Source organism: Lissotriton helveticus, chromosome 2_1, assembly GCF_964261635.1.
Source record: "Lissotriton helveticus chromosome 2_1, aLisHel1.1, whole genome shotgun sequence".
In the NCBI taxonomy this organism is placed as follows: Eukaryota; Metazoa; Chordata; class Amphibia; order Caudata; family Salamandridae; genus Lissotriton; species Lissotriton helveticus.
The window spans coordinates 1,515,630,082-1,516,061,711 of record NC_136059.1 but is presented as its reverse complement, the minus strand read 5'-3'; the positions used below and the strand labels follow the sequence as shown (position 1 = coordinate 1,516,061,711).

The following is a 431,630-nucleotide window of genomic DNA, read 5'->3' as shown; positions in this document are numbered from 1 at the left end:
AAAAGACAATGAAGTGAAGCGTTCACTACTACTTCACTTTGGTGGTGAGGAAATATACAAAGTATTTGCACACCTCCCGAACACCGGAGAATCGAACAACTACGATGCCGCAGTGCAAGCACTTAATGCACACTTTGATCCTCAACTTAACCCACACTATGAGAGATTCAAATTTAGGCAATCCGGGCAAAGGGAAGGTGAAAGCATGGATGCATTCCACGCCCGCCTACGCGAACTCGTCAGCACATGCACAGAGGATGACTCGAATAAAGAAGTCACAGCCCAGCTCATACAAGGGTGCAGAAACAAACCCCTAAGGACGCTGATCCTCCGCCAACTGAAGATCACCTTAGAGGAAATCCTCCTACTGGCAAGATCATACGAGTTGTCGGATGTACGCTCCTCAGCAATGGAAGCAGTCTTGAACGCCAACGCGAACAACGGTGCGACAATTAAGGCAGAGAGGGTTGATGCAATCAGCAAGTCCAGCCGAGGTGGAAGAGGCAGATGGCCAACCAGAACACAGAGACAACCACAATGTGGCTACTGTGGGCGTGAAGCACATGAGGCAGGGAGTTGCCCAGCACGCGGGAAGACCTGCTCGAACTGCGGGATCCCGAATCATTTCTCCAGCGTATGCCGAGGAAGAGGCAGAGGAAGGGGATCGTTCAGGAAGAAATCACTATCTGGAGCGATCCGCCAGCTAGAAATTGAAGAAGAACAATCACCACGAAGCGAAAAATCAACATACCAAAGATACGACAGGCTCGACGAATCCTCGGAAGATGAAGATGGTGAGTGCTATTTCGTCTCGTTCACAAATGAGCTGAAACAAAGACGACGGCCGCAACCCAAGTGCAACATACTCATAGATGGGTCCCCGGCAACCGGGGTGATTGACACAGGCGCCACAGTGAATGTCATGGGCATCCAGCACTATAAGGCTTTAGATCCTAAACCGAAACTAGTTCCATCCAAGGTACAAATATTCACATACGGCGGGAAGGAGCCGCTGCGAGGCAAGATGGTAGTACAGGTGAAAGCGGAAGAACACGAAGTCACTGCAACATTCCACGTGGTGAACAAAGAAGCCGACCTCCTTGTTGGAAGCCACACGGCCGAAGACCTACACCTCATTGCATTCGCAAATGCCGTCAAAAGCATCCAAGTTGACGAGTTACTACAGCAATTTCCATCGCTGTTCAAAGGATTGGGCATGATAAAAAGACCGCCAGTAAAATTACATATCGACAAAACAATACAACCCATCGCTCTCACGCACAGAAGAATACCCTTCCATCTCAGAGCAGCAGTAGAAAAGGAGCTAGAAAACCTGGAAAAGCAAGACGTAATAGAAAAAGTCACTGGCCCAACCCCATGGGTTTCACCAATGGTGATCGCTGAAAAACCCCGTCAGCCTGGGAAGATACGCATCTGCATAGACATGCGCATGCCTAATAAGGCAATCAAACGAGAGAGGCATATTACACCGACAGTCGATGACATTCTAGCTGACCTCAACGGAGCACAATGGTTTTCTAAGCTCGATCTCAATGCCGGGTATCATCAACTCCGGCTAGCGGAGGAAAGCCGCTATATCACAACATTTTCCACGCACCTGGGCCTGCGACGCTACAAACGCCTGAATTTTGGCATCTCGTCAGCTGCCGAGATTTTCCAAAACACTGTCAAAGAGATCTTATCGGGATTGCAAGGCGTACTGAACGTTAGCGATGATATTCTCATCCACTCAAAAACAAGTGAGGAACACCATCAGCGACTACGTGCAACACTCAAACGGCTGTCGGAGCATGGAGTCACACTCCATCAAGAAAAGTGCAAGTTCTTCCAAAAATCAGTGGAATTCTTTGGGTACATATTCGACAACAACGGAGTAAAGGTGGATCCCCGCAAGTCACACGCCATAAAACATGCACCAGCCCCATCCACAGCGTCGGAGGTGAGGAGCTTTCTAGGTATGGCGCAGTATTGTGCGCGATTCCTCCCAGGCCTCGCCACCATAGCAGAGCCGCTTCGCAACCTGACGAAGAAGGATGCACAGTGGAAATGGAGTACAGAAGAAGAGAAAGCATTTACAAAAATTAAGGCAGCTCTGTTAGACACCACAACGCTTGCATATTTTGACACCTCCAGAAAAACGGAGATCCTAGTCGACGCTAGCCCGGTGGGGCTAGGAGCATTATTGACGCAGGAAGCAGAGCCAGGTGTATGGACCCCATTGGCGTTTGCCAGCAAAGCACTAACAGCCACAGAGTCCCGGTACTCACAAATTGAAAGAGAAGCACTGGCAGTAAAATGGGCATGTAACCATTTTCATTTATATGTGGCGGGATGCCCATTTCGATTAGTCACTGATCACCAGCCATTGATACCATTGTTCAGAGGAACCGCTCCACATCCACCCCCTAGGATAGAGAGGTGGGCAATTCAAATACAACAGTATCAAATGGACCTAATTTACAGACCTGGAGAAAAGAACCCAGCCGATTTTCTGTCCCGTCATCCGGCCACAGATGGAATGGTATCCGAAGAACAAGAGACCCTGTTTGAAGAAGAAATCAATCTCCTGGCTCAGAGCGCATGCCCTCAGGCCATGTCCATTCCAGTGATAATCGAACATTACCTTCAAGACAAAGTGTTACAAAAGGTGGCAAACACCATCCGAACAGGAACATGGAATGGATTTTTAAAGGACAACAGAGAATGAGCGCTCTAGGATAGGTCAAATATGGAAAATTCACAACGAACTAAGCATGGCAAAAAACGGACTGATCCTCAGGGGACGCCGCATAGTACTACCCCTCAGCTTGCAAGAACAAGCCACAATGTTGGCGCATGCAGGACACCAAGGAACGCGGCGGATGAAGAGCCGAATGAGAAAGAAGGTGTGGTTCCCAGAGATGGAGAACAGCATCGACACCCTAGTAAAGAATTGCAGACTGTGCCAACTCACCAGCACTCCTGAAAACCCAGCGCCTGTCATCACAGAGGAACATGCCCCTACACCCTGGTCATGGGTAAGCATGGACTTTGGGAATTTCCCAGATGGGAGAACAACGGTTGTTCTAATAGACTCATTTTCCAAATATCCCATTGTGGAGTTAGCTGAATCCACCAGCTTCAGAAATGTTCAGCCCATATTGAGCAAAATATTCGCCATGTTTGGTCGCCCCCAGATCCTCAAGACGGACAATGGGCCTCCTTTCCAGGGGAGTGAGTTCCGCGACTTTATGAGTACACTAGGGATCAAACATCACCGCATAACACCACAGTGGCCGCAAGCCAACGGTGAAGCCGAAAGATTCATGCAAACCATCAACAAGGCATTAAGGATAGCAAGTATTGAGGAAAGCGACCCAGAATCAGCACTACGACAGTTCCTGGGAGAATATCGAAGCACGCCACACAGCACAACACAGAGAACACCGTGGTCATTGATGTTCGCAGGGAATCGGCAAGACAGTCTCCCGATGACAGAAGGCTGGGCACCAGAACCTTATAAGTCCAGTGAGACCCAGCAAAGGAGAAGACTGAACAATGAACGGATCAACAAAAGGAGGAGAGCACAGAGTAGAGACCTAGCGCCGGGAGATACGGTGTTACTGAGGACACGAAGACCAGGGGGCAAGTTCAGGACGCCATATGAGCCCGAACCATGGGTCATCAAGGACACCAAAGGCACTGCAGTCACTGCACACAGAGATGGAGAGGAGGTGACCCGCAATGTATCCTGGTTTAAACGCATCTCAGCGGAATCAACAGAAGCTGAAGAAGCTGAAGAAGGCTTTGAAAGCCACAATGATGTCCAGCCAGCTGGTCGATGTGAAGAACAACCCAGGACAACACCACATGAAGGGGAAACGACTCCACTGGCACCAGTACCACCAGTGCAATCGCCTGTGCGAACAGCAACGCCAGTGAGAGGAAGACAGATGTACCATCTCCGGCCTAACCCTAAGCCCAGTCAGAGACTAGCAGAATATATGTGCTACTCGTAAAATAAGAAAATGTGTGAACACAGCAAACAAGAACTAACTTGGGAAGGGATGTAGCGTTCTAGTGGTCCGAGGGTCTCGGCTGAGCCCCGGAACCACTTGCACACAATGTAGCACCTTCTGGCCAGGCGTGGCCGGAAGGCTATAAATAAACGGTAGGAAGTCGCTCGGGACTTCCTGTCCAACCGATCCACGATCTGTGTCTGAGCTCCTTTTACTTTCTCCTCAGTAAGCGCACCCCTCCCCCGCAGACTGCAACCTTACCCTGATCATACTTCAAACACCGGGCGTCCTCAGAATAATCGGCGTCTTCATGAAGGTGCCTTCCTCTGATATGCTGTTCAGTGCACTGCACGTCTGCAGCGTGCCGTGTCATCGCGCACTTCTGAGTGCTGACGGATGACGGGAACTGTAGTTCTAAGTTCTGTTCGTCTCCGTAGCTGCAGCCAGTGCGTTCACGATCGGTGCGCCCTGACAGGATTTGGTGTTCCTCCAGGCCTTTTCGAGGTGGCGGCAAGTGCGTCTCGCCTCTCGAAGCTCGGTGGTGAACCATCTAGCTTTCTTGGCGTGGGTGTTGTTTTTTTTTTTTCTTGAGGGGGTTTTGGTGTTGGTGCTGTCGGAGATCCATCTGTGCACTGTTCGGGCTGTGGTGTTGGGGTCGTCGTTTTCCATGATGGTTGGGATGGAGTTGCTGAGTGAAGAGGTTAGCTGTTCGTCGGTGATTCTGGTCCAGTTTCTTCGTGGGAGCAGGTGCTGGTGTCTGTGAATGGTGGATGTTCTGAAGGTGAATTGGACGCGTCGATGGTGAGTCCAAGGGAGTTCGGTGGTGTGGCTGAAGGTGATGGAGTTTCCTGCTGTGAAGAGGGGGTCGAGGGTGTGTCCTGCTGAGTGCGTGGGTTCGGTCATGATCTGGTGGAATCCAATGTTGTGGAGGTTGTCCAGGAGGGATGTGGTGCTGGGGTCCAGTTGGTTGTCGAGGTGGAAGTTGAGGTCTCCCAGTAGGGTGTAACTAGTGAACGCGATGGCATGCGGGGAGATGATGTCCGTGACGGAGTTGGCAAAAAGTCTGCGGGTCCAATGGGTCGGTAGATGAGGGTTCCTCGGAGGGTGGAGGCAGGGCTGGCCAGTATCTTGAAGTGAAGGTGTTCCATCAGGTCTGTGGGCTCGTCAGGGAGCGTGCTCAGGCGGAGGGTGGATTTGTGGACAATGGCGATTCCTCCTCCTGGGTGGGTGGGGCGGTCCTTCCTGGAGATCCTGTATCCTTGGGGAATGGCGATGGCGATGCCCGTCCTGAGGTGGTGTTGGTCCAGGTTTCGGTAAAGAATGCTACGTCGGGGCAGTGCTGTTGAGGAGGTCCGCGATTTCGGTGGCGTGTTTGTGGAGGGATCGGACGTTGAGGAGGATGCATTGCAGGGTCTTCGGTTCGGTCGTATTCCTGCGGATGGGTTGCGTTGGGTCCGTGGTCTTGGCGGTGCTGCAGGTGTGCATGCAGCAGTGATAGCTGAAGGTCTGTGGGTGTCGGCTGGTGATGCTAGCTTGCAGTTGTTGTTGCAGCCTAGGTTGAGAGCGTGGAGGGCCGCTTGGTCGTACCGTTGGCGGTGCAGAGATCCAGGGTTCCTGGCGCTGGTCGCAGTCGGGTCGCGGAGGGGCGCACACGGGCTTGCCTTGGGCGTGGCTGCTATTAAGTAGGGGTCGGGGAGGGCTGGACAGCTAGGAGGTGGGAGCGGGGAGAGGAGCTGGATTGGGCCGGTCGCACTGGTCGTGCTGGGGGGGAGGGGCCACGGGGGTAGCAGCGGCGGGGATAAACGACCCCACTGCTTAAAAGGCGGATCCAAAGTGCTGCACATTAAAATCTATTGAAGCCAGATCCTGTGGTCCGTCTCTCCTTTGCTTCGCCGATCTGGACGATTGGAGGTGGCGCGTGGAGTTTATCTTTTGCATATATATATATATATATGCAGAAAAACGCCATTCGCCATGCCCCCTATTTCGATGGAGACCAAATAACGTAGAGTGAAACCACAATTTAGTGCTGATCCTTAGTGCTTTATTCGTGCAAAATCGTGCCAGCAATCTGTCATGACGTGTTTCGCCTCCCAAAGAGGCTTGATCACATGATGTGTCAACAACATAAACGAGGGCATTTGTAGTCAAATCCACTACCTTGTAACAGCTGTTTGTAATTAAAACAGTGAACAGAGAAAAGATACTGCCTAAATGTAATAGCAGCAAGCAGTATATTCAGGGCATAGTGCCCAAAAATAATGTAAACATATTTTTTCCAAATGTTTAAGAAAAAATAAATATACATAGAGAATGTTTAAAACCATTTCTACAATCTAAAAACCAATTTTACATGTTATATTTACAAGGATAAATCCATAATATTTCATATAACTATATATTTACATTGATTTTCTGAATAATACAAAAATAGGAGTATAAAGAGGAGTGGATGATTATAACATTATAACACCCTACCTCGCAATCTTAATGCCCTAGCCATAAAGTGCAGATCTTCATAATTCTGTTCATCTAACCCAAGTGGGTAGTAAAGAATATCTTTTCAGTTACAAGTGTGGAGACATTTTCCTTTATCTACATATCAGTTGCCCTCATAGGAGTGCTAGAATAGACTAATTTAAGTGAGTAAAGTGCAAGTGCAAGTGCATTGTGGATCTGAGTTCTAGATGAATCAACTTCCTCAACATTCTCAGTTATTACACCTGGTCCCAGGTTTCTAAGTTGTCTCCTGATAAATGGATATAAATGACAAAAGAACATATTTTTGATCTTAAAAATCCTTCACAAACAAGTATACATATCCTCACTTGCATTGAGGCCTCCCGGATTCTTACTGTTATACTCCAGAATGTACCTCGTTTCCAGCAGTCGTAGCTTAGCATCTCTGTTACATCCCCTCTTCAGGGGTAGGATCGTGTCAACCAGATAATACTGGAGACCCCCAGGATCACTATTGTGTGTTGACTCGAAATGTCGTGCTACAGGATATGTATGATCCTTTCCTGATATGGCTCTCAGGTGCTGCAGTATTCGTTTGTGGGCAGGCAGCCGTGTGCTGCCCACATAGCGCAGCCCACACGGACACTGCAGCACGTAGACCACATATTCTGTTTTACATGTGAGCCTTTTACTGATAGCAATTGGTCTGTCATGGAAAGGGATAAAGTAGTGAGTCTTATTAACTGCATGGCGACATGCTTTGCAAAACGGACATTTTTTAAAAACCTTATTCAGGTCCATCCAGGTCCCTGAAATTGGTTTGTCCAAATTATTGCTTACCAAAGCGTTGGCCATTGTCAATGATTTACGAAATGTAAGTTCTGGTTTGTTGGACACAAATTTCCCTATCACTAGGTTCCAGTTCCTGCTGAAGATTTTTCTAATCTCCGCATGTTGCGTGCTATAGGTCACTAAGGCCCTAGATTGTATAGACTCAGACTTAGTTTTTACAATCTTGGTTTTAGATCTTAAAGCTTGTTCTCTAGGGATACTTCGGGTGCGTTCAATTGCCATGTCTACTATATCTGTACTGTACCCTCTCTCCAAGAAACGGCTTCTGCTATCTCACACTCATTGTCAGTGCTGCAGATCCGTCTCAATCGCAGACTACTCGCTACTTTCCCCTGAGGCGGAAGCCGGGGGCGTCTCTCCTCTATCCCTAACAATTGATATACTTGGCTGAGCTTAGCGCGTTTTTAAAAGCTGTAAATATTTTAACCTGTGCATTTTTATTTTACGCTACCTACCTCTTGGACGAGAGTAACATCGCTCCAAGGCTCTTGACATTTAGTTCTCCCTCCCGGCGCAGCCGATTGAAGCGCTGTCGCCGGGGTAAGAGGGCTCATCCGCCATCTTAGGGGGAGGCAGGGTAGCGGTACAGCTCTTGGACGCCTCCCGCCCTCCCTGGTTACTTAAGGCTCCATTATCAGTATTCAGTTGCAGACTACTCGCTACTTTCCCCTGAGGTGGAAGCCGGGGGCGTCTCTCCTCTATCCCTAACAATTGATATACTTGGCTGAGCTTAGCGCGTTTTTAAAAGCGGTAAATATTTTAACCTGTGCATTTTTATTTTACGCTACCTACCTCTTGGACGAGAGTAACATCGCTCCAAGGCTCTTGACATTTAGTTCTCCCTCCCGGCGCAGCCGATTGAAGCGCTGTCGCCGGGGTCAGAGGGCTCATCCGCCATCTTAGGGGGAGGCAGGGTAGCGGTCCAGCTCTTGGACGCCTCCCGCCCTCCCTGGTTACTTAAGGCGCCATTATCAGTATTCAGTTGCAGACTACTCGCTACTTTCCCCTGAGGCGGAAGCCGGGGGCGTCTCTCCTCTATCCCTAACAATTGATATACTTGGCTGAGCTTAGCCCGTTTTTAAAAGCTGTAAATATTTTAACCTGTGCATTTTTATTTTATGCTACCTACCTCTTGGACGAGAGTAACATCGCTCCAAGGCTCTTGACATTTAGTTCTCCCTCCCGGCGCAGCCGATTGAAGCTCTGTCACCGGGGTCAGAGGGCTCATCCGCCATCTTAGGGGGAGGCAGGGTAGCGGTCCAGCTCTTGGACGCCTCCCACCCTCCTCCTGCATGGATATAAACAAGGGGACTTCCCGTCCGCGCAGCGGGCGCGCCGATGGCGCGCCGAAGGCGCACCTAAGGCAAGCCCGTCTGCGCCTGGCCCGCGACTAGCGCCGGTCCCCCTGTCACTTTGACTACAAAGATCTGCAGGTCAAGCTCTCAGCTTCTTCAGATTAGACAAAGTATTTGCTCCCCAGCTGTTTACTGCTGCCCACTTAGCCTAGAGGGCCTTCCTTTCAAATGCCCATGCTGCGAGTTCACTCTCACCCCTATGTTGAATCGTCGCCCTCAATCCTTGAAGTGTGCCATATCCCAGAGCTGCCCTCGGACGATAAAGGCTGCTCTAATCAACTCTCGCTCCCTGCCTCGCCACGCTAGCGAGATATGGTTGTCACTTGATACTTATGCATGGGATATTTTATTTCTTACGGAAACTTGGATCAAAGATACGTCCAATCCTGATATACATTTGGCCACTCCCTCTGGGTACCGATTGGTGGGTATCAATCGCGACAACGCGAAAACTGGGGGGGTATCGTCATTATTTTAAAGTCACATCTTAATTTGACTGTTAAGAAACTCACCAATATAGGGCTCATTGAAGCCAGGTATTTTACGATCTTGGATTTGGCTACCATTATTTTAGCTGCTATCTTGGTATATAAACCCCCCAACGCTTCAACGGCTACATTAGCTACTCTGTTGCACATGATCGCCGATTTTTTCCTCAGACACGCTTCTTTCACTGTATTAGGAGATTTCAACCTACATGCTGACAACCCTTCCTGTTCCCAAGCGTCTCATCTAATTGACACCTTGCGAGGACTAACTTTGCCCCAATTAGTCCAGGGCCCGACTCATATAGCAGGTCATACCCTTAACCTGATATTCTCTAATCATCCTGGTATCACCACTCTCCCCTCACTCCCCCTTACCTGGTCGGACCATTTCCTTCTTCCTTTCAATCTTATCATCCCTTCACTTCCCTTACCCTTAACTCTGAATGGGGAGACAGGAAGAAAATGGCACAAAGTCACTTGCGACGCCGTTGATCCTCGCTTTTCCTATCAGTTTGATCCTCTTTTTAGGGACCTTAATGAGGAAGTGTCGAAATACAACTCCGCTCTTTTAGCTGCGATTGACGACATCTCCCCATTAAACCCTATTACCTCCACTAGATCTAGGCCTTCTGCCCCTTGGTTTTCCCCCGCTTTGAGAGAGGAAAAGAGCCGCTGTAAACAGCTAGAACGTAAATGGCGGCAGACCTATGACTCGGAGTCTAAAGCAATTTACAAGACTGCCCTGAACAAATTCCAAAAATTAAAACGGTCCACGATGAGAGACTTTTATTCCCAGCAAATTAAGAAGGCAGAGAATTTCACTAACATCCTTTTTAAGATAGTGAAGTACTTTGTTAACCCTCCTGCCATAACTTCTCAGAGTTCTCCTAGCCAGGCGCTTTGCAATGGGCTATCGGACTTTTTTCAGGATAAAATTATTAACTTAACCTCCTCATTTGAACCAGTTCCTGCCTCCCTTTCGACCGGTGATACCGACTCTCAGAAAGGTTTGTTGAATTCTTTCAAAGAGCTTACTCCTGAGATTGCCACAAAGCTATTTATTCAAGGCAAATCAGGGTCACCGCTTGATCCAGCTCCCGCTAAGGTGATGGGCAATCTTGCCCCAGTACTGCTCAGCCCTCTCCTTTCCATCTGGAATTCCTCGTTACGCTTGGGTCAATTTACCTCGGCATGGAAACAGGCAATGCAGGTCCCGATCCTAAAAAAAACAGATGCGGATCCCTCACAATTCTGTAACTACCGTCCGATTTCCCTTCTCCCAAAGCCAGCAAAAATCCTGGAGAAGGCGGCGCAGAGGCAACTGGCAGACTTCCTAGAAGCCAACCAGTTGCTACATGACTCGCAGTCGGGATTTAGAACCGGCTACAGCACCGAGACTGCGCTTTTAGAGGTTTCGGAGACTATTCGTGAGTGTGTGGACAGGGGCGAGGAGGCCATGTTGGTCCTCCTCGACCTGTCCGCCGCTTTCGACACAGTGTCCCACGAAATACTACTGGACCGTCTAGGACAGCTGGGAATCGGAGGTACTGTGCTGACTTGGATTAGATCGTTCCTCACAGGGCGGACTCAGAAGGTATTTCTCCGGCCCTTTGAATCAGAGGGAAAACCTCTCTTTTGCGGAGTGCCTCAGGGCTCTGCTCTGAGCCCCCTATTTTTTAATGTCTACCTAGGCCCGTTGGCTACAGTGGTTGAATCTTGGGGGGTCAGAGTGATCTCTTACGCTGACGATACTCAGCTTGTGTTTTCATTTAAAGATCGCTCTGACTCCAATTTTATCAATTTTCACCACTGCCTTAGTAATATCTGTTCCTGGATGGCCTCTAACCACCTAGTATTGAATACCGACAAAACGGAGGTTTTCTTTTTTAATCAAAAAACTGCACTGCCTGCTATTCAGTGGTGGCCAACGGTACTGAATACCCTTCCTGTCCCTGTCCAAACAGCTCGAAACTTGGGCTTCCAATTTGATAATGCTTTGTCCTGTAAATCTCAGATCAACAAGGTCACATCAGCTTGCTTCGGCAAACTACGCATGATCAGGAAAATCTTCCCTTACCTCCCTTTGGATTCCCGCAAGACCATTGTTCATGCCCTGATCACGTCGCATTTAGATTATGCCAACAGTCTTTATGCGGGTGCTCCCCTTTACCAAATTGAACGTTTACAAATTGTGCAAAATGCTGCTGCGAGGTTGATTGGCAATATTGCTTTCTGTCACTCGGTTGCCTCTTACCGGAAAAAATTGCACTGGCTTCCCATTGCCCGCCGCATCCAGTTCAAAGCTTTGATCCTGGCCTTCCGGGCTCTCAACGGGTTAGGCCCTGGATATTTGAGAAATAGACTTAAATTATCGCAGTCTGTTAGATCTCTGAGATCGAACAGCCTACGCCTCCTGGTGGTTCCCAGATTTCGTCATGCCAGGAGCGGGGGCAGAGCGTTCGGAGTAGTCACAGCTAAACTCTGGAACAGACTCCCACTGGATCTTAGGTTCACTGATTCAGAGCCTGTGTTCCGAAGCAAACTCAAAACTTGGTTGTTCACCATCCTATAGCCGCTCTTTTCTTTCTAGCTTGCAATCTGCAGCGCCGGGACACCCCCGATGGGGGTAGCTGCGCGCTTTATAAGCTTCTTAAATAATAATAATAATAATAATCTCCCCATAAGGGATGCTGCGAATGAGGTGCCGAGGGTGCTGGCTAGTAGCATGCAACACTGTATTCCCTGAAGTTGCCTTCCTGTGTAATTTAGTCTCCAACTTGTTATCCTCAATGTATACTTCGACATCCAAAAAGTTTACCCTTTCTTTGTGGATCTCTGATGTAAACTGTAAGTTGTAGATATTATCATTCAGTTTCTCTACAAAACCATTGGCCTCTTCCTTGGTTCCTCTCCAAGTCATAAAAAGGTCATCTATATACCTTAAATATACAATCACATTGTTGGTCATTATGGCCTTATGGTTGTCCATGAGGACCCGCTCTTCCCACAGTCCCATGTGCAGGCAAGCGAAACTGGGGGAGAAGCAGGCCCCCATGGCCACCCCTCTAAGCTGCTGATACAATTGGCCATAAAAAATAAAAAAATTCTGCTCTAGGCATAACTTCAGCATTCCAACAATCATTTTGTTGTGATGTATATAGTTCATGGGACGCTTATCCAAGAAGTATTCCACTGCTTTTATACCATCACTATGTCTAATCGAAGTATACAACGACTTAACAGCCAAAGTCATTAGCAAATAGTCCTCATTCCAAACAATCTCCTTCAATTTGCATATAAAATCAGTAGTGTCTCTCACATATGAATGTAATTTTGTTACCCATTCTTGCAGAAAATAATCAATGTATCTAGAAATGTTCTCAGTCGAACTGTCAATGGCCGATATGATCGGCCTTCCAGGTGGAATAGTAACATCCTTATGGACCTTTGGTAAAAGGTAAAAAGTAGGAATGACCAGATGATCTTTTTTCAAAAATTTAAATTCATCTTTGGAAAATTGGAAATTAAACCACTGCTCCTCCAAGCCATTAATTTCGAATTTGTTCATTCCAGGCTGTCCTGATGGCCCCTATATTGCTTTTTCTGTAACAGGTTTGGTCCCCCAGTTGTTTTTCAGCTTCCTTTATATAGAGGTCACGATCCCACAGGACAATATTCCCACCTTTATCTGCCTGTTTCACTACAACATTCTTGTTGGTGTTTAATTTCTTTATCAAATTGTTGTAGCTCTGATTTTGTCGGTTAATGGCAGAGTGCTTTTTGTTTGTGGCTGTGTACAGTTTTTTTAGATCCTCCATGATGAAATCATGATAAACATCGAGATTATCGTGGGTCATGATCGGTAAGAAAGTTGACTTGGCTTTGAATGGTGTGGTGCCTGTCCCAGTATTGCCATCAATCTGTGTGGTTTCCATTAGGCTAACATCAGCACCTTCTTGTTGAAGTGACCAGATCTCTTGGAAAGATGGTTCATCACTTGCTGTTAGAAGAGATGGACTATTTAAATGTGGATTTTTAGCCTTTCTATAAGGTTGTAGGCGGTGGAATTTACTCAATTTAAGTTTTCTTATAAATCTAAAAGTATCCATACGTGTGGTCGCATAATTAAAGTCTTTGGGTGGACAATATGACAATCCCAACCCCAAGATGGCCACCTCCTTAGTCGTGAGTGTGATGTTGGGGGGAGGGGCCACGGGGGTAGGAGCGGCGGGGATAAACGACCCCACTGCTTAAAAGGCGGATCCAAAGCGCTGCACATTAAAATCTATTGAAGCCAGATCCTGTGGTCCGTCTCTCCTTTGCTTCGCGGATCTGGACGATTGGAGGTGGCGCGTGGAGTTTATCTTTTGCATATATATATATATGCAGAAAAACGCCATTCGCCATGCCCCCTATTTCGATGGAGACCAAATAACGTAGAGTGAAACCACAATTTAGTGCTGATCCTTAGTGCTTTATTTGTGCAAAATCGTGCCAGCAATCTGTCATGACGCGTTTCGCCTCCCAAAGAGGCTTGATCACATGATGTGTCAACAACATAAACGAGGGCATTTGTAGTCAAATCCACTACCTTGTAACAGCTGTTTGTAATTAAAACAGTGAACAGAGAAAAGATACTGCCTATATGGCCAATTCATCCATTCCGATGACGAAAAGCACGCTGGTCTCCGATTTCCAAGTGTTTATTACAGACCCCCTACCCCTCCAACAGACCCGTTTCGCCTCACGGCTTCGTCAGTGTTGGCGTGTGCAATAAAAAACGACCATTTTATTCCGTGAAGCCTCACGGAAGCCCACTAAACATCAAAAGTGGACTATTTGAATCAGTGCTACTATAGCAGCCATCTTTTAGTATGTTTTCTCTGGGTCGTAGTTCACAAAAACAGTCGATAGTGTGAAAAGTGCTAGTGCAATGAATAAAAAGTGCAATCTTTAAAAACAATTTTGTTAGGGAAACAGACAAAAACGCATTAAATTCATTACCCTAATTATAGAGTTATAGTTCATATTTTTATGCAGCCTAACAACAAATATATATATATATATATATATGTATATATATATATATATATATATATATATATATATATATATATATATATATATATATATATATATATATATATATATATATATATATATTTATTGTTCCCACCAACACCCAAACCTCAGCAGTGTCAGATGGTATGGGCCAAGAGCTAACATGCTGTTTCGAGTTCACTACAGAAATGTTAAGTTTGATAAGAAAACGTGGGCATCTGTTCATATAATCAATCAGCTATATGTAGTGCAGCGCTCTAGTGTTTCCGTTGTCACGTGACGGAAGACACTAGGAGTGCGGGCGGCCATTTTAGGGCATTGTAGCCCAGCCGCAGCCCGAGCTGGAGCTTTCCCAGGCGCTCTCTTAAAGTAAATAAATATTTAATCCACACATCACGTGTCCGCCTCATGATTGACCCCCACTCGCCTCACTACAAATTGGCGACGAGGCTGGGGGCGGACACGCCCATCGGCAGGCCTGCAGCGCGATGTGCACGCGCGCTGCTCAACGGAGGGCAAGAAGAGAGCGAGGCAGTTGGGCTGATATCGATCGGCACATAGATGGGAAAAGGCTTTCTTTATTTGGATATAAAATAACATCCTTAAAAGGAACACCAACAGCGATACACAATGTAAAAAAAACTAAAAACTAAGATCACATAAGGAACGATGGGTAAGTACAGGTCGGAGACATTATACAACTCCCTATTGTAAACAATCCACATAGCATTAAACTGATTTTAAAAGGTAAGGAAATTGTGGTACCAGTAATTAGCAAAGATGGACTTGTAGACCAACCAACCGTTAGCAAATAATTACAAATTTTAAAAGTGAGTACAAATAAAAATAGCAGCAACAATTCAATAGCAGTGAATTGTAAGAAAATACAAAGATAAAAAGACTTTTTAACAGTTTAAAATAATGCAATTTGATTTAGGTTAATGTCGACAAGAGGCGATATGCAAGGCGTATGTAGGTTGTGAGGCCTATATTTAAAGCTGTGTTTTCTGGGCTTAGGGCCGCAATGATTGCCTGTCTGCACGACCGAATTCCCAACCTGTTCCACTGCGCTTTCAGTTTGCGTCTGCGCAGTGACATGAATGCTGGGGAGAGACAGACCACATGCTCCATTGTTTCAGCCGTCCTGCCGCACCCTCTGCACCATAATACATTGGACGTACGACGCCAGCCTGGCAGATCTTTTAGAAATTGCCAGTCACCGAGTCTAATGGCCATAAAACTAAGTTTTAGATGCAGGGAATACGTACATGACAGGTAGGTTGCAGGGGCTAGATGCCCGTACAAATTCATAATGGCCCAAGCGTGTCTGCGTTTGGCAAGGTGGTTTTTATCAATAATGAGGGAACTCATTCTGACACATTTCTTAACGGTGCTTTTAAACACTGACGCGCTGGGGTTGAGGTCCCATAGGTCACCCGCGGAGAGTTCTAGAATGGAATCTTTAAAAAGGCGACCGTACGAGCCCCCTGGATTTTTCTCGGTGATATCTAGCCAGACTAGTGATTCCAGTGAGCCTGCGTCTGCTTGTCTCAGTTTATGGCAAAAATTTAAAAACGTGCCAGTACTAGAGACTTCATAATTTAGTAGGCTCAGTTCTAGCCTAATCTGGGCAGCGGAGGCACTTTTGGGCAAGCGGAGGACCTTTTTGTAGATTTTAGTCATGTGTTGGTTTAGAATCTTATTTAGTTTACCCTTAAAAGTCTCAATACCATATGACAGTGTCGGCACATAGATGCATAACATCACGCCACAGGCAGTGGGAGAGAGGAGGATCGTCGGAAAGAAGTGCAGCCGGCAAACCCCCTACACTGTGATCTAGCTGAAGAGGAGGCACATTGAGCAAAGCGGTGCTCCTCCCCCGCAGCGGAGGCAACAAATCGGCGCATTCAGCCGGCCGGCCCACCACACTGGGATCTAGCAGCAGAGGTGGCACAGTACGTAAAGCAGTGCCCCTCCCCCGCATCGGAGGCAAACAAATCGGCACGCAGCAGCAGCACCACCGGACAGGGCGCTAACCAGTCCAAAACCCAAAGGGGCGCAGAGGGGGCACAGAACAGGTGTACAGCGGTGCCCCTTCCCCCACAGAAAAGGCGGAAACGGCACACATCAGCCCACGGCCAAGGGTGCAGCGGGGACACAGAACAGGGTGGTAGCAGTGCCCCTTCCCCGCAGAGCAGGCATCAACGACGCACTACACCACATGCACAGAGCGACACGGCCCACAAGCCAAGAGCTCGCAGAGAGGGCCCACAAGACACCACCCCAGCCTGCCACAAGCGGCCAAGCCTAACCCAGGCGATGCAGACAGAGGTTGAACCGTAGGCGCCGTGGCACCCCACAACAAGGGGGATAAGGGAGCTGGACAGGAAGTGAGAGTGGACTGGCCTACAGGTTCAAGGAGCAGAGAAGGACTGGCGAAGCGCCACCCCAGTTGGCCACGTTCTAAGCCAGAGAGACCCCTAGAGGCACGCCACGGCGTCAGAAGAGGCCAGTCGCATCTGGGACAGGCGAACCACGCTTCAGAGGCTAAAGGCACGCCGTGTAACTGCCGGACACCTGACCCTGGAGCACCAAGGACAAGGCGTGGTGGGTGAGGACCTTACGGCCCAGGAAGGTGCGACAGGCCCGCACAATCAAAGTGTGCCAGGGAGCCCTCCACCCAGGTTGGACGAAGCGCCACCAAGAAGGCAAGCCGCCATGTGTGCCTAAACCTTCTCCCTCACAAACCTGGTTCCCTTTCTGCTGAAACCGGGTGAACCGGCCATGAAGTGGGAAGATTGGAAAGAGTACTTCCTGAACTATCTATCAGCACTGGAGGATGAAGGGGGCGAAGTCTTTCCGAGCAAGCGGAAAAAGAAGATCCTACTGCACAATTTAAGTCCAGAAGGCATCAAGGTGTACATGAACTTGGTAAAAAAGAACAGACCTCAAGAGGACGGAGATCTGTTCCAACACGCCATAGAAGACCTGGACAGCCATTATCAGCCAGTGGTGTGCATCGCGATAGACCGCTGTAACGGGGTAGGGAGGCGAGCCCCTAGGGAATGGTGGAGTCCGTGCCCTGCTGACCCTACCCCGCTTCCTTCTTTACAGACGGACCGGTGGAAGGACGGTCCGATCAGCTATGACGAAGAGGAAGAACACAGCGGCCCCTTTAACTGGGCGTTTGTAACCGAGGAGGAGGAACAGCCCCCGGAGGACGTCAGCGAGACCGGATTGGTCAAAAGGCGGGAAGTGATGTACTCGGGGTGTGTGATCACCCCGGAGGAGCGGAAGGAGGAAGCATCCACGGAGCAGAGCGGAGGAAGCAGAGGAGACGGAGATAGGAACAACCCGAAGAAACATCACGGAGAAGACGGAGAGGCGGAGAAGGGAAGAAAGCCAGGAGGCCAACGACCCCGTGAACCGCCGTGCCACACTCCCAAGGGAGGAGTGTGGCTGTCACAGGTACGGCGGCGTTGGGCAGCCTGTGTTGGGAGCCGGAGCGCTCACGTGTGAATAGTGTATAAAGCCCCTGTTCGTCCTTCACCCCTGTGGTTCTTTTCCTTCCCTTCCATTCCCCGTTTCCTCCCCTGTACCTCACCTCCTAGTTCCCCCCCTTACCTTTGTTCATTCACCGTGCACTGTACAAGGATAGCGCACTGTACACTGGGTCTACCCTCACCTTCCCCGGTCCCTCTAGGTGCACTTCCCCTAGAGGACTTGAACTAACGGCCTCCCTCTTTTGTTGGTCTCTTACATGTCACGGAGCCAGCGTTTGTCCAGCGAGGCACCACCCCTAACCCCACCAACAGACAAGAGAAGACCACCGCCACGTATCCCAGCGCCTACACCCGTGATCGACTGACGCAGCGGAGGCGAAAGACTTTTGTGTACAAAAGTACTCTAAAAATAAAACCCTCTTTACCTGCACTACCTGGTGTCACGGTCGTCCCTCCTCCCACGCCCACAACCGCTTTAACTTCTTTCAACCAAAACAGATCGTGGGGGAATCAGAGGACGACTATGTGGCAGCACTGAAGAGATTAGCGGTCACCTGTAAATTTGGAGGCCTCCATGATGACTTCATAAGGGACCAAATCATAATGCACACAGTGAATACATCCATTCAGGAGAAATTATGGGTCAGTTGAGAAGCTCCTCTCAAAGAGATAGTGCCCATGGTTAAGCCGGCGGAACTCTCAAAGCGGTGTGCGGAAGCCGCCAAAAAGGACAATGCCAGCAAAGCCACGGTGAGCAAGATAACTAATGCCACCCCCCAGGAGCGGAAGCAACTGTTTACAGGAAGCAATAGGCAGCCCAAGAATTACGCACACAAGACCGCTGCGAACCAGAAGCCCCAAGGGGAGGACAAGAACAGTTGCTACAGGTGCGGCAATCGGGCACATGCAGCTAGCGACAAAAGATGCCCCGACTTCAGAGCCAAATGCCTATACTGCTGGATCATAGGAAACTTCGAGAAGGTCTGTAGACGCAAACCCCGGAAAACATCAGTTAAATATGCAGCGCAAGACTCAGAGACTGAATAGGGAGGAGGCGAAGACGACGATGAAAGTGTGCTGTGCATAGACGACCAAGTCTTGGGCATAGACTGCTCCCGGACACACAAACCATTGTGCGAACTTTCCATAGGGGGGGCCCAAGTAGCAATGGTTGCCGACTCGGGATCCCCATATACTATCATACAATGCAGCATTTGGGACAGAGACTTTGCGCAGATCATAGGCACACACCTTCTGCCTCCGGACATCCATCCAGTCACCTTCACAGTGGAGCCCATTCCCCTGGTGGGGTACCGCCCCCTACAATTCGAATTCAAAGGCCGCGCGGTGGAAGGGATCCTTTATGTGGCGGAGGAAGGACCCTCAGTGCTAGGATGGGTGGATCAAGGAGAACTTGGAATCCAACTAAATCCCGGTGGCCAAACGCAAGTACTGATGATGAATCCCGAACAGGCATATGAAGCTGATAAGTGGAAAGCAGAATTCCGGCAGTCTTCGGAGGCACTATCGGCAAGTTAAAGAAGTTCACTCACAAGATATGCCTCAAGAAAGAGGCCAAACCAGTGAGCCGAAAAGTACAGAACATTCCTTTTCAGAGTAGAGAAGCAGTGCAACAAGAATTGCAATGCTTAGAAGACAACAGAGTTATCGAGCCTATCGAGAGCGCAGAATGGCTGGCGCCCCTGGTCGTAGCCAGGAAACCCAACGGAAAGGTATACCTTTGCATAGACTTGCGGGAGCTCAACAAGAACATCTTAGTGGATAAGTTCCCATTGCCCAGGATCAATTAAATGTTGGCCCTGACGAAGGGCATCGAATGGTTATCCAGAATAGACCTCACCTCTGCATATCACCAGATCGCACTACACCCCACGTGCAAGAAGCTCACCTCGTTCATTACGCCATTTGGGGGTTACCAGTTCCGGCGCATTCCATTTGTACTAGCATCCGCCGCAGCGGTCTTCCAGAAGTTAATGCATAGACTTTTCAGAGACATGGGCGGAGTGCAGTATTTCCAAGACGACATCCTGGTCATGGGGAGAACCAAAGCAGACCATGACGCCAAACTCTCCACAGTGCTGCGCATACTAAAGCAGAACGGCCTCACTGCAGAGTGGGACAAGTTCAAGTGTGGGGTATCCTCAGTCACGTCCCTGGCCACGAAATAAGTGACAAAGGAATCGCACCGAAACAGGCGAATGCCACGGCTATTAGGGACGCACCCACACCCACGAACAAAGACGACGTCCGTTCTTTCCTAGGAATGGTGCCTCATTTTGCCACCAAAACGCACAACTTGCATCAGCTGCTAAAGAAGAAAAACACCTTTACTTAGTGAGAAGCTTCTCAGGAAGAATTCCTGCAAATCAAGGAAGACGTGTGGCTGTGCCTATACACTGCTTTGACCAACGGGCGTTATCCATCCTCACCACGGACGCGAGTGACAAAGGGTTAGGAGCAGTCCTTATGCAGAAGTCTGCTGAGGGAGAACTGACAACAGTCAGCTTTGCGTCTCGATCCCTGGCCCCGAATGAAGAAAAATTCAGTGTGATAGGGAAGGAGATGCTAGCAGCCATTTGGGTGATGGAAAGATTCCGACAATTTCTATGGGGCTCCAGATTCCTGCTCCGGATGGACCACAAACTGTTAGTAAAAGTGCTCACCTCCAGCGGACACGCGACGGCCACGCCTCGCACAGCGAAAATGACCCTACGGTTGCTGGATTATGTGTATGATGTCAAATACATTCGGGGCACCAAGAACAAGGTTGCCGACTTCCTCAGCAGGGCAGCGGCAATGGAGAACGCACCCAAGCCAACAGAGGAAGACGACTACACCATAGCATTTAAGGAAGACCAAGAGGCAGTCATAAGTGCACAAGAGTGGAGAACGGCATACGATGAAGACGCAAGCCTCACAGCAGTCAAACGGTTCATAGTCACGGGGTGGACAGAGAAGAAACACTTGGACGCAAAACAGCGGAAATTCTATGAAGTTCGGGAAGAGCTGCCTGTAGGAGACAATGAGATAGTCGTGCTAAGAGGAGACAAAGTGGAGCCACCAGGCCCACTGGTAAAACAGTTACTCACTATACTGTACGAAGGACATTTGGGAATAGTGAAAACGAAACAGAGAGTCAAACAAGCATACTGGTAGCCTGCACTGGACAGCCAGGTGGAGAGGCATGTCAGAGAATGTGCACAGTGCAGCAATGCAGACAAGACACAGACCACAATGCGACCCCGTTAGGGAAGTTCACCAACCCAGTCAATCCATGGGATGAAGTGTCAGTGGACATATTAGGCCCCATATTAGATGCGCACAGTGTACTCAAGTATGCCATCGTGCTCGTTGACCGGTATTCCAAATGGCCGGAAATCGAGATATGTGAGACCGTGGACACCGACGCAGTACTGGCCTTCTTACTTCCACCTTCCTGAGAGAAGGGATTCCACGAGTCATAACAAGTGACAATTGACCCCAATTCATGTCCGACAAATGTAACGCATTCATGGAGCGGAACGGAATACAGACTAGACACTCCCCGGTATATCATCCAGCCGGTAATGGCCTAGCCGAAAGATTCAATAGGGTCATCATGGGATCAATTCAGGCGGCCATCAACGTAGGGAAGAATTGGGAGGCAGAACTCAGGTGCACAGTATGGGCTTACCGAATACCTCCCACCAAGACTGGATACAGCCCATTCAAAATATTGAGAGGGCGGGACCCATTTACCAAAGATAATGTGGTGGGGAAACAACGCACAGTACAAAGCAAATGGTCTCCAGCGATGGTACGTAGCAATCTGGAAAAAGCGCAAAAGATCTACACGGACCACTACAACAGGAGGCACAATGTCAAAGAAACATCGCTGGAAAAGGGGGAATGGGTCAGAGTGAAGCTTGCTCAGTTGAGAAGGAAAGGCGACAGCAAGTGTAGTACGCCCTTGCAAGTCAGAGAAATTTACACCAGGTCTGCTCAATTGTGTGATGGGAAGATATGGTCCCAAGACAGAATGTCCAGGTGCAACAAAGTGGTGAAGTGGACCAAGACAGATGTGACACAACCGGAAGGAGTAATTATGGGAACCTGGAGGAGGACGAAAACAACAGTCAAGTCAAGTCAAGTCAGAATTTATATAGCGCACTACATACCCAGAGGGTCTCAAGGCGCTTGAGGAAGGGGGGGGGGGGACAGGGACACAGAAACACCCAGCAGTGGCACCACGAGCACCAACACAGAAGAGGCAAACACCACCAGAACACAGGAGAATTCAGAAGACACTGAGCGGCAGGCAAGACAAGGAGACCAAGGTGTGAGTGGTTTAGAGATTAGGGACCAACCACAGGAGACACCCAACGATGCCCCACCCAGTGGCAGCAGAGACACGAGGACACGCACCCCGTTGAGACATACCCGCACAGGCAGGGCCGTGGTACTGCCTAAAAAATATTGTGAGTTCGACATGAAGACCTAATCATCCTTCAGCTTGAACTATCCTAAGTTTTATTGCTATAATGTTGTTGTAATTCTTTGCAGTGTTGCTAAAGGGGGGAGATATGTAGTGTAGCGCTCTAGTGTTTCAGTCATCACGTGGCGTAAGAAACTAGGAGCGCGGGCGGACATTTTAGGGCATTGTAGCCCAGCCGCAGCAGAACTGGAGCTTTCCCCGGCGCTCTTTTAAAGTAAATAAATACTTAATCGACACATCGCGTGTCCTCCTCGTGATTGACCCCAATCGCCTCACTACACTATACAGTTACTGTCACCCTTGCAGCATGTTCCCAACAGTTACTCACTTTACAAATGTATATATAAGCAACCAGAAGATTTCTGGAAAACTTACAATCTAGAATGAAGCATATAACCTAAGACAAAATCCTGAATCCATTAAACACTGATTAATACACTGATTACTATAACTACTTCCTGTGCTGCACACACTAAGTACTGTGCATGGTGTGCACAGACACGCACGTCCCTCAACCCCTCCACTGAACTTGATGGGTTCACAAAAATCTTGGTTGCAGGCGCCTTAATCTCGTGTTATTTGAAATCGGAGTCCGTTTTCAACAGTTAAACATGGAAGAGCATGTTTGCTACAACGTTTGTTCTTATTGCCAATTGCGTTGCAGCATTTACGTTTAAACACCACGAATGCCCAATATTAAACAAAAAAGCCGTTAATGCGCACTTTAAATATGTTCAAAATGTTATGGCTTAAAAATGATACTGCTTACTGGTACGTTTAGCAATTGTCTTAAATATGTACCATTTGATATACAGAGTGTTCTATTATTGCGTTTCATTGCTCCACGTATATGTATAGATAGACCTCCATCGCTGTGCAGTCTTTCTTCTGTTTCGATGCTGATGGGTTAACTCTTCGTATTCGGGTTCTGTGTCTGCGCGTGCGCTGTCGGGTAGTATTTCCAGCATGCCCAGTGTGGTGCTAAAACTGTGTTGTTATTGCGAGCATGCTCATTCATTTGTCGTCCAAATGTGTGCCTGGAGTGGGCTCAACCTGCTTAGAGCTGGGGCTCTCCGTTATCATTAGAGCATTTTTTGCAGGGGATCACTTTCTGTGTGCGTCTGGATCACGACTTTTTCTTCTCTCTGCTGTTGGGGCGACAGTGCCTCTGTATTGGTCCTATTAATCCTCTTGAGGTAACACCACAGGGCAGAGAGTGATCTGACCCGAAATTACTAAGAAAACTACGGAGAATATGTCCTGGCAGCATCCTGGTAAGGTAAGTAATGCAATGCACTGGACAGTGCGTTTCTGTATTGGCTGTCACCCTATCTGAAGGTTTACCATAACACGCAGTAAAATACGCTGCACATAGTAAATTGTAAGGGATACTACTTCAGTTTTGCCATTTTGTGGTTTTTAGTGTTGTAAATACCAGATGTCCCTGTACCTACAAGTTGAGGGTGAATGGAAGGAGGCATATCCTGTCCTCTAGCAAGGCTCTTTGAGAGAGAGAGGAGGGTGCTTACAGGTTCAAGGACAGGTTCAAGGACCATACTATTAGGAAAGGGCTTAAAACCTGGTTGTTCTCCCAGTAGGTATCCAGGTTGCTCTTTTTATTGTCTGTGTGCTGTTCATTTCTTTTAAGCTGTGTTATGTTACTCTGCATTATTTCCCCTTACCTAAAGCGCTGGGACACTCTTTTTGAGTAACCGTTGCGCTATACAAAACTACAAATAACATAACATAACATAACATACTCCATCAGCCTAGTTTGACAGAAGGGAAGATTAAACGGCTGGGACGAGGAAGAGGCAGGGGTATTTTAGACCGTTGCGACCTGCTGTTCTTTGAAAAATTAATAACTTAGATACCAAGCCATTCCCGACCAGTCTTAATGTTATGAGCAACATTTGGTATTAGATATAGTATTTTTTCTCCTGTGGCATTTAGTCCTAATTTTCTTTTCTTTTATTAAAGTCATGGATGAGAATATTATGCATTCGTCCTTGTTCTTTTAAAAGCATTTTTTAGGGGTTTTGTAGGGTAGGAGGGAATGTATTGCTAATGTTATAAGAAATGAGATTTGGGGAATAGGGATACCGAATGCATGACATTTAGTCCCTACGTTCAAGTTCATCTCGCCACATTCATATTGTTGAAGGCAGAAAGATGTTGTCCCTCTGTAATCAGCTGCTTTATTTTTCTAAATGAATAGCCATCTTGAAATAGTACATTTTATAAACTGTATCAACAGCCATTTCTAACAAGCAAAGGGAAGAGAGTCTAGGTTTACATTATTTGTAAATACTGAAGTAGTTCTAAATGTACCTAGAATAGTGTTTGTCACGAATCAGCATTGTGTTACATAATTGGATTCCAATTACAAAATAGTTGCAATTCAATATGTTGAATTGAGCTTTCTGAAAGAGGGGCCAAGTTCCTAACGGCAACTTGGGCACAAGCGTGCACATTGTGGTGGGTTATTACAACATTTCTAACATATTTCCAACAGAAAATTATTAAAGATTTAACTGTATTTATTTTCATGCATTCTACTTTATACTTTCATCAAGCACGATATGTGCAATTCAAGGCATTACATCTAGTTCGAGAAAAACCAATACAAAAATGTATTCCAGAATTATACAGCATCCTAAGTTAAATAATAATCACTGTGTGAAGGCAATATCAAAAAAGAAACAACCCCCAAATGCATTTCGGGACGGGCTGTCTGACATTAACGTTGTTGTTGAATAAGATTTGTAGCGAGCAAGACAACTGAAAGTATTGTGGGCCACTGCTCTTTGAGTTGTCATTCATTTGCTCTTGACCCCGCAATAATCATCCATCCAGGCAATGACCGCCTCCTTACTTGCACTATCTCCTTTCTTTACTCTGGGCCTGGAGGAAAGCCAGGTTTATGTGTAGATAGGTGTGTTTCCACATTTTAATTCCTCTCACCATAATAGCCATCCTTACATCATCGTATGGGTGACTCCCCATGTATGGGAGTCTTGCTGAACCTCTCCCCTAGCATCCTACTGCGACACCAGCATTAATCTCTTTCATGGGCCAGCCCGGAGTAATTGTAATTGCATTTATACAGCGCTTACTACCCCTGATGAGGCGTCAAAGCGCTTTTTCGGCGAGTAGCCCGCTACTCCGGGACCCATAGAGGATTCGTGTTGAATTAGTATGATGAAACATGCAAGTACATTTTAAGTGGTGGATAGGTTAGTCAGTTATTTGGATTTGAAATGATAGCCGAAGGGTAGAGGAGGAAAAGGTTTGTATTTATATAGCGCTTGTTTGCGCACGCTATTCAGGAAGCCCATAAAGGATTAGTGGTGAATTAATATGGTGAAATATGAAGTAATTTCAGTGGTGGATATTACTCAGTTATTTGGAGTGAGAAGGATAGCAGAGGGATAAAAGGGGAAGAAAGGTTTGCATTCCATTCATATAGCACTTGTCACCCCTGATGGGTGTTGAAGTGCTTTTCTGGCGAGTAGCACACCATTCTGGAACCCATAAAGGATTAGTGTTAAAAATGAGTATAGTAAAATATGAAATATTTGAGTAGTGGTTATTTTATTCAGTTATTTGGGTAGAGAAGGGTAGGTGGCGGGATAGAAGAGGGAAAGAGGTTTGTATTTATATAGCGCTTGCTACCCCTGATGGTGTTTTGAAGCGCAAGTAGCACGCTACTCTGGAACCCATCAGGATTAGTGTTGAATTAGTATGGTGAAACATGAGAGTAATTTTAGTGGTGGATATGTTAGTCAGTTATTTGGATTGAGAAGGGTTGGGGAGAGGTAGGAAAGGAAAAAGGTTTGCATTTATATAGCACTTGTAACCCTGATGGGGTGTTGGAACCCTTTATTGGCGAGTAGCACGCTACTCTGGAACCCAATAAAGGCTTAGTGGTGAATTAGTATAGTTGGATATGGAATTTGAGAAGTGAACATGTTAGTCTGTTAATTTTGATTGAAAAGGATAGTTGAGGGATAAAAGAGTGAAGGATTTTCTTTAAAAAAATTTATTTTAGGTCTTAGCAGGATGCTTTTGGATGAGTAAAAAGGAGTTTTGGAGGGGAGGAGTCAGAAGGAAGAGTTTAGAAAGGTTTGTTTTAGGGGATCGGTATAGTAAAAAGAGGTGTCAGATGATGCAAGGAGGGGTAGAGTAGGAGAGAGTCGAGAAAGAGTTATTTTGGCGATCATAGTAGTGGTATGGGGTTTGGGATAAATGAGAGAGTGGATGTAGAGGATATATTGTTAGATTTATAGGATGAGAGATAGGGTGGTGCATTGGAAAGAGTAGTAGAAAGAAGTTTGAGATGAGTAAGAAGGTTGGGCTACAAGATATATTGAGCGAAGTATAGGCCGAGAAATAGGGTAATGCATTGGAAGTGCTAAATTAGAAGAAAGTGATAAATATATAGATCCATAAGTACATTGAAAGTATATAGATACATAAAGGAGGTAAGTATATGTAGATTAAATATATTGATAGAGGCACAGGATGAGAAATAGGGTAGTGCATTGGATATGCTTTTTCAGTAGAAAAGTAACAGACACACAGATCCAAGCACATGGAAGGTACATAGATGCACAATGTAAGTATGTACATGTAGACTAAAGATGATTTTTATTTATTTATTATTATTATTTTTTCTCTCAACAACATAATTATTTTACATGCTTATACAAACTAATACACAAAGATAGGTACTTATTTATAGTGAAAACAAATGCTTATATATAGAGGGATAAGCTGTAAATGTCTGTTTGCTATTGGTGCTTATGTGGGGAAGAGCCAAATCTTGAGTAGTTTTCTGAAGATAAGGTGGTTGTCGGTGGACCTTATGTTGGGGGGTAAAGAATTCCATAGTTTGGCTGCTTGAACAGAGAAGGATGTGCCACCCATGGTTTTTTCTTGTATGGTGGGATTTTGAGGCGAGATGCTCCTTTAGAGAGGAGGTTCCTTTGTTGAATGTGTTTAGTGATTTTATTCCTGATGAAGAGTGGTCCCATTCCATGTATTGCATACTACCCCTACAGGCAGTTAACATCTGCTTGTGATGGCGAGGTCACAATTTCGATTCCCAATAGTCCCAATTTAGCTTTTCTACCTCTCGATGTTGATAATTTGAGAAATATTACATTTGGTAATAGTAACACATGTACTTACCAGGCGAAGAGGAAATTATGATCAAATATTAAACCAGTCACTTTCGTGCGCCAGTTGATCTTTGAGTTTTGAATATACTGACAACTCTTTCTCGTTTTAGGGTTGGGATATTTTTCCTTTAGCTCTCGCCAACGACGACCTATTATGTACAATACCAATACTTAAAATGGGTTTTGGGTCAGCCCATTGTTTATCATTTGTTGACTTTCTTGTCGACGTCATTGGCTTGTTATTTGGTGGTCTTCCTTCTTCATCTTTTGTTTGTCCCTCCCGTGAAGCGTAGCTTCTTTATCATTTCCTCTTCACATCCCTGATCCTCTCCACTCTCTATGTTGATCTCCACCACTCCGAGCTCACCCACAAAAGCACAGCAACAGGTAAATTTTTGCCACATTTGACTAAGAGCAGGCTTTATTGGGTTGGTTTTCTTTTATCTCCTGCCTTCTACATGTTGCAAGAAAGTCCAAGCCATGGTATAAAAAAGACAGCATTTATGGTGCTCGTGAGGGGCAGGGTGTAGCACTCAGCCAGTTTTTGAGTTAGAGTGACTGAAAAGCTGTCTGTTGTCCTGGTGGTATATGCATCTGTCCTAGGTTGCCGCAGTTCACCACATATGTGGAGTATTTATTCCAGTTCCTAGTCATGTGAAAAGTAAATGACCCGCCCTTTCCTTTAAATTCTTACACTGCCTCAGACAGCTGTTATGCTCTTTTAAGTACCTACAACTAGCCCTCTGTGTTTCTTTTAAGCTGGATCAGGTGCAATCTGCTTTTTAAATTCTGTTCAGAGACGTGGCTGAGCTCTCACAAATGATAAATGCATGACTGTCGCCCTCTCTGCCCAACTTGAATATATCCACACTTACCTGGCTTTTTGGGCTTGCCCAGGCATTAAAATGTCTAGCCCTGGGCGAGTGGTTTGTGCCAGCAGAAGATCCTACTAGAGCTGTAGCTTGAGCACCCGGTGGCTATTCTGAATCCTAGGTGGCTAGAAGGTAGATGCACGCAGGAAAAAACTGGGCCTTGGTGGCACGGCCTGTGTTGGAGAAAAACATTTCTATTAAAAAACAGCAAAAAAGAGACAGTTGACAATACAATATGGATTTATTACAATACTCTAGTGAGGATCCGCCACTACAGGAGAGATCAGTTCACCTCAACGGAGATGCAACTTGATGTCTCTCCTTATAGCGCAGAATCAGCTCTATTTATTCTTCCAAGCCACAGAGGAAAAGGTCACAAGTTGACCATTGACATAAGAAATGTTCACACAGGACATACAAAATGGAATTGGTAGATGTAGCAATTTCTCGGAAACAGAAGAGCATGTTGGTGGGCCTATTTCAGGTGCACTCTCAGCCTGTCACCTATGGCTAGTTAGTAGCCCAACAGTGTTCATCCTTCTCTCGGTCACTATCTGATGTGGGGTCAAAAGGTGGGGTGTTTCTCGAGGTGAACAGCGCTAGTGGGCAACAGTACAACCATTTATTTCCTAAGGTTACACACAGTTTACTTATTTTGTGTTTTTCAGAGGTCATTGAAGCACACCAGGATGTTGTTACTTTGTGGGTGGTAAGCTAACAAGAGTTTGTGTATCATTCCCAACAGAGTGGTGAGGAGGGCGAAGATATTATTGACAGAAATGTTTGTGCTAAAATCGAATTTGATCTCCTCAGGAATGCCCCACTGGAGCATTACCTCACGGACCAGAAAATTAGCAGCACACTTGGTATCACAATAAACATGAGTTCCTACTTTATCACTGGTGGCGCCCGGTGCACAAGTGTTTGTTGGCGCTCCCCAATGACCACCTCTGCCACTGATCCACTCACTACCACCCTTAACAGTGCCCCTTAAGTCACCATATACACTCTCAGTGCGTTTAATTAGTTCTGTAGCGTCACTCATACCAGGGTAGGGTGCAAACACCACACCACACCACACCTACATTTCATAGAGACAATCAGTCACACATAAAATTCAATGTATAAGAAATTAATAAAAAAAAAACAGAATTACAAGTTGTAGAAGTTACATGACATCCATACTGATGGGCAGTATAGTTTAAGAGTGCTCGATCTGGAGAAGCACAAACTCAGCTTTTGAACTGTAACACCATGTTTGGGAGTTGTCTTTATTAATAAGAATTTATTTCTACTAATTGCAACATTAGGAAAATAAAAGACTAAACAAAATGTATATTGCTCTAATGTATACCTTGTAGTATCTCTACAGCTCTTTGACAGTAAATAACTCACTGCTATATATTATGAGTTTAACCTATAAAACTGTAAGCAACAAAAATATCTTCCAGAAAAATCAGTAACCCACTGACCTATTTACATTGTACGCACTCTGTTATTTGCTAGAGGCAAAAAATGCTAGCAAGTACTTTTCAAACCATAATATACTTGGGACCGGCGCACCCAACCCGAATTCCAGTGCCCGTGTGGTGGCACCGGTCGCACTACCCTTAAGTTGGCCCTGATCCCAGTGGAGGGTTTTCGATGTCGAAGTATTGTGGAAACTGTTACTTTAAAGGTGGGGTTTAATGAACCCTGCTGGCACACAGTACAGGTGTATTCATACATTGTGGTAATCTCATGTAAGTTGCAGACAAACCAATCATGGTGTATTTGGAGAGACATGTTGGGCCTCACAATGTGACAAGGGAAATGTAGCTGATTTAGGGCTATAAGTAGCAATGCTTGGACATCTTTCTAAATATATTAAATCTGTTCCTGTCTGTGTGCATCCAATGGGCCTGAAGGTGGCAATGTTTTACTAGCTAACAAAACTGTAGTATGTGTGTTGCTAAGGAGGCGTTTTGCACTGTTGTGGTGACATAGGCTGAATCAAAGAATATGGTAATTGCTTCCCCTTCCCCTTGTTTAAGCGCTAGCACCAAAACTACTAGTTCAGCAGCCTGAGTTTAGTAATGATGTGGCAACATTATCCGGTCTGGTATCAGCAATACATCTAAAATGTCATGCTACATGGCTTTGACCACTACTGCATCCGTGTGTCTCAATTCTATGTCCTAATCTACCGTGAGAACCCGTCTACAAAATATACAACAATTCCTGGAATGGGGTCTTTTTGTATTTGGCTTCACTTTTCTGGAGTATATGTGGCCCAGTCATGGATATCATCGCATGTATCTGAAATGGGGTATGCAAAGAAGGAAGCTGTGTTGTCTTTATGACACTTAACCAACTTGATTTGAGTCAACTGAGGAGGACATTTGTTTTCTCTCAATGCCCCTTCTTCTGCTTTGTTATCATTAGGACCCTCTAACTTTGGCTATTTTCGGGGTCTCCCTCTTGGCCTCTTCTGGGCTTGTGTCTCTAGTACTTGTTTCTGTGAGTGGCTTTTATTTAGACTACCCTTGGGTCTGCCTCTGAGTCTCTTCTGAATGGGAGAACTGGCAGACTCCTGACTTTTCTTTGTACTGTCGTTAGGTCTGCCCCTGGGTCTCTTTTGAATGGGAGGACTGGCAGGCTCCGGAGGCCATGGGTATGTGCGGTTTTTAGTAGCCTTGTGCCATTCTGTACAATTGTTTCCTATCTGGTCTATGTTTTCAGGGTATATCTCAATCAGGCGTTCTACAGGGGACCCCATAGCACTTTGGGGGGGCCTTGTCTTTATGTTTGACTATAGAGGTTACACTGGGCAATGCATCAATATCTATTCCATTAATAAATCGTCCATCTCTGTTTACCCAACCTCCAAAACCACCATGCCTCTGACAGGTAGGTAGGCCTGTTGAGTTAATACCTGTATTTATTGAAACCTTTTATATTCCTAAGTTCCTGAATTCTTTCATATGATCATATCCTTCAATTTATTTTTCATTATCCTGGAGCCTATTCCTTGCATACTTTTCCTTAATACAAGTTGCTCTTCTTCCCTTTCAATTTACTTATTCTCATACATCCTTCTAAATAATCCAGTTTCTTTTGGCTGGTGAAACTATAAACAGAGACTAGTCTTATGTCTTAGGTTCTCTACACATTTAGATAAAATAGCTTATTTTACTTTCATATTTATATTAAAATACAATTGCAATCTTAAAAAATGACATCATTTCATACTGCAGTTTTAATGTACTGAGTCCTGCGATAAGAGAATATTCTCAAATAACTGTCTGTGTACTCTCAAGATATTCTTCTATGTCCCTGTAGAATGTTTTTAAAAGTTTCCAGTTAATTCTTTGGAACAATCATCTAATTTCTAAAGTATCTAAGGTTATTACATCAATGTATGTTTTCCTTAGACCTAAAGGTGATGTGGTGTCAATTCCTAGGCGCTCAAGGATTTCTCCCATTAAGGGATTATTAGGTGGTACTGGTATTGGTAGTCTGTTGGGGTCAGTGCCGTTAGAAAAACCTACAACCTTACTGTTATAAAGATAGACAATTAATACAGGGACCTGTTGTGATTGACTACCTGTGTACCCTTGAGATATTTGTCTAAATAAAATCCTTTTCTAGAATTCTTCAATATTTCTCACAAAGTAGGTAATCTTAACTACATAACATAAACATCATAAAAGTACAACATGACATTAATCTGTGTCCACACTGCAATTCATATTTACATAAACATGCTAATATATTGTAAAACTACTCATCTATTCCAAAATTACCTACTATTCTAAAACTACTTACTTACAGCTACTTACTAGGGCAAAAAGCTACTACTGCCAGTCACTTTTCCTGGACTCACAAGGACGACTACTACTCTACCCTGACCACTTCTGACTACTTTTAGTCAGGTCGCTTAGTACCTTCCGGACTGACCACCAGAACTCCAGTCCTTATTATTATCAATACACAATCATGCATGCATTCCCCAACATATGAATAATAGCAAAATATTAACATATAACATATTCTACTGTCAACATGCTACTTGTAAAGTAAAAGGACGAAATTCGCACTGTTCTCACCTTTTAAGAATGCCAACTCCCAAATCCTACCCGTCCCAGAGAAATGAGAAGACCTTGTAACAGGCGTCTTCTTACCTTCTTTTAGTTGCATAAATCATTTCAAGAGGACAGGTGGTATTTCAGGATATGACTGCAGGTGAGAAGAAGTCGAAATCCTGGCTCAGCTCACCAGTATGTTGGAGGAAACACTTTCTATTAATAAAAAGCAAAAAAGAGATAGTTGACAATACAATATGGATTCATTACAATACTGTTGTGAGGATCTGTCACTACAGGAAAGATCAGTTCAACTCAAAGGAGATGCAACTTGATGTCTCTACTTGTAGCTCAGAATCAGCTCTATTTATTCTTCCAACCCACAGAGGAAAATGTCACAATTTGACCAATGACGTAAGCAATGTTCAAATAGGACATACAAGATGGCATCAGTAGATGTAGCAATTTCTCGGAAACCGAAGCGCAAGTAGGTGAGCCTATCCTCTCATGATGAGTATGGAACCCCCGTGTGGGGTTCGGTTCTCGGAATATAAGCGAAGAAAATATATCTTTTTTTTACTACACCATGCATGGTTATGTCCTGCTCAACGCCTATTGGCCAAGCTTACCTTACCGTTTGTATGTGATTTCTTCTATCAAGCCATCTAGCGCTTAAGTGTGAAGTTGTGGTTTCTGCAGAAGCGAGTGACCAACTATCTGACTTTTAAGTGTGATCTCGGCAGAAGCATACACATGTGCGTCAGTATGTACTAAGGCAGGATTTGCACCTGGTATTTATTCCTACGTACATGTTCAAGCTTAAAGGTGTAAGAAACGGCAGTGCATCTGAGGAAGTAGACTCGTATGTGATTGGTGCATTTTGGCCTTTCCGTCTCTCAAGCAGATGGAACTTTTGGAAAACAATGTTTGCAGTTTCTTCCTGAGTCAGGAAGAAGACCAGTTCTAAGCTTCATGCAGTAACTCAACTTGCTGACCGCAAGCTAATTCCTGACCTTGCAGGCTACTTCCTGACATTTCAACGAACTGTGTGATTATTCAGCTAAATACATTGTCTTTTCTGACATGGTATTTATTTAACTATTTCTTGCAGAGACCAGGGGTCTAAAACTGCGTCTTTAACTCTGAAACCTTTTCATGGAGTTGCTTGTGTGTTTGGCTATAATGTATCCTATTTTTCCCTACATCAGATGGAGGCGCTTGTAGCATCCTCCCTAGCCTAGGAGCATGCAAGTGAACATGCTACACACGGAGCTCTGGATTGTACGTCTTTATTCCTCTGCATGCAATCTCACACTGCAATATCATTACATCATAACCGTTAATAGCCACAACTTAACACCTCCCAGAAAGTTACACAATTCCTCCTTAAAGTCCTCCCAGAACCACAAGGGTCCTAGCGCTCATAGTCTCACGACACTACATCTCCCCCTCGTTAATTAAGAAGGTATAAACAACAGTTACATCACATTTCTTCACTAAGTCGTCAAGGCACTCTTAGAAGGGCGGCCAGATCGAGTGGTATGAGTCTGTTGAGATGCACTCTGATTGTGCATTGGCGGCACAGGTTTTGATGGTTAATCTGGATTGTCCAATCGGGGTCTCGTCATTGATGGTTGCAAGAACTGACGCAGGTTGAGGTAGCTGCTTAAAGTGTGGCTAGTTCTGTGTGATGGACCTTCTGAGCTGATACGCCATCACCATGTGTCTTTTGCACTTCACAACCCAGAGGATCGACAGCAAATAGAGCTTCTGGTTTCTGCCTTAGTTTCTGCTGAACCAGAATGAAGTCACCTTCATCGAAGCCTGTCTCCTGAGCTTGTCCTCGCCGATCAGCATAGGTTTTGTGCTTTCAAGCTGTATCCGTGATCCAAACTTCATCAGCATATCAGGATCAGTCTGCTGTCCATTTGGTAGCTTGGTTCTGATGGCTCTCCCATATAATAATGTGGGACTCTCACCAGTTGTGGAGTGAGGAGTTGAATGATAAGAATGGAGGACTTGACACAGGGCCTGGTTAACTCGATTATGTCCATTGCGGCTCATTGAATCTTCCTCTTAAGGTACCCATGAATCCTTCAACAACACATTTGGCCTGGGGCCACAGAGGTGTATTCTTTTATGCTCTACATTGAATCGAACCAGAAGTTCCTTGAATATTTAGCTATTGAATGGTGGACCATTGTCAGAATTAAGAATGGCAGGGATACTCCACGCTTCAAAGATGTTATGCAGTCACTCAATGACCTTGTCATGGGTTGTTGATAAGAAATCTTCTACTAAAAAAATGTGAATACTCATCAATGACTACCTTGAAATGATGTACATTTTGTAAAGGGCCAAATAAATCTACTGCAACTCTTTTCCAAGCATGTGCAGGAAGATCAGACATCATCAGAGAGTGCTGTGTCACTTTGGGAGAAAGGCAGTTGCAAACATGACACTCTTTAGTTCCCACTCAACTCACTCATCTAGGAGCGGAAACCATACTCAGTCTCTTAAGACTCTTTTGGTAGCTACAATACCACGATGTCCTTCATGAGATAGTTCAATGATCTGATGTCTTAGACTCTCAAGTATAACAATTCTTGAGCCTCTCAATACATCACATTCTTTGGTAAGAAACAGTTCATCCTGTACATTCTTGAATTTTTGAAATTCAACATCATCAGCAAAATGTTGAGCATGCTTCTTCCACGATTGAGTTGAAATTATTTCTTTGAGGATAAGCATCTTCTTGTCAGCATTCGTAGCAGCAAGGATGTCTAGGGCTGCTGGTGTGCTGGACCTCACAAGGAAATTAATGTACTCCTGTTGAAGTGTGCCGCTACAACTGTACTCTTGAAAAGTAATCAGCAGGGTTCTTGTCTTTACCCAACTTGTGTACAATTGCTTCGTCATACTCTTGCAGTGGCAACCCCCACCCCTCTATGTGAGGGGGCATCTTGGCTTTTGGGTTTGCAAACATAGTGAGCAGCGCTTGGTTGTCTGTAATGATAGTGAAACGATTTCCATACAGAAATGCATGAATATGTTTGCAAGCCCACACTTTAGCCAGACTCTCCTTCTCTGGCTGAGAATAGGCCCATTCTGTGTTAGACAGGCTTCAACTGGCATAGGCCACAATATGTGTCTGAGCATTATGTAGAGCTAGGATTGCCCTCGGCCCCACCGGTCTATCAGCGACTGTGATCGCTGTATGTAACTTGGGATCAAAATATGCCATCTCAGTTGCATTTTCAATTGCATGTTTTATTCTTTTGAAGCTTTGATCACATTCATCAGACCAATTGAAAAGGACGTATCGTTTTGTCAAGTCTCTCAATGATGCACTCACAGTAGCAAAGTCACGAATGTACCTTGAACAATAATTACCCATGCCTAAGAAGGATTGCAGCATGGTGATATCTTGTGGGGGGCAAGTAGATGACAGTGCTTGCAGTTTATCTGGGTCAGAAGTCATTCTCCCATCAGAAACTGTGTCCAAAGAGTTTGAGTTTTCTGCATTCAGACTGAGACCTGCATCAGCAAGTACCTGACACACTTGCGTAAGAGCCTTACCATGTTCCTTTTGCTTTTCCCCAAACATCAGTATGTATTCACTGTAATTAAATACATGCATGACCAGTTAAATTATTCGATGTATAACATCCTGAAATATTTCTGCAGCAGTCGACACTCCAAAACTCAACCTTTTGTATGTGAACAAACCAGCATGAGTTTAAAAAGTGATGATGTACCTGCAATTCTCTTACAACTTGAGTTGATGAGATCCTTTGTTAAGGTCAAGACGGGAGAAGACTTTGGCACTGTTCAGTTGCATGATCATGTCCGCTATGTGGACCAGGATGTCTTTTCTCTTTTGATTGCTATGTTGGTCTGACGCATATCAACACAGATGCACACTGCACCTCCACTGTCCTTTTTTGGCACCACCACTATGGGCGAAACCCATGGTGTCGGACTGGTGGAGTGCTCAATGATGTCATGCTACACCAGCATTTCTAGTTCTCTCTCAACAGCTTATTCCAAGTGAAAAGCGACTCTGCGGTGTCGCTGGGCAACAGGATGAATGTCCTCATTAATATGAAGTTGCACTTTCATTTTCTTGAGTCTTCTTAGGCCATGAAAGAACGACTGGTACTGACTCACGATTTTAGATCGAGTATGCAGGTTGTAGTTGAGGGATATCAGTCCCACGTCAGCAGCTGTGGTAAAACTGAGAAAACATGCACTAGAAGATGTTCCTTGAAGATTGTGAATTGGTGCTTTTGCCGACACTGTTTTATGTTGCATGGTGTCAAGGTTAACAGCAGATAACGCACCCAGTAAGACGTACCATTACCATGCCACTAACCTGTAATCTCTAGCCAGCGGGGACCACAGCTTGAAGCTTATCTTCCCTATACCCTATAGCACTGACCCTCCCTGTGCGAACTCACGCGCCAGGGACAGGTAGCCCTCGGGGCAGGGGGAAGGAGGTTGTGCGGGGAGGTAGCAGCGAAGACACCCTCTAGGTCTGGTCTGATGAATAGGACGTCTTCCAGCCGTGCCGCTTCTCTAGAATCACAAGAACAATAGTTGTATGAGACTCTGTGTAATAAGGGCTTACTTCCAGAACAATTTAAGCTAGCAGATACGTACTGTACACCTGCTCTCTGGCAGCTTGAGATCAGGATTCTGTTCAGAAGCAATGATGTTGGACTCTGGGGAAATATAGCTCCTCCTCCTAATTCTCGTTGTGAACCGCCTTTAGTAGTTACAGTCACTACTGGCTGCTCTCATGCATCAACATAGGTAGTGCCTTTTGTTCTCAAGAGTTACCGCCTCTAGCGGTGAAAACACTGTCACCAAAAGTATAAGATGGCACGGCCGTGCCTAATGTTAAAGGCCCTACCTTCCTCCGACCCAAACGAAAACAAAATGTTTTAATCAACAGCGGCGTCCTCCTGCGGGAAGGAAAGCGTCCGCTCACGGCTTCACAGGCGGCGTCTTCCTGCGGGAAGGAAAGCGTCCGCTCACGGCTTCACAGGCGGCGTCCTCCTGCGGGAAGGAAAGCGTCCGCTCACGGCTTCACAGGCGGCGTCCTCCTGCGGGAAGGAAAGCGTCCGCTCACGGCTTCACTGGCGGCTTACACCAAACGGCTTCCTCTGAAGTTCTCGAAACTCAACTCGGCTCTGCTCCTACTCAAGAATGTCGGGAAGGATTGACAAGCACCAGAGAAAGGGGAAGGAGGGTCTTTATGGACGCCGCCCAGAGGGCGGGGTCCTTTTTGCCTGGCCCCACAGCTTTCTGGGAGTTGTAGTGCTGCAGCGATCCAGTCTTTTTCGATCTCTGTGACTAGCGATCGCTACACATGGTTGCTGTGAATGACCCTTGAGTTTGCAACAGTTTAGAAGCATCCCAAGTAAAGAATTTTGTGTCGGACAGGTTGAGGCCCGGCACAGGAAAGAAGTTGTTGTGCTATTCGACTGGCATGATGTTAATCAACGCACCACTGTCTATGATGAAGGTTATGGGGCAACCATTGACCTTTATTATAATCTTGGCAGCAGCCAAATGACTTATATTCTTTGATTGACTGGTTTGATTTTGTTTTTTTATTTTTCTTTGCAAGCAGCCAGACCTACATGTGCATGTTGTTCTTTGGTCAACACCATTATCGCACACCCATCTTCTTAACTGGTGTTGCTTTTAGGCCTTGTGGACATGGCGAGAATGCTTCTGGAACCTTCTGGCATGCATTTTCTCTTCTCACTGTGATGTGTTTGGTTTCTCTTTCGCAAACAAGTATGAAGTGGTTTCCTTTCCCTCAGCCCCTGCATGTCTGTCCCATCGCTAGACATTTACCTTCATAGGGGAAATGAAAATCCACATCAGAAACAAAACTTTTTCTTCTTTGAAGGCGCTGACTTGAGTTTGTGCTTGCTTTTCATGAAGAATGCGGACTCCTTTATCGCTGTTCCAGCTTCCATTTCAGATGATGATGGTCGGTCTGCTCTCTCATCGGCCCTTGCCCCCATTAGGACTTTTTTAAAACAGAGTGTCTCTGCCAACATGCATTGTCAGAAAGAAAGCAATTTGGGACTCTAGGCGTACGGCTTCTTCGTCGATAAACTTACAGTGTTTGATAAGCACATCAAGTCTCTCAGCATACACAACAATTTTGAACTCCTCATCGATTTGGGCACCCGTGGCACACACTTAGTGTGCAGTAGCATAGTAAACTCTCATTTCATCGGGGCACAGATTCCCTGCTCGTCGCCAGTTGTAGTGTCCTCCCCAGCCCAGGAGCATGCAAATGAACACAACACACATGAAGCTCTGGATTGTATGTCTTAATTCCTCCACTTACAATCACACACTGCACCTTCATTACATCATAACCTTTAACCCCTTCCCTGCTGCCGTTGGCCGTCGCGAGCACTACCTCCAACGGCCGACGCGGCCCCGCCCGCGCAAGAGAACGCCTGCACCGCGGCGGAATTACTGCCGTGGTTAACGGGTTAATAACCACACCATAACACCTCCCAGCAAGTTATGCAATTCCTCCATAAAATCTGCTCAGAACCACAAGGATCCTAGCACACATAGTCTCACGACAATACAGAGCCTGATGCCCGTGCTGGGATGGAGAGGTTGATCAGGCCTCCCACAGACATTAACTTTGAGCCATGGGGCAAGCCAGGAGCTCTGGGGCTGATGGAGCTCACCTCAGGCTTTAATCCTCAATATGGTGGCTGCACCTTGGAGCCCTGCCGAGTAAACGCTGGGGCGGGCACCAGCAGAGACTAGGGGGACTCCTGGGGCCTGGATGGACAGGTAGAACCCCTAGGGTTACCCCTGTACTACTAGTGGCACTGTCAGGAGGATTTCAACTGCTAGGCCTCACATCTTGGAACTCCCAAGAGATGGAGGCACACACATAGAGACAATTTCCGGGCAGGCGCCTCCATGGACCACAGTGTCACTGGAGTGATTGGATCACTTGGAGAGGGAAGGCAGTGGGTGCAGCAACCACCCCATGTGTGCGCCCCCTACAGGCAGAACAGGAGCACAAATTACAGTCTTGCCCAGGGGAAGGGCCAGGAGCCCATTGGCATTCAGTGGCAGAAACACACCAGCTGCTACTAGTGATGCAGCACTTAATCAATCTGGGGGCGATAATACCTACCCCTTACATTGCTTCAGTCACAAAGAACCTTTCCTGTTAAAACCTTCCACCCATTCAACCATCTGTGAAATGAGGAAAGGGAGTGTCAAGGGGCACCTGCTTGGTGCTACCTCACGCTGGGCGACTGTGCCTGAGGCTTGATAGAAAGTAAGGAACTCCGTTCGCCTCCCTCAGAACCCTGCCCACAGGAAAATATCTTAGGGAGCTTACCCTGTGGACGTTGATCTCCTTGTGAAGCTCTCCGTCCACACTAGACTCTCATGATCCCTCATCTTTACAATGCACCCCGCTAGAGAGAGTTGCAGAACAGATAGGCTGGAACCCTAGGAGTTTCCAGCTGACATTAATCCTACTTCAGTAGCTCATTTCCAACCCGGCAGATCTTGGGGTAGGCCCCACAGGGCCCCTGAACTGTGGTCTGTCTCAGACGTCCCACACCAGCCACCCCGCGCACCCCCTAAATTCTACAGCTGAACTCTTGAGTCTTAGGTGACTGATGGAGGGGGCTGTCCCAAGATAGACTTAAACAGCAAGGTGCTACTCTAACAAGCCTCCTAGTTCCAAACTAATGGTGCCCAGTAACCGCCAATCACTAGATACCTTCTTCTCCAGGTTTACCAAATTAAGGAGGACATTTAAAGAGCCACAACTGATCTGAACAATGTACGGGCCATCCAACATGAAGTCAACAAACTGGGAGAGAGGGCGACTAAGTCAGAAACATCTACTGACAAACACTCAGAGGAAAGGAAGGCATTGCAACAACAAATTATCCAGCTTGAAGACCAGCATATTCTTCTACAAGAAAAATGTGAAGGCCTTGAAAACAGATCTCATCCAGGGTGTATCCAACAGTGGCTCCTGCACCAACCTGCCGAAATATATTGTGGACCTCTTTGATGCCATCCTTGAAAAATCAACTGGTGGCCCCATTAATATGGATAGAGCTTATTGACTGATACGCCTAAGCTGAAAAGGGAAACAATTAATCATTTTCCTAGCTTGCTTCTATCGCTGTTCTTAGAAGGAAACCATCATGCCCAAGGCCATCAAGACGGCTTGATTTCCTTCAATGGTCCACACTTCCTCCTCTTCCAGGACGTCTTGGCAGTGGCGCTGGCGAAGAGGCGCTCCTTCAAACTCATCACAGAATTTCTAATCTCCGATGACACAAACTACAGATGAGGGCACCCATTTTCCATCACCTGTTCTTGGGGGCAGGGGTAGACTTGGACCAGCGGCTCACTTAAATAGGCCAGATAGATTGTGCACCTACTGCTGGAAAACTACAGACCGCACCAGACAGGACCGGGGAACAACACAGATCCACAAACTGAGCTGACAGATGGTAGCAACATGCCCTTATCGGTTGCTGACCTAGAGTCATAGAGATTAAAACCATCAAAGCCCAGCTCCTATAACATCTTCGTAGATCCAATGATGTGGGAAGCCAGGCACAGATCTGATTTGGCAGCCAAAATGCTGCCAAGGCTACTCTTGTGAACAGACTTTAATTTAATCCTCGGGCGGGGACTAGGACCGTGTAGCTTGCAGCTTCTTCTACTAGGCAGGAGTGGGTGGGGTAAGGATCTATAGACTCTTCAGCACAGGTAATATACCTCCTGTGATGTGTTCAACATGGCTCGCCAATATTTTGTGGGGCGGTGTTTGGGCACTCAGATTAGTTGAACTTCTTGTTTTGATTGTTACTACTTTTAGGTTTAAAGTTTAACGGGGTTGGAAATGTAAACCATCAAAGACTGCACGCTTCTATGCCACATAGCCTGTGCCACAACGGGAAGTAACCAAACACTAGGATTGCCCCTCATACAATATAAAGACAGTTGGTCACACTACACAGTGCTTATACTATCCGAGGCCTTAATAACACCTCCAAGCAGCTTAGTATCATGGGGGAGCTCAAAGCAGCTAACAATTAGATGTTTCCTTCAGGAAATACTCCTTCTGCTGGGGGAGAGTACTAGGTTGAGATCTCAGCTCTTTCATACTCAATACCATGCAACTGCTTCATTGAAAAGACAGCAGGATTGGCAAAACTCCTTACCCTAGAGGCTCCTTTACTGAGAGGGAACATAAAGCTGATAAGCATGGTACATGGGTGGTGGTTATTGGCCTCTGGGAGGGTAGCCCAGTCAGCTTAGTATGTGTTTACATCCCTAACACAGGACCTGAGTTCCTGAACGGAATCCTCTGAATCCTTACCATCTTTTCCATGGGCCTCCTGATAATTTGGGGAGGCTGTGGATACATTAACCTAATCCTGTTTGCAGGCTTAGATAGATCCCAAGAACGCTGTGGTGCGATCCCTGAGCTATTGGCCTAGTGGCAGATTTTGTTAAATGATTTGGGTTTTTTGGATGCCTAGTGCATTGATAACCTCTCACAATAGATGTTTTCCAACAATTTTTCAGTCCACTTGGGTAGGCTAGGACTGATCTAGTTTTAGTAGATAAGAGATTAGAACATGCCTTGAACCAGTCAGACCAACTCCTGAGACCCTCTCGGACCATTGCTCAGTGAAACTTTAGCTCCACTAGGATAGGGAGGTCAGGCGCTGTAGCTGGGTCTCTTGGTAACTGAACAATTAACTACTAAAAGACCCTTTAGTCCTGACTGACCTCTGAATGAAACTTAAAAAATACCTTACCTTTAAAGACACCGCAGAGGTGGAGAAGCGAGTAGTTTGGAATGTACTAAAGGAGATTAGGGGAACCTTTAAGTAAGAGGCAGAGCAACCTAAACGCTGCATGAGCTGATCAAGTGAAGCTAGCTACCGAACTGAGAGAGGAGGTACCCCAATACAAACAGACTACTTCAAAAAAGGTTTGTAGAAAAGTAACCACTACACAGGGCCAACTTCATATCCTAAAGCTAGAGAGAGCAAACTGTAGAAAAGTCTGCCCATAACACACCGGATGCCCAGGCTGCTTGTGCAGGGCGACTCTTAGTTTCCATCGTAAATAATTACCAAATGAAGAGACGGGCACTGGAAGCAGGAAGACAAGGAAAAAGGTTTATTTCTCATGAGGAGAGCATGTCATTTGGGACACTCGCATAGTGTCTTCGGGAGGTGCTCTAACAAGTTTCTCTGAGGCTTCGCCTTTTATACACAAGTTCGTGGCACACAGGCATCCTTTATTACAATCAATACATTGTGAAGTATGAAGATATTCCAACACGTGGCTACAGTAGGGGCCCTTATCCTCCATACAATAGGAGGGGGCTGTCACGCAGCTGAGTGTTCTGCTGATTCCATTGGAATGTGTGTGCCTGATCGAATCTCAGGGGGTGGGGCGGTCATGATCAATAGTGGCTTCTTTCAAGAGAGGCGAGTGCATACAGTAGTGGGCAATAAACTGTATCCTCCGGCTAAGGGATGACCAGAGGTCCGTGCAGACATTCAGGCTCGGAGGTCGGGGTCATCAAAGGAGGGGTATTCATGGAAGGAAAGGAGGTGTTGGTCAGGCGCGGGGTGTGATTCTCAGAGACAGAGTCATGCGGGAGGGGAGGTGCTCATGACTTGTACATGTGAGAGCGGGGGCGGTCAGGGAGCATGGGGGAAGCTTGCAGGGTCAGGGAAGTGTGACGACGATCGATCGTGAACAAGGAGACCATGATACCTAAAATGGCTGTCGTGTACGTGTGTGCACGGGTCTATGCTAGCGGGATAACACAGTCAGTGTTTTAGCGATATCCGTTCTGCTTACAACAAGGGGTACTGTGAACACAAATGAACGCCGCTTATGTACATACACATTGCTATTTTCAACAAAACTACATACTCATCAGACTAGAGGCTCCCTTTCTTGACCAGGGGAACAAGCCAGACACCCTACTGGCACATACGGTGCTATCCTATCGGGCATGCCTACACATTTGAAAGATAAAAAATTAAACCAGCACAATATGCACCATTACTGAGTGCAAGGTCTGGGCATTCAAGGCATTCCATTCATATTATCAATCCTTATATACTCTGCAAACTGCGTACTATGATTTAATCTCACTCCCTAAACTCTCGTCAGAGTCCTCCACCAAATTAGATTAATCCATTGCTGTGGACGACATTCTAAATGCCATTGGGCAGCTGAAGTGCTTTAAGGCGCCAGGCCCTAATGGGTTTACAGCCCCTTCTAGAATTGTTTCACCCCTCAACTCCTACCCATTTTGACTGTGTTATTTAACAATTTAAATGCAAGTAACAGTGCTTCCTTGGGAATGAATGAAGTTAGCATCACGCTACTACCCAAACCGGGGTGCCCAATATAATTGACCCAGATCAGGAAGGTTTCATACTTCAGCGCAAGCAATGACACCAAACAAAGCCTTATACCATGTGACATTGCCAGGAAAAAGTGGAGGGAGGCAGTCCTCCTGCCACTCGACTCTGAGAAAACGTTGGTATGGTAGACTAGGAAATGATGTTCAATGTTCTGAATCAATGCAGCCTGGGTACTAAATTCCTAGGCTGTATCGTGGCTCTTTACTGTAACCCTCGGGTTAGGGTCAAAGTTCATGGATAGTACTATGAGCTCCTAGTAGTATTAATGAAACTGAAAGCCCCTTAAAGTATATTATATACATGTAATTTTGTAAAATCAAAAGATCTTGGCTAACTCCAGGTCTAAACATTTGTCTGGGGTAGCTCCGCACAGTGACGTCACTCTAGACGGTGGTTGGGAAAACGCAGGATTTTTGCCTTTCTTATTCCCCACACTCAAATATCTTGCTGGGGGCGGGGTGAATCCTGTGCGGTCCTTCATTCATACCCCTTCCTACGTCCACGATCATCCTCCCTCAAACAGTTCATTCTAATTATAAAAAGCATGTACCATCAAGCACGTTTCTCCTGAAATACTCTTAAAATATGTTACTTCCTCCTAATGTATGCCTGTCTGCCCTCTTAAGTGACCGCAAGACCAGTCGAAAGAGCCATTCCCAGACATCTGCTAACTCGTATGAGAGTATTCTGACCCACTGATTAAAAAAAGACCCAGAAGTGAGATGTAGGTTTCGTCAACCCTGGGAGATCCCAGGGTCTCCTTTCTATGGCGTTATTTTACCACTGCCTCTCTTCCACAGTGCCTCTTTCCACTTCTGTGCCTCCTCACTGGATGGGTTCCTGTTAAAATTGGGATGTCATGACAGATAAGCGAGCGGAAATGATGAAGTGCACACAATATCGGCAGCGAATAACATATAGGTGGGGAGATGCATGCAGGGTCACACACATTCCAAGTGCGGCTCTCGGTGGTCGACATCAAGGCGCTGTTATAATAAAAGAAAGTGTTGCAGCGCACTGACACCGTTCCATGGAGAGCAGTGGGAAGCTGTGCCCCATGAGCCAGGGCGCAGGAACCCCTTGAGTGCGCAGGCTGCATGGAGTGCCTCTAAAGAACTCTGCGGAGTGGGCCTGGCATACCTAACGACCGCAACCTCACTCGGCTTAATTAAACTGGTAGCCTCTTCGATGAGCCAACTCCCTGTGTTCGAAAATCTGGCGATCTACCAAAAAGAGCGAACAAACAGCCAGTTATCGTCAGACTCAGAAATGAAGGAAGGAACACGTCTCCAGCAGAGATTCATGCGTGGTACAACACCAGTGGCATCACCAGAGGCCACGAGACTGAGGCAAAAAAGAAAACAAGGAGGTATTATGCTTTCTTTTTTAGAGAGTTAGAGAGGATGTGGCTTAATGTCCAAAGCAGACGACTTTGAAGCTGGGGAACCTGGTTGGAGTCAGGCGGGAAGCTCAAACATCCTGTGATTGCGGACAAATTACTTAATCTCCCCCTGCTTAAAAATAATAAAAAATGAACGAGCCTGTCTGAAAAGTGCTGCTAAATAAACCGGGCGAAAAGCAGTACCGGGCGGAAAAAAATAAATAGTTCTCTTAAACTAATAGAAAAGCACTGCAAGGGTAACGAGGCTGTACTTAGCCATTGCTCTTCTGCTGAACAAGGAAAGTGACATGTCGCTGTCTGTACCAGTTATGAGGCAGTAAAGAAGACCGACGCAGGAGTTTGACCAGTGGTGAGTTGCAGGAGTGGTATTATTGATGACAACAGGTCTTGCAGACAGCGCATGCGCACTGGGTAGGCTCGACCTAGCAAGTGCTGGTTATACAGGGTTCTAACTTGCATTACTGCATACAATTAATTCAGAGAATGACTTTGTGAAATCTATGAAGAAATTGACTTGATCAAACCGAACTACCTTGCTTATACTCAGGGCCGGACTGAGAACCAAAACCGGCCCTGGCAAAGTGCTCGGCCGCCAACCCCCAGGGGTTGGGGGTGCCGCCGAGCTCTTTGCCAGGGCCGGATTTCGGCCGATTTTGTTACATGGCTGATTTGGCAGCTTTGCTGCAAAAACGGCCCTGAAACAAAATCGGCCCCCAGGGGGGAGATTGCCCGGTGCCTGCTACGGCCAGTCCGGCCTGCTTATACTCTTAACATATCTGTTTATGAGAGTATGATTAAGATACCTTGGTCAAATAGCAAATCCAGATGACCCACAAAGAAAGCCTATACCTACATGCTTTGTGCGTGTGATCTGAATCTCTAGAACAATTGGCAGTTGCACATCAGACTTCTTTTTTTATTCTGTAAATTGGCATTTTTTTCAAAGCATTTACAGTGTACAGCTTGACATCATAAAATAACACACTGTCTAAGGAACAGTAAAGATTAATCTTCAGCGTTATAGAGATTGCTTCAGTCTCGTCTATCATTACATCAAGTCCATATGTTTGCTGTGTGCAGGTGAAGTCCGCTTGCTTAAATGAAGTGGGGAGGGGTCATCAAACATTGCAGCATGAGGATATACAGTACAGTCATAAAGATAGCCAATGAATCCAACAGGGTTATGGGTAAAAAGAAGATCAGCGAAAACTCTAACCAAATCATATAGATGCAAGTGGGTAACCTAGTTGGGTTTGAGCTGTTGATCAATGCTTCAGATGGATAATAGATACCGGTTGTTAGGTGAGCGGGCAGGTATGGTGTGTTAGGAGCCCACTTCCATGCAGCTCTCTCACTGCGATACTACACATAACCACTTCACTGAAGATCCCACCTCCCGTCCTGCTCAAGGGCGGTATGAGGATCAATTCAATTCTACGCTCTGCTCCAGTGCCGAGACCCTTGGCAAGCATCACCTAAGTTCCTCCCAGTTTAGGACTCGTACCCCTTTCCCCCTTAGTCCACCCATGAATCATCTGCGCCTCCTTCGGGTGCACTATCATTGGCCTCTGGTTTCCCCCTTAAATCATACTCCGGGTGCTCCCAAGCCAACAACACCTCAGTCCAGTGATCCGCTATGGGATGTCATCTCACCCCTCTAGACTCCTCTCTGACCAATTCCCGCTCTTCTGCTCTCGCCCACTGTGTCACATCAGATCTCCAGACATTAATACTGGGTCTCATTTTAGATTTCCAGGTCATGGTGATACGCCTCTTAGCCAGAGCGAGGGCCAGGTCTATAAATTGTGTACCCTCTTTCCGCGCCCTTTGCCTCGGAAAGAGTTCCAAGATGCAAGTCTGTAGGAATCAAGGAATGGTGCGTCCCAGCGTGGAGTCCAGGGCAGCTACCTTCCCCTCCCAGAAGGGGCGCAGCTGAGGGCAATGTCATACCATAAGGGCAAAGTCACCATCTAAGTGCCTACATCTCGGACAAGGGCTAGGTCCCCCCCCATAGACTACCTGGATTTTATGCTGTGTCTTGTAAGTGATATGGACATAATTAAATTGCAGGAATTTCAGTCTCGTGTTCATAGAGACCTTTTTTGGGGAGGCTAATATTCTATCCCACTCTGGGTCTGTTAGGTCTCGCTGCAGGACCCCCTCCCATCTTTCTCGCAGACTAGATAGAGAGGTACTGACCATTGCCGAGAGGGCTCGATAAAACCTTGTCACCAAGTGTCGGGCAGAGCCCATGGTGACCCCAGCTGTAGAACAGCATGAGTCATGGGTTCCTCCCGCTCACCAGCCCACAGATCTCAGAACGCCCGGATTAGAGTTTCATATACAAGGAATTGTCCCGTCAGCAAGTCAGTGGTCCAACAAATATTCCAATGGCAGTAATATTCCTTGCTGATAGCAGTCCCCCGCAGTCCCCAGTCCGGCATCCGTACAAACGGATAGTTGGCCTGAGGTAAAATAAGAGATGAGTTCTCCGTGGGGGAGTCCCACTAGGGGTAGTGCCGGTGCATACAGAGGCGTACCCGCGGTTCGCAGGACGCATCGGTGCCAGCATTTTAGTGCCATCGACAGTAGCACTCCCCGGCATGCGACTACCACCACCGGGCAGAGCAGATTTGCCAGTAGGATTCCCATATGATCTGATGGCTCCAGTTCCCCCTTGATTAACCCTATCAAGTCATAGCGTGAGACTTTGAAGCTGAGAAGCCAGGAAATATCATTCAAAATCCGGTCTCCCAAGCCCCCCTCCTAGGGGGATGTCTAAGGACAGTCGGGACACACAATGACTACCTCTGTCCCATATCAATTTTCGCACAAGTGAGTGTCAAAAATAGACACTGGACTTGAGGAGAGCTGTCCCCAGATTACCCTCGTGGAGGTCCTCCATCGAATGAAAAATTTGGAAGGAGCTGGGCGACCAGGTCATGTCTGGGGGGGGGAGGCCCGGTGACCCCACAGCACCCGGGGGCACAGGGAACACATGTGTTGTAGCTTTATTTATCCTGAGGCCAGACACCCTCCCAAATTCTTGCAAAAATTCCAATGCTCGCTCAACTCCTGTGATGCCATCTCTTAGGTAGAGGACGCTGTCATCTGCATAGATAATGTGTTATTGTCCCTCAACTACCATGCCAGAGCCCCTGCCTGCCTGCCTGTGTGTCTGAACAGTGCAGTGACTGGTTCAGTGGCCAAAGTGAAGAGCAAAGGGGACAGCAGGCACTCCTGCCTCGCCATGCACTTTAATGGATCTGATCATGGCACTAGTTTTAACCCGAGCCGTTGGGGCAGTCTATTAGCAGTTTAATCCACTTAACCTAGTCGACCCCCAGGACCTTTCGTGCCATCATGTCGACCAAAAAATCCCATTGCCCAGAATCAAACACTTTTCGTGAACAACAGGCATCAGCACAGCGTCTTTACAGGTGTGAGGCCTGGGGTGGTACATCACGTGGTATAGTCGTCCAAGTTTCAGAGATGTGCTTCCGGTAGGGATGAAGCCGTTCTGGTCATTATGAATTAGCGTTGGTAGGTGTGGGACCAATCGGAGGGCCAAAACCTTGCTGAGGATCTTGATATACAGGTCTAACATAGAAAGAGGGCAAAACTCAGTAACTCGACCCCCCCTTCTGTTTTAGTCTTGGGTAAGGGGATAACCAGCGCATCACTAGTGGACTCGGGCAGCTTGCAGAGCCTCCAGGCGTCCGCATACATTTTTTCCAGCTTTAGAGCCAGGGCCCCAGGATATGTTGTGTAAAATTCGGTCGGTAGCCCATCGGGCCCGGTGTCTTGCCCCTCACCAATTCTTTTATCGCCACACGTATCTCCTGCGCTGTTACAGCACCCATCAGCTCCTTGTAGTGTTCTGCGGGTAGCCTATCCAGTGGTATGTTGACCAAGTAGGCAGATCTCTTCTCCGTCGGGGGCATTCAGGGTCTACATATATGGTTTTATAGGACTCGTAAAGCTCCACGTTAATGGCATCAGGGAAGTGCAGAAAGGTCAGCCAAATCAGGAAGCCACTGGCATAGGCTGAGTAGGAGGTGGCGCACGGTTGCCCCCCCCCCATCTGCATCTTAACTGGTTAGTTTCGTTCCCTGCCATATGGGTCTCCTAAACCATAGCTACATGCGCTTGCTGCCATCTCTGGTAGCTATATATGTTGTGGCTCTTCGAGGCCAACCCCATCCCCCTAATGTTGCAGAACATGAAGGACAATGAGCGCTGGTGGTTGGTCATGTAGTGTTGTCAAATGTCAGGTCCTTTGTTACCACCCAGGCCCCTCCCATGTCCACCTTCTTTTCCGGTGTCATGCAGCGCGACCCTTGTGTAAATTAAATAAGAAAAAGAAAGGAGGAAAGTTAAAACTCGAACATCCTGCAACTTTGAACTCCCCAACCTAAGGGCAGTGCAGCAGCTGGCCGTCCAAACTGATTGTTGTGAAACATAACCTGTATGTGGAACTCCCTTCACAGTCAGCCAGCAAGGGCTCTTCTGGAGAGGGCAGACCAAGTTGAGCATGCCGGGTCAGTACCATGTCGGCCCTATATGTGGTGGATAGGGGAGAGAGATCCACCATGGAGAACAACCATGCCTGCTCCCTTTCAATCAGGAATGTTGTAAAAGTGCAGAACTTACAACCAAATGTCCTCTACCCATGCAACCAACAGCACAGTTTTGAAACAGCAAAGGATATCAAATCAGATTGTCTGCTGTCTGAAGTGTCACCTCAGGAATCACAGCGTCGTCTCTGTGGGAGGACACAGAGTATGACAGCATGGGTTTCTGTTTCTGTCTGGATGCCCGTGCTCTTTCCAGTTCAGTCTGTGATGGAGACAGGCTTTTTTTTGATAATCAAGTTTTATTAAAGTTTTGGGTACATGTAAATTCATTGGCAACGAGTCACACATCACATTTAAAAAAACCCGTTCCCCCCTGATAACATCGCAACACTTAATAGTCACTTCTGAATAGGGAAATAGCCCTCTTGCATCAGACCGGCAGAGCGGACCTGGGCCCTTCAAGGCGGAAGCAGGCCAAACAATTTGCCCCACACTTTGTTGAACATATCTGGGCATCCCCGAGCCTCGTAGAGGGACTACTCCTGCACCCTGCACCAGTCCACACCCCTCCTCCATTTCTGCAGTGTCGGTGCCTCAGCCTGGGACCATCTAGCCGCTATATCTCGTTTCGCCACTGCTAGTGCTGTACCCAGGAAGCGCCTATCGGCCCGGGAACCATCCAGGTCGTCCAACACACTCCCAGTAGCAAGTGTCTCGGGTCGTGGGGAAGTACCCATCCCAAGGCCTGCATGAGCTCACGCTCCACCCCTCCCCAGAACCGATACAAGGCCGGGCACAGCCACACCATATGGTAGAAGTCGGCTGGGGCACCAGAGCAGCGTGCACAGTCCGGGGATGCTCGCATGCTAGTACGAAAAAGATGCGCCGGGGTGAGGTAGGCCGCGTGGAGATAGTATAGCTGGACCAGGCGTAGTTTAGAAGATGTGGTCAGGGTTTTGGGTGCCATAAGGGCATCATGCCAGTCTGCCTCGTCCAAAGGACCTACCCACCCCTCCCATCGCTCCCTAAGCCGGTCCAGAGATGTGGGACAGTTATTTACCAGGGCTCGGTATATACGGGACACCCCCCTCTCCCTAGGTTACCCATCATGACTTGTGCCTCTAGGGGGCTGAATTCCGGGAGGGAGGTGGGCGTTGGGAGGTGTATGTTAAGGGCGTGGCGGAGTTGCAAATATTTGTAGAACTAGGAGTGTAGGAGAGTGTGCCTGTGTTGTAGGTCAGAAAAGGAGCGCATGTGGTCCCCTACCCACACATCACCGAGTTGTGTCATCCCCACCAAGTCTCAACGGCGGAAGCCCTCCAGGGAAGAGACCTCATTCAGCCAGGTGCCATGCCAAAGGGGCGTCTGTCTAGTCAGCTTCCGGTCCCAAGTCACCAAGCGAAGGGCAGCGCGCCAGGCCATGAGAACCGACCTGGTGATTGGGGGCCGGGTTTGTGGCACCGGGGAGCCATATAGGAAGCTTTGAATCTGTGGAAAGTCCAGGGCAGCGAGCTCCACCCGGTAGGCTGGGTCGGACCAGCCGCCCGCAAACCAATCATGGATCACTATGAGTTTTGTAGCTAAGTAGTAAAAATGGAGGTTGGTGACTCCCATACCACCGTCGAAGGGGGGGATCCGGCAATGGGACAGGGACATCCGCGATCTTTCACCATCCCACAAAAACCGAATGAGTGTGCCGTCTAGTTCTCTAAACCAGCTACTTGAGAGGGGAACTTAGGTGTTCTGCCTGCACAGGCTTTTTTGCACTCTCCCCCCTCGTGCTGCTGTTCTCAAGTGGGTCGCCGGAAGGGTGGCCCCCGCCTTATATGCCTCTAACCAGGTCCATGCTGACTCCGAGCCCTTGCAGAAATGAGCAGCTTCCTCCAAAATAAGGTTGGAGGAGAGAAACATCAATAATTATTGTTGGCCGTTGTCTTGTACCGCCTTCTTAACTTCTAGAAAAGAGGCCCTTCTGGCTTGCACTGCTGCCGTAAAGTGTGGAAAGATAGAGACCTCACTGTTATTCACTGTGAAGGGGCTCCTCGATCGCATTTTCTTTAGTATGATGTCTCTATTCTGGTAGTGTAGTAACGGGGACACAAGTGACCTGGGAGGCCTACCTGAAGCTGGTGGGAGTGCAGGTTCTTGGTGAGCCCGTTCCAGTGCAAAAAGGAGGTAAGCGATCCTGAGCCACCTCCAACCTCAGACAACCCTTCATGTGTGCCACCAAGTCTCCGTTCTCTACTCATTCGGGAAAGCCAACCCCTCCGATGTTGTTGTGCCCCTCTGCATCCACCGCACGTTGCTCAAGAATCTGGACCCTGTCTCTTAGATCGATTACCTGGCTCGCCAGTGACGTGCACGCAGGACTGAGTACCTGTACAGAGGTTTCCACCTCCTTGACTCTGTCCGATAACTTATGATGCTCTGCCTGCAGTAGGCCAAGGCCCACCGATACTGTGCTAATGTCCTGCTGGAGGGTGGCCTTAGTATACACTATGGCCATTAGTATTTTGTCAAGTTGGGCTTTTATGGGATCAGTGGTTTGGGTGGCGTCATCCTCCACCGGGAGGCCACGTGAGTGTTCTGCAGGTTCAGATGGGGCCCCCCTCAGCCGGGATCTGGGCTTCCCCATCTGTGCAATTGTTGGCGAAGAGTATGCCGGTCCCAGAATGGAGGGTGGCAGAGGGTCAAAACACAGTCTGGCCGATGGTGTTTTCTTGTGTAAGTCAAGCGGGTCAGAGGTCTCCAGCTACATGGGGGTATCTACAGGCCTAGAGAGTGCGGTGCACCGTTTCCTAGTCTCTATTACCAAATGGCATGTAAGCATCCAGCCTGCACGGCCCACGGTCGATGCACAGTTCCCCTCGTAGCAGCGCTTCGTTATGGGGGTGTCTCTGTCTCTTGGGGTATGTGGATCATCCAAGGTGGTCGTGCAAGAGAAGCAGGAGGGTTACCCTTAGCCACGCCACCAACCACTGCTTCTCAGTAGTTCACCTCGGACTTCCGGGGGCTCTCCGAGCACACAGAGCTGCAGCAGGGAGGGGCAGCCTGACGCCGATGCAGTAATTGGTCGCAACTGTAGGTCTCTCAGTTCCCTGCGTGTCTCTGCTTTGCGATGCCTCGCAGTGTTTCATTTGATTTCATTTGCAGGATTTTATATAGCGCTAGCTGGACCCGGAGGCATCAGAGTGCTTTACATGAGGATCAAGCGAGTTACAAGTTACAAAATTACATCAGTTACACGGTGATTATACAGTAAATATGAGTTTCTAGAGAATTGCAAAACAAAGACACATATGAAAAACAGTGTTACACGGTCCCATGAATTACTATAGCAAAGCATAACGGAGACACGTCTTATGGGACATAGAAAGTGAGGGGGAAAAGTAACAAGCATTGGAAATGCAATAGGTCTCGCCATAGGATAGTTTTGAGTTTTTGGTGTGGAAAAGGTTTTTTTTTTGTTAAGTTTTTTCCCTTCTAAATAAAAGTATTAATTTTGTTTTTAGATTTGTGATTATTTTAGCAAATAGAGGGGGGGGGACGAGAGCGAAGGACGGAGGGGAGAGAGAGGGGGGGAGAGAGGAGAGAGAGAGAGAGATGGGGAGAGAGGAGAGGTAAGAGAGGGAAAGGGAGAGGGAAGTGAGGTAAAGGGAGAGAGGGAAAGGGAGAGAGGGAAAGGGAGAGAGGGTAGAGGGAGAGAGGGAGGGTTTAGAAGAGAGGGGGAGGACGAGAGCGAAGGACAGAGGGGGGAGGGAGGGAGAGAGGAGAGCAGGCAGAGGGGGAGATGGGGAGAGGGAGAAAAATTAGAGCAGAGGGAAGGTAAAGAGAGGGAGAGAGGAGAGAGAGGGGGAGAGGAGAGAGGAGAGAGGGAGGGAGAGGGTGAGAGAGGAGAGAGGAGAGAGGAGTGAGGAGAGAGTGAGAGGGAAGTGAGGGAAAGAGAGAGAGTGGGGAGAGGGCAGAGCGGGAAGAGCTGCTCTCGGCAGGCTGGGGAACAGATGCTGCTGGGGAACGGATGAGGGGAGGTGCTGGCGGCTGGGGAGGCAGGTGGCGGAGCGGGAAGAGCTGCTGGCGGAGCAACCTTGTTATGGGCGATGTGTTGCTGTAAAGTGGATTATAGGCTGATCGACTAAAAGTAGACCAAGGTCTATGTGTCAGTGTGAGTGATCTCAACATCACAGAACAAAATAGTGTGTAACTTTCTTTATTTACCGAGCAGTTTATGCAATCTCTACAAGTTGCGCTATAAGAATCTGGGAAATTTTCCGCATGTCCTGCTGATGCCTGAATTCTGTGCTGTATGCTGGAGGGGGAGGTGTGCTGGGAGAGAGAGTGGGGAGGGGGCGGAGCGGGAAGAGCGTCGTGAGGGGAGAGAGAGTGGGGAGAGGGCGGAGCGTGAAGAGCTGCTCTTGGCAGGCTGTGTCAGTGTGGAGTGCTGGCGGCTGGGGAGGCAGGGGGCGGAGAGCAAGGGGCGGAGCGGGGGGAGGTGTGCTGGGAGAGAGAGTGGGGAGGGGAAGAGCTGCTGGCGGAGCATCCTTGTTATGGGCGATGTGTTGCTGTAAAGTGGATTATAGGCTGATCGACTAAGAGTAGACCAAGTTCTATGTGTCAGTGTGAGTGATCTCAACATCACAGAACAAAATAGTGTCGAGCAGTTTATGCAATCTCTACAAGTTGCGCTACATTGCTGCGGAAACTGGAAGATGACATAGCGAGCGTTGTTGCCGAGACTGAAGATGGCCTCTCGCGCGGCGGTGAGCGCGTGCTGAATCAGCAGCGCGCAGCGGGAGGAGGCAGCCCACGCTCGGCTTCAGACACACAACTTGCTGTTTGTTGTCTTGGGAGCGGGAGTGTGAGGGTCAGGCGAGGAAAGAGCTGGTGGGCGTGGCTTTAAAGGGAAAGCAACATTTCAGAATTCTGCTGCCAGTTTTAATTTGGAAACTGTGGTTTTAAATTAAGAATTGTGGTGTCGGCGGCATGATCTCTCGTCTATGTTGTCGACTGTGATGCAGGCTCAGGATGGGACAGAAAACAGGCCTGGACACAAATATAAAAGTGGAATTAGATAGTTAAACAAGCAAAACAAGTCAAATAAGGAGACACGGCCGGCCAAGCGGCTGTGAAACTGAAAGCACGGCCGGCCGGCCGTGAAAGCCTTTGATCCGGCAGGGGGTGGAGCGGCACCAAGCTGGGCAACAGATGGCTGGCGATTTGATGCTGTGCACGCGCATTTTAGGTCTATGCGCTTGCGCATTGACCTAAAAGCGCACGGGCACAGCACCAAATCGCCACAGTTAGTTAAACTTTGTTTAAAGCCCTATAGTCTCGCTTCTCTCAATGCGCATGCGCATTGATAGGTCACGAGACCTAAAAAGGGGAACGGAATGCAGATCGAGTCAATATAGAAATCAGAGGCTCTGGGAGGTTTACAACTGTCTCACTGTGGAACTCTAGACACTTCCAGAGTGATAGAAACGCCAAAAACGCCAAGCACTCAAAGAAGAAACAAACTCCCTTTTCAATTTCAGGTGGGCGGAGTTTCTCTTTAACAGGATCAGAAAGAGGTCTTGGAAAGAATATACAGATGAGTTTCCTCCTCATTGTCATGGACATCCTTTGAGGAAGAAGAATGTTAAGTCCTAGGAGGGAATCTGCCCTCACTAGAAACACACAGAGCTATGAGACTGAAAAATATTGTGCTCACCGACTTCTTGATCAAATGATTGCTGCGTTGCTTGTGCCACTTTTTACACTTCATACAGGTCTAGAGGTAATGCCAGCTCAGGACGTAAGAGTCTAGGAATGGATAAAGGGGCCTTACTTGGAGAAGGTGATCAGCTTTCAGTATATGTGACACATGGCTTGTGACTCTCGTGCAGACATTTGATGGGATATTTGCCAGGGATCTACAAAAGCGTAGTACCCCTTTTGGCATTAACAGCATCTTTGTTATCAGTAGAGACGATATCAAGGTAACTAAAGGAAGTGACCTCGCTCATGGTACAGTACCACATTTTAGGACAAAATTTGGGCCAATATGGAGTCGAGAGGAAGAGGAGATTAACCAGCAGGTGAAACAAATCTTTTCTATGAGATTTCTACTTGATGGTTTGTAGTTGTTTTGGTACTGTGATTAGCAGCGATATCAGGGGCAATAGTTGGTGCAAGCTGCAGCGGCCTCCTGACGAGGGCCCTGGCACTTATATATTTTCTTTACAAATTAAGCACTGGGAAGGGGAACCCATTTACTTGATAATTAGCATGATGTGGACGGGGACACTATGTTCACAATCTCCAAAGACAATACAGTAGGTTCCCATCATAAATCAGTCATAAAAATCTCTTGTGGAGATATCATTTGTGTTGGACTTGGCCCTTTTTGCAGGGTCATCCCTGAACTTTTTGCCTTCCTCCTATATTTTTTCTGACCTGTTGTTGGCTGTTTTATGACTCTGGACACTTTACCACTGCTGATCAGTGCTAAAGTGCATATGCTCTCCCTGTTGTAAATTAATGTACGAATTAGTGATTCCATGATTGGCTGGTTTGGTTTACTTTTTACACCCTAGTACAGTGCACTGAGTGTCGCCAGGGCTTGTAAACCAAATACTGCTAGTGGGCTTGCAGCACTGGTTGTGCCACCCACAGAAGCAGCCTTGTAAAATGTGTCTAAGGCCTGCCATTGCAGAGCCTGTGTGCAGTCTGGTACTGCCATGCTGACTGGGCAAGTGCACCCACTTGCCAGTCCCTAAACCTTCCCTTTTCTTCATATCAGACACCCCTATGGTAGGCCCAAGGGCAGGGTGCATTGTAAGTATAAGGTAGGACATGCCCTGGTGTGTGTGGCATGTCCTAATAGTGAATTACAGCCATTTTCATTTTTCACTACTGCAAGGCTACCTGTTCTCATTAGGCCAGAATGGGCAGTTAGATTATTACATCTTATAATCCTGACTGACTCAGAGAACATGGTAGAAATTCGAGTTTAGTATGCCTGAACTCAGAATGATAAAATACATATTTTAGTGAAGTTGATTTTAACGTTCTGTTTTTGTATAATACCACTTTTAGAAAGTAGGTATTTTCTTGCCTAACTATCCAAGCCTGCCTCTGCTAGGTTGTGTATTTCTTGTATGGAGTTTGAGTGACATGGCTGTGGTATTTCAAGAGACAGGGTGAGTCCGCCCAGTGGTGAATAGAGAGATCTGCATCTAGATGGGAGGCAGGAGTTGCACCTGGGACCTGAATAGGACTGTGCCTGCCCCCACAGTGCTGGCTGCACCCCATGTGGTGCGTCTGATGTCTCTGCCCTGCACTGTGAAAGGAGAGAAGGAATCATGTCAACAGAGTGCTCCAGGGCTGTGCCTTTCCTCCACAATGCTGGCTCCACCTCCTGTGGGGCTTCTGATGTTTCTGCACTGTGAAAGGAAAGGAGTCATGTAAACAGAGGGCTCCAGAACTGGTTTGGACTGGGCAAAGCCCCTCTGCCCTCAGAGGACAAAGGATTTTGGGGTATAAACATTGGGACCCTGATCCCAAGACATTAGATCACTTTTGGACAAACAAGAAGAAACCTTTGCTGAGGAGTGGGACCAGAAGAAACTGAGGAGAGACTATCCCTAAGCTGAAGTGCTGCTTGAGGGATTGGCCTGCAGTGGTTGCCTGACTGCCAAAGAAAGGAGAAAGGGACTTTGTGTACTTTCATTAACTTGTAAGGATCGCCAAGGGCTTGGAACAGAGCTTGCCTCCTGCTGAAGTCTCAGGGACAACAGACTTCAACCCCCAGCTCCCCGGAGTGTTTTGGAAGTGCCTGCTGCTGTTTTGGGCCTTCTGAGGGATTGCGTGTCGTAAGGAGCTGGAAGCATGACTCAAGAGGAAGAAGCGTGTTGCCGTCGCTGCTGCTGCCGTCGCATCGTGGATGTCGCCGCTGTAGCTGTCGTATTGCACTGCATCGAGAGAAGTGTCTCACAACTAAGAAGAAGCATGTCGCCATCGCTGCTACTGCCATCGCATCTTGGAAGTCGCCGCTGTAGCTGTGGAATTGCACAACATCGAGAGAAGCGTCCTGCAACGAAGAGGAAGTGTGCCACTGTCGCTGCTCCTACTGTCGCATTGTGGATGTCACCGCTGTAGCTGTCGTATTGCACCGTATCAAGAAAAGCACCTCGCATCCACGGAGAAGCGTGCCTCCGTCGGAGCTGCTGCCGTCACATCTTGAATGTCGCCGCTGTAGTTAGCGCATTGTGCGGAAGCGTCTCGCAACGTCGGAGAAGAGTGTCGCAGCTGAAGCTGTTGTTGTCGCATCGCGAAACAAGGGTGTCGCCGCTGCAGCTGATGCATCGAATCAAGACTTCTCGCATCGTCTGAGAAGCGTGCCGCATCTGGAAGATCTTCACGTCTTTATTTCTTTGCACCGCAACTTTGCTGCATTTCCTTCGCTGCACCACTTTTGTTGTGGAAGCGTAATGCGTCGTAAGGTACATTGACTCAAAGTGTTGTATTTTAAGAACTGAACAGAACTAAGCTAAAACTACCATTTTAAGTACAGTGTTGTGGATTTTTGACGTGTATGGTCTTGTGTTAAATCTATATAAAGAATACTTATTTTTTATATAAAACCTGTGTGGTGTCCATCTGTAGTGTTGTCACTTGATTACTGTATGTGGTCCCAAATGCTTTACACACTGCCTCTGAGATAAGCCTGTCTGCTCGTGCCAAGCTACCAAGGGGGTGAGCAGGGGTTATTTTAGGAGTGTACATCCTTACCCTGAGTAGAGGCAAGGGTCCCTATTTGTCACAAGTACCTACCTGTGCCAACTAGAGACCCCCAAATCTAACATTAGTGGGCATCGTTGAGGATTCTGGACTTGCATTTGTGACTCATGTACAGTGATTGGTGAACACTACTAGTGAGTGTAGACCAAAACGCGACCACATGCTTTTTGCTAGATTTCTTTTTGGGGATTTTCTATTTTTGCCAAGAACGGACAAGTTTAACCTCCATGAGTAAAGCAGCATCCATAGCATCTGTTGATTTTGATTGGGAGGACAGAGAGAGAGATGTAGGATGCATGAAATGGAGCTGGCCAAGCTCAAATTGAGTGGACAGCTGGAATTAGAGAATATTAAATTGGCCCTAGAGGAAAAGAGAATGCAAATGGAGCATGAGTTGATAATGAGGGAGCTTGATTTAGAGCTCGAGAGGCTTGAGGCCATGAGTGTCTCGTCCCAGTAACAAGAAATGTGTGTAGCTCAGAGATTGAGCTTTGCTGAGTTGGAGGTGGAGTCCAGCTCAGATGGTGGCAGCAAAATTGAATTTTCTAGTGCTGAGAGAGCAGTACATATACCCAGAGATGTGGCACCTGACTTGGAGGGGTTTAACATACACCAGGAGGTTCAAGGGCATGAGGTAGCTCCAGTGGTGCGCAGTGTCCCAGAGGAGAATGGGGAAACTGACACAGGGGTTCATGGTCCTAGTAGTGGGAGGGACACTCTACTGACTCTTGATGAGCGGTGCAGGGAGTGGGGTTCCCCAAGGTTGAAGTCCTGGTATGTGAGTGTGAAGACCTACCAGAAGAGTGTGGGTTGAATGACAGAGACAGTTAGATACTGCCTTGCCAATCTCAGGAGAGTGGTGTGGAGTACGTGTGCGAGCCATTCGATGGTGAGGTGAAGGATAGTTTGGTTAACCCTTGTAGAGAGCTGTGTGATCCAAATGTGCGAGAGCATATTGTAAGTCCCTGTTTTGCGGAGCTATGCCAACACCTGTTGGAGAGTGAGTTCTCTGACCCCAGGGAGCTCACATTGGAGGCAGACCTTTTGGTGGATTCCAAAGGGTCGGGAGAGGCATTGGGGAGTGACCCTGTGGGGAGTGGCTCAGGTATCTTCCAACCCAGAGTGGTGGAAGTGGTGCAGAGTAGCCCAGCTAGGTCCCATTGTAGTGGGAGGGGTGTAGGGGCTCACATCCTGTCTCAGTGGAGAAGGAGTGAGTGTGGGGCTGCGTGTCCCAAGGTGCCCGATACCCAGTCTCGGGGCCTGGGTGGTTCTTTAGGGGAACACCAGGTGGGGAGCCTAGGCTGTCATGATGGGCCACCCGTTGAGGGGGATCCCCTAGTGTCTGGTGAACTGGGAGTGTCTGTAAGCAGGCCTCCATCAGTTCTAGTGTCTTGCAGTGCCGCTCCAGACGGGAGGGTACAGAGGGCCAGACTGAGGGGTGAGAGGTGGAAACAGTCCCCAGTGTAGGAACCAGTGGGTCAGGGGCCAGCCAGAAGGGCTGAGTCACCAGTGAATGATCATGGTGACACCACTTCTGTCCTGGGGGATCTTCGCGCACTGTCAGATGGACAGGGGTCGGGAGATCTGCACCAGGCAGACTGTCACACGACACATGAGTTATGTGTCACCCTCGGGGGAGCATATGTGCTCCCAAGGAAGTCCTAGGTTGCCAGGCAAGTGTTCAACCGCAGGGTGTGGTCCCTGGGTTGGGAAGCCAGGTTCAAGTGTTGTCTGACCTGGAGGAAGGGGCAACTGTAATCTGTGTCCTGACCGAGGTAGCTTCTAGGGGTACCACTCTAGTTGGGAGGGTGCAGTGCTCTTGAAGGGGGTGCAGATGGAGGGAGTCCTCACCTCTGACCCCGGTTCAACTGGAGGGTTTAAACCCTAGCTTGGAGGGTCAGGTTCAGGGTGTCCCCTCTGACCTGGAAGTCAAGTTGCAGGATAGAACTCCTGAACTGGTGGCCGAATTGTGCAAGACACCTGCTACAGGCACCCTGACAATTCTTGAAGGGGGTACCGCTCCAGTTGGGAGGGTACAGAGCCCCAAGGAGGAGGACCGGGTGTGGGAGAGCCCACCCCAGTCTCTGGTTCAGCCACCGGGTACAGGCCTAGGGCTGGTGGGTCAGTGTCAGGATGTCATACCTGACCTGACAGGAGGGAGAGTGGAGAAAGGGTGCCAAGCACCTGGGGTTACTGCCCCCTGCTCTCGGACGCCACAGAGGTTTGAGAGCCCTGAGAGGCATATGGCCTGGGTCTCATCACTGACTACTGTCAGTGGCCACTGTGGCTTACTGTTTGTCTGTTGGGACACACCTGTGAGCAAGTTAAGGTTAGATGCTGCAGAGGCGGTGTCCACAGGTGAGGAGATTGGTTCCCCATGGGTTAGCTTGGTGGGCCCTGAGAGTATGGACAGAGGACTTTTAATAGGTTCAGATTGGCGTAGAACTGGAATATACCCCTGCTGTTGCAGGCCAGGTCCATGTTCTATCGCCCAAAGCAGGGAAGCCCATCAAGGTAGTGATTGGTCTACCCTGTGTTTTGGCTTGAAGGGGGTTGTGTTGGACTTGGCCCTTTTTGCAGGGTCATCCCTGAACTTTTTGCCTTCCTCCTATATTTTTTCAGACCTGTTGTTTTCTGTATTATGACTCTGGGCACATTACCACTGCTGAGCAGTGCTAAAGTGCATATGCTCTCCCTGTTGTAAATTAATGTATTAATTAGTGATTCCATGATTGGCTGGTTTGGTTTACTTGTCAGACGCTAGTACAGTGCACTGAGTGTGCCCAGGGCTTGTAAACCAAATACTGCTAGTGGGCTTGCAGCACTGGTTGTGCCACCCACAGAAGCAGCCTTGTAAAATGTGTCTAAGGCCTGCCATTGCAGAGCCTGTGTGCAGTCTGGTACTGCCATGCTGACTGGGCAAGTGCACCCACTTGCCAGTCCCTAAACCTTCCCTTTTCTTCATATCAGACACTCCTATTGTAGGCCCAAGGGCAGGGTGCATTGTAAGTATAAGGTAGGGCATGCCCTGGTGTGTGTGGCATGTCCTAATAGTGAATTACAGCCAATTTCATTTTTCACTATTGCAAGGCTACCTGTTCTCCATTGGCCAGAATGGTTAGTTAGAATATTACATCTTATAATCCTGACTGACTCAGGGAACATGGTAGAAATTCGAGTATAGTATGCCTGAACTCAGAATGATAAAATACATATTTTAGTGAAGTTGATTTTAACGTTCTGTGTTTGAAAATACCACTTTTAGAAAGTAGGTATTTTCTTGCCTAATTATCCAAGCCTGCCTCTGCTAGGTTGTGTATTCCTTGTCTGGAGTTTGAGTGACAGGGCTGGGGGATTCCAGGAGACAGGGTGAGTTCGCCCAGTGGTGAATAGAGAGATCTGCATCTAGATGGGAGGGAGGAGTTGCACCTGGGACCTGACTAGGACTGTGCCTGCCCCCACAGGACTGGCTCCACCCCCTGTGGTGTGTCTCATGCCTCTGCCCTGCACTGTGAAAGGAGAGAAGGAATCATGTCAACAGAGTGCTCCAGGGCTATGCCTTTCCTCCACAATGCTGGCTCCACCTCCTGTGGGGCGTCTGATGTTTGTGCCCTGCACTGTGAAAGGAAAGAAGGAGTCATGTAAACAGAGTGCTCCAGAACTGGTTTGGAATGGGCAAAGGCCCCTCTGCCTCAGAGGACGAAGGATTTTGGGGTGTAAATATTGGGACCCTGATCCCAAGAAATTAGATCACTTTTGGACAAACAAGAAGAAACCTTTGCTGAGGAGTGGGCCCAGAAGAAACTGAGGAGAGACTATCCCTAAGCTGAAGTGCTGCTTGGGGGATTGGCCTGCAGTGGTTGCCTGACTGCCAAAGAAAGGAGAAAGGGACTTTGTGTACTTTCATCAACTTGTAAGGATCTCCAAGGGCTTGGACAGAGCTTGCGTCCTGCTGAAGTCTCAGGGACAACAGACTTCAACCCCCAGCTGCCCAGAGTTCTTTGGAAGTGCCTGCTGCTGTTTTGGGCCTTCTGAGGGATTGCATGTTGCAAGGAGCTGGAAGCGCGACTCAAGAGGAAGAAGCGTGTCGCCGTCGCTGCTGCTGCCGTCGCATCGTGGATGCCCCCGCTGTAGCTGTCGTATTGCACTGCATCGAGAGAAGCGTCTCGCAACGAAGAGAAAGCTTGTCGCCATCGCTGCTGCTGCCATCGCATCTTGGATGTCGCCGCTGTAGCTGTCGTATTGCACCGCATCGAGAGAAGCGTCTCGCAACGAAGAGGAAGCGTGTCGCCATCGCTGCTGCTGCCGTTGCATCGTGGATGTAACCGCTGTAGCTGTCGTATTGCACCGCATCAAGTAAAGCACCTGGCGTGCCGCCGTTGGAGCTGCTGCCGTCGCATCTTGAATGTCGCCGCTGTAGTTGTCGCATTGTGCGGAAGCGTCTCGCAACGTCTGAGAAGAGTGTCGCAGCCGAAGCTGTTGTTGTCGCATCGCGGAACAAGAGTGTCGCCGCTGCAGCTGACGCATCGAATCGAGACTTCTCGCATCATCGGAGAAGCGTGCCGCATCTGGAAGATCTTCACGTCTTTATTTCTTTGCACAGGGACTTTGCCGCATTTCCATCGCTGCAACACTTTTGTTGTGAAAGCGTAACGCATCGTAAGGTACATTGACTCAAAGTGTTGTATTTTAAGAACTGAACAGAACTAAGCTAAAACTACCATTTTAAGTACAGTTTTGTGGATTTTTGACGTGTATGGTCTTGTGTTAAATCTATATAAAGAATACTTATTTTTTATATAAAACCTGTGTGGTGTCCATCTGTAGTGTTGTCACTTGATTACTGTATGTGGTCACAAATGCTTTACACACTGCCTCTGAGATAAGCCTGTCTGCTTGTGCCAAGCTACAAAGGAGGTGAGCAGGGATTATTTTTGGCGTGTACCTCCTTACCCTGACTAGAGGCAAGGGTCCCTATTTGTCACAAGTACCTACCTGTGCCAACTAGAGATGCCCAAATCTAACAATTAGCAACCGCATCAGATGCACTTTCATGCCCCAAAATGAAGTTTTGCCACCTTAAAAAGAGAATAACATGTGGAAAGTCTTTGTTGCCAGTTTCCACTAACGCACTTCTTGACAAAGGTAAACTCCTCCCACCAGTACCTTAAGGACACTGCATGTTCAAAAGCCCCTATAGATGCAAGTTCCCTGGACCAATGAGTTAAAGTCGGGAGTACACCATTTACATTTGATTTTAAATTCAGAGCAAGGTTTAGAGTTCAAAAGCTTCTTGTTTTTTTGTGTGAGTTCCAAACCTCATAATTGTTCAATGAATAATTTCACTGAGTAAGAACATTACCATAAAATTCTTTCTTTCTTATATCCGGAACCTCTTTGGCCTAGGGTGACCAACCGTCCGTAAATTTCACGGACCGTCTGTCATTTTAGTATGATGTCCACAAGGCGTCCGTAATTTGGGGTGCCCAAATTGCGGATGCCTTACAGACATCATACTAAAATCGAAATGGGAAATTTCAGTAAGAAATGCTGTATCCCATCCGAGAGGCCCCATGAGTTTAAAAGATTTCACTCGAGGCCTCTCGCAATTATCTTTTAAACTGAAAAGGCTGCCTTCAGCGGCCCCTCCCGGATCTCGTGCAGACTGCGGAGTGGCCCATTGTCAGTCTGAGACTGCAGCTGATTGTCATTCTATAAGTGCTAATGGGCCCAATTGTAGTGACAGCATGTGGTGTGCCTTCTCCTGCAAGCGACTAGGACAAAGCATTCTGCTTTTGTCTTGGTGCCATGCTGGAGAAAATGAAAATAAAATAACTAACAGCGTATTCACTGTACATTTAAAAGACAGATTTCAACATCCAAATAAAAAAAATACTATTTAATGTTTATTGTTACATTAGCACAAAGGGCCCGTTGCTGCTTTGCAAAGCTGCGCGCATACTGAAAAACTGAGAAGTGCACGATTGTCTCAACCTTATATAAACTTATTTTGGCTTGCATTTATTTTGGTTGTCTATTTACCTGCTTATATATTATTGTGCTACCTCCTCTGATATGTCTTTAAAACTTATATTTTGTCCCAAATTTGTGTCCTGAATTTTGACCTTCTGTCCTGTATTTTTGTCGTGAATTTTGACCCTTTGTCCTGAATTTTTACACTGACTGTCCTGAATTTGCACCCATGCCAGTTGGTCACCCTACTTGGGCCTCCAAGGTCCTACAATCTTTCAAGTCCAGCTACTCTGAACTTGGCAGGAGTCCTGTCCGCGGGGACTCTGACAGCCACTAGTAATGTCTGGGAGCGCTCTGAGGGAAGGTGTGACATCACATGGTCATGGAATGTTTACACATGACCGGTTCAGACTCCCCTTCCTTCTGTTTGAGGTTAAGCCGATCAATGGTGAATAATCATTAATCCACTAAAACAGTCGGAGCCCATTCCCACGTAGAGCTGGTTTCACGGTTCGAGAAGGCTCCCTCTGATATATTTTCTCATGGCTGGAATTTAGACCCACTGTGAACGTTTTCTTTTTCTACTCCATTTTACTTAACCAAATCAAACGTTTCACGGGTACTTTGGTAACCAACTGCACAGGGATGCAATAGCCCCTGTCTCTTCTGGACTGTGATCGTTAGTCCTTAGTCCTAAAAATATTATTTAAGGGCAGGCAGTGGTCCCAGGGACCACCACCAGCCCTTAAAATATGAAACGAAAACGTTTCATTTTTCAAATGCATCTCGTTTTCCTTTAAGGAAAACGGGCCGCATTAAAAAAAACTGCTTTTTTGACAAGCAGTCCCAGACAAGGAGGTCTGCTGAGCCCAGCAGGTCACCATCCCTGGGAGGGCCAGCCATTCCTAATGGGGTCGCAAACTGCGAGTGCCTCATTAATGTTCATGAGGCTCGCATTTTGCGACCCCATTGGAATCGCAATCAGTGTCTCTGACACTGTTGTACATTGTAAATTGCAACTCTCAATTTGCGATTTGCAATTGACCTCAAATTGCGACTCGCAGTTTACACTGATCATACATCTGGCCCTAAACCCCGTGGGGACCAATAGATTATCTTCTGCGACAGCGGCAGTAGTATAAGATGTTTTTGAAGCATCTTGGGAGCTGGTGTCCGCACCCCCCTCTCTCAGCGATGGCAATGTTTTTATAGCTAGTAACTCTAACTATGTTTTCAATGGCCTCGAGGCGGAGAAAAATTGGGTGTAATAACAATGAAATTTTATAATAGAGCTCGGCCCAGTTCAGAGCCGTTGGCAGTGGATCATTTGGCCGGCCTTGAGTGCCTGGAGTTAACAGTGGAGAAGTGTGGCTCAATGGTTAGAGCGGCAGACCCTGATGCAGAGGTCTAGCCCGGCACCAGGGTTCAATTCCCTGCCTCGGCGGGTCTTGAGCTCAAAAATTCCACAGACCTGATAATTCTCGCCTCGGTGCCTATTCCAATCATGGAGTCCCACTCTGCAACTCTGGGCAATAGCTTGCTTAAACTCCACAACGGCCCCCACAACGCTAAGGATGCCTGGCCTCCACCTTGGGGGTGCCCAGGAGTGGACACCTCACAGGGAAAGCCAGGATGGGTTCCACAGCGGTATTCGTACAAGCGCCTTGAGACCCTTGCGGGTGAGTAGTGCGCTATGCAAGTATCAATTTACATTTACAACAAGGTTACCATGGCTTCTCTGGCTCTTTTAGCATTAACAGGTTGAGAGCTTTTGGCAATGCCCCTTTTCCTCTTGCCTGTGGGGTCCTTTACTGGGGCGGGTAAGGAAGGTATTATATGGCTTGAGGTTGGGTTGGGCAGTGTGAGCAAGTCAGTAGCAACGGGTTTGGGGGAGACATCTTGACTTGATGAAGACAATACCTCGGAATTCGCAGATAATAAAGGCCCTGTCACATCCCTCTGGACCCATTGAAATTCTCCTTTTGGTAAGAGCGATCTCCTTAGTAGACTAAAGAAGTTAAAGTTGCCTCCTCAGTGGGCAGGTGAGCTATCTTCCTCTTGCCCATCACTGAAGGTGGATCCTTATGTAGGTGTTAGAAGGTGGGCCCAGCCCAGTCTCCTCCGGGCTCCAGCGGGCAAGGACAGGCTGGGAAGTGAAGTCTCCCTCAGAGCAGAATGTACAGCACTGCAGGACTCGTGCCGTAGGTTATGGCGCACCTGCATCGGAAACAGCGTTGCATCCCCTCCTCTAGCCGATGGCAGGCGGGGAGCTGAAGTCTCCCTCAGGGCCGAATGGTTCTGGTAAATCATATATATTCTGACCACTGCAACTGAGGCAATATCATATCCATATTTTCATATATAGAACTGATGTGAAAAACAATCTGTTGAGCAATGAGCAACCCCAGGTTTCCGAATATGGTGGTTTTATTGAATAAACAGCTGGTATTCACATTCATTTCAACTTGCATGTAAGTTTTAGCATTTTGAAATGCACACATCAAAACACAAACGAAATACACACTTGCCATTAAGCGTTTTCATTTATTTTTTTCTTTTATTGAGTATATTTATAAAGCTTGATTAAAGCCCAAAGAGGTACTGGAACCCATGTGAGAATACAAAGACATTCAGGTACATATACAATGGCTAGGATGCTATTAAGATTGAGCAGGGGTGGGTTTTGAGACCTTTCTTTAATTGCACCAATGGAAGTAGTAAGTCTGAGCCGAGGCTACCTTCTGCTGCTCCGGTTGAGAATGTGAATGTAAATGTAAATGTAAATGTGTGGGACTTGTAAAGCGCACTGCTGCCCGTAAGCGTCCTGGCGCTGAAAACCGCTGGGGAACCCGTCCTGGCTTTCCCTGTGAGATGGTCCCTTCTGGGTATCTCCAAGGTGAAACCAGGCATCCCCGGCGTCTGTGGGGGGCCGTTGTAGAGATGAGGCAAGCTTAATGCCCAGAGTTGCCGAGTGTGATCCCTGGTTAGAGTAGGCACCGAGGCAAGAATTATCGAGTCCGCTGACCCTGGTCCACGACCCTGCCGCGTCGGGAATTGAACCCTGGTCCCGGGCCGTTCTCTTCTTCCGGGTCTGCCGCCTCTAACCAGTGAGCCACACCACTGTTGGCTGCGAGGAGGACGGCGGGAGCCCGAGGCGGAGTGGTGACAGATGGGGTCTGCCCTGCACTCGAGCGGTGCGGCACTCACCTGACGCCTGTATAGCCTGCGGCCCATGGGGAGAGGAACCGCACCTGCTGGGAGGGGGGACAGCCAGGGTAAGGGGTGCAGCTTGTGACTGACAGGGACTGCCTTTCTCCCAAGCGATGCTGCTGTGCTTGGCCCATGCAAGTAAGGATTGAGGCCCACGAGCAGGGCCGTCATGGTGTCCCTGGGGTCATAATAGGGTGGCTGCGGCCCACCCCTGTCTCAGTCATGAACGAGGCCCTGAGAGACACTAGGGTGGAGGGGGTCAAGGCTGCCACCAGGGGGCAATATTAACGCCACCAGGCTGCACCGCCTGGGGCATGGATGTTTAGGCCACAGGCACCTCCCCATGGCAGTGATGGGATAGCGGTGAGGCCCCTGATTGATCATGGCAACGTTGGAGGCTCCGAGGGTACCTGGCAGAGGAGGCCCCTTCTCTGCCAGGGAGAGAAGGGGCCTTCCTAATAGCCCCTTCCTAATAGTGAGTCACAAAACACTATTTTCTGAGTCGCAAATTTTTGCGACTCGCAAAATAGGAACATGATCAAAAGGATTTCTTCATGCGCAAACGGGTCTAAGACCCATTTTCGCATGCAAATATCTGTCGTACATCTGGCCCCAAGTTATCCCCCCCCCCCCGAGTCAAGGAGGCCAAACTGCACCAACTTCATTGTTTCCTGTGATTGCCAACACCCGCTCGTATCCTGCTCTTGCTACTATTCCAGCTGTGGATCTAGTGCCACATTCGCCGACACAGAGGCCCCTATGCTACTTGGGTTTTCCGAATTTCGCATTAAGGACGGAGGGTATCTGCAACACTGAGCGGAGAAACTATGAAGGGTATAAGGGGCGCACTCCCTATACGAGACTAGACTTGCCGCCAGCAGCTTGTCCTTACGTAATCATCATGGCTAACACTCCTGAGCTAAAAAGTACCCAAACAGGAACAACTGAGCAATTAAACCTTAAAGCACACTACTGGATTACCAAGCATACAGTTGTACGATCGGAAGACCTTACTAACATCCTAATGGCGAGAAGGGTGGACTGGGTGGAAAATTCGGAAAAAACAATGAAGGGGGGGACTGTGTTGTACTAAGCCTTAAGTCACCTTTCATGGCCCAAAATCTCCTAAGTTTATTACCCAAGGCCCAATCATCGGCATCTCAGATGCTTGTCTTGCCATTAGTTTTTTTTCTACAAAACAGCAACTCAACCCTCTATGGTCAAGTTGCCTAGGGACTATGCTAGTTTCTCCTACTCAAAGGTCAATCCATCCCATATGAGTTATGGAGCTAACCCCTTATCAACTGATTCTCTGTATTGGCAGATCTGGAAGCATGTGATTGCCAAAAAAACGAAGGGGTTATTCCCAATGCAGTAATTAGCAGCACCTTGGATGGGCGGGAGTCCCCCACCAAATCTACCATGGACAAAGACCTGATCTTGGTTATCACGTGGAATATTGCAGGCCTTGCCCGAAAACTGCCTGACCACGATTGGAACACAAATATAACCACCTTTGATCTGATTTGTCTACAAGAGACTTGGGAAATAGGCCCTACTAATATAGATGGCTATCGCACGATTTACACCCCTGCAATTCCGTCAAAATCATTTTGAGCGAGAGGTGGTATCTTGACATAGGTGAAAAATACCCTCAGACTGGAAATCTTATCCTCCAACAATGACTCCCCTTATTATAATTTATTATTCCTTAAGGCCCATGGGGCAATACAGCATTTTTAATAAATCATTATAATAACCTCGGGGAGAGATGTCAAATGTCGTAGACTTACTTGAAGGGAAAATTAATGTTTTATTTAATAATTGTAAGAAGTCAACCAATGTTTTATGGATCGGTGGTTTTAATGTGCATAGTTGCTGTTTTTCTTCTAACCCGATATGTGGATTAACTGACGAGGAAGGAGACGTTATCCCTCATTTTATTCATAACCTGCACAGTGACACACTTAATAGACTCTTTGTCACAAAATATTTAGAAATAACGAACCCCCTTTCTGTGACCACAGGCTAACTCCAAAAAAAGCCTTTGGATCTAGTGCCAACGGCTCCATTGTCAGTTTTCTTAATAGCATCCCTCAAATTGTCTATCTCCCAACCTCAAAATTAATTTTTCCAATTTTAGTGACCATCCAGACATATACTGTCAGCTGCTCTGGGAAGGAATTCATGTTTATCAGACAAAGTTCATAAAATCCAGTGTAACAAGGAAAAACGGGCTGATATTGAAGTGGGGAAAAATTTACGAAGAGGAAATTGTCCCCCGGGACGTAGCAATCAGATGTGGTGAAATCATGACCTGTCTTAAAATAAATTGTAATCCAAATAGGGTGGTGACCGCTTTTGAGTCAATTTCGCTTGATGTTAAAAATAATCTAACAAGAAGTGGCTCCACCTCAAATCAAATTGGCCAGAGATGTTTTGACCAACACTGCATGAAATCACTATCAAACCTATACAAAGCCCTTAAGAGGGACCCAAGAGATGTGGCCCAGGTTAAGCTTGGCCGTCAGCAGTATAAAAAAGCAAGGGGAGGCCAGATTAAATATACTGTAGGAGGAGGCCTGGGAACAATTCTATCAGGCCTCCATTACAAATAACTCCAGGGATTTTTGGAAGGTAATTAACACACCTTTTCTGAAACCCTCCTCAGATCCTAATTTAGATAGTCATGTGGATGAAGAATCCTTGGTGGTTCACTTTACAAAAATATTTGGAGGCAATGAGAGGGAAGACATCTATTCTCGAAAGACATAATTTCAAGTGCTAATCCTGTGCAAACATTTAATCTCTGAGATTAGAGAAGCTCTTGCCCAGTGCTCCAGTAATAAGGCCCTGGTCTGGACGGAACACCAATAGACTTTTTTACTGGGCATCCTGACCTTTTTGGGCCCAGGTCTGACTAATGTTTTTTAATGTGATAGCCAGCGCGGGACCGCCGGAGTCATGGCGAAAATCTATTTTGGTACCTATTTTTAACAAGCATTTGCAATGCAATACGTTTTGCATTTACACTAGTTTATGCTATTGGAATTGTAAATGACAATGCTTTTATTTATGTTTTGGTTTTAAAACATAAAAGGCATTGTCATTTACAATGCCAATGGCTTAAACTTGCGTAAACGCGAGACCTATTGCATTGCAAATGCTTGTTTTATCATCAACTAGCATATACAAAACAATATAGGAACCACAATTACTTAATCTCCCACTAGTGCAAAAACTGAATTATATAAATTATATATAAAACTTGCGCAAGCAGACAATGCAGTTCTCTCTAATGCAAAAAGCTAATTTGATGTGTGAGACCAACATATATATATATATATACACATACATATATATATATATATATATATATATATATATATATATATATATACACACATATACACATAGTATTGGTCTCAGACATCAAATTAGCTTTTAGCATTAGGGAGAAACTATTACACTGGCTGCTCATATAAGTTCCAGAGTCCATTTTTGTAAACTTTAAACTCGTTCCACTTAAACACGAATGTAAGAAGAGCATTGCTATGCACATGCAATGGCTGGTTTTACCACAGTTACATCAATTTAGGTCAAGGCGACGGTAGCTTTGTGACAACAATGTAATGCAAACCTTTGGGGGAGCCAAGCTCGCTGGTGCAGGCATTACTATGTTCTATACTAAGAACTGCATTACTGTAATCCATTTGAGTACATGTAAGAATATGCTGCGGCGGTGCGATTCCTGAGCTCAGAATACGGATAAATAATCAAGTAATTAAAATAATCTAGCAAGCAGTAGAAATTAACATAGGCTATGCTCTTTTTCGCTTGGCATTTCGTACCTAATCTTGCTACATTTCTATAATACACCTACACTGCCCACATGTGTTCTGTAAATATTATCAGACTAATTTGATAACATTACCTAATGTGTGCCATATTTTCCACATTCATGCTGGTTTCTGGGTAACTAGCCAAAACTACTGTCTAGCAGCTAAAACAATTGCTGTTAATAAAAATAATTGTGATATACGTTTTTAGCTAGTGCTTGCTGTTTCACAACCCAAAGGTGCCCATGTTATCGACCCCGAAAAAAGGTTACATACAGATACCAGTGAATATTTAAAAGTCCAAACATGTTTATAGAGGCCTATGTTACATTAGAGTAGCTTACTTAGTTTAGTTTGCTACTTTCTTATTTAAGTGCGCAGAGACCAACACAGTAGCCGATACTCTCTCTACTCTACGAATACCACCTAACCCAGCATATATCCTAACATTAAAGAAATAACGTATTTATTATAGTGGGGGGGGGGGGGGGGCAACAAACAAAAAAAATAGGGCGTGCGAACTTTACAAACTTGAAATACCAGTGATTAAGTACAGTTTCATTTTTTTGAGAATATAAATGAATTTTAAACCACACTATATTTTAGATTTTTAAGTGACCATCACATGACAGGCTCAAATCCACTAGCACAAGCTGTAATCTGTATTGTACGGATGTTTCCAAACATGAATTGCACTGACAACGTGTGGGTAACAAGCACTGCCACCGAAGTACCAGCTCCTTCCTGCAGGAGGACCTGTGCCCCATATCCGACCAGACACATCTGAGGGCACAATAACCCGCTGCTGCTGCCTCCCTGCTTCCTGTCTCTCACACACCAGCTTCCTTCATATGGGGAGGAGGTGGAAGACGGAAGGGGGAGGAACACAGAGTACAGCAGAAAAAGCCTACATCAAAACCATGTAACTGTACTTAGGGAAACGGATCTAAACACCCACCGCGGCCCTGTAGTGAACACAACCCTATCCTACGGCCCACCGGACCCAGGAAACTACACGTTTATGCGATCATCACATGCACACTGCCCTAGTATATAGCCCTGAGCTTAGCTATTCCTCAAAAACAGTCTGCTCTACAAAAACATTTCCATCTAGCGCCGAATGTGTAATCCACAGCACACTGCGGAGGGGTGGGGGAGTGGGAACACCCTTGGATGCTCCCCTCCACCGCCAGCAGCCTGCCTCTCCCTGCGAGCAGCGCCAACCCTCCCCGATCTCCTATCGCTTCCCTTTAAATTATAATCCGGAATCATGTCAGCCCTGTAACCTTCCCGAGTCACGTGCCCCCAGAACTGTATCCTATGCTAAAATCGGAAGAAAAGGCGACATTCAGACAGCAAGCAGGCATAAAAAGAGGAGCAAAGTTTCTCTTACCCACAGGCATCGGAGCACTTTGTGCACAGCCTCCCCAGTCCAGATCTCAGGCTCCCTGCACCAGTTAATCTGGGAGAAAGGAAAGGCAAACGGAGGGAGAGAGAGGGGGGTGGTGCCCATGGGGGTATAATTTCTTCTCAGATCAGCAGCGATCTCTCCCCCGATCCGCAGTGGAAAATGAACCATTGATTTATTCCTGGAATCATCTCTGTCTGTGGTGTGTAGGGGGAAAGGGTGGGGGGCTGGTAATTTGCTCCCCCCCTACCACATCCCCCGTTTCTGTTCTGTCTTTGTTCTGTAATCCCAGTAATATTGAAAACCATTCGCCCCGTCTCTAATCCCAGCCCCGCTCAACAACAACATCTATTGGCTGTAATTTACATACAGGATTAACAAAGCAGTTTCAGGGAAGGGCAAAAAAAATGAAGGGGGTGTTATTTTTTATAAACTGGCAAATGATATGCATTTAAAAATTATGCATACACATAATCTGGTTTTGAAGACCGAGAGCACGACAGGGATTCTGAAAGGCTCGTTTGGGTTTCCGTTTTTTTAATCTATATTTTTAGTTTGACTCGAATGTGCTGCTCTGGTGTCCGATTATTCGAGATTACGCAGACATGGCTCTGCGGAAGCCACAGGGGGAAGGCAGAGAGCAGCGAGCTGTGCTGCCATAGGTGGCTGCGGAAAGGGGCAGGCTGAGGACGGCCAGGCTGGCTGGATGCAGAAGGTGGTGATCTGTGCATGCGCTGCCTGCAGCTCAGCAGCCGCCCTGATCCAGGCACTGGGACCACTGGAGCTGCACAGAAAGCATCTCATAATCTCAAACGAAGACCATGGCCCCTAGGACGGCGAACACTAGAAATGAACTCAGAGCACCTCGTATTATCGGGGGCAGCGCCCCAGAAATGCAGACCACTGGAAATGCACTCACAGCAGCCCATTTCTGTCACAGGAGATGTTGCGTAAATGGCTAAAACTACCGACCTCGAAATACGGGGAAGCAGGTTCGAACCTCGGGTTGGTCTTGTAACCCTGTGACGAAAAAATAAACTGGTTCTATTGTAAAGTGCTCTAATATCCTTGAGTAAGGTTCGCACCAGACGAATGTACACAAAAGAGGCAAAAGGCGACAGCACACTGAACTATTGTAGAGCACTGGAGGCGAACTCAACGCACCTCATACTATCAGAGGTAGAACCTGACACTGCCTCTGATGTACCGACTCATGTCATTGGAGATAAACTCACAACAGTTCCTAATAGCAGAGGCAGAATCTAACATCATCTCCGGAACTGCACAACACTGTAAAATGTACTCAAAGCATATCTTAATATCCAGGGCACAAGTCCTAAACAAGTCAGGTCCCGGGCCAGCCAGCCAATCACAGCACGGCCCGGGAATGACGTCACGGGGGTGTCCCGGGCCGGCAGCCAATGGCAGCGCGGCCCGGGACAAAGGGGCGGGGCTTAAAAAAAGCACCAGAAATGCCCCCGAATCGCGTTTTCGAGAGAAAGCGCGATTGACAGCCTCTGCCTCCCAATGGCTAGCCTCCATTTATGGAGCTAGCCAATGATAGGCAGAGGCGGGTCATCACCCCACATAGAAATCAAGAGGTTTTGCTAGCGCATGCGTACTTCGTACGCATGGCTAAGGCAAAACCTAAAAAGGGCGATAAATCAGAGCCAAAAGATTATAGGCCCATCTCTCTTCTGGACAGCACCGCGAAACTTATGGGCAGAGTTCTATTGAATAAATTAGGCCACCACTAACAAAGTTATGATTCCATCCCAATATGGTTTTAAGAAGGGCAAAGGCACACAGGAGCAGTGCCTCAATCTGAATTTGCTGAATGCTAAATATACTCAAGCGAAATAAGGCAAGTTCTGCTTGGCCTTTATGGACCTATCTGCAGCCTTTGAATGTATTGCTAATCACCATCTATGGGGGATTATGAAGGAGATGGGTGTTGACGTAGCAATCCTCTCCTTCATCAGACAGCTATACACTTGGGCTGTGGCTTGTGTCCGTTATGGGAAGCAGGGTGAGTGTACTGGATGGTTTTCTATTAAAAGGGGGGTTCGCCAGGGGTGAATTCTCTCCCCTTTTCTTTTTTCATTATACACCAATGGAGTGGAGGCTTCCCTGTTAGAATTAACCCTGGATGTTCCATCAGTGAATAAGGTCTGCATACCCATATTGCTTTATGCTGATGACGTGATCCTAATTTCATGTACAGGAATGGCACTCCAGAAGCTTTTAGATACATATGTAAATGTTATAAAACAATTAGATATACAAACTAATGAGGCAAAATCTTTTATTTTATTGACCAGTTAGTTATAAGGCAAAGAAAGTTCCAACCTTATATATTGCAGGGCGGAAAGTGGCTCCGATGGATATGATTTCGTATTTGGGGGTGACATTTGGCAGAATTACAACATGTTCCCATATGGTGACTAATAGAGGGCTAATGCTGGAAAAAAGTATTAATGGCCTATATTCCTTTATCAAAAAGCTGGGGTCAAAACAACTAGATACATTCAAAAAAGTATATTTGGCTAAGTCCATCATAGTAGCTACTTATGGTGCTGGTGTATTTGAGAATCTGCAAAAAAACAGCAACAAAGAGGTGTGCACTGTCGTCTTATGTTGAAATATAGCTGGTGTATGGGGACATACCAATTCGGCAGCTATCCAATCGACAGAAGATTCTTTTTGGGAAAAAAACGGCGGGTCTTCCTATCAGCTGCTCAAATTTTAATTGCCATCTTGAGCTGAATGTTCCCTATATATCAGATTAGATATCTCTGGCACCAATTCTCTTATGGCATTCCATATGGAGAAGGGAATCGGTTAACCTCCCCCAACAGTTTATTGTGGATTGCCTCGCTCTGGAACATGTACAGAGGATCCCTTGGATCATGTACGTTAAATATAGCCTAATTGCTTTTGGACTAGAAACCATCTTTGAAATGCCAAGCAATCGCACGAGTATCTCAAAAAAGCAATTAAAATCTACTTTTCAAAATATATGGTTGAAAAAAGGCTAAAAAATAATAGTGCCAAACTTATGGCGCAAGCCTTTTTAGAAGGTCCGACGCTCAGTGATGGGCAACCCACATATGTGCTGACAAATTCACGCCACAGATCAATTTTAATTAGGTTTCGGTTAAACCTTATCCCTTGTATGCTGGGTTTTCCATCAGGTACTTTTTCCATACAAGGCTTATCGTGCTGTCCATGTGATGGCATTTCACTCCAAACTGATATGCGTATCTTTTTCTACTGTAAGTTCTAATTGGAACATCAGAAAATGTTCTTACTCCCAATTATGTGCAAATATAAATTTAGACAATGTCGCCCGGGAATGTTCTTTTTACGAATGTTGTCTGACCACCTCGTTTGTTACTGTGTTGTGTCCTTTTTATGCCTTTCTATAAAGACCAGGATATTGTACATCTGATTGAAATGAATTACAAGCTTCTGTTAATGGTTTTTTATGATTGCTTTTAACTGTATATACTATATTTTACCATGGGATAGTAACTATGTATATATGTACTTTTATGATCCGTATAAAAACAGATCAAATAAAGTGATTTCTGAGTCTGATAGAAGTGGTATGTGTTTTATTCTTTGTGCCTATGAATATCTTTGGAGACCTTGTTAAATTATTTATTTTTTAAATTTGAGTTAATAAGTTTGTTAATTGATCTTTTAAATTATATTAGAATGATTTAAAATATGGTCTAGATAAATAGTTGCTATGCCTTAGCCTTCCCTATAAAGGATTCTGACTGCGAAGCAGTGAGTGATCACAGACTTATTCATATTTGGCGTCCTTTTTTGCTTCACATTCTTCTAATTAATCCTAATGTTTTTAGTTTATGAGACTGTTCTTGCAAGCAAGGATTACATCCTTAGCGCAGTGATGTGGCCTTGAGTGGCCCATTCAAAGATTCTTTTGAGAGCTGCCAAATTGCAGGAAGTAGAAATGTTTTATTTTCCAATGTTCAACTTAAAGTCTTTATGTTCACAGAAACTAGGAACATGGCACCTGTGCCTTTTTTTTTCTTTTCTGAATGTATTAACCATGAAAGAGTAGCATCATCCTTATCAAGGCATCTGTGAAGTGCTAAATAACTTTGTGTCCAAAGTACAACCTGTAGTATACAAATAGGTACTCCAGCGTGATATTTTACTTTAAACCGAAACATGTTACTGAGTATGTGGCTTCATTTATTCACTTACAGGTGGCAATTACATTCCGGGATGTTGCTGCCTATTTCACTGAGGGAGAGTGGAAGCGATTACAAGAGAATCAGAAGGAATTTTACAAGAAAGTGATGAAGGAAATTCACCAAACCTTAATATTTCTGGGTAGTGCAATGTTTTACTTAATTCTAAAAAAATAATTTTGTACCACTGCTGTTACTAGGACGTAGGGCCTCAGTTAGAGTTTGGTGATTATGAGCCATCTGCCAAAAAACGGGTTGTCACTTCCACCCGATTTAGAGTGCCTGGGGCCATCTGCACTCTACATAGGGTGAATTGGACATCTGCTGCCTTTTGGCAGACATTCAACAACTGAAAAACTCTAAATAAGGTCCTGAACCATGTTTTATTCTAATTCATACCTTTCTTTCCATAAACAAGGGAAATCTCTGCAAATTGAATGTGTTTCAAATGTAGATAATTAATTAATAAGGAGAAAAAAACTATACTCATTATGTTTGTTGTGAGCTTTTTGTGTTTTTGAATCAATACACTCTGGTGTTGGTTAATGTATTTTCACGATGTATATATTTTTAGGAATCTTTTTGCTTATTGCATGTATATGGTTATAATTACCAGTGTTGTGGTGCAGTTGGTCTAATTTGAGCATTACCATGTTGCCAGTATGAGACCCTAGTAGCATATCAAGTGCTAAAAGAGAAACACTTTTGTGGAAGGCTCTATCTGAGTTTATTACGTATATCTTCACGAGACTTGTTTTGTCTTGTGCAGCATATTTTAGAAATGTATATGTTGACCATTCTTCAGCAAGAGGTCTGCCCCTGATTGTTAGACCATAGAACAATTCTACAGTTTAAGGTGAGATCCCGGGAACCTTTTAATTAAAAAAAATATATTAGTGTTTTACCTAACAAATTCAAAGTAAAAGTGGTTACTGTGCATTCCAATGTTGCATTGAAAAATTACTCATTGCTTGATAGGATATGGGCTCCGAGGGCTTCAATACTGTGTGGAACCATGGTAGTCATCTCCCTTCTCTTTTCTGCCTGTTGGATTATAATCTTTGAACACGGTGTAGTGCTTCATGAAGTATTTTGTTGTTATTGTTCCAGAGCTAGGCATTTTTCACTATTTAGGAGACTCGAGAAGGTGGCTGATGGGTGTCTCCCTTAGTAAAGGAGTGGAAAACAAAACCTGTTTACAGTGCTCTTAGGGCAGAATATTGAATAATCTGCTTTTATATCCGGTGTTTTTGATAATCTCCGCCTATGAAAGCCATACACAGACAGACCGTTATCAGTCTTATTTCTGCATTATTGTCAGTTAGAGTTAAAAGTATTGAAATTGCATGATAGTTATTGAGTAAGCAATCTGTATGTAGCTGACTCTTAAGACTGTGAACGTGCTCATCACCTTCTACTCTGTATTGTGGTTAGTCTACAGGGTCTAGTGCACCTGGACTAGAAAATGTGCTCTGTTGTATGGTGGACATTGTAATCTGTTCTATTTGCAGCTCAGAACATTAGTTTTAGTGTTCATTGACCTTGAAATGGATCCTTTTCCTGTCATTTCATGAATACCAGCACTGACTCAGTTTAGATTCACAAACTCCTAGCACCCTGTCCGCTAAAGAATCGTTGCTAATACATTACCTATATGTTTATTTTACCTCTGCTTAATTCAAGCAAATAAGTATATATATTTAGAACGTTTAGTTTTGATATTTAGATTTTTTAATATATATAAAATACATATATCTCTTTTCATAACAGGATATAAAATTGCAAATCCTGACACTTTAGTTCGGATTGCGAAAGGGGAAGAGCCACACATATGGGAAGCCAGTGAATCAGGGAGAAGAATATGCAATAACGAGCCCTCCTCCTGTAAGTACAACTGTCTAGAATGCCCGGTAAAGCGTACAAACATGACCTAGTGCCCTAATACAGTGCGTCATAGTATGTTATCCACCCACTACTTCCGACATGTTCCCATCACATGAAAAGCACTAATGGTATGTCTAATCTTAATATAATCTCTGCATAGTTTATCATCGTGCTGTTGGCCCTGACATTTTTCTACGCATCAAAGAAGAGCTCCATTGCAGTGCAAGGTCTTCTGATGAAGAATTGGAAATCTCTAGCAGACCAAGTAAAGGTGAGATGGAGACTGCAAAGAGTTGTTTAAATGAATAGCATTTGTCAGTGTAAAAAAATAATGTTTCTTTACATAGCATGTACAATAATGGCAGACTGTGCTTCTATACATGTCAGGCCTTACACTTGACGATCACTGAAGAGAACAGTCCCAATGATCAACATACCTTTTCCACTGCATGAAATAGCTTAAGTTCAGTTCAAGATCATAGTTAAAGTGAAAGGACCATGCAGAGGGTGAAAGAATATGCCTACAAGTAATGGTGAGACATTATATAAAAAAAAGACAGGTAATTATGGAGCCTTGATAGAAACTTGCACACATGGTTACCACAGAGGTGTGTAACTAACATCCAATCTAGAGTTTAATTATGTAACTAGTCAAATGTTCAAAAAAAATATTCAAATAGAAAACTTTGAATTTGAAAACAGTTAATTGAAAAGTTACTTTTGTTTGTTCATTTGTGCTTTGTATGTACTTATTATGCTCTGACCACATTTCCCATGACTCAACCAATAACCTTGAAAATCAGAGGGGAAGCCTTATGCGCCTAAAACCTCCCTTTAAAGGAACTCTTCTCTAAAAGATCTATTTAACTTTTTATTTTTCATTGGTGATTAAGACAGCAGAGTTAAGTTGACACTATTTGGGATGTTCTTTTTTGACATTTAGATTTTATGAAGAGCAAATTTAAATGGATGGTTGTGAAGCTGCATATCTGATAACGTATCATAACCCAAATTAGTGTGGCCTAATAGGTGGGTAAAAGAGTTGTTAACGGAATGACATCTGATATATCCATACTAATATTATAAAGAGAGAGCCCAAACCTTTGAGGCGGGTAATCTCAGTAACCACAGCACCAATCACAGCACCCAATACAGCGTTGGAAAGGGCAGTTGCAGCAGAAGGACATAGGCTATGCAGACGGCCACCATATACATTTAAAAGGTAAAAGAACCGTGCCAGCAAAGTAGTCCCTTATGGGCGTGTCTGCGTTCTGCTGTGGGCGTGTGCTGGGGGCGTGACAAACGCTGGGGGCGTGTGGTACGTTCCGCCCTTCATGGCATGTGAGTCGTAATTGCGCAGCATTAAGGGGCACGCTGGGGGCGTGACACGCTGGGGCCGTGACAAACGCTGTGGGCATGTGTCCGCGCTGTGGGCATGTGTCCGCCCTTCATACCATGTGAAGCGCCAATTACGCCGCATCAAGGGGCACGCTGGGGGCGCGACAAACGCTGGGGGCGTGTGCTATGTTCCGCTCTTCATGCCATCTGGGTCGTACATTAATCAGATCGTCTGCTGTGGCCGTGTGCTGGAGGCGTCACAAAGGCGTTCACCTTGAAGCGTGGTAAGTAACCATTCGCAAGACTCCCTTGGGGGACTGCATGTTGTCTCACACATACTGGGGGTGCCGAATGCAGTGTGTGCCTTGGCCTCGGTGCGTCTGAAAGGGCCGAACGCAGTGTGTGGCTTGGCCTGGGTGCGTCTAAAAAGCACTCGGGCCGAAGAGCGTCGGTGTGGGTCATAAAAAAATAAGAACAGCGGGAAACAATCATTCAAGACTCACACAATTCTAATTATTAAACGGTCACCGCTGGCCCTCAAGCAGGGGCACATGCGACTGAGCGTGTCTGCGGGGACAATTACTGCAGCCTCTCATGCGCGCTGTTACTGAACTATCACATTAAACCAAATTACACGCGCCTGCTGACATCAGCCAGGGCTGTAGCCGAGCTCACCGGCGCATCACTACACTAATTACATGCGCCTGCTAACATGAACCAGGGCTGCAGCTGGGCCTCAAGCGGGGGACACGCGCCTGCTAACATCAACCAGGGCTGCAGCTGGGCCTCAAGCGGGGGAACACACGAATGACCGTATCTGAATACACACATTACACACATTCTATTTCATACCCGGACAATGTCCGGACGGGCTGCATATATATATATATATATATATATATATATATATTTTTCACGAACAGAAGACCAGCACTCCGCACTTCGGAATTAAATTAAAGGTTTATTGCAGACACTGTTAGAAGCCTACGCGTTTCGAACCAGATGGTTCCTTTTCACGGCAGTGTTCACAGTAGTCCTACTTCACTTACAATTATATAGTTTTTTAATGCTTATCCTAGTGCATTATGGGACATGCAGTTTGGCATTCATTATGCATTGTTATCTACATTTTTGACATGTTTGCATTGTTTAACGTTTACATGTGTTTCAATGTTGGGCTAAGTGCCCAATGTTCAACTTTATTGCACGGGGAAAAGGTGTCATGGCAGTGTACTGAACTGCACAGGCAATTACATTGTTCATTCTCGTTAGGGCCATGTGGTCATCAGTTGGGCTGTACAGTCTGATACTGTTTCCTCGGGCTGAGTGCCCTTAACACTGCCATATCTACAGACACTTAGGTGTGCATATGCATTGATTTCAGAAAGCAAATTGTTCTTTGCAATGGTTGTTTAATAGTGGCAAATAGGTGTTTTCTTGTTTCAGATCTCCTTTTTGGCAATTTATTCAGAGATGGAAATAAAGTTCCTCATTTTCGTTCAGTCCCATCGGCTGTCTCGTTTTGAAGCGTATTATCAATCTTGATTCCATTCTTCTTAGATTTTGCTTCCTATTACCACCCCGTTCATGTTGTTTTACCGTGGTCAACCCAAAGAAATGTGTATCTTTCCATGTTTTGTTTGTATGGGTCATTAGATGTTTGGCCATGGCATATGTGGAGTCTTTATTTTGAATTGCACGAATATGCTCCAACATTCTTTTCTTTAGGGTGCATGTGGTACTGCCAATGTATTGTTTTCCACAGTAGCATTGTAGCATGTATACTACAAAACTTGTTTCACACGTGATGTGTTCTCTTATGGTAAACATCTTGCCTTTTGGATCGTTGATTGTTTTCATGTTCTTTCCTATCTTACATGCTTTGCAGGTATTGCATCTGATGAATCCTTTCTTTCAGTATCAGACTGTACAGCCCAACTGATGACCACATGGCCCTAACGAGAATGAACAATGTAATTGCCTGTGCAGTTCAGTACACTGCCATGACACCTTTTCCCCGTGCAATAAAGTTGAACATTGGGCACTTAGCCCAACATTGAAACACATGTAAACGTTAAACAATGCAAACATGTCAAAAATGTAGATAACAATGCATAATGAATGCCAAACTGCATGTCCCATAATGCACTAGGATAAGCATTAAAAAACTATATAATTGTAAGTGAAGTAGGACTACTGTGAACACTGCCGTGAAAAGGAACCATCTGGTTCGAAACGCGTAGGCTTCTAACAGTGTCTGCAATAAACCTTTAATTTAATTCCGAAGTGCGGAGTGCTGGTCTTCTGTTCGTGAAAAATAATTCACGGGATCCAGTCCTGGTCCCGAACGCCGCACCCACCTGTGGAGTTCCCTCTGCGACAGGATCAATCGTGAAAATATTGCACACAGAGGGGAACCCGACATACCTTAACGAATCCTCCCCAGAGTCCTGGATCAACAGTGGTAAGACCTGAAGAAACGCTGGGAAACGCCGTGAAACCCTGGTGAAGGCGTGCATAACCAGGCAGCTTGAGACTATCAACGGACGAAGCAAACAGCGGAAAACCGGCTGCAAAGACGCCGTACAGCTGCGAGGAATGAGGCAGCTACCGGCGAACTGAAGCGCCCGGACACCCACAGGAGGAGAGATCGAAAGGCATCAAGAAAACACTCTCATCACACCCACTGGTTGAGCGCCGGAGTGCTGGGTCGGAGGGCGCTGTCACTACCGGGAGTCTCCCAGGTAAGCGGGGCAAGGGCGTGTGAGAGAATACTGCCGCATGTATGTCGAGTGAGGTCTTAACACAAACATTGACTTTCTGAATCTAAACCTGTTGAACGAAACTGATTCCGTTCTCAGTAAAGGACCTCGCACTCGGAATTACACAATTCAATGAGACACTGCTAACAAAGTAATTATACCCGAAAAAGGAGGAAATAATTTGAATGTCAAAAATTAACGTTGCTTACAGTAACTGAAAAACACTCACAATTATTGAGAAAGCAAAGCAAGGAATAAATAAGAACCAGTACTTATAATTGTCTTGCAATGGAGGAACGCGCTATGAAAAGAGCAACACTTGCTGAGAGCATTTTTCAAAAAGGGAGAGACAGATCAGAACGCAGCAGAGAGGAAGCAAGAAGGGAACCACAACCCACAATCACCACAGCCAAACAGCTGTTTATGCAGCTAGAAAAGCTGATGAGGAAAGAAATCTCAAGGTCATGGGAAATACTAACACTGGAAAAATACATTGAGCACAAAATGGTTCCTAGGGGTCTGCGCATATTTACTCTCCCAAATCACCCCGATACCAAACCTGAGATGTTAGAGGAGTGGGGTATGAACAATATGGAATGCTCACACAATATGATGCTAATTATCATCAAATACGCAAGAATTGACGTGGAGGAACTCCTTGAGAAAATAAAAGATATTGAAAACCAAATTGCTGCCCTGAAAGAAGACAGCGCAAACATTAAGAAACTACGTGTGGATATGGAAAAAAATCTAGATAAACATGAGGAGGAAGTGCAACTACGGAAACAAAGAAAATTCCGTAGAGACGAAGACGACTATGAATTTGGCACAATTTTAACATTTGCCAAGAAATATGATTCTCTCAAACAACAATGGAAACAGCCAGGTGCTCCGACTGGCACACCTTCATCCAGCGAACCAGAATCTGAAGTCAGCGAGGGGGAACAACGCACTAATAGAAATCTGAGCAAGCTCTCTTTTTTAGAGGAACTGACCCTGGTACACCAGGAACAACTAGCACCCAGGGGAAGATACAGAAACAGAAATCCAACAAAACCCATGACAAGGGGTATTTACCAGCCAAGAGGACGAAACGCAAAACCAGGAGAGGAAAGCGCAACGAAAAAAAGCGTATACAATCTGCGCAACCGCGTACCACCCAAAAAGTAAACAGTGCAAACTCAGTTGATCAGAAACAACCAGACCTGATAATCAATCTTTCGAGATATACACCCACAAACGACGAACGGAGACTTCTCAATAAAGGCCTGTCCTTCTGCCCGGAAGTGCATCAGGACATTGTGGACACCAAAATTGACCTTTACAAATACGTGAGGAAACTCAAACTTCAAAAATATTTTACAAAAATGTCCAAACAACCAGACCCTGCACATAGACAGGAAGCACCCAGTCTAGATTCCACTGACACGTCCAAAGAGTTCACAACTGACGAAATTCCGTGTCTACGCACAGCGTATGAGTTAGCGCATCAAACACAGGCATCCTCAGTGACAGATACACAGATATTAACAGACATGGGAATGACAACTAACAAAAGTATACCAACACAATTCAAAAATAAATCGAAATTCTGCCCCATCTTAAACCCTGGGAACAAAATTGACACCTTTTACGACCTGGTGTTGGCAGATCTAGAGGAAATGTCACAAACTGAAAAGAACAAGAAGGAAAACTTATCGAAAGCAGAACGCGCGGCATTAAAAACTCTCAAAGATAACAATTCCATCGAAATCAAACCAGCCGACAAGGGTGGCAACATCGTGATTATGCAAAGAGAGGATTATGTGGAAGAGGCTATGCGACAATTAGGTGAAGACAAGAACTACACTCGCATAACCAATGACCCAACGTTGCAACTTAAAACAGAATTGGCAACAAAATTACAAAACTGGAAACGAATGGGACTAATAACTGAGGAGGAAAGAAGATTTTTAATGGTGGAACACCCCATTACACCAACCATATATTTTCTTCCAAAGGTCCACAAAACCCTCAACAAACCACCAGGGAGACCAATCATTTCAAGCTGTGGCAGCCTATATGAACACATATCGGAATATGTTGATCATTTCCTTGCCCCGATAGTACCTATTCTTAGCTCCTACATCAAGGATACCGGGGATTTTCTGCGTATCTTACAAGACACTCAATGGCAATCTACCTACATGCTCGTGACCATCGATGTCATTTCATTATACACATCGATAGAACACGAAACAGGTATTAAAGCAGTCCAATACTTTCTGCAGCAACGACCAATCACAGAAAGAGAACATTCCAAGATGATCATAGACATGATCAGAACGTGTCTATACAACAATGTTTTCCTGTTCAATAAGAAAGTATACAGGCAACAGTGCGGTACCGCAATGGGAGTTTCCTTCTCTCCAAGCTATGCGAATCTCATGATGGGGTGGTGGGAGAGGAGCATAGCTTGGAGAGAAGAAAACGACCATCACATGGGCAATGTAGCGTTATGGCTACGCTACATTGACGATCTCTTCTTGCTATGGAAGGGAACAAAATCTGAATTCTTGATCTTCTTTGACGAACTGAATAACAACGAGGTCGGTTTAAAATTCACGTATAATATAAGCAGCAAGGAAGTGGAATTCCTGGATACGAAAGTATATGTTCAAGACGACCAAATACATACTACCACCTTCAGGAAGAAGACAGCCACAAACAGCATCCTACATGGACAAAGTTTCCACCCTGAAACCCTCAAGAGAAGTATCCCGTATGGGGAACTATTAAGAATGCGGAGAAACTGCTCAGAAGACAAAGAAATGGAGAAAAACTTTAAAGACACCAAGAAAAGATTCGAGCAACGTGGTTACAAATACCAGGACATTCACCAGGGAGAAGTGAAGGCCAGGACAAAAACTAGAACAGAAATTCTGTTACCCAAACCATTAAGTACCGCCCCAGGCAAAGAACCAACTAAGGCAGAGCCCCCAAGAATGATCATCACCTACAGTAAGGAATGCTATAAAATCAGCAAAATACTAAATAAGTATTGGCACTTAATACAGAAAGATCCTGATATAGGCAGAAACGTTGGAGAGAGACCTTCAATAACTTACAGAAGACCTCCAAACTTAGCCAATCACTTGGTGCACAGCCATTACGAAGAGAGGAAACAGACCGACTGGCTCACAGAGAAAAAGAAAGGATTCATCAGATGCAATACCTGCAAAGCATGTAAGATAGGAAAGAACATGAAAACAATCAACGATCCAAAAGGCAAGATGTTTACCATAAGAGAACACATCACGTGTGAAACAAGTTTTGTAGTATACATGCTACAATGCTACTGTGGAAAACAATACATTGGCAGTACCACATGCACCCTAAAGAAAAGAATGTTGGAGCATATTCGTGCAATTCAAAATAAAGACTCCACATATGCCATGGCCAAACATCTAATGACCCATACAAACAAAACATGGAAAGATACACATTTCTTTGGGTTGACCACGGTAAAACAACATGAACGGGGTGGTAATAGGAAGCAAAATCTAAGAAGAATGGAATCAAGATTGATAATACGCTTCAAAACGAGACAGCCGATGGGACTGAACTTAAATGAGGAACTTTATTTCCATCTCTGAATAAATTGCCAAAAAGGAGATCTGAAACAAGAAAACACCTATTTGCCACTATTAAACAACCATTGCAAAGAACAATTTGCTTTCTGAAATCAATGCATATGCACACCTAAGTGTCTGTAGATATGGCAGTGTTAAGGGCACTCAGCCCGAGGAAACAGTATCAGACTGTACAGCCCAACTGATGACCACATGGCCCTAACGAGAATGAACAATGTAATTGCCTGTGCAGTTCAGTACACTGCCATGACACCTTTTCCCCGTGCAATAAAGTTGAACATTGGGCACTTAGCCCAACATTGAAACACATGTAAACGTTAAACAATGCAAATATGTCAAAAATGTAGATAACAATGCATAATGAATGCCAAACTGCATGTCCCATAATGCACTAGGATAAGCATTAAAAAACTATATAATTGTAAGTGAAGTAGGACTACTGTGAACACTGCCGTGAAAAGGAACCATCTGGTTCGAAACGCGTAGGCTTCTAACAGTGTCTGCAATAAACCTTTAATTTAATTCCGAAGTGCGGAGTGCTGGTCTTCTGTTCGTGAAAAATAATTCACGGGATCCGGTCCTGGTCCCGAACCCAGCACCAACCTGTGGAGTTCCCTCTGCGACAGGATCAATCGTGAAAATATATATATATATATATATATATATATATATATCTATATATATATATATATATATATATATATATATATATATATATATATATATATCTCACCTACTGGCGGTCGCCAGTAGGTAGTTATAGTTAGGATTGTTTTCCATAGGAAATCCGCAACATTCTATTGGGAATAACTTTGGCGCAGAATGAGGGATCTGTCTGTAATTTTCCTTAACCTTGCCTCTCTGCGCTCCGCTCCTTCCCTGAAAGTTTCGGGGGGATCCGTCAAGCGGGGGCCGAGATAAAAGGGGGTCCCAAAACGTGTTTTCCCCATGTTAATTTCCATAGGGCGGTTGGACTCACTTTTAGCCCGAACGGCTGAATGGATTTCCACCAAACTTGGCAAAATTGTAGGGACTGGTACCCCGATGTGCCTTTGCTATGTCTCAAGATATATGCTCCAGTGGTTTTTACGTAAATTAACTTTGAAAAAATATATATTGGGCTATATATTTGTTAGAGCCCAAATGTAGCCCAATGTAGCCCAAAGATGGCCACCAGAGACAAAAAAAACAAATGTAGCCCAAATATCAGCCAGATGTAGCCCAACTATAGCCCAATGACAGAATGTCCCAGAGTGTTCTAAAGAACAACTAGAGCGCTAACAGTCTTACTTATGACAAAAGTATGGCACACCTGAAGTCATCTTGATTGGAATAAAGTGTTAACACTTAAAACATTTAATTTGCAAAGGAACAAAATGAGGGGGTTCATTTTGCCATAGAAATTATGATTAGTGCTGAAGAAAGAAAAATTAGGGCACATTTTGAGTGACTTCTCAAATCCTCTTATATTTCATTAAAAAAATTCTGATATGCAGTCTCCCAAGATGGCCACCAGAGACAAAAGAGCCCAAATGTAGCCCAAATATCAGCCAGATGTAGCCCAACTATAGCCCAATGGCAGAATGTCCCAGAGTGTTCTAAAGAACAACTAGAACGCTAACAGTCTTACTTATGACAAAAGTATGGCACACCTGAAGTCATCTTGATTGGAATAAAGTGGTAACACTTAATACATTTAATTTGAAAAGGAACAAAATGAGGGGTTTCATTTTGCCATAGAATTTTTTATATATATATATGTATATATATATATATATGTGTATGTATATATATATATATATATATTCACTGAAAAAAACATAGATTTCACACCAGTTATAGTTAGGAATTAGCATTTAAAAAACCTATTAAATTCACTGAAAAAACCATAGGTTTCACTCCAGTTATAGTTAGGTGGAAATTTTACTCGCATAAAACCATTCAAATTCCCACGTTATAGTTAGTTGGACTCACTATAACTTGCGCGTGCAATGCACTGCTGATGACGTCACATATTACATCACTCATGACATGGTCAGTGACAACACTCATGACATCACTGATGACATCTCAAATGACATCACTGATGACATCATCCAGTGAATGTGTATCTTTCTGAAAAATAAATATTTTTTATATATGTATATCTAAAGGTTGATGGAAGAATTAATGGGTAAATAAATGTCAAATGGATGTTCTTTTGTGTAAAATTGATTGGTTAACTGACTTATTAAATGTATCTTAGTGAATACATATATTAGCGAGTAATGTTTAAATATTTAAATATCTGTATCTGTGTCTCACTTTGCGGATAAGTGGCTGCATGGGTTGGTGAGTAGCTACATGAGTGTGTATATGGGTTATTAGTTGTTTTTTTGAGTATCAGTATCAGTGTCTGTATGGTTCGGTGGGGGATATTACTTAGAGCACAGATGCATGAATGAGTGACTCACTATTTGTATGTATTTTGAAGACAGCATGTGTGCAAGCCTGTATGGGTGGATGATTGTGTGTATGGGTGGGTTAGTGAGTATGTGTTTTTATAATTGATTGTTTAAGAGAGTAAATATGTTTCCGTTTCTGTAGAAGTATGTGTAGTGGTGTGTATATAGCAGTATAATCAAGTAAATGGTTTTTTGATAGTTTATTTGCATGTGTGAATTTGTGTGTGAGTAACTATATGGATGAGTATTAGTGTGTAACAGGATGTATAGGTGTATGAGTACATATGATGAGTAAGTACATGCATGAGTGACTATATAGAACTGTTGGTGAATGAGTGGATGTGTATGTAGATGTTGGAATTACCTAATAAGTTGTTGTAATTGGTATTGGTTTCTCCTTTTTTAAGAAAATGTTAGTTTCTATTTTTGAATGTGTGTGTCAAAGGTTATTTTATGCTGATAGGAGGTCTGCCACTTTGTCACAAGGATGTTGTCATCAGTGATGTCATTTGAGATGTCATGAGTGATGTCATGAGTGATGTCACTGACCATGTCATGAGTGATGTAATATGTGACGTCATCAGCAGTGCATTGCACGCGCAAGTTATAGTGAGTCCAACTAACTATAACGTGGGAATTTCAATGGTTTTATGCGAGTAAAATTTCCACCTAACTATAACTGGTGTGAAACCTATGTTTTTTTTCAGTGAATATATATATATATATAAATAAGCAACACTCCTGGTTAACTCTCCTTTTCATGAAATAACCAGAGTCGAGGCCCCAATGCAGTTTAAACGGTGCTTCAGGTTTATTAGGCAAGAAAAACCCAACGCGTTTCGAGATCAGCCTATCTCTTGCTCACGGGTGGAGCTTACGTGTACCATCATTCTTTTAAAGTGAACATTACCGTGTTTACACACTCACATGTGATCTATAGACATAAAATAATTTTTTTCGTTGCTATGATGTCCTTGATAATTAACAATTCATTCAACACTTTCCTTAGCATTTTTGTCCTGCTGTCATGAAAGAACGAAATAGATACAAATTATAGTACCCAAAAGGCAACAATGTACATTTAGCCAACAATGTACATAGTTGCCTTCTGGGTACTATAATTTGTATCTATTTCGTTCTTTCATGACAGCATGACAAAAATGCTAAGGAAAGTGTTGAATGAATTGTTAATTATCAAGGACATCGTAGCAACGAAAATACCTCTTTTATGTCTATAGATCACATGTGAGTGTGTAAACACGGTAATGTTCACTTTAAAAGAATGATGGTACACGTAAGCTCCACCCGTGAGCAAGAAATCGGCTGATCTCAAAACGCGTTGGGTTTTTCTTGCCTAATAAACCTGAAGCACCGTTTAAACTGCATTGGGGCCTCGACTCTGGTTATTTAATGAAAAGGAGAGTTAACCAGGAGTGTTGCTTATATTAGGGGTTGGCGAACCCCGTCGGGAGCCCGCCGTTCCAAGAGGCAGAAGCACGCCATCACAGTATGTGTTTAAATATATATATATATTTATATATATATATATATACACAAACAAACATCCTACTCCAACAAAGAAGAAGAGGCACGTACTCATGGCAGGTAAGAATAAGGCTTATTTATTTTTCAGGTGTCCCTCGACCCCGCAATAGGAGAGATATGCATTTCAGCTGCGCAGCAGCCTTTATCAATCTCAAATCGCCAGTAGGTAGTTATAGTTAGGACCTATTTTCTATAGGAAATCCGCAACATTCCATTTGGAGTAACTTTGGCGCCGGTTGACGAATCTTCGCGAAATTTTCAAAACTAATGGGCAGCTCTGGTCCGCTCCTATCCTGAAAGTCTCGGTGTGATTCGTGAAGCGGGGGCCGAGAAAAAGGGGGGTCCCAAAACGTGTTTTCTCCATGCAATTTTCCATAGGAACCGTTCATCGCGGCTACAGCCCGAACTGCGAAATTACACCAAATTTTGCAAAGAGGTAGTCCTTAGTTCGGACTCATGCCTTTTGCTTAAATGGTGTAAATCCGTTCAGTAGTTCCTGAGAAAATGACATTTAAAAGTACATATATATATCTGTGGCTGTGCAGGATCCGCGCATCCTGAGCGCACCCTAAGCGCACCGTCCCAATTGCGCGCTGAATGCTAATTGGCTGTCAAGTGGTTGTCAACATTCGAAACCAGGAAGTGTTGGCAGCCATTTTGTGCCTCGGTAGATGCGCACCTTAAGAAGTTAGTGGAATAAGTGTGTAAAACATATAAAGGGGGCAGGGTAGAAATACCCTGACCCTCTAGACCTGCTTAGGGGTCCCACAAGGACTTCCAGGGCCTAACATTTTTATTTATTTTTTTAAAACGGCAAAGTGCGTGCAGGTTGCGCGGATCCTGCCGTAAAAAAATAAAAATAAAACGGAGCTTCTTTAATAATTAACCCCCGGGGGGGGGGCAAATCCCGGGGGCAAAATTATTAAATGTAATGGGGCCCCCCAGCCCCGGGGACCACAACCCCCAGGGGCCACAAAATAAATGGTTGGGGGGGGCTCCAAGGCCCCCCCAGCAACATATGTGAGTGGGGGGCTCAATGGCCCCCCGAGCCCCGGCCACCACCACCCCATGGTGATTTGTGTATTTTTGGAGGGGGGGCGCGCGGCCCCCCTCCTGGAGCACTCGAAGGCCCTGGGGATCGCCACCCCCCAGGGCCGGCTCCTGCAGTGTCTCGGGGTGCCCACCCCCGGGACACTGCTGTTTGCTGTGAGAGGGCGGGAGTCTCGCGGCTCCCGCCCTCCCATAGCAAACTTGGTTTGGATTTTGAAAGCGAAGCAGGAAACCTGCTCTCTCGTTCAAAATCCAAACCATATTGCTTTTCCACACTGGTAACTGCATGTTAGCAGCTCCCCATGTGGAAAAGCAATGCCGGCTTCTGAAGGACGTGGGGAGCCGGCTGGACCGTGGGGTCATTGGGGCTCCCCTACGGTCTCCAGCGTTTTATATAAGCCCCGGGGATGGGTTCCCCGGGGATATTCGAAATTAGTGATAGGGGATATTTTTTTTTTAATTGTAAAATTAGAAGTCGCGTACCCAGCGCGGCGCTCAGTGCGGTCCCCTGGTGTGCACGCGTTGGATGCACAATTCCTATCTTGTAGGGTGCACGACTGCAACGTGTTTGGTGCACGACTACTACGCGTTGGGTGTAGGACTCTGACTAACTAAGTACACAATTGTGTTTCAGGCCTACAATTTAACAGTCAGTATCCATACACTCCAGCAAACACCTTGTGACTGCTCTTCTAAACCCATAGTGACTCTTTCAGTACCATGTACTAATCCATTCACTAAAGTAAAACTCAACCAATTATGAATTCCCCCAGTGTCTCTCCTTATAGTACTGTTATCATTCAGTCTGTATGCATGTATTCATGCAGTGAGCCAGGCTTTAGGGCACAGAGCGCTTCAAACTCCTATGTTGAAGGGGCGTTCCATAGGTGTGCGTGTTTGCACAGAACACTCATAGAACAAGACACATCTCCAGATTTATTAGAAATCATAAATCAGGACATGTGTGTGAATGCTGCACCATCCTCCATTGGTGTAACAAGGCACAACAAGGAGAATTATTTTCATTTCTCCTCATTTTTTCTCTTTGAATGTATGCTAAAATGCACAGCATACACTGAAGGAGAAAATGCCTTTACAGATTGTTTTTGTGCAGGACGGAATGTCTTTCTGCACAAAAACAAATTCTGCATGGCACAGATATCCTTGTGCCATGGTGCAAGGGTGCCTGTGTCATCGCATGGCTGCAGTTTAAGCAGCAGTGCAGAGGGAAGCATAGACTTGCAACATATTTATGTACATATGTTACATCCCGGAGCTTCGGAAGTACTACAGCAAACTGCAGCTAAAGAGCTAAAAGTGTCATGCTACAGAGAACTCCTACACTCCTGAGGCGAAAAGCCGGGAGAATCGTTGCCACTGCTTTTAAACTTGTGATTGTGAAACTTTGTGTTTTTAACTCACCATTCCCCCCTTGCACTTGATCTGGTGACAGGGCACCTCCTGGGATTACCCGTGCAGCGGATTTCTGCGCTGACGCGGGGCTCCTTTCCTTCTGCCGCCATCTCCCCGGGCCACGCACAAGCCACGCCCACTATCGCTAGGCCGCGCCCCTTACCCTGACGCATATAAGTCGCGCTGATTGCGAGCGCGCCCAGAGAACTCCTACACTCCTGAGGCGAAAAGCCGGAAGAATCGTCGCCACTGCTTTTAAACTTGTGATTGTGAAACTTTGTGTTTTTAACTCACCATTCCCCCCTTGCACTCGATCTGGTGACAGGGCACCTCCTGGGATTACCCGTGCAGCGGATTTCTGCGCTGACGCGGGGCTCCTTTCCTTCTGCCACCATCTCCCCGGGCCACGCACAAGCCACGCCCACTATCGCTAGGCCACACCCCTATCTCCCCTTATAATCATGTGCCTTTCAAGGACGCGCAGCGGACGAGCGCAGCGGGCGCGCCGTTTGCGCGCCGAACGCGTGCCTAAGGCAAGCCCGTCTGCGCCCGTCCGCGCCTGGCCGGGCCCAGGGACCAGGCAGAATGGAGAAATTAACAGCTACACTTCCCTTGAACTCCGTTCTCTGCAACACTCTGGCACCCCCCATCTCGATCCTTCCACATGTGCCTGCTTAAAGGCTAATAACATCTATCCTCTACACCTACTGCAGGAGACCTCTTCTACCACACCTCAAGGTTCTAATTCCACCAGCTCCACCCCATGCCCAAGTGCCCTGACCCTTCGCTGTCTATACCTTAACACCAGATCTCTGGTAAAACACCAACTAGATATTTTCTTATTGCTTAAATCAGACAGACCAGACATGCTACTCATTTCTGAAACCTGGCTCACGGCGAACTCCTTACAGCTCTACCGCAGACTATTACATTTTGTTAGCAAATAGAGAACCAGGAAAACCTGGGGGTGGCGTTGCCGCCATCATTCATAAAGATCACACGTTTACCACTTTACCTTCCTTGGTCCTATCAGACACTGAAAATCTTGTAATCAAATCCGATACAGACAAGGGAACTATGGTGCTGGTATTGATTCATCGCCCACCCAAATCTATGCTTACATTCCCTGTTTCTCTGACTGAGCAAATGGCCAGCCTAGTCGTTAATTATGATAAGGTCATGTTGATTGGGGATTTAAATTATTGGTACAATGACCTGGAAGCAGGACCCCAGGCCACAGAACTTTTTGAGCTTCTTTCCCATTTGAACTTCTCTCAATCAGTCCTGACCCCCACCCATGAAAAGGGACACATTTTGGACCAGATTTGGTCACGCAATGTCCCACTATCCACCCCGACGACAATGCCATGCATATGGTCTGATCATCACCTACTACAATTCTCCATCACCTTTTGTGGCCATCCAAAGGCCCCTGTTTCCGCGGGGGGGGGGGGCTAGCAAGGAAATGCAGCTCATTAAATAGTCAAGATTTCTTGTCCACTTTGGCTGATTCTCTCCCACCATCTTCCCCAGACATTAACCTTATGGACAAAGATCTCACTGAATGGCTCTTAGCTGCCTGCAATGAGCACGTCCCACTAACCAAGTTTTCACGTGCTCGCCACATGGACGCCCATAGGTGGTTTACCGCAGACCACTCAAATGATGTGTAATCCGCTTAATGACTTCTTTAAGGATAAGATCGCCATTATAAAAGACAGTATTCAGATCAGCTCGACCACTGCGTACAGAGTGGATACCTGCAGAAATCCCTACCAACTTGAGGCTATCCCTCCTATAGACCAATCCAGGTTAGCGGAGTTGATGAACCGCGTAAAGTCAGGGTCTCCCAAAGACCCTTGTCCTCCGCATGTACTAAAGGAAGTTTATTCTACACTCCCCCGAGGAATACTCCCCCTCCTGAATGAGTCCATTTTGCAGGGAATAGTCCCCAATTCGTTTAAAAACGCCACGCTGGTCCCATTAATTAGAAAACCTGGTGCCGCCTCTTCTAATCTATCGAACTACCGGCCTATATCCCTCCTCCCTTTTGGTGCAAAGATTCTAGAAGCCCATGTGGCTAGCTGTATCTCTAATTTTATAGAGACATCTGACTACCTGGAGCCCAATCAGGCCGGCTTTCGCTAGGCGCACTCTACCGAGGCGGTGATCCTCGCTGTCCTGGACACTATGAGGTCTAATGCCGATAGGGGCATACACCAGGCCTTGGTGCTCCTGGACCTGTCGGCAGCGTTCGACACGGTGGATCATACCATCTTATTACACCGTGTCGAACAAGCCGGCCTTCGAGGTGCGGCCCTCGGATGGGTCAAGTCCTTTCTGAATGACCGATTCCAGGCAGTCAAGCTTGAGAACTTCACGGCGCCCAAACTTTCTACCACCTGCGGCGTTCCGCAGGGCTCGTCATTGTCCCCCCTCCTGTTCAATCTGTACCTCAAACCGCTGTTGCACTCTTTAAAAAACAGGAGGGTCACAATATACAACTATGCGGACGACCTGCAGCTTATATTTCCATTAAACTCAACAGACTCTGTTGAGGAATTTCAGGCCACTATGCTGCACATTCAAGGGTGGATGGAGTTGAACCATCTAAAACTTAACCCTGGAAAGACCGAGCTGGTACTCCCGGATAAAAGTGCAACCAGCTGGGGCCCTCAGTTTTGGCCTCCTTCAATGGGACTCCCTCCGTCTCCCTCTCTTTCGGTGAAAAGCCTTGGGATCACCCTGAACTCTGATCTCTCACTAAAAAGTCAGGTGGGAACGGTGATCTCATCTAGTTTCTTCCAGCTACGGAAGATTAAGAAAATTGCTCATCTGTTCATGCACTCTGCCCTCATTCAGGTGGTAATCGCCTTGGTCCTCTCCCGTTTAGATTTTTCCAATTCCATTTATTTAGGCCTCCCCCTGGCTCTTTCCAAACGTTTGCAGATTGTGCAAAATCAGGCGGCCAGACTAATATTTAAAAGCAACGCCAGGAGTTCGGCGAAACCATTGCTAGCCACTCTTCATTGGCTACCTATAGCCCAACGGGTAACCTTCAAATTAGGCTGCTTGGCCTTTAAGGCTCTTCATGGTAAAAGCCCCAAGTTTATTAACCATCTCATAATCAAACACGAACCGACTCGTAATCTCCGCTCTGCCCACCTGTCCCTCCTCACCTTGCCCCTCTTTAAAAAGAATCGTCTAGGCGGATGCCGATTTGCCTATTTGGCCCCTAAGATTTGGAACTCTTTTTCCCTTGTCACTCCGGAGCTGTACCTATCTGTTGGAATTCAGGAGCGCACTGAAGACCTGGTTATTCAAGCAAGCGCACGGTTAGGTTACTGCTTACCATCTTCTCTTACCTCTAGCGCCATGAAACCTCTGGGTGCCCGTGCGCTTTACAAATCTCGAATAACATAACATAACATAACAGTACTTCCTTATAGTTCTGCACTTATACATACACCATACAGTACTAATGCATTCTTTCAGTCAATCATGCACTATGCATACATTCAAACGAACTTTTATACACTATCATACAAATACAGCTCTTTCTTTAACCAGAGAAGTTAGTTCTGAAAAGAACTTTTTTTTTTTTAAATATTTTTTTTAGTTTTTTGAACAATTTTCTGATTTCTTTGTTGGTTTTTTTAAAAGAAAAAGGACGAAAAAACCAGTGAACTTCAGGAACTAACAGCCCAGAAAAAAAAGTCTAACTGCGGTGGTTTTGTTGTGCTGTACAGACTAAATCCACAGACTGCTCTCCGTAGCACAGAAGTTGGCTGCACTTGATGCAGTGTATTTTTATGTGTACAAATTCGGCACGTATGTCCGGACGTGCTGGCGAAGAGGAACTGGCAGAAGTACTTGGGACTGCAGTTTGAGGGTTATGTCGAAGCCTCCTGCACTCCTCCCGAGACAGATTCACAGGGTGCAGACTCTTAAGATGTTTGTACATACCTGCAGTGCCGCAAGAGTACTTTTTATCGGCACTGCCTCTTGAAAGAACGTTACCACAGATTTTACAGATGACTTTTGTGGCATTCACCTTCTTTTGTCCTTCAGGGTAGGTAAAAAAACTTCCACATCACAGAAGAAGGTATTTTTGGAGGTGGAGGTTCCACAACAAATTCTTCATCCGAAAATGGTCCGATTCTTGTGGTGGCTGTTGTCCTGAAGCCATTTTGTCCTCAAATTGGAAAATATCAGAAAATAAATAATCCAAAAGAAGTTCTTCTCAGGTAAGAAATCTGTCTCCAAAGAAGCTCTAAGAAGAATGATTGAAATGGGTGGGGTCCTTCAATGGGAAAAGTTATGAACCAATCAAATCTTTCTTTCTCGTCACATGGGCTCTGTGTAGGGGGCACGCACGCAGCTCGCAGCCAGCGCAACTTCGCGAAATTGCATTTAAAAGTAATATAGCTTTATTAAAGGTAAAATAATATTATTTTTATGATTAGCTCAGATTATGTCTTGCCTTAACATTTGTAATAAATATATATATATATATATATATATATATGTTTTTGGACATTAAATATTTTTGCGGAAGTCGCGCGTGTCATGCTCAACCGCACGACCTTCGCGTAGCGCAATACGTACATATCGCATATGCGCCACAAGTCGCGTACCAGTCGCATAGCAATCGCGTAGTAAAATTCATACCCGTCGCACACCCTACGCGATCCTACGCAACAGTCCTAAAATGGCGGCTAGGTGCAATACGTACATATCGCATATGCGCCACAAGTCGCGTACCAGTCGCATAGCAATTGCGTAGTAAAATTCATACCCGTCGCACACCCTACGCGATCCTACGCAACAGTCCTAAAATGGCGGCTAAGTTCCGCGCAATGATCGAGACATATTTAAAAGAATATAAAATAATACATTTAAAAAAAAATATTTTTATTAAATATGTGTAATGTAATTTAAAAAATAAGATATCTAAAAATAAATAGATTACAAAATGTAGTAAAACAATATGGAAAAAAAATAACAATAAATTTTTTTTTAAATTATCATTGAAAAAACCTTTGACATTCACTGAAAAAACCCATAGTTTTCAGACATGTTATAGTTAGGGATTAGTATTAAAAAAACCTTTGAAATTCACTGAAAAAATCATAGGTTGCAGACATGTTATAGTTAGGGATTAGCATTTAAAAACCTTAGAAATTCACTGAAAAAAATATAGGTTTTGGGGGTGTTATAGTTAGCTGGACATTTCACTCGTAGAAAACCATTGGAATGATGATGTCACATATTACATCATTCATGACATGGTCAGTGATATCACTGATGACATCATCCAGTGAATGTGGTTTGTTTCAATATTTAAATAAGTATTATATATTTAGGAATCTGTATTGAAGACTGAGTGGGTGTATAGGATTGACAGAGGTATGATCACTATTTTTCTGAATTACACAGCAGAAGACCAGCAATTAAGGAGGTCCTATGTGTGGGTGAAGAAACAAAAAGGATTATGATACGCCCTCCTGTATCCTGCCAAACTTAGAATCGTCAAAGAGGGGGAAAACCCTTTTCTTTGCTATCTCGAAAAATGTCTGGCATGGGCTTAAATCGATGAAGTGAAGATCCTGTAGAAGGAATATGGCTTTGAAGATGGCTTGTCTACAAAGTATTCCCAGAGGTGGAGGTCCAGAAGACCAGGAGGGAAAACCACAAAATACCCAGGGAAGTCACTAAGGTACTCACCCAAAGCCAGCAACAAGTAGATACGGGGAATGTCTGAGCAGAAAAAGGCATTGAGATCAAGAGAAGAAGGCACTGGAAGCTCGGATCCATAAACAGGAAAAATGCTCCTGGCTCTTACAACTACAGAAATGTTAATATGAAGTTGCTGGTCAATCATCATAATGGATTTCCAGCTGCCTTTACAGGTTTGGGCAATACGATCCATGAATATGTTGCCCATTGCTGGGACAGTGGTAAGGGCTGGGAGGAAAATCATATGGAGTGTGGTAAAAGGCGAACTATGTGGAAACTACCGCTCCCCTGTTCTGAAGGAAATAGTTTTGTGACCCGAATATGCAAACAGTGGACTTATGTCTGCTGCTTTAGATTGGCAACGAGCTGGTTAGTGCTTAGCATGTGGCATGAGATTTAGGAATCTTGTAGTTTCGTCTTTTTTTCATTCTTTTCTATTATGGTTTGTCATCAAGGTTGTCCCGTGACTCATATTCACCATATGTCTGCCAGCCGTGGTGGGAGAGTGGGTTTCTTGTTCCGCGATCAGTGAAGGATGGTTTAGGCAATTATACTCTCTAGGTACCAAGCAAGGGAGTACGCCAACGACCTACAGTATAGTGGCATTTAACGTGTGAAGTATGGTCCCTCCTTTGAGTAGACCCAAAATTCCTCAATATTTGAAATGCAGATGTGTACCATATAGCATAATACAAAAAACGCACATGAATGGTGTGGACTTGCAAATTCTCTCAAAGGTGGAAAGGTCAATTTATTGCCACAAATTACTGAGCCTATGCCAGGGTGAGTTTAGTGTGGATAACTTCCGGCACACCATTTGTGATACAATCCTACAGCGTGGACTCAGAGGGCCGATATATGATGGTACAGGGTTTACTGAACAGGGAACCGTTGGTCCTGATTGAGATTTACGCCCCAAACGGTGATAAAACTGCATTTCTGGACTCCATTACTCCATTCCTGGTCAGTATCCATGCCATGTGGAGGAGACTTCAACTGTATTTCCAATATTGACCTAGATAGGTCTATTACCCCACTCCAGAGAACTCCAAGTGCTTGGTTGGCCGCCTGTTTTCAGGACTGGGTGCTGGGCTGGTGTCTCTCTGTTGCTTGAAGAAACATTTAGCCCCACAGCAAGGAGTAATGCTATTATTCAACAGTGCATAAGTTATACACCGCTTAGACATACTTCTGTGAAACCAGCAGCTGGGTGACAAAATGCTATACACTGAATACCTAAGTCGCACGTGGTCGGACCACAATCCCCTGAAGATTGTGGTTGGGTGGAGCAGAATTCAATCGCACATACCATCTTGGAAACTAAATGTCAGCGTATACCCCAGTCAGAGACTCTGGATAAGGCCCTCACTTGCTACTTTGCAGAAAATAAGGGGACAACTGGAGATTAGCATATAGAACAGGATGTTTTTAAAGCGGTAATGCAGGGGCTCTGTATAAAGAAAGCTTGCAGTGTCAGAACAGGGTGTTCCAATGATATTGTGGCCGCAGAAAGGGAGACTTGGAGGGAGGAACTCGGGTTTACCCAGAGACTTGTAAAAGCACAGGGTCTCCGAGACTTTAGGAAGAAACATAAGGAGTTTGTTGACATACTGGTAACAGTTGACTATTAGGAACTTGTTTCATGGCTACATGCTGACAGAGACCGATCTGAATGCTTACTGGCCGGGTTGCTAAAAGTGGACTTTGAAAGAAACCAATAGGAGGCATTAGATCTTCCCACAACATAGTAGTTAACTCTCAAGCCAAAATAAACTTGATTTTTGCAAAATACTACCAATCATTGTATGAAGTGCTACAAGAGCAAGATCCAGATCGTCTGCAGACATATTTAGAAGACAGTGTTATCCTGTGCCTCGACATGTTGCAACTGTAATTTTAAAGCATTACTTCATTATACATGAAGTTAGGGAGTCATTGGATCTGATAGCAAGGAACAAAACCCAAGAGACACATGGCCTACTGGGCACATTGTACCTGCATACAAGGCTAGGGTTACCCCAAAGCTTCTTAAAATGTTTTAAATGTCCAGGCAATCTTGTCGACTTGCAGGCTCGCTACATGAGGCCCTCATAGTGATCCTTCCCAACCCCACTGCCAGGATCCCCTGGAGGTACTATCGTACCAGTCCCAGGCTATGCTAAATCTGGATTACACAATTCTAGGGAAGTAGTTGCGAACAGACTGCTGACAGTGGTAAGCTTTATAGGGCATCAAGTTCAGAACGCTTTGTGTCCGGTAGGAACATGTTCCTTAATTTGCCTGTTCTACCTGATCTTTCCAGTACAGAGGGCTCTAGGTACGTGGCATTCTCCGTGGTCAGAAAAAATGCCTTTGGCACACTTGGGTGGCATTATCTTATTCAGGTCTTAGAGACTCTGGGGATGGGACCGAATTTCCAGAAATGGCTCCAGTTATTGTACTCTTAACCAGTGGCACGAGTGTGCATAGGACTAGTGATATTAGAGCAGTTTCCAATACACAGAGGCACCAGGCTAAGCTGCCCTCTGTCCCCCTTCGATGGGTTTAGGCAAGAGCGTGATGAGCCACCCACGTTGGCCATCCTTTAGTCGCTGATCACACACAGCCGAGCTAGAAAAGGCTCAATGGGCCAGATGTATCAAGTGTTTTACCGTTCACAAACGGGCCAATTCGCAGAATTGTCCCGTTTGCGAGCGGTAAAAAGCCTTTTGGGATGTATCATCTCAAAAGGCATTAGCAAAATAGTTAATCGCAATTTTTGCGATTACCTATTTTGCGAATGCATTTAAGGAATTGCGATTCCTTAAATGCACTGCAGGAACCCAAAGAAATTGCGACCTGGTGTTAAGGAATCGCAAATTACCACCAACTTCTAGTTGATGGTAATTTGCAAATTACAAGAAAAATTCACTTTTATGCATTTTTCTAGGTGCCATGTGGTGCATATACGTGCCCTTAGGGCATGTACGTGTGCCACATGTGCACACATGCATATTTCAGGGGTGCTACAAGGAGTCCATTTGGTACTCGCAAATTGCACATGCAATTCCCATTAATTCTTATGGGACACAAGGCCCATAGGAATGAATGGGAAGCGATTCCTTATTTGCGACTCGCAATTCGCGAGTCGCAAATAAGGAATGCTTAGGAATTTCAAAATATAATGTTGATACATCTGACTCTATGTTTCTCAACTGACACAACACATTAGTACACAGTTGCCCCTAATTCTGGGTGGAAGCTGTAGAAGTGGTTGTGCAGAAAACAGGGAAAACAGTGGTCCACAGAGCCCACACTGTGTCTAATGCCCAGATGAAGAAAATCAAACGGGTTTATAGATCTGGTTTTGGTCCTGATCTTATGTCGCATTGCAATGTTTTGGAAGTTCCCCTAAGCCCTGGATTTGAGCTTATGGATGACAGCCCTAAAGATATTGGCCACTGCTGAAGCCAACGCTCACTTAGTCTTACAAAGGAGGGGTACTAGCATGTATGGTCTGGGATTTGTTTATACTGGTGTTGGAGGCCAAATCTGACACATGACCACCTTGAGGTGGCGTCAGAAGATATTTGGAGATGGTGGGATGTGCCAGATGTGGGTGCCAGAAAATGATGGGCCCTCCACCATTTGAACTTGTTACTTGCATTTATTTGTCACGCTCCAACAGCAAATGTGATTTAGGTCACTGTGCAAGCGTCCTTCGGGCTAGGAACAAAGGTGCAGGAGGCAGACGTGAACGTCGAATCCGGGCAATAGACATGTAATGAATGACCCCGAATTATGTGTTTAAGTTTAAAAGTGTGTTGTTCCTTTCTTTTCCTACATTGCTCCTGTGTAGAACAAAGTTGTAACTAACTATCTGTTATCACATCAAACCTGTAAATTGTGGTGTGTTGTGGGCTGATGACCAGGCCCGTCTCAGGCTGACAGATGTATCCATTGTCAGTTATTGCATGTATACCTTGTAATGTTTAAAAATCCAAAAGTCAAATAAAATGCGTTTGGAAAAAAATAATCATGAATGAGCTACCTTTCAATACTAATTATGCTACTCTACCCAAATACTGCATCATTTATTCCTCTGCAGCTAGTAATGTTGATGGCTCCTGTTACCACAAAGGCTAGGCTTTTTTCCTTTGTCCCTTCACATTAAGGCTTCCATTAAGATCTTAGTTTGATTAATGTTACCAGCTTCCGTTTTCAAATATTTAACTGTGGAACTCCTTTGCTAGGTTGGCTCCCATACATGGCATGTTGTTTTGCAATTACAAATGACAGGAAATGTTTTAGATTTGTAGAGTGCAGTTCTCAATTTTATGCAGTTAAAATTAATATAGACTGAAAAACATTTTCATTATAAACACCAACCGAAATAACAGAAAATAGGTAATCAAACTAAGCTGAGTCATAACAGGAAACACTTGAACAAACTGAACTGATTAGCTAGTACTATTATGTATATTTGCCACACTTTCCCGAACTCCTGATCATCAATAACGTACTTCTGATGTTTATTGTAATTGCTCTTTAGGGTTTTTGAGGTTTCCCTGGTTAACTATGAATGAATTAATGAAGCAGTCTTGCATAGCACAACTACTTCTTCCTAAGGAGCGTTCCGGCGCTGTGTGCTTGAGGGAGATAGCAAGTGGCTTAACAATCAAAAATGTATGTTTAGCCCTTTCTTAAATGTATTCAAAGTAGGCGCCTGTTTTAAGGAAGGCGGTAAGGTGTTCCAAGCCTCGACTGCCAGGAAGGAAAAGGAGCGACCTCTCTTCCCAGCCCTGATCATCCTGTGAATTTTCTGAAGGCCTAAAGTGGCTGACTGTAGCGCGTGTGTGGGGGATGTATACCTTAAAACACGCATGGAGGTAAGCCGATCTCTTCGTACGCAAGACCCTGAAGGTAATAAGCAGGGACTTGTAAAGAATTCTCTTCTTGACTGAGGCAGTGTAAATTCCTCAGTGGCTGGCTCAGCGAGTGGCTGCGTGGCAGGTTGACAGTGAGCCTTGCTGCATCTTTCTGAACTCTCTGCAATCTGTTGATCAGTATGGCTGGAGCACCCAGGTAAAGAGTGTTGGAGTAATCCAACTTGGAGGTAACCAGAGCAGGTAGAATTGTCTTTCTGGAGTTCCTCAGAAAACATTTTTTTACAGATCTTAGGGCTAGATGTAGGTAAAGCATATTTACCGACCCTTAAATACCGATCGGTAAATACAGATTTTTGGCAAGGGTGCAGGGGGTGTCACTTTGACACCCTCTAGCACCCCCAAAAAAGGTTCGGGGGCCATATGGCAGGCATACCTGCCCTAAGGGCAGGTCTGCCTGTCATATGGCACAGGTGTGCATGCGCACATTTGCATGCACACCTGATTCGGTATTTCACCATCAAATTGAATTTGATGGTAAAATACCGATTTCTAAGGCCTTGTGGGACTCATAAGAGTCCCACCTACATATCGATTTTACAGATTCTGTAAATATACCGGTCAGTAAATTTACCGACCGGTATATTTACAGATTCTGTAAAATTACCTATCGGTAAATTTACAGAACGGTAAATTTACCGATTCTGCCCCCTACATCTCAAATGCCTTTTACCGGTCGGTAACGGCCGAATTCGGCCGTTACCGACCGGTAAAAGCCTACCTACATCTGGCCCTTAATGATTTCATCATGCCGAAGCATGTGCCTACCACTGCCTGAATCAGTGGTTGAAAGGACAGGCTCCCTCAAACTAACTCCCAGGTTCCTTACTCCTGCAGATGGGGCTGGGGGGCTACCCAGTTCTGAAGGCAACCAGTTCTGTAAGTCCTGGGTGATGGAATTCCCAAAGAAGAGCATCTCGGATTTCCCTCCATTAAGTTTGAGGCAACTCTCCTTCATCAAATCTGCTACTCCATTGAGGCAGCCCTGGAATTTTTCAGTGAGCGAGCCTTCTATCTGATTAAAGTTAAGCATCAACTGGTGTCATCTGTGTAGGAGACAACCTTGAAGCCCCTTGTTTTCACCACGTCTGGTAATGGGGCCATATAGATGTTAAACAGTGATGGACTCGGGCTGACCCTTGCAGGACACGTGCTCCAGCTGTCCGTAAGTGGGGAGGAAAGGAGTTGGTTGGAAAGCCTGATGTTTGTCAGCCAAAAGGACATTAGCCAGCACTATGCCTGACCTCCTCACTCCTATAGCCTCCAGATGATCTAAAACAATCTGGAGACACGGTGTCAAAGATAGTCGAGAAATCTAATTGTACCATCAGGGCTTTCCTTGGTCAAAGTTGGTCCTGATGAAATCTCTGACCTCCTAAGAGCTACCTCAGTCCTGAAGCTTGGCCTGAAACCAGACCGCGTAGGGTGTAATATGTCATTCTCCTCCAAATAGGCTGACAGCTGCTTATTCACCTGTTTTTCCAGAATTGTAGAAAACGCTGGAAGCAGGGAAATGAGACGGTAGTTGGAAGGGTTGGACGTGTCTTCCCCAACTTTCTTTAGCAGTGGGAGTACCTGACCCTTCTTACATCGGCATGCACTGAGGCTAAAGCCAGAGAACTGTTTAGTACCGTAGCCATTTGGGTACTAACCAACCCCAAAGTTTTTAAAAACCTAGTCGGACATGGATCCAAAGGTGAACAAGAGTTTCACCTGGCCAAGAGCTGCGCTGTTTCATCTACAGTAAGAGGAGTGAAAGAGGACAGGGGTGCCAGCAACATTAATGGGGCAAACTCCTACTGTCACTGGCTTCTCGGACACCAAGACCGGCCTAAATTGGCTGTAAATGTTCTGTAACTTTTTTAGTAAAAAGGTCTTCCAGAGAGCCACATAGTGCTTGAGAAGGAGGGGTATATTGCTGATGGGCACCAGGCGCCAAAAAAGTTGTTACTATTTTAAAGATATTCCTGGGTTCATTAGAGGCTTTGGATATTTGCAGAGAAAAATTCAGAGCCTGTGATTGGCAGATTTTTTTCATGAATAGTTTCGGGGCCGACTAATACGCTACTTTTGTCATCCGCATTGGGATTAGCCCTCCAGGTATTTTCGAGGCTTTTACAGTTGCGCTTGCACTCTCTTAGCTCTTCAGTGAACCATGCGACAGATGGTTTTGCACGTTTCCCTGAGGACATTTTAAAGTGCGCAATCTCCTCTAAAGCCGCCCTAATGTTATTACATGTATCCTGCTCGACCTTGTTAAATCTTGACAGTGTCCTATGAGAGTCAAAAGCCTGTCTGAAAGTGGTTTCTGTGATTTTATGCCAGGACCTTGGTTTATCTTCTCCTGCTGGATGGCAGCTACCGGGACACTTAAAGCCAAATGTAAATGGGATCAGTGCATGGTCTGACCAGATCAGTGAGGTCGCATATTTTCTTGAGGCACTACTGATCAAATCAGCCAAGGTATCCAGGAAATTGCCCGGTTTTCCCACAGGTCTATAAACCATGACACCTCAGAAGAAGTTCTCTGAGATTTTAATAGAAAAGATGAGTACTTTATGAAAGTTCATTAGCTCAAACTACTCACCGTCGCCAAGAATTTAGAGAGAAAAAACAGACAGGCCTCCTCCTACTCTATTCTCACGATCTTGGTGTAATATGAATTAATGTAAGAAAGTGCCCTCTTTTTGCATGGTTGTCTCCATGTTTTGCTGAACTGCTGATGCACTTTGACTGAGTGTGCCCTGGGCTCCTGCCAACCAGGTACCCAGGGCCTATGTCCTTTCCCTAAAAACTGCATTGAAGACAAAACCTAATTGGCACTCTCTGGCCACAGGTCAGCCCCTGGTAAATGGTACCCCAGGTACCCAGGGCACTGTGACCAGAGAAGGCATCTAAGGGCTGCCCATGTGGGTTGGTATATTGGTAAAACTGAGAGGAAGATAAAAACCAGGTTCAGTGAACACAAGAGTAACACTTGTACCAAAAACATCAAATCTGACATTGCCAGCCATTTTTTAGATCATGGTCACAACATCTGTCAATTGAAACCCCTTATTTTGGAAATTGTTGAGAGAAGGGAAGGAAAAGACAACAATAAAAGTAATAAAACAATAGAGAGTTGTTCATTGAAAGGTAATCTTAATTCTACACCCACCGGAAAGTCTGTGGCTGCAGCAGACATTTCAACTGACACTGCAACAGCTGAAGTATACACGTTCTCAGCTGATGTAATTAACATTCCTAACAAAGAACACTGAAACTTAAAGGGCAAGTTACAACATATTTCCCTTTTACAATAATATAAAAACGAGAGGGAAAGGAAAAGAACATATTCATAATAAAATAGGGAAAGGAGAAAGGATTAAAAGCACATTCACAAAAAAATTACTTACGGTAATAATCTTGTAAATACGATGGTGACCTTTTGGCTCAGGTATTGCGAGAAAGAGGATCGGGACAAATTTTGTTACCATTAGACTGGAGAAAATCATTTTAGGACCGACTGGTCTGAGATTGAAGTTTACATTGAGATTGACCACTTTGAAATCTACCTTGAGAGTGACCACACTTAGACTGACTGGTCTGAGGTTGAAACTTGATATACCCATCCTCCTTCGCACATTTTGTCAAGCGGGACATGCTCCAAACATCCCCACCAGCAAGCAGAACAACATTTTTCATAACCTTGATAATGCGCTTTGGGCCAAAATATTTAGCTTCACCTTTTGGTGACCAGACTGCTTGTTTTTACAAACACTAGATCACCTACTTTCCAAACCAATTTACATGCTCCCATTTTAATATCAAACCTGTGTTTGTAATTGTTTTGATATCTTATTCTCCAGTTGCTCACAACACAACCCCTGTCTTTTTCACTCAACCATAAGGGATTACATTTGGAACCAGCTGCTCTACCCTTGAGTTTTTTAAAAGGAGAACAACCAGTCACACTGTTGGGAGTATTCCTATGTGCCCATAATTTTTCTCTGAGGATGGGTTTAAGTGGAACTCTCATCTCTAAAGCGATCTGGGCAGAGGCTCTAACCAATCTATTCATCCTTTCCACCAAACCGTTGGCCTGGGGGGCATAAAGGGCAGTTTTTCTGATGTGTGATGGATAGATCCTTTAGAAAATCTGACATCTCTTGAGAAGTGAACTGGACCCCGTTATCTGAAACCAGAATATCAGAAAACACCCTCACATGTGAAAGCATCCTTGAGAAACGCAATAATATTTTTTGTCACCACAGAACTCAAGCAAGAGGCAGACACCAATTTAGACGTGTAGTCAAAAAGGACAACCACAAATCTCTCAGAGGAAGCTAAAGTGTCAAATGGGCCAACTATGTCCACTTCAAGTTTAGAACAGGGACGTTCAGGTATAGAAACGGGAGAAAGGGGTAGTCCTCATTTTTCTCGATTTGTCATTCTCGACACAAATGGTACAATCCCTGACAGCGTCTTCAACTTGGCGGTCAACCTCCGGCCACAAATGAGATTCTCTGACCCTTGCCTTTGTCAGACTGCGTCAAAGATGCCCCTCATGTGCAAGATTGATAATTTTATCTCTTATCAGAAATGGAGGTATTAGTCTATCACCACGGAAAAGCTCTCCCTGCAAAATGTTCAATTCTTCCCGAACATTCCAGTAACCTTCGCACATTCAGGAACATCTTTCAAAGAAGTCAACCATTGACTGTAAAGTCCATAACTTGTCCCCTTGCTTTATCACTCACGAAACAATTTTCCCATTCTTCTTTATTAAGAGCCGACTCTTTCACCCAGGAAATAAGACATTTAGGATTGCTGGCAACATTCTTATCCAAGGGCATTCTTGAAATAAAATCTGCTGGAATATTTTTAAGCCCAGACAAATACTCCACAGAAAAATTATATTCCCAGAACCCCTCAATCCACCTCTTGATTCTGGGAGTGGTGCTCTCGACATTCCTACAGGAAACCATGTGCCCAAGGGGCTTGTGGTCTGTCCTAACCAAGAATGGCAAACCCCACAAGTAAAATCTAAAATGATTGATGGCCCATGAGCAGGCTAGAGCCTCGCGTTCTATCACTGTGTAACGCTCTTCCGGTCCTTTCAATGCCCCTCTGCCTGTAGGTGTAGGATCTAAACTGTCGTAAATGTTCCTACCTTTGATGCTAAGAATATTTAATAAAAGACCCTGCTTTTTGCAGCAGAATTTTTTTTTCCACCAATAGCAGTGAGGTAGGAATCAAAAAGTGGTTTCCACTTCTTCCATGGTAGGACAGGTTCACCTTTCTCACTTAAAAATTGTGGAGGTTGACTCATACCACTGGCCGTTGACATGCTGAAAGTGAAAATAACGTAATAAACTAATAAAACAAGCTAATACAATAATTTAAAATAACAATTTAACATAAAGAAGAAAAAATAACAAGCTAACTCAAACTTGTTGATATACTAATTCTTCATGAGGATACATTTTAAGTATTCCAATAAGATTATCACATTTGTTGCTGCTGCTCATAATTAATGAATGTACCAAAGCTTGAAATAAAAACTAATGTAATAAATTAAAATAAATAACTTATCTGAAGAAGTTATCCTTTTGGTTTCTTTTAAATGTTTCTCAATAAGTAAAGTTGCAACAACGCCAGAAATACTTGCTTAATGTCATAAACGTAATGAATCAGTTGTTAACTGCAGCAGATGTCATGTAGCATACAATGCTGTCAAATACGCTTTGTTCCTCAAGAAAAAATCAAAAACTTCACTGCGCATGCACCACTTCGTCATGCGTCAGATTCATGTTCTTCAGACGTCGCTCAATTGTTTTTTTTCTGAAAACGTCAGGGAATGAAATCTTCTACACGCGCGATCACAGCTCGCCCTTACTTCAAATAATGCAGCTGCATTGTTTCCTCCGCTGAAGACATCAAGAGATAGAATCTTCTACACGCGCGGTGAGTCTGCTCGTGTGTTACAGCTCGCCCTCATTTCAAATAATGCGCACGTAATCTGTATAACAGTGTGAGAACGTGCATACCATGGACCCCTCGGATGTACCTAATCTGGATGCCTTGGACAATCCAACAGAGCATTTTCCCCCTTACCTTTCTCCGTCTCCTCTTCTCTGTTTCCAGACTATCCCGAGAGAGTGCTGTGCCTTTAACCCGCCGGGATTTCCGAGTCATGTGACGGAGTCATGTGACTACCAGAGCTTCAAGACTGGAGATGCCGGAGAAGGGAGTCGTTCGTTTGGACCAAGCCACACCGCGAGTCGGGAGGAGACGCTGGTGAGGACTTTCCTGGTACCACCACGAGACGACAGAGGGACTTGGCAAGAGGATTCGGACTCGAGGATCCAGGAGGAACCCGGCCATGCAGAAGAAGCCATTGGAGGAACAGACGGGCAGCCAAACACTAGCTGGCAACGCGAGGACTCCAGCCACGGCCCAGGAGGGACGTGGCTGCACAAGGTACGTGGACGTTTCCGCCTCTCCTGGGGCCGCGCACTTGAGGAAGGCAAGGGAGGGGGTGTAAAGGGGTAACGGCAATCGTCTCTTTGGGGCATAAAAACACCACGTACTACTGTCCGTCTGCACACGAGCACAACTGGTGAAGGTAGTGATGTTTGTACCCTCCACTCTACACCCCCCTGGCTTCCCGCGGCGCTTACTGCAGAACCAGGCCGATTTCCTTATGTCCCCTTCTTTGTTTTCATTTCGGTTCCCTGACATCTGTTCCGGCCTCTTCTACATGACTGAGAACACCACAATGGTAAATATTAATTTTGCACAATAAGTCGAAACATAGTACATCGCTTTGCCACTTCTTCTCGCAAGTCTTCATTATCTCATTAGTAGTACACTTGACTACGCGCTACATCAATAAAACATGAACAGACCTTGATTCTTGACTTGAAGACGATTCCTTTAGTGGCACGCTGGGTTCCTTGGTGGGTGTAAATCGTCGCCAGTAATAAAACGATAGTCAGTTGTCCATTGAAAGGTAATCTTTATTCTACACCCACCGGAAAGTCTGTGGCTGCAGCAGACATTTCAACTGACACTGCAACAGCTGAAGTATACACGTTCTCTGCTGATGTAATTAGCATTCCTAACAAAGAACACTGAAACTTAAAGGGCAAGTTACAACAAAAAGCTTGTTACAAAGGGCAAGATGTAGGTAAAGTACATTTACCGAATCTAAAATACCGAATTTTACCGATTCGGTATTTTAGAATCTGTAAATTCTATGTAGCAAAAAAATCGGTAAAAGTTACCGAATCCGTAAGATTCGGTATTTACCGAATTAGTATTTACTGATTCGGTAATTGCCATTCATTCCTATGGGCCTGGAGGCCCATAGGAATGAATGGCAATTACCGAATCGGTAAATACCGCATTCGATTACCACTACAGCATTCGATTACCGGAATCTCGAACTGTGCCATTTGCTTGTCTTTACTTTCAGATTGATTTTTGTTATTTTTGTGTTTATTTCATATCGTGTTCACTGAATGTATACAGTTATGTAAGATCAGGTCACTGAATTATTAGTTCTTGAATTCATTGTATGGTCTTTAGACATGAAGCATTGCATCCTCTATGGTATGGAAGGTTACACAATAGGCGATACCCTGATTAGGAAGTTATACTTATTACACAGAGTTACATTTGGTAACAACACTAACCTCATGTTTTGCATAATTGTATGCTACCACACGGCACATCAGTTTTCACAAGATGGCCCCCAACATCGTATATGGTATCAAAGGGGAGGAGTGTTGGGCTATTACTACTCAGAGAAAGTAGAAGGTCCAGTCACGACGTGCCCAAAGGATACGTCTTTACAAAAAATTGGCCGTGCTGTTCCTAGAAAGGAGAAGAAATGTTACAGTCCGTGATGCATATGATTATGACAGGGAAACCGGAAGGTGACCCTGGGAATCCATTTTGTTGGATTTAATGCCCTCACACACCCTTTCAGGTGTCATGCTTCATCATTTGGGCCTGCTCCTCGTTGGGTCGGCGGTAAAAATCGTTTTTAACTAAAGCAGTGGCCCTCTTGAATAAAATATTCCCGGCACCACTAGCTTTATTTTAACACACTTCACAACGTCTACCCCTTAGTTCTGGCCCCATACCCGCACTTCATCCATACGGCAGTTGGAAAAAGATCTCCGCCAAAGAGCCCCTCTAAGAGGTGTTGCCCGTTGGGTATTCCACCGCCGACCTAACGAGGAGCAGACCCAAATGATGAAGCATGACACCTGAAAGGGTGTGTGAGGGCATTAAATCCAACAAAATGGATTCCCAGGGTCACCTTCCGGTTTCCCTGTCATAATCATATGCATCACGGACTGCCCCAACATCGTATGTCATTCCGTCGTTGTTGTCTTTATATGGAAGCGGTTACACACGCTGTAAATACAGGGAAGTTGAATCAGCGGGAAACACTCGTATGAGGTTTCTTGCTGGATGGCCTGAGATGTAAGTAATGGTCGTCTATGTGCTTCAGGATATGTTGTCAAGAATGCATGCTTTTCAGGTAGTGGCCTGAAAGAGATAAAGCGATTTGTTCAATTCGCCGTTGAACTTTTGGTATACATTCATGAAGATTGTTTTTCTGCTCGGTGTAAGTCACTAATTCATTCTCTTGACAATAATGCATGCTATTCATGTAGCGGTCTTCTAAAGACACTGCAGTATATTTAACCCGCCTTTGATCCTATGTAAAACACAAGCGAACACTGCTTTTGAGTTAGTAGTTTACGGGCATGATTCACTAATTTGACCATTTTAGTGTTTTTTTACGCATAAGGCACGGTAATTAGGTTAGATTTTAAACATTTGGGGACGCACATGGAGACGAATAAACACTTTGATTCACTGATTTGCATGAGTTTGGAGTCACTTTTATGGCTACGCCATCACATGAGAACCATTTATTTGACCCCTTCACCCAGGGTTCGGTAGACAACCCAAAAGACAGATATTTGTTTCTTCATGGATTGTCATATGATATGTATTTTACAGAATTGATATGCCCTGACGAAGGGCGACAGTCCGAAATGCATTGGGATGATACAACGTACATTTTCTTGGATTAAATTATTATAAGAAGATTATGATTTATTGAATCAATTTGATGTGAGACAAGGCGGATGAAAGTTGAATATTGCCTTGACATAATAAATACATCATGTCCGAATTTAATCTAAGTTAAATCATTTTTAAACAACCCCTGGACATAGGGGCATTTGCTGTGCTGAAGGGGACGTAACCTAGTCAGGGCTGCTGGTATTCTACATTGTTATATACACTCTAGGATTAGAGATTGAGACCCTTCATAGCACGCTACAAATGGAGTACAGAGAACAACAGTTGGAATCTCCAGTGTGTGTTTCCATTTATCTATTTGAGTATATTGATTTGGTCTGATCAAGGAATGCAGCACTCGCCAAAACTTGTGTCTATCATGGTGTATGATGATATATCAAACTTAACGGACCCAAGAGCAAACACATTTGCTTTTACTGGTAACAAAGCCACGAGGATTTATGCTTTAATTATTGAGGAAACAACATCATCATCGAATATTGGTAACATACAAAACAGCATTAAGAACTACTGTATTTAACAAAAAAAGAGATTAACTAATGACTGCATGCAAGCACCTTAATCAAATATAATTGTGTACTGAGGATTCCCAGATGATTAAGGATCCCATTAATACCATTCTTTTTTTTGTATATCTTTATTGACATTCATAACGAACATTACAAATATCGGCATGTATCCTTTCATTAAAACCATTGTTATGTAAAAATATTCCGAAATTTGTGGAAAAGTGGTACCCAATACTTAACTAGATTTAATTATCTTAAAGGACCTTTCAAAGGAAATAATACAAATGAAGACTGTATTGTCCACTAACATGGAAGCAGAGGAGGGTCAAAAACATTGACTGACATCAATGCAAAGTGGCCAAATATACTCAAGAAATTAACAACAGAAAAATTTGTAAATTCAAGCGCGACAAGGGGAAGTATACGGTTGGGTGGAAGTCTATGCAAGAAAGAGACAGAATAATGTGCCCTGAAAGTGTCTAGAAATTTCCGATTCAAATTAATTAACTATTATGTACTACATAGAGCGTATCTAACGCCGGCCCGCATTAGGAGGTATTTTGGAGCGGAAACAGCGGTTTGCCCGAGATGCGGGGAAAGAGAGGCGCACATACTCCTTATGTTTTGGAACTACCACATATTGCAAGCTTTTTGGGGGGAGATACGGCGGGTGGTAGGTGAACTTATTGCCAAGGAGCTCCCGTAGACCCCAGAGCACTTCCTCTTAGGGTGGTTTCCCCACACTGCCAAAAATAAAGTGACAGGAAAGTTCCAGGACCTTGCCTATGTCTTGGCCAAGAGGGAAATAGCCAGGAACTGGAAAGCGCTGGGAGGGTCGCAGATTACCACATGGAATAAAGAGCTTGAGAAGTGGGCAGGGGCGGAAAGCAGATTGCTACTCAGAGAGGCCAGCTGGGGAATAAGCACAATGGAGAGGGCTAGAGCCTGGGAAAGCCTGGTATGTGAATTGGTGATGAATGCGCAGGACAACAACAGTGGGGCGAGCACACCGTGGGTGGCAGAGCCAGAACGAGAAGGTAGACAGGAGGGGCATTCAACCTAATGACATCAGAAGGTATAGCACTGTAACACACGGAATCTGGGAGACGAGAACCCGATAGCACGTGGACACACTCACCTGTTTACCTCACCGCAACTCAAGGGGGGTTTATTTTGTTCCCAAGGGAATGTTGAAGAAAATGCGCCAGAGAATGTAACTGGCATGTTTTATACCCTGGACGCCAGATCCGGGCCTCCGAATGAACATGTATGTTGCTACTGTTTAAAAGCCAATAAAATATGGTTAAAAAAAAAGAAAGTGACAGAATAAGCCATGTAGTCAAACTACGGAGACGTAAACATCTTCCACTGACAGTGAACACAATCAACCGCGAAGGAGGCCAAGCGAACATCCCCAAGTGAGTTCGAATACATCTCCCATCGATAAAGACACTGAACAACCACCAACATCTGGTGTTTCTTTTTTAGAGAGTGGCTAAAGGGACAAAGACAATCCATGAAGGGAAAAGGAAAGGAAAAAAGAGAACTCCGAGGTGAGGAATGTGCCGGTGACGGGCAAGAGAACCAAGGGAAAGAAAACACAGAATATAACAACCTCGTAATCAATATTTCTACGCATAAATTTAGTACCATTGAAATTAAGACTCTAAAGAAAGGCACTTCATTTGTTTCTACTTGCCAAACCAACAGTCTGGAATTGGAAATCATCCTGTTTAAGTCATGTTCAACTTACGCTTGAGAATTTATTTTGAGAACATCCTAAGTGAACAGGAAACCAAGAAAGAGAACCTTCTGAGAGGCCTTAAACCAAAAAGTACCTTTATGGCCCCTTTGGACCACAAAATATTGCATTTGTTTGAAACTTTAGTGAAACAGGATATTCAACATTTGAATTTCCAAAAGATGTCCAAATATCGCAATCTGGCCAATAAAGAATTTGGGATCTTGAAGAGCATCGCAGACAATCCGAACATCACCTGCCACAAAGCAGATAAAGGTGGAGCACTGGTTGTTATGGGTACGTTGTTCTACAAAAAGAATGTAAATGATCATGTGTCAGACACTCAGACGTACAGCAAATTGGATTTCAATCCTTCTAAAAGATTTTGGGAGGTGCTGAAGACCATCTTGGATAAAGCCGTTAATGATGGAATTATAACAGAGGATGTTAGACGTTTTCACTTTCAAAAAAATCTAAAGAGTCCCCAGTTGTACATGTTACCCAAAGTAGATAAGTGTTTATAAAACCCTCCATTCAGACCAATCGTGTCAACCAGAGGAAGTCTACATGAACCAGTTGGAAAGTTTTTAGACAAGCATCTTCAACCTTTTGTTCTCAAAATGAGTACCTATGTAAGGAACACCATGAGTTTTTATCTACAATCAATTAGATTACTTTTGACAAGGATGATCAGATTCTTTTATGTACCATCGACGTCCAATCGTTATACACTTCGTTCCCCCGCGATTTAGGCATGGAAGCCATAGAACACGTTTTGATCACCTCCAATCTGGATAATGATTTTCAGATATTGCAAGTCTTGCAGCAGTATTCTAAGCTCTTTTCCTTGACCCCTGGTCAGACAAACTTGTGTACCCATGATGTGGACACTGGTGATAGTGCACCGGTCAAGAACAAAATCTATCGACATTCTGACCAAGTCAAGGAAAGCATCAGAGCTGAAGTCAGCAAAATGCTGGGGCTAGGGGTTATTGAACCCTCTGAGAGCCCATGGGCCAGCCCAGTGGTTCTAGTCCCCAAACCTCATCCTGAGAGTGGAAGGAGAGAAATGAGGTTCTGTGTGGACTATAGAGGGCTCAACTCTGTCACCAAGAAGATGCTCACCCTATCCAAAGAGCAGATGAGTTGATAGACAAATTGGGTGCAACCAAATTTCTAAGTACCTTTGACTTGACTGCAGGGTACTTGCAGATTTACATGGCACCAGGAGCATAACAAAAGACTGCATTCTCCACACCTGATGGGCATTATCAGTTCACTGTTATGCCTTTTTGGTTTAAAGAATGCCCCTGACACCTTCCAAAGGTTTGTGCATCAAGTCCTTGCTGGATTGGAGTCCTTTAGTGCAGCATATCTAGATGATATTGCTGTCTTTAGTTCCACTTGGCAGGAACACCTGGTCCACCTGTGGAAGATTTTAAAAGCCCTGCAAACTACAGGCCTGACTATCAAGGCATCCAAATGCCAGATAGGGCAGAGAACTGTGGTATACTCGGGCCACCTTGTTGATGGTGGCCAAGTGCATCCCTTACAGCCCAAGATCCAGGCCATCCTGGCCTGGGCAGCTCCAACAACCCAGACCCAAGTCAGGGCATTCTTTGGCTGGACTGGGTACTACAGGAAGTTTGTGGAGGGATATGTGACTCCCCTCACAGTACATACTTCCAAGAAGATGCCCAAAAAGGTAAACTAGACAGTTAGCTGTCAAAAGACTTTAGACACCGTGAAAGAGGCGATGTGCTCAGCACCAATTCTCAAGGCACCAGACTATACCAATCAGTTCATTGTGCAGACTGATGCCTCCGAGCTAGGGATAAGAGCGGTCCTATCCCAGACCAATGATGAAGGCCCAGACCAGCCTGTTGCTTTTATAAGCAGAAGGTTTCTTCCCAGGGAGCAGCATTGGAGTGTCATTGAGAGGGAGGCCTTTGCTGTGGTTTGGTCCCTGAAGAAGCTGAAACCATACTTGTTTGGTACTCCCTTCCTGGTTCAAACTGACCACAGACCTCTCAAATGGCGAATGCAGATGAAAGGTGAAACTCCTAAACTCTTGAGGTGGTCCATCTCCCTACAGGGAATGGACTTTATAGTGGTACACAGACCTGGGACTGCCCATGCCAGTGCATATGGACTTTCCTGGTTCTGCCACGTAGACAATAAGGCCTCTCTAGGGACCGGTTAGTCTCATCCTCTTTCGTTTAGGGGGGGGCGTTGTGTAAGAAAGTGCCCTCTTTTTGCATGGTTGCCCCCACTTTTTGCTGAACTGCTGATGTACTTTGACTGAGTGTCCCCTGGGCTCCTGCCAACCAGGTACCCAGGGCCTGTGTTCTTTCCCTAAAAACTGCATTGAAGACAAAACCCAATTGGCACTCTCTGGCAACAGGTCAGCCCCCGGTAAATGGTAACCCAGGTACCCAGGGCAGTGTGACCGTAGAAGACCTCTAAGGGCTGCAACACTTACTGTGCCACCCTTAGAGACCCTGTCCCTTTACACCCACACACACTGCCTTTGCAGGCTGCGTGTTTTGGTGCAGATCAAAGTGAAGAGTCCACATGGCACACATGCCCATGTGCCATGCCTACAACCCACTACCCTGTCATAGATCAGCCACCACTCTAGCTGTGTGCGCTATACCACTGGTGAGGGTACAGGTGCATGAGCCCTGTACCCCTACAGTGTCTACGCCAATTCTTAGACACTGTAAGTACAGTAATGCCATTAAGAGTATATGGTGCTGGGAGTTTGTCATTACGAACTCCACAGTACCATAATGGCTTTACTGAAACGAAGAAGTTTGGTATCAAACGTCTCAGCACATTAAACCCACACTGTTGCCAGTGTGGGATTAAATGAAAAATGCACACAGAGGGCATCTGAGAGATGACAAAATGACCTAACACTAGTGTCCAGGCTGATTGGCTGCTCCCCAGCTGCCACCACCAGACATGTTTCTGACCCCTGGGTCGAGAACCTGCTGCTCTCGGGGTCTGAAACAATGCACATCCTGGGACGAGGTGCCAAGCCTCCTCCCCCAGGATGGGCAGGATCCACGAAGGGGAACCTTCAAAGGCTTGCGGCCTTTGTGAGCTGCCCCAGGCCTTTTGCTGCTTCCAGCAACTGGTCCCTGCCGGTTCTGCCCCCACTTTGGGTGGGAGAATCGGCAGGAAAACCAAGTGAGGAAGGGAGATGTGCCCACCTTTGCCAACCTTATCCTCAGGTAGGGGAGGCGATGTGAAGCACAACTCTCAGTCGCCGCCATCTTGCAGATGGGGGGACCCAGCCAACCAGTTTGATGCATATGCCCCCCTCCCACTGGAGGGTGGCATAATAAGGGGTGTACCTTTTACTTGCCTTTAACGCCCCTAAATCTAGTATTTAGGAGCACCCCCGAACCTTGCCTCCTCAGACACGCAAGGACCAAGAAGTAAAGCAGAAGGTCCGACAGCCTTGCCTAATCCAAGAAGAGGAGGACACCCACTGACTTGGCCTGTCCCCACCTCGAACGTGCAGAAGCAAAACTCCAGTGTGTCCTGCAGCCAGAAACCTCAAGAACCCCGAGGACCTGCCCTGCCTTCCAAAGAATAATCTTTGTCTCCCGTGAACCCCGAATTTGGTCACCCACAAACTCCAGCTCTGGCAAAATCCTCGAGTCTGCACCACTCTGCACCCTTCGCCCACAGCCCGAGTTCTAGTAGTCCAACACCACGAGGAGGTCTCCCCGACGATTCTGACCCGAGATCTGGTCATCTCTGACCTACCTCGAAACTCCCAGCGAAGCCTGCAGCCTCTTTCTGGAGACTCCCCTGACCGTGACTGGAGCTGGTAAGAGAAACCCGACACCTAAAGATACCTATGCACCCGAAACCCCACGGCCTTGGGTGGGCCAAACAACGATGTCCCAGCATCCCAACTTACCTCTCTAACTATTGGTCGCCTACTGAAGATCTTCGTCCCGAGCCTGCAGTCTTTCTTGAAACCGGAGAATCCCCATTGCAATCAACAGGGCACCCAACGCCAAACCAGCACCCTGCACCCAGCTGCCCCTAGGCCTCTGCGGGTGCACTAATTGTGTTAAATAGGATCCCCCTTAGCCCTGAGCCTAACACCAGGAGTGTTGCTCCCACCACCCTGTAGCCTGCTCGTAGGCCCCTTATCCCCCATTGGATAACATTGGGCCTCGGCACTCTAGTGCCGCTGAGGGTGTAACAAGAGTTCATCCTTGACCCTGGGGAACCTTGTTCTTACTCCAGAAACTCAACCCCAAAGACCGAGCACTTACCTGGTAAGCATTAACTTCATTTCTCTCCATAGGAACCTATTGACTGTTTTTCTCTGAAAAATGGTTTCAGTGTGGAGTTTATTTGTATGGAAACCTGAAAAAGTACAATTGTGCAAAACTGTTTTTATTTACCTTTTCTCTAGGAAATGTCCCAATGTGCTATCTAGACATATCACACTGAGTAGAAAAAGTAATCTAAAAAGTAATCTGTACAGTATTTGAAAACCTTGACTTACCTGTATTTCAATCAAACTGCATTTGAACTTGCATTCACTTGTAAACAATGCATACTATTTTGAAAAGCATTTATTATACTTACCTGTGCCAGGCTTGCCTAGGTTCTAGAAATAAAATAACTTAATACTAATTTTGATACAAACAAAATTGGTCAGAGTTGAGTCTTTGAGTGTGTGACATCATTTGCTGATTGAATGTGTACAACAAATGCTTAACACTGTCCTCTGATACAGCCTTACTGCTTGCCCACACTACCACAAATAGAGAGTAGGGTGCTATCTACTTTTACCTCTGCCTACCTTTGGGGTTCTACTGGACTCTGTGCACACTATACCTCATTTTGGTCTAGTATATACAGAGCCAGCTTCCTACAATTAACTGTCAGGGATCGCAAAAGCATTAGCAGAGTGGCAGCGGGATGAAGCCATGTCTCTGTCACAAACATCAAGTCCCATTCATGGTCTGAAAGCAGGAACCATGATTCAAACTTATGTTTGACAAGGGATCTAGCATTTATGAAACAGCCCTTGATTAACATGCCCTATGTCGGGCCTTTTATTATTAGCAGGTGTAGTAGGCGGCATCCCTGGTATCCAAGTGAACTGAGAGAGAGGCTGAGCAAGAAGGGCAATCTACAGGGATTTGCCCAGAAGACGAGAAGCTAAAATCCAATTTGTGCTCACCTCTAAGTTGGAAGGACGCTTCCTTGCTACACTCAGTAGTACAATCTTTCATCAGTTGAGCAACATGGCTATCGCTGGACGCGGGCTGGAGGTGCTTGACTTTAGCGTGACAGCAGCGCCCCTACTGCACATCCACACTACGGGCAACATCTTTTGTCCCCCTATGCTGAATGGCTGCCCTTACCTGGCCACAAACACTAGAGCATGCCTGATAAAATAGCGCCCGAAATGGCAATGTGGTGGGAGGACAAAATGGTGCGTCTAGATCAAATTATTTTGTGCGCCCAGCTGTGAAAAAAAAACTTTCAAAGTGAGGCAGAGCATCCCCCTTTCAATCTAATTGTTTTAAACCCCCTCAGTATTTAAAAAAAACCAATACACAGCTACAATGTTAGTATTTAAGCAATTGTAATTAAGTGTATAATAATTTCTCATATAAAAAATCGTTAACAACCAATACAAATTGTAATTAAACAGAAGTTTAGACACATATTTAATAATTGAATTGCTATAATCTTACCCACTCTTATCCCAGACGGCGCATCCACACCACAGCCTGCATTATTACTTCAACTTCCCCTGGAACTGTTGCAGAATTACCACCTTCTATTTAACCCTCAAGTTCTGAATTGATTTTCTGCATTTTTAACACTCTCCTGAATTCTGTGTCACTTTACTGTTGTTGTCCTCTTTATTGGAAAAGCATCTTCCTTCTGCTGTAAAGCCACTGCCTCCCCTCATTGTTTCAAATGGACCATCATGGACAACACACCTTACTGCTGTTTATTGCATATGTCTCCTCTAAAGCTTTCCTTAGACCACTTTTCCTCAACTGTGACAAGAATAATGGCAGTTGAATGCATATGCTAAAAGTGGTCATTTGTCTTATGCCCCGATTCCTTTATTTTATATGAATGGTTCTAAACACTTTGTGAGAGTCATGCCTCTAAACGTTTCCTTGACGTCTCACTTCTAAAGTGGTCTGGTCAACTAGACTGAAATATAGTTTTCGCAAAGCATTACATCACAATGTCAAGTTAGGCAAACACATTTTTACTAACATTTAAAGCTCGAAGCAGATGCCACAGATTTGTTTTTCATTAACTTTGAAAGGATTAGTACGTTTTTTTGGAATAAGCTGTTAAATTCTTGGAATTAATGTATTGATTCTACAAATCTGGTTTCTATTTTTATGCAGCAAACAATACAAGTACCAGCTCTAGTATAATACATTGGAGAAAAAGAGCAGAAAAACGATCTCCCAATGATTTTCAGGATGCAAAAGCAAGTGAACGTCAAGGTTGTTTAAATTCAGGTCTGTATTAAGATTGTATTGTGTGACCTAAAAACAATTTTATGTTCAGAAATGTGTGATAATGTTGAATAAATTAGTTTATTTGTGAGAATGGTAAAAGGCATTGCTCTCCTGAGAGCCAAAATACTATATTCAAGAACTGTAGAGTACATGATAAGATTAAACTGGCTTCATATAAGGTGCAATAGGCAAATCTTATATTTGTAATGAAACAGATTAACCTGTTCTTGGCAAAAGTGAACGGGTGCCTGATTATTGCTCATTTTCCCCTTCCTAAAAAATTGAGGGTAAACCCCTAAACAGCATCACAGTACAGAAATGATTTACATGAGTATTATATCAACATAGCTCTGTGGAAAACCAAGCAAATAATGAATGCAGAAAAGAAGGCTGTAAGAATATTACCATACTTCATTTCTTTTTTATCGGCGATGAAGGCTAAGTCTGAAGATCAATTTTCAATGAGCAGCAAAGTCTGGAAATGTTTTTAAATAAGAGATTGAAATGGTTAACTTCCTTGTCCTGAGCAGTGGAAGATTAGTCTCCTTTGAAAATCGAAGTTTCTAGGTAGTTACACCAATGACTTAACATGAGTAGAAAATTCCCCTGTGTGGCTGAAAGCAAATTTGTTTTCTGTGTCTCCAGTATTCGATCTTTCATATATTCACATGCTTGAATCTTCCATCTTTGCCGGTCTGGAAATCCCTTTTACACCGTGTGGGCGTGGGAGAAGGGACGACCTTGACACCAGGTGATGTGGGTAAAGAGGGTTTTATTTTCAGAGTACTTTTATATACAAATGTCCGTCGCCTCCTCTGAGTCAAGCGGTCACGGGAGAATGTGCTAGGATCCGTGGCTGTAGTCTTCCCTCGTTGGCTAGGGCTTCGGGGTGGTGCCTCGCTGATCCCACGCCGTCTCCGTCACATACAAGAGACCAACAAAAGAGGGAGACCGTTCAAGTCCTCTTTCTTAAGTGCACCTTTAGGGACCGGGTAGCGTGAGGGTAACCCCAGTGAACAGTGCTCTCACTCAGTTTCTAGTGCACGGTGAACGAGGGGGGGGGGTCGGGTAGGAGGTGCGGTACAGGGTAGGAAAGGGTAATGGAGGCAAGGAACAAAACAAAAGGGAATGTACGAACCGGGGTTTGTTTTACACTATGTTACACGTGAGCACTCCGGCTCCCCACCCAGGCTGCCCAACGCCGCCGTACCTGTGACAGCCACACTCCTCCCTCTGGAGTGTGGCACGGCGGTGCACGGGGTCGTTGGCCTCCTGGCTCTCCTTCTCTCTCCTCCTCTGTTTCTTCTCCGCGATGTTCCTTCGGGTCCGATACCTCTTCGTCTCTTCCGCTTTCTCCGCTCGGCTCCGCAGTTGCTCCCGCCTTCCGCTCCTCCAGGGTGATCACACACCCCGCGTACATCACTTCCTTGCTTTTGGCCAATCCGGCTGTTCTGACGTGTCCAGGGGGCTGTTCCTCCTCTTCTGTTATGAACGCCCAATTAAAGGGGCCGCTGTGTTCGTCCTCTTCTTCGTGCCTGAACAGTTCGTCTTTCCACCGGCCGGTCTGGAAAGAAGGAGATGAGGTAGGGTCAGCGGGGCACGGACTCCACCATTCCCGAGGGGTACGTTTACCCGCCTCGACCTCGTTACACACCGTAAACATGGAAGTGTAAGCAAGCATTCATGCACTACAGTACATTGCAGTATCATGAGTATGTCCGAACACTAGCTGATAAGTTGGATGTACTTTAAGCTCCACTCCCCCAGAGATCACTAAATCTTAGATTTGTTACCGCATGTGAGAATCCCTGAAGAAGTATGTCCTGTTTCATTGCTTTTCACACTCAGAAAATTACTGGTGTTTTTTGGTCAAGGAGCAACATATGAAGAGTTGCTGCTACACAGATAAACTTTATATTTCCATGTGTTACTCTTGGAGCCTACAGCTAAACCTATCTGCAACTTTGGGACTCTACTTGAAGTCTTTATTGGGTGTTGTTGCAGAGAACATTTAACCCTATTAAGTGGGGTAAACCTGGCTGATGAAGAAGAATTCTTTATTTAGGCCATGTGTCACTTGCGATTCAAAAGTGATCTGCATTGAAGACCCGTATTAGGAATGTATTTATTATCTCTCTTATAGCCTTGTGCCAACTGAATATAGAAATTGATGTTCTCTTTCATCAAAGACAATGAGGGAAAAGGAGACATACTTAGTGTATGCAATGAAAGTTGGCGCTGTTTGGAAGATTCTTCTATCATGCATGCACCCCCACTTTTCTACTGGCAACAAGGCATGCAAACTCCTGGAGGAATGTTTTGAAAGAGATAAAGCGTTTCTGAGGCAAATGGGACTCTATTGTCTCCAAATAACTATCTTGCTTGCTCTGTAGCCACTTTCAGCTGCAACAACCGTTTTTCTCTAATGAAGGTCCAGTCAGCGAAAGCTTCGTCCACTACAACCACATCAATAATGCTACCATTATCAGCCACATCATTGCCAATAAATCCTCATTTATACCTTCTTTTATGTCATCAAGTACGTGGCCCACATCTAACCGATGTCAATCTATGTTATACTCTTTTCCAGCCAGCCTACACCTTATAAGCATCTGTAATGTACAATGGCATTTTCAGCCACCTACATACCTATGGTAGTGTCCTCCCAGTCTTATGTCAAAGCATGCCTACAGCTCTATTGATTTGATTGTCTTTCATCGATCTCTCTCATTTACTTACTAAGGGCTAAATGTACAAACAGCGATATATTGTGAATTGCTATCCGGTAATCGCTATTACCAAAGTACTAAAGTGAAATCTGGCCCTGATTTCCAAATCGGCGATTCCTAGTGGGTCATAAATGGGTCTCCCTCATGAATATTAATGAGATGGGTCCACTTGGATTCGCTGCCATCACAGGGATTGTGGCCTACAGAGGTCAGCAGACCACCATGTCTCTGGTTGCTATTGAATAAAGTAATCATTTTTTTTTAATGCAACCCATTTCGCTTAAAGAAAAACAGGATGAGTTTAAAAATATTAAATGTTTCATTTTTATTTTTTAAGAGTGGGCAGTAGTCCATGGTATCACTGCCTGCTCTTAAAATTTTTATTTTTAACACTCCCAAAGGGGACGAGATCCCAAGGGGACCTCATCCCATTTGTGAATGGGTTACCACCAACTTTGAATTGGTGCCAAACTGCAGATGTTTTTTGACCACATTTCGGTCGCAAAACGTTAGTACATGCAAAATGCTTGCTACATCTAGCCCTAAATGAAGAAAGTAAAGCAATCCATGACAAAAAGTTCTGCCTATTCAGATCCTCACTCAATGAATATGTCAAGTAGGACATTCATTTCTCTACATGTGGTGATCTGAACAAATGTGTCCTTATCATGGGAGGAACTTGAGGAAGATCCTTATTATTAACATGCTTTACACCAATCATTTTGATTGTTTCCACCACAGACACCCACCTACCTTTCAAGTGCATAAATTAGTAACTCTTCAGACGAGCTTTTTTTCAACCCTCTGCCATATAGGAAGAGCTTTGTGGACTCTACGGAATCTGTATTCCTTCCTATCTCCAGTAGTTTTGTACACATGCTTCTTGAGTACCTAATCGATCCCTTCAATCAGGCTTGAGATGACACTCTTGAGTGAAAGAAAGGAAAAGAGACGCAACTAGTGGAGAAAGGTGAAGAAGGGGACTGGGACATAACACTAGACCGTGATTCACATACATGACTCTGAATAGGAAGATCATTTTGCCTCTCTTTAAGAATGGCCTTTAAGAATTATCACACAAAATCTGATGGATGGAATACTGGGGTTATTCTCAGCCATATATAATCATTCTGTGCAGCATTCCAGTCCGTCGTTATTTGTTGCTTGCCTGTAACAGTAAGTCAGGCACCAGCCAGAAATCATGATCTACCCCAAGAGGGATGACTCTCACCAAGCTGCTAGACAACTTCCCCTCTGAATGAGATTAATTCAAGCATTACTTCTCTCAACATTTTTAATCAACACCACAGTGGACCACGCAAAGTGGTCCCAGCTGAATCTCTCATTATGGGGTAAGATCCAAGCGGTCATGATGGTGATGGTACCTTGCTTTACCTACGTCGTGGGCATGCTCCCAATCACAGTCCGTGCTTCAGTATTGAGGGACATAGACCGCGGAATCAAATGCTTCATATGAGGCTGGCTTAGGATGTTGTGCCTAACAGCCCATAGACGCTGCAGTGGACTAAGCCACCCAAACGTGGAACACTATGACATAGCACTTTTCCTATTGCAGGTGATCTATCCCTTACCAACGGACACTGATTCACCTCTCCGAGGGTGAATTGAACACCAGCTTATACATGAAGGCCTTGGTCTCTACCTGATTTATGGCCCTAATCTAGCTAGTTCGTGATCCTGCAATCAAATGTTAATTGCTGCCATGCAGGCGTGGCGCCGTTCCCACCGCTTGTTCAAAAGTAAAAAAATTTTACAGAGTTTTATACAGCGCGAACTTGACTCGCATTGAGTATCCGAGTGCTTTACATAGCACCAGTTGCATTACATGAGGACACATTCATTTTTTGTGAGGCACAGGGAGATTAAGTGATTTGCCCAGAATCACAGAATGTTCAGCGTCATTGCCAAGACTCAAGCCCAGTTCCCTAGTTTCAAGGTCGACCACCCTAGCCGTTAGGCCAACTCCTCTCCCCAAATGCCTATATCCACAGTGACGCGCCGATAGCATCACTGTGGATAGTGGATAGTGAGGCTACTAGTGGACAAATGACCTATAGTGTGGGAGGCATGGCGCTACCGGGGGATAGTGACGATTGACCATCTTCTCGAAGCGGGGGACGCTGAAGCCTTTACCTTCCCTGAGGGACGAGTTCCATCTCCCGTAATCGCAAGAATGTAGACTAGGCCATGCCTTTCGCTTGGTAATTGGAGCTCCACCATGGGAATTCCCCTCATTGCCAGTAGCCCAATATTTGTTAACATTGGGGCCTTTTCAAGGGAGTGGTATCTGGTTCCTATAACTTTAATGGTACATAATTTACATTCCCAACCCCTCCATTCCCATCTGTGTAGCAAATTGCAGTGCTTTCTTCAGAAAGGGTACGTGTAGGAGGACTGAAAAGACCTCTTGGGTTACTTAAAAAGGGAGTTCGAGAATCCAGGATGAAGCTTACCCCTTTTTAAAACATTCCAGGACTGGTACTGAGCGCTCAAGAAACTACACTCGATAGGCCTCCCACACCACACGGATAGCTGGCAGTGACTCCTCCTGACTGCAACACATTTCACATCCTATACACCTGCCCCTACCTGCGGACCTTCTCATTCGAAATATGTACTACCCTGATTGAAGCCCTGGACCTGCCGGTCTTCCTCACTGGGAAATTGGTTATGCTACACAATATGCTTGATCTGCCCACGCTGACCAATCTGGCACGGCACCTATTAGCAACGGTTCTCATGAAAGCGAAGATCTGTATCCTATGCCACTAGTGTTGTCCCCCCCCCACCCCCACCCCCAGAGGCCAACTCATATCAAATGAATAACTAAAATGTTCAAGACTGCGAACTACGAACAACTCATTTACCAGTTGCAGGAAAAGATGGAAACGTTTATTCAATTTTACATCTTTTTTAGCCCTTTGACGCATACAATGCCCACGGGGTAGGAGGAGGCACAAACTCAGACAGTGACCCAAGATTAACACCCATCACTGGAGGCAACCCACGCTGGAGGACGAGACGTACCGCATCCCGATACCCCTCTCCCACCCCCCATTACCACTGCAAATCACCGACTGATATACTACTATACTTTACTTGCTATCAGCATCATTTCCAGGGTACAGTCTTGTCTTCTGCTCCTCACCTCATTCCCATATCAAGTGACTGTGTATCTCCCCTCCCACCCCTTGACCACCTACAAGACCTTCTTCAGGATACAGACCAAAGCTCTTATGACAGCCCTTCTAGACTTAACCCCACATGGAATGGTACTGCTTGAAATCTCTACCTTTTCTTCCTCTCAGAGACTGAGTTTAGGTCCGAGCTGTTCTATATGCTTCTCCGATGACTAACATTTCTTGTATACCCCTGGGAGTGCTGAACATGGTTCCGTACTGACCATCCAGCATCTTCGCGAACCGCAAGCCGACTCAGAGTCCTTAGGGAAGCTTGACAGAGCTGGAATCCAAATTATGTATCGCCACCGAACAGCTGGTCTCCTAGGTTGTATATTTGTTGTTCAGTATTCTATCTTTCACTGTATATCTCATGGAGAGAGCTTCGCAGGTTGCACTTGGCCTCAAGAGTGTGGGAAATTTCTCGTAATTTAAGGACCTCTGCGGGCATTTCCGGCCTGTGGATGCATCCCAACTTCAACACTGCACCCATCAAAGGGCTAGTTTTGTGTATGTCCCCATGTTTCGATATAACCTTGAATATGGATACTGTAACTGCGTACCTTCCCCACCCCCCACCTCCTCTTTGTTTGTTGTTCCCAAATAATGAATTGAACTATAAAAAAATGATACGTTGTGGATTTTGTTTTGTGTTCAAAATATTTTATTGAATTTTATGATACATCAACAGACCATACAAAAAAGAACACCGAAAGAGGTACATGGAAAAATGCAAAATAATATTGAAATGACAAACGTACCTATACAATGACAATTGTAAAAAACAATTTAAAATGAAAAGGAATATACGAAAACACCTTTACAGGAAAATCTTTATAGAGCTACTTACTTCAACCTCAAAATTCTTACATCATAATCAATTATATATTAGTGAAACTTATTTATAAATATAAAGCTATATATAATTATCAAACGATTTCCAAAATAAGTCATAAGTAGATGTGTTATGAATTACATCCAACTTAGTCAAATTAGCTCCTCTTAATAATGCATGAATTGATAGTAATGAAGCATATTTATTAATTTTAAAGCTGCAGATATTAGAAAGTCTAGAGGCTTGTTAATTGAATCAGACAAATTTGTGGAGCGTGGAATAGACTTACAAATCAACATATACGAAAGATTATCTGAGAGTTTAAAGATTTTTGTGATAACATCCTAAACTTTCATCCAATACTTGGAGATAATATTGCATTCATAAAGCATATGTATTTACGAGCCTGAATTCAAATTACAATGCCAACAATTAGGAGAATTTAAAAGCTTTGCATTGTATAACTTTAAAGTAGTCGATAAACAATTACATTAAAGGAAACAATTGGTTTGGTATAATGAAACAGGCAGCCAGCTAGCCAGAAATATTAATCCTCCATATTTTCTTCCATAAATCTTGTGAAAGAGATACTCCTGGTTCTTTATTCCAAAAAGTAGAGAGAGAGTTAATATTATCCCTCGTAAATGTTTAAATTTTGTATAAAGCTTTTACACAGCATGTAAGGAAGCAGCTATCATTTGAATGTAAATTTCTAAATTCAATGCGACTTTGGAAGGAACATTGTTTAGAAATCTCTCCAGGATGGAATTACACAACAGTTCATATTTAGAAATATCCGAGGAGGGCAAAAGAAATTTTTGTTGCAATTCATCATCAAAAGTCAAAATCATTATTATGATTTACATCTTTTTTTTTTAAAACTCTTTTTTATTAACATTGTTCATATCAGTCAAGACAACAGTACAATGTTCAAATGGCATGGGATAGGTTAACAGTGTGTCACCCAATGATTTACATCTTTTAAGTAACATATACCAGCTTTTAAACAAGATAGCCAAAATATGGTTGCACACGCACGTTTTAGCAAAGGGTTATACCATAACGACATATTTGAGGTATGTGAAATAGGATATTGAAATGGAGAGTGTCGGTACTGCAATATTAGTTTTGTAGATTTAAGTATAGGGTGACCTTTTTAGTAATGTGGTAGAATTAGACATAGTAAAGCAGGTAAAGGAAATGGCAATATCAAACTTTGTTCAATGAGAAGCCATGAAGGTAAATTATTAAACACTGAACCAAACAGGACCTTGCTTTAAAAAAACAAAACCTTTTTGGGGTGGCATTTCGAAGCTGGTGGACGGCTGAGACGCTCCTTCTGGTCTGTCCGTACCGCTGCCACCTTAGCACCGTACTATCAGCCCAGTAGCCCCAGCCCCAACATTTCCACTGAGGCCTGTGCCCTTGAGGTGGCCTGGGAGCTGTTTCCTGGTGGAGCCCCAGCTCTATGCCGCGACATGTGGCTCCGACTTGGTGCCTTCTCGACACACGCAGTGTCAGTACACGCCAAGAGGAGGACTGGTATTGTAGGCGGCCCGGCCAATACTGGACGGACGCGGTAGGATCCTGCAGGCGGTGGTCTACTGAAGCCAGGGGCTCCCCCACCCCACATCCTGATGAAGAGCAACTCTGGGCGAGTTTGGGGGTCCGAAGTCAGTCAGTCAGTCAAAATATCTTTATTTAACTGCCTATCAGCCATAAAAGAATGCATCAAAAGACATTTTAAACAGGTTGAAAAATGATACAGACAAAAAATAATGTATTTTGAAACGACAATTCACAATCAGAATATCAAGGTAATAATCAATAAACTAACACAGAGTAGCAGCATAAATCAGGGACAGGGTATAGATGAGTTCATAACAATTCTGTGTCCCATTGTGCAATAGTGCCCAGAGATTAATTAAAACAAGTAAATTCATCATTTACAAGCTAAAGATGATAAAACGCTGCCTGACAGTTCCTAATATGTAAAAGCTTTAGAAGAGGGATGATAAAATCATGCCTTGATTTGATATAAAGTTGACAAAAGAAAATAAAGTGAAGTGTGCATTGTGTGGACTGAATCGCAAGGGCACAGGTCCAGTTTGGCATCACAATAAACTTTACGGGGATAAGAGACTAAAAAATGCGAGATGCCAAACCTGAACCTAATAAGGTAGAACAATTTAGTATTACTGAAATAAAAAGAAAGATCAGGCTCAACACCTGGAGAGCATACTAGAAGCGAGTGTTCTAACACACTCTTTTTTGCCATCTCTGAATTTCCTCTAAATGAGTTTAGGCAGGTTAGAAGGTCCCTTTTCAGTTTTGCTTTGGGAATCTTGGCAATATTAGCTGGATTGTAAAAACAATCCGCCAAACCCAGTGACTCCAACTGTTTTGTTATATAACTGAGACAAGGTATCTTTAACATGTAATCCAGTTTAAAACAATCTAAAATAATTGCACGGTTAAGTGCTGTTGGTTCTTCCTTCGCCTAGATGGAATGCCACAATAGAGACAGTGCTATTTGTATGCGGAAAGACACAGGTATCAAGCCAAGTTTGCTGTGACAGTCAGTAGCAGGGAGGCTATTGGGGACTGTCAACAAACGTCTCATAAAAATGTTCTCGGCTCTTTGTAGACCCACTGGATTACAAAAACCCCATACTACGGCCCCATACAGTATAACAGAACAGGAGCGAGCCTTGTAGATGTTAATGATTGTATTAATTGGTCTTGAGCCTAGCTTTTTCGTGAATCTAAATACTGCCTCCAGGCTTTGGTTGAAGCTACTGATCCTTGTTTCGACTAAATGGTGCCAAGTGCTTTTTTGGTCAAACGGAATTCGCAAATAAGAGAAGGTGGGGACATAAGACAGCGTTTCATTGTTAATAAAACACATTTTTTAAATGGTGGGCGATTTACCCACCACCATAGCATAAGATTTCCCTACGTTGGTCTTTAGACCAAGTCCATTCATGAAACCATTAAACCTGATCGCAAGCTTCTGCAAACCCACACTGGTTCTGGACATTAGGACACAATCATCTGCGTAAAGCAATGCTGGTAAATTTCTAGTACCTATTTTGGGGGCGTCCACATTCCCGTAATTAATGTAGCTTTATAAATCATGAATATACAAACAAAATGAAAAGGGGGCGAGGACGCAACCTTGGCGAACCCCACAATTCATTTTTATTGGCGCAGAAAGTTCACCACCTACTCCGTATCTAACCCTCCCCGTCACATCTTGATGCATTGCAGCTAGAAAATGGACAATAGATGGTTCAATGCCCATGTTCAGCATCTTCTCCAACAATCTTTCTGTCTGCACCTAGTGAAAAGCGGACACAAGCTCCATAAACCAGAGATAAAGGGATCCAGGCTTAGCCATTATATACTTGCCTATGACCAGGTGCAGATTAAGACACTGTTCAACAGTTCTCAGGCCCCTCCTAAAATCATATTGTATGTCTGAAAATTTCCCACTATCGGTTACCCAGGCCTCCAACCGCTCTAATATAACCCTGCCCATCAATTTGCAGGTGGAGTCAATTAATTAAATTGGCTGATAACATTTTGGGTCCGACCTGTCCCCTTTCTTAAAAATGGAGACTATTATCACAGAGCTTCATGATTCTGGAGAACCCTGTGATGCTATGCAGCTTAGAAGATTAGTCAGCAGAGAGAGCTATAAGGCAGGATTAGCTAAGAACAGGTATGCTGGGATGCCGTCAAGCCCAGGTGCCTAGTTCTTCACTATTTGGTTTAATGCCCTTTCGACTTCATCAAGCATTGGCTGAGCCATCTCTAATGCTCCATAATTTAAATTAGAGTAGTGCTCGACATTGGTACTGTATAAACACGTACAATATTCCACCCACGCTTCAGGCATGATTGGGACGTCAATGCTGCTATTGTGGGGGCTCTGGAAAAAAATCTGAATGAACGGTTTTCCAGAAGAGTCTGGGGTCTTTACTTTGACAAGCTACATACAGTTGTTCCCAAGCTTTGTCTTGTATCTAGTTTACGTCTCCCTAACGCCTGTTTATATTCATATCAAAGATGTTTTACCACCAAGTTGTCCCTGGTTTTTTTTTCAATTCCTTAACAAGGATATTGTGGGATTGTGAGCAAGTGCTGTTGAACCACTTGCATTGCTTCCGAGGTCTTATTCTACGGTCACTAGATAGAGCAACATTAAAGGTCTCAGTTATTGCAGCAAAAGCCTTTAACATGGATGGAGGATTTACACTATCTTCAGACATTCTAATACTTGGCTAATGTTGGTGGTCAAAATCCGTTGAAGAAATGAGTCTAAATTAATGGTGGACCTCTTGCGCAATAGCCCCTTGTTTTTTTCGTGGATTTAGGTACATAGTTTAATTGACCCAGAAAGGTCACCAGTTTGAATCTCAAAGTGGATAGATAATGGATAGTAATCACTAAAGCAGACCTTGAGAATAGAAAAGGTCACAGATTGAGGTTTAAAATATTCAGAAAGGGCAATAAAATCAATGAGAGTCCCTTGACCTCTACCCATGAATGAAACTGGATCCATATCTTCTGATTGAATAAGATCAGCTGTTAGAAAGAGAGAAAATGTTAAATGCAGTGAATTAAAAATATTCCCACAGGGGTTATGATAAAAATGACAACCACCATCACTGGCCCCATCTAATAAACAACATGCGGCCTGGTTTAATAAGGGGCATAATTTGCAATTAATATCGCTTAGTGTGCCAAGCTAATCCATACGCCGTATGGTGTAGTCCATCCAAGTGATCAAGAAGAGAAAAACGATTAAAAGTCGGAATAAATAAATTATGTATAGCATTATCTGTTGTGCAAGGTTGCCTGTGCACTGCAACTGGATTTGGCTTGTAAGAATACCCTAGAGGTACCGCTTCAATGGGGCCGCTGGCATTGCTGCACCAAAAGAGCCTATCCATGAGAGAATTAACTAATGACCTGCTTTTAAAATTTACAACAACACAGTCGCCTAGTTCCATTTTAGGTTGTGTGCCCACCCATGACACCTGTTCAACATTGTTTATATGCTGAAATAAGTCTTCGCTTTTTGGCCAGTCCGTGGCTTTCACTAGCCAATGTACAGTTTTATTCTTTAACTGGTACAGATCTTTCTCCTTGTTAGACAGCAGAGATGACACATTCTTGAGGACTATTACCAGTGGAGTAGCTTCGGGTGGTAGATGGAGAGTTCTTTCGTGACTTTTCCTTCATTTAACAGAACGATTGACAGCAGGATTGAAAGCCCCAGCCTCATCTGTCCCACTTAAAGTGATTAACTGGCCGCCAGATAGGGCAGGTGCAATGTTTGTCTAAGACTGAGAGGGGCGAGTTAGAGTATTGATGTCAATAACAGTGCAGCGACCTGGAGGCGGATCCGAAGACGAGGGGGCTGAGCTCCTAGTGGGCAAGGTAGTTTGGCATGAAGGGAAAGGATCAAGACTAGGTGCATTGTTTGTCCCAGAGGTTAGGCTGGATAAACTTGAGCCAATCAAGATTTTCAGTGACGTATCAATACTGTTCAGAATGCTTAAAAATGGTTTGAGGAGGTATTTCACTACTGATTCGAGGGAACCGACAAATTGTGCATGTGACAGTAGGTCTCTGTTGCCTCCATTGTCTTTGGGGCCTATGTCAGTTTCCCAATCAGGAACCCTTGCACTCTTCCTCACAGTAGGTACTGGTGCTTTCCACCAAGATACCAGTGGTGGTACTTCCCATTTAGACTTGCCTTTGCCTTTTTTGGAGGAGGTAGACGTTAAGTATCTAAAAGACAACCTTGCTGATTGATGTTGGTGTTAATTTTTGTGTTGGGAGCTTCACAAAAATTCAATGCTTAGGCAACTGTGGTTAATTAAATCAGTGCTCCTCTATTGTCTGTTGGACTCGCTGGTTCTACCAATATGCTGTTATGTAATGCCTGTTTGGTAGCCCCTAGTCTCTCCTCCACACATTCGATCTCGCTATTGATGGCCCCCGTAGCAGTAGTCAGGAAGCTAGTAATGGTGGGGGTTAGTAGCCGATCTTTGGCGGTGGGTGTGTATGGTTAATTTATGTTTCCCCATCCTCTTACCTCAGATTGCGTCTGGAACGGGCAGTACACATCCCTTCGCCTGCATAGCACAATCTCTCTCCAGGGAGGCCTGAGGGAGGATCGGACAATCTCGGTGGTGGCTGGTGCCCTACCCCTCACCAAGCAGCCTGCGGATCTGGTGACTTTGACCTGGACTGGCCCCGGGACCACACAGCAGGACCTCATGAACACTCCACTGACCGGGCATTCATAAGGCAGGAAAAAGAGATTGTCTCCCTCGCCCGAGAGCCCCTGCCTTGAAGACACTTCCTCACCCCCATACTACGGCACCAGATCTATCACGAAGCATTGAGCAGAGGAGATGGGGAGGGAAGCGGTGTCTCCTTTGCCTCCTCTCCTAGGTCCCGCATCCAGAGACACCCAGGACCTGTGCCACCGCTTTGGGACCCTCCACACAAGAACCCCCTGCACTCACAGCAGCGGTGGTTGGCTGACACCTCCCCACCGGTGTGTTATACCGGTGGCTGACACCCCGGGGTGTTGAGGCCTGTCACCTTACTGGTGGTGCGGCCTGGAAGCCTTTAACCTAGTCCGGCAAAAAGGAGATCGCGCCTAGACTCTACCACAGAAGGGGACGCAAAACTATTCCCCGTTTTCCATTGCACTGGTGCCTGGCTTCCTCCTGGACCCCCTGACGGTAGACATCGATGTACCCATGCCATGGCGGCGAACAGAGGAAATAAAGACCGCTCCTTCAAGGATATGTTTGGGAAGCAAGAAGGGACGGCCACAGATGAGAAGCAAACTGACGCGGTGGGTGATCCTGAGGCGGATGCAGAGGATGGAGATGGACCCGTCACAAAGTCTTTTCTGGAAGCTTTGCTCGCATCACTCAGAAGCGATCTCCAGGCCACAGAGCTGGCAATAGACCTACGCAAGGTCCGCCGCAATATGGATGAGATGGGAGACAGAGTATCTGCACTGGAGGACCGAGAAACGGCTAGGGGAGAAGAGATGGAATGGCTCCAGCAAGAGGTACTCCATCTTAAGGAACTTAGACCTACAGGCACATAATGAAGATTTTGAAAACTGATCCTGCAGGAATAATATCTGCATACGAGGGGTCCTGATACAGGTGGAAGGGGCACATCTCCGAGCTTATGTCACAGTGCTATTTCTACATTTACTGGACAGCTCACAAAAGTCAACATTGCACACTGACCGTGTCCTCAAGGTAAGTCCTCCCAGATTTGCAAAGAATCCGCCTGCCGACATTTTGGTATGCGTTCATGATTTTCAAAAAAAGGAAGACATCCTGAAGAAAGCAAGAGAGTTGCACCCTCTCCAGTTTGAAAGGCACTTGCCGGTGCTCTATTAGGACCTCTCCCGGATTACTCTCCAAAAACTGAAAGATTTCCGTCCAGTCACCGACCACCTGCACAAATTAGTCATATCTTAATCCTGGGGTCACCCTTGCAGGATCATCTTCTGCTATTAGGGAGCACTGCGCCAACTGAGATATCTCAAGGAAGCTTGTACCTTGCTCCATATCGATGACCACACTGACTCGCTGTAGCGGGTCCATTCCTCCGAACACAGAAGACAAAGGAAGACAGAATGGCAACGTATAAAAGGCACCTTTAATGGCACAGAGCTGGATCCAGACAATGTCTAAAGAACGACAGCCAGGCCTACAGGCGATCATGGGTGAATCTACCCTCTCAGAAGCTTCCTGAATTTAAAAGAAACAGTTCGAACAGATGGTGAGGCTGCTGAAGGACAGAATGGTGGTGTCGGAGGGGTCCACGCAAATCGGATTACTCTTTCCCACTACCCACTACCCTGCCTTCACTGTGACTGTGTGACCCCTGAATTTCCACCGGATTCCAGCAGTAGGCGCAGTGGGACAATGCCCCCCAGTAACCTTGCTATCCCAACGAACTTTGATCCCTCACAGTTTTTCTTGGGGTCTTTCCTGTCCACTTGCTATTCTCAGTTCTCCGCATCAATGTTAGCACCTAAGCTTTAGTGGCGATCCTCCGCTATGCCCCCTCACTCTTGCACACAGTGTCCCCTCCAGACGTCTCCTGAGAAGTAGCGGCACTCGCGCACTCCTGGTCCAAACCCTCTGATTAGGCTTTCCTGTTTTCAGTTTCTATTTTGGGTAAATTATGGTGGGGGGTTTTCAGTGTTTTCAAGTGATTTCAATACCTTAAAAAAACAGTGGTTATCAGTGGTTACACATTTCCGCACCATTAAAAACAACAGAAACAGTGTTTTTCCGGTGTTTATGGAATGTTTTGCTTTTATTATTGCTTGGTTTATGCACTGATAGTGCATGGTATATAGAGAGTGTACATATAGTGTATATGATCTCCAAATAAATTTTTTCAAATTTCACTTATTGTAGTACACCATACAACACTTCTTCAGTGAGTCTTTGGTCATGTGCACTCACTCTTTCCTTCCCATGTAACCTTTTTTCCTGTGAAAAAGCCCTCTCAACATTGGCACTTGAGACGGGCAACGCCAAAACAGCCAGTACACAATTTGTTAACTCTGGCCATTGACATAGCTTTCCATGCCCATACTGGTGCACTTGAAGATTGCAATTCTCAGGGCAGGTTCTGCAACATTTGCGTTGAACTAGGAACTTATACCATCAGAGTTATTGAAGCAGTCAAAAATTAAGCAGCACTTTTGAAACTACGGAGGAAATTCCCCTTTACTGAGGGGATCTAGAACGTGTACAGAGCATCACAGTGAGGTTTCCGTGACTCCAAATGCCCTGGTTGGTAAAGGGACATTTCTATGTATAATTGCCAGCCATTTCTCATACATTGTAAAGTAAATGTTCCTGAATTGCTCTTCAACATTGCTTTCCTTACCAAGTAGCAAGCACTCTAACATGGAACATGTTGCAGTGCCGGAGTCACTAAAGGTGTCGCCCAGCTTACTCTCAAGGAGATGTTTCACATCTACACCAATTATGCTGAACCCTTGGCAGACAAGGGTGTTTTAAGACCATAGTTTATTTTATTATGACCAAAACAGCAGATATGTTTTCCTGTAAAAATCTAATAATGCAGTAGAGTGTACTTTTTCATATCACTATCAATCTACAACCAAGATCCTGACATTTCTTGCCTTTGGCATCATCACTCGGCAAAAATTCTGTTAACGGTCGCCATATGGAAAATATAGCATTCATAGCCCCTTGGACTACGAACCATCATCTAAGTGCCACAGTTGGGATGACTCTTTCATTGATGCCACACAAAGCACAAAATGAGAACTTTTTGCATTTTAGTTCCTGTGCATAACAAAACAGTGCACCACAATGGACTAAAAACTTAATAGCATTCTTCATTAACTCTGAAGATTGTAAAGATGTTTTCAGCATACCATCTAACAAGTGGCAAAGATCTCTTACAGGTATCGCTTTTGATTTTGACAGGTCATCTCACAACTTTTTCATATAAGTAGCTGAATCACTGCAAATACAAACAATGTCACTCCAATCTTTGTTGAATTTGGAAAGAACCTTTTTGCAGAACGTTCTAAGTGACACTGCATTCCATGTTTTCGAAAAGTCTGGTGTCATGTTTTCACCACTATCCCAGCAGCTTGGTGATGGTTCTCTTGTCACATATACTTATCACTATACCTTGCATTGAATTTTTAAAGCCTGAGGTGTTGGCAATTCACCTGCCAGCAATACTGACTCACCAGAAACTAGGGGCTGATGTATCCAGGGATTTCACCCATTCTCTGTGGGTAAATGTGATGACACATATTGGGAAAGATTCCCAGCCATTTTACCTATCAGTGAAAGAATCAAACGCAGTCAAAATGTCAAATAGGATTTTGATCTTTCCTGATTCTCTACAGTTTATAAAATAATTAAACAAGACCTAAAATATGCTTCTAAACCCTATGGGGCATATTATCAAGGACGGGCGTTAAAAGTTTCGCTGCTTTAGCAGCAGAAAACTGCTGCTAAAGTGGCGATAGTGGGCTTGATAATATGCCCTTGAGAATTTCAATAGATGTTCTGGTGTCAACATGGGCTACTTTTGGAATTCTCAAGAGCATATTATCAAGCCCATTATTGCCGCTTTAGTAAAGTGGCGAAAATAGCTGTACTTGATAATATACCCCCTATATCTTTAGATGAAAGACCACAAAACTGAAAAAAGCAAAAGGAAGAAGAAACAATATTTTTGTGGCATCCCTAAACAACAAAACTCAAGCAGAATAATGTTAGCCCAATCTTTCTTGCTGCTAGCTTGTATAACAAAGTTACATTGTAAAGTCCCCTTCAGGAAGAAAAAAAATACTCTTTTACTCTCCTTTTTTTCCTTTTAATGGCATTTAGTTTTTGGTTGTGCAGGTGCTTTTTCAGTGTTTATATGTTTTCACTGGTGAGGGCTATTTCTCTGTCAGTGGTGTTTTATCAGTTATTATAGGTTTAAACCTAAAACCAGACAGCCTACCTATGATGCACGACCTCCGCATTGTTAGTTTAAATGTCCGGGGTCTGAACAATCCGGTGAAGCACATGGCGGTTCTCTCCTTTCCGGAGAAGTCGGATTGTGACATCTGCAAGAGACGCACCTATTAGCTAAAGATACCCCCATATGCGTTCATGCTAGTTCCGTCGACAATACTGGTCCTCTGGCCCAGCAAAGAAAAATGGAGTTGCCATCCTTCTGGCTCAAAAGTTCAATGGCAAGCTTCTCTCCACACTCCTTGTTATTAAGGGGAGGGTACTGGTGATCAGACTACAATGGGGCACTCCCACCTTCACTTTCGCCAACATATATGCACCTAATGATATACAAGAACCCTTCCTCATCAATGCCCTGGCAACGGTTCTAACTTCTCCTGACTCGGTAATTCTGATGGGGGGGGGCTCAATCTAGCTATGGATCCTTACTTAGACCGATCTAACCAGGGCTCCTTTCAAACAGGGGCCTTCACTTCTGTCAGCCTTAAGTGGCTTGCCAACAGTGCGCTTTGTGACATCTGGCGACACCACCACCCTACTGCGAGAGACTATACATTTTATTCAGCAGCCCACAAGTCGTACGCTAGAATTGATAATTTTCTCACATCTCCTACAACCTGTGTCGGAGAGGCGAGCATAGAACCTTGTTCTTTGTCTGACCATGCCCGATTGCATTGACAATACAAATGAATATTGCGCAACCCCGGGATTCGCGATGGTCTCTACGAGATGCTATGCTTCAATCCAAGTAGACAGTCCAGGCAATTCGCACGGCGATAAGAAACTGCCTTTGACATAATGACAACATTGAGACCTGTCTATCGTCTCTTTCAGAGGTGCTTAAATACATTCTTAGAGGCGAGCTGATCGCAATTGCAGTGGCCAAAAACTGCCTCCGCTGGTAGAATAGACAGCAGCTTGAACAAGCAGTCTCTGAGCTCAAGACTATCCACAAAGGCACTGGGGCCCCAAGAGTCTGGAGGGAGCTTGCGAAGCAAAGGCTTCTCCTCTGGCGCTTCGACTTGGATCAGGCAGAATATGCCCTATTATAACTCGGGTACAAATTCTATCTCAGCTGGGTTAATTGCGGCCGTATGTTGGCACATAGGTTACATGGTAAGACAGCGGCCGGGGCCGTTGACTCCGTCCGCACTCAAACTGGGACGGAAGTCCACACAGATCACGAGATAGCTGAGGCATTTAAGGACTTGTATAGCAAATTATGTTCTGGCCTGGACGCCCCAACCGGTGATGCCGAGGCTTATCTGCGGGAAACCTCCTTGACCACTCTCACCCTGGACCTTGCGTCACAGCTCGACCAATACATACGAATAGACGAGGTAATCACAGCTATTGCCCACCTTAAGTGCTCTAAAGCACTGTGTCCTGATGGCTATACCCCTCTATTCTACAAGACCTTCTGCCAAGAACTAGCCCCTGTATTGACTGTTCTTTAAATCCTTCCTGGAATCTGTCTCTCTCACAGACTCTATGTTGGAGGCCTCCATCCCAATGATTTTAAAGCCACAGAAGGACCCCAAGGACTGTGGGGCCTACAGGTCCATTTCTCTGCTTAACAATGGCACCAAACTCTTTGCAGGCTTTCTCGCAGCGAGCTTAGACACCATCATGCGGGCTGATTGACCATGATCAGGCAGGCTTTATTCCGGCACGGCAGTGCAGAGATAACTCGAAACACCTCATCCATCTCACTGACCCTATTCAGAGATCCTGTAAAGAGGCTATCCTCTTCTACATGGACGCGGAAGAAGCGTTTGATTGCGTTCACTGGCCCTGCTTACTAGCTACTCTTCGCCGGTTTGGGTTCAGTGATAGATTTTTAGCCTGGATAATATATATATATATATATATATATATATATATATATCACCCCCAGGGCCTCGGTGCGGGTAAATGGACCTCCTCATCCATGTTCCCAATTGCGTGGGGGACGCACCAGGGCTGTCGCCTCTCTCCACTCCTATTTGCTCTATACATGAAGCCCAGGGCGCAGAGAATCAGGGACGACCCTTAAGTCTCCGGAATCCACCTAGGGGCTGTCGCCCATCAGATCAGGCTCTATGCTGATGATATCATCCTGTCACTAACAGACCCGTCAGCCTCGCTCCCATCTCTGATGGACGAAATGAGAACATTTAGCGAAGTCTCATGGTTTAAGGTCAACTTAAAGAAATTCCAGATCTTGAACCTTTTGGTTGCCCAGGCCCTGACAGCGACATTGCAAGTGTAGTTCCCCTTTAACTGGGCGATGGAGACAATACCATCTCACTGGCATCCACCCCACCGAAGACACTGTCAGCCAACTATGGCCCCTTGCTTGCCCACACAAACACATAAGACACTTTTCACCTGGAATCGCTTGAGGCGGTCTTGGTCCGGACACGTCGCGGCAGTTAAAATGACAATACTTCCGCGCATCCTTTTTATATTCCAAACTATACCACTAATCCCCCCTCCAGTGATCCTCCGTAACCTTCAACTTGCCATCAATCGGTTCAAATGGAATGACAAGAAGCCGCGTCTCCACCAACAACAACTCACCCGGCCTAAAGCAGAAGGCAGCCTAGCATTCCCTCTGATCCCGAAATAGTTTCAGGCCGCACAACTGCGGTATGTCGTGGAATGGAACCGCCTGCTTTCAGAGAAGCACTGGTCCTTCATGGATCAGACGATCACTGAAGCCAATATCTGGAGGGAGATCTGCCAGCCCCAGAAGCACAGGTCCTGGGGTCTTTACTCGTCCCCAGTGACGGCCACAACCATGAAAGTATGGGGCACAGCGGCCCTTAAATAGGGTCTAATGACATTTCCCTCACCAATTACACTGATCCCAGACAATCCGGACTTTCCCCCGGGGGTGGTTTCGCAAGCCTTCCAGTGCTGGTGAGACCATGGATGCAAAGGCATAAGCTCACATGTTCGACCCCCTGGGGATCATCTCTTTTGATCGAATACAGCAGGACTATGAATTATTAGAGACAGACCTGTTTTACTACACTCAGGCGAGACAGTTGGTAACCTCCCCAGGCTTTGAGACTGGCACGTCCCGCCCCTAACTCGATTTGAGAAATGGCTAATAAGCAAGGACGGGGATGAACATCTTATCTCTGAAATCTATGCTCTCCTCTCCAATAGGGCTACCGACTCAAAAACCAAGGGCCAGCTCTGTTGGGAAGAAGAAATAGGGCGCCCCTTTCCAACAAAGAATGGCAGTACATGTATTACATTTAAAATTACTTCCTATTGGTACCTAACCCCTGCAAGACCCCACAGGTGGTAAAGAGGGCGCTCTGAAAAATGCTGGAGGGGCTGTGGGCAAACATGTTCTCTCCTCCACCTGATTTGGCATTGTCCCAAACTGACTCGATACTGGGAGGCAGTTCTGTCCGAAATTGACCGCACATTCAACATGTCTATACCCTGCTTTCCTGCATACACAATCCTTGGCTTGCACAACCCCCTAACGTTTCCTCTGCAGTCGATCAGAGGTAGACAAATGGTGCTGGCCCTCAATGCCACCTGGCAAGAAATCCTTGCACGTTGGGCAACAGAGCAGATCCCAGACCAGGTGTCATGCCTTCATAGACTATGGCTGGTCCTGTCAATAGAACATATATCTATGGTGGTGGACAATGGGGCATCCCATTACACAGAACTATGGGCCCCGTTTACTAAAATCTTATCGACAGAGTTTCGGGAACTAACCTGCCTGAAGTATTTAAAAATCCTGGGTCTACTCCCAGGGGAGGACTCGGGTGAGGTTCTTGACTGTTCCCTGAGAGGTCATTGGTCCCTTTATTTTCCTTAGCTCTTGTCCTGGGAACTGCATGTCTGGAGCTCAGGTGTGGAGGAGTTTGGTTTCGAAAACCTCATAACGCTGCCGACCTCTGGATTGTAGGCGAAAGCTATGTATTACCTACGCGCTAATAAATACTGCCACGCACAGGAAAAAAGGCAGTTAGATGTGTTGATTTCATGCGAAATTCAATAAAAGATTTGTCCCATAAAATACACGCTTTATGATGATTAAGAAAATCTGCTAAACCAAAACCTCCATTAAACTTTTTAATTTTGAATTTTTTATAACATATGAGAGGTTTTGTTATTCTACATGAATTTAGATAAATGTTTATGCACGTTTTTATAAAACTTAAGAGGAAGTTAAGTTGCTATCATAGAAAGGAGATAAAATAGTTTTGGAGCAATAACTATTTATCAATCAACTTTTCCCCACCATGATAGATGTAAGGCAGACCATTTATGAATTTTTTTCTTTAATATGGTTAAGCATGCATTCACAATTCAATGTAATCAATTGTTTGATAGTTTGAGAAAATAGGATACCAAGATATTTAAGTTTTTCATTTTGTCATATTATCTCATTGTTGGGGAGCATAGCAGAGGTACAGTGAACATTCAAAGGAAAAAACATCTGTTTTATTATTATTTAAAGTGTAACCTGAAATCGGAGAATATGTGTGAATTAAATTTAATGGCGGAGGAATGGTAGAGTCAGGATAACAAATATAAAGTTGTCAATCATGAGCATATGCTGACGTTTTTATAGCGGTAACTGCAAACACAACAATGATGGACAGAATGTGGATCAATGTCACACATTCACCCCGTCCAAAGATCTGGGCCCAAATCCATCGTTTTTCCACTCCACACCACCCTGGGTTAGACAATGGCGATATGCAAATCAGCGCTGACCCTGTGCCCCATGGGAACAGTCCAGTCCGATCTACAAAAGCCATGTCCTTCCCAGAACGGAAACAAGCATCCGAGGACCGGCCCGGTTTCGAGGTAACACCTCTCTTCAGCCCGGCTAGCTTGATTCCAGTGGTGTGGAGTGCCTGGGACTCACGTCTGAGCATCCCCAGTACACTTAGAGCGGTAACTGCAAACACAACAATGATGGACAGAATGTGGATCAATGTCACACATTCACCCCAGTCCAAACATCTGGGCCCAAATCCATCGTTTTTCCACTCCACACCACCCTGGGTTAGACAATGGCAATATGCAAATCAGCGCTGACCCTGTGCCCCATGGGAACAGTCCAGTCCGAACTACAAAAGCCATGTCCTTCCCAGAACGGAAACAAGCATCCGAGGACCGGCCCGGTTTCGAGGTAACACCTCTCTTCAGCCCGGCTAGCTTGATTCCAGTGGTGTGGAGTGCCTGGGACTCACGTCTGAGCATCCCCAGTACACTTAGAGCGGTAACTGCAAACACAACAATGATGGACAGAATGTGGATCAATGTCACACATTCACCCCAGTCCAAAGATCTGGGCCCAAATCCATCGTTTTTCCACTCCACACCACCCTGGGTTAGACAATGGCGATATGCAAATCAGCGCTGACCCTGTGCCCCATGGGAACAGTCCAGTCCGAACTACAAAAGCCATGTCCTTCCCAGAACGGAAACAAGCATCCAAGGACCGGCCCGGTTTCGAGGTAACACCTCTCTTCAGCCCGGCTAGCTTGATTCCAGTGGTGTGGAGTGCCTGGGACTCACGTCTGAGCATCCCCAGTACACTTAGAGCGGTAACTGCAAACACAACAATGATGGACAGAATGTGGATCAATGTCACACATTCACCCCAGTCCAAAGATCTGGGCCCAAATCCATCGTTTTTCCACTCCACACCACCCTGGGTTAGACAATGGCGATATGCAAATCAGCGCTGACCCTGTGCCCCATGGGAACAGTCCAGTCCGAACTACAAAAGCCATGTCCTTCCCAGAACGGAAACAAGCATCCGAGGACCGGCCCGGTTTCGAGGTAACACCTCTCTTCAGCCCGGCTAGCTTGATTCCAGTGGTGTGGAGTGCCTGAGACTCACGTCTGAGCATCCCCAGTACACTTAGAGCGGTAACTGCAAACACAACAATGATGGACAGAATGTGGATCAATGTCACACATTCACCCCAGTCCAAAGATCTGGGCCCAAATCCATCGTTTTTCCACTCCACACCACCCTGGGTTAGACAATGGCGATATGCAAATCAGCGCTGACCCTGTGCCCCATGGGAACAGTCCAGTCCGAACTACAAAAGCCATGTCCTTCCCAGAACGGAAACAAGCATCCGAGGACCGGCCCGGTTTCGAGGTAACACCTCTCTTCAGCCCGGCTAGCTTGATTCCAGTGGTGTGGAGTGCCTGGGACTCACATCTGAGCATCCCCAGTACACTTAGAGCGGTAACTGCAAACACAACAATGATGGACAGAATGTGGATCAATGTCACACATTCACCCCAGTCCAAAGATCTGGGCCCAAATCCATCGTTTTTCCACTCCACACCACCCTGGGTTAGACAATGGCGATATGCAAATCAGCGCTGACCCTGTGCCCCATGGGAACAGTCCAGTCCGAACTACAAAAGCCATGTCCTTCCCAGAACGGAAACAAGCATCCGAGGACCGGCCCGGTTTCGAGGTAACACCTCTCTTCAGCCCGGCTAGCTTGATTCCAGTGGTGTGGAGTGCCTGGGACTCACGTCTGAGCATCCCCAGTACACTTAGAGCGGTAACTGCAAACACAACAATGATGGACAGAATGTGGATCAATGTCACACATTCACCCCAGTCCAAAGATCTGGGCCCAAATCCATTGTTTTTCCACTCCACACCACCCTGGGTTAGACAATGGCGATATGCAAATCAGCGCTGACCCTGTGCCCCATGGGAACAGTCCAGTCCGAACTACAAAAGCCATGTCCTTCCCAGAACGGAAACAAGCATCCGAGGACCGGCCCGGTTTCGAGGTAACACCTCTCTTCAGCCCGGCTAGCTTGATTCCAGTGGTGTGGAGTGCCTGGGACTCACGTCTGAGCATCCCCAGTACACTTAGAGCGGTAACTGCAAACACAACAATGATGGACAGAATGTGGATCAATGTCACACATTCACCCCAGTCCAAAGATCTGGGCCCAAATCCATCGTTTTTCCACTCCACACCACCCTGGGTTAGACAATGGCAATATGCAAATCAGCGCTGACCCTGTGCCCCATGGGAACAGTCCAGTCCGAACTACAAAAGCCATGTCCTTCCCAGAACGGAAACAAGCATCCGAGGACCGGCCCGGTTTCGAGGTAACACCTCTCTTCAGCCCGGCTAGCTTGATTCCAGTGGTGTGGAGTGCCTGGGACTCACGTCTGAGCATCCCCAGTACACTTAGAGCGGTAACTGCAAACACAACAATGATGGACAGAATGTGGATCAACGTCACACATTCACCCCAGTCCAAAGATCTGGGCCCAAATCCATAGTTTTTCCACTCCACACCACCCTGGGTTAGACAATGGCGATATGCAAATCAGCGCTGACCCTGTGCCCCATGGGAACAGTCCAGTCCGAACTACAAAAGCCATGTCCTTCCCAGAACGGAAACAAGCATCCGAGGACCGGCCCGGTTTCGAGGTAACACCTCTCTTCAGCCCGGCTAGCTTGATTCCAGTGGTGTGGAGTGCCTGGGACTCACGTCTGAGCATCCCCAGTACACTTAGAGCGGTAACTGCAAACACAACAATGATGGACAGAATGTGGATCAATGTCACACATTCACCCCAGTCCAAAGATCTGGGCCCAAATCCATCGTTTTTCCACTCCACACCACCCTGGGTTAGACAATGGCGATATGCAAATCAGCGCTGACCCTGTGCCCCATGGGAACAGTCCAGTCCGAACTACAAAAGCCATGTCCTTCCCAGAACGGAAACAAGCATCCAAGGACCGGCCCGGTTTCGAGGTAACACCTCTCTTCAGCCCGGCTAGCTTGATTCCAGTGGTGTGGAGTGCCTGGGACTCACGTCTGAGCATCCCCAGTACACTTAGAGCGGTAACTGCAAACACAACAATGATGGACAGAATGTGGATCAATGTCACACATTCACCCCAGTCCAAAGATCTGGGCCCAAATCCATCGTTTTTCCACTCCACACCACCCTGGGTTAGACAATGGCGATATGCAAATCAGCGCTGACCCTGTGCCCCATGGGAACAGTCCAGTCCGAACTACAAAAGCCATGTCCTTCCCAGAACGGAAACAAGCATCCGAAGCCCGGCCCGGTTTCGAGGTAACACCTCTCTTCAGCCCGGCTAGCTTGATTCCAGTGGTGTGGAGTGCCTGGGACTCACGTCTGAGCATCCCCAGTACACTTAGAGCGGTAACTGCAAACACAACAATGATGGACAGAATGTGGATCAACGTCACACATTCACCCCAGTCCAAAGATCTGGGCCCAAATCCATAGTTTTTCCACTCCACACCACCCTGGGTTAGACAATGGCGATATGCAAATCAGCGCTGACCCTGTGCCCCATGGGAACAGTCCAGTCCGAACTACAAAAGCCATGTCCTTCCCAGAACGGAAACAAGCATCCGAGGACCGGCCCGGTTTCGAGGTAACACCTCTCTTCAGCCCGGCTAGCTTGATTCCAGTGGTGTGGAGTGCCTGGGACTCACGTCTGAGCATCCCCAGTACACTTAGAGCGGTAACTGCAAACACAACAATGATGGACAGAATGTGGATCAATGTCACACATTCACCCCAGTCCAAAGATCTGGGCCCAAATCCATCGTTTTTCCACTCCACACCACCCTGGGTTAGACAATGGCGATATGCAAATCAGCGCTGACCCTGTGCCCCATGGGAACAGTCCAGTCCGAACTACAAAAGCCATGTCCTTCCCAGAACGGAAACAAGCATCCAAGGACCGGCCCGGTTTCGAGGTAACACCTCTCTTCAGCCCGGCTAGCTTGATTCCAGTGGTGTGGAGTGCCTGGGACTCACGTCTGAGCATCCCCAGTACACTTAGAGCGGTAACTGCAAACACAACAATGATGGACAGAATGTGGATCAATGTCACACATTCACCCCAGTCCAAAGATCTGGGCCCAAATCCATCGTTTTTCCACTCCACACCACCCTGGGTTAGACAATGGCGATATGCAAATCAGCGCTGACCCTGTGCCCCATGGGAACAGTCCAGTCCGAACTACAAAAGCCATGTCCTTCCCAGAACGGAAACAAGCATCCGAAGCCCGGCCCGGTTTCGAGGTAACACCTCTCTTCAGCCCGGCTAGCTTGATTCCAGTGGTGTGGAGTGCCTGGGACTCACGTCTGAGCATCCCCAGTACACTTAGAGCGGTAACTGCAAACACAACAATGATGGACAGAATGTGGATCAATGTCACAGATTCACCCCAGTCCAAAGATCTGGGCCCAAATCCATCGTTTTTCCACTCCACACCACCCTGGGTTAGACAATGGCGATATGCAAATCAGCGCTGACCCTGTGCCCCATGGGAACAGTCCAGTCGGAACTACAAAAGCCATGTCCTTCCCAGAACGGAAACAAGCATCCGAGGACCGGCCCGGTTTCGAGGTAACACCTCTCTTCAGCCCGGCTAGCTTGATTCCAGTGGTGTGGAGTGCCTGGGACTCACGTCTGAGCATCCACAGTACACTTAGAGCGGTAACTGCAAACACAACAATGATGGACAGAATGTGGATCAATGTCACACATTCACCCCAGTCCAAAGATCTGGGCCCAAATCCATCGTTTTTCCACTCCACACCACCCTGGGTTAGACAATGGCGATATGCAAATCAGCGCTGACCCTGTGCCCCATGGGAACAGTCCAGTCCGAACTACAAAAGCCATGTCCTTCCCAGAACGGAAACAAGCATCCGAGGACCGGCCCGGTTTCGAGGTAACACCTCTCTTCAGCCCGGCTACCTTGATTCCAGTGGTGTGGAGTGCCTGGGAGTGGAAAAACGATGGATTTGGGCCCAGATCTTTGGACTGGGGTGAATGTGTGACATTGATCCACATTCTGTCCATCATTGTTGTGTTTGCAGTTACCGCTCTAAGTGTACTGGGGATGCTCAGACGTGAGTCCCAGGCACTCCACACCACTGGAATCAAGCTAGCCGGGCTGAAGACAGGTGTTACCTCGAAACCGGGCCGGTCCTCGGATGCTTGTTTCCGTTCTGGGAAGGACATGGCTTTTGTAGTTCGGACTGGACTGTTCCCATGGGGCACAGGGTCAGCGCTGATTTGCATATCGCCATTGTCTAACCCCGGTGGTGTGGAGTGGAAAAACGATGGATTTGGGCCCAGATCTTTGGACTGGGGTGAATGTGTGACATTGATCCACATTCTGTCCATCATTGTTGTGTTTGCAGTCGACGTTTTTATAGCAACATCATTAATAATAAGACCTTCAATTTCAATAGAGTTTCTGATGACATTGAGTAATGGTTCAATAGCAAGGAGGAAAAGTAGAGGTGATATGGGACAACCTTGCCTGGTACCTCTAAAAAGAAAAACATTTCCAGATATTTCTATTAATAAATAGTCTGCCGGATGGACCAGAATAGAGTACTGATATCATGCGAATAAACTAACTGCAAAATGATATGCAGGCAATGTACGAAACATATACTGCCAATGGATTTTATCAAAAGCTTTTTCAGCATGTAATGTGAGGACTCCTGAGGGTATAGGTAAGGATGGAACAGCTTCAATCACATGGAATAATAGTCTTGTGTTGTTCACAGAATGTCTATGTTTCATAAAACCAGATTGATCACTATGAATAAGAATGTCAAGCACAGAGGCCAAACTTGTTGCAAATGTTTTTGCATAAAGCTTACAATCTTGATTAATTAAAGATATAGGGCAACATGTAGGATCTTTATTAGGTTTCAGCAGAACTACAATCAAAGCTTTATGAAGGACCCCTTGTTAAACGTATGAAAGTGTTCAATTACATAAAGCTGATATTTGTTTACTCCAGGAGACTCGTATAGATGATATTGATAATATCGTTTTACACTTGATTAATGTTTATGGTCCAACACATAATGACCCTTATTTTTGGTCTCTTTTTACAGATTGAGTGCTTAAATTAGGTAATGTTCAGTTTATTATTGGAGATTAATTTAATCTAATACACAACCCTTTGTTAGACAGAATGTCTTTAACCAAATATCATCCTCCCAAAGCTTTTTTTACTCTAAATCCTTTTTTTTTACATGCTAGATATTTGGTGCTTACACCACCCAACTGATAAAATGTTTACTTTTTTCTCTAACCCTCACAATTCTCTAATAGATTATTTATTATTATCCCGTCAATTACTCCAAACAATTTCTGACCATATTATTCATAATATTGATATTTCCAATAATGAGCTCATTTCTTGTGTTTTACAACTAAACTCCACTCAACAATCTCATCGTAGATCGCGTATGGATACGAATGTTGTCCTTAATGAAAACAATAATTGTCTGCAATGCATGACTATTTTTCTTTTAATAGCAAAAAAAGGGGGGGTTCCTTTCTGTGTTATTTGGCCTTTGAGAACTGACCTTCAGGTCTAGATACTAATTTAAATTTTAGTATTCCAATTTGGGACGGATTCTAATATTTGCACACAAACAGGGTATTTTTTAACTCTCAAAGTTTATTTTGTTATTATTTTCTTAAAAACAGTAAAAAATCATTTATTTCATTACATTTTCCAATAATTGTGTACAAATTAGCTATCTAATACACATGGATATGCTCATATCTCAATCAACATTGCATTTGATCAATACACAAAATATAAAATTTTATAACAATATGACAACACAAAAATTTAATATAATATAAAAACTAGAAAGTCCTTTGTCGACGCGTTTCGGTGTATAGAGGTTGCTGTAACACCTTCTTCAGGACAGACTTTGAATTAAAAAACAAACTTCTTCATTTTTCTTGTCATGGGTCTCAGTATGTTTAGTGACTCCACACCCTTGGCGATTGGGGTCATCAATTCCTCATCACGGGTGGTAATACTAATGGGTGTATTCTCAAGTTATTTTACGCGGTAAGAGATGTGTCTCTTGAGTCCCAGGGTCTAATCTTGTTTACTTTCGGCTCGGATCTAGGCCCCTTGCAGTGTTTTTCCTTGGACCTTAGAGTTATATCTCCCTTCTTCGGAGATTTCCTAAATACAGGTTGGTCTCTCGTTTCTGAAGGGATCTTTTCACTTTCATCCCCCTTGTTTTGTGTAGAGGTCGTAGTTTTATTCTTTTGTTTGACCTTGATGTACACGGACTCTGGCAATCGACACGTCATCTCCCGGGAGAGAGGACGTGTCGATTGCCAGAGTCCGTGTACATCAAGGTCAAACAAAAGAATAAAACTACGACCTCTACACAAAACAAGGGGGATGAAAGTGAAAAGATCCCTTCAGAAACGAGAGACCAACCTGTATTTAGAAAATCTCCGAAGAAGGGAGATATAACTCTAAGGTCCAAGGAAAAACACTGAAAGGGGCCTAGATCCGAGCCGAAAGTAAACAAGATTAGACCCTGGGACTCAAGAGACACATCTCTTACCGCGTAAAATAACTTAAGAATACACCCATTAGTATTACCACCCGTGATGAGGAATTGATGACCCCAATCGCCAAGGGTGTGGAGTCACTAAACCTACTGAGACCCATGACAAGAAAAATGAAGAAGTTTGGTTTTTAATTCAAAGTCTGTCCTGAAGAAGGTGTTACAGCAACCTCTATACACTGAAACGCGTCGACAAAGGACTTTCTAGTTTTTATATTATATTAAATTTTTGTGTTGTCATATTGTTATAAAATTTTATATTTTGTGTATTGATCAAATGCAATGTTGATTGAGATATGAGCATATCCATGTGTATTAGATAGCTAATTTGTACAAAAGTATTGGAAAATTTCATGAAATAAATGATTTTTTACTGTTTTTAAGAAAATAATAACAAAATAAACTTTGAGAGTTAAAAAATACCCTGTTTGTGTGCAAATATTAGAATCCGTCCCAAATTGGAATACTAAAATTTAAATTAGTATCTAGACCTGAAGGTCAGTTCTCAAAGGCCAAATAACACAGAAAGGAACCCCCCCCCCCCCTTTTTTTGCTATTGTTGTATACCCAGTCCTTTCTGGTTCTCTGGGAAACTCTCTCTTTTGAAGATTATTTTTCTTTTAATCCAGAAGGTTCAACTTCAGTTGTAAATTGTTGGTATGCTTTTAAGGTATTTGCTAGAGGTGTAACTATATCCATTAGGGCACATAAGTCTTTTAACTCTAAAATTAAGGATTTGGATAAACAAATACTAAGTATGAACATCTCTTCATCACATCTCAGGATATAAAATACAAAATACGCTTACAAAAACTCCATTATGAATTAAGCTCCATATTAAGTAAGAGGACAGGCATACAGATTCCTAATAATAAGGCAACATTTTGTTTCAGTGCTAATAGGTCTGGAAGACTTTCAGCAAATGATCTTCGTATCAAAAAACGATACAATTCAAATTAATGCAGTTCATGGTCCATATGGTAAAATTACATATTCTCACAAATATATTGTCAATGAATTTTTGGAATTATTATTCAGCTTTATACAGTAATCTTCCATCTTCTGATACTCTTCATGTTGATAATGTTTTTAGAGTCATGACTAAAATTTCTCACTCGGAGAAGAATTGAATGTACTGGTTTCCCTAGAAGAGGTTGAATCCGCCATTAAATCCCTTACACTTCGCAAATCCCCTGGTCCAGATGGTATTCCTGCTGAATTTTTATAAAGAATTTTCTCCTCTCCTTCTACCCCATCTACTTAAGATATTTATTCAATTTAGTATGTTAGGCTCAGTTATTGATTTTGAGTTTGGTAAACTCTCACAATGTTTGCATTCAAGAATGCAGAGACACTCTGGGATGAAGAGGTGTGCCCAATATTAATTAATGTGGTCCAGAAGAAAAGGCTAGACTATGACCAGTCTCCTTTATTGCATGCATACTCTAGGTTTATTTACATTCACATTTTGTAAAGTTAACCAAATACATTGGTGTAAGTTTATCTATACCAGAACAATTTGAAAGTTCCTTCTTTAGAAACTAAGGTAAGAAAGCATGCAATTTCATGACTAGAACCCTGACTTATTCATGAATCTGCTATAATAGGAACTCTGGTATAATGAGCGTGCAGGTGCATTTGGAGCCTTTCCATGACCAAGACGCTCATAGAAACGGAGACCGTACATAAACAAAGACCCTACAGATTACGCCTTTAAATACAGCCAATTCATATTCGTAGTCTTATCTCACAGAAATGGTATGATCAGAGTTGCGCTACAGTGCAAACCCTGACATATTCAGAAACTGGTAATGTAGGTGCTATTGTGGGAAAACACTGTCATAATATGTTACCTCACTGCATAACCTTAAATGTGACAACTGGATCATTTCACAGACAAACTAGATTTCTGTAGTATCTCATCCCATGGATAAATAGACATTGTATCAATTTCCACAGTCTTGCATTTTATGTTGAATGCTATCATGTTAACATGAATTCTGATTCTTCCATCAATGTAAATGTTTGTGGTGAGTAAAATTTGAATTGGGGACCATCAGCCAGGTATAACTCTTGAGAGTGATATCTGAGAGGCCATTCTGAAAGTGTTGCTTCAAAATGTATTGCCAGGTTAATACAATGGGATAATGATTTTTATGGACCATAGTTATCAACTTCCACTGTTCCTATAGAACTTGTTTTCTGTTTTGCAATGTATATAAAAAAAAACTAGTAGTAGTATAAGGCTTTATTTCGATAAAAACATATCTTAAAATCATGGTATTATACAATAATTTAACATCACAAAAGATAATTGAATACACATATTGCAAATAGGATAAAAAATACTGTACAAAAGAGATAAAAGACTGCATAAGCTTGGGTATAAAATCACAAATTAAATATTATCACTTAGCCTTTTAGATCTGATGGACCAAGCCCATCTTAAGAATTTCGACAGTGACCGAGTATCTGACATCAAAATGCGCAATGCTACAGTGTGGTGTCTAGTTCCCAGTTCTTTGCATAATGGTTTTAACCAACAATTCCTCAGTGAATTGTATGCCGGGCATGCAAACAAAATATGTGCAACGGATTCTACTCTGGACTCACAGATAGGGCAAAAGGGAGACGTTTGGAATGGAACTTTCCAGCGGGCAGTCAGTTTGCGGACTGGAAGAGTTTCAACCCTGAATCTAAAATACAAAGCCCTATCAACGGGCTTCAAAATAATATCAAGGTAGGGTTCCCGGAATGGCACATCCTTGATAGAGTCTCACATAGTCTGCCAAGTTTGGGATCAGAGTTGTTTTTACTGGATACCCATCTCCAGTAAAGTTTCTTCAGAGCTGCTTTGGGGGGAGCTGATCTGGTTTCCCAGGCATCAGTAAGGCCCAACTCGCCAAGCAAGGATTTAACATCTTTGAGGCCGACCCGACATAGACATTACTTCCGCCAGACCCTCTGCATACTTTGCTAGTTCTGGCACACGCCATAGCCGAGCCCATAACAGGAGCGGTCGGACCTTTGCCAGATCTTTAATCGAGTGGCACCCTAGATCGAGTAGCAATGGTACCATGGGGGTGCTTTGTGGGAGGGCCATTAGATCCTTAAGAAATTTATTTTCGGATCTAGATAGCTGTTCTATATTACTTGTACCCCACAATTCCGCCCCGTAGAGGGCAGAGCTAACTCCTCTCGCCTTGTAAATGTCAATGACCGGGGCAATGGGTCTGATTGAGGAAGAGCGCTGTTCTTTGAGGAGCGCCCCCGCTATCCTTTTGTGGCTTAATAACATCTTCTGTAAGTGTGGGTTCCACTGCATTGTGTCAGAAATGCGTATACCTAGATAATCAAATTCTGTGACCCTTTCCAAGGACACATGATTCAGGACTGGGGATTGTCCAAGTTTTTTGGGGGGATTCAACACCAGGTACTTGGTCTTGTCAGTATTAATTATAAGCCCTCTCCGAGTACAGAAGGACTGAAAGCTGTCTAAAAGGCTCTGGAGACCCACAGGGGACTTGGAGATGAGCAGGGTGTCATCAGCGAATAGGAGAGTCGGAAGTCGCTTGCCCAGCAGGGAAGGTGCATCAGATGGTTTTTTCAGCAGGTGCTCCACCACACCGTTCACATAAAGTGAGAATAGGGTGGGAGCAAGAACACAACCCTGGCGGACACCCCTATTCACTGGAATTCTGCTCGTCTTCTGCCCCTGTATACCCCACCTCGGCGAAATTTCCAGCGTGGAGCTTCACTAATATTGACAAGATGTACGAAGGAATCCCCATTTCTGATAGTACACCCCATAATCGGTCCCGGGGCACCAGGTCAAAGGCAGTCTTTAGATCTATAAACGCGAGGTAAAGACTGCCTTTGCCTATAAGAACCACCTTCCAATAAATGAGTAGCAATCTAAAAGCCTGCTCTATAGTCCCAGTGCCAGCCCTAAATCCTGCTTGGTAGTCCGATAGAATTTTATTTTCATCAACCCACTGCAAAAGTCTCCTGAGTACCACCTTTCCGGCAACCTTCTGGGTGGAGTCGATTAGACTTATCGGACGATAATTGGCAGGGTTGTCTCTACGCCCCTTTTTGAAGATTGGGACGACCTCCGCCCCCTTCCATGAATCTGGGATTGCAGCGCCGTTATTAATGGCATTGAGTAAAATTGAGATGATCCTTCCCCATTGAATGGGGTCAAGACGGAGCAGGTCCCCAGGGATCCCATCTGGGCCTGCTGCTTTATGTGGCACCATACCTTTGATCGCACTTTCCACTTCTTTTGGTGTAAATGGGTGCCTTTCGGGTTCCCCTGGGGATTCCCGAAAGTTTAGGGGGGTAGGGTCATTTGGGCCATCCGAATGGTTCGTGTATAATTTTGAAAAGTGGTCGAACCACGTTTGACCAGTAATATTGCACGTAATAAGATCATTAACAGGACTATTCTTAGCTCTTATAATATTCAAGAAGCTGCCAGCATCTCTCCCAGCACTGGCCTCCTTTAAATACTGGTCCTCCCACTCTTTTTTCGCTTCCACAACCGTCAGCTTATACTCTTTCCTAGCTAGCTGGATCAGCTCGGGAGACTTGCATTTGACTGCTTTAATTAGTGCAGATTTCTTTTGTCAGCATTTTATTGAATACCAGCCCTGGTTGCCCTTAGGCCTTTGGCGCTCCTTTTGTACTGTACCTCTAGTTTGTACTAGGAATAGATTGCCCAGCGCATTAACAGTGTCTCGAAAGACTACAGATACCCCCGATGGATCCAGAGTAGCGGTGTCCATCTTGGTCAATGCAGCTGCCAAAAGGACCCCTATACTCTGGACTTTCCCCTCGTCCAGAGCACCTTTGCACCATTTAAGGCGCCTCCCGCAATTAGATGGACAAACTTCTGAGGTTGATATTATTTTAGTTGGTACAGCCAGTCTGCTTGCATGCGGCCACAAGGGGTGTAAACTCAAAGAGAGCGGGTTGTGATCACTATCTGTGGTAGGGAGGATCTCCATATCCTGCGTGAAGCTCCAGAGCTTAAAGTCTAGGAGGATATAGTCGATCCTTGAGAAATGGTTGACCCTGTTGTACGTATGGGCCCCAGATGGGTCCGAGGTAGTCCTGCCATTTGCCGCCCGAAGGCCAAATTCCATAGCTAAGGTGTTCAACAGTATAGCCCGTTGAGACCACCACTTTATTGGTTGGATTGCTAGAATTGGTATACCCCTCCTTGCATCATCCTCGGCGATATCCACAATGTCCTCTGCCCCGAGGGGCTCGAAAGTACAGTTAAAGTCCCCCGCGACTAGGACATGCATGCTATCATAGCACTGACTGAGTTCGTTTGCCAGAATTGTAATTATGGGGGATGGTGAGCCATCTTTGGTGCCCCTGGCATAAATATTAAATATTTCCAGGCTTTGCCCTCTCCGTGACCCCCTTACAGAGATCCTTTGAATATCTGGGGAGTTAGATTGCTTTTGCGAGATGTAGCATCCGAGAGAAATACTAACCCATATTAGAAGCCCTCCTGAAGGGCGACCTCTCCCTGTAGGGAGGGAAACTGCTGGTAAAAAGTAGGTAGTATAGCCGACCTTATGGTGAGGCTCCAGAGTCCAGGTCTCCTGGAAAATGCAGATCATCTGAGACTCGATCAAGGTATTCCATTCTGGCAAGTCTAGCTTCCTGGAGATGCCAGCTATATTCCAGCTGAGAATCTTTACTTCAATGTCTGCACCAGCTGGATCTTGGGATGGGTGTCTTAGTGTTAGAGGTAAACCATCTCGGCCCCCGGTGAGCTCTGTTGTCGAATGCAACAGATTAGCAAGATGAGAACCAAAAGTATCTCCCAACCTGGTAAGTTGTTCTGGTGGGGTCAAACTGGTGTCTATAAGACCGCCCTGGGCGGCCTGTATGCCAAGCATACTGGTCCCAATTGTGATCTCTTGCAGTCGTCCCTCGGTCTCAGCGATCCTACAGCTGAACTGAGTGGTTGGAAGTTCAGACACTAGCCTGTTTGTGGGGCTTGGAACGTTTGGAGGAGAAGCGCTGTCAGAGGTGGGGGTAATCCCAAGTGACTCAACAAACGTCCTCAACCCTTTGGACCGGGTCACATCAGCTACATTTAATGATGATTTATAAGGGAGGTGATCATCATATCAATAGCCACAATCTATCCCATAGGAATATGGGCCTCTATTGGGAGCAAAGACAGTGTGAGTGTAGTAATTGTTATGGATGGGACCGCCTTGCACCGCTCCCCAAGATGGATGACAGACATTCTGTGTGTGTTGTGTGTAAGCAGGTTGCAAGTGGAAGTAGCTCAGATCATATGTACCAATTCCTCCACTATCATGACCATACTGTCGGCTACATATAGACCTTGCAACCCGAGCTTCCCTAGAGTTGACAAGGATGCAATCCCCTGAAATATCTTTGGGCCTGTTGCCAACCCAAGTGACCCTTCTTACAAAAAGAACCTGACCATCAAGTTCGCTTGGAAAGGGTCTATTCTTGTTTAACCAGTACGTGGTTTTATTTTTGAGCTCATGAAAGGATTCCAGTTTACCGGGCTTAAGATGTGAAACTCCAGTAAGTACAACTATGTAGGGCAGACATTCGGGCGGTAGGTTAATATAAGTTAGGTTAATGTCGCCTGATGCTGCCGTGCTGGGATTTTGGGCTATTACAGGTAAATTACTACTGTGTCCCGCTATTTTGTTTTGGTTGGTGCTAATTTGCTGGCCCTGCAGGGGTAGGCTTTGGGAGGGTCCTTTTGCCCCTTTATCCGTAGTTGGATTAGTGGTTTTTCTAGTTTGCTGAACACAGTGAGGTGGAGTGACTATTGCTACCGAGTTGGTTCCGGACAAAGGTCCATAAACCAAGTCGGGCGTTGCGGCCATCATCGCAACTGTGATTATAGGATCCACCAACGGGTTTTCCTTAGGTTCACAGACATCCTGTCTGTTCTTAGAGTGTAACTTGATTTGTGTCTTGAGGGAAAAGAAATTTTAGAGTATGGATTGTTCAAATCTAGCCAACCTCTCCGACAGTACCTTTACCCTCTCAAGTACCGGGAGTATCAGGGATTTCACGATTTGCTCTATGTGGGCAATGAGAGGAGTCTGATGCAAAGTGCCTATAGTAGAGGGTAGCCTTGGGCAAGGGTTTTCCCGCTCAAGTGGATTACGCGGGGCCTGGCTACCAACCAAAAGTTCACCTCTTGCTATTGTAGGCGAGGGTTTCGATGGCCTCCCTAAACCCGATGGTTGCTCGCTTGATTTATGGGTTTTTGATTTGAACTTCTTTGAGAACTTGGGGCATCCCCCCCTCTGCCCACCACCAACTCTTTTCCTTTTATTTGGTGCTGTTCTGGGTCCTGTGGCATTCGCTGGCTCTGGCTGCACTGAAGTGCCCCTGCGGGGTGTGGAATTGCTAATAAGATCGTGTTCTCTGTTTAGGGTATCTGACTCTGATACAGTCGGAAAATCCAACTGGTTTGGGGGCTCTAGCACATCAGACCTTTCCAGGTTAACCCCTATGGTGCGTGGGCTGGACAGTGCTTCTGCAGACACAACACCTTCAGCACCCGCATCGATGTTAGCGGGGGAAACTGCCAACGCTAGTGGTCCCAAGGAAGAACGCTTGAGATTTAGTGGTTCTAAAGAGAGGCGGCGCTCAGTGATGGCAATTTCTTTTTCAAGAACCGAGTATGCTCGGGTGATGAACTGGTCAAGCCTACTACTAACGCAACCCCTTCCCCCCCCGCCTACCCTTTCCAGAGCGTGTAGACATTGGCATGAGCAATATTTTTATTGAGAAATGACTCAAGGTCCCGATGATACAACAGTGGGATATGATGCAGAAGTCAGTGCAAGTTATCCAAATACCTTTTGGTTGTTCCAAACAATAGGAGGGAGGTTAGGGGGGTAGCCCCAAGGGATCCTGGGGCTTGTAGTCACCAACGGGACCGGCTGAGCCAAGCCTGGCCGGTCGATGAACAGGAGCGGTGAAGCAGGGGGCGAAGCCAAGCCCGGCCACAGGAGGAAAGCGGGAGAACCAGAAGTCTCTGCACAGCCCCACACAGCGTAACTCTACCAACGAGGGACTCGGCCCCAGGTGGGGCTTTATGCGCCTCCTGGCGCGTGTTGCAGTTGCGTCCTTGCCCCAAGGGATCCTAGGTCTTGTAGTCACCAACGGGACTGAGGGAGCCAAGCCCGGCCGGTCGATGAACAGGAGCGGTGAAGCAGGGGGCGGAGCCAAGCCCGGCCACAGGAGGAAAGCGGGAGAACCAGAAGTCTCTGCACAGCCCCACACAGCGTAACTCTAGCAACGAGGGACTCGGCCCCAGGCGGGGCTTTATGCGCCTCCTGGCGCGTGTTTGCAGTTGAGTCCTTGCCCCAAGGGATCCTGGGTCTTGTAGTCACCAACGGGACCGGCGGAGCCAAGCCCGGCCGGTCGATGAACAGGAGCGGTGAAGCAGGGGGCGGAGCCAAGCCCGGCCGGTCGATGAACAGGAGCAGTGCAGCAGGGGCGGAGCCAAGCCCGGCCACAGGAGGAAAGCGGGAGAACCAGAAGTCTCTGCACAGCCCCACACAGCGTAACTCAGTTTCAAATCTCGTTGGTCTGACTTATGTGAGGCAGTTTTTTTGGGTGGTGTATAGAGCCATGTGGTTTGGGTGTTCATTCTCCCACACTTAGTTTATTTCTTTCAATCTGTCACCTTCCCTATGACTCTTTCCCAATCTCAGTTGCCTCATGTCACCTTTTCTTTTCTTTTCAGACTCAATTTCAGTCTTGCGCCCAGTCCCTCATTGTTTCTTTCAGCCCCTCGTTCCTATTGTCTTTCTATCACCCTGTCAAAGTCTCTCTCCCTATTAGTTCCTTGCAGCCCCTGTGTCTGTCTCTCTGTCTCTTTCTCTCTCTTCTCACTTTCAGAGTCTGTAAATCATTCTCTCTGGGTCACCGTCGACTCAACACCTCCTCACATTTAGCATTATTGTATTGGTGTAAGTGTAATGTGTCAGACAGAGACACTCCATATACCATGTCTCAAAAGTGGATATCTATGAAACTGAATAGATATTGATTAGTTGTCGCTTAAGTATCTTTTTAGATATGGGAGTAGAATATAGAAATCAGACAAATGTTGAAACTTCCCTGTCAGCAAAAAACTCCAAATCCAGTAGCTGACTGTCCCTTGAGTTTGTTTAGTGCAAAAATACTGTGTTGCTGCAAAATCTGTAATTTGTGCTTTGCAAACACTTGTATGATTATAATTAACCAAGTTTGCTTTACTAGATACAGTTTTTAGAGTGTAACATGTAATTTCAAATACAAAATACTTTGAACCTATAAGAACCGATAAACACTTGTGCACTCTTTCTAGATAGAGCAGAAATATTGTAAATGGGCACATCAATGATTGGGAATCTTATAGTTACCAGTATAGGATGCATCAGTGAACATTTCTCTCTACCTTATTAGAGAATTAACTCAACCCTCCAATCCCTGTCTCCTATAGGTTGCAAAACTGTGAGCTCTCTGTATTATTATAAACTCGTTAACACCCCCAGCCCTAGCCTTTAGTAATAGCCTGCATGAGGGTACTTTAGGAAAGCTAAGTGAAGGTTCCTGATAGATACGTCTAACATTTTGAATATTGGCTGGACATCAGATCTGGAAACATTAAAGCAGTACTGTTGCGCACTGGTAGATGACGACGTTGAGCTCTGTACCAATGTTGATTAGCTCCGGAAGTGACAAGCAGAGCCACATCCATGCACACTGAGGTCCGCTCCTATATTTTTGCGTCTTTAGACCATAAATCTTTTTAAATTTACCACTGTTTAAGGGAAAATGTCACCACCTAAGGTGACAGCTTAATCCATGTAGGGACTGTTGCAAATAGATGTCTTTGATGGACCCTCATGAAGTATACTTATCATGCCTGTGGTTGGAACATGACTCCAGGGCCTGCAACGACTGCCCTCAGATGAACCCAAAGGCCAAATGGGACCATGAGACTAAACTTTACGTTAGCAAACATAAGAAGACTCCATGTCACGCCCAGTTGAGGTCATGAGTAAGGTCTCATTCATGCTCTCCAAAAAGTTGTTCCCACGGAGGAAATTCATCGCCGTTGAATCCTTCAGGTAGGTCCAAGAAAATGTACAATAAGTAGGGATTGGAACCTTCCCGATGCTGTCAGAGTCCAGAGATGATGCAAGGGTGCCAACATGCCTCCCGGTGTCACTGCCAATCTTGATCAAAGCAGGTTCTGTGTCTGATCCCAGCGCACCTTTAATTTATGGGTCCATCAGCAACGTCTCCGCAAGTACATGCTTTCAGAGAGGCCATGATGTGCAGTTCAAGCCCTAAGTATCCACAGGGGCTTCCTGTTGGACTTCAGCTGGTGGGTTTGCCATCAGTGCAGTCTGTGCCTCTTAAACCTGTATTGGGTCCTGCATTGATTCTAATGCTAACTTCGGTCCTGGCGTCGGCCTCATCAATGCCGTTGTCAGTGCTGGAGAAGGATGTATATCCCTTCATGCTATCTGACTCCAAGCAGAATCCATCACACCCTTGACGGAGATCACATCCGGCTCTGACTGACAAGAAGCCAATAGTCAATCTTTCAGATTCTGATGCCCTTATCCTTGGTAGGGCCCAAACTTTACACAATCTTTTTCACACTGACTTGGATATTAAGAATTATGCTGTTGAGGATGACTATGTTCCCCAGTATGATGAGGAAAACTGATATGAAGAACTTCAAGATGCCCATGGTTTGGATACTTCACCAAAGATAGGCCTTGTGTATCCCCCTGGTCCTGCCAAGAAGGAAAGTACATTTGTTGCAGTGGTCATATGTAGGACAGCAGAAGGTCTGCATTTAAAGCTCCCCACTACAAAAGTTAAAACTGAGGTAGGCTGGGCTCCTACAGAGCCCCTTTTACCATTTAATGAAGGCCCTATGGACACCATTTTTGACACATGGTCTAAACCATGCTCAGACATGTCTGTTAATACGTAAGTCACTTGTCACCATTGTCTCGCACCTGGCGACCCAGCCTTTCTTACTTAACACCCAAACCAGAAATCTTGGTGGTACAGTCATCCACAAGCAAGGTAAATCAAAGCGCTTTTCCTTCCACTTAACCTGATCAGCAATCAAATGGTAGAGACATTTGGAAAAATAATGTTCTCATCTATGAGCCTGGACCTGAGGTCAGTGAATGCCTTCTGGCTGCTAGGCCACTACTCTTATGCCCTTTGGGATACAGTGGCTCAAGTTTTATCTGCTGTTCCTGACGACCTTTGAGTGTCTCTTACCCAAGCTATTCAAGTCAGTTGTGATGTTGCAAAGTTTGTCATAAGTTCTGGCTTTGACAATACCGACGACTTATGTCGAGCGTTGTGTACTAGTGTGGTTCTTCAGCGTCACACCTAGATGAGGTCTACAGGCTCTCTTCCAGGGGATACTCATTAAAGTCATAAGCACTGAATAATCTCCGCCCATGAGCGGGAACGCGGAACACATAATAATATATATATATGTGTGTAAATATATAACAATAGTACATAGTACTAAACAAATTATACACATATATATGTCTAAACCAATAATATGCAGCCCAACATAACCCATAGGGTAATAAAGCCATCATTACATATTTTCGGCAGTATGAAAATAAACTATATAAACAATGCAATAAACAGGCATGAGAGCCTAAAAAGCATTCCATAATCAGCAAAAAAAACGTTTATTTTCATCAAAGAATTTGTAATAAAAGGCAATTAGCCTAAGAAGGCTGCATACAGAAAAACTATCCTTGTACAGAAAATCAGACTGACACTTCGCCTTTAAGGCCTCAGAGAATCTATCTGAACACTTTGCCTTTAAGGCCTCCAGGGGAACTCTGTTCCCATCATGCACCACAGGTGACAGTTAGGTCAGTTCTTTTTTCCGGCTCTTTCTGTGAGGAACCTGGAACTTGAGCTCGGCTGAATTTGACTGTTTTCAGTAAGAATTTGTTTTTTTTCCTGTCTTTTTTGACAGTATTGGTTATTGGTGGTGTTTTTCTACCTTTTCTGACTAAATCTTCACAAAAAATTTAGTCAGTTATGCCACCTTTATTCTATAATTGTCCTTCCTGTGGGAAGAAGATGTCCAAAACAGATCCTCATTATGTTTGTGTGGTTTGTCTGCCTTCCACACATGATGTGGAAAAATGTTATCATTGCCTCAAGCTTTCCAGCAGAACTTTGAAGGGAAGAGAAAAGGTTCGGCTTTTGGGGCTTATGGAGAGAGAAGGACGTCGTGAAAAGGGGTCAAAGAGTGTATTGTCATCTGAAAGGCCCTCTTCTCAGTCAAAACGTCGAAGATCTGCTTCTCCTGAAGGTAAAAGCAAGAAAAAACGACATCAGGAAGCGTCGACGTCGAAGAAAGTAAGTGCGGCGTCGAAACCTAGATCGCCGTCTACGTCGAGACCAGAGAAAACTGCATCGACGTCGAAGACATCGCCGGTGAGGCATAAGTCAGCGTCGAACGGAGATCGAGGTCGCCGTCGAGAAGCTTGTCGACGTCGAGACATCTGGTGTCGGTTGCTGTGAGGATGACGTCGAGAGCAAGGCGTTCGACGTCGAGAGAGAGAGTGCGGTCGACGTCGAGAGGAAGAGTGAGGTCAACGTCGAGGGAAAAATTCAGATCGACGTCGAGAGATGAAGGTACGACGTCGAGACCTGAGAAGAGAAGACGATCCAGGTCGCCGTCGAGACATGGTTCGACGTCGAGGCATGCCTCGGGCTCAAGGCTTGAGAAGGTCCGGTCGGCATCGAGAAAATGTTCGACGTCGAGGAAGTCGACGTCGAGGTCTCCTTAACCTGTCTCACGGTCGACGTCGAGGCATTCTAGATCAGCCGCTCGGACCTCTCATAGGTCTTTGTCGAGGTCTGAGTCGGCGTTGAGGGTATTGGATGACCCTCCAAGGTCTGCATCACACGGCCTGCAGTCAAGGGCATCTGTGGACAGATCTCCAGTGGTCGGAGCCTCTCCCCACCAAGATTCTTCAGTGGTGGCGCATTCTGACTCGACGTCAAGGAAGTCAGCGTCAAGAGAAAGACAGTTGGTTCCCAGAGAGGTGCAAACTCCAGCTTCTGGATCTCCGCATTCTATTCGGAGTTCTTCCTCATCTGCTTCCTCTTCAATGGGAATACAAATTGTGCAGGTTTCCCCGGAGGGCTCTCCAGTGCGTGAAACACCACCTTTACGCATGTCTCCAAGATGGCTAGAGAGCATCCGTCATTGGAAGATGCAACCAAGGCCTGATCAAAGACCACTTGCTATGGAGGCTTCAAGACCACCGGTTGGTGGGTCTCCAAGGAGATCCAGATCTCCAGTGCGAAGGCTTTCACGTTCTAGGGAGCGCAGTAGGCATCGGTCTACTACCCCTGAGAGAAGACATAGATCTCCTGCTTCTTCCTCTCCAACAAGGTCTTCTTACAGAGACTATTCGCCCACGATCTCATAAATGCCACCCTCTAGGGTTTCGCCTGTGGATGATTTAGGAACCTTTAATGATGTATTGTGTCGTGGGGCTAGCAAATTCAACATTACTATGACAGTGCCTCAGGTGAAGTTGTCTGTCATATTTGAGACTTTACATCATAGGTCCTCTGCTAGGCCTTTTCTTCCACTGGTGCCCGGTTTGTTGGAGCCGGCAATGAAGACATTCTTGACGCCAGCGACAGTGGGATCAGGGCGCTCAAGAATTGTGAAAAAATATAAGGCACCTGATCAAGACCCCCTTTTGCTGCGCACAGATCCACCACCAGATTCTCTCATAGTGGCGGCAGCCAGGAAGGCCCATTCGGCTACGTCTGTCTCATCTACTCCACCGGAGAAAGACAGTAAAAATATGGATTCCTTGGGCCGAAGGATGTGTAACACAGCTGGTTCTGTCATGAGAGTGGCCAGTGCTGCGACTTTGCTTGGTCGCTATGATCGCCTGTTATGGGACTCTATGGCGAGGTTTGCGGAGAAACTTCCAAAGGAAGATCAGAAAGATTTCCTGGAGATTGTTGAAGAAGGTGGATTGGTGGCAAATCAAAGTATAAGTGCGGCTGCGGATTCGGCGGATCTTGCAGCGCACTGTTATGCCCACGGCATATGCTCCAGAAGGTTGGCTTGGCTGCGTCTCACGGGTATTAAGCCAGATGCCCAAAGGAAAATAGTTAACCTACCCTTCAACGGATCGACATTATTTGGATCTCATGCGGATGATGAGATGACCAAGATGAAGTCGGAGCTGGACACTCTGAAGGCAGTGGGCGTGGAGAAGAAGAAAGACTTCCGCCGTCGTAATTTTCGTCCTTACGACAAGAGGTCGTTTCAGCAACGTGGGCAAACATCGAACTGGTCTTCGCAAAATCAAGGCCAGAACCAACAGAGGTCTCAGTTTCAGCAGCGCAGACCTGGGCGAGGCAGGGGAGGAAACAGACAACAGTCCTCTGCTGCAAAACAGCCTCAGACGCAATGAGAAGAAACTTCCTCCACAGCCGTGGTCCACTCCGGTAGGAGGAAGCATTGCGTCATACTTGGACGAGTGGAGAAGATTAACAAAGGACTGGTGAGTCATCGGCATTACCCAAAATGGCTACCTCCTCAAATTCAAGAAACCTCCTCCCGTTATCAGTCCGAAGACAATGTTTCATCACAATCTAAAGCTTTTGCAAAAAGAAGCAAACATCCTTCTGTGCAAGAAAGCCATAGAGAAAGTTCCTCTTCCACAGCGAAACCAAGGTCTGTACTCCTGTTTTTTCCTGGTGAAAAAGAAATGTCCCAAAGCAGAATTCAGGCCCATACTGGATCTGAGACTGTTGAACAGATTCATTCGAAAGGAGAAGTTTCTAATGTTAGCGCTCCATCAAATATTCCCCCAGTTACATCAGGGGGACTGGATGTGTTCCATCGACCTGAAGGATGCATATTTTCTTGTTCCAATCTCCAAAAGTCATCGCAAATTTCTCATGTTTCAAGTGTCTGTTCATCACTACCAGTATGCAGTACTTTCATTTGGGCTAAAGCCAGCTCCCCGAACGTTTTCCAAGTGTATGGCGGTGATTGCTGCCTTCCTTCGGAAACAGAGAATTTTCATTTATCCTTACTTGGACGACTGGCTCCTAAAAAGTTCGTCCCCATCTCTGTTGGAAGATCATCTGTCCATATGCCTTCATCTCATTCACAAGTTGGGTCTCCAGGTCAATTTCAAGAAATCGATTATGAACCCGACTCAGCGGATCCACTACCTGGGAGCTCTTCTGGACACAGAAAGAGAAAACGTGTGTCCTTCGGAGGAGAGGTGGTTATCAATCAGGTCAAAGTGTCAACTTCTTCGTCAATCCACTTATCCGACAGTTCGTCAAGTATCTTCTCTTCTGGGATCCATGGCATCGTGCATCTTCATAGTTCCAAACGCAAGATTGCACATGCGTCCTCTGCAACAGTGTATCAGTGGAGACAGAGGACGGGGTGCTGGGAGGATCGAATTCTTCTTCATCAGTCCGCCAAGGACTCCATCATGTGGTGGATGAAGAGATCACACTTGATGAGAGGAGTTCGGTTTCATCAAGACCCTCCTGTTCAAACTCTGATCACAGACGCTTCACTCCAGGGTTGGGGTGCTCATATGGGCCCTCTGCAAGTACAAGGGCTATGGTCTGACTAAGGGCTATCACATCAACCTGCTGGAGCTACAGGCGGTTCATCTAGCCCTCAAGTCCCTGTTTCCATCATTCCAGTCTCGGACCCTCCTGGTGCAAACAGACAATACAACTACAATGTATTATTTAAACAAGCAGGGGGGTACCCAGTCCAGGACTTTGTCCATAGAAGCCCAGACCATCTGGAATTGGTTACTAGCGAGAGGCTTGTCGATAACAGCTGTGCATCTTCCGGGAACCCTCAACTCGCAGGCGGATTTCCTAAGCAGAGACTTCGTCGAGGCTCACGATTGGGTTCTCAACGAGGAAGTCACAAACAGTATTTTCCAGGTTTGGGGAACACCAGATATCGATCTGTTCGCAGACGCGGAAAATGCAAAATGCCCCGTCTTCGCGTCCAGGTTTCCCCAGAACGGGTCTCCAGGGAATGCCCTTTTGATAGACTGGTGTCAGAACTTACTGTACGCTTTTCCACCGACCCCGTTGATACCAACAGTAATCAACAGGATATACAAAACCGACTCCAGGATGAATCTGATTGCCCCCGAGTGGCCACGCCAATGGTGGTTTCCAGATCTCCTTCAATTGTCGGAAGTGCCACACAGGAGATTGCCGTGTCACCCGGATCTTCTGTCCAAGCAGAAGGGAAGAGTGTTCCACCCCAATCTGTCCTCCCTACGCCTGGCAGCATGGCTCCTGAAGTCATCCAGTATGGACACTTGCAGTTGAATCCTGACTGTATGCACATCCTTAAGGAAGCGAAGCAGCCTTCTACAAGGAAATCCTATGGATTTAAATGGAAACGGTTTTATCTGTGGTGTGAGAGTAATGGTTTTGATCCTATCCATGGTCAGGAACAGGTGGTTTTGCCTTATCTCTTACATTTAGCAAGATCTGGTCTTCAATTGAATTCTATTAAAGTCCACCTTGCTGCGATCACAGCCTACAGAAAATCACCTACTCAGACCTCCTTCTTTAGGATGCCTGTAGTGAAGGATTTTCTGGAAGGTTTGAGAAAGTAGTATCCACCAGTCAGATCTCCTTCTCCACCGTGGGAGCTTAATCTGGTGTTAACTAAGTTAATGAGTGCTCCTTTTGAACCTATACATAAGACTTCCTTGCAACACTTAACTTGGAAGGTAGCGTTCGTGGTAGCCATTACTTCTGCTCGTAGAGTGAGCGAGATCCATGCTCTGTGTTGCAAAGAACCGTTCACTGTGTTTCATTCTAATAGAGTGGTACTCAGGACGCATCCTGCTTTTCTGCCCAAGGTAGTGTCAGATTTTCATATTAATCAGGCCATAACCTTGCCTACTTTTTTTCCCAAATCCTACCGGTACTGCTGAAAGGGCTCTTCACTACTTAGATCTGAAGAGGGTCCTTAAGTTTTACTTGGACAGAACAAAGACTTTGAGATAGTCAGACCGTTTGTTAGTTAACTATGGTCCTATTAATACAGGCTCTGCAGCATCTAAGAGGTCCATTTCTAGATGGATTGTTTCTTGTATTCTTCTAGCTTATCAGTTGTCAAATAATTCTTTGTCAGGAAGACCAAATGCGCATTCTACAAGAGGGAAAGCTTCCACCACAGCTCTCCTTAGAAATGTTTCTATGGCAGAAATCTGTAAGGCAGCTACTTGGCGTTCAGTGCATAATTTTACTCGCCATTATTGTCTGGACTCAGACACACAGGCAGATGCACAAGTTGGGCAAGCATCTCTCAGAAATTTATTTGCTAATTCTAGCTGAGATCTGTGTGTTAAAGCTGTTATTATTTTTTCTGTTCGCCCGCGTCTTGTGGGTGTGAGCTTGCTACTCTATTCAGTGCTTATGACTATTAATGAGTATCCCCTGGAAGAGAAGGATTAGTTACTTACCTGTAATCATAGTTCTCTTCCAGGGGTATACTCATTAAAGTCATAAGCACCCTCCCGCCTCCCCGGGCGAGCAGTAGCTTTATGGTTTTTTGAATATAGTAATATTGTATTTCTGGATTCAGATACCTGCTAAGTTTACTGTACCGTACAAAAGAACTGACCTAACTGTCACCTGTGGTGCATGATGGGAACAGAGTTCCCCTGGAGGCCTTAAAGGCAAAGTGTTCATATTCTCTGAGGCCTTAAAGGCGAGGTGTCAGTCTGATGTTCTGTACAGGGATAGTTTTTCTGTATGCAGCCTTCTTAGGCTAATTGCCTTTTATTACAAATTCTTTGATGAAAATAAAAGGTTTTTTTGCTGATTATGGAATGCTTTTTAGGCTCATGCCTGTTTATTGCATTGTTTATTTAGTTTATTTTCATACTGCAGAAAATATGTAATGATGGCTTTATTAGCCTATGGGTTATGTTGGGCTGCCTATTATTGGTTTATACATATATATGTGTATAATTTGTTTAGTACTATGTACTATTGTTATATATTTACACATGTATATTATATATATATATATATATATCCAAAACTCTTTGCCGCTCTGAACTCCTGCCGCTTGACCAAGAGATAGTTTATCTCGAAACGCGTCGAGTGGAGCTGCAATAAAAGCTCGTAAATCTGCATGAAGTTGGCCTGGACATTCCATTCTTTTATCGTCACTGTGGATTTAAGTTTGAATATATATATATATATATATTTTTTTTTTATTTTTATTATGTGTTCCAGGTTCCCGCTCATGGGCGGAGATTATTCAGTGCTTATGACTTTAATGAGTATACCCCTGGAAGAGAACTAGGATTACAGGTAAGTAACTAATCCTTATTTGCACGTTAGTAGAAACGACACGAGTAGCACTTCCTATATAGCTGAAGCCCTTTATAGCTGAATCACTTTCACTGGAGAGAAAAAAAGGTACAGAAAATATCAAGCTACAAAATAAGGATCTAACAGTCTGATTTTTGTTTTCTTGTTACAGATAATACTAAAGTTGATTTCCTGCCGAAGGTAAAGACTGATGACAAACTGCCTTTCAAGGACCGTGAGATTGCGAAAGCAAGTATTAAGGCTAATGTCAATACAGGTCCGTAATAATTATGCAGTGTTGTCTTGTTTGAATTCTGCTAATATCACGTAGTCACTTTGCTGTTTTTGTTTTCCTGTTTACAGTTAGCACTGGCAAAACACATTGGTCTGGTTCTGGTATAGTGCGTGCTCCACACATTTGCACGGCCCTACGCTCTTCACTGGCATTTCTGTGGTCAGTTCTTTAAATTGCTTTTATGGCCTTAACCGCATGCGTGCGGGCGGAATTCCGCTCGTACGCTGAGTTTTGCGAAACCGCATGTTACGTGACGAGCTGGGCTCGTCATCAGCGTAGCAGGAGGCTACCTCATGACGAGCCCAGCGTGCAAGGGGTTAATATGCCACCCCAACCAGTACTTTATTGCTGGTCCTATCCCCTTGTACATGCCTCCCTGTACCTTGGCTTCCAAAACTGGTTGGTGTCTTTCAGCAGCATCTCCCTGCTACAGCACAACTTGCGCTATATAAAACTTTATAAATAAATAAATACATAGGTTGGTGCACAGCAATATTGCTACTGATCTCCGATATATGAAGGTGCTCTGCACAGGTATGTAGCACAAATGACCATATTCTCACTGGGTGTTGTAACAAGGCTTTCTTCAATAGTGCTTGCCTATGACAAGTACCACCTGATGTACACTGTAAAAGTGCAGGCTGGATAGATAGCACTCTTCAGGGGTGGGCTCCATTGAAGGTTCCCCACTCTAAATGCCAGTGCTGCTTCAAACACGGGCCAGGACAGCGGTGTGAGTGAGTACTTGACTGTAGGAACATCAGTGCTTGAGGGCAAAGTATGATGTCCAGCAGAAAACGCTCTTGGAGGTTATGCTAAGGAAGGTAGTGGGGTTGGGGTACATGAGTAACTCGAGGGGGATAGGAACTTTGCACATGCAGGTATTCGAAGGAAGGGAGATAGTACTGATGCCAGGGAATGGACTACTTTGTTGCAACTCACCAATGCAAAATGTAAATACAAAAATATTTAAACATCTGCAAAATGCTCCAAGAACATGAAGTATACTTCAGAGAAGCTATGGCTTAACGGGGGCTAACCCAATGCCCGGTCCATGTGCATGACAGAAGGTATTGGGCTACACCCGCCCTAAGATCAGGCACTTGCTGAAGGGCCCACCAAACACAGCATCCTGATGCGCACTCCTCCAATGATGACATTGGTATTTTTTGGGTGGGATATTTCACCAACGAGGTTCTGCTACAGCTATACTCCCTTTCATTCCAAACTTGATTCTAAGCTTCTCACTCTGCGTCCAGAAAAACGATTGATTTCGAGAGCGGGATCCTCTCTTTTTAAGAGTGGATCTTCCGCCTTATTCACTAATTCAGGTTTTAGAAAATCTCGCTCTAGTGCTCACTTTTCTACCTCCCCAGCGGACAGTGAAGAGGCTAGATTCTGCAGGAAACGGGCCTTCCAGGGAAAATGCAACCACTCTCTCTGTACTTTCATCAACAATCCATCGAAAACCTGGAGATTTTGAAGACTTGGCTGATTTAGCTGTCACTGACTATTTTCCTGGTCTGGTCATAGGATTGGATTAGCCCCACCTAGCTGGTCTAAAACCTAAAGCCCAACTGGCCTTTTAACCCATACATAGCAATCACACTCCTGCTGTCTGTATCCCTACCTTATCCGTGCAGTTTTTTCATCATTTACTATTTAATTTTCATTTTTGTGATGAATTCCTTTTTTTATTCTTTTTTTTTTTTACAACTTTATCAAAACCATCTCATCATTTGTACATTTATTTAGCTGTTTTTCCTTATGCTTTTTTTATAAATGTTAATTCCTTTATATTATTTTTCTAAAGAATGTTAAAAACTGTTAAAGGTAAGGGTAAAGTGGTATGGGTAAAGCTTTAAGAGTAACCCCGTTAAGGTGAGTATGTATGTATATGTGCTCATAGCGTGTGTGGTTATAAATACACATACTCTGCATACTCCTGCCATCTAGTGCTTGGCATGTACTTTTGCAACAGTTTTTTTGTGGGGTACACACGGAAACCAGGTTTTAATTTAGAAAAAACCTCGATTATTAGTTATAAAGTTTAGCTTGGACTGGCCGCGCACATTGTTAAATCGCCCCATTATAAGAGAGTGAGAGAGAAAGCCTTTGGCCTCTATCTTGTGAATAGTAGGTATTTTAGAGATAAAATAATTTGCAGTTTCTTCACATAATGCCTCAGATGAGGTCGTATTTGTGAAAAGTATATGTTAATTAGTTACTGATATACCTTATGAATATTATCAGCAGAACTGATTCTATGAGAATAATAATTTTTTCAAATGTTTACTGAGCTCAGATTTGTAACTAGCCAGTCTTTTCATGAAAGCTTCCCCTATACAAAGTTCATGTTGAAACACCATGCTTTCTTAGCTGATTTAGCCTGCCATTTAAACATTAAGAGTTCTGATAACGAGGATGCCCATTTATGCCTTGTTTTAGATTGAGAGGTAATCTAGGGCAAGATTGAATCAAGTGTATTGTTAATCCAAATACAGAAGCCAATAGAACGTAGGTTGTGATCTGGGTAAAGCACAAACAAAATTCTTAAAAGGGCTATACAATTCATTCTAGACCTCGCGCCTAGCGTTGCATTGCGCAGCAGTGCTCGCGCAGCGCGAGGCATTTTGGAGGTGAAAAACGGGAAATGTGAGTTGACTTGGGAATCGCACACACTCGTGCGTTTCCTTTTCAGCTCCCCCATCGGCCTTTGCGTGCGTCTTATTGTAAAAGACTGCACTCAATTAGCCAGAGGCGCGCCCATAGCTCCTCCCATGGCCTATTGGTGTCTATTACGTGCACCAACCGTGTAATAGACCCCAATAGGCCGTGGGAGGAGCTATGAACGTGCCCAGACACAGGCGTGACCCGCGCGCCACTTGTTTTTCTCTACTTTTGGTATAAGCGCGGCACCCGCGATTTACTTTTGATTTTATAAGTAAAGAGCGGCTGCCACGATTATACCAAAGGTAAAGAAATAGAAAAAAACATCTATTTCTTTACTTTTGGTATAATCGCGGCACCCGCGTTTTACTTATAACATTAAAAGTAAAGCGTGGGGGGGGCGTGGCTTGATGCCGAAGAGAATGGTCGCACTGTAAGGTGGCTCCTCAGCCCGTAAAGCCAACCGGCCTACAGACCTCCGCTAGTGCTGCTGCCTGGCCCGGGTCGACTGGGCATATATCACTGCCCCTCCGGGAGCCCCCGGCCGATCTCTGCTGCCCCCGGACTCAAGTAATCGCCGCGCTCGAATCCCGGTGCCCGGAGCACATCGGCCCAAGATGGCGGCCGCAACTCGCCGAGCATCCAAGTGATACTCCGGGGCCGTTGCAGATCATACTAGACCCCTGGCGCCTGCACACCGCCCAGTCGAGTTCAGAGGGGGCGATTCCCCTCCACTGCAGCCTGTCACCGCGCCGGTGGCCCCCACGGGTGGGGAGCGAGACGACGTATAAGGGTCTCCCCCACCCGCCCGGCGCCAACATCTAGGCGAATCCCCGGCTCGGGCCTACCGCCGGAGACCTTCACTGTACACCGGCTTCGGCCACCGTTTTCTGCCCTACACCAGGACGACTGAGACTGAGTCCGCACCTGCCGGCCTGCCTCTCGCCCAGATTTAGAAGGCCACGACGAGAACAGGTCAGTGCACTGGGGGGCCCGCAAAGACATTGCAACTCAACTCCCGGGGCCTTTCCAGACGCGCTGCAACAGACCCTGCCCCCCCCCCCCCCCAATTCATCAACACTACTGCCTGGGTGCACTGCCGGGGACGACTATTGGGGGCTGGGACCGGACTCTGTGGTGCTTGATCCCCTCGGATACCCTCCAAGGTGCCCCATGCGACGCTTGCTACTGGCATACATCCAACCTGCCGCCTCTGCTGAGGGAGATTCCTCCCGACCCCCTTCTCCTCACCAGCGACCAGCTCTACGGGGCCACCTCCACCTGGGCCTTGGGACTCACGTCCCCCTTCTCTAACTGGGATTGTAGGGACGCGGGGTGCGCTTCCCTGTCTCCCCCTGGATCGTCGGTGGGAGGCTCCTTCTCCCCCACTCCTATCCTTCTCCAGCGAGTGCGCCTCACAGTCTTCCGCCTCCACAACCCCCTGCGAGGACTAATTTTGCGATGGCCTCCAATAAAGGAAATCGGCCTACAAACCAAAGGCAACTCAATAAACTATCGTGGGGTTCTAGGTGGGAACCCAAGGATAAGGCCCCGGCCGCCACCCTTAAGGCGGCGACCCCCCCCACATGTGAGGCCTTCTCCCACGCTGGACGACGTCATGGAGGCAATTGTGGGGGTCCGCTCTTCACTCGAAACCCGCATCGACTCGGTGAATATTGAAGTGACACTGCTACGTGCCGACCTCCGAAAAATGGATTCCAAGGTGAAAGACATTGAAATCAAAACCCAGGCGCTCGTCGACGACACCTCCACGCTGCAGCAACAGGGGATCCAACTGCAAAAACAGCAACACCAGCTGGAGGTGCTCCTTGACGATTACGAAGGACGCGCCCGACGCAACAAACTCCGCATCCTGGGTGTTCCCGAGCGCCTTGAAGAGCCGGCCACCGACCTTTTCGTGGAGAAACTGGTCCTGCAACACCTCCAACCAAAAAACCTCTCCAATTATTTTTCCATAGAAAGGGCCCACAGAGTTCCAGGGATGATTTATAAAAAGGGGGTAACCCTGTGTCCCTCAGAACCTGGGTATAGGCGATTAACAAACAAAGTGGTTCTGTTGGGTGGCAAAAACAATTCCTTTGGGAGAGGCTTAGAACAGCTCAAAAGACAAGCAACAAGCACACACTCTCTGATATACAAAGTTTTTATATATATTAAAAACCGAACAAAAGACAATATCCTGGAATTACTTTATTCCCTTATATTGCTAGTAAATGCATTAACTTTGTGAAAAGGTGACAATGGTGATTAAGGTGACAAGTGTAATGTATACAGTGACACTTATATACACAACAATTATTTACAATAAAACCTTAAGGAGAAATGACCAGGGGCGGTGGGGGGATTGGTTTGGAGAGGAAGGAGGAAAACGAGGTATTTTTTGTCGTTTAAGAGGCCAGTTTTTTCAAGTAGATATTCCAAGGAAAACAAAATGGTTGTTATCCAAGTTCCTGGAGTTTTAACTTGGCCAAGGTAATAGCGTCGACGTTTCGACCCTCGTTGCACCCCAGTTGGTGGTTGCGGCGGGTCTTTATCAAGACAGGGGAAGGGACGGGGACCGGTCAAATGGTGAACGTATTCCAGAAGGTAGCCCGAAGGTCAACCTTCGATGCATACTGGCCTCTTAAACGACAAAAAATACCTCGTTTTCCTCCTTCCTCTCCAAACCAATCCCCCCACCGCCCCTGGTCATTTCTCCTTAAGGTTTTATTGTAAATAATTGTTGTGTATATAAGTGTCACTGTATACATTACACTTGTCACCTTAATCACCATTGTCACCTTTTCACAAAGTTAATGCATTTACTAGCAATATAAGGGAATGAAGTAATTCCAGGATATTGTCTTTTGTTCGGTTTTTAATATATATAAAAACTTTGTATATCAGAGAGTGTGTGCTTGTTGCTTGTCTTTTGAGCTGTTCTAAGCCTCTCCCAAAGGAATTGTTTTTGCTACCCAACAGAACCACTTTGTTTGTTAATCACAGAGTTCCAGGGGGCAGACCGAAGCCGGGCGCCCCCCCTCGCACCATCGTGGCCCGTGTGTTCAACTTCCGCGACCGTGATGTCATCCTCCAAACGGCACGAGCGGGACCACCTTTACGAATAGACAATGCGCAGATCACGATCTTCCCGGACTTCATCATGAAGGTACAGGCCCGTAGTCGCAGCTTCTTGGAAGTGAAGAAGGCGCTCCGTGTACAGTCCATCAAATACTCTATGTTATTCCCTGCGAAACTCCACATTGAAGCGGAGGGCAAGACCTGGTTTTTCGAGTCTCCTGCTGATGTTTGGGACTGGCTCGAGGGGTGGCGACAGTCGAATTCCACCCAAAACCGGCGCAGGAAATCCGCAGATCGCTCTGACAAAGTGGTGCCGCTGGAAAGTCAGGACCTGTTCACGGACAATGTGCAGGAAGAGTAAAGACCCATAACCCAAGGTGGATCGAACATTTGAGCCACTCCTCCTCAGGCCGATATGCTCTTCGTTTTGACCTTCAGGCTCTACTCTTAAATGGTAGGTGCCTATCGGGTCCTCTCCCCCAGTGACTTATTTGACTGAAGCACAGTCCACCTCTTACCTTAATCATGCCTTGACTCTTATGTATCCTTTGCTGATTTTCTTCCAATATGGGTTACTTCACCCGTTGTTGTTGATTGACCTACACATGTCACTGTTTGAATTGACTGTTCTCGAGAGGGGCACTCACTCTCCTCATACCTGTACAAGGGGGGGGTTACTTGGCCCGGATGCCGTTCCCAAACAATTTGGGGCGGTAGGCGATAAGCCCAAAGACATCATAAATGGTTATATATCCTGAGCCCCCCTCACATGCTGATTGATGAATATCACATGGATTGGCTGAGCGGTGCTTTATGACGTTGCCCCCCGCTTGAACTGATCTCCATGTGTCCCCGGGCGCAGGACTAGCCCACACTTACGTATTATCAATGACTTCTACTATGTGAATGCTATTTTTGATCTTAGTTGGTTTTACTCGCACTAGATGGCATCATCCTGTTGTTGGCTGACGAGGGCACCTTCGGCTCTCCACACTCCTCATCAATGTTCGGGGGGGCGACAGGCACTCTGCCTAGTTGGGGAGTGGATAGTTTTAAGTCAGCGGGCAGGGACATAGGGAGGGGGGTTGTTAGGGGGGAAACAGTAGGGTGGGTGGGTTTGGGAGGGACAGGAAATGTTGGGAAGTTAATGGGGAGACTCTTTTGGTCTCTGTTTTTGTTCTTGCTTATTCGTTGCAGAATGTTCTTGGTCATGGAGCGTGGCATGCAGCACGCCGCGACCCCACGCGCTACCTCTGGCGACTTCTCACTTGTAAGCCCAGCTATACGTCACCATATGCTATCACAATATATTTATTGCTTAGGCTTTGGCCATACTGGACCTCGTGGATGCTCCACGGTAGCCCTCTTCCTTGGAGCCATTTTCTACAAGCAACACTCAATACACCACAAACCACTAATCTGTGCACAATCTCACTCCTTCAGGCCACCATGACACCCCCCTCAACAACGTCCCTTGCCATCATGACGTGGAATATTAACGGTCTTGGTAATAGGATAAAAAGAGGGGTAGTCATGCAATACCTTAAACGCCATTCTCCAGACCTGGTTCTCCTCCAGGAAACGCATCTGATGGGTAATGCGTGCCAAGCACTACACCGAGGTGGGTATAGGTTACTCCTGCATGCCGGTTTCACCTCTGGATCCAGGGGAACCGGTATTCTGGTGCGAAGAAATGTGGCCCTGACATGCACAAAAACATGGGCCGATCCCCTCGGTCGCTTTGCTGTGGTAGAGGCCACCTGGGAAGGCAAGCCACTAAATATCATTTCAGTTTACATCCCTCCAGCCTTAGGCACAGCCGCACTCCAGACCCTACAACACCTGATGCTTGATCTTCCACAGGGACCCCTGCTTATTGGTGGCGATTTTAATATGACAATGAGAGATGCCATGGATCGGCACCCTCAACGTCCTTCACATAAGTCGAGCTCAGACCTATCTGACTTTACACAAACAATGGGGCTCTAAGACCTATGGCGCCTATCACACCCGCACACGTCTTACTATACACACTACTCCAACGCTCACAACAGTAGCTCTCGCATAGACTACTTATTCTCACCCTCAACTGATTTAGAGTTCTTTCACCATCCAGAGAGGTTCCCTTGAGGGATCTCCGACCACTCCCCACTCACTGTGCAATTCACACACCACCGCCAAAAGACACGCGGCCCTATAATAATCGCGCCCTGGCTCTTAAAAATCCCTGACATACGAGATTGCTTCCTTGAACACACCGAATACTACTTTGCCGAAAATGTGGGATCCGTGGCTTCGGCCATTACGATATGGGAGGCATACAAAGTAGTAATCAAGGGCAAAGCGCTAGCTCTCAAAAACGGTTACATCCACAAACAAAGTGCACACTTGTTACAGGTGGAAACAGACCTTATCAACCTGGAATCCCTCCACAACACGAACCCCACGGACGACATAACGGCCCGCCTTCGGGCGAAACAAATAGAATATAGAGCACTGGCTCTTGAAAAGGCACAAGCCAAGCTCTTGAAAACCCGTCACCGTGTATACGAGCTGGGAGACAGGGCAGGCAAGATGCTCGCATGGCTTGAAAAACGCGAGCAGGGTTCCCGTTGGATCCCAGAATTGATCCTGCCAGATCAGTCTACTGTTACAGATCCGGGCGATATAGCGGAGGCCTTTGCCACCCACCTTGAAGGGGTCTATACCGCCAGAGCCCACTACAACGCGGCAGAATCCAAACTGCTCCTTGCTGAAATGAGGCTCCCTACTCTCTCTGAGCCCGAGATGCAGGAGCTGGAGGCTGACCTCACGGCGGAGGAAGTTGGAAACGCCTTATTCGCCATTCAATCAGGCAAGGCAATGGGCCCCAACGGCGTCCCCGTTGAGTTCCTGAAGGGAATGGCGGGTGAGATCCTCCCGCACCTTAAAGCAATGTTCGAGGAAAGCCGTGAAGTCGGTAGTTTGCCGCAGGATCAACGGTTGGCTTCGATCGGGGTTATTCGTAAGCCCAATAAACCGGCTGCTGACTGCGGCTCCTACCGACCTATCTCACTCATTAACACTGAAGTAAAAGTCCTTGCCAAGCTCCTAGCCACCAGACTCATGACAGTTCTCCCCGCCCTGATACACGAAGATCAATCGGGCTTCTTGCCAGGCCGCAACACTGCGCTCATTCTCCGCCGTGTCCACAATGTCATGAGCAGGATACCGCGCCTCGAAGAAGACGCAGCTATCCTTTCACTCGATGCAACACTTGCCTTCGATTCTATCGAATGGTCTTACCTCTTCGAAGTACTCCTCCGCTTTGGACCCAAATTTATACAATGGGTTCGACTACTTTACACTGATCTCTGGGGACAGGTTTATGTCAATGGACACACGTCCAGGCGCTTTCCCTTACACAGAGGTACAAGACAAGGATGCCCTCTGTCCCCCTTGTTGTTCACCCTCACTCTTGAACCTCTAGCCCACTGGATTAGAACCGACAATTCCATCCGAGGCCTTCGATGGAATGCTGACACGATCGACAAGATTTCACTATACGCAGATGACATCCTAGTATACATCTCCTCCCCCAAGTCCTCCCTTAATAGCCTGCTACATGTGGTCACCAACTTTGGCAAATACTCGGGCTTCTCTATTAATTGGTCTAAATCGGTGCTCTATGTTCTCCATGGTCCACCCCCACCTCTCCCACGAGGCTACTCCATCGAAATCGCCCAAGATGGTTTTAAATATTTGGGAATCTTTGTCACTCCGGACCCCCAACTGTTCGATGAACGCAATCTTAAAGGCCCACTCCAGAGACTCCATGCCGACGTCTCCCATTGGAGAACGCTCCCCCTCTCTCTCCCAAGTAGAGCTGCCCTATTTAAGATGGTGCACTCCCTCGATTCCTTTATGCCCTACAAAATTGCCCATTCCGCATAGCTGACTCCTACTTCAATCTAATCGAAGGGGACCTTCGCCTCCTTCTATGGGATGGCGGCTCTCTCCGCATTGCTCTCATCTCTCTCACGCAAGGGTGGTATGATGGAGGTATCGCCCTCCCCAATATCCGCCTCTACTATTGGGCAACCCAGTTGGTTGCCACCAACTCGTGGATCTACGGCACACCCACAAACCCTGCCTTTCACTTAGAGAAATATCAGACAGGCCGTGGCAGCTACCTTGAGGCTCTTTACGGCAAACATTCCCGTACATGATATATTGGCCCAATGTCCCACACAATATCAATCTGGCACCGTGCGAACACACGACTCGGGAGGGCCAACACCCTCACACTGTCCTCCCCACTCTGGACCTCGTACAAGCTAGGCACCCTCTGTCATTGCAGAGGCTTTGATAAATGGGACAAAATAGGCATATTCACCATTGGCGACTTGCTCCGCAAGGGCAACCTACTGACGTTCAAAGAGCTGCAAAACACATACGACCCGGCACAATCCGAGACTTTCTGATACCTCCAAATTAAACACGCCATACTCACCAACGTCCCGGATCTTGCCTCTCTCCCACAATCCTCGCCCCTCGAGGGCAGACTCTTATCAGAACCCCTCCAGGCCAAAGCGATATCCCACACTTACCGTAAATTGTGCAACAATATGCCAAACACTTTTCATCTCCTGCGAGATAAATGGCAGACTGACGTCGGTACCCTAGATGATGTAGACTGGCAGTCAGCACTGATGTCCCCGCGCGAATCAGCCATCAATCATAGATTCAGATTAATACAGCTAAAAATATTGCACAGAACATACATGTCTGGTCCCCTCCTAGCCAGAATAGGCCGGCTCCCTTCTGACCTCTGCCTTCGGCATTGTGGCCTAACAGGTACCTTCTATCATATATTGTGGGAATGCCCAGCGGTCCAAAACTTTTGGAATCGCGCCGTCCAGAAAATGACTGATACTCTAGAGAAACCGGTCCCTCTGACCCCCAAATGTGCTCTTCTTAATGTGTGGGACCCCACAGATTTAACTGCAATAGAACAGCGATGTGCGGCCCTAAGCTTCCTCCTATTGAAACGTAAAATAGCCATGCAGTGGGGTTCACCGCATAAACCGCTTCTGATTAGATGGGTAGCCGCAATGGACGTGTGCATGCTGTCTGAAAAATCGGTTTATAAAACTAGGGGATGCCCTGGAGTCTGGGACAAGAAATGGGGTAGATGGATTGCCTATAGGGGCGAATTGTGTACTTCCCCATCAGCAGATATGAAAATGACCAGGCCTACCATCCCTCAGTGATTGTGATTGTGGTTGCCGCTGTACTGTACGTGCTCTATGACAAGATTACTGACTGCGATTGTTTAGATAAATATTTCCTCTACTTCGAACAACAACGTTTGTGTTAAAAAAAAAAAGAAAACCACAGACCTATGTACTATCCGGAACACGACTTTGACTACTTTGTATACACCTTGCTTTCCCACGCCGCCGGACCTCCGGGATGTCGGCTGAAGGGCTGTGATACTTTGCCAATGATATTAGGTAACTGTACGTAACGCAGCTGGCCCCTGAGGTCGTAGGCTCTATGCTGTGTCAATTCATGATTGTGCAATAAAGGTCTTTGAAGGGAAAAAAAAAAAAAGTAAAGCGTGGGTGCCGCGATTATACCAAAGGTAAAGAAATAGATTTTTTTTCCATTTCTTTACTTTTGGTATAATCGCGGCACCCTTGCTTTACTTTTAATGTTATATGTAAAGCGCGGGTGCCGCCATTATACCAAAAGTAAAGGAATAGAAAAAAACATCTATTTCTTTACTTTTGGTATAATTGCGGCACCCGCGTTTTACTTATAACATTAAAAGTAAAGCGCGGGTTCCGCGATTATACCAAAGGTAAAGAAATTGGTTTTTTTTCCATTTCTTTACTTTTGGTATAATCGCGGCACCCTTGCTTTACTTTTAATGTTATATGTAAAGCGCGGGTGCCGCGATTATACCAAAAGTAAAGGAGTAGAAAAAAACATCTATTTCTTTACTTTTGGTATAATCGCGGCACCAGCGCTTTACTAAAACCCGGGTGCCGCAATTATACCGAAGGTAAAGAAATAGATTTTTTTTTCTATTTCTTTACTTTTGGTATAATAGCATTTGCAATGCAATAGGTCTCTCATTACTAAATGTTTGAGTTATTGGCATTGCATTATTATTAGCAAGGCCAATAGCTCAAACTTTTACTAATGCGAGGCCTATTGCATTGCAAATGCTTGTTTACATTTTCTGTCTACGGATTTTGGCTTGACAGCAGTGTCTCACTTAAAGGTGGTAGAAAAAGTAAATTCTGTGATCTATATGGTCTCAGATTATCATCTGTTTACCAAGATAGGGGCCGAGCAATATGTTGTACAGTTGGACGAAGAAAAGGAAGAGCCCTGTGTCTTACTGCAAACACTTAATGTCATACAAAGAAAAACACCTGCCGATGCTTCCTCATGTAGTTCATCAAGGAAGATAGGCATTTAAGAATCTAGCTGTGGTCAAGTTTGTAATTTAGAGAATGTAAAACTATTGGGCCTCTCATACCTTATAGGACCCTATAGGTTTTGGGTGTAATGTTGAACTTGACACACTCCTAGTAAGTAGAGCCAGAAAAAAATCTGAAAACCTGGCTTTAACAATGGACCCGCTACAAGTCAAGGAGAGACAATTTGTGGGAGGGATGGAAAAGATTATAGTAAGGTGCATTGTTTTTAAGTGGTCTATCGGATATGGCATCAACTCAGGGTAAAAACATTGACTCCAAACTTTCAATTTTTTTCAAAATCAGTTACAGGGAGCCATTAAACAAATCAAGGCCTACAACCCTGCTACAATTTTCTACTTGATCAAACGGGTAAGGGGTGCCAAAATACTACCCATTGTTCAAGCTTCCTTGAGAAATTTGGCAGTAAGCGATTCTCAAAGCTCTAAGAGTAGCTCACTATCTGCAATGAAAATAAAACATCATGGTGGATATTAAGCAGTAAAACTGAAATATCTCATAAGAAGGAGTTAGATCAAGTGACGCGAACAGAGACTGCAGCCATAAGCATCGAGGAGCCAGACCAAGCGAGGGGATAATCCGAAAGGGGATACCATCACCAACCCCTGGAATCTGCCTGCAGTGTCCCCCTCCCGCCGCCGCATCTGACCACGAGAAGCGGCTGCCGAGCGGAGGGGGGCTCCAAAACTACAAGTCCCAAGAGCCTTGGCGGCGCTACACGCCGAATCCATCGTGCCAGGCGGCGCATAAAGGCCGCGTCACCCCGGTCGAGCGGGTGACGCGAACAGAGACTGCAGCCATAAACATCGAGGAGCCAGACCAAGCGAGGGAATAATCTGAAAGGGGATACCATCACCAACCCCTGGAATCTGCCTGCAGTGTCCCCCTCCCGCCGCCGCATCTGACCACGAGAAGCGGCTGCCGAGCGGAGGGGGGCACCAAAACTACAAGTCCCAAGAGCCTTGGCGGCGCTACACGCCGAATCCATCGGGCCAGGCGGCGCATAAAGGCAGCGTCACCCCGGTCGAGCGGGTGACGCGAACAGAGACTGCAGCCATAAGCATCGAGGAGCCAGACCAAGCGAGGGAATAATCTGAAAGGGGATACCATCACCAACCCCTGGAATCTGCCTGCAGTGTCCCCCTCCCGCCGCCGCATCTGACCACGAGAAGCGGCTGCCGAGCGGAGGGGGGCACCAAAACTACAAGTCCCAAGAGCCTTGGCGGCGCTACACGCCGAATCCATCGCGCCAGGCGGCGCATAAAGGCAACATCACCCCCGCCTCGCGGGAGCGCGCGGGAGCTCCCGGGGCTAAGCCCGGGCAAAGGGCGGGCCCTCTGTGGCCCTCAGGGGACAGAAGGAGACGGGACGGGCCACCCCCTTAACATCGGCAGCGAATACACCCTGAGGTAAGACATTAATCGCGCCCAACACTTGCTGTGAGGATATACACTCACCTCTAGAAGATGACGAAAGCACAGAAAACCCCAATGGCAACAAGATCCACAACGAGACTGAAATCTGTGAGCACACCATTACCAACTATAACTGCCATTGATAAAATGCTGCAAAAAACTATCTGCATAGTGGCGGATGCTATCCATGACACAGAAAGCCGTCTCTCCTTGACACCAGACATGCGCTTTCCAAATTTATCTTTACATACCACTAACAATACACATGACATGGACGACAGCTCTAATTCCCAAGAATCTCTATTAATGCAATCCTTCACAGATTTACCAAATTCGCACATTAAGGATATAACATCTAAATCCCTGATTATGTGTCCTACGCTGTCTGTAAACGAGAATAGTAGTCCCTCAATTATAACTAACTGTGGCAATAATACAAATCGCTTGCACACATCTTCTCCAGACTCTGAGGTCCAGCTAATTGAGAGCCACGCATCTATTAATCAAATCGCTCTGATGCCATCGCTTGACCAAACAAGTAATAAGATGTGTGCCAACAAAAAACGTAAGCCCAAATATCGCATGAAAAAAACCTATCATCTTGCATGCAAACCTAAACGCTCAATTAAAGACATCTGGCAGAAACTTACACAGGGGAATCCTACAAACAATACTCTAACAAGACCTCTCCCCACTCCTTCTCAAGACCTAGCTCTGCCTTGTCATCCTGACATTAACTCGGAGAGCACTCAGGTCAACGAGCAGACAGGACACATAATTCAAATATCTTCAATGAAAATGCCATCCCTGTCTGAAATCGAAACACTGATTAAATCCCTGCTACAACCTATTAATAATCGGATAGTCAACATAGAGAAGGCCCTAGGAAAATTTGAACGAGCGCAGAATGAAGTCTCCTCTGACATCCTCAAAATGCTCAAAGTATCTAATGCAACCTCTACCTTCGTGCCTGCAAGCACTACTCTTAATGTAAATAACCTGAAATCGGCTATCAATAATATTAGTAACTCAGCCTCTAGTTTTGATAAACAGGATACAATACAGAAACAGGGCCCGTCAACTACAACTAACCCCTCTTCAACACAACAAGTAGTATTCATACCAGTTCAGACTGTATCCAAACCCACAAATAATACGCAGATCGCACCCATTCCCGAGGATGCCGACGACAGTGAATGGGCCGCGGAGGGCTTCCCCTTGGGTACAACCCCAGCCAACAATGGAAAATCTAGGCATCCCATTATTCCAACCACGAATATTCCTAATAACGTACCAGGGACAGATCAGCCTAGACCCAGGACGACAAGAATCACCACCCATATAAATCTTCCACCCGAGACTAATGCCCACACAATAGTCATGATTGGGGTACCCAAGTTAACTGAAAGCAGGAGGGAAACTTATGTGGAACTAAAAAATAAGGTTATGCAATGGCTAACCACTCACAGACCACTTCCCCCCCACATTACAGGGACTATCTCTCACGTGAGGAGAGTAGATTGGGTGGGAACAAGGTACAAATCAACCGAGGGAGACTGTATTGTGATCAGCTTTAAAGACAGAGGAGCTGCTAAATTTATCGCCAACTGGAGGAGCTCCACCACAAATAGTCTGATTCGCACAATGGGATTAAGTTACTTCTACCCGCGTAACCCTGAGGGTCATAGGCATAACTATAAATGCCCTTACGGCTTCGAGGGGCCCTTGGCGCCTCAAACTCACTCTCAATCATGGGCTCCCCCTTCGGCTCCAACTCAGGACCTGTCCTTGCCCATGGATTTGGAGCCGCAACGATACGCCCATTCTTGGGAAGGAAGAACCTATAACTATCCATCCCATTTAATGTATGAGAATTCAGAACTTGTTCATTATCCACTTAAACAAAATTTTATAAATTCATACTTGGCCCCTAACCATTACGAGATCCCAATTTCAAATAGATATGATGCCCTGCCCACATATGACTACCTGGACGAGGTGGATTGACTGCTATCCATCCCGCATTCTAGCTCCTTAATTGGCCAGATAAATCCTGTCGAACCTCTTAACTTAGTAAAACTTAACAAATCTGTGAGCACCCAGGTTTTCCCTAGTACGGCATTAGATATCTCAAAAACAGAGCACATAGCACCTAGCCCCGAAAGCTCTTCCTTACAAGGTGCCTCTGTCCATCTTACTGTTGATCCATGTCCTCCCTCAAATATTATACGTCCCAATCTCCCAGAATGTAACGGAAACTACCACACAGACTCCGAAAGTCACTCTAATCTAAACCTGCATCCTCCCTCGTATATGTTCTTAGAGCCAGTGAAAGATTATAATGACTCTAGCTCCATTAAAATCCTATCGTGGAACATTGCAGGATTGGCTACAAAAGTTAACGACCAGATGTGGGTAGCTTTCGTTAGAAATTACACCATATTGTGCTTTCAGGAAACTTGGCTCACCGATAATAACGTTTTTATCGAGGGGTTTCAAAGCTTCTTTGTCCCTGCATCTCCATCACCCAGTGGAAGGGCCAAGGGGGGTCTGGCAATATTCATCAGCCTCTCCCTGGTCCTACAGACCAAAAATAAGCAATTGGACAACAAGAATATTCAGATCCTGGAGCTTAGGAAGGGCAAAAGGACATTAACCCTGGTCAACTTTTACAATTCCACAACCACATTAGGAGAATGTAACATCACCAAACTCTATGACCACATTCACGACAACCTGGCAAATTTACCTTGGAACAAAATATTCGTCGGCGACTTTAATGCGCATATCTGTGGACACTTGACAAAGTCAACTCTGGGCTCTTTGGGTTGTGGTAATAGGCCAGGCCTTCACTTTGCGCACTGCCCACGAGGCTCCAACATGAACAACTTAATAGATGGTCTGGATTTGAGAATAGCAATGTCCTTGAAAGAGGACTCCATCTACGAAATACCAACTTATAAAGGCTCTGAGCGAGGATCCTTTATAGACCATATACTTCTCTCTGTTGACATAGCCAACTCAGCTATAAATTTCAATATTCACGAAAGCATCTACAGCGACCATAATCCAATTTCAGTGGAAGTTAAAAACGGACTTTTTGAACTTCGCAAAAATTGCAATGATCCGGGTGTCCTAACACTAATCAATGGTAACCGCCGTTTAAAGTGGACTTCGATAAATAGTGATGCTCTGCTCGAATCCGTTAAAAAGAGCTGTGACCAAGAACTTACCCTTTTCATCTCTAACACTACACCTCCTGATCTTATATTATCTGCTTTTGCTGCAATGACTCGCAAAGTCGATCAATTACTCTCAGTACCATTGAAGGGATCAATTGATCATCAGCCAAGATGGTTCGACCATACCTGCTCAAGAGCCAGTCGACAACTGAAAATGGCTCTTAAGAACAAACCAAGGGACCCTGTATTAATTAAAACCCTACGCTATGAATACATATCTGCCCTGGTATCCCGCAAAAAGGTCATAAAGGCGAATATCTGGGAGTCACTACTTGATCCATCAATTCTGGGAAACAGCTCCAAATTCTGGGGCATAATCAACAAACCAATGTTCGATGACCCCAATGCCGTCAGCATAGGTTCTATCATACCAGAAAATGAGTGGATCTCCCATTTCAGTCTAATTTTCAGGAGTGACGACCCCCAGCCGGCACAAGCTCTTACTTCTCCCGTGGAAGCTTCTCTGCTGTTCACAGATAAGGAAGTGGAAAGGGGGATCCGTTGTCTAACTAGCAATAAGGCCCCGGGTCCAGATGCTCTTCCCCCTGATCTATTTAAATCCAATGTCTTCTTTTGGGCCCCAATTCTCACGGCGGTTGTCAACGCTGGAGTTGCCAACGGGGTACCAAAGTCTTGGGGAGCCTCAACTATTGTGCCCGTTTACAAGAAAGGAGACAGAAGCAATGCAGCTTGTTATAGGCCAATCTCTCTGATCAACTCAGTCGCCAAGGTTGTTGGAGGTATCATATTAAACAGGTTGACTGTATGGGCCAAAAACAACAAAGTCATGTCACCAGTGCAATATGGTTTTAGACCAGGACATTCTACAATAACCCAATGCCTGAATCTATACCTAATTAGTGGCAAATACACCCTGGCTAGAAGCGGAACATTAAATATGGCCTTCATGGACCTCTCATCGGCCTTCGACTGCGTTGACAGAAGTAAACTCTGGGCCGTCTGGCTGAAAATGGGGGTTGAAAAAAATCTGATCAACTTCCTGGCCGACCTCCACAGCGATACACGAGCTAATGTGCGGTATACAAAAGACTTAAAAGTAACCAGAGACTTCAAAATAAATCGGGGGGTAAGACAGGGCTGTATTTTAGCGCCATTTCTTATTAATCTATATATTAACGATCTAGAGGAGCACCTTTTAAAAACAAACACGGATTTCCCATATATTGGGCAAAGGGGCGTTCCTGTCCTGCTCTACGCTGACGACGCCGTCCTTATCTCCAGAACTGCACTTGGCCTTCAGACTTTATTAGACTCCTTTTTCTCTTTTATGAATTTACGAGGCCTCAGTATCAACAATGCCAAGTCTTATGTTATGAAGGTAGGTTCTGGATCCAAAAAGTCCTACCCATTCTCTGTTAACGGGGAAAAAATACCAATTACTACAACCTTCTCATATCTTGGTGTATTGTTTGATCATAAACTCACATGGGGCCCTGCACTAAGGAAAAAGAAAGGATATCTAATAAGGACCAATGCTGCAATAATTGACTTTGCCCGCAAAATGGGTAACACCCCAGTGGTTGCATTAATGAAACTATATCAAGCCAAAAGTCAAAAAGTCGCCTGTTATGGGAGTGATCTCTGGGGCTTCTTGCCAGCGACCGATCTTGCATCCACTGAAAATAACTTTTTAAAACAGGTTTTATGTCTTCCGAAGAGCATGGCTAACTTCTCTACTCACGAGGAACTGGGCATGCCCTATTTAGAGGACAAAATTGCTGTAAACCCTCTGATGTGCTGGCTAAACTGCTGGTTGAACAATGAAATACCTTTCACTCAAAACATTTTACTTGAAGCACTCAACTGGGAAGGTAAACTCAAGATACCCTGGATAAAATATATCCGAAATTGTCTTCAAGAACTGGGCAGGTTGGACCTCTTCTTAACACCTCAGCAAGCTTCTAAGCGCGATGTAATATCTGTTAAGGACGCTTTCTTGTTGGCTCGGCAGCTGACCAGGGAGGGGCCCGAACTGAAGAAGGGTAGCGTGATGAATCATGTTTTGACAAAATCATGTATACAAATAGAACCATACCTATCCTGGCCCATTTCCAGATATGAGCGTTTCTTGATGACTAGATTTCGTTTTGATTTATTTCACCTGATGCTAGCTGTGCCCAGTGGAGCTCATAGGGGACAAGTGTTTCCAGCTTGTGGCTGCGACAATAAGTCTCCGCAAGACCTGGCACACTTTTTATTTATATGCTCCTACTACACGTTACCACGGAAAATGTTTTTAAAACCTCTTTTTAAAAAATTGAACTTTGTGCAAATAAGACCTGCACTAACTTATCTTAAAATGCTGCACTGTGAAAGCACCTTATTTACATGCAATTTTTTAAAAACAGCCCTTAAATTTAGAAAAAGTATGGAAGGCTAACCTCTACCTGACCCGTTTTATTTATGTATACAAACCTCTGATAAACTGTATATTTATGCTTTTGTGAGCTATGATAGGCTATCCTGAGATCTACTGTTTTATATTGACAATTTTTTTACATATGTATTTTTTTTCTCTCTGTACTTTTATGACTGAATTTACTTACAGTCGAATAAAGAAATTTTGAATTGAATTGAGTTAGATCAAGACAAGGTAGGCAAAATATTGGCAATATGGGGGAAACCTAGCATAGATTTATTTTAATTTAAGGTAAGCCTAAAATCCCAAGATTTTGTGACAAATACGCAATGACACAATCCAAGAGGGCTGCACTGTCAATCGGTTGGTACTAAACATTCACTTATGATTTTCCACCAATATCACTCCTTCCATTGGTTATCCCCATCTGCATAAAGACAAGAAGAATTTTGATTTCTGATTACACCAAAGTAGGCACATCAACCATAGTAGTCAATCTGGTGAATATATCACAATAGACATAGTAGAAAACGTGAAAATTATGGCACCTTCTAACTATGCAGAATGGCAGTGTGTGGTACCTAGAAACCAAGAGCCGGAATTTAATAGCTCAATTTATGAGTGCATAGTGTTTCATCACATAACCTTGCCTGCTAAATGTATGAAGGTAGCAAAAGAAGCAAGGGTCGCTACACATAAGTTCTATGTGACACAATGAAAGATCAATTATTTGGTGTTACGCCAACAGTTGTCAAGAAAAATAGGGTGCGACAGGTATATACATTACATTATGAATTTGTTAGATGCAGGCTTAGCTATGTATGATGTAAGGTGCATCTGCCAAATATTTCGTCTTTCATGAAGGATGGCAAAGCAGTGCCATTTTTTAACAATTCCACTGAGTAAAAGATTCTCAGAAGGTGTTAAGAGATTCTAATCCCCACATAGTAGAATAGGACCAAATTGAATCTTAACATTGTTTTAGCATACTAATGTTACCACCGTTTGAACTAACAGAAGTATCATTAAAGCATTAGACCTTTCAAACAGCTTTTCTACTAGCTTTACAATCTATACTCATGACCTGATTCTTTAAGTACCTGCAACAACAGTAGAAAGATTATTACACACTTGATGGTAGAAGTTAATGTATTAAACCAAACCAATAAAAGCGCAAATAACTACACATACCTCACTGTCGCACTTAATGTTCCGATAAATGGTAAAGCTACTGCAAATGCATCAATTGCCGGATTGATTGAGAGACCATTCAGTTGTGATACTGTTTGACAGTGCCGATCTTGAATGTGAGGCTTACAGCTCATTTAGCAAGGAAAATGTACCTCATTAATGTACTTAGGAAATGCATCTCTGAAGACATTTGTACAGATGCGTCTTGATTTGTGTGGTTATCTTTGCATATACTGGACTAATATTTGCAGGTAGGTTTGTACTGGGGAACCAATGTCCACACGTTTTTGGACTGTTATTTATAATTAGGTGGTGAATAGTCCCAATAAACAGTCGGCAGAAGAACGTGCTCAAAAATGTTGGACCTCGCCTAGCGCAGCAAAATTAAAAGGCTCTGTACATGACAGAATATTATGCTTTTCTAATATTGTTGAAATATGCCCTAAAAAGAATAGTTGTTTATTTTGTGAATAGGATGTCTCTTCATGATTTAAATAATTGATAAATGAAATAGTTTAGCACCGAGGTAGCAACACCACTATATAGTTGTGAAACACTTTTTGGCTTGCTGTGTCCTCGTTTTAGATTGAAATTACGTGATGGAATGAAGAAAACAAACTTATTTGAACTTTATATACTATGAAACTTTCAAGATAATAACATTATTTTAAAAAAAAATTGAAATACTGAATTGATTTGATTTTGGACCTTATCTTTTTGGGGTGTTTGGACCGTAAAATGTGACTATTGTACAGGGAACCCAGGAGCTCTTTCAGCGCAAGGTTTTTTACTGAAGTTTCTTTTGTTTCAGACTGAGCCTGGCAGCATTATTTTGAATACTCCAAAGCTTATGAATTACTTTTTGTTTGGCCCCAAAGTATATTAAAATGTTGTGATCGAGGGATGAAACTAGCAAGAATGTTTTCTAAGTCTCTTCCAAAACAAGGATAGACCATGATATTTTACCAGGGATAGTAATCTGCAAGGTACTTATATCTACAATATATCTTGTTGTGTTTTACCCACCAGAAATTCCGTTTGTAAACTCTGAAATTTGCTCGGGGAAGAAGGAAGAGTCAAATCCCTCTGTGGTGGATCAGCCTGATGGAAAGGGAGCACAACATGGGGCAAGTCCCAGCACGGGTATGTTTCTAAGTTTTTACATTAGCAGAACTAGATTTTTTGGAATGGAAATTAGGTACTTCTACCACTGATTCTCCAATATTTTCATTAGTTTGATAAGCTATTCAGTAGTACCTGGTCAATTAATGTTGGTGATTTCATAAGCATGGGTAGAAATAAATCTGTTCATGTGCTGTGTTTCGTCTTGTTCTGGTGCTATTTTTGATTTTTTTTAAATACATTTCTTTATTAATTTTTCTAAAACAAAGTGTCATTATAAACATGAGGCAAGTTACACACATAAAGTGCGCTACTTTATAATCAAATGTAAATTTGATAACACATGTAATAATTGGTTTAGCTTAACAAAACATCGCTCACATAGCACGATTCAAATCTGCATTCATTTGACTTTATTCATCATAGTTTGGATCGCTAAAGTTTTACCCATGTATTCCATATGCGGTAGTGTTTATGAGGGCATCCTATGGCCTTGTATATGGAGATCCCAAGGACAAGGCAACAGTCCTTGCCCCTCTTCACTTCCTTATACTTTGGGGGAGCTCTCTCTACATATTTGTGCGACATTCCTTTTCCCCAGAGTGAGTCCCAAACTAAAGAGGGTTCGTTCAACCCTTGTGAATCCTTCGTCATCGAGTATGTTAAAAAGTACTATCATTGAGTTGAGGTCGATAGCTCTCAAAATTCTTCTTCCCAAAAGGTTTTTAAATTGGGGCACTGCCATATCGTGTGGATCGTGTTCCCTATTGCTGCTTGATACCTTAAGCACTCCAGTCTGGTGCCTCTGCTAAAATGTCATAGTCTTGCTGGTGTTGAATAAACATGGTACCGACATTTAAATTGAATCGAGTGCAGCCTCTTTGTGTGAAAGGCCCACTGAGAAGCAACAGTCACAAATACCCATTCCCCCTCTTGAGGAGGCGCTATTTCCACTTCTCACATCACTATTAGTCCAGCCATATTGTCAGGAGAATAAATGCCATGTTGGATTGAGTGGCGGCTTGCCCAGTGTCACCTTTAATGAGCAAAGAAGTTTGGACGCTGATGGTCACATTACCGACTGCTAAAGAATAGCTGAATCAGTAAGTGTAATTGAGATTTCAGATGCCTCCAATGGCATCTCAAATTGTTTAGCTGAACCCTTGTTTTTGCTATCATAGTCTGGATTTCCTCTGATGTCATGTGAAAAGCGAAGTTGTTGAAATCTTGAAGTATCTGTAAATAATTGTAACTTTTAGAGCCTTTTTAATTTAAAATCTGTTTAACAGCACCTATGACAGCTCTCCTTTTGACCTACCCCTAGGGAAGTTATATGATCCCTTGACACTTTTTTGTCATTGATGCCTTCTGTTTACAGTGAGACTGTCATCCCACGTGTCATGCACCTTGCATGACATACCTTGGTTAATTGCATTTTGCAATACTCTTTTTGCTGGACTTTTAGTCAACTGGCCCTTTGTTTTGCCCTGTCTTTGAGCAACATATTAGAATGGCAGAATATAGAGTGAAATATATGTAAATAAGTTGTTCTGGCCAGGCAGCCTTTCTTTAAAAGTGCACTTTATAATGATACTTGGAGATTATTTTCACAGAAATCTTATGGCTATCCTCTAAATACCATGGTGCTGATTATGACCCTAGAATTACTTTCGGGTCAAACTTCGTTGACTCTGTGGGCTATTAGACCAGGCATTAATTTGTCTAACTAGATCTGTTACACTGGCATAATTTTTATGCAAGCACCTTATTCTGACTTGCATGATGTTTTGTTCCTCTTTGCGTGTGTGTATATACATATTGTCTGTCTCAATTTATTTTGTCTCTTTGCACAAGCACTGAACACTTTATGTACAACAATATTGATATTCATTTATTTTCACTACTGAAGACATTCTGCATTACAACATTTTGCAACATTGATTGTTCAGGTACTATTTAATGGTGCTATTAGCTTTTGGAACTATTCACAGTTTTCAAGATGCATAGCACAGTGAGCCGTTGTTTGTTGTAACGTGTTCATAATTCGTGGCCATATTTATCAATTAACCAGTCAATTCTAGCCTTTGAGAATAACCTAGCCCATCATTTCAAATATAGCACATCCTTCAACCCCTACAAATCCATCCCCCTACCTAGACCATGGTGCCAGGTATATGGCATTAAGCAAAGTGCATTGCTGGCTTCCCTTCAACGCAGGGCACCTTACTCCACACACTGAATTGCATAAAATGCATCCAGTAGATCTCAGCAGCTTTATCAGACAACACAGGCACAGACAAAAGGTACCAACAGCCAAAAATGTGTTTCATCATTTGAGTTGCTGACTTCAGACAATGAGGGCAAAACCAGAGCACTATGTGCGGCAAAACAGCTTCCTGGTAATAAGACTTAAAGTGAGGTGCTTCTAAACAACCCTCTTTATGCAGAGAACTGGAGGAGAAAATGCACACAGCCATTGCTGGGATGGAGATATTTTTTTGTGCTTCCTGTCCCCGGATAGACATCCATAGTGGTAGCCACATTGTAAAGGCTCCCACATTTTTATCCTGATGGAAATAACACTTTAGTAGCTCTTTCTTGTGGCAGGTGCTCTACACAGGAGTTTGAGCTGAGGTAATTGGGCATTCTGTGACAAGTTAATCATTTCATGATTCCCCCTTATACGTGTTGCTTCTGGAACCCTATGTAGACTTCATGATTCATGTTTCACAAACTTACATAGTTAACTCTTCTTCTCCAGTTTCTCAACAGCAGTAAGTGATAACCCCAGAAGTACTTTCAAAGAAGTACAAAGCACAGACAAAGAACATACCTGCCCTGCTTATCTCCATTCAGAGAATGAAAAGAGAATATACACCTTTGATCATGCTATTTTATAAAAATCAACATTCTGTGTAATTACAGGGTATGAGGTTATTTCCTTCCCTATTAAAGAAGAGGAAGAGGACTATCCTCTGAATCATCCATTCTTGGGGAGCAGAGGAAGCATCACCCATTCCAAAGGTTAGTAAACATGTAAAAAAAAGTCCACCAATTGAACTCCTAAACCCACAACATCTGTCGGAAATTTCTTTTAGTTGAGACTGGTCTTTTGCGGCATCAAAAGACAATGAGAAAAATTCTAACTCTTTTTTTCTCCTATATTTTGCTTCCAGTGTGTTTAAGACTAGAATCAGGCTCATACACGTTTTCTAAATGATGAGAAACTATTGTGTATTTTTCAGGTAAGGCAGGTTGAAGTGAGGTGACACTATATCTCAAATACAGTTTAGAGCACTGTCCATCTACATTACTTCTGGCACTTCAAAGTGGAGAAACAGTCTTGTTAAAATTGCATGATCGTTTTTGCTTGGTACTGGTGGACAGTTGGTTTTCTAATAATGCCTTTTTAATCTGTATATGGACATTGCTACATTTATAGAAGCTACATACTTGTGAACTCCTAGAACCTCCAGTGTCCAATGTTGGACTATCCGGGTCAGCTCTGTGCCAGATTTTTAAGCTATCCACATGAGATAAATATACATACATGATATTTTTAGCTGCGCTAATTCATATAGTCAGTAGTTTTTCTAGACAAATTATCATTTTTCCATCTCTACTCTACATTGGACACCATTAACCTAGATATTTACCTACGTCCCTCTAACAATTATAATGAATGCTCTGAAGATTTTCTCTAAATCTAGGCACCAAGAGCACACTTTTCTTTTCAGCTCCTCCACAAGTAACAATAGCACATTTGGTAAGGACCTTTGCATGGAAGATGAAATCTTTTACCAAGATCAAACGTAGCATTTGTGGGGATGGACCACCCCTGTGTGTCTTGAGTTCAGGCCTTTTTGACTTTGAACCCTCTATCAGCGGGAATCCAAAGAATCTTTTGTGTGGTGGCTAGGTTCCTGAGATTGAAACTTTAGATAGAGACCTCAGTGCTGAGATCAGCTGTGTGGGCCATGGTGGTTGCCTTTTTTGCAAAGTTTCTGAGCTTTGGTTTCAGCAAGCACCAGTTCCTGAACAGCCATTCTTTGGGGCAAATGTAATTCTGGCACTGGAATTCTGGTTTTGCAAAGAGCTTAGCTTCAATAAGGGGCTATACTGGTTCCATGTGGACAGTTGAGGCACCCCTGAGAAATACTACTGGACAGCCAACTTGTCAGATTAGTACTGCTACCTTCACCCTAATTATTAACGTGTTACATCGTAGTAATCTATTTGGGTGCCCATATATTCTGCTCAATAGTTGAAATACTCTGCGCATAGTAATTATTCGGTATTTAAAGCCTTTCCTACCCAGGAGAGATGCGTGCAGCAATACTTACTATAACTTATAGCAAGAAATGAAAATAACAAAAGGAACCTTTGCAGTGACCAGTGGCGGAACCCCATTCCATAGGTAATCTAGAGCAGGACTATCGAACGGCCAGCATTATTTTTCTGAGTAAGTGTGGAGTGATCTCTTCTGTCCTCCACTGGAGGCTATTTCGATATGTGAGAGCGTGCGGTTTTCTCCATTCTCTGGGTTCGGTGTGGGGAGGTATGATTTGAGGTTTGTTTTGAGCCCTCCTCCCTCTCATTTTCACCACAAAGTTAAATTACTTGTGGTTAAGGAGGAATATCACTTTTTAGTGGAGAAATGTTACAATATAGAACGCTTGGCCCAATTCCTCTCGTGCTAAACAGCAAATTGTGCAGCTGAGAACTTAAAGGACCCTGTAAATACAAGGGTTTCCACCCCAAAAGTACAGAACAAGTACAAAGCAGCACCAGAGGATCCCTTGCATTTTAGAGGCCATGTACCATCAGATTCCCTGGTTGTCTATACAGTTAGGAAAAGGGCCTTCACACAAAGGATAGTAGTAAGATTGGCAGTCTTGGTAAAAGGGTAGATCTGTGGGTAGATGGTGCATAGCCAGTTCATTGGCCCTGGTGTCCTGATATGATGGGTACCACTGGGAAAAGCTGGTGCATCTGGTTAAACAAATAAGTAAATCAACTGGGAGGGTTGAGGAAGCTGTGTACCCTTTTCTTTCCCCAGGGTAAGAGCAGAAGTTTATCAAAGGAAAAAGGGGACACTTGTAACACTTTAAAACCGTTGGTTACGGGAAAAGTGATTGGAAACCCTCAAAGAAAACAATGTAAATTGGGGAGTGCGGTATATGTGTTTCATCCGCCCCACATTGAAGTCATGGCAGTTATCATTGGGTATTCCAAAAGGTGATAGGTGCCGACCTCAACCAGAGGTACCTCCGGTCTCAAAGTGCAGTGTCAGAGATAGAGGATTTAGTCCCACAAAAGGTGTACAAAACAAACTTTACAAAAAAGGAAAAAATCTTTAAAATAGGAGGAAAGAGCACCCAAAAAGTTTAATGGGGGTGAGCTCCCTCACATTAAAAATGTGTTCATACTTGAAAAGATCGAGTTACTAGATCTATTGGTATTAGTAAATTGTCGACATGTTTCAGCTCCTTTGGCCCTAGGGGTCTATGAAGCTTTCGTCAGGACTAACAAACGTGTACTAATACTCACACGATTTGTGCGGTATTCTTCAATTGGTCAGTCTTTACCAATCGTGATGCTAGGATCAGCGTTTTCTAAAAGAAAATGATAAATAGACATACAACAAATTGTGGTAGTCAGAACAATCTGATTGTACTGCAGGGATACATTGTCTGCATGGTCTGTGTTTTGTTTACTGTTTTCCGTGGGAACAAAAATTATTTTATAACATTTTATAACATTTTGTCATCAACTTTTTTTTGTTGCTAAGCTTTTGTGCATTTGGTTGGATTAAAAAACTGTGAAAGGGCGACATTGAAACACTGGCAGTGACACAGTACAGGGCTGTTGGGAAACAAGGCTCTCTGTGCCATGATCGGACTTTTTTTATATCAGACTTTTTATATCAAGAACATGATCGAGTACTGTGTCATGTTAATACCATATCTCGCTATAACCTTGACACAATAATTGAAAAGAGAGCGAGAAAAGATCTCAAGACGCAGCGCTGCGCGCATGTGGGGAGACGGCGGTTATTTTATGTCTACCCCGGAATGATAAAAAGACATTCGCATGGTAATAATGTAGCGATGTGGCGTATGGGAATAAGGTTAAGTATGAGGTTAAGTATCTCGTGCCCCAGTTGTATTGACCGGGCTTATCAGTTTGAAAACGTTAGTTCAAAGAAAACGCGCTATATTTTGGTTACGTTGTTCTCAATGAAAGTAGGAGACAGATAAAATTGGTCCTACCTGAGTTGCAGGAACGCTTGTCTCCAAACGGGGTTTACGCTATTTAAAGCGCAGTGCTGGGTGGAGAAGGAAACCCAAATCAGAATAATTAGGGGCTCGAGCACCTTACCGGGGAAAGTTTGGTAAGTGTACACTCCATTACCCGCGGCGAGGCTGTTCCTCAGACTTGTGCTGGCTCTGCCCCCGGATGTCAAAGGGGCGTCGGAGACTCCGTTTATTTAAAGGTACAAGCCTTGTTTCATAGTCCATTTCTTAAAGGTACCGTGGTATAATAAACGATTCCACTTGCAAATTTAGTCTTTTGTGAATGGGTTACTTTTGAGTAAAAGGAGAAATGGGGAGCTCAGATGTAGATCTCCTGAAATGCTGGTTAATGAAGGTGTAAAGAGTATGATTAAATCCACAAAGCACCGAGATTCACAACAAATCGCTGGTATTTCATTATTTTCATTTTTTATTTATTTTCATTTTTTCGCAAACTGGTGCCACGGAACAGAATCGTTAAGACCATGTTCATGGGTGGCAAGTCGGTCCACCCACCTTTGTTCCTTCTCATGTAGCGTTTTTTCTGGGTTACGTGACTTGTCTATGAGCATTTCGATTACTGTCCATTGCAATTCGTCACAGGTGTGATTCTTTTCTATGTAATGTGAGCATAGTTTCGTTGTGTTCTTTTTTAGTCGGATGTTACTCCTATGCTCCCCAATTCTGATTTTCACTTTGCGGCAGGTCACTTTTCCCGTAACCAACGGTTTTAAAGTGTTACAAGTGTCCCCTTTTTCCTTTGGTAAACTTCTGCATCTGGTTAAACACCTGCCAGAGGAATACTGGAAAAGAGGCAAGGAGTTGGGTCAGGAGGAGGAAATCCCTTCTAATGCCAATCTTAGATGCGCACTGGATGCAGCCGAAAGCACGTCCACAGACACAAACATTACAGTCTTACTCCGAAGACGTGCCTAGCTCAGTATCATTGTCTTCTGTTCTGAGGTCCAACAGCATCTGTAAAATTGCCCCCTTTGACACAGAGTATTATTTGGTCCACAAAAAGATTTTAAATAGACACTGAAGTAGCTAAAGGTACAGGCCATTTCAGACCGAAACAGGCAAGCCTGGGTTTCAGCGCTAAAAGGTAAGAGCAAGAGCCAAAGCTGCAGCCACACCACAGCTCCCTGCATTGCCACATCAACAGCTCTTTCAGGAGATAAGAACTTCTAAGAATTACCAAAGAAGACTCCTCAGCAATAACCAGAAAAAAGGTAGAGGTGCTCAACAGTGACTTACCCGCCATACCCCTTCCACTGTCCCCTGCCACACAACACCAGTCCAGGAAAGAATAAGGTACTTTCTTCCTCAAATTGTAGAAACAAATCTCACTATCTTGGGTCTTATCCATCATCACCTACTGCTATATTTTGAAATTTTACTCACTACCATTAAACATACCACATCTTTATCACATCATCAACCAGAACATCAAAGGCTACTGCAGGAAAAGGTGAGGGAATTGCTTTAAAAAGGGGCAATAGAGCTGGTTCTAGTGATTCTTAGAGGACAAGCAGTATACTCTGTTTGCTTTCTAATCCCCATGAAGGGCAGGATTCTAAGGCCAATACTAATCCTAGGCCACTCAATCAATACATAGTTTCAGAGCACTTCAAAATGACAACTCAAGACACCATTCCGTTGCTTGTGCTGTGCTGCACATGAGATCACATGGCAGTGCTCAGTCTCAGGATGGCTACTTTTATTTCCCCATCCATCAGCACACCATCACTATTTCAGGTTTTTGGTAAACGGACAACATTACTCGGTACAAAATACTACCCTTTGGGGTCACAACAGCCCCCTAATTCTTTACCAAACATCTATCAATGGTCACGGCGCAGCTATGCAGCAGAGCCATTCACTATCTCCCCTTATCTAAATGACTGACTGATCTAGAGCAGCGAACAACAGCAATGTCTAGCACACCCTCAACAAATTGTATCACCTCTGCAGAGATTGGAATGCACAGTTAATTCTAAGAAATCCTGTCTCTGACCCCAACAATACAACCTTTCTTGGGAGGCATTCTGAGCACAGTGAAAGTCAAAGCCCACTCCAAGAACAAGATTGTGAGAATTAAGTCCTTTCAGTATATGCTTCCCCTATACTAGATGTTGTGTCCTTTGGCAATGAGAATGAAATTGATGGGTATTATGGCATCTTGGATTGCAGTAGTTCCATATGCTCACTTTTATATGCACCCACTGCAAGAGAGCTTGACTTGGATATGGTCAAAAGCGGTGGGTCAGTGGGAAAGTCTAATGTTGGTGGAGGCCAGAGTTCAGCATAGAATACAATATTGGAGGAACAACAATTTGGTACCGACCAGGTAATTTCTCCGCCTTTAGCCACAAGTGACAATTACCAAGGATACTTCCATTATGTGCGGAGGAGAGCATGTATACAACTTGACAATTGAGGGCACCTGGGCCCAACAATAGCAGCAGCAACTGCATACCAATCTTCTGGGGGTGATGTCAGCACAACTGGCAATGAGAGGTTCTACCAGGAAGGAAAATCGACACTTTCAAAGAATTTGAAGAATCTACTGCACTTCATATGAAGTACATTTGGTGACAGAATAATTCACTGTTCAAATGTCAAGCAGACAATCCTTTTCCGAAAGAATTCCTGATCAAAAGCATTAGGATAAATCAAAGTGGATTGGAATAGAAAATAGAGCTCTAAACCATCCATAGGGATCACGAGATGTGTTATGCTGCATATGCAGTAGGTGAGAGTATTATTGCTCAACAATAGCTTGATAACATGTTTTCAACTTTTGCAGTCTGCCTGAAGAATTATTTAATTATGCAGCTATGAAAAAAGTCCATGGCCAATCAGAGAAGTGTAATAAATAACTACAGACACAGCGACTGGTATTATCTTTCTAACTACTCTTAATGATCGTAAACAGACAATGCTTTTTACAAAAGATCTTTATTGAACACAGGAAACACAGATAATCATGTTCAGCATAGGGACAAAAAGGGCATATCCAATGAAGTTAGTTGCTCCGAGTACAAATCTGTTTCCAAAATCGGAGCTCAGGTAAATGAAAAACGCACCTCTCTCCCCCCACTTTTTTGAGCCAAACCTTCAATTAGGTCCCCAAACCTCCCAGCCAGCTACACTAGGCAAAGGTGAGATTTTGAAATAGGTGTACCATTAGAGAAGTATTCTGAACATCAAACATGCAGGTAGGTACAGGACATTTATACTGTGTACTTGGATTTAATTCCAAGTTTAAGGAGGCTAATCATCTTTTTCAAAGCAGTCAAAAGAGTAACTCTTCCCAGTGAAAGGTTGTTGAGCCCCTCTTGTCTTCTCTTTGTAGGGCATACATTTCCGCCTCAGCCCAAACTGCAACGTTACTGTTCATTTACTGGATGGGGTTGGCCTACCTTCCTTCCACCCAAATGTTAGTTCTTTCTTAACTATCAGCAAAGCTAGGTCAGTAAATCTAGTTACAAGCTTATCTTTCTTAGGCTTTTTAACAGACCCAATATTCATCCTTCAAAATGAGTAGGGTCCATTCTTCCAGTTAATAGGCCCAAAACAATATTAACCTTCAGTCAGTAAGGCTGCAAATGGTGACCGCTCCACATCATTTGTTTAAAATCTACATTATCATCATGACACCTAGGGCACAGTGTTCCAGCATCTCTTGGGTCGTAAACCGCGCCAAGGAAGTTCTATGTGGAATATAGAATTGTATAAGTTTAAACCGGACATTGTAGGAGACCCTATGCAGGTAGGAAAATGGTCTTTCCTGCTCTTCGAAATAGTTAGGGCTCTCACTGCTAATCTACATCACCTGGCAGTGAGGGGGGGGGGGGCTAGTGCCATGTAACCAGCAAACGTCCACACTTGCCATGTAATAAGTAGAACTATGGTAGGTATGGCACAGGCCTCAACTGTGAAATATATCAAAGAAGGGTGAGAACCCAATGCCTGAAACCAAGTAGTAAGGTAAAGGATATACCCAAGCAAGGACCGCAAAAGAGATGAGGGCAAGCCACCCCAAAATCTTCTCTCCACCAACCCGCCCGTGAGGTTCTCCATTTAAGCTGGCTGAGTGTCTATAGGCACTACAGGGGGTAGGTACTTTTTGAAAATGGGATGAATTTAAAGTAATGTGTTAAGACTTAAGAACCTTCTGTTCATTATGCCATCAAATTAACACTTCATTTGAAATGTCTCCTATTATTTTATTAAATTAAAGCAGCGTTTTACAGGGATTTTTTTGTTTAATAAGGTACGTCTTGCATGTTGTCCCTAGGCACAAAACGAAGCCAGAACGTTTTTTTGCATCTCTCTCATCATTTAACTAAAATGTAATGCAAAGAAATGTAAAATGATGTTTGTGGTCACAGCTGCCAAATTTCAGGTTGCTTACTTGGGACATTTCTATGTTTTTAGAATGTGTATGTGTGGCATTTCATTTCCAATGAGTGACTCTGTGAATTACACTATTATGGTTAAAACTAAGCAGTAATATCCGTCCGTGCAAACAAATATTGATCACAAATTACCCACTTCTGAGACATGAAACGTTCAGGCAAAACCCTATACTGCTGTAAAACCCCTGAAATGGAAGGCCCCGAACCAGTGCCTGACCTTAGAACAGAGCAGGCTTCGAAAAATCGTACAAACATGACCTAACCTGCATGTCAAATAACTTCGATTATCTGCTCGCCCTTTAAAGAGGAAAGTATATTTTTAGGTCGAACTGGCATAAGCAGCGCGAAGCGCTGCTGTCTCCAGCAGCTCTATTGTTAGGGAATTGCCTCGGAAGTGGGACAGGAGATGGGCACGCGCATAGCGATTTCAGCAGGTGTACGCCCACGTACAGCCACGCGGCGTGCACATCTCCTGTCCCGCTTCTGAGGCAAGTCAGCCCCCTGCAATAGAGAGTGCGTGTGCGCACACACACACCCCTCCCCCCTCCTCTCCCCTCCCCCCCCTTAGAACTAACCCCACTCACCGGGCTCTTTTGTCGCTGCGCTGCTACAGGCTCCGTCACACTCATGACTCCCCTGGTGTCATCTCCGCTGCATCACATGGCACAGCGGGGCTTCCCTCACTCATGGGAGCCCCGCACTTGCATCGGCGGCCTCAGCCGCCACTTGCTCCTCTCGGCCACGCCCTCCGTGGGCGCGGGCTTCCCGCAGCAGGCGGAAGTCCCGCCCCACGACAGGCTTGACGCTCCAGAACTTCCGGTTTTCGAGACGGCGACCGTGATACCTTAACTGCTCTTGTTAATTGAGGGTGAGCATCCTCTTATGTTCTCCACATGTTTAATGCAAATCAAATAAGGAGACGAAACAGTAAGAAACCTAGCCGAGAACTATATAAAATCCATATTTTATTTCTCAAGCGGCTTATTGAAATTTGGTATGCAATTCCCTGATTCTCCAAAAATGCTTGAGACTTTTGTTAAAGATGGTGCCATGGTGAGTCGCTCGTCCATGCTGCACCCTCTGCATCTTGTGCGTTTCCAAGTTGCCCCTCAGAGTCGCTGGTAATAGATAGATGAGGTAGGGGTGTGCTCAGGGTCTTTAGGAAATACATAACGTAGGTATTTTCTGTCCTGTGTTTGCACCGTGGGTTCACTACAGCACTCGTTTAGTTTCCTTTCTGGGGTAAAGGCTGATCGCTGTTCCGGCCCTGCGGAGAACTATTGCTGTGTGTGTTTTTTGAGTGACCCATTTTTGCAGTGCCGCATTTCACGTGTTTTGTGACAGACGAACGACTGCGGTGCTTAGTGTATCGGCTCTGGAGCGGGGGTTGAAGCATGGTTGTGGCAGCTGAACTGCACCTTAGCAGTTCAGTTGTGTTGTTTTGGCATGGGTTGCAGTGTCCACACCGGGTCTGTACTCTGTTTGGGCTTCCCATACTTTGCACTGCCGTGGCCGAGGAGCAGTTTTTCAGGTGACAATTGGGCCTAGTGACCTTAAGCTTGTGTCGTACGCTCGGGGTCAGCTTTCACTAATCACCAACAGGTTTGCTCTTCATGCTTTAGGACATGCACAGTGCCAGTGTGCACATAACCATTTTGCAATAGTAACTGCTGAACACTGATGCAGCGGTGTGAGTAAGCTTTTACTCCCTTTCTGCACTGAGCCATGGATGATACTGCGCTGATGATTCTCCCGCCTCATCTACTGGTGGCCCCAGACTTTCAGTTTTTTGTTGGCTTTGTGTGGAGGGGAGGCATCATTTTGGTTAGGGATGTGCGTGTGGCAGCTGGAGGAAATGAAGCATGGACGTCATGATTGGCTATAAAACTGGTGTAAAGAAGCTCCTGGTTAGGGAGTGGATATGCTGTCACAGAGCCCCACGCTAATTCTTCGACACAATACAATGGAACTAACCCTCGGTCAACTTTCTGCAACAAACTACCCCACCACATCCACTACGTCCACCACATCCACCATATCCACCACCACATCCACCACCACATCCACCACCACATCCACCGCCAAATCCATTGCCACATCCACCACCACATCCACCACCACATCCACCACATCCACTTCCACCTTATCCACCACCACATCCACCACCACATCCACCACCATATCCACCACATCCAGCGCATCCACCACCACCACATCCACCGCATCCACCACCACATCTACCATCAACACCACATCCACCACCACATCCACCACCACATCCACCACCACATCCACCACCACATCCACCACCACATCCACCACCACATTCATCACCACATCCATCACCACATCCATCACCACATCCACCACCACATCCACCACCACATCCACCACCACATCCACCACCACATTCACCACCACATTCACCACCACGTCCACCACATCCACCACCTCCACCACCACCACCACCACATCCACCACCACATCCACCACCACCATCACATCCACCACCACATCCACCACCACCTCCACCAAATTCACCACTAAATCCACCACCACATCCCCCACCACATCCACCACCACATCCACCACCACCACATCCACCACCACCACATCCACCACCACATCCACCACCACATCATCCACCACCACATCCACCACCACATTCACCACCACATTCACCACCACATCCACATCCACCACATCCACCACCACCACCACATCCACCACCACATCCACCGCATCCGCCACCACCACATCCACCACCACCACATCCACCACCACATCCACCACCACCATATCCACCAGATCCACCACCACCATATCCACCACATCTATATGTGTGTGTGTGTGTGTGTGTGTGTGTGGCTCTGTGTGTGTGTGTGGCTATGTGTGTGTGTAGGTGCAAATGCAATGTTCTTGGATTTTCGTCACAATAAAATACACTGAACATAATCTTCACAAAAGTTATTTATAAACGTTTAAGCTATTGCCATTATAAATTACAGTAACTTTGATTTAAGTATTAATTATTAAAAAAATTGAAAGCCATTGTTATTTGTAATATCAATACATCTAAGTCACGTAAATACAACACACATTGCATTACAAATGCTATAGGTGTCACATTTGCGAAAGTTAAAACTATTGGCATTGTAACTGACAAAGCTATTAATTTCGCTATTGTCAAAACCAACACATAAATAAAAAAAATGTCATTTACAATACCAATAGCTCAAACTTTCCTAATGCGAGACCTATTGCATTGCAAATGCTTGTTTATTTGGTGTCACAGTAAAGTAGTTTGGTCATAGTCCGACATAAACTAACCTCACAAAATCCATTGTCCTGTAGACATTTGTAGAAGGCAACACGTATTTTCTTTAAAAAAAATATAGGATAAGTAAAGGTGGAGAAACTTTCTTTAATCCTGTTATGAAACAAAACTATTTTGCCCAAGACGTTTCCAGTGAAGGCTCAAATTGGACAAATATTCTCATTGCCACATTTGACACATGATTTATTTTATCTGTGTGCTAGCTGTTCCTAAGTATACAATGTTTTATAGATAAATATGCCTCTCTGTGCAACAGTAGACAAATCTATATTTGCCCGCAGGCCAAGCGTAAATCAGAAAGGATTACCCATGTAGGCTGCACTTAAGGTCAAGGTATTTCAAACTATCTATCCTAAGACTAATTACCTGAAGTAAATATCTCACATCCCTATTTGGTTCCCCACAAAGTGCACCCAGATGATTGAAGGGTTTCCGGAACTTTGTGTTACTCCCGGTGCTTGCTGTGCTGCTCTGCTGGATCGCGCATATGGCAGGGGCAGAGTCTCTCTCTCTCTCTCTCTCTCTCTCTTTCTCTTTCTCTTTCTCTTTTCTCTTTCTCTTTCTCTTTCTCTTTCTCTTTCTCTCTCTCTCTCTCTCTCTCTCTCTCTTTCTCTTTCTCTTTCTCTTTCTCTTTCTCTTTCTCTTTCTCTTTCTCTTTCTCTTTCTCTCTTTCTCTTTCTCTTTCTCTCTCTCTTTCTCTCTCTCTCTTTCTCTTTCTCTCTCTCTTTCTCTTTCTCTTTCTCTTTCTCTCTCTCTCTCTCTCTTTCTCTCTCTCTTTTCTCTCTCTCTTTTCTCTCTCTTTTCTCTCTCTTTTTCTCCTCCTCCCCGATGGCTTCACGCTAGGCAGAAGCTGCAGAAACTTTTCTCTTGACTGGGCCTGGGGCTGAGGAGAGTGCACAGATTGCATGCTGCCTGCAGTGCTGTTTTACGGTGGCTGCAGAGGAGTCTTTTAATGAGGGCTAAGGTCAGTGCTCTTGCCTATTTTTACCAGGCTGCATCCATTGTCTGCCAGGGTGGCCTCTGGAGGACTAAATCATCTTCTGACGCCTAATCTATGCTGCACGAAAGAGCACAGCTTGCTCTGTCCCACGTGGCTAAAAGGTGAAACTTAACCCTTGCAGCTGCTGGCAGGAGGAATAACATATTTAAGCGGTCGCCACCAGTGTCTGCGCACCCTTTGTGGTCATGATAGGCAGGCATTCCTTGCCAGAAATAAGAGGAAAGGTACCACTCCTCTGAATCACATGTGGGCCCTGCCGGGTGATGGTCTCTCAGGATTGGATCTCTTTTACTTATTGCCATGATGCACGCTGTGTCAGGCCACGTGGTACCTCTGAGGTGGCAGCAGGGCAGTGAGTCTCATCTTGATTGAATCACACACTGCTCACACCGGGCTGACGTCACGCACTGTGCTAGAACGAATGAGAGGCCAGAAAAGCCCAAAAATAACATAATGACAATGATAAAGGACAGAAGCGGGCATCGGGGATGCGAGGTACTTGTAGGTTGTTGATGAGCTACCGGTAGCTCGCGCTCGACTGGTTGGAGACCCCTGAGTAATGCCACATAAACATGAAAAATGCGGAACCAATAGATGGAATTATAATAAATCATCAACAGTTTGTGGTGTGACCGCTGGTATGGACCATAGGCCATCTCTGTATCAGATGTTGCACTTACTGCTTAATCAAATGGTCTGCACGTGTTGATGTCCTTAAGCGAGGCTGCCCCGTTTAATGCAGCCTGTCATTCTTCCTGAGATTGGGTTGGCGAAGGCGTGATACTTACTGCCATTCAGATGGATGCTTCCTGAGCCGGTAACACAGAAGATGTTGGGATAATGGTTGAGTGGGCTGTCAATCCCCTGTGTTGTAGTACTTTTCTAACTAAGTCCAGGCATTTATGGGATTCATGAAAAATGTGCTCACTAATCCCAAATCATTTTAAGTTGGGCGGTAAAGATGAGGGCATGTATGAGGCCTAGCTCGCACATTTTGTATTGTCATGAAGGAGGTCCACTGGTGTTGTACAGCCAAAGTATAGTCTGGCAAGATCATCAGTTGGAGGTTCTTTTACCTGGTCGCTTGCACTATGATATCTGGATCCCTGTAGTTGAGTATTTTTGCCACTATGGGTCTGATTGTCTCCCCTGGAGAGGGTTGTTGCTGGAACCCTGTGAAGTAGGAAAAATTACCTTGGGGAGATAATTCTGCTTGAGCCATGATTCTATAAACATTGCCGGGCCGAAGACGGCTGTAATGCCAGAAACCGGTCCCCGGAAGCTTGTTTCCTTTCCAGTGAAGAATTGGCTTGGTAGTTTGGTCTGCCCTGTTCCCATGATGCACTGGGCCAGGGACAGACTAATTTGCATATAGCCAGGTTCTGAACTGGGATGGTGCAGTGAGCTAAAAAACGGTGATGGATCAAGCCCTGATCTGTTGACTGGGTAGGAGTGTTCTGATTAACTCAGATACTCTGTCCATCACCACCCCCTTTTTGTAATTATTTTGGCCACCATGAGTGTGGAAGGGTATGCTCAGACATGAGTCCCTTGCTCATTGCACCATCAGGATTCAAGCAAGCTGGGCCGAAGACGGCTGTAATGCCAGAAACCGGTCCCCGGAAGCTTGTTTCCTTTCCAGTGAAGAATTGGCTTGGTAGTTTGGTCTGCCCTGTTCCCATGATGCACTGGGCCAGGGACAGACTAATTTGCATATAGCCAGGTTCTGAACTGGGATGGTGCAGTGAGCTAAAAAACGGTGATGGATCAAGCCCTGATCTGTTGACTGGGTAGGAGTGTTCTGATTAACTCAGATACTCTGTCCATCACCACCCCCTTTTTGTAATTATTTTGGCCACCATGAGTGTGGAAGGGTGTGCTCAGACATGAGTCCCTTGCTCATTGCACCATCAGGATTCAAGCAAGCCGGGCCGAAGACGGCTGTAATGCCAGAAACCGGTCCCCGGAAGCTTGTTTCCTTTCCAGTGAAGAATTGGCTTGGTAGTTTGGCCTGCCCTGTTCCCATGATGCACTGGGCCAGGGACAGACTAATTTGCATATAGCCAGGTTCTGAACTGGGATGGTGCAGTGAGCTAAAAAACGGTGATGGATCAAGCCCTGATCTGTTGACTGGGTAGGAGTGTTCTGATTAACTCAGATACTCTGTCCATCACCACCCCCTTTTTGTAATTATTTTGGCCACCATGAGTGTGGAAGGGTATGCTCAGACATGAGTCCCTTGCTCATTGCACCATCAGGATTCAAGCAAGCCGGGCCGAAGACGGCTGTAATGCCAGAAACCGGTCCCCGGAAGCTTGTTTCCTTCCCAGTGAAGAATTGGCTTGGTAGTTTGGTCTGCCCTGTTCCCATGATGCACTGGGCCAGGGACAGACTAATTTGCATATAGCCAGGTTCTGAACTGGGATGGTGCAGTGAGCTAAAAAACGGTGATGGATCAAGCCCTGATCTGTTGACTGGGTAGGAGTGTTCTGATTAACTCAGATACTCTGTCCATCACCACCCCCTTTTTGTAATTATTTTGGCCACCATGAGTGTGGAAGGGTATGCTCAGACATGAGTCCCTTGCTCATTGCACCATCAGGATTCAAGCAAACCGGGCCGAAGACGGCTGTAATGCCAGAAACCGGTCCCCGGAAGCTTGTTTCCTTTCCAGTGAAGAATTGGCTTGGTAGTTTGGTCTGCCCTGTTCCCATGATGCACTGGGCCAGGGACAGACTAATTTGCATATAGCCAGGTTCTGAACTGGGATGGTGCAGTGAGCTAAAAAACAGTGATGGATCAAGCCCTGATCTGTTGACTGAGTAGGAGTGTTCTGATTAACTCAGATACTCTGTCCATCACCACCCCCTTTTTGTAGGAATTTCTAAAGCAGCAGGAATTTTAAAGAAAGTGATGAAACAAAGATTTATAAAGTGGATACTTGGGCAACAGTTGAGCTAATACTCGTGCTTTAGTGAACTCGAGGGTTAGAATCAAGAAACAGAATAGAAAGTTGCAGGAGAACATTTCAACACAGAGGCCATAAAGAATGCAAAAGAGAGCAAGGAAAGACTGCAGATTCAAAGTATTATGAAGAATCACGTGCTGGTTTGTGATTAGGAAATATTTACAACACTCTCCAGTTACCCCCACTACTTCCCGTGTGTCATAGTCACATATTTTTATTTCGGATTCACAAAGGAGATACATAAAAGAACAATACATCAATGCAGTCAAATAAAACGATCTGTTACAGAGACACCTACACTAAAAAGTAAACTATCGTTTGAGAGATGACACAAAGATAATAATGTAATTTAAAATGATGCCGGTTATTGTGGCATTTGTGAGGTATTTTTGGCCTGACGTATCTTAATAGCTTCTTTAGGAAAATGTGCAACACAAAAACATGTAAATTCAACGTGTAACAGTCGCAAAAACAAAAAGGCAGGACAAACTCTAATAAAACCTTGTTCTTTAAGCAATGGTAAAATAAAATGTCTATGAGACACATTAAAAAGCAACACAAATTGAAAGGTATTCTGTGGAAACACACTGTCTCAGCCCCAGGGACATAAGTGCTTAACAGGTGCCTATACCTTCAGTACTGCCAAAAGGCAATATAACAGGTTTAACCGAAACCTTGGTAATAAGCAACAGTGGTTACTGTTAGTAGCTAGTGCAAGGTAGTGTGTAGGATGTGGTCATTAAGAGAAGTTATATCATGAGTGGGTTTGCTTAATTGCAGTTCTTCCCTGTCTTGCGTCTCTGAAATAGATTAAAGGCTTTTTTGGTCCAAGCAATATAATTTTTATTTAATCACTGTGGATAAATAACATATCAGGGCGGCCAAGGGCTGTGACTGTGGTCTTGACAAAAAATAAGGCCTATTAAAACCAAAGCACTCCCTCAGGACGTCCTGATTTAATTCCAATTCTTGCTTTGTCCAAACAGTAATCCACTCAATAAGCAGACGGAGGTCGATACGAAAGTTCTAACTCTTGGTGAGTTATGAAGGAGGTAGTGCCGACAGGTACCGTATTTTCTGGCGTATAAGACGACTTTTTAACCCTTGAAAATCTTTTCAAAAGTTGGGGGTCGTCTTATACGCCGGTGTCATTTAATAAGCAAGCGAATATAGCCCAAACCCTATATTTTAAAAGGAAAACTAGGGGGTCGTCTTATACGCCCAGTCGTCTTATACGCCAGAAAATACGGGTAGAGACAACATGAGTCTGGAAAACTGGATTTCCATGTGTCAGAGAATAAAACAGTCCTTGTATCCCCAAATATTGCTGCCACAGGCAGCAGCAGACATACTCTTAGACGGGTATCTCTGCAACATGGCTTTTACCGGCCTATTCCCAAATCTAGTTGGAAACTCATAGACCGAAGTCGTCGCCCTTGACAGAAGTTTATTTTTGCATGAAAATAGGGCCAATCATGAACTTGCACACTCAGACAAGACCCAGAGATATGAAAATGAGTACACCCAAAAATTACTCTGCTCTGCATGCTAAAGGTCCTGGTTTTTGTGAATCTGGGCTATGCCACTTTAACAAATGATTTGTAAAAATGGTGGAAAGATCCAATGAATCCATAAGCGTGACTAAAGTGCCATGCTAATGTTGGGGACCTGGGGCCAGATTTATCAAAAGCGTTGCTTTGTCCTTGCGTCACTTAAGAAAACGCAAGGGCAACTCAACTCAAAAGTCAGATTTACCAAGCCACACTTAGCCACTTGCATGGCCCTGTGGTGCTTGGTAAATCCAAAGTAAGGCAATGCAGCGCAAGTCTCTTCCCCAGGGAGGTGTTCCATGGGTGGAGCATGGGTGTTCCATGGATTTTGGCACCTTCCCTGATTTACCATGAGTGGTAGACCTGGGAATGCGTCAAAATGCTGTGCCTTCCCAGTGAAGGTGTAATGGGTAGAAATACTTGTATTTCTCCTTGTTTCCCCCCCTTTCCATTTATGCTGCATTCTGCAGCACATGTAGAAAGGGGAGAAGCCTCAGAAGATTATTTTTGTGAAGGAAGGTGTCCCTTCCTGCTCAAAAACAATCCTGCTTGCAACAGTGGCACCCTTGCTCCATGGTGCAAGAGTGCCTGCATTGGTGCTACAATGTGCGCCAATGCAAGGGTAGGACATGAATGCAGAATAATCTCTAGGGGTAGAGGGGGTAAAGGGGGAGGTAAGGCCGCCCCCCACTCATACAGTATTCAAACAATTAGAGCCACAATGGCCTGATGGACCCATGCCTGATGAAACATGTCGGCTTGAGGACAAAAATCACCATGGTATATAAATAACCATTTTTAACAAGTGGGGTTTGCGGCGTCAGAATAAAAACGGTAAAGCAAGCTAAACCCTACTACACATCATAATTTGTCTGTGTGTTTGGTTAGGGGTCTTTTTATTCATTTCATTCATTTTGTTCTGAACACTACAGGTGTGTGTCAGTGTTGATACGTCTGTCACTATTTGTGTTTTTCACTACTATTCTCGCGTCCGCACTACTTATTTATTTCTAGTGCACGTTTGTCTTTTCTTATAGAGAGAGTGGCCAATGATGAGAAGTGGGTATACCGGCAATTATTAACCGGGAACCCCCTCGGGTTGTTCTACCGTTAGGTACTCTCTCTATTCTTCACACATTTTTTGTGGTGGAGTGCATGTGGTCCTGTGTCATTTTATAATAAGCACGCATCCTGACCTAAGGATTTATGTTATTGGACAAATTCCTGGGGACATTAATGATAAGTAGCCCCGTTCTTGTTGGTCTTTTATGTGGATGCAGTTACATGTAGGTGAGGCTCTAATTGTTTGAATATAGGACAGGAATGCGCCATATAATGTTAAATATACCACATTCCTGCCTTCTCCCTGTGATGCAACACAGTGCAGCACAGCAACATGTCACGCAACACAGTGCAGCAAGACATTTTAATAAATCTGCTCCCAGAAGCGGTACTGGCCAGCAGGACCACATCATCTACATACAATAACACATTTCTAAAACAACTTCCAACACGTGGCAAATCTGAACTGGTAGACAATAAAACTGTTTCAAAGTTGTTTACGAAAAGTAAAGAAAAAAGGTGCGAGTATACAACCTGTTATGTGCAAGAACCATTGTTACTGAACCTTACCACAGCCGGCGTGATAAGGTGCAGGTCCCCAAGAAGATGGCATTATCAATGTAGACTCCCATAGTTAAAACAAATTTGCTAAAGTTTGTCCTGATTGAAATGGTCAAACGCTGAGGTCAGGTCCTTAAAAGTCATATGAATGAACCAACTATTTACTCATTGATTTTAAAAAAAATACAAGTTGAGGCACTGATCAGTGGTACCTATTCCCGGCCTAAACCTGCATTGTAAGTCGGATATAATTATCCTCGGCCCAGGATGTTAGCCTGTTCAAAATAACCTGCCCTATAACATAGAGAGCTAGTAAGGGAAATAGATCTATTGCAACTAGGTTCTGCTTTCTTGAATATGGGAATTATGATATGATAGACTGGGACAAGGACTTTGTAAATTCTTCTTTAACTGAGGCATTCAATACTTTGGTAAGTAGGGTAGCCTGTAGTTAAAAAAAATATAGGTCAGGTTGTAATCCTGTCAGAGACTGGAGCCTTATTTTTGTCCAGCATTGGCAGTGCAGCTTGTCCCCCTGATTTCCCAACCGATTTCCGTAGATGTTAGAAAAGAGCCCTTCCCAAATCCTTGCTTATTGTTGTGCAGGCCATGCCCCTCCTGGCTCTTCCTTGCGCATTTCACAGCACCTTTCTGAGAACTGGTGTGTTCCACAGTTTTCCTTTTAGGATTCGTCTGGTGCATGGGTTGTGGGTAGATCTATCTCCTCTTATTTGCCTATCCCCGCAAGGCACCAAACATAGATTCGTCTTTTGGGGCGACTTGGGAGTGCAGGGGCCTCACAATGTGACTTGTTTCACCCTTTCTTTGTTCCAAGGCTCACAAGCTCTCATTTATATTTTAACAAAAAAGGACTTCCAGTTTGGGGGTCCACCATACTTTGGCTCATCACACAAGGGTTACCTATCAAGGTACTGTGCTACTGGGATGCACACATCAAATAGCACCATCTACCATTCCACAGCCTCCCTGTGCTCAGATTTACCTGCTCCAGGAGTCTGTTGCCCGCTGTTACGATGGATAACGGCTGGTGACATAAATACAAGGAGTAGCTCAGTCCTGTCTGTTTTTCTTTACAAATCTGCAGATTTTATGTTTTTCTTGGATGGCAGTAGCCTTGCTAAATTGGCATGGCTGGTGTTGAGCTCAATGTGGGAAGATCTTGTGTTCTTATGACATCAACACACTCCTCCTGCAAAGTCTTTAAGAAATACTAGCAAACTAAGCTATACCAAAATTCTTGTAAACATTTACCATTCAGTAGGAAAATTTGTACTACTATCTTTGTCACATATGGAAATTATACATCCTAAATACGATGATTTCCTACATCTTCTTTCAGTGCTGCCTCTTCTGACTCCTAGGATTCCCTGATGTTCTTTTGCAACACCACAACAAGAGTGTTAAAGGAGTACCTTTCATCCAACATAGTGTATATACTATAATTGTCTGACTTTAACAATAGAAAAATCAAACAATTTATTTTTCACATTGATGAAGGATTCAGTAGTAATTTTTTCTTCAAATATTAAAAATGTTATAATGCTGTATAAAGTAAGAAAAACACATAACGTCTAAAATCATGAGAAATAGAGGTAAGCGTCTGTGCATGTATCATCAAAGAGAAAATTAAGATTTAAATGAGAGGAAAAGGTACACAATATGCAGAAAGTACTACGGCTACAGTGGTTTCTTCAATTAAAAGCAATTTTGGGGGTGATGTTTTATGACACACAATTAGCCCTGCCAGCAGCGGTCTTGAGCAGTTGCCCACATTCATTGTTGATGAACAAACATAAATAATTCCTCACTGGCTAAGTTGTGTGGAGAGACAGAGCTACAATGGTGAGTTAATAGAAACCCATATCTTCCCTAGGACAGCAGGCTTCATGTGAATAATGGTGGAGAATGGCAACAATGGATGCTCTTGCATATGGAAACTCTAGTGAGGTGTGTCATTAGCATTTGCAATTGATTCGGCTTGGGGCCCCACCATGGTGCGTGGAATATTGTGAGCACCCAAGCCGAAAGTCAGTGGCGTTGGAAAATGAGGAAGTTGTGAGTTCTTAGATAATGCTCATGGGGGCATTAACTCATCATCCCTTCTCTCCTCCATAGGCACACTTAGTGCATCCTATTCTCTGGCTGTTGGGAGCTTGTGAAGGCCACGCACCTCCTCCCTTTGTAAGGCTGTGATTTTGCTGGTTGTAAACCTTTTAACAGCAGCTTCCCATTGCTTCATAGGTAGGCCCGAGGAGGGTTCCCGATGCATGGCAAAGGTACATTTCTCTCCGATTAGTTATAGATCTGCACATTTGGTGCCCGCTTTGCCCCGTTTGGGGCAGGGCACGAGACCCAAGAGGTAGGGTTCCGGGCAGTGCAGCAGTCCCTGCCCGTGACATTATATTAATGCACGTGTATATCTTTTTATGAAAACTGCATTACTAAAGGGCAGCTCCACATCATCTGCTGCAAATTTGTGGCACCGAGGGCAGTTTGCTGTGTTGTCGGGTATAATTTGAGAATGCAAGGAAATAAATAAGATGAGTGGAGCTGATAGCACTGAAGTAATCTGGCGTTCTGGGAGGTTTCCCGAGGATGTTTGAGTATTTTATCCCAAGTCTCTTTCCCACCAAAGTTTAAGTTTAGTCAAGGGGTAGCATGAAAAATTACCAGTGACCTGTAAACCCAAATAAGTAATCTGCATCCGATACTGAACAGTGCTTGCGGTTCAGTGGTGGTGATGTGTCGGAGCACGTGCAGCTGATCCAGGAGGAACTGTGGGTCAGGAACGTGCCAGGGTGGAGCTCAGAGCTATTCTGTAAAGATTCATAGGGCGATACTACAACGTTCTCAAAGAGGTCTCCTATTGTAGTAAGACCAGCATGGGTCCATCAGGCCATTGTTGCTCTGCTCCGAATGGACGGGAGAGTAAATAGTAAAGAGAGCAGTATGTCGGGTGTGTATAACACAATGCAGGTGGCTGTTGCAGGTTCCGCCAGTGGCATTGTTGAGCCACTCTGTAACCTTGGTTGGGCTTTGTGCAGTCTAGAGGGGTTCAGGACCCAATTTGCTATTTGGGCCATTTTATTAGCACTGTCAGTTTGACCCAGTTAATGGAGATTTAAGGTGGCCACCCAACGTGAGAGCCATTGAAGTTTTGCACATTGTAATAAAGTTCAAAGTCGGGTGGTCCACGCCCCTGCAGTCCACCGGTGATTTCAGTGTGACCAGGGCTACACTGGGGCAGGTCTTGTTCCAAATCAAATCCTGCAGGGGGTACCTGTTTGTTTCCTGGAGACTTCACGGCCGGGCTTTGCTCCGCCGAAGCGCCGCACCAGCCACCAAGGGCCGGGCCTTGCTCCGCCTGTTTCCCGGCCGGGCTTGGCTCCCCCGGGCCCCTCCCACCACCAGCGACGCCCACAAGAGCGCCAGGAGGCGCATAAAGGCAGCGCCAGGGCAGAGCTCAGTGGGGGTACCTGTTTGTTTCCTGGAGACTTCACGGCCGGGCTTTGCTCCGCCGAAGCGCCGCACCAGCCACCAAGGGCCGGGCCTTGATCCGCCTGTTTCCCGGCCGGGCTTGGCTCCGCCGGGCCCCTCAAACCACCAGCGACGCCCACAAGAGCGCCAGGAGGCGCATAAAGGCAGCGCCAGGGCAGAGCTCAGTGGGGGTACCTGTTTGTTTCCTGGAGACTTCACGGTCGGGCTTGTCTCCGCCGAAGCGCCGCACCAGCCACCAAGGGCCGGGCCTTGCTCCGCCTGTTTCCCGGCCGGGCTTGGCTCCGCCGGGCCCCTCCACCACCAGCGACGCCCACAAGAGCGCCAGGAGGCGCGTAAAGGCAGCGCCAGGGCAGAGCTCAGTGGGTTTACCTGTTTGTTTCCTGGAGACTTCACGGCCGGGCTTTGCTCCGCCGAAGCGCCGCACCAGCCACCAAGGGCCGGGCCTTGCTCCGCCTGTTTCCCAGCCGGGCTTGGCTCCGCCGGGCCCCTCCACCACCAGCGACGCCCACAAGAGCGCCAGGAGGCGCATAAAGGCAGCGCCAGGGCAGAGCTCAGTGGGTTTACCTGTTTGTTTCCTGGAGACTTCACGGCCGGGCTTTGCTCCGCCGAAGCGCCGCACCAGCCACCAAGGGCCGGGCCTTGCTCCGCCTGTTTCCCGGCCGGGCTTGGCTCCGTCAGGCCCCTCCCACCACCAGCGACGCCCACAAGAGCGCCAGGAGGCGCATAAAGACAACGCCAGTCCCTCGTCCCGCGGGACGTGCCGGGCGAAGCCCGGGCAAAGGCCGGGCCCTCTGAGGCCCTCAGAGACCGAAAGAGACTGGACTGGGCCACCTCCCTTGGACTTCAGTAGTATTCCAGCAAAGGTAGTACCCTCTCACGTTGTATTATAAAGTGTAGCGGCTTGTACTTCCAGATGGAGGGTAAAAGCAAAAGTAGAGCTGTGGTTAAAAAGACACCTATGCACACACGTTCTGCTACTAGAAAACTTACATCGGCGCCAACTCCACTACCCACTTTAACCGCCATCGATAGAATGCTGCAGCAAACAATTGGGGTTGTTGTTAATGCGATTGAAAATACTGAAAGAAGACTATCACTACCACCTAGCATGTGTTTAATAACCCAATCGCCACAAGTAGCTAATATACCTGCAAATATTACAAACGAAACAACGTTATCACATGACTCCCTTTTATTACAATCTTTTGCAGGCTTGCCAGGGAATGATCAAAATCGGATTGTTGTACCACAACCTCTAGAACCTACTGTGTTCTCTGCTAGGGAGAGTAGATTATCACTTACGCCCAACTTGACAACAAGTGCCACACCGCTACCCATAACACTGAATGATGTGTCCAATGACATAGGGGAGTCGGATGGCAGCGATATTAATGGTGTTATCCCAATTGCGGATTCAACCAGCACTAGTTTGCCAAATAGTACAATTGACCACGGGCATGCCCGGCTCAAAAGGAAATCTACTTACAGCAGAAAAGTGTTGGCAGTCACTAAGCAGGGCAAGAGATACAGACGTAAAAGGAAGAGAGTAGCCCAAACTGCAATAGACCATGAGAGGGAGGGTGAGGTACACCAAAATAGTGGAAAAATACATTTAAAGGAAAATCTAACCCCAACCAGTTTTGATGGACTAGTGCAATATTTAGAGAAAATGATAAAATCCTATATTGCACCAGTAACTGAAATCTTAGAATCTCTAAGCAATAAAATAGAGAACCTGGAAAAACTGGGCGTAGCTAATTTAAATATTCTAGAACATCTGGGTACACAAGTTAAGTCCCCCACAGTTAACGCACCAACAGTGAGACTGAACAAAAATACGCCAAGTATGGCAACCAGAGTTCCTAGTGTACCCACCACGGTAGGGAACTTGGTAGCAGCCACAAGTGGAACAAATACGTTAACAACTGCAGCCCCAAATATAACAACTGCCCAGAAAGTTGCTGGAGATCAAAGGGAGACAGGTGATCGCACTCATAACAACAAGAACCTGTCGGTCCCCAGGCGCCACACTAACAATATCATCCCTGCCACAATTAACTTACCACCAGAATGCAGACCATATGCAGCTATCCTTGCAAATGTACCCAAACTGCAGCCTACTCAATTTGAAAATCAGGAAACCCTGAAAAAAAAAACTTTGCACTGGCTTGTGAAAAATTGCGGTTTCCCAACGCGAGGGGCTAGCCAGATTATTTCCACTCAGAGGGTAGGATGGGTGGGACCAAGTAAAAAAGAGATAAACGGGGATTGCATAGTTATAAACTACAGGACCACTGAATGGGCGAGAGATTTGATTCTAAATGCGCCTATACCATCTAACCATGAATATAACCACGCTGTTCCCACTTGATTATTTCTATAGGAACCAATTAGGAAGACAAACTATAACACAGTCTTTCCAGCATCCCAGAGCTATACACATCAACTACCCCATTGTTCCCCCCATTCCACCTCCATTGTACAATATATATGACAACTTTACGGTTCCGATTTGTAACAGATTTCAGGTGTTCAACTCATCAGAGGAGAACAATTGACTGAATGTATCATCCATGGTCTCACTTCCTGAAATTATTGTATCTGGTGACATAGCTACAATCGAACAAGAACAAGAGCAAGGGGGCCAAAGTGGGGTAGATGATGTAACTGAGTTAAATTTAAACTTGACTAGCGTTGAACAATGTATAGACAACGATGCAATTGTGACAAATGTAAATATACCTATAGATACTAATATGACTGAGAGTTTAGGAACATCACCATTGACCAATCATCCTGAGGATACACATGACACCCCTGTCGATTCTCTTATGGTCACCACTTGGAATATAGCGGGAATTGCCGCTAAACTTTCTACCCCATTTTGGGAAAATTTCATTATACAGGGCTATGATATAATATGCCTGAAAGAAACGTGGCACAGAGATCAAATACAAGTTGATGGTTACACCTCTTATAGCGTTGCTGCAGTGGCATCCAAGGCCGGCAGAGCAAAGGGCGGCCTACTGACTTTGGTTTCCACTAAATTAACAGAATTTAATGCTGGGGGATATGAGGAGGTGGGTGAGCACGCGTCAGTATTGCGACTAACACATAGCAAAGGTAGGGATCTAGTCATTGTGAATTTTTATAATAACATTGTGGGGCCAAATCGGGGTAAGATTGTCCCAGATATTGAGTGTGCAATAGAAGAAACAATCGCACGTTCAAATAGAACCCCTGTAATACTCTGGGTAGGAGACTTTAATATTCAAGCATGTAGTCACGCCCAGAAGGGGATTTGTGGACATCGAGAAGAGTATCCGGGTGGCTAAATTAAATCTGGAGCTACTAGAGTGTACAAAGAACAAAAAAAATGAAAAACGCCCAACATTTCGAGGGAGAGATGCTCACTCAAACATTGATCATATTCTGGTGTCCAATGGTTCAGTCTACTCCAATGTTTGGGTAATAGAGCAACCAGTGAGTGACCACAATAGTATATCAGTGGAATTAATGGGTTGGGGCCCAAAAACAAATGTGTATGGTAGACCCGTCCAAGGGATCACGGCCGAGAGACCAAACGGCATGAGGATCAAATGGACCAAAATAGACCCTAATAAACTGATGATGGATACTATCAGCAAATGCAGTAGAGAGGTTGACTATTGCCTAGCGCCTAATGTGATTGCATCCACCTTACTTTCTAACTTTTTGAAAATAACGAATACTGTTGAGAAATCTCTGGCTGTAAGAAATAACAAGCCTAAAAGGAAGAAAACTGTGTGGTTTGACAAGCACTGTGCTCAGACACTAAAAAAGTTAAAAACAGCACTTGATAATAAACCAAGAGATAAAGATAGAATTAGAATAGAGCGATTTAATTACAAAATTGCCTTAGCATCCAGGAAAAAAGAGTTGCAAAACGATGCATGGTATAAATTAGATATGGCTGCCGAAACAAAAGACCACAAATTGTTCTGGGAAAATATAAATGGTCCTTTTTTAAAGAATGACAATATTCCCGAAGTCAGTTCTCATGTTAGCTGCCACGCATGGATTGTTCATTTCTCTGACATTTTTAACTCTGATTTTAATCTAGATGGGTCCATTTTAAATACTGACGTAACACCATGCCCCAAATGGCAAAAAATGCAGTTGCTTTTAACTTTGGATGAAGTTACAGAGGCGATTAAAAATAGTAAGGGTGGTAAAGCACCTGGGCCCGATGGGGTACCCATGGACTTTTATAAACACGAAATGACTCTATGGGCACCCATATTGACACGCTATTTTAATGCGGCCGTGGAGGACAGCCTACCACTGACATGGGGACAGTCAATCATTGTGCCCCTTTACAAAAAAGGATCCAGGTTCGAAGCTCGAAACTATCGCCCCATCTCACTTCTGGACTCGACAGTCAAAATCCTCAGTCGAGTCCTATTAGTGAGATTGGAAGCCTGGGTTGAGGAAAATGACATCTTATCCCCAGTGCAGTATGGGTTTCGCAGGGGGATGGGCACAATGGAGCTGTGTGTGAACCTGGAACTCATAGTCGGCAAGTACACCAAAGCTAAAGACGGTAATCTTTTCCTGTGCTTTGCCGACTTGAGTTCAGCATTCGATCTGGTGGAACACGCACTGCTCTGGCCTACCCTGCTGGAGATGGGAGCCCCCACTGAAATCATCCATCTGCTTGCCAGGCTGTACAATAATTTGTCCAGTAAAGTCAGATTTGGAACAGATGGAGAGTGTACCCCCTTTTTTAAAACCAGGAGAGGCATCCGTCAAGGATGTGTACTGGCCCCTCTCCTGTTCTCTCTTTTTATAAATCAAGTTGATCACAGCCTAAGACAGACCAATGCAGATGCACCAATCATTAATAGTAACCCAATTCCAATCCTTTTATACGCGGATGACGCGGTCCTTCTTTCTAGATCGCATAACGGACTGCAGCATTTAATTAACCAGTTCCACGTATTTACTGAAAGTAGGAAGCTGAAAATTAACAAAGGAAAGACGGTTACAATGATATGTGGTAAGAAACCAAGAAAATGTAAGTCTTTTTTCCTAGACGGGGAGAGATTAGAATCTGTTAGGAGTTTTTGTTACTTAGGCATTACTTTTTCAGGAGACGGAAGATGGGCCAGTGAACAAAAAAGTGTCCTTTTTAAAATGGTTAAGAATACAAGTTGTATTTTTAGATTTGCTGCTAAATTAGGGGGTCGCAGAATGAAATGTTGTCCATATTTAAAGCAAGATGTATAACATCAGCCTTATACGGGGCCGGGGTATGGGGTTATGATGCCCAGAGTGCGAACTTGATCCAACGCGAGGAGAATGTGTTTTTAAAACGATTAATTTGCGCCCCGGCTACGGCCTCAATCGAGATAATACACAGGGAACTTGACTTAAATTATGTTAATGATTTAATTGTTTTACGTCCTTTGTCCCTATGGCGCTCAATTTGGGCAAAGGAAGAGACAAAGTTTACTCAGGATGTAATTACTGATTGTATTAAGCTCGAACGCCGATCAAATATCCCCTGGTTAAGCCACATACAACACTGGTATAAAACCCTGTATGGTCTAAATATTTTTAAAGATCCAATAACGGGGTCTACGCTGTCGTAGCGGTAGTTTAAAGTCTCATTCCTTAAATATACGGTTGGGATTAGGATGGAAAGATATGTAAAACAAAGTACGTTCAATCTCTACCTGGAATATAACATTAATGGAGGCTTCCAAACTTATCTTACTGTTGTTAGTATTAACTCCCACCGCTTTGTATTGACCCGTCTTCGGTTGGGAATCGTGCATCACCTAGTAGCATTCCCCGTGGCTAAGAAAACTGGTACCTGTCCCTGTCCCTGTGATGACAAATCCAAACAGAGCACCAGTCACTTTATGTTATCATGTAATTTTTATACTTCTTTTAGGAAATTTTATCTGAAACCCATCTTTTTAAAATACAATACGCGTGCTATACAAACAGCGATGCAACTGATGTTTAATTTAGAGACCCCTGACGTATGTTTCCATGTGGCCACTTATATTTTAAAATGCATTTCTGTTCGAAAATCAATTATAGTATGAATTCAATTAATGATGCATTCTCTGCATATTGTATTATGCTGAAACTGAATATTTTATAATTTATACTACCATAGCTAGCAGAACATAGTGAGACAGATTCTCAAAGCATCTGGACTTGTGTTGCTAAATGCACATTGCACTTTAGGAAGGATGGTTTTTGACACTCCGCACTTTAATATGCTAATTTGCACATCTACTAAAGACAGACAAATGCTGCTATTGTACATTGCACATTGGTATAGTTGTTTTGCACTTTATTCTGCCATATTGCATATATTTTAGTGGAAATATGTTTCATAGATTCAATGCATCTGTAAAGATGACACAATTATTTCTGCACTTTAATATTTCTAAATTTGCACAGTTATAAGTAACCAAATGTACTTGGAATTGGTAGAAATTTGTCTTCATCCAAATCATGCATCCGTGAGGATGACATATTAGATTTTGCACTTCGATACTGCCCAATTTTGTACATACAATTGTAGACAAACGTACCCAAAAGCATTTTAAAGATTGTCGGATATGTGTCGCCAAATGTATAATGTATTTATGCAACCTAGGTATTTGGAATCTAACTTGATAATTATGTATGTTGTATTTAGTTATTTTTTTTCTATGTCTGTTGCTATATGGTTGTATTTTTACATACCGAATAAAGCATCTTTGAATTGAAATGAATTGAATTGACTGTCCATCTATTTAAAATGTGATTGAGGTAGGATGCATGATAAAGTTGTGTAATAATAAAGCAGTCAGGGCAATGCCACCATTTAGGCTACTGCTATCCTGCCCACCATCGACAAAGAAAGGGAGCGCCAAAAGGAGACCTGGGAACAGAGGGATCTCACCGCTATCCTATTTTCCCTTCTATTATATCTGCTCCAGCATGATAGACTCATACCCCATCTAGGAAGGGTATTCAAGGTAGCGTCCCATGCTAATGGGGTGCGCATCTCCTATAAACATGTTGCTCTGTCATGGTACAACACCGTGGTTTTACTTTCTTTCTAATTTGTTTCTGAGAAATATCATCCGTTCGTTTTTAGGTCTCGCTGATCCAGCACGCATGCGCTATCAGCGAGACATTTAGTAAGCCGCTTTTGGAAGTGCTTCCAAAGCGGCGACCAGCTTACACCCACGCGCACAGCAAGCGCGCGACGTGCACATCACTTTTATTCTTCGCGCGCCTGCGCACAACTCGCGTTTTTAAATTGTTTTTATTTTTTCAAGTTTGGTGTGTCCTGGCATATTTTCAGCGTGTTGCGCGCCTTGAATTCAGCTCACAACATTTATTTAGCAAGGGAGCCCAGGCCGGCTTGAGCTGTAGATGTCCAATTTCACATTCACACGCTCATTTCATTTTGTGTAAGAACTCGCAGAGTTCTTGTATTTAAGCTATTTCCCTTGTTTAATTCTCCCCCCCCCCTTTGTGCGGCTGCCTGTCGCTGTGTACTTTTCCTCCATCCCCCCACTTGCACTCGCTCATAGGCTTCTTAGTGTTTTATCCGCCCCTGCCCTCCCCAGTGTTGACTTGGTGTACCCCTGCCTCCTCAGGGTTGCTTCCGCATCTCCGTCCCATCCCTTGTTGCTTCAGTCTCCCCAATAACTCTGGTTCGCGCTAAATAAAAAACAGCAGACAAAAAAATCTGAGTTCAGCAAAAACATAAAGTTTTACACCAATCTCTCGGAGCAGCACTAACAAATGTCCTCAAAGCACAGGTCTAGCTGGACAGATCAGGGTGTTAAGAAGACTGCAACTTTTTTTTTTTTTTTTTTTTTTTTTTTACAAACCATTCATTTTGTTAACTTGCAAAAAAATAAGTTATCACCTCTATCCAACATATCATGCACTTATGTCAAATTATTATCTACGAGCATTTAATAATACAAACTCGGGTTGTGGCAGTTGACCCTCCCCCCAGTCTTCTCCCTTTTCCTCCCCCAACTGATATACCTAGCTGCACGAACTGCTAGTGTCTCTCACTGGCCTGGAGGTGCACAGTTTGGAGCAAGGAAACAATGGACAGGGAATTGCAAGACGAAAAGGTGCTGTCTGCCTGTCTTTCTTAAATCCTTACAGCACCTCTCTCACTTGCAAGCGGAAATCGAGGCGCATTCAGAGCCACATTAGGTTGGTTTTGATTTTGTTATTTATGCATGTATATTTAGACCTTTATTTTAGTGTAAACAACCTCAGGTAGGGCAAGGTGCTGTAATTTAGGATTTCAGAATGTTTGCATTTTCCAACCAGTGTTTGAAATGGAAATATAAAAGTGCAGCTACTCTTTGGCCCAGAGTACCAGTTTCCTTCTGAGAAGTGCTGGCACTCTGATTAAAACCATTGGATCAGTGCAGAAAAGTGCCGGTACCATGCCTTCAAAATTGAAGAAGTGCAGGTACTGAGTACCTGTTAGCCCCTGCCCACTTAAAGCGCTGTTTCCATCCTTCTCCCGACTTTTCCAAATTACAGGGGAACATACTTGGCTAATCAGTTACTTATTGACTATTGGAAGCTGAGTTGTGAAATACTTCCACAATGCAGGACCGTGTTTGCACTCCTGTACGTTTAAAATCCATTTATTTGCGGTTATGCCTCCATGTTAGCATTTTAAGCCATAAACGTGACGTTTGAAAAATTATTTTCTCTATCATGATGGATCATGTGTCAACTTTTCACTTGTTAGCAGTTACCACAATTTAAGGGACAATTAACCAACACTGGGGGAAGTGCTAATTTCCAGTAGCCCAATACGAGCATTCATGATGCTCCTGGCATCTGTCGCATTAGTAACCTATCTGCTTTAGTAATATTTCCTAGTTTTAGATGTGTTACCCCTGGTAATATCAAAGCTTCCTGAGATGTGAACAGGTCCACGAAATTGGTGTGAATGTACCCATGTCTGACGTGCAGCTCCAGTACCTACCTGATCTGGAGGGATATACATTGTGTAGCCATTCTTGAGTTATGTGCCACTGGTACAGTTTTACGTATCCTAATGTCCTCTATGGCATACTTATAACGTCGTTGGTATGTCTCACTATATTGTCTAGCACTTCTTTTCATAAATGTTTCAATGTGCATTTTATCTGCAATCCCCACTTCATTGGTTTTTTTTTTGCATCAATTAAGATTTTTTTAAAGCCCTTTGGAGCCCAGACGCGTTTGAGTGAACATCTTCACAGGGTAAAGTTCTCTTATTGCCTCCGTTTTGCTCTGATAGTGTAATGATCGTTTTCCAACTGGTAGATATTGTAATCTATTCGATTCACGCACGCCGAAGGTTTCTTTTCATGTCATGAAGGGTTTAGTTTCTTGTTTTTTTTAATATGTCATGTAGTGCCATACCGTCTCCCACTCTTCAATTCTTGAGGGCATATGAAAGGGCAGCTGGTCTAAATTTGGAATTCTAGTGGGTTTCTGTGTTTAGGGACTTAAAGCTTGCCAAATCCCTTCTTTGCTTTAGTTTGTTCTATGTCTCGGACCATAGTCCAGAAATGGCTAGCTAGGCATTTTGGGAGTCTTTGTAATCTTTCTAACCCTTCTAAATCCCTTAGAGGTCTTATCTCTACTGCCTGGGTCATAGGTAACCATTTTGTCTCTGTTTTTGTAGGTTTTGATTGGAGGCTCCCCCCGCCGGGAACATTTTCAAAAATTATGAAATCAAAAGTGCATTTAAAGCACAATTTTGGAATAAATTGGCTAAAATTACGAATGTACTGAAGGTAGACTCCTATAGTTACTGCTCTATAGGCTCCTGTCTTCCTATTGTTTATGCCAACGCTCATAAATAAATGCCCTGCCAGAGCTAACAGGGAGGGTTGAGGACTGGCACTGGAGAAATAGCAATGGAGACAGAGAAAGAATGAAAACTGTGAAGAAAGGAGAGAGAGCGTCAGGCAGAGACTGAAAGGAAACAAAAAGTATGGAGGTGAGAAAAAGAACAAGCAGTGGCATAGCCAATAGGTCTCGCCTTTGGGACCTTATAAGTATTTAGTTATCCAGCACAATATCCTTTGTGAAACAACATCAACTGTTGCATGGCTAAACACTTATAAGGTCCCAAAGGCGAGACCTATTGGCTATGCCAATGCTTGTTAACATTTCTTATTGTATCACTTTGAAACTGTAGTGGGTTCCATTGAAATGAGTTCAGTGCAGTGTTACTGCAAAAAAGAACACCTCAATTAGTTTGATTTTGAACAGAAAAGTGTACAATCAATGAGTCAACGAAATGAAATACATTTCCAATAATGACCATAAAAATAAATGTAATTATAGGTGTTATCTATTTGTGAACCCCTGTAGCCTTTACTGTACATCTGTAACCATTTCCCCAAAACCATATACCCTTAATTATTATACCGCAAGCTCTATACACCAAACCCTCGACACAAAATCCTTAACCCAACCCCTAACACCATACAGCCTCTATACCCCATGCCCTCAACAGTTAACCTGTAACCCAATACACCTATAGTCTATACCTGAGAGAATTATTCCTATACCCCTAACACCATGCCCTACATTCTTAACCCTATACCGTTCACCTTACACCCCAAACCTTTAACCATGTATGCCTAAACCTGTAATCATAATCCTAATTCCCCAAGCCTGTTCATTTCTTTCATACTGTCCTCACTTCAATATATTTTGGGAACAAACACTTTGGGATGTGTTCCCTTTTCAAATTAGTATTTCTAAAATTATTAATTGGGAAGTTTTGAAACCATACTGTGGTCAAACTAGGAAAAGGGAACCTGGTCCATTATAGGGTTGCAGTGATTTCTCCGTAATTTTCACCTGTTTATGATGTCAGTAGGAGATAGATGGTTTCTTTAAAAAAAATAAAGTGAATCGCTAACTAAAGGTAATCAAATGTAAAGTGAGACGGCTAAGGTGCCAAAATAAAGCATTGACTTAAAAACTAATAATAATTGTTTAAACATTTATGTTGAGGGATGGTATCACATCATCAATTAATCTGCCCTGGTTCGCCATGAATTGCTCAGAAATTCAGCGCAGTCCATCCTCCTACATTGCAGGTTGAGGAGGCAGACTCGGAATTAGAAGTTGACAAACCTCCTGGCCAATGTTATGAAATATATATTAACAAATGATTATTTTCAAGTTATTATTGTTTGACAACGCAATGTATGCTCATTTGTTTACAGACATGCATCCGTATTTTTTGCTGCTTCAGTTGTAGTAGAGAACTAAGATATACCCGTTTAGCAAGGACCACAGCCACTAAACAAATGAGCATTGTTCTCTGTTAACATCTGTTAACAAACATTCCTTCTATTATGGGTTAGACACTTTCCAAATATTAGCGCTTTCCACCAAGGAATCGTGACAGATATTTGAATTGTTCTGTTTTTTCCACAATAGACTGAATAGTTAAAATTGGCAACATAAAGTGACTCCCGTGAAATGTTATTACCACCTCCTATCAACAAGATGCGAAGTGACTTAAGACAAGCATGCATTTGTTTATGAGGCAGAACATGAGTGGAGTTTAGAGCAGTTGGGCAGAATGATTGGAGAGGTTATTGGATTAGTGAACGGAGCACACTTTTAATACCGGGCTAAAAAGTGAGAGATTAAACTAAGAAGAAAACTGGTTTCTGCAGCCCGGTAACAGGAAATGAAGCCTGTCCTTATTAAGACCACAGTTTGCAGGAAGGTCTCAAAACCTGTGAGCATACTAGATGTAATTTAGGAAATTAAGTTAATATTGTATCTTTTAGTCACCACTTTTGGTTTAGTGCTAATATCATTTGAGCTTTAGGAGCTGCGTGCCATCGTACCGACAGTATTGCTCTAATTATCTCTTGCAGTACTCTGAAATTGATAATGAAGTATAGAAACAATAGAAAGCAAAATCATTGATGAAGTTGAATATTTAAACCAACCCTGCTGGAAACTGATAGTAATTACTAAACCAACCGTTAAGAGACCGCTGTATGTTCTTACATCTACACATAGTCCAGCATAATACATTGAGTAATTGTTTTCAAGGAAATCAATAGTGCTGACCAGATTGTGCTCATCTTCTACACCAGCTCATCTGTGGTGCACAACATGTCAGACTTTGTAGCTTTCAACCTGAACAGTCTGAAGCCAGAATGTTATGATTTAGGGAGGGTCTGACCTAGGTACCTTCCATTTGTTTATAGTATACATTGCTCTACACGGCAAGTGTAAAGATAACAGTAAGGTGATAAGAACAAAGCGGTGTAATCCAAGCTTACTTTTAACCAAGGATTCACAATCAATCAATCAACAGGGGTTTATATACTGCGCAACTCACCCGTGAGGGTCTCAAGGTGCTGGGGGGGGTGGGGGGAGCGGCTCCGGATCAGTCGAAGAGCCAGGTCTTGAGGTCCTTCCTGAAAGTGTGCAGGGTCGGGGTTCGTCTGATGTTTGCAGGGAGCTTGATCCAGGTCTTGGCTGCAATGTAGGAGAAAGCTCTCCCGTTGGTTCTGTTTCTGCGGATGCGGGGAACGTCTGCCAGGGTGAGATCGGTGGAGCAGAGGTTCCTCTTGGGTACGTGGAAGGATACTCTCTAGCTGAGGTATTTGGGTCCGATGTTGTTGAGGGATTTGTAGGTATGTGTGAGGAGTTTTAAAGGTGACCTTCTTCTCGACTGGGAGTCAGTAGAGGCCTCGTAGTTGTTCGGTCATGTGCTCGTGACGCGGTGTCCCGAGGATGAGTCTGGCTGCAGCGTTCTGGATGGTTTGGAGTTTGTGTTGAAGAGTTCTGTTGATTCCGGCATAGAGGGCGTAGCCGTTGTCTAGTCTGCTGGTTATGAGGGTGTGGGTGACAGTCCTTCTGCAGTCGGAGGGATCCATTTGAAGGTCTTACGGAGGATGCGAAGGCAGTTGAAACTAGTCGAAGCAACAGCGTTGATCTGGGGGTTCATGGTGAGGGAAGAGTCACGGATGATGCCGAGATTACGAGCGTGGTCTGTAGGAGTGAGTGGACTCCCGAGGGCCACCAGGTGTTGTCCCAGGCAGAAGTGCGGGGTACGAGGATGAGGATCTCGGTCTTCTCTGAGTTGAGCTTCAAGCCGCTGTCTTTCATCCAGGCTGCCACATTTGTTATTCCTTCCTGGAAGCAGAGTCTGCTGTCTTCGGGATTCTTTGTGAGTGAGAGGATGAGTTGGGTGTCGTTGGCGTAGGATACGATGTTCTCCTCTTTCATTCCTTGCAAGAGGAAATATTTTATCAGTTGCAAAAAGATATATACCATCATAAAGGGACAATATTTGACTTGGGCGCAGGGGCATGAGCGCATGTATATTTTTCGGCATTGTTTTTGTTTTAAACCGGCACTTAAAATTCCTGTTGTGAATGAATAAGAATGGTATTTTCTTAATCGAGATATGTTATTTTAGAAGAATCTTCTCTAGCAATATGTTCAAAGATTACAACTTAGTCTGACATTTCTCAAACTAGAGTTAATACTGGGGCCCAGATTTACTAAAAAGTCACGCAACACAGCAAAACAACTTTCTGCAATGCATTGCATGACAGGGAGTGAGAATGAATGTGCCATATCTACTAAGATATGGTGCAGTCCTGCTCTCTTTCTGCGCTGGCACACTGGATGATGCCTAGCGCCAACACAGGCACTGTGGTGCAAGGGTGCCTGTATTACAGGCAGGATTGTTTTTGTGCAGGAATGAACACCTTCCTGCAAGAAAACAATCATCAGAGACGTTTTCCTCTTTCTGTTTGTGCGGCAGAATTCAGCACAAGTATAAAGAGGAAATAACGAGGAGACATACATTTTTCTCCTCATTATGCCTGTGTTTTAAAGGAGTACCATTTTGACATATCCCCAGGGTTACTAGTCTTACTAAATCTGGGACTGCGCCAAAATCCATGGGTGGATGCATGGGAACACCCACACTCTACCCATGGAACGCTTTCCCAATGCAGAGTAACACAAGGCAGTGACCTGCGCTGTCTTGCGTTACTCTGGATTTACTAAGCCAAGCAGAGCCATGTAAGGTGATTTTGCCAGGTTTAGTAAATCTTACCAAAGCCCTTGCAATGCCTTGTACTGCCTTGTGTGACGTAATGGCAACGCAAGGTCTTTGAATATCTGGGTTTGTAGCATAATGCAACAGCACGTAATTAATTGAAAACCAGTGTGCCTAACTTGAGGGTTTTTCATTTCTCTTTGGTGTTTGGATTAATGTACACATGCATGTGTTTATATTCAATTTAATGCAGCAAATGACAAAATACAATTCTAACCAACAGGTTTTGGAAAAAGAAAAAGAAAAGTTGCAGATTCTTTACCCGTACACCAGGAAAACCTGCAAGAAGAAGAATCAGAAATATGTGATGATTTTGAAAGTGCTTTGAGTGACTCTGAGATTTTGACTTTTCAACTAAACACAGATCAGCAGTGTGGACTATACACATGCGCAGAATGTGACAAAGATTTCACTTCGAAAGAAAGCCTTATAATTCATTTAAGAACACATGCAGTAGATAAACCCTATCCATGTGCGAAATGTGATAAGAGTTTCAGTCTGAAGAGAAATCTGAAAAGACACCAGAGAACTCACATAGAGGAAAATGAACGACGATATCGATGTGATGAATGCGAGAAAACCTTTTGTCAGAAGGATAGCCTTGTCAAACACAAAAGAACACACACGGGAGAGAGACCTTATCATTGTACCGAGTGTGATAAAAGGTTCAGTGTAAGGGTAAATCTTATCACCCACCAAAGGATACATTCTAGTGAGAGGCCCTATCAGTGTACTCAGTGTGACAAAAGCTTTACCCAGAAGGCACATCTCATTGGACATGAAGCAAAACATACTGGAGTGAGGCCTTATCAGTGTTCTAAATGTGATAAAAGCTACAGTTTCCAGGGCTCTCTTATAAGACACCAAAACTCACACACTGGGAATGCTGGTTCCACTACAGCAGCCAAAGAGAAAGCCCCAAAGAAACAGCAGATATGAATCCTACAAGGATTGAGACTCAAATCTGTAAGTGAACACTTGAATGAGAGTGGTATCCTGCTACTTGCAAAGCAGAACTGTATAATCAGGAGCCATGGTTCACTACTGAACTCCATTCAGTACATCGTAAATATGCAAAGATGGCCTAGGTTGTAAGTGCCTAGCTAGAAGGGACCTTAAGGTTAAGAGGATCAAGCGTTCCACCTGCAAAGCAGGGCGTTATCCTGTTCCGCTTTGAATTTGGAAAGAAGTAATTTGCTGTGATAACTTGGAAGCTTATACAAACCAATTTGAGTCTATTAACCTTGAGTGAGAATGGAGTAACAGTGCAGAATTAAAGATCAGAAAAGAGTACACCACCAGAGATTAAAGATGAAAAAAGCACAAGTGAAAAATTAAACAGTTGCAATACCAGCATTGAAATTTACATGAAATGTAAAATACAAAATGTATTAAATTATTTGACTGTAAAAATAAGAAGGGTAATATATACATTACTTATACATATATGTACGTAACAATAATGTTTACTTACAGTGAACAGCCTATGTGTAGGAAAGGTTTTGCAGTAGTTTTACTTAATTTATTTGAAATATGCTTTACACATCCAAACTGTAGCTTCTTCCAAACCTGATGTCTTTCCTACACAGGAAAATAATTGAATAAACTAATAAAATGCACCTTACATAAATAAGTAATTATTTAAAAAAGGAAAGTGGTTCCCTCAGAATGTGTAATGCTTCCAGAACGAATCCCAAAATTAACTAATTGCAGAGCAGACTTAATTATTTCCAGCAAAACGCCTCCCTTAATCGGGCACTATGTCTGCAAAGTAGGTGTGGTTTTGGTACATCCAGCAGGTATGTTTGCTCAAAAGCAATAGGAAAATCTAAATATCGCACATTTCTCTTTGAATTTCAACATAAGAATTATTGTAAATATAGTTTTAATCCTGATCATCTGAATATTTTATCATTTTAGTGCTATAATTGATGGCAAAGTACGCTAATTCTTTATTTCTTCTTGTTACATTAAATTATAGTTGGAGTTCTATAGAGACCTGCTTTAGAAGTTTGGCTGCTAATCCCCAGACCGTTTAATTTAATATTCGCCAATAAATCTGTTCTAATTTTATGCTTCTGATGTCTTTTTTTATCTAGAGAAATAAATGTTATAATTAACGGTTTTACATACTGTTTCTCTCCTAATAAAGACAACTGTGATTTTGTGTTTAATTGGCAAAAAATTCAGCTGTCTGACTAAGTTCACATGTAATTGCTTAGTTTGGTGTTGTTTTTCTGAGCACTGTGATTGATCTTTGCAGTTCATATTGTTTCCTTGTATCTCCGAATAGATGTTCCACATTAGCAGTGTTTACCATGCCTCTGTAGGTCTGTAGCGGTTCAGAAGGAGGGACACTGACAACCGGGTGAGGTAAACGAGGCTTTATTTTTATGAATGTTTTTTTCTTTCGTTGGGACCTCCTCTCTCTTGCTAGGGTGGCGGGATCCAATGTTGCTGCTAGATCTCTGCCTCGACGGGAACTTGCTCTTCCGTCTTCCTCCTCCTCTTCTCGGACTCGGGCCGGGTTCCACCGCCACATAGAAGATAAGAAAGAGAGAGAGGCTCTCAGGGTTACTGGTCCTGCCTTCGGCTTTCCCGTGGGGTACCAGGGTATGTGAGGACACCGGTGCGAAAGTGCTAGGCTTATATACAGTGCAGAGGGAAGTGATGGGGGTTCGTGAGGGAGTACTATCAAGGGACTTTACAGGGCGGGGTTGGAAATGGTCAACAGCTCTGTACACTATTTACACGGCGCCTCCCCGCCTTCCCCACCAGCCTGCTACCCTGTCACGCACCTGGGATAGCCACACTCCTCCTCCTCCTCTTCTCGGAGTGTGGCTGGGCGCAGGGCGATATCGCGGGCCTCCTGGCGCCTCTCCTCCGAGTCTCTCCGCGTCTTCTTCCTCCGTTCTGGCCTCTCGTTCGTTCTCTCCGTCCTGTGCGTCCTCCTCAGTCGTCTCCTGCCTCGCGGTGTCGAGCACCCCCGGTTCAGCTCCTTCCGGGTATAAGTTCCCTCCGCCTCGCCATGCGTCATAAGGGGGCGTGGCCGTCTGACCCGTGCCGTATTCGCCGATGTTTACCAGCACGTCATAGGGGGGCGCGTCTTCCCTTTCTTCGTCTGTCCGCTTAAAGGCGCAGTCCTCCCGGGTCCACCATTCGTCTGTCTCCGGTCCCCATGCAGTCTGTGGCAGAGAAGAGGCGTGAGTGCTATTAGGTTTCCACCAATCCGCTGCAAACCCCTCCACCCTGCTACAAGGTCCTACCTAACAAGAGCTCTTCGAAATCCAATATATTCTTTCAATAAATTAAGTAAATACTAACCCCCTTTTAAAGCACGAGTAAACAGGACGTAAAAAAGGTGCAGTATTGTAATAACACAGGAAATCAAGAAATGGGCACACTTGAAATATGATGACACAGATAGCAACATAAGGAACTTTGAAAGAAGCATTAACACTTGACTAAGTAGGAAGAAGTGGATAGAAGATTAGAAATCATTCCTAGTGGGCCTTTCTTACTAAATGCTTGCCCAAGTTCAAACTACTCCAATATTTGCCATTGTGAATTAGAAACATGTCTAATTTCAAAATGTAGAAAACACCAAACAGCTGCAAGATTTGGTAAGTGAAATAAAATGTGAATAAGGCACCCACTTAAAGAAATTACTCACCTGTATCTCCAGTTATCCATAATTTATATATTTTGTGCATGCACATGCTTGAACCATTGCCTGTCATCACACTGGAAATTCCTGGTACTTTCAAAATAGTAATAGTGTCAAACTGGCCATAGACTTATTTAGTACACCTTTCACCTTATTAAGAACAAGCCAAAGTATAGCCAATGAGATGGAAGTGCTGAGCTTTCTACCCATCCTAGAGACCACTATACATCAGATTTTATTGCAAAAGTATGGACAGTAAGGGTACCTAATGAGCTTCTGACTGGGAAGGAAGAATGGTTGCACATAAATCTTTTCTACATACCAATGTTCTAGAACTGGAGTAGAGGTGAGTAGCTAATTTTGTCTCTAGTATTGGACCTTTCAGCGAACCTCATTCCTAAATCAGAGGAGTAAGCAGTAACAGAAATCAGTAAGCTGGCTCACCTTCATTGAAACAGGATGCATAGAACTTCTTGGCCCTTAAAAGAAATCTACTGTAGTGTTCAAGCCCTGGCTGTGGTACATGTGTCTGTTTTTCCACATTGCTGCTTGACAAAGGGCCATAAGTCATCCCCCTGTGTACAGTGCAGCTATTGCCAACATGCTTCTGGGGGAATGGCTGTCGCCCTGCTTGCTAGAGGTGCTTGGGTTTCTTATGACAGTGAAGCCATGGGATAAGTCCTCACTTGGACAGAGGTCAACCCCTGCTTTGGCATCTAAAGGAAACAAAGAGTTGGTGTGATGTTCTTAATTCCTTAATCCTCTCCAAATAAAATGAAATACATCTACGAACATCCAGTAAGTGAAGTGCTCACTTTGGCCATATTCCAGGACTTGGGGAAAAAAGCAATGGGGAATCACAGGTCTGTTGAGATGAAAATCCTTGGGGTACCTTGGTCAAGAACATTGGGTTGGGTTCTCTTTTCATGAAGTACATGTATGGCTCTTTCTTGTGAAATTTCAAAGCTCTCCCACTTTGCTTGCAGACGTCAGTGCTAGGAAAAGTATGGCTTTCCGCCATAGATATTTCAGGTCTACCCTGTGAATGGGCTTGAAGGGTGGAAGCATCAGTTGACTAAGTACTATATTTAGTTCCAGTGACACTCTTTTGCGAGAAAAGGGAGAGACCATTGCTCAACCTTCTGAACCATGGAATCGCTGCCAAATTCACTTTAAGCAATGTGCATTTCAAAGCATTCTTGACTAGTTTTAGTAGGTATAGCAGAATCCGTTGTGGTTGAAAGAGATGAGATTCAGACCTGTATGTTCACAATTTATACACAAACCCGCTTCCACTTGGCCTTTTAGGTTTTTGTAGTAGCCGGAACAAAGGATTAGGCTAGTATTGCCCTGCAGTCCAGTCTGCAGTAATGCCTAGAAATTACTGGGTATCCAACTTTTTGGTGGTCCGGACCAAGATGTCAGGCTGAACGATTTTAAGTCTTGGTAGAGGCCCTGTCCATTGTGTCTGGAGAGAAGCTGCGTCAAAGTGCTTGTTGAGGTACTATGCACAGAATCATCCCTGATGAAGGAGCATCTACTTTTGAGCAGAAATCCTCTTCTAAAGAAGATATGAGGAAAGCTGTATTTCTCTGCATTTCAAAGTATTCAAACGAGATGTCTTACAAGTGCCACAGTGAGACGCCTTGTAGTTTAGATACAGGCAAATAATGTTCTGTAAGTATGGTTTATCTCAATAGATATTTCTGCCACAGGATAAATTGATTTTGAGAATGATCTCTTTTCCATATCAGTCATGGTTCTAGATGAAAGTGCCTCTGCTGTGACAGGAAAAATATAACATCCATTAGAAACAAATCGCAGTTGACCTAAGCTGAAGTTAGGCATTGCTATAGTTCAAGGAAGGTGAAGATGATGTTGAGCATCCAGTCAAATTGGATTTTAGAAAGTAAAGCAGACCATATCCTTGAGGCCTCCTCACATAAGGTGTATGGTAGAAATGTGAGCTGTGGTGGCCTCTAGGTGAAGTGAAGAGCTCAGCACTTCAACCTCATTGGCTTAAGTTAGGTTTTCACTCTATTGTTGGGCAAGTGGCCATTTTTACATTGTTCCCTGCTTTTTTGTAAGTACTGGTGATTCCAAGCCTGACGAAAGGGTACAAACATGTGAATCTATGAAGGCTCCAATGATGAAGAATGAGAGCATTACCAATTAATTTGGTATGACAAACTGTACATCACAGACCCAATGCAGACCTTTATTGAAGTCCTAAACCGAGAATCAAAGCACATGCAGAAGAATTGTCTACCTGAGTTTGTAGTTCATTGATGGGTCTCAACACGAAAAGAAAAGTCTGAGGTATTGGGATTTTGTAAGTGGTGTGTTCAAAAGAATGTAATATTTATTTGGATACATTCATCCAGAGAAAGAACATGGGCCTCTTAGAAATTCACTACATCATTTTTGTCAGTATAGGTTTAAAGTGTCTAAGAGTCCAAATTGTAGACTAAGCGGGCCATGACTCACTAGAAGTGACGCTTGTATGATAGAGGCACACATGGCTAAACCACGCATGCCTCTACCACGCAGCCCAAACCACGAATGTGTCTTAATCATGCATTCCTATACCACGCATGCCTTTACCACGCAATCTCGCGGTAAAGGCATGAATGGTAAGGGGGTATGCGTGGCTAAGATCGCCACTACTCTGTCCACGCTCCCCCCTCCCTAAGCTACAAACCCTCTACCTGCCCCCCCCGGCCCTGACTAATGCCGGCGCGTGATTGTCTCCACCTCATATGCAGTCTACTTGAAGACTAAAAATAGTTTGCGGGTATCCTGAAATTGCCTGGTATCCCTCTCTCATTCAAGCCTTGGACATTCCTTGTCCTATAGGATACAGCCCGGTTCTGATCCTTGACACTGCTTCCATAATTATGTAACCAAGTACTGATGATGGCCTAACTTTCCTACTGGCCTGAAACGCCGTCGACTTCCACAGCGGAATTCCTGGAGCCTTTCCATTGCGGTTAACCTGCCTTATTCTTTGTATTCATGAAGCATTAATTGTTTGGGTATCTCGAACTGTGTGAAGACTTTTAAGTTAACTTACCGTTTGTTTTGCGCCCACCACAATCACTGTATATACCCACTCACGTGTCACTTGCGTAGTCACCACAATTTCACGAGCACTGCACACTGTATATTGTTGGTTACATGTCATTTAATGGAACACAGTGCTTCCTCTTCATGTGATTGTACATATGAATTACAATATGTCTAACATGATTAACATTTGAAATACACCGCATTTCTGATTAAATCTATCTCCTTGGCTTCCTTCCCTCTTGATCTATTCCAATGTAAATTAATTGTACCAAGTATACTTGTTCGCCAAATAACACCCTTGCTTGAGACACTGTTGTTTGTTACACCCCCGACCCTGAGGCAGAAAACTTTCCCACCGACCCCCTCACATGCCCCGCGCATTCCCTAAACTACCCCTACCCGTTCCACTGCTCTTAGGCCTTAAACCCTAACCCCTAATTTAAAAAAAACGACCCCAACCCCCTGAGCCCTAAAAACGACCCCAACACCCCATCAGCCCTGAAAACTACCCCAGCTCTGAAAACTACTTCCAACCCATTCAAACCCAGCCCCACTTACCTCACTGAGCCCTCTGGCTCTCTTCCTGGCGTCTTCCTGCTTCCGGCGAGCAGCAGCTAGACCGCGCACTGCCTTAAGGCAAGCGTGGTAGTGCTTGTGTATTTGGAACATGCGTGGCTGAGGCGTTTCGACTGTTTCCCAGAAGTGACATTTCGTTTTTGAAATATTAAAACATATGCCCATACCTATTAACGTTCTAGGTAGGAGCTCACACGACACAAAAGATAGCGCCTATTTACCATGGAAAATGAAGCATGCACAGTGCTAAACTTCTTTCCTTGAGCACCTGTGCAAACGCTTGGAAACGTGAGCCATGCTCTGAAGAGGAAAGGCTTTTTACGATATCTGTTGTTTTGCCATCTGAGACTCTGAACAGAAATCACACACAATAACATCGTCAATTCATGTGAAAGGCAACTGAGAATTATTAGGCCAATCCAAAAAATGTTATAAAACCTTGTTAGCGAGACATTAGGTGTTTTTTTTACTATCCAGTGGTACCCCAGCCCTCTTTTCTGTAGTTAATGTATCAATCAATGCAATGCTACACACTGATGATAAATACAATTAAGAATATTTTGCAGAAAGGGTATTTATTTGCAGGCCTTTATGACTTAAATTCTGTGATGAGGGAAGAGAGAAAACTATAGAAGTTATAACAGGATTAGGCCCCCCATTCTCAAGGGTGTAGCTGTCAGTAGTGTAGAAAGGGCCAGACCAGGGGATAAGGGGACCATGTTATTGCTTTCATCGACCCTAAGGCAACCCTGCTTCGAAACTGACATATTATTCTACATGCCAGCTATTCCATCTAGCCCATTCCAATCTTTAGTTCTTTGGTCTCCTGTCACACACGATTCCTGAATGTGGCCTGAGGCTTCTATTGAAAGGTGTGGAGACAAAAAGCATTGAGACTTGATTTTTGCCACGTTATCAGAATAAGAGACTGGTTTAAGATTAACCAATGTGATTTGTCCTTTAGATCTAAAATAAGATTGTGAAGGAAAAGAAGCTGAATTGTGAAATCCATAGACTGTTCTAGAGCAGCTAGAAATCGGGGCTACGTTTACCAGAACAAGGTGGACTAGAGCTATTGGGGCTTCATGTCGCCTCACCTGAAGAGCTGTTTCTAAGCAGGAATGTGTGGTTACAGGCATAAATATGTAACCTATAAAGATATATTTAACCAGAGAGAAAAACGTGCATCGAAATTCAGCATTCCTTTATTTTTTAATGGATTTGGTCGTTAATGGCAGATTTAAAGTTGTGTGATCCATGAATTGTAAAAGGTTCTATTGGATACTGACACACTATGAACCTGAAGGACGTGGTACATTAGGGAAGAAAGGGCCCAAGTGATGTAATCAGTTGTTGTTTAGAATTTCTATTAATAGTGTTATTGGGAATACCTGAAAATTTATTTTTTTGCAACTTGGGGGCCAATTCCGATGTCGACATCGGTCAGGAGCCATAACCGATCGACCTTCCGTGGTCGGTTACGGCCCTGCTAGTTCAACGCGTCCGAACCCTGTTTGGTCGCATTAGTATGTTTCACAATGCAATCATGCATTCTGACCGAAAACATGCTTGCAATGTGAAATTCAGGGGTGCAGTTCATCCCTGGACCCTGTGTACGGCACCCCAAGGTGCCTGCCACCGGGTGCAGGGGTCAATGGAGGGGCACCATTGGTGCCCCCAGGCTGCCATTCTGTGGCCTTCCACCCATGGGGGCCCTGCTGGGGGCCACCAGAGACAGTTTCTGACTGCCTTTTTGTGCCTCACACACCGGCACGAAAAGGCAGTGAGAAACTGCCATCGTGCTCCCTCGGTCATAAAGAGGCGACCGGGGGAGTACTGGAGGATTTCCGGATGGCAGACAGGCTCTCCGAGCCCATCGTAGGCCATCCAGAAATCCGAGTCGGATTCCTTTCCGACTGAGCCCATCGGAATGGCTCGGTCGGAAAGGAATCTGTCCGACACGTACCGATTCGGTCGGAAGGGCACCAAGCATGGTTCGGAGCCCTTCCGAATCGTAATCGACCCCTAAATGTACTTGTCCGGTCAATTGTGCCAAACATAATTCACTAGTTGTAACATAGCCCTTGATCCTATCAATTCAAGGTGATGTTTATAACTCGTGATTGAAATATTGTCCCTCACCCTTTAACGCTAAAACACTACTAGTTGCTTCATTCCGGTGCACTTCCCATTAGCCATTCTTGAAACACATCTGGCTCTGCCTCTCAGACTTCTGCATAACATTCATATTCTATTAATGTGTCAATGGGGTTCCCAGAGAAACTAAGGTTTGTGTGGGTACTCGCCGAGTGCTGCTTAATATTGGACTGTACCATAAGCTTTTATAATGGGTAGGAAATGTACACGGTTCTTAACGCCACACAAGCATCCGTTCCAAAAATAGTTCATAAACCCGGAGTTCCCTAAGATCCTGTCTGCATGGTATGAATTGAATAAGAAGGGAGCCTTACCGCTCTCTGAGACATCACAATTCATGAAAATGTTGTAAATGTGACTTATCTGATGTATATTTTTCCTGGAATTGCTACTAGCTTTGAATACATTCAGTCAATGGCGTCGCTCAGAAAGCACATGCTCTGAGCTGAAACTCTTATCTTAAAGATCTCAGTGGAGAATCAAGCATGCATCCTGAAGCGGGGGGGATTTCTTGTGACATCTAAAATCACATTCGTTTTTAGGTCGAGCTGGTAAACTGCATCCGAAGGATGCAGGTGTCCAGCTGGAGACCTAATGTTGCCTGTCACGAGGGAAGGAGGACAAGAGGGTGTTACGAGCTTTTTCCCTGGATTTGTGTGCGCGAACGCGCACGTTCCGTCCTGCGCGACGCCGTGCACTTCCCTCCCATACTCCCAGCAAGTCAGCTGCACACAGACACACACACACGCGTGCACACACGCACTTACACTTACACAGACACGCAGGCACCCAGACAGGCAACCCCCCCCACCCCCACAGTCACACACACACACACGCATACACAGAGACTCCAAGACACATACACACACGCACGCTCACACACATACAGAGCCCGCCGCGCGCGCGCACACACACATGCCCCCCGCCCTCGCACACACACATGCCCCCCGCCCTCGCAGCCCAACCTAACAAGGCGAGGCCCCACTCACCGGCTTCCTTGGTGCAGCGGCTCTCACCAGCAGCAGGACTCTTCCTCCCTTCTTCGGCACCGGGGCGCAGGGTAGGCTCCTGCCTGCTCCGGTGCTCCAAACAATCGCGGCTCTTCCGTGGGAGGCGGGGTAGGCTCCCGCCCTCATACTTCCTGTTTCCGGTTGTCCCGGCCGGCCTGCCTGACTTCCTGGTCGCAGGCCGGCGGCGCGAGCTTTGAACGGACTGCAGCACGCGCTCTCGCGAAGATTTCCCTGCCCTCGCAGTTGTTGTAAGGTAAGAGAAAACTGCAACGAATGCTTCACTTGGCTCCCTAATGCTTCTAAGCACTGTTCTGTTTTTGTGAAATACATTGTCTGTAAGGACGTTGTCTTTCCTCACAGAATCAATCTGTGCAACCATTCAACAACAACTGGTTCAAATATACGCTATCAATGTTTCAAGCTTTATTGCAAATGTCACAAAAAAAGTTAATATTTCACTTCTGTTCTTGGATTTTCGTCACAATAAAATACACTGAACATAATTTCACAAAAGTTCTTTAGAAAAGTTTAAGCTATTGCCATTATAAATTACAATAACTTGTATTTAAGTATTAGTTATTTAAAAAAATTAAACGCCATTGTTATTTGTAATATCAATACATCTAAGTCATGTAAATACAAAACATATTGCATTACAAATGCTATAGGTATCACATTTGCGAAAGTTATAACTATTAGCATTGTAAATGACAAAGCTATTAATTTAGCTATTTAAAAAAAAAACATAAATAAAAACTTTGCCATTTACAATACTAATAGCTCAAACTTTCCTAATGCGAGACCTATTGCATTGCAAATGCTTGTTATGTTTGACATCAACGGTGCGTTGTCTAAATAAATAAGAGCCCTCATAGCTTTTACTGTGAGAGCTGCCAGCCCAGTGTTAACCCAAAGGAGCTGAACAGAGACCAGTCAGGCTGTTGGGAAGAATAATAGAAACTGCTAAGTAAGCTTCCCTCCGATCCAGTTATACCATCAGAAGCCCTGAAGAAAATGTTACTTACCTTTGGTGACAGTATTTTGATGGATAGCATACATTATAGCAGAATCCCCACTTTATGAATATCCTTGGGGTACGATACTGGATCCAGCTACCTTTTTCCCAGCAATAACCCTTCAGCATTGCTATGTGGAACTATGTGGCCTCAGTCACGACTCTGCTTACTCCAGATGTGACGGCATCAGAGTATATAAGAAGCCAACAGTGGGCTGGTGGCAGTTCCTGGTACTTTTCCTGTGTTCAATATTGGGACGTTTGTGAAGAGGAATGAAGAGAGCATCAGTGACAATGCAGCATATGATACACTTGCAGATCTTGTGGTCTTATTACTCATTGCACTGACGCAAGCAGAGGAGGGAGGGGCCTCACAGTCTTAAGTCTTCATCCACCTCAAATGTCTCCAATGGCTATTAGCTGCCAAACATTCTGTATTCAAAGCTCTCTTTCTCTCCCATCAAGTCCTTCGTAATACTGGCCCTTTGTACCTTAGAAGTAGGTTTCAGCCCAACATTCCCATTTGTTCTTTGAGTTCCTCGTTTGCCTCTGCCTCACCTCACAACCCCTGACCCTGCTTTAGACTAGCTTATCTTGGTGATATCTCCTTTTTTTTACAGCCAAATACAGAACCCTTTATCTTCCAAAATTTTCAAACTTGACAACTACTTGTCCTTTTGGAAACAGCTCAAAGCATAGTTATTTCAACTCCCTTGATTTGGGGTATTCCTGGTCCAATCCTTCTAGTGCCTGAACACCACTAGGGGTAGCAGTTTTCGCTTAATATATGTTCTCAGTTAATTTATTAATTAAGGGAGATGAAGCTCTGCAGTAGTATTGCACCAAATGGACACATAAAGCCATCAGTGCCAACAGGCATGGGTTTTCTTGTAGAATTAGGAAAGTTGTCTGACCTAGAAACATTAGAATTCCAGCCTGAATAGCCACAATCCTCTGAGGAGGTGGAGAGGCCTTCATATGAGTCGTGTCTAGCACGCATGTCTGTGCTGAAGATGTTCCAGAGACCGACCTTCACCATCAAGTCCTCAGCATTCAGAAATACATGGATTCCTGTCCTCCACAGTAATGCTACAACCATAATCCTGGTGAATACTTGTTAAGTAGCCATCAGTCCAGAAAGCAGAACAGCAAACCGGTAGTGCTGAGATCTCATAGTGAACCTCAATTAGCTTGTGTGAGCAGATCAATAGATGAACGTAAGAGTGTTGGAGGTCCAGGCAATCTAAACAGTCTCTCACATTGAGGGACAGTAATACCTGGCTCAGGCACACCATCTTGAACATATCCTGTGAATTAAAAGCTTCAAAAGGCAAAGATCCCGAATTGATCTCAGATCTCTGTCTTTCTTTGATACTATTAAGTAAGGGGATAAAGTCTCATGCAACATTGCTTAGTGGATAGAGCCTCTATGGCCCCTTTGTTCAGCAGGTCCTGGTGGATGGAAGGTGGTCCAGAGGAGCAGACAGGAAAGGTGGCACATAATCCTTGTGGATTAGCTTGATTAGCCACTGATCCATCTTATTTTCTCCAGGTTGGTGAAAAAGCCCACTTTCAATCTTTCGTGATCCACATTTTTGTATTAAAGGGCTTGTTCCCAAATGGTTTCAATGGTACTTACCCTACCACTCTTACGTATTGAAGTCTGACAGCAAGGTATTCAAACCTACTCCCATCGTATGTAACGTGCCTCCAGGATCCACTCTCACTGATTCTCTTTAAACTTTACACCTTTATGAAATTTTCCAAGGCACAGAGGTACTCGTTCACCAATATGTGGATGACAGTCAAGTCTACCATAATACTTCCTCGGTCCATGACATTTGTACTCTGCCTTCTGCAGACAATGATGTCTGTGTACTGTCTCGTGTTAAACCTTCAAAAAACTGAATTTATCCTTTTCTTTCCAAAGTTCAAGAAGTCCTTTGCTCCAATCTTAATTAACAACGTTAATATCCTTCACTTTGTCACGTCACTCTCCCAGCTTCTCTACACTTGGAATTATCCTGTTCACAAACCTTTCCATGATCCCTCTTGTCGATACGTTCCAAAATCAGCCAATTATACCTGCATAACTGCTCTTTTGCACTCCCCTTTTAAAATCAGCAGCTCCCGCCACAAAAGAAGTGACACATTTGTTGTGGCATCTGAACCAGTCCCAACGACTGATTCTGATGGGTGTGTTGTCCCTTGGAGAAGCCTAGCAATATTTAGTACTCCTGGGAACATTTCTTCCCCAGTGAGTGTAGGCCCTGTGATTTTCAGTGGCTTGGCTATTTTTGAAGCATTTTAGGGACTAATAGGTCTTCCCCTTGAAATGACAATCACCTTCAAGGTGCATATTCATGAAGGTTGCATAGATAGCTCTCAAAAAAGCCAGCAAGGTGCATCCAAGCGATCCAGCTTTGGGTCTGTGTTCATGGGCCAAGCCACAGCAGTAAAATCCAGGCTGCACTTCAGGACCTCTTTGGAAGCACCCAAACCGTTGTTGATTATATCAGAAAAAGGAATTTTCACACGGTCAGGTAAACTGATAGTCAGTTTAGCCAGCTAACTAAGGACGTGGACCTAGTGACCCAAAAAAAATGAGTTTCGCAGTGTGGTGAGCAAGGCTGACGGAAGCAAAGGCTTTTTTGCCCCAAAATGTCCATGTTCTTATACTCCCAGTCTGGAGAAGCCGTTAGAAAGGTGTTTGAGTTTATTTTCACAGAAGAAGCTTGTAAAAACAAGACTCTGGTGAGGGATGTGTGGTAACAATTTTAGATTACAGGTGCAGGGTGCAGGCCTGTGTCATCTAGAAATGATATGTACTGCAAGCGCAGAGAAGAGTTTTTCCAAAGGGAGCCAGAAATCTCCATTCCATGCATGCCAACCATCTTGGAGTCACTAAAGGTGGATAAACAAACCAAATTGATTATCTTAAATGGCAACATACTCATCCTCCACTGGAGCCGTCCTGCGATGCAAACATTCTTAAAAATATAGGTCGTGGGTGATATTACTACTGTCCACTCTATAAAAGAAAGAATTTGTTACTATATAAACCACTATCGGTCTCTGACATGTTGTCCATACCATAGATCTTAAACAGTGCACTCTAATGTTGATAATTTAAAAAACCTGGGAATTAAGAGCGTCAATTATAGAATCTCTAAATTCAATATCAAAAATAGAAACCCATTCCTATGTAATAAACTTTTGTTCACACCTTTTGTTCACTACTTGTTTTATTGATTAATATGTCAGTGTAGATAACACATGATTGTAGAAATTATTGTTGACTTTTTCTATTTAGATTAGAATGCCACCTAAGAATGTTTACATATTATGAGTATATGGATTACATGGGTTTTATAAGATATGTATAGAGTACAAACATCAATACTGATACTGCATAAGTATTGAAATTAATTAAGCTCTTAAAGGACTAACACTAAATATGCAAGCGTTTCATGGTGGGCAGGGCCAATGAAAACCGACTTTCCACAAGAGTTGTCCCCATTTTTCCCAAAATGTCCTATGGTTTCCCCGATATGTCAAAACTACCTTTGTTATGCCATGGCCAGTGTTCTGACATGAGGGCCCCATTATGGCGAAATGTACTTACACTATGAAAGGTTCAGAATGTAGCCATTGATCTATATACCATGGGTCACTATTGGGTCAAAAAGAACCTCTAGTACATCAGGGCCAGCTTTTTATCATGGTTGTCCCCTCTAATATGATAGAGTTGTGTCCTGTTAGGCCGATGATTACCTGCAATGTGCCAGTATTTACTCACTGGTGCTTCACTTGTCAAGAATTTCCTCTAGTATGCCAGCCCTAAAAATTGCTGTTCCTTTTTCAGTGATAAAAACATTCATCACAAAATGCACTGGACTCGTTGTCCTCGGTCTATGTTTAAAATCATGCACATTGAAACCCAGGTGCAACTCAACCTCGTGTTTGCATATGATTAAGACCCACATGGGGTCGAAACGCGTTATGCTGTGTCTGCCGAATAATAAATCAACTTACCTGATGTTTGACTGGAGTGGCTTGCCTTCATGTTTTCTACATTGTGTGAAATTCTTTTGGCTATTTACTGGCGGTGACGCTGCCTACAAGCCCTGACCCGTCAGGCTGGGCTCCCTTTCGTCACATTTCATCTGGAAATATAGGATTATATAGTGGATATATCTCCTGTTTCACTGACTATTTGAAACAGGCACCAACACACTGGAAGTAAGTATTTCAGAATTCATTCTACAGAAGGCTCCTGACGCGTTTCAGTGGTTGAACCACCTTGCTCACATACTTTGGCGCCATTCAGAAGTTTGTTCTATTGTCATGGTAACCTGGTCATCAATATAGACAAAGAAAATACTGTTCAAGCCAAATGTTTGTTAAATGCGCAAAATTTGACAAAATTAAAAATAAAATGCAACAAAATAACATCCATAACATTAAATGAAACAGGATTTCATTTCTAAGTAGAGTATTTGAAATCAAACTACGATAGTGACTAGCCGTGATGAGGACAGTGTTACACAGATATTGGAAAATTCTGCATATAACATTCTAATACCCTGCTGTATCTTGGGACCCTTACTATTTAATTTATTTATTCCCAATTACGTAAAGTGCTAGTGCAGTCAGAAATTTAAGATGCCAATACCAAAAGGAAGGAAAAGTTAAGAAATAAGAATAGCAAAGTAGAGGTAAGAATTGAAAAACACAAATTGGGAAAGTTTATGTATATATAAAATGGGTTTATAGTTATCTGCAAAATACTTCCATTTTCTTTGAAAAGGCATGCGTGGGAAAAGCATATGCTCTTTAAAAAATATATATTTCCATGTATATTTAGATAAACATATTCATATAACTTATGCAATCAATCAGGGGCTTGTATAGCGCGCTACTCACCAGTGAGGGTCTCAAGGACCTGGGGGGTTGGGGCGGCGTCTCCGGATCAGTCGAAGAGCCAGGTCTTGAGGTCCTTCCTGAACAAGTGCAGGTAGGGGAGCGTCTGATGTTCACAGGGAGCTCGTTCCAAGTCTTGGCTGCGATGTAGGAGGAAGCTCTCCTGTCCGTTCTGTTTCTGTGGATATGGGGGGACCTCCGCCAGTGCGAGGTCGGCAGAACGGAGGTTCCTCTAGGGTCCGTGAAAGGATACTCTTTTGTTGAGGTATTTAGGTCCGATGTTGTTGAGGGATTTGTAGGCGTGGGTGAGGAGTTTGAAGGTGACCCTCTTCTTGACGGGGAATCAGTGGAGGCCTCGTAGGTGTTGGGTCATGTGTTGATGACGCGGTGTTCCGAGGATGAGTCTGGCTGCGTCGTTCTGGATCGTTTGGAGCTTGTGTAGAAGAGTTCTGTTGATTCCAGCGTAAAGGGTGTTGCCGTAGTCCAGTCTACTGGTTATGAGTGCGTGGGTGACGGTCCTTCTGCAGTCGGGGGGGATCCATTTGAAGGTCTTACGGAGGATGCGCAGGCGGTTGAAACTAGTGGAAGCGACTGCATTGATCTGGCGGTACATGGACAGGGACAAGTCAAGGATGATGCTGAGGTTTTGTGCGTGGTCTGTAGGGGTGGGTGGTTTCCCAAGGGCAGAGAGCCACCAGGTGTTGTCCCAGGCGGAGGTTTAGGGTCCGAGGATGAGGACCTCTGTCTTCTCTGAGTTGAGCTTCAGGCAGCAGTCTTTCATCCAGGCTGCCACGTTCTGCATGCCTTCATGGAAGCAGAGTCTGGTGTCTTCGGGATTCTTCCTGAGTGAGAGGATGAGCTGGATGTCGTCGGCGTAGGATACAATGCTGAGCCCATGCTGTGTGACGATGGCGGTGAGGGGGGCCATATAGATGTTGAAGAGCATGGGGCTGAGAGATGATCTTTGGGGCACTCTGCAGTTGATATCGGTGGGTTCGGAGAGGAAGGGAGGGAGTCTGATCCTCTGGGTTCTGACTGAGAGGAAGGATTGGATCCAGTCAAGGGTAGTTCCTTGTATCCCCACGTCATGAAGTCTGGCTGCGCGTGAGCGATGTGAGACGGTGCCGAAGGCTGCGGAGAGGTCTAGAAGGATGAGGGCCGTAGTGTGTCCCTGGTCGAGTAGGATGTGGATGTCGTCAGTGGCGGCGAGGAGGACAGTCTTGGTGCTGTGGTTGCTGCGGAATCCAGACTGGGAGGCTTCTAGGATGGAGTTCTCTGCAATGAAGGCAGTCAGCTGGGCGCATATGAGTCTCTCAGTGACTTTGGCCGTGAAGGGGAGGAGAGAGATGGGCCGGTAGTTTTTCAATCCGTCGGGTTGGCCGTTGGTTTCTTGAGGAGGGGTTTAACCTCCACCCGCTTCCAGTCATCTGGGCAGATTCCGGATCTGAGAGAGGTGTTGATGGTCTGTCCTAGTTCAGGTGCAATGGCGGCGGCAGCCCTGTGGAATATGTGCAGTGGGCAGGGGTCCTTTGGGGCTCCTGAGTGGGTTTTCTTCATGGGGGCTGTGATGTGTTTAACGGTGGCAGGATCCTAGGTCGTGATGGTTGACTTATCGGCAGCGGTGGGTAGGGAGCTGGTGTCCGACGCTGGTTCGCTGAAGTTGTCGTAGAGGACCTTGATATTCAGATGGAAGTAAGAGCTGAGTTTGTCGCAGAGTTTCTGGGAAGGTGTGACGTCCGTGGCATCGCTGGTGGGTTTTGCGCACTGCTGTATGACGTTGAACAGTTCCTTGGCGTTGGTTTGGACTTTGTCTCTTATGAAGGTCCGTTTGGTGTGTCTCTTATGTGCTGGTGGTATTCCTTCATGGTGATCCTGTGGTTGTTCCGTGCTTCCGCGGTTTTCCGGTTTCGTCAAATTTTCTCTAGCCATCTGCTGGAGTGTCTGGTTTCTTGTAGTTCTGTGGTTAACCAGGCGGCCTTCAGAGGGCGATGTTTGGTGGGGTGGCGGAGGGGGGCAAGCTTGTGGGCGCAGCAGGAGATCCAGCGGTGTAATTCTATGGCTGTGGCGTTGGTGTCTGTAGTGGCGCTTTGGGGGGTTTGGAGGAGGGTGGTGTTGAGGTGTTCCTCTGTGTCCTTGCTCCAGTTCCATCGTGGGGGGCATGGGGCTGGCTTGGGTGCGGTGTTGGAGTCGAAGGTGAAGTGGACGCAGTGGTGGTCCATCCAAAGCGGCTCAGTGGTGTGGCTGAAGCGGATGTTTGTCCCTCCCGCGAAGATGGGGTTGAGTGTGTGTCCAGCTCTGTGGGTAGGCGTGTTGACCAGCTGCTTCAGTCCCAGGTTGTCGAGGAGAGTGGAGGAGTCGGGGTCGTTTCCGTTGTCGAAGTGGAAGTTCAGGTCTCTGAGAAGAATGTAGTCCGTGGAGGTGATGGCGTGGGGTGCGACAAGCTCGGCGATGGTGGTTGTGGGCTGGGTGCAAAGTCCTGGTGGTCTGTAGATGAGTGTGCCATGTAGCATGGTCCTGGGGCTGGTCATGATCTGGAAGTGGAGGTGTTCTGTGTTGGAGTGGGGGTCACTCGTGCTGGATGTGGCGAGTCGGAGGGGGGTCTTGTGTGCGATTGCGAGTCCTCCTCCTGGGCAGTGGGGGCTGTCCTTTCTCTGGATTTTATAGTCGTTTGGGATGGCATTGGCGATGTCGGGGCCAGAGTAGGCGTTGGTCCAGGTTTCTGTGAGGAAGGCGACGTCGGGCGAGAGGGTGTTGATCAGGTCCCAGATTTCCATGGCATGTCGATGCAGGGAGCCGACGTTGAGGAGGATGCAAGTCAGGGTTTCGGCGGTGCGTGCATCAGGCAGGCCTTCAGCGGTTGTGGGAGCTTTGTCGATGGTGAATGATCTGTGGCAGGGTCTGCACAAGAACTGTCCAAGGGTGGTATTCAGCTAGGATCTTGCGCAGTTGGCGTGTCTTCCGAGATTGAGTGCGTGGGGTGTTCTTGAGTCGTAGCGGTGGGGTCTCGGAGAACCAGGGTTCCTGGCGCTGGTTGCGGTCTGGTCACGGCCGGGCGAAGACAGGACTGCATCAGGCGCGCCAGCGGCGCACCACGCAACCGCACAGCGGTCGCCATTAAGTAGGGAGGGGGGCGGGAGCAGAGGTAGGGAGGCGGAAGCGGGGTGAGTCGGGGCGGGGACCGGGGGCAGCAGCAGCGGGAAAGAAATTGACCAAGTACAGCCTGGAACAAAAACACAGTAATACACTACACAGTAAACAAGAATGAAGAAATGCAATTAAGGAATGGAACAATGGGGAAACACAAGTAAAACGGAACAGACGGCAGGCAAAAGGTGAATCTGAGGCGCAGGGATGGGCTGCTGGCTCGAACCCTGCTCGAAGAGAGGCTCTGTACCAGAGCGTAGCAGCTGTGAGGCGGAGCTGCTGGGCAGAGGGCTGGCCTTGGACCAGAGGTCCAAGAAGCCAGGCGCTCCTGCAGACGCCTATGCGAATCTCCTGGCGGGGTACTGGTAGACTGAGGTTGTCTGGACAGAAAGCAACATGGAAAAATTGGAGAAAGGGATTTTATGGTCACGATTCACTGACGACCTCTTCGTTATTTGTGAGGGTGAAGGTAGAGAACTGGAGGTTATCCTAAGAGATTTCAATAATAATAATCTAAATCTGACCTTTACCCACACAATAAGTACAAACTGCATCATCTTCCTAGACATAGAAGTGGCAATAAGAAATATGAGTATCTGCAATAAACTACACAGAAAAGACACCTATTATAACAGCATTCTACATGGAAATAGTGGTCACCCAGAGAAACTGCAATGGAGTATCCCCTATGGTGAAATGTTGAGAGCCCGTAGAAATTGCTTGGAGGAAAGCGATTAGTTACAGTAATTGAAGAAGCAATGAAAAGGACATCCACCCATCCCAGAAGTTAATTATTGGTTTCCAAAGAGGCAGTCCTGAATGACTATGGAAGGAACATTCAACTCATTATTGATTATAACCAACAACATAAGGAAATCAGAAAGAAAATGCAAATGTATTGGAACATCTTGAAATCACATGGATTTTTTAATGTAACCCTACAAGACCAACCCAGTCTAACATACAAAAAGGCTGCCTCTCTATCAGATATTTTGACCCGGAGTCACTCTGCACCTAAAAAACTGCAAAGACAAGCTGGCTCAACCAACCGGGATTTTGGAAATGTGCCAAATGTAAGGCTTGCGAACATGAGGTGAACAAAAAGGACTATAGATTACAAAATGGTAGATTAGAAAAGATAAAAGAACACATCACCTGTAATACTGACTTTGTAGTCTATATCTTGCAATGCCCAGGTAAAACACAATATGTTGGCAGCATTGTCAACAAGGTGAAGTTGAGGATATTACAGCACTTAAGCGCAATCAAAAACAAAGACTACTCCTATCCTATTGCGAAGCACTTTTCAGAGGAACATCAAGGAGAAACAAAATATCTACAATACTGTGGTATTAAACATATGACCAAAATGATAGAGGGGGTGACAGAGAACTACAATTGAGAAACATTGAATTGAGACTCATTCTGTCAATAGGAACTGAAATACTAATGGGACACAACCTGGATGCAGAACTATATGTACATTTATAAACTGTGGTGATCTATCTCTTTTCCTCCATCCTTGAAGATTCGAAAACTCTGTAATAGAACCAATTTCAGATTTGCTTAGATGATACATTCTTTAATTTTCAGATCATGTGAAATACATTTTAGTATGTAGGACTGAGTCTTAATTTCATACTCAAGCACATCAGCACCTCAGTTAAATGACAAATTGATGTCTTAAACTAACCTTTTACGTTTCAGCACGTTATAGAACAACAATCGTTGAATGTTGTATTGGGGACAACTACTTAAATACATCATAGTCAACATGAACCAATATGAGGTTCTTAATATTTTAATAATAGAGGATTATTTTTAACCCAAAGGGCACTATGCAGCACTTTATATATAATCATTAGCACTTTAGGAGTACCTCTCAGAGATCTGCATAATGAAGCACTTCAATGAACCCTAAGGGGCTATTGGTCCATTAAAAGAGCTTTGTCAGCATTTTATATTTACGCATTAGCACTTTAAATGAACTAGCATTTCAAGGTCTAACTGTCGGATAATTTATCCCAGGATGCATATAGCACTTTATTTACATCCTTTATATACCCCTGGCAGTGATACATGCAAGTACAATTCCGTAGGTTAATCACACTTATCTATTGAGTGAATGTTCACTGCATTGACTCTGTGGTATAACTCTGTCTGAATTGGGTAATGCCAATAACCTATTAATGCAATTAGCATTTTAAATATCTATGTGGGGGGGGGCACTGTTAGTGGATGTTGAATTGACACATATATGTACAAATTGTCCTTTACGTATGAGGGTACTCCCTTGTCAATGGATACAATCTTGGATAGGACCTTTAAATTATGACATATGGTCTTAGATTAGAAACGACCAATGCTGTTAGCACTTAACACTTTCCAAGGGGTTATATTTATATTTATTTTGATCTAATAATATTGTTATGAAGATGTGGGCATTTATAAATTCTGCCTATCCTCTATTTAAACGTGTCATTCACCATATTTGGTTGTTATTTGGAAATCGAACATTGAGATGTTGTTTATTAGAGCTTAGTGTTTTACATGTTATATAGTTTTTCATCACATTCATTCTTATTGTAATATGTGCTATACTTTTTTTTTTGTGTTTGTGATTAGGTTATTAATTTATTATAATCTGTCTTCACAATCAAAGTGCATCAAAATGATAATTCCTCGCACTCTATGTATATAATAGCATTATAAGATTCAAGTACTTTACTGATATGATGTAAACTATTCATAATATTTGTCTGGGGTTCTGCCCGTATGCAACACATTTATTCATGCAGAGTGTAAACAAAGTATACTTTACAAAATGAACTGTAATGCTTTATGAATTACATATATAAAAGACAAGAAATGAGGGAGGTTTAAATTGGTAGTAGTGGTTGACACTGTAAAATAACTAAGGTCCGGAGAGTTATTTAAGGACTAGCCAAACATGTGGACTGTATGGTTCTGTTGAAGGCAAGCGCTGAAATGCGTAGACTGTCCCTTGTATGCACTGGTGAAATAAATAATATAGAAAAAAGAAACCTGTGTAGTGCCGCTTTGCTTCCCTGTCTCACTCGGCAGTGAAAATGAGCTGTGGCTCAGATACGATGAAGCCCTTTTTGAAATCTACATATAAGTATGTATGTGTGTACATATTTTTACATATACATATATATATATATGAGAGAAAAACACAGACATAGTATTATATACATATATTTATAAAGAACAATATAAAAAAATATCCAATTTTGTTAATCCTGAACAACTCTTAATCCCATACCCACCTTAAGCCCTAAACAAAACCTTGCCACCCAAAAACCCAAACCCACCCTAAACCCTAACAATTCCCTTACCAGCCAAAAACCCATACTCACCCTACACCCCACAAAGTCCCTTGCCACCCAAAAACCCAAACCCACTCTAAACCCTAAAAAAGTCCTAACCACCCAGAAACCCATACTCACCTTAAACCCTAAAAATTCTCTTGCCATCCAAAAACCCATACCCACCTTAAACTCTAAAACGCCCTTGCCACCCAAAACCCCATACCCACCCTAAAAACTAAAAATCCCCTTTCCACCCAAAAACCCGTACCCACCCTAACCCCTAAAAATGCCCTTGTTGCCACCCAAAAACCCATACCTACAGTAAACCCTAAAAATTCCCTTGGCACCCAAAAATACATACCAACCCTAAACCCTTCCCCTAACATATGTATATGTATGTATCTGTGTATATATATATATATATATTCACTGAAAAAAACATAGGCTTCTCCCACCTTATAGTTAGGAATTAGCATTTAAAAAACCTTAGAAATTCACTGAAAAAACATAGGTTTCGCACATGTTATAGTTAGCTGGACATTTCACTCATACAAAACCATTGAAATTCCCCCGTTATAGTTAGTTCAGCTAACTATAACTCGCGCGCCCGCAATGCTCTGCTGATGACGTCACATATTACATCACTCATGACATGGTCAGTGACATCACTCATGACATCACTGATGACATCTCAAATTACATCACTGATGACATCATCCAGTGAATGTGTGTCTTTCTGAAAAATAAATAATTTTTATATATGTATACCTAAACGTCGATGGAAGAAGAAACGGTTAAATAAGTGTCTAAATGGATGGGTTTTTTAGAAAAAAATTGATTGTATAACTGACTTATTAAGTGTATCTTACTGAATACATGTATTAGCGAGCAATGTTTAAATATTTAAATATCTGTATCAGTGTCTCACTGTGTGTAGAAATGGCTGCATGGGTTGGTGAGTAGCTACATGAGTGTGTATATGGGTTATTAGTTGTTTTTTTGAGTATCAGAATGAGTGTCTGTATGGTTTGGTGGGGGGTATTACTTCGCGCACAGATGCATGAATGAGTGACTCACTGTATGTGTTTTGAAGACAGCATGTGTGCAGGACTGTATGGGTGGATGAGTGTGTGTATGGGTGTGTTAGTGAGTGAATGACTGTCCCAATCATATCTTTACGAGTAAGTATATATGTTTTAAACTAGTATATGTGAGTATTGATGTATATAAGTGAGTATATGTGAGAGTGAGAGATTGGAAGAGTTCCTGTATAAATAAGTATGTGTTTCTATAAGTGATTGTTTAAGAGAGTAAGTATGTGTACGTTTCTGTAGAAGCAAGAGTAGTGGTGTGTGTATAGCTGTATATGCAAGTAATTGGATGTTTTATAGTTTATTTGCATGTGTGAGTATGTGTGTGAGTAACTTTATGGATGAGTGTCAGTGTGTAACAGGATGTATAGATGTATGAGTACATAATATGAGTGAGTACTTGTATGAGTGACTATATAGAACTGTTGGTGAATGAGTGGATGTGTATGTAGATTTTGGAATTACTGAATAGGTTGTTGTACCTGGTATTGGTATATCCATTGTTTTGAAATTTTTTATTTCTATTTTTCAATGTGTGTATCAAAGGTTATATTACGCTGAGAGGAGGTCTGCCAGTCTTTCACAAGGATGATGTCATCAGTGATGTCATTTGTGTCATCAGTGATGTCACTGACCATGTCATGAGTGATGTAATATGTGACGTCATCAGCAGTGCATTGCGGGCGCGCGAGTTATAGTTAGCTGAACTAACTATAATGGGGGAATTTTAATGGTTTTGTATGAGTGAAATGTCCAGCTAACTAACATGTGTGAAACCTATGTTTTTTTCAGTGAATTTCTAAGGGTTTTTAAATGCTAATTCCTAACTATAACGTGGGTGAAACCTATGGTTTTTTCAGTGAATTTCTAAGGTTTTTTAAATGATAATTCCTAACTATAACGTGGCTGAAACCTATGGTTTTTTCAGTGAATTTCAAAGGTTTTGTAAATGATAATTTTTAAATGTATAAATTGTTATATTTTTTATACTAATTTACTACATTGTTTTAAAGTATTTATTTTAGATATTTTATTTTTTAAATGACATTACATATTTTTAATATAAATTGAAAAAAAATGTTTTTTAAAATATTGAAATTGTAATATTTTATTTTTATTTTATATTTCTTTAATTTATATATATTTTATATAGCAGGCAATGATATCCTATGGAAGGAAATTCAAGTTACTGGTAAGTACAGTTAAATTTACTTTTCAGGAACAGTAGTGAGCTGAAAGATGCAGCACTGAGGTCTCTCCAGATAACAGGTGAGAAAATCGGAATTCGTAGTTCGGCTGATTTATGAGGACATTTTTTACGTTCCAAAACTCCACACTTATAAAAATTTGAAAAAAATGTCCAAGTGAAACCAGTCAATGTTAGCCTATGGAAGGAAATTCAGGTTACTATAACTACGAATAGAATTACTTTTCAGGATCAGTAGTGGGTTGAAAGATGCAGCACTGAGGTCTCTCCTGATAACAGGTGAGTAAATCGGAATTCATAGTTCGGCTGATTGTAGAGGAATTTTTTTAAAGTTCCAAAACTCCACACAGAAAAATTTCCAAGTGAAACCTGTCAATGTTAGCCTATGGAAGGAAATTCAAGTTACTGTAACTATGATTAGAATTACTTTTCAGGATCAGTAGTGGGCTGAAAGATGCAGCACTGAGGTCTCTCCTGATAACAGGTGAGTAAATCGGAATTCGTAGTTCGGCTGATTGTAGAGGAATTTTTTTAAAGTTCCAAAACTCCACACAGAATAGACAGAAACTTTTCTGGTGAAAACCACACAATAGATTCCTATGGAAGGAAATACAAGTTACTGGTAAGTACGCTTAGATTTACTTTTCAGGGTCTGTACTGGGCTCAAAGATGCACCACTGACGTCTCTCGTGATAACAGGTGAGCAAAAAGGAATTCGTAGTTCTGCTGATTTTAGAGGAATATTGTGCTCAATAGTGAAGGAAGGGGGCGGGGCCTGAGGTGACATGTGTGCAAACAAGCCCTGTGGCGCGTTTTAGGTTGGGGAATTAATTCCTCTTTAATCCTGAGGTCCCCTGTGAGCAAACTAGCCCACCAGGTACCTCCAGTATGCGCCCGGGAGCTGCGTTTCAGAGAGGTGTTCAGAGGGCACGCTCCCTTTTTAGAACACTCTGCAATGCAGCTCCATGGCGCTTACTGGAAGTACCTGTTGGACTAGTTGGCCCCAAGGGGACCTATGGATTGAAGAGGAATTAATTCCCGAACTTAAAACGCGCCACAGGGCATGTTTGCACACATATCACCCCAAGCCCCGCCCCCTACCTTCACCACTGTGCAAACGCGCCCCATAGCGCGTTCTAAGTTGGGGGATTAAGCCCCCTTGCATACTGGGGGTCCCTGGGGGCCAACTAGCCCACCAGGAACCTCCAGTATGTGCCAGGCGGCTGCATTGCAGAGAGGTGTAAAAAGGGGCGTGGCCTCATTACACCTCTCTGCCACGCAGCCCCCTGGTGAGTTTGCAGAGGGGGAACTAATTCCCCTTGCATACTGGGGGTCCCTTGGGGCCAACTAGCCCACCAGGAACCTCCAGTATGTGCCAGGGGGCTGTGTTGCAGAGAGGTGTAATGAGGCCCGCCCCTTTTTACACCTCTCTGCAATGCAGCTTCTGGCGCGTTTGCAGAGGGGGAACTAATTCCCCTTGCATACTGGTGGTCCCTGGGGGCCAACTAGCCCACCAGGAACCTCTAGTATGCGCCGGGGGCTGCGTTACAGATAGGTGTAATGAGGCCATGCCCCTTTTTACACCTCTCTGCAAGGCAGCCCCCTGGCGCGTTTGCAGAGGGGGAGCTAATTCCCCTTGCATACTGGGGGTCCCTGGGGGCCAACTAGCCCACCAGGAACCTCCAGTATGCGCCAGGGGCTGCCTTGCAGAGAGGTGTAATGAGGCCACTCCCCTTTTTACAACACTCTGCAACGCAGCTCTGTGGCGCTTACTAGAGGTCCCTGGTGAGCTAGTTGGCCCCTAGGGACCCCCAGTATTCACAGGGAATTACTTCCCCTTCTGCAAACGCGCCAGGATGTGCGTTTGCAGAGTGGTGCAGGGAGGGGGTGGGGCTTGAGGTGATAGATTGCACCGCTCTGCAAACGCGTCCCATGGTGCATTTGCAGAGGGGGAACTAATTCCCCTTGAATACTGGGGTCCCAGGGGGCCAACTAGCCCACCAGGAACCTCCAGTATGCGCCAGGGGGCTGCCTTGCAGAGAGGTGTAAAAAGGGGAGTGGCCTCTTTACAGTCTCTGCAAGGAAGTCCCCTGGCGCGTTTGCAGAGGGGGAACTAATTCCCCTTGAATACTGGGGGTCCCTGAGGGCCAACTAGTCCGCAAAAACAAAGAGATTCTATCAATGAAAAAAGGGGGGTGGTGTATATATTTTTTATTTTTCGCGGTGAAAAAGCAGTGAGAGAAACTCTCTTTGCAGGTGGCAAATAGAGAGCACTATGTGTTTTTAAAATTCCCCTCACACACTAAGAATCCCTTAGTGTCATGCTTCATCATGGGGGTCTTCTCGTCCCTCTACGGGCAGGGCGTGCTGCGACCTATGGACTACGCGGGAGCACTTGATTGGTGATGGTAGGCTATGTGTGGTGTTAGGGTAGTGATAGGTGATAAGTGATAAGGGTGTAGGGACCTGGATGAGTGAATGCAAAAAGGTTAAAAATTCCCTGGCTAGTGGAATTTTTTTTTATTTAATAGATTCCCTGGCTGGGAACAGTAAAAAGGGGTTTGTGGGGTAGAACAGAGTATGTTAACTACCTGGTCGACATGACATGTTTCGTAAGCAGTCCCCTACTACTTACTCCTCAGGATCTCTAGTGATCCCTACTAAAAATACTCAATTCTAAATAAGTATGATATTCCTACAATCCTAAAACTTAATAGCAAAAATCGGCTATTAGGTTCTGCTTCTGGGCTTGAGTCGGCCCACAGTGAAGCGAAAAAATGGGGTGACCTGTTGTGGTCCCTGAAAAGAAAAAAGGAAAGAAAATACAGAATTGTAAATGCACAAAAAGACAACACATAGTTCTCATATTGCGGTTTTTGCGTAAGGTACAGTTGTGGCATTGTATCCATACTTAAGAATAGCTGAGATGACTAGTAAGGTGGCTAGTCATCAAGGGAATGGTGATATATTTTTCTCAAGGGAATGGTGATATATTTTTCTCCCAGCCCTGATATAGTGGGTATAATGACCCTTGAAGTCTCGCACTCGCGATCGCATATGGACCTCACACATCACACACGCACGTACTGCAGTGATCCCACACAGAGGAAAGAACTGCTTAGAAGGATTCCATGTTAAAACTAACGAGACTCAACATTATTAGAATGGACGGCAGAATTTTCTTTTTTAGGGAAAGAAAAAATGACTTGCACATACATCACAAATACATGCACGTGACGAGTATTAAATACATACAGTTCTTTCACATGTAGTGTGCCCCATGAGACTGCATCCTGGGGATCAATATCTTGCGGTCTACTGTAATGAGACAAATGTGGTAAAGTCTCAAAAACGTGCTAGCCAGAAAGCAGAGCCCAGAAATAGCGTATTGACCAGCTTTTTCCGACCCATGGTCGGGGTCTTACTTACGTGGCCGCTCGTGATATTGTGGCGTAAATCCTACCCCTCGGCAGCTCCGTGGCATCCCGAGTGGCTGGCTGAGCCCACTCTTTATGTTTGGAAAAAAATGAATGGAGAACAAGCCGTGTCATCCAAGGCGCTGACGGAAGACTAGAGCATTTCAAAAAATGGCCGTCCATAGTGGCACGATCATGAGGATGCATCGAGTGCTTTAGTATTTCTTTTATTTCATTGCCCGGTTTTGTGGGGAAATAGGTACCTAAATTATCTACAATAAGGCTTAACTCGAATAAAAAAATTCATGTGAAATAACAGGAGGTGTGTCTCATTCGTCGCATGATGTTCAAGATAGGCTCGCGGGCTAGAGAGCTAACCAAAATGGCCGCTCGTTGTGGCCGTGTCAGTGGAAAAAGGCCGAGTTGTTGAGTCTTTTTTGTCGAAAAAGATAGAGATCTGCTAAAAATTAATCTCTACTGCTGAGTTTCCAATTATTGGCCATTCGATACTAAAGCAAAAATTAAAGAATTTAGGGCGGCTTGTCGTCATGATCGGGCAATGTAGCCGTCGTGTAATGTTCTACATTCATATCAGATGATGTAGTTTTTTAGGAAATGTCAATGTTAGTACTGCCATACAGTGATGATACATGGTTGATCATGACCCCCACTCTGGAGCTGCGAAGGGGTTTTGTAGGGGCAAGTGGGGTGTTAGGTAGTCTATATTGGCCTCCTTTTTAGACAAGTGGGGTGTAAGGTCGGAAGGTTTTATCACAGTTGTCCCCATGGTATTGCGTCGTTCAGACCGCTATTGTTAGTGTCCAAGCGGAACACCCACCTTTGTTCTTTCTCCCGGAGGTGTTCTTCCCTTGTTACTTGTTCGATTATGGTCCAGCAGATGTCTTCCGGTTTAGGGTCTTTTTCCAGAAAATGGGTCGTTAGTTTAGTGCTGGCTCTGCGACATTTGATGGTGCTTTTATGTTCCCCTATCCTGGTTTTTATCGCCCTGCTGGTCATGCCTACATACTCAAGAAGGCAGGGGCATGTGATAAGATACACAACGTTGTTGCTGTTGCAGTGGTAAAGCATCTTTGTTCCCAGCTTGTTCCGTTGCGGATAAACAATTTTTTGCTCTTTTTCGTGAGACATCAGACCTTACATTTGCCACACGGATGGTGGCCTTGAACAAAATCCGTGTTCCTGCTAGGATTGTTGGTCAAGGTTCTCGGTCTGGTATGTACCAGAATGTCTCTTATATTTCTCCCCCTCCTGTGTGAGAACATAGGTTTTTCTAACTGTAAGCCCCCACTGTTATAAACAAACATTCTCCAATGTTTGTTTATAATCTTGGTGACTTGGTTTGAACTGGTGTTGTATTTGGTGACACATATTGGTCTTCTTTCATCCTTTTTGGGTATTTTCTCTTCCAGTAGACTCTCCCTGCAGTTATTGCGAGCCCTTTTGAAGGCTTGGTTAATCAATCTTTCCGGGTACTCACGGGTTTCCAGTTTCCTCCTCAGATCTATAGATTGAGCCTTAAAACTCTCAATTTCAGTACAGTTACGCCTCAGGCGGAGGAATTGTCCATATGGCAAATTGTCCCGTACGTGTTTCGGGTGGAAACTTTGGTACATGAGTAAGCAGTTTTTCGATGTACTTTTGAAATGTGTGGTGGTCATTAGACGGCCATTTCTGGGAAATATATTGAGATCCAAAAAGACAAGGTTGCTTTTAGAACAGGTGCTCGTGCATTTAAGGAAATCATCCTGTAGAATTAGCCACGTCAGGAACTGTTGTGATGTTCGTTCATCCCCATCCCAGATGATGAGGATATCATCGATATACCTCTTCCAAGTTCTTATGTTCTGTCTAAAGGGATTATCGGGATGGAGTATCCTGGTGGTCTCCAGATTGTGCACGTAGAGACCAGCTATGCTGGGAGCAAAGGTGCTCCCCATGCTGGTCCCGTGCTTCTGCAGGTAGAGGGTGCCGTCATACTCGAAGAAATTCTCTTTTAATGCTAGCGAACAGCATTCCATGATCATGTTCCTGGGGGTTTGGTAATCCCAGTCATCTTCAAATAGAACGTTTTCGATGATGTTGAGGGTCTCATTGTGTGGAAGGCTAGTATATAGGCTTTCTACATCACAACTAATCAATAGTTGGGTGTCAGGGTCAAATTCTAGTTCTTCTAAGAGATTCAATACATCCTTAGTATCTCTAAGCTAGGTAGACGTCCGTCGGACCATCGGACGGAGGAAAGCGTCGGCAAATTTGGAGACGGGTTCCAAGACTGATCCGATGCCGGAAACAATCGGGCGACCCGGTTGGTTGTCCAATCGTTTTTGAATCTTGGGTAGGAGGTATAGGTAAGGGGTTCTTGGATTCTTCTGGCATCGAAATTCACCTTCTTTTTTTGGTAATCCAGTTGTGAGCCAGAGCTTCCTCCACCATTGTACCAATTTTCACTTGTACCCTTTCAGTGGGGTCAGTGTGGAGTACCTCGTAGTTCCGTCGGTCTTGTAGGAGTCTCACGCATTCGTTCTCGTATTGTGGTTTGATTTGTAAGACTGTTGCACCGCCCTTGTCTGCTGGTTTTATGACAAGGTTAGTGTTGCTACTCAATTCTTGTAGTGCTTTACATTCTTCGCTGGAGATGTTCTGAAAAACCCTTCTGTCTGTTGGATCCAAATCGTTCAGATCTTTCATGACCGCTTTTTCGAAAGCAAGAAGTTCAATTGGTAATGTATTGTCCATTGGTGTAAAAGTTGACTTGGGTCTTAGTCCTGTATCACCTTCAGTGTTCTCTTTCACTTTATCTTTGAAAAAGACTTGGATCTTTAAACGTCTTATAAATTCCTGTATCTCTTTGCAGAGAAGGAATTTATCCATGTTGGCTGTGGGGACATAGCCTAGACCTTTTTCAAGTACTTTTGCTTGTGCTTCGGATAGGTTGACGTCTGTTAGATTCACTATGAGGTTCCCTTCAGGTTTTTTGCTGCCCCCGTCATGCTTCTTGTGGCCACTCTTGGTGGTTCCTCTTCTTCGGTAGTCCAGTGTACTGGTGTGCCCCTCCGATTGCCTCCCTTGTTCCTCCCTTGGCGCCCCCCATAAAAAGGATTCTGATCATAATAACTGTAATCTTGTTGTTGGTAAGCCCATGAGGGGTAGGGTCCTTGTAGATATTGGAATGGAGGGGGGCCGTACTGTGGCGGATTGTACATCACTGGCGGTGGGTGGTTGTTCCATCCTCTCGCTCCGTGATAGTTAGGCCGCCGATAATTCTGGTGTGAGCCCTGATATCTTGGGCTTTTACCTCTGCTCGAGTTTGAGCTACTGGAGCCGCTATCAGATGAGTCATCGTCAGTGGTGTTATTTCTGGAAGATCTGTAGTCGTCCTTGATATAAGGATAGATCTTTTCTTGTGTCCACTTCCCAGTGTCCTTTTTGAATTTCTCATATTTACTTAGTTTCAGTGAGGTCTCAAAGTCGTTGAGTGTTTTGCTAAGCTCCTCAAGATGTTTTTTCAAGTTGGTCGGCGACTCGTAGTTTTTTAGCCGTACTTCGATGGCCTGGATTTCTACCTTGAGTTCTGAGGCTAGTCGGCTGGCAGTTTTTATAATGAGCACCATCCAGTCTCGTGTGCATCGCCAAGAGATCTGGGACCAGTCGATTTTAAATGTTTGATCATCAAGAAAGATAAAGGGTTCATTCCGAACTACAAGACCAGAAGGGGCTGTGTTTACTCTCAGGTACTCGGACATAAGTAATCCATGGAGGGCAGTTTTTATTTGCGTCCTCCTTAGTTCCTCTAATTCGTCCCAGTCGTTGTTGCTGGGGGATGGTACAGCACAGTTTAGGCCCTCAAAGGTGCCTAGTGATGACATGAGATTGGAGATCTCATCTTCCGTGAAGGCAAGGCCCAGGTTGGCCATTCTCCAGTTAGTCCACCAGGAACGTCCAGTATGCGGCAGGGAGCTGCATTGCAGAGAGGTGTAATGAGGCCACGCCCCTTTTTACAACACTCTGCAACGCAGCTCCGTGGTGCTTACTGGAGGTACCTGGTGGGCTAGTTGGCCCCCAGGAACCTCCAGTATTCAAGGGGAATTACTTCCCCCTCTGCAAACGTGCCAGGAGGCGTGTTTGCAGAGTGGTGCAGGGAGGGGGCGGGGCTTGAGGTGACGGATTGCACCACTCTGCAAACGCGCCAGGGGGCGCGTTTGCAGAGGGGGAACTAACTCCCCTTGAATACTGAGGGTCCCCAGGGGCCAACTAGCTCTTCAGGAACCTCCAGTATGCGCCAGGAGGCTGCGTTGCAGAGAGGTGTAAAAAGGGGAGTGGCCTCTTTACACTCTCTGCAAGGCAGCCCCCTGGCACGTTTGCAGAGGTGGAACTAATGCCCCTTGAATACTGGGGGTCCCCGGGGGCCAACTATCCCACCAGGAACCTCCAGTCTGAGCCAGGGAGCTGTGTTGCAGAGAGGTGTAAAAAGGGGCGTGACCTCTTTACACGTCTCTGCAAGGCAGCCCCCTGATGCATACTGGAGGTTCCTGGTGGGCTACTTGGCCCCCAGGGACCCCCAGTATTCAAGGGGATTTATTTCCACCTCTGCAAACGCGCCAGGGGGCGTGTTTGCAGTGTGGTGCCTTAATTTTTTTAGGGGGGATCGGCAGGGTACGCGTCCCCCGCCATTTTGAAAAGATTTTTTTTTTTTGCTTTGGGGGACCCCCTTAGCAGGCCTAGGGGGTCAGGGTGTTTCTACCCTGTCCCATTTTCGCGTTTTTCGCGTTTCTTTTTCTGTTTTCTTGTGCCTCGGGTCTACCGAGGCACAAGATGGCTGCCAACACTTTCTGGTTTGGAGTGTTGACAGACAGTTGACAACCAATCAGCATGCAGCTCGTGCTCATAATTGTACGGATTTCTGTATGCGTACAGTACTTCGTCTCTAGATATCACTATGATTTTACTTTTGATTTTCTCAGGAACTACTGAACGGATTTATACCATTTAACAAAAAGCACAATCTGCAAACCGAACTCTACCTCTTTGCCAAATTTGGTGTAATTCCGTTCAGCCGTTCGGGCTGTAGCCCTGGCTAAAGGTCCCTATGGAAAATTGCATGGGGAAAAAACGTTCTGGAACCCCCCTTTTTTTCTCGGCCCCCACTTGACGAATCACCCCCAAACTTTCAGGGAAGGAGCCGAGCTGAGCAGGCCATTTTCTTGGAGAAAAATAACGAAGATTCGTCCACCAGCGGCAAAGTTATTCCAAATAGAATGTTGTGGATTTCCTGTGGAAAGTAGATCCTAACTATAACTACCTACTGGTGACCGCCAGTAGGATATAGATATATATATATATATATATATATATATATATATATATGTATATATATATATATATATATATCTATATCCTACTGGCGGTCGCCAGTAGGTAGTTATAGTTAGGATTGGCTACCATAGGAAATCCGCAACATTCTATTGGGAATAACTCTGGCGCCGGTTGAGGAATTTGTGTGTAATTTTCCAAAATTTTGGCCAGCTCCGCTGCGCTCCTTCCCTGAAAGTTTCGGGGGGATTTGTGAAGTGGGGGCTGAGAAAAAAGGGGGGTCCCAAAACGTGTTTTCCCCATGTTAATTTCCATAGGACGGTCTGACAAGTCTACAGCCCGAACCGCTGAACGGAATTACGCCAAACTTGGCAAAATTGTAGGGACTGGTACGTAGATGTGCCTTTGCTATATTAGGTGAAAATTGCTCCAGTGTTTTTTTTTAAAATTAACTTCAAAAACACATATATATCTATAGGCGCGCTTCGAGCGCTCACAGGTGCGCGTACCGGGGAGCGCACCCGGCACGCTACGGGAGTGCGCGAGCGGAAAGCTGATTGGCTGTCGGGTGTCTGTCAACATTCTAAACAGTCCGGAGAGTCCGCCATCTTGTGTCTCGGTAGAATCGAGACACAAGAGGTGAAAAAGAAAGGGGGAAATAATTAAAAGGGGGCAGAGTAGACACCCCCTGACCACCTAGGTTTTCTGAGGGGGGCCTAGAAGGACCCTGAAGGGCAAAAAAACTTTTTTATTTTTTTTATTTTCGCGGGGTAAGCGCTGGCTGCGCTCACCGGTGCGCTCTCCGGTACGCGCACCCTGAGCGCACCACGGGGAAAAACAGTGTAAAAAAATAGAGTAAAAACATAATGTAGAGTGTTTAGAGGTAAGTTAGCTCTGAAAAGAGCTGTTGTGTTAAGTGGGTGTTTTTTATACCTACAAGTAGGTACCAATGTAGAGTCTTATATTCAAGAGGAAAACTTTATTCCCCTCATTTGTAAAATGCACACCATCTCTCCTATAGATGTCTTGCATGTTGTAACGCAAGTTGTTGTGGTAAATGGAACCCATACCATAGTCTCTCATGTAAGCAGAAACAGATTTATTTACATGTTTCCTTGCTTTCTCAATCTGTGGACAAAATTGGTTGGACCAGTTCCATTTTTGCCTTTGGCATATATTAGAAAATACCAAGGCAGTTTTTGGAAAAAGTGACATCAATTGCCCAAAGATGTCCTTTAAAAGCATTTCCAGACCTACCCCAGTCAAAGTGCCCAAGTCATTGCCACCACAGTGCATAATTATAATGTCAGGGTGTGGTAAATGCATAAAGGATTTTACTAATGGTATCAATTGGTGACTTCTCAATCCTCTTTGTCCAATCCATACAATGTGCACATTTGGTAAATCAAGGTTGTAAATACCTCTGTTGCGTATTTTTGAGCCCAGTGGACATAGCTAAGCCCCACAAACCAGACTTTTGTCGTTTTGAAGTTAGGTGTGTGAAGATAGGTGTGCTTCTAGTCAGATGAGTTGTGGAAATGAAATGGCAGTTTGATTATGAAAAAAAAGTGTTTGAGAATCAGTGCAGATGAATAAGTAGAAATGATTGGAGCTTTGTTAAAAATCTCCACTGAAAATTAGGGTGTATGCTTTTTTTTTTAAAGAAGTCATTTCAATGGTTGAGAAAAAGTAATTTAAAGAAACATTGCATTTCATTAGCTAGTAGATTGAGAGGTCAAGCAGGCTTGATGGATTTTTTTGCATCATAGTAAAATGAACTTGTGAACTCTGTGTTGGTTTTAGAGGGAGTTACCATGGTTACTTGGTGAATGAGCACTGGGGGGATGGGTGAATGTTACGTGAGTTTCAAAGTCTTGAAATCTTCAACCAATTAAAATGTGCAGTTTGATTTTGAATTTGTGGGGGAATAATTTTTATTGGCTATGTGCAAGAATATGGCATATGAAATCAGAAAGAATCTGTGCCATTATTGAAAGGCTCCCAGTGAAGGAAGCATTGTTCAGAGATTCTGCTTAAGAATATCTGTTGACTGTGACTGACACTGTTTGACATCTTCCAAACCATTTTTAAAGGTGAGTAATGATTCTTTTAAAAAAGATAGAGAGTTTAAAGATTTTTTACAAGTATCATAGTGTGTGTCTCTGTGAATTAATGAATGATATTTTTACCTGTTTCCATAATGTTAGCTGTGTGTTTATAAGGTAGTCTTCTTTATAAATAGTTTTTTATGCTTGGATTCAATGCTGGTTTAGAAATTGTGTAATGGTTTCATTGGAGTTGTAAATATGCTCATTTTTTTAAGCACATTGTGCAACCTGTAACATGGGTAGAAGGAGTGAATGTCTGGAGAGGGATAGGAATAGCAGATAGAAAACCATATGAAATGGTGGGGAGATGCATAAACACACAGCTATGTCAAAGATTGTGCACGCAGCTTGTAAATATGCAGGCAGACAAAGCAATCTTTGACATAGCTGTGTGTTTATAAGGTAGACTTTCACAGTGATAAGATCTCTCACGGCATTTCATATTCTTGTCTGGGTGTATATTTACAAGCTGTGTGCACAATCTTTGACATAGCTGCGTGTTTATAAGGTAGACTCTCACAATGTTAACATCTCTCACATTACATAAGGTAAGGTCATGGGATTGCCCCATATGAAGGATGTATTGCTGGAAATTATTTTTTTTTCTACGATTTTTTACACTGTTTTTCCCTGTGGTGCGCTTGAGGTCCTCATTTATGAGGCCATGCGTCACTTTTACGCCGCCGGTGCGTCACGTTTTGTGATGCAGCAGTGGTGTAAAAATTGCACCTTGTTGAGTTATATTTACAAAGTGACGCATCTAGGTAGATGCGTCACTTTGTAAAGCCCTGTGCCTCATTATACCTGCGTCAGATGTAATGTATGCAAAGGGGGCGTATTGGCGCAAAGAAGAGTTGTACAAATTACGCAGTGAAATCTATGAGATTTCACTGCGTCACTTTTAGGACGCTGTTGTGTCAAAATTTTGTACCTGCCTCACAGCAGGTGTAAGACTGACGCAGGCTCTTTCACTTAGGGCTTGCCCCATGTGAAAGGATGCATTTTTGGAAATTATTTTTTTAAATGGCATAAATTGAGATAGAATATACAAAAAAAGAGAGGCATATTTACAAGCTGTTTGCGCAATCTTTGACATAGTTGTGTGTTTATGCATCTCCCCACCAATGCTGTGAGAGATGTTAACATTGTAAGAGTCTACCTTATAAATATTTATATTGAGTTTTTAACCACTTGGCTGCTAAGGGTGTGCGAGGGGTTCCATTGACTTTCCATTGAAATCAATGGAAAGTCCATGACGAGTTACCCTTGTCATTAGCGCTGAAGTGGTTAAGAAGCATAGTGTGCTTTTGTATGATGTATATAATGGAAATTAATTTTGTTAATGAGTTAGGTTTCTGCTTTGCTTTGTAGTGGTCATTTAAATGGGTTGTGCTCTGTATTAAAAACGATTTAGTATGGAAAATGTTTTCTGGTAAAAAGTCTGGTATATGGTAATTTGTTTTTAAGTCAGGGGACCCATTTATTGTGGTTTTTATCTTTGGAAGAAACCGGTTTTTACTTCCTTCCTGAAATTACGGTGGACTTGTAGATTTTGTATCTTTGCTGGCAAGGAGGTCGAGAGTTTTCCACCTGTACTGAGATTGTAGCTCCACCAGTGGTCTTTTTAGCAGATGCTATGAGTTGAGGTGCTATTTTCGACAGTAGTGTCCTTTTCTGTATCATTGGAATTTCACTTGTAGCTACTGTGTGCCTTCCCCTTGAAGGTCTCTATGGAACTGTAAAGTGCTTTAAAGACCGAACATCTGACTATTGACGCTTGTAGGGTCTCCTAGTTTTAGAATGATCTACATGTCATCTGCATAGTTGTAGCAAGTGAGGTTGATTGATCTGATAAGGTAAGTTAGAGGTTGAACAAGACTGGTGAAAAGGAGTGACACCTGTGGGATGCCGCAGATCAGCATGTGAGCAGCTGAGGTAAATATTGATTTAGATACAAAGCTTTATCTGTTGCTGAGGAGGGAGGTGATCATTTATTAATAGGTCCAGTTTCTCAAGTCACAGTAGTAGTGTCTGATTTTTTTTTTTTTTGTAAAACAATTTTTATTGCAGAACCACACAATAGATGCATAAACAGTTTGCACATCCTAGGCGTAATCACAGTTCCTAGCACAGTTTGATACACAGCCATTTAGCCCTCATCCCGGAGGCCGGGCGGCAATTTCCGTGGACCAGGAACGTTCATGGGTGCTTTGGGTTACGACTTAGGAGGATAAGCCCGTCAGTTTCTGCTTTATGTTTACTGTCCCTTCCCCCCACTCCGCTTCCAGCCTCGTTCGTAGGATACTGGCTATGTTTATGGTGGTCTGCGCATTCCCCTCCCCACCCCCCTTGTGAATCTGTGCCTATGTCTGGTGCTGGCGTCCATGTCCATGGTTAATGCTGAAGGAGTTTCATGTGGTTACTAGTGTGTGTGTGCCTGGCGTCGGACAGTAGTAGTGTCTGATGATAGACAGTATCAAAGGCTGTTGATTAGTGTAAAGGTACCAGGCCCAGAAGCAAGGGGGTTGAAGTCAACTGCCTCGAGGCCAGAGACCATTTGCATATTTACATACCTTTGTAAACTGGTTACCTAGACGTAGTTTTGTTTTCTGATTCCAGTACCCGCTGGGCCCCCACTCTGCCTATTCCTTACATTTGAAATTTACATTCACTGCTGTAGTGTGAGAATGCATTTCATGAAAAGGAATATAAAGTAGGATTGCCAAAACAAAAATGCCAGCCATGTGTTGTTTAAAAGCCCTGAAAGACATTGTCTTGACACTAAGGGCCCCATTAGGATGGCGGGCGGATTGCCCCCGCCGGGCTGGCGGTAGCTGCCGCCGGCCCGGCGGGGGCAATCCGCCCACCATCCTCACTGAAATGACCCCCGCCACAGTAGGATGGCTGGGGGGTTTGCGGCGGAAGGAAAGACCGTCCACCGCTTTTCCGCCGGTCGCCTTTTCGACCGGCGGAAAAAGTGCGTACATATGGTGGCGGTGTCTGCGAGACACCGCCAACCATATTACAATGCTTAGCGTCCTATGCCTTTGAAAGGCATATGGTCTTTGCTTTGGGGGCCTGTTGCGGCCCCCAGGGTGAAGGGGGGGTGGAGGGTGCACATGGGGGGTACCTATGGTAACCCCCAGCATTTGCATGCACAATGTGGCAGGCACTGCGTGGTGCCTGCCGCTTTGTGAATGCAAATGCAAAATATGCATTTTTAACATTGCTGCGGTCGCTGCTTAAAGCAACGCCTGCTGCATTAATAAATATGCATGATGCGCCCGCCAGTGTGGCGGGCACTTCATAATGTGCACAGCGGGACCCCCGCACATATCGCAGGCGGTCCCGTTTCCCGCAATCGTCCGCCATCCTAATGGAGCCCTAAATAGGGTTATAAATAAAAATGTATGTATTCATTTGTAATGTGAATTTTTCTGTCTTTGTTCCCTTTAATTATTAGTCATGGATCATGCAGGCATCCCTATAACACAATTAAAAGTGTTTATTAATTATATTTGTTGTTCGAAGTATGCACAGATAAGTGCCGAAAATATGGCTTTAGTTGATGCTTATTTTTGTCCTGTAAGGGCAACATAATAATGAGCTGGCAACCCTAATTATAAGACTGGAAGTTTGTTGCATGATCACCACATTATTTCCTACACCCTCTATCCCTGTTAATGCCAGAATAACAATAGTTTAACTTATACCTGAAACCCTACGCCGCCGTCAATAACATGCTGAGTTACTTCAAGTGTTCGGGAATGCACCCTGCATTCAGACAACTCACTCCTCATTCTCGCCCTTCACTTTTACGCTTACCCTGCACTCAGAGCAATCACAATGCACTCACACTGACCACCATGCACTCTCACCATTCACCCGCTCACCCTGCACTCAGTCATCACTCTGCACTCACAGTGCACTTGTGACTTGCGCTGTTCACCCTGTACCTTACCCAGCACTCATGTCACACTTCACTCACCTGTCCCCCTCACTGCTCAATCTGCAATCTCACTCAAATAAGTCCATCACTAACAATGTATTCTTTTGTCCAACTCTGCACTTACATATGGTCACCTCACTCCCCCTGCAGTCGCTCCTCTTACCCTACTCTCACACTGTTGCATCACTCACTGTGCACTCTTTAATATATGCCTTCTCCAGCCCATTAAGTTTAAACAGTAGGCACAGTATTTTAAGAACGGACGACTCTGTGCAGTAATCACCAAGGTGGGATTTGAACATAATAAATACCATAAAGGGACCTGCATAGAGATGAAAAACAAAATGGTGTGCATAGTGTGGTCACCTCGTAACTCATTGCTAAGCGCTGCATTCTATTGCACAATAACCTGCATGCACCCCAGTCAGTGTTCCTCATGCATAACATGGAATGGAAACACTTCCAACATAGCATCAAAACAAATACAACACCTTTCCAACTACACACCCTACACATATTGGAGCTTGCTTCTCATGTATGCAAGCGCTTCAGTGCTCCACATAGGGGTAGTACGCCCTCTATAAATACAAAACAATACAGTACATTCAATACCGCTCCAGCCCATGTCTTCTTGGCTCTGTCCTTTAGCTCCTGCCTCCGTGCCTAGATTTCTGGGTGGTAAGGCACAGTGATAGGTGGTGGTCCGAGCCGCCGGGGGGGCCCTCCATGTGCTTTGCAGGGAGGCCCCTTCAAGTTTCGTTACACCGCTGGCCCTGACTGAACCTATTTCCATTGGTTCTACAGTGGAACTGGACCCCCCTCCCACATTTTGCTGTATCTCAAATCATGGTGCTCTTTCTTCTATCTCCTCTGCGTTCACTCAGACGATGATCTAATCTCAATGTTAGATTCATTCATTCTCTGTGCAATTGGCGAGTTGGGGATACATTTGCGCTATCACATCTTTAAGTTGATCTTAAAATCCTTGATTAAAAAGAGCAGCTCATTTTTCTTCAGGTTAATTGGTTTCTGATACTAAGCGTTGAAGTGTATTCAAATATACCACTAACTCTTTATTACCTTGTTTCAACTCTAGTAGTTCACTGTCTGCTGAGAACGTCATGGCTCGATGGCATGTAAAAATGCAATAAGATTTGTGTCAAAAATAACTGTCCCTTAGTAACGTCCCTATTGAATCTCTTGGGGTGACTAACGGAATTGGCGTAGGGCCTTCTATAATAATAGGAGGCATTTGGGCTGTAGCTCCCAGGCCTCTCCCATTACTTGCATCAAAAGGATGTTATGTTATGTTAAAGTCTCTTGTAAAGCGCACGTACACCAATTGGTTTCTTGGCCCTGATTCTGGGATCTGCTGAAGCCCTGTCATTTTATTGTGTGCTTAAGTTTCAGTCATAGGCTTGGGTAAATAACCATGTCTTGATGAGCCTTCTGAATCTGAAAGGGTCCGTGCAGCTCTGATGGCAGATGGAAGGGAGTTCCAGAATCTGGGTGCCAGCACTGCAAACCTGCATCCACCTTGCTGCTTCAGTTTGTAAGAGGGTGTGGCCAAAAGATTCATATTGGATGAGCGCAGGTTGCGAGTAGGTATATGCTTTCGAATAAGGCTGGAGATGAACTTTGGGCTTGTGCCTTACAAGGACTTAAAGATAAGGCAGCCGACTTTGAATGCTGATCGCTGTGGGATGGGGAGCCAATGTAACTTTCTCTTGAGAGTGGAGGCGTGTTGCCATCAAGGCTGCTGGAAATCAATCTTGCTGCCTGGTTCTGCACCAATTACAGTCTTTTAGTGAGATAGAATGGAATGCCAAAATATGGAAAGTTGGCATAATCTATATGTGATATGACAATGGCTATGACAGCCGGTATCAATGCATCCCTAGTAAGGAGTCTACTGATCTTCCTTATCTTTCTCAACTGAAGGAAGAAGGTTGAGGTAACTGATCCAATCTGGTTTTTTATGGTCAGGTTGCTGTTAATTATCACCCCCAGGCTCTTAACTGAGGGGGATGGAATGGGGTAGGAGCCCAGCTCAGTTGGGCAAAAATATTTTTGCATCATATCCACCCTACCTTGTACTGCTGCTGTCTCTGCCCTAGAGGTGGTAACTTCTTGCTGTGCCACAGCTAAAGCTGCTAGTATATTATCTAGGGTGGCCATTTAGACAGCGAACCGACCAGTAGGGAAATAAATCTTGGGCAGAGTATTCTGTTAAGTCTCAATAATCGAGTCCTTCGGGATCGGCTTGTTGCTCAAAGTGGTCCATCTCTCGATATCCTTAAATCTGCTTGAGTGAGGGAAGGAAGGGAACGGCAGAGAAGGAGATCTGTAAAATCTGTAAAACACAACATATGAACTTGATATATATATATATATATATATTCACTGAAAAAACCATAGGTTTCACACTCGTTATAGTTAGGAATTAGCATTTAAAAAACCTTTGAAATTCACTGAAAAAACCATAGGTTTCACACCAGTTATAGTTAGCTGAACATTTTACTCATACAAAACCATTGAAATTCCCACGTTATAGTTAGTTGGACTCACTATAACTTTTTTCAGTGAATTTCAAAGGTTTTTTAAATGCTAATTCCTAACTATAACGAGTGTGAAACCTATGATTTTTTCAGTGAATATATATATATATATATATATATATATATATACACACACATATACATATATATATATATATATATATATATATATATACATATATATATATATATATATATATATATATATATATATATATATTCACTAAAAAAAAAACATAGGTTTCACAATCGTTATAGTTAGGAATTAGCATTTAAAAAACCTTTGAAATTCACTAAAAAAAACATAGGTTTCACAATCGTTATAGTTAGGAATTATCATTTAAAAAACCTTTGAAATTCACTGAAAAAAACATAGGTTTCACACCAGTTATAGTTAGCTGAACATTTTACTTATACAAAACCATTGAAATTCCCACGTTATAGTTAGTTGGACTCACTATAACTCGCGCGCCTGCAATCCACTGCTGATGATGTCACATATTACATCAGTGATGTCACTGACCATGTCATGAATGATGTAATATGTGACATCATCAGCAGTGGATTGCGGGCGCGCGAGTTATAGTGAGTCCAACTAACTATAACGTGGGAATTTCAATGGTTTTGTATAAGTAAAATGTTCAGCTAACTATAACTGGTGTGAAACCTATGTTTTTTTCAGTGAATTTCAAAGGTTTTTTTAATGCTAATTCCTAACTATAACGATTGTGAAACCTATGTTTTTTTAGTGAATATATATATATATATATATATATATATCAGGCTCCAAAGCTACCCACAGGCAAGAAGCATGCAGCTGGTGTTCATAATTGTACGGATTTCTGTACGCGTACAGTACTTCGTCTCTAGATATCACTATGATTTTACTTTTCATTTTCTCAGGAACTACTGAACGGATTTATACCATTTAACAAAAAGCACAATCTGCGAATCGAACTCTACCTCTCTGCCAAATTTGGTGTAACTCCGTTCAGCCGTTCGGGCTGTAGCCCTGGCTAAAGGTCCCTATGGAAAATTGCATGGGGAAAACACGTTTTGGAACCCCCCTTTTTTCTCGGCCCCCACTTGACGAATCACCCCCAATCTTTCAGGGAAAGAGCAGAGCTGAGCAGGCCATTTTCTTGGAGAAATTCACGAAGATTCGTCCACCAGCGCCAAAGTTATTCCAAATAGAATGTTGTGAATTTCCTATGGAAAGTAGGTCCTAACTATAACTACCTATTGGCGACCGCCAGTAGGTAATATATATATATATATATATATATATATATATCACGCTCCAAAGGTGCCCACAGGCAAGAAGCACTCAAACAACAGTGCTGCGCTGAAGCCTTTTATTAGGTATGGACAACACCAGCAAAGCAGTCCCTTTAACCGCTGTCCCGCCGTTCATGCCTGACGCGTTTCGAAGTGCTTGACTTCTTCCTCAGAGGCTCCGGCGGTAAAGATAGGTGCAGTCTGGTCACGGCTCCTGCCCTAATATCCTCAATTACACGCCCTGATTGGGCTGCTTCATTAAGACTGTGCAGCGGTTCATCCAGGGGCTGGAAATAGACCAACAGTTTTATAGCGCTCCCATCTGTGGCATTAATGACTCTGGCACTATGAATCCCATAACCCCATGCACAGTCTTACCACTAGCCATCCTCTTCTTTATAGGGCTGTGCAATAATAGTTACAAAATATATGGCATGTGACTATCGTAATGTTTCTAGAGCTGACATAGAGTGTGTGATGATAGTCCTGTTCAAGTCCCTGCAGAGATAGTGTGTGATTATATTGAATCCTAGGTCCCCACAGAGATAGTGTGTGATTATATTAAAATCCAGGTCCCTACAGAGATGGTGTGTGATTATATTGAATCCCAGGTCCCTACAGAGATAGTGTGTGATTATACAGATGCCCAGGTCCCCACAGAGATAGTTTGTGATTATATTGAATCCCAGGTCCCCACAGAGATAGTGTGTGATTATATGATGCCCAGGATCCCACAGAGATAGTGTGTGATTATATTGATGCCCTGGTCCCCACAGAGATAGTGTGTGATTATGTTGATGCCCAGGTCTCCACAGGGATAGTGTGTGAGTGATAATAGTCATTTGCAATTCTTCATGAAAATAGTGTGTGATTATATTGATGAACAGGTCCCCATTGAGATAGTGCGTGATGATGGCCCTGTTCAATTCCTCATAAAGATAGTGTGTGATTATGTTGTTGCCGAGCTCCCCACAGAGATAGTGTGTGATTATATTGATGCCCAAGTCCCCACAGAGATAGTGTGTCATTATATTGATGCCCAGGTTCCCACAGAGATAGTGTGTGATTATAGTAATATTAAAGTTATTGCATAGATAGTGTGTGATGAAAGTTGTTTTTTTTAAAAATATTATTGAGCAGAACAAAAGAGATTCATCTACATGATTAAGTAACAAAATATATAGAAAAGAATAAGGAAAAAACAAATACAGACAAGAATGCAATTAATAAATACATGACGCACGTGATATATTTATAGCTAAATTCGAACAGAAAAGAAAACTCAAACAATAGGTTTAAACCCCGTCCTCCGAAAAGAAACCCCAGATCGCAAAACATTTTTTAGTAGCCCCAACACGTTTTGCATATGTTTCCTCAAACTTTTTGTACAACACATTTTATTTAACCATTTCGCGTAGAGTGGGGCCTCTGGCGATTTCCAGTTTTGTAAGATTAAAGAGCGAGCCACTAACATAGTAATAGCTAGAAAATAACCTTCCCATCCAGACAGAATAATCCCTTGGTTAGTGAAGCCAAAAAGAGCAGCTTCCGCTATTGGAGTTAGTGATTTCTGAATTGCCTGACTAAAGTAACCAAAAATGCTTTCCCAGAACGCCTCTAATTTAGAACAGATGAAAAATATATGCCGCCATCCCCCTTCTGTAGGGAAAAGACACCGAAAACACCTGTTTTCCACACCAGGGTACGTTCTATTTAAAGCCTTTGGAGATATAGTACGCCATCCATTGTGAAAGGAAGGCCATTCTTTTAAAATTAAATTAGCCGCTCTCAATGCCCTATTCCCTGTAAATGATATGATTTGCCATTCTTGTCTAGAGAAAGAGCATTGAGTTTCCAGAGCAACTTTCACCAGAAACTTATCTATTTGAGAGAAATCATTTTGGGATCGTAGCAGGCGATACCAATTACCTATCCCTTGAGTTTTTGCTAAAAATAAAGCAGAAGCGAGCCTCGAAGGGGGGCAATTTAATATTAGCTTAAGTTGGTTAAAAATGAACTATCTGCAAATACTCAAAAAACAATAAGTTATTCAGCTCAGGGCATCTCACCTGGACTTCTTGCCAATTAATCATTCTATCCTGAATAAAAAACTGACTCACTGACCCAAGTCCAGAGTCGTGCCAAATTCTGAGATGAGTCGAATGGATATGAAGGCATAAGTCTTTACACTCGCTCAATGTTAAAGTATGGAAAGCGGAAAGCCCACTCTGTTTAAAAAGAAACTGCATTCTGCTTGAAAAATCCAAAAGCGTTTTGTACCTAGTTTTTTTGGGGAGTTTGGAAGTTTTAAGAAAAGTAGGGATCTGGGTTCCTGCTTCTTGAATCATCTTTATTATACAAAAATTGTCCATGCGTCCAGTATTAGAAAGTAGAGAAGCAGACGAATCAAGAAAGGCAGACTCGTAGTATGTGCGCAAATGAGGAAGTGCTAAACCTCCGAGCTTGGTCTCCATTTGTAGAACCGCAACTTTAACTCTGGCTGCCTTCTTATTCCGGATAAAGGATCTAATAATTGAGTCTAATTCCTTAAAATAACTAATATTAATCTTTATAGTGATGGTAGAAAAAAGGAAAATCAACAGAGGTAATATAGACATTTCAATGAGCGCTACACGATCAATAAAAGTTAACGGTAAACTAGCCCATTTTTCCAGAAGCTTCTGAATTTTGAAGCTGGTTGCTTCGTAATTTATTTTAGCGAGCTGACCATATTGGCCTGTGACAAGTATCCCAAGGTAACATATTGGATCATTTTTAAGGGCCTGCTGCCTAAGGTTTTCTGGCAAAAACTCTGCTCCGGTGTTAAGGATTATAATCTCTGTTTTAATGGATTTATTTTGTAACCGCCAATTAATTCACATTTCTTAAACTCAGTTAAAATCCTATCTACATTGGTACATTGGGCTCAGTGGGACGAAAAATACAATTACATCATCTGCGAAAAGTTTAAGTTTAGCCATACCTGAAATTGGAGGAAAAATATTCAGGGTAGCGCGTAATTTTAACGCTAATGGTTCTATAAAGAAAGTAAACAATAAGGGGGCCAAAGGGCACCCTTGCCTCGTTCCCCGATTAATAGCAACTGACCCAATTTGATTGCCATTAATAACAAGGTGTGCCGGGGCTCCCTGATAGATATTTTGTATCATGGAGATAACTTGATGCGGAAAGCCAAACCGTTCAAGCCCCAAAAATAAAGTAAACCAATTAACGAAATCAAAAGCTTTTTCCGCATCCACCATTATGATACATGCAGGAGTCTTATTCACGTTGAAATAATCTATTGCCTGAATAAGAAAGCCTGTATTTGAAGCCATAGATCATCCAGCAATAAAGCCTGTTTGATCACCTTGAATGACTAGCTGTGCCGCTGGAGTAACACGCTGAGCCCAAACCTTCATCATGATCTTGTAATCCACATTCAATAGACTTATCGGTCTATATGAATTCACAGTAATAGGATCCTTGCCCTTTTTAGGAAAGCTAACCACAATTGCTTGCTTAAATTCCTTTGGAACTGCTCCCCACGTTTTAATATAGTTAAAAAGCTTTCTAAGGAACGGAATCAACTCTTTAGCAAAAAATGTATAAAATTCTATCGGTATTTCGTCTTCCCCACAAGCTTTAGCCCCTGCCATTGACTTAATAACTAAGGAAATTTCCGACGCGAAAATGTCATTTTGTAGCTAGGCGATCAGATCTGTCGAAATCCTAGGGAATTCTACCTGACTAAAATAGTCGTACATTTCATCACGGGTCGCCACATATTCTGTAGTATATAATTGTGTATAGTGTTCAGTAAAGATCCAGGCAATTTCTGATCTATCCTTTACTACCATATTGGATTTGGGGTCGAGCAGTTCTGGGATACAGGCTGACTCCTGACGAGTTTTTGTCGACCAGGCTTCCATTTTACTCACCATTTGGCTTTCTTCGTACACCCGCTGTAAGTAGGTTTGAGAGTTGTTTATTTCTTCTAAAACAAAGAAATCCCTTAAGTTCCTTTTAGCTGTTTCCCACAGGCCCCGCAATGGAGAATTACAAGATCCTGAGGCGGTTAAGAGAGAAGCCTGGAGTTCTGCGATTTGACCGAATCGTTTTCTCGCATTTTGTGCGGATGAGACAATCATTTGGCCCCGAGCGGCGGCTTTAAACTCACCCCAAACTGAAAAAACATCAGCTGTGCCTTCATTAATCCCAAAAAACTCTACTATCCATTCCTTAAAAGCTCCCACCCAAACTGGGTCTTGGAGAAGGAGGCAATCCTTATTTTTATTCGAAGTGTCTAATTTTAGATTTTGTATAAAATTAAAATCACCACCTAAAATTGTTTGGCCAGGGACCCCAACCAGAAGCCTATGTTATGCGGATAAAGGGGCTGGGTCGTCTATTATAGGGCCATAATAATTTATAAGATTTAGGATACTCCCATTAACTTTAACTGTAACCCATATCCACCTACCCTGGGGATCCCGCTTCTCTTGCCCGAATTCCCAATCTACTTCCCTCGAAAAATAAATCGCAACCCCTCTCATTGCGAGACCTGATGAAGCAAAAAAGGCTCTAGAAAAAAAAAACGGAATATATAGTTTTGGTGAGTTAGTTTTAAGGTGGGTTTCTTGAATTAGAAGAATTTGGGGTTTTAAGGTAACTAACCATCGTATTAGGCCCCCGTATAGTTACGCGTATTCAGTATCCCATTAACATTAATCGATATTATACGACATTTGTTAAATTCACTAATTTTTCAAGAATTGACATTGCTTCATCCCAATTTCTTTTTCTGATCGATGCATTCTCACCCGCCCCTTATTGCTACTGCTCAGTTTTTTAAATATGTGACCATGCCCACCACCCCACCTCCCAAGTGCTCCCAACCCACCCTTTGGAAATACGGCTTTACCCGCTATCCACACTCTTGCCCCCCCAAAACCTAGTTCTGGTGCCCTGGTAATGCACCCCGATTGACCTTCCCCCGCCCACCCCCCCAGAAGCACAAGTAAAAGCTACACTTCTGCATCCAAAATAGGTTGGTTCAGATTCAACACAGTATTATCTATCCGGGCAGAACAGAAGGCGCCCTCAAAGCGGAATCCAAATACAAATTTAAAAAAAAACAATGAGATCTAAATACTTCTGGCCTTAATCACCAAACAAAAAAAAGGGGCTTTGTTGAATAGGCAAAGCAGTAGAAAGCTAACACAAGTCATTTCCCTACTGAAATTAACTTTAGAAGCTCATGCGCCTCTTCCGTACGTGTAAATAAATGGAACTTCCCCTGCACAAGAACTTTTAGTTTTGATTGTTGTGCAGTAGAAGCTTGTGTCCCTTGGGCATTGAGGAGATATAGCAACTTAACAAACTCTTTACGCCGCCTTGCTGCCGAAACTGTCATATCAGAAAAGATTCTACATTTAGCACCATTCTCAATTTCAAATTGTTGACTGAATTGCCTTAGACAGAATTTTTTCCTTAACAATGTGGAAAAGTAAATTTTGCCATGTTCTGTGTCACTACGAGTCCTCCATCTTATGTTATGTGTGCATGATTAAATATGCATATGTATCCCCCATGTTTGATTGAAGACGCAATTACAGTTGTGTCCATCACTAGTATGCCAGTTTCCAGTTCTCGTGAAAGCTACGAGTATCAGGCCTATGTAAAGTTACGTTGCCACGTTTCTCACTGTGCACGTTATTTCATTGTAAAGTCCCCGTTTCTAGGCCTCAAAAGGGCCCGGACACCAGATTCAGCTCCTGTCTCCTGAGCCTCGCTGAGGAGCGATACAGCCCCCACCTGTATCCTCGACCCTTCACTTACTTCCTGCCTCACAGTGCCCGGCTCAGCCTGGCTCTGCCTACGAGTCTGCCAAGAGTATGTTATGATTCTAGTTATCAGTCCAGCCCCCCTTCTCTGCATTCCTAAGCTACTGAATCGCATCAATAGTTTCCGTCATTGTCTAGCCTTTACGTCTCCATGTAAGAGAAATACTGCATTTAATGGTCATTTAATATTCTTCATCACGCACTACATGTAGAATAATGCATGCACCATTCTTAGAGTCTGTTCGCCTTTACCCCGATAACTTTTGGATTCTATCAACATGTTCTCTAAACATCAGATACTAGATACTGCTTAGGTACATGTCGCCCTGACTCTCCAGACTTCAGTCTCTGCTCCTAGCACAGAGTTCATAGCCCCCAGCTTCTCCTAGTAACACGTCATTGTCAGTTTGCGCGCACCATTAGGTTAGAGGTCCCGGCTCCTTAGGTAGCCCCCTCCATGTTTCCGCCCCATTTATGACATATTCTGTTACGTTTACATCACATGTCTATGTATACGCCCCTGTTACACCCATTTTCCCCCTTATCTTTCGCGACTGCTATTGACCACACCCACTGCTCCGCCTATCATATGTACTGTAATGCAATTGTTTTACTATATATGCTTGTGTATTGTTATTAAATGTTACGCCAGTCCTTTCCCCAGAGCGTGCCGATTCTGATCCTGCCCCCGGCAGCGCTGCCATCCTGTTCCCGTGCAGGTTGTCCTGTTCCTGTCCTTTATGCTGTATTAAACCTGCAAACTCCTACTACCTCGAATCTTGACTCTTATTTATTGAGCTATCTGTTATTGCTATGCCTAGTCAAACCTAGATCCGGTATTATTTATTTATATACCACATAATGGCGCCCGAATAGGGACTTGCCCTTTCCCCACGCGCCGGTGAAGCCACGCCGGCCCCCTGACCCTCTGCAGCCGTGACGGAACCATACCGTGCACGTGCAGATATTTCTGCTTCAAGTATCCCTCAGGCCCACGGAGGAGACGGAGGTGGCGGTCCAGCATCCAGACGAGGCGGTGGAGGAACGCGGCGAGTCCCGACCAGAGCCCAAGCCGAGAGTCCAAGGTCCGAGGTATCCGGAGGCCCACCCGTAACAGAAGTCCGAAGTTCGTCCGTCCGGCGTCGAAGCAGTCGAGTCCAGTCCGAGGCCTTCCGTTCTTGCTGCCCGGTGAGTACCATTGCTGGGGTAGTATCTAGACAGGGTCAATCTAATTGACTCTGGTCCGTGGGTTGGTGGTACACAGACCCAAAACGAAGTGTCCACTTCGGTGGATGCGGGTCCTGACGTGTCTCTTTATGAGACCGGTAAGTTTCGTACTGTTTCAGCAGTGCATCCAGTTTCTGTTCTAGTCAGTCCTGTTCTCGAGAAAATTCATGTATTCTGTTTTCAGTATTCCAGGTAGTATTCTGTTCGAACTGTTATTTTTAAATATTTTTCATGTATTTTAATGTCGTGGTATGAATGTGAAGTAATAATCGTGTTCATTGTGTATTGTATTGTGTCTAGATTACAGTTCAGTCATGCCCTTATTCTCGAAATTACGTCAGTTAAAAACTAGAAAAGGTCTGCTAGAAGCAGCAGTTCCTGTCCCGCCTAGGGACAGTCCAGGTCATTTTATGTATCAGAAGCATGGCATAAGTGCCATATTATATCTAGATTTATGGGTAGAGTATACCAAAGAGTTAGAGGAAAAGTATAGATGGCCCGTATCAGGTACGTGGGATGCCGAGTGCATCATGAGAGTAGAAGAAGCATTATGGAAAAAGAAAGCCAGACAGTCACAGAAAGATGCCATCGAGTTATGGCGCAAAGAATCTCATAAAAGAACCGAAAAAGAAATCAGAAAGTCAGAACTAAGTAGAGAATCCTTGGAACGAGCCCAGGAAAGGGAACTAATCGAGATAGGTGAACGAGTTAAAACAGAACAGTCAGACAGACAGAGGCATGCCCTCATCAAGGGTATGTATCCTCTTCTTGCCGAGGGCTTGCCAAAAGCAACCCCGGAGGCATCCAGTAATTTTCCGCCACCACTAGTTCCGACTAAGCTACGCCACAAACCGACCGCAGCTGATATTTTCATCTCGTCCTATTTGGACGACACAGTCCCGGAATATGCAAATCCTGTTCCGCCAGTCCCTGTAAATCCGGCAATTCCTGCTCCCCCAGACACCGGGGCACCTCTTGCAGTACCTGCTACGGTACCCCCGGTCCAGCCTACATTACAATTCCCCGCCGCGCTGGTACGAAGAGTATCAGTCGACGATTCCAGTTTAGGGGCCGCAGGAGGAGGTCCTCCTGGTACCCCGCCACCGCACCAACGTAGAACGTTGGCCGAGTTACATGAATGTGCGTTACAGCGTACGCCCAAATTTAAGTCCGTTGCAGAAATCCGACGAGCTCTCACTGAATGCCGCTATGATCCAGTTGCAGGTTGTGGAAAAGTAAATTTTGCCATGTTCTGTGTCCCTACGCCCCATCCATCATATGTTATGTATGCATGATCAATATGCGTATGTTATTCCCCATTTCTGATTAAAGACGCAATTACAGTTGTGTCCACCTCTAATATGTTAGTTTCCAGTTCTCGTGAATACTACGAATATCAGGCCTATGTAAAGTAATGTTGCCACGTTTCTCAGTGTGCACGTTATTCCATTATAAAGTCCTCGTTTCCAGGCCTCAAAAGGGCCCGGACCCTGGATTCAGCTCCTGTCTCCTGAAAGCCTCGCTGAGGAGCGATACAGCCCCCACCTGTATCCTCGACCCTTCACTTACTTCCTGCCTCGCAGTGCCCGGTGCAGCCCGGCTCTGCCTCTGAGTCTGCCAAAAGTATGTTATAGTTCCAGCTATCAGTTCAGTCCTCCTCCTCTGCATTCCTAAGCTACTGAACTGCATCAATAGTTTCCGTCATTGTCTAGCCCACTCGTCTCCATGTTAGAGAAATACTGTATTTAATGGTCATTTAATATTCATCACGCACTACATGTAGAATAATGCATGGTCCAGTCTTAGAATCAGGTTAGCCTCTCCCCTCATGACTTCTAGTTTATATCAACGTGTTCCCTAAACATTAGATACCAGATAGGGTTTAGGTACATGTCGCTCCGACCCTCCAGACTTTAGTCTCTGCTCCTAGCACAGAGTTCGTAGCCCCCAGCTTCTCCTAGTAACACGTCATTGCCAGTTTTCGCGCACCATTAGGTTAGAGGTCCCGGCTCCTTAGGTAGCCCCCTCCTATGTGTCCGCCCATTCATGACATATTCTGTTACGTTTCGCATCACATGTCTAAGTAAACTCCCAGTTACACCTCTTATTACTGTTATCTCTCGCGACTGTTACACGTCACGCCTTCTGCTCCACCCACTGTTACGCCTACTGCAATGTAATGCTATGTGTTTGCGCTATGTATATAAATCAATGTTATGTTATTAAATGTTAGCGCGCTCATCCCAGACCTAGCCCCAGCAGCTGCTGGGCCTCTTTTCCCCTGCTGGGCCCCAGTTGTCCTGCTGGGCCCTGTCATTCTGTTCCTATGCAGGTTGTCCTGATCCTGTCCTTATGCTGTAATAAACCTGCAGAAACTCCTACTACCTCGAATCTTGACTCTTATTTATTGAGCTATCTGTTATGCTAGAAGTCTAGTCAAAAATAGGGTATTATTTATTTATTTACCACATAATGGCGCCCGAATAGGGACTTGCCCTTTCCCCACGCGTCGGTGAAGCCACGCCGACCCCCTGACCCTCTGCAGTCGTGACGGAACCATACTGGCCAGTGCAGATATTTCTGCTTCAAGTATCCCTCAGGCCCACGGAGGAGACGGAGGAGGCGGTCCAGCATCCGAACGAGACGGTGGAGGAACGCGGCGAGTCCCGACCAGAGCCCAAGCCGAGAGTCCAAGGTCCGAGGTACCCGGAGGTCCACCCGTAACTGAAGTCCGAAGTCCGAAGTTCGTCGTCGTAGTCCAGTCCCGTCCGAGGCCTTCCGTTCCGTGCTGCCCGGTGAGTACCATTGCTGGGGTAGTGTCTAGACAGGGTCAGTCTAAATTGACTCCTGGTCCGTGGGTTGGTGGTACCCAAGCCCACAAACGAAGTATTCACCTAGGTGGATACGGGTCTTGATGTGTTCCTTTATGGGACCGGTATGTTCCGTACTGTTATAGCAGTGCATCCAGTAATTCTAGTCTGTTCCGTTCTCGAGAATTCTGTTCTGTTTCTGTTTTCAGTATTTTCAGGTAGTATTCTGTTCGAACTGTTATTTATAATGTTGTTTAATGTATTTCCAATGTCGTGGTATGCCTGAATTGTTTTCCCAATTGTTAGTGTTTTTCGTGTATTGTATTGTGTTCCGATTCAAGTTTAGAATGCCGCTCTTTTCCAAGTTACGTCAGTTAAAAACTAGAAAGGGTCTGCTGGAAGCAGCAGTTCCTGTTCCGCCTAGGGACAGTCCAGGTCACTTTATGTATCAGAAACATGGCATAAGCGCCATATTGTATCTAGATTTATGGGTAGAATATACCAAACAGTTAGAAGAAAAGTATAGATGGCCCGTATCGGGTACATGGGATGCCGAATGTATCATGCGAGTAGAAGAAGCATTATGGAAAAAGAAAGCCAGACAGTCACAGAAAGATGCCATCGAGTTATGGCGTAAGGAAGCTCATAAAAGAACGGAAAAGGAAGTCAGAAAGTCAGAGTTAAGTAGAGAATCCCAAGAACGAGCCCAAGAAAGAGAATTAATCGAGATAGGTGAACAAGTCAAAGCCGAACAGTCAGATAGACAGAGGCATGCCCTTATTAAGGGTATGTATCCTCTCCTTGCCGAAGGCTTGCTAAAAGCGACCCCAGAGGCACCCAGTAATTTCCCGCCACCATTGGTTCCGACCAAGCTACGTCACAAACCGACCGCAGCTGATATTTTTATTTCGTCCTATTTGGACGACACAGTTCCAGAATATGCAAATCCTGTTCGTGCTCCGCCCGTCCCTGTAAATCAGGCACTTCCCGTTCCTCCAGACACCGGAGTACCTGTTGCGGTACCCCCGGGTCAGCCTGCCATACAAGTTCAACCCACGTTACAATTACCGACCCTGCAAGCACGAAGAATGTCAGTCGACGATTCTAGTCTAGGGGCCGCAGGAGGAGGTCCTCCTCAAACCCCGCCGCCACACAAGCGTTTATCAGCACTCGAATTACATGCTCAAGCATCACAGCGTACTCCTAAAAGTAATAAGTCTGTTACAGAAATCAGACAAGCCCTTGCCGAATGTGTCTATGACGCAGTCCCAGGCGAGTATAATATGGTTTTATATTCCGTACGCGTAAGAAGGGTGACCGAGTATCTAGTTACCTTGCCTAATATGAAAGAAGATCTAGACAGAATATATCGTTTCATCCGTACAGGGGATGATCCAGAAAGTATTGGCGAGATTATGTCTCAAAGGAAAGCCGAGATTCAGCTCATGATATTAAAGTTCCTGATCAATTGTCTAATAAGAGAACAAGATTACCCGTCTAAAGATCCCGCCGAAATGAGAATCCTGACAAGGTGGAGTGATAATATAGCCGAGGGTAAGCACAAGACCATTAGTGCCATGGAAAGTATGTACAAGAAAATTCGTAAAGAAATAATAAGGTTACACGAACAGCGTAAAGCAGCACAAGTAAGCGAGAAAGAAAGTATCTCTGATCCTGAAGAGGAAGACGAGAATCCCGCCAGAATAGCGTATGTAGGAAAATCCAGATTTCCAGATCGCCATTTACGCCTAGAACCCAAGTCTGTTTTTCATCATCCAACACCAGAACAAGGTTCTCTAGAACAAGTATTTCAAGCTACCGATCACATTCTGAAATCACGAGTCGGTTATAGCGAATTAAGTACCATGCACGAACAAGAACTAGTCCGATCAGCAGTCCGATGGATTACTGATTCTACCACTTTTCCAGACGAAATAGTGGCACAAATGTTTCTGAAACTGCCCCCAGCCGAGCAACGACTGGTGGGTATGTATATGATCCAGCACCTCATTACTCTGTATGAGGGTCAACATTCTGATCCAGGCCCGTTACACGATATCCTGAACGAGTTACTCCAGAATAAATGGAGAGGTCTAGGTACCGATTTAATTATTGTTATTCTAGAACAGCGCCACAAGTATAGAACGTTCCTGAACCCGCATTTTGTTCATGTCTCACCCCCAGAAAGTAAACCATTCTACATAGACAGACAGAATCCGTTACGAGAAGTCCACCCAGTCCAAGGGGCGGGTGGCGTAATGCAACGAGTGTTTGTATACACTCCGATTTCAAAGATGGAACTTCTCGAAATGAAAAAATTAATTCCCTGTCATGACAAAGATCCAGCAGGGTTCCATAGAGAATTAAAAGACATGCTCCGTATGGGAGAATACACTTACCCAGATATCATTAAAATGTTAAAGGTCCTGCTACCCGCAGGGGTGTATGAAAAGCTAAAGGAAAAAGAATGGGAGGTGGGAGAGAAAAAGATCGATTGGGCAGCTCTAGAAGCTGAAGACAAGGCACGAGTACCAGGTACCGGTCTTGGAGATAAATGTAAAGAATTACCAGAATTATTGATTCAAGTTTTACCCAGATTATTGACAACTAGGAAAGAAGACTGGGATGCAATCTCAGCCTGTAAACAGAAACAAGAAGAGGATATTAGTGATTTTTATTCTAGATTTGAGAAATGTTTCAGTATTAACAGTGGTCTCAAGACAAGTAGTGAGTCATACCCTCATCTTTTCGTTACCAAATTAGTCGAGAATTCAAGTCCCCAAATTAAAAATCGAGTTTTGAAAGTCGAAAGCACCTGGCAAGCAAATACTCCGTCCCAGATGCTCCAGATGCTCCAGTATCACCAGAATAGAATCAGAGAAGAGCAAGAACACGAAAGAAAACGTATGAAAGACACGAAAATGAAAGTGCTAGTTGCGCAATCTATTCCTCAAGACAGTCAGAAGAGGAGTCCGATTCAAGCCAGTCATCCTGCAGCTCCCGTTAAAGGGAACTGCAACTATTGTAAACAGCCAGGTCATTTTATAAACGAGTGTGCAGTTCTGAAACACAACATAGCTACTGGTAAGACTAAAGAAAGACCACGTCCGCCGAGACAAGAACAAGTTTCACAGATTCCTCAGCCACAGAATGCACCACAGACAGTTACAGTACCGCAGCCTATTGCTGCAACACAGCACGTTACATCGCAGATGTACCAGTATGCACAGTCCGAGTATCCAGAGTACCAGTCATATTCATGAAACAGCCTAGAGAGGGAGGTAGGCTTGCCTCTCATCGAGATACCTGTAGACCAAGAAGGTCCCTATGTACACAGTCAAGTATTAGGGAAAGACAGAAAGTTTTTGATCGATACAGGGGCAAGTAGGACCACAATTAGTCACGCAGAAGTTCCAGGGGCTCCGCTCTCAGGCTCAAGAAATGTTTCCCTTGGATTTTCAGGAAAACCCATCGTTAATGAGATTTCAAAGCCAGTTACTCTAGAAGTAGGTCCATTGTCCCGTACTACTGATCTGTTACTTACTAAGTCATGTCCAGAAAATCTATTAGGTATTAAGACACTGAAAGAATTAGGTGCAGTTATTTGCTGTTCCCCAGAGGGAATACGTCTGTTCCTACGTGACTTTAAGGGTCACTATGTGTTACGAGATTTTGATTCAAGATTGTCTAATGTTCCGCAGCATTTATGGGCGCAAGGTCCAACTGATGTAGGTTACATGCAAATCACACCCTATCGTGTGACTCTCAAACCAGGTGTAGTGTTACCACGAATCAGACAGTACAGATTGCCATCTGAGGCTGTAGCAGCCTTATCCAAAATTATTGACGAGCTCATGGCTCAGGGAGTAGTTGTAGAAACTGACTCCAATGTATGCAATTCTCCGATCATTCCAGTCATGAAACGTACTGATCCAAATGCACCCCCAGTATATCGATTAGTGATTGATTTACGAGAGCTTAATAAATGTATTATTCCTCAGTACCCAGTTGTCCCAGACATTTCTTCCCTGTTAACAGCCATTGATCCCGAAGCCATGTTTTTCACTGTTATAGACCTCAAGAATGCATTTTTTAGTGTTCCAATTCATCCAGACAGCCAGTTTCTTTTCGGATTTTGTTTAAATGGAAGGAGCTATATGTTTACACGCGCTCCTCAAGGTTTCACAGAAAGCCCTAGTATTTACAGTCAAGCACTCAAGAGACAACTAGACAACATTCACATGCCAACTGACACTGCCCTGCTCCAGTATGTCGATGATCTACTGATCACAGCCCGTTCTGAACGTGCTTGCGAGCGAGCATCACTTACAGTTCTGTATTTTCTTGCCGAGATGGGGCACAAGGTGTCACCTTCAAAGCTTCAATTCTGTGTCCAGCAAGTGGTATACTTAGGACACTTGCTGTCCAAGAGGGGTAGGCAGTTGACACCCGACCGTATCCAGCTAATAGCGAGTCTTCCCCAGCCCAGAACCCAGAAGGAGGTACGTGCTTTTATCGGCCTTACTTCTTATTGTAGACAATGGATTCCCCAGTATGCATTTCTAGCCAAGCCACTGATACAGTTAACGACACAGGAGGCAGCCGTATCGACTGTCCTCCCTTGGACATCTGAACATACACTTAGTTTCAACGAGTTAAAGAAAGCCCTATGCCAAGCTCCAGTTCTAGCTACACCGAACTACAGTAAGCCTTTTATACTTTTCGTTACAGAACGCGAAGGTACAGCATTATCTGTTCTCACACAAGATCAAGCAGGTCAATACAAGCCCTGTGCTTATTTTTCGAGCACATTAGATCCAGTCGCCCAGGCGTTGCCTGCGTGCCTCAAGTCAGTTGCAGCCACAGCACTAGCTATCAGACAAAGTGATTCCATAGTTTTAGGTCATTCCCTGACAGTACAAGTTCCACATTCAGTAGAAGTTCTTTTAAACCGAACACAAACTCAACACTTGACCATTGCACGTTTAACAGGTTATGAATTGACACTGTTCCAGCCACACATAGAAATTAGACGCTGCAACGTCCTGAATCCTGCTACACTGTTACCATCAGTTAATTCAAATCCAGACCCACATGATTGTGTGGAAGTAGTTAACATTACGACAAAGCCAAGACAAGATCTGACAGACATTCCGTTACCAGATCCTGACCTGACACTTTATGTGGACGGTTCATGTATGAGAACTAGTACAGGAGAACTAGTCGCCGCGTATGCAGTGACTACTGACACTGAAGTTATTGAAACACACCGTATTGATACTCTGTCCGCTCAAGCAGCAGAGCTAGTTGCTCTGACACAAGCCTGTATACACGCCAAGAACCTGAAGGTTAATGTTTACACAGATTCACGTTACGCATTCGGAGTTGTACACGACTTCGGAGTGCTCTGGCAGGAGAGAGGTTTTATGACTTCTCATGGAACCAAGATTCAGCATGGTCCCCTTATTCAAGCTCTGTTAGATGCCATACATTTACCGACATCTATTGCTATCATGAAATGCAAAGCACATACGAAAGTCACTGACATTATTTCCCAAGGTAATGATTTAGCAGACCGCACAGCCAAGCTTACAGCACAGACTCCAGACATTCCAGTAAACATGACACATACTCCAGATCTGACTACATGCATGACAGTTAAGGACCCTACACAAGATGTCATAGATATTCAGTCACATGCTACTCCCGATGAAATCAAGAAATGGTCTGTACAAGGAGGGGTCCAGACAGATCAAGGATGGTTAACGAAGGGTAGAGCCACATGGTTTCTCCCCGATTCTATGGTTCAAGTCATTATCAATACCGCACATAGCCCAGCACATTTAGGAGAAAAAGCTATGTTAGACAGTATCCAGAACATTTGGTTTAACAAGCATTTACGAGCTGCAGCCAAGCAGAAAGTCCGTACCTGTATGATATGTTGTCAGTTTAATCCAGGTAAAAGTGTCCCGGTGGAACAAGGTGGTTTCCAGCCCCCTGACCACCCTTTTGAGGTCCTCCAGATGGATTATATTCAAATGGAGCGATGTCGAGGTTTCAAGTATGTCCTTGTAGTTGTATGCGCCTTGTCCAGATGGACAGAAGCATATCCAGTCCCAGATTACACAGCCGCGACCACTGCCAAGCAGTTGGTTCGTGAATTTTTCCCTAGATACGGACTCCCTAGAGTCGTATATTCTGATAACGGTCAGCCATTCTCATCCGAACTCATGAGACACGTTTCCCTTTTGTTAGGGTACCAGTGGAAGTTCCATTGTGTACGCCATCCAGAAGCAGCTGGACTAGTCGAAAGACATAATCAGACTCTGAAAATCCGTATAGCAAAAGTCTGTAAAGACAAGGGTGTGGACTGGTTAGTAGCTTTGCCAGTCGCTCTGTTTTACATGCGTATGGTCGCACATTCCAGATCAGGTCTGTCCCCGTATGAGGTCGTATTCGGCCGCCCCCCTAATATGTGGGGTACTCCTAGACCCCGAAGTATTACCGATGTTTCATGTAATATGCTGACAGATTACCTAGCTTCCTTGATGTCTGCCCTCAACTCATGTCGTTCACAGGTTGCTGCCGCATTTCCAGACAATACCGAGGTGGCACCGCACGAGATCGTTCCAGGATCCTTGGTGATGATCAGAAATTTTGACAGATCAAGTCCGCTGGAACCACGTTGGAAGGAGCCACGTCAGGTCCTCTTGACCACCCGAACTGCCGTCAAGTTGGAAGGCAGGAAGGGGTGGGTCCACCTTTCTCATGTAAAACTTTTCAAAGGATCGAAACCAGACATTGCCAAGAACATTTCCCAGGATTCGAAGGATTGCCAGAACATTGTTTTAAAGGACTGTCCCGCACCAGACTTTATTACAACCCCTCCCTTGTTAGAGAAAACTCCGCAACAGGAGTATAAGTTAAAGCTCAGGTCTAATAAGTCAGCCAGTTTGATTGTATAAGTCCTCCCCTAGGTGAAACGGTTAGACTGTTTCTGACATGTATAAAATAGACCCCCATAGTGAGAGAGTCAGTCGAAGTTCACTTCAATGCATCGTTTTTCTAAGTTTCATATTATTTCTTAGCATAATGATTTCCTGCACCAGTTATGCTTTCTATCTGTGTTTTCCAGTTCCTCATGTAAATATGTCTGCTCATGCTACAGTAGAGCACACGTTTAGTGATCTGCCTCCTCACGAATATTCATACCGCCTCGCCATGCGTAATAACACATTCATCCGTATGTTACATTATTCACACCAGACCAGCAATGCCACTAATTGTTGGGTGTGTGGTCGACTCCCCCCTTTCCAGACACCGAAGGGAGTTCTGCCACTTTTTCCTTATCCATTCTCACACAATGGTTCGTGTGGAGCATGGTCCACGTTAACGTCATCCTCAACAGATATGTCTTTTCTTAATAGTACATGTTTCCCAGACAAGCAAGGTTTCCCCCATAGAACAGGTTTAGATCTAGAAAATGAAGTATATAATTTAGGAAATTATTCGTCGAATTTCATGGTTCTGAATGTTCAGTCTGATACTACTCCAGACTCACCCGCTATTTCAGTACTACCAGTCAAAGGCGAATTATGTGTCCGTAGTTATGGTTCTGTACATATAGGTCATAGTGAATGTACTACTGTTATCCAGTATAGTGACAGTGGGAAATCTATTTTTATAGCTTCACGTCATTCTTATTTTGTTTGTGGTCAAACTGCATATGTCCGTCTGCCCCTCGATTGGGAGGGAACCTGTTACATTGCCTTCCTACTGCCACCTGTTTTTCTAGCCCCACCTGATTATCATAGGAATTCTTTCTTAGTACACACTAGACACAAGAGAAATCTCCCGATTGTCGATTATACTGAAACCGCCGCAGAGCAATTCATTGATATAGATAAAGGTGTTTTCCCTTACTTAGGTACAGTTGTAAATAGTAAGCTCATCCGTAGGTTAACAAGAACCCTTGAAGCAGTAGTAGATGAGACTGCCTCTGCTCTAGGTAACTTAACTGAAGAGCAATCCTTTATGAGAATTGTCGTTTTACAGAATCGTCTCGTCCTTGACGTCATACTGGCCGATAGGGGCGGGGCCTGTAGAATTCTCGGATCCAGTTGTTGCATTTTCATTCCAAATAACGCGCCGTCTGTTTATTCAGCTATAACCAGACTCCATAAAATTGCCCATCTGTTACATCAAGATCCAGGCACCTGGACGTGGTCCGGTTGGTTCTGGAATATAATTTCCGCATGGGGATGGAAAGTCCTGTCCTTCCTAGGTATTGCAGTAGCGATCATATTTAGCTGCTGCCTCTGTATACAATGTGGCCCTGCGATTTGCAGCATGTGTGCTACCTCTTGTATTCCTAGTCCCAAGCCCCGTTCTAAATCCCGTTCCAAGACAATTAGAGACGAGCAAATGGTACTGTATGAAATGATAGACGGTATCATGAATATTGATGTTTCCTGATGGAAACGTAGTGACAAGGAGGGAATGTGGAAAAGTAAATTTTGCCATGTTCTGTGTCCCTACGCCCCATCCATCATATGTTATGTATGCATGATCAATATGCGTATGTTATTCCCCATTTCTGATTAAAGACGCAATTACAGTTGTGTCCACCTCTAATATGTTAGTTTCCAGTTCTCGTGAATACTACGAATATCAGGCCTATGTAAAGTAATGTTGCCACGTTTCTCAGTGTGCACGTTATTCCATTATAAAGTCCTCGTTTCCAGGCCTCAAAAGGGCCCGGACCCTGGATTCAGCTCCTGTCTCCTGAAAGCCTCGCTGAGGAGCGATACAGCCCCCACCTGTATCCTCGACCCTTCACTTACTTCCTGCCTCGCAGTGCCCGGTGCAGCCCGGCTCTGCCTCTGAGTCTGCCAAAAGTATGTTATAGTTCCAGCTATCAGTTCAGTCCTCCTCCTCTGCATTCCTAAGCTACTGAACTGCATCAATAGTTTCCGTCATTGTCTAGCCCACTCGTCTCCATGTTAGAGAAATACTGTATTTAATGGTCATTTAATATTCATCACGCACTACATGTAGAATAATGCATGGTCCAGTCTTAGAATCAGGTTAGCCTCTCCCCTCATGACTTCTAGTTTATATCAACGTGTTCCCTAAACATTAGATACCAGATAGGGTTTAGGTACATGTCGCTCCGACCCTCCAGACTTTAGTCTCTGCTCCTAGCACAGAGTTCGTAGCCCCCAGCTTCTCCTAGTAACACGTCATTGCCAGTTTTCGCGCACCATTAGGTTAGAGGTCCCGGCTCCTTAGGTAGCCCCCTCCTATGTGTCCGCCCATTCATGACATATTCTGTTACGTTTCGCATCACATGTCTAAGTAAACTCCCAGTTACACCTCTTATTACTGTTATCTCTCGCGACTGTTACACGTCACGCCTTCTGCTCCACCCACTGTTACGCCTACTGCAATGTAATGCTATGTGTTTGCGCTATGTATATAAATCAATGTTATGTTATTAAATGTTAGCGCGCTCATCCCAGACCTAGCCCCAGCAGCTGCTGGGCCTCTTTTCCCCTGCTGGGCCCCAGTTGTCCTGCTGGGCCCTGTCATTCTGTTCCTATGCAGGTTGTCCTGATCCTGTCCTTATGCTGTAATAAACCTGCAGAAACTCCTACTACCTCGAATCTTGACTCTTATTTATTGAGCTATCTGTTATGCTATAAGTCTAGTCAAAAATAGGGTATTATTTATTTATTTACCACAAGGTGATGATAGTACAGTAATATATTCCATCCGTGTAAGACGGGTGACCGGGTATTTAGACACCCTACCAGACATGAAAGGAGATCTAGACAGAATATATCGTTTCATCCGTACAGGGGATGATCCAGAAAGTATTGGCGAAGCCATGTCTCAAAGGAAAGCTGAGATCCAGCTCATGATATTAAAGTTTCTGATTAATTGTCTAATAAGAGAACAAGATTCCCCGACTAAAGATCAGGCCGAAATGAAAATCCTGACAAGGTGGAGTGATAATATAGCCGAGGGTAAACACAAGACTATCAGTAGTATAGAGAGTATGTACAAGAAAATTCGTAAGGAAATACTAAAGTTACACGAACAACGTAAAGCAGCACAAGTAAGCGAGAAAGAAAATGACTCTACTGAAGAGGTAGAGGACGAGAATCCCACTAGAATAGCGTATGTAGGAAAATCTAGATTTCCAGATCGCCATTTGCGCCTAGAACACAAGTCAGTTTTACATCATCCAGCACCAGAACAAGGTTCTCTGGAACAAGTATTTCAAGCTACCGATCACATTCTGAAATCACGAATCGGTTACAGTGAATTAAGTACTATGCATGAACAAGAACTAGCCCGATCAGCAGTCCGATGGATTACTGATTCTACCACTTTTCCAGACGAAATAGTGGCACAAATGTTTCTGAAATTGCCCCCAGCCGAGCAGCGACTGGTGGGTATGTATATGATCCAGCACCTCATTACATTGTATGAGGGTCAACATTCTGATCCAGGTCCGTTACACGATGTCCTGAACAAGTTACTCCAGTATAGATGGAAAGGTCTAGGTACCGACTTAATTAGTGTCATTCTAGAACAGCGCCACAAATATAGAACGTTTTTGAACCCGTATTTTGTTCATGTCTCACCTCCAGAAAGTAAACCGTTTTACATAGACAGACAGAATCCGTTACGAGAAGTACACCCAGTTAGGACAACAGATGGTGAAATGCAACGAGTGTTTGTTTACACTCCGATTACAAAGATGGAACTCTTAGAGATGAAAAAGTTAATTCCCTGTCATGATAAAGATCCAGCAGGGTTCCACCGAGAATTAAAGGACATGCTCCGTATGGGAGAATACACGTATCCAGATATTATTAAAATGTTAAAAGTCCTGTTGCCCGCAGGGGTATATGAGAAACTCAAGGAAAAAGATTGGGAGGTGGGAGAGAAAAAGATCGATTGGGCAGTTCTAGAAGCCGAAGATAAGATACGAGTACCAGGTACCGGTCTAGGAGAGAAATGTAAAGAATTACCAGAACTGTTAATACAAGTTTTGCCAAGATTATTAGCCACTAAAAAGGAAGACTGGGATGCAATCTCAGCCTGTAAACAGAAACAAGACGAAGACACTAGTGATTTTTATTCTAGATTCGAGAAATGTTTTAGTATAAACAGTGGCCTCAAGACAAGTAGCGAGTCATACCCTCATCTTTTTGTTACTAAATTAGTCGAGAATTCAAGTCCACAAGTTAAGAATCGAGTTTTGAAAGTCGAAAGTACCTGGCAAGCTAATACCCCGTCCCAGATGTTACAGATGCTTCAATACCACCAGAATAGAATCAGAGAAGAACAAGATCATGAAAGGAAACGTATGAAAGACACGAAAATGAAAGTGCTGGTTGCACAATCTGTTCCTCAAGACAGTCAGAAGAGGGGTGCGAATCAAGCCAGTCATCCTGCAGCTCCCGTTAAAGGGACATGCAATTATTGTAAACAGCCAGGTCATTTTATAAACGAGTGTGCAGTTCTGAAACACAATATAGCTACCGGTAAAACTAAAGAAAGACCACGTCCGCCTAGACAAGAACAAGTTTCACAGACTTCTCAGCCACAGAATGCACCACAGACAGTTACAGCACCGCAGCCTATCGCTGCAACACAGCATGTTACACAGCAGATGTACCAGTATGCGCAGTCTGAGTATCCAGAGTATCAGCCATATTCATGAAACAGCCTAGAGAGGGAGGTAGGCTTGCCTCTCATCGAGATACCTGTAGATCAAGAGGGTCCCTATGTTCATAGTCAAGTATTAGGGAAAGACAGAAAGTTTCTGATTGATACAGGGGCAAGTAGGACCACTATAAGTCACGCCGAAGTTCCAGGGGCTCCGCTCTCAGGCTCAAGAAATGTTTCCCTTGGATTTTCAGGAAAGCCTATTGTAAATGAAATATCAAAGCCAGTTACTCTAGAAGTAGGTCCATTGTCCCGCACTACTGATCTGTTACTTACGAAGTCATGTCCAGAGAATTTGTTAGGCATTAAAACACTGAAAGAGTTAGGTGCAGTCATATGCTGCTCCCCCGAGGGAATCCGATTGTTCCTACGTGACTTCAAGGGTCACTATGTATTACGAGATTTTGATCCGAGATTGTCTAATGTTCCGCAGCATCTATGGGCGCAAGGTCCAACTGATGTTGGTTATATGCAAATCACACCCCATCGTGTGACTCTCAAGCCAGGTGTAGTGTTACCACGAATCAGACAGTACAGATTGCCACCTGAGGCTGTAGCAGCCTTATCCAAAATTACTGACGAGCTCATGGCTCAAGGAGTAGTTGTAGAAACTGACTCCAATGTATGTAATTCTCCGATCATTCCAGTCATGAAACGTACTGATCCAAATGCACCCCCAGTATATCGATTAGTGATTGATCTCCGAGAGCCTAATAAATGTATTATTCCCCAGTACCCAGTTGTCCCAGATATCTCTTCCCTATTGACAGCCATTGATTCTGAAGCCTCATTTTTTACAGTCATAGACCTCAAGAACGCGTTCTTCAGTGTCCCCATTCATCCAGACAGCCAGTTTCTTTTCGGATTTTGTTTAAATGGAAGGAGCTATATGTTCACACGCGCTCCTCAAGGTTTCACAGAAAGTCCAAGTATTTACAGTCAAGCACTTAAGAGACAACTAGACAATATTCACATGCCAACTGACACTGCCCTGCTCCAGTATGTCGATGATCTACTGATCACAGCCCGTTCTGAACGTGCTTGCGAGCGAGCATCCCTTACAGTCTTGTATTTCCTTGCCGAGATGGGGCACAAGGTGTCCCCTTCTAAGCTTCAATTCTGTGTCCAGCAAGTGATCTATTTAGGCCACTTACTGTCCAAGAGGGGTAGGCAGTTGACACCCGACCGTATCCAGTTAATAGCGAGTCTTCCTCAGCCCAAGACCCAGAAGGAGGTACGTGCTTTTATTGGCCTCACTTCTTACTGCAGACAATGGATTCCTCAGTATGCATTTCTAGCTAAACCACTGATACAGTTAACGACACAGGAGGCAGCCGTATCGACTGTCCTCCCTTGGACATCTGAACATACATTTAGTTTTAATGAGTTAAAGAAAGCTCTATGCCAAGCTCCAGTTCTAGCAACACCGAACTACAGTAAGCCTTTTACACTTTTCGTCACTGAGCGCGAAGGTACAGCATTATCTGTTCTCACACAAGATCAAGCAGGACAATACAAGCCCTGTGCTTATTTTTCGAGCACATTAGATCCTGTAGCCCAGGCTCTGCCTGCGTGCCTCAAGTCAGTTGCAGCCACAGCACTAGCTATCAGACAAAGTGATTCCATAGTATTAGGACATTCCTTGACAGTACAAGTCCCACACTCCGTGGAAGTTCTTTTAAACCGAACACAGACTCAGCACTTGACAATTGCACGTTTAACAGGTTATGAATTGACACTGTTCCAGCCACACATAGAAATCAGACGCTGCAACGTTTTAAATCCTGCTACACTGTTACCGTCAGTAAATTCAAATCCTGCCACACACGACTGTGTGGAAGTAGTTAATATTATGACTAAGCCAAGACAAGATCTGACAGATATTCCATTACCAGATCCAGACCTGACACTTTATGTGGATGGTTCATGTATGAGAACAAGTACAGGAGAACTAGTAGCCGCGTATGCAGTGACTACTGACACTGAAGTTATAGAAACACACCGTATTGACACCCTGTCTGCTCAAGCAGCAGAGCTAGTTGCTCTGACACAAGCCTGCATACACGCCAAGAACCTGAAAGTTAATGTTTACACAGATTCACGTTACGCATTTGGAGTCGTACACGACTTCGGAGTGCTCTGGCAGGAGAGAGGTTTCATGACTTCTCATGGAACCAAGATTCAGCATGGTCTCCTTATTCAAGCTCTGTTAGATGCCATACACTTACCGACATCCATTGCTATCATGAAATGCAAAGCACATACGAAAGTTACTGACACTATTTCTCAAGGTAATGATCTAGCAGATCGCACAGCCAAGCTTACAGCACAGACACCAGACATTCCAGTTAATAAGACACCGACATACACTCCAGATCTGACTACCTGTATGACAGTTAAGGACCCCACTCAAGATGTCATAGATATCCAGTTACATGCTACTCCCGAGGAAATCAAGAAATGGTCCGAACAAGGAGGGGTCCAGACAGATCAGGGATGGGTAACGAAGGGTAAAGCCACATGGTTTCTCCCCGACTCCATGGTTCAAGTCATTATCAATACCGCACATAGTCCAGCACATTTAGGAGAAAAAGCAATGTTAGACAGTATCCAGAACATGTGGTTCAACAAGCATTTACGAGCTGCAGCCAAGCAGAAAGTCCGTACCTGTATGATATGTTGCCAGTTTAATCCAGGTAAAAGTGTTCCGGTGGAACAAGGTGGATTCCAGCCCCCTGACCACCCTTTTGAAGTCCTCCAGATGGATTATATTCAGATGGAGCGATGTCGAGGTTTCAAGTATGTTCTTGTAGTGGTATGCGCTTTGTCCAGGTGGACAGAGGCGTATCCAGTCCCAGATTACACAGCCGCGACCACTGCCAAGCAGTTGGTTCGTGAATTCTTCCCCCGCTACGGACTCCCTAGAGTCGTATATTCTGACAACGGCCAGCCATTCTCATCCGAGTTGATGAAACATATTTCCCTTTTGTTAGGGTACCAGTGGAAGTTCCATTGTGTACGCCATCCAGAAGCAGCCGGTCTCGTAGAGAGACATAATCAGACCCTGAAAATCCGAATTGCGAAAGTATGTAAAGAGAAAGGTGTGGACTGGCTAGTAGCTCTGCCAGTTGCCTTATTTTATATGCGCATGGTCGCACATTCTAGATCAGGCCTGTCCCCTTATGAGGTCGTATTCGGCCGCCCCCCTAACATGTGGGGTACACCTAGACCTCGAAGTATTACCGATGTTTCAAGTAATATGCTGACAGATTACCTAGCTTCCTTGATGTCTGCCCTCAACTCTTGTCGTTCACAGGTTGCTGCCGCATTTCCAGACAATACCGAGGTGGCACCGCATGAAATCGTTCCCGGATCCATGGTCCTAGTGCGAAATTTTGATCGTTCAAGTCCGCTGGAGCCACGCTGGAAGGAGCCCCGATAGGTCCTCCTGGCCACCCGTACAGCCGTAAAGTTGGAGGGACGCAAAGGCTGGGTGCATCTTTCGCATATCAAAAAGTTTTATGGATTGAAGCCTGTTTCAAAGAACATTTCCGAGGATCTTAAAGACTGCCAAAGTACTATTCTTAAGGACTGTCCCGCAAAAGACATTGCTACTAACCCTTCCCTGTTAGAGACAACTCCGCAACAGGAGTATAAGAAAAAGTTAAGGTCTAGTAAAATAAGTCAGCCAGTTTGATTGTCTAAGTCCTCCCCTAGGTGAAACGGTTAGACCGGTTTCTGACATGTATATAATAGACCCCCACAGAGAGAGAGTTAGTGAGAACTCTAGAAGTTGCTCTATTATTTTATGTTTTCTGCTATATTTCAGCATTATGATTTCCTGCACCAGTTATGCATTTTATTTGTGTTTTTCAGTTTCTCATGTAAATAAGTCTGCTAATGCTACAGTAGAGCACACGTTTAGTGATCTGCCTCCTCATGAACTTTCTTACCGCCTCGCTATGCGTAACAATTCTTTTATCCGCATGTTACATTATTCACACCAGACCAGCAATGCCACTAATTGTTGGGTGTGTGGTCGACTCCCCCCTTTCCAGACACCGAAGGGAGTTCTGCCACTCTTTCCTTATCCATTTTCACATAATGGTTCGTGTGGAGCATGGTCCACGTTAACGTCATCCTCAACAGATATGTCTTTACTTAACAGTACATGTTTCCCAGCCAAGCAAGGTCTTCCCCACAGAACAGGGTTAGATCTAGAGAATGAAGTTTATAATCTAGGTAATTATTCTTCGAATTTCATGGTCCTGAATGTTCAGTCTGATTCTACTCCAGACTTACCTGCTATTTCAGTACTACCAGTCAAAGGTGAATTATGTGTCCGAAATAATGGTTCCGTACATGTAGGCCATAGTGATTGTACTACTATTGTCAAGTATAGTGACAGTAGGAAATCTATTTTCAAAGCTTCACGTCATTCTTATTTTGTTTGTGGTCAGACCGCATATGTTCGTCTGCCCCTCGATTGGGAGGGTACATGTTACATTGCCTTCCTACTGCCACCTGTTTTCCTCGCCCCACCTGACTATCATAGGAATTCCCACCTAGTACATACTAGACACAAGAGAAATTTCCCGATTGTCGATTATACTGAAACTGCTCTAGAACAATACATAGATATCAATAAAGGTGTCTTCCCCTACTTAGGTACTGTTGTAAATAGTAAACTGATACGTAGATTAACCAGAACACTTGAAGCAGTAGTGATTGAGACTACTTCTGCTCTAGGTAACTTAACCGAAGAACAATCCTTTATGAGAATTGTCGTGCTCCAGAATCGTCTCGTCCTTGACGTCATACTGGCCGATAGGGGCGGGGCCTGTAGAGTCATCGGATCTAGTTGCTGCATTTTCATTCCTAATAACGCGCCGTCTGTTTATTCAGCTATTACCAGACTCCATAAAATTGCCCATATGTTACACCGAGATCCAGGCACCTGGACATGGTCCGGTTGGTTCTGGAATATAATTTCCGCCTGGGGATGGAAAGTATTGTCATTTCTGGGTATTGCAGTAGCGATCATATTCAGTTGCTGCCTCTGTTTACAATGTGGCCCTGCGATTTGCGGCATTTGTGCTACATCATGTGTTCCTAGTCCCAAGTCCCGTCCTAAATCCCGTTCCAGGAAAATTCGAGATGAGCAAATGGTACTGTATGAAATGATAGATGGTATCATGAATATTGATGTTTCCTGATGGAAACGTAGTGACAAGGAGGGAATGTGGAAAAGTAAATTTTGCCATGTTCTGTGTCACTACGAGTCCTCCATCTTATGTTATGTGTGCATGATTAAATATGCATATGTATCCCCCATGTTTGATTGAAGACGCAATTACAGTTGTGTCCATCACTAGTATGCCAGTTTCCAGTTCTCGTGAAAGCTACGAGTATCAGGCCTATGTAAAGTTACGTTGCCACGTTTCTCACTGTGCACGTTATTTCATTGTAAAGTCCCCGTTTCTAGGCCTCAAAAGGGCCCGGACACCAGATTCAGCTCCTGTCTCCTGAGCCTCGCTGAGGAGCGATACAGCCCCCACCTGTATCCTCGACCCTTCACTTACTTCCTGCCTCACAGTGCCCGGCTCAGCCTGGCTCTGCCTACGAGTCTGCCAAGAGTATGTTATGATTCTAGTTATCAGTCCAGCCCCCCTTCTCTGCATTCCTAAGCTACTGAATCGCATCAATAGTTTCCGTCATTGTCTAGCCTTTACGTCTCCATGTAAGAGAAATACTGCATTTAATGGTCATTTAATATTCTTCATCACGCACTACATGTAGAATAATGCATGCACCATTCTTAGAGTCTGTTCGCCTTTACCCCGATAACTTTTGGATTCTATCAACATGTTCTCTAAACATCAGATACTAGATACTGCTTAGGTACATGTCGCCCTGACTCTCCAGACTTCAGTCTCTGCTCCTAGCACAGAGTTCATAGCCCCCAGCTTCTCCTAGTAACACGTCATTGTCAGTTTGCGCGCACCATTAGGTTAGAGGTCCCGGCTCCTTAGGTAGCCCCCTCCATGTTTCCGCCCCATTTATGACATATTCTGTTACGTTTACATCACATGTCTATGTATACGCCCCTGTTACACCCATTTTCACCCTTATCTTTCGCGACTGCTATTGACCACACCCACTGCTCCGCCTATCATATGTACTGTAATGCAATTGTTTTACTATATATGCTTGTGTATTGTTATTAAATGTTACGCCAGTCCTTTCCCCAGAGCGTGCCGATTCTGATCCTGCCCCCGGCAGCGCTGCCATCCTGTTCCCGTGCAGGTTGTCCTGTTCCTGTCCTTTATGCTGTATTAAACCTGCAAACTCCTACTACCTCGAATCTTGACTCTTATTTATTGAGCTATCTGTTATTGCTATGCCTAGTCAAACCTAGATCCGGTAATATTTATTTATATACCACAACACGGTAGTCTGCAAAATTAACCAATATAGTGCGGGGGAACTTCAAATTCGGGGGAAGATGAGCTGGGACCCGATGGGCCCTAGTTAAGTCGCCAGAGAACTCAGGGATCACAGCCTTCTTTATAAAAGATTCAACCCAATTGAGAGTGTCTACTCCTTCAAGGTGCTCCGGCACACCAACTAAACGTAGATTAAAACGGCGTGAAAACTTTTCAAGTTCCTCAATCTTATTTTCCATAATCGTTTTCTCGCGAGCGGCTTGCTCTACTTGCTGGGCGATACCACTCATTTGATCCTCAACCAGGGAAATTCTTGCTTCGGCCTCCTGAATTCGGATTGGGAAACTGACCACTGCTTTCTCAATCTTCCCCAATCGCTGATGAATTACTGTAATTTCGGATTGTTGAGATTTCCTCATATCCCGAATTTCTTCAATAATCATATTAAGCATGGTTTTAATATACATCTGATATGAAGTAGCCTTCTCCTGATGATAAATAGATTTAAATTATTTAGATCCTTGCTGAGTCATTTTCTTCGCTGATCATCAAATTATCTGACGATTTAATTTTGCTTAATACTGAAGCTACTACATGGCCTCGCTGAACTTGCATCCCTAACTGGTCTTGCCGACCTTCCTGAGCTGATACACAATCCTTGTTAACAGCAAAGAGGAAGGAGGGAGGAGACTGCGGCAGCGGAGTCGCAGCTGCCAGTGCCAAATTTGAAGATGAATTACTAAACATGTCCGCCCCTGGCACAGTTATCAGCTGATCTTGCAATTGAAGCTGAGCTCCCTGTACGTTTGAGGCGAGAACCCCTGGAGAGGAGGAGAACACAGGCCCGGGAGAGAGTGTTGGATCTGAAACTAAAGTTTGTACTTGCGGTAATGAATCTTGTATTATAGCTGAAGTGTTCAGTGCTAGCGAAACCTGGGAGAGTTTCACTGCCCTCGGCAACCTAGGAGGGGGTAGAGTCTTTTTAGCAAAAAGTGGGAACTCCCTGGCATTCTTCTGCTCTTCATTTTTTCGTGCTGAAGCAACGCCTGGCAAGATAGAACCATCATTATTGATTAGCTTGAGTCCTGACGTCTCTATGAGGTTAATCTCCTTTTGTAAAAAATTATCCGTCTCAGAACTTTGAGAGCTAAAGGATGACTCCCCGGGATTCATTTTGCCTCCACCTTTAGATAAAGTCTGGTTCAATTTAGCTTTTGCTAGCCTTGTTTTAGTTTTGGCTGCAATCGCAGCTTCTGCTTTTGCTGCAGCAGCGGCAAGTTGAGCTGTTTCTTCATTGTTAGAGTCAACATTAGCGCTGCAGTGATTGAAAAAGAAATGCTACCCAAGCAAAGCCGGACCAAGTAACTTTACCCAGTTTTCTTTAAGCCAGCACTCACCATTAGCACTCCTGCCGACGCCCTTCAACTCCCGATTCAGCTCTCCTCCATTCTCAGTCTACCTCCTCCAGTAGAGCCTCTTACTTGAGTTCCAACATTCTTTTGTTACACCTTTTGTATTTTAAATATAATTATAGCAGCTGCCAGTCACACGAGGAACCTGCACTGGACCTGCTCCTGCTTCACCAAAATCCTCTAAGCCCATTGTCTTCAAGCTCTGAATCTGAGCTTTTAAAAAAAAAGAAAGTTGACTAAGTCCAGCAAAATCCAGCAACAGGCTGTAAACAGCAGGCAAACGTGTAAGCAGCAGATTAGCATCTAGCTAAACGTCAGGGGCTCCGCCAGTCCATCTCAAGGCGGCTGCTCTTGTATTTCCCATTTTGAAGAAGAAAGGCAGAAAGGCAGCGTTATCGGTCGTTTCCCATCTGCTTGAACAATCACCCCCAGCGCAGCTAATTCCACTGTGTTGCCAACTCGCTTAAGCTTCTCTGCACCAGTTAATTTGCCTTATCAGAATGCGCGCCATCAATGAGAAACCTGCAGAGACACCATCACTACGGGGGGGGGGGGTGGAGGGGCATCACCGAAGGCTACGCGCTAGTGGGAAGCGTCATAGCCGTCTCACAGGCACCTTTGATTATGTGTGTGATGAAAGTTATGTTGAAGCCATATGTGGTAGTATGTCATGACTGATGCTCAGGTCGCCACACATATAGTGTGGGATTATAGTCATGTTCAACTTCTCCAAGAGATAGTGACCTATTAAAGTCATGCAAAGGTCCCCACAGATAAATTGTTTGATTTTAGTCATGTCCAAGTCCCCAAGGAAATAGTGTATTATGACAGTCATGTTAAATTCCAGGTAGAAATAGTGTTTTATTACACTAAGCCCACACAAATATACCATTAATTAAAGTTATGCTCAAGTCCCACTACAAATAGTGTGGGGTTATATTCATGATCAAGTACCCCCAGAGGTAATATGAGATTATAGTTACGTTCAAATACTCAGAGAGATGGTGTGTCATTATAGGCAGGTTCAGGTCCTCACATAAAGAGTGTTCTGCTAGTCATGTTCAAGTCCTAGTAGAGACACTGGTTTATGATAGTCAAACTCAAGTCCCTGCAGAGATGCTATGTTTTTATAGTAATGGCCAGATCTCAGCACAAATATTGTATCATTATATTCATGTTCAGATCCTGTAGCGATATTGTTTGATTATAGTGAAACTCCGGTCCCCACATAGATAGTGAGGATTATAGGGATGTCACATCCTCATAGAATTAGCGATTATAGACCTGTGAAGAAATGGTGCGATGACTGTCAAATTCAAGTCTGTGTGTGGATAATCTTTCTTGATAGACATGTTGAAGACCGTGTAGAGTTACTGCATGATGGTAGCCATGTTCAAGTCCCCACAAAGATAGTGTGTGATTATATTGATGCCCAGGTCCCACAGAGATATTGTGTGATTATAGGGATGCCTGGCCCCCACAGAGACAACTGTCTAATTATAGGGATATCCTGGTCCCACAAAGATAGGAGATGAGAGTCCAAACTTGCTGAACAATCTTTGCCCATCAAAAGGCATATCAAACAATTGCGAATAAACATCCCCTGATAAACATTTCATCAGAGAATGTCTTGGCAAACTTACAGCAGATCTTGTCGTATCTTGTCATATTTGCTCTGCATTCAAAGACAGAGGTCAAACGTCAGGCTCTGTCTTCTGAGCGTGCTTGGGGTTTACTTTTCTTTTTCTGACATAAAAGTGAGAGGATTTTTTTGGGACAATCTTGCCGGATACTAAATGTATGAAAGGTTTTTTCTAGCACACAACAACATTTACAATAGCTGTGCAAGTATTTCTGAATAATGCAAAATAGCAACATAAAAATGAAGCACATTTTTGTTAATTCTGAAGTGTTTTGGAAACAAATTCTTTAATATGATCAAAATGCATCAATGCACTAGGTGATGGCATTTCCACACAATATTGTTTGTGTACTGTATAGCTTTATTTGTGAAACAGTAAGTCTGTCCAAATGTAATGGACATTTCAAGTGAAAATGTGGTCTTTAATGGCAGTGTGCTATCATACCATCCATACTCCACTCTGCTCTTCACCACTCCATGTCAATGCACTCTACTCTGCACCACTCCACTTTATACCACTCCATGCCACTGCACTCTGTGCCAGTGCACTCTATTCCACTCTGTACCCCTTCACTTTATGCCACTGCACTCTACGCCACTGCACTCTACGCCACTTCACTCTACACCTCTCTACTCTATTCTGCACCGTTCTACTCTATACAAATGCACTCTACGCCACTCTGCTCTAAACCACTGCACTCTTCCCCACTACCACTACATCACTCCAGTCTGGCTCACACCAATCTACTCTGCACAACTCCACTCTATGCCACTCCTCTCTACACCACTCTGCACCAATGCACATAATGCTAATAGACTTCATGCCAGTGCATTTTACTCTGTAACACTCAACTCTTTGCCCTATGCATTCTACACCAATCCACTACACTCTGCACTGCTGCACTTTACCCTGCACCACTCCACTCTACGCAACTTCACTTTACTCTGAAACAATCTATCCTATACAACTGCACTATATCACTCTACTGTACTCCATGCCACTACACTCTATGCCACTCTACTCAAAACCCTTGCACTCTACACCACTGCACTCAATGCCAATGCACTCTATGCCAATGCACTCCACTCTGCACCACTGTACTCCATGCCACTGTACGCTACACTAATGCACTCTATTCCACACTACACCACTGCACTCTACTCTGCACTACTGCACTGTATGCCAATGAACTCTATGACACTTTACTTTGCATGACAGCAATCTGTATCACTCCATGCTATGCAACTGCACTCTACACCAGTCCACTCTGCACCACTCTATGCAACTGCACTCTCTGCCACTCTACTATGCACCACTGCATTCTATGCCACTGCACTCTATGCCACTCTACTCTGCACACTCCACTCTGCACCACTGCTTTACTATGCACTACTCTAATCTACGCCATTTCAATCTGTGACGCTGCATTGCATGCTGCTATATTCTATGCTGTTGCACTCTATGCCACTGCACTCTACCTGCACAACTCCACTCTACATCACTACACTCTGCTCTGAAACAAGGTACTCTATGCTACTGCACTATATGCCACTGCACTCTATGCCACTCAACATCACTCTGTGCCACCACACTTTATGACACTTCACTCCACTCTGAAACAATCTAGTCTACGTCACTTTACTCTATGCCACTGCACTCTATCACTCTACTCGGCACCATTGCACTCTATGCCACTCTACTCAAAAAAAATTGCACTCTATGCCAATGCACTCTACATCACTGCACTCTAAACCACTGCACTCTACTCTGCCCCATTGTACGCTTTGCCACTCTACTCTATGCCACTCAACACCACTGCACTCTATGCCACTTCACTTTACTCTAAAACAATCTACTTTATGTCACTGCGCTCTATGCCACTCCACTCTAAACCACCATTTGTAGTCTGTGACCATGTGGTCAAACACAGGCCCCTACAGTAGACGCATCAGTCCACTAAGTCACCAGACCCGGCCACTCCATTCTACTCCACTCTATGCCACTGCACTCTGCAGCACTACACTCTATGACATTGCACACTACAGCACAATATTCTATTGTGCGCCACTCCATGCCTCTCTATTCTGCACCACTCTATGCCACTGCACTCTGCAAGTCTACTCTAATCTGCACCTCTGTATTCTACACCACTCTACTCTGCACCACTCCACCCTTTACCACTGCATTCTATGCCACTGCACTCCACTGTTCAACACTCTAATCTATGCCACTTCATTATACAACACTGTGTTGTATGCTGCTGAATTCCATGCCTCTGTACTCTATGCCACTGCACTCTATGCCGCTATACTCTGCATCACTCTATGTCAACGCATTCCACACCAGCTTTCTCTACGCTACAACCCTCCAGTGAACGCCACTCTATGTGACTCCACTCCACAGCTCCAATGGATGACATCCTATGCCACAACACTCTTCTCCACTCTTCACCATTCCACTCTACGACACTTCACTCCACACCACTAACTTTTAGCCATGCTGAACAGCAGCCACGCTGGTGTACAACATGGTTAAAAGACATTGGCAAAACCAATAATTTGCATAGGTGAGACCTATTGGCTTTGCCAATGCTTTGTTTGTGTTGTCTTTGTTTTCCCACATATCTCTTTCGATTCCAACTTTCCCTCATCTCCTTGTCATAACTCCTCATGTTCTTTTTTCTAGGGTTTAAATACACTAAGCAAAATGAAGTTCTGCTGCATTTTTAAAATGTTTTAATTTGTAGTTGTACATTGCACATAGCACAATCTGTACCCGAAGGTATTTAAGTGCTTTATTTTAGCATCAATTACATTCAGCTTTCCAATCTTTATTTCGGCCATTTGGCCATAAAAGATAAACAGTAAAACATATACAATCACAGTAAATCAACAAGTATAATCAATCAGTGCACACTTAAGCAATTAAACCTTGGAAATACGTGTTGCTAAAATGTCTAAAAACTATGAATCTTAAAATTGAGATTAAGAGGGAGCCTGCGTCTTTAAAATACGGTTACGGGTGTGCCAGACATTAATAAGAAATTTTGCCAGTGCGAGCACAGTTGGACCTGTAATATCAGATTTTAGAATCCTATACATTGGGGCATACTCCCTACAGCCCATATTTCTAATCAATGGAAGGAGCCAGTATTTCCTCGCGACCCTGTAAGCTGGGCAAAAGAGGACCACATGTAAATCAGTTTCCTCCGCGGCATCACAGACCGGACACTGCTTGGTGGTGGGAGGCGATGACCAGGAGCTGGTGAAAGATCGAAGAGGCAATGTGCCATATCTCCATTGGAGAAACAGCTTCCTGGCCAGCACAGGGAAAATAGCATCTAAAGCCCCCTCAAGCCTATATAAGTCCTTAATTTGTGCAAATACAGAGGAAAGTGACCCTTCACCCTGACTATCTAGGGCCCTAGCTAATTTTAGTTCATGGTATGCATTGGCCAGGGATCTCTTAGAAATGTTTAGTGCGGCATTAGCAGGATCAGTCCATAGGTCAGAGAACCCCATTTCCATAAAAGTATTTTGGATGTATTTAATCCAGGGGATCCGAAGCGCTTTCGGGTGGGTCAATAGTTCCATCAATTCCGCCCTATAGGCTGCAAGATCGTTGCTACTCCACAGCCTACGCCAGAAGGCTATGGGTCTCAAACCTATTTCATCAGCTATTGGTCGTAGACCCAGATCCAGCCTCAAGGGGAGGAGCGGGGTGCTGGGCGGAAGTGCCACTATCTGTCTGATGAAATTGTTCTCCGTTAAGGTCAGACTACGACAGGATGTGTGTCCCCACAGTTCCGCCCCATACATAGTTGCACCCCTGGCCTGCACCTTGTAAATCTGGATAAGCGACCCCAGCGGACGGTATGAGGAGCCATTCATCATCCGTGCGATGCCCCCTGTTGTTTGTACCAATTTAAGGTTCGCCCTGCTCTGGTGAGATCCCCAAGACATGGTTTCATTGAGAGTCACACCGAGGTATTCGAAGGTAGAGACTCTCTCTCGAGCCGTGCGGCTCCCAATAGCGGATTCGGCCGCAATTTTTGGCTTGGGTTCAAAACCATGAACTTCGTTTTAGCCGCGTTAATTTCTAACCCCCTGTCAGTGCAGAAGGCCACAAATGAATCAAGGATCCTCTGTATCCCCATAGGGGTTTTAGACAGCAGCAGGGTGTCATCTGCAAACATAATTGCAGGCACCCTGGTGCCATTCAGTTTGGGTGCGTCCGTATAGTCGGTGGCATTCAGGTGGGCGATTACCCCATTGACGAAGAGGCAAAACAGGGTCGGTGCCAACACACAGCCCTGCCTTACCCCTCGGTCAACGGGGAATCTATCCGTAAGTGCCCCGGACCTCCCGCACCTCACTCGAGCATAGTTGTTGTGGTGTAGTCTCTGTAAGATTAGCAGGATGTCCGGTTGGGACGCCCATCTCTGCCAGGACGCTCCAGAGTTTCCCTCTGGGCACCAGGTCGAAGGCGGCCCGTAAATCCACAAAAATTGTGTAGAGACTGCCGCCCTCGAATAATGCTGCCCTCCAATAGATGATGTTCAATCTAAAAACCTGGTCCACTGTGGAAACTCCCTTCCTAAATCCCGCCTGGTAGGGACTGAGGACACCCACCTCTTCCGCCCAGTCCTGGAGCCGATTCAGCAATACCCTTCCAAACAGTTTCTGTGCTACATCAATTAAACTGATGGGTCTGTAGTTGGCTGGGAGGAGAGGCGAGCCCTTTTTAAATATGGGCACCACCTCCGCCCCCAGCCAAGTGCTAGGGATTTCCATGCCGCCAAGAACTCCGTTAAACAGAGCGGCAAGGTAGGGGGCCCAAACAATGGGCTCCTGTTTAAACAGGTCTCCGGGTAGGCCGTCCAATCCTGGCGCCTTTCCCGAGGTGAGTCCTGCTATAGCTGCAGTGACCTCGCCCAGAGTTATTGGATCCCCCTCATAGTCTGGCCAACCAACCCCAGTCTCGGTGATAGATTCTCCCGGCTCAGAGCTGTAGAGGGACTGAAAATGTGCCTGCCACACCCCTGGTGCGATGTTTGGCTCAATTGCCGACTTGAGATTTTCCGACCCCCACTCACTATCCTCCAAAACAGTCGGTGGTCTTTAATCGCTAAGGCCTTGGTAAGTTCTTCCCATTGATTTTCCTCCCATTCAGCTTTAGCATGGGCAACAAGGCTTTTATAGGCCAGTCTACTTTCTCTTAGCTTATCCCCCCCTAGGCCCTCCTTGATAGATCTAAGGAGTTCCCCCTTTGCCCTTCTACAGGCTGCATTGTACCATGAGGATTTGCATTGCCCCGCCCTACTTAGAGACCGTGTATTACTAAAGAGGTTAGGGGCAACAGCTTTTATGAGGTCCTCATGAGCCTTGTATAATTTAGCCTGAGAGTCTTTATTATTCACCCCGGTATCCAAGTCCCCCACAGTCTCCAAGACGGGAATTATCCCTTCATAGAGCCTAGGAAGTTTCTCCTTGCTTGCGACCAGGTGCTCCCACCTGATTCATCTCCTGCTATTTTCCAGGAGAAGTTCAGGTTTGCTCCCCTCCAAGGACATCGTGGGTGTCTGGAGACCAGGATGAACAAGATCAAGCTCAAGTGCATTATGGTCACTATCTAACCTTTCCGTTACCCTGAAGTCCCGGATGGTTGGCCACTTCACTATTTGGACCAAGACATAATCCAAGCGAGACTCTCTTCCCACTCTATTATAGGTGGTTCTGCTGGGTATGTCAGATCTCATTCGCCCATTACAGGCTCTAATTCCAAACTTTAGAGTGAGGGCTGTGATTTGTAATGCAAGGGGAGTCCATGCCTTCGGGGGGGAGCTTCTACCGGGGGCACAGACCATCTAGCCTCTTCTTCCATTGGGAACCCCTCCAGGAGACCTGGCAATGGCTCGAAGTGAGAGTTAAAATCCCCTCCCACCACATAGGATAAGTCACTTGATAACTCAGATAGATAGTTCGTGAGTTCATCTATAGTAGGTGATTCCTTGGCAATTCCAACTGGCCTAGAATAGATGTTAATTAAGACAAGTTTAGCTTGATTTGGCCAGGATAGTAAAACCACAAGAATATCATCGGAGGTGGCCGGTAGCCGTGTTGCCACACAGCCTAGGTGAGATGCAACCCAGGTTGTGAGCCCGCCTGACGGGCGACCTTTGCCCTCCCACCTAGCTGGGATGAAAAATGACTGGTAACCTTGGTGCCCATAGTCTTCTCTTGCCCAGGTTTCTTGAAACATACAAATGTCTCCAGTCTCAATGTAATTTACCCAGTCATGGTCGTCCAGTTTGTTAGCTAGTCCGGCAACATTCCACCAGATTAATCTCAAGTGTTCAGAGGTGTCAATTGTCGTGCCGGAAGAGTGGGACGAGACGGTTTCAGATGTTAGGACAGTCGGTGCATCAGGAACATTGCCCACAATAAGACCAGATGGCTCGGGGGGGCTACAGGAGCCATTGTCCAGAGTCAAGGGGTTGTTAGTGAGTAGTCAGTCAACCCCGTCCAGACCGTTCAAGCAGTTAAAACGGTTATAATGGAAATAGGGTGTATCGGGTAGCTGAAAATTTGGGCGTTGGACATAGTCTTTGTGTCTGTGTCTTCGTTCCACCCTTGTCCAATCTCCATGCGGCAGATCGTAATGCATGCGGATAGGAGGAAAGAAAAAGGAGACTGGCAGGGTTTGTATGGTAGAATCCGAAGAACGATTCACCCCTTCACAAATATGTAATACAGTACCTGGGTCTTTAAAAGTTACCAAAATGCAATCCCCCATTATTGTTTTTCTCGTCTTCCCCAGCCAAGGCACCCTTCTGACCATAATGATCTCGTTATTAAATTGTGGTGGTAGGGGTCGATTCCAATTCAGCCATTTAATGACTTTTTTCTTCAGGGATTGGAAATCTTCGTTTTCTCCTCTGTGTAGTTGGGGAGCGCCTGCTAAAACCACCGTTAATCTGTTGGCTTCTGGGGGCAGATCTGGTCTCCGTAGTCTTTGGGCGGGCCGGGCCGGGGAGAGAGAGGAGGTACTGACAGCTTGGGGGAGCCTAGGGTTGGTCCCTGTCTGTATACTATGGGGGGCAGGGTCTATTAGCAATGGAGGGATGTTGGTTGGGGTGTTTCGAGGGGCCGGAACTTGGATAGCCATAAGTGGCTGCAGAGGGGGGGCAGTAAGAACGCCCAGGGGGGTACTATGATGGTACCCTGCGAGACTCCTGTGTTAGGTATAATATCTATAGTAGGATTGGGTCCCACATTTTTAGATTGCTTACTCACTAAGGTGTTCAAGGTAGTAAGAGATGCCTCTAGAATGGTAAGCCTGATCTCGACTTTTTTCAAGCTTTCACTAATGGGCTGCAAAAGTGAACGAAGTAGGAATTCTATATTCCCTGAAGATGTAAGAGAGGGGACTATATTAAGCGAATTGGCCACTGGGTCACTATTGGTAGCAGCAGTGATAGCGCTTGACTCCTTAGGGGAGATAGCAGTATGCACAATATCTCTGTCCCTGCCAGGGGGGAGTACGGATTTATGTTTTTTCCCAAAATCTAAGTGGGGTAGTTTGGATTTCCCCTGCCCCCCCCTTGTTTTCCTTCTACGTTTGCTAGGTGGAGGCCGATGCAGGTCCACCACAACACTTTGCTCTGGCTTACTTTGCTTACTTTTATTCAGCGGGGGGGTTTGGGTAACCAAGTCAACTGCCATGTTGGATATTAAGGATGGAGTGGTCACTGTGTTCTTTTCAGGCAGTGTACCAGGGGTAGTTGAGTTTTCCCGTAATAGTAGGGGAAAATCCTCTTGGGTTGGTAGATTTTGGCTATCAGTGGAGATGCCTTCCTCTTGAAAAAGGGGATACGGGATTATTTCAGTAAGAGGTCTACTTTTCATAGTTTCGATTGACCGACGGCGCTCTACCCTGCGCCTCTCCAGGGAGCTTTCTTTACCCCCATCTCCTTTGGCTGATTTAAAATAATTATCCAGCGTCCCTATGTTGCTTCCTCCCGCCCTTGATGGAGTTTCACATTGTACCGGTGAGGGCATGGCCGTAATCAGTTCCTCGGTTCAACAGGAGTTAAGAAGAATTAGATGGAAGAGAGTGGGCCCAGCCCAGCCTCCTTCGGCCCCTGACGGCCACAGACGGTCCCGCCCTTGTCCCGGGCTTCTCCCGCGCGCTCCCGCGCAGCGGGAACGATACTTCCTTTATGTAGCTGCCTAATTAACTAGCGGGTGGGCGGGGCCGGCAGGGAGAGCAGCCCAGCTGGTCCAGGGGCGCGCAGGGACTCCTGGTCCTCGGAGTCCCCGCAATTGCTCGCAGCCCTGCCGGTCAGTAGAGTTAGCCCCCTTGTCAATTTCCTGAGTCCGCTTCAAGCCGCGCTGCGGGACCGCGAAGCGGGTCCGGCGAGGCGTGGCGGCAGGAGCAGGCTCCCTTACAAGGGTTTAGCGTGGCGGCAGGAGCAGGCTCCCTTACAGGGATTTGGCGGCGTCCTCGCAGTGCTCAGCGTTCTAGAAGGGAATCCGCTGTGTGCCCGGTAAAGTCTCTATTTGACGCTGAGGGCGGGTGGGCGGGGCCGGCAGGGAGAGCAGCCCAGCTGGTCCAGGGGCGCACAGGGACTCCTGGTCCTCGGAGTCCCCGCAATTGCTCGCAGCCCTGCCGGTCAGTAGAGTTAGCCCCCTTGTCAATATCCTGAGTCCGCTTCAAGCCGCGCTGCGGGACCCGCGAAGCGGGTCCGGCGAGGCGTGGCGGCAGGAGCAGGCTCCCTTACAAGGGTTTAGCGTGCCGGCAGGAGCAGGCTCCCTTACAGGGATTTGGCAGCGTCCTCGCAGTGCTCAGCGTTCTAGAAGGGAATCCGCTGTGTGCCCGGTAAAGTCTCTATTTGACGCTGAGGGCGGGTGGGCGGGGCCGGCAGGGAGAGCAGCCCAGCTGGTCCAGGGGCGCGCAGGGGCTCCTGGTCCTCGGAGTCCCCGCAATTGCTCGCAGCCTTGCCGGTCAGTAGAGTTAGCCCCCTTGTCAATTTCCTGAGTCCGCTTCAAGCCGCGCTGCGGGACCCGCGAAGCGGGTCCGGCGAGGCGTGGCGGCAGGAGCAGGCTCCCTTACAAGGGTTTAGCGTGGCGGCAGGAGCAGGCTCCCTTACAGGGATTTGGCGGCGTCCTCGCAGTGCTCAGCGTTCTCGAAGGGAATCCGCTGTGTGCCCGGTAAAGTCTCTATTTGACGCTGAGTGCGGGTGGGCGGGGCCGGCAGGGAGAGCAGCCCAGCTGGTCCAGGGGCGCGCAGGGACTCCTGGTCCTCGGAGTCCCCGCAATTGATCGCAGCCCTGCCGGTCAGTAGAGTTAGCCCCCTTGTCAATTTCCTGAGTCCGCTTCAAGCCGCGCTGCGGGACCCGCGAAGCGGGTCCGGCGAGGCGTGGCGGCAGGAGCAGGCTCCCTTACAAGGGTTTAGCGTGGCGGCAGGAGCAGGCTCCCTTACAGGGATTTGGCGGCGTCCTCGCAGTGCTCAGCGTTCTAGAAGGGAATCCCAATTACATTACACAAGGTCACATTCACTTTTTAGGCACGGAAAGATTAGGTTGTTTGCCCAGAATCACAAGGTGTTGAGCGGATGCTGAGATCTCTAACCTGGTTTCCCAGTTCCAGAGTCAGTAGATTTGGTCGTAATAACTCCACCTCCAATCTCCGTATACTTTCCTCTCCCGCTGAAGCACGGATATATAATTCCAGGAATAGTGTTAAGGTGTATAAAGAATTATTTTATTGTAATTGTTTATTTTAAGAGGAGATGCTGTTTGCAGAAATATGTCTGCATTATATCAATAACGTTTTATTATAGAAACCATGATGTGACTGGGACTTGGAGAGTAGCAGAACAGTTAAGAAGGGAGATAAAGAGACTGCGCAAAATGACGGGCACCACCCCACCTAGGGGACGTGGTGCCTTTAGTGGCAGCAAAGGGCTGAACAATGTAGAAATCCCTTCCAGGTCAAGAGACCTGGAAGGGGAATGAGGGTCTAAGAGCAAGGACTTCCGGAAATGCCACCCCGGAAACTTGTCACGCGGGATCCTCCCAGGAGCAGGAATTGGCTGGGGGTTTAAAAGCCTGGGAGGCGGGAACATCGCCCTCTTTGTCCACTCGCTTGCAGAAGGTCGGAGGTCGCAGAAGAAGTTTCTCGCACAAGAGGGCCGTGGCTGGCATCGGCGATCGGGAGCAGTAGCGGTCTTATGACCTTTGAGCAGGTGAGAGGGCCTCACAGTGGGACATCGGGACATTTGGTTTTGTGATTGGGAGCAGGGGGGAGGTGTGCCCGTGAACCGTGGCTCTGGCCCCGCATGGGAATGGTTCAGCGAGCTGGTCGTACCGGCAGGGGGGGGGGGGGGGTGAGATGTTGGCCTGATGTATGAAGTCTCCAATTCGGGGTGGCACCTTTTATCAGTCCAAACAATCCCTTATGGTGGTGGTTGTAAGTCAACCTCAAAAGACAAGCTATCCTAATGGTAGCCTGGACTAAGCAGCCTTTAGGCTAAACTCAAGAGGGCATGTGAAGCCAGCTGTTTTACCATATGCAATCCTGTAATATCAAACATAAGTTATATATTATAAAAATATATGTATTTATTACTAGAATAATCCCCTGTACTCTTTATGAGTATAGAAGCACAAGCGTTTAAACAAAAGCACAGTATAACATATGAAAGTTGCACAATTATGGATGAGGCCGGTGGCCATTCAAACCATATATCTAAAAAGTGGTATAAGTATCACTTTACGAACAGTGGTAAGGCCTGGGGTCTTGGGAATCGCTGGGACTACACTGGACTAACAGCAGTTAGGACGGGAGTAGCCCGCGGGAATCGGGTGCAGCGCTAAAAGCACACGCATGCACCAATGCAAAGTCAATGGTGCGTAAAAGTTACAAAGTTACTTTTTAGAAGTCTTCCAACTGGACTAGAACCTAGCCACTTAAAACTTAGACACTAGAGGTGTAAACCACTACAGGAGCACCGGCGTTCATGAGTTACCTCACCCACAGGAAGCGGGTGCATAGGTGCCAAAGCGTGTCGGGTTTTGTCGTGGAGTTCTATGGAGCCTGGAGATGAAGATGCTGCAGGCGGCCAGGAGAGAAGAGTCCGTTTGAATCCAAGGGTGGATTGAAGATGTAGAGTACCTGAAAGCAGAGGGGACAGAGTCTGGGTCACTAGCCAGTGACCAGGAAGGAACCAGGCAATGTTGGGCGCAATCAGGTGCTTGTTGCGAAGCTTGTCTCCACTGCCACGTGGACTCTGGGGCACCGAGGATGACCTGGAGTGAATCACAAGCTATCCCACGAAGGCTCTCGCTGTTGGTGGTGTCGGCTTCCGGATCGGAGTTAACAAGCCTTGGCAAGTGCAACCCACGCAGGATTGGAAGAACGCTTCTCGTTCGGGCCAGCAAGGTCAGATAGATTGCTCCTTTTTAGGTAAGCGAGGGCCAGTCTAGAGCAACCATACTAGCAGTGTAAATTCAAGGTTTCATCAGTACTGGGGCAACTAGCCAACGGGCAAGTGACCGGACCAATGCGTCGAGCAGAAAAATGCAAAAGGGCCCCACGCAGCACTCGGTGAGTGTGGAGGGGAGATCTTCAATGCAAAAGCTTTTCGAGGCTGGGGCTTCTCAAACCCCAATGCACAGCTTCGAGGGATCCTCGGGAGCTGCGCAGTCAGCACTTCATAGTTTTTCCAAGATGGCCAGCTCCACGCTTCACGTCGCCTCCACGGGTCTCAGATTCGCTGGGACTGTGGATCGGGCTGTTAGAAGTCAAGGGAAGCTGGTCTTGTTGATCTCTGTCACTCGAGTTCTGGCGGGAACTGCAACAAAGCAAACCATTGGGCGCTGGATGGTGCCTGTTTGCACAGGGTGCTCACTCCCTGACCACAAGGGAGATTCTTCAGTCTTCTACGTCGAGTAGGATGTCGAAGGGTCCAGAGTTTCCTTTCATAAGTTTCAGTCAGGATAATCTGATGTGCATTGGCACAGCTCCTACCTTTATTCCAAATCAAGGGGCTGGATTACCTGCTAGGTCCCTCCTATGGGTGGGACCCAGGAAGGGGGTGGTTACACCCCTTTCCCTTTGTCCAGTTTCGCGCCAGAGCTGGGGCTGGAGTGCCCCAGAACCGGTTTGACTGGATTTTGCATGGGACACCTTGTGTGCCCCAGGCAGTGTCTAGTTTCATTCAAACCTCCCTGCTACAATCCACTATCTCCTGTCTGGGGTGGTGTGACACCTCCCTGTGACAGGAAACTCTTTGTCCAAGCCTCCCCTGCCAGGTTTCGGTCAGCAGCAGGAGGCCACACTTGTGTCTGTGGCAGCAGCATCCATTTTGTGATGATGAGGCTCTGGTTAGATTTAACCGCGTTTAAGTAAAGTAACATGTCTTCTCCCTCTAGAAGGGTGGAATGCTACCCCCGTCGCCAGAACTGGCGAGGGGGTAGTATTCCAAAGTGTATGACACCTTACACGACATGTTTTGATAAAGCCAAACCAAAGTTAGCAATAACCGCGAGGATTATAATGCACTTAAGAGTATATGGTATGGCAATACCCTGGAACAGCAGTAAGGAAATGGCTCTGAACGCTGCATACAGGCTCAGATCATGCTAGAGCATCATCTCACATAAAACCAAGCACTCTGCCTCCAGGATTGTTAAGGCCTGCCATAGGAGTGACTTATAGGTATATATGTGTCCAGATATAGGTTTAGATATAGGTATACTACATCTAAGCAAGGGGTGATTACACCACCTTACCCCAGCTGAGTGATCAGGCAGTTGTGTCGATTTAAATGGCCAGCCAGGGGTGGCAAAAGTTATGCTGCAGCCCCTGGTAGGCCTTGGATGCACCTATGCCCTGGGTACCTATAGTACAGGGGCTGATAAGGTGTCCAATACCAATTGGTTATGCACCTAGGGTACATTTTAAGGAGAGAGCAGATAGCCTGGGGCCCTGATTAGCAGGGTCCCAGGCCAACTAAGTCGAAAACCAGCTAAACACAAGGCAAAAAATATGGGGTAACCATAGTCCGGTATCCACCTTCCTACATACCCCCCCTCCCAAACGAAAGGAGATAAGGCTATCCTTGACCAGGTAAGCCTATATTACCTAAGTGGCCATATAAGGAAGTACCTGCACTAGCATGGTTACCCCCTGTCTCATGGTCCACTAAGCAATCCCTCACCCTAGGGGTATCAGAGGGTCTCCACCAATAGGGAATCACTGCCTGTGGTGTGTTTTGGCAAAGTAAAAGGCTGGTGTTGAGATGGAGTACTGAAGTGAGGCTCCACTAAAATAGGGCTCAGCTTCCTCCAATCATCTTCCACCATGTGTGCCTTTCTTTCCTTGACTGAGTTGTACTGTGCTCTCAGGGGAAACCTCTGGCTGCCTACAGCTGGAGGCTGGGTCCCTTTGGTTGGCTTACTGGAGGAACAGGTCAGGTTTGGGGCCTTGGGGTCCCAGGTTTGGCTGTGCCCAACAGTGTCCAATTGGGGGAGGTCCCTAACTAGTTGTAAGGGGGATCCCTCAGGAATTTTTTAAGTTTTCACCTTGCTAGGGCTGCTAGCTTTGGTGCCCCTAATCTGCTGAAGGGGGTGTTTTATTGGACAGGGGGCCCTTTGGGGCTCACTGACCTCCTTGACCTCTGTAGCCCTGGGCTGACTGAGGCAGGGTAGAGAGGGGCTGGTTACCTGTTCAAGACTGGGTCCCACCTTGGAAGGGTCCACTGACATCAGGGGCTCTGCCAGGCTAGGCCTGACAACCTCTGGGGTAGTTTCTTCACAAGTGGTAAGATCTGTTCCCTGAGGAGGCTGATCCTTTCCTAATGTCTGGTGGGAGGGAGATTTCTCTTCCTCCTCAATGCCCTCTGTTTGTGTGGAGTGATCAATAGTTTCAGGCTTCACAACACATGAATCAGTTTGAGTTTGGGCTGTGGCCATCACCGCCCCACCAACCTTTTCAGGAAGGGACTCAGTTTGGGTATGGGCTGTTACCATCACATCTCTGCTAATCTGTTTAGGAAGGGAGTCTGCTGAAGATGGGGCTGAGTCTTGCACAGCCCCACCAACCTTTTCAGGAAGGACATCTTGGATTGGGGCTGTGGCCATCACAGCCCCACTAACCTTTCCATGGACATTTACCATTTTAGAATGGTTTCTTGTTCTATCTCAGCCCAGGCTGAGATTTCTAAATCATTCCCAAGTAGACAATCTACAGGCAAATTTGTTGACACTGCCACTCTTTTTGGGCCAGTGACACCTCCCCAGCTGAGATTTACTACTGCCATGGGATGATTTGTCTGCACTTCATCAATATTAGTCAACTGATATGTGGCAGCAGATACAAGTTGCCTTGAGGGGACTAGATTCTCAGTCACCATAGTGACACTAGCCCTGTATCTCTGTAGGCCTCAACTTTCTGACCATTGATGAGGGGCTCCTGTCTGTATTTGCTCAAAGTGTTTGGGTAATCAGTGAAGTTGGCAAACCCCATGCCATTTTCACAGACAGGAGTAGCTGTAGTTGGGGACCTGGTTAGACCAGAGTCCACCTGAGTTCCAAAAGTAAACCCAGCCAAATCATTGGGGGTGCTCCCACCACCTGGGGGATTACTACTAATAGTAACAGGAGGTGTTGGAGCTTTACTTGGAGGAATATTTTCTTTATTGCTATTCTTTGGACAACAGCTATCTGTATTCCAGTGGCCAGTCTGCTTACAGGCATGGCAATAAGGTTTCTTCGGGATAGAGAAAGTGTTTTGGGACCCACCCCCATCCTTGGAGTTTTGGGGCCCTTGGGGAGACTTTTCTTTTGATTTATCCCCACCCTTCTCTTGAGCCTTGGAAGTATCCTTCTTTTGGTCATTACCCTGATTCTTAGGCCTAATCCTGGTTCTGACCCATTTGTCTGCCCTCTTACCCAATTCTTGTGGAGAGGCCAGATCTTAGTCCACCAGGTGCTGGTGCAAAAGCTGTTTTTGACAATTACTAAGGATCTGCTCCCTCATAATCAAATTATACAATCCTGTATAGTCATGTACTTTGCTGCCAAGTAGGCAACCTTCCAGAGCCTTAGTAGCACAATCTACAAAATCAGTCCAATCCTGAGTCTGAGATTTTTGGGTATCTCTGAACAACAACCTGTATTGCTCAGTGGTTAAGCCAAACCCATCAATAAGAGCACTCTTCAGGACTGTGTAGTTTTTAGCATCCTCAGGTCTAACTGTGAGGAGCTTATCTCTCCCTTTCTCAGAAAAGGAGTATCATAAAATTGCTGCCCACTGATCTTGGGGAACCTGCTGTACTATGCAGGCCCTCTCCAGAGCAGTCATCCATTTGTGGATGTCATCCCCTTCCTTATAGGGGGGCACAATCTTTGTCAGGTTTCTAGTATCATAGGACCTGTCTTTCTCTTTAAGGAAATTGCTGCCACCAGTGGGTATTTCCCCACTCAATTTTTGTTCCCTTGCTAAAGCAAGTTTAGCTTGGGCCAGGGCTATCTCTTCCCTCTCTATCTGGAGTCTGACAGCTCTCATCCTGGCCTTATGCTCTTTTCTCTGGGGGAAGTCATTCCCCTTTGAGAGTTCCTTGAGGCATTAGAAAAGTTAGATTCCCTGGAAAGGGATCTCTCTCTTCTATTGCCTGGGAGTATTCTGCTATTGAATCTGGGGAGGTGCTGGCCCTCTCCATTTCCATGTAGGTTCAAGTTAGTTTGGCTAAGCCTCCCAACTTGTACCTGGATATCCCCTTGATCCTGATCTGACTCATCGCCTTCTGATTCTGGGTCCACCTCCTCATCTTCTGCCTCTGGGGTGGTGTTCTCAGTATCTAGGGGGTTCACTGTTTCTCCTGAATTACCTTAGGGAACTGCACTAGCTTTCTCAAGATCATCCTTCCCTAGGATGGCTATCAGGACAGGAATGGTAGGGTTGTGACCCTTTTTCAGCTTCCTTGTAGTAGGAGTCTGGGTCACTAGCCAGTGACCAGGAAGGAACCAGGAAGGAACCAGGCAATGTCGGGCGCAATCAGGTGCTTGACGGGAAGCTTGTCTCCGCTGCCACGTGAACTCTGGGGCACCGAGGATGACCTGGAGTGAATCACTAGCTGTCCCACAAAGGCTCTCGCTGTCGGCGGTGTCGGCTTCCAGATCGGAGTGAACAAGCCTTAGCAAGTGCAACCCACGCAGGATTGGAAGATCGCTTCTCGTTCGGACCAGCAAGATCAGATAGATTGCTCCTTTTTAGGGGAGCGAGGGCCAGTCTGGAGCATTTAGACTAGCAGTGTAAATTCAAGGTTTTGTTGGTACTGGGGCCACTAGCCAACGGCAAGTGACCAGACCAACGCTTCAAGCAGAAAAATGCAAAAGGGCCCCACGCAGCAGTCGGTGAGTGCAGAGGGGAGATCTTCGGTGCAAAAGCTGCTCGGGGCTGAGGCTTCTCAAACCCCAATGTACAGCTTCGAGGGGTCCTCGGGAGCTGTACGGTCAGCACTTTGTAGTTTTTCCAAGATGGCCGGCTGCACGCTTCACGTCGCCTCCACGGGTCTCAGATTCACTGAGACTATGGATCGAGCTGTTAGAAGTCAACGGAAGCTGGTCTTGTTGATCTCTGTTGCTCGAGTTCCGGCGGGAACTGCAACAAAGCAAACCATTGGGCACTGGATGGTGCCTGTTTGCACAGGGTGGTCACTCCTTGACCACAAGGGAGATTCTTCAGTCTTCTACGTCAAGTAGGATGTCGAAGGGTCCAGAGTTTTGTTTCATAAGTTTCAGTCAGGATAATCTGATGTGCATTGGCACAGCTCCTACCTTTATTCCAAATCAAGGGGCTGGATTACCTGCTAGGTCCCTCCTATGGGTGGGACCCAGGAAGGGGGTGGTTACACCCCTTTCCCTTTGTCCAGTTTCGCGCCAGAGCTGGGGCTGGAGTGCCCCAGACCGGTTTGACTGGATTTTGCATGGGACACCTTGTGTGCCCCAGGCAGTGTCTAGTTTCATTCAAACCTCCCTGCTACAATCCACTATCTCCTGTCTGGGGTGGTGTGACACCTCCCTGTGACAGGAAACTCTTTGTCCAAGCCTCCCCTGCCAGGTTTCGGTCAGCAGCAGGAGGCCAGACTTGTGTCAGCAGCATCTATTTTGTGATGCTGAGGCTCTGGTTAGATTTAACAGCATTTAAGTAAAGTAACATGTTTTCTCCCTCTAGAAGGGTGGAATGCTACCCCCGTCACTAGAACTGGCGAGGGGGTAGTATTCCAAAGTGTATGACACCTTACACGACATGTTTTGATAAAGCCAAACCAAAGTTAGCAATAACCGTGAGGATTATAATGCACTTAAGAGTATATGGTATGGCAATACCCTGGAACAGCAGTAAGGAAATGGCTCCGAACGCTGCAGACAGGCACCACCCCCTTTTTGTAATTATTTTGGCCACCATGAGTGTGGAAGGGTATGCTCAGACATGAGTCCCTTGCTCATTGCACCATCAGGATTCAAGCAAGCCGGGCCGAAGACGGCTGTAATGCCAGAAACCGGTCCCCGGAAGCTTGTTTCCTTTCCAGTGAAGAATTGGCTTGGTAGTTTGGTCTGCCCTGTTCCCATGATGCACTGGGCCAGGGACAGACTAATTTGCATATAGCCAGGTTCTGAACTGGGATGGTGCAGTGAGCTAAAAAACGGTGATGGATCAAGCCCTGATCTGTTGACTGGGTAGGAGTGTTCTGATTAACTCAGATACTCTGTCCATCACCACCCCCTTTTTGTAATTATTTTGGCCACCATGAGTGTGGAAGGGTATGCTCAGACATGAGTCCCTTGCTCATTGCACCATCAGGATTCAAGCAAGCCGGGCCGAAGACGGCTGTAATGCCAGAAACCGGTCCCCGGAAGCTTGTTTCCTTTCCAGTGAAGAATTGGCTTGGTAGTTTGGTCTGCCCTGTTCCCATGATGCACTGGGCCAGGGACAGACTAATTTGCATATAGCCAGGTTCTGAACTGGGTTGGTGCAGTGAGCTAAAAAACGGTGATGGATCAAGCCCTGATCTGTTGACTGGGTAGGAGTGTTCTGATTAACTCAGATACTATGTCCATCACCACCCCCTTTTTGTAATTATTTTGGCCACCATGAGTGTGGAAGGGTATGCTCAGACATGAGTCCCTTGCTCATTGCACCATCAGGATTCAAGCAAGCCGGGCCGAAGACGGCTGTAATGCCAGAAACCGGTCCCCGGAAGCTTGTTTCCTTTCCAGTGAAGAATTGGCTTGGTAGTTTGGTCTGCCCTGTTCCCATGATGCACTGGGCCAGGGACAGACTAATTTGCATATAGCCAGGTTCTGAACTGGGATGGTGCAGTGAGCTAAAAAACGGTGATGGATCAAGCCCTGATCTGTTGACTGGGTAGGAGTGTTCTGATTAACTCAGATACTCTGTCCATCACCACCCCCTTTTTGTAATTATTTTGGCCACCATGAGTGTGGAAGGGTATGCTCAGACATGAGTCCCTTGCTCATTGCACCATCAGGATTCAAGCAAGCCGGCCGAAGACGGCTGTAATGCCAGAAACCGGTCCCCGGAAGCTTGTTTCCTTTCCAGTGAAGAATTGGCTTGGTAGTTTGGTCTGCCCTGTTCCCATGATGCACTGGGCCAGGGACAGACTAATTTGCATATAGCCAGGTTCTGAACTGGGATGGTGCAGTGAGCTAAAAAACGGTGATGGATCAAGCCCTGATCTGTTGACTGGGTAGGAGTGTTCTGATGAACTCAGATACTCTGTCCATCACCACCCCCTTTTTGTAATCAGCTCATGCTAGAGCACCATCTCACATAAAACCAAGCACTCTGCCTCCAGGATTGTTAAGGCCTGCCATAGGAGTGACTTATAGGTATATATGTGTCCAGATATAGGTTTAGATATAGGTATACTATTTCTAAGCAAGGGGTGATTACACCACCTTGCCCCAGCTGAGTGATAAGCCAGTTGTGTGGATTTAAATGGCCAGCCAGGGGTGGCAAAAGTTATGCTGCAGCCCCTGGTAGGCCTTGGATGCACCTATGCCCTGGGTACCTATAGTACACTGTACAGGGGCTGATAAGGTGTCCAATACCAATTGGTTATGCACCTAGGGTACATGGAGTCCATTTTAAGGAGAGAGCAGATAGCCTGGGGCCCTGATTAGCAGGGTCCCAGGCCAACTAAGTCGAAAACCAGCTAAACACAAGGCAAACAATCTGGGGTAACCATAGTCAGGTATCCACCTTCCTACAGGGGGCATTTGTAAGAAATGTTAGTAGTCGGGTAATGGAATGAATGGCTTGATTCTCCTAAGATGCCTGGAGAGTTGTGGCCGCGAACCGCTGCTCTGGCCCCGCTGGATAAGGTACGGCGCGTGCATGTTACGTAATTCAGAGAACCTCCCCGCCCGCGGTGCTTAGGAGGGGGGTGGGGGTCGGCTGTAGTTTGCCATCAGGCTTGGGGGCGCATTAGCGCTGTGCGGCAGGGAGAGGGCTATGTGCGGGCTTATAACCGTGAAAGGGCGCTCCAGTGGATGCCTATTTTTTAAGGAACTGTCGACTCCTACTGAAGTATTTACAGCGAACGAAGTGCATGTATAAAGCCACGCTGCAATCGGGGCAATGTGTGCGCGTAAATGAATGTATATGTGTAGGCGCTCATTGAGGGGTCAATTGTAATTAAACGGACCAGAAGGCAGTTGTTTACTAAACTATTTCTGCGGTTTGGTTAGTATACATTGTTTATACGTAAGCGAATTTAAAGGAAATATCTAAAACGGAAAGATCAGCACATGTCTGTGAAATGTTGGGCTTCCTTCAGAAACTCTCTTAAGAACACCACTGCTGTGTAGGTCTGAGATGACAGTAACGTAGTTGATCGGGCTGAACAGGCTTTGAGTCCCACCCCCCTTTTAACCATTGGCTTGCACAAAGGAGCCTCTGCCTGGAGACTTGATCGATCATGTCTTGGATCAGCCCAGTGAAGTATTCATCCCTTAATTAATGCTATGGGCTAATTGGGTATGTTCTTCTGCTGGTACTCCAGTGCTTGCGTTGAACTGCAGGAGAGATTACCTTGCAACTATAGCCCTTTCTATTTGCTCTCCCCTCTAATGTTTAATATCTCATGCATTAGTATGTGTTACAATAAAGGCACAAGGGGCGAAGGTGTTGTGGGATGGATCGCATGCTTAAGTTAAGCAGGGCCACACTGGTGGAGTAAGTGGTCTAAAGCATGGGGTAGGGGGTTCAAGAGGCAGTGAGAACCCTCAGGACCAATGGCAAAGGAGGCTAGAGGGGGAAGGGATGAGGACTAATGTGTTTCTATTTTTCATTAAGTGCAGAAGCCTCCTAGACGGGCTTGAAAGGGCAACGGAAAATTGATCTGTGCACCAAAATAAAAGTGTCCCCTATTAACAAACCAGACAGCTGAAAAGTGACCCCCACACTTGCAAATCAGGCCAGTGTTGAACTTGCAAAATCACGCTGTAGGGATATTTTGCAAGATGGGGGAGACTGCATGCATTTGTGTTTGCTGCAGGCAATGCTTGCAGTAATATAAGGGAAAATAACAGTAAAAAACAGCCCACCTGGCCAGAAAACAGGGTGACATACTGACTTGTCAGGCAGGTCCATTGAGTGGCATTGGCTGATTGCCATGCATGAATGAGAAGGCTATTCCACAGGAGGGGCCTTACAACTGAGAAGCATCTGTCTCCTGTGAACTGCAATTGGATTTGGGAGTATGGAGGAGGTTGAATTGATGAAATGCAATGATCTGGCTGGGGTGTACTTTTGCATTATGAACTGTTGGTAAGAGGCAGCTAAACCATTTTTGCATTTGAAGGTAAGGAAACTTTCTTAAACATCTTGAAGAAATATCAGCGACAGTTAAATGCATTTTAGGTCTGCCCTGAATAAAAGTCTTGTTTGGTTTTGAAGCTATGATATAAGTGGTTCTGGCAGGTTTGAGGGAAGTGCAGAAAAACAGATTCTAGTTGATGGATTTTCTTTTTAAGCAGTTTCAGCATTTTTTAGTACCACATATTGTGTATATTTCTTTTATATACTTTTAGGTGTGGTAACATGAATCAGCAGTAAGGGAAATTATGGAGTGTATTGGGTTCATGATGGATTGAGAGGAATTAGCGGTGATGACTAGCAAGAGTTTTTTCTCCAGAAAGTATTTGAATGAATAGGACTTGGTTTCTTTCTTGGAGCAGAAGTAGGAGGTGAAGTGTTTATTAGTGATTGCACTGGTTACAGGGAGGACAATATTGAAGAATATGGTTATCAAAGATGGCATGATGATCATACTAAATGGCAGGGATGATATTATGTGCATGGCGAACTATGGTGTCAAACAATAGCTAATGATTTAAAGGAATGCAGTGATTGCTATTCCTAGGCTGTTGCTATGGCATTTGCCAAATAACTCTTTGAAGGATGGGATAGTTTGGTCTGTGGCCTGAAGTTGAATCCCCTATGGATAGGAGGTGACTGGATATGAGGAATAAGTTGATTAGGAGAGAAGAGAAGTCTTCAAAGAAGATTTGTGCAGGACTAGCTGGGTCAGAGCAAGTACGGATTTTGATGGAAAGTTTGGGAGAGTCTTTCCAAGGATTCAAAAGAGCTTCTGTCTCAGATGGTAAGTTTGAAAAAGTGAATATTACTCTTATGGATAATGAGTGACACATGTACTCTACCTTTAGGTCTGTTGGTGAGTTTGGGGGAGTATTTATGTGGGCTAATGTGGTAAAGTGTCGGAAGAGAGAAGGCTTTGACTAAGGTATGAGTGACAATGGAATAGTCTAAATCCAGACTGATAATCAAGTCGGTGAAGTTCTAGCAATGTCTGGTGACATGTCTAGGAATAATAAGCCAATACTGTACATTCTATACGTTTTGCGCACATTTTGTTTTACACTGACAATTGGTTGAGAAATGGTGAGAGTTTAGGATCCCTTGATTTTTTTAAAAGATTATAAGGATTTCAGGGCTGGTGAAGTTGAAATTCATCAGATTGTGCAGCTGAGAGTATTTAATAAACAAAGATACTGTATTCAGATATGGCAGTTGAACATATAAGTAATCAATGGACTCTATATGTCTATGGCACTGTAGTAGGGTGCTGGTTGGAGAACTCCAAGGTCCACACATTTCGTGGTAGGAGAAGGTAGTCATGTGACCAGCTAGGATTTGCTCTTCCCATCAGCCTGCTTACAAAACTTCTGATCACAACCCTTGAAGTTAAGTGGCGGCCTGGGTATGTGATTTAATGGGCCAATTAGACCCACCTTGCTTTTCTTCCATACTTTACTTTCTAGGGCTGAAGGCTGCTCAAGCTGTGCCGCCTCAGAGCACTGCCTCTTTTGCGTCTTGTCAATGGCCCGAGGCTCTCAAGGTTACCTACGTGGCAGTTCAGGCTCTGTTGGGCTGCGGGTTTCGACTTCCTCTCTAGGTCCCGGCAGCTTTTAACTGGTTGTATCCTTTTACCAAACATTTGACAGGGCTAGAGAAATTAATAACTAAAGTGGGCAAGCCTCAGTATTAACACTAAGCAACACAATCTAACTTGCAGTCCATTGGTGCTAATAAACCACAACAAATCACTTACATAAAGTACAATTTACTTTTGGATATATCAATGTGTTTTCTTATGTTGAAAGTGAGTGTTCATTAAGGCTAGAAGGACAACTGCTCAGTTTGCGTTGAATGATTGCATTTTAAAATACACCTTTAACACTTAGTTAATAATACCACTTTTTATACAAATATTCATCCAAAGTACATCTAGTTTCTGTCTCGTGGATGGATTTGGGATCGTCAGGTAGCATGATGTCTGTGTGAGCTGCATGTTTACAAGTTTGAATCTAAGTGAAATATGTTTCAGCCTTCTATCGTTCTGGGGTAGGTAAATGTAGTACCATTAAACTGGATGATTGTAATCGTTTTCATATAGTGCTTCATACCCCATTGAGGGGTACAGAAGTGCATTATCAGAAGGTCAGCATGCTACAGGTTTAGCTTGAATGGTGGTATTTTGCAGTGAGATCTATGTGGAAAGCATTTTGGGACTAAGAGTGTACTGTTATGTTCTCCCTACCTCTCTCTTTGTTGAACTGAACCGCTTTGCATTAGTGACCAGAAGTATTCTTATCCTGTCCTGGACAAGAGAGCTTATCAGTGAGAGGAGAGAAAGAGTGTGCCCAGTTTACATTAATTGGCTGCTATAATTTACTATTCAGCGTTGATTACTATAATGAAAATGTGGGCACTGATCTGACAGTTACACTTTCATTACCCTTACTGCTGATCAGGCCACTATGTTGTAGTGGCCCTAATGGCATAATTCTCTTTTCCTTGCAGCAATATAAAACACTTCAAGCACAAACAAAGGTTACAGGATGTTTTCTTCTTGTGCATCATGAATATTAAAAAATGTTCCTTCCTAGGACTGGCATGCTTCACATGGCAGCTCCAGAAAGACAATTTCAGTAATGGTGACTGCAACCTAGGACAACTACTAGGGCAATGATTTCCACTGGAGCTGGTTGAAGCTCAACTGACAGAAACCCAGCTGTCGCACTACTTGTTTGGCAGTGGAGAAGTGTTGCTAATTTATAGCTGTGCTCTTCTTCTGCCAAACTATAAAGGACCGCCAAAATGATTTTTTTTGTTAGCTATTTATGGTATTAACTTTTAAGGAGATGGTTCTTTAGTTATCAAGGCATTGCTGTCAAATGAATATATGTGGGCAAAGTATCACAATGCATTAATGTATTCGTCGGGATTATAAAATCTCACAAATACTGGATTGCAAATGTCAGCCCTGAGATGGGTGAGGACCAATGGTTGTGCACCACACTCAGTAAAACATAATACAAGTATATCAAGATAAAAAAAACAATTAAAAAAACTTTGTACTGGGTTACAAGAGTGATGTTGTTTACTTTGCTTAGTCATAACTCTCAAATCATTTTTGTTTCTTACTGAAGTTCTTTCTATGAGGATGGTAGGATTTCCAGCATGCACACAGTTAAACCATTCTTGTCATTGTAGGTTATTTTTAAGTAACATCTGATATTTCATATTGAAAAACATCAAGGTAGCCACATGAGACATTATGCATGTATACAGAAATTGGGATTATATGGTCGCTGCTAGAAACAGGTACAACAAAGAAGTAGCATTCACAACTAGTAAATAAGTTGCCAGCTGTTATAGGTCTCCCTACCCCAACAGGAATGCTGACACAGCGCCGGCTACACAAATGGGAACAAGCAGGAGAAACAACAGTGGGGGAACTGTTTGGAGATGGGATGCTGCTGAGTCACACAGACTTTGTAAATGAGCAGGGCTGCCTGATTCACTGCCAAATCAGCGATGTAGCGCGCGTAATGTAAATTGTTTTATTAATTTATTAATTTAATTAATTTATCTATTTACGTTCACCGTATGCTGGAGTTTACCACCCCCCACCCTGCCTCACCCCGCCCCACCTCACCGCCCTGCAGCACTCCCTCAAGGAGCCGCCACTGAGTATAAGGTACTAGTACTGTACGATTGAACACTGTCCATTGATGAAGTAACCAAATGTACTGTATTGATTTCCAAAACCCAATAAAGTTTGTTTTAAAAAAGGTTGCCAGCTGTTATTGGCCATCTTTACTGTGAAACAGCTCACCTAATACAGAGGTAATGTCATGTTTTGATAACAGCAGCTTTTATCATTACTTCCTTTCGCTAATAAACATAGAACTGTAAACCTATGCATGACGTTTGCCTTACCGGGACACTTCATAGATACCCAACAAGCAATGCTTAACAGTACACCTTACATTAGGTCTAACCCATCTGTTCAGATTTTCAACTACAATTTTCCAACATATAGCAATTATCCAACAATTTAATGTTGTATGCATAAATCTCACTGTTCTGTCCCTGCACCTGTGGTAAGTGTCTGTTCAGCAGGGATAAATTATGTGCAACACTTCAGGTGTAAGGCACATTCTATGTAAGACTTTAAACTGTGTCAATGTGAATCTCGTAGTTCCATATACAGTACGAACACATTGACACATCCAATGCCACACTCCTTTTGTAAATGGTTCATTAATTCAATGTCCCGTCTGTCTGTTATCAGTAATCTGTGTTTAGGCCAGTCTATTTGTAATGTTTTGTACAACATGGCTCCTGCATAGGCTCCCTGAATAAAAGGCACCTGTTCTTCAAGAATTCTTGGAGTCGGAAGCTGAGCTAGGAACAACGTCCTTATGAGCCATGCTGACTAGTAAGGCATGAGCCAATAAACCTGGAAAGCATACAAAGTTACCTTTCTGAACTCTGATCCTTTACACACCTACTCAAATTCAGTAAATGTCCCATTTCAAACACATGGCCCGTTACTTCACATCCAGCCTCTTTCTTTCTGGCAACAGATAACCACACTCATAAAACATAAAATACAGAAGCCACCATAGTGATGAAATGGATAACCCATAGGGACATATGTAGGTAATCTCTATTTGCCGATTCTTAAATACCGTATTTTACCGATTCGGTATTTAAGAATCGGTAAATAGTATGTAGGTAAAATTTCGGTAAATTTTACTGATTCGGTCAAAATCGGCATTACCGATTTGGTATTTACAGATTTGGTAATTCCCATTCATTCCTATGGGCCTATAGGAATGAATGGGAAGCCATTCACTATTACCTATTCGGTAAATACCGAATCGGTATTAGAGGGAGCATATTCAAGAGTGGCAGGGTGTCACATTGACACCCTGTTGCACCCCTGAATCGTGCATTTGTGCACATGTGGCTCACATACATGCCCTATGGGCATGTATGTCTGCCACATGACACTTTTAAAAGAGCACAAAATTGTTTTTTTAAAGGTATTCGATATTTACCACCAACTTGTAGTTGGTGGTAAATAACGAATCCTTACATCGAAAATGCACTCACTTGAGTGCTCCCTACATAGAATTTAAGGATTCGGTGATTTACCGATTCGGTATTTTAAGAATTCAGTTATTTACCGATTCCTTAAATTACCGATTCGGTAAACTACTGAATCCTTAAATCCAGCCACCTACATTAGCAAAAGCTAAATACAGGTCGGTAACGGGAAATGTACCGATTTTCGGCCGTTACCGACCGGTATTAAGCTAGCTACATATGGCCCTTAGCTACTCTGCTAACATACTAAGTCCATCGTTATTTTGCCCATATCATGCCACCTCATTTGTGACCCAGACATATGCTAATCAGCCTCGACTCTGTTCCAGTGGGAAAAGTGCAACCCTGAGCCCCTGTGCCAATGCCTGCATTCTGGAGGGCATGCTCACATCAGGGACCCATTCTGCCGGTGCCAGAGCAATTAAATTTTCCCCACCTTCTCACTTATATTGATTACTACAGGGACAGATCCGTGTCATGTGCCTCTTTAACACGAGCCCCTGTTCGAAATGTTGTGTAGCTCGACTCCAGATATCAGAGCCAAGTTATATCTGGATGCGGGCGATTCTACTTAACGTGGGGTGCAGTGTTGTAGGGCCTCCATTTCTGTCCTTATCTGTCACTGCTTTTGCCTAATGGTATAAACATGATTACCAAAAGCAACTCCAAGATTGCAAAGGAAACAATCTTACCTGAGTGAGCTACACTAATACGAACCTGTGAAAATTGGGAGCTCAGACCTAGGCCTCCAATATAGGTCCAACACGATCAAAAAATCACAATTGTCTTTGTTCTTTTTGGTGCTGTATTGTCACTGAAATCTTTGAACTTGCATATTTACGGTCCTACCCTGGTTCTCTGACCTTCCACCGCTAACAACAACTGACAGCTGTCAACGTTGAACAGCACCCATGGCCAGTTCTCCTGCTGATACTGCCGACACACCTAAACCCATCTCCGGGCCCCGTCAGCTAGCGCCTACCCACCGGCAACCATCGCACACAAACCGCAGAGCTGTATCCTCCTCAATGTATGCTCCCTGCACGGACAAGAAGTAGAAATCTGGGACCTCCTCGACACCCTGTCACCAGATGTCCCCTTCCTCACTGAAACTTGGACCAACGCCACCTCCGCCCCTGACATCGCAACCGCCATCCCAGAAAAATACAAGATCCAGAGGAAGGACTGCCTCAAACACCCGGGAGGAGGACTCGACATTGTACACAAGAACTCCATCCATATCACCACAGCCAGCACAGAAAGGGTGTGAAAATAATGATGTTCACATTCAAATAGGGATAGCATGTCAGTTCTGCCAAGTACCATGCATCAGGCGGTAGACTAATGCATTTTAATGTGGTGTCCACATCACCACACTAAAATAGGTTGCGCTGTGCGAGCCTTACCATGAGAGGTGCTGCATTAGCAGCGGCCCAAGTGTGCTACTGGCAGAGTGAACACTTTTTGCTGTCTGAGACTGATGCTTCATAGACTGTACTCTGAGTTTATTGGCAATTTGGATGGTCACGGCAGCTACAACTCTAAAAATAATGATGGTGCTGCTGCAGCCAGGGAGCTGCATTCATCAAGCTACCATTCAAGCAGCTGGGTTGCTCTAGGTATCATTTGCTCCGTCACAGCCCCATGTCACCACATCAAAAAATACAACATTGTATTGGAGTAATTGAGGCGACGGGCAGGAGCTTTGGTTCTCCTTCTTGCACTGCTCAGTGCCCCTCTGGTCCACGTGGCATAGTGCGAGTCAACCTCAGTGCTGGTGATGATGTACTTTGGGAGGTTGGAATGCCTGACTTGCACCAGGCAGGATGTTTTTAAGAAAGTTCTGTCGAGCCCCTAGGAAGACATCGTGTGACTAAAGACAAGGCTCTGAATCAGATCCACTTGTCACGGTGAGTGCTGTCTTTAAAGGTAAAGCTCAGTCCGACAAACCATTCCACGGACTAGCTCACTCACTGTAACGTCTTCTTCTGGGAACATCTGCCTGATCTGTCCCTTTTCAAAGCAGGGAGGTCTCCGGGCTGCTTGACTGACTGGAGCACTGTACTGTCTGAGCATCCCTGAGCCGAGCAGCTGTCAGCAGCGTTTGTTCCCCACAGTTTACTGTACAAAACCCTTTCTCCTCTTTCTTTTTCTGTCAGAGAGCCAGACGGGGCCATTGCCTGCTCAAATGAAAATGCCAATAGAAAGAGTGTGTGCATACGTGCAAAGACTTTTTAAGGCATAGGCAAAGTAAGCCTTGGCCCAGGGCACTAGCCTTTCAGGGGGCCCGCCTTGATATAGCCACCTTTTTTTTTGCAGTGTTGCCATGATGACCTTGGTAAAGTTTAAACAGATTGTTTTAAACACTGTTTTCCTTAAATTTAATTTTAATGTGGGCAACGTGTGTTATTACAGTAATTTTTCAGGGAAATGTTTATGTTTTTCAACAATAGCTACATCCATAAAAAGTCTTTTAGATCAACAACAGGAATCAGTGGAAGTTACAAAGATTATTTTCAATAATATTAGTGAGCTGGTGCTGTATATTCTAATATTGAAAACAGGTCACCATCCTTGAGTATTAAATGTAAACACACGTAGAATATGCACCAGTGTGCCTGTGCACTTTGAGTGACCTGGTCACTTCAGGTTCCCAGACATAACAAGACCAGACAGGGAGGCCGCGCCCTTTCCATCATGGGCCCGCGATAGTGGAATAGTCTTCCCCTCTCCCTTAGAGAGTGCCCGAGTCATCTAGCTTTCAGGAAATGCCTAAAGACAACTCTATTCTAGGAGGAGCGCTGCCCGACCTGTTTCTTCATAGCACCGCGCGGAGATACACCTTTGGGTGTGATGCCGGCGCGTTACAAGCCCATAAATGAATAAATAAATAAATAAAGAGAGCAGGAAAGAGCTGAAATTAGATCATGACCCCAAAGCTGTTCCTAACAGGGGCCCCCAAATTACATTTTGCCCAGGGCCCTCCGAAATCTTTAAGATGTCCATGTGTGTGTGTGCACTTGGAGTGTGATGGAAAACAGAGGACAGGAAGTAGTGAGTAAGTGCAATCACGCTCTGTACTCTGGTTTCTTGTTGGGCTTCAGTGTGCAGATTGCCGCCCACTCTCTAGTCCACTGGATTAATCACTGCTTCTATTCTACTAATGACATTAAAAGGTGGACTTCAAGGTGCTGTGTGGCTTCTTGCATTTATGTGGTGCTCGCACTGTGGAGTCGAGGTAGTTAACAGGATCGCATCAGACGTTGCTTTCTCTCCAATTAACCTCATGCTGCTTGAGAGTTTCCCCTGCTGTGCTGGACAGCAATCAAAACGGTTGTGGTCATGACGAGCTCAGCTCGTCATAAGCACACGAGCACTGTGCTGCATGACGAGCTGAGCTCGTCATGAGCATGGAAGGGGTTAACAGTAAATAAACAATTTCAAATAAAATGGTAATTTTGAAGAGAGTAAGTATGTAGGTGCAGATTTATATTATTGTTGTAAAGGGAAGGAGTGGATGATTCCATCATTGAAATGGTATACTTATAACACCACATCACGGCTAACAAACTACTAGAACAGCGTCAGCCCAAGGCAGCATTTTTCTAGCAGTGTGACCTGTTACTGGCTGGAATGAGTTTTTTAGGTGTAATGAATCATTTAAGGTTTAGTGTTTGTATGGGCATTTGGGTCACAAGGGATTTTTTATGGTGGGTATGGGTTTTTGGGTGGCAAGTGAATTTTTGGGGTTTAGGTGGGTATAGGTTTTTGAGGGGTAAGGGATTTTTAGGGTTTAGGGGAATGGGTTTCATGAGTTTTAATAGAATTTATGCGTTTAGGATGTGTTTGCTATTTTTGGTGGAAAGGGATTTGTAGGGTTTATGGTGTGTATTGGGTTTTTAGGGTTTAGGGTTGATGTGGGTTTTTGTGTGGCAAGGGAATTTTTAAGGTTTAAGGTGAGTATACGTTTTTGAGTGATAAGGGATTTTTATGGTTTATGGTGGGTATAGGTTTTTTGGTTGGCAAGGGGATTTTTAGGGTTTAGGGTGGGTGTAGCCATTTGGGTGGTATGGGATTTTTTGGGGGATATGCATGGATTTTTTGGGTGGCAATGGAAATTTTAGGGTTTAGAGTGTGTAAGGGTTTTTAGGTGCACATTACATTTTAGAGTTTAGTGTGGGTATAGGTTTTTTGGGTGGCAAGGGAATTTTCAGCATTTACGATGGGTGTGGGTTTATAAGTGGCAAATGAATTGAACGCTATGTATGTGCAGGGTTAAACATGCCTGTAATCCCTGTTTGAATGTGAACAATCTTACCTTTACATACTATCTGTGTAAGAACATGAAGATTATTTAAACACTATCACTGTTGGGACTTGAACACTACTATGGTTGCTCATTATCTCTGCGGGTACTTGAACATCATAATAAAGACACACTATCTTTGTGGCAGCTTGAGCATCCCAATAACCACATGCTGTCTCTGTGGGGACTCAAACATATCACTAACCACACACTATTTGTGGGGAGATTTGACTATTATATTCACACATTATCTTTGTGGGGACTTGAATATGATTAACTTCACACATAATCTATGGCAGGTCTTGAACATTCCCATAATCAGACAGGGCCAGATTCACAAAGATAAACTTAAACATTTGTGAAAGTTTATGACATTTTGCAATTCACAAAGCAATTTTATGAGCAGTATTTTTAAGACTCCCTAACTTTTTATGTGTGGAGTCTCTGCCCTGAGTGCAGAAACTCCTCAGTCATAAAGATACTACTCGTAAAATTCCATGGGAATTTTGAAAAATTGTAAACTTACACAAAAGTGTAAGTTTACCTCTGTGAATCAGGGCCACAGTATCTCTCCGAAACTAAAACAGCATTCCAGTCACACACTCTTTATGGAGACTTGTCCATTATTATCAACCACTATCTTTTTGGTGACTTGAACATGATTACCTTAACACACAATCACTGAGAGGTCTTGAACTTTCCTGTAATAGTTCTAACTCTATGGGGACTAGAACATCATTATCTACACACACTATCTGTGTGGAGACCTGAACATCATCTTCATGCACTCTTTGTGGGAACTTGAGAATCATTACCTTCTCACACCATCTATGTGAGGTCTTGATCATACCTATAATCTCACACTATCTCTATGGGGACTTGAACATCATTATCACACACTATGTGTATGCCGTTTTGAACATTCCCATAATCATATACCATAGCTGGCAAGTTTTCAGGTTGCTTATTTGTGACATTTTTATGGTTTCAGCATATTTATGAGTAACATTCAACCACTAATTGTGTAACACTTAAAGTGACACTTTTACACCAGCTAAATCAAGCAATGCAGTCCATGGTAATAACAGATAAACATAAGAAATTACACCCATTTGAGCAAGAAAAAGCTCTGAAAGGGTTTGGAAATGCTACAAAGCACCTGAAATGGAAAGGCAATATTCTACTGCAGCTTTGAAAGCTGATCATGCTGTAAAGCAATTGTGTAAACACACCCACTCAAAACCTTAAATATTCCCTTTGACCCAATAACCCATACACACTGTAAAATCTACAATTTCCCTTGCCACCAAAAATCTCACACCCACCCTAAACACTTAAAATTCGCTTCCCACCAATGAAAACCCATATCCAACCTAAACCCTAAAAAATCTCTTAGCACTCGAAAACCTACACCCACCATAAACCCTAAAAATTATCTTACCACCCAAAACCCATACCTACCCTAACCCTTAAAAAATCCCCCCCTCCAAAAAACCCATACCCACCCTAACTCTATAAAAATTCACAGGCCACCCAAAAAAAACATACTCAACCTAAACCGGAAAAGTACCTTAGCACCCAAAAACACACATCCACTTTAATGCCTAAAAATTCCCTTATCATCCAAATACCCATACCCACCAAAACCTTGAATTTACCTTGCCCCACAAAAATCCACATCTACTCTAAACATTAAAAATTCCTTTGCCACTTAAAAACCCACACCCAAACTCACCCTTCCTAAATGCTCAAAATTGCTAAACCCTAAAAATTCCCTTGCACCTAAAAACCCATACCCACCCTAAACCCTAAAATGTCCCTGTCCATCCAAAAATCCATACCTACCCTAAACCATCCATTATCACCCAAACACCCACAACCACCCTAAACCCTAAAGGGGTCATTAGGATGGCGGGCGGACTTTGTCTGCCCGTCATTCTTTCGGGGATTGGGACTGCCCACCGATGCTGCGGGGTCCCGTTGTTGTCATTAGGATGCGTCCGCCACAGTGGAGGGCGCAACCCGCATTCCTGACATTGTGGTGGGCGGTGCACTCAGCACCGCCCGCCAATATGCCAGGAAGGCATGGTGTGCACTTTCATGCACAACATGGCAGGTACCGCTCGGTACCTGCCATGTTGTGCATGGAACTGCATGTGCACCCCAACCCCCCGAATCCCAGGGGGCCCGCTACGGGCCCCCAATGGCAAAAATCAACTGTCTTTCCGTGGCGGCAACGGCACAACCCCACAGACATGCTAATATGGATGGCGGTGTCTCCCAGACACCGCCACCATGTTAGCAGCTTTTCCGCCCGGTCGACTCTGCGACCAGGCGGAAAACCGGCGGACGGTCTTTCCGTCCGCTGGGGTCCCCCCTGCCATGGTAATGTGGCGGGGTGGTAAATGCAGAGCGGGAGGAGGTTTTTCGCGTGTGGATCGCCACTGCCATATGGGCAGTGGCGATCCGCCCACGATCCTAATGTACCCCTAAATATTCATTTGCCAACCAAAAAACCATACCCACCCTAAACCCGAAAAAACCCTTATCAGATAAAACCTATACTCACCCTAAACCCTAAAAATTTGCTTGCCACACAAAAACCCACACCAACACTAAACCCTAAAAATCCCATTGTGACTCAAAAACCCATACACACCATAAGCCCTACAAATCCCTTGCCACCAAAAATGTAACGCTAAAAATACCATTGAAACCTAGAAAACCCATTCCCCTCTATACCCTAAAAATCCCTTACCACTCAAAAACCTACACCCACCTAAACCCCAAAAATTCACTTGCCACCAAACACCCACACCCACTATAAACAATCTCTCGTGACCCAAATACCCTTAAAAACAGTGAACCATAAATGCTTCATTACCACCTAAAAAAACCCCATACCAGCCCTAACCCCTAATTGTTCCCTTGCCACTCAAAGCCCAAGCCCACCCGAAATCCTAAAAAATCCCTTTCCACCCAAATACCCACACCCACCCTAAACATTAACAATTACCTTGCGACCCAAAAGTCCATAAACACTGTAAAATCTACAATATCCCTTGCCACCAAAAATCTCACACCCACCCTAAAAACTAAGCATTCCCTTGCCACCCATAAAACCCATACCCACACTAAATCCGAAAAAATCTCTTACCACTATAAAACCTACACCCACCCTAACCCTAAAAATTCACTTGCCACCCAAAAAACCATACCCACCCTAAACACTAAACAATCCCTTGACAATCAGAAACCCATGCCCACTCTGGAAATAAAAAATCCCTTGCCACCCTAAACCTTCACAAATCCTTTGCTACCCAAAAACCCATACCCACCCTAAGCCCTAAACATTCCCTTACCACCGAAAAATGATACGCAAAACAGTAAAAAATCCTTGCGACCCTAACCCCAAAAATCCCTTACCACCCAAAAACCCATACCTACCCTAAACCCTAATTGGCAGGGACCCAGGGCACCTCAAGTCAGGTTGCATCAGTTGTCAGGCAAAACGTGGGAGGTAACCATGCAAAAAGGGGCACTGTCCTACAGATGGGCACACCAAATTATGTGGCAGGGTTGACTAAATTATGCAGTAGGAAGGGAAAATTATGCAGCATAGTGCAGCACATTTATTGATAGTATTACTTCATTATTTTGTCATTTTTACGTATGGTAACCATACCTGTGTAAAGATTTTGCCCTGTTACGAACAGGTTTAACAACTAACTACGGAAAGCTGCAACTGAAAGATGACCAGTTAATCTCTGTCAAATATATTACCACATTGTTACTAGCTTTTGATCTCTTTGACCTAGCTAGTTAAAATCTGCAGATTATGCAGCAGATGACAGATTATGTGGCAAATTCATAATTATGTGAAAAAAGACCCAGCTGCAGAATTGCATAATTCCATAATTCTAGTTGCCCTGTTTATAAGGCATATCTGTGCTTAGATGTTTGGGTGTGCCACTTGGTGCCATTTCCGATGGATACAATACCATGAAAGGGGCAGCTGTCCTTAAGTGATTGTAAACTCTGAATAAAGGCAAGAAAATCATGTTCACAAATATATCAGCCATCCTGAGAAGTGCTGGTATTGTGTTTCTGCTTCTCTTCCCAGCATTCTCTGTCTCTGGCGTTCCATTTATATGCATGTCTTTTTCTCTGTCTCTTTACATGTCTCTCTCTCCTTTTGTCTTCGTATGTCTCTCCCGTTCTTTTAATTCTTTTCTGTCTCTCTCTCTCACTCCCCCTGAATTTTCTCTCTGCCACTTGCAGTCTCTCTCAGCATCCCCTCTCTTTTTCTCTGACTTTGTATGTATCTCTCTATTTCTTATTTCTCTTTCTCTTTCCCTCTCTCCATGCCTGTCTTTCTCTTTCGCCCCATCTCTCCCTGCCCTAGGCCGCTTCGTGTTAACTTGGATAAATTCCAAATATTGCATACTCTGAACGTTATTTTTGCAACCTGCTTTGCAAGTTGAAAGGTTCCAGCTGTGAAATTATTTGAATAGGTTTGTCCCTTCTCAATATTGTCTGCTGTGCAGGGGTCTTTTTCATTACTGCCTGTTGACCTTGCATCTATGGGGACAGCAGACACTTTAAACTCTAAAATCTCAACTATGCTTTTCTCTATGTGAAAATGTTGTGTGCACGTCATTTCATTCCCTCCCATATCACCCTAGATTTCACCGTTTCTACCTCATTGCATATTTCGTATACCAGACCTCCAATTAACGTCAATGTTAGAATCCTTTGAAAACGCTACAAAATATGTGTTCAGCTTTTGAAGGGATCTGGAAAATATGTGTCCCTTTTATTGAGTAAAAAACGCCAGAGACAACTATAACCATAGAAGGAATTCTTTGTGAATTTACAACTAGAACTAGAACTAGAAAACATGGATACCTTTACATATGCTATACACACTTTCAAATTGCACAGGTTGCCATTGCTTTTAATGTAAACTCGCTCAGAGGTGGGGTCTACGATCAGTGTGCCTCTTCCTGGGCGCCTTAACCCCATCCTTGCTGCACTCAGGGTCCCAGATCTGAGGCACCTGATGCTGGTTTCTCAAAGGTGTTTTCCTGGCTACACAGTCTGCAGCGTAAACTGACTTCATGAGATTTCGGCGCGCACTGGCCTCTTGAAATACTAATGGCCCTTTTGTTATGCGCAGGTGGGTATTTACACGTAGTTAGCTGCCCATCCCAAGTCCTGCCTTCAGCTTCCTCTCAAGGCGGATAATCTTAACATCTCCAATAGTGGACTGTGGAAAGAGCTTTGTCTATATGGAGCAAAAAACGAACAAAAAAAGGCTGACATGCTTTAAAAGTAAATATTGCAAATTGCACAGGCTCCTAATCATCACGCATAATTTCTGAAGGAAGCACAAGTTTAAAATGCTAAAAATGTGCCATATCGATATTTTGTAGCTTTCAGGTAAGCTGAAATTATCATTATCATTATACTTTTTGTCAGGAATATGCTAAACACTCTTAGCATGCACGTTCATCAACATTTCATATATTTTTCGTCTAAATTAAAGAAAAAATTTCCATTCAGTCACAAGCTTGGGCGTACAGTGACGTGTGCATTATTTACCTATTGCTTGCCCCCGGTTTCTGATCTAGCCTTTATTTGACACGATCTATTTTCCAATATTAATACTTTCCCACTTTCCCGAGGCCCACGTTTGTTTTATAGAGGCAAATTCTGTACATTTATGTGTTATCATTTAATGTTTTACCATTACTTTCATTTTACCTTTTTCAGAAGATTGGGATTTTAAGGGGCAGATGTATCAACATCGTGTTTGCGTTTCTCAAATAGCGATTTCTTGGGAATCGCTATTTGAGAATTGCAAAATGGGATGTATGTAAAAAAATCGCAATTTCTTTTCGCGATTTCTTAGTTTTCCTTAATTGCTATTCGCAAATTGCGAAATCGCAATTAAGGAATACTTTCCCATTCATTTCTATGGGCCAGGAGGCCTATAGGAATGAATGTGAAGTCATTCTCAATTTGCAATTCGCAATTTGAACATCTCAAATTGAGAATCATTTCAAGGGTGCAAGGATGTCATAAGGACACCCTGATGCACCCCTGAAATTTACATGTGTGCGCATATGACGCACATACATGCCCTAAGGTCATGTATGTGCGCCACATGGCACCTTCACAAATAGCAAAAAGTGCATTTGTGAAAGAAATCGCAAATTACCACCAACTTCAAGTTGGTGGTAATTTGCGATTTCTTAATTAGAAATCGCACAACTTGGGTGCTTCATACAAAGGATTTAAAGAATCGCAATTTGCCATTCCTTAAAGGCTGACGCAAAATTAAGGATTCACAAATTTTGCGATTCCTTAATTTTGTGATGCGATTTCAATCATACATCGCATGTTCCGATTTTTTTTACGCAAACGCTGCTTTTTTGCGATTTGCAGCGTTTGCGACAAAAAAATGGATGATACACAGGCCCCTAAGTGCCTTTTGTGCTGTATCCAACATTTCCAGACGATAGTTTTCGTACTAAGTGCACATCTCCTGCAAAACAGAAGTTTCAAGCAATGCCATAGCAAACACCATAATGTGCTTTCTGTGGATTGTTTGCAATTTTCAACTTCTGGTATAAACTGTTGTGCTAAGATATGTCTTCCTCAAAATTAATGCATGTCGTCACTGTTAAAGACCGTTTTAACCATTACCTTTCTCTCCTCCGGAACATCGGTTTTGCTTCCATTTAACACACAATGTTTATTGCATTTAATAAACTGTGGTCTAAGTTCACATTACAACAGAACTCTTAACCCTTCAATATGAATTTTCGGGAAAGAGAAGTTCCTGGCCAAATCGAGAATTTTGAGTACGGTGGTATTAGATCCTATACCAAACCGTTTGGATATTTCAATGACAGATTCCCTCGGTCAAACCTGACTTGGGATGTCACTGGGAGATCACCCACAATTCAGGACTTACCTATAAAAATCAGTGCTACAGCAACGATGTCCTCTATAACTCAGCATTCTGTAGGGAAGAACTCATATTTCCAACTGTATTTTCATATCTTGAAATTATACCTGCAGTGTTATGATTTGTGGTGCAAAATTACTGCATCGGAATCACTGATCCACTTTTAATTAGGAGCTTTTGGAGCCATCCATATCAGTAGAAGCTCTGGTTTGTGCCTACTGACCTAGGACCACATGCCATATTTAGACATACTCCCTGCTTGGTGGGCGGCTCAAATACTTTAAGAACAAGCACCTACGAAGCGATTGTTCTGAAGGTAGAGTATTTAGACAAGTTAGTGCAATGTAGTTTTGGTCTCTCATTGCAAAGTGTTTAGTTTTTCAGAAACACATTTCCAAAGCGGCAGCCAGATGTCTAGCTCTGGCTCAGCCCGAGGTGCTCTGAGCATCTTATGCAGAAGAGAAGCCCTGCATCTCTCTGCACACTGTGACATAATTCCCTGAGTCCTATTGGTTGCACCAGAGGAGACGGTATACAGTGGCACAGGTTTTTCCATTTCCTGGATAAAAATACATAAAGAGACACTGGCCAGTTCCTCATCTGCTGCAGATATTGGATATTTGACAAATAATGAACCCCTTCCCCAAGCGCCTTGAGACCCTCTGGGTGAGCAGTGCGCTATACAAATTCCAGAACTTGAACTTGAACTTGAACAGGGACACTTGGAGAATGAGGTGATAATGAGTGGTAAAGGGAGACACAATGAAGGCCTTGGTGCATCAAAGTAAGAGGGACAGGTGGAAGAATAAAGCTCAACATGCATTTTGTCTCTTAGAGCTAAGCCAGACCCTTGGCTTATCTCTTCCCATGAATTCTCTGCCCTGCCCACCTCCACTGGCAACCCAGGGGCAGATGGTCACAAATGGCTCTAAACTGGTATGGGTGACAGAAGCAATGCACTCAATATTTTCAGCTTAGTGGCAGAGTAGTGTTCAAGTGTTCTGACAGGTATCTCCTAGAGCACTCAATGTGTGTATTCAATTCAGCACAACGTTTCATGCACAGTGGCCGCCTTTGGGCTCCCATGTCCCTTCATCACTATCCCAGTCAGTGTCTGAGGGAGCAGTTGACATCTTGTCTCCTTTATATTCTGAGACATTCATGGCCAGTAGAAGTGGTTAACTAACCTGCTCCAGGTGTTGGTCTGGCCAAGATGCCCAGCTGGGATAATGTCATGGGCCGATGTTAGGAGCGACTCCCTAAACATCTAAGTCACTATCACTCTTCTAGTGACACTAATTGTGGGGTCTCTGGCCTCAGTGCATATGAGTACCTCCTCCAAATAGGTCTGGTGAAAATCACTGACACTTCCCTTTTCCCGATCAGCATCTTCTGCTTCGGTCTTTCAAGAGTGGGACAGGTTCTCTTGCCCTCGTACACATCTTACCAAGCGGGTCCTCCTGGGCCCAAAAGCTCTGCAGTGTAAGGCCCGAGCTCCTGGGGATCAGTTCCCTCTGGGGCTGACAAGTCTTCTCCATGAAGGAAGGGAAATTGATCAGGGGTCTGTCTGATCAGAAGTTGGTTACCAAGACTTCTTGCCTTTTCTCTTGGAAAGTTGGACCATAATTTCAGGCTCCAACACTTCTGTTTCACCCTGGGTTCAGATCTGTGCTTTTGTTTTTACACACACCCATTCAGGTATTTCCCAATATCGCTACATGGGTTTTCCTTTCTGCCTTTTTCTTAATGCAGAGGTCCCTAAATCATTGCCAAGCGGAAACTTAACAGGAATTGCACAAGATGCCACCACCTTTTTGTGGCCAGTAATCTCTCTGTATTCTAAGGACACAAATATCAATGGTGCACCTTGGCCTGATTGTCAGAATTAAGGACTGTATAAGTCTCTCCAAGCAAGTGCTGATCTGAGTACACCATTTCTCAGTCACAATAGTGACACTGATACCAGTATCTCGCAGAGCTTCAACTTGAACCCCATTTATATGTCACTGTTGTCTGTCTTTTTCCAGGTTACTGGGCCCGACAGCCAGGATTGCTATATCCACTCTACCCTATGTGACTAGTGTTGCCTCAGCAGGCTCTCTGACTTAGTCAGAGCCCACCTGTGATCCCATCTGAAGACTTGCCAATGCATTTTCTTCAGGTGTGCTAGAGGCATTCTTTTTGTTTTTACAGCTAGGGTCGCCAGTGCAGTGTAGCTTTGCATGACATTCATGACACCAAGGCTATTTGGGTTCCCAGTTTTCATCCTGGTACCCACCTCTGGGGTTTCAAGAGTTTCTGGGCCCTACCTCCTGAATAGGTTTTTGGGGGCCGTTAAAAGAACTATTTTTGTTTTTATCTTTTTGGTCAACAACTTTTCCTTTGGGGGGGGGGGGTCATTTTGAGCTCTTTCTTTTGGTCACCCCCATCAGTGGTTCTCTTGGTTACCCTTGTCTTGACCCAGTGGTCTGCCTTCTTCCCCAACTGTTGAGGAGAAAGTGGACCTAGTTCTACCAGATGCTGTTATCAATTCTCTAAATAACAATAACTTAAAAGATACCCAGTTTATATTTAAATTGCATAGACCTTCATAGCCATGAACATTGTTACCTGTTAACCAGCCACCCCGTGTTTTCACTGAATAGTCTGAAAATTCAACCCAGGACTGACCTTTGGATTTTTCAAGTCTCCCCAAATATAACCCTGTATTCTTCAGTGGTGAGTCGAAAGCCCTCAACCAGGGTACCCTTCTTGAGGTTATGAGACTCAATCTTTTTCATCCAATCTCAGGAGTCTCTCTGTGCATTTTCCTCAGAATAGTTCCCAAAAGAGAGAGAGAGTCTCAAATATTTTTGGCTAATTTCCTGGCTTTGCAGACTCTCTCAAAAGCAGTGATCCATTTAGTGATGTCATCATCATCTGCATATTTAGTGACAATCCCTCTGAGGAATTTACAGTCATACAAATCTTCTCTCTCCCTAGTTATAAAGTTACTTCCACCAGAGATAGGTCCTAGGCCAATCCTTTTTTTTTATTTCTATGTCCAGGAGTTGAGCTTCTAAGTTTAATCTCCTGGCCAAACCTTCTAGAAGGAGGTTATCCTCTGTGGACCCTTCCTCTATTTCTGAGTGGGTGGACTGTACCACCTCCTCATAATTATCTTCATTATTGTGCAGATCTTCAAATTCAGATTCAGGTGGTAACTCTGGGTCATCTCTCTCAAACTGTGTAAATATTCATCTAAGTATTTCATTGTTAGCATGTTTGCTAGTTTTGATAGCATAACTTTTACAGAATTCCATGAGACTGGTGTAGGCCAGGTCCATGTAAGGGGCTAGGTTGAGCTCCTGAGCCTGGTTGTTGGTATCACCCATTATTTGCACTGAAGTTGGTACCTTTTTGGATTGAGAAAACAAATCAAAATACAAATGATTAGCCTAACTACAGTAACAAACTTTTACATTTTACCACTTAGTTTCAGAAACTTTTTGCCAAGGCCCTATCAGTTAATTTTAGAAATTTAGAAAATTAGACTATTGAAAAAAGTGCAACCAAACTAAAAAACATTTTTTTATTTACTCATGTGGTCACTTATTGAGTGCTATCAGCAAATGCAAAGCCTTGCATCCCACCACTGATCCACCAATGTAGGAACCTGGCATCCTTATATGGTGTACAAAAATGAAGTGACAAATTGTTGAGCTGCCCCACTGGGAAGCTTCCCTTGGGGGCACTGCCAATTTCCAATTGGAAAAATCGAATCTGATTCCAAATCAACTGCAGTATTTATTTTATTTTTCAATATATTTATTTCTCAATTTCATGAATTGTCCACATCATTCATGTGAAAACATTGTGTGCATCAATGGTAAAGCGTCAAACAAGGTGCTAATCATCCCCAATGCATTTCGGGCATATCAATGCCCTTCGTCAGGGTGTATGTTCCTAAAAAGCAATTAAACAAGGTGAAAATGAAACGACTATTCAGTGTGCGGACTGTCCACTTCCCCGGGTGTTCAATCTTAAGTGTCCTGGTGATAGAATTATCCACAAGTGATCTCAATAAACATCCAAACAACTCAGGCGATGGGTGGGTGATAAACGCGCAAACTCTCAAAAACTGAGGTTTCAAAACGAGTGGTGAGGTGCAAAACAACGAAACAAGAATTTTCCTTATCCTCTATGCGCTGGATTATGGGCGCAAGATACGCCTCATACTGTCTGAAAGCGAAACATGCTAACCCCCATACGCTGAAGAGCTGCATATGGCTCCTGCTTAGCAACCCAACTACATCATGGAATAAATATGTGACATTCTGCCTCAAATCGCTCGAAGCGGGGGACATATGGTCCTCTTCCTTGCCCAATGAAACAAAATCGAAGCTTTTAACCAAGCAAGCTAAAATCCTATCAAATCAATCGGATATGCAACAGGTTCTCCAGCTTTTTCATGGCACTTGGGCTGCCAAACTATATGCCCCGAAAACACTTCCATCTTATCTCGCATCAGCAATGAAGCCGCATATCAAACATCAATTAATGAGATTTTGTTTCGGCTTAATTCCGTTGAAGGCATACAAGTTTGGCCAAGGATATAAGAAAGAAGTCTCCTCTCAGTGCCGTTTCTGCAACCAGGGAGATGAAAGCCTAATCCACACTCTATGCATTTGCCATCGCCTTCGGGCGCAAAGAATATTCTGGCTGAGACCAATTTGGCCTCTTCTAGGCATCAGGACATGTCAAGAAGCGCTCGAGGCATGTATGAGGGGGGACTCGCCATAGTTGGCCACTCGCTTTGTAAAATTCATCACAGAAATTAACTCCTTGACTCTACCATCTGAGCAAGCCTGAACTTTAACCCCCCTAAGTGACATTCCCTTGGCTTTTCTTCTCTCCCTTTCCTTCACCCTACCCATCAATTTTATTGTCTTTTTTAACAGACTTGAATACATCTTTTTTACTTAAAAGGTCATTTTTGTATGTGTATATTGCAATGATTTTAAATAATTGTGCAATAAAAAATGTTTACTTTATGAATTGTCCACATCATTCATGTGAAAACATTGTGTGCATCAATGGTAAAGCGTCAAACAAGGTGCTAATCATCCCCAATGCATTTCGGGCATATCAATGCCCTTCGTCAGGGTGTATGTTCCTAAAAAGCAATTAAACAAGGTGAAAATGAAACGACTGTTCAGTGTGCGGACTGTCCACTTCCCCCGGTGTTCAATCTTAAGTGTCATGGTGATAGAATTATCCACACTTGATCTCAATAAACATCCAAACAACTCAGGCGTTGGGTAGGTGATAAACGTGCAAACTCTCGAAAACTGAGGTTTCAAAACGAGTGGTGAGGTGCAAAACAACATGCCCTGACACTCTGAATTTCTTCAATGCGCCACATTCACAGAAAAATATGCTTCGTTGTTTAACCATCCAGTGGGAGTCAGACTCTTATTTACAAATTAGCCATGAAATTAAGATGGTAAAATGTAGTTCTCATTTGCAATTCACGAATGAATGAGTTATAGCGTGGCTTGCGGTGTAACAAGTTACTGTGCTGTAACTCAAATTTGAATACACATTAAAAAAAATAGCGCATGCACTGACCATCTGCCCAGAAAAAGTCATCCTGACTACAAAGAGATTGAGCTCAATTCACTGAGCTTTTTGTTAGAGAACCCAATTTGTTGTCATAGGAATATACGTTGTTGGTTGATGGAGTGTGCACCGTTTTCAAGCAACAGCCACAACTCTGGTCATGTAAAACACAAAAGCCACTGAAGTAACCTGTTCTTAACCCTCTGGTACAAAACCAGTCAGGCTTAATTTAAAGGCAATGTGTAAAGTATGTATGCAACACATAAACAATAACAAAGTGAAAAACCAACACCAGAAAAAACCCACACCACTTTAGAAAAACTGGGTACAATTCAATAAATTATTTGAGACCAAAACAACAAAAGTCTAATGTAATAAATTATTTGAGACCAAAACAACAAAAGTCCAATCAGTAGAACCATAGATATGCAACTTCACAGGTTTCAGCACTCATTGGGCTAAAAGCCCAAAACGCCACTTCTGGTCATCTACTCCTGATAGACCAGAGGAAAGTCGCAAGTTCAGGCTGACCACAAAGGAGTGCAGGCTGGATACAGGGTCCAGGTTAGTACCGCTGAAAAAGTTAGCTTCTTAAAGGCCGACGCATAGAGTTCAGTTCGCTGTGGAGGATGCGGCAAGAAGATAGGAGAGTGTCACAGACTGGGTGTTGTGGATGTTCATCACTGTAACAAAATGGTCCTGGTGGGCGTCACGGGTGGTCGATCCCGGAGCATCATGTTGGTGGTCACAGTGGGCTGCTGATGCTGAAGAATGAAGTGCAAATTTCACGTTGCCAATCGTTGCAGGTGGTCTCTGTCATGTGAAGAGTAGAGTTCCCCAGAGCTTTGTGTTGCTAGTCATTGCGGGTGACAAGATCTCAGAACAAACTGGCCCATTCACAGCCGCAAAGAGCCCAAAACCTCATGATTTCTCCTTTGTCTTCCGAGAAGTGCAATCTGATGGCAACTGAGGACCCAGGACCTGGCGAGGTGCCCTTTGGGGACCAGGGATTCACTCTAGCAGAGGCCAACAGGTCTCAGGCATGCACAGTTGCAGCCAGTCAGGTGAGCAGTTGGCAAGGGACCTCAGAGGCTTGTTGTGTCTCAGTAGCTCAGACAACTGACCCTTGAAGTCACTCGGGTAGCTTGTGATGAATGGAGCAGGTCCAGCCTTCCTTCTCAGAGTGCAGGGTAGGTCTTAACCAGCAGTTGAGTCCTCTGGCACAGGACAGTCCTTATCTGTAGTGTCCACAGGTCCAGGAGTGTACTGATGAGTTGGTCTCATTGTTACATGTGTATACCTGGTGTCAGCTTTGAAGGGGGAGAAGCCTCTAGACTTCCCCCACATCTGTTCCTGGATTTTCCCTTCTGTTCCCTGCCCTGGCTCCAAAGGTTCTGAGGTGACAATAGGCTAGTGTGAAGTTCTTTGTGCGTAGGATGAGGCAGCACTTTTCATGTGCATATGTGGTAAGTGACAACTCCATCCCCACCTATCCTGCCAGGATGATCCATCCTGCCCATAGCTATTCCCCCCTCGTAATACTGTCTGGGAGGAATACATAAAGGCCAGCTACCACCCAACTACACCTAGTCATGGGACAGCTGCAGGCATCATGTGCAGAGAACAAGAAAATGCCTTTCTAAAATTAGCATTTTCAAAATTGTGCCTTAAAATCCGACTTTACCATTAAAGAGGATTTTAAATTACAATTTGTTTGAGATGAAACGTGACATTTCAATCTGTTCTCAATCAAAAATTAGCACTTATTAAAAGTAATAAGATAACCCAATGTAATCCTATGGTAGAGGTAGGCCTTGAAGTAGTGAAAATGGAATTTAAGAATTTTTCACAACCAGGACATGTAAAACCTAAAAGTACATGTCCAACTTTTTACATACACTGCACCCTGCCCCAAGGGCTGTTTGGGGCATACCTTTAATGGTGACATATGTAATAAAATAAGGAAGGCTTAGATTTGGCAAGGGGCTATTTTTCCAAGTTGAACTGGCAGTTCAAAGCTGCCCACAGGCTGCAATGGCAAGCCTGAAACATATTTTAGGGGCTACCTAAGTGGGTGGATCAACAAATGCTGTAGGCCATTAGTAGCATTTAGTTTACAGGCCCTGGGTACATCAATTACTACTTCACTAAGGAATAACAAGTAAAATAAATGTGCCAGTTGAGTGTAAGCCAATTTTACCATGTTTAGTTAGAAGGGTAAAGTGCATAGAGTCCTGAAACCCCCAAAACACGGGTTCAGGAAACACAAGGAGATTCTCAGCAAGCTGGAATATTCTACGCTTGTAAAATGTAATTCAAATGTGCATCAGCACGTTTGTCTCCAAGAAAGCAATTTTTATTTGTGAATAAACCATTATGCCTGCATCATCAATAAATATCGGAATGTTCCCTCCAAATCCCTATTCAGAATATACTTTTGATCTTGTCTTTAACAAATTAAAATGTGTTATACTTAGAACCAAATAAATACAAGTGGTAGGTGAATAACCACACATGTAGTGATCACCTACATTGTCATAGTTCCTCATCAGAAGCACACAATCCACAATTCTAACCGAAACTCTGAACTTGCAAATGCAGCAAATCCATCCACCTTACAGATGAGCTCTCCCGAGTTATAGCGGGCACAGCTGCGATGCTGCTCATTCTAAGAATCCTACCTGGAGTTGAGGCTCTGGTCAGACTCCCATTTCTCCAGAGGTCTGCATAACCGGCACTTCTCTCCTTAGCCATAAATATTTACAGACCCATCAGATCAACTGTTTTGCAGTATCCTTATATATCTAAACGCACTATATTTGTCCATTACTCAACATGTTACCTAATCTTGTTCTTCACACTACATGCACCTCCCCTTAACCACATTATATCCTGACAGCCAGTACTCACTTTAAAAAGCTTCAGTTTACAGCCTAACAAACCTCGCCACAACTACAGGTTGTTTTCAATACCTTCTTAACCATATCTCCTTAACCCTCCACAGCTCTCTCATAACCTTCATAGATTTACAGCCCTACCATATTTCCATAGCTCATGTATGCTGTCATATCTTCACAGTTTTCCACAGGTATAACATCTCTTGACAGACACCATCACTCAACTAAGGCAATACTTGAGAACACACTCTAACATCAAGAGAGTGGCCAGCGCTTGACCACAACAATCATTGACAAAGCCAGCATATTTTGTCTTTTGGGCCTACTGGCTTTGCCAATTGCTTTTAGCAGTTATGTACACTATTGGGATGCTGTGCAGCATCATCAAAATAAAAAAATAAAGAAAGACACAATAGTGGTAACATCTTTTCACTGATGCATACATGCATCAGAAAGCATGTGCTCACCAGTGGAAGGACACAGCTGATATTTATCTTATGAGCAGATCCAAGATGAAAGATGTCATTTGGCTCAGTAAATACAAAAAATATGTTTTTTAGTAAAAAAGTGGCAATTAAAAAAGGAGTGCAGGTTTTGGTGGTGGAGGTGCCTGGTAATGCAGGAGCGGGGGAAGGGGAAAAGCAGTGCATGATAGCGGGGGGATTCAGAAAAGGGGGTGGTGATGAACAGAGTGTCTGAATTAAGCAGACCACTCTTACCCAGTCCACAGATCAGGGCTTGATCCATCACCGTTATTTAGCTCACTGCCCCATCCCAGCTCAGAACCTGGCTATATGCAAATTAGTCTTACCCTGGCCCAGTGCATCATGGGAACAGGGCAGACCAAACTACCAAGCCAATTCTTCACCAGAAAGGAGACAAGCTTCCGGGGACCGGTTTCTGGCATTTCAGCCGTCGTCGGCCCAGCTTGCTTGAATCCTGATGGAGCAGTGAGCAAGGGACTCATGTCTGAGTATACCCTGCCACACCTATAGTGGCCAAAAACGATTCAGAAAAGGGGGTGGTGATGAACAGAGTGTCTGAATTAAGCAGACCACTCTTACCCAGTCCACAGATCAGGGCTTGATCCATCACCGTTATTTAGCTCACTGCCCCATCCCAGCTCAGAACCTGGCTATATGCAAATTAGTCTGTCCCTGGCCCAGTGCATCATGGGAACAGGGCAGACCAAACTACCAAGCCAATTCTTCACCAGAAAGGAGACAAGCTTCCGGGGACCGGTTTCTGGCATTTCAGCCGTCGTCGGCCCGGCTTGCTTGAATCCTGATGGAGCAGTGAGCAAGGGACTCATGTCTGAGTATACCCTGCCACACCTATAGTGGCCAAAAACGATTCAGAAAAGGGGGTGGTGATGAACAGAGTGTCTGAATTAAGCAGACCACTCTTACCCAGTCCACAGATCAGGGCTTGATCCATCACCGTTATTTAGCTCACTGCCCCATCCCAGCTCAGAACCTGGCTATATGCAAATTAGTCTGTCCCTGGCCCAGTGCATCATGGGAACAGGGCAGACCTAACTACCAAGCCAATTCTTCACCAGAAAGGAGACAAGCTTCCGGGGACCGGTTTCTGGCATTTCAGCCGTCGTCGGCCCGGCTTGCTTGAATCCTGATGGAGCAGTGAGCAAGGGACTCATGTCTGAGTATACCCTGCCACACCTATAGTGGCCAAAAACGATTCAGAAAAGGGGGTGGTGATGAACAGAGTGTCTGAATTAAGCAGACCACTCTTACCCAGTCCATAGATCAGGGCTTGATCCATCACCGTTATTTAGCTCACTGCCCCATCCCAGCTCAGAACCTGGCTATATGCAAATTAGTCTGTCCCTGGCCCAGTGCATCATGGGAACAGGGCAGACCAAACTACCAAGCCAATTCTTCACCAGAAAGGAGACAAGCATCCGGGGACCGGTTTTTGGCATTTCAGCCGTCGTCGGCCCGGCTTGCTTGAATCCTGATGGAGCAGTGAGCAAGGGACTCATGTCTGAGTATACCCTGCCACACCTATAGTGGCCAAAAACGATTCAGAAAAGGGGGTGGTGATGAACAGAGTGTCTGAATTAAGCAGACCACTCTTACCCAGTCCACAGATCAGGGCTTGATCCATCACCGTTATTTAGCTCACTGCCCCATCCCAGCTCAGAACCTGGCTATATGCAAATTAGTCTGTCCCTGGCCCAGTGCATCATGGGAACAGGACAGACCAAACTACCAAGCCAATTCTTCACCAGAAAGGAGACAAGCTTCCGGGGACCGGTTTCTGGCATTTCAGACGTCGTCGGCCCGGCTTGCTTGAATCCTGATGGAGCAATGAGCAAGGGACTGATGTCTGAGTATACCCTGCCACACCTATAGTGGCCAAAAACGATTCAGAAAAGGGGGTGGTGATGAACAGAGTGTCTGAATTAAGCAGACCACTCTTACCCAGTCCACAGATCAGGGCTTGATCCATCACCATTATTTAGCTCACTGCCCCATCCCAGCTCAGAACCTGGCTATATGCAAATTAGTCTGTCCCTGGCCCAGTGCATCATGGGAACAGGGCAGACCAAACTACCAAGCCAATTCTTCACCAGAAAGGAGACAAGCATCCGGGGACCGGTTTCTGGCATTTCAGCCGTCGTCGGCCCGGCTTGCTTGAATCCTGATGGAGCAGTGAGCAAGGGACTCATGTCTGAGTATACCCTGCCACACCTATAGTGGCCAAAAACGATTCAGAAAAGGGGGTGGTGATGAACAGAGTGTCTGAATTAAGCAGACCACTCTTACCCAGTCCATAGATCAGGGCTTGATCCATCACCGTTATTTAGCTCACTGCCCCATCCCAGCTCAGAACCTGGCTATATGCAAATTAGTCTGTCCCTGGCCCAGTGCATCATGGGAACAGGGCAGACCAAACTACCAAGCCAATTCTTCACCAGAAAGGAGACAAGCTTCCGGGGACCGGTTTCTGGCATTTCAGCCGTCGTCGGCCTGGCTTGCTTGAATCCTGATGGAGCAGTGAGCAAGGGACTCATGTCTGAGTATACCCTGCCACACCTATAGTGGCCAAAAACGATTCAGAAAAGGGGGTGGTGATGAACAGAGTGTCTGAATTAAGCAGACCACTCTTACCCAGTCCACAGATCAGGGCTTGATCCATCACCGTTATTTAGCTCACTGCCCCATCCCAGCTCAGAACCTGGCTATATGCAAATTAGTCTGTCCCTGGCCCAGTGCATCATGGGAACAGGGCAGACCAAACTACCAAGCCAATTCTTCACCAGAAAGGAGACAAGCTTCCGGGGACCGGTTTCTGGCATTTCAGCCGTCGTCGGCTCGGCTTGCTTGAATCCTGATGGAGCAGTGAGCAAGGGACTCATGTCTGAGTATACCCTGCCACACCTATAGTGGCCAAAAACGATTCAGAAAAGGGGGTGGTGATGAACAGAGTGTCTGAATTAAGCAGACCACTCTTACCCAGTCCACAGATCAGGGCTTGATCCATCACTGTTATTTAGCTCACTGCCCCATCCCAGCTCAGAACCTGGCTATATGCAAATTAGTCTGTCCCTGGCCCAGTGCATCATGGGAACAGGGCAGACCAAACTACCAAGCCAATTCTTCACCAGAAAGGAGACAAGCTTCCGGGGACCGGTTTCTGGCATTTCAGCCGTCGTCGGCCCGGCTTGCTTGAATCCTGATGGAGCAGTGAGCAAGGGACTCATGTCTGAGTATACCCTGCCACACCTATAGTGGCCAAAAACGATTCAGAAAAGGGGGAGGTTCTGAACTGGGATGGTGCAGTGAGCTAAAAAACGGTGTTGGATCTAGCCCTGATCTCTTGACTGGGTGAGAGTATTCTGCTTAATTCAGAAACTCTGTCCATCACCACCCCTTGTTGTTAAATATTTTGTCCACCCTAAGCGTGGAAGGGTATACTCAGATGTGAGTCCCTTGCTCATTGCACCATCAGGATTCAAGCAAGCCGGGCCGACGACGGCTGAAATGCCAGAAACCGGTCCCCCGAAGCTTGTTTCCTTCCCAGTGTAAGAATTGGCTTGGTAGTTTGGTTTGCCCTGTTCCCATCATGCACTGGGACAGGAACAGACTAATTTGCATATAGCCAGGTTCTGAACTGGGATGGTGCAGTGAGCTAAAAAACGGTGTTGGATCTAGCCCTGATCTCTTGACTGGGTGAGAGTATTCTGCTTAATTCAGAAACTCTGTCCATCATCACCCCTTGTTGTTAAATATTTTGTCCACCCTAAGCGTGGAAGGGTATACTCAGATGTGAGTCCCTTGCTCATTGCACCATCAGGATTCAAGCAAGCCGGGCCGACGACGGCTGAAATGCCAGAAACCGGTCCCCGGAAGCTTGTTTCCTTCCCAGTGTAAGAATTGGCTTGGTAGTTTGGTTTGCCCTGTTCCCATCATGCACTGGGACAGGAACAGACTAATTTGCATATAGCCAGGTTCTGAACTGGGATGGTGCAGTGAGCTAAAAAACGGTGTTGGATCTAGCCCTGATCTCTTGACTGGGTGAGAGTATTCTGCTTAATTCAGAAACTCTGTCCATCACCACCCCTTGTTGTTAAATGATAGCGGGGGGAAGCACAAGAGGCAGAGAACATCACAGAAGTACACAGGTGATAGAGAGTGTGCGGAGTGGAGGGATGGAAGCATGCGGATGAGAGATGGCAGCATGGGGAGAGAAGCACACGAGGGAGACAGCAAGGAAACACATACACGTGTGGAGTGCTTAAACAAAACAAAAGTTAGTAGTAAGGAGTGAGAAAAGCAGACAGGAGAGAAAGAACAACAAGAAAAGGGAGAAGTAGAGACACACACAAACAAGACAGCTGGACAACACATGCACTCTTGTAGACTGCTTAAGGAAAACATAAAATGATTTCCCTTAAAGTGAGGAGTGTAAGGACACAACTAAAGAGGTTATTCTCCACAGGAAGGACAAACATAAGATAAGACAAGCAATCTAAACAGAAGTAGGCAAATGAGAAAGAAAATAAAGCCAAAAAAGGCAAGCAATGGTTGGGCTTTTATCCCAATGTAAGATCTTGATACGCTGATAATCGAGGCCCCATTTACAAAGTGTTGGCACAGGACAGAGTTGCAAGGCTTCTTGCTGCACTCACCAGCATCACAAGAAAAGGGCAGGAATGCACAGTATCTCTGAGATATGGTTTATTCTTGTCCTCTTTCACAGCAGTGGCACACAAATGGCTTCCATCTGCCAATGCAGGCAACCTTACACCATGGTGCAAGGATGTCTGCGTAGAAATCAGGTTGTTTTTGTGGAGGAAGGGCAACCTTTCTTCACAGAAACAACCCTCATGCCACCCCTGGGGAGGTGCAGGATTTTGATGCATTCCTGGATTTATGCTTTGTTGTAAATCTGGGAATGTGTCAAAAAACCAGGGGCTTTGAGTGGGAACACCTACAGCAAAACACAATGCATGTCTCCCCGAGGCAGTGGGAGGCAACGCCGTATCTACAAGGCCATGAAAAGCCATGCACGGTAGCTTTCTGTGGCCTTGTGGATATGATTCAGAGGCATGCGGCAACAGAGCATCAATAAAATTGACGCGGCACAGGCCTCTTGTAAATGAGATGCTTGGTCTATGCAAACAGGCAGCTTGCTCTGTCTGGGAGCTTCCATCTAAAATTGCTTGCTCACAACAAGAAACACTGAAGTATAGAGCGAAGTGAAGGAAGATAAGCTCTAATTAATCTCAGCAGCTGGTAAATACTCAACGTCTCATCCTGGTCCATTGTTATTTTGTATACCATCCCACCTAAGTTTGGATCCCGATATTGCAAATCAGTCTGGACCCTGTTTCAATGGGAACAGCCCAGCCTGAACTGCTAGAACAGGTCCACCATGAACTCGAACACAAGCAACCCAGGATGGGTGTTGCCCTATTAGGACTCCTCAGCTGGGTATAACTTGGTTCCAGCGGCACAGTGGACACAGGACCCACGTCTGAGCATATCCATTCCTTTGACAACATCACACTGAGGTATGCAAACAAATTATGGATGGAATGCTTGAACTAATACCAGCCACTGGTAATTACTCTGGACACATCCTAGCCCATTGCTATTTTGCACACCATGCTACCTCAATTTGGACCCAGCCATTTGCAAATTAGTCTTGACCCCGCTCCAAGGGGAACAGTCCAGCCCGAACTGCCAGACCAGGTCCTCCCTGAACCGGAATACAAGGAATCCAAGACTGGTTTTAAAAGTTTTAGAGCTCTTTAGTCTGGCATAGCTTGGTTCCAGTGAAACTAGGGACGACCTGCTTTGGCAGTATAGGCTGGACGTTTCCCACTGGAGCAGGGTCATGGTTTCACTCATTGGTAGTCCTACCTCACTTTTGTGCTATTGCATGAAGTTTAGCCCCTGGCTAAAATGACTTTTTAGCACAAATGCGTGAGGACGTCAGTTTTTGACTCCTTCTACATATGGTACTGCATAATTTTTTGCCATTCACTCAATGCAGTACTGCTGATTATTACACAGCTTTGCTATGCATGACATTTTGTGAATCTGGTCCATACTTCTCTTCTTAAGAAATAAAATGGTGCCCTTTCTTATTTTGTTGAAATATTACAAGAAAGAGAAAAAATCAACCAAAACTGCAAATGTACAAACTGTACCTTCAAACTAGTAATTCAGCCTAAGCCTTATCTTTTCATTAGAAGAGCAGCTCTTCATATACCACAAACCAACAGGCTGTGCTCATCATGGTTGTTTTCCTTATGAGGACAAGTATGAGGATTCCACGTGAATTCTAATGCACTTTTCATGTTTGGTACCATTTCCAACATTGTGCATTACATTTCTAACATAGCATATTCTGCTGTTTTAGTTGTAGATGGCATAAAATCAAAATAGTCAGCCTGACTGCCCTGCTTAATTTTGGCTGCTGAGAACGTCTTAAGCCACCAAGACACATTATTTTTGCTCTCTATGCGTGGGGCCACTTGAATTATGTAATTTTACAGCCATGGCATTTTCAGTATAGTTATGCTTTTGCCACATATTCGATCATGTGCTGCATAACCTGCAGATTTTAACAAAAAAATGTTTCTACTTTAAATGGACAAAAACGACTAAACCCGAAGTGACACACTTTGCCTAGCAGTCGAATTCCCTTGGCAAAGGTTCTCTGGTCTTCTTTTCTGTTGCATATTGCTGCATTTGGGGTTTAAACTGGTACTAATGAGATGAAACATTTGCCCAACCAGGGTTAACCTGTTCAAAAAGCATGACAAAATGAGGAAGTATACTATCGCAAGTGTGCCTGCGTTATGTTGCTTAATTTGCCTTTTCTCATCAACCCTCCCATATTATATGATACAATGTGATAGAAATGATTTTGAAATGTTCAAAGAAAAATAAAATGGAGACGCCCAAAATGTAAATCTAAAAGTTTTTTTTCTTTATCAAATGTAGGAAATGTTGCCATTAACTTTCTACATTTGTTCAGGTGAATTTGGTGTGCAGCTAGAATAGATATCTATGCTTAGAGTGCGGCGCACCATTTAACTCTGCGGATGCCCTGGCCTTTCTCTTTTTCTCTTTTTTTCTTTACAATATTTGTCAGTAATACATAGGAATAAATGTCCCACTGCGTGGGTTTCTCTTGAAAGGCACCTTGTTACGTTGTGGTTTTTTTATTACTGGAAGCGCAAAAGCAGATAAACAGTGTCAGGTGCTCAGCCTCATTCTGAGTGGTGCTGCTGAAGTTTCAGGCCTAGCAAACCTAGTGCTTTTTGCTGGTGTCTCTGCTCGCCTAACATGGTGTTTGAAATCTGTTGCACCTGTGCCCATCCCCGGTCTGCAACAGTCACTGACATGAGGTGTTCTCAGCTCTGCTAGTTAACTGGCCCTTTGTTATGATGATAAAAGAGAAAATAAAGCTAGAACGGATGCAATTAGATTGTTTGCATTTTCAGAGGTATGGCAGTTAGATAGTTGAAGCATTTCTTTTTGAAATATAAATTTAAATTTTCTGCTTAACGTTTAGCTTCACTGAGTAAGGTACAAACACGACTGGGCTCAGTAAATATTTTTTCGAATTGAAAAAAAAGGATCTATTCACAATAGATATGTATAATGTGTGCTATTTCTATGCTTCACAGTCGAAGTAATTATCTGGTTTCAGAGTTGTACTTTTTATTTCTGTACCATAGAATTGTACAAGTTCGCTGTACCATAGAATTGTACAAGTTCGCCCCTATAATTTAAATGTCACCCAGGCCTACTCGGAAGTTTACAGAAAGAAGCCATATGCACTTTGCTTTAGGAAATAAATAGTCCACATAATTCACCTATCTGCTACAGTGTTTACTGATGCTATTTCCTGAAGGAACCCTCGTGTATGAAACACATTAGGCATTTCTAATGTGTAGTACACGGCCTACTAACAGGTTAAGGACAAGCAATAAAATAGCCCCAAGTGTTTCTGTTTGGAAGGCCTCGATTTCTGTAATTGAGCTCAAACTCGATAATCTGCAGACTGCTTACAAAGAATACATTGCATAATTATAAAGTACTTTTTCAAGGATGTGTGCTATATCTTCTTGAACTCGAAAGTGATGCATTTTGAATTTTAATAGCAGGTGTGAAATCAGCAGCAGCTTTTGCTCGGACACTTGACTCCCTTCTAGGCTGCTGTCAGTCCCATGCTGAACTACACCTCTGTTTGAAGGTGCGTTGGCAGCAACGCGCACCCCCAACTCGGACAGACTAATCAACTCCAAGAGCTTTCAGCACCCTGATCTGCAGTCATGCTAATGTGTTTTTTGTCAGGCATAAGTGTGCGTTTACATGTCTGCGGCTGCCCATTCTAAAGTACTGTTTTGAGTTTCCTCTTAAGGCAGATTCCGACAGCTCCAACTGATGTAACGTAACAAGGGATTTTCTTTCCTTGCAGCAAAACACATTGCAGCAAATTCGAATGTGAACAGGGTGTTGCATGATTTCATATTTTGGTACAACATTCTTTTATGTTTTTGGGCTTTCATTTATATATCACATGCACTACCAGCAAAGCAGGGGCTGTTTAAAATATTGTGTTGTAAACACAGTCATTATTTCAATAGGGTTCTTGGAATTTAGACGGATCCTAATGTCTAACATATACTTTTAAAAACTGATGAGTTTAATGCCAAAGTATATATTAAAGAGGAATTCTGGTTAAGGATTAAAGAAAATGACCATACTTTACCACTTTTTTGGACATTGATATGCCTTTTTAAAAACTAATATTTGTATTGTTGTCACATCCATGAGTACTGATAAGATGATGAAGTGCACCATTTCTTAAATAGGGACTCTGTCATGTGTTGGAAATGCAAAGCAATAGTATTCAATTAAATGTGCATTTCTTAGCTTTTCAAAGAAAATAGCTACTAACAAAACTAAAGTGCAAAGTCAGTAGCTTCATTTGATCAATGTTTTGCTTCTACAAAAAGGTTTCATAAAATTAAAAAGGCCATGGCATTCAGGTATTATGTTTTCTGATGGGTATGCTCCTTCAAAATCACTATCCTCTGTTGCTAGATGGGATTCAATCACTGAAGTGTGTTTAATATGCTAAGTGTGTTTAAGGCTGCAGTACCACCGCCTGTCTACGGGGGCAGAGCGAGCAAAAAAATAAACACACATGGTGAAACACAGGTCCCCACAAGGCAGTTTTTTAAAAAGTTGTAAAATTTGGCACAGATGTTTCTGAAGTCATTTTCAATCATTTAGAAGACTTTACCTTGTGGGGACTTGGGTTCAGGTCCCCACAGTGCAATCAAGTCCCCACAGCGTGAGTGTGTTATCATACCCAAGTAGTAACACAAACCCACACATACACACACACACACAACCACAACACACACAACCCCACACACACACAGAACCCCACACAGACACACAACCCTCCCACACACACAACCCCACACACACACAACCCCCCACACACACACACACCCTCACACCTATCTCCCCCGTATCTTTATTCTTATATTTTGTGTGGTAATGGCATACGTTGTAAAAGCAGGTCGTGGTAAAGGCATGCGTGGCAAAGATGCATGTGTTGTTAAGCTTTCATTGTAATGGAATGCGTGGTTCAGACCTCGTTGTAATTGCTGTTTCGTTTAATGCAGTAATCTTACTTATTCATTTTCATTCACTCACCCCCATGTTCTCACTTTCAACCTCTTGTTCTCACTCATTTGCACTCACTCATTCTTACTCTCACAGTTTATAGGGGTCTATTAGATGTTGCTTTGACTCTTTAAGTAATTCTATGAGTGAGCATGCCACTAGTCATTATGCCCATGCAAATGTTCGTTCAATGGCAACTCATATAAAAGAACTAGCACAATTTATTACATCTAATGAGATTGATGTTCATTTTGTCACAGACCCTTAGTTATTTGATGCTATTCCCCAAGGATACACAATCGTTAGCGTGCCCCCCCATCAACAAAAGGGTGAAGTTTATCCTTTTTTTTTAATACACCAAATGGTATTGATTGTGTGCAAAAATAAATATTAGCGTACACTAGTGCTCACATTCAGTTATTGCATAATGGATCATATGTAACAATAGCATACATTTCAGTTCAGCCGATAGAAACTCCATTGTTTGTCCCAGAGTTTGTCATGTTTGTGTGGGCATCCTCTTGACACATAGATGGGTTCTTCCATTTTGGCACACCAGCCCACCCCCTTGTACCATGCTGTCGCCGTTGGAGGGGTGGCCAAATTCCATATCTGAGCAATGTCTTTTTGCGATCAAAGTTCACCACTACCAGCAGCCTCTCCTACTGGATCCTCCCCAGGTCTCCCATTAGTCCCAAGAGAGCAATGTGGGCCATCGTCTCCACTGGACATTCCAACACCTGTTACAATATGCAGAAAATAGATCTCCAGTAGTGAGATATAATAGGGCAGGACCAAACTACATGAAAGAAGTCTACTTCATCCTTTTCGCAGGACGAACAGGTGGACGAAGGGCGCTTGTGGGCCGTCTATACCTTCAGCAGAGTTAGGTAAGTAGTAGGCAGATAATTTATTTGGACCAAACGGAGCCTGGAAGAGATCCCCAATTCTCTCGGTGTCATGACAACCTCCCTCCAGTTACTGCTCTCCAATAGGCGTATCCAAGTTTCCCATTTAACCCTCGATGATCTGGCCAGCTGATGACCTGCACACCTGAGAGATATCCACCTGCTTTACCGGTCAAGCAACAACTGGGCTTCCAGGGGGTTAAATTCAGAGGCCTTACTAATGGAGTACCCTGGACCCATCAGAGCATGTGGCAGTTGAAGGTATTTGTAGAATTGAGACTACTTCAGTTGTATTCCACTTTTAAGACCTGAAATGATTTCATGTGGGGATTCCACCAGACGTCCCCTAGCTCAGAAATGCCAATGAGGTGTCACTCGATTGACAGAGAACATTACAACCCTGACAGGAAAACCTCCTATTCGGAAGCATTAAAACATAATTGAATTTCTTTTAACAAACACGTATGCATTTTGCTAAAAGAATTGTTAAAAATTTGTGTGAATGCTCCTCTTCTAATGAACGCAATTTCTCCTCATTCTATATGTGATGAATCTTTTATCCTTTGATGAAAAGAAAGTCAAACTTACTGCTCACTTCTCTAATCTTGGCAACAATATTTGCGGATTAAGGTTAGAAACGCGGAGTCGAAAACATGGAGGGAGGAGCCCATAAAGATGAGCCACCCCTACAACATTATTCTTTTTTTCACGTCCAGATCACAACAGTGTTACACATCACATTGAGCCTATGCAATGCAAACTTTCAGAATACAACCCGCATTCCTGACTGCCTGTCGATAGCCATATCTTACACCACTAGCTCTACTTCTACTCCAGTCACAACCAGTACACAGACATCTACTGAATCAATCCCGGTTCTTTATTTTGTTGTGATGATCTTCCAATATATGTAAGATGTTACATCCTGATCTAGCCACTGAGCTGACAGCACTAAATATGATTTTGACTTAACTACATACCATGACACCGACTGAAGGCATATTCAAATCGGCGGAAACAGTATTAACCTATATGATTCCATACCTGTAGGTGCATCCATTTTCAGCTCTGCACCCCAGGGCAGGCCTAGAATTTGTACATCTCTGGGCAGAAATTGAATGTGTGAAGCCATTCATAGAAGCAATGTTACAAGTAAGCTTATCTGTAAAAATCAATACAAAAGTGAATCAAACCATAACAAAAATAAAGAGGATGTAACCTTAGGGCTAGAGCAGGTCGACCTCGAAGATAGGGAACCGGGTGGTCTCGGCAACGACGCGGAACATCCTGTGATTCTGGACGAATCACTTAATTCCCTGTGCCTAACGCAAACAAAAAAATGAATGTGTCCATGTGTAACAAAACTTGTGCTCATGTAAAGCGCTCTGATACCTGATATATTCAGATCTAGTTTGCGCTATATAAAACTAGATAAAAAGAAATACCTAAAGCTGTGTGACATAAAGTTTATACATGTTACATCAGCCATATTGCTTGGAAAACTACCCCCTCGGGTTTCTCTAGAATGGGTAGATTTGTTTCAGTGTGTGTTGAAAGCATTTGTAAATAAATTAATGATAACAATTTGAAGATATAATGGCAGAATAGCTATCCCCGCCACACAATATCTGAAAAATAGTGTCCCAAGATACACAGAGCTTAGATTCAAAGGTGTATGAGTGAGTGGACATTCATAGGCATTTCTAGCCCCAGTTAGATGGTGATCCAAAGGGACCAGACCTCTGCATCTCTTCACAAACATACACAATCACTCAGAACTCACACACAACTCAAACACACAACAAATGCTGAGTAAGTGGGTAATTGGTTACAAGGTTGGTTCTGTGGGTGCTTAGATAATTGATGGCAATAATACCAAAATGCCAGGAGAAACGAGACTGGAAGGAAAAGTAATTTCTCAAATGGAGAAACCTGCCAACAAATAGCATAACTGTCAAATTAAAAATATGACAACCCTGATGATGTACAAGAGTCTTGCTGAAAAGGATACTAGTAACATTGCTGTAACAAACAAAAAAAACACTTCAAAGCGGTTTAACATTTTATAAAAACCTCCTCCTCAATTATCCCTGTAGGACTCTAATGGCAAAGTCAATACAATCAGGCATTCCCTCACAGACGTTACAAAGCTCAGACTTCACAGTGGTGACATGAAATGAGCACAATTCAATTTCCCCTCTCTGCACACAACATTCCTAAGTGGACTGTGAATGAACAAGTGAGTCGTAAGTGGACCAGAATATCACCATGCAGACTATGAGTGCACAGTAAATTGGGCCACAAGACCTCACTTACCTTCTTGCAGCTCTCAAGCTGCCTCTTATGAGGATAACGCCCTACCGCTAACCACTGTGTGATCTCCCTCTTCAGATTCTTTCACACCCCTCCTCAACATTGAAAAATCTTTCTTTGATTACAGCATCTTCTAGACACACTAAAAGCTGGACAGATGCTATCAATACAGAAGAAACAAACCCTGAACTACAATCACCATGCGAGCTACAGACCCACCACACACCTACAATTCTTAAGCAAGATAACTGAGATGGCTACCTGCCTGCACCTGCACAACCCAGTTCATTTTATTGAACCTTTAAAATCAGCAGGAGCACAGGTCTTTCTACAAGAACCGGCGCGTTTGAAAATCATCAAAAATGGCCAAGTTCAATTGCTGTACACGGAGCATGCAGCTCAACAGGCTTTGGCAAAGCTGCAACTAGAAACGAAATAATATTGTCCTTCTGCTTTACCTCCGCTCTACTCTAATGATACCATAAAGTATGGCCAGTGAGGGGAAGAAAAGGATATTTGGGGGTCATACCAATACTAAATAATGGACTGACATACTGACACTGTTGTCTTTTGGGCAGGTTCTTTCTTAGCCTATACTCTCACAGGGATCCCCCAGCGATTCGTGATTGATGCAATCCTGCTTTTACCTTATGCTCTTCATTTTTTCCTCTTCTATATTTCTCTTTTCGCTTGTTAAAACAGACTCTTCTGAGTAATGAGCTTAACGGTGTATTGGAGGGGTGGGGTGGTTCTCAGGGTGCTGGCGCTCTCAGAAGCTGTCTTGCCAGCGACAGCAGGGAGGGGGGTGATTCTTTTCCTAGGACACAGGGTGGGAACCGGGCGGGCTAGGTTGGGGATCGTGGGAGGGTTTAGGGTCAAGGGGTTGGTTAAAAGCAAAAGGGGTATATCAACGGAATGGCAGGGAGTAGTTATTAAGCGGCATTGATATTGGGGTGGCATTACGAATAAGGTCAGTAAATGTATGTATTACACTAAAAAAAAGTACTTATCTACAAGGAAAATCTATATATTGTGTTCAATTTTTTATATTTTATGGCGTTACTTAAATGTTTATGTTGGAATGTCTCTGGTTTGAATGCTGCTAGTAAACGTCAGCTTGTTCTGGAAGATTTATATAAACCACACTTGGTATTTTGATCAAAAACACATCTAGCTCATAAAGATAATAGACTCCTTAATGAACTAAAATATCATACTATTGTCTGCACTTCACACAAAGTCTTTCGAACAGAGGAACTGCAGTTCTTGCTTGCAAAGCACTCTCGTACAAAATACGTAGAGTCTTAGCAGACCCAAGAAGGAGATGGGTAATCGCTCAGATGGCTATCCTTTTTTTAAGTTTTTTTTTGCGTTTTTCACATTTAATACGCTCCCTCCTCCTCCCACCCCCCCCAAAGACCAAGGTCTCGGTACAGCTCCAAGTTAAACCACATATTATTACATACATATTTTGTAACGTGTAAAACAGGAAAAACATTCCAAGAAAAAAATAAAATAATAACACTGAAAAAACAGCTCAATATATTGGTTCAAGGCTTGACTCAAATATCTCATGATACCCCCCACAGCATAAATTCGATAGCTAGTTCAACATCTAGCATCTAAGCATTATCTTGTATCCACTGTAGTACGGGTCCCCATATCAGCATACCACGTTTTCTTTTATTTAGCCCTTTATTTTTATAAATGGCCACCTCAAGACAACATGTTGAAAGTAGTCCTGTCCTCCATTGTGTGAAGGCCGGTGGTTGTTGATCCAACCAGGAGGTGGCTATACAAAGTCTAAGAACCGCCATAGCCACAAAGATCAGCCCCTGCATGTGTATGGGCCGCTCAGTTCCCGCCACTCCGAACAAAATTTCTTCAGTAGATATGGTAATTCTATCGTGGAGTAGCTCAGACAAAAAATTGGAAATATCTAACATTTGATTTGATAGTGCAGTGCAGGTGGCGAACATATGGATAATATCCGCTTCGAACAGTGAGCAGTGCGGGCATGTAGTTCCCCGTCCTGTTGTCCATTTAGCCACTTTATAGGGGGTATATTACAAGGCGAAAAATGATTTGGAAAATTGCGCTTGTAGCTTAATGGACATAAGATATGTCTGTGATAGTTCCAGTGCACGTATGGGGGATGCTTGCTGCACCGACAGATCATTATGTTAGGTGGCAGATTAATCTGAAAGAAACAGGTTAGTATTAGATTCATTACCTTAGAATATCCCCAGGCGTCAGATTGGATCCGGAAATTTTTGCGTAGCAGTACCCTTGCGCGTCGGTAGGCGTCGTCTGCGGCTCTGCGTTCATCGTCGGCGTCGTGGGCGCCGTGATGACGTCGTCAGAGTACTTAGACGCCGCCTTCAAGTGCTGACGTCAGTTCTTCTTTTTTCCGCGCCAGCAGCGCAGATCGGGAAAAAGTGGTACCTTAGTCACTTTTTGACTAAACTTTTTTGAGATCTTTTTGATCATTCTTTTGAGTCTTCGACTCTGATCGGTGTCGGTAGGGAAGCCAGGTTTTAAACCCTGTGAGGATTGCGACCGACTGATGTCGGTCACCGACCCTCACCTTCGGTGTCTCCACTGTCTCGGCGTCGACCACGACGACAAGACCTGCTCCGACTGCCGGGCCCTGACTTCGAAAGCTAGGCAGGAGCGGTCCCGCAAGCGAGTCGAACTCCGGCAGTCGGCCCCACGCCGTGAGAGGTCCCGGTCCGAACGGAGGTCGAGGGACCGGTCGCGGGGTCGGAGCCACCAGAGCTCCGGGAGTCGACATCACTCCTCAGGGTCGAAGTCGTCAGGTAAGCACAAGAAGTCGAAGAGACGTCATCGCTCTTCCGACTCCCCCCGACGCTCGCGCGACGCGGCCGGGGATTCGGGTGACACAGCCCACGCGGCTCCGTCGGAGTCGCGGGCGTTGCGGCCTGCCCCATACCCTCCGGTCCCTGGGCAGCACGCGACGCCGGAGGAGATCGAGCGCTTCCTCATGGCCATGAGGTCCCTTGCTCCTCCGACGGGCTCCGCGGCACTTTCGGGCCCAGCGGACCCGTCTGGGGCCCCTAGCGGGTCAGGGGCTTTGGCCCCAACGCCGTCGGGTGCTTCGGCCCCGACGCCACCGGCGCCTTCGGGCCCGGCGCCGCAGGGCCCCACTGGATCCGCTTCTGGATCCGGGTCGTCGCCGGTTGACCTGACGACCTCACCGGCGCCGGTCCCTCAGGTGTCACCTCCGGTGCCATCCTCGGGCGGCGCCGTCCCCGATGCCCCCCTCGATCCGGTTCCGGCGTCTGAGCGGCACCGCTGGGCGCCGCTTTCGATGCCGCTTGGGGAGTTTCTCTTCTATGTGCCGGCCCCATCATTTGACAACCCTGATTATCAGGAGATGGGTGATGAGGAGTATTGGGAGGTGTCTGAAGACACTCTGACACGTGAGTGTCAGTCCCAGGAGGACTGGACAGGTGGACTTGGGGATGCCAGTGGTCTGGACACCTCACCAGACACTGGCTTTGTCTCATCTCCTACCGTGGCTACGGAGGAGGGAGTAAAATAGAATAGAATAGGGACCCCCTCTCAAATTAACTTCAGGTCAGGGAGTAGAGGGGAAGAAAACACCATAGCAAGAAAGACACTCCCTCACGACCTATAAATACTTTCTATCACAGGGAACACCTCCAATCACAAAGGCATACACAAAACATATCTTCACCTTTTTCTTTAATTTTACTCATTTATTTTATAAAATCTTTTTTTCATTTCTTTATATCATTTCTCTTAGTACAAAAATTCATTAGATATACATTGTACAAAAACGAATTGACGCTATCTATCATTAAATTCAGATCATCAGTGTATATCCGGTACATAAATTTCACAAATTCATAAAAAACAAAAGACAATTCTACTGAACCAGGTAAAGAGCCACAACACACATACTCACACATACATTCTAACCATACAACACATAAAAAAAAGAACACTAGGTCATCCTGTCGCATTGTATCTGTTGTCCAATATGTGACCGTAGTCATTTGATCTAAATATGAAGAAAATGGCCAACGCGTTTCGGTGGAAGAACAGCAATGGAGACCACCTTCATCAGGACCCGCCAGAAACAATTCAACATTGGAACTCTAGACCTGGAAATTGAATCTTTTTTATATACAAGCTATATCTGTCACAATGTCGTGACTATCTCACTTATCATGGGAGCACAAAGAACCTCTTTGTCTTCCTGAATAGACCATATCACGTCATCTGATTAAAAACTGTCACCTAAGTGAACTTGATAGTGAGGGGAACTTGATTGATACTCTTCTTGTCAAACTGCTTGTATTATATAAAAATCAGAAGGGCCCGACTTGTTATATTCTTCATATGAGAAAGGCCCACTCTTCCAGCACACTATGGAGAAAGCGCCACACTTCCTACTTGATTGTATTTAGCAATCCATTTCTTGTGTCTAGGCACCACCAAATTTCTTTACACATTAATATAAACAGGATGCTTTTCCAGACTTCTCCATTCACAGTCGATAAACGCCTCCGCCTCCGTCCGCAGTTCACCTCACAACAGAGGAGGGGGCAACCTATAGTGTGGTGTTGATGCGGGCGGCCAAGGCCTTGGGCCTTGAGCTCCCCGTCGCGGCCGTGAGGACTAACCTCCTCACTGAGGTCCTTAAACCGCAGTCAAGCTCGGCTGAGCCTCTGCTGCCGTTTAATGAGGCCTTGACTGACGTTCTTTTGGGCACTGGGTCCAGGCCCGCTACAGGTTCACCTGTAGATAGGAACGTGACCAGACGCCACCGCCCGGCCCCGGGCGACCCATGTCTCCTGTCCACCCACCCCACTCCCGAGAGCCTGGTCATCCAGGCCTCAAATTCCCAGACCGCATTCCCGTCGGCTCCGCCGGACAGGGAATCCAAGAGGTATGAGCAGTACGGCAAGAAGGTATTCTCCTCCCTGAGTCTGGGACTGCGGGCTTCCAACACCGCATGCCTCTTGGGCCGCTACACCCACTCTCTGTGTGACACGGTCGTGGAACTGCTGCCAGAGTGCCCGTTGGAGGTACAGGCCAGACTCGGCCAGGCCCTTGTGGAAGGCCGGGATGCAGCACGGTATTATATCCGGTGTGGGCTGGATACCACCGACTCACTAGGCAGAGCGATGGCAACGGCAGTGGCGATTCGTCGCCACGCCTGGTTGAGGTCCGCCAACTTTTCGGCCGATGCCCGGAATACATTCATGGACATGCCGTTTGATGGCCGTTGCTTTTTGGCGACAAGGCAGACCACGCGCTTCAGCGCTTTAAGGACTCCAGGGCTACGGCCAGGTCCTTGGGCCTTTCGGCCCCGCGCCAGCAAACGGGTGCCTTTCGCTCCTTTCGTGGCCAAGGAAGGGGCGCCCCCACACGTGCTGCCAGCCACGCACCGCAGACTAACATCCAACGTGGTGGCGGCCATGGAAACCGCCGTGGAGGCGGTCGGGGACAACGGCGAGGCCAGTCCAAACCTTCCCCCGCAGCATCCGCCTCGAAACGCTCCTAGTCCGTGCTTCCAGGCCCATGTGACGCCAGTGGGGGGCAGGGTTCGCCATCACCTCCTCCACTGGTGCACTGTCACTTCGGACAGCTGGGTGCTGCAAATCGTCCAAAGGGGCTACCCCCTCCCCTTCGAGGCGACCCCTCCAGCCATGCCACCGCAATACCACCGCGTATCGGGTGATCATTTGCAACTTCTGCAGGAGGAAGTTACGGCCCTCTTGGCCAAGGGGGCCATCGAGCACGTTCCTGGGCCAGAAGTAGGGTGTGGTTGTTACTCCCACTACTTTCTGGTACCCAGGAAGGGCAAAGGGGGCCTACGCCCTATCTTGGATCTACGGAACGTGAAGGGCTTCCTCCGGAAGGAGAAGTTCAAAATGCTGACACTGGCTCAGGTCTTAGCTGCCCTGGACCCAGGAGACTGGATGGTAGCGTTGGACTTGCAAGACGCTTATTTTCACATCCCCGTCCTGCCGGCCCACCATCGCTACCTGCAGTTCACGGTAGGCCTCCGAGCACTTTCAGTTTACCATGCTCCCCTTCGGTCTTACCAGCGCCCAACGGGTGTTCACGAAGGTGATGGCGGTGGTCGCAGCTAATCTGTGCAGGTTAGGGGTTTCAGTCTTCCCCTACCTCGACGACTGGTTGTTGAAGGCGGGCTCGCCACAGACAGTCGTCAGCCACCTCCAGACTACGGCAGACCTCTGCACCAGCTGGGGTTTTACATCAATGTGCCAAAGTCACACCTGTGCCCCTCTCTGAAGCTCCTCTTCATTGGAGCGGTTCTCGACTCGGTGCAGTTTCGGGGTTTTCCCCCGAACAGCGGGTCCGGGATATTCGGGCTCTGATTCCACTCTTTCGGCCTTTATCCCGGGTCTCGGTCAGGTTGACGCTGCGGCTTCTGGGGTTGATGGCCTCCTGAATCCTTCTGGTGCATCACGCCTGGTGGCGGATGCGGGCTCTGCAGTGGGACCTGAAGTTTCAGTGGGCCCAGCATCAGGGCAACCTGTCCGACCATGTCCTGATCTCGGAGGGCACTGGCTCATGGACCGCGATTGGGTCAGCGGCAGATCCCTCTCCCTTCCCCAACCGTAGCACGTAGTTGTGACGGACGCGTCCCTCCGGCTCCATATCAACCTTTTAGAGCTGCGGGTGATTTGTCTAGCACTGAAGGCTTCGATACTTTTAAAGTAATAAGGGGAGAACTCAAGGCAAATTGTTCTAAAGAAATATAAGAACCTAGGTAAAAACAGCATTTTAATCACATTGCACCTGCCGCCGATGGTCAAATGCAAATTATCCAGTCTGATAAGTTCTTTTCTAGTGCGGCCTATCAATGGATCTAGATTTAACTCCACAATATTATTTAACTTGGAGGTTATACTAACACCAAGATATACAGCGTGCTCCACTACCCTGTTATCCCTCATCACTATTTGACCATTGTTGACAATCTGGGTTTTCTCTGTGTTCAATTTATATCCGGAGGTGTTACCAAACCGCTGTGCCTCTTCCTCAACAATCTTAATTATCTCGTTAGGGTTGGTGGTGACTAGAGCTATATCGTCCGCATAGGCTAAAAGTTTTGTTTCATGATTATTGATCCGAATAGGTGAAACTAGAGGATTGCTTTCAAGTTTGCGAATAAAGGAATCGATATACACCGCAAATAAAAGAGGGGAACAGGGGCACCCCTGTCTAGTTCCCCTCTTAATCAAAAACCTCTCGGACATAGTCCCATTTATCACAGCTCTAGCACTCAGGTTGACATAAAGTCCTTGGATGGCCTTAATAAATCCTCTAGTTATTCCACGGTTCCACAAGGCTGCCCATAAGAACTTTCAGGAGACCCTATCAAACGCCTTTTCCGCGTCCAATAGAATAAGGGCCATAGGGTCTCCTGTCGTTTCTACATGGTCAAATAGAGAAATCACTCTTTGTATATGAGCGCTTGTCGATCTGCCAGGGATTAACCCATGTTGGCGGGTTGAGACAATCTTATGGATAATAGATGCTAGTCGCCCAGCTATTAATTTAGAATAAATCTTTGAGTCCCCATTAATCAAGGTTATAGGGCGGTAGGAGCCCATTTCCAGGGGGTTCTTATCTTTCTTCAGGAAGACCATAATCTTTGCAATGGACCAAAATGGTGGTGGATTCCCACCCTGGAATATATATTTAAAGAGTTCCATCATAATTGTTTTAAGTTGGTCTGAGAATTTTACAAAGAATTCGGTTGGAATCCCATCCACCCCTGCTGCTTTGCCTGCTGTCAATGAATTTAAGGATAACAATATTTCATCCCAGCTAAGGGGGGAATCCAACCCATCTTGATCCTCTTGCTCGAGGCAGATACCCAAGTCTTGCGCCAAATATTCCTCGGGGTCCTCTTGATCCCTTTCTGGCTCCTTATACAGTGCTTGGTAATACCTCTGAAAAGCCGCTCTAATTTCCGATACCTCAAATCTCAGCCCACCATCAATATCTTTAATAGACTTGACCATATTAGCTGTCATCTCCTCCCTTGAGCGCACTGCTAGCTGGTGACCCACTTGTTCACTAAGCTCATATGCTTTTTCTTTATAAAGGCTAGCTTTGGTAATGGCTTTCTCCATAAAGATCTCTGAGATCCTGTTTCTAGCAATGGCGACTCGCGCTAATTCCTCCGCAGCCTGTCCTGTTTGTACGGCTACTATCAGGTCTGCCTCTGCTCTAATCAAGTTCTGTACCCACATTTATTGATAAAAACGATTGTAGCCAAGCTCTCATATATCGGCAGTACTCCTCATTTTTTAAGAAAGCTCTTTCAAATGTCCAAGACCTTAAAGGGGGAGTTCCGCCACTGTACGCTATATTTAGTTCTAATGGGTTATGATCTGATAGTACCCTCGGGTGCTTTCTTATGGTGCATATGTCCTTTACCGAATTCGAGATGAGTATATAATCCAGCCGGGCATGACGTGAGTGTGGATGAGAGAAGTATGTGTATCCATGATCCCGAGGATGTCCCAATTGCTAACCATCCGTCAGGCCATGTAACTCGCAGAGATCTTTGAATGCCCTAAAGACTATAGGTTTCCTACCTTGATATTTAAACTTGGGGCCCGGCGACCAGTCCCTTGGTAAGTGTAGATTGATATCCCCACACACAATTAATGGTAAGGGCCAATGCACCAACTCATTGGAAATGCTCAACAGCAAAGCTGGGTCATCCCCCACATTCCCATAAATTGTGCATACCGTCAGTATGTTTTGCCCATTATTGTAGTGGCACTCCGTAGTGGCCCATCTTCCTAATTTATCTGAGATTGATCTAATAAATTGTAGGCCCCCCCTTTCGCCAGGATGGCTACACCCTTTGTTCGCGTTCCTTGTGTCGAGGCGACTATGAGTTGGTACCCTAGTGATTTCAACAAATGTTGCTGTCCCCCTCTATGTGCGTCTCCTGTAGGCAGACTATATTGGCCTCCATAGCATGCAATCCTACCGCTACCGTTTGTCTCTTTTTTGCATCGTTAAGGCCGCAGATATTTACTGACACGATCCTTAATCTAACCATCCCCCTTCTTTTCTATTCTTTGAGTTGAAGCAATAATTATGTTTTTTCCCCTTATTCTTACCTTAGCTGTTTTCAATCATTGTGCTTTATTAGCCCTGTTCCAGGCCCTATATCTGTCATCTAGATTATGCATCATCCCTTGGTCTCTTCCCCCTCCCCTCCCTTCCCCCCCAGCTCCCCCCTTGACCCCCCTCCCAACCCCCTTACCACCCAATGAGGCGTCCTAGGTCCCTGGGTACCCAGGTGTGGGCGTCCGTATGGTCAGAGCGCCTCAGCTCACCCCGTGGCCTGGCCATCTGTGCTTGGGTTATAACAGTAGGATGGGGCGAGTGGGGTCATTTGTGGGATTAAGAGTTTCTCTAAGCCTTTATACATAATCATATATTATATCATATTTTGATTAACAAGCTTTTAACATTCTCCCCCCCCCCCTCCACCCCTCCTAGTTGATCCCCATGCTTTAATACGTTTATACTTCTAGTCTGGTTGCAGATTTGCACCGCTTTATCTTTTGTCTTTGTCTTTCTTCATTTCCTTGCTACAATATTAGCTATTTTCCCGTGCTTCGTTTCCCTGTCTCTGAAATTTCTTTTAAATGGGCCTTGGCCTGGATTTCGCTTATGAAGCTTCTCGTTGTACCCTTAAAGACTATTTTCAGTCGAGCCGGATTTTGCAAGAAGACTGTTGCTCCAATTTTTTCGAAGGGCGTAAATAAGTGTCTCATTCTCCACCTTCGTTCTACAGTGGCATGGGCATAATCTGGTCTGGCAAGGAACATGAAGCCGTTATGCTCCCTCTTACTTGTAGGCCTTGCAAGATCATAAATAGCTTCTCGTAGGAGGAAGTTCCCAAAGTGAACCAGCATAGCCCTTGGATATTGAGGTGGCTTATGAGAATGTTTAGGTAGCGTCAAAAGAAAACGGTGGGCACATTGTATTTCCTTGTCCATTTCCCAAGCTTGAAGTTCCGGGAAGGCTGATTTGAGGAGGTTAATCATGAAGCCCCTTGGGCCATTTCCCTCAACACATTCAGGAATTCCAAGAAACTGCAGATTATTTCTTCTGGCTCTGTTTTCGTGATCCTCGACCTTTAACATGAGGTCTTTTATGATTCCATCATGCTCCTTTTCCTGTTTTTGAAGCTTTGCGACATCAGTCTCCAGGTTATCTGTAAGTGCTTCTACTGAGGCCATTCTATCTGAGATCTCAGTGCAGGTATTGCCCTGTTTTTTAATTGCTCCTTGCAGCTTTTGAATGGCATCATGGTTCCTTTGACTGTCTTTTTTGACATCCTTATGGAAGTTCTTAATGGAGCTCAGCATTTCACTCAGCGAGGACTCTACAGTCATTCCTGAGCCACTTCTATATCCATTTTGCTTTAGGCCTCCCCCTTCCGTCTCATCCAAGCTGTACTGACAGTTTTCTATTTCTCCTGTTGATTTTGAGGTCGGACTTTTTCGTGTATGTTTAGTTCTTGCTTTGACTTGATCCGTGTTGCTCCCTGGATCTGTAGTCTCTTCGTATGTTAATTTACATTGTCTTTTGTGTCTTGTCCTCTTTTTTTCCAGCTTCTTCTTTGAGTCCATGCCTGGTGCAGAATCACTAAATTTTCCATGTTCAATGGAGTCAGAGACCTCCGGATATGCTATGTCTGGTTTTTGGCCTTCACTTGTTTCACTGGACTCGCTTGTCTCGCTGGAAATGGACACACCAGTTTTGTATATATCCGAGTCTGATTCCTCGGAAAATGCATCATTTTCTGAATGTAGCATTTTCCCTGGGGAAGATGTTTGCATAATGTGAGAGTGAGAGAGGTGATTGTTGTTCAAGGCTTCCCTTGGATGCTTAGGGTGATTCTCTCTTTGCTCGGTTTGCTCTATTTGCTCGATTACGGTCGTAGGTGTAGCTATCCTTGATGTGAAATACATTTTGGTTAATCCATAATCCATATGGCCCCAATGCTGACGTTCCAGAGATTTTCAAAGAGCTAATGCTACTCTTACTGGAATTACGGGGGGTATTGATAATTATGGGGGATTTCAACTGCGTGATGAACTATGCCGTAGATTCCAGTAGCCCTAGCACTACTGTTAGAATGTGCAAAGTATGGGCAAAGTAAGCGCATCGCTTCTGGAATTAGCACACCTACATAAACTCAGTGATATATAGAGGAAGTTCTATCCAGATCTTCTAGGTTTCACTTATTATTCATGCCCTCACAGACTGTACTCCGGGATAGATATGGTGTGGGCTAACAATCAGATTCTCCAGACCGCAGGACTTGAGCTGTGCCCTAAAATCACATCGGACCATAATCCCTTAATTCTTAGTTTTCAAACTCACCTGACAAGTAAAATTAGACCCTCTTTTTCTTTTCCTTGATATTTACTCTCAGATAATCAGTATATTGCTTCTGGTAGAATTTTTTCATCAGAATGTCAACTCTACTCATTTTTGCACCCCCTGGGACTCAATGAAAGCTTACATTAGAGGCATTACGCAGCAGTTTATTTGGCGACAGAATAAAGCCAGAGAGGGTGCAACTAAAGCCGCCTGTGCGGAACTGGTTAATCTGGAAAGATCTCACGCTATTGCTGTTAAAATAATGAACTGTGGCAATCCCAGATTTACTCTGATCTGCCTTCTGCACAAGCTTTAGCTGGGCGGTCCCTAAAGGAGAAGGTTGCTGCGAACTATAATAAACACCGGTCTTTGCAGTACGAATATGGTGAACAGGTGGGGAAGATACTGGCATATCAACTGGCAGACAAAAAAGCCAAAAACTCAATTAAGGCAATTAAAGAAATGGATAACATGCTTCACGCTGAGACTTGTATGATTCCTAAGCAGTTCGAATCATACTATGACATTTTATATGCCGATTCAGATCTGGTAAACTCTAAGGAACTTTCTAAGTATTTAGGAAGAGCAGCACTTCCCTCCTTGCAGGAGGGGGCAGCTTTGCAGCTGACTTCTGAAGTCTCTCAGGAGGAATTACTCATGGCTTTGTCGGCATTGCCGCCAGGTAAGGCTGCTGGGGATGACTCTATTCCCGTGGAATTTTATAAACGGTTTAAGGATATTTTTTACCTGTGCTCGCCAAGGATATACAAGAGATTGGAATTTACGGGACCACTCCTTCAACCTGGGACATCTCCAACATTGTTTTTTTCTTAAAAAAGGGTAAGCCTCCCGATGAATGTGGCTCGTATTGGCCTATTTCCCTTATTAATGCGGATGCCAATCTCTATGCCAAGGTGCTGGCTAACCGTCCGGCCCCTCTGATGCCGGGGTCTGGTCTCAGGACAGCTACACAGCTTTATAGTGGGTCGAGGAACCACAGTACATATCAACACTGCGATTATGCTAATCACACAGGGAGTAATTTAGGAATGATAATACTAGACACAGCAAAGGCCTTTGACCACGTTGCTTGGGGTTGTCTATGGTCTACGCTTACGGCTTTTGGAATTACTGGCCGAGTTCTTATGTGGATCCACGCCTTATACAGTACACCGCAGGCCAAATTAAGGTATCTAGGTATTCAATCTATGCCTTTTCGCATACATAGAAGGACACAGCAGGGGTGTCCTCTGTCCACACTCTTCTTCACACTTTATATTGAGTCCTTAATACGGACACTGATGATTAACGATAAAATGACACCTTTACGCTCTGGAACAGGTGCGCTTAAGGTTACGGCTTACGCAGCTGACATTGCGATTTTTACAGCTGATCCATCTGCTTCTTTTGAAATAATCAAGATAGAGGCTCACACTTTTGGTTCACTTTCTGGCTACAAACTAAACACTAGTAAGATTATTAACTTTAAACCTGCTAGACCTATAGCAGGCGTATGCCATGTAGCAACTTATTTCGGAGTGTGTAGCACCTCGGAACTACGGAACACACTTAATCTGAATTTTGAATCTTTGTTACAGGAAGTCACCAAAAAGCTAAAGAGATGGCATAATCTATCCCTATCAGCATTATTGGCAGATGTTATATAATAAAGATGTCCTTAATACCTACATTTTTAAACTTATTCTGCACGATCCCTCTAAGAGTTCCACATTTTTTCTCTAAAAAAACTTGACAGTATTATAAGCAATTTCATTTGGGGCTATAAGCAAGCTCGGCAAGCGATTAAGCTTATAAAATATCCCTACATACAAGGGGATCTTCAACTACCTGATTTTAAGCTTTATTTTTGGGCCTCTTTCTCGGGTGTCTTCATAGTCTTCTCTTAAATAAAGACCAAGATTTTTACCATCAGCTTATACTGGGCCAAGACAGTGGTAGCTTTCTCTAACATACTCTAGATCCGAACTATTACAAACAAGTCAGTTTCAAGACCATCAGAGGCACTGTTACCGTTCGGCGGGACATTCTTTCTGGCTACTCGCTCCCAACTTTTCATGATAGTTTCCCACGATGGGATAACCCATTTTTTCCCGAGATCTTCAAGGATAGGGTGGCAAAAAGCTGGGCTCTGTATGGGGTGGAGAGACTTGGTCACCTGTGTAGGAGAGTAGGATCTGCTTACTATGGTTACCTCCACCTTTTGCTGGTGTTTCACTGTTTTTCGACTTTAGTCTGGTGGGGGCCCTGCTATCCAGTACCCCAGCCTAGCTGCTTCCTCTCTAAATTGATTGCATGTACTATAGGAACACTCCAATTTGGGCATAGGTACCCCAGAGGCCTACCAGGGGCTGCAGCATGTATTATGCCACCCCTGGGAAGCCTTCCAAAATGACACCACAGGACTACTACTGTAGCATGGGTAAGGTGGTGCATCCACCCCTTACTAAGATATAGGTTACCTATATCTACCTTAAATCACTGGACATAGAAACCTATCAGTAACCCCTATGGCAGGCCTTATCAATCCTGAAGACAGGGTGCTTGGTTTCGTGGCTAAGGGTGCACATGCATGAGCAGGACCCCTTTGCAGATTTTTGGATTCTATTCTGATGATATTGCTGTCTATAGCTCCACTTGGACCACCTAGTCCACCTGAGAAATGTTTTGGAGGCCCTGCATAAAGCAGGCCTAACTATCAAGGCTACTAAGTGCCAGATAGGGCAGAGTCAGGTTGTGTACCTGGTTCACCTTGTAGGTGGAGGCCAGGTTCAACCATTGCAGAGTAAAATCCAGACCATCATGGACTGGGTTGCTTCAACTACTCAGACTCAGGTCAGAACTTTCTTGGGCCTGACTGGGTACTATAGAAGATTTGTCAAGGGTATGAATCCATTGTGACACCCCTGAATTAATTAACTTCTAAAGAATGCCTAGGAAAGTTCAGCGGACAGTCAGCTGTCAAAAGGCATTTGATGACCTGAAGCAGGCCTTGTGCAGTGCACCAATTCAGCAAAGTCCAGACTACTCCAAAGAATTCATTTTTCAAACAGATGCTTCTGAGTTGGGAATGGGGGTTGTGCTTTTACAATTGAATAAAGATGGTCAAGACCAGCCAGTAGCTTTTATTAGCAGAAGGCTGACCCCTAGAGAGAAACATTAGTCAGCTATTGAGAGGGAGGCCTTTGCTGTGGTTTGGGCACTGAAGAAGCTGGGGACATACTTGTTTGGTACTCACTTCAAGATTCAGACAGACTATAAGCCCCTCTTATGGCTAAATCAGATGAAGGGTGAAAATCCCAAACTACTCAGGTGGTCCATTTCCCTACAGGGGATGGACTTTACAGTGGAACATAGACCTGGGACTGACCATGCAAATGCAGATGGACTCTCCAGATATTTCCACTTAAAACATGAAGACTCAACTGGTCAAGGTTAGTTTAATGTCCCTGCATTTGGTGGGGGGGGGGGGGGGTGTGTGTGTAGGAGTGTAGGGTCTGCTTCCTATGGTCACCCTCACTTTTTTCTGTGATTTTCTGGTTTTTCGACTTTAGACTGGCTGTGGCCCTGCTATCCAGGACCCCAGCCTGGCTTCTTCCTCTCTAAATTGATTGCATGTACTATAGGTACACTCCAGTTTGGTTACTGGGGTATACTTGTGAGTCCCTAGCATATGGTACCTTAGGTACTAAGGGCATAGGAACCCCAGAGGCCTAACAGGGGCTGCAGCATGTATTACGCCACCCCTGGGAAGCCTTCCAAAATGACACCGCAGGACAGCTACTGCAGCCTGGGTAAGGTGGTGCATGCACCCCTTACTTAGATATAGGTTACCTATATCTACCGTAAATCACTGCACATAGAAACCTATCAGTCACCCCTATGGCAGGCCTTATCAATCCTGAAGGCAGGGTGCTTGGTTTTGTGCGAGAGGGTGCCCATGCATGAGCAGGACCCCTCTGCAGATTTCGAAAACTATTCTCTGAGGATGTTCTGTGATGCAGCCAGACCACATACTCTTAAGTGCATTATAACCTCGCGGTAAATGCTAACTTTGGAATGGCTGCATGGAAACATGTTGTGTTTGGTGTCAAATACTTTGAAATCCCACCCCCCTGCCAGTCCTGGGGTCGGGGGTAGAATTCCACCCTTCTAGAGGGAGAGACATGTACACACTGCTCTGCCCGGTAATAGTTTAGACACAAGTGTGGCCTTCTGCGGCTGCCCGAAACACCGGTAGGGGAGGCCTGGACAATCGGTTTCCTTTCACAAGGAGGTGTAACCACCTCCCAGACAGGCTTTAGTGTATTGGGGCTGGGTGGGTACACTCTGAGTGCCTTGATGTCTGCACTGTGGGCACATTTGGTTTCCCTGTGCATAGTCCAGTTCAAACCGGTTGCAGGGACACTCAGCCCCAGCTCTGGCATGAAAATAGACAAAGAAAATAGTTGTAGCCACCCCTCTTTCCAAACCCTCCCATAGGTGGGTCCCCAGAGTATGTCCAACCCCTTTCTTTAGTATAACTAAGGAAACCCTGGCAACAGGACTTTAGATTACACCTGGACCAAACTCTGAAACTGAATCCTGGAACTTCGATGCTCTACTAAAGACTAGAGAACGGAAGAATCTCCCTTGGGGTCAAGGAGTGACTCCCCTGCTCACGCAGGCACCAACAAAGCATTTGCCAGTCTGCATCTCCGTAGCTCCCGCTGGACTCTGAAGTAATTGCAGCCCAGGAAGAGGATTTCCAGACTTCTCGAAGGTCGACACAGGTCCCCAGTAAAGCTGAGACCCGCAGCCCTCACGAGTAACGTGGAACCTGAACACCATGCACATTTGCTAGTGCATTGACTTCTCGACATCCCTTGAAGTTGTGCTTTTGGTTACTTGTCGCCCAAGCCCCAAGCACCATCTGCACCAAAGATTGGGGGCCTACAATCCATGAGTGTTCTGTGAGCCCGCTTCTTGCATTTCCGCTCGAGCCTCTGTTGCAATCCCTGGTCCGTTGACTGGTAGGCCCCTGTGAAGGCAACTCTACCTTTCCTTGGACTTCCCTGGTTGTTCCAGACGTGCCCTGACTCCCCACCACGTGGTGAGTCCCTCAGACCTTGCTGGTCTGCACCGAAGCATTTCTTTGATTCATGCGTGGGTTGCTGTTGCCAAGGCTTGTTGGGTCCAATCCGGGCACCGACAAGAAAAATGCTTTATTCGATTTTAGCAAAAACATAAAATCATAAAAGCAGCAATTATACAGAAACAATTTCATACGAATATCATAAAAAAGGGACATTAAAAATAAGATTGTACTATTGCAGTAACAAGGCTAAATCCTTTCAATAATACAATTAGCAAGTTATAAAATTCCGTTTCCTCAGGATACTTTTTAAAAAACCAGACATGATTGCAATGCAAATTTCACTTTCCAATTGTTGTAGGAATAAGTACGCTGGTCGGCATTGCCGCCATAGGCCCTGCTTCAGATACTGCTTAATCCACCTTCTACGTTCATTCTCATAATATTTACAAAATAAAACCACGTGAAATATGGATTGCAATGATAGATTATCACACGGGCAAAATTCCAAATTCCTCGACTAATCATTTTTAGATGGAAATGTTACCAGGCGATGGAATGTTTCAAATCTAAACCTGGTCAAGACAAATCTATCAAAACCCTTAATGCAATGAAGCAAGTACGGTTGAATAGTGTAGCAGGCCAGGGTCAGTTGGTGTTGAATCACTGATATTTTAGTAATTTCGCCCGATAGTCTAAGCAGATCAAAGTGGTTCATACATAAAATTTTCAATTCCTTTCTTGATATCGTGCAGATTAGTTCAGTGTTAATATACAGATCGGGTCTATGCAGATCCGTTAACGTTTTTCTGACATAGTCTAACCATGGGATATTTCTTGAATTATCCGATGCCATTACATCCTTAATGATTTCTCGATTAAGGCCTAGGGCATCTGCAGACCAGACTCTCTGCCAGAGTAAAATAGGTTGTAGTTTTATAAGGTCTGTGATGAACTCCATTCCCAATCCTGCATGACAATTAAAAACTGAAGTACCCTGAGGTAGCGCTAAACGATATCTTAAACTATTTTCTACAATTTGTAAGGACGATACATTCTGAAAACCCCAGATGCCCGCCCCATGATGTGCTATGCATCTGCATTTAGCTGTGTATATTTTTAAGAGGATCTCCGGTGGTCTTTTTCCCAGTTTATGGGTAAAATTCATTAATGCTGCAATTGAGAGTTTAAACAGTAGGGTCCAGCTCTTAACCGCGGGACCCCAGGAGCCCGACCCATCGAGAAGCACCCTCAAGTAGGAACATGTTTTAGTATGTTCAATAGAAACATCACCCGCTTGGATGGATTTGCATTTAGTCCGTCCTTTCCCATAGAACATCACAAACGATTTCTTTGCGTTGAGTTTCAAGCCCCTATTGTCCATAAACTCAATGTATTTGGAAAGGGCTTTCTGGGCGCCTATCTTAGTTCTGGCCATTAGCACTGCGTCGTCTGCGTAGAGAATGGAGACAACCTGCTTGTTGTTGTATCTTGGCAAGTCTACTACCCCGGCCTCCAATTCCTCCTCCAAAGCGTATATATGGAGAAAAGGAATGGAGCCAGGACGCAGCCCTGTCTAACTCCCCTCTCTACGCAGAAGAGCTTGGTGCATTCTCCCTTTAGGCCAAGTCTCACCTTTGCAGTGACTCCTGCATATAATTGTCGGAGAAACTGCACAATGGCGGCTTCCACCCTTATTTCTTCTAAAATTCCCCATAGCTTGTTATGGTCTACACAGTCGAAGGCGGCCGTGAGGTCAACGAATATTGCGTATAAACACCCTGTCTTTGCCTGCGTGTATTTCCCTTGGAGTAACATGAAATGTAAAACTTGCTCCACAGTACCCATCCCCTCCCTAAAACCATACTGTACCGGACTCCGAATATTATTATCATCTGCCCAGGTTTGTAATTTGTTCACCCTTCCTGCGATCATCATTAGTGAGACCAGAAGTGATATAGGCCTATAGCTAGCTGGATTCTCTCTGTCCCCTTTTTTATAGATGGGTATTATTACTGATTCGGACCAAGTTTTTATAAATCCTTCTGAGCAACAGGCCGTTAAGACAAGTGTTAAAAGTGGGGCCCAAAGATCAGTAATCAGTTTAAATATATCATTTGGAATCCCATCAGGACCCGGAGCTTTATTTCCTTTGCTATAATTAATTGCCAATAACACTTCCTCATGTGAAAACTCTATAGGTATCAGAGAAAGTGATCATGATCACGTCTATCCAGCTCACTATTCTCTAACCCCCAGATTCATCAAAGTCCTGTTTTGCTTATCCTTAATAGCGTTTATTAAGGAATCGCTATTAAAGACTCGCAAAACGGAATGCATGTAGAAATCGCAATATTTTTTGCGATTTCTACTGCTTCCCTATTTGCAATTCGCTAATTGCGAATCGCAAATAAGGAATGGCTTTCCCATTCATTCCTTATTTGCGATTAGCAATTAGCGAATCGCAAATAAGGAAGCGATTTCAAGGGTGCCAGGGTGTCCTAAGGACACCCTGTAGCACCCCTGAAATGGTAATGTACACTGGTGTTACTCACACACATGTCCAAAGGACATGTGTGTGTGTAACATACAACTTAGAAAAATGCACTTAAGTGCATTTTTCTAAGTTTTTGCTATTTACAACGTAGTTAGACTTCGCGGTGAATAGCGGCCCAAGATTGCGAATTCGCAATTTTAAAATGGTTCATGAATTGCATTTAAGGAATCTCAAATTGAGATTCCTTAAATGCAATTATTCGCAATTTAGCGATTTCTAGAATTGCGATTTTTGCATTTGGGATGATGAATCCCAACTGCAAAAATAGCGCTCGCAAAGGGCCAGATTCTCAGAATCTGGCCCTTTGCGAGCCGATTTTGGCTTGATGAATCTGGCTGTAAGAGCCTTACATGGTTGCCAACCTCTTTATTATATACCTTCGAGAAGAAATCGATCCAGGTGTCTTCATCAATCACGATTTCTGTTCTCGAGGTATCCTTTTTAGAGAAGAAGGGAGCATTCACTGCCTGCCAGAATAAATAGGAATCTCTAAGTTGGGCGGCCTTAAACAGAATTTGCCAAGCCTGTTCTTTTATTTCTTTTTTACGTTGTTTCCTAGCTGTATTGCATGCTCTGATTACATCGTCATCCCTTATTAGTGTGCTAAGTGCAGCCTTAAGGAGGGAATATGTTTTGGTGCACTGGTTATCAAACCACTCATTACTCTTGGTTTGTCTCTTTTTATTTGACATAGAGATGGAATTTTGGATAACAGTAGTAACCTGCATAAAGGCATCTAGGGTCTCAGCGTGAGGGGTCTCTTCATCTAAACATGCAAGAATAGGTATTAGAGCCTTTGATATAATATCGGCATTCATTATTATTGGGTCTTTTTTACCCCACCTAAGTGCGAATCCATTTTGGCGGGCCAATACAATTTCTTGCGACCATGCCAAACACTCTATGGTGGAGGAATCAATAATATCAGGTAATTTTAGTTGCAGGCTAAGGGGCAAATGGCCACTAAGGCCATTAGGGCAAATCATTAATTTTTCCACCTGGTTAGAATATCGAGTAGGAAGGATAATAAAATCGATCACAGTTTTAAATCCTCGGCCTATATAAGTGGGACTAAAATTTACATTTGGGCAACACATCATGTTTGCAAAGCCAAGATCGAACATGGTCATAATATCATTAATTTTTTCCCCTCTTTCTGTGTGAACAAAATGTTTCAAACAACCATTTTCTTCAAATACATTTTCCCCAAAACCACACGCATTCAGATTACAGACACTTATGTTAAAATCCCCTCCCCAAATCAGAATGACATCTCTTCCTTTTGCAGTGGTGTGGTCATTTAAATCTTCTATGAAGGTTTTTATCACGTCCATGAAGTTAGCTTTATCAATATTATTATAAAAATTTACCACCAGCAACTTTATAGGTGAGTATAAATAGATGGATACCATTTCATAGTAAGCCATACTTTTTAGCATTTTAACACTCTGCACCCTCAGCATATTAGATATGTAAACACAAATTCCCCCTTTGTGTCTCCATGTAGAGACCGCACCGCTGGAATATGGAAAGTTTTATAACCGTCCAAACGCTTTTCATTTATGAGCCAAGTTTCTTGAATACAAATTGTTTCAAAATTCTGAATAAAATCTCCCCAAACATTATTAGAAACATTACTCTCAAGGCAACAAACATTCCAAAAAGCTATCCTGACAAGTTTGTGGGTTAATGGGGACCTGGCAGCTAGGTCACAATCATCATCATTAGAAACCTTTGATGCTCCCATCTTAGTGGCAGTCTCCAGAAGTTCTCCCGCCTTAGTAGCCACGGAATTCCCTACTCCAGGTCTGGCTTGTTCACTACATGTATTTGCTAAACTCACACATTTGTCCTCGTTTCTATCGGGATCTAAACCATCATTATGAATCACGTCTTTAATGTTCGGAGAGACTACATTTTGTGACAGGTTAACCTCATTCTGGGGCTCTAATAAAACCCTATTTAAATGCTGCATTAAGGATATGTTCGATTTATGACCTAAATTACCCATTGTACAGGTAATATCATGAAGTCAGTCCACATCCTCGAGCTGTCTCAAGGATTCGAATCTATTGTTTACCGCTACATTATAAGTCAGGTTGTTATCGTTAAAGCGATATCCCATCGTAGGATTTTCCCTCCCTAAAAAACGTGAGTGATAGAAGAAACCCAGTGGGAGAATTTTTATTCCATCCGTTCTTAGATCAACTGGCCCCACACGTTTTAGGATTTCGTGGACCAGGGCGGGGGAACTCAGGGTCAAGACCACGCAGTCCCCCGTCCAGGTCTTTCTCTCCCTGCCCACCCATGAGACACGTCTCACCATTTTAAACGCCTCAAACATATCCTTTGCTAGGCCTGTCTTTAATCCCAAGTGATGAATGGACTTTTTCCGCAAGGTAGCCCAAGATTCTTTATCAGGATCATTTATCAGCGGAACATTTGCCAAAACAATAGTGTAGGGGGCTGTAGCAGGTGGAAGGTTTAGGGTAATGGGTTCTTGGCACACTATTTGGGTAGGGGTTTTTAATAGCTTTTCCTGTAAATGTGCGTTAGTAAATGATATCCTCCCTTTATTATCTTTATATGTGCCTCCTACTCCCTCTTTTCCATCGTGTTTATTATTATGCCTTGATGAAGTACCTTCTCTGACAGTTTTTGCCGGGTTACTATGGCTGCAGGCTCCCTGCCTCAGAGTACACGAAGGCTGTCTGGATATCCATTCATCACCCTCATTTGATGACTTAGGTGCTAATTCAGTTAGTTTATTTAGTTTATTCAAAATAGAAACTTGCCCAGCCTCTAGCTGAGTTAATCTTTCCTCTAATGGGCCAATAAGTGTCTGAATAGTGTAGGCCAAATCTGCAAAAAGGGACTTAAAATCAGAGGGACGATTACTAATTTGGGCTTTAGTATTGTTTTTTACTTGAGTTGCCTGTTTTCTTCCTCTATTTGCCCCCATATTGGGCTTGCTTTGTGCCATTGTTGCGACTAGTGCCTTATTGGTTAATGTCTCAGAAGTAATGTGTATCACGGGGGTAGGCTAATGGGTGGGGCTTTCTTTTCCTTTATGCGAGTTCTCTTTGGTGGAGGTAGTATGACAACATCTTGATCGTCAGATAAAATCTCATCCCCTCCTCTAAGAATGCAACCTTTAATTGGCTCATTTGAAATATTACTAGTGTTCTGTATTCCCGGGGACGTTGTCCCTTGATAGCTAGCATTCTTACTCAAATCCCCTGTAATCAATGCTTCCTTATCTTTGATCAAAGCGTCTTCAACACTGGATATTTGTTTATCAATAGCCCCTACTGCACCCGTCAGATAGTTCATTAGTGACATGTTATTTAGTTTTATCCTATCTGACGGCGGTCCTATATTAGATTTGTTTAACTTTCTTTTGCCCATCAGTAATAAAGTAATCCTTCCTCGTGCACAAATATTAGCACTATGTCAACAGCCAAGGTCAAGTGTCAAAAAGAGTCTTTTAACAATGCTAATGTCCTTACTTGGTTAAGGTCCCAAAGTCCCAATTGCGAAAAGCCAAAAAATGGGAACGAGCCCAGCCTCTTCCGGGCTAAGACAGGCAAGGACGGGCCCACTGAGCCCGCGCACGTCCCGCGCCATGGGGGCTCCCGGGTGCTTTTCAAGACTGGCTGCGATCCTCTCGCGGCTCTTCCCGCGAGACCGCACTGCCTCCTGGGGGATGTAGTGCCCCGGTAGTCCGCGGTCCACGGAGAGCGGCGAACAGCGAGCAAGATGGAGAAATGGCGCAGTATGTCCTCTGGCACGGCACAACAACAGCAGAATAGCCCGGTGAGGAGCTGGGCAGCAACAGGGAAAAGGCAAGGTAAGGCAACAAAGGCATCCCGCACCGCGGGGGCTCCCGGGTGCTTTTCAAGACTGGCAGCGATCCTCTCACGGCTCTTCCCACGAGACCGCACTGCCTCCTGGGGGATGTAGTACCTCTGCAGTCCGCGGTCCGCGGAGAGCAGCGAGCAGCGAGAAAGATGGAGAAATGGCGCAGTATGTCCTCTGGTACGGCACGGCAACAGCAGAATAGCCCGGTGAGGAGCTGGGCAGCAACAGGGAAAAGGAAAGGTAAGGCAACAAAGGCGTCCAGATCCTGGTCACCATCGACACCTCCTGGTCTTCGTGACTGAAGAGTCAAGCTTCACCGTCTTCACCTGAAATCACCCGACATCGGTGGGCATCCGCCTATCGTGCTCCTGGTCACTGGCTAGTGACCCAGACTATGTCCCCTCTGCTTTCAGCTTCTTTCCATATTTGATCCAGGCTTGGATCACACCGGACACTTTCCTCTTTGCAGCAGATCGCCATTGAAAACGACGACGATTCTTGACACCCAAAGACACCTATGCACCCGGCTTCCCTGGGTGAGGTAACTTGAGTACTCCGGTGCTCCCATGGGTGCTGGCTCTAGAACCCCTCAATTCTGAAGGGGTTTGCTCAAAGTCCTCTCCTAAGTGTCCTTTATCTTTAAATTTCCAATCGCAACTTTACCCATTGAAGTTATCGGCAACCCGCGGCTGTGTTCAGACACTGCACGCGTTCCCTGTGGGTCCACTGTGTCACTGCCTTGGGTGGTTCCTTGAAGCCCCAGCACTTCTACAGGCTCTAGGGCGTGTGTCTAATCAAGTGGTGGTTCTATACCACTTTCTTAATATATGGTTTGGTACGCCCCTAGGGCTCAACGTATATTGTGCTAATTTACTGTGTGTACTTTTGCCTCTAGCCTCATAAAGAGACTAGAGGGATGTGTTTAGAATAAATACATATATTTTATATATATACCTGGTGTGGTTATCCCTTCATTTGGTCATTCACAAGATTATAGACTGGTAAAATAAGCTGCTTTACATTCCTCCAAGACTTAGCCTGAAGGCTGCTCTCCACAGCTACCACTAGGATAGCTTTTGATAAAGGTTGTCTTTAACCTACCATCAAAAAAGGTCGTTTGGACAGGTGCAAGGTGCCTGCTAGAATAGTGGAGAGCATATGCCAGGCCAACTTCTCACACTGGTGTGCAACATGTGGGATTCCAGCTTGCCATTGTTTTCCAGATAATCTCAAGTGATTGGCTAACTGAAACCACTAAAGGTACCAGCGGTACATATAATAAAAGCCTAAATACAGTAACTTTTACTGAACTTAGAGTTGTGTGTCAAGAGCTTAGCACACTATCTACAACTCAAGAGAGTTTAGCAGGCCACACTAGAGTAGGTAGGTGCATACACCACACCACACTAGTAATGTCTTCAAGGCCAGGAACCAGTGGGTCCTTGCCAGATGTCAGTATGTTACAGGCATCCAAGTATGACACATTCCCATTGTTAGAATTGAGGGCTTTGTGCACTATGAGGAAATTGAAGACAGGCAAAAGTGCCAACACCCAACGCCTCAAGGAGGTACTACTGCTAGATGATCTTAGCAAGGCTTCACAGTCTGAGGCAGAAGGCAGTGGGGATGGGGCAGCAGAGGAGGAGGAGACCGGTGGTACACACCATCAGGACTCAGACTCTGATGCTGACCAGGGAGGTGACAATGACCTTGACCTGGACAGTGTAGCTCCAACTGGAAATGAGGATGAAGGCAAGGAAGGCCCTATCTTTCTTCCCCCAGGAAGAGTTGGAGGTACACCTAGAAGGCCCAGATCTCCTTCTGTGGAGTCTGACCATTCTGGTGTATCTATAGGGACCTCTGTCTCTTCTCATAGGAGGGAATCCTCCCAGGAGAAGAGCGAAAGGCAACTCAAGTTTGAGAAAGCCCAGCTGAGAATTAGAAAACAACAGGTAGCCTTAGAAAGGGAGTCCCTAGAGCTTGAAAGAGCTTTAAAAAAGATGGGACTAGAGGCCCATGGTGGCAGCAACTTCCCTAGTGGTAGAGAAAGATCTCATACCCATAGGAATTTAAACAAGATTGTCCCTCCCTACCAGAGTGGGGATGACTTCCACAAATGGATAACTGCACTGGAAAGGGCCTGCAAAGTTCAGAAGGTCCCCCAGGAGCAGTGGGCAGCTATCTTGTGGCTCTCCTTTGCAGACAAAGGTAGAGACAAGCTCCTCACTGTTAGAGAAGATGCTGATGATTATACAGCCCTGAAAAAGTGCTCTGATTGAAGGGTTTGGCCTAACCACTGAACAATGCAGGATAAAGTTCAGAGATACCCAAAAGGCTCAGACTAAGGACTGGGTTGACTTTGTTGATTGTGCTACTAAGGCTCTGGAGGGCTGGTTACTTGGCAGTAAGGTGTGTGGTTATACAGGATTGTACAACTTAATTATGAGGGAGCAGATCCTTAATAACTGTCAGAATCAGCTGTGGCATCAGCACCTGGTAGACTCTGATCTGACCTCTCTCCAAGAATTGAGAAAGAAGGCATACAAATGGGTCAGAACCAGGGTGAAGCAGAAGGTACAGAACCAAGGTGGTGACCAGAAGAAGCAAGATCCTAATAAGGGTGGGGAAAAGGGTATAGAACAGAAGTCTTCACAAGGTCCCCACAAATCTTCTAATGGTGGGGATTCCCAATCATCCAAAAAGAAAGGCCAAAAGAAACCATGGTGTACAGTCTGTAAGCAGAACAACCATTGGACTAGTGACTGTAATAAGTCCAAAGACTCAACTCCAGCCACCATTGCCCCTAAGGCTTCTGTTCCCCCTAGTTCAGCTCACAATGGTGATACACAGAATAAGGGTGTAGTAGGGTTAACCCTGGGATCTGAGATGGACTCTGGCCTAGTCAGAGTTCCAACTCAGGCTGTACTGATCTGTGACGGAGGAAGGGATATGTCCTCCTTTGTAAGTCCCTGTAATCTGGGCAAATACAGACAGCAGCCTTTAATTAATGGAAAAGAGGCTTTGGTATACAGGGACACAGGGGCAAGTGTCACAATGGTGACACAAGAGTTTGTGGCTCTGAGCAGCTCCTACTTGGTGAAACTTACCAAGTGACCAATGCTAGCAATGTCAGGACAAACCATGCCCTGGCAGTTGGTAATTTCTCCTGGGGAGGGGTAACTGGCCTCAAGAAGGCTGTGGTAAGTGCAGACCTCCCTGTTGAATGCTTGCTTGGCAATGATTTGGAAACTTGAGCCTGGGCATGCAGAAATGTTAGGTATATCTGCACATGTGTTTGCTGTGATAGGTCACAGGCCAAAATGTCTAACACCGAACAGGCCGTGGATTCTGGAAGAATGAACCAGGTACCTCCCAAGAAAAAGAGCAGTAGGGTTAAGGTAGTGCTTTCTCCCCTGACTCAGAAGGAAGATCAGTCTCTTGAGAGAGATGATCTCAGTCCTGAAGAAGGAACTGTCCCAGATGAGCTTGAGCCTGATCAAGTTGAGTTCTTGGGGACAGGGGGGCCTTCCAGGGCAGATCTGAGCCAGGAGCAGCTGAGCTGCGCTTCTCTTGAACTTCTCAGACAGCAGGCTGCTGCTGAGGCTGCTGGGAATGCTAGTGGTACCCATAAGATATATTGGGATGATGGACTCCTGTCCTCAGAGAGTAGAGACCCCAAGACTTGTGCAGCCAGAAGGTTGGATATACCTCTGAAGTTCAGGAGATTCCTATTAACACTAGCCCATGATATTCCACTTGCAGGTCATCTGGGCCAAAACAAGACTTGGGACAGAATGGTCCCTCACTTTCATTGGCCCCATATGTCTAAAGACACCAAGGAGTTTTGTCCCTCCTGTGTCACCTGTCAAGCCAGTGGTAAGGCAGGGGTTACTACAAAGGCCCCCCTGATACCACTACCTGTGGTGGGGGTTCCCTTTGAGAGGGTTCGGATTTACATTGTTGGTACCATGGATCCTCAGACAGCATCTGGCACAGATTTATCTTGGTGGTGGTGGACCATGCCACTAGGTACCCAGAAGCCATTCACCTTATGACCACTACAGCACCTGTGGTGGCAAAAGCCCTCTTGGGAGTATTCTCAAGGGTGGGTTTCCCTAAGGAGGTAGTGTGAGACAGAGATGCAAACTTTATGTCTAGTTACTTGACTGTAATGTGGAAGGAGTGTGGAGTGAATTACAAATTCACCACACCCTATCACCCGCAATGCAATGGTTTAGTTGAAAGGTTCAACAAAACTTTAAAGGGCACGATCAAGGGTCTCCCAGAAAAACTTAGGTGGAGATGAGACATCCTACTGCACTGCCTTTTATTTGCATACAGGGAGGTTCCTCAGAAGGGGGTTGGTTATAGTCCTTTTTAACTTCTGTTTGGGCATCCTGTAAGAGGTCTTTTGTGTCTGGTGAAGGAGGGATGAGAGTTACCTCTCAAACCCCCTAAACAGGACATAGTGGACTATGTACTTGGTCTCCGATCCAGGATGGCTGAGTATATGAAAAAGGCAACCAAAAACCTTGAGGCTAGCCAGGAATTGCAAAATGCCTGACATGACCAAAAGGCTACACTGACTGTTTACCAGCCAGGACAGAAAGTGTGGGTGTTGGAGCCTGTGGCCCCAGCAGCTCTCCAAGACAAGTGGAGTGGACCCCACACTATTGTTGAACAGAAGGGAGAGGTTACCTATTTGGTGGACCTTGGAACTCACAGGAGCCCCCATAGGGTGCTTCATGTCAATAGACTGAAACCTTACGTTGACAGGGCTGACATGGGCTTGCTCGTGGCTACTGATGAGGGATAGGAGGAAGAGAGTGATCCACTCCCTAACCTGCTCTCACAGAACCCTGATGATGGGTCAGTTGATGGTGTAGCCTTGGCAGGCAGCCTCACTGCTCAGCAACAAACTGATTGTAGACAGGTGCTCAATCAGTATTTATTTATTTTTACCATTTATAGAGCGCACTGTAACCCTGCGGGCATCCTGGCGCTAAGACAGCATACGGGCCGGAAAAACTAGCCGGATAGCTGGATGGGCACCACTGATATAGAGTTAAAGACTCAGGGAACTGACTTTGGGAAAGAGTCAGGTCTTTACTTTCTTATGGAATGGCAGTAAGTTCTGTGTGCTCCGAATTTCCAAGGGAATGCTGTTCCAAAGGCGGGCAGCCGCCACACTAAATGCTCTTCCCACTGAAGAATTCAAAATAAATCTATCGGGCTATACTTACCAATAGCCCATATATCAATTAACATTATAATAATTCAGTCGGCAATGGAGAAGGTTCAATCGTTTATTCTTCAAATGCAAGCCCTGACAGGGGAGCCTCAGTCTACACAACCCTCGGAGGTGCGCAGAGGAGACTGATTACATGTTCAAAATACAAAGCATATATACGTTTCATGTGTTCAAGATGACACCCTACAAGGAAAAATACAACTTGTCAGTAAGCCAAGAGGAATACCCATATAAGGCACAATTGATTGCTTGTAGCCTAGGCCTAAGCTATTCCGGGGGCAGGTCAGCAAGGTGCCTCCCTGTCTATCTGGAGCCCGGGGAGTACAGGAACGGGCTCTGTTAGAATGTGCGCATCCCACAAGAAAGGCAGGTGTAACCTTGAGTTTCCTTGAGCTTCCAGCTACCAACTATCGAAGGCAACTCGGCTGCCGCCGTGGTTTCGAGAGAAGAATGTGTAGTCACATGATTTCTGGGAAACATCATGTGTTCGCAGAGAAACAAAACAAAATGGCTCCTGTTATATCAATAGGAGTAAACAAATCAGAAGTGAATCGTTGGTCAATAAGTGACCGTAGTAACTTCTAAACTACATGATTATTTAACTACGAGGTTATATTGAATATATTAGGCCAATAATGCATGTTATCAAAATTCGATCCCAACAGACGGCCCTTTTGGCCTACTATAGCCAATATAACTAATATTATTCTACGAAAACCCCTTCATCGATCTGCATGAGGTCTGACACCTCTTTTTGAATCATCTGCTTCTCGGCCTTTGCTTGACGAGAAAAATTCAAAGCAGATGTGATCCTTGCTGCATAGAATGAACAGCAGGCTGGGCCACATTGGAGACACAGACAACACGTAAATATTACTCCAAAAGCTCCAGCCAGTACCAAAAATATCTTCCAACCCCAAGTAGCTAAAGGACCCCAAAACCAACTGCTAAGTGACCGGGTGCCATTATCTACATGTGCTTCGCTGGCTAATCTATGTAGTTTTTGAATGGCCAGGTGAATGGTAGGGGCTGAATCAGGAATAAACACGCAGCAAGAGCTGCCGATCACACGACAGGCTCCTCCCCTATCGGCGAGGATGACGTCAAGAACCATCCGGTTCTGAAGCGAAACAATCCTCGTCACCTGAAGCTCTACGGTAATGTTAGTTAAGATCCCAGTGGTGGTCTGGACCACGTTCTCAACTATTCGATACAAACGTCGTATACTGCGACTATTGAATATAGGTCCCCAAAAGGGGGTGAGACCTTTAGCAAAATCCTCGAACTGCTGCAGGGAAGTGTCTGTCTGATCAGTACTATCGGTGTCAAAACTCCTAATATTTCTGCTAACCACAGCCCCTTTCTGTACTAGCTGATGAGTTCGGTGATAATCGGGTGGGGCAATATAGACAGGAGGGTAGAGGAATGAAAGATAACAGCTTCCTGCCCAACCCCGTGGGAGCCATGTATATGCATTCTCACCACAGACGAAATATACATCTGGTGGAGTAATCATAGGTGGGGTACTATATACCTATAGAGTGTAGGTATAATTACATCTACTCTTTCCTACCTTAACATGGCCTCGTCCCTGAATGAAGAAAGGAGAGTTAGTATTGATAATGGGGATTGGCAACGCTTTGTCATTTGTAACATTTCGGTCTTTAAAATGTTGGAAATACATTGTGTCATTAAAAAGTTCAAAATCCTGCATTTCCTCCATCAACTGCATAATTATCTTGTACTCTGTATATACATTCATGCAAGCATTAGGATCTAAAGAGCCCTCTCCGCCATTTCCTTCTGCGTCAAATCCTTGATGTTGTTCTATATATTTCAAAATGGCCTCATAATCCTTTTCAGTATAAATTTTTGGTTCGGCTACATAATGTGAATACATTAAAGACAATAATTGGAACCAGGCTTCACAACTAGCTAAATAAGACATTGGCAGAGAAATGAACAACTCATGTTGATGCATGACCGAGGGAAGTAACCCACATACCCAACAATTTGTTTTGTTCGTGGTGCTGTGAGTCTGATGCAACATTTCAATAAAAGCATTTTTCATGTACGTTTCTCGATGCCTTGCTTTGTGAGGGGGCAAAGAATAGAAGATATGCTCTTCCGGGGCAACAGTAGTTCCTAACAGCTTCTGTACAAGATGCTGAAACTCTAAGTACACAAATACACATCATAATTATTGCAATGATAACGATAAAAGCAACGAATGCCACCTTCACTCTGCTGGACCATCCGGAAAATAAATGCATATTATCCACATATCGCCGAGGGGCTAGTGGCCTTTCATCCTCCATTGCAAATTGAGCAAACGGAAACATGCTCTCTATAAGTCCAGATCTAACTCAGTCCCTCTCTATAAGTCCCAAAAACTATCTTTGTATCCACAAAGCACGCACGCCACCAGAGGGGTTCTTCTTCCCTGTGTCCGTTTAGAGCCTCACAGGCAGACTCTTTTCATCCGGCGAAAAGCAAACAACTTTCTACCTCTTGTGGTACAACCGCAGCCCCCAACTCAGTCTTTCTTTCTGAACAGAGCTATTTAGCACAGTGTTCCAAGCTCTTAACAGGTTCAGTCCAGTGTCTCGCTCAGTACCCCAGTGCGTCTATCCGATGTTTCTCAACTCAAGTCTTTCCCTAATTCCTACCATGAGAATCTGGGGTACTGCGCTGTTTTCGGGGCCGCAGGTCGTAGTTACAGCAACCAGGTCGCTCTTGATCAGAAAATAACTCAATTGCACGTGCATCAGGTGCATTCGAATCCGGTGATGTACCAGAAACACTGGTCTCCGCTGATCGAGCCGACACCCTGTCAACTGGGGGTACCGTTTCACTTGTCTGCCCCTCTCCTCGGGCTTTGGAAAAAGGTACAAAGCTCTGAAGCGACTCTCCTTCTTGGCTTGGGATTCCTTCGCGGTTTTGCAAATCAAAGGGCAAAGGGAGCGGGAGGCGCTTCAGATGGCTCGCATGAATCCAATGTTTGCGCCCATGCACTTTCACAGCCGACCTTGTGGCAAGTATGATCTGGTAGGGTTCAGACCATTTCGGTTCCAAACTCGATTTCCGTTGATAGTTCTTTACCAAAACCCACTGGCCTGGTTCCAATCGATGTCCTGGACCCTCTGGTAGCGGCCGCAATGTCTCGGATACCTGTTGATGAATAGAACGCAGATCTTTAGTCAAGGCATACAAGTAGTTTGTCATCAGAGGATAATCAATATCTCGAAAGGACCTGGGCCTAGGGACTCCCCATACATTTGCAGGATGACCAAAAATCACCTCGTAAGGCGATAACCCTGTTCTTGTGTGTGGTGTCGTTCTCAGAGACAGTAATGCTAGAGGGAGGGCATCGGGCCATTTTAATCCAGTACTAGCACAAATCTTGGCCATCTTTAGTTTTAGTATGCCGTTATATTTTTCAACTAGACCAGCTGACTGGGGATGCCTAGCTGCATGAAATTTCTGCCTAATTTGTAAACCATCACAAACACTTTGAACTAGTGAGGTGTTAAAATGCGTCCCGTTATCAGACCAGATAATCTGGGGCACGCAATATCTGGGGAAATATTCTTTCACCAGAACTTTGGCAGTTGCGACTGCAGTGGCTTCCTTGGTGGGGTAGGCTTCAACCCATTTACTGAAAGCACAAACCACCACCAGGACATATTTTAAGTTGTTCACTCTCTCCATTTGTATGTAATCTATCTGTATGACTTCAAATGGCAAAGATGGTGGTGCAAAATTTCCACTCAGGACAGATTCTCTACCCCATGAGTTATAAGGCAAACACACAGGACAATACTTAACCACATGTACTGCAGTTTTTGGAATATTTGGGTTATTCCAGACTGGGTCTAACACTGCACAGATACCGTTTGCTCCTATGTGTGCTGGACCATGAGCCATAGTCACTACAGCAAATACCAATGCATTAGGGAGTAACCAACGCTGCTTCTCAGTTCGATCTATCCAACATTCATTTTTGTCCAATTGTCCCACTTCCTGCTCCCACCTTTTTGCTTCATCTATGGTAGCTTCTTTCTGTAACTCTTTTACACTTTCAATGGTATTGTCGAACACAGATGTTTCCGCCACCCACCGGGCTGAAGCACTAGGAAACACGGGAGTCATCTTAGTTTGCGCTGTTTCCTTGGCTACTGAGTCAGCATATGCATTTCCTTTTCCTGTGGAATCAATGACTTTCTTATGAGCACTGCATTTAATGATGGCAACTTTATCTGGTAGTGTCAGGGCAAGTAACAATGGATCAATTAAAGGACCATGTTGATTTTTCTGGTCATGCGTGGTAAAGAAACCCCTTTCCCTCCACAGCCTCCCAAAACTATGGGCAACGCCGAAGGCGTATTGGCTGTCTGTATAGATATTTACTCTCAGGCCTTTACTGATTTCACATGCTCGTAACAAAGCTATTAGTTCAGCTGCCTGGGCTGAGTGATGTGAAATCCTAGCGGTTTCCACCACCGTTTTAGGGTCGTAATAGCATACGCAGCTGTTGTAGTTCCATCTGGTAATTTAAAGCAGGAACCATCAACATACAACTCTCCTTGGGGTTCTGGTAAAGGGGTGTCGGTAAGATCTACACGCCCTTTTGTTTCCTCTTCAGTTCTAAATATGCAATCATGAATATCGTCCTTTTTATCATTGGAAGGGAGAGGTAAAAGTGTTGCTGGATTCAATGCAGCGCATCTTTTAATCGTAATGTGGGGTGCAAACAATGTCAGTTCGTATCCTGTTAATCGAGCACTCGTAAGGTGCTGGGTCTTAGTTCTATTTAACAGAATATCCACAGCATGCAGTACCATGACTGTGAGATCTGTATTCAAAACTATGCCTTCTGATTGTCGGATGGCCACCGCTACCGCCGCCGTGGCCCTCAGACAACTTGGAAGGGCTTGTGCGACCATGTCTAATACCGATGAAAAAAAGGCACAGAGTCTCTGTTTTCCGCCAAAACCCTGTGTTAACACTGAAAGGGAACAACCGTCCACCTCGTGCACATAAAGTGAAAAAGGCTTCAGGTAATCCGGGGTACCTAAGACAGGAGCAGAACACAAAGCAGATTTCAAAGAGTCAAAGGCTTCTTGACATTCATCCGTCCAGGGTAGGGGTTCATGCACATCTTTGGTAGTCAAATACAACAAGGGTTTAGAGAGGAGTGAATAGTTAGGTATCCATTGGCGACAGTAAGAGGTTATGCCAAGAAAAGCACGGACATCACGTTGAGTACGAGGTACAGACATGTTAGTAATTACAGATATTCGTTCTGGTGTAAGTCGTCTCCCCGCTTTCGACAGTAAGTGGCCGAGGTAGGTCACTTCCTGTCGACAATATTGAAATTAGGAGAGGGAGACTTTATTTCCTTTATCAGCCAAATTACGTAACAATTTCACAGTTGCTTCCTTGCAGTCTTCCTCTGTATCGGAGGCCACCAAAATATCATCCACATATTGGATGATCGCATTACCTGCAGGCAAAATTAATTCATCCAGGACTGCCTTCAAAGCTTGGCTATATATGCTAGGGCTTTCAGTATAGCCTTGGGGTGCACGCGTAAATCTAAAGCTTCAGCCTCCTAATGAGAATCCGAAGATATGTCTGCTATCAGGGTGAATTGGGATGCTAAAGAAGGTGTTTTTTAAATCTATTACAGAAAAATATTGTGCAGTAGGGGGAATCATTGTAAGAATTGCCGTAATATCTGGTACCACTGGGTATTGAGGGATTACTATTTTATTGACTGCTCGAAGGTCAATCACAAAACGATATGCGGACTTATAATCAGGGGCACCATCAATTGGTGTTTTCTTCAGAATCTGCAAAATTGGGCTATTACAGACATTAGCAGCTGTTTCTTCCACTACCCCCTTGTCAACAAGGTCATGAATGATATGCATCAAGGCTTGTTCACCTTGTGGTGAAATTTTATACTGTGGAATGCGGGGCATCTGTGCATTCGGTTTCACAGTTATTGACACAGGGGCTATTCTTAACAGACCAACATCGGTGTCCCCTGTCGCCCATAACGTCTGAGGAATAGTGGAGAATTCGGGAGGCAAGGGCTCATTCTTAGCGAATTATTGGGTCATCTCTACAGGCGGCTTCTGCATTGTTAGAAAAACACCATCAGGGGAACAATACATTTGTGCATGTAATCTTTTCAAGATATCCAACCCTAAAAGGTTTTCTCCACAATTAGAAGTGAGCAGAAAGGGTGTGTGCATGGAGATGGGACCGATCGTAAAAGGCAGAGGTTTTGAAATGGGGCTTACCACCGGTAATCCAGAGAATCCTACTGATACATTATTTTGGCCAGACAGAGCTGCCCCTGGGACCAGTGTACGGGCAACTGAACTACTCATCGCCCCACTATCCACTAAAAACTTCCCCGATGTACCCAACAGTTCTCCTTTTACATAAGGTCCCTCTTGGTCAACTGGTACTGTAATATGGCCCCCGCTCTGTCCTTGGCTGTCTCATGCATAATCTCGTTCATCATACCTGTCCTCCTGATAAGTCTCATTGTAGTATTGTCTATTCTGAGGGTCATCAAAATGATTCTTACGAGAACCCTCATGCTGTGATTCCTCCCTTCTCATGCTATTTCGATCTATGTTTCCTCGACCTCTTTCTCGTCCTCTACTGGGTCCGTTCCTTCCTTGCAACAGAGGGCAATCCACCCTCCAATATCCTTCCTCCTTACAATAGGAACATTGGTTTATCCCAATATTCGGAGGGCCTTCTCTGCGTCTCCCTGTCGTCTGGCCTCTCTAGAACGAGCCCCGCACTCCTCGTCCTGAATTTTGCCCTCTACTGACTTGCTGCAGTAGTACCCTAGTCTTTAGATCCTTAGTCTTTTTCTCAGGTCTTTCTTTACTCTCATTCTCACGATGTTCATAATATTGGGCCATACTAAGGATGACAGATGGTGCAGCCGTAGTCCACGTGCTCTCAGCCGATTGGAGACGGGACATAACCTCCGGGAGCAAATTGGTGACAAATCTATTCACAAATAATCGAATTCCTCCCTCTGTAGAGAGGTCCTGGCCACTAAAATCTATGAAAACTTTCTCAAACCGAGTGAAGAAATCGGACACACTTTCATCCTTTTTCTGTTTACACGCCGTCAATTTATCCCAATCTACTTTCCTCGGAGGGAGAAGGGTCTTCATGTAAGTAACAATTTTCTCTGGTACCGCTAATATTTCATCCCGGGGGTTTTCACCTGGCTTTCGTTCCTTATCCCAATTCTTTAATTGGTCCCATGTCCCGCCTAATTCGGGGGCATGGTCCGTATCATGTATCTGTCTCCAGATATCCACCGGAATCAGGAGACCAAAAAATAACTCGATATCAGCTATGGTCATGATGGCGGAATTGGCTGCTTCGGTCAATTCTCTGTAATAAGCTGTAAGATTTTTACGGGGGTCAGGGAGCTGGGCTTTTAGTGTAAGGACCTCATTTCGTTTCCAAGGGCTATAAACCCACTGTTCCTGAAGCCTAGCGTCCACACGTGCTCTAGTGATAGCACCCCCATTGTCTCTTATCTCGGGAACTTCGGGGAAAAAGAGAGGATGCACCTCTCTCATGGGGTGCTGAGTTCCCCATTCTGCACTCTTTCGGTGCACCCGTTCCCAAAAATTCAACAGCGTCGTCACATTCTGATAGACTTCCTCAATCGCGAGATGGAATTTATGAGCATGGTCTCTTATATCACGCAATATTTGCGGCGGGAGTCCTTCCTCAAAATGCTGTTCCCATAAGGAAATCAATCGAATTGCCATGCTTTCTAAAGCCAGCTGTTGTGCAACCGGTTCATAATCCTTCATAGTACTCCAAATATCTTCTAAAGTATAGATAGGATTCCGCATCCACTGGGATGCCTGAACTATAATAGCTCTCCTCTCCTTCTGTCCCAACAACGACCGAGTGAAGGCTCGCTGATCACTCAAGTCTGACTTCGGTCGTTTGGGCGTAGCACCCGGACTAATTACATTCCGGAGATCTGAGGCCGTCTGAATCGGAGGGGAGAGGAACACAGGGTGCAAGGGAGAAGGGACAGCTGCGTCCGGCCGAAGGGATATTAGGAGTGAGGTAGTTAATCGAAGAGAAGGAGGGGAGACCTGGGCATCAAGTCCGAATCCGCCAGCGGGGGCCGTGGTGACCATCCCAGTCTGTGGTTTGGAGGCCGGAACGGCTCTCGTCTGATCAGCTCGTAACACAGACACAGCAGGATACAAGCCTTGTGGGGCGTAAGGGGGAGGCGGACGGGCTTCCAGTAATTCCTCTAATTCATCTCCTGTCTCTGGTCTAGCCACATAGCTTTTATTCGTCTCTAATCGAAACTGTCTATCCATTCTTTCAATGTTCTCTTCCACCTTTCCCTTATCGTATGCCACTGCTTTCTGAGTAATCGTCTGCCCACTCTTCAGCCTTCCCAGCTTCTCCTCTCTAATCCGTCGTCTTTTAGCTTCCTTTAACCATAAGTTCAAGGAATCAAACATTGACTGACGGCTTTTCTTCATAAATAATTTATTCTGTATATAATTAATTTTCTGCTCATCAAAAGACCCCGTAAGAGGCCATTGTAAACTCGCATTATCCTTTGTATATTTGTTCCAAAGGGTATTAAACAAAATCGGCTGTAGACCATGTTTGACATACATATCATGACTGGGACTGCCCACAGGAGGGGCCGGCTGTCTTTCCTCAAGCCGTGTACCTCGCCGACAGCAGCACCCAAAACAGATTTTACTAAAACAACTCATTATGCTTATTTTACTCGTTCCGTATATACAAACCCACAAAACATACACCCATTCGGACGCGTCCCTTCTCTCCGCACACTCATACGCTCTTCATTCAATCGTCACAATAAAGTGCTGTAAAAAACAGTGCAAGGCAAATACTTCTCAGAACCTATTTGATGCAAATGACGTCTTCAAATACGAACAGAGCCCGTCGACTCCTGTTCGGTGAATCGATTCAAAAAGAATTCCAGACCAACAAAATTTCACCAGGAAGGAACAGTCCTCAGACTGTTCTGAGAACACCTGATAGGCGAACCACGAACTCTCTCATAGGCCATCCCATGGTCCCGTTCTGGTTGGGCCGGGCATTTGGGCGCGTAGCTCCAGAACCCTAGCTTACCCAGTTGCTCCCAGGGCTTTCCCGGAGAGAATTCGGCCGAGCGAGCAACGCCGTACTCTGCTAGGGCATCAGATGTAGTCTCAATTATTCACCAAACAAGTCCGTGGGGTCTCTACCCGTGCAGCCCCTTCGCCGCAACGGAAGATCCCCAGATTCCCTCGTGGTCCGGCTTCTCTGGCCACCATCAAACAAAGACAGTTAACTGTTATCCAAAAAAGGAAACACTCCCCCTGAGCGATCCTTATCCAATTCAATCACAAATATCACTCACCTGGTGCACTCAGGTCGATTTAGAGTTCTCCACTGCCGACACCTAAACAGACAGGCACAGTCTGTTCTTCTCTCGGGTTTGGCCCGTAGGACTCCGGCGTAGGGTCTTCAGCAGCTGGGAGGGATACTGGGCTCGAGAGAGGAACGGCTCGTTTTCATACCACAAACGGGTGTCTCAAATCAGGATCCTCTTTCTGTCCACCCCCTCGGCCAGAACTCCTCCTTGTCCCGTTACCCCTGTTTACAGGGGGGGACGACCCTATCGCGGAGTCCCGGCGGAGTCGCCAACTGAAGGATTCAAAATAAGTCTATCGGGCTATACTTACCAATAGCCCATATATCAATTAACATTATAATAATTCAGTCGGCAATGGAGAAGGTTCAATCGTTTATTCTTCAAATGCAAGCCCTGACAGGGGAGCCTCAGTCTACACGACCCTCGGAGGTGCGCAGAGGAGACTGATTACATGTTCAAAATACAAAGCATATATACGTTTCATGTGTTCAAGATGACACCCTACAAGGAAAAATACAACTTGTCAGTAAGCCAAGAGTAATACCCATATAAGGCACAATTGATTGCTTGTAGCCTAGGCCTAAGCTATTCCGGGGGCAGGTCAGCAAGGTGCCTCCCTGTCTATCTGGAGCCTGGGGAGTACAGGAACGGGCTCTGTTAGAATGTGCGCATCCCACAAGAAGGGCAGGTGTAACCTTGAGTTTCCTTGAGCATCCAGCTACCAACTATCGAAGGCAACTCGGCTGCCGCCGTGGTTTCGAGAGAAGAACGTGTAGTCACGTGATTTCTGGGAAACATCATGTGTTCGCAGAGAAACTAAACAAAATGGCTCCTGTTATATCAATAGGAGTAAACAAATCAGAAGTGAATCGTTGGTCAATAAGTGACCGTAGTAACGTCTAAACTACATGATTATTTAACTAAGAGGTTATATTGAATATATTAGGCCAATAATGCATGTTATCAAAATTCAATCCCAACACCCCCATGGTTGCTCTCTTTGTCCTTAGTATCCTGACCAAATAGGCAGATGCTGATCGAAGGTTACGAGTGGGTACATACCATTGAAATCTGGCTTGGATCGGCTTTGGTCCTTGCCCAAGGAGTGCTTTAAACGCTACGCATGAGGATTTAAACAAACAAGATCATTTGCGCTACCGGGAGCCAGTGAAGCTCCGCTAAGACCTGTGTTGTCGAGGAGCGACGTGGGCGGCTCAGCGCAAGCTTGGCTGTTGTTGTGTGGACACTCTGGAGTCTGGCAATCAGAAACCCCGGGGATTCCAAAAACAGGGCATTACAGTAATCAAGGCGGCTTAAAATAATGCTCCTGACTACGGTGGTTCTTGCCTGGACAGGCAGCAAAGGTAGTATTTTACGCAGCCCTCGAATAAGGGTGAAACAAGCTCCTACTACTTTATTTACGTGGGACTCCAAATTCATTTTTTCATTAAAGCTTACCCCCAGATTGCGTACAGCGCTTACTGGTGCCAGCGAGCCATTTCCATTTGTTGGCAAGAAATCATTCGGCAATCCCCGAGAGATCTTTCCCACTTTGCAGTGTAGAATCTCTGTCTTTTCCCTGTTGAATTGAAGCGAGTTGCCCTTCAGCCATTTTGCCATTTCAGACATGCAGGCATGAAAGCTTTCCACTGAATCTGCTTGGCCGCCATCCAGGTACACAATGAGCTGGGTATCATCGGCGTAGTTAATGACACTCATATTATACATTTTAATGATCTCCAGCAGTGGTCGCAAATACACATTAAACAGAATCGGGCTGATGGAAGACCCCTGTGGAACTCCATATTAATTTTTTACAAATTGCGATTGGTAAGGAGGAAGCGCTACTATCAGATAGATAGGAACGCATCCACCCTAGTGCCACCCCTGTCACACCTAGGGCTTCCAGCCTTGTCAAAAGAATATCATGGTTGACCGTGTCGAATGCGGCGGACAGGTCTAGCAATACTAAAGTTGCTGATTGCCCCCTGTCTGCCCGCATTCGGAGATTGTCCAAGACGGTCACCAAGGCTGTCTCGGTTCCATGACCCGGTCTAAAGCCAAATTGCTCCTCCGCCAGTTTATTGTTTGTCTCCAGAAAGAGAGACAGTGCCCTGCTGACCAGACACTCCATTATCTTGGTCAGGTAATTGTATTGTATTGTATTGTAGCATACTTGTATAGCGCAACCTGTCACCACCAAGGGCATCCTGGCGCTTTGACCCATAATCAGCGGAAACAGTGGCTCAACCCATCCTGGGAAAAAGATGGGTTTTCAGAGCCTTTCTGAAGGCCAGAAGATCTTCAAGGCTTCTCAAGGATATTGGCAGAGAGTTCCAAAGTTTGGCCGCCGCTACTCTGAACGAGCGGCCACCCATTCTCACTCTCTGGAAGCGCGGAACTATCAGTAGCCTGGACGCCGAGGAGCGTAAGGCTCGAGGTGGACAATACCAGGCAAACATTCGTCGCAGAGGAATAGGGCCCAGGCCATGAGTAGCCCTGAACACAGGTAAAGCAAGAGAGAGATGGGCCTGTAGTTCTTATAGCACCCAGGATCTAGTGCGGGTTTTTTCAGAAGTGGCGTGATAATGGCCTTCTTCCAGCTGGATGGTACCAGTCCATTGATGAGCGATTGGCAGCACAGTTGATGCAGAATGGAGAACAGCTCAGATCCGAGTTCTTTCAGTATCTTATGGGGGATGGGGTCCAGAGGTGATCCAGATGAAATTCCCAGGGCCGTTCGGGTGAACTCCTCTTTCGAGGGTATCAGCAAGATATCCATAAAGACCTTAGAGACTCTCGGGCAGATGTCCTTGTCCCCGTTATCACAACTGTCAACTTTCATCTGGTTTGGCTGCCTAGGTGAGGTCGTATCTTTCAGACCTTCCATGATCGTATTGATTTTTTCTTGGAAGAAGAGGTTCAAACCATCGCACAACTCCTACGTAGGTTTGATTTTACTGTTAATAGAGTCAGGGTGGGTCGTATCTCTCACAATCCTAAAGATATCCCTGGATTTATTGGCACTTTTAAGGATAGTAGTGGCGAAACATTCTGCTTTTGCAGAGGCTATTTCAATTTTGTATTTTATTAAGGCGAGCCTCCAGCTGGCTTTATCTCTCTCTCCATAGTTCTTCCTCCACTGTCTTTCAGCCATTTTGCAGGCCAGTTTCAGGTTCCTAAGGTTTTCCGAATACCAGGGGCTGAGGGGTTCCCTCTTTTTTTAATATCTTTTAAAGGAGTAAGTTGGTCAATCTTGCTGGTGAGCAGTTCACAGAGGGCTGTATTTTTTTCTTTGACTTGTTTCTCCGGGTTAACCAGGGATCCTAAATCGAATAGAGGGCCATTTTTGGCTTTCTCAACAATCCTTTCCAGTCTCTACCACGGAAAGTCCTTTCATGCCCCTTAGCGGGTCTCATCTGATTTAAGATTTGCATACTAAAATTAACCAGATGATGGTCCGTCCATCCCACTAACAGGGTTTTCCCCTTAGTAATAAGGTCTTCCTCCACGAATATCATATCCAAGATGTGCCCTTCCGTGTGTGTTGGTTCGGACACCCATTGCCTCAAGCTCAGGTTATCGCAGGACTGAATCAGGTTGTTAAATGCTGTATCCAGCCTACCATTGGCCCACAAATTAAAATCTCCCAGGACCATGAATCTGGTATGGGTGAGGGCCATATTATTAATTACATTGGTCAGCTGATGCTGTTGTTGCGCGTTTATTACTCCCGGTGGTCTGTAAGAGACCATACTCGTGAGGGGCTGTCCTGTCATCACCTTAACAGAAAAACCTAGGAGCTCTGCGCCAGTGAGATCATCAATGTCTAGTGGGGAGATAACCAGGGTATCTTTAAACATAATTCCAGTACCACCTCCCGCCCCCTAGCTCTGGGTTTATGAAAGGCTCTGTATCCCACTGGGCAAGCCGGGTCAAGCTCCATCTCCAGCCCTTCCATGGTCCAGGTCTCCGTCATAAATAGGATGTCTAGACTATGCGTCTCTATCCACAGTTGTATTTCTGTGGAGTGCATGTTCTCACTGACTCCAAGTCAGACTACTGGTGCACTAATGAAGTGAACACTGGGTACAGTATGCCTGTTAAAAATAAGATTTACAGGCAACTTGACCATGTAAGGGACTGTATCAGGACTGAAGTCCAGAAAATGTTGGATTTGGGAGTTATTGAACCCTCAGATAGCCCTTGGGCTAGTCCAGTGGTCTTGGTACCAAAACCTCACACTCAGGGTGGTAAGAGAGAGATAAGGTTTTGTGTTGACTACAGGGGTCTCAATGCAGTCACTAGTACTGATGCCCATCCAATCCCAAGAGCAGATAAGCTTATAGATACTTTGGCCTCAGCCAAGTTTCTTGGCGCATTTCATTTTACTGCTGGCTACTGGCAGATCTGATTAGCTGATGATGCAAAGCCAAAGACAGCATTTTCTACCCCTAGTGGGCACTACCAAATTGTGGTGATACCCTTTGGCTTGAAAAATGCACCTGCCACTTTTCAAAGGTTGGTGAACAAAGTCCAAACAGGCCTGGAAGACTAAAGTGCATCATATGTAGATGATTTGCTGTCTTTAGCTCCACCTGGGAGGACCACCTGATCCACTTGAGAAATGTTTTGGAGGCCCTGCAGAAAGCAGGCCTAAATATCAAGGCTACTAAGTGCCAGATAGGGCAGAGTCAGGTTGTGTACCTGGGCCACCTTGTAGGTGGAGGCCAGGATCAATCATTGCAGAGCAAAATCCAGACCATCATGGACTGGGTTGTTCCAACTACCCAGACTCAAGTCAGAGCTTTCTCGGGCCTGACTGGGTACTACAGAAGATTTGTCAAGGGGTATGGATCCATTGTGACACCCCTGAATGACTTAACTTCCAAAAGAAAGAAAGAAAGTTCAGTGGACAGTCAGCTGTCAAAAGGCATTTGATGACCTGAAGCAGGCCATGTGCACTGTACCAATTCTGCAAACTCCTAACTACTCCAAAGAATTAATTGTCCAAACAGATGCATCTGAGTTGGGGGTAGGGACTGTGCTGTCACAATTGAATGATAAAGGTCAGGACTAGCCAGTAACTTTTATTAGCAGAAGGCTGACCCTTAGAGAGAAACATTGGTCAGCTATTGAGAGGGAGGCTTTTGCTGTGGTTTGGGCTCTGAAGAAGCTGAGGCCATACTTGTTTGGCACTCACTTCACTGTTCAGACTGACCATAAGCTCATCTTATGGCTAAAACAGTTGAAGGGTGAAAACCCCAAACTGTTGAGGTGGTCAATTTCCCTACAGGGAATGGACTATACAGTGGAACATAGACCTGGGAGTAACCATGCCAATGCAGATGGACTCTCTAGATATTTCCACTTAGAACATGAAGACTCAACTGGTCTAGGTTAGTTTAATGTCCCTGTGTTTGAGGGGGGTTGTGTAGGAGAGTAGGATCTGCTTACTATGGTTAACCCTACTTTTTGCTGGTGTTTCACTGTTTTTCGACGTTAGTTCGGCTGGGTCCCTGCTATCCAGGACCCCAGCCTAGCTGCTTCCTCTCTAAATTGATTGCATGTACCATAGGTACACTCCAGTTTGGTTACTAGGGTATCCTTGTGAGTCCCTAGTATATGGTACCTTCGGTACTAAGGGCATAGGTACCCCAGAGGCCTACCAGGGGCTGCAGCATGTATTATGCCAGCCCTGGGAAGCCTTCCTAAAAGACAACACAGGACTGCTACTGTAGCCTGGGTAATGTGGTGCATGCACCCCTTACTAAGATATAGGTTACCTATATCTACCTTAAATCACTGCACATAGAAAACTATAAGTCACCCATATGGCAGGCCTTATCAATCCTGAAGGCAGGGTGCTGGTTTTGTGTGAGTGGGTGCCCATGCATGAGCAGGACCCCGCTGCAGCTTTCGGAATCTATTCTCTGAGGCTGTAATGTGATGCAGCCAGACCATATACTCTTAAGCGCATTATAACCTCGCTGTAAATGCTAACTTTGGAATGGCAGCATGGAAACATGTTGTGTTTGGTGTCAAACACTTTGGAATCCCTGGCATCACAAAATGGATGCTGCAGTTACAGACACGAGTCTGGCCTCCTGCTGCTGACCACCGAAACTCCGGCAGGGGAGGCCTGGACAATAGGTTTCCTGTCACAGGGAGCTATAACCACCTTCCAGACAGGCTTTAGTGTATTGGAGCTTGGTGGGTGCAATCTGAGAGTGCTTTGATGTCTGCACTGGGGGCACATTTGGTGCCCCAGTGCATAGTCCATTTCAAAGCGGTTGCAGGGACACTCAGCCCCTGCTCTGGTACAAAACTGGATAAAGGAACTGGGTGTAGCCACCCCTCTTTCCAAACCCTCCCATAGGTGGGTCCCCAGAGGATGTCCAACCCCTTTCTTTAGTATAAGTAAGGAACCCATGGCAACAGGACTTTAGATTACACCTGGACAAAACTCTGAAACTGAATCCTGGAACTTCAATGCTCTAATAAAGACTAGAGGACGGAAGAATCTCCCTTGGGGTCAAGGAGTCACTCCCCTGCTCAAGCAGGCACCAACGAAGCATTTGCCGGTCTGCATCCCTGTAGCTCCCGCCAGACTCCGAAGTAATTGCAGCCCAGGAAGAGGATTGCCAGACTTCTCGAAGGCCACCACGAGTCCCCAGCAAAGCTGAGACCCGCAGCCCTTACTAGTGACGTGGAACCGGAACTCCTGGACTTCGTGCACATTTGCTATTGCATTGACTTCTCGACATCCCTTGAAGTTGTGCTTTGGGTTACTTGTAGCCCAAGCCCCGAGCACCATCTGCACTGAAGATTGCGGGCCTACACTCCACGAGTGTTCCGTGAGCCCGCTTCTTGCATTTCCACTCGAGGCTCCATCGCGATCCCTGGTCCGTTGACTGGTGGGTCCCTGTGAAGGCAACTCTACTTTTCCTTGGGCTTCCCTTGTTGCTCCAGGTGTGCCCTGACTCCCTCCGCGTGGCGAGCTCCTCAGACCTTGCTGGTCTGCACCAAAGCATTCATTTGATTCATGCGTGGGTTGCTCCTGGTCCTCGTGGCTGAAGAGTCAAGCTTCACCTTCTTCATCTGAAATCACCCTACATCTGTGGGCATCCACATATTGTGCTCCTGGTCACTGGATAGTGACCCAGACTCTGTCCCCTCTGCTTTCAGATCAATCTCATCTTCGATCCAGGCTTGGATCACAATGGACACTTTCCTCTTCAACGGCAGCAGCACTTTGCAGCAGATCGCCATTGGAAACGACGATGTTTCCCGGCACCAAAAGACACCTATGCACCAGGATTCCCCGGGTTAGGTAACTCAAGTACTCTGGTGCTCCCATGGATGTTGGCTCTAGAACCCCTGAAGTCTGAAGGGGTTTGCTCAAAGTCCTCTCCTAAGTGTCCTTTATCTTTAAATTTCCAACCATGACTTTCCCCATTGAAGTTAAGGGCAAGCCGCGGCTGTGTTCAGACACTGCACGCGTTCCCTGTGGGTCCTCTGTGTCACTACCTTGGGTGGTTCCTTGTGGCCCCAGCACTTCTACAGGCTTTAGGCCTTGTGTCTAGTCAAGTTGCGGTTCTTATACCACTTTCTATCTATCTATCACTTTCTTAATATATAGTTTTGTACGCCCCTAGGGCTCAACGTATATTGTGCTAATTTACTGTGTTAATAAGTTTACTGCGTGTATTTTTTCCTCTAGCCACATAAAGAGACTAGAGGGATGTGTTTAGAATAAATACATATATTTTATATATATGCCTGGTGTGATTCTCCCTTCATTTGGTCATTCACCAGATTATAGACTGGTAATCCAAGCTGCTTTACATTCCTCCAAGACCTGAAGGCTGCTCTCCACAGCTACTACTTGGATAGATTTCTATAAAGGTTGTCTTTAACCTACCATCAATAAGGGTCGTTTGGACTGGTGCAAGGTGCCCACTAGAATAGTAGGCAGCATATACCAGGCCAACTTCTCACAACCTGTACGACATTAACGGTTTTAAGACCTTTAAAGTCTCCAGAACACGTTCTCCCTCCCTCAACAATTTTACAACATGTATCTCCAAATCAGAGACTTTTTCTTGAGATCGCAAACGCTTGTATCCTTTTCTGCATACAAGATTCTGACACTTATACATGAAAAACCCCGTAAACATTCAATATGTGTTGCTTACCAATATTTAGCACAGTTTAGAACAGACCCATGTGCCCAGCTTGCGCTGAAGTTGAGTCGCACACTGGGGACAGACATCTTCACCGCAGTAATTAACAACACATTTACTACACTAAAATAAGCTGTAGTGTCAGTTAATCTGAAGCTTCAACATTTCAGGACACTGTATGCTATATTATACCCCTAAGAAGATAGCAAGCTGGCGGGAAATAAGAGGCAACCAAGCCCCTGATGACAAAACTAAATGCCCAAGTGCGGAGGTACCGCGGTCGACATAGAGCACATGTTCGCTATATGCCCGCCGATCTGGGGGTTTTAGGCGGACACTAGCAACGCTTGTAGAGCCAGACTGGACCTAGAACTAAGATTCACTGTATTGGAGCTAATGATGGGTTTTAAGGTCGACCCTATCCCTGCACACCGTGCACTTTTCACTATCTTATTAGTTATTGCAAGGCTCACCATCACCAAGGCTTGGATCTCCCCCAAACCTAGTAGCTCGGTAGAGTGGTGGATCATGTTGGTTGAAATTTGTGAAAGGGAAAAAGCTGTGGCAAAAACCAGAGGTATACGTGCTATGCTGAAATTTCAAACTGTTTGTCATAAGGTACTTAAGGATTAGTAATGTAAATATGATTCTCCTGTTTCATATGTCCCCGATGTACCAATTAGTTTTATGAAAATTATGTGATCTGGCTGCTACCCTGTTTTTCCAATAATGTACATTTGTATACACTGTTATGATTCCCGTTTGCATTAATAATAAAAAATCATTAAAAAAAATGTTTTTAAAGGAATTTGTTTTTCATGTGACACTCTTCTTGTTACCCCACTTCTAAATTCAATTGTTTCTTATTTTATGTGTCTTCGCTTTTGGAACAACTGTCCTTGGTTCTCCTGTATTGTGGTACTCAAAGTTATTTGCTATGGTGCCTCAGAACTTGATTCCAAGGTCAGAAGATCCTGTTGTCTATATATTTTTGCTTTCTTACGTTCATACCTAATATTGTCAGATATAGATTTTGCTAGTAATTTATGAAGAAAAGTTTTAATTTATTAAAGACACAGAGGCAAGTATTTTGCATTCTAATCTTGCTTTATCCAATAGCAGCAGTCAAGATAAAACAAACAAACTATAAATCCCATGAGTCCCACTGTCCAACCAAAATGGCGAACTTAGTGCGAGTCACGCAGAGTGCAGGGAGTGAGCGGCGCTTGTTACTAATGTGGCAACGTGATGATTGGGGATAAAAGAAGGCAAAGGGAAAATCGTAATAGGCACCATAGAATAAAACAAGCACCACAAAAGCAATAACATCAATAATGGTAAAGAAAACTGCTATGTAGAAGCGAAATAACGGAATATAATACTTATCTTGTCTGTGAGCAACAAGAAAAGAGGACTGCTGGTAGTCAAGTTAGGTATTGTACATAGGCCTTCTATACTATTAGTCAGTGCTTAGTCTACTTTTTTTCTCCATTGGCTACCTTATGCATAGCCTCATGGGATCTGTAGTTTGTGTTATCTTAACTGCTGCTATTGGATAAAAACAAGATTAGAAAGCACACTAGGAGACTCCAGTCTTGCCATAAACTTTCTCTGCAAAAGTGAATATAGTCCGTCTTTATAATCTCTGCTTCTTCAATTTTATCTCGTCCTCATATTTATCCAATCTTATTCGCATTTCACTGCAGCATTTCTCAATTTCATCATGTTTAGTGCCCTTGCTAAGCTTTTACCTCCCTTTTTGTATCTTTGGACACATGCCATCCAATCCAATTTTAGCATATTTAATTAAAAGCTTCATCATATGCTTAGATGTTGACGCCATTAAGTTAGCCCACGCTTCCAATCGTTTTGGATTGGGACATTCATGAGTTGGAATAATTAATATTTGTAGGCCCCTTGGCATTTTTACCACTTAAAAATAATTTTTCGGGGAGGAGCCTAGCTCGCGACCGAGATGGCCGCGCTTTAGCTCGGCTCCGTTCGCCCGCCTGTGTTTTTCACATTTATCCTGCATTTATCCTGCCCCGGGAAGCCCTCCTTGCTGTGTGGTACTACTACGACGCACTGCAGGCACTTACCACTTGTTCCGGTTGTCCTGGCTGCTGTGGGTCCGGTGCAGTGCCCCCGACCATTCCCGGGACTCGAGAGCGGACTGGCCTGATTCTTCGTCCCGGCTCCTGGGCCGGATGCAGCCTGCGGGCTTGCCCTTCGGGGCGCACTGGAGGTGATTGGAGGGCCGCTGTTCGTGTGAGCCGGAGGTTCCTGGCTGAGAGACTCCTGTGTGGCGGCAGCCTTGGATGGTGACGCTGCCCTTCATTATTGGGGTTCCTCGTGTGTTCAGCTTCCTCCCCCTTTGTTCTCCGGTCCGGCCATTTTGTTCTTTGCCGCCCGGACTCGGAGATCGGGACTGGCGACATTGGGGGGCCGGCGAATCCCCTTCTTCTGGTGGCCCCCCTTCCTGTCCGGGGTGTTCTTCTGCCTGTCGGCGGGACTTCATCTGCTTGACTGCCGCCCCGGCGGAGGTTGTTGGCCGCGCGGCCTGTTCGGGCTCTCAAGATGGCGACCAACCCCATTTGTTTGGGCCGGGCCCGGACGAGCACTGGGGGCCCGCCGCAAGGCCCGGGTGTCGGATACTGTGAAGGTTTTCCTGCACTTAAGGGGATCTTACACATCCTGCTATCCTGGCGGCTCTCGGTGGCCGCGCCACTCCTGGCTCTGGAGACGGTTCCTCACTGCGGGCCTCCCGGGCCCCCACGACCGGATGAGGCATTGATATCGCGGGGTGTGGCTGGTACTCTCCTGGCGGACTCGGTCCCGGCTGCCGCCCCGGAGGTGCGTAACCTGATGGCGCCTTCTCCTCCTGTGCTGCCTCCTCTGCCCTTGGCCCGGGAGCTGGATTTTGTTTTGCCGGACTTTCATGATTCTCCTGGTCCCTCTCAATCACCACTGCCCGATGACGTCTCCTGTGCCGGCCCGGATGGGTCGGTTTTTATGGATATATCCTTGGAACTGTGCCTGCATCGTTTGCTACATTCTGTGATTTTCCTGGATCTTCCGTGCTTTTCTTCCTGTGACTTTTTTGGACTGCCGTTGGACTCTCCTGCTGCCTGCCTTCTGTTCTTTCTGGCAGGGTCCTCGTTGGATCGGACCCTTATTGCTTTGGATAAAAAGGGTCAGGGCTGATGAAAACTGACTCTTATATGCGGTAGCTCATGAACGGCTTGGATGATCTCTGTGTCCTGATATGGTTCGGTGTAACTGGTTAGTGCTCCTGGACTTTGGCCTGATACTCTTTGGCTTCCCGAGGACTTGGACCTTTAACCCGGGCGGGTGGATGGGTGCGTTTACTCCTGTCTTTGGCCCTCCCCCGTGTGTATGTTTGTATGTCTTTACTCCCTTCTTTCCTTCCCTTCCTTCCCCCCCCCTTTTTTTGTCTTTTAATTCCAACTTTTCTTGCTCCACTATATTTCGGGTTCTACTTAGGGCGACAGGCACGCTGCGGGGGGGGTAGGCCGTAGCCTTCTGCAGGGGTGCAGGGTGGGCTTAAGGGTGGGTGGGGGGGGTCTGTTTGTGTCGGGGGGTCTTTTTCCCCCCTTATTTTCCCCTTTTTTGTTCTATGGCTCTTGTGTATTCACTTTTTCGGGACTCTGTCACCTCGTGTCTCCCCCGGGGGTTTTCTGTCCTTCTTCCGGTGTGTGGCTGATTGTGGTTCGCTGCCTATTCTGGTATCGTGTTTCTGTTACATCGCATGCCGGTCTTATTGTCCTGTTTTTCCCCCTGGGGGTGCATGGTCTGGCGGGTGTTCCTTTTGTTGTCTTTTTCTCCCTCTTTCCCTTCCTCCTTTATGGAGGTTCCCTCTTTCCGTTGGGGTGCGTATTGCGTAGTCTTTGTGATGGGGCTTTTTGACCACGTCTTCTTTGTTCGGGTAGGGGCGGAGGTGAGTGAGCTCGATTGACTGTTGCCACTGTCGCTATTTGATGGCCTGATTCTGTTTCTGTCCTTTGCTAGATTTGATTATATGGTTTCATTTTCTTACGTTGTGTCTATAAAATGGCGGCTTGCCACGGTCCCTCCCTTGTACTCTCATATACGGCCCGTTATTCCTTTGGTCCCCTCCCCGTGCTAGAAAATTAACCTTTATTATCCTGCTCTTGCTGAACGCTCGATGGTTTTTATTGCTTCACCAGTGCTCCTGATGTTATATCCTGTGCAGATCTTCTTTTTGTATGCTGGTTATTTGACCATTCTGTTCTGGCCAGCCCGTGGGGTTGTAGGCCAGTATTTGTGAGCTTTCATTGTTCAATAAAGGTTTTAAAAAAAAAAAAATAAATAATTTTTCAACGATGCGATCTCCCAACACCTACTGATTATTTTTCAATAGCTTTTCAAGAGAATAGGTTTTTGGGCGATTAGTCAGCCCTATGATGCCATTCTGACTGGTCATTGACATCACCTCCGTTGTATACGATTAATTAAATAATAACATTGCTGCTTCTTTTTTTTCTTCTGTGTATCTGCCATCCTTCACCGGAACACAAGGTGCCATCAGTGTATTCCAAGGCAATTCCATGCCACTCCACTGTACGCTACTCCAATTTACGCCATTGCAGTGTATAGCACTCCACTCTAAGCCTCTTCATTCTACACTATTCGATTGGACCTCACTCCAATGTACGTCATTCCACTGTATGCTATCGCACTCTACCCACGCCACTGTACGCCACTCCAGTCTACACCACTCCATCATATGACACTCCACTGTATGCTCCTCCATTATACACTATTACACTCTCATCATAATACTTTTATTTGATTTGTAAAAAAAATCGTAAAAGGGTGGAACTTACCAAAGTAAACGACAAATCGGAATTAAAAATAGTAACGTAAAAGTACACAAACTCTGCAGAGTTGGTCTAAGAAGGAAAGTAACCCTTAAAAGAGTCGTGTAAGTTGGATCACATTACACTTTTTAACTCAAAAGAATACTTGTATTATACTAGTGAGTGGAGGGAAGAATATCCATTGAGCAAAATAAAGAAGGGTCCATGACTGGCTATTGCCAAGCCTGTTATCCTGAGTCCTCCTTGGTTGGTTCCTTGTTTTCCAGCTCTTGGGCGGTGTGCTCCAGAAATTTTATAGTATTACAAGATAATTGGATCCAAGACCCACTAAGACATTTAATAACGGCCGCCCTGCAGGTTCTCACCTGAGTGTCTCTTAAAAGTGGTAGCAGGAGCGTTTTCCTTAGTTCCTGGAGTGCGGACATATGCATATTAAATGCAGTAGTGACTCCACGCCGTTTCCACAAAGGCGACAGTCGTGTATTGGCCACGACCGTAGCCATTTGGGGGTGAGGTCTTTACTCGAAAAGCAACCCAGCCTTAACAGGCTTAGGTTCCTTTTTGTGGTAGTCCCTGAAGCAGTCTTGCAGATATGGATGGGGTTTCAAATAGGTATATGATGGCAATACAATCCAGGCGTGGCTTTTACCAGCCACTGCAGCTTTGTCCATTAGTAGTGACGCTTGTTTAATTGCTTTGTTGGTTAACTGTTTGAAAGCGGTGTATGTCATGGGTAAAAGCCAGGATTCTTCCAATGCTAACGCATGAAGCGCTTGCCTAAGGGACTTGTATATAGAGTTGGAAAGCCCTGCCTGTTTTTCGACTTCTAGCCAGCACAGATGAGCCAGGGAATGATCTTCTGCGTCGCTCATTCGCCAGTAGTATTTGGCAAGAGCTCCTTGTCTTTCCAGGAAACCAATTTGTGAGACCATATTCCAAACGTATTTGGGCTTGGGAAATGTGACGCGGAATTGAAAAAAGGTTTTTGAACAGGCTGGATTGGGCGAGATTTAGGACTATAGAGTCTCGGGTTGCCATCAACTCAGAGCCGTATGTGAGCGATGGCAGGAATTTAGCAGCTACAATCTTTAAAATATGGCCGGGGGAATTTCCCCGTAGATGATTTTGGACGGTTTTAAAGGCAAATTGGAGTTGTTTGACTTTTGATTTCCCTTGTTCCAAGTGCTGTTTGTACTTTAACTTATGGTCCAGTAAGATGCCCAAATATTTGTATCGGTCTACCTGAGTTAGTGTGGTGGAATTTATCTTCCAGACAAATTTTTGTCTTTTCTTGCGAGAGCCGGAGAAGCATAGGATGTTTGTTTTTTTAACATTTATTGTTAATTGTGCATTCGAGAGATACAACGCAAGTTTGGAAATCGTGCGTTGTAGGCCGAGAGGAGTTTGTGACAGGAGCACAATGTCATCTGCGTATTGGAGACTCATTATGGGTAGATTACTCAGTTTTGGTGGATCTCCCTGGATAGAACGTAAGTCACTTTCTAGGTCCGCGGTGTAGATGTTGAAGAGGCAGGGAGCCAATACGCAGCCTTGCTTTAAGCCGTTAAGCGTGCGAAATTTATTTGTCAGGCATCGGCCGTCTCCTTTTTTCACTTGGACCCATGTATCTGAATAAAGCTCTATAATTTCTCCCATTAGCTTTAGCGGCGCACCCCAGGCTTTCATTTTAGCCCAAAGGTTGGATCTGGGGACTTTATCGAATGCCTCTTTTAGGTCCAGAAAACAAGTGTACAGCGAGTTAGAATTGTCGATTGCCTTTTTAGCTAGGAGGGTTATCGCGGATAAATTAGTAAGAGTGCCCATCCCTGGGCGGAAGCCTGTTTGTGTTAGCGGGATTAACCCTATGCTGCTAACCCAAGCTTCCAGTTCTACCAATACATTTGACACGTAGATCTTAGCCTCCACATCTATTAGGGCTATCAGCCTGTAGTTGTCAGGGTCTGAGCGGGACCCGGATTTATGTATTGGGTGTAAGATGCTGCCCCTCCACGATTCAGGAATGTTCCCTGTCCTTAGACTGTGATTGAATAAGGGGAGTAGTTGACTGGCCCAGAACGTGGGGTCTTTCCTGAATAAGGCATTGGGAAGAGCATTTGGTCCAGGCGCTCTGTCCGCTCTCATTGATTTTATGGTGTTAAGGAACCTGCATAGGTGTAATCAAGTCGGTTTTTCCTGTGTACTTTGTTGTTAATGGTTCACTGGTAACTTTAGGATCAAAGGACTTTAAATCTGCTGTTGTTCTCAGGCTTGACGGGGGAGTCTCTGGAGGAGACTTGGCTTTGTTATCTGTGAATATATTGTGCGTGGAGTTGTATAATAAGTCAATGTGGCTGCACCAAAGCTGGTCTGTCAGGTCTGAGTTAAACTGCCGATGTTTGCCGTTGAGCAAAAAGTTTATTTTTGACCAAAAGTCCTTTGAATTCTGCAACTTGCTTGCATGGAGTATAGTGCTCGCTAGTTTTTCCTTATATATTCGCTTGGCTCGATTTGTCTCTCTTTTTAGCTCTTTTTTTAAGGCTTCAATTGTTTTCAGAGTTTGTTGTGAAAAATGAGGTTCCTTTTTGCGTTCAGCCCTAGGAAATGCATTCATTTGTCTTTTTAGTTGTCGCAGTTTTGGGGTGAACCATTTCCCTCCACTGTTTCTTATGGTTTTTTGTCCTCTGTGGTTAGATTGAAATTTCTTATTTATATCTACTACAAAGGACTCCCAGCTCTTTATTATGTTCTTTGATGTATCAGGTAGAGAAAGCAATACGTGGCATGACGCCATTAGGTTGGAGAGGTTTTCATCATTCCAATTTAGCCGTTGTAGGTTAAAGATTTGGGTATTAAAAGATAGAGGCAGTGCTTCCTCTGACTTTTTCGGTGAGATGGACAAGGTAAAGGTCTGTGGCAAATGATCACTTTCTCCACGATCCTGGATGTGAAAATCTCTGATATAAGGGAATAGATCGGTGTCAGCCAGGGTGTAATCTATGGTTGATCCTGAGTTCTTGGAGACCCTCGTTAGGGCTGCCGGTGTATCTAGGTGGCCCCTTCCATTTAGGGTGTACAAGTGGAGCGCTTCCAATTCTGTAGCACATTTCCTTCCCGTTGCACTTTTTCTGCCTTGGTTGCCCTGCCGTGGATCAATATGGGTAGGAAGGGTTTCCTCCTGGCGTTGGATTAGATTCATATTGAAATCTCCGGTTATGAGCATGTTTTCGCTTGGGTAGGTGGACTTTAACATGTTGATTGCGGTTACTAGTTGTTTTATCCTTTTCCCTTTTTGTTTTCCGCCGGGATGCATATAAAGGTTCACGATCAGAAGGCCCATGTTGGGGGAAATTTCAATTTTGATGCATTGCATCCATGTAGAATCTAGGGCAATGCAGCTGTGTGACCACAGGAAGTCCGTTGATGTAAAAATGGATAGACCTCCTTTAGCCCTGCCGGAACGTGCCTCCTTGTGTGCTGGTATGCAGAATTCTTTGTATCCCACAAGAGGCGTGTTTTTGGTCTGCCATGTTTCCTGGAACAATAATATTTTAAATTGAGTAATAAACTCTATAAAGTCTTCTTCATCCAGCTTCGCATTTCGTCCGTTGACATTCCATGAGCAGAACGTACAGCACTGCTCTTTCCCAGCCGTTGGTCTGCTATTGATTCATTCTCTGTTCCCTTGAATCAATGCCAGGGGGGCATGTTGGTGCCTTTCGGGCATGTCTGCCTCCTGATGGGCAAAAGTGATTGTAATTTGCCTGACTTGATGACCTTCTTTTTCTGTGCTGCTTTTTAAATCTGGGCAGTTGGCGTTTTTTAGGAGACTTCGTTTTGGATTTTGTTTCCGCAGCGGGCTGGGATATCGAGCGGGCTCCACTTTTTTCAGATCAATACCCCATAAGGCAAAGTCCTCCCGATAAGTCAGGATCAAATCTGTGATGGTGTAGTCAGTCCATGTTGTTATCGTGGAATCAGGGCCTTGTTGAAGAGGGTTTGGTCTGAACTCTACTCGTTCCAAGTCGCTTGATTTTAAATGTTGCAGGCCTGGTAGATCTTCTAAGAGTCTTAAGATGGCCCCTCTATTCAAGATGTCATGGGTCCCTCTTGAGCAGTATTGCGGAGTTATCTCGATTTTGTTGCTTGAGGTATATCGCTTATAGGTTTTCGGTCGTCTGCTCTCTTCGATAAGTACAGGAGCCGTTCCTGCCCAGTTGACCTCTGGGTCAAGTGTATGCAGGTTGACTGTCTGTGGGCTACTTGTAGTTGCTTGTCCGTTGAGGACTGGAACTGGTGGTGCCTTGGTTTCTCCACCCTGCGTGCCTCGTGAGGTTATTCCCTTGGTCTTGGCGGGTTTGTCTGTATCATCTTGTCTTTTATTTTCTAGTACTTGAATGGATGAGATATTATCCTTTAAACTATTTCTTTGCTGAGTGTTTATATTTGTGGCTTGCTCTTGGGTTGGTGTTTTGCAATTTGACTTTTCTCCGGGTGGATTAAAAATACTGAACACTTTTTTTGCGTTCTGATTTGAATTTGTTGAGGCTGTTGCTCCTTTTGAGATGGTAGTTTCCTTGTCCGGGGGATGAACTTTTGAGGTAGGCCCTTGCTCTGAAGTTGTTTTAGTTTGAGGTGGAGCACCCTCTAGCTGCTCCTTAACTTCGGTGTTGTTGGAGTTATTGTTGATTTTATTTGGAAGCGTTGGTGGTGCACATCGGCTGTGTGATTTTGCCTTTCTAGCTTTCCTTAAACGCTTCCTTTCTCTCTTGGTGAGCGTGGGTGCCTGTATGGTGGGGTCAGAGTTGGGTGCAGCATTTAGTGATGATGCCTGAATTAGATGTGTTTCTTCTCCATGATCTGCTTAGATTATGTTCGTCTGAACTTGCTGGCATCATGGTGTCGTTAGCGGTAGGGGAGTCTACTTGTTCTTGGGATTCCAAGCTTACTTCGCCACTACTGATCTCGGCCGGCCTACCTAAACCTTCTATAACGTGCTGTTGGCCAGTTGCTTGGCTTTTGGATGTAATAGTTTCCGAAGGTGAATCCATAGAGGATTCCGTCACAGCCCCCAATATCTGCGTCATCAGGCTGGGTACTGTAGCCAGTTTGTCTATTATTTCGGAACAGTGGCAAGTATAAAAGGTGGAGTCCTTGTTAAGTTGCACCTTAGTGATCATGTTATTTAAGTCTTGTAAATTTGATTCAATTCCTTGGACATGGAAGGCCAGGAGGTTGAGCAGGTCGACTTGTGTGTCCAGTTTGTCTGCGTGATAGGACATGGCCGCACCTATAGTTTCCATTGTCTTTAATAGTGGCGGCCAGATGGAGGCCGTATGGGTGCTCTCTGATGTTTCCCCCTGTGTATGACTAAGTGTGGGTGAGGTAACAGGATGCTCGCAGGGGGGACTGATTGGTTGCGATGCTCGCGGTGTCACACACTCCTTGGCAATGGCCTTTAAACTATACTTTCCTCCTTTCCAGGGCTTTGATCATATTGGACTGAGAACTGACGCATACTTCGTTCCGGTTCTACAGTCTCCCTTGCTGTTACGTTTTCTTCCTGTGGTTTCGATGACTGAAGGGGGCATTCCTCGAGTGTTGTCGGGGTCATTTTCTGAGTGAATTGTGGACTTTGCTCTAGAAAAATCGAGTCATTGCTTGTATCCGGGGCCCAGTGGACTAAGGCGCGTACCGGTGGTATATGGGCTGTTTGTTGTGGCTTGCTAGATGGATTCTCCCTGAATTGGTCCGAGTCTTTGACTAGTTTGCGGGTGTTTGGGTCTTATGACCTGAGAGGGCCAGATCCCCCGCTCCCAAGGTTCCTTCTTGTTCTTGTTTTTGTGTTAGAAGCGTTACAGGGTTCACTGTGGCACCTTGGGTAAGGCGATGGTGATGATGGCAATGTGACACCTTTGTTCGTGCCCTGCTTGGAGGCGCTAAATTGAGTACTGTAGGATTTTGAGTTAACGTCATGTGGTGGAGGTTCCGGTCCACTCCCAGTGGAAAGTCTTTGACAAACTTTGAGAAAGTCAGTAATCAATGTCCGTTTGCTTGCTTTATGGTGCGGGGCTTGAACTTTGTGGGTCGGCGATGGCGTTATGTCGTGCTCAGGTTGTGCCTTGTTCTTAGCTGTAGGGCTGCGAATTGTGCTGACCTTGTGGAGCCCCTTTGCTCCCTCGTCTGAGCTCTGCAAACCTGGTTCAACATGATGATGCATCGAGCCCAAAGGGTTTTTTGCAAGATCTGTTAAATCTGTTAAATTGGTGCCTTGCTCTTCCGAAGTTGGATTTTTGGGGCTCTTCCCCCAGCCTGCAGCGGGCCCTTCCGCTGCGTTGTTGGTCATGCACGGAGGGTCCCCCTTGACTTTTTTTGTCTTCCCCTGCAATTTTTCCGCTGGGATTTCCTCGCCTCGTAGCTTCCCTGATCTCATGATCGAGATACTTCAGGTTGGGCAATACAGTTTATCCTTTAGTTGGTGGAGTAACTTGAGCTAGAGGCTCCGTTGGTGAGCCGGAGCTGGCCTGCTTTTTAACTTTTATGATGAGTAGTTTTGGTGATTGAATTTGCTGGTTAGGTTTTGCGACTTAGGATTATATGGTGAAAATGGTGGGCGGGTAGCAGGCCACAGATTTGAAAGGTGCCTGCTATCCCCTCGCGGAGTGAATGGGAGGGGGGGGGTGATTTACCAGCCCTTTAACGTTTTTTTTTGGGGGGGGGGGGGGCTTGAGGGCTAGGGCAGCTCTGGGCAGTTTTTATTGCGGGGCGGGGGTGTGAGCACCGTTAATCAGCTTAAACCCAGCGTTCCAGTTATGGGGGGAGGGCAAACAAGCAGAGCGCACGGGGGTACAGCAGGCTAAGAAACCTAGTCACACAGCCTCCCTCGGTCTACTCCCCGGGCTCTTACTTTGCGGCCGCCTCTAACAGTGGTCGTGCTTGTGTCCTCCCGCCTCCGCTTCCGCCTCTTACCTCGCCAAAACGCCAGAGCGCCGTAAGAGTAGTGCTCAATGCTCGATTCCTTCTGCCGTGAGAGGTGCAGGAGCCTTGAAGCTGGGACCCGGACCGCTTCTCACTTCTTACTTCCTGGGGTCTCGGTCCCCCCCCCTGAGTTGCGCAGTGCTGTGTTGCTGTGTTGTAGAGTGAGGAGGAAGCGGTGGGGAGCCAAAAACACCGGCCTCTACCCCCCCTTCTCTTACGGCTTCTCTCGCGGCTTTTTTTCCTCGCTGTGGCTTCTCTGCAGTTCACAGTGCTGCCGTACTCCTCTGCTGCTGGGCTCGTCTAACTGCTGTGGTCACTGCTACCGTCACTCTATGCCACTTCACTGTACAATGCTCCGCTATACTTCACTCCACTCTATGCTATTCCAGCGCATGCCACTCCACTGTATTGTACTCCACTCAACACCACTCCAGTGTATACTATCCCACTCCACCCCACTCCATTCTGCACTATTTCGTTAGACGCCACTCCCTTGTATGCCACTCCATTGTATTCTATTACTCTCTCCCCCATTCAAGTGTCTGCCACTCCTCTCTACACCACTTCACTGTACACCACTGCACTATATGCTACTTCTGTATATGCTATTCCACACTACGCCATTCCACTGCACACTACGCCACTCTGCGCTATTTTACTCTATGCCAATACACTATACGCTACTCCATCCTATGCCACTCTAGTGTACACCGGTCCACACAACACCACTCCATTCTACACTAGTCCATTAGACTCCACTACAATCTACGCCACTCCATTATATGTTATTTTACTTTACCCCACTCCACTTTACACTACTGCAGTCTACACCACTCCACTATACACTACTCCACTCTACACTACTCCACTCTACACTATTCCACTCTATGCTATTCCACTCTACATCAATCCACTGTACTCCACGCTACACTATTCCATTCCATTCCATTCTATGCTATTACATTGTACGCAACTTCAGTCTTTGCCCCACTACTGTATGGTGTGAGAAGTTGGCCTGGTATATGATGTCCACTATTCTAGTGGGCACCTTGCACCAGTCCAAACAACCCTTATTGATGGTAGGTTTAAAGTCAACCTTTATAGAAAGCTATCCTAGTGGTAGCTGTGGAGAGCAGCCTTCAGGCTAAGTCTTCAAAGGAATGTAAAGCAGCTTGTTTTACCAATAATAATCTCTTGAATGACCAAATGAAAGTACACCACAGAAGGTATATATCAAATATCAAATATATATGTATTTATTCAAAACACAACCCCTCTGGTCTCTTTATGAGGTCAGAGGTAAAAGTACAATACAAGAAACTTAATTAGCATACGATAAGTTGCACAGAATACGTTTTGCCTTGGAGGCCTCACAAACCATATACTAAAATATTTCTATAAGAACCACGTGAGAGTTAGAAAGCAGGCCTAGGGCCTTTAGAACCACTGGGGTAACCAGGAACCATCCAAGGTTAGGACGCAGGAGGCCCGCGGTGGACGCGTGCAGTGTCTAAACACAGCCGCGGATCACCATTGACTTTCTATGGAGAACCACTTATGGCTTATTCCGATAGAACTACCCTTAAGCCGTCTCCTTCTCAACATTTATGCGACTCCCTGAACTCTTATTTTTTGGAGAAAATTGCTACAATCAGGGCTAACATCCCCCTCCCTTCCCCTTCTTTCATCGCCCCGCCTATCACATCAACAGAGGCACGTCTTGACTCTTTCCCTCAACTGACAGAGGAATCCTTTCTTTCCCTCTTGCCCCTGGTTAAATCCGGGTCCCCACTTGACCCATGCCCGGCCTATATTCTTTGTCACATCTTCACGTGCTGCCCACTGCTCCCGCTTACCTTTCTCAACTGCTCCTTGTCCCAGGGCGTGGTTGCGCCTGCCCTTAAAACCACGATAATCCTCCCCATTCTCAAAAAACCTGGTGCAGACCCCTCTCTTCCCGCTAATTACCGTCCTATTTCCCTCCTTCCTTTCCTAGGGAAAATCTTGGAGCGACATGTTACCAGAGCACTTACCACCTACGTGGAAGAAAACAGTATCTTAGCTCCTCGCCAGGCCGGTTTTCGCCCAGGACATTCCACCGAGTCAGTCGTGCTCTCTGTACTCGACAATCTCAGAGAGGGTCTAGACACGAACATTCCCCAGGCCCTGGTGCTTCTCGATCTCTCCGCCGCCTTTGACACGGTGGACCACGCCATCTTACTCTCACGTGTCAAGGCGGCGGGCATCGGCGGTACGGCCTTGGTCTGGCTGTCTTCCTTTCTAAATAGCCGCACTCAAGCGGTCCGCCTGGGAGCCTTCTCGGCCGAACCTCGGAAGTTGCTATGCGGGGTCCCTCAAGGTTCCTCCCTCTCCCCCTTATTATTTAATTTGTATATAGCCCCCCTCATCCTCACACTGCAGCAAATGGAGGTATCCGTATACAACTATGCGGACGACCTCCAGCTCATTTTCTCTCTCTCTCACTCCCCTCATTCTAAATCCAATTTCCAATCCACTATGCTCTTTATCCGGGACTGGATGAATCACAACCACCTGAAATTGAACCCAGATAAAACCGAGTTGGTCTTGACAGGTGGTTGTTCCAGTCCCTGGTCCCCCCTCTTTTGGCCCCTTTCCCTAGGGCCCCCTCCCTCCCCTTCCCCCTCTGTAAAAACCCTCGGCATTAAACTCAACGACCAACTCACTCTGCACTCCCAGGTAAGTTCGGTGGTTTCCTCCTCTTTTTTGTCACTCCGTATTATCCGTTGGGTCTCCCGGTTCTTCTCCTTCACGGCCCTTAAGTTGATCACTCTGGCCATGGTCGTCTCTCGATTGGATTATGCTAATGCCCTTTATCATGGCATGCCAGCCTACAACGTACGACGACTGCAGCTGGTTCAGAACCAAGATGCCCGCCTGGTCTACAGTCTCTCCAAATCTCACCATGTCACTCCCCTTTTGAAATCTCTACACTGGCTTCCCTTTTTTGAACGCTCTCAATTTAAGGTAGGCTGCCTTGTCTTTCAGGCCCAACTAGGCTTAGCTCCTGCGTTCATCTCGTCTGAGATTAAAGGTTATGTCCCCACCAGGGATCTTCGGTCATCCTCCCAACATCTGCTGACCGTCCCCCGATTTCGCCGGAAAAAATGGGGAGGCTCCAAATTTTCCACCCTCGCCCCCGCTTTTTGGAACTCCCTTCCAGCTCAGCTCAGATCTACCACCCATTATCTACAGTTTAGAAAGGCTTTAAAAACCTTTTTATTTTCCCAAGCCTTCCCCCAATAAAGATTCATCAGTTCCCCCTCTGTATTTTTGTCTCTGCGGACTGGAGCTAGCATAGCGCCATGGAACCGTTCCGGTGAACGCGTGCTTTATAAATATTTTAAAATAGAAATAGAAATAGAACGAACAAGTTACAGTTTTAAAGATTAAGGACACTTAGAGGTGAACTTCGATGGAACCCTTTGAGACTAGGACACTTCGAGAGTCAAGACCCACGGGAGCACCAGAGTACTTGTGTTACCTCACCCAGGGAAGCCGGGTGCATAGGTGTCTTTTGGTATCTGGTTTCGTCATCGATTCCTATGGAGAGCTGCAAAGAAATGCTCCAGGCGACCAGAGGAAAAGTGTCCGGGTGGATCAGAGATCTGAAGAACCTGAAATCGGAGGGGACAGAGTCTGGGTCACTTGCCAGTGACCAGGATGGCGATGGGAAGATGCCAACCAATGTCGGGTGTTTTCAAGTGAAAGAGGTGAAGCTTGACTCTTCAGCCACGAGTACCAGGAGGCTTCGACGACAACCAGGAGCTGGATTTGAGGTGTCCCACAAAGGATCTCGAGTGCTGAAGTATCAGAATCTGGATTGGACCCAACAAGCCTTGGCAACAGCAATCCACGCAAGATGACAATATTGGCTTTGGTTCACACCAGCAAGGTCTGGGGGACTCCTTCCTCTGGAGAGGAGGGAGAGCAGGTCTGGAGCAACCAGGAAAGCTCAAGAAACAAAGGATTGTCCTTTGTGTGGGCTCACAAGCCAACGGACTAGGAACCGTGAAGGAGCCTCTAGCTGAAATGCACAAAGCGGGCCCACGGGACACTCGTGGAGTGTAGACCTCTGACCTCTGAGTTTCAGTGCAAAATGTGCTTGGGGCAGGGGCTTCAAATACCCCAATGCACAACTTTGGGATACCTCGGAAAGTAGGAGCAGTTGCAAAAATACAGGCTGTCCAGGAGTTCCGGTCCCATGTCTCTCGTGTCCACTACGGGTCTTGGCTTTGCTGGGAGCTCTGGTCCACGTCAGAGATGTTTGGAAGACCATGTCCTGTGTCGCAGATTCTTCAGTATCCGGCGGGAGCCTCGAAAATGCAGACCAGCAAAGATTCTTCTTGTTGCCTGTTTGAACAGGTGGCCACTCCTTGACCACAAGGGAGATTCTTCCGTCTTCCAGTCGATATGGAATGTCGAAGGTCCAAGATTTATGTATCAGAGTTTCGGCCAGGGTAATCTAAAGTCCTAGGGACTGGGATGCTATACTTATACCAAGTTTAGTGGGTGGACTAGCTCTATGGCCCCACCTAGGGGAGGGCCAGGGGTGGGGGTGGTTACACCCATTCCCCTTTGTCCAGTTTCACACCAGAGCTGGGGCAGAGTGCCCCAGTAACTGGTTTGAACTGGGAAATGTATGGAGCACCTTGTGTGCCCCAGGCAGTGTCTCAAAAGCATTCACTGAATGCAGCCCACCCTGCCCCAATACACTAAAGTCTGTCTGGGGAGGTGCTAGCACCTCACCTCCCTGGACAGGAAACCTATTGTCCAAGCCTTCCCTGCTGGAGTTTCGTCCAGCAGCAGGAGGTCAGACTTGTGTCTGTGGCAGCAGCATAATTTTGTGAAGCTGAGCCTCTTTTAAACTTTAACCAGGTATACCAGTGTGTACATGTCTTCCCCCTCTAGAAGGGTAGAATGCTACCCCCGCCGCCAGAACTGTCGGGGGGGTAGTATTCCAAAGTGTTTGACACCTTACACAGCATGTTTTGATAAAGCCAAACCAAAGTTAGCATTAACCGCGAGGATTATAATGCACTTAAGAGTATATGGTATTGCTATATCATAGAACAGCTATAAGGAGATATTTCCGAAAGCTGCAGAGGGGCCCAGCTCATGGTAGGGCACCCTCTCACACAAAACCAAGCACTCTGCCTTCAGGATTGTCAAGGCCTGCCATAGGAGTGACTTATAGGTTACTATGTGTCTATATATATATATATATATATATATAGGTGGGTATCGGTATACTATATCCCAGTAAGGGGTGCTTACACCACCTTTCCCAGGCTGCAAGTGCAGACCAGTGGTGCCATTTTGGAAGACTGTCCAGGGGTGGCATAATACATGCTTTGGCCCCTGGTAGGCCTATGGGGTACCTGTGCCCTGGGTACCTAAGGTACCATATACAGGGACTAACAAGGGTAACCCAGTAACCAATCTGGATGTACCGAAAGTACATGGTATGAATTTAAAGAGAGAACAGCTAGGCTGTGGTCCTGATTAGCAGGGCCACAGCCAGAGTAAAGTTGAAAAACCAGTGAAGCACAGTAAAAAGTGGGGGTAACCATAAGAAGCATATCCTACTCTCCTACATATGGTATTCCACTTAAACCCACTCCACTGTACCCAACTCCACTGTATGCTATTACACTGTACTCTACCCTACAATACACCCCTACAGTCTAAACCACTTCACTGTATGCCACTCTACTGTAGACTACTACACTATACACTATTACACTTAACGCATTCCACTGTACGCTATTATATTATACGCTATTATCCTCTATGCCACTCCCTTGTACACTATTCCAGTCTATGCTACTCCACTCTACGCTATTCCACTGTATGCCACTCCACTATGCTACTCCACTCTACACCACTCCAGTGTATGGTGCTCTACTCTACACCACTTTATTCTACGGTATTCAATTGGACCCCCCTCCAATGTACACCATTCCACTCTACACCACTCCATTATATAGCATTTCAGTGTACACTACTCCATGATACACTATTACACGATATGCCACTCCTCTGTACAACCCTCCACTCTATGCCACTCCACTTTGTTATTACACTGTACACAATACACTCTACGCCATTCCTCTCTATGCTATTACACGGAATGCTATTTCACTCTACACATCTTCAGTGTACGCCACTCCACTGTATGCCACTCCGCTATAGACTACTCCAGTATATGCTATTCCACTGTACACCATTCCACTGTATGCCACTGCACTCTATGCTATTCCACTGCATGCCACTTGACTGTATGCTGCTCCACTGTACACCATTCCTGTGTATGCCTTTCCCACTCACATGCCTACCCCACTTGATTCTATGCAGTACCATTGTACGCCACTACACTGTATATACTCCTCTGTTTGCTGTTAAACTTTACCCCATTCCACTGTATGCCACTTCAGTTTACACCACTTCACTGTACGCCACTGCACTGTTTGCTACTCCACTATATGCTATTTCAGTCTAACCCACCCTACTCTACACCACTCTACTTAACGCTATTCCACTCCACTATACTCTACTCCAATCTACGCCACTCCAGTGTACACCACTCAACTCTACTCCATTCTATACTAGTCCATTGGATGTCATTCCTCTTTACGCCTCTCCACTCTATGCCATTTCACTCTACCTTACTCCACTGTACACTACTCCAGCTTACACCACTCCACTGTATGCCGCTCCACTCTATGCTATTCTACTGTATGCTATTCTAATCTACGCCACTCCATTCTACGCTATTACGTGGTACGCAACTTCAGTCTTTTCTTCTCTACCGTACGGAATGAGGGACAAGTGCTGGGTCCAGAGATGACACAAAGAGATGATGGACGGAGCGTTGAAACTTTTCAGACACAACCCCAGTCACAGATCTGGGTTGAATCCATCATCATTGTTTAGCTTACTTCACCATCTCAGTTGTGACCCAGCTATATGCAAATCAGTCTTGACCCTGTGCCACATGGGAACAGTTTAGTCCAACCTGCCAAGCCAGGGCATCCCTGAACCGGAAACAAGCATCCTGGGACTGGTTTCTGGGTAACACCATTCATCAGACAGGCTAGCTTGAATCCAGTAGCAAAGTGAGCAAGGGACCCACGTCTGGGTATACCCTGCCAACTTAGGGTGAACAAATTAAACACAATGATATCATGGATGGAGCGCTGAAAGTTTTCAGACACTCACCCCCAGTCACAGATCTGGGTTGAATCCATCATCATTCTTTGGCTCACCTCGTCACCTCAGTTCAGACCCAGCTATATGCAAACCAGTCTTGACACTGTGCCTCATGGGAACAGTCCAGTCCAAACTGCCAAGCCAGGTCTTCCCTGAACCGGAAAAGTGAGATTTGAAAGTCTGGACCAAAGCTATTGTGATAGTAAAATGATGGCGACACTCTGTAGACTAAAGGTCTTCAACCTTTTCTGCCCTCTTCACCCTGTCTTCAGTCTACAACAACTCAGCTGCAGATTAGATGTGATGCAGTAGTGACTCCATAGACAGCAGCTGAGCTACAGCGACCAGGTCGAGCAGGAGGAGGTATTTTGCCAGCACCGTCAGTAACTCTGTTGGTATGTCAAAGAGAGCGTCTTGTTTAATGTTCTTGATGGAGAGATATCTGAATTTTGTCTAGTGTAAGTTTTGACTCACCAGTAGTTCAGATGGTTAATTCTGCCTGCTGCAAAGAAAGTGTATCATGCATTTCACAGAACCTAATGTTCAAGTAGGCAGAGTTAGATCATGCTAACTATGTGAGTTGGCAGGAGTCGGCCGAGCTTGGGCGCAGTGGGTGTGGTAAATTTTCAAGTAATTAATTGATAGATGTGCTGCAAGGTGTCTGGAAATGTTGTTTAAATGTTGGCATGCTTTTAATTTCAACATGTTTGCATGTATGGTAAGAGTAAATGTAGGTCAACTGAACTCACTAGACCCCATTGAGTGGCGTTCTCATAACAAATGCATGTGATTGAAATTAAATGTATATTAAATACACTGAAAATAAAAAAGAGAGATCAAAAGAAAACAAAGTTATCATTCTCCGGTTCGACATGTGAATGAATATGGAAGCCATTTATGAAGAGTGTGTTATTACGTGCACTGAAAATTCGTTTTTTTTTCTTTTTAAGGGGAAAATATATATATGGTGAAAACAAGAAAACAATAGGCATATGTTTAATATTGCTTACCTTTTCCCCAAACATATACACATGATTTTTTAAATAAATTTAATATGAACACCTGAAATCAGTAATTATCTTGTGATATTAAAAAATGTTTATGACTTGTAAAATCATGCCAATATAAAATGAATTTAATCAGGGCTTTATGTGGGATGAAAAAACTGGGAGGGGAGTCTCTCAAATGGGCGTGGCCAATGAAATTAAGGTCGTAGCTTAAAAACATGAAAGTTAGAAATCTGTGCTTAACATAGTGTGTGCCGCCCGACTTGTATTTTGCTATTTCTGTCATTGTATCCGGATATATGATACAGGAAGTTAGGACTATTGGCTTTGTCAATGGTTGTTAGTTGCATAAGATAAATAAGCAGCAACTATGACTTGTATATAATATTGAAAAAGCTTCCACTTACAGCCCTGGTGACACCACTACAATGTTGCCGCTCCTGAGTTTCAAAAAGCAAAGGGAAATCCTGAGAAAAAATTACTATTAACCCCTTGGCCACTGCGGTAATTCCGCTGCAGCCCTGGGGGTGGGGGGGAGGGGGTGGGTGGGCCACGCAGCGCCGCCATGCTTGTGACAGAACCACGCCGTCACGAGCCACGGGCGGGCGGTGCTTATGACGGCGTGGTTCCGTCACGACTCCG

At 45.0% G+C, this 431,630-nt stretch overlaps 1 protein-coding gene across 2 annotated transcripts; it reads left to right on the top strand.

Annotated features, from left to right (window-relative positions):
- The first annotated feature begins 23,185 nt into the window (after window positions 1–23,185).
- LOC144818733 (uncharacterized) lies at window positions 23,186–232,933 on the top strand. Of its 2 annotated transcripts, XM_078676423.1 has the most exons (9): window positions 23,186–23,512; window positions 77,276–77,402; window positions 79,031–79,144; window positions 79,305–79,415; window positions 121,770–121,886; window positions 170,283–170,387; window positions 191,905–192,018; window positions 194,923–195,021; window positions 231,084–232,933. In XM_078676423.1, exons 1-9 carry the CDS (start codon window positions 23,489–23,491, stop codon window positions 231,797–231,799), a joined length of 1,527 nt encoding a protein of 508 aa, XP_078532549.1. In that variant the 5' UTR covers window positions 23,186–23,488; the 3' UTR covers window positions 231,800–232,933. The 2 variants fall into 2 exon arrangements, with proteins under 2 accessions (XP_078532549.1, XP_078532550.1); XM_078676424.1 differs by lacking the exon at window positions 194,923–195,021.
- The last annotated feature ends 198,697 nt before the right edge of the window (window positions 232,934–431,630 follow it).

Bases quoted from the DNA above. Each gene is read 5' to 3' on its own strand.
- LOC144818733 (XM_078676423.1), top strand. From the start codon at position 23,489: ATGTCCTGGCAGCATCCTGGTAAG. The intron at 79,416-121,769 runs GTGAGATGGAGA...ATTTTTATGCAG, and splicing joins CTCTAGCAGACCAAGTAAAG to CAAACAATACAAGTACCAGC. The intron at 121,887-170,282 runs GTCTGTATTAAG...TTCTTGTTACAG, and splicing joins TCAAGGTTGTTTAAATTCAG to ATAATACTAAAGTTGATTTC.